Genomic DNA, 543,142 nt, shown 5'->3' with positions numbered 1-543,142 from the left:
AATGTGGGGTGGCGTTATTGCTCTCGAAGACTGGAAATCTTTTGGTTTCGGGTAAAATATTGTGTGTTTTTTGTTAGATTCCTGATAAGTGCTGAGGCGACTTTATCTGTGAAGGTCTAAAACATAAATATCCTTTTCTTTGTAAGAAAATTGTATCTAAATTGCGGAGGGATTTTGTTTTAGGGTGATTTAGAGGCGGTCACAGAGCGCCACGTGTGAGCTGGTGGTACAATGGCCGTATTCTACGAGTAGGAGGGAACAAAATTAAATTAATAACACGGCCTCAGTGAAGTTCGCTTCAAATTTAAGCAGTGCAAGATTTAAACGACAGCTCACATTTCGTAGGTACGTAATTATGCCGTGGCTCGCCCCCGCCCGCTCTCGGGCGCAATGTGCCAAATCGCTTACTCGCGGCTCACTACCACTAACATTTGTTTCCTACATTTTATGTGCGAAAACGGTGAGTAAATTAAAGGACTTTGTGAATGAAATATCGCGTGGGAGGACGAGAACTTTGACATTACACAAAGTTTAATTTGGAAGTATGGTCGCAAATCAAAGGCAATCTCAAATTGAATCTCTAGTTGGAATAAAATTCACCTACCACATGTTTATCTACTATACAAGCTATTTTCACGACACTACGGCCTCTGTATTAAACGAGAGTAGCTTTTATATTAATCAAAACAAGAGTGTTCCTTAGAACTTGTCAAAGTTTTTAGAATGTATATACAGAGTTGTGTATAATTTGATAAATGTTAGTTTTGGAAATTATTAATAACCAAATACGAATGTTTTAAATTTACTACAATTATATACAATAAATCCACTTAAATATATTTGCATGATGGTACTCTCGTGGTAATCTCGTTGTAGGTATCGTATGGTACGTTACCTCTACAGTTGATAGACGAGTAATTTCTTGTTGTAGTCCATCTTAAAACATGGTGTTTTATTAAGTATTTTTATATCGGCGTCATTTTATTTCCCGGAATCGAAAACTATATAACACGCGGTGTACCTTGTTGTGTAAGCCGGCTAAAAAAACAGCATTTGATACCTATATTTATCTGTAATCAGGTAGAATGCAGATTAAAAATACGTATAAAATAATGTTTTTTTTACAAAATGCCTAGACTTTTTCAACACCAATTTTATTATTTTATTTTATTAGAAGAGCTTCCAGTTAAATGCAAATAGTTAAGCAACTTAGTTTGATAAATACCAATAACAACCTCCCACAAATCAATTTCGAGAGTATTACGAGATAAGGTGAACTGTAAATGGTTTGAGCTGGTTTCTTAGTTAATAATACAACGGAAAGTCACAAAGAACTCGCTCCGTCGCTTTTTTATGCGATCGATCGAGTTCCTATGATAGAGGTATCTCTATCCTGAGTCAGCGATGTTCGCCGCGCTCCGTTGCACCCCGCTTCCTGTCACCTTTGCTGCAGACTTTCAGTTGATTTCATCGCTGTACGCTGTACGCTGTACGCAAATGTCATAGGAAATTGTGGTATAGTTATTGTTCGCTTTTTATGGTGGATTTAACTTTTTGAAATCTGTGATACGTACTTCACCTCATCATATGGAAAGTAGGTTTATAGTAAACGTGATGATCGCTATGTATGTACAAAATATTGCGTACATTTGCTTACAGATTTATCTGAACTTATCAATCATTCGTTAGTGTTTAATTTTTATCAGTCTTGTTCAAATGAAAATTAACATGTTATAATTAATCTATGCAATAATCCAAAGCAGTCCCAAAATTTATAATATTCGATAGTTATAAACAAAAAGGAATTACCTACGTTTGGGTCTATTTTTGTTATATTTTTCATCAATCACTAGTCACATAGCACAAATTCAATACTTATTTTAATACTAATCTTAGTGTCGATAAATATATAACAACACATATAATAGTATAAATGCAGAAAAAAATATCATATTCGCACAAACAATTCGTCAGTACTTTCAATTAACCATCAGATTCACCAATATTTTGTTTTTATCGACGCTCGCCAACATTAGCTTAAATTGTGTATTAACATATTATGTATTCAACAATCCAACGAAGCCTATAAGATACTAATGTATTCCTACATCAAACAGTACAGCCGGCAGTAAATAATCAAATCAGTCTGATTTATTAGTTTAACCCGGGTATGCTTATTAAACAGCGCATCAGGATCGCAATTTGATTGTGTTCGCTTGTGGTAGTGTCTAATCACTAGCTTTATATATTCATTGTTTGATATTCGCTGTTTAACTTTTAGAAAGCTTGTTACGCTTGTTTGGCGTTGCGTTTTCGAGATGGAAATTTTGATGTGTTCTTGTTTTAATCGAAGTGGTAATGAAGTTTCGAAGATCAGTGGTCTTATGTCTGTTTTTTTATACTGGTTCAGAAAAAAAATATCTAGAAAAATGATATTGCACCTATTAGAAATATGAAAGTAACTGCAACTGTAAGTCGGTTCGAATTTCGAAGTACACCGCTATACTGATTTTTATGGAACATGGTGCTGAATATGCTTGAATTGAGTCACAAACATGTTACTGTAAAATAAATCCCCTACTTATTTTCTGTTGGTAGGGATCTAGAGTTGTCGCGTGTACCTACCAACATCAACAGTTTGAAAAATAAACAAGGAAAATCTCCCTCGTTCGCGATCGTCACGTTTTTAACAGTCATTCTAATTAGTTTATATTTCCCCCACTAGAGAGTGCAAGGGCTTGCATTAATCCAGGGGGCCTACCACAACACTAAATGTAATATTACTGCAGTTGTGTGAGCGGGACAGCGCTCTACATGGTATATCGGCATCTCTTTTTTTCGACCGTAAACTGATATTTGGAACTTTAGGAGTTGCTGGTACGCCCCCAGGGGCATGCGTGTAGCTGATGCCCTAGTGACTCCAACCACGCAGAAACAGACTAACAAAAAATCCGATTTCCTACTCTATCGTTTTATTCAAACTTTGAACATTTATTACAGCTCTAATTAAAGTTTGGAATTAATACCTAAGATTTATCTATGAAAGATTTAGTTTTTACAAATGGAGATTTTGTGGGGTTTTTAATCAATGTAGGTAATACCTGAGTCTAATTCTTGAGTGTCACTGTAATTGGGATTTCTTTTTAGATTGTGAAAATAATCCAGTCATGTCAACACTAAGTACCTAACTAGTAAATTTGAGTTGAAAAGTATATTTTTATTCATGTTATAATTTGGGTTCGATGCGGACAGACATTTTCCAACAGGTTTAGACAGAAGTCAAGGTACGATGAAGTAAAAATATGCTAGAGTAGCTTCCAATACCCACGCTTTCAATTGAAATTCTTTAAAACCAGACATCACATGGCATCAAACATTGCTTGTTAAATATTTCCGAAACCATTTTTTGCGACCAATAAAAGCTGGCCAAGATTGTCCTGAATCAACTCGGCCAGATCTGTCCGCAGTCGGTCCATTTATTGAACTTTTGCCAAAACAAATGTGTTGTACGTGTGATTCGATTGGCCTGTTCCACTTGAGCTTTAGGCAAAGTTCAGGCCGTTTTGAAATAATATTAGCCTTCAGTAAAGCTGTCTGCAACGGAAGCTGGATGACTAATACTCTGTCGTCGAGAGGACAGCGGCTGGCGTACGATTTCTTGCTTTAATATTTGTTCGTGTAGTTAGCATGTTTAGTCTTTGTTCGTTGTATTGATTGGAAACAGATTATATTGTGACTTAGAATGCATTTTATTATTTCTAAATAATAACCAATAGATATCTCTATTTCATTGATGTTCCAAAATGTATCTGTATGTTCTACTTGACAGTGACACAGACATAAAAAGCGTTAAAGGAATTTGAGACATTTACAAAATCTGTCCAAAAACCATATCTGATATACCTCAAAGTATTTTAGTAACATTCAAAATTACCTCACCATCAAAACGCTTCTTTTTCGCAATCTCAAAAACCTCCCCATTCAACACTTAAACATCCATCACTTAGTTTGATGCAGACACTTGTACCCTAAATTCACGCTGATCTCGCCTGGCAGTATGTGGCCGGCGGCTCCGACTTGCCAGTTAATTGTAATCAAGGAGAGGCCAATTTGAGTGGCGTTCATACTAATGTCTTGTTACTGCTGCGTCTGGCACTAGCTTAGGATCGCCTGCTATTAGTTTATTGACTTCGTAATGTATGTTGCTGGTAAAAACTTTGAGATAGTTATATTTTACGGTTGGAATAAAACCTCCTTTTGAACTAAAAATATTATTTTGAACAAGATTAGCATGGCTTGTTCAGGAAGTCCTTAGTTTTTGTCAAGTTTTTTTAATAAGTACTTTCGGATGAATGATGCCCCTAATTATGAGGCTTTTCTTTATAGATGACAATTACAGGCTGGTATTCTTCTATTTATCTGTAACACAAATACGTAAGCCACTACAGCAATGTAGTAATGTTTGTACATTATCCACAATTCCGAACAAATACCAAATAATATCCAATACCTTTATACGGAAACCATCAAAATAAATATTTTCGCTACAAAGAGGAAACTTTATATAGAGTAAAATAAATGTCCAGGCGAGTTTAATAGAACGAAGTTGTCCAAGACTGTCGACCTGTCGACTGTCATGGCGTGCGTAGATGGCACGCAGCCATTTCTTATCCTGGGGGCCTACTACCTGCTCCGAAACTTACACTGATGCAGTTGTGGAAGCGAGAGGACGCTCTCCTACATGTAGCGCGCCATCTGACTCTAACGAGGTTAACATTTCTTAAGACACAGTGGTAGGCTCCCTGCTAAGTCACACCAAATAAAACTTGTGATAAAACAATATTTTTATCTATATATATGAAACAGTTCCATTAAAAAGTGACAGATATTATAAAATTTTGGACACGGAATTGCATTTTTAACCGACATTGTAGTTTGTGTCTTGTAATGTGTATGTGTGAGTGTCTCCTAAAAATGTAAATCCCAAATAGAACAAATGAGACGTACATATGTATAACGTAATCCGATTTGTACGATATTTAAATAAACTGTAGTGTGAGAAAAAAATACAAAACATTTATATAAAAATGTATTTTTCGGTGTTGGGATTATGAATAAGGTGTTTTTATCAAAGTTGATTATTAAATTAGGTGTTTGTTGCCTTCGGGTATTGTTTATAAAGGGCAGCGGCGCCCACTTTTTGTTTTTCTTCGTAAAATAATATTTATATTCTATTTTCTATTACTTTATGAAGTGGTAGAATAAATAAGTTGTAATCAATTTCGTTTAAACCTCAAGCAAAAAGGTATACTGAGTAAGTTTGGTAGTTATTTTTTTAAGTACTAGTTTGGTGTCATGGTTGTACTCAAAATTGTACTAGAAAAACACGTCTTTGTGATCAATTTAACTAATAAATTAACACGAACATTCTTCTTAACTGGTATGTGTAAGATAAAGGTAAGATTTTTAAGTTTCTGTATACAATTCGGTATACATGTGTAAGATGTGAGTATAACATTAAAACCATATCAAAAATAAGTAAAAGGTTTTTATAACTTTTAGTCAAAAGGTTTTGCTTGACTTTTCCTGAACATAGTTCTTTAGAAATGTTAAAAATAGATCTATTGCCTCTTAGACTCTACATTCACTGTTCCAAGAAGTTGTTAATGAAAGTTAATCAGAATATACAAAAAAAACAAATTCAAATAGACAGTAATCACAAAACTAAGATAACATATCCATCCTTATCCTAGACATTAGTTAATAGTTATAAGTTTTCCAGACTACACCGAGCTAACGCAATTTTCCGTTACCAACGTGTCAGACGATTTCAAAATCGACGGATCGATTTATTTACGTCACTCGGAAGGGTTGACTTCCCCCATAAATAAGTTATGCCCTTATATTTATTCTAGAAACCACCTTAGCTTGAAGAAGTAGATTTATATGCATGAGGTTGCAGGTTTAAACTAAGGTGAGTGAGTTTGTCAGTGTAAGTGTGGTGTGTTAGTGCTTTTTTTTGTTTACGGCGTATGTTCGCAAAATAATGCTTAAAAACAAAACTAATTTTAAATTATCTAGGACAGAATTATTGATTATCATTTAGTTTACAATAAACTCAGTTCACACCCGAAAATTCAATGAATTTTATTAGTGGTTTCTTAGGTCGCGCATGTTAGACATTGAAATGAAACTACTTTTACGGATTTTGTCGCGGTTTAGTTTTAGATTTCAGTTCCCGACGTTTCGGCAGCTTTGCAGGTATCATGGTCACGGGTATACTGAGATGGCGTTGGTCTTGACAGAAGAATTAAACCGTGATGAAATCCGTAAAAGTAGTTTCATTGCAATGAAATTTATTAGTTTCTAACAAGCACATACGATAGAAATAACAATTAATCAAGTATATATATTCCATATAACCCTTTATTCAACACACAAGAAATTAAACATTAATTACTTAACAACATAATATATAGTCCTGTCTGATACATAGCAGTCAGAATCAAATACTATAATATAACATTTATTCGAATCCTCAAGGTATTAGGTAAACCGAGTCAAGTAATATGGCGGTACAATTTGATAATAGATTCGTGTGAGGCCTACGACTATGATTAAATCCCCCGGGATTTACCTCTCACAGTACTGGCTGTGTCTGTAAGACAGAATATTCCAAATTATATATAACTCTGGGTATTATAACAGATGATTGTTGTATGTTCATGTTGGAGTCGATAACGTTTTGACTGGAGAAAGGGGCAGTATTGGGGGTGTGATGTTCTAGAATTAGAATGTAACTCTTTATTAAGAATCACGTAAAATTTGGTAAAAAAGTATATCTTCTTCTTGTCTTGTAATTTATATAATTCCCGTGTCACGACGTTAGTTACCGTACTCCTCCGAAACTATTCGACCGATTTTTATGAAATTTTGTATACATATTGGGTAGGTCTGAGAATAGAACAACATCTATTTTTCATACCTTGATAATTATTTTTTTTATTTTTTGGACGAAATTCTTTGTTTTTATTTTTTTATAATGTGGCATTAAAAATACATACAACTAGAAATAATTTATAAGGCAAAACAACGTTTGACAGGTCAGCTAGTAGGTAATAAATTGTAAATTACATATATTTTAATTTTATGTTAGACAAAATAGTCTAAAGACAGTACAAAAAAATTAACTGTTAAAACTGCACTGTTTAACCCTTCATGACGTATTAGCGCTATAGTTACATTAACATTTTGTATATATGGCAGATAAATTTATATAATAAACACAAAGAACGTAAAATTACAAAAATACCAAACAATACATAAAAAAACTCCATGATATTTTCCTTTAATTTATACCGTCGACGCTTCATCTGTAATTTAATAATTTACGAACAATAAAGAATGCACGTGATTAATTACCGTAGTTTCCAACTCCCAACATTTTATTATAAAAAGTATTATTTTATAAAAATCATATTCAGCGTTACGAGGTCGTCCCACCCACGTCATTTGCTTGCGTCACGGTTGTGACGTCATTAGAAAGTATTCGCTCTCGTAACAATGTTTATCGTTTGTTTTGTACAAAATTAATGCTACCATTTATCGTGTTAAGACTAGTTAGTAGTACACGAAGACAGACAGGCTGTGTGTATGTTAATACGGATTATATGGCACGGGCCGACAGTTCGAAACCCGGACATTGGCTCAGCATTAATTGAATGCAGTGTATGCAACACGTAAATGCACTTTGCTGTTATACATGTCTAGTGCGAGTTATTGACTTTTTTATTGAGATCGATTCCTGGATTAAGGGCTTTTATTAAATAGCTCGGGGCTGTTCGAGCGTGTTAGCAAATGAAGCAAATGAAAGGTTTGTCGTGAGTTTATTAGAAATCTTCCGTAATTATAAAGTTGATTGCTCAGTAATAAATACTCCGGTTATTGGATTGAGTGAATTCATTAATTGATGGGAGTTGTTGACAAATATTATGTTAGTAAGCAGACAGAGTTTGAAAAGTATTTCTTATTTATTCATTTTTACAAAGGAAGAATAGTAATATTAGTAGTCGACTTATTCGATTTTATTGAACTACGACTAGGTATAGTTCATCTAAAGTAATAACTAAAACATAGTGTTTTTTTATTGGTGTGGTTTGGAAGAGGCACAAAATAAATCCTTCAATCAAAATGTACCGCAAAATGGACAGACCAGCAATACAACACGTCCGCCGTTACACGTACAAAAATATTCACAGAAGCGCAGTTAAAAACAAGATTTAAATACGAAATACACAACCGTCCCAATAGTTTGTAAGTTATCGCATAGATGACATCAAACGAATCGACAATTCAATTCAATGTCAAAAGTTGGGGGCGTAGTGCCGACGAATTCGCAACTAAGTTGAGGCGAATTTTTGAAAAATATGATATATATAGGAGGTTGGAGGGAAGGGCGGTAGGTTGGCTACAACTTACAAGAGATATCGGCCCCTGGGGGGCTGTGATGAATCTTTCACGCGTTTTATCGCTTTGCATCGAGAATCGAACCTCGAAATCTTCGCGCTAACGGACAATGTACGTATTTACGTTACTCTGAATATTAAGGATAAATGGTTAGTTGTTATTGAATCATTGGAGTTATGTGTCGTGTTTTTTTTATTTATTATCATTGTTAATTTATGGGAATCTCTTTTACTGTTTTGAATCTGTATAGTACAACAATATATCTAGAATTAAATATGAATTAGACAAGGGTACATTTGTTAGGTGATTCCAGACTGAAAGATTGATTTCTAAATACATTGTCTCGTAAAGTTAAGTAATATAATTTCTTCTCTACGATAAACAAAATTATCTTATGAGAAATTGTAAGTGCATATTGAGTAAATCTGTAATCCTTTTTTTCCATTCGTATGTAATGTTTTTTATTAACCAGTTTGATGAGTCAGCTAATTTCATTCTATCAGTAATGGTTTTTGTCAGTCTTATAAAACGTCACGAGGATTTTTATTGACCACAGTTTAATAATAATTCAATAAACAGTCTTGAAGCGCATCAACTATTCATTATTAACATGCATACAAAATTACATACAGAATAAATTACTACTACAAGCTACAAGTAAATTACTACAAGGTAGATAAAATTCAATTTCGAAAAAACGAAAACAAATCGTCTACCGTCGGATATAAATATTTACCTCATTCAACAAAGATTGCAATTTTATGCAGTAGAGCGGTACTCCACATGAAAGTTTGCAGCATCGGAGCTACATATTCTTTTAGCAAACAGTTAGGTACTGAACTGTCAGCGGAACAGGCTAGTAATCCATCTCAGCTCACGAATGCAATCTATAATTCTCATAGATTCGAATAGTAATTCGATGCGGCAAATGGTACGGTGTAGACCAGGGCTCAATCCGTAAGGCAAACATATCCTATTCATCATGTAGTGTTGTGGCATATCCTTAATCCTCTAATTGGTTGTCAGCAATCTGGGGTTTTACTGATTAGAAATAGATCATTCAGCTAGATAATGGAGATGAATACGAATGATTTTGAAGATAGTGATATTAGGATTTATAATTATTATCATCAGCCTGGAATATCCCACTGCTGGGCAAATAGCTGTTTGTTAACAAATGGAGCTAATTAATTTATTAATTCTTCTTTTTCTATTGCCCTTTGCTTTTTCCTATATCACATCATATTTTCTATATCATCTGACCACCTCACTCAGAGTCTACCGGAATTTTGCCGTCCAAGTCTTAGTCAAGTTTTCCGAAACACATTCTTAGTGTTTAATTAAATATCTGTTTCGCTCATTAAAAATTGTAAAACCAATAAGCATATCTTAACGACTGTATGGACAATTGACATCAGTTGAAAATCACTATAAATGCAGAAATTACCATGTAAAATGTAGAGACATAAAAATTTGAAAAGTTACAATATAAAAAAAAATCTGTAGAAACCAAGAACTTTCAAAGCAACTGTATCTCGTAACCAAATCCAACCGTACTTTCTAAGCAAAATCAATCTGTACTGAACAAAAAGCTACATTTATTCAAGTGGCGAGTAATTCGACTTGTGAGCTGGCGGTTTTAGTGCAGGAGTGCAGGACATAGTTGGAACAGCCGAGGTCAGCCAAGCTGGCCGCACTCGAGGAGCTGCCCTCAACTTGCCAGTTTACCCCTTGTTACCTCGCCTAATGAACTTAAAGTCTATTTGCGTCAGTAACTCTACATACTGTACGAAATTCCGGTTTTTAGTCCAACTGATTTTGGTTGAGCTTGCGATGTTTATTTGTTTGTTTTGTTGGATCACTGTTTCTTGGTTTCGACTATGGGGTGACTGTGTATTATGTCCGTATTGCCTCAATACATGCGCGTTAAATAATTGATTGGGCCTACATATAGGTTGTACTAGTGTAAATACGATGGCTGTGGATGGGCTTGAATGCCATGCCGATATGAAGTTAACATGTGGGATAAAAATGTATGACTCTGGACTTTTTTCTTCAAGGTAAATAGGATATATATTTAAAAAAAAACAATTAGCAGAAATGAAAGTATAGAAAAGTCTATAGTTTTCCAGTATTTTCTTCATTAAACATGACATATAAAACGCTAATACTAAGTTCCTCGCTCAAAGGAATCACTATCAGCGTAAATTAAAAAAAAACCGCAACAAAGAGTTCGGATTAAAGTAGGTCTTAAATAAAGCAGCGCGGCAAATGTCATTACAGTCGGACCCATCCATTCCCTTCTATCTAGTTTCACAATTTGCACGTGGAGATACGCATCTAATCTGCTTCGCTGCCGGGTTTGCATATTTCTTTTGTAGCTGAGACAATTGCAAGAGTATTACTTTCATCTTTTCTAGACTAGTTTTAATGTAATTGAAGCATATTCGTTTTATTCATAAAAGGGAGAGTCTGAGAGTTATTTAATTGTAACTTCGTAACTTGATCAAATGTGGTTTTGATCGCACGACCAATTTATTGCCCAACTTAAATTCCCTTATATGCTGCTAGAAATCTGATCCAAAACTAAGAATAACTCAATGCTAGACTTATAACCGAACTATAAACGCCAAAAGAAAAAATAACTAAGTTTTTCACAGACAATTTTAATCAAATTTTTTAGGACAAACTTTGACAAAGTGAGTTCAATTTACAAGATATTTTTTAACAAACAAAATTGTATGTGAGGGAGAAGGGGCGTTTTGTTCGCTTAGCCCGCGCCCCGGCTTCGCCTAAACTGCAGTAAGTGTCGGGAAAGTTTCTAGAAACATGTTTTACTGGCGCTCGATCTACGTGTTAGGTTTTTAGACTCTCACTCGAACGGGCAGCCCTATCCTTAGTTCTCGGCCGATGTCTTGTTCCACCGGTTTGATTTTTATTTTGTTTGCTTGGTCCTTGCTTTATTTGCTGTCATTTTTGTCGTGGTTTTCTAAGGGGATTTGATTTAGGAATATGATCAGATGGGGATATTTTACGTTCTTATGATGGATGTAACTTTGGATGCTTCCGTTTTTATTTACGTCTGTTACTGAACACCCACTATATTAGATAAAAGGATAAAAAGAATTTGAGCCTTCGCAATGTAGTGTGACAGTTTCGTATCTAAATGAGGTGAAAAACATTAGATTAACTTCTTATTATTTTTTTGGATGAATATTTTTTTTTTGCAACTTAAATTAAGAAATTAGACATCTGTCTATATATTTATTGAATAAAGTTGATTAATTAAACATTTCAGGCATACAGCTTGATAAGGAGAACTCTCTAAAATATACCTTGACTACAGTGTAAACTCATTTAGCTGAGCACGGCAGTCGCATTGCAGCGACACGAATGAGGCCCTTAGTAAACTATTATATTCAATAACAAATACTAATTGAGTTTCCCCCAGTAGGTGGTGCACGTGACGCGCAAACAACTCGCGAGACAAACGTCGTTAATTACACTTAAATTACAAATTCATCGTAGGTCTCAAAGTCGCAACCACATCGAGTTTTGTTAAGTGCTATTCAGAAACGAGACATCATTGTAAAGCATTCTCGAGTTACGGAGAAACACTGGAGGAACTCGAAACCGTGCTGACAGACACGAATAACTTAATTCCGATGGAGAGCACTTAAAAAAGAATGGGTCTTAAAAGACAAGCGCAATTGTTACCGCTCTCTTCAGATGTGCAGACGCCGTGAAAATCTGTAAAATAATACCCCCGCAATAGTTAAGCCAGTCCCTAGCTGACGATACAATAAAATAAGTAGTTCTCAGGGACTAAACTACAAATTACGAGAGAGCTTGCTCAGCTTAAAATAATTAAGATTCTTTGTTCTGCCGGTTGGCGGCAGCGAATAAATAGAAGGCAGAGCTGGTCTCTTGTCAGTGTCCGGCCGCTGTCAAACTTTCTTATCGTCACTATAATAAGTTTAGAAGTTTTCATTAAATCCCGCCGTTACAATCGCAGCGTTTTATCAAATGAGCAGACTTGTTATTTTTTTATTGGCGCACGAAGTTTTTTCGACAGATGTTGAAGTACTTTGCTAAGTGAGGGTACGGTACAATGTTTTAGTTTCGGCTTTACCTACTCATATTTTGTTCAGCTTTGTTTGATTTTACTTTTTTTGTTTCGTAATGAACTTGATACTTTTTGTAAGGCTCGTAAACATGTGTTTTACTGTATTTTTTTAATCTGTTCAATTAAGTAACTGTAGAATATTTGTTTCCAGCCAGTTACAGTTTTGAAACTTTCCCTAAGATTACAATATAGACAGTAATGTTTACGGTATTTTAAGTGAGCAGCGTATTCGCAAGTCGAATGTGCCAAAAAGTTGTTCTAGGAATTTCGCACAAGGTAAGTTTGAGAGGTGTCGGGCGGCAGGCGTCGAGTGGTCGTGGCGTGCAAACTATGTCTTTGTTTCCGAGTGTCTGCTTTCTGTGGCTGCGATGTGTTTATATGATGACACCTATAAAAATTTAACAATAACGCTTGCATAGGAACGCGCCAGAATAACCGTTCTGATTTGTTGCGGTTCAACCAAAAACTACCGAAAATTGGGTGATGGTTGTGAGGTTTTTTCAACTTTCAGTTTTGGGCGAATTGCATAACTGTTATCGAAAAAACTAACGTGAAAATGACTATTGAACCGAACCGAAAAATATTTTGATACAAAAAATACTGTACCTGAAATTAAATCAACCATCGCTACCATCTGTTGAAACGCGAAATATGTTAACAAACAAAAATGAAATGATTGAAGTGATTTAAAAGGAGGTTCGGAAGACTTCAGAGAATATTGTCATTAACAATAGCGGTCCTAAAATACAGTTCCTTGAAACGACACTTCCCTATCGCTATACATCTCGATCGAGGGACTCTTGTTATCAACACAGTCAATTCATAACGCCGCGTCCTAAAAACGTGATACCACAAAGAGTATCGTGCTAGCTAGGGAGACCGAGGTCACGCCAGCCGCGGAGGGCCCTTCGCTTTGTTCTACTGGCAACAATGCCTCACCAAGGGTCCACTCGAGCACACTTGTATCGGATGCAAGCGATGTTTCGTTGGTGAGGATTAGGGCTTGCGGCCAGGACTGTACTTAACAACGAGACTTTAATACGAAGAAAATACTTCAAAGGGTCCCTGAATGTTGAGAGGGAAAATTGACGGTTGAAGATGCCAAAGCCGGGAATATGATACAGATGTTGGACTTTGGTTGTTTAATTATTCTTATTCATTAAAAAAAATGTATTTCTTGTTGTGGGATCGTTCTTGTATTCACCGCTACAGTTAAATAAAAAACTGTCCAACATTAAAAAAATCGCTTCACATATATAAATATCTTCCTAACTCCGACAAATTCTTTGTACAGGGATCTATGAGCTCTCTTATTTATCATACAGAAGTAAGATGTCTATTCCATCGACATAACCCCTTAAGCGCCGTTCGCGACACTAGTGGGCGTGGCTTAGACACAAATCACAAACACGACCAGCCAGATACAGATTTTCACTTGCATTTGTTTCTCCGCGATTTATTTGTTTAAGATTTCAATCTAGGTCAGAGATTCTCTTGGAAATTGAAACAAAATATTGAGACAGATAGTAAGCAAATGCGAATAGTACTATGAAACGATTTATAAGAAAGCTTCGAAATGTACTAAAATTGGTTAGTCAACAGGTTCGGTTTATACCGGACGTGCTTACGTATTGACATTCAAGAAGGCCTTTTCAAGAGCTCAATGTATTATTGCTACTCGCCTTTGTGCCCCAGTTAAACGGTGCCATTTCCAAGTCCGTCTCTGTTACCAGAGAGTAGTAATTATACGATATTTATGCGAGCTGCCCCTCCCCCACTCTTGTCTTGAGAGCTTGCTAAGAAGAAAAGCGATATGAGTGTCGAAACTTATGAGCCATTCTCTTTTAGCTAGCGAATTTTTGTCAACTTAGCGAATGAGTCCTCGAACTAACTGTGCTTTACTTTAATTACCACCCTTCTATTCAGACTCTATCAAAGCGATTGTTATGCTGGTTAAAGCCTTTCAGTCAATGCAATTAAGAATGTACGTCTTTCGCTTTTCTGAAGTAAGCTATGCTAAAACCTCAAACGTAAATTCTCCAAGTTAAGGATTCAGTAAAATTGTAAATTTATTAAAAAAACATTTTATTAAAACTTGTTAATCACTGCGTGAGAATCGTTAAATTCTTCGCAATATATAAGGAACACAAATGTACAATTTCCAAGTTCCGAACTAGTGTAAAAAGTTTTCATAAAATTTAATTAATCTCACACGTATGTAGGTGTGCCGCGCAATTTTACATGGAAGAAATATATCGCCGCGCTGCACTACACTGAGAAATAGGCACATATTACACACTGCGTATAAGTACAAAGTCCAGCTAAATACCGGAAGACGTGAGGGCTCCTCGCTTTGTTACTGCGACAATGAAAAGGAAATGTCTTTTCCATTTTTCCAAGGTTCAAACCATTGAATACCTACCCATTTGATAATACAAAGCGGTCTTAGTGAAACACGGTGCGGATTTTCGGGATTATTAACGGCAAACAGTAAGAATTATTTATTAGCAGGTTCACTTCCGAAGTACTTAACAATAAAACCGCGTAATCTATGTAATTAACCGTTGCGCACACACGCACAAACCACCTTACTTATACGTGACGGGTGAGCTTAATTAAACGGGCGATAGGTTTTTGTTAATTATTATTTTGTTGGTCACAGTAACAACTATAAAGGCATGCGCTTTAGAAAAACCACGTGTTCGTTGGTCGTGTGCAATTGGGCAGGACCGAGCACCTTTATTGCAGTACCCACTATTTCTGTCCAACGGTACACGGCGAGAAATAAAGGAACCTGAACAAAAAGGACATTCTTTTAAAGTTCTTTATTTCAAGGGATTGTAGCAGTAAAGTGCGGTTTAATTGCATGGTAGAACTTTCACAGTTCCACACTTTTATTTGTATTCGATGAATTTAGATTCGATTTCTTTTAGTTCGCGGATCGCGCCCGCCCGCGCTCGCCGAGAAATATAGAAATAGCTGCAATTTTCTCGGCATCTCTACTTTTACTGTAACAATAATAAAACTACGGCACTTAATGGAAACTCGTTTATGTTTGTTTTTTTCTTGGCAGTAATAAATTCAGGCGAATATTTATATTCTAGGATTGATATTGCGTCATTGGTTATTTGAGGTTGATTTTGAAGAGCATCCCGTTTTGCAGATACGAAAGGAAAGTCGTGTGGGATGGGTTATCAAAGTTTCTTGTGTCCAGTGAGGAGTGACAAAGTTGGAAGTTGTTGGCGGACGGTCGCTTCCGCTATAGGTCCGCGCCCCGGCCTCGCTCACCTGTACGCGATGCCACGAGACAATAGCAAGCCAATAAAACTTTTATCGCTCGCTATGATTCTGAAAACATTTTGCGAGATGAGCTCTATAAAATTTTGTAATTTATTCAAGCCGGTTTGGACGAACAAGCTATCTTAGTGACGTTTACAAATGATACGGTTTATTAACTTTGTGTGCTTACGTAGTTTCAATGTACTTTAAATAACAGAGATCAACTTAAAGGCTTTTAAATTTTCAACAAATTATTGTTCTTAACGAAAACACTAAAACTGATACTCAATAATGTAATTTACGATTCTTGTGATCTATTACCAAAATTAAAGTACTACATAATGGGGTTTGTAGTTTGATTTGTAGTTACAATAAACTGCCAAGACAATGCTCAGTTAGACGAGAAATAACCATCCTATTAATATATGTGTAGGTACAGCTGTACACAAAAGAATGTTAAGGTATAAAAATTAAAGATTTAATCAAACTTCGTTGAAGTAAAAGTTCTACATAAAATTTCCTTTACCTATTTGAAAAAAGATAGACGATCTTGTCTTTGAAATGGAGTTTTTCTTTACAAAGAAAACATTTTACCTGTTTATATTTTGGATGTTTGTGAGGTGGGGTGGGGGTTAGTGGTGGGTGTGTGGGGGGGAGTGAGATAAGAATCAAATAGATGTTGTTTCGCTGCATGGCGCTCTGTCGCGCGGGCCGTATGCACGTGCTGACATGTGGCGGCCACGTCTTGACACTTGCAGCTAAGATATTGTTACACTAGTGGATAATATCTTAGATACAAGTATACAGTTACACCGCGAACAACTCTTTGCTGCATTTTACTAGGTTAGAACGTAAAATGCTCTAAATTGTCGCTATTTTTCTTTTCTCACACGACGCAAGTTTTAAAACGGTCAGGTGCGAATCGGATTCGCGACTGACGGTTTCGTAAAAAAACGCATTTAAAAAAAGAAAGGGTTACCATTCAAATAAAAATTACCAACTATTGATTTTTCTCGATGATATTTTACATTGATTTTCCGATTTGCTTCAGATTTCAAAGAGATCGAAAGACATTCATCAGTAAAAATTTCGACTGTCACGGTGCAGGAGAATCTGGAGAGTGACAGACGGGTGGACAGACGCTAAAGCCTTATTAATATGGCCCTTTTATGTACGGAACTCTAAAAGTGGTATGTTTGAATTCCTTCCTTTTACTAGTGCTATTTAATTAGCTTCTATGACCTATAATTGCACCACTTCAGGGTAGACTTCAATTCTTTTCATAAATTAAACTAGACTATAAAAGCAGGAACGTATGAATAGTTAATTAACGATCGCAATTTGCTTTAATTATGCTTAGAAAAAAACTTATTGTTTAGTGATGATCCGATATGTTCATATGAAATTATACTACTTTAAACGTCGTCACTTTGAAAATGTGCTTTTTTATGAAACCAACTACTTTTCAAATTTTTGAATATGCAGCTTTCCTTTTGAATAACACATCACATTTTAACTTAAAAGAACATGTAACCGACTCTTGATGAGATTATTTTTTTTTGCGACCATATGACAGCCATTTTACGTTAAATAAAAAATATTAAAAATGTCGGTTCATCCAGTCCAAAGTTCAAACACAACAAACTTAAAAAAAAAACAGAAAAATTGAGAAACTCCTCCTTTTTTGAATTCAGCTGAATAAGATACAAATAGATATATTAGTTAAACATAATCCAGGGCCACTGGTATCTTGAAGATAAAATACCTAAAAACTTTTTATATAGACTCAGTAAACGTGAAATAGTCTCGTCTTCTGTGATATCAAGATATTTATTTGTCTGACAGCCAGACAAATGAGTGTTGCGATAAAAGCTACGTTTTAGAAATATGAACGGCAAAAGTCTTAGTAAATACAATACAATAATTTACGCGAATACTCTCCGACTAGAATGGAAGTAAAATAATTATTTAACAAAAATAAAATGGAATGCTGTTTGGATGTGTGTGATAACCAACATAAAATATTCCCGTTGATACTGCGGTTACCTGGTACAAGCACTTGTGCGGTATACAAAGAGATTTTTATAAATAATAGCTGTTTGTGCGTAATATGTTTTCACGGAATATTAAACAAAAACATTGCGGGTGTATATTACTTTTACAGAAAAAAAAACTTTCAGCGAATGTTCCGCTTTTATAAGTACATTAAGCTGCGGTAAAAATATTTGTCGTTAGCAACAGTCTGCGACTTCGTCTAAGTCAAAGTTGTACTGCGTATATTTCACAAGACTACATAGTATTACGTTTTTATTAGAGCTTACTTTCTTCGTGAAAAAATAGAAGTTACATCTTTCTTTATAAAAGTAAAACTGAAAATAAAAATAATATAAAGGTCAAAAATAAATCTACAAAAAAAATATATTTTACATCGTAAAGCATCAAAACCACGCACTCGCGCTATATTTTTCACCTGAAGTATGTTTCGGCTGACGTAACAGTCATGAAACGTATTTTGGCAGAGCGATAAGGAAATGACACAAAGAAAACAAACTACAGTCCGCTTCGGCCGAAAATTTGTGAGGGGGTGAGGAGGGCGCGGGCGGGGGCGCGGGCGAGGGCGCGATAGCGGACGCGGACCGATAGCGAGCGGCGAGCCGGCGTGTCAAACTTATTGGAACCGTGTCAGAGATCGCTCGCACCACCTACCTGCACTCGCTTTGTTAATGCGCAAACATCCCTCCAATACAACGCTCTAATTAATTCCCAGGTTTTAATATCGGCCCGTATTCCTGTCTTACTGCGACTCAATTAGCACCGTAGGAATTTCTAAATAGTTTAAAAGCTTTTAATTAAATGTTCGCTGGAGAAAGCATTAAATAACGCGCTAACTCAAAAATTTGTTTGGCTTCGGAAAATGTTAAGTATGTTCAATCAGTTGCTTAAATTTATTCGTACTTATTCAATCAGAAACGCGGATAAATAATTAAAATTTAATTAAGGATACAAAAGCTTTCATCTCTTTTATCAATAGAGCTATGTAGAGAAAAGAATCCTAAGGACTGAAAATAGTTTTTATAAAAATCCATCTAGCTACAACGGTCAGCTACGGAAAACCGCTAGAGCTCCGTTCGCTAAGCCTTTGTCCAGTATAAGGCTGTTAAAGAAAGAGCTATAATAGGACAGACATTTGTAAGATTGCCTCCACTCGTAACACAGATCGATATATCGCAGGCATTGTATATTCACCGGCCTATTTCAGGTTAGAAATGTTAGAATTGAACGGACACGCCACGCGAACACGATTGACGTATTATAGTTTTGTCTCGGAATAGCCTTCGTAGAAACGATTTCAATAGCCGTCGACCCATTTAATTTAACAGACAATGTATACTGAGTGCAGAGCGGCGATTTGTCAAGGGAATGAATTTCAACAAAGGGCGTATTCATTTGAATGGCAACTTGTTGTACGGGACCGTTTTAATTTCATAAGTCGTTTATCATAATCAAGGGTGGTGGGCCTAGCGACCAACCCATGTCAGAGTCTGGAGGAACCGTCACATACCTGGGCGGACAATGGCGCCATCTCGCGGACCACGCGCCTCACACAGATTATGATCTGATTTAAATGATTTACTTGGTTATTTTTCGAAACATCCGATGGAATTGGATTATCGCTTGGATTTTGCACAGAAATACGTGTGACCGAGATATTTGTCAACTCGCTTGGGTGATTATAGGCACCGGTGGAGTCGGGCGGTGAATTTATGTCGAGACATTATAGCCTACGGTGGAAATAGATTATCTGTTTTACCTACTTACGAACGACAGTGATATAAAGCCGAGTCAGTTTCTTTTTACGGCTAAAACTTGAGCGAAATTTATTTGGATAGACTACAGGCTGTATGTATCAATTAACATAAATAAATGAAGAAACAAAAGACGAAAAGAGTGCCTCTTTACTTCTAAGTAAATGTTATTCATTTGTTTCCCATTTAACCAAAACATACTGACTCTTTTGTTTATTTATTTAAAAGACTAAAATATAATCGGTCTATTATTTGTCATATCAGTTCATAACAACAACTTGTTTCATATACACAAATTAATTCACAGAATCCATGACAAGGCAAGTTCCCCAACATTCGTTGATCGAAACATTCTGTTATACAAGGGGTCGCTAAATAGTTGGTGGCAGACAACATCCCTAATCTAATATGCCTGATTCGAGAGCCGGCGGGTCGGCACTGCAATCTTCGACCTACTGTGGTGAGAGCTGCGTCGTTCGACTCTCTATTACCTACGTAATGGCACACTTGGACCTCCGCTGACACAGACTAACTATCCACACAAGTCTCGACCTGCTCCGAATGTATCACCGCGACACTGTTTTGGTTAAATTTAAATTGAAACCCGCTGTACTTAACTCGGTCGTTCATTACACTGTAGCTACGTAATCAATACCTATTAATTATTTCGAGTACGGCAGGTGTAATTGAAGAAATTTTCACCACGTAACATTGTTGAAATCGATAAATTTGGATTTTATTTCAGCGAACTTCTTCGTGTTATCGTCAACAAGTAGATTAAATTTGCTTCCGACGTTTCTAATTGGAGTTTTGAACGAGGTTTAATATGTACGCACGCGTTCTTTGAGTAATTTCAAACATTATAAATGTAATTTGCGTACTAATATCGGAGAGGCTTACAAAACATTTGTAGTACATTCTTTCCATGTTAATAAGCGACTGGATTTTCGAGATCCGTGTGTGCATAAAGTATGATAACAATATTGGTGTTTTCAAATCTGCAGTATGTTTACAGTATGTTGAGTCAGATTGTTGACTTGAGACGGTCTCATCGCCATTGTGAAGTGCGCCATAGGGGATACCCATAGTACGGAGCGCTGGTAAACGATCGAAATCTAAATAATAAAGATCGCGAACCATCCCCTAGCTGGATAGGCTTAGTCGTACAAAATTGGAGTAATAAAAGAGGAATGCTCGCAAAAGTTTCGCAATAAAGCCAACGAGTATCGACTGTTAAGAAGTAAAGAGTTCTCCGGAATAAGGCTGCATGAGGGTACGCTGTTGCGTGTTATCAGACCAAAAATTTCACGTGTAATATTTGTGTTCGGGGAGATTGTTATCATACTTTTGGTTTCGTGAAAAATGTGTTATGCGCTTTTATGAGTTTCACAAATTATATGACAACGTGTAAGTTTCCATGAGTTATATTGCAAGGATTTTTATAATGTTGTGGAATTGTTTGGATAGCTCTGTTTTGTCAAACCAAATATGTACTATCCTAATGCTGTAGATGTCTTTATAAGGTATTCACAAAACAGATGTATATGCGAGTATATAAAAATCGAATGACAAAATACTAAGACGTTCTTTTCTTAAATCCTACGCTAAAAGTTCATTCCGCGAGGAAGCTATGTATAGAAACTTCGATCTTACTCCCAATTTTAGCTTACTTCAGAATATAGGACACATCAGAGGGAACTAGGTAGCGAGACGAGGCCGGCAGATGCATCAACGAAATTACAATGATCGTGCGCCAGATAAAATATATAAGAGGAATAGTTGCAACATACGTTAATAATACGGAGACATTTTTTTTTCATTTCCCTCGGCGAGTCAAACAAGTAGGTACATTTTCGCGTGAGTAATTGAAATATGTATATTTTTAACTTTTCATGTATTGTATGTGACGTGTGTAAAGTAATTTTAGGACGTATACTTGTACTTTAATTAATTCGAGAACAAATTTAAATTGTCAAGTTACAGGTAGGCAGAGATGCGTGTTCATTTACGTTTGAATACAAACTAGTACTCATCCAATCAATTCAATACACTGAATAGTTTGAGCACAAACAAATCGTCCGCTACCTACGTTCAATAAAACGTACACATCGCCAAATCAGCTCATCCGTAACGTTCAAAATCACCCCCCGCCCATATTTGAGCACGCCCTTTGTAAGTATGCCCTAATGAAGGCGGATAGACAAATTAAACAGAACCCATAGAGTAACGAGACTTGTTTCAAAGATGTCTAATGTTTTTCGGGTGTTTCACGTGGGAAATAATTACATGGTAGCTGTGACGTATGGGCGCTATTTAAGCGGGCCCAGAGACTAATAGCGACGATAAACAGTAGCAATTAAAGCATTGCCACCCGACGCACGCGTAAAGAAAGGCTTCTTTACGCCTTCAATAATAGAGATTTGTTGAGCACGTTGCGTACTTATAGAATGCGAGTGTAAGTGCGCTGTTAGTGGAGAATAATTGTAACGAACAATGTCGGAGTTTAAATGTTATTACGAATACGGCAAAAATGTTTGTCGACTGCCGCGACACTTGAAATTGTTTGGTGAGCTTGTTGAGATGAATTCGGCTTCATTATTTATGTGGTAGAATAATTGCAAATTCGAGAGTTTCGTTTGATAGAATTTGGGATATTATTTATTTTGAGATACTCCTAACGATTTCAAATGAGATCGTTACTTTTATTTAGACTTAACTTTTTTAACATCTTCTCTTTCTATCTCTGTCCCCACCGAAGACAACGATCCTCAAAATTTTAGAAATTTTACTCAAGAGCTTCATAATACTTCAGCCTCCAACTTTATATACCTAATCATATAATATACGCATATACGCCTATCAATAATTGCTTTCGTGTTCACACCCTAAGCTATACCAGTTAATTGCGTGTCGATCATATTCTGCGCTTACACTCAATACATCCGACCACCTTAGTTTATGTCTACATGACAGCTGCTGTTTATTGCTCCTATAAAGATTTCTGAGTGCTTATCAAGAGGAATAAATATGACGCTAAACTACTCATACGGTATTATGCTTTGACGGATATAAAATTGTAGCTCATACCCTGTGATATCATATGAAAGGAATGAAAAAAAATATGAGATTGAAATAAAAGTAAAGTTACTAGACAACATTTTAAGTATTCTGAAACGAAATCAAAATCGGCTCAGCAGTTTAAAAGATAAGGTAGCACAGACAGACACGTCAAACTATCACGCACTGAAGTAAATTGAAAAAAAATATATAATCTTGACGTGATTAAAAAAAATAGTTTTAAAAACATTTCCATCCAAACACGTTCAGCGCATTCCATATTCAAAAGCAAAAAAAAAACAACAAATATGAGAATCGATTGTGTCAGTATTACTTAATCTATGACGTCAGCTCATGATAGGGGAGAACTTAAATCTATAAGTACTGTATAGTCTGTGCTCGCTATACGGGTATGTAAAAAGGGTTCCAAGTCTGGGTTAGGTCTAAAGCGAGTAGTAATCCTATTTAATCTATAATACGGACGGCAAATAGGATGTATTTTCTACTGTAACTTTTGAGTTTCGTTTCGTGTTTGAGTGTAAATTCAAGGAGGTTCAATAGATTTCGTTATTTGAGATTTGTATTTTTAAATTATTTGGGTCTTGAAAATTTAAATAAATAATTAATATCCCTATTTATTAATAAAATTTAGCAGTATATTTGTGGAGCATTATAATGAGGTCCCTTAAATGTAATAATTAAAATAACTCTATTATAATTATTTACAATAAAATTCAAAATAACTCTTGATTTAATAATAGACATGAGTTTTTGTATATCGCGGAGAAAAAAACGGTTATGTTAAAAATAAACTGTCCAAACAGGTCTTTAAATTTGACATTTATAAAAATGAATAATACGATATTATTTAAGTGATACAACACAGAAAATAATACCTAATAATACTCATTTTGTACATCCACGTGGAGGAATAGAACAAAAATATCGATATAAACAAAAACACAAGGTATCGATACAATCGAGTTGTTTGCGACTGGTTGTTACTCTATATAATTCCAAGGAACGTACGGCAAGCTCAGTTATTGGTAGCTTACAATTTCTAGCAAACTTTAGTTAAGGTAACTGGAATCTGGCAGTTTGCAGTTGTACACTTAGTTCGCTTCTAATACATGTACTTGAAATAGAAAAGTTTGAGCGCATGTAAAATGTTCGTTCCTAATGAAATGTTTTAGCTAACGTAGTTAAAACTTGGTTTTGTTAATCAGAAAGTGTTTATCTATACTTCTATACTTAATATATAAAGCTGAAGAGTTTGTGTGTTTGTTTGTTTGAACGCGCTAATCTCAGAAATTACTGGTCTAAATTGAAAAATTCTTTTTCTGTTGAATAGAACATTTATCGAGGAAGGCTTTAGGCTATAAACCATCACGCTGCGACTAATAGGAACGAAGATACAATGGAAAATGTGAAAAAAAACAGGACAGCTATAAATCATAACTTATATCTTCTACCCACGGGGACGAAGTCGCGGGCAACAGCTAGTATCATATACGTGGGTATTGAAATGTTCTAATCTTTTTTTTCGTTTTTTTTTTAATGCCACTACATGCTCATTGCATGTAACATTTTGTACATATTCTCCATGAAATTTTATTATTAAAATCTATTTGTTGACAATAAAGAATTGTTAAATTAATATTGTACCACCGAGTACATGTGTACAACATGCATAAATTTTTACAACATTTATATTTCAGTGTGTGTGAGTCTCCAAGTCAGCTGAAATTTATATTATGGCGAACCATATTCTGACTAGCTCTTCCTGCATATAGTATACAAACCAGACTATATCGGCTATACAAATAAACACTTCCCATGTACATACACGAACGCATATACGTAACGCGTTCCGTTAGCGAATTTATATTAGTTGAACGCACTTGTGCACCGTGAATGCGTGCAAACGCGTTTAACAATGCAAATTTATTCTAGTTACCGGATTAACGGTTCATCATCGAGGCACTTGCGGTAATTATGTGAACAGCCGCGGTATCCTAGCGAATATTCCATGTATCACTCGCTGGGATTAACTAGTGCTGATTAATAAACCGTGTGCCGCGGAATTAGCGGACGAATTTGTTTTTTTTTTTGTAGTTAGGCGTTTGGTATTTGTTTTGGTGTGAGCGATGTTCGATTATTTTTGTTGCATAGTAACGTATGGTGAGATTACAATACGCAAGTACTGGAATAGTTTGTGACAAAAATATGGTGTGGAAATCATATATTATATTCTATCTCCCATATTCTTTAAGATAGTTTGACAGTTAGAAAATTACTAATTTCGAAACATCTAATTGAAAATTTTAATTTATTTGTTCATTCATTTAAAATATTTTAGAACAAGTCTCTTTCATGCATTATGAAATTTTACGACAAACTCAGACCTATCAAAATTGAAACGTTCCAAAACAAAAAGCAACGGAGCCGAAAAGCAATTTATACAATGACAAGAAAAGTATAACATAAAACAATTAAATTAACTAATACGTACTAATTCAAAGCTATCACTCCAACATAATATTGTCGTAATACGAATTGGGGTACTTTGTACCGAGAGCTGCGTAATTAAATTGTGCCATGTGCATGTAAACTTTTTGGTGTTCGTCGCTTTTCAACGGTAAAGTACGTACACTAGGAAGCCTTAGAAAAAAAGCCAGTCAACTGTGACTATGACTAACGAGATACGGTTCCGTATCGTACGGTTAAATTTAGAACCTTTTGCAGCCATTTTGAAATCCGCCATCTTGATTTGTTAGTGCTTTTGGAAGTAATCAATTAAAATGTGAATCATATACTGTAATTGCAGACAATTTAATCATCTACTTTTTAGTTTTATTATTATAAAGGTTTGAAAAATAAATGCAAGAAATAATCTCATCTTTATATTAATTTTAATTTGTAAACTAACAGTCATACAGACAGAAGAAAAAAATGATAGATGAAATGACAGATGAATCAAAGAATGAGATTTTATTATCATCCACATTAAGAGGTAGGAAGCAGAGGTTTTGGTTCACTAATCACTTTTAAAATACGGAATCCTAAAAAGTATTTTCATATTACGTCATAGCAGACAATTGTTGTAGTTGCGAGTGTGTGACACTGTACGTTGTAAGCATTTATGTCGCGCAATTTTTGCTTCTCTATTACGTGTTGCTCTGTCTAATTAGCCGTTTGTTGCGACTAGACTAGTTTAAAAAGTTTCTCGTGCTTTTATACAAAAAAATAATTGTTTATAAATTTTTGCATGAATAATACTTGCAATTTAAATGAATGCTAGTATTTGACGGGTCTTGTTTTGAATTCTGTAAGCGTAATTTATGTTTAGTCAAATAAATGTTAGCTCTTACTCTATTAATTATTGTAATACGGCAATGAAAGAGCATTCCTTCTTAAAAGCGATTCTTCAAGACCCTTCATAGGTACCTACAAAAAAGACGCCCACATAATATGCAGAATAATTAAATCATGAAACATGTGTGTATTTTTTCTTAACACCTAAAACGCGTCATGTCATCTCTCCATAATTACTGTACATCGGATTTGCTGATCCAGCGTCTTACGACACGCGATTAATCTCCACCGGAGGACCTACAACGCTTAACCTAATATTCTCATCAATATAACATATGCAAGTTAAAACGCTTTCATAACTAACAGCGTAACTGAGCACCGTATATTGTAGTGTGGCAAAAACATTTTCATTTCACCATTTTATTGGACTTGTTGTAACTGATTTAGGAGCTGTCCGTTCCGGCCGTTTTTAACCTTTCCGAGAGCCGCATCATAAACGGTTTAGTGCCGGTTATGGAGCTCAAATTACGAAGAATGGAAGTATAGCTCTCCCTCATTGTCTGCCCTTTATGAAGGGTTCGAGTGTATAAAGGAATACAAGCGAAATGGCCCGTAATTCGAATAACATTTCTGTGACCTATAAAAACTTGGTGAGTGGCAAAATTGTTTTAGACTACATATATATACAGTGTACATTTACTGGACAGAATAAATGTGTTTCGTGATGTAAGTAACTTTTCTATCTTTTGTTGAGCAAAGGGTAAAAGGCTTCCTTTCTGCCTCTCTTGAAGTTTGTACGAGCTTAAAGGGATCGCACAATAGATTTGTATCTGAAAGTCACTGGCACACGTATCTACTGATATTTTTCTACGAAGCATTTAGTAATTATTCTGATAAGTTGAATACGCAATAGGATGAACGTGCAAAGAAATAGATTAAGAGTATCGTAAGAAAGGGTACTAATAGTGTTGCAGGCATCGGTCACAATAAAATAGAGACATCCTAAATTGCGCGCTACTTGAATGCGTTAATAAAAATCGTGGGGAGTCGAAATTAAGGCTCCTATACGAAGCGTCGTCATTAGGGCCGAAATAGGGTTGTATCCTGGTGGTTGTAATAAGTCATGTCTGCCGCAGGACCCCCGCCACCGCGCCCCGCGCCCCGCGCCCCCCCCGGACGAACCCGCACCATTTCTCGCCCTACCCTGAAGATTATCGCGCACTAAGTATGATCAATAGTCAATTTAACGGGCAAGTGGCTAAAACTGGTCAGATTAATCAGTGACGAGGCAAGACTTTTAGTCAGTTGTCATTAATTAGTGCTGTGCCTAATGACATGTTGGTAACACTACGCGTCGGTTGGCTTGAATCTTTTTTTGATTGAATACTTGTCCCAAATTGCTAAGTTTTTCTATCACGTCTATTCAGAAAAGTAAAATGAAAATGTAGCACAGTCATAAAAAAATATATTTTCGCAGATATTTTAGTATAATGCAGCGTTATGAAAAAAAGCTCTCGTTCGCAGCGTGACTTGCAGTAATTTCAACACGCACTCTATCAAAACAAAATTCCATGTAAATTCGTCGCGCACACAAATCCTAAGCGTAAGCTGGGGGCACTTCCCTGGGTCCCCGGTATCAGTTCACTCCATAAACTACCATCCGTGTGTCCCCCCCCGCCCCCCCTCGCGTCCTCGACATCTCTTCCGCCCGCTTCCGCTCTCTCGCTCGGGAACATAAGCTGTGCCATTTTTTAAAATGCGTGCCTCGGACCTGCTAGTTCTATGTTATATCGACGTTTTGAACTTACTTTTATTTTCTTCATGTACTTCGTTTTGTTAGTCAGTGATAGCGAGCGCAGTTATTCACAGTCAGGTGTAGGTTGCTTTATTTATTGCTTGGAATTTTAAATAGATATTTTCGAAATATTTTTATGTGATTTTAGTTTAAATAGAGGACATATCTTGAAGAACCCACTAAAATATTTGATACTAATTGTATTCGTAAATTAAACTGCGAGTTGTGACTTTATTGGGCTAAGAACCTGTTTATCCAATTACATACTTCCTAATATTATTTTCAATTTTCACTTATATCCAACAAAATCACGTAAATAACATTATAATATTATACGAAACATTTCAATCAGGGTTCTCTCTAGAAGCATCGATAAACGTTTTCAAGCGGCACTAAAACCCTACATAGCACGTGTTATTAATTTGCTTACCACCGCTAAACTAGATTGTTCCTTATGCACTACGTAACTATTAATCCCTGAGGCGCCATCGTGGGTAGTTTGATAGATAAGGCAATCGCGCTCGTACTCACACTCTTTTTGTATAAAACCATTTTTATTTAAAGCTTATTTCAACATTTATTGAGACCACATTTTGCCTCAGGTTTTCCAGTTTTATGTTTCAAATAAAGCAGATGATTTCAAAAACGGAATGGTTTTGTAAAACAATTGAAAAACTAAATAACTTATTTATAAATATACTAAGGATTAAATAAAAAGTTTGTATCGCATTCGCATTCAAATTAACGATAATTAAAAAAAAAACAAATTTGACAGTTCCAAATTTAAAACCTACACAAAATGGCGTCTAAACTTTTGTCTAATCGAGGCGTCACGAGTACATCCAAATAGTCCTGATAACCCAAATCTGTGCACATCTAACAACCTATTTGCGGCTGTATACAGCGTGTTTACAACCAAAACGTATACATGTTGTAGTTTTTGCGAGAGCTTAGTCGTCGCGATGGGTCGACCACTCCAACCGCACTGTAACCGCCAAGTGTGGCAATTAAAACTTGCGAATGTCAAGTGTACTGCCTACCAGACCGAGCTTTATTATTTTTTATTTCATGCTCACAAATAAACGTACGTAAGACTTGTCTAAGTTGGAAGTTGATTTAGTTGGATGCTTGTTAGCTTTGTGTTGTGTTTTGATGTTGTTGTTATGTTACAAAATATGATCGCTGATGTACGTAAGGTTTTTTGATGCACACTACTAGTAGGTAATGAGACGTCCAAAAGTGAATGATGACAGTCGTGAGATATTTTTATAATTTCTTATTTAAAAACAAAAAAATACGCAATTTTAGACTGTTAAAACCGAAAGAATGTGTAGCACATTTTGTTATATCACTTTCCGTTTATTATGTGTACATAATTCTTAAAATATTCCACTACACAAAAACCCTTTCTATTCTACAAGCATGGAGCGGCTCTATTTGACTCTGTTTATGCTAATAAGTCCCAATAAACACGGCCTAGCCTTTAAACTCAATGTCACAAACAATTTAAACATTTAGGTCCGACTCGTAACTTATGTAACAACAATTCAACACAACAATTCCAACGTACTCATAATAATTCAAACAGAACGTTTTACCATCGATGTGCTTTTTACATCGCCAGTAAAACTCATGTTAGCTTCACGGTAAGATTGGTGAGCACTATAACGTAAAGGCAGTATACACTTCAACGCTATATACAGTCAATTTGCTACGTAATGTATGATCATGAATCCCCAATGTGGTAACAACACTTAGAAACGCATACAAAAATCCTGTTATAGTACGAAAAACGCTCATTGCGGGCCATCAAGTAGGTCATTAACGATTTCATAAAAGGCTTAGAGGGCTCGCTTCCCTTTCCCCGTGTCATATTTTTCATGGGCTCGACCATTTCTGAGCGCTTATGGTCGTACCTGTGTAATGCGTCGCTCGCCGCGAATCGATTCGTTCCCGTCTTTAATATGTCGGGAGAATACTTCACGTTTTACCTTTTCTGTTTTCATGTGTTTTTGATCGGCGAAAATCTTTTCTGTTATTTTTTTTCCGCACACAATGAGTTTAGCCTCTCAGGCATACTTGTGTACTTTTGTGGATACGAAAAATTGTATTCATTATTTTCTCGGCGGAGTCAAGTTTTGTACTTTAGGTCGAAGTACTACAGAGTATTATTTGTTCGATGACCTCGTGTAAGCAATTGCTTCTTGGAAGGAGTAATTTTGCTGTCTTTACCGTTATTCTGTTTGACCTTAGTATTTGAAATCGTTAAACTGGAAGAGTTATGTGACTCTAAGTAGGGTTATTATCGTGGCGTAATTTGCTCGAATGCTCATGTCGTGTGCTAAGGCTTTGTTTATGAAAGTAAACTGTTATTTATTAAATCGCATGTGTTTTGTTATTGAAAAATGAAAATTGTTTTTGTATATTGAGAGCCAGGAAATATACCTACACGTGACATTATTTTCATTTCAAGTTTTTTTTTCAGGAAAGATTCGCGCAGAAAAAAAATGACATAAATACTATAGTCGCCATTTACTTCGTAGAAAAACATGTTCAACGTAATCAATAAAATTCAATTAAGCTTATAGCCTAGCAGAAATTAATTACGTTAATTTAAAAACAACACGAAAACCCAAAGTTGAAAGTTCACGAATTGACCGATAATCATATTATCTTCATTAAATGCGAATGCTTGGTAATCTGACGGCCATCTGAGGTAGAAATAATGAGCTATAATTAAACATAAAGCCGATGATGCAGCCGAAATATTCTCTGCAAACTTTAAACCTCCCTCAAGCTTATTATAGTCATTGTATCATAAATGGATATTTAAAATTGTTCGGCTTTCGGTTTTTTACATGCGTTTGTATGTTTATGACTCCTGAATCTTTAAACAAAGACTTTGTGGTTCTGTATAATTTTGGTATGCCAAATAATTCCTCTAAATATATTTTCATAGACGATTAAAAATCGTGGTATTGCCGTTAATTAAGCACGACCTTTTCGTCGATGTTAATTATATCACATTTTAGTACACCGGTCTGACAATCAAAGAGTTAATTTAAAATTTGAATATAAAAAAATACAAAATTACAACCATTCTTCGTAGTGTTATTAAAAACTACCAAAGATAGATATTTCCGACCTAAATTCTGTACACAAATTTTCATTTGTAAGGCAAGTATACCGGTATGAAAGTCACTGGCTCACAATCTAACAATACCTAGTAATCGTAACACACACCTGTATCTTGAGCAAATATTTGTCCAACACAGAAATCAAGTTGTGTACCAAAACGCTCGAGCCTAATCAGAACTCGAACAATATGCTCTTTGGGCAGGCCATTGTGTAGGTGAAATGGCGAATTTCTTACCCATAATGGTGTCTTGCTCACACATTTGATAGTAGGCGAGAATCAATTGGAGAAGGTTTTAAATTAGGAATATCCTTTTTTAATGTTAACGTATTGAAACAGATTATTCTAAATTTAAATATAGACAGTTTTCTTGTTATACGGAGTGTTTAGTATCCAAGAATTTTCTAAAGAGGTTATATACACGGTGATTTTTTAGTCGTCTTACAAAAGCAGCCCAGTTCATGTATCCGACGTAAAATACCCAGGCGCGATTTTTTTTTTATCATCAACTAAGATAATAAGTAGGAAGAAAATTAAACAAGAGAAATCTGAAATATACTCTTAAAAATGATAAAATTGCCCTCACCATTGTTACAAGGCTCGGACCGCGCTTGCAACAGAGCTGTGTTTCTAAAATACTACGAATTGCATCATAATATTGAACAAAAATTGCATTTAATTTCTTTTAAAATCTCATTAATACCTATTTTTTTTATCATGAACGTGTTCTAGTCAATGGATACATGAACTGGGCTGCTTTTGTAAGACGACTAAAAAATCACCGTGTATTTGACATCAAAAAAAATAATTTTAAGTAAAAGACTTTTTATTTTTAACAGTCGAATAAAACCAACGATAGTAAGTAAGTCCAGTAAAGATTGATCAGAAATAACCTTAAAACAATTGAACTTTTGACACAGGTGACCTTTTAAAATAATGAGAAATAATGCGTGTCGTGTTTTAAAATTGCGGTGTATGAAATAGAATTTGTGTTGCGTGGTCACGGATACCGATATGTGGCACTTGATTTGACATTGTTAACCTTAATAAGGTCAATTTTCATGTACCTCGTTGTGTAAATAAAGCTAACGAAACTAAATAAAATATTTATTCTACGACGATTCAAGACATTCCGAACGTTTTTACGTGAAAATATTTTACATCAAATAGGTATCACCGATATACTGAATAAATCAACCTAACTTTCGAGTCCGGTGTAGTTATGAATAGTAAAACCCGATTTACCCGCAGTAACTTTAATAACTTAAGCTAGCTAAATCAAATAAACAGTGTTTTTCTTGGTTTCACTTTAACGTCTAGACCAGAGTGCAAACTAAATCTTATTCAAAACAAACAACCATTCCTTCATAACTAAAGTACTTTACAAACAATCAAGAGAAAATTGCAACAATTTATATAAGCGAGACGCGCAAATAAAAACCTTAGCACCTGTAATTGACAGCGTAAAATATGATAATATTCAAAACTGTTGGTTTATCCAAGATCTCGGGTTGTGTAGAAGGGGCTTACAACGACCTCTCATAGCAAGATTGTTGTGGTTGTGTAGGCGGGATAGCGCGCTACACTTTGTATAGCGGTCTCTCTCCCACACCTTCAACAATCTTGCATTGAGAGGTGATGGTAGGCTCTCAGTTGAATCAATTGCTCGCTCGTGGCTAACGGGCCACGAAAGGCGATAAGCTTAACTTACGACGTCTTTTGTATTCACTATACTTTATTGTGATCTTTGGATTCTAAGGATTTTTCAATGTGATATTACGGGGGCTATTATAAATCACTGCTTAGGATTCCTTCCTTTTTCGTCAAACAGATCGACCTCCATCGCTTCATCGGTTACTTTTTATTAACTAATGTATCTTGTAACTCAGATATCTTGTCCCTGTGCACTTCCTTGCAGTTGTGGACAAGAGACGCCAAATGACATAAAGCTGCGGCTCTCTTTCACACCTTAACTACAGAATAGGATTTTTGGGCTTTCGCTTAATTTTCCCCTTTTACCATCAATGGAACTATATACTGACCAAAAGTGATGTAATGAAATGTAAAGGTCGAATGTGGGCGGACCTTGGAAATGAAACTCTGTTTTATTATACTGTTGGATGAATAACAAAGAGGTTTCGTAGCAAAATGTAATAAACCTTATTCTAAACTGTAGACAAAGAAAAGAGGTATGGGATACACAAAGAAAAGCTTAGTTACAGTTTATAAAATTTATTTAATTAATGAATTTAAAACTGAAAGTTAAATTATAAATGTAAGATAGTGTCTTTTGTATTTTCCACCTGCTATTTGCTTTATTATTACTTAATTATTTTTTTAGACATGAGACAATTTTTGTGAAATATCATTAAAATAACAAACGAAAGATAATAAGAAATGTCGTCGAATCACAATCGTACCATATTTTGGTTTACTTAAACGCGTTTAAAATAACACACAAACACACTTCACAGTTTAAACAAAAATACCTAAAACATAATTTTAATACCAGGGCCGCATACACCGAAAGGATTTTTCTAAAGCAATTTGAATAATAACGTAACGTTACTAAATATCAAGCACGCAATACCCTTTGATGAAAGCCGCGAGTCACGTAAACCAATAACATATTGATATTAATGATACTAGTAGTTTACAAATTATGACAGCTGTAACAAGTATACACGCTATCGAAAGAACGTATCTGCTTATAATATACGAAAGTATGGAAATCAATGTTGGCCGTATAGTATTTGTTTTGATGATATGCGATTGTGATTTTGCTGAAAAATAATGTGAATTATAGGTCAGTAGGATAACTTGCATATATATCTGTGTTTTATGTAGTGACAATTTAATCAAAATGAAGAAAAATGAAACGGCTTTCCTTAAAAATGGACTGATAAATATTTTTATTGGTAATGTTTTTTTTGACACCTAATTTTTGTCTTACTACTCGTACTATTAGCCATTAATGGCCATTTTTTCTAGCATCAATGATATTGATCTACTACCAAATATTGTAACATAAATAAATTTTCACAAATACCAACCTTTTATCTATCTCTATTTAATACCTCAGAATGATAGAGGCTGTAAAATACCAACCCCGATTCAAAATTGATTGAAGTTTGGCTACACATGTATTGGTCTGTTATACTAAATCACCTGACTTAACAATTATTGCCCAATAACCGTAAGTTTACATAATATATTTTAATCGTACTATGTGGGATCAGACAACACCCTGAGCGGGGAAGCTAAGCGGCTATTATGACGCCACCTCTACCAATACGCAAATTTGATCGGTACAATCTCAGATTTTCATGCCATATTAAAGCTGTATTTGCTTAAAATTTGTATTTGCTCATTTCTACACTTGTTGTATTCTGAAATACTTATAAACAGATAAAAAACATAAAATAATTTACCTTAATGAGAAAATAAAGTTGAAATAATAAAATCTCGTTCGGAATAGGTAGCTTCCTGTATTTAAATATAATTATACAAAAATGTTGTATAAGACTCAGGTCTTTAAAGTAAGTCTTCCTCTACTCTACCAAGTATTGCATCTTCACAACAATATGTATACAATATTCACAAACAAAATGCGCAGAACCGCACACAATAACTTTTCCGTTAAACATACACAATAATGGCTTCACCAAGCGGTTATCAAGCTTGCGTTAGAGCATAGTATTTCATTCCAGCGTTATAACTATTCACCGTAATGTGTGAAAAGCCAACCTTTTGGGCACGGGTATCGGCAGGAAGCAGCCCGACCCGGCTCGAGGTCATTAGCCAAAAAATAAACGACCACACTTGGAGAAATGGTGAAAAAATTCGCTTATTTAACGTTTTTTTTGGGTTTAGCTGATTTTGGGATGCTAACTTGAAGGATGGGTTGTCGATGCATTAGATTAGTATTTATTCCCATGATCTTTGTGCTTTTAGCTTTGTTTTTCTTCAGCTAGTTAATGTAATGTAAAAGAGGACGATTTGAAAAAGTTTTAAATGATTACCTGGCCATCAATAGTCTTTTGTTTTGTTTCATCACGAATGTACTCGACGTTTCCAAGATTCTTTTCAACGCTTTTCACATTATATAGAAACCTATACTAACACGGCGTATGCACGATAAAAACCCACTTAGGCACGTCATTATAACAACCCATTTTCTCCATTCGAAGGCAAAGATAAAGAGCTGACTCATTCATTTCTCTCCGTTCCTATCAGCAAACATACGAACATAATTATAACATTTTCTACTTCAGTTTCCATTCTATTTCTTGCAAACTTGTTTCCCAAATAGTTTTTTTGACGTTTCGCAGTAAAGAACACGGCAAGTTTCAATTGTTATTGTTTTAGTTTTTGGCACCGTATAACGTTATTCATGATCAGATATTATGGTGCAGCTTTTTCCGTTATGCAATGCCTTGGGTTGGTCCCCTGTAGTATGTATTATTCAAATTAATTTTCTTTGGAAGTTAGGTAGACGGTTTTGGATTCGTAATAACGTGGAATCTTTTTGACGTTATGTAAATTTGCTTGAATGTAATTCACGTATAAATATGTTGTGTGGGATTTGCGTAACATTTGTTTGGTGGATATGTTACTTATGAGAATGCGAATTTTTGGGACTAAGCTTCTAAAACAGATTTCGTTTTTATAGCACTGGGTTAAGAAGTGATATGTTATCACAGTTCATATATATGTGAGAGTATGCGAGATACTTTATTCCGCCATAAGACCTCCATCCTCGAGAAAATTTTAATTTAGGGGACATCGTTCAAAACCTTACGTCACTACGAGTGTCACTGGCTGAAAAAAAGTATATCTGTCACATAAGGACAATCTCCAAATTTCACGAAGACATTGGAGTATTTTTTTTTATTCATTAAGTGTATACTTTGTTTGCATAACCAACCACTTTTAAGATTAATAATAAGATTGAGCTCTAACTTTGAGCCCGACCTCTTTAGTTGTGACAATTAATACAGTTAAATAAACTTTATTTAGCGTAATTAAATTAAAGTTGATACTAAGCCTTGCTGTGGGAATCTCAGTTCTTATTATTCGTTCTGTTTTCAGTAATTAAAATCTTTTCTAAGAAAATACTTAAAGAATTTACTTGAAGAAATTAAGTTGAAAGCAAAACTGAACGCAGATGGATAAAAATAATATTAAAGTTCAGGCTTTTTTATATCTCCACAAAAATAATTAATCAATCGCACCCAGTAATCATTTACCTGAACTGAAAGGTAAAGTATTTCTCATTTGATTTAAAATTTTATTCAATAAAATTCGAACAAACCTCAATATCATTCGAAGTTAAAAATACTTTATTTAAAATCAACTTCCATATCACCTGACATCTGAATAAACCACATTACCTTATATTTTAACGTTTTCAGTTTATTGACTTTGCATGAATAAATATTTTTTTAAAGCGCTCTCTTTTCGTAGAGTTTAAGTAACATAGTAGTGGCTGTGTCCACGTTGGTACATATATCATTTTTATCGGTCGCACTCGGGCCGACCGTTTATTCATTGCTTACCTATTGCACACGCGGCTCAGTGACGACTCCTACTATTTGTTTTCAACATTTTTTCATAACTACGATATTAACGTATTCTGAAATCTGATTGGCTGTGAACTCCATCATCTATTGCTTGATTGGCTAAATTGTTGGTATAATTTATGTTACACAACGCAAGTTGTATGAAGTAACAAAGTCAACACGTGCTACGCGCTACGAGCTACACGTTTCGTAGCGAATTGTGAGAATATTAAGTGGGAATTAAGACTTTAACTTTAAGTCCTAATAATTAAAGTACTTCCCCGTATACGCAATACTAAGTTTCTAGACTATATATACCAAGTTAGTATAATCCAACTTGGAACAAACCCGTATTAGTAACTCCTTACAACTTCGTAGCAAACCGCTACGCGGGCGACGTAGCACGTTGTTAAACTAGTGGTTTTATACGAGAAGTATTCGTTTTTTGTGACGTATTATCTCGCAGCTAGTATTTCTGGGGCTAAAGCTTCATTTATTTTCGCATGTATGTCTCAATTGATAAAAAATAAATATGTTTATAACCTCCTTTCTGAGCTCGTAGTCAATTGCGTTTTCAATTGCATACTCCACAAATTTAGAATTTGGGTGAGCAATAATTCTTTGAATCAATCTAAGTAGCGAACTATTGTTAAAGTTACCTTTTTCATAAAGTTTTTTTTTACTCAAAACCTTTAGGCAATTAAAGCTTTTGTATAATTTGTAGTCAATATATAATACATAGTGACTTTCGACTCCAAGTAAAATGTTTATTATTTAACGCATTTAATCGTCTCAATACACATGGCTCCGATTTGATAAGATGAAAACTACGAGTATTACTTTATCGTACTTCTGTAGTCAGTACCGACTCATGTTGATCACTATCAACAAATACAGTTAATTTAATTCTGTAACCATCACAAACAAAAGCCGACTAAACAACAAAGTAGTATACCTCACACAATAAAATAAATAGAAAATTAAACAGAAGTTTCTAGTTCTCATTGTGAACTCGCTTCGATTCCGCTATTAAACTCACGGTAGGGCATAAACTGGGTACCAATCGCACGTTCAAGTGAGACCGTATTTCTTTTTTTAGAAACCCCGTTTAGTCAACTATGTATTGAAGATGAATGTTTATCGTTTTAACATTCGTTCTGAAAAAGGTAGCCGCAGTGATTTATCGACAAACCAACTGTATTTGTTGAGATATTGTGAGTTTACAAATTAGAACGTATTTCTTGTTACGTTTATGAAATATTGGTTTCGGTTTTGGTTCGTTTGAAGCTCTGAATTTGTATTAAAAGTAGAGATGTACAGTTATTGACTTAAGGTTTCTAAAACATTGTTAAATCATAACAAAACTTGAGTTTATGTTTCATTTCTGATCTATAAACGTTTGGCTATCCAATAAAACACTCATATTTCTAAGTACAGCTTTCGTAATAATATTTAAAAATAAAACATAAATATATTTACATGTTTTAACTTTTCCACACGATAGTACCTTGATTTATTATTTTACACCACGTTATTTAAGAACTGGGTTTGAAGAATTGTAGGTAAGGTTAGGCGGCTTAAGGTCAAACGTCAGGCAAATACGAATTATACATGCCTACAACTCTATAATACCTTTTTCATTTTACTTGTAGAGTGAATAAAAGAAAGAATTATGCAATAGACATTATATTTAAGCCTTACGGACAGCCCTAACAATGAAGGTGTTTGTAACCCATAGAAAGACTGGCACACAATGGAACAATATAAAAAAATAGTGGAAAAATTATAGAGGCTTTTGTTTACTCATGCCGCGGTATAAATAGAGAATAAAATATCTTGAAACAATAGGCAACCTGAATTACAAAGGTTTAACGCAACCTGAGTTATAGTTTCGATTTAATATTTTGTTTTAAATGAGTTGTGATGAAAAGGTTAGAAACAGTCACACTTTATAAGAGATCAAGGTGTAATTAAACTTTTATCGATTTCTACTAAAGTTGTTAGAGATCAATTTATTGCTTAATTAGTTCATATTTTTTTACTTAAATGTTCAGAAAAAAAAAAGGATTGAAAATTGTTTTGAATGCAAACAAATATTATTACTCCTTATATTACCCTTATACTTTTAAGTATTGTAAATGTTAATTAAAAATATGAATTCTACTAAATGTCAAAATAACGAAACGAAGTACAACATTTCATCTGCACCAAATTACACTGAAGCTAGAATTCAATGAAAAGCCCTAAAATTAAATTTACTCTAGCGTTGGAATCGAAATTATAATGACGTTGCGTTTACATTACTGTGACGTGTTGTGTTCAGAATTAAACATTACCGTGTAAAAGTAATAATTTTAAGAGAGAAAAAAATCTTTTGTTCTCTTAGAACATAACTTTAATCTGTTTAATCTGTTTTTAAAGCTATTTTCAGTTTTCAGCATCATTTATTAGTTTGAAAACTGAAACAATTTGATTATAAATTGAGAGTAATAAGGCCTAGAAAACCCCTTCTCTAAAATGCATCTAGAAACCTCCAAGAATCACGAAGAAACTAAAATAAAACATAATATCGTTAAAGAATATTAGATAAGCGAAGCGAGTTAGGGTACAACACGCCTACAGAGCATCGCGTGGGCATAACTAACTAAGTTCATTACAAGTGTGAGGTATAAATAGACTTGCAGCTCAATAAATAATGAATACCCGGTAGGAATCGATGGTAGTGAACAGGCGAAGATGCTAGTTAAAAACCTAAATAAAGGTTATAGGTTATAAGCTGCCTTGATTGCTTTTTGGTAAGAAAAGAAAAGGCTACCTATAAAGTATGGGAAATTAAGTGACTGGTTGAATCCTTGCTAGGTATGATGTTGTTTTGTTTTTCTTTGAAGTATTTTTGGAATGTTTTTTCAACTTATTTGTGTTACTGTGGAGATTAACAATGGTTGAAGTTTCCAAACAACCTGTACATAGCTCTACATACAGGGTGATGCAAATACAACTTCCCTTTGTTTCGTATAGGTGCAAAATTTTCATACTCGGATCACCATATAAAATGTTTCCGAGCTGCGGCAATAAGAAAAACATCCCGACCTTATTTCCAGGTGACATTTTGTCAACTAAAAACACGACGCATGCTAAATACGACTCAGTTTGCGTCGTACTGCAGTGCCGGCTTTACATATGTATACCTCGTACATATGTATGTGCGGGGAAATTCAAAGCGTGAACTATTTAATCAACTCATGAAATATGCATTCGCCGAAATTCTGGCTGGGCCCGTCCATCAGCAGACGGCCTTATCGACGACGGCGCTTATCATCAACAGGTCCCACTACCAACTCGTGTGCTGTTATCTCTTGCTACAAATAGTCACGACTACATTACTAACAAGATGCCTCAACTACTTAGCAAGCGCATTACGAAATTCGACTTTGTGTTTAAGGGTATAAAGGTTGTTTTACAGGTTTGGTGCGCCGTTGGTCTGGTGCATAATCACGGATAAACGCATTGTCACAGTGTATTACGGGGCCGGTCGCCTAATGCGCCTAATTCACGACAATGTAGGCAAGTCGTTTGCAACTATACTTGTTATTATTTCAATTCAGTGTGTTTACGAAATTTTGCTGTAGGTCTTCGTGTTGGCTTACGTTTTATTTGTATGACGTCACTTCAAGTGTTTTTCGCATTTTGGGGCTTAAACAATGCGTTGTTGTTCATTATAATGAGGTAGGTCTAAGCTTGCTTCATTATTGTTGACTATACATGTTGTGTCTGTATGTTTAATACCGAATGTGAATGGAAACTGCGTGGTATCTAATATCAGTAGTGCATTAGCATTTAAGTAGAGCCAAAAATGTACTGGCGGTATTTGCAAGCTGTGGCTTTGGTTACTTAAAATGCATGTAAGTGTTTAAAGTTTTTTTTAAGATAGCGGTTTGGATTTCTGGCTAAATGGAAATTGAAACCATTCTTTGGCTTGGTGGTTTTTTCAAGACCATTTAAAGGCACATTATTACGCAATGATCTTTTTATATTCTACTATAAATAGAGGACTATTTCGAAATAATTTGAATATCAAAGAAGTGCATGTTACCGATAAAATAAATTTAAAAGTTTAAAAATTAAAAAAAGAAAGTTTGTTATGATTCTTATGATAATAATCGCAATAATAAATCAACTTTTTATTTGCTTTACACTGAGATTTTGAAACAGTATTATTTATATCGGATAAAATATTACCTATGATCTCTAATTTCGAAATATTACCCGATTCTATTTTAATATGCAGTTGGTATGTTTCGGCTTCATGGTTTTGCCAATACAAGATGAATATTTACTATCGAAACTAATAGAAACATCTTTACAAAATGAATTCTTAAATAGCAATACTAGGTACTACGAATACCACTTATCTACAGGTTTTGCCTCATAAAGCGAGAGTCGTTTTATCCTTTATTTTTAAGGACAATTGTTCTTGTTGTCCTTGTTCTTTCATTCCGGGATCCGTTGAGAGAGGTCTGTGATTAATGATAAATACGAGTACTTCGAATGCTGAGAAATGGACGGTGTAATTGGTCTGAGTATAATTTGACCGCGGGTTCCTGACGTTTTGGTGTTGGATATGGCTTGAAGGTATAATAAAGGTATATACCTATACTTATAAGCATAGTATTTAATGTTGGTATTTGTTTGAGAATATATTTAAAATGATAGCCATGTTTGATTTAATTCCGTGTGTTCTCATTTTTAAAGCGCATACAATAAATTCACAATTTTCTCCATAATATTTTGGTAGTCAAATAAATTTGATATAAAATATTTTTATTCCTGGTATTAAGGAATACAAATCATCCATATTTCCAGATTCAGAAAAAAGATTAAATTTTCAACTAACTCTAACATTGATATATAGCTAGTTTAACACAAATACACAATCGATTAAGTCTTCAACACAACACAACTATTCGCACCTATGTGTGCAAAGCTTTAATTTATAGCGCACATTAGTGTGGTTTGAAACCCTAGGGGTTCCGGCCGTGGGTGCCATTACACATACAAATCGTATACAAACATCGGGACTCAGAATAAATATCGTGGAGCCAAGCGTCTGTGGTTTAAACGTGAAAGCTGATCAATCGAGACCTTTGACTTTTAACGAAAAAGTAAAAAAGGTATTTCGCTACGGTTTTTTCGGGCTACGAATACTCGTAGAGGAATTTTAGGTGTAGAGTTGGTAACTTAAATCTGTTTCGCACAAAACGATTCATTTTGGAAGATCTATTTTTGTAGCTTTGCCTTTAAGTCTTATTAAATAAAACGACTAAGATTCTTCAGTATAATAACAGTTACATTTAAGAAGACCTATTACCTAGAGTTAATCCTTTTCAAATAATGGCTTATACTTGTCAGTTACGGCAAACAGCATACAGATTTATAGCGTACATATCTCCAAAATCACAGTAACATTGTTAAGCGCTTACCTCCTACATTGAATGTCTACGTTTAATTACAATACAATGTCCTTTACCTCTACCATCGTCTATTAAACAAACACTGTTGCTGTAGAGAAAGAGAGATGCCGCTCTACATTGTGTAGAGCGCTATCTCCTTTCCACACCACTTAAAGCGGTGGTGTTAGTCTTATGGATATATGACGGTCTGTGACACTTGTCTGACAAATGTTCAAGCAATATTACCGATATGTTACCGACAGACTTAATGAATTTCTCTGCTCTCTCTCAGTCCGTCAGGTTATAAAGACTTGGTCGTAAATTTTATAAGACTAGCTTTGGACTATTGTTATAAATTTGGGACTAAGTAGTGATTTTTTTGCGTTGTGTATCAACGTTGGAACGTGTAGTCAAAATTCGGGCCGGAAACATCAAATCATAGTTTATAATGAGTTTTAAATCGCATTCTTTCAAATATTTGGATAAAATGTAAGTTATAAGTGTATTACCAACACAACAATTTTAAAATCCACATTATTGCACTGTTAATTGTACAACCAATAAGTTCGTGCACAATTTCCTGAACCTGCCATTAACCGTCGCATGTATTCGACTATAGCCTCTTCCACGAACCTTTTATACCGTAACAAAAGCGCAACAAAAATGATCACGACACTTAACAGACAATGTAACACACAATTGAAGACTTGCAACAATTTATACCCCAAACGGTAGCTATAATTACATTCTCCCGATGTCGCGTAAAACTGCGACAAAACGCGAGGACGCGCGACTCGACGGTAAAACGCGCGTTTTATGATTATTTGCTCAACAAGTAGATAGTTTTGATGGCAACGTGTTATATTCAGGTAAAATGGAGCATAGAAGAATAAGTATATGTGTATTTAAAGTATCTGTTTGTCAAAGTCAAAGTCAAAGTCAAAGTATCTTTATTGTGTTGATTGAGTAGGTTACAGGTGTTAAATAATAATAATCCAGTACTACAATCAGCCTATTTAGGCATACAATAATTAAATCATAGTCGGGCAGGAATATAATTACAAACTTATGCTACATATATTAAAAGGTGTACATGTTTACATTTACATAAATATATTTGTTTTATTACCTACTTTATTTTCTAAAAAATCCGTAATCGTGTAAAACCATTTTTGTGACAACCATTGTTTTAATTTTAATTTAAACAGTCTAAATGGAAGTTCTCTTATAGTTTGGGGTATTTTATTATAAATTTTAATACACATAAACATGCAGTTTTTATGATATAGGGTGGTTCTACAACCTGGTACAAAAATCTTGGTGGGATCTCTTTTGCTGAACACATTTTTTTCCGAGGCTTTTACAAATAGCTGTGGGTGTTTTCTTACAAATATTCCAATTTCCAGTATGTAAAGTGAGAAAATTGTCAGTATTTTAGTTTTTTTAAATAGTGGTTTGCAGGAATCTAAGGGATCGGTATTACATATTGCTCTTAAACAACGTTTTTGTGCCAGAAATACGTTGTTGATTAAGGTTGAGTTGCCCCATAATAACAAACCATATCTTAAAACTGATCCTATATAACCGTGGTAGGCTGTAATAGCTGTAGCTTCTGAAGCGGTTTTATTGAGTTGTCTTAAAGCGTAAACGAATTTATTTAGTTTTGTGCATACGTAGTTAATGTGTGCTTTCCAATTACAGTAATTGTCTACAGTTATACCTAAGAATTTAATGTCTGAAGTTGGATTAATTACAATATTATCATATTGTAAAGTTATGTTTTGGGCTACAGTTTTATAGTTAGAAAATTGTATATATTTTGTTTTAGTTAAGTTAGCTTGTAAGTCGTTGTATTTAAGCCATTGCATAATACATTCTAAGGTTTTATTAATTTCTAATTCGTGCTTTGTCCTTACTCGGTCTATATTGGGGATAATAATACTTATATCATCTGCGAATAAAATACATTGGTGGTTTGTTATATTAGGAAGGTCATTAATATATAATAAGAATAATAGCGGTCCCAACACACTACCTTGTGGGACACCTGATTTGTTGAGTCGGTAAGTGGATCTGCAAGGTACGGATACTAAATCACTGTTCAGATGGTTAATTTCCACACATTGGGTTCTGTCCGAAAGATAACTTTGTATCCAATCAAGTGCAGGTCCTCTGATGCCATAACGTTGACATTTGTTTACGAGTTTTGAATGATTCACAAAATCAAAGGCCTTCGACATATCAAGAAAAATTACTGTGACCGGAGTTTTATTGTCTATGTTTTCTGTTATAGTCTTCATCAGAGAAAAGCCAGCAAGTGTAGTTGATTTATTTTTTTGGAAACCATTTTGCTCTTCTTTAATTATATTAAATTTATTTAAAAATACAGTAATTCGGCTGTGCATAAGCTTTTCATAGATCTTCGAGAAAATAGGTATTAGGGTTATTGGTCTATAGTTACTTAATTCAAGGTTATCATCTTTTTTATAAAGGGGTTTAACGATGGAGATTTTTAATTTAGTTGGAAATGTTCCCTGAACAAAAGACAGATTTATGATATGTGTAAGGGGTAATGCTATGATATCTGCGCATTCTTTTAGAATGTTTGTACAGACATGATCATATCCAACCGATTTGGTGTCATTCAGACTTTTAATAACTTTGACTACTTCTGTTGGCGTACAGGGCTTTAAAAATATAGAAGAATTTATGTTTTCAACGCTATTGTAATCACATTTGGTGCTACTTGTTGTATTATTAATTGTAGTATAATATTCATTAAAGATATCTGCTATATTACTCGGATTGCTTACGATCTTATTTTTATGTTTAATATTTTTAATGCTCTGAAAACATTTCATATCATCATTTTTCTTTTTAATAACATCCCAAGCTGCTTTACATTTATTTTTAGCTTTATTTACATACAAATTATTTATTCGTTTTTTAGATAATGTTATACATTTTTTTAGTGTCCTATCAAATTCTCTGTATTTTTTTATATTTATATCTGATTTCGTCATGTAGCTTTCATGTCTTAGTTTACGTTTAGTGACGCAGGATTTTCTGAGGCCCCTTGTTATCCACTTAGGTCCTACAGCGTTAGCGTTTATTTTTGTTTTTATAATCGGAAAACAAAGATTATAAAACATGCAGAAAGTATCATAAAAAATATTGAAAGCATTATTTGGTATCATTCTCATTGAAAACATCATTCCAACTGAGACTAGACAAACAGTCAATGAATTTTTTAATATTGTCGTCAGCATAACATTTTTTAAGAACATACCAGTATTTAAGTCTATTTGTTTCTGTTGAAGTTGAGAATTCCAGAATCTGGCACGTATTGTGATCTGATAAGTGAAGATTGTGTATCTGACTTGCAGCGTTTTTAATATTACTATAAATATGATCAATACATGACGTCAGTCTAGTTGGGCAATCAATGTGTGATATTAAATTGTAATTAAAAAGTAAATTTTTGAGTTCTATTGAATTTTTTGTAGGTTTAAGAATATCGATGTTTATGTCACCTGTTATAATAATCCTTTTGTTTTGATTTCTATAGGTTAATTTGTGTAGAAGGAGATTCAAGTTTTCAAAGAATATAGTCGCGTTTACACTTGGGATTCTATAAAGACAGATTACTACACAGTTTAGGACAGGTATTTCAACCCCACAACATTCAAAAGATTTTTCAATAGCCATATCTTTACAAATTTTGACGGGTTTCACATCAAAAGTTTTTCGAAGGAGTATACTGACACCTCCACGTTTTTTGTTTTCCCGAGAAAAATTACTGGCTAATTTGTAGTTTTTTAGGTATAGGTTGTGTTCGTCACCTTTTTTTATGAAAGTTTCAGAAAGACAAATAATATCAATAGGGCTGTTTTTTGACAATTCATCTATACTCAATTCTAAAAGGCTAAGTTTGTTTAATGCTCCGGCAATGTTCTGGTGAAAAACCGTAATAACATTACATTTTCTTTTTTTGTTATTGACGAAAAAATGGGTCTACTATGTCATTATTTTTATTATTTACAGAGTTAATATTCGCGGTCATTTTTGAAAAATAATATGGTATGGTACCTTTCTTGAAGGATGTCTCTGTAGGCACAATAGTTTGTTTATGTTTTTGAGAGGAACATATTGTAGGGGAGTTCATGTTATGTTGGAAATAATATGGAATGGTACCTTTTTTGGTTGTACATATGTTGGTATTACATTCTATTTGAACATCATTTTTAACTACTTTTGTTAATAGTATATACTTTTGTTTGTTAATAGTACATGATGTGTTTTCGTATTGCGGAATCACATGTTTAAAAGTACCTATTGTCCCGTGTAGCATACGAAGTCTGCGTTCAGGTTAATTTATCATTGGCCTAGCCTTTTCCCAACTATGTTGGGGTCGGCTAACAGTCTAACCGTTTTCAGCTGAGTACCAGTGTTTTACAAGGAGCGACTGCCTATCTGACCTCCTCAACCCAGTTACCTGGGCAACACGATAACCCTTGGTTAGACTGGTTGTCAGACTTTTCAAGCTTCTGACTACCTGTAACGACTATCAAAGATGTAGGAATAACAGCCGGGACCCACAATTTAACGTGCCTACCGAAACACGGTTCAGTTTAATTATTAGTACAATTTATCCAGACAGAACACAATAAACAATTAGCCTTTTTTTATAAAACGTCATTCTATCTAAAAGATCGACGTTAAAGCGATTAAAAGCGGTTTTATTGAGTGAAGATATTTCACTTCATTTCGTTCAAGAAGTTTACAATACAAATAAAATCTACTACATTTATTACTTCTGCTTAATTAAATGCATCATAACGAACAATGAAACTGAAGTTTAAAACAATACAGGTTAAATATAACATTTAATCTCCCGCCCCGTACCTCATAACACCGTTATCACTAACTTGGTCTGGGATAGTTAACGTTGAAGATGTTATCAGTATCATTGCGTACCTAACTACAAAGTTCATACCTGGGGTCTTACATAAATGAAGTAATAGGGCCAGAACTAAACTAAGCCAGTGATACAACAGTAAATAAGAAAGGACGTATTATCACAAGGTATATATATATAAGGATTTTATTTATTTACCTTTATAATAACAGTGTTTGATTGTTAATTTTTCTGTCTTCCTGTTACCACTTTATAGCTGAACTATACAAAATTTGTTTCAAAATTAGGTTGATCTCAAAGATGGAAAAAACGTAGATATTCAACATTCTCGTAAGTGAAAATTAATCTCAAATTTTCATTGCGTGAAGTGTAATGGTTGTAAAAAAATATTATTAACTTTAGTTATTGTGAAGCAGTATTACAAATGTTTTAGCGAATAATATATGTTTTATCACTTCTATACATTTAAGCCGTTCTGAGCTACTTTAAAGGTTTAAAAAAGTATTATTAAAAGAATACTCCTCATTTTTCTCCGATCACAACACAATCTATTCTAAATAAATGAAGTTTGTACAGTTAACCCCCGGCCAACCACAAGATTAATCATTTAATGTCCAAGGAATTTCTTAGAACCGACGATCCTTTAATAGGTTAAGGAAAAGATTTTAAATAAAAATACAAGACGTATGCCTTATCCAGCCTTATTGACACAACATCCCAACAGATGAAAGAAATAATAACATTTTCATTGTATTAAAATAAGGGGTCAGAATATACTTTATTTGTTTTCGTTATCCTTTATAAGCCGCTTATGTATTGATTTGTTTTATGTATTCTATTATTATTTTGCTGGTATTTAGTTTTTATTTGTAAGTAAGTAATTTAAAATAATGATATGGTTCTCGACTCGTCTCAACGCTGATGCGATAACTCATGATTAAGGACTCCAGTTGATCGAGACTAGTAAGGCGATCCCGATAACTACGCTTTTGTAAATTGTTATCAAAAAAATAATTATGGAGTCGTCTCACGACTTTTTGCTAACAAACTACTAATGTTATGACATGGTTCCATCTAATAAAATAATAGCGTTACATACTTATATACATTTTTCATTCAACTGTCAATAATGACTTATAATAACTAAGAAAGAGCATAATTTTGTTACTTCAAAATGTCATCCGAATATAAATTTATAAGACTATACAATATCATGTGTCTATTATTTTACCTTTTCGTGTTTTCGTTGTTTGTTGAGTGTTTTCAAAATTTCGACAGGAGACTCAGTTTTATTCCCGCCTGTTTCACAATTCATATTCAACAAAATAATAGTAGAAGTTTGTACGTCCGTTCGTAATTCGCGGCTATGTGTAGGCCTAGCCTAACTCCATAATTCAGAATACCTCGCTAAGTTATCGCCAGTCTTTGAACCCATGTCCCGTACGCTAATCGACCCACTGTCAGAAGCACTTGCCCCTTCCGAACGATCACACAGACAGCCACATATCCTAAAACTTTACCCATCAAACTTAATGGAAAATGAACTTTATGCCGTTGTAATAAGATGTGTGTGTTTAGTTTCGCGTTGCTTGTCAATAACTTGTAAACAATATAGTTAGTATGCTTGGAAGGTTTACTTGGTTAAATATTTTGAGACGTGTAGCATCATTGTTTTATAATTTAAGTTACTTGAAGTTCATGATCACTAAGATCAATGCTATCCACATAACCATGTAAAATATGACACACGAATGATGATGTTGTCCAATTGTAAAATGGATACAGGTTGTTGTATGTGATTTAAAGAAACTGATTAATTGCAATTTGCGTTTTTCTTTCCGTCTCTCTGATTAAGATCTTTTTTCTGTCAATTAGTTTATTATTTTCTATTAAGTATTCTCAGTGAGTAAGCAACAATAAATGTTTCCTCAAAGACAATCAATAAACTTGTAAAATGAAAACACTACATCATCCGAATAACTCAACACGAACATAACTGACGTAAAATATGAGCACTTATAACTATAATAGTTACATTAATATCCTCTTTAATAGTACGTAGGCGTACCAGTCGGCAACAATCGGCGTGCAAAAATATGACCTATTAACAACACCCTGTACATTATATTTTATACAGGTGAAGTACCCACACTAAGATGAGCTATAAATACGACAAACAGCGTGCAAGATACAATAAAAATGAATTATTATCACAAAATGTATTCGTACGTAGCGTATTTATTTTTATGGTATTCCCTTGTTATCTTTACTCATGTAAAGAGGTTAGGGATGTTTTTTTAGGCGTACCCAGGGCTGCTAAAGCGATTTGCGTTGCTCTCTCGATGTTTAGAGGCTTTCTTTCCCCAAGTGATATAAGAAAAATATTATTATTATGTGGTTAATGCGAAATAAACTTTGACTGCTCGTTTAAATGTTTTAGTGTCATGTAATCTGGGTTGTGATTGTTTTAAGTGACTGTTTTGTTCGGTGATTTTAGTAGAAATGAAGGAGTAGGTATCGTATCTTGCATGTGTGCAAACATTTCAACTTTCCCTTCCTTATTACACTAAAATATTATAGTTCCAAAAAAACAATGATAAAATATGTATATCATTTTTTGATTCTACTCGTCTTGTACATTTAACAGACAAAATTCATGAGAACACAGCTATTGCCTCAAGACAAATGAGACGTTTATGATGAAGATTCGAAAAAATAATTTGGTAGATTATATCGAATATTACTTGTGACCAGGAAATGACGTCTATAACTTACCGTCAGGGGTGAGACAATATCGGGGTAATATCGATCATTTATTGGCCCAATCAATCGGCGTACCGAAGGTATACCTCACTAGCTAAGCTTCACGGCTTCGCTCGCGTAATTTTCCGTTTTAAATATATCGTAATATAATATAGGTCTACGCAATGATACATGGGTTTAACATAGAAAAGATCCAATATATTTTAATGAAAATCCACTTATACAGGTCACGTGACTTTGCTATGTCAGTTGATTACATAGGAGCGATTTAAGTGTTTGCGATTGGAAAAATGTAAAATATGTTCGGACCTAGATTATAAACTAGCACTAAAATTTTGAAATACTTTACTAATTGTTATTAGTCCCGTTGCCAGTAATCACATATTGCATTTTTAATTTGACAGCCTTTCTGGTTTCCGATTAATCGAAATTTTATTGAAATTTTGCATGTATATGTATATAGCGTGATAATATATTATGACATTACGTTGTCATGGTGCTGATAGGATGCCAGCTTCGAGCACAGGAGCTCTGCCATGAATGACACAACTCCCTCGTGTTTACACTCTTTTGATTCGTATTAAAGGTCTTGAACCCAAAGAATGGAAGAAAAGAAAAAAGCTTAATATTAATTTTTACCCAAAAGCATTCACCAGTGTCTGAGTTATTAACATGTAGACTTCATGTCAACAACGTTCACAATCACAATGTTAGGTAGGCTTTCAAGGTACCTTCATAGGTATCAGAGCTACCCTGTGCAGTTGAGGAAAGCTAGTTTACTCGACATTTACAGTAACTGCAAATTGCTAGAGAAATTAATTTCCGTGAGCCGGACGAGCCGTTAGGTAATGTCACACATGAAAATAAATTTAATTTTAATGGAGTGTTGAACGTATCAGAGTGAAGATGTGTTCATAGTTGGTGTGATGTGTGGTGTGGTGGTAAATGTTAACAATATAGACTATGAAGACTATATGGTGGTTTTTCGTAGTTCAATGAGGTGAAGAAAGTTGTATTAGCCCAGAGTGATAGTGAAATTGTTTTAGATAGAGTAGATTTGTAAGGAGATACCATACTCTTTACAGTGCTGAGGGTCAGTATAGAATACTAGCTGTTGCCCGTGATTAGTCGCAGCGTAATGGTATACGATGAATGGTCTATTCGACACAAAAATAATGTTTAAATTTGAACCAGTAGTTCCTGAGATTAGCGCGTTCAAACAAACTCTTCAACTTCATATATTAATATAGATTTATTGGAAAAAGAAAATTTAAGTGCATACTATCTCTTTTTTTTTTCTTTAAGTATATATGGAATAAATTTATTTCTAACATAGTACAACTGAGGACATTTCGGTCAAAACAAAAATTCTTAACCAAACAAGAACCTCCACAAAAACACACTTGCTTAATTTACACGTAGCTATTAACCAAACCATTCTTCAACACAACAATAGAGTGATTAACCTCTCAGCTGGTTCCAGGAACAAAGAGTTCTCGACGAACACTATCTGCCACTAAAGGTACCATACTTCTATCCGACATACACGCGTACCATTAAAATGTAAATGAACGTCCCAAGTCGCCTGAATATGTTGTACATTAATGTACAGAATGAACGTATACTTTGAATAATCGATGAGTTGAAAGTATGAATTTTAACACTAATATTCTTCAACGTAAGAAGGTTGTGTACTGTTCGTGTAATAATTTAACATGTCTGCGTTAAAATATTCGGAATGTTCCGGAATTGTTGTCTATAAGTAATAATATAAAAATAAAATATGTGGGAGTCTAGTTTGTTTTACGTTTACTAAATTGTATCTAATATATAAAATTCTCGTGTCACGATATTAGTTACCGTACTCCTCCGAAACTGTTCGACCGATTCTTATGAAATTTTGTATACATATTGGGAAGTCTGAGAATAGAACATCTATTTTTCATACCCCCAAGTGATAAGGGTTGCTCACAATTTTTTTTTTTTATAATGTGGCATTAAAAATACATACAACTAAAAAAAAATAATAAGCAAAACAACGTTTGCTGGGTCAGTTAGTAGTAAATATTTTTTAAGCTCGTGTTATAATTAATCATGATTCGATCGCGAGTTACCTGATACTCTATCTAAAATATGTGTACAATGTTTTATTAATTAGATCTGTTTGTACAAATAATCCACCAGGGAAGCAGGAAAAAAACGTTTCTAACAGCGAATCGAGATTCATCTAGTTTTTAATATTTTCAAACCACACTAAGAAATTTCTAAATGATATATTATGTTCTCATGCCCAAATAATAATACCACATTGAAAGTAACAGTATTATTGTACAGAAATATCGAACGAGAAATTCATTAAAAAATCATTTATTAACAGGAAACCTAACTAATGTGTATAATTAAGCAAGAAGCCTTATCAAATAATAGACGTATAAATTGAATAGTTTATAAGTAAGTATTAAAACAACGTGAACTTAGCGATATTGATTAAACTGTAAAGATAATTAAATTTCGTGGAATATTCTAGCTTGAGGTAGATGGACACTAAAAATTATTTTTCAATTTATATTTCTTAAATATAAGAAAGTAAGTAATTTAAAATATGGCTTAGTATCGATAATATCATAGATTATGGTTCTTTTTCAGACTCCACAGAATATCATATTAAAAGCCGGATCGAGGAGAAGGCTTTTTAAGTTTAATTTATATCGTTCTTACTATTTGCTATTTAGCAATCAAGAGTATAAAGATAATACTATTAATTGAAATTACAATTATGACTAAAATATCAAGTATATATAATTCTAAATGTGTTTATGTCACTGAAACTCCTCCTAAACAACCGAACCTATTTGACTGATTATGCGTTTGGGTGGAACATTTACGTGTGTCCTTTGAGGTTTAGATCCAAAAAAGAAGGCATATCATGATAAAGAGTATATAAATAACTAGCTGTTGCCCGCGACTTCGTCCGCGTGATTAGAAGATATAAGTTAGGAATTTTTGAACGGAAGCCCTCGAAGTTGAATAATTTTCCCTGTTTTTTTCCACATTTTCCATTGTATCTTCGCTCCTATTAGTCGCAGCGTGATGGTACGTAGCCTAAAACCTTCCTCAATGAATGGTCTATTTAATACAAAAATATTCTTTGAACCAGTATTTTCTGAGATTAGCGCCTTTAAACAAACAAGAAACAAACAAACTTTTCAGCTTTATATATTAGTATAGATTACATTATTCGCTCCTGATGTTATTTTTAAAATTTGTTATATGCCTTTATCGGCATTTTTCTAATTCTCTAGTATACTACATAGATAATTAGAGACGAGTCTACAAGCCAATCAGAGCAAAGACATCAACACGAAGTGTTTTGGCACAGTTCGAACCATTGTACTACATTCTCATACTATCTCTACATTCAAGGCTGTTAATAGTGCATAAGTAGTGTAGTTATTGGGCCATCGAATACATTCGCTATTAATTAACCTATTTCTATCAGTCGATATTGTGTGTAACGGTGTTTCTGGGTACACTTGATACTATGGTGTGAAGTGTCAGGGAGTAAACAAATGAATATCTGTATATTACGTTAGTACCAAATAAGTTCCTTGTGATAAGGGTCGTGAATTTTTGTATAACAATATTAAGTATTATTATTAAATGATGTAATGGTTGACGCGGCGGGATCAGTTTGACTCGCGATCCCGCCGCGTCTGCTCATGATTAAGGACTCCGGTTGGGTCCGAAACTAGTCGGGCTACCCCGATAAATACGCGTGAGTAAACCGTTACATCATTTAATAATGAATCATTCTCACGACAGTTACTATCAAAATTAAGTATTATTATAGTAAAATACTAGAAAAGTGAAATCAGTATAGTTAATTTTGCTTGAATGTCAAGCAATAGATATAGCAATATTTATAGTTGTAACGTTCAAATTAGACTAGCCATTTGTAAGAAATGATATAGATTTGATCGCTACGTGTCTTTGAGACTGTTCGTGTCGCCGTAGCTTCTAAACGAGTGGACCGATTTGAATGCAGTATTATTTGCCGTGCGTTTTCATTTTACCACTATTAAATACCTAATTCATTTAAATACTCTATTTTGAAGCACAAGCAAGTACAACATTGAAAAAATACTGTCAACCACGAAGATTTCAAAATCCCTACCAAAAGTCACGTTACAGTTGCACATACTTTTTCAATCACGCTCCCAGCAAACTGTAGAAACACGGCATTGTTACTTTGCGAGTATTGTAAGAGCTGAGTACTTAGCGTACATTTGCAAGCGTACGAACACCACTGAAGTACCGAACCATGGAATATATAGTACAGAGAAGTGGTATTAAAATTAAGCGTGTGTTATTATTGGGAGATGATGATCAACTTCTCTCTCTCTCTCATCAAAATGTTAGTTATTACTTGGATTTGAGCTAGTAGTGGTACCCGACAAAAACACTGTCCTTTAAGATACAGGTTTACCTATTTTTTGGCTGGCAGCGATCTTATCTAATGTTGTAGCCTGAAACAGTCTTGTAAGAACATAATTTTGATGTATTTAGACTACCTTTCGATGAATAAATAAATTACTTACTCTGCAGTCCAATTCTCTGTCGTCTAACGACGTCGTTTAGGAGATGGACCAATTAGAAAATATGATTCGTTGTTCGATTTTCATGATGGCTGAAAGAAAAATATATCTTATGGATGAATATAAAAACAGGATGTTTTTTGATCAATATTAATCATCATTGAAGACACGCCCGACCCGCTCTTGACCAGTTGACAAAGAGATTCCTTTTAAAAACCGGTATTTAATTAACGAATCTATTCCAAACACATGTAACGCATCTAAAATAGGTTAGAGCCACAATCACCAGTAGGTACTATACCAGTAGCACTTCCCTTCACTCCGCTCCAAGCTACAAACCTAGCTTTCACTACGAATACATCATCGAGATTACGCTCCGCCAAAACCGTGCACGTTCCCCGCAGCCGCGGTAATTTACACAATGAACCAATCAAATGTGGGAGTGGACGGCAAGACTTTATAACGAATGCTATTGTAATTAGAATAATTACTTCTATTATTGAAGTAGATGAAACTGGGAATACCAAACAGTGTCTGTATTCGTCTGTGAATTGTAATAATTGTCATGGTATCATTGAAATTTATGTTGAGGTTTTCAGACAGATTGTATGTGGACCTAGGTATTTGTAATTTTATTTGATGAAGATTTTTTTTCTTGTCTCGGAATAAGAAAATATTGGATTTTAGAAGATAGATGTCCTATCAATTTTTTCTTCAAATTCCTAGTTCCTATCAATTTCTCCTTAAGGTAAGTTAAGAGTCAATCAATCAACCTTAGAACGGTCAACTTCTGGATAAAAGCCTCCCTCAAGTTGCATTACAACTCTGTATCCTCCGCCTTGAAGGAATATCCTTGTATTCTAATTAACTCTGAAAAAAAAAACTGCACGATGTACAAAAATTTTTTTTCAGTTCTGTCTTAGCTTACTAAAATACTACTATTTACTTAATTACTTAAAGTGAAAAGCACTAAAACAATTTTGTTTCAACTCCAAAGTTAGTGTTAATTAAATTAAGCTTATTTAGTTTTTGTTAATCCCAGCTACTCTTTATAAAAACACTGGACTCTATAAATGTGTCTTTTGCGTGTAAACTAATTTTAATAAACTTTTAAAGTAATTTGTAGAATGTTATGTGTACTAAAATATTTAAATCAAAACTATTTACTATACTTTTCAACATGCTGTGTCAAAAAAAAAAGTTATTAAAAAGTTATATCTGCGTATGTAATTGTCACATGTTCTCTTTACAATAAAAGTTCTAATTTCAAATTCCATGAGCGCGAAACATCCATTGTCATTTGTTTTAAAAAACAAAATCACTTTTCGTCTGTAGAATTGACGTCATAACATTCACCCACACATTCACATTCCATATCATGTGTGTGCTTATACACACATGTAAAAGTACCAAAAAAGATGTAACAATGTTATGCTACTATATGAGTCTGCGTCACAGAGCTACAGTTGCGGAGCTCTGACCAATATACCTTTGATGTTGACATTTACAGCCATCGTGGATGCATAGTAATCCGATTATCTACGCTGTTGGATCGGCTGGGACTCAACTAGGACCCCTAAAAGGTGATCGTTCAATATTTTGGTGTGCTTAACGATCGTCGAGCGGTTTTTCGTATAGCCACTGACAGATCAGCATTTGTAATCGTCTTTGTTGATTGGCTAGTGTGTTGTTAGTATGTTTTTGATTGGTTATGATGCGATTTACTGTAATAAGAAAGAAATCATGTTTAATAATTGTTTTGTAATAACCAAAGCTGCATATTTTTTTATCACTTATTATGACCGGTTATCAGAAATTGATGATTTTTCAAATTATAATCTTTTTTTATAAGTGTCAATAACCAGTTATACAAAGTATTCCAATACTTAATTCTGTATAAATAAGACTCATATCTGCAAAATAACAACTCCTTTATTCCGCATTAAAATTTCCTTTATCCGTTAAAAAGAGTCTTCAAGACAACTTCAAGTCGCGTTAAATCTTTATACTTCAAACTTCCAAGTTATGTCAGGTAAAAAGATACTACCTTCACATGTCGGACAACCTGTTACTGGTGTACAATTAAATTTTTAAACTCCGTTTCATTACTGTAAAGTTAGTTTAAGAGTTAGTTTAGGAGTACTAGCGTCGTATACACGTCGTCTTCACGTTTTTACCGTAGTGTTATGTTCAGGTGATAAAGTCAATGTTTCACTTCCTTGACTCTGATTATTATGGTATCTTTAAATGTGAATTACTTTGAGTTACTGAGTAAGGTTTAGTAGACCACTTAGTAAAAAAAAAGATTTATACTCAGTAAAAACTTAATAGAAATTTATTTAGTTTTCTATGTTTAACGCGTCATTATGAACGGATTTGAGAGTTACCTTTGTCCAGGTGTGGGACAGTGTAGGACATAAAAAAAAAAATTACTTTTATATCATGATGAAACTGCAAAGGATGATTTAAAGTGACATGCCAATAAAAAATAGGATAGTTTAAAGTCTGCCTTCAAATAAGATATTTAAAGCCATTCTTAAAAATCTTGCTACGCTGTAACACGCTACGCGCTACATAATATTTGCTACGCGATTGTTGCTATTTTGCTAAAATAAAAAAAAATTGTCTAAGAGAATTCTTAACGTCAAAATAAGAATATTCAGAATCACCTATCGCAATTCACTGAATAAAAATATCAAAACAATTGGAAATACAAATTTGGTCACAAAACAAAACGAATTAAATTAATAGAAGCAACAGTGACATTGGTGTTATAACTAATATATTGGCGTTATTAACGTAACAAAACTGTACACATTTATTTTGGCACATGTGCCGCTCGACACTTCTAACGTTTATCAGCTTAACCACGTACTAGATGTAACAATAATTGTAATTATAACAGATTACTCATTAATAAGTAAGTATTTCAACTTAATGGGCACATAAACAGCAGCCTTTAGGGCGGAGGGAACATTTATCAACAAAAAGTGGTAATTTCGTCGAACGTATTTCCCGAGCGCGAGATATGAACGTTTTAAAACTTTAATTTGTACGTCTAGTTTATGCGGTCAACTTGTTTTGGAACTTATTTCAAAAAGCAGTAGTGGTAGTGCTTAAATTGTTGGTATCACATGTTTTTAGTACTCGTTATGTAATAAGACACTGTTGATGATGACTTTTGATGGACAAAACAATCTTTAAACGTCTTTTAATTGTACTTGTTATCAAAATGCAAATTACATGATTTAGCAAATTAAAAGTTTACCTGTCTAGTCTTTTGTTTATGCTATGTTGCGATCAATGTCTAGTCTTACCGGATTCAACTAAAAACTTTTACACAAAGCGACTAACTGTATTAATGACATACACATATATAAATTTACATGGTCTCTTGATTGAATAACGTAATAAATTTAATCAGGGATAAATCATTGAAATTATTATATTTTAAGCCGCTTGAATACGTTTCCATAGACATTACGCATATTAACTTGACGCGTAGTTTCAATAATTTCATTTCTCTTTAACTTGATTTTTACTGGCGTTATTTATATGCCAGTTAAACGATCGTTTTTTATTTCCATAAATTACGTCCATTTAGTGAGTTTATGCATTTTTTTGTGGCCGTTATAATGTATAAAGTGATTCTCGGTAATTATTTATGGTACGTTGATATTGGTTGATGTTTACGCAAGTTATTTCTATGAAAATGCTTTAAGCAATTAACGATGGTTGGAAAAATAAACTACTATTTACAATATAAAATATAAAACAAATATAAATATTTGTTTACTGACACGATAGTCAAATATTTTTCCGTATTCATACGGAAAAATATTTTTCCGTATTTATACGGAAAAATATTTGACTATCGTGTCAGTGAAAAGCTTGCAACAGTAAAATTAAGCTCATTAGTTTATTACTGATTTGTAAGAACCCATTCCACTTTCATATTTATGAAACAGCTCTCTGCCTATGCGCAAGAAGAAGGGAAGCCGGAAAAGGTTTCCCCTTTTACGCTTTGCGTTACGAAGCGTTTTACTGTCCCATAAGAAATTATCACTTCAAAAATAATAATATAATTATTAAAAAAAAAAAAGAACTGCTAGGTGACTAAATAAATTATGCTCTCCTATTGAACGAAAACACATAAATGATCCAATTAAAATGATAATCATACTTAATATCATTGTTCCTCGAGATCCCATGACTGCGGAATACTAACTGTGTAGTGTAGTAGATATACAACCTTTTTGCAGATCCTATGACTATGAAATAAATATACATACATACTATATATTATGTTACTATATGTTATTATATATACTATATTAAAATGTACACGTCACTCTCGCACCCTAGACTGTAAACTAGATTCCATTTCTGCAAGACTAAGCCGGCCTCGATCGTCCGACGGATACTTAAGACAATCGCTTTGGATAAACAAACGCCGATCTGTCAATTGATCTCTGCCCTGAACCAGAGTCTGTGGGTACAAAGGTAGAACAAATATTCAACATTCTGGATACACACGTTGCTTGATTGCATTGGTTTGTCGTACTGATTTTTAAGGTTTAATTTTAGGTAAATATAAGAAGTACCTAACTGTTTTTTATGTTTGGAAGGTATACGTTATACTTATGTATTAATTTTACGCTTGTTAATAAATAACTCCTTATGTAGTAAATATGTTTTATAAAATGTTTCATTAATAATACAGTGTTGATAATACTTGTATCCGTAATTAAAATGGTGTAAGAAATACCTACCCGTACTAAAATATGTCTTGATTTTGGGATTGGGTATCTAAAGATTAAAACTAAAATTCATACAATGTTGAGTTTTGAAATAAGGAAATTGATCTACTTACTTAAAATAAATGATTTATGTAGTAGCTACTAAGTCTATTCGAAATGTAAGTGACCTAATTTAGTGTCTAAGTTTAGATACTTCGCAGAAACAGAAGTTTAGACTGCTTACTTAGGCTGCTTTTTAGACTTCAACTATATTTTGATAAGCCTACAAATATAGCTAGGGTAATAAATAAAAAATGAATAAACATTCTTAGCGTCTTACAGTTACATATTCCATTCAGACTTAGAAATATTTAGACAATATCAAAGCTGTCCAATATAAAATTTGCATTGTCTTGCTTTCAGCACCATAATATAACTTTCAGACGTAGTGGTATACCTTCCAGTATTCTGGAAAATACCTTGTCAGTCCACAAAAATAGAAGAAATCTAAGTTATGCTAAATATATCAAAAGTAATTATCACTTACATACTATGCCAAACAGAATACCAGATTAAAACCTCTTCCGTTAAATGCACATGTGATACCAACAATAAAAAGTACATCATAATAACCCCTCAACACAAGACGATCGCTATTAACGTCATTAAGCGATGCATTGATAGCCCCCGAAGCCACGTATGGCAATAATGTGTTGGATTAATGACACCTATAATGTATTGCTGCTGACAGCTGGAATCCATCGAGTGTAGACTACGTTTTGTATGTTATTCCCAGTTATATTGTTAATAAAAGTGTTAAGTTATTTTTTGTTTTAATTTCTAGTGATTTCGGAAAATGATCTGTGATTTAATGTGTCATGTTTTTTTTTCGGAGATTGATTAGCGGTGCGGCCTTTTTATTGCAAAGACAAATGTCGAAGATTCAAATACTAGAATACAACGATGTATTTTTTTTAATTCACGTGAACAAAATAATTATCACTTGCTATCGATGGCAAAGAAAAACATTGTAAGGGAACAAATGAAAATTTTACAAAGGTGTTGTTAAACTCAAAATTGGGTGGCTTAAAAACTCTAACACCAGATCATGCAAAAAAACATACGCAAAAAAGATTCAAAAATATACTGAAATAAATTTACCTTACAGAGGTAGATAAGAACGTTTAATGGTTCCTTTTCGTAGTTTTATATTAAAGTGGCTTCACTTATGGTAAGCAATGGTCGTTTCTTCTCCACTTTCGAGTATGTCTTGGTTTAAAGTGGAATTTGACAAGTTTATTAAAAAATGTATAGTAATTTTCCGAGTATAGTTCCCTAAAATGGATACAAGATAAGTGCAATAAGTGAGAATTATTATGTAACAAGAAAAAAGATACAAAAATCAACTACGATAATAAAAACAAATGCCCTTCAGGCAACTCAATATAAAAATCAAAACAAATGTCAAAATAATTTCACTTCTTTGTCCCAAACATGATTATCATTTCACATCATAGTTTCCCCTCCTACCTTCATTCGGCGAACAATTGAAAATTCAAAACCAATTTATAAATGTCACAATACTAGATGGAACTGGCATGCAAGTTCCTTTTGTTTCAAGTAAAAATAGATCAGCAATCGATTTCACAACATCGGCTTCGAGCGGTTACCAGAATGCTTAATACTTGTAGTTTGTCAAGCTGACTGTTGTTGCGAGAATAGATTAATTGTTTTCGTATCTTTGTTATGGATTGAGAATATAAGTGTCGTAGACACAAAACATTATATCTGTCAGTTTTGTAGGAACTAGTATTGATTTCTTGATGTCTTGAACTTGGTTAGCATTTAGTGCTTTCTATTACTTAAACCCCCACGCAAAAAGAGGTGTTATAAGTTTGACGTGCCTGTCTCTCTGTAGGATTCGAACAGATACAGCGTTTTCTATTTAATTTGTTTCGTATTAAAGGTGTGAGTTTCGTTAGACAAGTTTGATAAAAATTGTTTAAGCCGTCTTAAACTTGGAGTGAAAGTTTTCGGCTTCAGCCTCGTTACGGCTCTCTATAAAACAGACGTTGATGTTTGTGCACATGTATCCTGGCAACTCAACTTGCTTCAATGTAATAATTGTCTTTATACATTTCGGACGCTGTTGGGCTATCCCTGTAAAATATCCGAAATCCAGTTTCAAAAACCAGCTACCAAAACACCGTTCGAAAATGAATTCCACCAATAATTTATTCGGCAAACATAGTTTATCAAACTAAGTTGTTTCGCTTCGGCAAAAAGTCAATCATTTAGCGAGAGTAGCGTCCATGGAAGGAAACAATGCGCATAATAATCAGACAATCTGAATGGCGACGCTAATTACGTCTGACAGTGACAGAACGAACAGTGTTTGCGTAGTGCAGCCCGCACTCATTGTTCCGCAGTCATTGTGAACGCCGCTTTGTCGTACGGAAAACACTGTTTGTTACTATTGACTGTTTAGTTGCGGATTTGTTTGTGGGGATTAAAGTTTTTCGTTCAATGTATAATAAAATATTAAAACTGTTAATATAATCAACTATGACAATTGAGTTCTCACCTATCTCAAGTCGTGACTATTTGTCAGTAAGTAAAGTCAAATGTTGAATCGCGAAATTATGAGTAACTACCGAATAAAATAATAAAGATAAACCAATATTATTCGTAGGTGTCACCAACCTTCGTACAAACTTATTCTCGCGGTTGTCCTCACAAAATTATGATCTGCACCTTCGAATTAAAGATCATAATCGCTCGGCTTTTATTTGAGCAGAAGTACATTTATGTTTGCGTGTATGTAATGTTCACCGCTTAGTGTAACTCTGTCAGTGTCAGGCCTAATTAGAGCCATTGAAATTGGCTGATTAATATGCGTAATGCCAACGTGGTGTATGTGCGTTGCTCCATTGTGGGAGCGACCGACTGAATTATGCACATGGAGTGAAATGACGTGATTATATCCGATATTATCGTTACATATTGTCGACGCATAATTATAAAGTAAGTGCTGATAGGAAGGACCGCTGTCAATAAAGACCGACTGTCAAGTACCCACATTTGCATAATTCCCATTTATCAAATCAAGCACAAACAAATGACGATCTAATACCAAATGCTTACCTCGAGTTTCTATTTAAAAAGTTGCGAGGAACGAAACCGCAATACAAATTCACGCTTTTAGTCACACAATTAATTAAAAGTGTAAACATAAATGTAATTACAAAAAAGAAATCAAAATAATTTTAATTCGTAGCAAACGTACAAATATTAATTGTGGTCGCAATGATAATTATTCCCGTTACACTTGATGTAGTGAGTTTAAAATAAATCCAGTTTGAATTCGGACGGTAGTACCGCATTTATATAATTAGGTCAAAGCTTATTCACAGAATTTTAGAATTCATTTCGTCCCTGGATAATATTATTACCGTCCACTATTTAAAAGCTATATGAAGTGTTGTACTTGTAATACGAACGCGTAAAGCTGATCTGTTGGTGATGTTAGAGGGAGAAGGCGCTATGCATGTTGTATAGTACCATCTCGCTCACTCGACGCCTATAGTCCAGCTTTATGATTTCACAGTAAGATCGCAGTTCAAGCTGCTAAGTAAATGGCAGCTAAATGAAAGTAAATACAAGTATTACTACAGCTAGAGTATATTTTAAAGTTTATGATCTAGGTATTTTGTAATCAAAACCATTTAACTAGATACTGAGAAATATCTCACAAACACATTATTATTCGTCTACATTGTTACTTAAAGAAATATTTGCGTAATATTAAAAAGTCAGTGTCTACAACCGATGTCTTGAAAATAAATGATGAAATTAAAATATCTGCAGGAAATTGGCAATTAATCATACTGTTAAGTAAATGACGCTTCCAAAATCGACTTCTGACCTAAAAAGGTATCACATATGCGAATATGTACCTTCAACATAATTCAGATTTCAGTCAAGAGGCTTTATTAAAAAAAAGGAACACGACACAATCTCAAAATGACGCAACATAAAAACAACGAATCCCTTTAATTTAAACCCGCATCAAGTGAGACTTAAAACCGCCCAAAAACAAGGAGTCCACACGTCAAACTAATCCAAATATTACGAACGCTTGAACGTCGCGAACAATGGGATAACCATCTGTCATCCGGACATAACGAACTTAAACTGTGCCAGTACAATGCTGGCTGGCTGTCGAGCCCAGCCCTCGCGCGGATTGATTTGTCAGCCCCATTGTTTAAACGGTATGTTACATTGATAGTTTTAATTGCTTAGCTTATTTGTATTTTGTATTGTTTCGCTTTTGTTTTGTTGGACGTACATTTGTGAGAATTGTTATGTTCTATTATTCTTTTGTTTTTACGCTGTGTGGGTAAAGCTTAGTAAGAAGATACGTTGGCTCCCGATCTTAAACCTAATCTTGGAAAATGTGAAATATTCGGATTGGTAATTAAATTTTGTTTTCAAAACTAAATTAAGCCAAAAACAGCAAAAAGCAGAGCGTGTTGGTAATTATTGGGATCGGATATCGTTTAGATTTGAGAAGGTTTAAAAAATAAAATATCAAATAATTTTTTCGCAACGAAAACACGAAAAGTAGATATTTAGACGTTTTAGTTAAAGTAACAACGGCTCTTTGAATAGTATATATGTCTTACTTATGTACATACATACCTACGTTGTAGCACTAAGAAACCTCAAGTCTCATAAACAGGTTCTTGGCGCGACTCCGGTTGTCGTACCTTATTGATCACGGGAAGCGAACCAGACTGCGTGGCAATAATGACACGCCGTTAATAAAATAACTAATTAGAACTTCCCTCAAGCGACGGAACTCGATTAGAAAATAAATAATGTTCTTACAGATATTCATCCGCTTTAAATCTGACCTTTAAAAATAATAAAACAGACAAGAAAACAATTTGTTAGCTCACAATAACAAGCGATCTCAATCAAACGCGAAGTCTATAAAACAATAAGCATTTCTCATTGTGAGCAAACTTCAATCAATTCAAGATCACTTTCCGCGAGAGCTCGGCTCCGGGATATAAGTTGGTTGTTTCTATTAAAATTAGAGGTTGCAATCGCGGCTCGCACCTCGCCCCGAAGCTTCTTGATTACACCTTTAATTAACAACAAAACTTGGAAACACGGTCATTAAAAATTGAAGAGCTCTTTTGAACTAATTAAAAATGGGCGCGTCTCTGACACAATTTAGACTATTTAAGTGCTTACGCGGCCCGCTTCTGTCCAAGTCCAAGTTGTTTCGAATGAAGAATTAATTATGAAGAGAAGAAGGCCAAGTTGGCGGGCGGGAACGGGCGACTTGCGAGTTGAAACCGGTTACAATTTGTGGGAAAGTAGCAGGTGTGACACAGGCCCGGAAAACTTGGGTCGCTTCTACACACGCTTTGTTGCCTTCTCGGATGATAAAGTTGATTTGAATCGCAGATTGTACGGTAGGTGTTTTAAATATAGCTTCGCGGCGACATTTTGTTCCCGTACTTTGTTGATTATTTGCAACTAGCACGCCCACCGTGTGTTGTTAATTATTTGACAGCCGTGGCCATAGCTCAGAATGTCTAGAACATTGTTAAAGGCAAAAGAGGTTGGCTTGATTATTTAATAGTCGAAGTAAGTATACACGGCCACAATGTAACTACTTGTAGTTCGAATTTACCAATGCTAGTAGTTGAGCATTGATTGTCGGTCGAAAACTACACTCATTCCAATATACCATTAATAATTAATTAACCAATTTCCACTCCAACTTACGTTAATACAATAAAATAATAATCAACATCCACGCACGCCAGTCCATCCCACGTGTATAGCGAGTTTCTCTGAATCTTTCATTTCTTCAGTGAGCGGTGGAAACAAATTGCGACACAGGTGTCTCCTACTGGAGTCGCAATTTGTGCCGTGGTCTCTACGAGCTACATTTAGACATAAACCCAGCATATTCGGTACAACCTACTGCTTATTAAAATGAAAAACTGTTTAACGTGGACACAAAAGGTCTCGTGTCGTGATGACAAGGAGATTTGTTCGTCTCGCTGTGGAAATTATTTTTAAACTTTTAGATGGAAATTAAAAAGGAGAGTTTGTTTGTTTGTGCATTCATTAATTTCTACTTTTTTCTCTACAAAAATACTATGTATTAAAATGGCCTGGATCTTTAATTTACCTAATATATCCAAACTTAACAAAAACAAAAGACAATAGTGGAACATTTTTTCCATAATCATCTTAACACGGAATCGTCGAGCCTAACAAATTACTACCATCTTCTACCCTCCCGACACAACTATTTACCTCTTCAGGCATTAATGAGGAGCGACTCCGGGCGACACAGTATAGTCACATAATTGTTTACCCGTAGGATACAATAAAGGTAATTGTCGTTGACATCCCAGTTCATATCAGTATTGTGGGCGTCATTATTTCAATGTGACAATCTAAACAATGCATATCCGATGTCGTTGCGATTAATGCCATATTAACAAGTTCGCTGTTATTGTGTATTTATGTATATGATTAAGTTAATTGTGGCTGCGAGGCCTAATTAGATGTGATAAAGTAATGGGATATGCCATTGGTAGGTTTCGCTAATGTGTTTTAATAATGAGATTGATGACTGTAAAATTATTTGTTTGTTAAATTCGATTCGTTTGGTAGATGGTTGAAAACTGCTTAGTTTAGTTTAGAATATGATATGAGGAATATTTTATTTTGTATTTGTATTAATATGGTTAGATATATTATTAAGTGGATCATGTGTACTAAAATATCCGATGTAAAAATATTATGGTGTCATTATTTTATAAAACGTTTTTTTCATTCGTTTTAAGAATTATATTTTAAGGAGTTTAGGTACTAATTAATGTGAATTATCCATGTCATGTTTTTCTATGTGGTGGAAGTTTACTATGTGGGTGGGATTAAAGTAACGTAAGTATTAAGGATAAACTTTATGCTCTATAAATAAGTTAAAGTTTTATTGCGTAAGTATCACAATATTTTTAAAGTCTCCGTTTTATGACATTTACATTTGAAAAATTTCTCTAAATTCGCAAAAAATATATTACTGCCCGTCTCAATACTTCAATATATCATTATGACAATATATTACATAGTGGTTTCTTAGGTTTAAGGTTTTCTTTGATGGTAAGGAAAACCGTCTCTACGAATTGCTAGTGAGCAAGATCACTGTGCCCACTTGTGGGGCGTATACAGGCTGGCATATTATTGTTTTCGTGAATCAGAAACCCCTTATACAAGGAAAGCAGACCAAAGAGGCAGAATAGAAAACTCTCCTTAATAATATTCGTTAGTGACCCAATGTCCCGAGACAAATACATATTACGCTCAAATGAAAACAATAGTCTTTTTCGCAATATATTTTTAGGAAAATCGACTTTGTTTCCACCTTTTTTTTCTTTCGGCTTTAGACTGGCTGGAACATTTTTTCCTGGAAATAAATTCGAAATTTCCTTTTTTTGGAGCCATCGCTTTGAAATACCTGAAGAGATAAAGTGCTTTTAATGGCAGGTATAAGTACTTGGCCACATAATTGATTTTGACTGTAATTCCGCAACCGATGACTAAGGGCTGGGTCAAACTGGGGATGGACCGGGAGAATGCGAATAATTATTTAAATGGAATGGAATATATCTGGATATATTATTTTTAAATTTACCAATTATAATTATAATGGCGTGCTAACATAATACGGTAACGTTGTAACCATTGAATAAGATCATTTAGTGTCTAAATGAATATTGCCAATATTGCATTGTGAATGTCAGTTTTATAACGGTGCATAATTTTTATTCCGGTTGGATGTTCGTTTATAAAATGATACAAAAATGTGCAATTTTTTATAAGGTAGGTAGGTTGTATTATGTATATGTAGGTAATGTATTTAATACACAAAAGTATGTAGTAGTAGTAAGGCTATAAGATCTTCTTTTAGTGATATGCCAGCAATTCAGTTACTTCAAGTTGTACTCCATTGGAAAAAAAGGAAAAATTAGTAAATAAAATAAAAAAAGTCAACTTGAGCATCATTTCATCACGAAATTATTTGCCATTCTTTTACATATTTAACGGTTCCCCGATCCCCGCCAGCAATCGAACCCCGACCCTCAATACTCGTACTCACTAAGGGAGTATGGGAATACATATCTCTAATACATAATTACCAGTAGGGATCCAATGTCCGTACAAAAACAATACCTTGCCTAACGCTGGCAAAATTTACAGACCCTCAGAGGGTACCAATACCAATAAAATTTGTATAATTGTAATCGTGTATGCGGGATGCCGCTCTACATAATGTAGAGCGCTGTCTCTTTCTTACACAACAGCAGGTTATTTTGAAAGGTTGTGGTGGTAAGTGGTAGGGGCAAGGGAATCAAGGGTACTAACAACATGTATTATATTCCACTGCGTTCGAACGTGTCCATTAAAATATTAAGGATAAGGAATTAATTTAAAAAACGTAAATTGTGTTGTGGTGTATTTTAAAACATTTTAAAGAGTCAGTATTTTTAAAAGTTAAAATGAAAGTAAATTCACCTGATACCAAATATACTTTTTTGGGAGTAAAAAATTTAAATAATATCTAATTAAGAGTTAAATTCAATCTTTAATAACCATGCTTAAATTAACTCAATATTTACTTTTCAAGACATTTTACGTCATTTTTTTGCTTTAAAGACAACAAATTAAAATCTTGAACCTAAAGCATATTTTTCTGACCTTGACACAATATTTGAAAAAGTAGTCACAAATCTAGGACATTATTTGTCCTCGATTCCTTTAATACAGGTCTATTTTTTGTACTACGTTGTGAGACGGAACAGTCGAGTAAATATCTAATGTTGGAGTGTCCGTTCAATTTATTTGAGGTATCGGCAGAACATGGTAAGGATTCATTGGAGGGTTTCAGAGGCTGTCCAGCCGCCGAGCCGACTGCAATTAATTCACTTAATTGCTTGTCATCTGTTGATTGTGCTGCCTTGCACATGTCATTAGTCAAAACGAACGTTATGTACGCCGATATGTCCACCTAAATACAAGTCTAACTGATATAATTAGCTAGTAATAGGTAAGGCGTGATCTCGGGATTAATCGCTCGCACGACTAATGCATGATTGATGGCCCTGTCAAGGGTTATAGATATTAAAATAATTTTGGAGCGACTACAGCTAAATTAATTTGATGATGAACGAGTTATCACTTTGGATAAAACCTACGTCAGGGTATGGTAATCATATTAAATATTTAATAGCTTAGAACTCTGTATACATTATGTGGCAGATTAATGACTCGCGTCAAATCTTTTTTAATAATTATTTGAGAGGATATATAATTAAACGTCACAAAAAAATTGACCACATTATTTTCAATTGTGTATCTAAACATTACCAGCAATAATTGCTAAGCTAACAAAAAAAAACGCAGCACCGTTTTTATAGTAACGGCTGAATGGACTTGAATGGAATTCACAAGTGAAGTAGAATGTAACGTAAACTAAATGAAGAAGTTATCACGCAAACGGAACCGCAGGCATATTGAGTAAAATTGCAAACACAGGAGTATTGTTATCTCCCCACAAAACTTCGCTAGGAAAGGTAAAGTTCTAGTATGTTCTGAACGTAGTTTACTTTAATATAATATGATTGTATTTTCCTATTGGCAATACTTATAACCATTTAAAAGTTTGTAATGCGCCATTGTTTTTTTTATAACTCACAATGTTGTACTGGCCATTAATGATACACGTTCTTATTTTAAATTTCTACTTCCGAGATATTGATTTTTTTTATTGGGTTGTGTTGTCTGGAAGCCGAAATCAACATGTTTCGGAAATTGTTTGAAAAAACATTTCGTTACGGTACGTAATTATAAGTTTTATTTTTATTGCTGTAATTCATTTCTTCTCTATAATTGAAAAGTCTTTACTTTTCGCTTTAAAATAAAACAAGGCTTAAAATAAACGCTCACTAAATAGTTCATCATCCTACTGTAGCGCCGTCACTTAATAATACTTGAAGAAAGCCCTAAAAATGGAACAATTAATTAATTTAATGCTTGGTAAGTGGATTCAAGTAAACAGTATCTGTTTTTCCAATACAGTTGCCAAATAATCCGTTGCTAATGGAGCTTTTACACGAAACTCGCTGGATACCAAAGTATCGAATTAATATGATGATGTTTTCTTGGAACAATATATCTACGAAACGAAATATATTTTTGTTTACTAAGTGGAAGGCCTTATCTACTCGTCTCTGCTATAAAGAATTCTTACTTAACTTATATAGGTAAAGTAATGTTAAGAATTTCTTTGAAATGTTCCTTTATGGTAAATTAAATTATAATATAAACGAAAAACACAAAAACATTTTGCTACGTTTTTTCATTCAGCTAAAATCAATACGACAATGTTATAGAAACGTTTCTATAAGATTGTCGTGTTGATCTATTAAATGAGATAAAAAACGAACATCTATAACTATCTATATATAGTATTAATCAAAAACACAAAATTCCCTGTCAAAATGACTAATTAAAAATCAAATTTCCAACGAAATATCAAACTAATCTCTACAAACTCAGCTCAAACATAGACAACCAAAACACAAGTCTGGTCTGACATGTATAAACACACATGTCAAGACAAAGGCACCTGTCCAAAATCTATTCGGGCAATAGTCGAAAACAATTTTGTTTTGTAAGCGAGGATGCGCAGGACAGTAAAGCTAGGACACACGATTACGGCTGACAAGCCAATTAATAAGGGCAGATGGCGATTGAGCACGAGTCAGCCATTGGGCCGGAATTAATCATAGGCACGACGGTATTGCGTGTGGACAGTTACTATTGCTATTGGTTGCTAGGCCTTAACAAGTCCTGTTATATGAGGTATTGTGTGACAGGAATACTATATGGAATTTGTTTATGAAGGGCGATGAAATATTGTGTAGTAAATAATAAAATAATGCTGTAAATTATTGTAAGTTTTGATGTCTTGAAATGAGATCGATGAACACGGCACGAGATTGAATTTTAATTGTGTTTTTCAACAGAACAAATGATGAAATATTTTCGTTACCATGGCAACGGGTGTACAGATAAGGGGAATGAAAACGATACTTTATACCGAAGATTTGAGAGTACTTTCTAATCTTTATAATTTATAATCTTATCTATACTTCTATACTAATATATAAAGCTGAAGAGTTTGTTTGTTTGTTTGAACGCGCTAATCTCAGGAACTACTGGTCCAAATTGAAAAATTCTTTTTGTGTTGAATAGACCATTCATCGAGGAAGGCTTTAGGCTATAAACCATCACGCTGCGACTAATAGGAGCGAAGATACAATAATGGAAAATGTCAAAAAAACAGGGCAGGTATAAATCATAACTTATATTTCTACCCACGGGGACGAAGTCGCGGGCAACAGCTAGTTCTAAATAAATCTAATGATAACATGGTTGCAAAGGATATCGAAGCAACGACAGGTTACAAACATATAGCGGTACGTGTTCTAGTTTTACAAAAGCTACGGTATTTTATTGTTTTGCGTATTTCTAAAAAACGTGGTTTGAATCGAATATAACCGAAAGTTTATTTTATACTGGGGAATAAAACGGATGCGCCTGTTTCATTGCAGGTACTATGTGTAATAGCGTGTGTAGTATCTATACCCTTAGTGAATCTGTGCAATAGAGCGGATAACTAGAAATATTGAAAAGTTTTGTGATACCAATATGTAGCGAGTACGATGTGGGTAGGCGGTCTAAACTCGTTCCCGATCGTTTATTCAATAGATATTTTTTTTGTATATAGAAAACTATTTTTTATTTAACTACTGTTTTGTACCGCTACAGATATAGAGGCTTAGATTTTTTTGATAGAATTTCAACGAGTTTTTTTTTGCGGGTTTATTTTTTATCTAATAAGTTTTTAATGGTCATATTTGTGAACGTAACGGGATGAATAGATTAGGGTAAATATAGATGGACATTGCCAGAAAAAAATATAGATTATGGGGATTAAAACGAGATGATAAGAAAAGGAGAATTTGATATGGACATTGTCAGAAATGTAGAGATTATGACGACTATTGACTGTTTAATAGAATATATGACTAGATAGCTGGTTTTATTAAAAAATAAACACATGTGATAAGACCAAGGATACCGGTTTCCTTAAAAAAAGTACCTATATATATATGTATCTATACAGCCATTAAAATCTCTTTTGGCAGTCCGAAGCTCTAAGGACAGCTTTAATACGTATCTCATTTATTTAATTTCTATAACTAAAATATAATAAAACCTAATACAACAATAGCAATAGCAAGCATACACGTAATACACTTCCGTGTCAGTCTTCGTAATGACGTTTTACTTGCGTGATTGTTGCTGTCTGTGCGTCGGTACTACCCTCATTCAAACTTCTTGCTATGAGGTACCCTGTACTGGATTTGTATGTATATACATAGGTACGTGTAAATGTATATGAAATATCGGTATCTGTGATTGGTGTGCATTCATTTAGTATACCGGATGTTAATTTGTTTATGTACACACAACATACAAAGTGAAATACACAATATAAAAATGAAAATACATTAGGTACTGCCAGCGGACCTGCAACAGGAGATTTTTGAAAGAAGTAAATAAAATAGTATTTTTATTCAAAATATCGTTTTTCAGAGGACTATATTAACAGTATTTTTATTTTCAATTTATGAACAGCAATTCCAAAAGTGTTGATTCCAAAACAGAGTTACATTTTTATTTTTCTATTCAAAAAGTAGAAAACAGACTGACGGACTACGCAGTACACTACAAGAATTTTAACTATTCACAAGTTTAAAAATCAACTACATTCACATACTGCTTTACGAAGCGAATGCAAACAAAATAAAAATCTAGAAACGAAATAAACACATGTAGGTCAAAAGCGAGTTTACGTCGGATGATATTATGCAGAATGCTAGCAAGACAGCAATTCCATCAAGTGCAGAGCGGGTGATCTCAGCCGCGCTTATCGGGCACCTGTGGACGTCGCGAATAAAGCCGTCCATTTGACGAATAGGAATCTTCCACATTGTATCACAGATTACCTAATAGTTAGTACGTACGGCGGGTCCAAACGACACTTATTGTTGGTTTAGTCGGATGAAAAATTTGTGATATTTATGAGGCTCCGTTCTGCGAAGAAAAGAGTATGTTTTTCGATTTTTAAGGAGTGTAGTTCAAGCAATGTCAATGGAAAAAGGACGTTACGGGTGTTAAAGAGAGAGGCCGCTATATCCCCTCTATTGCGCTCTCAGGCTTAACCAACAATAATAATATAAATTGAAGACCTGGTGGTAGACCCTCAGGTAGGTTGGATGAAAGTTGAATTCGAAATTGTTCAAGGAACTTAAAGGAGTATCATAGCCCTTACTATGGTACTCTTGAGCAAAGACCACAACGTGTCAGCGTGACAAAGTTATGCGCACTATAGAGCACCTTCTCTTACCGTGTTAATAAGACAACGCTACGTACAGTGCGGTTAACTAGTCACATCGGGAAAGAGCTACAAAATATCGCTGTTTCTGTTTCACTTGACTATTTTATATACTTTGATCTCGCTTTAACAAAGTTTTATGTATTTTTCGAGGCACCAAGTTACATCGGCAGCGCAGAGTGCACTGTTTCGCTTCTTTAATAGCGTCTTCCTTTAAAATTTCATGGTACAGGTACTTACAGACGAAGAATTATATTTTTAAATAAATTTTAAAGCATTATTTAATTCTACTTGATTCAATACAGCGATCTCAATAGTCGTGAAAAGTACATTCGCCGTCAATTTAATCCTCCCTTCCTGATAATCAATAATTCATCAATCAAATTATACCGCTAATAACATTACAATGTAAGGATTGCGTGTGATACTATGTTACCGTAGTAAATGGTCCTTGTTTGATGTTTAATTGATAATACTCAAGATCGTTTAAAGTGATTATATGAATATTTGTAAGAGTTTGTATAATAGGATATTTAACTAAAAAATCTAAGGTATCCGTAGCTATCCACAAGCATACATGCTGTTTACCTTCCGTATCCAATATTTTTTTGAAAATCTGTCTGACGGACTAAACTGTTATTTTTTGTATCATAGTTAATTTAAAAATTAAGTTAACCTGTCAACATTTAGTCAATAGTCATGAATCTGTAATGATAGGTCTACTAAGTTCGACGTAATATATATTAGTTCCTTTATTTGCCGTGTCCACAATAAGCTGCAAATATAAAAATGAATTCCAGATCTATTTAATTAATAACAGCCCATTGATTTATAAAAAATCACCTAGAAAATTGTTGTACCAAAAAAATATTCAACATTTTTTTTCATCATAATTTCCTTCCCCATAAATACACATTACGTAAAGAGAACAAATGATAAACAATTGAGTTGATAACATCGATAAGCCGGCATGGGCGTGCAGTATGTAACGTGGCTAACGATTATAACTTCCATCCAAATGAGCTCTGTGCCAACAACACTACATCAATGCATTGGCAAACATTACTGTTGACAACATAAACCGAACTATTTATTAAGTATTTTTGAAATACATGTTCATGAGAACGCATATTGCTTTGTGCTTATGATATAGTGTTTGGTAGATTCAGATTTCTGTTAATGGAAAATATGTTATAAAAAATATTAGTTTATTTTAATTTATTGTAATTAATGACCTTTCAACACATAAAAATGTTATAAAAACATCTCACGATTCGAAAGAGGACTAAAAATATCACAAGGATATTTTTTAAACTTAAGATCTCCCATACCGATACAATCTTAGAAAAGCTTATAATATTGAAATTGCTGGACTGGCTTTAATATAACATACACATCATCACTGGAATCGCAATTTGAACTAAAAAATATCTAATTCAAATCTTTTAACCCTATAAACATAAACATATAGCATATAAACATATAGTTAAAAAAATACATATACTAGTCAATCTTATAACAACTTCATTTTAGCGTCGGGTGTTAAAAGTACTCAAGAATTATTTTTTGAACAGAATTTAATTTATTAATACGGTGCAATTTTTTATTTAAAATTACATAACATTTACGGCATATTACAGTTACTCCATTAGCAGAAAATATTGAATTTCAAAAAAGCCTGAACGTACAGATGAGGTAAAAGGTTCACGAAATACAATGCAAAAAACAAAAGACCTGTTTTTCAGAAAAAATATTCACCAAGTGCTATAGTTATTGTACCATTTATTTTTTTAAACAATATTATATTGCTTTATCCTTCAAAAATTCTTCATTTCTCTACACAATAGATAACACAATTCTATGTTCCAAATTTCATCGGACTCCGCCTTCATTTGTTTTCTAGTCGTTAATATGAAATTTCTTTTTAAATCAGAATAATTACTTTGCTATCAAGCTCAATAGATTACCGGTATATAAACAGAGAAGTACCACAACGCCACTAGAGTTTTAATTGAATAAAAACTAGTTTGCGCATCCTGAATTTATTGAAAACCGAATTCGTTATTAATTGCACTTCAACATACAAACATTAAAATAAATTGAAAGGTTTTGTAAAAAAATATATATTGTTTTGAATCCGATTGATGGCTTTTACGGAATAGAAGTGGATTTGATTGGTACGAGCATATAACCTTCTGGTTATGTTAAAGTACAATAATCTAATATATAAAATTCCCGTGTCACGATGTTAGTTACCGTACTCCTTCGAAACGGTTCGACCGATTTTTATGAAATTTTGTATACATATTGGGTAGGTCTGAGAATAGAACAATATCTACTTTTCACACAAAAAATATATTTTATATTTTGAACGAAATTTTTTGTTTTATTTTTTTTATTATTAAAAATACCTACAACTAGAAAAAAATATCATTCGGCAAAACAACGTTTGCTGGGTCAGCTAGTAATATTAAACATTTTTGTATCTACTATTTCTCAACCAACATTGTTGTGTTATTCAAGAATTTCAGATCCATTTATCGTGCACGCCGAATAACTGACAGAGTTTCGACGATTCGCATCAAACAGTGATTGAGGGCAGAACATTTTGCGCTAACAATATTGGAAGGCGAGCCAGGTGTTAGCTTCGTCTCAATTCCTAGCCTTACAATACCACGAAATCTGTCGACGTCCGCCACCCTCCGTGCTCGAGCTGCACTGCAAATTAATACACGTTGCGACCCTGGTTTTAATTTCGGTAGGCGCCTCTGATTTACGATGTCCATATGAAAGAGCGGTCGGTGCGTGCGACCTGTCAATTTAGAGCCTCAAATTAATATGTCGTTCCCCTCTCGCGCCCTTTTGTAGTAAAGTCGCGGGGGGCAGGGTAGTTTACAAGTCGGTGGAACTATAACTACGCCTTTTCATGTTGGTAACGTAGAATTAGTTGGTGGCTATTCATTACGCGTCGGAACGCGGTGTGATGTTGATTGCTTATTGAAGTTGTTAATAGTTCCGAATCCGTGCTGAGCCGTGGAATTTTAGTTTATGAAACTACCGTGAATTTTGTACTTTGAAAAAGTTTTATTGTAATTAATGAATGGATTTTAATTATGAGTTTTACAGAACTATTCAGAACTTCAAGCTCTACAAGCTCTGAAGTGACGGAAAACGAATGCATAGCGTAAATAATTCCAATTACTGCTTTGCTGGGAATTTATTATTTTGCAGACATGGCTGTTTGTTGTGAATTGTACCTTAAATGCAGGAATTAATGCAAAGTTTAGGATTCACGTAAAAAAAACATAGTATGTATAATGCTATGTGAAGTATAATATAAAATCTAACATAAAGGTTTATAAAATATAAAATCATAAAGCAAGAATGTAGCCGTTTTGGAACCAAGACGCAGATTTACGCAATGTATACCAATACGATCGTTTTCACAAGAGCTAGAGACAAACAAACTTTCTCTTTTATTAAACATGTCAAAGAAAACTTGCACATAATTCACCTTGAACACATAACAACTAAATTGGAAACGCTTAATTTGCTCAGAAACTAGACTCACACACATACAGAAAGAAACGTCAAACTTATAACACCCCTCTTTTTGGGTAAATAATGCGTTTCTAATACACTCTATCTTCAAGAATCGGTTTGTTTAATCGTGATGTATGATAAATACATGCAACAACAGATCAAGGAAACATACTACAGTTCCTCTCATAACTCATGGCTTTAAGGAATCCAGTATTATTATTTAAATCCAAGAGGGAAGTAAAATAGAATACATTTTATCTAAAGTCAGCGGTAACGGTATGAAACAGGAGATTTAAAGTCCAGGTGTTACCCTATTTTATGTAAAATATTAAAATGGAACCACGTTTGTTCGAAAGTTACAAATTAGACTCGAATGACCTTTGCCGCTTAGAGTTTGGTTGTTTTTTTGTTTTGTTCCCCGCTCATTATAATGTTTAAAATGTTTTTCGCGTGAATGAAGTTTAAGTACTTAGGTATCATTAAAATTGTATAACGTGTGCAGTGGAGTTGCGGTTTGATGCATAGATTTGTATGCTCGAGGTGCAGGTTTGAACCCAGGCAAAGTACTATCGTCTTTTAAAAAAATACGGACTTCCTTAATTATGCTGTCAGACACCACTGATAAACGGTGAATGCCATGTGAAAACTCGGAGTTAGCCAGGTGATCAATGTGAAAACCTTTCCAAACGGCATGAGCCTTTTGCCCATCATTGGGACATATATATTCTATTGTATCATACCATTAAAGTAAAAAGTCCTTTTTCTTTATGTGCCTTTTAATTTCCTCATAAGGGTCGAATACGGAAGTGCAAAGTACGAGAATGTCTTCAAAATTCACATAACTGTACTTGTCTAGTACTATCGATCTCAAATAAATCTGTATAACAAAGTTCTAAGAGCCATAAGCTTCACTTAGTTCTTTGAGAACAAATAAATTAAAGTTGGTTTCCCCAAACTTTGTGAAAGAACTGATTTTTGGATTTTATGGACGTGTTATGTAATATTAGAGTACACTTAAATGTATTGCAGGGTAAGGTAATATAAAAGTTTCAGTTCAGTCAGCTAAGTACCGAACCGACTCCAAAAGTATTTATTGGAATATCTAGAGTAGATACAATATTTCCTTACCGCAATATTATGCGGTAAACTCCACCGATAAAATACCTGAAACAACTCTTATTATATTGTTCTAAAAACCCAGTACGTAAGTCGCAATAATAAACGATTCGGCGAGCAATCGCAGTCCGTAAATTGTTATAAAAATGAATCTTCCTAACACGCATCTTATAATACATTTTGGCTCAATGTGGGTACGATAAAATATGTGAACAGGTGCTTTATCATATCGCAAAGCCTCGTGTGACGGCGGAGCGCCCGCATGATGTACAGGCTCCTAGCGGGCTTACCCTCAACCCCGGCTTGTACTGCATCTCCAGGGGAAATTAGACATCGCCATAATAGATTTTCGGGACCCCTCAACGTCCCTAACTTAACAAACTCCGTAACATTTGTTCCTCAAACTGTAATATTTAAAACTCGACTGGCCAACTTTTATTATTATTTATTTTACGTGCTCTTTGTACCCTTAGCGCCTGTCCTGTAAAGCTTCGCGATGAAAACTTAACGCAATTTGTTACTCCACAATAATTAGCGAATTACACGGGGCTATTTTGCGAGCCATCCGTAATCAAAGGAAAGCTACTAAAGAGAATAACTTATTCGATTTATCCGCTAATAGACCTAGGAATAAACAGGGAAGATTAACTTGGAGTAAAGGTTTTATAAATTTATGGAGGGAATCCTTTAATTCCCGAAACTGATGTTAGAATTTTAAGTTAGGCGCCAGTGAAGATTGCGCTGAACTTGGTTAATCCGGCTGAGTGCGAAGCGCTAGCCAAGTTCTCTGGACCAGGGGGCCTACCAACACCTCTTGGACTAATACTCCTGCATTAGTGGAAGCGGGATGGAACTCTACGGCATGTTGTGCGCTGTCTCGCTTCCGCAATTCTTGTGGTAGTTCCCTAGTCTTTCTTGCTCCCACTTCAATAGTTTCGTGAAGTATAAAGCGTATTACTTAAGAGTCTTCATTAGTAAACCTTGCAACAGATTACAGGAAGGGTCCTTAAACTTCAAGTATTTACTCAATCCCTGATTGTGGTTTTAGTTATTGTTGCTAAGCTATTGTCTCAATGGAAGACTGTATATTTAATTTATTGTAAATTGAATTCGTACTTAGACTGGTTAATACTCTGAATTATATTTCTTTGTTGGCTTTATCTATAAAAATATTAATTTAGTTAATTTATTTGCTGTATTTGTGTTTAATTAACCTCAATTTTGTTTATTGTTTGCCCGGATAACACAATATCTGAACATGTATCGATTTTAATGTTGATACGATTGAGATTGTAACCTAAATTAAATTGTGAACTCGGTTCAGTACTACGAACAATCAAGAAATAGGTTATCAAGTTCCAAAATACATTTCTTTCTTCGATCAAATTGCCAAAGTTTATCGTAATTGCAAAAGTTTGTAATCACTTAATACACCTACTCGTTACATAATTATATTGAGCCTAAATTGCCTCACTAATAACGTTTTCGTATTCAAACTATACGAACAACGATATATCTGCGCATTACTTATAAGTACATATTTGTTCGAATTAGTTTAAGACTCTTAACTTTAGATAACACACCCTCACGCTTCGTAATGAATAGCTAAACTAATATAACTTATGGAACAGTACCGGGATGGCAGTTATAGAACCAGAGATCCATGGTCTGCCGCGACCCCCTCGCTTACTTGTAAACTTCACTATAGAGGAGTAAATAATAGACGTTAACGAGGTCATCATAAACTGGCGGTATTTACAGCTCTTTCATATGGAACTCGTAAATCAGCGACACCTAGAAATTAAAATATTCCTACAGATTTGAGCAGCTACTTATTGTGTAATAATTTGAATGGTCCCAGCAATCTTGGTATTTAATATCATTTTGGTTATAAATTGTAATTAATTGCGAGTAATTTCTTGTCTCGGGTCAGGTTATTGTTACAATATATTACATTTAAGAACATTTATAATATTGTTCGTATTGAATTTAGTATTGGGCAGGAGTAATGGCGGCTGGAAAATTGCTTATTTAAATTTCGTATTTTGGAAAAGCAATAAATATGTATATTTATTATTGACTTTGAATTACGTTTCAGAGACAATCAATTTTCATGTAATACGGCCTTTAAAGACTTAATACTGATATTTCATCAGCTCTGTAACATTTGTAACCTATTTGAGTCGACTTTAAAAACGTGAAAACCTTAATTCAGTATCAATGTAATTTCATTTGCATGTAATTGGCATGATATCTCCAGTAATTGAAGATTAACGTTTAACTTATAGGTTTAAAAATATTGGTTTTCTTTGCCAGATACGCTAGTTCAGAAATATAACACTCACAGCCACATTCAAGAACGACGAAGGTTGAACTCAGTTTTGTTAAATAATAATGTCCTGAACGGTGTCACAACTAGTCATCTACGAGGGCCATAATATTATTGCGTGCAAGCATAGGCTCTAACACTGGTGCACTCTCATAGCCATAATTTAACTATTGTGTCATTTGGTGGGGCAGATGATCAGTAAAGTTAAGATCGAACTCAGAACATGGCTTGATGTAAACCGCCTATAACCTAAAATTCTTAACCACAACACCAAACCACAAGATGAAGGTGACCTATCATCGTAACTTCACAAGTCGTTAAGGATAGATTAGCGAGATAAGAACACACCCACTCAGTATAACAGTACTAAGTAGAAGATAATTCGAGTTACACATGTACTCATAGATTACGGCACGTTCGCACGTATAAAGTTGTGCTCAAACTCGAGCCGGAAGCCAGGCCCACATCAATCTGAAGTTAATGCGCGGATAACTAAGGATACAACGATGTACATGATTTTTAGGGTTCCGAACACAAAGGGTTAAAAATCCTGTTGATGAGGCTCGTTTGTGCGTCTGTAAACAAGCCGTGTCTCTTGATTTGAAATAGTTAAACAGTTGTGATTTACACAGAAGATGGATTCATGTAACTGCTTTAACACATAATGCTTAAAATAAAGACCAAATTTAAGTAACGTTTATAAAGGATATAATTATTTTTTGGTGGGTGAAAAAAAATGAGGAGCACCAATATATTTGTCACCCAACCGGTATGTCCCTTTTGTACAAGCTGAACCCTTAGCTGTCGCGAGTCTGGTTCGGACTTGGCTATTTTTAAATTTTAAAGCGGTTTTACCTATACATGACATACTGAAATCAGCGATAAGTTGCGATTGCCATTAAAATTTCAGTTTAAAGAAAACTGTCATACACCTCTCCTATTGGTCCTATCAATAGACTACCAAAATAATAATTTTACATATAGCCTAACAGCCATCTAAACACACTACAAAAAGAAACAAAACGACCAAACAATTCCATCATTACGTATCGCCGGCTTATCCCCCTCGATATAACATAATGCAAGTTCAGTTATTATTGCAATAACATTTTGTTTTAACCGCTTATAACCGGATAACCGGCATCTCGACGATACACGGCAGGGGAGATTATCTTGGACTTACTGATACAATTCCGCCAACCGATAGATAAGGCTAGAATCGATTAAATTCACTGGTACATACGCGGGGTATTAAATGAAGGTAATTTATTTTGTGGCTTTCTGCTTTGTTTTGCTCTTTTTTTGTTTACGGATTATTTTTGTACAGATCTCGTGTATATTGCAAGGAAATTTAGTATTTTGTCTATACAGTTTACAGTCTTTATTCAAACTGTGTTTTAGGGTTGTAAAACTCTAAGGTGTTCAAAAAATAACGAACGGAAATTCTCGAATCCTTCGATAGTTAACACAACGTACGTATTGAAAAAATATCTCAAATAGTGGTAATAAACAAAATAGTATAATTGTTACGCAGGTTTCGTGACATTAAGAGGAGGGTGAATTGATAATCTTTTTTCAATGTTAATAAATTAATCATATTTTTGTTTGTTTCATTTCAAAATTGATGGATGCAAAACACACATTTGTTACACCTTAAAAAATGAGCAGCGAATTACAGATACATTCATTTTAACAGCATATCATCAAATACACTTTCCATCGAAATATCATCCCTGAAATCCGTTCCCAACTTTCGCATTTACGTACAATATTAGTACGAATAGGATTACATTCAATGATAAAACTAATGGATTGCTAAAAGTTGGTAAACAAAATATTGTTCAAATATCCTCAGGCGAGCTCGTATCGGGGAAACAATTGAATGTATGGAAATAGAAAGTCTCTCCTATTATGTTATGGTTAGTTCACTCAAAATCATTTATTACGTAGGAGTAATGATTATGCTAACTATATGTTATGCACTCGATAAGATATATAGAAAAGATAAAGTTGAATTTTTAGCTGTAACCAAAAAAAGGTAGTTCCGATTACTGCTGGCTACTGACGTCACAATTGAGTGATAAAAGAAATGACGTCATGACTATCCTGAGTAAAAATAAAGATCACACTCGTTTTATAAAAAAAGTATCATCATTTTCCTCTCCCTGAATTTGGCGTTACATTCACATCAAATAAAAAACAAATACATATTTTTACCTATGACATTTAAACTAGCATTAGATGCAAAACAAAACATCACATCAAATTACATAACCAACAAAGGCAAACCATCATAAAGCCTCCCTCTCAAACAGTACTCAAAATCTAGTCCAAACACTGGCCAGGCTTAATTAAGATGCGGTATCCAGCAATAATGTATTCAGTGTATAATTATTATCTATAATAGCACAGAATCCGCTACATCCTAATACGCTGATAGGATTATGAAACACATTAATGTTATTTGATTTAGATTTAAATTACCATTGCCGCTGGTCGCCTAATGCACAGCATTTGATTAGATTTATACTAATGCTTAGGAAGCTTAATTGAATATCCCAGATATTGTGTTGCAGTATAAATATTTTATGTCTCAATGGTTTTAATCTAACGAATTGTATGGGATTCTGTAATGAGGTTCGTTTTGAATTTATGTTGTAATAGATTTTGTGGGTGTGTGTGAGTGTTCTATGTACATTTTTACTGGGATTAATTTTAATTTGTGGTTTTATTGTGTTTTGTTTTTAATTTAATGATTTTAAAACGGGTTTTTACGTTATTGAAAGTGTAAACAAAAATGTTGTTGAATTTTTTTTTGAGTATAGCACAAAATGGTAGGTGCTTGGATGTTAATTCTAAAGCCATTCTTCAAGAAAGTAATTATATTATTAAAACTAAATGCTGACGTTTCTATCGACTAAACAGTACTCTCTTTGGAAATAACATTTCACTTCTACACCCGACTTTACTTACACTCAAATACATTACCTATTCACAAAGACATCTCCAAACACCATGTAGTTCTCCCATCGTTATAACAAACAATAAACAGATCAGTCATCACAGCATCACCGTTCCCCAGGTAACAACCCCGCGTTAATCCGTACAAGCGTACTGCAGGGTAATTGCCAACTTATGTCGCCAAACCAATCGCTTTAATTATCCGCCGGGCTCACTCGAGTGTGAAGATTATTTCGGCTGCCAAATGCAGCCTGTATTCGTTTTAATACAGCAGCGGCCGACAATGCGATACGCGAAATCTGATTACTTTATTGAACAGGAACAGATCATGAATGAAATTGATAAAATCGTCTGCGGTGCGAATCGTGCGATTTATACGAGTTTTCAACGATATTTCGTACGCTAGAAATGTTAGATTGATATTTTTGATATGCTCGTTGTTTTGTTTGAATTTGTTGCCATGCCATCATTCCGTATGCTATGGACTCCATTATTGATATTAGTTCATTGCTGGAACGTTTTAAAGTTGATGGAAATTTGCAATATTGCCTGATATAGATACGAGTTATTTATACCAACCCGCCTCAAAAGCCTCATTAGAATAATGAAAGTACGGAAACATAAAGCTCCTGGCGTATTATATTACTTTTACGTTATATTCACAGGTGAAGCCTTTCATATCGTCGATAGCCGTGTGCTCTAAAGTCATACTATTTCAATTATTATAAGGCTGCAATACTCTATAAGATGAGCCTCCATCTGCAACATGACATCATATTACGCCGGCTCTTCTTATTCACGTTATAGAAAGCCCGTGCGATATATTTCTACAGCTTCGGATATTTTCGCAGCGGCGACACGAAACCTATTGAAATTGAATCTAATAGTCAGTTCCTACCTCGTACACGTTTTGTATAGAATTTCTTAATAATTGGACGTCTGACCCTAGATGTATCCAATTTAATTCCCTCTCGTTTCGTACTACAGCTCTCGAATAATACTTAAAGTAATTGCTCGCACTCAATCCCTGATTTTCGACAAAACCACTTTAGTTAAGATTGCACAAATTGTATATGGCATCACAATGCTTTAACAGATTGGTCCATTTTAGTTGGGCGGAGGTAAATTGCTAGAAAGAGGTCGGTTGCTTTCTAAATAGAGTCACGTAACGTATAAGAAGGTTCTGTATTACAGGCAAAGGTGACTCCGTTAACAGGCGTGGGCTGGCTCGAATAAAAGCCCAGTAGGCTGAACGAATGAACGAAATTGCCTTTACGAATGGAAACACATGTCCTGAAACGGAATTTCAATTTCAACTTATAAGATTTACTTGCATATGCGTGCGCGGTGCTTTTTATTTATTCAATTGCTACTAATTTCGTAAAATGTAATTATGGGTATTATTTTTCTATTTTGTTTTGTTCATAGAGAAACGTGTATAATGATATTTACCTATTGTTTTATGTATGAATGTTTGTTCTTCATTCAGGACGGATTTGGGTAATATTTGGTACACGGACAGATTGTAAGCAGGATTAAAACATAAGATAGTTTTTATCCCGATCTTATGGTTCCGTTGGATAATTTTGACGGGGCAGGCCCGCGGCTTGTATAAATATAAATTCATTAGTCGTAACATACACTCATATTAAGATATGGGTAATATGCAGTATATTTATGTCATACTAGCTTTTTCCCGTCACTCACACTTAGACAAATATAGGTACCTTCGCATTATAATATGTGATAAATATCTAATTCACACTTAAGTCTGTCTCGAGTGTTTTTTTTTAATTTTCTCTCAACTATCCCTTCACCTAAACCTGTACCAATGTACACCAGCATCCCCCCTACCACGCGACACCTCTTATCGCTCAGAGCACGGTTCTATTATGTACTCTAATATATTTATATAGTATTACTCCGATTTGTTACACCTGTTTGCTAGTGCTCGTTTGTACAAGGCCGTTGAGGCATATTGGAGCATGTTATTATTTTTTTGAAAAGGTAATGGACGTTCAGGTATTGCTGTTGTGATTTAATACCTTACGTAATGGGTTTTGGGTTGACAATTCACTGTTCTCTTGGTTGTTATGTAGTTTTATGGTACTCTTATGGGTTAGTATATAGAAATGTGGGCTGGGTACGCTTTGATACGGATTGTAAAAGATCACGAAAAAAAAAGTAGTAATGATTGTGTACTTTTTGTCTGTCTTACATTGCTCTCATTTTATTAAAATGCGAAGAAATAATTTTTTATTCACTGTTTTAATTATTTATAACACCCTGCATTATACACCTTAGGTAATGCTGACCAAGTTGCTTAAATATATAGTTCTGTCGAATATTCTTTTGAAAACATATTTCCTATATATTCAAGTAATTCGTTAATATGTCCCTTTAATTTATCGTCATCATTATCTTGGCCCTTGAATCGTGCGTCTTTCTACTCTCTAAAACATGCCATCTCATTCTACTCCTCGAAGATACCATAAAATCGTAAATATTTATGCATGTTTGTAGCTTACCAAAAACAGATCATAAGTGTTCAATTATAGGCTACAACTTAGTCATATTTATTTCAGGCCACATGAACAAGTCTATAAGCCCTTTCAGTTCTGGTTTGAACAACCCGAAACACTTTACAAACTACAAACTGTTCGTCACCTGATTCGTTTAATTCACAGTAATATTAATATTAATCCAGAGATATTCACCTAACTTGATTGAAGTACCGCGTCATTAATTATGAAGCCTAACTCAGCTTAACTTGAGAATTAATTTACATATATTTAAGTATATACATTTTAAACGCGGTTCTGTGACAAAATGTTCTATTATTTTACAAGACGATATTGAGTAATAAAGTATTGTTTTGTGTCTGTTTTTTACTCAGCAATCTATTTCAGAAATACTTAGTTTTGTGTATCCGCTACGAGAAATCATTCGTCTGCTACGACGTAGCCGTAGTCTTTAAGCACAAGCGTAGCGACATGTCTAATGTTTTGAAATATGATTGATATTATCGACTGTGTGATTTTTACTTCTCATGATAATATAGTATCAACAGAAAAAAATCAGGTTAAAAAAATCCTTAAGAACGTTCCATTTTTTTTTACTTTACAGTAAGTTTTCTTTCAGTATCCTATCATACTTACGATTCCAATATACTTACGACTCCAACAGCCATACTTACGCTAAAGTCAAGTAGATCCAGTATTCCTTAGCTCGATGACGTCACGAACGAAGCCCGCTCGATCCGTTGACGTCACAAACTCTCTCTGACGTTATTCGCGTCTTTCGTGTAAGTAAACGACTTTAAAAGCCGATGAGTAATATTGTCTGTTTATTCTTGGTGTGTTTTGTGTTTTCATTTTATGACCATATTTTGTTATTCTGTTAAAATAATATATTGGCAATCATTTTTAACCTTTCGATTGATAACACAAATTAATATTAACATTATAATGTGTATGCAGATATAATTTAGTTATTCTATTAATATTAGCGCTTGATTAAATTATAAACAAACAAATGTATCGCATGATTATAATATTTGCATTTATCTGAATATTTTATGGTCATGTTATTACCAAACAGTGTTAAATTATTAATCAATTAACATACGAACAAAGGAACTGGATGGGTTTAGATAACAATAGAGGTAAATAAAACAACTGGTTATTGTTTGAACAATGTCCATATTATATTTATTACCACATACACACGGCACGATGTGAACCTTGTCTTAAATCATTGTATTATATAAGGTATATGTACATTGCACAATGTGTATACATACATCGCCATACACGCGCGCCCCGAAAGGCTGTATGATTATATATCTCATAGTATTATGTACGTTATATAATGTAATATTCCAATAAGAAAGTGCATTGGTGCACGAAATCGGGGCGGCGGACATACCCACCGCTTTTTACAAAACGTTTTGATATTATCATTATTTTAATAAAGAGATGCCGTAAAAACTAATTTTATTCATCATTACGATTTATATCCATATTGTATACAGATTCATGTAACATATTATACACGAAGAAATGACGAAAATAATGCGCCGACGCCGCGACGGGACAGTCGCGGATCGCTCGCCTATCGTTATCTCCTTTCTCTAATATTTTAAATGTACATGACACCAAATTCGAACGTATATAAATCCAAATTTATTTTAATGTAAAATCTTAGGTAATTGATTTTTATTGCTATAGAAAATCAGTCAGCACGCGAAGCACGCAATCGAGAAGTAACCGCGAGAACGAAACCAAGCGGGCGGCATTGCGCGGGGTGGGGGCCGGGAGCGGGACGGGGTGCGCGGGCGCGGGCGCGGCGCTGGCGCGGCGCGGGCGGCGACGGCTCGCTCGCCCGGCGCGGTCGGCGCGCTCGGCGCGGCTCGGCTGCGGTCGGCTGGGGTTCGTGCGGAGCCAATGCGCCTCCGGTTCTACGCGAATTAGTATACCTTTGGTCCAAGAAACTCTTAGTTGGCCATCGCCGAATATGCAAAGCTACTTGATCTATGGCCGCCGCGGCGACTCTACGAACTTTACCAGTCTGTCTTTATTAGATTAAAATTAATTATTATCTTTAATATAAAATAGATTGAGTGTAAATAAACATAGAATGTTATACAAAATATAATAAATTATCTTTTTAATTTTATTACATACATATATAGATAAGTCGCAATATTAGGATCACATAACGAATTTTAAAATAAATTTGAGATCTCGCTTATTATTACGTAGTCTTTATTCTTGATATAGAACACGTCTAAATGGTGACTGAAGTAACTCAACTATCGCGTACACGAACAAGCGAGAGAGAAGAGCGGCGCGTGCGCTGACAGCTGCCGCACGCGGGGTACAGTCGCTGTCAGCGGACAACGCCGCGCTAAGGACTGACTTCCGAAATACGGGCCATATTACCAACCCAAAACCTCAAAGGAAAATACCCGTTTTAACTGTTATACAATGCAAAATAATATTATTAATATATATTTTATATATATTTAGATTATAATATTATACCATTATATATAGTCGTAGAATAAATACATAGATAAATAAAATAATTTCATAAATACATAAGTATATTTCTAAAATACACGTACATGAACAAACATACTATACATACAGAAGATATAATCACAATAAATATATAAATATACTTAATATAATACTATATTTTATACATATAATAGTAAAATAATATGGTCCGCAAACAGAAGCCCTAAGGGTGATACTAACGAAACTCACAAACATTACAACTTAACAATAATAATGAAACTAATATCTGTCAGCTAGACCTGATTGCTGAATGAATCTAATATCGACCAGATGGTATGGACACAGAGCGACGCCAAATCAAATTACGAAACATTTTAACACTCGTCATCGTGATGAAAGTGTCGAATTGACGAGCAAATACTCGTTTAAAACTCGCGTCAAAATCTGAAGTGACTTAGTGATTTTTTTCTAATGTGGTAAATGCAGATCCGAGTTAAATTTTTCATGCGTCAGTGTTTTGTTTTTCCGTACTGACATCAGGTGTTTAAGGCGAAGTAGTTGAGTGTTAAATAATGTTCGTAATTTGAGGTGTGGCGCTACACTGGCCGGCTCGATGGTCAGCGCGGTGGGACACTGCGCTTACGCATCATCTGTCGCATACAATTACACGCCACACTTCGGCGTCTACCTAAACGTCTTTTTACACATGCGGCTAACTATGTATATACAATAATTGTCATTATGTATCGTCTCGATGCTATCGCGGCGAACCGATGGCTTCTCACGAACGCGGCGAAACGAACGTCTCTCACTATATGTTTGTTTGTATGTTTGTACTCGTACTCGCACGGGGACAAGCGGCCGTGTGCGCTTCTCCTACATTAAAAAGGTCGGTAAGAAAATATAATTATAGTGAGGATGTGAGAGTGAATGAGACGGCCGACGGCGGTGAGGTGCGCACGCGCCACTCCGCCGCCGGCCCGGGCCTAACAATTATAACATCTCATCGTAATAATTAAATATTCTAAGAAAAAATGTCTTAAATACCTATAACACCGTAAATATAAAACAAATAATTACGTTAATTTGTTAGGTATGATATCGATATTCCGACCGTCCTATTGACTCACACCTTTCGATTTCATTATCAATTTCCTAGCTAAGGTTTTAACAAGTGAAACGCGGTCGCGTCTCCTGCGGTGTGTGCGGCGTGGCGCGGACTCACACGTGACGTCATCTCAGCGAACCAATTCGGCACAAACAAACTAAAAACGCGAAGCGAGCGCGCCGCTCGGCGACGAACGCACTCCATCTAACACTCCATTATTCAATTAACTACATACTCATAAGTAATAAATTACCTTTAAAAAGAATATTGATTTATTTCGTATCATTTTCAATATTTTTTTTTTGTAACAGGAAACATTTATATTTATAACGTATTTATATAATAATAGCTTTAAAAGATTGTTTATTATTATTACCTAAAATTTAATACCTAGATTTATAATATTAATGTTTAATTGATGTAGGTAATGAGTAATAATAATAGTAAATAACGAATGGATGCAACTGAGTGCATGTATTATATAGCGAGCGACGAACGCATGCACGGTTTGGGCGTCTAGCAGCCGGTCGTAGCGAGGTGCTACGTCGTAGCGGTGCACCGGAGCAACTGCTACGCGCGCAGCCCGCGTGGCTCCCTAACTGCTGCAACCTAGACGAAGTGGTCGATATAATGTCCAGTACCTAACGAATATGATTAATGAATTGACTTCATATTTAATCTATTACCTCAAACCTGCGCCTTTGGCTGTAATTTTTTATTATCCCTGTCTTTATTTTTATTGAAATGATTGTGTCGTGTTACTATATTGTTGTCTGTACGAAATATTACTGGTTATTATTATGTTGATTAAAATTTTAAATACAACTAAGTACGGTGTGACTCCTTATTAATGTGGAGCCGTTGTTATTTTCTCAACAGTGGTCTTATAATACGGTAAATACAATGTAAGAAACAATGAAATATTTATTACGTAATGCACAAAATTGTTATTTATTATAATTACAATACCTACTTTCAAAGGTACAAGATAGAAACGAATTATCTTAACGCGATGAGAGATATTCTGAAATGTTCCGACTTAGCTTTCCAAACGTCCTTATGAATCGTAAATATGATCATATTATCCTTAGGATAAAATTTTATACCATAGTACATAATATTAGAAAGTATGTATACGCGTAACTAACGTAGTCTTATACGGAAGTAATCGAGAAACTTGATCGCTACTGAAACAGAACAGCCGTTCAAAGAGGTGATTTTATACAATTCGAATTAGGCGAAAATAATTACATTCATAGGTAAAATATGCGTAATATAATTATAGTAGTATAATAATTATGTTAATATTTGACATTAATATTAAAAATAGATAGAATAAAATATGTGTAGGTGGACGAGCGGGGAGGCGCGCGGCGGTCGCGTTATTGTCACCGGCATCGTGCGCGCATGCGCGGGGCCCCGCCTGCGCCGGCGCAGCGCACACGCGCCCACCCACCCAACGTACGAATACAATGCACAAAGAAATAACACCTTCCACTACGAGTCCCGCGCGTCGAGGACCATTTACACCTTACGCTGTAATTCAACTATGAATAATAAAATATTTAAGATATACCTCCCTGCAATAAAATCGTCTAGATGCACTTTATATAATTATGAAATGTATTTTTTTTTGTAGTTTAAATCGTTTACTCTGACAACACATCTACGGTACAGTCGAAAGCGAGAAAAATTTGAAAAAATACCTGTTCAATCGATAGACTATCTCTCGTTCACACGACAAAAAGTAGATTATCGTTATTTACAATAGACGAGGTCCTGAGACCGAGTCGGTGGGGGGGAGTGTGTGTGTGGGGGGGAGGGGGGCAGGATGACGGGGACGAGGGGATGTTGGGATTGTTGGGAGGGGGTGGTGTGATGAGACGCCTTGGTTGACGGAGTGGTGTTGTGGGGAGGCCCGGTGTGCGGCCAGGCTCCGTCGCGGCGCGGGGCGGGAGGTGCGCGGGCGCAGCGCGGCGGCGGCCAACAGCGAGCGCTCGGAGGACGCTAGGCGCCGCCACTCCGCTCGCCACCTGCGACAACACACACCTTACTCTCACTGACCCCTAAAACTTACTGTGGTCGATGTGAGTATACAATTATGTAAATTGTAATTTCTTGTACATAATACAAACATTTTTAGATTTGAATTAATAGGTGATAGCAAGTAAACACTAAAATGAATTCTACTGACATAAGAAAAGTAATGTTGTAGCTATTTAACAATAAGCCTTGCGAGACTATTTAAAAAACGTTTTGTATAATTGCCATACAAGTGTTCATTTTCGCGGCGCTATGAATACACGCTGAAGTTTTTATTCAGCATAACGACATTTTAATAGAGTGGAACGCAAAAGCACATTAAAAATACTGGTAATACTCACGTAAAATTTTTGTGCTATAACACTTTCAATGATATCCGTTGGTAAAAGCCGCAGGAATCAGGGGTCCCTGAAATAGGAAAAATAAATAAAAGTCAATTTTAGATAGCAGAAGTGTTCAGCCTAAAATTATTGGCATGCAGTCGAGGTTATAATTGAATAGAAGTATAAACCGTTCAGGCGAACATTAACCTCTCCGGGGGCAGATTTAAAGGCAGTAAGTTTGGTGTTTGCAGTCGATAGAGTGGTAGCCGGCTCGGTGGCCAACAAAATAAAAACAGTGAGTGGATGAGTTAGAGCAACGCGCGCGACCGCTCGGCAACGGTAATTACACCGCTTGTTCTCCTTGATTTACGGTTATTGCCCGTGGGGGCATTCCCGTTACCTAATAAGACCGTTTTACACCCGGGAACCACATGCGCCGCCGGTCCGGCCCGGCCGACGGTTGGACCGTTCATTCTCTCATTAGCGACGTATTTGTTTTGCCCCGGCTATTACGGACGATTGAGTTAATATCCCGTTTGATATATGACGCGCCTGAAACGGAAGGGTAGCTCAACGTGGCGATAGCGAATGGCTCAAATTAAACCTCGGGTAACAATCAGTTAGCCCGATCGTGTCCAATACCTGTTCTACATTTAATTGCAATACGGCTCTGGTTGATTGACTGTATCTCGATTGTTCGATCAAGGTACGGTAGACTCTCCAAATTTGTCCCCGTTCCAATTACAACAAACCGTTTCACATTCTTGTTTAAATGTTCATATGGCCGTATAATAAGTTGGCAGTAGCCAGCGTTGTGATGGTGTAAAATTAAAGCAACTTTCGAGTTCAGTTTGAAAAATGTGTCGAGATAGCACGACGTGAGGAGTTAAGATCTCGGTGGCGGTGGCTGCACGGTGCCTGGCGGGCGTCGACAAGCAATGAAGACTGATGGCGTCTCAGGGAAGCAGTTATGGAGCGCGGTCGCAGTTTTAAAAAGCCATTACCCGCGGCAGTGCACCGCGTAGATTGCGCCGCCCCCGCCCTCCGCCCGCGCTCATATTTCGGAACACTTTATAATCGCATCTCTCACGCTTCACTCCCTTGCTAACTTATGGTGATTACGCTTTAAGAGCGACAAGGAAGATCGGTTCCATAATGAGATTGGACCGTCTCGCTAAAATTTTAGAGTGTCGTCGGCTGCTAATTGCGTCTGAGTCTGGAGGCTCGGTGCGCTTGGCGCGGCCGTCGCGACGCGACACCGCCGCGCCGCGCACTTAGTGCCTTATCCCACGATGACTAACTGCTAATGAAATTCTTACACCGGCTAGACACCCCAAATTTACTGCAGCTCCCGAGAAATAAGATCGTGTGAACACACAGCTATTTTTCTTTCCTGTTATCATGAATAATGCAAAAATGAATTTTAACATCACAGAATGCGAATCAAACGTCCTGGAGAAAAACAAAACAGAACAAACATTAATTTGAATGCTGTGACAGTTGAAAGTTCTCGAACAAGGACAATTTTGGGAATTGCCTTCATTTGGGCGTTACTGAAGGCATTTTGAACATGACGTAATAAATGAAAAAAGTTAGAATCAAAAGTTATTAACTTTATCCCATTCATCACGAAATAAAATAAGTACGAGAACTTTTCTTATATTCTTTCCATAAAATACTTATTATATCTAACATTGAAAATAATTACATTTGAAATTTTCGTGCTACATTTAAATTTCGCAAATGGCACTCACGCGAAATTTTCGGCGTGTGGTATTGGCTTTGAAGTAACTCGTTGCTTGCTGTTATTCTAGCAACAGGTGAGTTTGGGATATACTAAGAGTAAGAGCATTCACTAGTACCGTACTCGAAAATCTAGATCTCAGCTGAAACTGACGACTGCTTAAAATTGTGCACGAAGCTAGAGAAACAGAACATCAGCTGAAATTTAAGAAACAAATTCTTGTACGACTTACTGGGGTGTAATTGAGAGGAGCACGGCTTACGGCGATAGCCGGGAATCCAGAGGGTTGCGGGCTAGCGGCTTGCACATAGCCAACGCTATCAGCGGCGGAGCCGTACACGTCCAGCGCCGGGCCCGGCGAGCTGGCGGCCGGGAAGCCGGCGCGGCCCCCGGCAGCATGCGGCGAGGCCGGCGGGCCAAACCCAGCTGCAGCGGCTTGGTAATTGTTCATCACTGGGAATAGGAAACACCTTAAAGTTACACCCTCTCATCATCATCACTAGTTCGTTTTTTCAATTTTTAACATAGAACTGAACGAAATGGAAGCTCGGATTTTAAGCTTATAAACGTCAACTTTAAGAAATAAACCTCTTTCAACTTCTCCTAATTAGATTATGAGAAACAACCCAAGATTTTCCTTTTCTTGAATTTTGAATTTTACCTTAGTTATGATTTCAATTTGGCTTAGCCATTTTATGTAAAGCAAAAAGCAATACTTGTTCATTTCAATTCTATTATTTCGTATAGCTTTGTTTCATTCAGAACAAAATTTCATCTGAAACTACACTGTATATGCGATTTTAAGACTAAAAATCGTTTAAGTCAAGCTTGCCATTCGCCGGCCAAAGCTGAGTGGCTCGCTTTGCAGTGACGGAAGCGAGATAGACAGTGAGCCACGTGTTTATTCAGCCAGTAAAAATGCGAAACATTGTGCCATTCGTACTGGCTTTTTTCGTATCACAGTGCGACGCTTTTCCAATTCCAAGGTGTAATTTTAACTCTGTTATACTAGCGGGTTGTATTTTTATACATATGTAGAGACGAATATACTTGATGGTTTTTAGAAGACTTATGATACGATCGTTTATATATCTTTAGAATTAAAGACAGCACCGACTCTATACCAGACGGCAGGACAGGGCACAAGGAACACATAAAGCAGTACAGCAAGCGCTTATTTTCGTAAAACATGTTATGATGACTTGTCACCGGAATGAATGATGGATGATGTTGTGAAATGAGTGCACAGTTAGTGTGAAATATATGTGGTCTCAAAATATCCAGTTTCTACCCGATGTTGTAGATCTGTGGAAGAGTAAAAGTGTGCCTGTTAGGGAATGATGTTGATAAGTGAGGGTGATGTTAGCTTGTTGGTGAATGTTTTTCTGAATAGCGCGGTGATTAAGCGCAGGGCAGTTTGCGTACACATAAATCTCAAATTCTATTCCAGGTATGTGTTCAAAATGTTTGTGCATGTGAATTGAATTGTAGCTGCACTCGAGGTACAGGACTAATCCTGGTGTTGGGCATCGTTTGCACATGAATGTCGTGTCGGCGTCCTCACCTGAGAGCGCCTGCGCGAGCAGCGGTGTGTTGTTGTTCGGTGTCAGTTGGCCGTTGGTCAGGTCAACTGCAAACATACACACGGTTCGCATTCGCTCCACATACACGAGTGACGCACACACTCGTTAGTGTAACACACACACATTCATGACTGAACCATCGAAATTTTTGAAAATCTAGCAGTCTCTCCGACCTCCGTACTTCTTCACCTCATCTTTCCTCAATTTAGCATATTGAACGGTAAAGTGACTATCGATGTAATCCTAACTCAATATTAAAGTTTTCTAGCGTGGATAAAGTTGAAGCGCGTAAATGCATGAATAATTTAACCGATGGAGACAGATGCGGAACTGACGAATGAGGAGAGACTCCCTGGGCTCAGATTATGTCGGAACAAAAAAATATCACGTATGTCACGTGCATTCAAATGAAAAAGAGAGCTCGAAGTTTCGCGGGCATAAATCACAGAGGGCGAAAAAACTTTTACAAAATATCCAGTAAATTATCCGACGTGAGTTCTCGGTGGCACGCGGCGGTCTGCTTATTGAATAGGGAAGGGCATTAGCATACGGCGCACGTCGCGCCGTCTTGCGACTTGCGACGCGCGACGCTCGGCCGCCGACGCTTGCCCGTTGCGAAATGCTTGCCACACGCAGCCTTCACGCGCATGTTAAGCCAACACTACCTTAGAATAAATAACGATGACAACCATAACCAGGTTATGGAGAATTCACCTTCAAATGTGAAAGAAGCTAAAAACATTTTTAGAGATGTTCTCAAAGCCCCACTAACCCGTATAAATTTAAAGTACATTTTATTCAAAACGTAACCCGATAACTCAACAATAACTAGATTAATATTCGTTCCATATTTTTGCTTGCTCATAGTGTCACCATTTACCCCTATTGGCTTGTACGACAAATTTTATTTTTGTCAGATGCGCAAGTTATGATTTAGTGTGAAAAATGGAGGTCCGCGGTCGCACCAGGTGATTACCGGCCTGCGAGTGACTTTGCGAAAAAAGTACAATATAAGTAATGGAGGATGAATGATAGATGGCGCGCGGGTGCCCACTCCCGCGCTACGCCGCGCGTGCGCCCATTCGCGCCTGCCGGGCCACCGGGCTCCCGCACTAAAATGCTGACACATTTTAATAACATTACTTTGCGATGTGAGAGGCTATTTATTTGAGGGCCCAGCGTAATAAATAAGAATTCGAGTGTTGGCGCAGACACGTCTCGGGATCATTAATATGTCGATCGGTCTTAGTTCATTCTTTTCCCATTACTGCGAGGCGCACAACGATCGGCTTCTTATACTCATTAATTAAAAGAGTTTGAAATGTGCGGAACTATTGCATTTAGAAGTTAAAACACTACTTTGTTTTTATGGTAGTCCTCATTTGTCAGTATTCGGTACCTTATTAGATAGCTTGCAAGTGACATATTTCATTGTATCAGAAGGGTGTTTATCGTTTCAATCATACTTCACGGGTCGGTTCACAGCAAACAAAGTCACAAACAGGCCCAACTAAGTTGGGTGCAAAGCGTGTTCCTGACCTCAAATAATTTACGACTTAAACAATTCAGTTTACATGCGAACGGTGTGAGCCGAGTTATCTACAGCGGTCATATCTGTGTCGGACGTAGCTCCCAGCTAATAGATAGTTTGTACAACCATGTTAACGCATGTTCATTATGTAATTTGTGCGTGTAATAGTTAAAGTTTCTTGAAGCTTTGAACGTAACCGAGAAGGTAGAAACGAAGACGCCAACAACAAAGTTTAAAGTTCAAAAAGTTGATGCACGTGTAATTACGGAGTTTTCTACCTTAATAAAGTTTTGGCTATCAAGCTTGGTATTCCGAATCGCTGGCGTTCTCCCCGCTCGAGGTCACCTAATTGTTAGTTATTTCTTCTACTTACTAATATCTTTGTGGCAGAGTGGCCCATATAAATTATATTTAACGTAGGCGAATAAGTTGGAGTTGAGATGTCTCACCTTGCTCGCGGGGGAGCACACATTCATCTATAAATTCAGAGGCCGTCTGGCAAGAGCTATTCGAACTTTCATAATTGCGAAGTTCGGGCAAACTTAATAATTCTTCTTCAGAAGTAGGATGACGGCCGAACGAAATATTCACGGAGCGTACTGGCGACGTAACACCCGCCCTTGAATCCACTATATTACAAGGGACTTTTTATGTGTTACAATGTCCCCGTCTTCGAAAATCAGGCCCGAATTTTAAGGTACGAGTAGGTAAGTATTTTATTAGCTTTACTCATGAAAGTAATAACAAAGAAATGGAAAAGTTTTTTTTTTGTGGATATTAAAGCTTTTCATATTTCATTTTTGTTTCGTCATGTATGCGTGTAGTGTGTATAAAAGTATACGGATTTAGTATAACAATATGTTTGATGTTAGCTTTTGATGTGTGTTTGTGTAATGGTGGGTATGTGAATAAAATGTGTAGAAACTCGAAAACTGGTTCCTCATAAATGGTACTTAAATATTAACTCGTGTTCGTCGGAAAGGGTAAAATGTGTTAAGAATACTGCGTGTATTTGGAATGGGAAGCTCGAATCCCTCAGCTAAGAGATCGCGATACTTCATTTCGCACTTGGAGCGATTGAAATGTTTTATTTGAGCGTTTACTGGATCCTCGCGCACACGCCTCGCCCAAAACGTATATTTAATAGGTGCCATCAATAACTCACCGGGAAGATGATACGCTTTTGCGGGTTTTCGATCGTTTAGCTGGGACTTATCTCAATTGCAAATTAATCGTATTTCTATGCTGGTTGTTGCCGGGCAGCACGCACGCGCCCGCTCACATTTGTAATTCAAAGAAGGAGTCTCGTGTCCTTTCTCTAAATCTCAGGAGCCTTCGAATCTAGTTTTTATTGCGGTTCGCTGCCTCATTCAATAAGGTGTTTACTCTATCACGGTAACCGTTACACGCGCTTCCGTGGTTCAGCCATAGAATGGGATTAGTCGGATATAACACGAAAAGCGATATTAAAAAAGCGAAAAGAAACTCGAGAAATATGAAATCTTCATAAAACACACAGATATGATAAGAAAAATCCAAATTATCTCTCTCTACGAGTGACTAAAACTTTTCAATTAAAGTTACTACCCATGTAGTCAAATTATAATTTACCTACTTGCGAATTAGTTCCGCTTACATCTACAAAACCAACTACTGCTTAAATAATTACAATTTTAGTTTTTCTATGCTATGATCAAAAATGTTTTCTTGACTATTCTATCACTTTATCTCTGGAATTTTACACTTTTTTTTTTAACTATGACGTACATACTCACTGCCTAAGGCAAAAAATGACAAAATTACAATAATACTATTCTAGATATAAAGTCTTAAAACTAAACAACAATAAATACATCTATGGGAAGTTTGCACCACCAATCACAATATTATTATAAACCACCAATTACTATTCTAGTCGCTTTCATAACTACGAGTATCTTTTGTACAAAGTAAAAGCAAATTTTATTTTTCAGCTTTAATTTATGTTATTCTTTTCACAAAAAAACTTCGTAAGTCGACACTAATTTGAAGCTCGTCTAGTTATACAATAAGTAACAAAAATCGCCCGAATAATCTCAAGTAACTAGTCTAGACTAGGTATCAAGAATTTATCTAGTTATAATTATGTTAGACGGCCAGAAATTTCTACGAAGACAGCCTACGCGGTTTGGCATCTGTTCGTTCTAGTTCTTATGTCTAATCTAGAGTCTATTTAACATTTGGTCTACTGATGTTCTAATTTACTTCTTAACTCCGAAAACACTATGAAATGTCTACCACACTCCAGTCTTTACTGTTCAAATCTTCCAAATGTTACACACATGATTACGTACACTATTCTAATGTCCAAAAATAGTGACAAAACTGTAATGTTCAAAATCAAAATTACTCGCCCTAGAGATGTAGAGGACGTCACACTCCTTTGGTTCAACTGCTGTTCTCGAGGTAAACACAAGTTTGCATGTCGGCGCACCAAGTGCGTGGGTTGTAGGTACTAGGTAGGTAGGTATTTACACAATTTGTGTGTATGTAAATCCCTTATCCCCGTTCGGAGCAGTTTAGAGAGTGTATCGGCTCGTTGGTGGATGCGGACACGGACTATGGGCTATTAGAGCAGCCGGCCGCCGCCGTGCAGGGAGGAGGGACTTACTGTGCGTACACCGGACACATTGCGCAGGATTTGTGCGCTCAATACGACACTAACTAGAAGAGATTAGTATGCTAATAGTGCCCATTATGGACTCACGGACACACTCCAATTCAGTGGAATTCTACAATAAAAATTTATGGACGATGGAGCTCGCTAGACTAGCGCATTTATAGTCAAAATCTATGGGCATCCATAAAATAAAATCTATCTAAAGTAAAATAAAATAAAGAAATAAAATTTCTGACCCATCCAAACACAGCACTCGTAATGCTAAGTCAGCGTGGTACCGCTGAGCGCTATGGAGGTACACTATCAACTAGGTATTTACATGAGTATCTAAACAAGTGCTGTAAGGTTAGTACGGAACGAGGTCGCACTCAACTCCGACCTAAGCAACAAGCACTAAACGTAACAGTTACTAACACAATTAACGGTCAAATATCTTAAATTACAAATGGAGTTGGCACAGTTCGCGACGCGCGGCCACTCGCCGCCTCGCCAGCTAATTATTTGGATTCGAACCGACGGCCGTGTGACCCTTCAAGGAATTTCGTTTCAAGGCGCTAATTTGTCGTAACGTTTCCTTATTTTTGTTTTGGACTTTGTGTTGAACGAGCTGCTAATTTATCTCGAAAGGATACTAACTGTAAATCGTAATGATACTGCGCGTTTCGGTAACGTTTGAAATGTTTACGGTTAAGTGTGGAAGTGTCTATCGAACTATGCAAAATAGTTGTGTGGGTGTGTCGGTTCGCGGGTTGCATTCTGAGGGCGAGCGTGTTGAATGTGGGGAATGCGGGCGATGCGGCGAGCGGGCGCGGTCGCCGGTGTGCTGCGCCGCTCGGGCTCGCTTACCGGCTTGCTGGACAGGGCCGCGGCGCGGGCACCACGCTGCGTGGACCGCGTTGGATGAGTCAGAAAAACGAAACACGAACGTTAGAATACGTATGATACCCGTCTGAGATGCCTACCTACTTCATATATTTTGTAAGTTCATCGCACGCTAGCCAACTCCACGGTTACACACTATCTCTTCCAGTTTATTTTAGTCGCAATCGATATGCGAACGAATGGTAACTGAGGTACTGATCGACCTCGATTTATAAAACGATAAATTGGACAATAAACGATAAAACGTTTTGCTTATACAACGGCAATTTCCTTTATTTTAAAATATAGCGGCTTCACAATATTATAAACTTACGAGTAATGATATAAGACGATATGTCAGAACAGCGATAAGAACAATACTAAACTTATGATTATAAAATAGACTTAATTATTATAAAGAATTTGACACATGGGTTACAATAAGTAATACAATCATGAAGAGATTTGTGCATTATGAACGACACCTAACTAATTAATATTTACGTATTTATATTAAGATAATTATTGGAATTACTTCCTGAGGGATACCGCAACTCAGTTAATTAATAGTTTCATTATTAAAACTTTACATCTGAGTTTATTGCATCGTGCTATATGGGCGAACCTAGTCGGGCGATTGCGACACGCATCTGCGAAATCGGGCCTTGTTTACCAAAAACATATTTGTTTTTGCGACATTGCATTCCTTGATTCGAGAGGGGATCGTGGGGCGTTAATACCAAAGAGCTATTCGCTTGAGAAAAGATTTATTTATGTTCGTAAGAATTTCCGGGAGCCGTTTAGCGGGTGTTCCGGGTTAGAGAAGAGTAAAGGCGGCGCGGGCTCGCGGCTCGGCCGGCGGCGGCGGCGCGCGCGCCTACGAGCTCTGCCCGAGCACGCCCGCGTTTACGTACTCCGCACCGACCAACAGACGACTTTCCGGTGGTATAACTCCCACTACACCTGCGGCAACAAAATAAAAAAAGCTACAAAGCCGGCTACGGAGCTACGAGGGTTCCGCCAACAGAACCGCGCTTAAATAAACAAACACTCCACATGAAAGGAAAAACGTTACGCGGAACCCTGATAAAAACTCATAGTCTAATTCAAAAATTAACATGAAGGGGGAAAACAAAAGATATAAAAAATATCATTATAGCGAGGAGTAAAAGAGGAAGAACATCGCCCTGAGCTCCACTCATCGAATCTTTATGGGGAAACTTGGAATTGATAGTTTCCTGTTTACTGTTTTCGGGCTATTTAAAATTGTTTGCACGCACGAAATGATGGACCGGCTTTATTAATGTTCTTATAGGCCTGTCTGCACGCACGAGGCAGGGCGCGCGGGCGGTGCAGCGCGCGGTCATTACGTGGCGTACCTACTCACTGAATCTATCATCAAAATGAATCAAGAACATGGTGTTATTCACTGAATAATATATTCTGTATTAGTATATTTAAACACGCAATGGATCACGAAAAGGGTAAAAGTCAATTTTGATGCCCGAACACTAATCACGATTACATTCTGTTACAATGTACTGTGATTGACTCGGTGGTGATTTCGAAAACAGAATGGAAACTACAGTGGCGGTCACACGTTAAGGTACTCTTACACGACGCGATATATTACTTCAAGCTTACTTTATGTATGACTAGTTTAGAGGATGGCGATAAGGACGGTCGCAAACGTAGCGATATAATGATCAAATGTTAACTTATAGTTACGTAATAATTTCGATTAAAATACCTTAATTTTGACAAATAATTTGCGAGGTGTGGTGATAAAGCAATGGTTTATTGCTATTAATTTTGACGATTACTTAGACCGACCGTTTGGAGACGAGTCTCGTATGGCTGCACCTTTATTCGAATACACGGAACCACTTTACAATAACAATAACGCGAAGAAGGTAGCGTAAAGTAGATGCATCCAAAAATATTATACAATAACAACAATAAATATTAGTATCAATAACATTATCATTTAAGCGTGTGTAAATATTTAAAATATAATAGAGAAATAACTTTCAAATTAAAAGTTAAATACATACATATATTACAATATAATTATAGCGAATATTCAATAAACTATTAAAATAACACTTTTCAAGCTCGATGTATTGTTTATTTTATTATTATAATGAGTAAATTAAATTACGAATCTAAACTAAGCTAAACTTTGTGAAGATCTATGCAAATAAAAATCTAAATGTCAGTTAGTATTCATCCTCTAAACTTAGTAATTTTTGAAATTAATTTCTCTACATTTCTTATCTGTCTAATATTTATTTATTATACTCTTAGATATAATGAAGATACTAAATGTACGCCTGAACACAACGTTTTAGTCTCGATAACTATTTCAAACATTCATGGTTTAAAAAAAATGACGACGAATTATTCATGACTTTGAGTGCGTCATCCAATGTTTAAGGTTTTATTAAGAAAACGTGTTATTACGAACTTTCCCTCAGTTTGGTAGTTGAAAGACAAGAATATATTGTTATTAATTTTATTGCCGCGTACGACGAGTTTCGGTTCATTTTGTATGCATGCATAGGGATACGGCCCTCCCTTATACGAGTTTTACTTTTGTTTACAACTGTTGCTAGCAAACAATTCTGAATTCATTTTTGGCCGAAAGTAATATAATTTTGTTTTGTGGACGATAAACGTTGTGTCCAGTTGACCTATGCCTATAGAAATCCAAACACTAGACGCTACAACATGCTAAATAGAGGATATCGATATAATGATTACTGATTCTAAAAAGTCCTACAGCTATTTGCCGCTATCGTTTACACCTAATTCAATAGAGAGGAAGAAGATAAAACACCTACGAGTCTAATATTACACGTCTATCGACAAGATTACTATAATTTAGTCCGGACTACGATTTTCAATAAATATGCAAATTAGATTATGATCTTAGTTGTTTCATCTTGTGAAGCTTAAGTGCTTTGATTATCTCGGCCATCGCGGCACTTGTAATTGAGTTTGAGTAGATGAAGATTTACACCTTTTTCTCGATGGTTTATAGTGTAATGGTTTTCAAGTGTCATTGGTTGTTATTCGACCGCATTTTCAACTACGCAAACTATGCCCCAGCAGCTTCGAGTTTTTCATACAATATGTAAAACGAGCACGTCTGAAATTTTCGTATGTCTAAAAGTGTTTTCTTACTCGGCAACGGTAGCGCTACAAATTATTTGACATTAATTCCGTCCCATTAGAGACTAACAAACTTGTTTATATGTTCGAAAACTGTCTTCGTCGGAGCCGTACGTGCAGTCGTTTCCCAAGTTGGAGGAAACGACTAGTTCATATTAAAGGCGCGCTGAAGTTGGGGATCGCAGCGGCGCGGCACTTTGTCATCGCATCTGCTGCGTCAAAGGATGTAACCGCGCTTTACTTCGTTATGAAATTATGCTAAGGGCGACACGATCCCTGCACTGAGATATTAACATTCAAATCGTAAAATTTAATTAACCGACTCCTGACCGGATATCTACGGTTTGATAATTTATGGTCTACTAAATATTGGCGATGTAGATGACATTACCAATAAGCCGGTGGCAGCGTCGCCCGAGGAATGCTAATGGGCGAAATGGGCGCACATTAATTGTGCCGCCGTGTTTGCGCACACCATACGCATGCACGACGTTGCTACTCACTACAGATTTTGTATAACCCTATTTGTGAATAAGTTTGAGAAAGAATGTCAATAGTTTTTAAATGATAGATTTTTATGTGCATCAATGGGTAAGATTAAAGATTTTGGGCGCAATATTTCCTAAGTAATTACGTCGAGAAATTGTAATGAATTAGAAAAGTTTTAGATTTATAAAAATTCAATAATCATCCATGATAAGATTTTAAGGGTAACTACTTAGAAGACGAAACGCTTTTGCTGTCTAGCTAACGAAATGTTTAAGAATCTTGACCAGTCACTAGCCGACGACAATTACTGTGATAGAAACGAACTTTCACGAACGAAACGCGGGTCTGACTTCAGTCACAACCAACACTCAATTAGAATTTCGAATAGTGCTCGCGTTTCTACATTCTGGCAGCGTCCGACCGAAAAATTCTTGCGGCATACCGGCCGAGAAAAAAGCGGAAAGCCAAAGCTTAGTGGCGTAATTATGGCGGAGCGGAGGCAGCTCAAACACGGAGTGTGGACAAATAACGAGAAGAGTGTTTGTGCAGCTGCGCTCCACACGCCGCGCCCGCGCCCGCGCCCTCAGCCGCGCCCCGCGCACGGCCTATTCCCTCACTAGTGTTATTCCTCCCCGACTACGCGGCCAACTAATCCCGAAAGAACAATAAGAACCGCATAAAAATTAACATTCTGGTCTCATTCGGTAGGATCGACTGGAAGCCCGTGGACTACTTTTAATTAGTGGGAATTCTTTTTCGTCCGTCCCGAGATTTACATAGAAGTCACCACAAAAAGGACGTCACTTTTTCAGTACTTTTGTTTGAATCTGTTTAAATCTCTTTTAAAAGCTTTCGCTGTTAATGAGGAGCGGGCGATGATGCGATACTAGTAGCGGGCGTGCGGCGTGCGGTGTGCGGGGCGCGACGGGCGGGGGCCCGCTCCGAGCCGGCTGGAGCGAAGGCGACCTGGTATTTGCGCTAGTGTTTGTTTGCCCGACGCGTAGCATTTGAGAATCGTTAGGGCGAATCGTCTGTAAACATGGAGCGACGCGCTCGCAATTGGCCGGATTGTCTCGACAAAATTCTGAAGATAAACAATAAATAATAGTTCTCAAAACATGGACGTTTTGTAATTGACGGCGTGGCAGATTTATCTAGATGGTTCAGTCATTGTTCGGGGTGTTAACTTGTTAGTAAAGTTGTTAGTGAGAGTTCACACGAACTTTTGCCTCGACGAGTTAGTTGAAATGGGAAGTTAGGACATAGTCACCACAGCAGATTACGAAAATTAGCGTATGCGTAGTTAAGTTTGTAAATGAGCATGTCAGTAGTAAGCGGGTCGGTGCCGACTGCGAGACAGACGTTAGCGGTTAGTGGAATGCATTGTCGTGGCGCGAGTTCACAGATGCATGGCGTGTACATTGTAAACCCCGCTGAGCTCGAGCGGGTGGTAAGGCAGGAGAGTCGCCAGGTGGTGGTAATGATTGCCGGACAGTTGGTGGTGCAAGCTCGCCAGGGGATTACCTGCAGGGTATGGCAGCCCGAAGCTAGGATAGCCCGAATAGCTACGTCCTGCCGCGTAGGCGGCGTACGCTGCGGGGAAACCTGCACAACAAACAATCACAAGTTATTACGTTGTCACAATACCACACTCATGTTCAGGTGAGAAGCGGAGGTTAATCGTGGAATCGCATGCTTTCATTCGGCATTATGTTGTTTCAAACGTTGCTTTTTAAATACTGCTTCGCCGATAGTGATTCATTGAGCGATATAAACATTCGGTATGTAACACGTGTCCCGGTGGCCCAATTCTAAAATAGAGCCGTCACATAAAAGGTAGGCAAGTATATCGCACAGCTCGGTACGACATTGCTTTGGACATTGTCCAGCGGATGATATTTTGTAAACATCGTTTAATGTAGCGCAGTATACAGAGTCTAACGACGGCTTCATACTAACGTAACAGATACCTAGAGTCTTTCATTTACAAACTTAGGGTAGGTATTATCAGCAAATAAAATCTACTAACTATAGAAATAAATACAATTAACACTAGTATGAAACTAATAGTACAGCGAACGAATCGGCGTGACGTGTACTATGAGCTTCGTTAACAAAATAAAGTCCGTTATAAAATGTAAAATGAATGATGGCCGGACGGTCCACGGCTGATATGATTACTATATCGGATCGTTTATCATATTATTGCCAATCAAAATAGTGTATCTGTCAGGCGCCGCGATCCATCACGCGGCAGACGGTCGCGCGGAAAGTGGGCGGCCGCGCGGCTACCATTGATTGAATCTACACCGCCAACCAACACTTTAAGTGAATTACTCAGTTAATTAATTACTGCCATCATCCGTTCTGGCATGTACCCCCGATTAGCACTTCAATAGACCGTTTACGAATGTTGTTCTAGCTTATTACGCTCCACAGAGTGAGGAATGGTCTGAGAGATGCAGGGAATAGCATATGAAGTGACTGTTGAAAATATAATGAGAATCAACTTACCGTCAGGAAGAGCACCCAATGACCACATGAAATCTAGAAATGTAAAAACATTTACATAAATCGATCGATCCTTACACCTTACATTTACATATGCTTGTGTGTCATAACAATTTAACATTGATATTACATTGACCATTGTGCCTTGAGACACTATTTTGCTTGGCGAAGAATTTTGAGCTTACAATTATTGAGTAAATATGGTGAAATATAATGTCTATATCTAAGTAATATTTATATAAAGAGCATTCAATATGTCTAGATGGCGTACTACTTTCAAACATTTTCTAAAGTGGCTCCAAGTATGGGGTATGTTAGTAATCTCGATCACCATATCGATGACGTACCTTCACTTGACAATGTTAATCTATTCTACACATTGTTAGTCTAGAACTAAACATGTTAAACAAACAGACATTTTTAAATATTTTAGAAATGAATTTATTAATACTAAATTCTACGAAAATTACCTACTTAATAAGTTAATAAGTACAATTAATACTATTAGTTTACGAGAGCTATGTATCATAATACAAATATTGGGAGTATCAAGATCTTACTGTTAGACCAGTAACAGCATAATAGATGAATCGGAAGGTATACAACTAAAATATAAACTATAGTGAACACAGGTTAAGTCGTAATTGCATTGCACAATAATATAAATAAATATGTAAAGAGTAAGGATTCAAATTAAATAGATTACCTAATTTATTAAGTACTAGAGACACACAATTAATTTAGGGAAATTTAAATTTACCTAATTTTAAATTTCTTTACAAAACAATAGTAATGTAAATAAATCAACAAAAATAAAACAAATATAATCTAATGATCTCCATAAAACTGATAAGTAACATCCACAGACAATAGGTACCTCTTTCCTTCCACTGACAACATTTTTGAAAAGCCGACATCAAGCTGTAAAGCTAGTCAGGTAGAGCTAAAGAATTGAATATATCATTTATGAAAATATTGTCAAACATTGTCACTCGCCCGCAAATCGTGACGTCACTAGGCTCTGCTGCTAAAGTTAGTTACTTCATGGATGGATGTGTAGCAAAACTGGCAAGAATCATCGACACCTTAAGGTCTCATTAAATATCTCATATTAAAAAGCTACTCAGAAACCAGAAAAATACCAGGCTTAAGACTATATCTTCTAGCTATGTAAGTATGTATGTATTGAAAATCAAATTCAATTAAGCACCTACTACCCGGTAGAAAAATATTGCTCTCTATCAACCCTACGTAAAATTGTTCCAGTTTTTCTTTCTACTTTTCCTCAAAATGTATGAATATTTATATAAAGTATTGTATAAGAACTGATTCTATAGCTCTTCTAAATTATTTTGGTACACATTTCGAAAATCTGCTAACTAACTGATTCTCTAATGGCAATTACTAAAAATAAGACACTTTGGATATTATCAGTTTCCTTAAAGTACATTAAAGTTGTCACTTTGGCTTGGTAGGAAAAAGAGAACAGGAATGTAAGAAAGAGCTAGGAATGGACAGGAGAGCTGGCTCAGCGTTGAGGAATGCAATAGAAATTATCGGAAGGTTCTGTTCAGAGAAGCCCTAGAGGGGAGAAACCGTTAGAAGGGATGATGCGGGTGCTGCTGAAAGAGGATCGCGGATCAGAGGGGCAGAGGAGTCGGGATCGTGGTGTGGGTGAGGGGGGAGTACAGGGTCGGGATGTCCAGGGCGTGGGCGTTAAGGAGCTCGGACACGGAGTACGTGAGCGGGGGGAGCGCAAGGGGCGCGAGCGCAGGGCGCGGAGGGCGCGGGGAGGGGCGGAGCGCGGCTAGCGCGCGGCGGTAGGCGGCCGCGGCGGCCCCGGCGCCCGCGCCTGCGCTCGCGCCGACCAGCAGCTGCGCGGGCGCGTGCACCGGGTACGGCGCGTACCGCACGCCGCCCGCGCCGGACACGCCGCTACCTAGCAACTCACCGTACGCGCCGCGACCGGCGGCTCTCGTCTTCGCCAAGTTTGCTGGGAGCATTACTTCTTTCGGTTGTGCTTTTTTGCATTCCACCTGTAACAAAAGTACACGTTGTTAACCTTAAATCATACCAAGGAAATAAAAAAATATATCTTTTACAAATATGCTGTGTACTGATCAAATACAATTGAAACGCCCGCAGTAAAATTAAGACCAAAAATAAATTGAAACTTTGTTCATTTGATGAATCATTATGGGCTGCCGGTTTTGTTATATTAATTCATTGTTTGTAGTCGTAGCTATAATAGAAATCAGCAGAATAACGCAAATATCTTCTTCAAGACCGAGCGACTCGCAAAATTATGAGAGAAAAGGGGCGACGAAATCGGTCGACAATCCGTTATGCTTCACGGTTCGAGTAACAAATTGAATTTTAATTTGCTTCACCAAGTCAAGAAGCTTATCATTGAATACTTATTATACAGCACGACAAATTTTACGAGCTTCGATGTAATTATTCCCTATCATTATGTAGAATCTTACATCTTGTTTCGTTACGGAACCTGAGACCGAACCTGTTGATGTCGAATTTGAAAAATAAACACATTTTTCAGCGAAAAGTGGATAAAGCCGATGAAAAATATCGGCAAGTTTAAGCGGGGCTATAAATAAATAAAGCATCAGCGTAATCCCGACGCTGAACCACGGACTACGAAAACCAAAGTAAATTAATGTACCTCATAATTAAACCCTACGTTTAATCGATCCATTAAGTAATTTTAACGAACAGTATGGCTCTCTTCAGTGCTTGTATTTTCTTCCCCCGTTCCGCAGGGGAGGGTTGGAGGCAAGTATAAATTACCCAATCTACGTTAACCTAAACCTCTAGCATTAGAATTTTCGCTACAGTGCGACTACATCACAAGCAAAAATATGTAGGTTTAAATTGGTAGAAACCGAAAGAGAAACTCCTTTTGATATAATTAAAAAGAGTGTGAGTTAAAACAGATCGCAACGTTTAAAGTTCCACCAAAGCTCCCAGTTACATTTTTCATAGTGGTGCATAATCGCGACGTGTCCTCGTTCGGCGCGGGGAGGGAACATAAACTCGCGTCCACATTTGTCACGCGGCCGTCACAAGCCGACAAATGAAGGCTTTGCCACGCCGTTCGCGCACTTTGTGCACTTTGCACAACTTTCTGCGTCGACATGGAACTACGTGCCTTTGCATTAACGTGGGGAAGTAAGTGAGCGAGGCTTTACTGCGCTGAGTGTCTTTCCACCAAGTTTTATGCCTAGATAAGGCTGAATAATCAACACGTAATATTAAAGTTGGGGACTGAGATTACGGCGGCATGTAATAAAGCACGTTTTCATCTACGTTGTGTATGTAAAAAAAGTTTAGATATAAAACAGAATTAAACACAACTGCGGTGTAGAGAAGTGTTCTTGTTGAGCCAAAAACAATGGAATTGTGTTAGGAATATTGGTGCTAAATCGTGTTGTAGCATGAACAGTATTCCTCGATCGTCTGCGACATAAAAATAGTGAGTGTCGCCATTTGTCAGGAGCGATAAAGCTTTACAAATGAACAGGCGCCTACGCCAGCAGCGGCCGCCAGCGCCGTGGCCACCCCCCATTTGTTCGGCAACACGCAACCAAGGGGACATGCCAGATAAATGCCAGCCTAACTTAAAACTCAGATAGGAAACATCGTTTGTTATTCTGTCACATGCACCTCCGTGTAACACGGTCTATCTAATTGAATGGAGAAGTCGAGACGAAACACGAAAACACAATCTGTTCTGTGTAATCAGCAGCGGAAAATGATTCCGTTTTAAATCTACCTACAATAATACGAACAGCCACGAAGAAAATTCAGCGAGGGGATCCGACGTTAATTGATGTCGCGTCGCTGGCGAGCGGAGTGGGAAACAAAAGCTCACAAACAATTCGCATCGGAGTTCGCAATCCCGATCAAGCGTTCGAGATCGCGACGCAGTTTAATGACACGAAAAATAACAAAGGTAAATTGTATTTAGCCCCCGCTAGGTAGGCGCGCCCTCCCGTCGATATATCGATCGCAGTCGGATCGAGTGTTCGACACCGACGCGAAGATCTCGGTTTAACCGAGCGGACTTAAGATGTGCTCCAGTGCGGCGTGGCTTAATGCCGCTCGAGCCGAACCACCTCGCGGAAACCTGCTCCTAATCCCATCGATGTATGAGAAATTTAATTGTTTCGCGAGAAAACACAGCGTTTTATGCTCCACCACCTCGGCTGAACATTCGCACGTAAACGTGAATTAATACGAATCTGAAAGCAGTCATTAAATTTTCGCTCGATTGATTTTGAGTGAAAACCTTTTAAGGTAAAACAGTAATGTCAATAAATTCGACGAAGAAGAATCGTGCCTACCTTTTAAGAACATTGATTTTGTATTCCAATAGACGGTACCGAGTATTTGTTTATACATAAATTATTAAGTGTTTGTTTATAATAAATTATTAAGTTTCTTGCAATCAATAAATAATCTTTGTTGTGATACATTTATGAAAATTAATAACATAACTAAAAATCCTCTTTCCGTGAACTTTGAACTTTAAGAAGAAGATTTAATAAAAGATAAATAATAGAATTCCGTGGGTAATACATTTACTTATACAGTTAAAAGGCGGAATTACCATTTTATCCATTTGTATAAAGGTACTGTGGCGTACAATATTGTGTGTAGCGATGAGTTATTACTGTCCGGGGCCAGCCGCGACCCGTGGAACAAAGACGCTTGCATTAAGCGACGGTGTTGTAAAATGATACGGAATACGAGATGTTAGTGGGCGCGGTGCGGGCAGCGTGCGGCTGTACGCGTACGCTGACCGGCGCCGCACTCTAAACATCAGCCGACATTATTCCAGATTCCACTCGCTTCCTTCCTATCTCAACAAACTACAGAATAAAGACAGTCCTAAACTACACGCTTTCTGACCGACTCGCGTGTGTGCCGACGTTAAATGCATTTTGTAAGATTTTGCGTTTGTTTCTTTGCATGTTTATCCATTTTACTTGAAATACTTGTGGAGGACTATGGGCAGCCGGCCAAATAGACAACTTTATAAAAGGATAAAATATCTCCGCTCTTCCTAAACGAATATAAATTGGCGCTATGAACGAGTGGCATTTTGATTTGAATTCGGAAACGGGCGCGATAAAACGAGTCCAGAGACTTTCTTCTAAAAATGTGAGACGATTTTCATATTAGCGGCCTAACGCAGTAGATATAAAAAGTCAAGAAAGTACTAAGCAAGCAACTTTGCTGGAGAGTAATGCGGTGCGGGCGTAGCGTACGAACATACGTGAGAGATAAACGGAGACGACAGGGGAGTCGGCCGGGAGGGGGAGATAGGAGGAGGGGGGGGGCGGTGCTCGGAAGATAAGTTTATCAGGGAAACCTCTCGCCTTCGTATTGACAGAGCGTCGCAAGCCTGGCCCTGATTGCCGCTAAGCGGAAGCCGGGGCGTGGGAACCGGAGGCAAGGTAACAGTTCCAGAATTACATATTTACTGAGATAAAACTGTAAGAGTAAGTTCACGTGGATCTAACTCAATCAAAAATAAAATTCACTAAAGAATAAAACCTTTGTGCTGAGATTTAAAAATTCTGCAACGTTAAGTCGGTTTGAATATTAGTGCGTCGGCATTTCAAGAAGCCGACTTTATCTAGTCGCTTGCAAATACTAAGATAACTAGATAGCTCTCAGGAAAGTCCTACGGCGAATGTAAGACATTACGTAAAGGAGATGAGTCACAAATCTTGCGCTCAACAGGTCACGGATAATGAAATACTCTGCCGCACCCCGGGAGCTCTTTCCATATTTACGTAACTGTTGTTCGAAGAAATAAGATAAGCGCGAGTCGACGTTTTCCGTTGAATTTCGGCACGGTTACTTAAAGTGTTGGAGTGTTTACTGTGGGGGTGAAGAGGAGGGACGCGTCTTGATGGGCCGTAATGCGCGAAATTCAAATCAGATATAAGCGATCGAGTTGTCGCGGCGCGTCGCGTCGATAAGCGGCAGCGTTACCTGCAGCGCTCCGAGCCCACCGCGTTGCACACGTTTATAACGACGATACGATATTCTCAAATGTAACACAAATTTTCCACACGATGCCCTTTAAAATATTCGAAGGTGCACGCTACGAAACATAAATTATATTTCTGTTTATCAATGTTTACGACACAACCCTGTCTCCTGTGCCCTGAAACAATAATTTACTGACGCCTACAACATGTTTTACTTCTAAAGACCTACTAAGATATTCACTTTAACAAGTCAACTGCAAAGACATGTAGTCATGTAGCGAAGCAAATGAAATTTACTTGCACAAATATCGAGTGCATACAGCCCATACACAGGAAATAATACTCAGTGTCACATTCACGATGAATTTTAAATGAGTACCGCACATTCACCGTCATAGAAATGTTAGTTAGACATTAAATATTAAGGGGTGGCATACACGGGTGGCGCGGCGTGCAACATTCATTGCGCGGCGGAAGCCTGTCAAACGCCCACGGCTATTTCTGGGAAATCGATTGCAGTCGATGGCACCGACGAGTTTGTTACGCGAAACCACCAAGACGTTTACTACGGGCGCCTTATTGCCACCGATATCGATATCGAACACACCTATCGATAACGTCTTATTCCTACTATTTCCTTATCAGCCTTTCACGTAACTAACTAGTCGATTTTTAAACATGCGATGCAAAATTAAAAAGTAAACTGAGCAAGGTTTTTAACAGTTCTGTTAGCTGTTGCAGCGAAAAAGGACAAACAACTTGGATAACTTCTAACATAATCCAATTTAATAGTTGAACAAACAAAATACCAATTAAATTGAAAGCAAAACGAGCAAAGTGTATATTGGCAGATACTCAGCGGTATTAGAGGCGTTTGCAATTGTAAGCAAACACACGATTACCGAGCACTCGCTGCTTAACTAATTCGTATCACGCTTAAGGGCCAACTCGAACATAAGGGAAAAGAATATTACGATTGTGAACGTCCACCGACCGTAGTTTGCCCAATTGAAACGAATAAAGAAATTTGTATATTAGCTCAGAAATGAAAAGCTAGTAAAAGTGTTTCCATGTACGAATTGAAAGGCTCCAGAAATTCTTTCACGAAATTCAAATAAAATTGCAAACGATGTATTGGCTGGGCGAGAGCCACGTTAGTGGCGTATGAGTGCAGTTTGCATTAAAGTAATTGTTGAGTGTCGTCCGTTTGTGGTTCAATTTGCGAAATTAGATGCTGTTATACACGGCGAAGTGGCTATTTTTATTCATCAAACAACATTGCTTTCTTAATTAAAAAATCTACATGACTTTTGAATGGATAATGAATATGGATGCGATTTTATCTCATTTTATTTCCATTTTGAATCGCGTTTGAGCTTTTAGCTCTTTAAATTCAATCAAATCGTATTGGTTTCGCTATAAAGTGGATTATAATATTAAAAATTAACATAAATCAAAAACTTGTTCATCAAAGAATGGAAAGACAAAGCTCAACTTAGAAGACAAATTCAGGTGATATTCAGAATTAATAACAGCCCGCGAGAAAGTTTATGACGCACGTACATGTATAAGCTGTAGCAATTAGTTGTAATTAAGTAGGTTGGAGGTCGGGCGCCGCTTGCCTTGTCACACTACCGACTAGATTAAGGTCTCCGGCACGCGGTCCCGCCGCTCGTAACTTGTTTTGCATGAATCTGTACGCGACTTTCATATGACTCTCAGGAGGAGACTTAGTTCAGCACCTCTAATGTAAATGAAATTGTGTGCAAGAAATAAAGCAGGGCTTCTTGGCCGCTATTTATCGCCGCTCGCGTCTCCTAACTCCGCCGTAATGGGAATGTGGAGACGACGCGCCGAGCGCAGTAATGAACCGGCCTGCCTTAACGTATGGCCTTTATTGATGACACCCGCACCCTCAACATTGTTACTACTTTATTGTCACCCTACGCAGGCATAGTTTCAATTACGCGACGCTTCTTACGATACTTTACGGCGGCTCGCGGCGGCGGTCGGATCGTTTGAACACATGCCCCGATGAAATCCTAGGCTCTCTCGAGTCCCTTTGTTAGCTTTAATTACTATCCAAAGAGGTCTAGTGAATGGGTAATTAATCAAGGAATAAGATGGATTACGAACTGGTTGATATTGAATATGAATGATTAATGTATTAATTTTGTCACATCATCTTTGATAAATTAGGTGAAAAATTAACGTTGTAAGTTTGAAAATTTTCATTAGAATTCTACGCGAGTCACTAGTCGGTTGTTTTATGTTTATCGATTAATCCAATCGAAATTTGTATTCGGAGATATTCTGATATTGGAATGTTTTGGTTATATTAGTAATTATAACGTGATTGCCGAGATTATTGGTGTGTAGGGAGCGAGTGCTTGCCGCGGGTGGGGGCTGAGGGAGGGGGGGGGGGGGTGTTGCGGCTCGGTAGAGGCGTGTGTACACGACTCGAACACAAATTCTGTCGATCGTTAGCCGTACCACGTGTGATTAATTAAATTTCTTTCACGCTTCGAATTTAAGTTCGAGTAGAAATCGTTAACGGCCGGAAAGGCCTGTTGAGCGGTAATTTACGTCTTTTCGTTCGACTCTACCTAGTTGCGTCATTTGAGAATTGCGTGCTGTGTGCCTTATAACCATTAAATTTATATACGTATATAGGAAATTAGGTAGTTGTTCAAATAGTGATTGCCGTCAGATTACGATCGCAACTTGTAAATTTTGCCTTAGAAAATATTAAGCTTTTTACTTTTTATTTTACTAGTGTTATTAATGTAAAATTAATCTGTTATCCGTGTGGGATCGAAATTATTTACGTTAATACATTCTTATATTAAGTGCTTGACGAATAACTATAACAACTATAGTTATATAGCGAGTATGTTCACAGCACTTTCCTACAAGTTATATCTATGTATCTAACAGATATGAGAAAGTTTCATATCGTCACACAATCAAAACTTTGCTTTTACAATAAAACGATTACACCGCTGCCGCTGGTAGTATAGTTTATAACGGTGGCTTCCCGAAACACCTTATTCGAACAAAGTTAAATTAATTCAGGAGTAGGAAACGTTGGATACAGAATGTCGTTACCAACAGTGCATCTAGTACGTGGGAGTATCGCCCCTTTTATTAATGGCAGGATGACATGTGATGCAGACTCTTTGCCCGTAGTTACACTCAATAGCAGCTTACATTTGTAAACATTATTAATTTTAATATTATCATCCTATTTAGCTGTTAATCCGAAGTAAAAAACATAATATATAAGCTGCTTAGCGAAATGATTGATTAGAGCACGCAACGCGAGAAATAAATGGACTCATGTTGGACGGACTACAGGTGTTTGCTCAGAATCAGGTTTTTGTACGTTTGATAGTAGACATAAGAATAACTCACAAAGACTAGTAAAGCCATTTGAAATGAAAGTTCTTTTATTTCTTTATAAGTAATGAAAGCCACACATTCAAAAACATAAAAGATAAAAATTCTCCCAATCAATCTCTCTAGTCAAAGAAGTTCTTCTAAAGGCCAAGTTGCCAAGAATAATAATAATTCTAAAGTTATTCTTTGAATGCAAACAATCTAAATCTTATCAAAGAAAAACCGCAGACAATAGATACGCAAGTAAAGAATAAAATTCAATCTTTTCTACTTACTACACAAAAGACAAAAAGTGAAAATGTTCATTTCGAAATATCAATCCGGTACCCTATATTCAAGTTTCGGCATTCAAACGAAGTCCTTTTTATACTTCAATCATTACATTCATTCTGAATAAAAAAGTTAGAAAAGGACTAGACAAAATCCATCCAAATCTTGGGCCCACAACTTGCCAATTGCAAGTTTCAATGAAAAAGGACGGTCGCACCGACCGCCTGATATATAGGAGGCGCAAAAATGGCCGCGGACGAATCGATAAAGCTTAGAAGAAGCGCGCTGGGTCCTGCTAAAACGGGAAGTTTATGGTAATCACGGTTGCGGAGGAGCTTGTGATTGATTGTTGTACGCGACCTACTGCGGCCCGGTCGGCCGGTCCCACGCCTCTCTCCACTACCCCGTACCTACTACGTACTTCCACACGTGTTTTCCGTTTTGTTGTACAAGAATAATTTTCGTTAGCGAACCTTTTCGCGAACGTGTTCACCAAAACTATTTATTAATGGCGCCGGTGACTGTGTGCAATAGAAAACCCTCCTCTTATCTGTCTATCTATCGACGCGTCCGTTACGCGTGGGTGTGTAGCCATTCTTTAATGCGGCAGTAACGACAAGGGTGCGACTACCAGCCCTAAGGCCTGTTCAGACGCTAAGAGAAATGGCGATTGAGGATCCCAAGATTTAAGTGGCAGTTTCAAATGTGCCTACTTTTAGTGTTATTTCCTAAACGGAAACCATTTGTTTGCCTCATGCACGATCGAGGAGAAAAATTTACGCAATACTCGAGTATTTCTCAGAAGTGTTTATGCGAGGAGATTGCTCCGAGCGAAGTGCATTTGCGCCATTATATTCGTATGTATCGTTTTGTGAAATGTATCTGAATATACGAACGTAAACTGCAAAAATATTAAAACCTGCATGCATGCGCCTAAAAAAGATATGTTGGTTATGATTCATAGAGTACTGCTGTCACGTTGGTTTGGAAAACCATTAGTTCTATGTTCAATACCCAGTACCCGTTAGTTTTTGAAATAGTCCTGAACTGGTTGTATTCGCTAGAGCCATTTACGATGCGAAAATCATTGATACGCAGAGCTGGGAGCGCAAGTTTACAATGCGTGTATAGTGAAAGGACATATTCGTGTTACATTTTCCTTCACAAGCGAAAAAACAAATCCTCGACCAAATATGACACGAGATTCGGCAATTCGTATTATAAAAATATCGCTGTCTCAACTTTAAGCGATATGTCTCATAAAATATATGGTTTTACTTTTCTATTCCACTTTTTTGGTGGTAAATGTCCAACTTGTATGAAACTTTAGGATCCTGGGAAGCTAAATATTTAACGGTCTTCGTGACAGAAGGCAGTGTTATATCACTCGGTATATCAGGACGTTTAGTGGAATATTTCTGGAGCCCAAACTTGATGCGTACACCCTCATATATCGTGTAGCAATATGACTTTAACAGGTGTGACCTCGTAAAGAAGCACAGGTGTACGCGTCCCAGGGACGGTTAAATCCGGCAAATAGAAATTGATGTTAGTAGGTGAAATCTAAACTACACTATATTTTAGCCATTTCGAGGCGCGTCGGTGTTTTGTTGTTAAAATTCATGGTAAGCGGAAGCAATTAAGGGAGTAATATGTAAGGACGTAATGGAGTGACGGGAATTTGTTGCCAGCGTTTTAATGGACGCCCGTATTTATGTTTCAAAATGCAGCTCTGCGAGCCTCACTGTCTCCTCGCATTAATAATTATCACAATCATTTATAACGCAATTACATCCACTTCAGTGTCTTATTAAAGCGTCATTATATATTTATTACTCTTAATAAAAACTGCAATGTATTGTAAAGTTTTTAATTACAGTTTACAGTTATTACATTTCTGTGCAGTAAATTGTTGCCAGTTGTCAACAGAAAATATGTAAAAGATTCATCAAGCAACAATTTAATTTGTACGTCTTCAAAATACATTGAAAAGTGTCAAGTTACAATTTAAATGAAAATTACAATTTAGCGTCGCCGTTTAAATCTCCGTCATTTACTCCATGGTCATTAAACTCCAAAACCGTCAAAGAAATAAAGATATTTTTTATTATGCAAAGTGAGCCGCGGTATCACCCTATCACTTCGTGCGGGAAGGCGGAGCAGCTATTAGCTTAACGACCATTTTAATATAAGAGATGACATATTAAATTTACGAGGGCGAGCTACCCGTAGCGTAAACGTCGACGCTGACGTGACGCCTCTGTCTTCTTTATTGCGTACGTAAATATAACTATTAGATGTGTTTATGATATGCTAAGGCGAATTTTTAATGGCCCGAATCGTTTACGAGTCACGTACACTCTGTATAACCGATGATCGTAACCTTAATACTCTGTCGAGTGTCAGGCGTGCGTTAAACAAACACTGTTTATTCTTTACTTTGAGACTCAAACGTCGCGAGTTGTTTACAAAACCGTGTAAAAACTGAGCCGTAACATTGATCATTTTCTCCGACACGCTACAAAAAAGGGACGAAATAATAAGCGATTAGTTTCCCGCTCCGCCGTATATACATTACGCGGATCGCAGGGAGAAAAGCTTGCTTCATGCACACCTCTCGTTTCGCACGGAAGCGAACCGTAATTACTCTAAAACACTACCCATTTGTTTGATGTCTTTGTTCGTTGTTTGCTCCACTTAGGGCGAGCATCACCCTTACGATTCCGCCCGACACATGCCGTGAGTTTCGTACAGCCATTAGGTGCGAGACAATGGGGCAAGACACAAAAAACAAGCATTAATAATCAGGAATATGCATCGACAACGGGAAAGGGTGGTATCTGTTCCCCAGCCCTTTCAGCGGGGACGAAAGATAATGGCGATGGAAACTTCAAGCGGCAAAGACAATGGTAATGGCTCGGATAGGTATAGGCATCGTGACGCCGATTTTTCGTACTTTTTCTGCGTACCGCGCTATGTATAGAGCAATCTGTGTCGGGTTCCATTGTGTCTGGCGGAGAGCAAGAGTGATTGAATAGTTTAATATCGCTCTCATTTGCAGACGAAAAAAGGTAACGTGACAACGTCTCATTACAATAATGAACAAGCGGTAAGGTTATTATCACAGTTTGTATCAACACTTCAAAGTAAAAGAACGACAAAATGTCATGTTCAGTAGAAATTATTCGTGATATTTAAAACCATTGATATTCAGTGTTGACTAGGTTATGTTTGCTTAATTATTCCTTATTGTGCTATCAAACGTCGCGTGGATGACCACAGTTATTTTATTATGTCCCGAAATTTACATTAAAATAATAAAGTGGCGTTAAAGCAAGACAATAGCTATGTTGTGTGCGTGTTGTAGTCGGCTACAAGTTAATCGGGGGCAAGCTTTATGGGCGCACATGATTGTAATAGTCTTGTAAAGGGTGACTGGTAATGTATTACGACAAATGGACGGCGCTAAACGTTACGGCTCAAGCCAAATAAAACGGCACAATACTATTCGAAACTTTTCCTCAATCAACGTTTGTTTCACCGATGCTAAGGATAGTGACTGCTACAAAGATTTAATGGTATTAAAAATCGAACGAATGCATATTGTTAAAAGTTTAAAGTGAACTAACGTAATTTCAAAGCGAATGGAAGGACAAACCGGACGGACTAAAGCGCTAACTACAGCAATTAAGCCGTTAATCTATCCAGTGTTAGCAAAGTTCATGGGTACATCTGGAATACACATGTCACAGAGCCGCCCCCTCCCGCGCGGTGGGGAAAAATCTAAACACAGTAAAAGCCGGCTTTAGTGGCATTTTATTGGCTCCATTTGGAGCCCCGCCAGCTCTGTTCCTTCGCCTCTAATTGATATCTGACCGAAAACGTTCACTTTACGTACGTAGATTTCTTGTAGACAACTATTTCACGTACAGTTTAATCAGTCAGGGACTATTTCGTGGAAATGAAATGAGTTTCTCTGTATGGAGGTTTTGTTTTTACATTTGTTGTTTTCCTTGCCTTTAGTGTACAGTGATGCATCGTTTAGATGCAGGAACATTGAATAATTTTCCAATATATAAGGAAACAAACACACTAAATATAAATTTCATGTGAGGGATTCAACATTTTACTGAATACGCGAATCTAACTAAAATTTATATCGAAATTCGCAGTGCGATTGCATTCGTATTAGATCTCTACTCCACTGAACAGTGAAATACTTTGATTATACAATTGAGGAAAATCGTCTATTGATTAGAATTCATATTTGTTTTAAAGTTCGACACTTTTCAATAACTTCGACTAACGAATGAATTTTTAACGAACTGAATTTATCGAAAGTATTTTCCAAATCAGTTCGGGATTAATTAATTATTATCCATCGTAACTTTTTTAGGAAAGAAAGAAATAATGATTTTAATTTTTTAACACTTTACGTAAATTGATTTACTGTTTTAAAGTTGAGGGTACTAAGCTTTACGGAACATTCCAGACTGATTCTGGTATTTCCTTACATAGCCTTTAAAACTTTCTCCGGCTATCGAATTCAAGTCGGAATTACAGTCGCAAGTCTGGTTTGCGACTTCAAATAGCACGTTGCAGTTCCGAATCGTACTTCTATGTAACAATTTCAAGTTTCAAGGAATTCTAACTGAAGCAAGCCTAACTGAATTATCTAATTTTAAAATTACTCTAATTCTTAATGTTTAAATTAGTATGCGAGTTATTAACCACGCGGAGGACTCTGACGTCGTTCAACACACTTAAAAAAAATCAGCTGTACTGATATTATCACGATTTTTTCCTTCACCGGTTTAGCAAGTGATAATTGTTAAAAAAAATCTGCCGCCTGCCGAGACCTTTGATTTGATAATACAAAAGTCCTATCACTGGACTGCTGAACCAAATAAACGTAAATAAATAAAGGATAATAATTATTTGCAACGTTTGAACTTATTTATGAAAGGCAAAGTTCACCCTAATTGTCTAACATTCTAAGTTTGGATAACATCTAATCGGTAAAGTATGAGAAAGTTTCCGAAGTAAGTTTAAAGTATTTTATTTGTAAGTATATTGATGTTGTGCTGTCATAAAATGTTGTGTTTATTTCAAATGGCTTTACTAAAGTATTTTTATACTAGTCTGTTATTTCGCTTGAGGTATAATATTGTCTTTATGATAACCTTCGTTAATAGTAGCTGACTTCGTGATTTTTAACTAGTATATGTAACAGATATTTTTATTCCTTTTGAACTAAAACACTAAAGATTGAAACAAGTATTTTTTGTTGGGGATTTTAGAAAACTCTAAGGTACTTACCATTTTGTTGTTTATTTCGTGAAAATGTATTTCGCACACTTTATCTACTATGTCTTCACTTTGAAACGTGACAAATCCGAAACCTGGAACAAAAGAAACATTGGATTAGTTACTTATTCATCTATATTAAAATATTGTTTATACAGAACGATTAATTATGATTATAATAAAAGTTCAAGTAAAAACAACACTGATCGATGGCCTCAAGCTCTTAAGTTTAGTTTGAAGTTTTTACATTAATTATAACCAGTGTTGGAATTTAGAATACAACCTCAGAAATTCAGTCTGAAAAGTTTTCGAATTTATCGTCGTTTAGAGTTATCAGAAACCTTAAACGTCTTAGCTTTGATATCGTTTTAATTAAGGGCTATTCGCGTTAATTTCAAAAGGCGCGTCAATCAGTTTCGACAACACCTATCAGAGTATTGTAGTGGGTCGACCCCGGCAGGCACCTCGCGACGTCTTTGTGCTCGCAATTTAATAAAACTTGGGCCCCCGCCGCCGCCGCCGCCGCCGCCGCGGAGGCACCGGCGACAAACCAAACAATACCTACACCCTCGTTTAAACGCCCCTAGACATTCACGTGGCCGCGCCGACGACCAACTTCGCCGATATGTTCTCCGTCCGACTCAAAAGATCGTTCAAGTTCGCCCTCGCACGATTCATGAATTACAAATTGCAATTTTGAGTTTCGCACTCCAATCGCTTTCCGATATTTACACGATTCCATGCGACAACTTACGTCCTAGCTTACAATCTGTCGCACAAATAAATCCGTCGAGTTCGAAACACGGCACTCGGCGCGTCGCTTTCCCCGATTCGTAATCACCTGACGTAGACCAAGTTTCCGCTTAAAGAAGCAAACACAACAAGGCGATGAGCAGGCGTGTTTCTGTCTGCTAACGATTAAGACACACACACGTGACGTATCCACCCACGACAACAAATAGCATTAGTGAGCCGCTCCGCAAACAGTTGGCGGCGCCGCGATTATGCTGACACGTACACGAACACCGGCCCCGTATCGCTCGCACAAACTTTTGACTCGTCCCATGTCCACGTGTTGATATGGGCACGTGTGAGCGACATACATCTTCATGACACGGGATCAACGTCGTCAATTCCAAAAGTTATACAGAACTGTTTGAAAACTGAACTTGTCCGACATAAGCCGTCAGCGACGCGGCGCTAATCGATACCCTTGTAAATGTTACGGCCGACCCGATACTTATAATCTGACAGTGCTGCTCTTTGTTCATATTTAGTTCATCACCTTTCACGACTTCGGCTGGCCTAAACAAACGGCACGATCCGTCCGCCGAAACTAGGGCGCACTTGGTATTTCACGCGCGGCCGGGTGGCTTTGCGTAGGAATCGAGGCAAAGATAGTAACACCCCGAAAAGGCAAATAGGGGTTCAATCGAGTTCCGTTAGATGACCGTATTTTCTTTATGCATTATAAGGTCGGTGCGGTATATCAAGGGAATAGCTTCTGCGTTATTGCTTTCCCAATAAAAACGTTCGGAAACAATACCCCTTACATAAAACATGGTGTCGGGGAAGTAGTAGAGAACTTGATAAAGCTTTGTTTTGATGCTTAGATTATGAGCCATGGAGTCGCAGAGGACAAATATTATGTAGTTGCGTGGCGAGTGGAGCCGATTCCGCTTTATTTATGCGGGTCCGCAAACCGGATAAAGTAGGAAGCGAGCGACGTCGCCGGCCGTCGAGTAAACTTATCTGCGGGCGAGATGGTTGAGCAAATATAAAATCGGACCACACGATCAAGCTAAATGAACTTCTTAATAGATTAGTGAGGTTAAAATCGTCCATGTTTTTCTGGCATACACACAAACTGAGCAAATAAATACAATACCCGTAAAGTTCGGAGATGAAACGTTAAGAGAAAAGGGAGAAATAGCATTGTCACTGACCACGTAAAAAGTTTTGGGTTTCGTGTTGCCTTTGTGTGCTCGCTCTAGATAAATGGGGTATTTTCGTGAAATTCGTCCGCGTCACTTCTCGTAACAATGGCGAAGATAAATAATCTGTGCGTAAGAAAAGGATTCCGTAAACATAATTATTTGAACTCGCAATTGTAGCTGTGAAACGCTAATGAAAGTTCTCCTGGGTCGCTTCAGGAATTAACTTTTTTCTCCGACTTCAATTACACGGGGCACCTTTACTTTTTAAGTGGAATACTTTAATTAAATCTAGCGGCGTATAGGTGACCCGCGTCCCTCTGCGCTGATTGGTCTAAGATAAATTAAACTTATTGTTCTCTTCACTTTTTTACTTTTAAACGCAAAACAAAAAGTATTATTTAGTAACTGTAGTTCACACAAAAAGTGTAATTCTTACTCACCCTACTAGGGTTAGAAAAAATAACATAAAATATTTCCTTTCCTATTCGGATATAAATGTGTCTCTGCCATCAATAGGCCTATTTCTCTCCCCCTTCTCGCTTTGACAAATACGTGAGCTGTGCTAGTGTAGCTATGTAAACGGCGACCGATTTTTATTAATTCCCATCGAGTTCGCACCTGCGATATCGGCGCTCGTTATTTTAATATAAGAAGCGAGAGGTTGAGGCAAAGATTATGAATGTGTCTCCCGATATCGGATATCTCGACACATCTGTCGGGCGGCACGTGGAGCTGACAGTGGGCGGCCGCCCGCGGAGCCTCCCCCGCCCAACCGGGGCCATAGGCAGTATAATCTGCCCCGCCACTGTATGAAACACCGGCCGGTGGCGTTTATGGCGCTATAATAACCGTATAAAACGCGACTTATTGTAGGCGTCGATAGCGGACGTTATACAACCTTAGCCCTCCACTTTGTGCCACACCGAGGCCCCGCTCTACCATTTTTTCGATGTTACCTTCGCCCTCCCGAATGTTATTATGGAATTTATTGCGATATCTCCCACTAATGTAATTCCAGCAGTATTCATTTGTGTAATTGAATATTACATTAGTACATAAATTATGCAGGGGATGTCTAGAGGTATACACCAAATAAGAACACGTTAGTTCGCCTTCGCTTCGTATTTTTGTTGGCACCTTAATGCAAAATTTCTTCTCCGACATGCAGATTTTCTCAAGATGTTTTCCTTTACTGAAAATAAATATTTACCTGCGCTGCGAAAAATTCAATGGTGCACAACGTGGATAGAACGTGGCTCACGTACGAGATTAATTCTCTATCGATCCTATCAATAGGTACATGAATTGAGTATGGACGATGGCGCTCTAGCTCCACATTTTTGTATATTTACTTCTTGTCGTTTCGACAACAACAACTGTACACAAGTAAATAAAACAATATCTTGTTACGGACAAAGTGAGTCAACAGGACTCATTGTAGCGTCAATTTTGTTTTTGTACGGAATAAAAGTAATGTAGTATGTCCACGATAACTAGCAAGTTTTCATTAGGAGCGAGCTCAACAAGCTCTCAAATGATCAGCGGAGTTGGCCGGTGGCCGCGGCGCTCGACGTCACAACTTTTGTTATTGCTTCGCTTCATTATTGTAATACGAAATACGCGGCACAATAATTAAGAGATACTCTTCTATCGCCCCTTCTGACGTAATACTTGGCCCAAACTTTTATCAACTGGCTCTCATCGTGACAGAATGTTTGCTACGTAAATAATTGCCGGATTGCTTCTGAGCTCAGCTAATAATAACAAGTTAATCACAATAGTTATTATCGAGAAAAATACTAGGTTATAAGAAAACGGGATTGCCTCCGTGGAGGGCAGTAACGATGTTGTTTATTAGAAACCTATTAGCCGATCATTTGTTTCTATGTGGGCAGCCTACCTAACTGCCTTCGTATCAAAATTTCATATCGAATCACTATGGCATACGCTCGGGCCTACTGGATATCGAACTGGTGCCAATCACTTTTCTTAGCTATACGTTCAATTAATCACAGAAAAATATTGCGACGTGGTGGGTGGATGCGGCGAAAAAATGTATAACATAAAAAGTCTCAAGCACCTAATACGAATTTTATGTGTATAAATCACACTTAAGTTAACCGGAGAGCGAAACGATTCTTTCAAGTTATTTTCTTATCCACATTACGGTAGAACATTACAGTCTAGTTTGTACTAATGGATGATTGATCGCTCTTTCATACAAGTTCTTATTAGATATTTATTTCTGTTTCAAATACAGCTCGGTATGTAGGTAAAAACAACATTCGTACATTGCGCGGCTGCATGATAAAGTAATCTATTGGATTCAAATAGTTGTTCGTAATAGCCGCATCAAAATAATATGCGAATGCAGTGCCAATACAAATACGCTCCGGTTCTAATGTATTCGCTGCGAGGTGCAAAGTCTCGAGGTGAACTTTCGGTGAGCTAAGAAAATGGGAAATAAAAGCTGGAAAGAATTGGCTCATCCTCATTTTGTCTATTGTTAAGTTGAATAGGACACGAACTATCAAGTTGCGAGACGCGCTGATTGTGTGGAGACACCTTTATTGTCTACGTTCAGGTAAGTAAAACAGAAACACTGCTCCGCCGGCGCTCTCTCCGTCAAGATGTTCAACTTTTAAAATCCCGAAGTTTGTCCAAGTTGTTTTATTGCTTCTGAAACGTTTTAAAGCTTTTGACACAAAAAGAATTTTTGGATTCGTCTCGAACTGTTTGCTGAAGTATTCGCAACATGATTTCTAATGCAAGTGTACAGTTTAGTAGCGTGTTTTCGTACATCGTATTTAATGCTTCACGAACATGAACGTCGGAGTTGTTTACTTGAGATTTTCCGGGTACTTATCAAAAGGCGTGCAAGGAAATTATGCCATAAATCAAACACATCGTTTTTTTAGAGCGATCAGTAACTGGAGAAATGTTTGTGAGAGTGGCCGTCAGGCCGCAAGCGGCAGGACAATTTATCAAGGGCGGCCATACCCTCGTCCAATCGCTTGATAGCAATGCCATAAATATTTACTTTAATAAGATTCCGTCCTTTTTATTCGCGTGTGTTTTACGACACTGTTTGGCCCGTGATGTCAACCTGCTAGCAGCGTAAGCGCATTGTTTTTTATGGTGTTGGAATTCCGAGTTGAGTAAGTGAATATCCCTGACCCTGTCGTAATAGATTGTAAAGCAGTAAAATGTGGGAATCGAGTGTTAGTCGGCCTGTTAAATCTGTGCTTTGTGAAGCTACAGAATTTATACATGTAGTAGATATAATAAGTGTATTACTCTCTGTGTTTTGTGTTACATTAATGATTAAACATCGAACTAACCAGATTATTTATTTGTAAATACATATATATAAGTAAAAAAAATGTTAATCTTTATCGGTACTGAATATAATACACACCCAGAGGCCAACAGCAAAAAGCAATAACTAAACACAGAAAGTAAAGTAGCGAAAATAAAGTTGATAGTTCGTCACACGAAACGCAGTAATAAGAATTTGATGAATTTACACTAAACCATAACCCGAATTTGTGATTTATAGCGCATAATAATGTAAGTAGAACATTGTTGAACGTCGAACAATTTTTCTATGAACGCCATAAACAGTTTTATGATGAGTCGGAAGTCGGAACAGTCTAGGTAAAACAATTTACTAAGTCAGCCATTTACGACTGTCGTCACGTTATTTTTTAAATTACAGTTGCACTTTACTAATACTTTTTGTAATCTACAACATAGACTTCGAATACCGTCAGACAACTAAAGTTAAGTCGAAATTCATTATTTTCTTGACTCTATAATTTTAAGTCAAAAGTAGAGATAGATAAAGTCATTGCGTTTTATTATTCGGAACTGTCTTTGTAAGTAATTGATTGGAAGTTAAAAGAATGATCGAATTTAAATAAAAACGAATGTGACAAAATGGAGAGCTATTGACACTATGATATGTACAGTAAACAGTTAATTGCTTTTTAACTCGTACGTGACGCGCCTAATTACATTGCAATGGTGAATTTTATTCGTTTGTCCTGTCACTTTTTCACGTGCACTTGAATTATTCAGCTTCGTAATCGAGTTACTGTACTCTTGATTTCGAATACGAATTGTATGTTTTTTAAATCGATTACTTAACGAAAATTTTGTTCAATTTGCCACTGTATTTAAGCTTCAAACTAACTGATAATATGTAAGATTCTATCATGTATTCTAAATTAATCCTGAAATGTAAAATCAATTATGAATAGCTATCGTTTAATTTTAATCTAGTAAGATTACGCAGCTGGCATCCGAGGTAGTCCGCTATGATTGTTGCGGTCATTCGGTAGCGCGACAAGATCGTCCCATGAGCGCGTAATCCCGGCGGGCGACGTGCCCGAGACGCGAGGGACGGGATTTGCGGGATCATCGGACACAAGACGGGAATACCCTTGTTGTGGTTACAACACTACTCGATGTTCTACGCTATTGTCCAGCAAACCATTCAGTTTATTTGCAGACAGTTACTCGTGCTATTAAAAACTATCCAGTCGCTCTATCATTCTCAAGGTAAGCTCATCTTAAATATCGTTACAAGAGGTAATGATAGAATAACACGAGATATCTCCTCTCGTTCAAAGTTCTATATTGGATTGCTCCGAGAAAAAAGTCCAATGTAAAAGTTATGACGGGGGCGAGTGCATGACTCTGATAATATCGTTTTAATTGCGAATAGGAGTGAATCGAGCGGGCGAGGGAGCGCCAACATTATGATGCGAGAGGCGCAGCCGGGACTTGCGCAGATTGAGAATGAAGAAGCCGCACGTACGCCACGGTTCACTTGTTAGGAAGACCGCAGTGAGAAAACCAAATATTTACAATTGCATTCGAAATACAAAAGTTTGCACTCGAAAAAGAGGCATCTTGAAGTTGGTAGGTAAAGTTACGAGGGTTGTATTTCGAGCTGTCCCCGCTCGAGTTCTCGAGTGACCAGTCTCGCACCGGTACGGGTTATTGCGAGTCCGACCTTGTTTGCTCAGCACTACAGAACTGTTGCCGCGGTGATTTTGGCAATATTCCTTGTTCCACGTCACGATGCGGCCGCCGTGTTACAATTGTTGCGCACTTTAACTTGTTATTATCTCATGAAATGAAACATTTTCCGTTTGTATTTCAGTACCGCTGAACCACTCAAAACGTTATTAAACAACAATTATTATGTTGCTTCTAACAATGTTGTACTTGGGGATGTGTTAACTTGGACAGAGAGGAATTTTATAGAATAATACAGTCAGAAACAGAATACGAATTGTATTGTCAACGAAGTCTGTAAATCTAGTAATAAAAGCATCCACTCAACGTCGCAATTCCCGACATTTCTTCAAGAGGCAACGAGGACGGAGTTGGGATGCCTTAATTTGTCTCTTTCTAACTAGACATAAAGTGTATTTCTTAGCCTTGTCTATCGTGGGATAGCGCTCGTCCATGTCATCATGGACTTAGTCTAAACGATGCACTTTCTTGTTATCTCAATTCTGGATTATTGCGGTTTATCATTTTGTCAATAACTAGATGTAACAGATGCTATGCGGTCTAGGCGTTTCGTTGAGACGCGGCTTCTGACTTACATAATATATTCGTCAATAAGGTATGAGCCGTATCATTAGAGTTTCATTTTCTTGTTACTTTTTATGATTCTCGTTTATTTAAGTACGTCTGGATGGCAGTCGTTAGGGAGCAGACCAACTGATTCACAAGGTGACCTCACTCGAATGTGCTCTATTTATACGTCATATCTAGCATCTACTATAAATCTTTTGACAAGGTTAAAACAAGGCTTTATTCGTCGATCATAAGACAGTTACTCGCCGGTGTAAGGTAAGCTTTTATGGATAAAATATGAAAATCTTGAAGAGCCACAGACAAAAGGTAACACTTATTTAACACGTTGAATGCTATCTACAAATCGTCGAGTCGTCCATCAGATACTCTATTGAAAAATCGTTCACCGTTTTAAAGGGTTAAGTCGATTCTCAACACATCAACGCTTCATCCAGCGCTTTGTTCGCGATAAGGACTTGAACACACACAGAGCACCTGTTTCGAGTGGCAAGCAATAAGTGCTGAACGTATTTGCGTAGCGCGATTACGCGTCGCTCCAACCGAGCTAAAATTGAGCGTTGAACTGAAGCACGTAATGATTTTAACGACTCAAACGATTACACGATAAAAAAGTAAGTTTTTTTGTTTCAAACTATTGTGTGAAAAGCTTTGTTTACCAAACTCTCCAGCTCAGATTGGAGCACGGCGTTATTACTATTTAAGTGTTATGCTAATAGCAAAAAGTTCTTTCCTATTCACGGTCTACTAAAAGCTCGTAAAGCTCATCTAATCAAAGTCGTTAAGAGGGCATCAGATTACAAATTTACAGGTAGGTCGGCCAATAAAGATGAACGTAAGAGAGAGTTAACTGCGCGAAGTAATCGCGGGCCGAAACGCTGTTTTACGAGTCCGACTTTGCATATCCCGACAGATGTTAGAACAATAAACCCGAAAGAGACGCCCGGGTATTGTGCCGAGTTGTTACTTGTTATTCCGTCGAAATCTATGTTTAAAGGTTTAGAGACGTGTTCAACTAGAATTTTATGAAACAACTGCGCACCGGTAGGGTTACATTTTGATTTTTAATGCTCTTATTGTGGCTCGGTTTGTGACTCAAAACTTTGTTATGACATGTATATTTTATGGCAATCATCAACTATGTTACGACTGAATTTATGGCTTATGTATCCAAATGCTAGTAGATATTCATCATACACTTTGTCTTTAAAGTTAAAGACATTGACATTTTTAAACACAAAAGCATTTTCCCAATACGCAAACCAATCAGATAAAAATCTACCTTAAAACGTTGATATTTATTAAAATATCAACCCCTCACTACATGTGAGATAAAATCAAACATCTATCACATTTAAAATGGCCGCTCTGTTTCATTTAAAAAACGAATCCTCTTTTATATTTAAATTTGAAAAGTTGTCGGTGAGCGTCCGAGCCGGTCGGTAAAAGGGTATTACTTATGAATCAATAGTTAATGAGTATCAATGGGAGGCTTTTGAAACTCGCCAGCCTCTGTGTGCATTCTCGGCGCATCATTAATATTGAAAGTTACTCGCCCGTCCATTGTCTCTGGAGTGGCCGCCTCTTTGTATATTACGCGTCTACTTCTGCACGGAAACGAACAACTCATTTCCTTTACACAAAAGTTTTACTTGCAAAAATATTGCATTGTCCCCATTATCTCAGTCGCCTTACTCGATATTGTTTGTTTTGAGACGCTCCCTTTGACATCGGATAGTACCAAACAAAATTACGCATGTTATTGAATTTAATAAGCGCTAAAGATGTTTGTGAAATAAAGGGACATGTACACTTAAAAGCCACGGCTCATAACGCTCGTTACGTTTTGGATACATTTAGGCTTTATGCGCAATATACATAATAATGGAAACGGCTGCGTAAGCACAGATAATAATCATATGTGCGGAGGCATAACGGAATTGCACAGTCGGCATATGCGATTGTGGTCGTGTGAATCCGTTTCATCCGCGTCGTTTCGCTCCAAACTAGTTCCAATCAAATGCGAGCACCGATCGTATGCGTTGCGCTGTTGCCCTAATGTTTATAAACTTAGGCCGGGGATCTAGAGAGCGGGAGCCAATATAGACCGCTAGGGGCGCAAAGAGCATAATGGGCTTCCGTAAAAATACTGTCTGGAAAAATTCGACGGCTGCGAATAAATGAAGTTAGCCCCTTACTATTTTTCCCGTGAAACTATTTTAATTAAAGCCGCTCGAATGGAAGGAGTTTATAGAGGGACAAATCGGTCGGCGGCCGATAGATTGGGAATGTTCAATTTCGGAGGCGGCTTCTAGATGAAGCTTGGAGGCTGGTAGTAATTGTCGTGGTCATTAACATTTACGATAATGTCTAGGATAGGATTGACGTGGCTGGTTATCGCCGCATCCGGATGGCGGAGACGTCGTATAATCCACACCACACGATGCACGTAACGCCGCGAACTCTATGTACTGAGCGGCGGTAATATGCTATTTCGTTACAATTGCTAAATAATTGATCCCAAATTTCGCACAACTCCACGCCTCGATTATTGCTAAGTACGTACTCGAGTATACCGAACATAGTTTCAATGTTGACTGACAAAGTTGACTCGTCGAAAATTAACTAATAAACAGTTTTTAAAGTATCATAACGAGAACAGAATGGCACAAGTTAGTTAATCTACATGAATGCTCCTAACTGTAGATGCGACCTACATAAATTATCCAAAACCTCGCCGTAACGTATCAAATGTGAAAATAATTCGCTTTACAATTGTACATTTTGTTCTAGAGAGTACTTCTAACGCGTAAAACATGTTTAGACGGAGGAATAATGGGATTAAATTTTGAGACAGATGTAAAACAAAATTGGAGGATACATAATGTCGTGTCTCATTATTTTAGGTCAAGATTTACTCAGAAATTGTTGGATATATTTAGAAGGTTCAGGAAAATTTTGTTCAAATTTCCACGTTTTGGAGAGCTGTTAAGCTGATTTTTGCGTTAATATCTATTTATTTGCGAAGTAATTAAATGAACAAATACTTTGTTTGTTTTTAACGTTTGTAACGTTTATTGACGTTACTTTGCTTTTCATTTTTGTTAAAAAAGGAAATTAATATTGAAATTTCTTAAAATCTATTTGCTGTGAAAGCCGAGTTTTATTTTAGTTTTATCTAAAATAATAAGGAAAATAACAATAAGTTTTAAAAAATATGTCATCGACTTTCGGTCAGATTGCAATATCTAACTCTAAAACCCCATTACTGTCTCATAGAAATATTACTTTTACTTTGTATCACAATCAATCAATGAAGACATTTTAAAATAATTCGATTACAGAAAACACCTCTACTAAATCTCAAACAACAAAAAAGTGAACAATCCCTCACTAAGCCTCAAGACTACAGCTCACACGATTACATAGCTCTTACTCAGGCTCTAACTGAAACTGTCAAGGCAGCAATATTATGTGCTTGTTTCGAGTCACGGACGAGTCATTAAAGCTTCGAGCATGGTTCTCGTCTCGAAGAAGCCATCTGCATGATTTGCGCATATTAATAACGCGAAGCTTGCATACACGGTATAACGAGGAACATGTTATAAGTTGGCGATGAGCATTCCCCTTTCATTTAGACGCTTTCTGCATTTTCATTTTGGTTATTTGCATGTAACAGGTTGGATTCTACATCGGGATTGTATGTTAATTTGTTTTAGGTGGTTCCGTTTTTAATTTACTTGAGGTAAGTACTTTTTGTATGCTAACTTTTTACAAGTCGCTTTTGAATTTAAAATTAAAACTGCTGTCGAACGTGTCTTGTGATTATTTATCATAAATATTGGTACTTACATTGCAGTATCGAAAGTAATTTTGTCGTAGTTTTAAGCTATAATAACTTATACCAGTATCGTAATAATATCGTAGCGAAAGTATTTTACTACTTATTTACGACATAACAGGTGTAAATAAGGTCGAGTAAGTCATTTCGCCGTAGCCTTGAATAGGTGAAGGCGTAGGAAAAGTACCAAAACAGTTGTTCACGAAAACAATGGAACACCTTCAAAGAGTTCCTATTATAATAATAACTCTACAAATGACTCTCTACTGTTACTACGCAGTACCTACTAAAAGAAGAAAAAGTATACAAATCTTCAAAAACTACGCATACAATTTTATAAAAGATGTCTTTTTTTTTAAAGAAGTGTGTGAAAAATGTTTTTTGAATCTTTGTATTCAAAAAACCTTTTTTCAAAACCTTTATGCCAAGACGCGGTGTGTATGCACTTCGGCAAAGACGTAGCCTCGCGATGAGTAGGTACACTATGTAAACACACCTTTAAATGAGATATCAGGCTGTGGTCACACTAACAGCGGAAAGCGACTACCTTATATAAGACTCGTAATATTTTCATTCAGTAAATTGTGTACTATTTTTATAAAACGCTCCAAGCAATACATTTCTTTTCACCGCATAATACAATCTTAATTAGATTTTCAAATAACAAACGGCGTTAAGCTAAAATTAATGAGCTCTAATTAAACTAAAACAAACCAGAGTAAAATAATAACGGACTCGCATAATGTCTTGGTCTAATGACTTTAATTTATTTCATGTAATATTGTGTGATAAATGCCAACTAGACTAACTATATTTTCTAATCATGATGAAACTTTGTAGACTGACGTGACAGTGCCTATCTACGAGTAGATTTCTCATTTTGTGACACAATGAACTTTGATCTTTATACAAGTAGAATTTGAAGTATATTCGCTTGAAAAAATTGTCATTTTAAAAATATTTCTAAGCCCGCTAACGCTCTCGCTTCCTCTGGTACGCTGGCACAGCCCTAGCTCAACCACTCAACTCTCCGCGGCACGCCACACCCCCATAATGATGCATCTCGGGAGATACAGCATAAGGCTTTACAGATTTTAACTACGCCACAATATTTATCTTTCTTTTTACGCGTGGTCACGCACACATTTTTGCTTTTTCTTCAAGCCTTTTTATTTATAAGTCTTAGGGGAGGCTCGTGCAAAAAACGCTTTGTAAAAAGAACAGAGTATTACCTCTCTATTTTATATACAGCCAGTTGTTTTGAAAGGTTGTGTTTCGTGTTGACAAAGACTGACGGTTAGATCAAGAAAAATACGAATATCGTAGTAGAAATGTTTTGTTTGGGATTCGGATTTCGAATGTTAGAATGGAAGTTTCATTACTTTGTCTTCTGTTTCTCTAATTTTATCGTGCAAAGAGTTTTGTAGACTGTTGTTTATAATTTAAATTGTAAGACATTCAGAAGTCATCGTATACATAATATATGGACCTATAAATTTTTTGATCAAATATTCAAGACACATAGTGAAAAATAATTTCAAGTGTATTCCAAAAAAATCAATCATCGTATATTCATCGTACTTTACCTTGCTACTGTCTTCCTTTAAATGTCTAAAAGTAAGCGCAGATGCGTCAAAACATTTCGAGTATGACAAAGTGTACTTAGCACACACACCAATACAAGTATGACTCTATAAACGAACCAGCTAAATGTAATACCTCAGTTTCCTTTGACTTTCATGTCGGCACTGCACTTACCTAATTAGCAGTTTGGTACTTAAACAAAACTTTGTTTGACTACTGAAACACTATTTTTCTGTCCATACTTCGAGTTGTTCTGAGTTATTTTAATAGCGACGTATTGTTTAATATAACTTAGTCGTGATAAAGTCTCACATATTGTTTTTCTGATCCTTTAAAAGTAGTCATCACTTGTACAATGTAATATATATTTGAATTTGTTTTGTAAATAATTATTTATTCATTTCCTTTCCTAAAAAATGTTCTTAATATTACTTAAAATTTCCTCAACATTATATTCATATTGTTCCTATCATTAATTTTTGCGGTCCAGCGGAGGGTCCGGTTCCCCAGCCGGGGAGGAATGACGTTGCATTCCCTCGGCTCTCGATGGCCGCTCCTAATGAAGTCTCGTGCGACCACAAAGCCCCTCCCTCTCTCTTCACCCTCCTCTTCCCCCCATCGCTCTTAAGAATGCACCCTCTAAACTGTGACGTCGATCGTAAGTACCTGTTAAGACTTCCAACTAGATGTGGTTGAGGAACTTCAAATGTAATTTGAATAATCGTCGTATTTGAAAAGAAGATTTTATGTAGGAAACTGTACTTGTAAGCTAGCTATGTAGCCTCAAATGAGCATGATTTAGAAATAAAAATCAGTGCGGAAGAAAAAAGATGTTAAAGTAAATAGCAAGAGAGACGAATTTGCTCCAGCATTTTCTTTTTGAATTACATCTCTGGTAACAACGGTACGTTTTAAATTTTTATTTTAAGCACGAATATATATCACAAGATAAAACATGACCGCTCGAATGGTACGCAGATGCGACGAGTCCAACTGATCCCGCCCGGGGGAGTGAGAAACAAACATCGTAAAAACTTGTGAATATTGCCAACAATTCGCAAAACTTGTAGGTAAGTGAGCATTTTTCTCGTTTGCAACATTTCTGCGTATCTCGCGAATTCGGCCGACTGAGGATCCCCGGCTACGTGAATAACTAATGAATGAAAAATGTATCGCTCAGCGAACCCCGGAGCGAATTACACGACCTCTCAATAGCTTTTGACGCTGTCAAGTGTTTTATTTTGCATATTATAGCTCCATAAAGTTTTATACTAATATCTTAGTAAGCCTTTCTTGTTACAATATTTGGATATTGAAAACCGGATGCTTAAACAGCTTACAACATTCAGATTTAATTTTATAACTTCGCATTCACAAGCGAATCTCAACCCTTCACTTTGCGTAAAGAATTATGTAACAATTTGAAAATGCCTTCTTTTGTTTTAACGATAAAAAAGCAATAAGAAACAAACTTGACAACTTTCAACAAAATAACCGAACACCTACCTATATACATGAAAGTGAAGTTACACCTAGCACCACACAATTTACTTACAAGAAATAAACAGTAAGTGACTATTAAAGTTCGTCGAACGTATATCAACGACAGTATTAAAGACAGCAAAATTGCAGGCTGTATCGATTACATGTATTGTAGTAACTTAGTAACGTGTCTATTTACTTATGTGGTGGAAACTAAAACATCTGGGGTGGAACTGACGTGTTGCATGCATGGCATAAGTTCTACTCCGATATTCCACGTTTGTTTTTAAACTTTGACTGGTGTATGTGAGAAGATGCATATGTTTTTACAATTATTACTGAATTTTCGATCTTCAGTGTAAAGTTTGTCGTAGATTGTCCGTACTTGCGTATGTTTTTGAAGAAAATTTTGCTATAAATACCTTAAGGAAACTGAAATACAGATTGCTGAAATTGTGTAACACGACATACAACGAAAATGCCTACTTTTACATGTTTTTAAAACAACTTGCAACCACAAAGCTCTACGAAATTCAAACGAAAATATTCCAAAATTAATCAATCTCGAAAACTTGGAAGTTCCGTGTTCATAAAGTGAGAATATATTTACGGTAGTCGGCAAATCCTCAGTCGGTTTCTCTCATACAAATTGTCACCGCGCCCGCGGCAACACGGTGTTATGAAAACTGTAACCGTGTACCACGAAATCTTAAAAAAAAACTGTTGCCATCGTGTAAGCGTGACAGCGCTCTACATTGCATATAACGGCATCCCGCTCAGACTTCGCAATAAGTCTTACAGGAAGTTGTCGTGGTAAAAGCGCAGGTAGAGAAACCAACAATTTGTTCACCGCTTACTCTCTATAAACATTCTTATCTACGATACACTTTTATATGTTTTATTATGCTCTCTTAGTAGAGTCGAGTTCGTTAGGCGTGTTTGTCTCATGTTTAACCTTTTGTTTTGATATAACATGATCACTGTGTTTCCTGACGCATGCTTTTGCACGTACATTTTTGTACAAATATGTGTGATATAGAAAATACGTAACATTAATGTGATGTAGAGAAGATAGTGTCTATATATAGAAGAGGGTTTAAACTTAATAGGGTTTAAAATAACAACCCACGCAATAGTCAATAGTGTATTAATAGGTACTCTCGACCAGAACGTTTCACTAAATTGACGTCATCGAATAAACTCTAAATAAGTAGAGAAGTTATATAGTTTTATTGGACATTTTACCACATAAAATATTGTTTAACTCTGTAATACTAAATACATAAATAAATAATAAAATTGATATTTCTACAACTTTTAACGATCTATGCAAACAAACGAATGTCATTTTTATTGTAATAAATTTACATTTTATAAAATAATTTCATAATTTTGATTTCTATTAAGTCACTAGAAGGAGTCTATAAGCCGCATGATTTAAACCTCTTCAAACAGTTAACAGTAAACGCCGATAAACACAACACTTGCTGAACAGCATGAACCTAATCCCAAAAGTGATATTCCTAATTCAATTTTCAATAACACTTTGTCACCCACCACGTGCCCTTAAATACCATCTTAATGATTATCATCGCCGAAACGATTACATTAATAGTAATAATAGCAAGATCCACGCAAACGGCGTCTCCACTCAATATTTATGTTCATCTATTGGCGAATCTGTGTATTTATGTAAACAATTATTTTCGTAATTGCTAGACCGGGATACCGGTTTCCATTATGCCACTAATGAACATAATAACGTAATAGATATTTTCTGACCTCCCATAATAATATATAAATCGCTAACATCGTTTTCATTAAGTGTACGTAGGTTTGGTAAACATCTTAATTATTTGCAATTAAAATTATATTTGTGAGCTCGTTTATTTTGATATTAATTACTAATAAGCTGACCGCGGATGTTTTCTTCAATTAAATATGATATGAAATGTTTTACGTTTAAAATGTATAATGATTATTACTGCGGTTAATACAGCAAACGTTTTAATTATTATATTTGTAATAGTTATTTTCGTATTATTTTCATAAAACACAATAGGATATGGTAACCAGAAGTGCTTGAAAAAGGATTTATTTCGTTCCCAAGTTGACCATATAACCACAAAGTACATGCCGACTTCATAGAGCTATTCAAAAGCCAGATAAGCAGAACAATAAAAGTAAAATGTTTGCGTGCCAGTGTCTCATACATGACCCTGAGCGACCTGTTCGCCCCCATTCCGGAACGCCGCAATGATACCATCTGCGATACGCCGTTAGTGATTTGTTGAAGCGTTAATTACAGTTCGTTGGTGGATTAATGATGTTACGCGGGATTTTTTATCTGTGATCTAGATATTTGTAAGGGGAGGTACGGTAACACAGGTCTGTTATGAGCGCAAAGCACGCCGATAATTGCCTGCGGTCTGCGAAAGGCGGATGTTAGATAAAATATGTTCACGCATACCCGATAGGGGAGCGGTACATCGTAGTTCCGTTTTACGCGCAAACGGCCTAAAATATGCCTCCGGTGTAATACAGGTAAGTATACCTTATGTACATTGTACACCTATCCTTAGCGTCCTACTTTACTAGTGAAATATGATGTCCAAAGTTCCTTGCTGAAACGTTTTTGTTGATAAGCAAGTTTTTGTAATAAGTTTGTTTTATCAATAAAAGTATTGAGGCTTAATTCGGAGATGTCTAGGAATTAAATAGAATTTGAGTCCAATAAACAGAAATCAAAGATATGGTATAAATTTTTACTTAATTGAATGTTTTTTTTTGTCATACACTTGTTATTTGCATGAACTAAACAAATTGAAGAAGCTGATATAGCAAATTGATTGAAATTATGAAAAATTGCAGTTCATAGCAACAAAATGTTTGAATAACTAAAGAAGGCTGAGAATACAAGAGCTCAGACATGATTGGGGTTATTGAAATTTGTTTTATTTTTAATACTCGAAGCAAATATTTCCAGCATACATAGACTCGTGTTAAACAAATTAATTAAGCATTCGTATTCGTATCGATATTTCTAAAGACTCCGTCCTCTGTTCATTTGAATGTGTAATCTAATTACATCGTACGATGATAGTTCATCTGTTTTCAACAGCTCCACTATATAAACGTTTCCTGTGTTGTTTGTCTGTCTTTGTTTAGAATTTAGATAGAAAATCACTGGACCAATATTGATGTCTTTTCCACATGAAGTAATTAAATGTCAATGTTATCGATATCAGAATTCTATTTAGGGTTGTGTTTTATTATTTACGTATAATTTATTATTTGTATTTTTTATGCCTGATACATTATATTTTTTATATCATACGTTACGTTTAAATGTGATTTAAATTTATTGTAACTGAAAATAAAAAGAGGTTATTCTTATTTCTATTTACTAACACAGTAACGAGAGTTCAGACATCAAACTCTTAATAATAAAAACGGTTGGTTAAAATAAGTATTACTCCAACACCGTTCAGAGGCATTACATTGCTGAACAGTAACTTAAAAATGATTGCGGGATGCACTCATCAAAGATGCAGTGCCACTATATCTTCAAGATTCCACTTGAACTTTCATGAATGAATAAGAAAGTGGGTAGTGTTTACTTCGAAAGCGATAACTATGCTTTTAAGTGCCACTAGTAGAATTGCTAAAAAGTTTCGTTGGAGTTACGTGAATAGTTCTAATCTTGGAGCCGAGTCGAGTCACACGAACCTCAGTAAACACGGTGACTTGCTTGCAGAACAAACTTCTACTTGTGATTACGTACCGTCTTCAGGCTCTATTCAACTTTTTCGCCTAATACTAACACTGTGGTAGTTCAAAAAAGGAATTTTCCGTTCCTACCGACAGTTTATGGTAATACCCTCCTATAGCTTTGTTTAAAAGTGCGCTATACTTGTTTCGTTACGAGTTCCTTTCAGGTGTCTTACACAATGGCACGAGTTTCTGAATCTTTGTTTGGTTAACTGATAATGTTTTTAAAGTTGCAGTTTTTTGTAATGTTCCGACTAAGTGAGTTCTCGACTTCATTTTGTGGCAATGTTCAAGTTTTTTAATAAGTTGTTGGAGCGAGTCGGTGTGGAAAGCTGGTTCTTTGTTACTTTTTATTATAGTTATGGCTTTTTATATGTAAATTCGGTTTTCAACTGTTCTAAGTGTTAATGTTTCGAAAATGTACGGTTAAAGCTGGCTTGAGACTGTCGAGCAATCAGAGTCCGACATTAAATTACACCGAAAGTGTTAAGGTGAAGTGTGAAAGCAATATGGGGCAGCGGTAGATAGCTGCAGGCCGTCGCCGCCGGGTTCCGGCGCTTATCACGGCGATAACGCCGCACACCGCCGCACGACCGGCGACCGGCGCACCGTATGGACGGGTTAACCCACTTATGTGTTTGTTAATACTCGCATCAAGGCAAGGGATGTTTGTTTGTTTTTGAGGTGTGAGTTTTGAATTTAATTTGTCGAAAATGTAAAATAGGATTAAATTTTTGTACAATATTTTTATTACGATTAATCCTCTTTGCCAAATCATGTTTGGGAAAAGTAATTACAATTTTTTATTACGTCAGCGCTGGTTCAGTCGAAAAACCCGTTTATGTTTATACAGGAAGAACAGGCTCCCCTTGGCGCCATGAACGCCTTATCTACTAATCTTGTTAAAGAACATTGATCCCCTTTTTATAAGGCGATCGAGTAGAAACCGAGATAACTACGCTTATTTCCCAAATTAGTTTCGAACTACGGTGTTATCGAAACTTGTATACGGCTCGATTGGCCCAATCTGCGTAATATTACACAAGTTCTTGATTAAATTTAATAAAACCAAGATGGTTACCTAATTGCGCGGGCAAAGTTGCTATTAACGACTGTTCGAATCGTACTGTTCGGTAGATCTGTAGATATCGATCGATCTGTCGTTTCGCGCGCTTCGGATTGCCCGAACAAAAGATACGCGGGGCTATTACGTGTCTCACTGCCAACACTTCCCTCCAACTGGGGTTGCGTTGCCGGTATTCAAATTTCGAACTAAAAGTTGTTCACAACTTCTAGGAAGCCGTAAGGAAATATTACGGATTTCGTATTGTATTGCAATTCGAATTCGAAAATGCGTTCTCGAAACAATGGATTTGTTCTAAGAATTCTGCTAACGGTGAAGTTATGTTTCCATGGTAGATTGTGTGAACTTTGACTACTACGTTATGTTTACCAAAACTAATAGAATAAGTAATCGTGTATTTCACATATATTAGTCCTTCATTTAATTTCAAACTTGTCAAAAACTATAGTGACCATACATAAAAAAAGTAATTTGTTACCAAGTTTGCTCGGGTATCTAAAATTCTTTCTTCCCTACATTTGAATCTACTAGTAAAAGAGCTCGATCAAAACATCCAACGAAAACCAAAAATCTTTCAGCAATCTAACAATCGCAATTTACGTAATAGCCTTGCTCAGAATTTTAATTCTAGGTACATCACATTGAGATTGAATCATTTTGAAACGTGGGAAATGAAATTGAGGATGCCAACTGAGGCAGTGGGTACTCACCCTTAATGAGATTTATAAACGTGGTTGCTTCCACGATTACCCGACGTCGTAAGATTTGATTCTCTTTAGATATTCTTTGAATGACGCCACGAAGCGAGAGCAGTCGTTACGGTTTTAATTAAAAAAATGATCATCATTTCGTTTGATGCTCCTGCCTACTGGACCGTTTAAAATGATTGATCAAACTGGCTTAGTATTAGGTCAGTAAAACATTTTAATTATAAATCTTTCTGAACTCAAACTGTCAAACAAATGAGTACAAATTACAGCTCTATTTAACAGCAAAACAAATGAATTTGTTACACAAACTGCAAGTTAAATTAATTAAAATTATACCTGTACGGGTGAAATAATTGTATGTACATTGTTCTAAACTATTTAACTAACTCGATACACGCATAACACCGATATTAATATAAACATTGTTAGTTTAAACGATAACAGTGTAACGGATAACTGTATCGCACTAACAGCAGTTGAAAACATGCCGTGTTGCACATTACCTCGTTAACTCTAGTTGGGAACTTAACATGAGCGCGGAATATCGGCGGTTTCTGCTTATTAAACTTCGTTTTACCTTGAAATTATACCGCGTTTGTGCATCTTGCGGCTCTGCTAATAGCAACTGCTTATTTTGATAGCGAACTGATTGTAACAAGGTATTCATTAAAACTTGAAACGCTTGCCTTGAATCCGATGTATTGTTAAATTGTTCTATTGAGTGTATCTTGAATTTCTATTGTAGCTGCCGTCTTGCTTTACAATTAAAGTTTTCAGTGCATTCTGGTATAAGGTTTACAAAGTATAATATAACAACGAATACGTTCTTGAATTTAGTCTGAATTAAGCTCTAGCCGTTCGAAACTACGGACTCTAAACTCGCTTACTCTTCACTGTGTTAGTCTAAACTCTAGGTTAGCTGTAAACTACGTATTGCCCCAGTAAAACTGTCTGTATCACCGCATAAATAAATAATTCAACAAAGTACCGCGCAAACATTGACTGAACTGTCGTATTTATCGACAAAGCGACATAATTATTTAGTAAAAACACATAAAATTTGAATTGCTGTCGTTAGGTGCATTATATTAAATTCAAAAGGTTTATTATCTGTGACACACGGTTTTACGGTTTGTAAATGATGCAATTACAGTGACCAATACGTTGTTTGTTTGATTTGTTAATTTATATGGGAAAAAGTGTTGTATGCGGGCACAATGTATCATTGATTTTGTGTTAATTAACACGTTTAATTACATTTATTGTCTTTTTTGTTTGATTGACACAATGCTTTAATGTGTGGTTCGGTGAAATGTTACATACATTTTGTACGGATCTGTTTACGTTTTTATCGTCAGTCTATCGTCGTTATTACGTGGGTTGATTATTGGTAGCGTTTATACAACATTAAAACATTTAGCTTGATGGATAAATTGTGGGCTTTTTGCTTGTATATGTAATTACTTACAATTTTGGTTCGAAGCGATTACACAGCAATTATTTATATATTCAGTCCCAGAAGTGAGTAATATTATTGAGATTGTAGTGTTAGAACCTTAAAGGGAACGTTAAGAAACTTGAGCCTATTCTTCGTCGGAAAAACGAGAGCGCGTATCAAACGAGCGCGTGATAAGAATATCTTAACTCTAAATCTTCACAACTCTATGGAACAAATAGTGTAGAACCGAGACCTCGCAACAGGTTATACACAGACTCACTAGAGACCGCACTTCCAGAAATAACCCCACCATCCAGACCTCGCATAAGGACGCAGACAAAGTTATTTCAACACAAACGTACCTGTTAAACCGAATAAAAACCTCGCAAAACTAAACCAAAACAAGCAATATCGATATAAAATCGAGAGGAGCAAAATGTGCAATCGAAACACAACAGCAAATCGGACCTAATGAAGCGTATTTTATCAATTATAGTTATGAAACGTGGAGCGGGCTGCCACGCAAAAAAACTCGTCCGTCGGCGAGGTAAAACAGGGAAATAAAACGTATTAATTTAATCGAAACTCCTCTTCATTAGTTTCAGTCGTGTGGTTGAATGAGCAAACAAATAAAAATGTTTGATCTCGCCAGTTATGCAGCCGAACGGTATTGGAATCATTACAAATGGATCGCCACGCCATCTGTTGTACTTGCGGCGAGCTTGCGAATGTTGCTTTTCATTTTTATTGTCTTTTATGAGTTGTGTGTTTGTGATTGAGTTTCCTTGATTGGTTTTCGCGATGTAGTTGAATATGAATAAGGTTTCATATTTGTTTAATGAATGGTATCGAATTTGTAGTTCGATTTTTTAAACTTTACGTGAGATGTTTTTTGTGCTTTCATTGTAACAGTTCGGTGTATTTTGTGCTTGTTGTTAAGGGAAATGTTGATGAAAATTTCCATGTTCATTTAGCAAAGTTAAGCTAAATACAAAATTAAATCAATATTTATTCAATTTGCAGTTTAATTTAGAATATCAGCGGAAAACCTTACTGCTGGCTGATTCTATCTCTTTTATTATTTTAAACAAACATTCTCAGTACTAAGCCGGCTTAAAAACAGGTGTTTCCATGAAATGCAAATGTATCACGATTCTATCTAAAAGTGTTTGACCAAATACAGTGAAATTGTTCGACATTGCGACTCAACATTTTTGCTGCAAAAAGGTGAGATAATATAATCAATTGGAATTACGTAGAAATACGATTGAATTTGTCAGAGTTTTTTCTTGCTAGTAAATTTAATTTTTAGGTTGTTGCCTTTCAGCTCTGAACATTTTTAGTTGAGCTACGAGTATAATACGCTTGAAAATCGCATTACTTGTTTATCCTTTTCTATTCGGCTTTATGAATAAAATAATGAAGAGGTAAGATTTATGAAAAAAGTCGTATGGTATTCAAATAAATAGTAATTTTCTCCGATAAGTATCAAGTAATGACAAATAGGCATATCTATGTTGGTAACGTTATCATGTTACAAACTGAGAGTTGGCCGTGACTAGCATCAGTAATAAAATAGTATATTTTCTAGTAAAACCTTTTTAAGTTAAACCTTTTGAGATAAACTACGTACCGTAAGTAATGGAGATGAGAAAAATTTATTTTGTCCAACGCATTTATTAAGTTGCCCTTAGAAAATGTGCCTACATTTTATAGAGATGGCAATACCGGTTTCAATCAAAATTGTCTTGAAGTCGAAAGTCGAAAGAAATTGTCACAAAATTCTTAATACTTTTGTCACAAAATTAATTAATTAGATGAGAAAGAAAATAAGTTTCCGTATTGGACTAGTTGTAGTCACAATTTCAAAACATTCCAACAAATCCTAAGCCTCAATTTGCATCTATTTCGATCTCGGTAGGTTGACTAATAAGCTGCGCGGCGGCGGCCTCTCCAGCCGGCTCGAGAGGCCACCGCGTTCGTTAGTGGCGGCGTGACGAGCCCCTGTGTCCCACTCCCGGCCTCTTTTCATTAGGAAGTAATTCCAAGTACCTGCCACTCTTCCACCTCATTCCTCCACGTTTGTGTGTGAAGAGTGCTCGTGCCTGCTGAATCAGGTGACGCTTTTGTCACTAGATTAAAGAACACGCTTTCTTGGCAGCAACGCCATTCTTCGTGAGCTATATTCAGAATTAAGGTCTTGGTTAAGCCAAATTGTGGAGACTTTGTGCGCTGTTTTGATATTTTTCTTTTATATCACATTTAACTTTGTATCTTTTTTAGTTGAAAAGACTTGTGTTATGAAACCTGTTTGGTGTGTATTGTAAACACAGAGGCAATAAAAGTTATGAATACATAAATAAAATGGAGTAAAAATGAAAAAGCGCCTTCGATATTTATACAAGGCTCAAACTGTACAATCGAACTGAAATATCTGGATTGAATATTTTTGATTTTTCAATAAAAATAGAAGCGGTTTCACCAAATGAAAACTTTGTTTTTAATATATTCAAATATTGTTTAATTATGATTTGCAAAGATACCAAGTACAATGCACAAAAGTATAGTATAATTAGTTGTAACGACATTTGTTCGGTCGATTTAATTCTCTATTATCCGCTGTCACAAACTGAACTGAAGACTGATCCCGCACACTCGACGGACTCCGAGCCTAATCGCAAAAGGCTCTGTATGAGAGAAAACTTAATCCCAACAATTACACTAATGATTACATAACACTGGGGACGCAAAGTATAAACAAAAGCATCTAGTGTCGCGCCACTGACCCCGAACCTAGAGGACGACTATTAAGTAGGGTCGGTTCACTTAAAACGACCTCCGGGATTTCAAACCCCGATTTACTGGACATAGAATGAGCAATAAAAATATAATTACATTGTTTTACTCCGAATTAACGAATAATGCAAGGAAAAAACCCCAGTAAATTACGTATTTAGGATGGAAAATCGGTTCTAAATTACACTTTTGGGAACGTTATAACAAAATAGCGTATTATTTAAAACACTATGAAACGACAACTTGGGCTTTGTGAGGTATTTATTTATTTTGATAATCTGACATCCTATTATGTTTATTATAATATAAGATCCTTGTTTGTGTGCTTAAGTGCTAACACGGATAAATAATTGTGTATTTGAACATTTACTATGGCCGGCATATTTTAATTAAGGCCGAGTAAGTGTGTGGGCCTCATCGCGAATACAAAGCCTTCGCGGGCTGCATAAAACTTGCTTGGATATTTACGCAAAAAGCGTATCGTGGGGATCAATCGGTGTTTATCGGCGGACGAGATCTGTAGCGCGTGTGTAGGGCACGTAGCGCGCGTATTATCGCGCTCGGCGATCGCGGAGCGAACGATATTAGTACCATTCGTCTTTGTCGTACCGTTACCTAATTTGAATAATCGTTGGTGAGAATGCAGAGTGATTTGCCGCAGCGCGCCACCACTCTCAGAGAACTTGAAGCACTACTAATGCCTTTAAGATTCATGTACGTTGGTTTTATTTACATTTAAAAACAACGACAAAATTTGCTCCACATTAATAGATATAATGAGGAAAATGTAAAAAAAGATGGCTGAATATTACAAAAGGAGAAGGAAAAATTGCCAAGTGAGAATTTTCTCATTACGCCACAAATCAACTGTTAAAACAAATATTTAAAAAGAGAAAGGAATCCGCGGACTACAAAACGCTGCTCACCCTGGCTACTGGCAAATGCGAAATCCGATTTAATTTATTTTTATCGCGGGGCTTTATAATTTCATTTTCGCACTTTCCATTTGGAGAGGAGGCCCGCGCCCGCGGACTGCCGCTCTATCCGAATGAGATCTTCACGAAATCAGGTACAAAAGAACGATAATGAACGCTCACTGCTTGCTACGCAATCTAAATTATTATACGAGTCGAAATTCTTACTGGCAGCGAAAGAAATCTACTTTATCTGGGGCGTCGAGAGATGTTTAATAAAATTAAAATGTCAGAATAGGGCCATTTCCAATGTTTACGGTATCTCTGTAACAGTATTTCGATTCAAATTTAATCTTGTCTAAGAAACGTATAAATTGTCTTTGTCAGCCACTAGATTTGAAATAAAAAACTAAGTTTTCATTGAATCCTCACAGTTTACGAGTAAATAAACCGAGTTTAAAAGTTCGTAAGACAATTCTTCAAGAAGTTGTGACGTGAGATCACTAAAATCACTCTAAGTTCTAACATCGGAGTGAGTTAAACGTTAAAGCTCAAACTGTGTTGTTCGAGTGAATTTATTTACGTTGTGTCTCGGAGTTTATTCGATTGTTGTGTCGGTTCGATTGGGACGTAAATATCAGGCGGGCCTGTCTCGGGGAGTTAGAGAGCTGCGGGCACCTCGAGTGCGGCGTGGGGCGTCACTCAACGTCGGGAGTGCATCGGCCGGGACGCGCCAAACTTTTCGCTGCTCCCCAAAATACACGGGACACGGGGAAGCCTCCGCCGCCACACCGGCGCCGCTCTTCGATTCCTCCCTCTACACTAACTATGTTTTTCGACTTCCTTTTCCTTTACAGCCGTACGGCTGACTTATATTAACTTCATAACTTGTTAAACACAAGTTTAAGAAATATGAGATAAGTAAGAGCTCTAGTAAGATTTGAAAGAAATGTCTCGGATGTATAATAGCTATACGACAGTCTACTTTATAGACTACGTATTAGCGGTAAAGACGAAGTGAACTGTTCGGTATTTCATTTAATAAGGCCATGGCATAAAACGGCAGATGATGTCTGAGCTCTTCTCTTAAACGTAATCCGAATAGAGTGGATGTCTCCCGAAATAACCGTTTCGGTAATCACGAATTGTCACACCAGTGAACTGAGCTGTAATTAGGCAAATGCAGCATGTAACGCGGAGTCGGCAGCGGGACGCGCTCGCTCCGCCGTATTGTTCACCCTAATTATTATATAACCGTACTTTTACTACACAATTAAAATTTAAGCGTTCCTAAAATTGTACGGTACTCTATTTCATCTCGGCGGAGCATTGCGAGCATCCTAAAAGGTTGTATCTAAAATCAGAAGTAAATGTTACAACCGAGTATAAATATTACGAGAGGAGGAGCAAATATTTGCTTTAATACCAGTTTGGAGTAGGAGTGAAACCTAGGTAAAGCATAAAACCATTAGGGAATGAAACCCGATGCCGGCTGCAAAACAGAGTGAATTAAGTATTGTCAAGGCGGCGGAATATGAAAAAGCGACATTCTGTTAAGACGACTCCCACAGAAAGGTTAAAATGTTCTCGGCGGCAAGTTCCCGCCGTACTGAGAGTTTATAAAGCACCTTATTCGAAATAACAACGCGAACCGCCGCGGATGTCTAACTTAAATAAGATTTAATATTCCTATCCGGCAGGAAACTTCTTGAAGGAGCGTGTGTAATCAAAATCTGCACTGGGAAACTTTCTACGGGAATCTCCGAGCAATTGCAGAACTGGCTCGCCGGTAAAAAACTGAAATGAACTTGTCGCTTAAAACTAATTTCATTCCGAACTTCGTGTTAGAATAGTTTTTTATCATGTTTCGCGCTTTTTTTCCGTTCTAACTTGTGCACAGTTTAAAAATCAATTTCTTAGAACTTGGCGAAAGGGCAAGTTGCGAGGTGTTTACTCCGGCCCGCCGACTGCGGCCCGTTGTGAACGAAAACTTAAACCTCTTCTCGCTCGCTACCAGGGAATTTTCTTTTTGAAATTAACCAACTTTTGGAAAAATATTTGCAAACAAGTTTCCTCTACACAAAAACGAGTCGGCCCTCACGAAATCTTTTCACAGGTTACACGGAGAATATTAAAAACAAAACTTTTTTTAAATAAAAATGTAAAAAATTCGTTCGTCTTATTTTATTTATCGAAGTTTCGGTTGCGCGACTTTCTTCCCCATATTTCTGTTTACCCGCTTCTCCCCCATTTGTACTTTGTGTCGCGTTTTCCTTATTATCTACTAGCATTTTATTTTACATATAGTTGCGACGGGAAATCAATGGGCTGGGTCGCATCGATTTTATGTTGGTAAACAGGAATATTTGTATGGGCACTATTATTATCGCACCTTTTATATTGTTGTGTCGTTCTGTTTTGCACTCTTTGTAAAAGGATCCAGACAAAAGAAGAACAAATGACTGAAATAATTGAAAGTTTTAATTTATTGGGTGCAATAAAGCGAAGATAGCATGGCACTAGAGAAATCCTTAGACGGACAGAAAAACTATTAAACGTGACTAAGTACATTTGCGACAGAGCGCGCGGAGTGGTCCTTGTCCTTCAAGAGCGCAATTAGTCCGCTTTTTGCTGCACTCGAATGCTTTGAGTAATGATTGGACGTTGAGCACGACCGGGTTGCGGTTGTTTACGCTCGCAACAAACGCTGATTTATCGGGCGGCACGGTTCGACCAGTGCCTCCCGCATTTAGCTACATAAAATCATAATTACGCCACCGTTTAATATTAATTTGAGTTGATTTGACACGCGAATCGCGATAAGGACTTCGTGTTATAAATTATAGAAATGTGCCGGCGTATCAGTAGTTACAGCGTTACGAATGTGGTAGATATGTTGGTGAATGTGTAGGGTAGTGCTTTGTGTACTGTGTAGTGTATGATGCAAATATGTAGGCGTGGCACAAGAAACTTGGCAGCGAGCGCGCGGTCGCGCGATCCTGCAAATCTGCGCACCATGCTTATCAGCTGTGATTCATACTCATGTCGTATACACGAGGAGAATGTAGGCGCTACACCCACTATGTACAAACATTACGAGGGAATGTGGTGACGTTACTAAGTAACTTCGAGCCACCAGCTTCATTTTATTTTGTGGAGAAGAACGCTATATGTCCCGGGGATTCACTGAAGCTTTGTCGACTGAGACAAGAATGGATCGTGATGAGAAATGTTCTGGAATAATTTATCTTTGCGTTTGTAATATGTATTAGTAGTGGCTATGTAATGCGGTGCATGTTTTCGGGATGAATTTTGTATAATGTTTACTTAGTTTTTGATAAATAATATTGTGTTATGATTTATTGTTTTGTTTATAGAAAGGATTACTAAACATAATATAATGGTTTATAGTATCTATTACGGTATAGATTAACAATGTGTGCCCGTCAGAATATATTACACAAAAATAAAAGCATTTTCGGATCTGGGTCGTTAGTTTATAAAAAACTGTCTACGGATTTAAGTACTGTTTGAGAAGTGAAAACACGAAGCTGTTTTAAATGGTAATCATAATTAGGCATTTCAATGCTGTATAAAACTCTTACATTTTGTTTCTTTTGTAGTTTTGATCTGAGTGAATACATGTTAACAATCAAATAAAAATGCTGACTCATCCAATATCAAATAATACATGTGTCGTGGTGAAGCAACAGCGGTAATGGAACAATAAGGCGATATCAACATTTTTTCACTTGCAGTTACAAATATACAGATAACAGCGCACGTGCCGTTTATGGCTGAAGATGTTGAACAAGACGGCACAAAGCGGCCGAGATTTATTGGCTCGCCGTAAACGCGTAAGAGGAAGTTTGTACACTAGCGCTCAACGAATCGCAATATTTAACGTTCAACTATTTCCATCAATTTGTTCTATCAAGAAAGGAAAAACTTAAATTGGAGCGATTAAAGCGCGCCCGCTCGTGATTGATTTCTCGGCGAGTGAGGAGCGCCCGCGCCGCCCTCGCGCGCCCTCTCGCGCCCTCTCGCGCCCATTGTGCCCCCAGATTTATTTCTGTTTCACCGTTTTTATTGCGTACTCGGAACTTATAACGAAATAGTTACGGCTGTTAAAAGGTTTTATTGGTTAACCTTCGGCGTGTGCGGTCATAAAATAGATTCGTAACCAAAGAAGCGTACGCATACCGCTAGATTTATAACTGTATCACGTGAAAAAGAAACAAATTTGCCCTGCATAAGGATATAAAACAGGAGATATAGCACGAATTTATCGGTAAATTGTGGAAATCTCAGTATAATAAAATATCTTCTATTGAATATTGCATGAAAAGAGTTTTACGGATCTCACTCATTTCACTCCATTTTACTACCTACCTTTTTATGCAGGACCTCTATATCTCGGAATACAAAATAGCGTTTACGGTGGATGTAAATTGTATTATTAGCAATGTCATTCGAGTTCGTTTCGAACCGGTAACTGGTGTCTGAGTGAGCGACGAGCTATGGAAAACAAAATGGCAGACTGCAATTAAAATGGTTAATATCGCGGTGATCAGATTGAGAGCGGCGCAAGCGGCACTGGCGGCCTCCCCTCGAGCCTACGAGCAAATTCACTTAATTTACCGCTCGTGTTGAAGCCCCGCTAAAACTTTACGCACTTAATAAACTCCAAGACGAATTAAAATTCCGTCGGTTTAGTAACAATCGTGTCGGAACGCCGTTAACTCTTTCGTCCGGCGCAGAGTTATTAATAAGGGACACGCCTCGGTCGCTGTGATTTATCTACAAAAATAATGACAGCAGGCCGTAGCTAATCAGAATTAACAAGTTTATGGGTGACCGGCGGATTAGCACAAGTTGTCGTGTCGCTTCTTTATTTAAATATGCAAATTATTTTTGAGTGTGCGCCGTTCGAGTTCGGTTGCAGGTTGTTTAGCATAAACAAATCGTCGGCGCCTCAGAGTGCGCGAGCCGGCCCGCGAGCCGCGCTCTCCTCTGAGTGTTAGACAAGCGGCGGGAATAAATAATCTCGCAGTTAGATGCTCCTTCGTCGAGGGCCGATCGTAAATCAGGACGAGACAAAATTTCATTCTAATGCGAATGTAAAATTTAGAGAACAATGCCGCTATATTGTAGAGTCAGGCTCTTTGAGGAGCGTGTAACCATGCGTTAGTTTAGACGTTGACGCTGGTTAAGTAATATTTATGAGCTCGACTCTATAACATTATATTAATATCAAAGACATTCCTTTTAACATAATAACACCTCGCTCCAGTCTTAGCAGTTTAGTCTAACATTCACGAGGTTTTGGTTTACCATCTCGTTAATAATGAGGGTTTATAATTAACCTACAAATTAATTATAGTGGAATACAATACGTGCGGTACGCTCTCTCTTTAAGAAATTACTAAAACATTAACCAATTATTTTAACGATGAAAGCTGTTTAAATTTTCTTCCATTATATTTTTAAAGTAAGCCTCAGGTAGTTGGTATCAGTTTACTTCTGTATGTTGAGGTTTTATATTTTAAATATTCTTGTTCATTTTGCCCTAACGCGAGTCTTTATTGGTGTCTCGATACCGGCTATTACTTGGAACCCAGGATTAAGAGAAGTTATCCGCAGTGACCCTTCCCAAGACCATAGTGTTATAATCCAAATGGAGATCCTCTTCTTACTTACTGTGGCCCTGGTACTTCGAATGAGAAATTACTCTACAATCCCGGTTTAGTATGAAGCCCGAGTTCTATTGCTGTTTGTTTAAAACATTTTTGTTTATTTCAAGAAGTTGTATATGCTACCTAGGTTTTTTGTATAAAATATAAATCTTTTTTTATGGCTTTTATTCTGTTAATATGTTTTTAAATTAAAAAAATAAAATAAACTCGACTTCAAAATGCTTCTTATAAAATATGATAACTAAATTAAAAACAAAATGATTGAAGGTATTTTTCTTAACTTGACATACCTAGCACTGAAAAATATTTATAAGTCTAACTTACCACAAGATAGAAAAAGGATCTAAATAAAAAGCTCAGTTCAAAATGAGACATAAACTCAAGGAATATCACTATAACTCTCATTAACCGACAACCGTTAAAGATGCGTCTGACAGAAGACTCCATTAACGTTGGAAGTATAAATAATAACCAGGGGGTCTACCACCATCCCTTAAAGCAAGGCTGTTGCCGATGAATGAATAAGACAACGCTCTACAATGTAGAGTTGCATCTCGCTTCCACAAGACCGTTAGTCTTAGATTAAGAGCCTTGGTAGAGGCCTGAGATTGCAACTAGCCTTTAAAATTGCACTGTGCTTTTTTTCTTTTGAACTTTAAGAAAGCTGAGGTTTATTTTGAATGAGAATTACAACATTATTTAGATAGAGCTGGCGATTTACTTTTTCTTTAAAATAGTGTTTTTCTTTTAGCCTGTAAATATTCTGTTATTTTTCTTAACGGAAATGACTGACTTTTTTATGTTACGAATACTAAGTGACATTATTTTGGTGAGTTTTATTTAAATTAATTGTTATTTTTTATTACTAGAGCTATTGATACTAGCTTTCATTATTCTGTATGTTGTGTTTTGTTTCATCCAATAAATTAAAACACAAATAAATTATAAATGAGGTTTATACAGGTCAATATTTATGTATGAACTCATATAAATTTATCATTAATTACACTAATTAAATATAGTCTGTACACAAGTAGGAATTTGGAGTGATTGTTACAAAATTATACGTTAGGTATACTGTGAAAATAATTAAAATGTATTTTAATTGAAATCTATAATAGCTTTCGTTATAGTTCGATCGGATGTTTTTATTACTTGAAATTGGTAAAAATCATTTGTAATAAAACTCTAAACATAGGTTGAACGATGAAGATTGAGTATTAATTTGCATGCATTATGCGTTTCACATTACGATCATATGCCACCCAACGCTAACCGTGATAGTGCACATATACGAGTAACACATTTTCATGAGACCTACAGAAAGGAGAATTTTGGAAATGGTTTAAATTTATTAAAAATACGAGCAAATATTTAATATTGAAATACAGTAACAATATATTTTGGATTTCTAAGAACATTATTGTAAAGAACAGAAACAATAAAATTAAAGTTGGCGACACGATAGTTTCTGTTTTAGTTGTATTTACTATTTCTAAAGTGGCGATAAACAATTTATCCTGCCAAATTCGGTCGTATCGGTACTTTTAGTGTACTTGGCAATATCTTGAGAGGTACCAAGAACTTGTAAGAGAATCCGTGTAATCCTCAAGTTAGATTTATACCAGCCGCGTAGGTAACGCAGTGCGGCTACGGCTTGTAGCTTGTAGCTACACGCTACGCCTCGTAGCTACGTAACACTTCGTAGACGTGTAAGCTTTAAGTGATACTGGCTGGAATATAATTTTGTTCGTACACTAGTTTGAGTTAGTAGTGGTTAAAAGTTTTATATTTTAATTTACAGTTTCAATTCTGAAATGCAAAGTGTGGTTTTAATGTTAAATTAGTGTTTAACGTCCGTTACTTTTACTATTAGTGTGTGCTAGCGTATAATTTGTTAGAGTTATATAATTTTACACTTCACTAAGATATTTAAACTGAGTAATGGCTACACGGTTCTTTCGTTTTTTTGTAAGACAAAACAACGCAACAAAACAAAAAAAGCTGAGTAAGTTGGTCGTATCCCACCGTCATCCAACAGACATTATTTCCCCAAAACATTCCGAGAACTCGGCCGTACTTCGTAATCGAAAAAAGACTTAATACTTCACGATACGCGGATAAAATAAAGGTTTATTCGACAAAAGCGAACTCCACTTGAATACGTCGTACATTGCTGGTTGTACGGAGATTATAGTATCTCAGCAAATAAAGTAATGCGTCGTTGTATCACCTGCACGCGATACGTTCTTCCCACGCGTTTTAGCGTTCTCTTAGTAGGTATAACGCTAATTTGCTTTTGTTCTTACATCAACCCATTTACCTAGCTATTTTGGTTTCTCTTACGCTTTGAATGAATACATTTCGCGTGGATTACCTAGTGTGCGTACTGTTCCACAAAGTGAATACGTTATGCTTTAACTCGCTTATATTAAGGTTGTTTCGTTTTTGATACGAGTTTCGTTGACAAGCTTTATGTATTACTGTTGGTTTTTAATTTATTCAATAAGTTTTTGCACGATATTACCTTTTAATATTTTTGTTTCTGCAGTGAAAAATTTATAAGTAATTATAACTGAAACTCTGGCTCATAAAACTGTATCATTGCATCGTATCTCATAGCTATAAGTTATAACTTAATTCCGAGTTTAAATGCGTATCGATTAGACAGCCTGAACGGAACTTGAGCTCGGTTAATCAACAAGCGGGAAAGATAAAACCGAAAGTTTAATCGTAACTCACGTTATGATTACGGGAGGCTTCGCCATCAAAGTTGTCGAAACGCTGAAGGGAAGCGTGAAATCATTAAGGCTTGAGATAATACGGTTGGGCTAATGAACCGGCATGTCCCAAGATACAGTAACTTGTGACATTCATGTACGTTCCGAGTTTCGTGTCTCTAATATTCGCTGAAGTTTGGTCTACGCTTTGAAGGCGGTGACTCTTTAAGTAGTCCACCAGTTTCTGTACGAGAGTATAATGAGTTTCTGTATATTTTCATATTTCTGGTTTTGATTTCATGGCAGGATTAGAATTTAGAAAAGTAGGTATTAATTCAAAGTGAATGTGTCCAAAGTATGAAATTTGGAAAATGTGACTAAAAATTTAATTTTATACTATCTTGTATGACGTTGTAAGAACAAAAAAGGTGTTGTATGTCTTTGTACATAAGATTGAGTTTTATAATTTCGATGCCCATGCCAAAAGAAGGATCCCAACCCGAATCCACAATTAATTACCAAACATGAACATTTGGACGAACTATTCGAGATCAAATGGTAAGCCGGACGAATCCCATGATGCCTTCCATCTCTGCTTAGTTGGATTAGCTCGCATCATTAACCATTGGAATTGCGTTCACGACCCACGACCCGAGAATCTTCAATTAGAAACAAACTTTGCAATTACAATCGCATCGATTGGCGGTACCTTCACGTTAGCGTCTCAAGTTTGATTTAAAGTGGGGCTGTGAGGAATAACTTAGGGTTGTGTAGATGTATAACCGATTTTGGTACTTGCTTTTATCCGAATAAATTGGAAGGATCTTTCTTTCTGCCTTCCAATTTAGATTGAAAATTTGGCAAAGAGTAGCTTGAATTTTAGGAAAGGTATTCAGTTACTTTTACTAGGGATTACCGGGTTTACATGCTTAATGTCGTATACGCTGGAGTAATCACTTTTTTCTTCGAATGATTTCTAACTATTGAAATGAAAATTGCATTGAATGCATCTATTTTTTCTTTAAAACGAAAGTTAATCATAATTGAACAAATATCATTCATTTATCGAAAATTTATCATAATTACACCACCAATTTAGTCTCAAAATTTTGGCTTGTATAGGTTATGATGTGAACGCCGACTCGTAGAGCCGTCAACGATCAATCAGGCGTATGACTGGCGCCATCTATCAATGTGTCATGGCGGACGACGCGCCACGCCAGATGGCAGCACTGGCCGGAGAGAAATTAGAAAACAATTTTCGGCAAGTGATATGTATGCTGCTTACATATTAAGTGATATGGAGATCAGCGTTCTGTTTTGAGTTTAATGCAGCTGGAGTTCATGGAATGTTAATGCCGACGCATTTGAACAGTATTATTTAGATATAACAGCCAAAAAGAGTAATAGAAAGCTAATAACAACTCCCAAATACAAAGGTAATATAAAATAATCGCGAATTAAATTTTCTAAGAAATTTGCCTAATATATTCATTGAAAATAAAGCCTCATTTCATAATGCGGTAGGAGATGATCTTTATTTTTTTATTACGCCGGAAAACGGGCCGTTCGGAACAATTTAATCACGAATTTAACGTCCGCGGCACGTTCCCGGTTCGGACACTTTTATGACATCAGACACTCGGCGTTAAATGCTGAGGCTTAAAAAGGGTTGATAGCGAGGCGCCTGTCACCTGGAAAAGCTTGGGACATAACGGTACCTTCATCATAGAACGGCCGGACGTTCATTGATAATTAATGGGTTGTGCCAGTGTAACGAAAACAAACGACTCGTGGCACGCGCACGATAACGATTAATATCTTCGCGGCGCAGCAAAAACAGACCTACGCTCGTAGCCTTGGTGTGATAAATCATATCTCCTCGAGGCACAAAAATAAATGAAGCTAATGATAAATGACGACGAATACGAAGAGTGCCATCGTCAATTGAGTTGAGTGAATTTGAAAATTTCAAAAGTGTCCTTTGCTATAAATTCAGTCAAAGATTATGTCTGACAATATCACTTTTAAAAAACAATATTTTTAATTAAACAAACAATTCTGTTCAGTACTATTCTCATTCAAACTACATACATGTGACCACCAAGCCACTCCAAGCTACAGATCTCAATCAATTACGTAGGCTCGTAGCAATGCTGCGTAGACATTTTGGAACAAGCTACGTGAGTAAATCGTAGACTGCCCTAAGGAATTCACTGTCGTAGACCCCACTGTTATCCACTTAACTATAGTTGCTTTGAATGCGCTTTTCAAAGTAGGTATATACAGACTTGAATGGAGGGTCAGGAATTGGGTAAAATTAAAGGAATAGAATTTGAGATAATTGTGCTTTACGTTGAATTATGAAGTTCTGAAAAAACCTTATTTTCTCATTAAAGAAATTTCTTAGAACCACAACGAACCTTCAATATTCTTCGTATCCTATCCTAGAAATGTCAATATCTTGAAGCTAAGAATGTTGGTATGTTAGTATTAAGACTTCTGTCTTCATAGTGCTCTTTCGATTTCATCTTCATAAATAAACAAAGATTTATTGGATTGACTCGATTCTTGTTTATTAAATGCTACAATAAGATCTAAATGCCAAAGCGTACAATTTCGAGGGCCAGCAAAGAACCAGCCCTATTATTTTTGTATAAATCTATTCGAATAAATATTTAATAGGTCCCGTAAGCATGGAAATTCAATAACAAACAAAAATGAATTCAACCTACTTAATATCAGTAGGGTTAGCTCCATGAATATTCTATCCCCATTCTCAATAAAATGAAACTTAAATAAGAAAAATATAAGCATTTATTGACAGTTCAACTCAATCGTGAAATTTGAAAAGACTCTTTTATTTGATTTTACGATAATGGGCCGAGTAGCGAGTCCCGGCCGTCCCCAGGTACCTTATACATACAGTCTCGGAAATTGCGTTAACCGCATTCGAGTACCAGGAAATTAGAAATGTTCAAGGGTATAATCGAATGTCTCTCTCTAGCAGAAATAAACTTGCCGTATGTTATCGATGTGGTTCTGTATCCACTTGTGCGTAATGCAACGTGCTTTGATTTTTCGGTTTCCTTAGATAACGGAAAATTGATTTCACGCTATTACTTTGATCATAAAAGAAGGATGTAATTTATGATCTGACGAAAAATATGTATTGAACCTTAGGAAAAAATCCTTATAAAACGGGGAAGTCCGTAATCCCCCTCCATTAATTACTAAAGTATCATAAAAGCTATTTTTGCACGTTAAAGATAAGTGCGAGATCGTCTCAGTCTTGAATATCCTTAAAGAACTTTGTGAAACAATTGACGGAAGATGGGGAGACTCAAAGACAATTGAAATTCGATTTGCTTTCAATTTGAACGCTCTCACTTCCTTTCAGTAGCAGCACTGCACTAATAAGTTCTGATTGTTTCAATACATTTTTCTCAAGATTAAGTTAGTTGACGCCGGTAGAGACGCCGACAAACTGCGCTAATTACGTTAGTGATCCCCCTTTTTTAGCCCCCAAAGTAAACGACTCCGCTTTCAGTGTAAACAACCGCTCAACTTTACCAGGAAAAATTCGCAAACCCACTTATTTACGTCTCAGAGGTATACAGTGACAGTGCGACAAAATAACAGCATCGTGCGATGTACGGAACGTACTCGAATGTACTGACAAATTGGGTTAGTGTACCGCTGTACAAATAATATTCGCTAACTCAAACATTTAAGAGAAAATAAACGTTACTAACAAATTAAATGAATCCCGTAATAGTATTAAGTTTGAAACATTTTGGCATATTTTTGGCCTTCAAGAGATTTCAAAACATTAAGAAAGGTTTTACTTGATCTTTATTATAAAAGGTATTTATTTCACTTTTCTTGAATACTTAACGAATTTAAGTATATTGCGAGTTTAATTTCAGACAAGGGGCTGAGGGTTAGGGCGCCTACTAAACTAATATACCAGAAAAAATATTGCAAAAAGTCAGGATCTCAAGTCGTGCGCGAACTATCCAGATATTATATTTCCGAACGTATTGATCCCCGAGGATACTATGTTCGGTTTCGTTTCGGTAGAAGTTTTCAATCCCTCTGCGTTTTGGGAGTTGCACTGGACAATCTTATCAGGGAGGGAAGAGGGAAAGATTTTCCAGTGTCCGGCGCCCTCTCACCTTGGAGGATTTCCCAGGGCGGCCGCGCGGCCCGCCGATTGGATTTCAAATTATTATGCGTGTATTTGACCGGCAAAAGATTTACATGTTTTAACGTTAGAACTTTTTACGGAATTATAGGGGTTATACCGGGGGTCTGTCGCTGGGATTTTGAATTGAATATTTTATTTCGCATCGGTCGCGTTACGGTACATGTCTACTTTTGCGATTATGCGCGTTTTAGTATAATTTACATATGTAAGTGCGTTTTGAATAACACGAGGCGAGTTGAAAGTAAATACCTACTTAGTTTATTATATAAGCTAATGTAGGCAAACAATATTCGGCGTAGTTGACATTATCATAATAAGACCTATAAAAATAATGTCAGTCCGTAAATGTCTATCGCCGAACATAGGCTTCCTAATAGCGGCTACAATTAACGGTGGTAAGGGGATATTGTTATAATCAGCATGCCTGGCATTCGCAATATGTAGTTATTATCCTCTTGGTATAGATGACGTGGCTCATTCATGGCGGAGTATTACACAAGCTACATTGTAATATGCCTCTGATACGAGCTATAATAAACCGCTTTGTCTAAAAACTACATACCTTAAAATAAACATTCAAGATAAATACTGAATTGTAAATGATGTAAACGTATCTAATTGTCAATAGCAGATAGGTGAGTGGTAGGCGGGAGCAAACGAAAGTTCTTAGCGCAGATCGCATTAGAGACCGCGCGGCCCACGACTGTCGAAGATAATGCCATTGCAATACCCGGTTCCGATTGTATTGGCAAATTGGATCAAATGCAGCGCTCACCGTACAAAAGATAAGAGCTGGATACGGGCACGGCGGTAATATTATGTTGCGGCTATCTCGCCGGATCGCCCCCGTGTGCGGCTCGTGACGACCGGAACGATCGCCCGTAATCGTTCCGTGTAGTTTCCAACTTTTTTTTAATCTTTTCATTCTGTTCGCCGTTTCTTTTGTTGTGGCGCAATCGATTTTCAAACGGATTATGAGCTTATATCATTTTGTGAGCTCATTCTCTGCTTATACATTTTTGTCGACCTTTTTAGTACAATGGATTTCGAAATAGAAATTGTCTTTTTCGCTTTTCATTTTCTGAAAGATGCTGGCTTGTGGATTATTTGTATTTCGATTAGGTAGACGTTTGTAATTTTATCGACTTTTAACTTTTTGCAGTTATCGAGTTAACTTAATATGAGTAGGTACATAGCGACAATAATATAATATCATTTTATAAAAGATATACAAATATTAAACCTACAAACAGAAATATATTTTCATAGATTCCCTCGATAGCCATACAACTACGTATCCTCAACGGAATACGTATGAATTATAATACTCTGAATATATCCTGAATATTATAACCGCCATGACAGTTACCTAACTGCACAACTTTGATAAAAACACCTCTATATTTGAACAGACGTAAATCTGATAATAATATGAATACAACGCTTGCAACAAACGCGAGTATCAAAAAATATTTGTTGTAACAAACGATATCAAACGCCGCGAGCTTTTACAATATGAAACATTATTGTGTTGAATTTTATTGCGTTTATTTTAACTACACGTATGGGCAGAGATTTATTTTGTACACCTGATTAACTGTGACACTTTGTTAAAGTCTCTTGTAATTAATGGTCTTAAATAGTGGAAAATACTGAAAAATGCTTCATGAATAAAGTCTACTATTTGAATCTTTTGTTACAAAGGTATTTTTTGGGTAATAAACTGTGAATCTGGCTCTGTGTAATAGAAAACATGATATATGTATGATATTTTAGTCATGATTATGGCAGCGATCTAATACAATGGCTTCTAAAGACGGAAAGACAGTATTGAACGAAATTAAATCTGCTTTTAATATTTATCAAATGTTCGAAGCATGAAGCACACATGAAATGTTATTTTCTACGTCAGATAAGACACCTTCCCGATGTTTGTACCCTTCTATCACGATGATCGTTCAAACACCGGGCCTCATTTTCCCGTCGTTACGGGGTGAATTTTAAATTCGCTGCGAGGGTGTCCCACTCAACTATGTATGAAGGACCGGCCTCTCTGCGCGACTCGCATCCGGTCGCACGCATACCGTATGAACCCTCATTGTCTGCCCGAACTCAAGGTAAACCGATTACGTGCTAAAAATTCATAAAGCCATTGTCATCTTCGTATAGAACATTTAGTGAGCGAGCTTCACGATTACTTGTAAGTCGATGTATCAACGACAAAATTCTAAACGTTTTGTGCGTGAAAATGCGTCAAGATTGTGCTCGGATAGGCGCTTTTTAAATGAAAGGAAATTAATAAGGCCATCATTCTTCACTGTAAAACGAAAAATCTCAATTGAGACGTGATAAACAATACGGCACGCTTACGTTATCTCCCCTTGACTTATGATATCATTATTTTCCATTTTGCAAAAATTTACCGAGCAAAAACAAGAGCGCGGTGGGCATACTAATTCTCGTCGGTCAATATATTGGTATCGGTGGAGCGCCCCAAGGACCCTTCCTAATATCTTTAAGGCGAAATCTTTACACAATAAAACAGAAGCAAGCAATTTCAATGTTAAATCTCATAATTCAAATTTCTCTTGTTGTTTACCGGCCACGCTTCGGCGGCTATATAAACTCTCAAAATCTACCCACATCCGTAACGAAAGCCTGCACCGTTATTTATGGAAAGCCACGTTTCATTGTTGTTGTCGGTTTTCATTTTAACGCTTAATTTTTTTTTCTATTTATTGTATTTTTGTGATCGCTACCTACAAATGATTTGTTTTTCGGTTCTCTCGTCCGACGTGCTTAATTCCGGTGATGTATGATTTATGTCCATAACGCTGAGGGCACTTCGCGTACGTCTGCCACCGAATAGATAACAACGGAAGAGTAATGCGTGCAAAAGATATTCACTTGTTTTGCTTTGTATGAAGAAGGATAATACCTATCGTCGTGAAAAATAAAGCGACGTGAACGGAAAATATCGCTTATTTGCATCGCCAACACATCTGTCTGTGTGAGCGTAAAACATTCGGACGTAAAATCGAATGGACGAAATAAGATATAAATGGCCGCTTGCACATAGAATCTCGGATTTTACAACCATCTCGTATATCTTTAAGTGAAATATAGTCCGATATCATATTCAATCGTCTCCGTATTATATTCTTGAAACCGATATAACTAAGTAGATACTTACGGAAAGGAAAATTTTATACTCAACAATTTGATGTTTTTAACGGAATTTATACTTCTAAATAATATTTTGAAGTTCTTTATAGTATGCAGACAATAAATCACAGTAAAGTTCGAAGCATCCACGTGTAGGAACAGATTATGCCAAGGAAGCCATGGCGAAAACTGTAGCAAACAGATTTATCGAAGAATTTTCGATGGTGAGTAACACTGAACATAAAAATCTCTTAAGGTATATTGCTCCAATATATCAAGCAAGGAGCGATATATACTTTAGAAGGAATATTCTGCAATCTATGTAACGTGAAACTACTGAAGTGTTATTAAACTGCACTTTCAATTTTCATATCAAAAGCTGGGTAGGTAAGATCGATCGTATCCGACAGACTAGTGGCTGGATTGTGCTCGTCTCAATGGCGCTTTAAACTCGGGGTTACCGTTTTTATGTGTGAACGGAAGACGACAATGACGGGGGGTCTCGCCTCTAGTACATACTTCACTACGCGCTTCACTATCATAAAAATGTAATTAAAATTCACATCATCCGTCCCCGACTAAGTTGGAGAGACCGGGGGATAACTATTCTATTGTTTTACCATGTACGACGTCGCTCTCAGAGTTTCATCCTATTTAAATTACATACAGCGAGTAGGGTTGAAAGAATTTGTTAAAACTAGCTTTGTTCGAATTAAACAACAATAAAGTGATTTAATGGGCGCTCTCGGCGCTCAGCGATTTCTTTTTAAACAATCTAGTATCGTGTTCGGAAAACACTGCTCGGAAATAACGAGATACGTAAATTACGTTTTCTTCAACAATAGGTACTCGAGTACTGTGTCTGTGTTTGTCTCGGGACGAGAGTTTTATTGATTCGCAAATATTAACTTATCCATCCGAAACGAAATATACTGAAACCGAAAATCCTTGAAAATATTACCTGATCGGTTGTATCGAGTTTATATTACTTTAATAAACGTTGAATGTGAAAGTAGAATTAATTTGGAGGATTTTATACTGCTTGTTTATTAAAAGCCCGGCATTGCGCTCAGTTCCAGCCAAACAGGGCGTACTAATAAAAGCATTTATAAAAAAAGAACCTCGAATCCTTTTCCCCACACGTCAAGCGCCCAAATTGTTTGACAAACACATCAAACGGCCGCAAAATTTTAATTCAAACATGTAAAATTTTTTCATACGTAATTTCATTTCGCTTTTCATGAACATCCAGGGTAATATAACGAGTGGAAATGTTGAATTACTCACGGCGTGACGTCACGGCTTAATGAAGGCATTACTCACTTATCTATCGCGGTACTTACCTGAAATCAAAAGGAAAGTACATTAGCAAAATAAAAGAAATGTGAAATGTAGGCACGCGAGCCGGCGAACTACTAACCTTTATAAATACAAAGTAAACATTGAAATATTGCGAGGAGACAACGCCAAGGTGTGGTGGAATATCATTTTTCAAGACCAGAGTCGCCTGATAGCAGGTAATGCTTTACACTAGTTGGTTCCAACCGCGGCCGCGGCCGGTATTCTGATAGATAGGAAATGAAGACAGATTAACCTCGCGTGACTTTACTACGCTCACGTCAAACTTGCCAGGGACCTACTTGGATAAATATTGCGTTTGCGAAACTCTAGATCGTCGGATAATTTGAAATTATGCTACGTTGTAACTATGCTAATGCTTACATTTATGCTTTAATACAGATATAATTATGCTTTTGAAACGCTGTTGTGTTTGTAGTTGTTTTGTAGAGGGTAAAACGACTTTATGAATAGGACTTTTGATTTACATACATTTTTGTTTAGTAGATAACACTGGATTTATGGGAAGTATCAAACATTTTCCAACTATGCATGTTTTGTAAAAGTGCTTTTAAAGCAATTTAGGAGGTCAAGCGAACATTGTATGATCTAAAAATTCACGTGAAAAAGTAAAATTTAATCCATTAATGCTGTGAAACCTTTTATCAAAACTTTATTCAGCGTTAAGCTATTTTACATTTTTGACGGAGTTTTATGAAAAGGTTTGTATTAAACCTTTTTCAGATAAGAAAACTAATCGAATACTGAATATTAAAATAATTTGATTTCATTTTCCATTAATAAAATCGGTATATATTTTCATAAATTATTTTAAATGGCATCGTTGTGTAAAAGCAATTTTCGTTTTAATGTTCAGGCAGCTACTAAGCTTTATAATTAATGATTCTTTTTTTGGGTAAGCATCGCTAAAGTTTAGTCGATTAAGTGACTAACATGATAGAAATAAGCCGACTCACTAACGTAAATAATAATCGCAGAGTCGCGGTAAAGGCCTGACCCATATTCGGCATGGGGCGTTGGCGTGCGTGCTAACAATCACGGTTAGAACCAGTTTAATGTTTACACATATACAAGGTAATTATATTTTTTGTGTCCTCTATCTGTCCACTCCTACAGGTTATCGTACTCTATTAAGTGGCGTAATGTTTCCTTGTCATTTAAACACTTAATGAGGAGGGGACCGAACATTTAATAAATTTTATTGTCAACGGACAAATTAAAAAAGTTTGTTTTACTTTACTTCGGCGCAGAACAATAAAAAATTAATAGAAACAGATTAGGTATTCATCGTGTAATCCCAATGAGATTAAGGCGGTAAGCCGACATTAAATATTTCTAATTGTTAATGCCTCTAAGAAGCGGAACTTTTTAGTTTATATTGAGTTCTCAAATGACCTGCCCGGCTATGAAAGAGTAAAAAAAACATTACGTTAAAAATTAATTCGAAACGCGAAACTCTCGTTTATTTTTATTTTGGGAATCATTTATTTTCGTCAAACAATTAGGCTGCGAGCCCGCGTCGGTTGCAAGGCCGTGGCAGCTTGGTGGAAGAAACTCCACGTCACATCAACTCGCCCCTCGAAAAAAAGGGTTGGTTTAACGCACATTTTTTGTTGCATAATCCTACGCAACGCGCGAAACCCATTCCGCCTTCAACTAATGCGCGCAGCTCGTGCGGACCGACCGACGTCGAGACGGGACTTTAAAAATGTCATTTTCAGAGAGCCAAGTAAATCCAGATTTGTTGTTGGTGAGTGACTTTCTAATTCCTCTGGCGGGAAGAACTTTGTGAAACGTATACCGTGTTCATGAGACCTGCTAGTGACCGCGAGCAGCCCGCTGCCTAATCCGATCCGCGGACCAGGATTGTTGGGCAAACTTGTGCCGGACGAGGCGACCCCCGCCACCCGCGTCCATTGCCCGCGACACCCACTTTATAATCACCTACTCTACAATACGACATACTTTGATTAATTTACACCGCAAACAGGAATAAAGTTTTGTACGCTAAAACAGAACCGTTGTTTTCGTCCAACCTAATCCCTATAAATACGCCAACCGTGAAAGTTGATTGTTAATCTGAAACGGATACTTGTTTGTTATGACTACTCACTCGGTCCTCTATATAAACATTATTCACAAAAGTTTTGCTCACTTACTCTAAGTCTAATCCAATAAGTCGATGAACGTGATTGAAGCTTAGTCAAACAATTGTGTAGAAAGACGGGGCGACGAACTGGTGGGAGTCGTGATCCAGGGGACGTTTGAAGGGGTTTATGTGTACCTTCGGTGTCATATACGCCCTTGCGTTAATTGTTTACCAGACTAGAAAAAAACCTTTTATTTTTATTTTCACACGGCCAATGTATTCGACGAAATGTTCGCCTGTAAATAATGTGATGTGATACGTTTGTTGCGTGTTGTGCCAATGTCACTGTCTCAATGTTCTGGCTGCAAATAGATGCACCTTACGTTATTAATTGTGGCTCATCTCATGACTAGTACATTCATATTATTATACTTGCGTCAGCGAGGACGAAAATGATATTTTTTCTTTGAAATTTCAATATTCCTTAACTAACCTCATAGATTTGCAAATTTCTGTGAATATTCAATTACGAACTTGCGTCCGGACTTTAATTCCGTTTCTCCGATGCCTCCAATTTCTCTGTAATATGATGGATTGCATAAAGTAATCGATTCATGGAATTCGGGTGGAAAGCAGAATGGGTAGCTTACAAGGCAATCAGCGGGCAGCAGGAGGCTTTATTAACCCGTCAGGGTAGTGCGGGCTCGGCTAATCAATCGCCGTTCGCGTGTCGACCGCGCTATCTGTCTTTGGCCGATTGGACCCCGATAACGCCGCCGACGCAAGATTACCTACCTATACGGGAATGACCCATTTATAAAATTAACTTCTTTTATCTTCCCAAATAGGCTATATTAGAGAAGTAAATAAGTCGGAAGTGCTTTGGACGAAATAAATAGGCCGAAGTTAATGTTGTTCGATTGCCGACTGAGCCCCGCCTGGTACGGTCGCGTGGCGCTCACGTGTGAACATGGCCTCTCCACTCGACGTGAAAACCAACGTGATTTTCATAAACTAGAAAATCCTACTCAACTATGGTTTTGCGTAATGTAATCTAGCTGGAGCGCTGATTCATTTCTGCTACTCTGAATTTTTTTCAGAACGCATAATATGCAGTGCGATATGTGGAAATAAAATTAAAAACCTGGAAATATTTCGTTCGACGTCCCATTCCGTCTACATCAAAAATTTAATTTAAATTACAACTTGTAAATATTGAAACTCTTTTAACCATGACAACAAAGTTAGTTGAAGCAATGAAAAATACTTTATACACTTCAGAATTTTCTAGTTTTCATAAATCACCGAGCGCTGAATGCCAGAGAGGGAGAAGTTTAAAAGTAAAGTCGGGTAAATTCTCAGCGGAACTTTCTATGAGATTAAAGTCATAATTTACTTGATGAGAGGGCATTATGTTGTCGAATATGAAACCGGCTACCCCATTACAGAACTGATTTCCCTAAATGGGAGTTTGCAAAAATTGTAAGCGAAAAAAGGCCCGGGCCGAGATAATTCCTAAGTATCGCGAATTTCAACCGTTATAACCGTACGTCTCCGAGATAGCGTAAGGGACGGCTCATTAACGTCAGCGCGGATCCGGGGCCAGTTTATGCCACCGATACCTTTAAGGTATTTACAAAGCAGCTAAGCGGGCGCAATCTAGACGGGCGCAATGGAAAAAAAGACGCCGCACCCCGCGTAATCCACGCGAAATGCCCTTTAAGAGCCTCACAATTTAATGCTAAGTATAGCAATCTCAAGACGACGTTGAGCCGGTCCTCGGAGAGGGTTGAAAAAATGATACACGCGGGGGGAGCGGGGAGGGGCAATCACGGTTAGTTAGCGGGGCAGCTGCTCCCGACCGACGATAACACTTAAGGTGTTTTACTGTACTTCCTCTTCCACAAATTCAAGTCTTAATTTAAGTTTTTTTGACATACGTACCAAGTATACGCAAATCCATTGTAGTAATTGTTTGGAACACAACTGTAAAACGTTTTGCAATCGCAGGATATTGCGTGCGATAACGAATGCATTTTGAATATAATAAGCCGGCGAATTTAAAATTTAAAGCGTGCGATAAACATAATCAGTTTTATTAATCAGAATGTACATAGTTCGAAGCAATTTATTGGACAGTGGAGCTCGTTAAGAGGATGAGCGGCAAAGCTCTCAGTTTAAATTATGTGCCGGCGTTCCATTTAATGCAAACAATCATTACGATCTTTGATATTTTCATCTACACGATACTATTTGTTTATGGCTGAGGGTGTTCAACTTTTGTTACTTTGTTTTTGTTAATTACAAAGCTGTCCTTATTTCGTATTTTGATTTAAATTGATTATATAAGTTGGATTTGTTTATTCTGATTAAAACCATTTTAAATGGAAATCATTATTTTAAGTTTGGCAAATATTTCGCCGTACATTCAAGTTGCTATTTTAGGAATGATTGCTTTAATGCTTTTACAATTAATTTGACTTTTCTTCAGACAGTTGTGATGTATTCATTTTAGAATCTGGTTTTGTAATATTATCAAGTAATGCACAGAATTGCCAGTTCGAAATTAATTAGCGGGTATCGCTTCGTACGGAGTGCGGCAGGTGGGCATACAGCTTTACAGCGCCATTAAGTTACGGAATATATAGGGGTTGAACCGCTTGAGCGATTGACCGCACACGTTCCCAGCTTTTATGTTACAATACAGACCTTTATGAAACAATAGAAACTTCTCAACAGGAAAATAGAAACTTGCCCCTTTCTAAAAGAGGATAAACACGAGACAATCGACCCGATCGCACGTATTCGTATGCTAAACATGTATTCTCACTCATTACCACTACACACACATAAAATTATATTCCAACCACGCTTAGTTAAGATATAACATTGTCGCTACGTTTAATCAAATCGCTTTCCAAATAAATGGAGCGTAGACGAATCAATAACGCGAATTCAATTTACAATTCTACGTACATCACTGACGTATCAATTGTTCAATCTAAGCGAAGACAGATAAACGCACAGATCCACCGATTGCTTTCCGATGAAAAAGACTGGAGATTCATCGATAGGATGCGCGAATCCCAAAGTGAAAAATGTACATTTGGATGGCGTTAATTCGTTTAATTTCCGGTGAGAGAGAGCGGCGCGCGAGGGGGCGGCGGCCCAGTCCGCTCAGATTAATTCAGCGCAGAGCCTGTCACAGATAAGGACACTGAAATAAATTGAAAATGTTCACAGATTGATTTGAATACTCTCGAGAATATATCGAAGGCGGCTACCGAAAAATGACAAACCGCATTCTGACTTCAAGATTTTCATCCGAGATTTTGTGGCAAAACTCGGCGTAATGAATAAATTATGCTTCGTCTGGTCCATCAAAAATGAGCGAACGTTCAACAAACCAAATATAGGGTAACAATATTCAATTTGATGACACGACCGAACGTATTTGTGTTCATTCCAAATGTTCAATATATCTCACTTTAGTGAAAATAAAATGTTGAACAATTTAACCCTTACAGATTTACAAATGGCCAAATCTGTAGATTGTCTATTAAATCGTTTATAAAATGGTAAAATTAATGCAATCGGTGCGAGCAAGTCGAGATGGGAGACATCGTTCGTGGCGTTCGTGATCAGAATGTGAAATGAACTCGAGTGGCACTACCGTCAGACCCCCAGGGCTCGGGTACTGCTGCTAAGAGCCCGACCCATCATTTACATATTGCGATTTTGTATCGATAACAATTAGGAGATGGAAAATCCGCCGTGAGATGTTTAACAATCATACTATTCGCGTAAAGTTTGAAAGCCCATTACGGCAATCTAAATCGGCTGTACTATTCGCATTTACTAGCATTCGAACGCATTGCTTAAACGTAAAGGTAACGTTACATGACTACAAACAAAACAACATAAACTTGCAAATGAAGACACGCCGCAACGAGCGTACAGTCGCTGCCGTGTTCCAGCGAAATTCAGGGAATCAAAACGTCCGAACATGAAACAAATTGATTGCTGCAGAGACGCTCCGCTGGCGCCAAGCTCGACGGTAGATTGGTAATAGCGCATGCTAAACTTATTAACCAAACGGAAAATGGTATTAGCAGACGTACTGTGCAGCCCAGCCTCCCGTGAAACTTCATTCGTACATCAAAGTTGACAGTGTTGCTCGCAAGTGATTGTTGCAACCAATCAAACACGAACTAAATTGACTTCGCTCGCTTTGCACAGGAGACGAAATTAAGCGTTATAAACAAGGTCGGAAAAGGTCCGCTAGAACTCGACTGGAAATAGATCTAGCGAGCGGAGTTTTAATTTGAAAAGATAACAAATGTCAGCGTCAAGTGAAATGGCTGCTCCAAACGTTAAAACAATTTATCCTAGGTAATCCCGAAGTGTCAGACGATAATAAGAGTGACATTTAGAGCAGGCCGGGCGCGGCGGTTAATTCTGCAGCGCCAGTGGCGGCCGATTGTGACACCAACTAAACCCGCTTGCCAACGGTAAACCCATCAGGTGGGAACCCCTGCCTCCGACCTAATATTGTCAACTCTCTGACACACCAAACAACTTTGTTTTCATTTTCCATCTAGTGTATTTACTGTACATTTTTGTTCGTGACAAATTCGTGGCTCGTTATTGTTTGGTTAACATATCACAAAACATTCACGTAGTCACGTGAACCTAACGACGTTTAAACGTTTTTATCACAACAAAGAGACCGTCAGTCTACAAAGCCATTAACTAAGAACACAAACTGTCCCATTACGTTAAAACTACACCATCCATATTCCAACAGTAACGAAAGCAATTATTCGCATTCAGTCAACAAAGACGCAGACGTACGGTACAAAGGGACCATTTCATAAGTTAAAGCGTTACGGACGATAGTTATCTGCGAGCAACTAGTGATGCAGTAAATCCTAAGAGTACACTTCGCAACTATCCCTTCTTACGTCTCTGAAACCTGAGCTCTTACTACGGGCCAGAACTTAAATTGTTTCCTGCGAAGATTCTGGCGAGCGATAACAGAAATTCCACGAACAACTGTCTCAACTTATAATTTTCGTGGCGAGATTCGATTTTAAAATCGTTGAAGTATAAAATTCGTATTACCTAAAAGTGAGTCGATTTATCACTGTAAAAATAATCAAACTATTACTCAACTAAGAAATGTAGAATTCTGGCTTTCAAATAAATGGGTTTGAAATTCGAAAATTTCATTTCATTTTAAGTCGATTTTTGTTTTATCGAGTTGAGGATCTGTGGGTTTCTCATGTTAAATCTTTTGTCGGATGCATCGTCCACATCGCGTGTGATAAAGTGGTAGTGGTTACAGCAGCTCGTGGCCACACGATTCCCTGCGAGGATTACGGTTGAGAGAGAAAAGTAAGACGATTAATCCCAGTGGGTGCGGAACTCGAGAATTTATTATAAAACGGTTGCGTTCGAGGCAACGCTCCGCGACCGCTCTGTTCATTGCACTATTGGTGTAGTTAGTGGACTATTACGTTTAAAATACTTGTTTGTTTATCGAACATAAATACAACTGTAGCACGCTCTGAACGAAATTTGTCCACGAATTGAATTGTGATTTGTTACAAACATGATTTATATTTTGTAGATATTAGTTATAATTTGTAATCACAGTAAATGTTTTAAGTACGTATTGGAAATGAAATATGGGAAATTTCATATTGGAAATTATATTTCAGTATTAATTTGTTTTACCAAACTTTAATTAACAAATCGAGCATTATCATTCGAAAAATTAGATTTAATTTAGCAAAACGTGGTCATATGGGTTACAAAAATGTACTATTTGAATTTAACAACTATTTTTGAATTCACTGCACGGCAAACCTATTCAACTTTGTTTTGTAGTCATTTAGAGTGCATTAGCCTTTACGACTGACGATCTTAAAATGTATACGTTTGGCGCACCCTCGTAAGGTCATCAACCATGCAAACATATCACTGGATTCTTGTAGATATAAATAATTTAATGACAAAATTTATTATTAATCAGTCTATTAAATTAATATATAGCTTCAAAAGAAAAAAATGGAATTTTGGCAATCAAGAAGGGAGAATCTTACGTTAGTACGTAAGAAGTGACATCACATAAAATACCAAATTTTAAGCTGTTACCACGTAAAATTAGAAACCAAACCTTTCAAAATATTGTATTAATCTATCTCACGGATATTAATAAACAAATTACTTCCACAACCAATAAAATAACGTCAAAATGCCTTAAAAACACTGCCGTAAACGTATAAAAGTGAATTTAAATGTAATTATAAGTTATAATAAAGTTGGGGTGATTACAAGTGACTTTATTCCTCATTGTTCAGTACGAAGTGCTAAAGTCGAATCCAAATTGTCTGAACCACCTTCCCATTGTTTTGTTTTTAATAAGTAAAGTTATTTTAGGCTGTTTAAATTATATCCCATTACTAAATTTAATTTCACATTTCAGTTAAATGTAAACGTTGACCTTTCGGTGTTCGGTGTTTATTTAATGGGCATGTGTTATGTGGGAACAATTAAGATATTTAGTTTTATTATGTCATTATGGTTTAATTGTTATTAATGGCATTTTTAAAAATAAAAAAATAATTTTGTATTTTTTTTTGTGTTAACGGCAAGAAAAATACATGATTTGTGTGTGTATTTTTAATTATCTTTTTTCCTGAGATACAGCCTGATTACAGAAGGTTGTTGATTTGTTGATTTACGATCGAAAGAGAATTTAAAAGCAAATATAAACCATTATTAATTTGGTTGAGCATATTCCTATCAGTAAATATTTGCACTAGAATAAATAATATCCTGTTTCCGATGCTGGATGGTTCGAAATTAAATGTGCGGTTTTTATATTTATTAATATATCAAACAAATATAAAAAAAACTTAACTATTCGTATTTAAATTAAAATACAATAAATAATACGTTGTGTCATATTTTTGTATACAAGAATTCCCATTGCGTGGCATACTTAGAATCAGTAATAGCCTCCAACAACCGACCCTCCTTCAGCCAAATATTACGTGTAGAAAATATCAAAAAACAAAAGCTTGGTGAAGTTGCGTGACGCAATATATAACCAAAAGGTTATTTAGTATCGATTGAGTAGTGTCTCAGTAATGCGCTTAGTTAAATGTCAAGAGCTCACGTGCGCAAATGTCAGAGTACAGTTTACCCAGCTGTCATGATTGTAAGAATAATGTTACATTGAGTCAACATTTAGCGGATTCTCACGTGATTTGTAGATAGGCTTGTGGTAAGGGTTTACGTTTATATTATTTGATATGTAATGTGTTAAGTTGGAGAACTTGCAGGTAGGAACTGGTGATCGTATTTTGATGTCTAGTGACCAACCACACTACCAGTCGAATGGGCTACAAAAAAAAAAAACAGATGAGTGGCAAAAAATTGACTAAACCTCCAATTTATTTGTTGTGGTGGCCATAGAATTACATGAGATACAGCCTGTTGACGAACGGACCACAGAGCTTCAGTAATAGGGTACCTCTAGGTACAAAACCCTAAAAAGCGTGTAAAATGTATTTGCGATGCTTAACCCTGCTGTGCATAATTATGAAATTGTTGCTAAATAGTTCGCAATATTAGGACCGCGTCCAAACCACTCAGTAGCCAAACCGCAACTAATGTATTTCACTGTGGTCAAGATAGGAGGCTAGATAGCGCAATCATTCCGAAACATTCAGTTATTTGCGTGTCATTAAAAACGTGGTCGAATGCGGGACCGTCAAATTGGCAGCGATTCCAAATTTAATGCCTGCACAAATACAATGCTTTATAACATTCAAAATAATCATTTTATTAAAAGCATTTTGATAAGTATAGCGTAAAATTTATCATACATTTATTTTATAATTACATACTCAAATGTACACATAAAGAGATTAATTTTAAATTACTGGCAAACTTACTCTGAAAATTCATTTAATCTACATAACTTTACCATCTAAAAATTACAACGTTAATAAAAGCTTTGCACTTAACGCGTTTGCGAATCAAATAAGCCTTCGTACATATATTATAATGTAGCGTCTCCACTATACATATTAAATTCAAAACAACGCGACACGTATTTAAAGGATCATTTATCCCAAAAACAACAGTGAAAGCCTCTCAATCTGAGCGTATTCATTTTCTCTGCGTAGCATGACATTCTAATTTAATCGTATGTGTCACTGTCAAATTAGAGATACTATGCCATAGGCGTATCTACCGCACTGACATTTCTAAACACGAGGGGAACAAATGGTTTTGACATTTCAAGTATTTAAGCGACCTTGGATCTAATGCTGAGTAGCTGAAGGGTTGACGCATCAGCTTTATATCTACGTAATTATGCGCCATTGTACAAATACAACGTTCTTCAACGAATTGAGTGACACTGCAAATTGTAATTGCTTTTGTTAGGTTTTAAGCGGATTTCTGACTTTCCCTAAGTGATTTGAAATTTAGAAAAAAATAACGCGTGGATTTATATGTGTAATACCGCGGGATTTAGAATTTTTGTTAATAATAAGATTATTATTCAACATTGAAATCAATCGACCTCTCACTTAAGTCGCTTATATTCGCCGTGAAATCGAAGTAAGACACAAAAGATCTTTTACTTGAACATAGTCTTAAGTAATTAAAGGAACATTTCCGCTAACAAAGAAAGGGACACTTTGCATGGAACCCAATGATGAACGCGCAGTTTTCCAACTTGCGATAGGCATTTGTTAAGAAAACAAAATAGGAAAACTTAAAAGGGAATAAGTTACAGTTCGGAACTATCTAGACAACGATACGAAGTTTTATTCTCGAAGGAAACAGGGGGGGCTCTGCGGGGCGCGGGGAGTGACGTCACGGCTGACGGTGTAAATAATTGCGCTGTCGAACACACCTGCCGGGGAAAGAAAATTAAGCGAAACGCAATTTGACTGAGTGATGAAGCACCCAGTGGATCAGTTTAATGAGAAGTTACAGACGTGAAATTATACATGATTTATAAACTCATTACTCTAAGTTCATTATTAAATTTCAGTATTTATAGCTATGTAATTACCCATACAGCTATTTAGATAAAGCTCGACGTTTCGAGACGCAAACTCATCCATTACACGGCTCTATCGGTTACATTGACTCGAAGCAATGCCCCGATAACATTTCGAAGAGCGACACACGACGCGCTGTCTCGTTTATGTGCTTCTTGCATGATAACCCCCCTTAAAGACGACTCTACGCCAATCTACTCCCGACAACTCGTAAAGAGAGACTCTTTTATCCAAATTACTATCGGATTACTTTTTATTTCAGTCGAATAATCCACTCCGGATAATTAGCGATAACAGTTACGGTCGGCAGCGGCGCGAATGAAACTTTTGTCGCGAATTTTTTCAGCCTAAATTGCAAAGGTAACAGCATGAAGCCCGCCGTGTTTATTAACAAATTCATAAACATTGACTTGCGAATAAAATGGCGGCGAGTCGTACTCCCGACTCCCGAAACGTGGACGAGCAAACACGTTTCATATTTTCATGGGATTCAAATAAAAATAAAGTGGATGACCAGCGGCGGTCTAATTTAATATGAGCGGGGGACATCTCGTCATATGGATGACGTACCTGCCTTTGTTTTATTGCTTAGACGGGTGACTGAATACAAAAATGTTTGAACGGGCAGCGGCGCGGGCGGGCGCTTGTCAGCTGTTAAACAGTTTTATTATTGCCGGACGAACATCGCGCAGCCTATTTGCATAATTGAACGGCCACTTGGAGCCACTAGCATTGTTATACTCTGCCGTTCCATTTGTCAGATTCGCCGTATCATTTATGCATGTACGCTCATAACGAGAGCCGCGCCGTTTTTCTGGACTATTCATTATTTCGCCTTTTGTGTTGTTTGTTATCCAGCGTCCACTCTTATCCTAAGAATGGGTGACGTAGAAAATATGTAATACAATGTTTCCCTCTCTATTGACACAAACAACCGCATTTTTGTTACATGAAGTTGAAAGGGTTTCATCTGAAATTTGGTCAGGTAACACAAACATTTGTTTTTGTTGTGTTCCAACAAATCAAAGCGAGGTCGCGATCGCTAAGAGTAGATAGGACAAAAGGCAGAAAGTAGGAACATGGCAATAAACTCGATAAACAATAAGTAGTTTTAGCGCACCTTTACAATGTTTTAAACTCTATTTAAAAGATTATCTCAAGTGCATTCTTTGTGATGCAGCTCGAAGCGTCAAGCTTTACAACTAAGTAGATAAAGTCGACATAAAAATAAGGTTAAGTGTGCATTCAAACGCGATTGAGTGATGTAATGAAGGATTGTTTGTTGAGAAAAGTTATAGTAAGACAGCGGCCCCGATGGCCCGATCTGATCACTGACAATAAAACTGCTATAAAATCTTACGGTAGTACAAAAAGAGCGCGATATCTTGAACGCGTAAATGTTTAATGGTACGCGCACTAACAGTCAACAGTCCGTGTGCATCCCGCGATCTGATTTTAAACTGATGACTTTTAACTGCTTTCAGGGTAATAGCTACTTGAGTGAACTTCTGCCCACTTAAGACGCTGTTTTTAAACATGCTTAAGCACCTATAGAAACTGTTTTACAATGCTCAGGACTTTTTGCATCAACATTGGAAGTTTAATTAGTTTTTTAAACACTTCCTACATTGCATTTTGGTTTTATTTATTTTCATTTAGCGATGAGAACATTATTGCCTAGAATAGGGATGATGACAATTTTTTTTTGCAGTGTCCGTCTTGTAGTTTTTTGTATAATAATGGATACGTGATTTAATTTGTCCCGAAAACATAAATTGACCAAATTACAGTGAATGAAACTTACGCGTGACGTCACGATTGAGTATAAATTTTACCATATCGTTACGTCACAAGCCCCAAGGGGAAAAAATACGTGTCTCATACTTTGCAATTATCTAACTGAGGGACTAATGAGATTTTTTCTGTTTATACCCAGTCATCATCCCTATTAGGTGTACAAAATGTTAACCTACACTACTTCAAATCGAATAAGATTTACAAAATTATCCTTATTGAAGGAGTTGTATTTCTAAACAAGACTTGCTTTAAATTTACGTTCCACAAAATGTCTTAAGCTTCACTATTACGTCTTAAGAAACACTTCCAAATAAATAAGACAACACCAAGATTACCGCACGTCAGTTATCATTTTGCGGCATCACAGACGATTTTCCCTGTTACCCCATAAGCTTACCAAAAGACAGACTCCTCGGTACCTTAATCTCATAAAATCCCTTTTCTAACCATAAATTACATTTACAAAGAATAATTAATTTAGTGACTTATATAAAACAATTTTGTGAAGCCGTAAGTACCTTTGTCGTACTCATTTTGTTGTCAAAATCATAAAATATAGTCAGATTTGACGTGGATTGAAATATTACCAATAATGAAATCTGTCAGATTGTACCGCTAAAACATGAAACGGACTTTTATTTGGTGAATAATAAACACAAATATTCTCTTTTAATGCTTCATTATTAAATAGGTTTTTTGTATACCTATTTACGTTTAATATATGGTGTTCCTTACATAAGGAAAGGTCGTCTTTGGGTGTTTATGTAGAATTCTGTGAGCACCTTATTTGACCTTATGTATCGTAAGATAATCACGATCAAAGTGAAGGAATTCGTTGAAGAGGAAATAATTCGCGTTTATATTAACGCTGAGGCATCTTATATACTACTTGTGTATGTTAATATATCGTTATTTCTATTAACAAACCGTTGGCATCGTAAAGAGTTGTAATTATAGATGTTTTATTGCTTTTATGAGTCATTGAGTAATGGGAGCGTTGAGAACAATATTAAATGATAAATATGTACTAACATAATTTTATTTACGGTACTATATATCATCTCACTAATAACACTGGTCTGAAATATTTGACTTCTAGTACAGAATTCTAAATCAGTACTCAAAATAATTCTAAGAATCGTTTGTAAAATGTTCTATACAAAAAATACCTTAAGCGTTTCTATTAATAAATCATGAATTAAATTTAAAGACACTTGGTTTTCAACCTTATAACGAACACCATAAAATTGAAATTTCATAAATCATCGCTTACATCTTTGATTAAAATGAAATCGTTATGATAGCCGTGTTGTTACAAAACTTGTAACAATTTAACTGATGTAAAGTAAGCAAGGTTAGTAATTACGTTATAATCACTGGTCAAAATGTTGATAACAGTTTAAACAAGGGTTCCGTTACCTAGTAATGTAGTATGAAACAAGACCCGAGGGGGATCGAGGGTATTCACGTAGAACATAGTTCTGGGTTGATTTCGGAAGCTCGATTTGATTATTTTCATTCAAGTACCCTGTTGTTGAAGTTTCATTTTGTGTCTGTTTTACACGCTCAATTGTAATAATTGTACTCTTTATTCAAGATTGATCTTTAATTATTTTGAGTTTTTTTATAACGGTTAACGTCGTGGCTTAGGATGCCACAATTTTGTTGTAGAAGTGTTCATATTTTTATTCTGATTTTAAAGTTCCAACATCCAATGCCAGTCATTTGTTTTTTTAAGTAGACAGACGTATACAGCGTATCAATATGTAATTGATCCACAAATACAGATACAATATACCTCTACAAAAGTTAATTGCAGCGATCAATCAAAAAGTTCCCCTATTCTCCTCTCACAAACCAATATCTAAGTCAACTTTGTATTAAATCGAGAATTAGTATCGATAACAACTTTAAATGGATATAATAGTTCTGAAAGAGTGTTAACTCAGCAAATATCTATTCAGCCGCTAAAAGCTTGGAGTTGCGTGCACCAAACAATTTAAATAATCGTTTTAATAACATAATATGCGGTTAGGTTTTAATATCCACTAAATGCAAATTTGATTTGGTCGGATTTTGCTGCGTAGAGTTACGGTTTTTGGTGTATAATGAAATCAAATCGCCATTTAACATGGTTTATTAATGAATAATACAATTAAATGTACCAAATCTGTGTTTGCTGTGTGCGGTAATTTTTTTTAATGTATGTGCACAAAATATTTGGAGCAAGGTTTTCGATTGCGTGAAATTATTTCGGTATGTAATTTGACCGAGCTTTTTTTGTTAATTTGAATTTAATTTATTCATTTGGCTATTGGCGTTACATGAAATATGTAAAATCGAATGCGTAGTGAGTTTAATCCGATAATTTATTTAATAATTCGACTATGAATATGTTAAGTGCGTGTATAGATTTGAAGTTATACAAAGGAAAGCTTTAGATGTTTAGAAATCGTTAAGGAAAGAATATCGAGAGAATAATACCAGAAAATATTATACGAGGAAGTCTTTAAATTTCAAATTAAAACAAGTAATTAGTGAGCTATTAACATTTTCTTTTTGCTAATCACAATTTTTTCTCCGTCCCGTTTTCCGCCCAGTTCATGTCAAAAGCCACTAAGCAGATATTTTAATATCCAAGATATTATAATACGTCCATAAATCTACAACATCTGCCCAGTATTTTAAATGCCTAACCTTTTCTTGAGCGGGCTTTCAGTATTCTGTTCCATATTTTTTTATTAAAAGGCAAAATTAATCGAGGGCCTTTGCAGACATCAAAACAACCCCGGGCCATTGTTAGGTATGATTACAAGAGGTTTTACAAAGTAAATGTTAATTTTTATTACACGAACAACACACCTAAAGTACCGACGCTAGATTGAAGGGGTTTTCAACTCCGCTACCGTAAAATTCATCGCTTTATTGATATTAATTTGGAAAATGTTTTCGTTCTAAGTTTATTTTGGGTTTTTACTAAGAAACAGAGTTATTAGAAATTTATTGGAAAGTTAATTTATATCTCGAATTAATGTTTTTGTTGTCAGTTATTTTAAATCTATTGAATGAGCTTTTTAGAAACATTTTATAAGATTTTATGTTGAAGTTTGTATTCAATTAAGTAATTCAATATTACACGCTGCGCCAGAATACTTTTATCTACATTATAGAAGTAATTTACTGCAAGCGATTCTCAAAATAATATTTATGTGTAATAAACGCAGTCTGGAGTAATTCGATTTCGTAAATCCAGCATTTTTACACGATTTCGGACGTAAAATGAAATATATTCAAATTAAACATGCTATAAAGCAATTAAAATCTAATAGAGCTGATATGCAAATTTCTAATAGACCACAAGGTGTTAATACAAAATTTACTGCTTAACCAGCGAACGCGACCGCACAATCAAAACTCTTCATTTATTTTCTTACAATGAATGAACTCAATTAAGCCGAATGCAATTAATAGGCACGAATAATGGCGCTTGTGATTTATCAGTAATAGCTACTATGGCTGATTGACGTTTTTAATTTGCTGCTGGGTGTAGACTTGATAAGTTGGAGTCGCGAAGGCGCCAGCCCTTGTCACGCAGAGACAAGAGACACCTATTTCCTCGGGGGCTTGTGTTTAACTTAATAGTTTCGTGATCTGCTGTTTAGTAGTTCGCGTTTGAGGTTTGGATTTGTTAATTATTTGTTTTCGTTGGCTTCGCTCTGTAATGAATTGGATGACGCGATTTTATTAGTCGGTATTTAGAATTAAAACATCATTGGCCTAGCCTTTTCCCAACTATGTTGGAGTCGGCTACCAGTCCAATCGGTTTCAGCTATTAGATTCATATTTAGAATTAAAACATTAACTGAAATTGAGTGTGAAAACTTTTTGGAAATCTGCTTTGTGATTTTGTGAAAATTTCATCCATAAAACTTTTATTTGTTTAATGTAAATGCTATTAACCAAACATCAATCTGTAAAACAAATTTAATTTCTAAAATTATTATTGTAATCACACAAGAAAAATGTTTTTCATTATCAATTAAACTTAAAAGCTGGCAACAGACTCATTGCGTATTTACAGGTAAAATAATGGAAGTTTAGAATTCCCTGTATTACAGCAATAATTATAGTATTCAACCGTTTAGCGAAACAACGGGGATAATTAACAAAATCATTATCGCCGGTACACGAGGCAATTTACACTGTGATGCCAATTTTATTTAACATGCTGCTGATTTGTTTGTTAAACTTGCTTTTTGTTTAGCGTCGTTTCGTTAATGATTAGATTTATACGACTGGCCAAAAGAGGTGAGTGTTGATAGAATCTTCATACTATTGAAGTCACCGAATTTAATTATTTAAAAAGATTTTTGCTATATAAATTCATGTTGATATTTTTTTGTGGACATTTTAAAATTCAGTAATTTATTATTATTGGAGTATCTACATGTATGACTCTTAAAATTAGACTCGAATTTACGAGTATACATTGTTGCAGATAGTATGCTACGCTGCCTTTGACTGTAATAAAATTACATAAAGAAGGTATTCCTGTATCAAAAAGCAATTCTCAATCAACATTAAACATCTCCAAACTCGTTTAACATATTAATCGTGAAGCTAACTGCCTGGTATCTGCGGGTACAATTACGATCCTAATGTTTTGCATATGTGCCGGTGATACTAATAATAGACGGGATAATAATATGGGAAAACGTTAATTAACTATGTAAATGCGGGAAGATCTAAATGATCGGCCACGAGCCTTGCAAATTACTTTTGTGGAACACCTACTAAGTGAGTGTTGGACTCGCCACGACACCGACAAACTCCTGTCCAAACGAAAATGAATTCCAAACGGGTATATGTAACGTGCCATTCTGAATTCTAACACTCCACTTTTAGAGTCTAGATTTGATTGATTAGGAAGGGTCGTGTTGGTTGGTGTTCGTTTAGCAGCACTCAATTATAACCTTCTATTCGATTTGATGCCCGTTTGGTCCCTCGGGTGGCTCGCTGCTCGCTTTGGCCAGCAAAGTTTAAATTAATTCTCGATTGACACATCAGAATCTATCCAATATTGTGATTTTAAAATACATTTAGGACCCTTTTCACAGTAAATAAAATCTACATTTTTGAACTTAAATTATTTGAAAGTATTATTTAGAATTTAAACATTGATTGTTTGATTTTTGAGTGACTTATTATTTGGTTAGCTAGCAAAGACAGTTTTTTTTTGCAAAAAATGTCTTTCATAAAAATATATTTTTGAGCCTAAGTTTAGCTTTATGTCTGTTTAAAATAAAAACAAGTTACATTGTAACAATAGCAGGTTTACTTTTGTAGTTGGTACTGGTATGTTGTGTGTTGTGTTTTCGTAGGCAGTAATATTTTTGTCTGCGCGTGGACGTGCACCGCGGAGCAAGACAAACGTATAAATCTGTTCGCCGCACACATTCGTTGCGTGCTTCACTCTGGCTCAGATTTATGGGCCTCGCCCTTTACGGCTCCATCAAAACTCCAAAACACACCGTCTTGCAACATAACGTATAAATATTATTACAACCCTCTTCACAATCACGCTTTATTTAACATTCAACATTATATCCAAAAATATACGCTTATTCTACGTTTAAATGGCATTCAAAAATTCTACAATAACAGCAAGCGAAAATTGCTGGGAAGTATACTTTATCGCTTTAAAAGCACAATCAAAATATTTTAATGGAAACCCAATTTATACGACAGACAGTTCGAATAAATATTTAAATTATCAATACCAGCCGGTAGTTTCGCTAAAACGTTCTCTATTCAGATACTTTATTGACTATTTTAAAACTAAAATAAGTTCGGATTCAATTTTAAGAGTAAAATGCCTCATTTATGTGAACTAAGCGATGCGAATTTGTTGTAAAACCAAGTTTGTGTGTACTGGGTAAGGTTGTATGTGTTTTTTATGCAAATTTCCATTTGGGCAGTTGATATTCGCAAGCCAGTGAGTAAATTCGCGCCGAATCGCGTGTGACATTTAATTGACAAGTGAATAAAATGTGATGTGCTGTTGTTGGAGCACCGAGAGCCGGCCAACGTGTCCCGAACATCTGTCAGCAAAATAAACTTAAAACAAATATAAATTGGCCACCTAAAGGGCGGTTCATCAGCGGTCGCGTTCAACGGAATCTAGTTAATTAAAATTGTTTTAATAAACTGTATGTTTAAAAGGGATTAATATTCTGCGGTTATTGAATCAATGTTTTTGCTGCGTATTAACACAACCTCAAAATATTGAACAAACGTACTCAGTCTTGTTTACTGTCGTTTATCATTATAATTGTATTATTGGAGGCTGATTTATTATGTCTCGAAATTAATAGACTTTTGTTGTTTGGCCCACGCTTGGAGCTTTCACATCAAGTCAATAATTTATTGTATGCTTTCAGTCTGTCGTCTCAAGAAGCTTACTACTAATTAATCAAAAATAATCCGTAACAGATTAGATTCATCATATCAATCCTTAAAGTCTACGTCTACGCTGAGTGAGTCTTTTGTGAATGTAGGAATTAGAAGTTATTTGGATACACATATTATTATTATATCCAACAAATAATAATTTTCGTCCTTATTCTAATTGTCGATGTTGAGGATCTGTCTGACTATTTGTACCAAAATATTCAATTTTGGAACATGTATGCATACTAGTAGTATTTTTTCTTTTAAAACCATTCCAATTTTGAACGAGGCAATTTGTTTCTAAACCAAACCGATTCGATGAAACAAATTTTTAAAAATCGAATCCCGCCGCATGGCTGCCTGCATGGTTAAAAAAATGGATATCGGTTTCGTTATCAGTGTGGGTATGAATAAGATAAGAGTAGGTACAGATGGGCGTCGGAAGCGTAAACCAGAGTCATGATAATTACGAGTCTCCGACTGGCTCATCCGGCACACCTGTTGCCGCCAACGACTTTAACTAAAATTTAGTGCCATACGTGTTACAAGCCGTATGCGCCGCTTGTATATAATTTTCAAGCGGTTAAGTAATATTACGCGTTTGGGTACATGTTCGTGCTAAGAGTTAGGGTTGTTTTTAGTTGAGTTTAGTTGTAAGACATTATGATGTTTTAGTGACTTGCGTTGGGAGCGCTTACTCAAAATTTCTTCACTGAAAATTTATATTTTGAAATTTCGTCACGAGTAAAACCTCGTTACGGTGAATACATAGGGGATTGTATCAGAATTGCTGGCAGTAACATCCACAACGGTAATTATCAATCCACAAATTACATTATACGTCACAAACGTAGTGATTATGACGATGTCCCAGGAGACTGTTAATTTGTGCTGTATGTATTCAGCAAGGACGCTTAAAGACAACATGATTATCATGTTGGTAGAAGAACACTGATATTATAATACATATATACCAATAACTATAGTACTAAATACCACAGGAATATTTTTCAGTATTTTAAAATTTAAGTCGAAATTTAAAGTAATGTCAGAGGCAAGGTAAATAAAAACAAATGCTAGCGGGATAGTAAAAATCTTTTAACGGCTTTTCTCGCATTGTATGAAAATACATTTTGTGGCTTGGAATTGTAGAGAAAGGTAACGAGCGAGGGTATCGGCGTACACGGCGTGAGGCGTGAGGCGCTGCCGGGGCCCGGAGTGGCGCACGAATTTGTCTTGCCCGGGGTGCATTGCGATATATACCCCGTTACAGTTTACTGTGCCGCGCTTATGGAACGACCAACGCCCGAACTGCCGACACTAAAACTTTCAGTGGATTGTTACATTCGAGCCAACTAAATAAAGGCTATAGGTTTTCACCCGGGCCTTTCATGGGCGTCGCCTTTACGCCGATTTTATGTAGCATGAGCAAAATACAGCTGTAATTCCAACACGGGAAAATGTATATTACTCCGAATCCTTAGTAGAATCTGACAATGCGGGGATTTTTGGAGAGAGCCTCGGGCAAGGTGAGGGTAGGCGCGACTCGAGTTTGTTACATAAAAATCCCGTTATCGCGACGTAGGTCGACAGATTACTTTCTTGTTAAGAGGATGAAAACAAGAGTTAGTTCGTTTTCTACAAGGAAATAAATATGAACTTTTTTAGGGCACTTTCTTTTTATAACGGACGCGGTACGTACATTTTAGGCGCCTTTTATTACACTATTTCAGAATAAACGGCCAAATGGAGGAAAATTTCTTAGCTGGTAAACTTTAACTGTAAATATTTTAGTAAGGAAACAGTTACTGTCATTATCTAACTGCGGGTTCTGATAAGCTATCACATTTACCACTTTTTTAACTCACTGTTTTATTATCATTTTCAAGAAACTTTGCTTCGTAAACGGTATATTATGATAATGTTCCGCTTTCATTTACTTGTTCAACGTAATGTTGTTTATTGATGTGCTTCATTTGACTTCAAAGCAATGTTAAATCAAAGAGCCTTGACAAAGTGTGAAACATTAGTGGCGCTGTTGTTATACGGTAAACCATTAATAAACGCAGTTGCATTAGAATGCGATACAATTGGCCGATAGCTTTGAACCGCGCACACAAAAGTAAATGCGATGCTATCACTCACAGCACAAAATTAAACAATACGGTTAGCCAGCGGCGCGCGAAACAATTCACGTTAATATTTCAAATTGCGCAAAAGTAATCATTGGATTTATTTCGTTCAGAAGTGGGGATGATCTCTCGGCCAAATGGCAAACACGCAATTTGTCGTCGGCGTTAAATCGACCACAAACAAAACGGCCCCGGGCACTAGCGCGGCGCCATCATTCACCTGTGGTTGCCCATGGTAATGAGATGGACCTACTGTTCAACATATTAGGCTGATTGCAATTGTGCGATCGCTAGGCGAAACACCGCGACCGCACCCCACATTCTAGCCGATTGAAATACCGTATGCGCGGCACTCACGGAATTTCATCAACGATAGAATTGTATAATTATTTTGTGTAACTATTAAAGGATTCCGGTCGCATTTTGTGTTAATTACTTCAAATAGCCCCGCATTGATTTTTCGTAATCGTCACAGAAAGCGTGTAAGTAGGCCTAAGTAAAAAAAATGTATAGGATCGTATCAGGTTAATTGCTTATATTGGGGTGAGGTTAAAACGCTACTGTAATATATCGTTCACATTTAGTGTCAGAATGGCGTATTATCCTTTGTAGATGAACGATTACTAGCAGAAAACATGAAACAATAAATCAGAGATAATTTTTCGCGTTCGAATAAACAATGGGATAATGTATTATGAATTCGCATTTTGTTTATGTGGGAGCCGCAAAAAGCGCGAGTGGTGAGCTCTGGCAGCGTGACTGTGTGTTCGACGCATCATTACTCAACTGCGGTCAGTCGGGTAATGAGATGGGCTTCTGTACTCAGCCGCGTTCTCATTGCCCGAACACCTGTACTGTCCACAAAACAAACCAGTCGGCTATAAAATTTCATCGCGGAAATAACTTCAAATAAATTTTAAACCACTACCGTAAGCCTATTGGAAGCCTGTAGGGTTATGAATAGTGTTGCACACATACATCGATATCCGGTTTCAAAATATGATATAAATTGATTTGCCGACCCGGGCGCTGGCAACTACCGAAGATAAATATCATTTGGCACATGAATAGTTCGCTTATCAGTTAATGTAAATACTCGTATTTGAAAATGTGAAAGCTTTTCGTGAATTATTTTAGTTATTGCTTATTCAAACGTTTGTAACAGACGTGGTGTAATATCTTAGAGGGGGACGTCATCTCTCATCCCTAGCTCAGTAATACGTTACCGAAGACTCGAAAATCCAGTAAAGAATAAAGGTGCCTTTGTCCTATATCAGAAGCATTGCTTTAATTTAGGTGACAGTAAATTATTAGGGCCATAAATAAAAGTAAATGTTAAAAGCAGCCGAAGAATTTTTCCGTAATTTTATTACACAAAAGTTGAAGACATTAAGCGGACCTACGTATTTGATATCGTCCGAGGCAACTTTGGCGATAGCGTAAGGGGAGTGACATGAAGAGATTTCCGCAGAAGCCACTCCGTAGTAAATTAACGGGATAACGCTCTTTAGGCGCTAAGTTTTACTCAGTGTAATTAACTTGGTCTTAGTAATTAAGATGGTTAATAAATGGGTGCGTAAGTTGCTTTGTGATAATTATTCCTGGAATCCTTTAATATAACCAAACAAGGGCGAATAACTTGCAGTTAAACGTCCGTGTTAATGTGACAGAAGGACTATAGTTATGTTTTAGAGCTTAACTATGTAGCAGTTAGGTGGCTTTGTAGCTTCGGGATATCATTTCCTTAATGAGGTGAGTCTTGTTTAAGAATAAGTTTAGATATTCGTCACTTTAGGAGCTTTGGACAATTTTTAATAATAAGACACATAATGTAAAATCAATTACATTTCTTGTGATGTCTTTGTATGTGTTGCATAATTTCGCGTTATTATTCAACAATTTTCTTCACAACAATCATGAGGTAAAACAAGGTATATCAACGTCAACATATAGTGAGGCACAGGTTGCCTATTGTCCCAGGTATCCATCCCCATCCATTAATTACGTTAAGCATAAATTTTCCACGTCAAAATGTAGTACGGACCGTGTTTACTATGCTGCGACGTCACAGTTGGGTATAAAATCCAATTTTGAATTGAATTGCCTCAGTAGTGGTATGAGTAAGAGAAAATAATTACCGAAGGGTGTCCCGAGGGTGACTGCATAGCATCCTGTCAGCTAGAACTACGGACACGGATAGGTGGCACGCTGAAATTGCCTATTAACCAGATTACACTTAACCACTTGACGTGGATTAAAATTGGGTAAGAATTTTGTAATCCTCCGTTGTTTCGAGACTGTTAATAGATGCTTTAGATGGGTGAAATATCGAGACTTACTTTTGAATAGTCGATTGTTTTAATTTGGTTGCTGCTCGTATTTATGGCAAATAAGTAAATGTTTGCGAACAAAAAAAAATGTTTTTCAGCCATAAAACTAAATCAGTTTATTTCAGTTTGCGACAAAAATGTTTAGTAATGACATAGTTAGCTACTGTCGTTATTTTATGGTGTGTAAATAAACAATAAAATACAGATCATGATTTACGTTTTAACCTGTTAATGATGTGTTGATTTTATATTCCTGAAGTCATAACAATAAAGTATTAATATTAAAGTTAATTCGAAAAAAACGGACCCATACAGTAAAATTACAGCTTTATAAACCTCAGTTAATTGTACATTTAACTATCAAAATTACTGTGAATCTACTGGCAAGTTATTATCGCGTGCGCGCCCGAAGCATGTAAGTAATAACAATGAAAATCCCGATAAACGGCACTACGCTAACACCCCGTAATAATTACAACACCATTGACTTATTTGTTCGACGAGTGCTTCGGTTATTGTTCGAATAGCTGACAATGTAAACGTTGCGGACAATTTCCATCGTTCTAAGAATGGAATGACTATTCAATTGTGGGCACTTTATTTACCTTAAGGCGGGCAAGAAGGTCGTCAATGGGTTTTCACTGTGTCATTTCCCGCACTCACTATTTTTTTAACCATCCTTTTTGGGGTTCGGTCCCGCAGGAAATGATTTGCTAAAACACACTCTTAATGTTTATTGTAAAAACGTCAGCCCCTTAATGCTCTATTGAGGATCAATGCCTTGGTTTCGATTTATTGGTATCCGTTCTTAAGAGACTATCATTGTTGATTTCATTGGACATTGAGCTTCAATCCAACGTGATTTGGTTGACAATAGATAAATGAGGTTTTGAATAAAAAGTATGTCATACATAGACGTCTTTATAACCTATAATGAGTTCTATTGTGTCTTGATTTTGAATCTATTGATGTATGGAGGCATGCAATTCAAACATTAGACTTTGTTCACCCTACTTCAATAGTAACGAATACAATTGTTTGTTTACAATTCACAAAAGAATTTTGCTTCCGTATTATTTGCATTAAAAGTAGTTGCTTAATATATTTAACAAGCATGTGCACTAAGTACATAAACTTTGATTGACTATATGATACCAAAAATGCAAAAATGTACAACTCGTTGAAAATCGTCAAGCAAAATTTGGTAATTAATACGTAGGTAATTAGGTAGAGATATTGCACCATGATTTTCTATTATTTACAATTACTCCCACAATTCAACAGGGATTCGTATCCTTTAGACGCCGTAAATGAACATATTTCTGCGTACGTTCAATAAATTATTCGGGTTCATGAGGTTAACGAATAATGGTAGTTTTTAGACGTAATTATAACACACTGTATTAATTAAACATGAGAATTTTAGGGAGCGTAAGCTTGTTACATATTTAATAGACACTCTTAACTGCGGTAGTAATTATTTTGATGTTTCATTTTCATTGTTTTAATTGTCTCGTTTAGTTTAGCAGTTTTTTGTTGCCACTTTACTTTTTAACGGTGTTTTAGATTATTTTCGATCACTGAGTAGATATAATAATAATTCAGTTTAGTATAAAAGCGTTTAGTATATATGGAAATACTTTGAATATTTATTTATTAAAAATGGTCAAAAATTTATTTACAGTGACCAATGTTTTCTAAGAGACTGGAAATCCGAATTCCATATTCTTTCCTAAAATTCCTAAACCAACAAAAAGCAATTTAACATACAAAATCTCAGCGAACTGTTTACATAAACTCAATATTCAATACAACCAAAGTATCTACCCTATTTGTTTAAAGACAAAATAGAAAGAAGTGCCATTCAGTAAACAGGTGATTATAGAGATGTCCCTTGTGTTTTCTATCCTACTTTCTCATATCGATGCATCACTGAATCGCGATGCATTCGTAACCACACCTCCAGGGAGGCAGAGAACAGGGACTCGATAAAGTTGAGAATATCGTACAGTCGCGCTGTTTCCCTAGAGCATGGCGGGGTATTTTCGTACATCTAACTCCTGTAAATGACAGAATTAGGTCTCGGTGTCATTGAAATGTAGTCTTTATTTGAACAGATGGATTCAAGATCTATTTTGGGATGTCGAAAATTTTAGATGTATTGAAAATTGGTGTTGTTTGGTTTACGGCAATAAAATACTTAGCAAGTAATTAACCTTATAAAACTTAATTTCTGCCCAAAATATTCTATCATAAAGTATATAGGCACACAAACACAAAGTTCAACTAAAAATCGACAAAGTTTAATTATGAACAACAACATAAAAGTTGTTAGAATAAACAAAGTCCACTCAAACTCGAGATTGTTTTAAAGTGAATTAATTGTAATACACGTAATATTAACAGGGCTGTTGGTTGGCCGCAAGATGCATCTAAACCCTGTGTATTCCCGTCTCTCCCCGGGGATGAGGCCACGTGCAGCCACTTAGCATTTACACAAACCAACAAACAACCTTCATCCCATACATATAAAGATCGAACTCCTTTGTACCGAGGTGCTAAGTAAGATTGCAGCCTTACACAGTCTGAGAGCTCTACTTCAGAAGCTTTGCCGGTATTAGAATTGCCTCGACATGTACAAAAATAGCAAAATTGAAGTGTTTCGTGAAGTGAATTGAATACAGATAAGATTATATAAAAATCAACAAAAACATTCCCATATTTCACCGAAGGGATTATTTCTTGACAATTGTAAAAAGATAACTTTTTTATTTTCATACGTTGTAGAAATTTACGACAATAATAATTTATCACAGAAAATCGTAAACAGCGGTGAGAACAAAAAAGAAGGGCGCGGAAACGTTCGTACGCGGAGGGCATAAAGTTTAAAAATACTCTAGTGATGTGCCTTTTTGACTTACGAAAATTTTATGGCACTCGAAGAAAACGATCGCCATTTATGATTCACGCGATAGGCGTCTTTACACATCACGAACTGTGAGGAATGAAATATAGATGACACTACTCTTATGCAAAGTGAGAGGTGAAATTTTCACGGTAGCTAGCACGCACTCGAAGAAATGCGTCCCTCAGGCGCGTGAGGTGGTTCGCACGACCAAATGGAATCCGCTCCGCAGAGATTGCTCGCGCTAGTTTTTTTGTTTAATATTTATGAACTTTGTCTCTCACACGTCGCGTTTACCTTTGCGTAATGGCATTTACTTCAAGCTTCGCTGACACTTTAAATGGCAAGCCAACGAGAACATATCTGGTAACGCTCTGGTGATTACATATCAAACAACTCACTGATCGACGTCAACGTATTGGTCTTGATATTAAATGTACATCAGGCAATAAAGGATTCGTTCCCATTGGTATTTTATATCCGAAAAATTAAATTATTAGAGGGGAGACAATGGAAAATGTTTTGCGAAGGGACATCGTTAATTATTTTTTCAACCAGCAAAGGTCGTAAATAAAAGTAAAGGGTGCTATTAAACGCATTATTCGCGCATATTTAATGTACTGAAAAGGCTAAAAGGTTTTTATTTTTCACAGATTCAACAGCTTAATATTAAAATCACCTTTTGAATTAAGTCTCCATTCAACACGTGATTTATTAACTAAAATATGCGCAAAAGAGTATAAAACATTATTACAATTATGTGCGGGACGTTACTTTTTGTCTGATTCGAAAAATTTTAAGTTTTCATCTTTAAATAAATAGCTCTAACCATAACTTTTAGCCTAGCCCTACTCACAAAGAGCCGTAATAAATAAATCCCATTTGTAAAATAAGATTATTTTAATCCTAAAAGCCTAACTTTCTGAATCTTATTCAGTCTTTTACTTTTAAGTATATACACATTTTCCTTAGAATATTATTACGAATTATAAATAGCGTTAGCGAACTTTAACGTGTATAGAAAATTGTGTTGGAAAGAATGACGTCATCAAAATCAATAACAACGTACATTTAAATGATTAACATAGGATTGGTGGAAATAACGGAGAGATACTGGTGCGTCTGGGGTCACGTCACCGAGGCGTGGTCCTCGCAGCGAAAATAGATAATAAAATGTATTGAAATGGCTGCGGGCCGGCTTATCCGGTTGAAAGTCAATGAATATTTGATTTCAATTTTTTTTCCCGCCGTCACCGTGAAGTATTCACGCCATACCTAATTTGATTTTCGCCATTCCGCCCGTTCTCCGGGGCAGTTTGCATTCATATTCAGTTTGAATACGCGTTTGGGTTGCCTCTTGCCCGAGTTTGATACAAATAAACAGCGGATATTTTTACATTTCTTGCCAGGATAACCCGACCCAACTGATTACGTTCCGGGGATAATAACCCCACTGTAGTATTAGGGGAGGCCTAAGGAATATTTATATTAGATTATTATATGCGCTATTCATATTTAGGCACGCACAAACATTACATGAATCGTCTCACATAAATGAATTGTCTGAGCAGGTAAAAGCTACGCAACAAATGAAACTTTGAACAGACAACATTTAATTCCATTCTAGGCACGTTGTCGTGTTTTATTTCAATGTTTATCTAATTACAAGCTGAGGGATCCCAAAATATAATCCAAATGACATGCAAAGGGCACAAAAGTTTGAAGTTTGGAACATCGGTAAATTATTGTATGTCTTAAAACGACAAGAAAAGGTTGTTTTTCCCTCGGCGAGGAATGAAACAGGATTCGTTTTTGCGAAGTTGCATAAATGACGGCGCAACGATATTTCACCGAGCCTGAATATTTGGGTCAACCTGTTTTTGTGTAATGGCGATTACAAAAGCAAATTTAACATTGTATTTGCTGTAACTGCTACAAGGGAACCTTCGTTGGCAACAAAAGATGTTTCGCCTTGATACGATTTTCGTGGATTTTAATTAAAATCTTACGCGTTGCGGGGATAATGAAAGAAACTGATTACGTGAGCCCGGACTTTAGTGTTTCGGGACAGAATTTATTGGTCTGTTTATGACAATATGTTATATTTGCGAAAAAAATGGAAACGCAACCTTCGAAATTGAAATAGGCAGATTTCAAGCGTAGCTTCGGTTTTACCCTCACAATAATACAAAATCTTCTGCCGAGGAAACCGTATATTTTACCCGGGCGTCGATTTGTTATTTATTAGCCGGGAATAGTCGTAACATGGGGAGGGAGCACAATACCGAAAACGGTGCGCCTGTTTAGTGACGATGCCACCTCCGTTTCGCTCCGCTTCGCCTCAGTCGCGAAGCCACCACTATAACCTGAACTCTCTCCCTTTCCTGTTAGCTTACTTTGTTGGTATTAGAAGGGAGGTTCTTTAGATTGCGACATATCTGCTTACGCTGGCCAGCTTTCATTGAGGGTCGAAGCCTATATTTATCCGTTGCTAGTTAACCAGTGACGACTTTGTGGCGAAGACGGCCAGAGAAATGAGTCGAGACAAACAAAAATGATATGTTTCCGTGTGTGACATGCAAGCCTTTGGAAGTTCCGTTGTTTTTGTCGAGAAAAATAAGGTGACGCGGCGCTCGTGCGTGCCTCGCTTCGTGTAAGTTACCGCCAGGAAACTAATAATATAATATTATCTTGGTTTTGAATTCCCTTCATTTTTTACTAACTAACGTTTGTTTCGTGAGGTTTCTTTGGTTCTGTATGATTTTCTAAGCTCCTATTAGCTGGGTATAAATGTAAAGCATTTTGTTTATACCTATTATGATTCTTATATTGATGTACAATTAATTTACGAGAATACCTATAAGTGCCTACCTCCTAAGCTATCATTGACATGGTTTTATTAATGTACAAGACATTAATAATTATACACAATATTAGATAGGTACTTGGGAAATATTGGGGATCTGATTTATTAGGGTCCACAATAGCGTCGTTTGTTGTATTATCCCCTCGGTAAAATAATGACAACTTACCTCTGTGCCTATTGGTTTGTTTGTCGAACATTAACATAGCGTCCTCGATCTGAAACAAAAAAGACATAATATTAACTTCAAATTCTGAAAAAATCGTGAGGGAAAAAATAGCGAAAAACAAGGGCGTCGTGCGCGATTTGAGCCCCGCCCCGGCAATAAAACACTCCGCCGTTGTAATAACGAATAAGCACCGGTACAGAGTAAACCACACGCTGCAAATAAACTTTGATAAGCGGGGGCGAGCAGGTAATAACGTATTCATAGAGAAATAAATGGAAAGTCGGCGGTTAGGACACGAACAATACACGCTAGCCGAGATGTGCTGTCACCGCTTGCCTAACGCGACTCGCTCGCACCTAAATTTGCCCACGAAGGAGCATTTTTAAAATTCCCCGTTCGCTAACAAAACAGTGATAAATCTGAAATGGAACGAAATTGCATCGTAAATATTCATGTTGACGTCGACGCGTGACGCTTCCACATACGTAATTGTACGTACGACTTAATTATAAATTCCTTCCTTATTAACTTTTCAGATGCGTATCTGATATGTCATGTTTGGCGGTAAAGCGAAGGGTACACAGCGGGCGTATGAAATGACCCACGTTGAAAAATGTGCGTGTATACAAAAGCGGGCAAGTTCGGTTTGACAGGCCAGGACCCGTGGGTTTTGTCTCGACGTCGGAGTCGCTGGCGTCGGCCGCTCCCCAGGGCGACATTACGCGGGTAGCTCGACACGACGCACTCCCGATGATCGATGTCGAATACCCGTAACAGGTGACCTTTCGCTGAATTATTCCTACCTGTAGAAACGTTTGTTTAGTGGTGATTTGTTTGAGCGGGAATTGCCGCGCTTTTGTTGGCCGACGGAGCTGAGCAACCCTCTTTTGTGGTGAATAAAAAAATAACACCTAATTTTCGGACATACACGGCCGCTGATTTATCTTTGACATTAATACCGTCTGAAGAGAAGGTAAAGGATCTCGTTTATTTTTTCTTTCTCAAAGTTTATCATCATTTTCGTTAGGAACGATCCTATTTGTTGACGTGTTAAAAGTAGTTTGATATGACGTGGGAGGCACTTTAAGTGACTGGATTTGCTTGGACTTTACTTAAGGGTTTAGTACCTATCTAAACAATTGTAAAACTTTCTCTGAGGACATGCTGAAGTTATTTATAGTAGAGACTTCAGATCTTAGTTACTTTGAGTATTGAAATCAAAGTAACTATGATTCAAAAATTATTAAATTATTTTTTGTCATACTAATACCTACATACATTATTATTATTACAGGTTATATCGACTGAAATAGAACATAAGTATAAAGTAGTGATTGCAGGTTGCCTAGGGGTACATTTAACATGCTCATTTCCTTCAGTTGACTCTTACAACTTGCATGGGAAAACATACACCTGCAACGGGCTTTCCCGGTACTGAAATATATTTAGAACAAGCCACTTCGACTAATTAAAATCACTACTTATGTGTAATTAACTTTCCTTTGAAACTAGTTCATGGAAAATTAAAACAAAACGCAACAAATATGAAAATATAGAGAAGAAATTACATAAAAAGCCTAAAGAATCCCGAAATAGCATAGCAATAAATATCTATTAACTTACATAAACGATAGAATTTATTACTTCAGTCAAGGAAAAGCAAAATAGACCAATCGTAACACATTTTGTCATAATACGATCGTCCGTTGTTTGACCGAATCAATAAATATTATACAGAGAAAAAAATAGATTATGGTATATTCCTGCGACATAGATTGTGACCTAATGCGGTATTGTTACGGTCATTTGTGAGGCCACATCGCATCATTACCTTCTTTCGCATTTGTGATGAAGTGCGTGCGACAAGGACGGGTAGTCCGCGTTCGGGGTCGTTCCCTGGGGCGACGTTACGGTGAAACCGAACTTTGGCCGTGATCGATGCGAACCTCAGAGGTGTCTTTTGAGTTAATGTTTGTATCTGATTACTGATCGATTTAATTTGGAGAGATTTAAGTTGAAATTTGTTTTCGATGGTTTCAGCTTTTATTTTACGTACTCGATTGCATGTTGTATATTAGCATAGACATAAAAATGTTTCAGGATTAACTTTGTATCGGAAGTATTCAATATCCAAATACAATAAAGATCAAAACAACTAGACCAGCACAAGAGTTCCAACAAGTTAAGGTCATATCAGAGACATTTATGAACGCATGGAGGCGTGACTGTAATTCGGCTTTTAATATTCGGCCGATGTGTAGCACACACTGGATCCTCTAACTTTGCTAATTCCCTTCGAACTAAAATATTTTTCACGCTGCCAAGTAAGAGCGAAATTGGAGACAACGCCGGCCAGAATAGTTATAGTAAACCGTACATGGTGAGAATAAAACACAGGATTTAGTGAACAGTATCGGGGTTTTTGCCAAGCGGTGTATTTTGGGTTAAGAAAAGGTCGCAGTAATGCAGGCCACAAAGCGTGTGGTTTGATGACTTAGGGAGGGTCGCTCGCAATGCAAGCAGCCGACTCAACATTAAAACACAAAGGTACATACACCACATAGCTGCGCACTTATACCTTTTAAAGAAGTTGGATTCACATAATTATCACAACGATTTTTTTTTTGCTTTTGAGCTTTATTTGAATGCTCATAACCAATAATCAAATAAAAACAATATAATTGACTAAGATTATATCTTGTGAACTACATGTGACTATTATTTAAATGGTATCAATGTACACGGTAACGAAAAGGGCAATTTTCTTTAATGTCGCAACGTTTGTGTTAAGCTGAGCTCTATTATTAAGTAAGTATTTCATTTAAGGGAGTGACGTGAGTGGGTCCCAAGGGAAGGCTGTCGCATTTATTCGCTATGCATATCTACACCTTGGTATTTAATATTTAGTGAAGGCGTTGTTTAAGTAGGCTTCGTATCTGGCTCTAAGTTTTTGATATGTATTTTTTATTATAATAGGCGATTTTGAGCGATTGGCTTCAAGAGAACGTTTTTTCTTTGGCATACTTTGAAGTTTACGTATGATTACTTTTAAGATAATTATTTTTGTGTCACCCACGATTCTCCTGCATTTCGGTGTCTTTGAGCAAGTGACTTGAATTTTTACGAAATTGCTTGCGATATTTAAGCGCTTAGTGCGGGAGTTATATTTAAAAAAAAATTGTAACAAGAATACTAGTTCTCTGAACTAAAATACTCCAAACAACATACGTTAGATTTATGTGTAGAGAAACACAAATCAACACAAATTTACATTCACTGACGTCATTACATACATGAATGCTAAAACAGCACCATCACATTTCGTATCGCGATTCATCAAAGCCGCAGTATCACGATCACACAGCTCACATTTGCGCGATGGACTAATATCTGAACAACCGCGCTGTTTGCGCGCGTGCATCGCAACTGATTTGTTTGTATGTTTGTCAGCGTGTCTCGTGACGACACTATGACAAATAGAAAACTGTATGTGTTTATACGCCTCTTCCTTTATTCCGAGATTTGAATAGAGAACAGAAAATTAAAATGCGTAAACAAATGATTACATTTTGTTTTTCGAAATCAAACCTAATCTACTCTACGATAAAGTACAATATCCAAAAACAAGTACACAAAATGAAGTTCCGAACAACCAATCGCAACTTTGCTTTAAGATGCAATGCAAATTAGATCCTAAACAAATACCATTACTCATTCTACAACTAATATTTGAAATTCGAACTGTCAGTTGGTCGGCGGAATTCAGGAACTATGCATCTTGTTACTTGAAGCAGACTTGAGGAGGTCCAGTGTTGGTCAACCTCACGTCAATCAAGGGAGTGTAGCTAACAATGTTCTTGGTTCGGTTGTATCGTTTGTAGGCAGCCTTCCAAGAACTTTGCTTATATTAGGGAACTTCGAGACGTATTTATTGTTAGGAATGCTGGAGTTTCGATGTATTCTCTGCTGACTATTCTTGGCTACGTAATCGGACTAAAGTTGTATTTATTTATTTGTAGCTGAATGCTTTTTTTGCTTTCTAAAATAACGTGCAAATTGTCTGCCCAAAATCCCATAAATCGCAATAAAAATATTCTTCGACAAAGCATAAAGCAAAAGTTTTAATTTGTTTAAATATTTTCGCGGGTAGGGTGTTCCCTCAGTGGCGCTCAAGTTTCGTGTCCTGGCATTAAGTTGCCCGCGGCGGCCTAATGGGACAAGCCACCTGCTCTTAAAGCCGACATAACAATTAACTTGAAGAAGAAAATATTAGTTGAGCTAATAGAGCCACTCAGATACACTCCGACCTCTGCCCTCCATAAATAACACCCCTTCCCGACCACAGACAGTCTACAATTTTGTCGTATTTTCGTAATGATTCTCAACGGAGAGAACTCCCCGAGGATACCAACGTTTTATCCTTGTGCTTTTATAGGCGAATTGATTGGGAACCGCTGGAAATAATCTCAGGATGGGATTAGTTTTCTTAGGAAAGTTTTCCTGGAGAACTCGGCGCTTTCTTATTAACATACCCCTTAAGTATACTTTATCGGACAACAGTAATTAAATATTAGAAGTCTTTCGACAGCGCTACGAGCGAGCGGGAATACGAACGTGTTTTGTTAATCAAGAAACTAATAATTTTCCGTAATTGTACGAATGTTTGTTGGTGTCGAATCACGGAAAATATTTACAGCAACGAATATTCGGGACTTGGATAAAAAAATACGAGGAACTTTTCCTAATCCTAGGATAAATTCGAGTATTTCATTTCAAGACGTTAACCTCCGCGAAGGCGCAAACTCTTGTATACAATCTCCTACTCCGGACAATAAACTTTATTTCGCTGTTTGTTGCATGGAACCAGGAAAATAGCGTAGCTGTCACAAAATATAAGTATAATATTATGTCAGGATGTAAAATTAAATCTAAAATATTATCTGTTTTGTTATATTTTTGCCCGTCATGGATATTTTTAATGTTACAAAAGTTACAGCGAATGTACAAAGTTATGTCGCTTATAAATATTTCTGAGCGTTTGGCAAGATATTGCATGTTGTTACAGTCATATAAATTCTACCCGGTAAGCGGACACAATGAGCAAGAACATTTTATTTAAAAATTGTTACAAAATCTGTGGTGAAAATAAGTCGCCTTGAAAAAAAAAAACAAATACCACAGTGACAGACTTTGTGTAGTCTATTTATTTTTGTTAAGTGCCAAGAAAGGTTCCGCCTACAGCTTACTTACTGTTTTTTTTTCTTATTTTCAGATAGCCCATTCAATATAAATAAAGCCCGCGTGATAGCCCAGCGTCAACTGAGAATCTTCCGTATGACATAAGAAATAAAACCGTATTTTCAACAGTGGTAAAACTTCCCTCACAATATCCATATCATGGTTTCTCTCTTACTTTCAATTTACTAAACTACAATCTAGCTCATAAAAACTCCGAACGTCAAACTTGGAAAAAAATTACGTATTCCACGATCCGTAAAAAATCTGTGAATAAAATATGAGGGAAGTTTACGAAAAACCCGAAATCGTTTTTTGTATTTGAATAATCACTTTAACAAACAAAAGTCGGCCGAATCTGCTTCATTACTTATTAACCTGCGCTTGAGTGTGAGGCAAAACAGGAAATATCGGAAAACGAACAAACCACTATTCATATTACTCGATTTATTAGATTTGAAAAGGAATAACAAAATACGGAATCCTTATTGTAACAGAAGTATTAATAATTGTTATGTGGTCGGCAAAAATGATTGGAAGTCACCGTGTCTCAAACCGTAGGAACTTCAAAAGACAAATCCATTGTTATCAATGGACTTGAATAGATGTCTCCAACATCAAAGAAACATTCGGCTTTGTAAAAAGAACTGTTCCACGCCATAATAACATTAGTTTTCTTTATTATCGGAGAGTAAAAGTAAATACCAAAATCCCGTCTCCATTGTTTTGTGCGCCAAATTGTAAAGTAGGTAATGGCGAAGTCACTTAGCACAAGTACACGCTTCTTTTTTAATTACGTGACTCGTCCGATCATGCAAACTGAACAAAAAGTCATGATCCATGCCCCCAGCTTTTAATTATTGGGGTATTTTCCAAACTTTGTGAACACTTCAAAAGTTGGGACCTGGCCTGGACTGCGGGCCGGTGTTAATTACCAACTTTTTAAAAACCGCAACTTATAATAGACAGCTTGGTTGAAAGATGAATGATGTGTTGGTTTCCAAGTTGCCTTTTTGCCAAACTTAGATGGAAATTTACGTAAACATGAATTATTAGAAATGAGAATTGGTTGCTGTACATTGACGTTACGACAAAATCACAAATGAGTTCTGAAAATATCTAACTAAAGAAAGAACGAAACCTAACCTATTCACTAGAGTACTAAGTACTGATCTAATTGGCATATCTAAGTACTTGTACTGGAGCGAGAGAGTTGTTCGACAGTCACCTGCTGCAACAATCCCGGACTGTGATTGAAACACTGTTCCAAATAGTTACTTCAATTATTCACGTGTACCGACTGTTACGTTGATAAACTATAGCTAATACCTAATATAAACAGCTTAATTGCAACCGAAACTTGGGCAGGTTCGCTTAATTGATTTACTGTGTCGGTCGGTATCGGATAGTATAAATACGTTCTAGATTATACGACCGAATGAAAAATGGCGATCGAGCGAGCGTTCGACGCCGCGCAAGCGATCGCTACCAGCATAATGACGCTACTGAAGTTTCACTCGTTAGTCTTATGTAGATTGTTGCCAGTCATTACCTATGGGAAAAGCCAGGCTTTCATACGTTCGCCTCCATTTTCGAAATTACTTATTGTTTACGAGACTCGTCAGAGTGGGGATGAACGCAATCTGTAGCAGCGCTTGGCATCCGACGTTATTTGCGCCAACTTAAAACTTCCAATAGACATATTTTTATGAAAATTCTGTGCACATAAAATTTTGCTCTCACATTTTATGTGTTCGGATTATCAATAATATAAAAGTTAGGTTTATAATATTACATTGTTGGCTTTCAGAATTCTACAAATACAACGGCAAAATTTACCCTATTACCGTCTTTTCGTATTGAATAAAGATATAATAATATTGTTACAAATCCGAAACAGCCCTTTCCAAAGAAAATAATTCTTTCATCATATCTGATTCGTTGAATTATGCCACTGACGCTCTCCGTCTTGGATACTCATCTTGAATAGAGTTGACATCCATTGTGATGTTTTATTATTACTCTGTGAGATGCAACGAGGCGGGTGAAATTGTTAAATCCTCACAATGGAGGTTCTGTCTTCGTCGGGTCGAGTGCGCAAAAGTTGTACAAGGATCTCAGTTCCGACGGGAATGTAAAGGGAAGGGATTAATTGTATAATCTTCAAATAAGACAAAGTTGAAGACGGCGGTCGGCGAGTGGGATTATTTATGTGTAGTCGAGGGTAGAGACGCGCGTGTGACGTCACGGCCGCGCCTCGCCACGCCACAGCCACTTCACTCGCAATCTGCATATAAATCGGATATCGATAATGACGTCGCTATCGCAAGCAACCCGAAATTCGTTCAAAATCCGATAAGCCGTGCCCGTGAAAGCTCTAATCCACAGAAGTTTGGATGACCCCCGATAGTGGATAGACCTAGTCTTCTATTATGTAAATTATCAGCCACATGAAACTTTCGACCGGCCACTGCGGTCGCTAAGTTTGTGGCCGGAACTTACGATATTGACTTAGGGCCGTATCTGTCCGAGGATCGAAACTAGTATGTAACGATGGATCGAATGGAATATCGTTGTAAACATATAAGTGTTGCTTAAAATTATGTTACCAGTAAAAATAAGCAGGGATATATATATTTGCATGGATTGTGAAAAAAACTGGAACATGAAAATGAGTTTTAACGTTTACTATGAGTGTAAAATTCCGTGTGAAAATGAAGAGATCGTTGTGCGTGCGGGGACGCCTGCTGCTGGTAACGATGGGCGCAAATGACCCGCGCGCGAAACATGACCACGTCCATTCCCCTCCCCCCTCCCCACACCCACACACCAGCGACTTTAACGAAAAATGCCACTTCCATATGAAACGGTACTGTTGCTTCTGTTTTTATTTTAACCCTCTCTACACTTCCCATCAATATTGAAATCGATTTAAGATTTTCGAGTTAATTTTCTAACAGATCACAAGTTTAGCGTCATAAAATGTGAAACTCTTTAATTATACAAAGAGCATGACCCTTTTCAAACTTCGTAATGAGACTCAAAATAAGAATTTAAATTTCAATAATTATTCATTCGGCCGGGACAAGTGGGCGATATTGCGAAGTTGCGGGCCTGCTTTTCCATTGACGTTTCGAAGGAAACTTTTTAAGCGGTCTTCTATTGAGTGCATGTAACTTTCCTTTTAGACTAAAGTACTAGCTGAAAGAAACTTAGCATGATTGGTCGTTCCATTTGCCCGATACTATTTTACCTGTTAAGATACTTTTATCATCGTTATAACTATCAACTTTTATGTCTTTGATGTACTTACATATTTACGTGAAACTCCTAATCTAGATGAAAACTTTGTTGGAACTTGTTTCAAGGTTAACGTAGTCGACCAACTTATCGTATTTGGTTTCTAAGCGAGTTTAGTTTGCGTATTGTTTGTACACCAGGTAGGCAATGGTGGATAGATAACGCGATTGGCACTTCCGACGTTTAATAGACGGGAGCACCTTCGAAAAGCGCCTTATTTTTATAAGGTATGGGCCTTGCCCTGACCCAGTTCCTTTTAATCCATCGCTTACCTATAAGGTTTTATTGGCTATGGCCCATAACGACCTACATTATCAACATCATCATCCGATTTTACTATTTCCAGTCACGTAAACTTGAACGACGAGTATAAACCATAAGGCAGACAAGTTTTCCTATTGGATATGCGGAATTCGGGGAGAGGATATCTAAAGGTCAATGATCGTAGCACGCGACACTCACGTACCGTACCTTTTTTCTTTTTCAATCAAATTATTTTATGACATACCTTTTCTTTGAATAATCATAATTATTAAAGTTCTTTGATATTTTTCAAAATGTTGTCCTGTATGAGTAGGATTCTAATACAAAACTCGTGTCTACTCACGAAAAAAATACATCGAATTACTAAAAGCAAAAAAGTTACAATGTTCCGTTCTTTAAGGGATTTTAGTACATGCTCCAGTCGGCTTCTAAGACAAATATGAATAGGGAAATGAATTATATGAAAAGCTCCTTCGCTGTGACGTGTGAGAGATTGCGTCGCTTTGCGTCGACCTCCAAATTTAACCAGTCGTTTGTGCGCCGCGCAAAACTTGCCTCGAGGTTACATTAAGCCGATTACCAGCGTCAATCAAAACCCGCCTTTTTTCCCAAATAACGTACATAGAAACCAGCAACCGTACTTTAACTAATGTCTTTATTTCAAGAGCTTTTTCGCTGTTATTTACGGATTTGTAATGTGCTAAGTAGGTATCTAAATGCTTATTGCTTTTGTAACAAGTAGTAATGGTTACGTCGAAACTAATATTTCCCGTTAGATCCTTAGAATAACGATACGAGCCATTTTCCGGGCGGGTGGTCGGCGACCGGCCGATCGAGGCGCGGGGGCCTTCACTGATAAATTACAAGCCTTAAAACCAGTGGCAGGTAATTCTGCACAAATTCCAAGCTTCTGGCCCTTCGGCTTGCTACAGGAAAGTTTCAACGATTACTTTTACTTGTAATTTATGTCTCAGGGTACCGATAAAACGATGGCACCGAGGAGGGTCACAGGTGAGTCCCCGCGGAATTTCCTCAATTTTTAAGACGACTTTGAAGAAAGGTTTCCAGGCATTTAACTGCTTAACTGCTATCATATAAATTATGAAGTTCGATTGCTATGTTAAGAACAAGTGAAGCCAACAACCTCGTAAATAAAATCAGGGAGATTTTCTTTGAAACGAATTGTTTTCGTCTGGCATAAAGAGCGAAAAATTACACACGTAGACAGGGAGAAACGAAATATTAACGTAATAGATACTTTCGTACTTGAAGAAAATTAAGAGGTCCGTTGTGAGCGATATAAGGCTGCGTATAAACTTGATTAATATTCGTTAGATGAGGCGAGGGGCGGCCGGGGAGCATGTAGCGGCTGATATATCGACTGTCATCTATCACACACAGCCGCAGCACGTTGCATGCGTACGCACGCGCCTGCCAACACCGCAAACAAACGCCTCGACGTTCCGAGCCTTGGCGTATTATGCCCAAGTTTAAATGTAACGGTTTTATTGATGAGTGTTATGATGGAATTTGAAATTAGAATGAATTTTCAAATGATACACTTCCATTATGGGAGTAGAATGAAAACAACAACGTTCATAATGTTATGATAAATAAATCCATTAAAATAATCACAGTCGTCCCGTTGACATGTATAAACAAGCACGTAAGCACGCGACAAGGTTTGCGAACAACCTAATCCATTTATCGGGAATAAAATAAAGATTGTGAGATTGGCTGGATCACAACGCACTTACACAAATTTCGTTCCCGTGTCTTCAACGATGAATAATAGATGTTGGCCACAGTTCGACCTCTGTATTCCTCACACACACGTCCACAAATAATACACGTATATCTTAAACACACTAAAATATTTTGCACCGATACAATATTATCTTTCCAACCCGAAGTGTGAGGATAGTGCCCACTGATTAATTTTTCGGGTCTCCCCTTTAAAATTGATACCGTTGAAACTATCCCAAACGCATTATCGAGGTATCTCATAAATAAATTTAAATGTTTGCTGAGAAATTCCCCAACACATTTATAATGTCCGTAAAAGGATAGGTGTAATAAATATCCTGTGGCCAAATGTTTCTCTATTTAAATCTTACAGCATCGACACGGAATTGTAGTAGGTATTTCTATGGACAACAACTTTATAATGAATGTCGTAAACGCTGTCAACAACATGGCGGTTAAGGCATAGAATATGAGTTGGAAGAGCAAGGTTTTGACAGTAATTGAATAACGCTCTAAGCTATGGCGGCCACATAGGTTTCACTTTTGGAATCCGCTTCGGAATGCGTGCATAGGAATTATTTGAACATTTACGCCGGTAATGTTGCGGTAGCAACGGATTCACTCCGCTCTATAGCACCGCACGAGATTTATGTACGGTATTCAATATATCTTGTTTGTATCTGCTCAATACGCAACCAACCCCAGGCTATTTCATTAATCGGAAAGATATCACGTACAGACACACAATTTCGGTACATTTTCGTATTTACAGGTACTATTCCAGATTTTTTCACACAACAAAATTTGTTCAGCGATAGGGAAAAAGCGATTCCGTAGAGTGTCGATAAATAAAAACGAGTGCCACATTTCGTGGAGTTACTTTATAAGCGAAGCACATCGGGCCAGCTCGACAACTGCAAATGGCGCGAAACGACAATTTTAAAGCACAACATTGAATATACATATTATGTATCTGGCGAGCGCACGTGCGGGGCGATTACTTGCCGCCAGCCTCCACCAGCACTGAGCGACTTGTATGCTAGCGCTTTTAACGCATTACCATGAATAATATATACTCAAATTGAAATGTCGCATTCGTGTCGCTCTAGCTGCCTATCTGCTCTCGGCGTGCGCCGCCGCCCGGCCGCCGCTCGGCGCCGCGCGGTACCCGCACCGAGCCTCCTCCTGTATTCTGCCCCTCGATTCGTTCTGCCAATAGGCTTTGCCTTTTATCGAAATCACTGAGCTCTTTTTTGAAAGGCTAAGTCGAATGGAGTTCCGATTGAATTTCATATCGTATTGTTCAAGATGTGAAATACAATGTTTTAATGGAGAATCAAATTCTCAGTTCGGAACGAAACGAAATTTTATTTGTCTTCTTTAGAAACAATTTCAAATAACGTATTCAAATATACGTGTCTCGGGTCGTTTTCACAGAATTATAATTTGTCGCGTATCGTTTGACTCCTTATCAAGAGCAATTTAACGTAAAGTGAGTCTTAATTTCCTACTCAAATTAAACGCTTGTTAAAGCAGACCAGAGATAATTATTACAAGATCTAAAGGCGAAGTAACAATATAATTTTGAAAATTACTTTCACCAAATAGTCCTCTCTTCTTTGTACAGCGCTGTGTAAAACGGAAGCGCCACAAATTGCCGACTTAAATATTTAATTTGTGAAGAAAACGGATTAGCGGGTAATTGCTGAGAAATTAATACGTATATACTTATAAACCGTAAAGTTGAGTCACCAAGAAAGCGCTGATAACAGTGTTCACGATGTGAACTTCGGTACATAATTTATAGAGGTCCCGATTAGTATTAAGGATTACGTGATCATTATGCGAATTAAGTAAGATTTCCTTGGAAACTATTAAAAGGGATCTCACGATCCTCGACCCCTAAGATCGTACAAAGCGAGGGTCACCTTCAGAAATCAAAGCCGGGCCTTATTTATGACCTGGACTGGGCTGTTCTATTTGGCTAAGATAAGTCCCTGTATTATACACAACAAAGTTTATACTGTTAAGGACGGCCACCTTACTCCATCTTAGAGTAAAGATAAGATCTCCATTAGTGGCAGATCTCATTCATCGTGTGCGTGAAGCCGGCTGAGGAGCGGCTTCGGCTCGTGTAATTACACTTACAGGGGCGCACACAAACATACAAGCTGAAATCTGATATTCGCCTCCTACATCTCCACTGACGTCCTGCTACGGATAATTACCGCATTTTTGTATTAAATCTTAAGCTTGAAAGGAACTTGATGTACTTCCTTTATCCAACCGAGGAAAATGTAATACCAATTTCATCTTCACTTTCACTAATTACTTATTTGCTTGGCTTAACTTACGACTGAGGCCCAACATTACTGGGTTCTCTATCTATATACTATTTTCCCGATATAACTTATACGTTGCGTTTCCATGTAACAATAAAATAGGGAAATCTCTATCAGCAGTAAGTCGTAAAGAGGTAAGCACTGAACCGGAAAATAGGTATGGGCAAGGCTGTATCCCAACTTTATCCAAAAGGATGTATCTTTTGGGTGAATGTTTGGAATGCCTAGGTAAAAACAATTTCAATTTCGAAGAAGAAGCTTTAACCGAATAAGTGAGCTTTAAATTTTAGGCTTTTATTACAAATCGATAGTAGCGCGATATTACAAGTATTTTCAACAACATTTACTATATCAATATATGAACTAGCTATTTTTACATTTTATGACGTCAGAACAAAATATTAATCAAAATAATTTAAAACAAGCGTGTAATTTCAATTACATACTGCTTTAAAAGCGGGAGATACAGGAAATAGTACTTGACCGGGACCTCAGAAAGCCCGTACTAATCTACAAGGGAGAAGGGCCTGGGTCCGCTTGACTAATCCGAGTACTACTACATGGGACAAATAAGTTTGTTTAATGCTCAGAAGTAAGCATTAGTGCCGAGTGTTGCGTCGGTGTGCGGGTCCGTACGTAATCAGATTAATTAGATGATTTTGCGGGCGTTATTAAAAGTTGAGCCGGCTAAAGCACAGCTCTGTTACCTCCGCCAAGATAGCGGGCTTATGTGCTGCATATATTTACTACTTAGCGGATATTATACGTACGCCGGGAATGCTCTTTAATGTTTTAGTATTTTCGACTGAGGTTGCGAACTCAGTGCCGTTTTGTTTGTGCGCCACAGTGGGCGGCTGGAATAATTCACTTAAGCTTAACTGGGAAAGATAATTAGGATTCTACGTCGGTTGATGCAAAATGAACGCGAAAAACAAGGTGGAAGATTTTTTGCGCTCATTCAGAAATTGAATTTTATATTTGCAGACGAAAGTTTTAACGAGACGAACCTATTTTTTTTCTACGTTAAAGCATACATTGAAAACAGCGATTTCATTTTCGTAATTAGACGCGAATGGGAGTGCTTCTGTATTCACATTGTACGTTTTTTACAGGGGTGACTTTTGTATGCAGTTCGATGGTTTCAGTTCAGTCTGGATGTAGCAAATGTATTCAGAGAGCTTTTGTATTATGCAACGTGTGACGATGTGGGAAACTGGCGGCCGGATAGGTCTCTTAGTAGCGGATCACGGCCCGCTGGACATGGAACGCGCGACCGAACACGGCCCGTGTGCTGTCAATCATAAAACAGAAAAAAGTCGCTGAAATTCCAGTGGCTAACCCCCTGTTTAGTATAGACCGACAGGCGAACGCGCCAACCTTTTATCACAAAGCCGGGTGCAACTGAAGTTACACAAAGCGGTCACATAGTAAATACCAAAAACATAAAAGGTTCGACCGCACGTTGCATCATGATATTTACTTTCCTTGTGTTAAACGTGCCTCCGACTTCAATTGTGTCGTGATTTTTTTCTTTGTACCGTTCGTTTTAAAGGGCGATCAGAGGCATTCGCACGTGTGTTGGAGCTGGTCCGATAATTCGCAGTATAGCGATTCGTCTAGTCCATTCTTTTGTTATTTCCTCTTTGTTCCCCATGAAAGGTGACTGCATTGTTTTCTCGCTGGAATGGTTCGAGATTGCGCTAAGAGTCGAGATTAGTGACAACGTGACGCGTGTGTGTAACTACCCTAATTTAGTTTCGATAATGCTTTAACCACACGAAAGGAAATGGCCATTACGTATTGTTCCCTTATATTGTACTATAAGTTACGCGTTATTGTTATTTTGTACCATTTTGTTTCAAAATATTCATCTCTAAAAAGGTTTTATACCTCATATTTTCTGCTCGCTTAGCTGGGTTACCTTTGAGACGGTACGTTTTGGTGTCTAATAAACACGGAGAGATTATATTCGAAGCAAATTATGTAAATCTTCAATTGAATAATGTTTCCTGTCACCGGACATCTTATATTCATGATGTGGTGGTGGATCATGGTTTACAGGTATAAATATTTGAATAACTTGATTACAATCGAGTCCCGTCTTAGTATACGGAATATTAAAGCCTTGATATTTCAGTTTTCATCCGAAATATTCTCACAAAAATACAACTTGTCTTTTAAAATCAAATTATCTTCCTAGAATTTTCTAATATACGATTGAATTCAAAATCCAGCTACGCATGAAAAAATCCACAAAGGAACACAACGGTTTATTTAACTTAGGTAGGTACATCGTGAGTGGCACGCGGCATTATCGTCCGATGAAATGGACAGTCCGGCCCCTTGAGGAGCAAAGGGTTCGGTTGCCAAGGCACTCAATAATTGAAGTCGTTGAAATTCCGAGCGGATTGTTGCGGCGGCACCTGCGGCGCGGGGTGCGGGGAGGGGTCCGTTTAACGGGAAACAATAACGTTAATGTTTATTATAATGCCCGATTTATTGGCGATTCTCATTTATGGTCCGCACTGCGAGTTAAACTCGCGCGGGCTTATTAACGCACCGCACGCGCCGCGCAGTTCATTTTACTGCGCGGTCCAGCTTAACGGTCCGACTGTAGCTTAATTAAAACTAAAACGACACTGTAAATACATCGATCTCGCTAATATTCTTTATAAGCGAGGTGATGAGGTGAGCCGAAGGTTTTTGCGATGTAATGATCGCGAATAGAGATGGGTATCGGAGCGGACTCCAGACGAGCGTGGTCGCGCAATGAATAATAATTAAACGGGCATTATAATGATTGAGGTGAGCCGTTTCTGAGGTAATAGCACGCGTGCCGCGTTAAGCCTGCAATTATTGGACTTCGTAAGTATCGCCGCAATATTTCGCTATTATATTGTGTTGAAATAAAGTCGTATATTATGAAAACTCATTGCCTTACAAAAGCTGTTATAAGCGTAATGAAAACCTAGCGTGAGTATTTCTTCAACATTTTTATTTACTCAAATTATTTTTGTGATTCATTGTTCTAAAATATGAAACCATTTATATCTAAAGGAATAAATATTTTAGAAACTAATTCAACATTAAATATTGAAATCAAGTGTAATTTTCATTTTCAACAAACTATCGGAAACTGAAAATAGTTCATTACGAACAACGTATCAATTTCATATTATTGAGTTAATTCTATGTGCTATCATAGAGGGGAGCAGTAAAAGCCTATTTCATGGTTCGGTACCATTTAGTTCCTATTACTTCCCATCAACTGTGTGGACACGACAGCGTGAACTGTAACTATGGATCCGGACGATAATTGTCAATCATTAGATTCATCAGTCAGGTGTACCGGGTTATGAGTAAAATATTAATAAATAATGTAATTAACTCCCGGCGGCGTCGCGTCTGTGTGCACATTATGTCCTATGACCAAATATGATAAAACGTGTGGCCACTCGCGTGTTGTTCAGGTTTCGTATGACAACACTTTTAGATTTAAAAATAAATGTTTTAAAAAGCATTTTCGATCGTCAATGAAGACAAAATCAAACCTTTTTTATTCTTTTTATAAAAGTTGAACAAAAGCAGCGTAAATTTCAAATCGAAAACAAAACACTATCGTGAAACTACAAAAGAGAAAGTCCATGGTACATTCGCTTGAAAGGATAATCGTTCACACGTAAGGATTCCTTGAGGGTGTGGGTAAGCGAATTTATGTGCAAATACACCTTGGGACTGGCCAATGTGCTAATGAAAGGTAATACATTATTCAACCTGTGAATTATACATTGGCATGTAAATCGATATTTGCACCGCGTAACCACAATTACAGAATCTGTGAAATTACTTGTAGGACCGAAATGTAGTAAGGCGATGTTAGCAAATATGATTATTTAATAATAATATGGAAATTCTACGATTTCCTAGATCTTTGGGTTCAGTTGCTTGCGGATTGAGGAGTCTTTAGAGGAATGAAGGAAATGTTATATTTGACTTAAGATTTGTCTCCGATGTAAATTTTAGTATTTAAGTTAAATTACTCGACAAAATTTCACATTTATGCTTCACAAATATTTTAATACCTTACATACATGAATATTTCAATATTTGAAGTGTAAAGCTAACTATAAAACCAGTTTTATTGTACAAAATTCATGTATTCACACTATTCCAGGCTATTTTCCCTGAACAATCAAAGATTAAAACAGCTGAGCGGTTTCAGATATTATTCAAAATGTAAACTTAAAATTCTCTCTTTATGCTGTTAAATATTTGCAGGCAGTATTAAATGTTTCCACTATATTAACTTACACTAAACGAATAGAGAATGTTTGTTCTGTATTCCATAACTGTTATGCCCGATCGTATAACTAACTATCTGGAATATTTTATTCGGAAACAAAATGGGAAACCCAGTCGGGCGCCGTGTACGGGCGTTGATTAGTCCGGTCGAAACAAAAACTATTCCCAAACCAGACGCAGCAAACGAAGTGGAAAAAGTCGATATGAGAGAGGTAGGACGATCTGATTGTAGAACGTAAACGGCAATCGTCGAGATGCGTTTCACAGTGAATGCGCACCATTTTTAAATGATTACTGTCCCCAGTAGCGGCGCTGTGCCCACGAACCCTGCCTACCCCACACTCATAACCATTGATTGGCTCTTGCACAATCGGACCGCAGCCTGCCGCACGCACAGTTACAAAGAAATGTGAACCAATTTCAAAAAGAAATACGACATCCGAGATTTTCATTATCCCCAGCTATTTTTCTATTCTTTTTTACTCTGTGACGTTTTATAATGAGCTGCGGTCTCGAATTATTCAGATTAAAATACAAGACATTGCTGCCATTAGGTAAGTTTAATAATAGCGTGCATTTTAAGTGTTACAAATCCCGTACATTCAGAGTATTTAAAGTGTTTCGAAGCAGCCAAATACCTAAGGAAACGTTAAGAAATAAATTAAATTAACCGAATAAAGTTTAAGTGGAAATAAATGTTTGGCATTGTAGTTAAATATGGAGTAACATACACGCACGTAGAACCAAAGCCGCTTTGTTGATGGAGTAAATCCTCTATCAACACGAAAAGGTTTTACTAACGCTCAACATGGGTATGAATTTCTATATCTATTATTTGGCAACAATACCCCAGAGTAAACTCGACAAAGACAACACGCCGCTATAAATAAAAACGTATCAAATAACTGAATAAAATGAAAAACCGTCAGTTGGGAGAACGAATTCATTCGTCGGATATGTAAAATGTTAAAGCATTCATCTATCCGCAGGTCCGCACACCGGAATTCATGGGCGAATGTGGAGCATGCAAACTGCCACGTCAGCAAACCTCGCCGCATCAAAACAACAAGCGGCACATTTGATTAAAATAAATAAAAGGAATCATAGGACGCGAGCGCGCGCCCGCCGCCCCACAAACATTCAAACGTATCAATGTAACGCGCCCATCAATATTAAAACAAACTCAACTGTATGAATACAATATTCGGGCCATAATTTAAACAAAAAAGCGTTTTCGAATTACACGCAAGACCATCAAGCAATCGTACCCTACCATAATCATGTGTAATCGTGTGTACGTGAATATATCATGTTAATACTTGAAGTGCATAGCGTCGTAAATATCCGCGGAACGCATGTCGAACTGGAGAGAGACGCAACACTCTAAAATGGCACATCTATTCTAAACGGAAGCTAGAGTATCGAGTTACAAATCGTACAGAAAATCTAGACATTGTTGGCGGAGCTCCAATCGAGAAGTGATCATATCTGTCAATATTCTTTGAGCATACGATGCGTTTAAACCCGTTCGATTACGACAGCATTTGAAGTAAAAATACGAAAATCAAATTTATATAAGTTTAAAAGAATTATTAAAATCTCTGTTCAAAATCCTAGTAAAGTACGGCCTTTTTAATCTAATTATGACAATTCACTGAGTTACCACTTCGCGGGGTCTCGACAATTTCTTTTAATAACTTGGCATTTTGTTGGGGTCTAAAACAACTTTTTAATTAAAGATAATCAGGCTAAAATGACAACAATAACGCCGCGTGACGGAGGCAGACGGCAACTTCATAACAGTGATGCGGCCCAGTTGAAGTGCCATCGCGAACAACACGTTTTATTGGTAATTATAGCAAGTGGTAAAACTTAACTTTGTGGCGAAGCGCTCGGCACGAGAAAATGCACATTTGTGGAGTTTGTAGTCGTGAAATGGATTCTAGTTTAAAACAGAAGGGGTGCTTCCACTGAACGTAGTTAGGTGATATTGCTCTCGTTAGAGTGTTGCGGCGTGAGGGCTCTCCGTATTATATGAACTGTGCACCTATACGAAACCCGGTTCGCGTGGATTGCGGCGCTCGGCACCTTTGCGCGCCGCTCTAAGTATGTACATAGACGACAATCTAAACAATTTATTCAAACAGTCACAGTCGGTCGTAAACTAGGTACTCGCATGTTTCGGTATACCTAGTCAGTGGCTCGGTGCAACGTTACCCGTATATTTACAGCGCTGTCGAGTTGTCAAGTTGCGCGGCAACATTTGGCCGACATTTACATACAATTTCATATTCATATCAGAATTAGGTGGCGGGAGGTGGCGGCACTCGATGCCGTGCGACGGGGACGAGACAACTACGGAACTAACCAAGTCTGCTGACTTGACAGCGCGACACTAAATCAACTATTTTGCGGTTCCAGTTTTTGTGAGAATCATTTGCATATGAGAAATGATAGATTATGTCTGTATGAAGAATTACGATGGACAAGTATGGATAAGTGTTAGTTAGAACCAACCTATTGACCTTATTGTAAATGAAATAAGCTAATTGTTAACTTGTTTAAACATATTATGATTATTGTTTAATAGGTCATCAGTCGTCATCAAAACACAAACTCTACCGTAAAATAGTTAACTCATAATTATGCTTCAGTTGAATAATATGCTCAGTAATATTTATATTATTAACTGAGTAATTAAAAGTCGAACTGAAAACTCGACGGCTTTATTTAGCGTCAGTAAGTAACAATAACTTGTGCATTGCTGATGCGAGCAAGACTAACAAAAGATAAAACATTGCAAGTTATATTGAATAAAAACTTAAGTCTTGCATACTAATGCTAAAATTTGTATTCGCCTGAGTTTGCTTGACTTTTCATTAAGTTTCTCGTTTCGTGGGGCGAGAGATGAAAATCAAAGTAATCATTAACTCTGATTAAGCATCTAACAAATCGCACTTGCCATCCTTTCTTTGTTATTTTAACTAATTAGAGATCGTTTATCCTCGATCTCATTTGAATAAACACTTTGTTCAAAAAGTTTAGTTTCCTGACTATAGAATCGTTGAGACTACCTTAATTATGTGTGTATAGACGACTCAAATATCCTATCAAAAGAAACTTAATCTAAATCTCTGTAATTGTATCAAAACTAAGTCGAATCAAATTTTCCTCTAATTTTAAACGTCAATGCAACTTCATCACTTAAAATGTAACATGAAAGATTGCAAAACAACATCTACATTAACAAATAAACAACCGTTCCATTTTAGTAAAAAGTGTGCCTTGAGAAAAATGGGATGCATTCAAGACGGAGCCTAAGTAAACTGCTCACAATACAACAGTCGATGTGACGGAACGCCTCGCCGTCGCGAACCGGTATAAAAGTGCACTTTAGTTAGGAAAAGACAGGTACTCCGTGTGCATTAGGCGAATTAAAAACTTTTTCCTTGCGCAGCTCTTCATTTGTTTTCAAATGTAAAGGCGGAGCGCGTCGCGTCGCGAATCACGTCCAAAGAGTTGAAATCAAACGTTTCTAAGCGTGGGCTTCAAACGACGCGAAATGAGCACGCTCAAAGTAAATGCATCCGTATAGCTTGCAAAACGGCCGTGAGCAGGTAATCGCAGCGATCGGTGCAGAAATAAGTTTGATGTGGTGGGCATCGAACTGTGCAATCCCATTGCATGCGGCGTACACTAAAATATCTGTTTATGTTGACGGTTATATCATGTACCGCTGGGACTCAGCTTGTTTGAATATGTTTTGATGTAAATGCTCGGGGAATCGGAGGCAATTAATTTTAGTAAAGTAGTTTTGGTTTTATTTCTGACTTTTTTTCAGCCGTGTTTAAGCAGTAGATTAGTCTAATTAGCTTTGATTTGTGAGGCTACATTCTAAATTCTGTCATAGTAAATTTATAGCCTAATCAGAGAAACTTAGTGCTGAAATGTATCCCTAAACATTAAAACAATAATGCTGCAAATCCCAATGATAGTACTGTTGTATAAAACTGTTTTATTGATAGGATCAAACCTAAACTGTAACTTTAACACAACTATTTTGTAACTCATAAAATATTTAGTTACGTATAAAACCGCAACGGACGAACGCGAACCTTACCTTTGAAAGCCGTAACTGGCTATTACACATTTAGGATAGAAAACCTTTGGCAAGAATTACTAAGGTCAAATGTAATAAATTTAGTTTTAGCCCGCAAACTATGTGGTCGGAGATTTTGGGGGTAGGTCCGCCTTTTGTTTCGTCGATGCCTACTTTATTCCATGTAATCCATTAAGACACATAACGAATAGTCCGAGAAGGGGATTTCATTGACAGCCCTCTTAAACGCGGCAAAGATTTGTAATGTGTTTACGAAACCCCTTTTTGTAGGACACTTTGGGTTGGGATGCGGTTTTCTAAAAGGCTATTTGTTATGATTTCAAACAAGGTCCTGTCAGATAAAATGGCTTTTGTTATTTATTTTCTGGACCGGATATTTTTAAGGCATTCTCGAAAGACGGAACGAATGTTTGGTTTTCTTATAAATCGGTGGCAGTAAAGATTTTCAGGTTATTTGGCTATTATCGATATTGTACAGTGGGACCTAAACTAAACCCTCTACGTAGACAAGATTTATTTTTATTTCTTACCAATACGTAGTCGAAATTGAAAATAAAAATGGTAATTTGAAATGGACAATAAATCAAATGTGAATAAAGCAATGATATCCAGCAGCCGAAAATTATTAATGGATAAAACTTTTTGAATGTTTCTATCAAACGAAATCGCAATAAATAATAAATCCGTAAGTACACAAAGCTCTCCACAGCGTTGTTTTTAAGTTCAGAGAAGATGTTCCACAGAATAAAAATAAATCACTCCCAACGAACTTGCACAATTGCTTTATGTTTTTCTCGAAAAGAAACAGAAAAGTAATAACTTCTCAACCAATTACAACACTCTAGTTACATTAATCCAGTGAACCCGGCCATTTCTTCCGAAAAGGAAAGTTTCAAAACAACTTACCCTCGAAAAGAATCCCGAAAAAAGCATAAATATCAATGGTGAGGAGGGCTCGAAGCGATCTGAGCGAGATGGGGACAAACACACGACCGAATGCGTTTTACGACAGATGAAACCGAGATTCGGAAATGATCAATATTATATTCCTTCTTAACAGAACAAAAATATTCCCCGTGAAACTCGATATCAAAATAATGCCACAGCTATTACAGGGAATACAAATTACTATGTAGAAAAACGACTCTAACCGTCAACATTATGAAATCGTTAAAATTTTTCCCCTGTGTACTGTTACATGATTTCATTAACGTTTATTCGCACGCACACAAAACCCGCTAAATAAAGCCTACACTTTGATATGATAATAAATTAAATAAGCGTCATAAATACCACCACCGAAATTAAATTAACGGATTATTTGCGTACGCAAATGTAAAGTAAGTGATTAAGCGTTTCCAACACGTGTTCGCTCCCAAAAGACTAATACGTTATGTGGCATAATTACTTTAGGTAAAGCGGCGCGCCAGTTTAGGGTAAGATGAAGAAGAATCGCAGGTGTAAACGGCCGCCTATTGCGCTTTCCATCACGGCCGTAACCTCCGGGTAAGCTCGGCTCCCACGAAAATCAAGCTAAGATATGAGACCGCGCGGTCGATTTTGGCTCGCACCGCTCATTGCTGTGGACTACGACCGCGTAGCGCGTTTGCGGTACGACCATAGCCCGGACAACAGAACATTTAGAGCCAATTCCCGGATGGCTTGTTGTATGAACAATTAAGTGTGCCAACCTGCTCCGCTCGGGAAGAAACGTAATGAATGTTTACTGCTGCTAAGTGGTATGTCTAATGCCCGTATCTTTAATCTCTGGAGGTGTCCCGTCTCGCGATGCGGCGTCTGTACTATCGTTTTACATTACAGTTGCTCTCGCGTCTTAGATAAAAATATTCCCAATGCGATTGAACATGTGGAGCGATAATACGATACCGGAGAGAGTGCGCCCTCGACATTATTAAAATGATGTAAACACAAAGAGATACCCTCACCGCACCGCCATTAAAGAGCCGCAAACGCTTCACGAACTTACCTGTAATGATAAAAATAAACATATAAAGAACATTGAGCTTCATCGGGTGTAACAATATGTTGTCTAAGTCTGAACAAAGCTCCGTTCGCCATAATGAGCGTTGCGTGCGGCGCGTCAAACATGTAAGCAAACAATTTAGGCACGCCTGAGTAAATACGACTGCGAAATATCTCGGCCCGGCCTGAGTGCGGCTTTTCTCGAGTTTGCTCGTGGGCGGCTATACCTCGAATTTGCGCTGAGCGTCATCTTTTCAACAAAGCTTTTGTTGATAATGAAATACAAACACTATTCTTCAGTCAAATTCTCACGGCAGAGCGGATTGTTTGAGGCGAATGTAAAGGTTCTTTTCATAGACGTTACAGTTTAACTGTTTACATTTCTTTATGGATATTTTACTTGTGTGCATTTGTTTTGGCTTATTGCGGTTAGGCTTTCAAAAGTATATTTACTCTGACGTTACATTAAACATTGTTTAGGCTCGTCTTACTTAAGCAACTTTTGTATACATTTTTTACCGTAAACATAAAATACTATGAAATATCATTTTATAAAGTTTAAGCAATTAATTACTCGGGGCGTGAGAATAAGTGGTTCGGCGTAGGTGGGTCATATTCACGCTTAAAATACGACAATGAAGTTTACTCCGAGGCAGGATGAGCGGAGAATAAATTAATTTAAATTAACTAAGCGAAAAGGGCCTAAGAAATGGCCCCAGTTGCTAGAATCCGGAAGCTCGCTTGTATTTTAATAGCGCCGAAACAAAGGTTTAGATACAAAGGGATTAGCTGTGTTATTGTTTGTGTGACGGCACAGACTTGAAGACAATGAATCATAGAACTAGACAAAAATAAGTTGCTAAACAACGCATCCGCGATATTGCATCTAAGTTGTTTATACACGTACAACAGAATATGATGCTCCATTTTATGAAACGATCGAACAATAATATTGTTAGCTGATATTCTCACAAGAAACATACATTGCAACTGATCTTCGTACTAATTTAACTAACAATTTATTATAACTCTCCACACATCGTAAACGCCTTAATGGCTCTTAAACATCCAAAAACAAACCGCATTCAACACCGCGCAGTGCGAACTTGCGAAGACTTGTGAGGACTTGCGAAGTCTAAATAGAAACGCCGACAAACTCGGCATTAGGCAACAATACGTAGAGTGCACGATTGCGCATATATTAGCGTCTTGTCCTTTCGCCGGATATCTTGCGAAGTTCGCCGTGGCCCGCGACGATTTACATTGCTTCCGAAATGTAAGTTTCGCTTCCACATCTAAGTCTCCACCCGGCTATGCGTTCAACTATTTTGTGTTTACGAAAGAATGTAAAGAAGCATGACTAACGTTTTTCCGTGTTTTTACCTTGATACGGTAAGAAATTTGTGAGCGCTTTAATGTGGCATGAGGTTTTTAAATTGTTTTAAGCACGTTTTGTAAGTTTGCTACTTTCCAGTCACATATGAAATGTTGGTTTAGATTTTTACCATAACATTTACCCATAACATTAATATGGGAACATAATACCTACTGTATACCTAAATATATTAAACGTTATAAATTTAGTGGTGTATAACAATTCACCGGCATCCTGTTCCAGGTAATTTAATCATTGTATCGCAAGGTGTCTCAAAAACATTCAAATGATGAATTGACTTCATGACACCCAAACAGAACAGAAAATCATGTAGTACATTTTATAATACTAGTCCTACAGAATGTCACAAAAAATGTGGTTGGCATGGTAACCTTTACCACTCTCCTATCCGTATACGCATAATTTACACTACTGATTCAATTCTATGGTAAATAAAAAAAATGTCTAACTGTATTCCATTATAACTTCAATAATTACAAATTAAAAACATTCATAACTAGACGGAACAAAACGGTATTCCTATTACACATGACACAGTTACAATCACAATACCTGTACCGAGATATCTGTGTAATGTTTAAAGCAAAGGTTAACAAAGCCATTCTCATTAAGCTAACGAGACTGAAGTACTATCTAATCACAGCTCAGTTGCCAAATTACGCGGTTCACTGTTTAAATGTGGGCTTACTTTAATCTCGCGATGTAGACTGTAATGCTTGTATGCCTATTTTACCGAATTGTGGCAGTAACTATTTAGGACATGTTTGGTTTTATTAATTTGATTTATGTTGCCTTTTGATGATTTTCCCACGTTTTTTTTATCAATCACTTTTCTTGTTTATTGTTTTTTGTCGTTCCGATTGGATTTTTGTAAGTCAGTTTTGAGGCACTTCCCGATAAGTGAGCAGGCTGAAATTTTCAGGGTAGCTTTAAACCCGATGACAATGACATTTTCAACTATAAAAACGGCTCGACCGATTTTGATAAAATTTGAAAATCTATCAATTATTTTCTTTGTAATAAACGACTTCCGCAGTAAGGAATTCATTGCTTAGGTCGCGGTTTTATAAACATTCAAGTCACATTCACAAAGACCCAGACAAATGGATATTCAAACAATTCGGTTCATTAAAACTTGAATATTGTACTCAAAAGAGAGAGCTTTTTTCATTTATCGATTTTGCCTCCGGCTTAGTTTTAGTTGGTAATTGATGGAATTTTCTATTGCATGTTATTTTTCTATTTCATTTCAAATTATTTTTCATCGCACGTTTTTCGATCGGCCGAACATAACATTCATTTATGCTTCGTTTCTATACAAAATTAATAAAAACTCGATCTTCTATAGTCAGTTTTGTGTTAGAAATTTTGAACATACAAAATTACAATTGAAATCTGTGCATAGAGCTTACCGTCGCACTGTCTTTTACATTAAATAGAATACATTTAACATTGTCTGGTATCTCAAACATGTTTTGCGAATGCACGTGTTTATTTGGTGCGCCAAATTCAAAGCTGCCGTAAGAACACTCATTAATTCAGTGCAAGGAACGCCTCTTAAGATAAGGACTTGGTTACTAGAAAACATACGTGGTAGTGTGTGCGCTGCCATCGGCACAGATACGTTTATCGTTCGCAGTAAAGCAGTGCGATATGTCAGCCTCCATGGGCTTTGAATTACGTGAGGCATAAACCGGCCTGTTAAGGAGAACCACAATTTGCGCTAAGTGCCAAGAAACACTTCTTTATTTCGATGTCTTTGCAACCATTTTAGTCGTACGTGCCATACATTTAGTCGAAGTTGACGCGTGCACTACGCCTTATTGTTTTAATTTACTACACTTCTAAACGTCCACACGAACGTTATCTTTATCGTCGAATAACTTTTAAAGTCTTGCCTGTTGTCGTATTCGTAGCACTCTCTAACTTTGAACGCCCCACTGACTGATATTAGTGGGAAACAAACGGTAATTGTTCAAACAACTCGTCTATTCTGTGTTCTCGTCGTGTGACATAGTAAGTTTCGATCGACGTGGGTGCGCCACCGGCTAACTTATCACTTAGCCACGAACAAATTAATCCAAGAAGATTACCGTCTTAGTACTATGACCTGTCCCGATAACTCAAGAGCGCTGCCGCTCGTCCTTTATCGTTCTGGGCTCGATATTGCCGTAATTTATTCCGCAGAGAGCCAAATTAAATATAAAACGTCGTTGCGGTGTATCACTGTTAGTGACTGTGATAAATGAAGCCATTAGTAACGCGAGCTGTACTTTTTTCGGTTCATCCGGCGGCGTCGACAGGCCGGGGGTTGCGGCGAGCGGGAGTTTGTGGACAATTTCATTAGAAAACGTTATAAGTGTGTTGTCGGGTGACGGGGTGACGCGGGTGACGTCGGCGGGGAGGCGTTCGCGGGGCGGAATTACAAGCGGCGCGATAAATTTCGTCGCCTCGCGACATTAGGCTCGCGGCGGTGTAGGGGCGCTAGACACCGGCGCAGTAGGGCCGCAGCCGCCGCCGGCGGGAAGCGTTGATCCTTGCGAAATTAAAACAAGGAACGTCCGTAGCGAACTATAAAAACGTCGTATAAATCTCGGGCGGCGCTCTCGATGTGTGGACTGCGAGGCTTTATCAGGACTCCTTGGTTATTTGTGTTACACGGCGTACAGGTGTGCGCCCCGGACGATATTGATCGCGTTACGCCCGGAGGGGATACGACTTTTTTTACTATTCCAATAGTTTTATTCTTAAACGTTCACCAAAGTTTACAGATTGTATCTAATAAAGCCGATAGCAAAACTAAGTATTGCAATTACATAGTGACTTTTAAACGCATTTTTATACAACAAAACGTTTAGCTCTTTGTATCAATGCGATGATTGTAACATCCTTCCAAATCCGACCCAACAATCGTAACGTGCAAAACCCCGTGAAGTTACCAAGCCATTCCATGTAATACGCTAAAAAGTCCATTTGGCTAAAACTATAGGCCTGCGATCTCAATTTAAAAATCTACAACAAAACCATGTAAAAGTGTTGTTACTGTTATACTGAAACCTTTCATATCGTTGTTACATTTTTAAAACAGTTTACCCTCGACTCTCAATAGAAAAATGCTAGTACGATGTAGTGAAACTGTTGTATCAAAACCTTATTTTACTTTTATTTTAATCATTTATGTTTGTAATATTTTGTATTGCAAATCCGAATAACAGTCTAAAAAACGAATCGAAATATTGTGGAACATTCAATCTTATACTTGTGCGAATAAAGTGCAAATTCAGATGGACAAAAAGATTTCTACGACGCATATACACCAAGACATCTCAATTCGTCTAAACGAGTGCTATAAGCTGTTTCTTCAGTCTCTCGACATCGCATATTACAGAGCGCACTTGTGGTCAAAGGTTTAATATTAAATGATTAGGTACTGCGCTTCTGTGGGTGGACTATAAAAACCAGACCACTCTTACAGACACTAAGAAAAACGAACTGTTATGAAACTATGTCGCCTGTACTAAATACATAGTTACATGGGCATCATTTTGCGGTCTAAATAAGTAGTTTTTCCTCCATTCTACTTTACAAGAATTATAGATTCATAAAATATTAACTTGCCCACGTATATAACAAAAATAACAATTAAATATTTCCACGATCTTTTTATTGGAATATGGCGACATATTAAACCTATTGACATTATACAAAAAAAATCTACCACCAAGTCATTCAGAGATATTAGTGTCAGCATTTCTAGAATAAGAACTCAAGAGAAAATTCCAAAATGTAGGGGTCAGGGCCCTTTAGACAGTCTAGACATTATTTCTTATGATAAAGGTCAGTGACAATGTGGGACGAAAGTAATGGCAGGAGTTTTATTCAAGCAACCGACCCCAACTGATGAGATTGGCCTATCAGGTTAAAAAAAAGTCAAGGGAAAAAACTCAGAATGTTAAATTTTAAGATAAATACGAAACTAGGCTAAGGAGTTTTTGCCTAATGATATCCTAGGTTCCAGTGCAGATGTACTTGGATGGACAAAATGTACATGGAATATAAAATCCACCATCAGCAAGTATGGTAATTAAATCTCAATGATTTTTTACATTGGAAGACCAAGAGGCTCTTAAATGACCACTACAGTATAGTACAGTATTATACAGAAAAAAATAAGAATACGTTTGTTTAACAAATGATTTGAGTAAAAAAAGCATTTTAAATGCCTCTAAAACAAGACAGAAACAATAGTGAGACTTCAGAAGTACATTAAACTGAAAAAAGTAAAGTAATTGTTAAACTGACCGAGCCAAGTTTGGGAGGAGCAACTGGTAATAAAAATGGCTAACAAATGTTCACTTAGACGAAACTATCAAGTACTAGCCAAGCAACAAATTACTGAATATCCTAACTTAATCGATAAGGCTAAAAAATAAGTAGCATGATACTTAAAGTGTCTAGTTTCATCCGTAATGAGTGCTTCCTCGTAATAATCGTCGGTCGGCAGGCTATGCAATGTTGCTCCCTAATGAAAATGTTCTAAGAGCTCGTGTTTAATGTTTATTTACTTCCACTTTGTTTTTTACATCCCCCATTCTTATGGTCTCTGTAAAAGCGAGGGACATTAAAGGGTAAGAAGTCAGGACTTGATTTCTTTTGAATTGTCCGGTTGAGTTTCAAAGGTCGTGCTAAATATGCGGGATTTAATTTTAATTTTGCGGAATGGTTATTGGTGCGATTCTTTAAGAGAGTTTTTATATTTTTTGGTATAAGTGGATATATTTTTTCGTACTTTTATTTTGTTATTTAATTGTTTCATTTTATTTCAGCATCCCTTTGCGAGTAGTTTAATTCAATTAATATAAAATTAAATAAAAAGCTACAACCTTTTATATCCCAATGATATAAAGATTGTATATAAAACTATTTTTATAAGAAAATTACAAAAGAGACAGAAATGACGCGTAGGTTTTTTTTCAATTAGACTTTAATATCTAACACTTAAACTTTTATGTAAGTTTTAAGTGTTTATTTTAGCTATTAAATTATATTAGGTACATATAATTTAGAATTAAGAAAATATTTGACTACAAAATATTACCTACTCCACTGCTAATTTAGTTTATGTCCACTTTTTTCATGTAAAAACTTCAAACTCCGCTTCACAAACACAAAGAAAAAAACAGTACAATTTTCCATACAAAATCTTCACTCCAATACGTTTGTAACAAATGATGTGCGAACTCCCAAGGACCTCCTAGATTTGTTATTTTCATAGGAACGCTTTGACGAATGCCTGAGTCAGCCAACCGGAACAAAAGTTAGATCTGTTTATTATAAGACAAAGAGATTGAAACTCTCTCTTAGTGTAATTGAGACAATAAAATCTGCTTTAGTATTCTCGTCGTAGTCTGTTTCATCTAGATTGTATGTAATAATGAATTTGGTGGATGTTTTTATATTGTTAATGCTGTACTTGTGAATGCATGTATTTGATTTTGTAATTGATATGAGATATGTTTTTTTGTCATCTTTCGTCACTGTTATCATCATCGTCATCATCATTATCAGCCCAATGTCGGGCAAAAGCTTACCTTTGTTTATACCATTTTCTCTATTTATCAAGTAAAGAGTTTCAAAGTAAATTATAGTGGTGTCAGAATAATCAGGAACAGATTAAAATGGATATACTGGCCAAGCACCATGCAAAGACCGATTTTATATTTATAACTAGTTTTTAAAGAAAGTAACGGCAAAAATAATTGTTGTATTTTTTACTCCTCTGACCCTCAAAAGTCTGATTTCAAAAGTTGATAAATGTATAACCGATACACAGATTCGTGCATCAATGACTTCAATATCTGCTTACCTGCGGCGATCTACACGAGATAATACTAGTGACGTTAAAAGGGTTCCAGCTTCCGCTGTACCTACGTCATCGTGTCAATTTGGCCGAGCACGTGAAAGCGGTGACGTTTTTTCAGATTGACGGCTATACCCGAATCTAAATCTTGCCCACCGATGCCTTGAGTTATGACTTGATATGACAAATCAGACAGTTTATGACACAGAGAATAAAGGTAAACGTCGCGGAAATTTCACGGATTATCGTGGTTTTATTTTTATGTTATCCAAAGTTGTTTGAGACTCATTTTGTGTAACATTTTATCATAAATTTAAAGATTGTAACGTTTTGTTTTTGTCTCACCTTTTAAGGAAACATTTTGTGCTTGACCGAACAAATCAAAGATGTATACTGTGACAGTAAATCAAATCCTTAAAATGTATGAAGTCAAGAATTTGGTTGCGCCACCTCTGTAAATTGTAAGCTCCTTATTGAGATGCATTACGGTGCGCCCCTGCCCTATCGACATTCACAGCGACACGGTGTTTCCGCGCCAAATATTTATAGCCTACAGCAATTAGATTTTTTTACAGCCTCTAACTTAGTAAAGGGAACTTTCCAAAGATACATTATCTAATTCCATCGTCGCGGATAACAGTTAAGCAGATTTTATTACTTGGACGCTGATGAAAGTACGCCTTTATTGATTTTAAGGACGGCATTTGAAAGTATTTAAAGCTTCGTGTTGGGTCATAAAAAGTTTAGATTCGGCAGTTAATAGACTTAATTTTTAAAAGGCGAAACAGGAAACTGTTTTTTCTACCCCAAAGTAAGCAAACAGATATATCCTTGCGATGAATAATTTGATACTCTGATGGTTCTTATTGAAAATTTGAACAAGGATCAAGAAAACGATGATAAGGATTTTGCTGTAGGTAATGGAAGAGATAAAGTACACGAGGGATGTAAGAAGAACTCAAATCATCGCATATCCCAAAAGATGAACGTACGTACGTCCCTAAGCCTCTGGATGTATAAAGATGGGGTTACATTTGAATAAAATTTTATTCGAAGAACTTACAAAGACCATAAAAACGTACGTACGCGCCGCATTCGATTTGAAATCATATTATGACTTTTCAACATGTATGAATGCAACTCGGCTTCCTATTTCTCGTTCCTTTGCTATATTGAATCCTCCATGTAGTTTCTCCGTTTTCAATCTGGTACGTACTGTTACGTAGCTTGATGTTACGAAATATAGCAGAGATGAGATGATATAAAACACATGTTGCGCGCAGTATGAGATCTCCCCACCATCCAATAATTCAAAAATGAGTTAAGCTCCTCCATGATGGTATGGTTTATTGCAACTTATTTATTGGCAATTTCTTGATTTACGATCTTTTGTATTATGACGAGACGTATGAAATGAAGATTACGTCTTTACGTATTGTGAGACCGTTTCTCTGTTATATTACATTTGCTGTTACGATTTGTTTTGAGATTTCTTTATAACTTTTTAGTACGCATGCTGCGATGAAATAATTATAATCACTTTTTATCAAAAACGCATTCACTAGAAACTGATCGTCAGATGTTACATCAATATTTACATTTCATAAGCACTCCCTTTTTGTAATTTTCCCAACGACTGACACAAATATCAAAGTTCACCTTATCAAAAATCCTATGAAAACTTTAAAGCTATTATGACAAGAATTTAGCGAGTCTGCTCTCGTAGTGGTCTGGTCGTGGGTAATTCCATTAATCTCTTACATTAGCATCGAGGGCAGGTCGCCATTTGATCTGACACGAAACCAAGCTTATATACTTAGAATACTACATATTAATGCTTCTAATGAAATATATTTTCTCTGCGGTTACACTAAGGATAGTGAGGAATATTATGAGGATGTTTTGCGGTTAATATTTAGACAAGCTTAATGCTATTAAATGTAAGTGAATAAGTATACTTTAGTAAAACATGACGTATTTGTGTTCCTTTTAGTTATTAAGAGCTTTGACCACTGCAAGACTTAATATTTTGAAAGACTATGATATCACTGGTTTATGAGATTAAAATGTCAAAGCAAAACACATCGTGTACAGATTCAATCGTTTGTGCCATTTAAATAATAACTGGTAGCAAGATGCAACTAAGCCTTTTGTAACTTTCTGAAGCATTATTATGGCAGCTTAGAGAATACTTAGTCTTTGTTGTAGTCGGATTTAGTTATGCTCGTATAAACACAGACAATTTGATACCCGAACTTAGACAAACTTGTTTCTCCTCTTTATCCGCTTCGTCTGCATTTGTAAGTCCTAAGCTTTTGTATTTAGCATCAACATTTTCTCCATATTTGTTTACTTGTACGAGTCTTCATGTATTCAAATGTTTAACATTCATACGATTGATTCTTGCACTATCCGATACAGTGTGCTTCCTCAGCCGCTCGTGAATCTCCCTTATAGTCACGACACCTCCATTTATACCCAAATTCAGGCGAACCCACCCGAACACCCGAATAATCCACCGAGGGCCGTTCTGCTCTCTCGTTTGTTGAAACGCCAAATCGCAGCGCATTATTCTAATTCGCTTTCAGGATAGCTTTCGAAGACGCTATTTATTTGCGTCGTAAGCTCAATCCACGCCCTACCCCTAACCACGCACTTTAAATTAGACAGATATTTAAAACGATATTCTTATTAAATGTAAGAGAAATTTCAAAGTTACAGTGAAATTCTTGGTCATAAAACATTCTCATTAGGCCGTTCTTATTGATAAACGAGGCAAGTTAGTTGCAAATGAAATCGCGTCCCGTCCCCAGGTCTCAACACCGATAGCACTTATAATAAATTACAGGAATGAAAGGAAATAACTTTTCTTATATATCATGATATAATGTCGGAGCACATGTGGCAATCTTTATTCCACAGAAGTGCCGCAGAAGTGAAAGATATTTCAGATATAAAAACACGTGCCCGATGCTAATAAAGTTGGGCAATATCGGAAAGGTATTTTGTATGAACGGTTTCCCAGGGAAGCCAGAAAAAAGGGACATAAAACGAGAAGAAACGAAAGTGGAAATATGGCCAAGTCATATTTTATTTACTGCATACAATCGAACCTTTATCACGGTTTGTATCGAGTTAGAGTGTTGGTTGTGGGCTCCTACAGTTTAGGGGGATGGTCGGCACGGGCGCTATTGCCTTATCTGCTTGTTTATATTTTACAGCTGTCAATGGAACACATTTCCTGCTATCTGGGGAAAAGTTTGGCGAGACATGTTTGACGTCGGAGTCTGATGGCCGCGCTTTGTCACCGTGTGTGACACGATTGTATTTTCATGGACGTTACATTTGCGTCTCACGAATAAATTATAACTTTGTCCTACAATGTAGGTCTGTTGGAAGATTTCGTGTCTGCAATATTATTCCCCAACGCTTCTACCCGTACCGAAGACGTATACATCAAAAGGGTCCAGAATAACGTTTTCTAGGCCAACAAACAGCAACAAAACAATGTTGCAACTTCATTCAAAATAATGTTTGAGAACGGATTTATAAAATGTTAATGCACTATCCTGAAAGCAATTTTAAATTCGCTTTCCAAATCAAGCAACAACAATTTCTAACGTACACGTTGAATTGTTCTGAAAATACTAAGCTTATTTCAACATCGCTCATATTATATCCCTGAATGCTTACACTCGCTTTTATTTGATGCTTGCATAACAGACCAATTTAGGCAGCCTCAGCTGAACGAAATTGCACATCCTATTGTACCAAACGTGGAGCAGAATAAAATTAGAGCGCACCGAAAACATGTTTGCATTGGAAATATTACTCCATCAGCCCTACCGGCCGCCCGCGCCGGAGACAATATCTGTGGGCCTCTCCTCGTCTTTTACATATTTGCAACACTAAAACAAAAGCCGAGTGCATAAAATTTACGTGACTGAGCGCGGCGACCGCGGCGGAGCAAGGGTTAAAAATAAACCTGAGAAGACGTCGAGCGGAACAAGTAAATAAACCTCTCGCAGGCCCAACTTAAGACACTGAAGTGTTCTATCGGTGAGGTTCAATAATTGGATTCGAAAGAAAGGAATTTTACCGAAAAAATGTTCGACAATTTGTCAGTCAGCGTGGAGGGGGATCTGGGCGACATGATCGTGCTTCATCATCGTTTTTTCGTCAAAGTGGCTGCCCCTGCCCCACGCGGACCGCCCCACTAGGGAATTCTTATTACTTCAGATACATTCCGCGTACACTAAAATCAACTTTCCTTTAAATAACTTTAATTCTCTCAGTTCTGCATAGCGGAACTCGAGTGGCTTTATTACTTCGGGCACGCTTGCCTTTGTTTTTTTACGATATCTGAAACGCGGCGTTACAACATTATGTCGCAAGTGAAGAATGTTGTGATGGCTCGACTTGACGATAAGATTTAAAGACAAACATTTTTCTACCGTGATAAAATACGCATTATAAAATTCCGGCCAGTCCCAAATTAGCTACTGTCATTGCTAAAGAAAATAAAGTCCTAGAATAGTTTTTTAACCAAGTACTAATAAGTTAGTTTTTAACTAAAATATTTTATGATCTCATACGATTTGAGCATACATATATTTTCCAATTTAGATAGTATACTGCGGTAATAAATATGATTGATAGTGGAAAGATTTGCAGTTAAACCGGTGCGGGGCGCAATGGCGCGCCGAACGAAGCCCGTGAAAAATACCTTTTCATCTTGGGAATTCGTGCAGAGATGCCGAACTCTTATATTTATAAGGTGAAACGAGAAATAAACAAACCGAATGGATAGAAAAAAGGAGCGTACCTTTCGCTTGCTACGGCTGTAGATCTCGCTGATTGTGAGAAACGCCGAGCCGCACCTTGAATTATTAGACAGTTTGAATTGTCACCCACCGCCCGTTTCAGTTGTTATTTTTCGCTGTTTCCTCCCCACGTCACCGGATAATGCGTAAGTGATAAAACAAACAGAAACTTGTTAACAATACACTAGTTACTTTAGTTTGCGTACGGAATGTTAGCATTAACAATATAATTCAAACTTTGTTCCGGATGAACCCGGCGCGAAGATACTTAGGTATACATTGGCCGCGTCGACCCCGGCCGTTTTGAATCTCACAATTGAAAATAACCATTACCCGGTAGTAGAGCACAAATCTGGACGTTCACACAACATTTCGGTTTAGTAGGTGTGTGAAACCTATACAAAATTATTTGTTTTCTCGTATCAGGAAAAACAAGACGTCTGACAGAATTTTTATCTCATTTAATGTATAAAACAGAAGTGCCGTGACCAAGACGCGTATCAAAGGATCTCATCCGAGTGAAATATTACCTTTCACGTGCAATTTCTTCCGGGAAGTGTCGGCGCGTCTAGTCCAATCAACATGGCCGTTCGCCTAATTATGTTTACCGTGTCCCGCTGCCTCTGTGCACGACGTGGATTCATTCCATCCCCTCTAAATGTTTATAGAAACTGATTATTTCGCAGTACACGCTGTGTACGCACAACATTTAGGCCAATTTTACGACATTTACATAACGCCTGCCTATTCGAGTGGAATGTATGTATGAGTAGACAAATAAACAGAATACTGAGATTTATTAGCACATTTGTATTTCGTACAAGTTCAGAAGTACGTTTGACTTAATTTTGATGATTTTTTTGTCTTAAAATACGAATGCCACAACGTGATTCAGCATCGCAAAACTGATCTTTTCAGAGAATTTTTCCTCAAACTCGTCATAAAATAAATGAATTAGCATACCTAATTGTCCCTCGGAACGAGAACGAAAAAACGAAGAGCTCCTCCCCAGAATCCGGACGGATTTCTACGAGGCAATCAAAATTTAGGAATAATTTAACAGCTTGATCCACATGCAAAGCCGTTTTTTATAGGATTTTAGGTTGATGTGAGAACAAAGAATTATATACGGCGCAAAGACAAGAGGATTGCGAAATTAAAATGCTTTAATTAACGTCAGATGGAAAGAAATAAGGGGAGTAATTGAGTCAAATCAGCTTTGACTTTAGTCCGTACTGTAAATCTTCAGCTTCACACACGCGTGAAACCATCTCTTTTTGATTCAAGAGAGCTTTGAGTAGACGACTGTACGGGCGTACTGTTCCTTGCTCATTCGAATGTCTCCGTTGATTTTCTCATTTCAAAGACGATTTTTTTTCTGGGCCGAGATAAGTAAATCGCAGGGGTTTCGATCCTACATGTAATATACTACCCACGTAACGTATTCCTGTATCTGTGTATATTATATTCACAGCAATGTTAATTATTGTTCACACAGGATATTAATATTAATTTAGCTTGGATGCATGAATTACGTGTTATTTCAATATTATGTAGCTAAGTTCATGTTTATCCAAGTTGAATTGTACTATAAGAACATACAATCATTGACTGAACTGTTCGAAAACTAAAACAATAAAGAAAACATCTAATTCTCTCTTTAAATTTATTTAATATTGAGCGTAGTTTAAAATGGAGAATCGTTGCTCAAAGTGAATACGCCTAACTCGGTTTCTGGAGTAAATATTGTATTGTAGTTTGCAACTATGGACTTAGGCTAGGTTTACATGAATTTCTATCTCGTCTAACCCATGGTACATGTTGTTAGAGTATAGTTCTGCCGATGGTACAGGTTAAATTGCTACACATGGCGGTCCCAACCTCCTTGGTTTGTTATATAACTCCTATAATTCCCAACGAATGAAGACCGTGTGTTATACAGATTGCGTATTCACCATAATCATAATAATAATAGTTAGTACGTTCAGGATATTAATATTAATATTAATTTCGCGTGAACGCATGATACTAAGTCAAATTAGATACGGTAGCACTTGAGAAGTGCTGGCTGGTTATATTTAATTATCACGTTGATTATTGGTTGGAATAAGGATGCACCTTTTAAGAAACAGATATCGATAAAACAATCAACTTTTTATCGTAATTGGAAATATAAAAAAGCAAAATATGATTTCAATTTATTAATTTATAAAAAGAATATGAGGATTTAATCTTTTACCTATGGAACAATCACGAGATAATTCGCGTATAGATAAATGCTTTCACGTAATTGCGAAATCGGTTTCCACCTCACATATGAAATTGGTTTCAGGCTTCATTTAGTAGCACAATTTGTGCCGCTTTATACTAAACCGCAATATACATGGTGCTGAAAATTAAATCGGAATCTTGTTCAAATTTTGTTTCTGCTAACATTTTAGAAAAGTGAGATCTGTTTGTTGTATATTGACAATCTCAATCATTAAGTATTCTAAACTGAAAAGAAAATATTTATCGGCCAAAAACCAGATAAATATATATTCTAGTGCTAAGTGTTAAGGTAGGTTTTATATGTATAGACATCAATGGGTCTATAAAGCAAAAGCCGTGACAAAAATCTAGTATTCTATATACCCTTGACCTCTATCAGTCTGACCTTTACTGCTTAACCAGACAAATGACGAGATCCGAAGGGCTTCAAATTGGGCTTAAAATTAAATATACTGAGCAACAGCAGTTAAGGGCGCCCCTTTGAAGGGTGCGGACGTAGGCTTAGGGTGTTACTGGGCACTGGCCTAGGGAACTATTGTTATGTCCGACTATGTTCACGACAAATTATCAAAACAAGGATGAAGAAGACCGACATATTTGTAAAATTGAAATCATGACTCAATTTCAAAGTCGATCATTTTTTTCGAACACAAATGAATTGCAAGACACTTAGGACATAATTTTCAAAGAAGCTTTTAAGCTTTATATAAATCTCTGAACTATTGACCATGCAAACATTACTGCCGCCTACTAAACGAGAATTAAAATCAGTAGGTAAAATGGCTTCCATCGGCCGGGTAACTTCGAGTTTATTTTTTTATATTGCAAATGATCGGCTTATAACGGTCCATCAACTCGGACATTGTAACAGGATCAAGCAGTTGACGCGTGAATTGTATTTATAGCATTTCAATTGAGTTTATAAATTTATATTCCGTGTAGCAGTGTGAAAACATTTTATGCAGTCAAAAAAGCATAATGGCGCCGCGATTTTCACTGGGAAGTGACTAAAACATTATTGTTATTGATTTTCATTTGTTACATCGCATCGGCCGATATTTGTTTGTATTGCCAGCTTTATATTCATTGCATTTCACATCGAATTTTATTTTATCGAATAAACGAACTTTTAAAAATGGAATTCTCTTTAAAAGAAGAAAAAGGTAATTCTGAAAAATGTCGTTACTTACAATTCAAATAGAATAATGAGTTCAAAGTTCGGTGGAACAGCGAAAGAAGCTATCGATTGGTAGATTCTCATTACTTTTTTTCGGATTTGCCCCTCTTGCGAGCAAAGTGTGCGACGTTGCCCGCGGCATCGACAATTACGAGTACAGTACTAGACGGCTAATACAAATCGCTCGCCCGGGGGTGCGTTTATCCGAAATAGGGTTACCATCTTAAGAAGCCAGAAAATTGAGTTTTTTTTTTCTATAAACGATGGTGTGTTCGTATAATTGCAACTCTGTATGCTGCGTCATGTTACCGTTGATAATATAATAATGCCAGCAATTCAGTTCACGATGACGAGTGTAGTAAAAGAGAAAGTAGACTTGGCAAGCGGCCGAGAAAAGTTCAATGAAAAAAGGATTTGTCTGGGAAAATTGTTATTTCTGTGTTATAAGAAAGTAGCTTAGTGGGTGGAATGTCAAAATAGAACATTAACATCACATATTTAATATAAATATCGACTTTCGATACAAAATTACAATATTAATACTTGGGCCTTTCACAAGCCCTGATGCATGGTAACTTTAATCCGGACCGTCTCACCCTCTCACTTAACGAAGGAAAAACTATAACATTATTTCAACATTTTGATCATTCGAAAATAAACCCACGTACTCACATAATAGAACACAATTTAATTTACATTTACATTACAAATGTGTTGTATAATCGAGACAGTGTGTGTTGAATTAAATATCTTTAAATTTTAAATGAATATTTTATTTTACATTTTATTATTCTGATTTGATTTTATGAGACATTCGATTTTTAAACTCTTTTTACGAATAAATCAATTCCTTATTCAAATTCTATATTTTGGCTGTAGATAAAAAAAGACCAAACTAAATGTTTTTAGAAACGTCATAACTTTGACAGGACACTAAATCCGCCATTTTATTTGAAATATAAAACCAAAACTTATTTACCATATAAATCTGAAGTTGCCATTCAGCAAGACGATACGAAACCTTTGTACGAATGTTTAGAAACTCGGGGCTCCTTAAGGAATAATTCCGTGGTTCTATAAACCGTTAGAGAGGGTAATTAGTTCTCCATTAGCCTAATATATTGGTACTGTAGGGGCGTTTTGTTCCGTTCAAACAAAAAAGACGTACTCTTCTTAATACGGAGTGTTTGTAATTGTAGTCTGAGTCGAGTCTTATTTGATTTGATTTTGCGGATTTCTTATTCGATTTCGGAACAGTTTTATTGTGGCTTTTTGTAGTCTCTATTTAAAATCATGAAGTAATTTTGACTCTGTTTAAGTTTAATATATGTTGACTAAAGAAAATTAATACTCCAACAGTATTTAAATCAATATACTAAACTGTGATTGAAAGTATCTACTCTGTATGGCTTCTCGAATATTGAGTCAAGGGATAAATGCCCTTCGGCTATAGGGCAGCCATCTGTCACTCCTACAATGTACCTATCAGTCAATCAAGGGCAAAGAATAGATAGATTTAGATGGCTGTAGATATACGTCAAATATTGTAATATTAAAGTTAGTAGACAACAATTGGATTGCAAGAATTTTTATAAAACTTATCCTCTTAAAGGATTTTAATGAATATATGTAGTTGTATAGCTATAGAATCTTCTACTCGAGCAATATTTATTAGATGATTGCCTAAATTGTTAGTTACAACGTGTTGCTAACTCATTTTCGATAGACGACAAAATAATTGAAAGCGTAACACGAAATGATATTGAAATTACACGTCGGTACGAGTGTCGCCGGCGGTCGGCGCTAGCAGCCTTCGATCAACCGTCAGCGCATAACCAAATTAGAGCAATTTAAGTCAGGAAATTGGAAATGCTATCGGGCGCTCGATGCGCTAGCAACAGGAACGCCACTACCGCACTGGCATTTCAGACATCCACCGTTTCGGCGGCCACGGCTAATGTCGGAACAATGCACAAATCTGGACAGACAGATCCGAGCGGGCCCGAAGATAAACGACAACCGTGGAGCGTTGTAACAACTGATTGATATACGGCCTCCGATGATATCGTAGGTAACTATCGTGTACAGCCGAATTCCTGACCCGCCTCAGTTACAGTTCGAGTACTGTTGACATTAAACGATGTTTAGATAGTGAGCGAGCGTTAAAGTTGACTACCTATCGCTTTTCGACTGTTTGCTTTGGTCAAATACACTCGACTCGATACATCCTCTGAATTTTGCAATAACCGCGAACTTTATGTCCTACGATAATATTATCTGTAAATAAGAAATTTTACTCCCCTAAAATAGTCTTTTTCAAGATATCGCATCCCCATTTCAATCTATTTTGATACTACATAGAACGAGTATTTTCTTAACACTACGATGCCAGAGGGCAAATATGAAAATCAAATTAGCAATCAAGTAGAATTTGAACGTAACAAGCTAGTTGCACAAAGCGATTTGCCTGAGCATATGTACGCTCATGCAGAGCAAGTCTGTTTCCAATTCCCGCCACCAGTCGCAGTCAAGACTCGTAGAGAACATGTCGATAGCCGATACAAAGTTAAGAGCGTATGTTGAGATAATAACAAGTAATCGTGCAAGTTGGATCGCAAGGCAACACTTGCGTACTAGTTATCGGCGGAGACGGTCAGAGTTTGGTCTCGCTCGACGGCTAAAACAATAGCGAATCAAGCATGCAACGGAACTTCCTCAAAGACACCCTCTTGTGCGTGCGACGCTTAGTGAACGCGCTGAACAACTTTATATTGGTTGGGAAACTTGAGCGTTGCCTCCAGCCCTTCACTCACCAGCATAAGGCGTTAAATTACAAGAAAGTACCAACTAGTACAAGTATCTATATTATCAGAATTATATCTTCTTAGAAAATACATATAATTTTAATAATTTATACACTTCAGAACGTTTCACTTTGCGTAATAAGATAGGAATAATTTAAAGTTAATACCGTCAAAATTTCCACAATTATGTCGGCGGAGGAAAATAATCGGTTATTTTTCACGCGTTACCAAATCTAAAAATAATATTAAGACAGAGAGAAAGCGTTTTTACTTAAACATTTCGTCTGGAATTGTTGTGAATAAAGTTGTCCGCTTAACATTAAATATAAGATCGCTTTAGCGAGGCAGATAGACAGATAAAGACGGCATACATTTTCATGAGAAGAGAAAAAAATAAAATATAAGCAATTCGTGGTGAAATTGTGAGGGCCAAGTGTGCGTTTTCTGTCGACTAGGGGCAGAGATTGGCAGACAGGGGGTTGCGGGGTGAGTTGCAGAAGAGCGTAAGCGACAGTCAGGCCGTGAGGGAAAGGGCACTCTCGCACCGGGCGTTGGAGTCAACATTGCGGCCACGGTCCCTCCTAGATAACTCTTAATCGGTACTGGCTCCAGCGATTACACCGGTCGTTCGGCTAATTAATTTTTAAGTCGGTATCACGGAGCGGAGCGTCGACTTTCAAGTGAATTCGACTACGATTTACATATTATTTAGAAGTTCTGTTTTCTTCCTGTTTTCCTTTAACTGTGGTGGAAAACCGACGGACATTATATCTGTCAGCGGCTTGTTAGAGAATATTAAAATTGTTGAAACCTTAAGGTTGTTTTGGTAAGTAAGCAAAGTATTTACAAAAGTCTTGACACGAAACATTACAGTCATCTTAAATGAATAAATGTGAATGAATGCACTATTTGTCACCGAAGTATATGTTTTGATATACCTTCGTAAAACGAGTGATTACACGTTACATGTTAGTTTATTAGCGTCTAATTGTAAACTTGATATCGTTATAATGGTACACTGTAAGCCACAAGTATCCCTTGTCACGCCGAGATCTAATTGTAACAGATTATGTGAATTGGAATGTCAGTAAGTACTTATGAGTACGCACATTAGCCAAGCAATGTCAACCATTAACAGGAAAAAATGGCGTGTAAATTATTATTATTAAAAAAAAATGCAAAGATCACTAAGTAGAATAACAACGAGACGTTTCCGTAAAAATAAATTTTATAAATAAATCAGACTTTCCAACGTCTTCATAATATTTATCACTTCATATTCAGCGGAACACTTCATAAGAATAACGTGAGCGCTTTATAAACAACTGGATTTGGCAAATTACCTTCACCTTAAAACTGTTTCAGAAAATGTATGCCCGGAAGTAATTTCCCGTACGTGTTTGTTTTAGCTTAAGCGTTCTCGCGCCATAAAATTAACTCGCTGCAATCTGTTCTTTTTTTACTCGCCACATCTGTGCAGATTAAACTACCGAAGGCACGTTATCTCCATAACTCTTTAGTTCTACTCAGACAGTCCCACTTAAAAGTTCCCCAATGAAAGAATGCTCTCACAGAGAAATCTCTCGAATAGATCGCCATTATGCATGCGATAGGCAAAGCTGTGTCGCCAGTGACAAAATTTGCGAAGACCGTTCGGACCATAAATCCGACGGTTCCTAAATCCTTGAAAAGGCACTGCCGAGCAGCTTTCATCAGAAAATTTGCCATTATCTGAAGGAAATCGTTACCGGGGTTGAACCTCGCCCACCCCCGGCCCGACGGGCTTTCATTTACGGCGTTGCGTGCATGCGTCCCCGCGGCCTTTGCTTCAGGTGGGCGTAGTCATTCTGTTTGGTATTTAAGTGGCTCATTTGATATTCTGAGACAGTTTGCATTCGAAAAGCTCGCACGTAGAGAGCCGGTATCGGGATATCGGAGTCACGGAGTACGCACACGTTGGAGGGGGGTGCGTAGGGCCAGCGTTCGGGCGCTGAGCTGACAGCAGTCACAACAGTGGCTGTGAGAGCGGTCGCACGTGCTCGTTCGACTCCGTACCATCTCAAGTCCCGCTCGGCTCCCGCACGACACGCACACGCCGAGTTTGCGCAATGTTTATCCACAAATACACTAATGAAGGCTCCTACAAAAGCGACTAGATTGTTAATTAAACTTGCTCAAAATGTGACACCCTTACGAAATGACGCCGGCCGGGAGCACAGTGCACGGCTTCAATGTTATTGAATTAATTTGTAATCAGAATTCTCGGTGTGCGTTCTTGAATTTATTAGTGGTATATTGTAATTTATTAACTTTCTTGAAGTATGTGTCTAGACTGTAAGCCCCATATAAGGTTGTAGCTAAGTCTCAGATTGGAGATAATATTGTAACATTGACAGCCCACAGAATTAATTATTTTTATAGTACATATTTTTACCACCTATTTGTTTAAAATATCTGTACAAAATGTGGTTAATAGAAATGGATAAATTTGGCTTATCACCATTTCGTCACATCTTGTTATTCAATTAAAATAATTGCGGTTACAAAATATTTCGTAGTCACAAAAAGTAATTCAAAAGACCCCATCATTAGGCTACCGACCAAAAGGAATAACCATTCCCTTAATCATTTTTCTTAAAGACTCTTCATTAAATTCCTTTTATCTCTCCCGGGATATTTCCTTCGCTTGGTATCAATCACATTCACTCCGAAAAACTCGTTGGCTTTATTCTAAACTCTCATAATAGGTAATGAAGGTCTTGATCGTCGCGGCCGGTTGCCGGCTGGCGAGCTCCGATTACTTTGAGAGCTAGCACAATGACTCCCCGGCTGTAGCCAATGTTGAATTCTGAAAAGTTCCTTAGTCCGCATCCACGCTAGATACGGGGCTAATTACGACGAAACTTTTGTAGATAGACACCTGCGCTGAGTCGCGGCCGCCAGACAAAGACCAAGTTATCGCAGACTTACAGGCACGCGCGCATCGCCACGCGAATATTAACTTTAAATAGTCACACAAAGATCGCTTTTTCTGTGACATCATTCGAGAGTCGAGACGATAGATTGGTTCCACAACGACAGTCTTATTCAATATCGACCTGAGACAATAACGGCACAAAGAAATTGTTTTCCTGATTTAAATCTCTGCTTTGTTATTTAGTACCCATTAAAAGGACATTAATTTAGTTAAAAGCTTCCATTTCACATAGTGACAGTGACAGATAAAAAATAATGAATACCTAAAATTGGTATGTTCGGAAGAGGAACTAATCTGTTCTATAATTAATTTTCATCAAAACAAGTACGTAAAGAACATTATAAAATAATAAAGTTTGCGAGTTTGACCGACGCGCCAAATTCGAGGGTAACGTGTTTAATTATTATGTGCACAAAATGATTTAGCTGCGGATAAAATTAGCGTTGCCTAATAACAAATGAGACATGACAGTGCAAATTCAGTACACTTTTCCAAAAAGTTTCGTGTAAATTAAATTTCGCGAGCGAAGTTGGGCTAACTTTGTGCGCGCGACGCGGCCACGTTGCGTGGAATATGTTGGCTAAATGCTTCAATTCGTTCTGCTAATGGCTGCTGGAGCTTGCGACGAACACATCCCTACCTATCTAGATCTAACGATTCAATACAAGAAAATGTGAGTACTTACCGGTCCGAATTGTTCGAAGTAATTCTTTACATCTTCAAGCGTTGTGGGTGCCGATAGCCCTCCTACGAAGATTTTCTTTGTCCTGGTGACCATCTGTAACAAATAAAACTGTCAGAATCCACAGAACATAAAATATGGTAACGACGACTCAACACGTAAACAAACAACTTTTATTCACAAATGGTAAAATAAAAATATTTTATCAACGAGTTTCATTTTTCAATGAATTCCGCTTTTACGTAGTTATTTATTTTTATGTGACCATCGGCTTATATGAATAGTAAGCACAAAAGGGAGCATTGGTATGTGTCGGGATTTTGCATAATTTGTTCGGATAGTTCATAACGTAAAAACAATTGGAAACAAGTGAAGGGAACGTACAGCTTGCGAGCAAAATGTTAAAATAATTACCGTTAATATATTATGCAATCCTCCCGCTGAGGCCTGATTCCCGAAGAACGCATTATACTTCATTATTCTTTGAGATAATAACCTTCTTTATCTGACAATGGAGGACATTATTGGAACAACCCTATTATTCTCTTAGAACCAATCTTTATAACAAACAACCTCAGAAAGTGTAATTGAGATGTATTTGCTAATATTTTCATTCCGTGCATATTTTAACAATCACAGCGTAGACGTTTAAAGGGAGATTTCATTATAATGTCAATATCGTTGCACAGCTCGTTCTCAAAGGCCCGTAGTTCTTGTTTTCTTCTTGAATATTTATGGGCGATAATAACGGAGGAAAAATGCACGCCGCGTCAAGTTAACAATGGTCGTCGGGATTTTTACGGGGTTCCCTATCGGTAACGAAGCTGGAAGCTGACTTGGATACCGTAATTACGACGTCACGACGGCTCGCAGACGTCGCGGCGTGTAGGGGAAGGGACCACGCCTCGCCCGCCATTTACGTATCATATGACCGATGAAGTTAACGACAAAAGTCAAACAATTAACCCCCTGTGAGCTGTTCTGCTCGCGTTTTTCAAAGTTCGCGGTCGCCGCAGAAATGTGGACTCAATTCCCATGTATTGTTAGAGTTTCCTCGTATAACCTGATAGAATAATGTCAGGTGGTAAAGTTGAGCCTTGAGAATTAAAATGTTTATAGCCTTCGGGTACGGGTAATGTCATAAGCAACATTTTGTGTGACAGTAAACGTACTTTACACGGCCAAATAAATTTTCAGCGGTATTTACAGACCCAATCTCGCAACCTCATTGAGTTTTTAGAAAATAAATAATATTGTGTTCATATAACAATACACGTGGTCCCTTAAACCTTTGAGGCACTAGAAACGAGAAATATTATTACGTCTCGGAAAGGAATCCCTATTACTATGAGTGGCGAAAGATAATAGCGCTGTGGAAATTGAATAAAACAAGATTCGGTAACGTCTAATGTAACTAATGTAAGTGAGTAAGAGGGCCGGAGTTCTGGGACGATCCCAAACGAAATCACACTCAAATGTACGTAAATGATGAATAAGTGGCATGGCGGGGTGAGGCGTGCGGCGGGGCGCGGGGGGGGGGGCGGCTACGTGTCCAAGTGGCGCTCCCCGACCCCACTTCCTACTGCCTTTTCCCTGTAAATCTCAAGTGTGACAACGCGTTCAGCCCCCCCGTCATGTCTCACTGAATCAACGCTTTTTTTCTACTGTTAATTTTTTTATTACGTTAAATAGGTACCCGAGGATTCCCAAGTAAATTAGATAAAACCTTTGCGAAATTCTGTGAGCCAAACCAATTGTGTAATGTATCCTGCAGTCAAAATGTTTTCAGAAACTTTAAATGTTTTAAGTATAAATACTTTTTGGTACCTATATTATCCTACTATTAATTCAGTAAATAAAACTCAGTGATTGTATATAAATAGTTCTAAATACGAAGGAACAGTGAGATAAATAATAAGTAGGAAACCAACAGCATTCGAAGCCAATACAAACAGATCTTCAGGCGGTTCAATGGCCTGAAATAAATGGAATAAACTACTGAAATTGCAGTAACCAACGCCGTTTTATGATTACGACTTATATCCGCACCGAAATATCTAAAATGTTACTATCTTTGTGTTACATGACATACTTTATCGTACTTTATGTTGGTAAACAATCAAAGGCACATTTCTTTTTACAGGACGCTTTTTATTAGCTTTGAAAGTCATTCCTTTTCATAATTGTCGACTTTTTATTATTATTCAAGCATTTTTCCTTTCATCCACAGATCGTATGCACATTCCTACATAATAATTTGAGAGGGGCGTTTTCAAAATTGTTTCAACCAAAAATTATTTTTATTAATCCCTGAGCAACGTAACTTACCTTTATATCATTATTACGTTGCCATAGCTACTGCCGTAACCCCAATGAAACCAATGAACGTATAAAATTTTAGGGGAATATTTTTCCGTGTTCAATATAAATGATATACAGCGAAGAGGCTATAAAAAGGAGGTGCAAACGGATCATGATCCATACTTTTTTATTTATGTACACGACGGGCAGTCTGACGAATCGATAACCGCATCGCGAGGGTAATCTTCATACAGCCCACACAACCCTTTCGACCGTAAAGTACGAAATTTGATAGATTTATATTCAATACTAAGACACGCGATATGGATAATACACCTACATAATATCTAACAAACGTATTTTTGTTCGTAAGTACGGGCAAGGCCGGGTAATAACCGAAACGATCGTATAAAAGCGATATCAACACGAACATTATCATTACAACATTTCGATTCAACTGATTAACAATAATTACGTTTTGAAGTTTGAATATTGTAATCACGGATTCATACGACCAAAATACTCAGGGAGCGATAAATAAAAATTTGATTAAGCGGCATTTATAAATGGGATTGTAAAGGGTGGTCCTACGGGAGCGAGTGTCAGGCTTGCCGGCCGCCACGTCAGCCGAAACTGTTGGCAATTACCTTAAATGTGGACAACGCAGTTCACTCCATTGGGAAAATTATTATTCACCGCATATCCAATTTTTAGCTCCGGCCTCTAAATTGGTACGCGCTACCTTTGATTGTTCATATTAACCGTTAGGGTTGATACTTTGTGCACCCTAAAAGTCGTTAAAAATATAATCGAACATAATATACCGCGACTTGATTGACTCAATCGTTAAGCGTTTGAACTCCTACGCTTAGGGTCGTGGGTTGATTGCTGTTGGTCACAAATATGGAGTTAGAAACTCCATATCTGAAACATTAATTTCTTCATATCAAAAATATAACTAAAATAATGTAATCATAAAACCAATCAACCCATTTTAAATTTATGTGTACTGTAATATGTAAACTGAAAACGTTATAAGTGTGCTCAAAAATATGTTTTTTTTGTTAAGAAACTGGTTTACGTTTTGTTTAAAGTATCAGTATTTAGAATTCAAGTAAAGCTGTTTCTGTGTGACTCAAATATGTAGGTAGATACGTGCATCGTAGTCCAAACAACATTAGCGTCTGGCTCGTTAGGACGCTGTAGTAACAGGCTGCGTCACAGTCATTTTGTTGTGAAAAATACAACAATTTAATTTAGTGTAACTTGACCGCGGGCGGCAAACACCGAATGGCCGCAGCACGACAAAAAGCTACACACACCAATTACGAGCGACGACTAGCACAGCCACCGTCCTTTAGCGACGTGCCGGCTTACGAGTTGCTCTAACTCAATTCATAATGTGCCACAACCGCGGTGCACGCTGCGCACAAATTTTTACGTTCCCAGCCAACAACGCTCGCACCACCGAAATGTCGCCACCGATATTTTCAGTAATAAACGCCATAAACTTTATCGGTCGAAAAATTAAAACGTCCGTACACGTGCATACATACATTTTTCAACCGTTTACACCGAAGGAAGTAAAATATAACAGTAGGTACAAGTACAGTAGGCGCAACGTGACAGTGCCATGAAACTAAACGCATAAATGCACCTAACGTCAGCACTCGTACAATTCCTTCGAATAGTTATTTTTTATTGCTTTAAATCCACTCTACGTTGCGCACCTTTTTCACTATTTCTAAAAAACGTATTTCTGTGAAATCCAGTTGAAAACATTTTCTTTCAAGTATTTTCTGTAACGTGAAAGAGTGAATATACCACTTATTTCGGTAGCGGCGGTTGGGACAATATTAATCAATTTTTACACAGAGAATTTCGGGGGGATCGTCGCGCAGGCGAGGGCACAAAGGTCGGTCGACCCACCCGACGCTGACGTTGCATTTCATTTTTGTTTGCCCACAGCCTCTGGCCCGCTTGTCTGTTCTTTGTCTTCCTGAATAAATGTGTATTTTGAAGCACCTATTTTTCATTATTACTACACCCGCAGAATAGAATGTGACCTGCCTATCATTCATTTATTTTCTGTTCATTCATTTTTATGTTTTCCAGCGTAACTCCAGTAAAAGAATTTTTGTGAAAACGAATATTTTATTTTCGTGTATGAATTGGTATTCTATCGTAAAAATTCTCGTGACAAAATTCGTACGGCGCATGAAGTTCTAGCATAGCGTGAACGCGGAGGTTATCTTATTCGTTGGTGACATTATAACAGTATCTAAATATGTATCGGTGGCATCCGCCTCAGCGCAGTGAGCATTTCGCATAGATAGGGGATGATCCCGTCTTCTTGTGTCGCACACCTTATCTACTTCACAGCTCATTAGGTCTCGCACGGGGTGCCTTCGAACAGCTCTATGCCATTTGTAACAATAGTGAGACCACACGGATGGCAAATGGTGATTCCAGGGCTTAGGGTGCCAGTCTCGTTAGTTCGGTGGGGAGGCGACACGACGTGAAATAAGTACGTAGTCGGTTGTGGCGTGCGACGTCAAGCGACGCAAGACACTAACCGCGTACGTTCTAAATGGGAGACATTAACGAAACGTTATTGCTTCTCGGCTTCACCGACACTTGCACAGTATTAATCTCTATCTCGTACTGATGCTCGCTGTCTGTCGCTCTCTAGACTAGTTAATTCCGACAATAACAAGTCGCCGCCGCACACCCACCCACTAGTGTTGTGAAATTGAAATGATTCAGTGTTTCAATTCAATTAATATGTTCTCTGTACCTTCGGCAAATAAAAACCTATGAATTTAATAAAACACCCAACGCGATGGTTAAATTTAATCAATCATTTTTAAATCCAATCCATTCCTATTCAATAGCCTATAAGAAGAACACAAACAAGTATGTAAGCAAAACGAATACATGTAAATGAACAAAATTCTTAGTATTACATCGTGAGCTGAATAAATAACGCGTGATCGATGCGTTGATAAGCCCATGAAAAATTTAAAGAGGATCCGTACAATGGTGAAAAAAGAGCGGATGGAGTGGGTATAAAGAGGCCTGGGATATTGCTTCTTTCAGTTTTTTACGTCCTATTACTCGTACGCAGCCCTCGACGCGCGAACAAAGGACCACTTCATCCTATACAGTTAAATATATCTACACAGTGGGCGGCCAGAGAATTTAATGCCATTTGATTGTTTATGACATTTTCCTCCCGCTATGGATAAAAAAATAAGAAACTGTATAACTCATGAAAGTTGCAGGCCTCGCAAAATCGACGACTTCGCTGTTATGCTACAGAAATGCTTGCATGAGAGGCTGGGAACAATGGCAGCATTTAGGCGCCTAAAAAGTGAACCGGCTCAGTGCACTTGTCATCGAAAGCCATTCGGAACACATCAGAAGTGCACATATGTAAGGGTGCGCTCGTGTAGTGTGTGCGTACTTTCTTTTATGTAGCAGCAACCAGCGAGTGGATGAAAGCGAGACGTCGGGACGCCTTGTCGCTAACTCCCCTTTCTTGCTTAATGCAAAAACTATGCCTATACCAACCCTAGGCTATTGTAAGATTGACTGAGGTTGCTTTGTTTGAAGTATGCACAACTGATGTAAGTGTACAAGATGGATGAGTAGTTGAAATTCTAGAACCATTCGGAAATATACAAAGTCAAATGTTTGTATATCGTCAGGAGTTCAATAAAATTAGAATTTTGCGTGACTGAAATACAAGGCTACAGAAAGGCAAAGATAAAAGTTTAAGTAATATGGATTGTTTTGAGAAAAACACGCAATAAACAGGCTATTTAAAATGAGCGATATCGCTGAAGACAACGTAAATGAACTTTTTCAAGTAAATCATAATGTAAAGATTCCTCTCCCTATTAAAAGTGAAGGATACAAGATACTTGGAATTTTTCTTTTTTGCTACGCATAATCAAATAAAACTTGATTTTATGTTTCGAGTCAAATTATAAGCCGAGGGGAGGGCGAAATAAAAAGTGAATAATGAATGTCGAGGCCGAATCCCGGACCGCGCGACCGTAGCAATTATTTTGTTTCGAGTACCATCAAGATGGTTCGTTCTTTCAAATTTTCATACATTAAGCAAATGTCGAGAATGCGTAATAAGGACCTAAATGTTGTAAGCCGTCGCGAGGTTGCCAAGAGCATTCATTAAAACACCAGGGGACTGGACAATCGGACATTCTTTTAACCAAACTTGAGTTTTGCACTTGGATTTATTATTACTTTTACACAGAGGGGATTGTTTGTAAATAAATGTCGCGGTAAAAGAACTTACATGAGGGAAACTTTGTACTCACACATTTTGAAACATGCAGCATGTGTCTGCATTTGTTTTATCTGTCTGCTGTTGCGTTTTCTTGCGACAGTATTTGTTACTTTTTGGTATAAATTTAATTGTATTTTCTTTTAAGAATAAGTTTGCTTAGAAGTTTTTGAATTTATTTTGTATAACATTAAGATGGTATCGTATACATGTGTAATGGTTTATTCTGAAGCTTTGTATACTTTTCTGTATTATTTTTATTAAATCGATGTCATGTTTCTTTTAGGCATGATCTCGATATCGCATGAAAGTAGCTTCAACTCATTGACTTCGCGCTGATACAAATACAACATAAGTATCACTTCTACGTTGTTATGCGATGCAAACTACCTACTTGACGTCACCATTCTCCAACCCTCCCTCAACCAAATGTATGGAGCTATTCGTAAGACTAAATAAATACAAACTACAAGAACAACTGTCGTCTATGACGAAGGCTGCCTACAAAACATGCAATCCCTGTGAATGATAGCCGACTGACTGAACTCTATATATATCGTATATTTTCTCTATCTCTGCAAAAAGAAAACGGCGTCCCCACACGAGTACATTGGAAAACAAACCGTGTTACATAAGTATAACAGTTGTATTTCGAGTGACACTTGTAGCGTGGTTGAGCGCTTTCGTCTACACGTCGGTCGATAGTGTTGACGAACAAAATAAGCTCCCCTCCGGGCGGGAGTGCGGTGTCAAGAGGCTATAGGATTAAACTTAAACTGGGTTTGCCCGCAGTTTAATTATACAAAAGGTATGTACTCTGCTACTCACGAAAATGTTCTACTCTCTCACACATGTTGGAAATTAGTTAAATTATATCCTTTACACACAGTTGAATGGCAAATAGAATTTAAAATTAGACGTCTGGAAAGTAGTATCAAAGGACGATAATATATTATTCACGCCTTAGGAACACACACAAATTGTTGTCATATTTGTAATCGTCAGTTCAAAGGGATCCTCAATTTATATCGGTATCGTGCAATATTTTTTAATTCATACACGAATTCGGCAATGGCGCAATGCAGAATTAAACTTTGCACAAAATAATTACCTACGTAATATATTGCTTATATGTACGGTGGCTGAATTAAATCTAGTTTGTACTCGCCAGAAACCTAGTAAATTGTGCGTTTTGTGGAAAACTTTTGCACTTTTATAGCAAAGAAAGACCAGAGTCGATAAATTTTAAGCGTCCTCTTCAAACGAGCTTGGTGAAATAGAAAACGTTATATTTCACGATTACGAGATCGTAATCCCCTTTGATATTTAATAATGGGTATCATATGACATGAAAATTTTATTACTTAAATAGCAGATGAGGTATGGCTAGTTTGATGGCATCAAGCCTTAACATCCCCTTTCGTATTATAATATTGAATGCCTGCAAATATATTATATGTATAGATAAAATATGCCTCGAGTTATTAACTTTCGGTAGTAGGTATTCGTAAGGAAATAAAAGAAAATGAATTGGCGTCACTAATTGGCCGGCCTATGAGTCGTAGACGTGATGAATCTCGGACGAATAAATGAATGAATGGTTCGGAAGCGGTGTCCCCGCTCCCCATACGACAGATTCTCGCCCTCTCCCCCTTCGATGGGTGTGTTTGACGCATGATTTATTCTCCATGCCGGTACTCCAGAATTTCGGAGTGCAACATACAAAACAATATTCTATATAGACGAAAGACAAAAATATTTCAATAACAAAGGGATTTGTTAGACTGTGCTACGTGAATCGTAAACTCTGTTAAAAATTTTGATAAAACTTTAATACTCGTACCGCTAACGTTATAATTTGTACCATATCTTCTTGTTACACTTTACGAGGTAAAGACTTTGTAATTTTCTATAGTTTAAGTGAACACCAGCGGACACTAAGTACTAGACAAATGTACCAAGTTTTATGAGTGGTAAGACATAAAACTAGCTAAATGTTCGTCTTGTACTCGCTGTGCTGACGACGCTTCCGCTTGCGACCAGCTGACACGCCGCAATATGGCCGACTTCCGTGCCACGCGACCACGAATAACGGCACGTCCCTAAAGGCTTCATGTTTGGGATCTTTGAATATTTTCCTTAGGTCTTATGCCAGCGTTTCATTACTTCTACAAAGTGTAACGTCTAATAAGAAAACTCGTTTAAAAAAGTACATTTAGTCTCTAACGACAGCAGTAACTTGTGCCAAATTGAGGCTTAACTCAGCGTTGTAGTTAATTGTAATAACCTTCGAAGGATGGGAAGGGGTGCGAGGGGCGCGAGGAGGGAGAGGCGGCGAGGGGCGCGGTGCGCAGGCGCATCGAGCGCGGCACTCGAGCACGCGCCACTACTCGAGCGCCCTCGAGCGGCCACTCGGCGTCCGCCGCGTCGAATTGAAAAGATACCTACGCCGACACCGCACTGAATATTCGCTCAACGTATCAAAACCGTAAAATGCAAATCTATGCACTGCGGTCGTCTAGAGTGCTCAGCGAACCTCGGCTCGCGTACCGCGTTTCATCAAATGCAATATGACTCAAATTATCATACACAAGTAGTTTGTCAACGGAGTCACATTGTTGATAATGACTACGACTTTTTTTGACATTGTGCTATTTAAAAATATAAAGCTAGTTTTACGAATTTCACTCACTCTGAATAAATTTTGCATTTTCTGTTTGTGGTTAATTGGAATTGCAAATCCTAATGCTAAAACATTGCAGCGTGCATATTTGTGTGTAGTAGTAGTTTTCATCTAATTCGGCGAATGTGTACCAAATCAAATTACAACATCCATCTAGCTGCACTAATAGTGTCCGGGACACGTTAATAGAAAACGCAAACGAATGTGGTACGACATGAGATGGAAGCGCGAGGTCGCAGGACTCGCCGCTCTGTTTAAACGTCACACGGACAAAGTTGCGAGCATACACATGTACGCCCCAATTTATAATGCGGACAAGCCACACTGAAATGGATTTACAGCTGCAAACCTGCTTGTCTTTGATGAGGGGCTATTTTAAGATGTGCGCCGAGCGCACCGACACATTCCAATATTTCCAGCCGATATATTATTATTACGTTCGAATCCGAATCGATGCCGTGTTATAAAATTTATTACGCACTCGTCTCTTCGACGTTTCTTATTTGTAAACAGGCGCTTGAGTAACTCCTCGCGGGGCCCTCGATAATGTTTGATGTCTCGTTAAAAATAAAATCGCCCGTCGATCGACACCAACAAATCCCCGACTAATTTGTCGAGTGACAGGCCGGGGGACTATCTAGAAATACAAACTGACGTCCTGTGGTACGTTATGATTAAATGTTTAATGAGATTATCTAAAACGAGGTGAGATTATTTGTAGAGACACGTCAAAAGTTAATACTTCAACCTATATTTTTCATGAATTCTTCAAAGCCTGTATTAATAGAGCGACATAAATTGAATTAATCTGAAGAATAAAGTAGAGTGGCGCTGTTCAGAATTGGGCTTTAATTTTACGTAGTTGAGGCTCGGGGCCGTAAAGCCAGTGAGCTAAATGCTTCGGTTCTAACGGTTTGTCGCAGATTTAGGTGGCATGTTTAAGTTTCGTGTAATCCGCTGTAGGTAAACTAAAGTCCGCAGTGTCTTTTAGGCACGCCTACTCAGTATGCAAGCGTTTTCCTGCACATCCGTTGTACGCGACCGCGGAAGGACTTCCGTACACAAAATACTATGTTTATGTTCAGTTCTTTTAGAATTCCTCGTCGCAGTTGACTCTTCGTGCCGACATGTTGCGACAGTAAACACAAAATATACCTACTTACGTACTTTAAAATCTTCACTGAATTACAAACTTCAGATCTATTTAAATTTTACTTCATATCTTAGATCTTCTTTGTACTGTATAGAGACTCGTTTGTTTCAGTAAACACATGCGTATTATGTACAATTAGTGGTACAGAATGGTTAGACTGAGAGTTTTCTTAAATAAATCACGGTTACGACTCCCCAACTGAATATTTATACCGAAAGCGGTGTAGTGGAGTAGTGGCTTTATGAACGGATAGCGTAGTTCGAGATATTTGCCGCACTAATCTCCATTTTAAGAACGGTCGTACAATGCTCAAGCCTAGGATTATGGAACTTGCGTGACACTAATTAAGTCGGAATTAAGGGCGAGCCTATATCAAGAACCGCAGCGGGAGTAATAAATGAAAGGGTATTACGCGTGTTTACTATAGCAACCGGTAAAATGCCACGAAATGCCAAAAACGATTCATAACAAATAGATCGTACGCCCACGCTTCACACTGCAAATTGCGTACCGCCCGAACGAAACAGATCTCAAATTGCTGTTCAAATATTCATTCAAAACCGCGATCTAATCTATCACAGTATTGGAGATAAAATCGAACTTACAATCTATTAAATATGTCGCCGCTATTACTTTAATCCTTCGAAGGAAACGTAAGTTTAACGCAAATCCTACTTAACGATAACTTTCACCAAAGTAGACAGTCGCTGATGGCGCTCAACATTGACGAGTTAAGATGAGTTTATTCAAACTTTTCTACTTATTAACTTGTGTATTAAGTGCTTATTTGTAGCTTCTTAGATGTATATTATAAATATTAGTAAAGTACGAGTCAGACTCGCGCCACTATTATGCTAAAGAAAATCAAAGTTTTGGGAAAAAAGTTATCGCTTATTAAATTGATCACGTTATCAATCAAGTGTGCTTGTCTGTGAAAATTTCAACTTTTTAGCTATCACTGTTCATAAGATGCAACCTGGTCATTAGGGCAAGCCGACAAACAGCTGAGCCTTAGTAATAGTATTCCATTATACCCTTTGGGTAGGTACCCATGGAACCCTAAAAACTTGGTATAGTACAAAGATTGGGCATCGGTTGAGCGTGGTATTGGGTAGCGGTATCCGTTGTAAGCTGCGCTCGGGACTTAATCCGCGCGGCGGGCTAACGGCAGCGGTTAGGCTCACTACGTAAATTTGTGTAATTTGGAATCTAGGCCAAGTGCCAAGGGATCGGGCTGTTGTACGGCAATGGTGATTGATATGACGCTATACTGAGCATCGTCTTGCCTCGCCGCGCCGCTGTCAGACCAGACAACCCGATGCATTTGTAATGGGATCGCTTGGTAGACGACTATTATTAGTTCTTTCTGCTTGATGCCTTCAGGTGACGATGTTGTTTATGCTTGTTTTGAAATATTTTGTGGTTGATTACGAGTTTTATTTATTAACATACATTTTTTTTATGTGGAAATTAATTTTCAAAAGAGATAAAACTACTTATGTTAATAAATTAAAAATATTCGATAATGTGGTAGGATTTAGTTTCGGTGCTTACGTTCCTGCACCAAAAATACGATTAGTGCACAAGCGTTCTATCTAAAATTGAGTAATTACACCTAAGCTGCCCTTCGTGTGACCACACGACGAAATTGTTAAAAGCACGTTCCGAAGCACACACTTCCAACGTTTCACCACTTCAGATACGTCGAGATGCAAATTTTGGTTTCCACTAGCGAGTTTTAAAGCGATCCATCTCCTTCGTTCTATAGAAAATATAACGTGAGGTCTACAACGATCGCTCCGAAGCGTAGCCACGCCGTGCACAACGAGTAACTGAATTTCAAATACGCAAAATCCTGTGGTTGCTTCTAGCGCTCGCTCTTCAATTTATGCCATTAGTAGCCTTCCGCCCTCTGTAAAATATATAATGTGTACGTGAAAATAATTTGAGACCAAAGGGTAGGAGCTGATGAATTTGTTTACCGCATGTTACAAAAGGCTCTCCTATGTAACTTATTTGAATTTTGAAAAATCTCTTTTCATTTTTGTTGCTATTTTATGGGGCTCTAATTTTATAAATCAAGTATATTAATAAGTTGGAAAAAAAGTATCTTATTCACCTTAATAGTTGTAATAAAAAAGTGTGTTTAAAAAGCATTATCCTAAACCTAGCCGTCCCTCGAAAGCCGCGGTAACAAAACAAACGTTCAACGAAATGATAGCAACAAACCTCCGTCAGTTTTGTAAATTACAATAAACCTTAGAGCAGATCGTGAGGAGAATTCGTGATGGGTCCTCGTGCGCGCGACAATAGGCTTAAGCTCGACCGGCGGCGGCCGCGCTGCAGATGCGAGACCAGTCATCTATTAACACAACCATCACGACGATACACTAATACTAATGCGTCTGGACAGAACATTAATTCCATTGTATTAATGTCATTTCATCAGACATGAGTTAAGTTTTGTGAAAGAAAAACAAATGAAAAAATAACATCCCGTGCATCATAATAAACTACAAAGGATAGAACACGATTGTTTCTGAATAGATCGGACGGTATCACTGCTGGAGAAGGACGACCTCGTTATTATTTGATAGATCCTATAATGAAAATCCTCGCGGCACGCAACTATCTTGTTCACTCGTCAAAATAAAAACCACATTGTATGGCATTCCGCTGGCCTCGCTTCGCCCCTAACATGAATATGAATAGAACGCCTGGAACCCACCGAAATGAGACAATATCCCGGCAAGCGTTGAAGGATTGTCCTTCATCACGCACAAATTTAAGGAGGGCCGAGCACAGCCGGTGACATTCAAGTACTCGCTCCTCGGGCCGATCGTAATCGAGTACGTCGATAAAAATTGGATTTCTACCTTTTACCCGTAAACGACGCGAGGACACGACGAAGATTTACCTATAACGCTATCCTATTTACAGACTGGGAAATTCTATTTGCTTAAAGGTCGAATGGAGGCAATATCGTGGACGTCGCGACGCTGCGGGCGGGGGATGCAATAAGCGGAGCGGCCAGCGGCGGAGCCGTCGCCAATTTAAAGAAAGCCCACTGAACCGAAAGACAAGCGCATTGGCGGCTCACGAACACAGCGAACCCGCACCCGCCCGCTCTCTAAGGCTCCTCATATAATTTTCAATCCAGCGAGCTTTAAAATCGATTGCTCTTTGTAAGTGCAAAACGAAACAAGGGTCTGGCATCTAACGTACACCTCCGCTAAATTAACGCTTTAATCCAACAATTTTCTCCGTAAAGTTAAATTGAGAGCTGCATTAGTTTTTAAAATAAATATTTAAACTCACTAATTGTTCGGCTATTTTACGTACGGTTCACTTAAACTTCATGTTTCGTTAAAATCCGTTCAGCTTAAAATGCAGCGTTTAAATGCAATAAAAGTCAATTTATTTAGTCGTCATTACTGCATCATAAACATTTATTGTCGGAAAATATTTATAGCACAGGAATTAAAGACAAACAGAAGTATATTATTGAATGTAAATTATAATAATATACTACAATGATGAACTTTCATTACTTTAGTGTACTTTACTCTGGTTTTACCGCATTTTTAAAGTAAACTTTCGGCGTATTCATTTTGCAAGTGCGCCGTTGCTCGGTACACTAAGAAATAAAACGAGTCTAACCCTATTCAGTAAATCGAACTACACCAATTAGCGATAATGAACATTCAAGTTCAGAGTTAGTGAACGATAAAGTTGAATTACATTCCAAACTGTATCCAGTGAGACGAGATAGTTGCAATTTTGATTTTACAAATGTACCATTCCGATTTCTATGCAGAATTTGGATTCCTCAGAATTGAAACCCAACTAGGTATTCAGAGAAAGTTCGTACGTACATAAATTAAACCGCAACGTTTATGTATTAGGGCGGATAGTTGTATTGAGTCAGTCGGGTCGGGCAGTTTCATTGGTGCCTATAAACCTTTCATGCAAACTCCCAAATAGTATGAACAAGTGCGTAATGTACAGGCTTATCTGTCGCCTTAATACCTGTTTAATGAAAGGGTTTGATCGTAAATCTACATGGTTAAACTTAATACACCGTCCTATTGGGCTTTGCCCCCGCCAACGGTTAGTAATTAATGTGCTACCATCATAGAGAAAGTTTTACAACTACGGGTATTGAAACTACATAAGTATGAAAGTTTAAATCGAGCCAAGAGAGGTGTTTGCGTTTCGCTTTAATTTGAGTTAAAATAAGTTTAAGCGATTATGTGCAGGTATGTATATTTTTAATATGTGTTAAATTATTTTAGTTGGGAGCTAAATCGGAGGACTAAATGCGAGGTCCACATTCAAGTTCCTTATTTATTTTACATTTATCTTAATTTAGTAGAGTAATTCAATGTAATGAAGTATGTATGTAGTTTAAAATCTTAATTACGCAAGTATTCTGGGTTAGTTTAAAAATAAATATGTCCTGAAGCCTTTTTAAAACCACGAAATATTTGCTTGATTGCAAGTATTAACAGTGATACCATTAACACAGGTTAAATATTAAAGCTTTCATTACGAGCAAATGATTCCGAAAATGAGTTTTCGAAATTCCAAGAATTATCCTGAAATTTTAACCAAGCCGATAATATTTAAATTACTTGCTCGATACCGTCATTTCATCAGATTATCCCAAGAAATGTGTACTGGAAAAAACAGTGGGAAAAATTCGTGGATTATCGAGTTTAAAACAGTTGAAACAGGGAAAGTTATGAATTAATAAGTTGTGAGTGAACTCCCGCTTCCCACGGGAAGTAGTGGCCGCTTTAATAATAGGCTTCAAAACAAACTACTGAGTAATTACAACAAGAACAACCACTATTATTCAGTCAAACAGCTGAAGGCGGTGTCAACTGTTGTTTTATATTCAACTGCGGTCAATTACAAGGTAAATATGAGCTGTTTAGTTAAACGACTTGTTGGTCGAGCATTCTAGTAATCTTTAAGGGAAAGAATATTTAATGTTCAATTTTATTGATTGATGGTATTAGGTTACGACTGTTCCGTTCTTGGAAATCGTGGCGTGTCTTTTGGTCAACAAGTACGTTGGAAATTGGTGGAGTAATTTGTTAAAGGACTGTAAACGGTTTAAGTAGAGCACCGGAATCGGTATACTTATGTTATTATGATATCAAACGTTTGAATATCGAAATAATGATGGGTATTTTAGGATTCTAGCTAAAAACAAACTATACTTTCTTTTGTTTTAATCTTAGGTAAGCTAGTTTTAGTTTTTAAAATGAGTTTTTTGAATTTAGTATGCAATCAGTATTTTTTAATAAAGATATATTTTTACGCATAGTGTTTATAATTCAAGCTACGTATAGAAATACCAAATATTTGCAGAGAATCAATTTCTCTTATTTTTTTTGTATCACACACAATATATAAGTAAGTGTACTCATTGTTACAAGTGCCGTCAAAGTTTTCGGTACGTCAATTTACTCGTAAAGAAGTTATAACTGCGTTGAGAGCCTTCAAAATAGATGACATATAACCTTGTTATTGTGTTGCTTTTGGAAAGGCATGAGAATTGCTTCAAATTTAATGGATATTCAGCAAAATCATTGTTAAAGATCTAGTTGAACTTTGAAACAGGACTAGGAAATTCCGAAATGGGAAAACGTACCTATTATTTTTGAAATGTGCATCTGGGACTGATATCGCAATGAAATTTTATAATTCGATCTTTAGAAAAATGTTCTTGAACAATTAATTTCTTCTAAAATGAAACACATTTTTTTTCTTCCTAGCAAGGCTTTTCTCAAACGACAATTTTCTAAGACTGTTTAAAGTTTAATGCCTAGCCAAACCTGTGCCTAACTACAAAATCACCTACTATCCGATTGTTCAACTTTCAATTTTGGTAAAAACATCTTCTGATATTTTGACGGTAACGTCATAATTAATCTACACTCTTTGATGTTTCCCGAAGTATATTAATACAGAGAGCAGATTTCTTTAATATCAAAATTAATATTTCAATCGCTTCCAGTCTTTTTGATCTCCGCTTTACGTAAACATATCGCAGTATAAAAACTGTAACGTCTAATTCATACGCATTACCTGCGTCGATTTTCACGTGAAATGTTAACTGAACATATTAAAAACTCCTTTCTCTATTGCTATTTGATACTTTGAATAACTAAGTACTTAATGGAACAATCAAGGATTTAAATCGATGAATATTTAATAAAGAATTCAAAGTTGAACAAACTAATATTCATATTTAAATGAAAACTTAAACGTGATTGGTGTCTAAATATAAAAAGCTTTTTGTTTCGAATCAATTTGAATTTGATATTCGTTTAAAACAAAAGACAATTAAATAATATGTGATTTAAAATCTGTGATATTTCGTTATTTTTTTATTTGAGAGATTATTGTCTTATTTATTATTATAAATTAATTATAGATATCAAACAGGAAAAAATGATTTTACATACGCAAGACGTTGCTTGCGTATGCTTCAAAGTTTATTTTTTATATTTTAAGTCTCTAATATTAAATCTAGTATCCATATATCACAATTCATTATATCCCTTGCGTACACGGCCTCATTTTGTCTCTACCATAAATATTCCAGAAACTTCAACTATAATATGTCAGTAGGTATTCTCCAAAACAGCAATCAATAACAAAACATATGATATATGACAACTAACAAACAAATGTTAGTGGGTTAGGTGTGCGTAGACATTCAAGTTTCGTATAATATATCATCTTCGCTCTTCAATCATTAACTGTGTTTACTTCTGGCTGAGACAAGAACACCATATTGCTGTTAAGCTTTGTTGAAGTTTGGCGATATATCTCTATAGTAATAGGTGCCGATATATTTTGGGGCACGCTAAAAATATCCTACCTCGAGAATGGATTATATTGCACGAATGTAGTTTTTCCCTCGAGTGTTTTTTTTTGACAGTTCTCAAGTCTAAGATTTAACCAAGAGTATTTTACGTTCTGCAATTCATTGAATAAAAGTTGGTAAATGAGATTGTGTACATAAAAGTAAAAAAAAATACTTAAGACTAATATAAAAATGTGTTACGAAAAAGTGACCAGTTTCGGTGTTTGTATTTTTTGTAGATGTTTCTTCAAATTTTCTTCAATACTTTAACGATGTTAAGTCCGATATCGACGAAAAAAAATTATTCCTATTTAACGGATAGCATTCACGGACAGACATAAGTCAATAGACGTTTTTCGAAGAATCAAAAGTAGTTATCCTCAATCAAACTCGAAATAGCACGGATATAGAAATATAAGAGCAAATGCATTAATAGCGTCCGCCAATGGAAAGCAACTCGATCGAGAGATATTTATTTTTAATCACAGTTACTGCTGAATATATTTTTAGTTGTGACGTCACACGCAATCAGTCATCATCACTTTCTACGGTACGTTTTGAGTGAAACGCGTTTGCCAAAAGAAGGTCGGGCGAAATAGATCTATTATTGATATGCCAGTTTTATTGAGGTGAATATTTTGAAACCTTTAAATATATTTTTCGAGACCTTTATTTTTTACTTGGCGTTAAGACTGGTGATTATCATTTGAATCATAAAACATTTGTTTTTTTTAATTAACTTCTTTTTAGTCCGAAATCATCCAAATTGAGAATAACTTAGATTCTTTGCAAGATGTCTTTATTTTTCGTCGGGTCAGTATTTTTCTTCGCGTCTAAGAAAAATCTACTATTTTCGCTAAATATTTGTGAAATAATAGTGAAATTATTCAAATGAAACTTGCATTATTTTGAAATAAAACCTATTGACGTAGTCCCGATATTTTTTTTATACCATAAACTGCTCGTGACATAACATTTAAAATATAAAAGGCAAACAAATTACTGTTTTATTACAATGTTCATATCCTGCTTTTTGATTATACTATTAAAGATATTCACGAGGCGGTGTTTTCTTTGAAAATGTAATCTATCATGTATCACACCTGCCTTTGATAGACATTTTCCCAGAAACTTGATTAAACCTTCATAATATATTTTTCAAATAGTACCGTGACTTGCTTGTGTCTAGTTTGACGTCAAACTTCAAGAAATAAGTTGTTATCATTATAGAAAGTATAATAAGTATAAGTTAGTTGTTTGGTCTTTTTTACCACAAGTTAATTTGAAAATATTTTTTTTCCAGCTTTTTGATTTCGTGTTTAATCAACTTTATAAGTTTTTAAAAGCTTTCCGTTATTGCGATGCCAATTTTATTATTTTAATAACTTCCAATTTTAACAACAAAATGTTAATTGAAAAAATGTAATAAAGAGCACTTTAATATAAAAATACTCTAGGCGTATAATACCATCATAAAATACTTTACTGAAACTGATTTTCATAGTGAAACGCAACAATGTAACGTGAAGCTTCTATCACAATAGATATTTTCATGGGACATCACGCAAAACGTAAATTAGCTATCATAATAATACGAGGAAATGTAATTGTATCATCTACATAAACAGTTTTTTTATGATACCACTCGAATGACGAAGTCGATTTTACTATACAAGGCCGGTAATGGACATGAATGTTGCAGATGCCCGATATTATTCATTACGGACAGTTATAGAAATATTATGACGTCATTTGGCAGTGTGCAACATCATTGTTCTGATTTCTTCCGTATCTAGCGTGATTTTGATTTAATAATTCTGTTGGTTTTGGGTACTCCAATAATTTATCTGGGTGCCTTAGTTTTCTCTTCGAATACTGAAAATTGTTTTATATGATTGCCGGATGTAATAATAAATTTCATCGTTCATATTCGCTAACTATTTGACTCGTTCGAATATAAATTTCGTAATTAAACTTCGAAAGACTCCCAGACAAAACTCAGAATTGAAATTTGCGCCCGACAAATAACAATGGGCTCTCCCCTATCGTGTGGGGCCTAATACCGACATCGACGCATGTGTGCGCGACAGTACACCCCACTCTAACCCTCCGGACATCACCGGAGTGACTTTTGTGTACGCATATACATATTTTGCTTTTTCAAACATTGCTGATTACGTTCCTAAATATTTCGAATTTATTGCGCAAAAAGGGTTAATGTTTCTTGCAGCCGATGTACTAACCCTTAATTATGTCCACTATTATGTTATCCCTTAACCCTTTGCTTTTAAGTGGCTTAAAACGGGTTCAAACGGTACCAGACTTTGGTAAATTTTCCGTATATTTTGTCTTTGCTGAAATAATGTGATAGTAATGGTCGTGTAGCAAATTAAAGTAATAGGGTTGTAATATAAATTTTAGGACGCCACATGCGAGTACGGGGAACTCGGTAATGACGGAATCGCGGTAAATAATGCAATTTGTATCTTTTTTATACCATGTTGTGGTGATTTATGCGAATAACAAAATGATTTGTTGAGATTTATTGACTAAACTTTTTTATGGAGCTTTAAAATATTACGGATCAAATTTAATTGTTTTACATGTGTATGGTAAATTAAATGATGTTAAAGGTTTCTTGTAAGTTTATTTTTGGGAGCAATGAAGAGCAAAGTTTTTGTGAACATTAAATTTACTTCATAAATTTTTCGGTAATAGGTGGCATGTAACGGTGAGACTATAGATTTAAAAAAACCGTTTTAAAAAAATCTCTTTTTGGTTGAGACTTTATTTTTCGAGTCAATAAAATAATTCTGAAAAATTCTTTTCCCAAACGAAAATTTTCGTAAGGCTTTTATCACTTCTATTCCAGTTCAAAAAAATATCGCGCAACTTCAATAAAAAAACATATTTTAAATTAAGGTTGTAGCAAAATTGCAGAAAAAATATTGAAATTCAGTATTTTGCGTTCGAAAAATCATTTCTGGAGAAGAAAAAAAATGCTTACTCAGAAAATCATTACGGAAAACTTTGTACGAAATTTACAAACTCTGTCGATCAAAAAGCAATGCTAGCTAACATTTTATAAGCGACAGGACGATTTGGTTGGCTGAAATTTACCGACTTCAAAGTCGATTACCTACAGGTGTCACACTTGCATTTCATTTATCATGAAACTGGACGTATGTCATAATGTACGTTTCAATTATAATAATTATTCAGTACCAATGAAATTATTAGTGCGAAAATTGTTCCGTCGTGATTTTATTTATGGACGATTTAAAAAAGATTTTCAGTTTGTAGAGTTTTTTTGTACGCTTTTTAATAAAACAGACTTTTTTAATTGCGAGAATCTATTTTACTAAAGAACTTTTTTTTTGTATTTGAGACGAATTTTTTTCGTTTTCGATTTTGTTAAAATGCTTACTTTACCCAGAATTATTTTGTTCTGTAACTTACTAAATTTACCGAATTAATATTTTTCTCGCTAACTTTTAAAATATATATTTAACAACGCGAAAAATCTATTTCGACCAAAAACAACAGCCAGATAAATCTGGGAACTTTGCGAACTCCAAAACTTGAACAGATGGGTGCAATACCGCGCTTATTTTGTTTCGTGAGCCAAATGCGTGCCACGGTTATTTTTAAACTATTTCTGAATTAATTTCCAAGCATTGATAACTTTTCATATTTATTCTGACGCAACGGTAATTTCCTATGAACGAAAACAAAACAACATAAATAGATTTAAGAATTTTAGTTCTCTATAAAATCGCCCGTCGACTAATTTAAGAAAAAAATAGGTAAACTTGGACCGTTCACAGCTAATATCACCGTTACATGCGATTCCACAATTTTATTTCTAGCTATTAGTGTAGCGACTCTTATCTTATCGCAATATTTAGGCATAAAAACAAAATATCATGGTTGTTATTAGTCGGATTGGTTCCGTTAGCGCCAAACAAATAGTCGGGCGAAGATTTGTATTTTAAGTGTCTGTATGAATATAACAGGTCGATTGATCTGTTTGTTGTTTTTAGTGAGGGTCGAGAGGAGGGAGCGACACGACGGCGCCGCCCAGCCGATAGGAACCACTTGCGGCTGGGGCAATGTGCATCCGACGCGGCGCGCACTCTTCAACTTTACCAAACTTTGCTCCAAAAATAAACTTTTTATAATGCGTCATGAAACACTGAAACCGGTCACTTTTGAACACAAATGTCGGTACTAACCCTGAACGACGTGCAGGTCGGGTCTGTCTCGAGTAAAGGCTGCGGGAGCACTCTCGCGGTGGCGATCGGAAGCACTGACTTTAGCACTTTGGACATGTAAAGTGGAAGCGGACACACGAGTGTTTGGTCGCGCGGCGCGGGCCGGCGTCGGCGCGAGAGGAGCGGCGGCGGCGCGGAGTGGAGCGGACGGCGACGCGGATACGAGCGACGAGCGACGGTGCCGCTGGGAGTGTGGCCGGCGGCCCGCGCGCCTCCGCCGGGGGCAGGTTCGCGCACGCGTCGCCCGCCCAGCGCCCGCCCCCCGCATCGACCGACCACCCCCACCCCCGCCCACCTCCCCCGACGCCCGACCGACTGTTTTTCTCTCCGACCGGGGGACGCACCTGATTTTTTCCGTGATATTTTTTCCTCCCTTCTCTTCGCGACGCGATCCGTTCGCTTTCATTACGGTTTCGAGTTTGATTTATCACCGCGGCGGCTCTGAAATATTCTTATGGAACTTGGTGTCGAACGCTCACCTACTAATTAGCATCGATTGATCGTAATAAATGAACTCTGAATAAAATGCACTAGACTCATGTTCATCATAATAATATTGCTGTTTCTCCAGGACTCATGATCATAATATTTATTCAACTTTGAAAAATATTCCAAAGGTTTGGAAGGTTTGGAATGAATTGAATGAAAAAAAAAACGGTGATCGACTGAAAATGTTTTCATCTACGAAACAACATGACTTACTTCAGTAAATAAAAATCTAATGGATACTAAAATTGTCATAAGAAAATCAATAACCTAACGCTTACTTACAAAATATGCAAGGGCAGTTAGAAACTAAATGTTCTCGTAGCCTGCAAGCCTGGCGCGTAGCACGTGTCTACGGCGTAGCTAAATCGGCTGCAGGGTTTTTGAGCGCGCGCCCAGCGATTAGTATTCGCAGTCCACTCGTGTCCCGCATAACCTCAAGAACTTAACATATTTGGCCGCGATTCAAATTTAATGTTTTCTTATTTGTGTCATAACTTTCGGTAAAGGGGAAAACAAAAATTACCCCTGCGAAGGAAGGGAGTTATTTGTAAACGGTTGACGTCTCGGCATTTTTATACAAAGTACGGCCCACCCTTGTTCCATTTTGAAATTGTTTAGGCGGTCGGTATGCGATTTTGTTTTATAGTTTAGATGAGAAATACTATCGTGATTCGTGAGACGAGATTGTGGTAGTGTATATCCATCATATGCGTTGCAATAAAAGTTGTACGACATTGACGAATGTAATATGGAGTACAGACTCGAGAAACATAAAACTTGGTCTTTGAAACATTTTATTATTTTACAATAACTTGAATACTTGAGCTATTCAGAACTTGGTATAAAACAATATCTGGTACTATACGCCGCGAACAATATGTTGTTTTCGGTTGAAATTGTTTATAATGACGATTAGAAATGGAATTCCGAATTCTGATACGAATAATACAATCGTCAATTCTTATTTTTTTTTCTTCTAATGACTTAGTCTAATTAAAGTTAATGAAAACATAAGATTAAATCGTTGATAAATCAGATGTTTTAAAGTGATTAATGATAGCAGCTTATAACTGTCCGTTTGCTGGACAAAGGGCTCTTACAGATAAGAAACATTCATCACCACTCATGTTCGATGCGGGTGATTTCTATAGCCAGGTATCATGACACAGTCTACTCAAAAATATAACTTACAATGCAATATGACCACCCCTACTGACACTATTCATAATTTTAAAATAATATTTTATTATACTGTGGCCTCGTTTATGATAGCATTAAGTGCAATTTTATTGGTAGTTACATCTACAAATTAAAACTAAACTCAAAGCTCGGGGCGGTTATTGCCTTATTGATTCCTATTCCGTTTTGTAGAATTCAATTTTAAGAGATAAATGTAAAACCACTTTAAAGGACAACATCTCATAAACTATATTTATAAGATACTCTCATTACTTAGTGCACTGCATGCGTTATAATACTGCGTTAAGTCTAGAAAAGTTTTCATATTCAATTTTACGATCTTTGATTTTTAAACTTATACAGAATTCGCTATTAGTTAAAAAAAATAAGTTATATCAAGATTTTTTGAGCACATTCCGTTCCATGTATTGTAATCAGTTCTGTTACCTCGTTTAACTTAACTATCGTGTCAACTAACCCTAAAACACTCGTCAAAGTTAAACTCAATGGCGTTCATTAAAATACATGTTTCACAAACAGTTTTTACATTTTACAACATGCCTTTCACCGGTTGGAATTAAAAGTAATCGCCGACGCGGCACGGAAACAGAGATATGAAAAATAATAGCCATGTCTACCTGAGTACGGATATGCGGGCCCGATTAAAGGTACATGGCTTAAATCTAAATGCCTCTACTTTTGTTTTTTTTTTTCGTAGAGTTCTTTTTTCTTGTGGAGAGTGAGTTTGTTGTATTTTTAGGGTTGCAGAGAGTAACAAAATCCTATTACTGAGGCACTGTTGGTCTATCACTAGGGTATCTCATGTTTTTACAATCATTATAGAGCAGGATAAGTTATGGACACAATAGTAATAAGAGAACAAAGTATCGAAAATTTTAAAATGTTAATTCCATTTTGAATAAAATCGAATGTGACGTCAGGATTCGTAGAACGGGTTATATTATTCATACAAGTAGTAATTATGTTAATTTATAATTAAAGTAAAGTTAAATTATAGCGAAAACGACCTTTTGAAATATTGATTTTAATTGTTTTATGACTTTAAACTTATTATTATTATTAATTTCTCTTGTATCGTCTCGATTGTATCCAAAAATAAGTATCGATGCATATAAAATGTACTATTTGGGGTATAATTCGTCGGTATCATTTATTTATAAGGCAATTGCAACGGCTTGGGATATGGGCACAAATTGGTTTCTTTACCTGAGATTGGGGCGAATACGAAGAGCACAATTATAGGTATAGCTTTAATCTTGCTGTTATGTTTTATGAATATTGAAAGACGCACAAAAGTATAAGATTTGTTTTGGATATATTTTTCTATTGTTATTGTTGCGAGAGGGTATTTTAGCCCCGAACTGAGGAAATAAATTTTTACTTTTTCTTGTTCCTCAAGGTATACATTCGGGGATAGTGTAAAACGGTCCCTTGATGCGGATAGCCATGTCAGTATTTAGAAAATAATTTGGGAAGAATATTTCAAGATCAATTAAAAAAAAAGTGTCTTCAAAATAATATATTCTTTCTTCCTTCCTCTTGATAAATCTATTTTTTAAATCAAAAATCGTAATGATAACAAATCTTTTTCATGAATTTTCGTAGTAATTTCACTAAGAAACACAAAAATATTAAAAGAGGTTTAAATAGCTAAGGCTAACGCTAAAATATTATATACAAAAAAAACTTTTTAATTTGAAATAAATGTAGAGCTTGCGTAGAGCTATCAATATTATAAATATCGGTAAAACCCGGTAGCAAGTTGTAGGCAGTAAAAGGTTCCTTTTGTCTGGCAGCGTGATTAATTGTGTGTTCTCCGCACTGACAGTCGCGATACTGTGCATTGCGTGAAACTGTTACTCTGTCACTCACAGCTCTGAATGATTAGCTGGCGGTGATAGTTTCTCATAGAATATAATCGAAGCTTTTTAGACCTTTTATGTAATTTACAAAAAAAAATGTAGAGAACTATGAAAATTGTAAATTGTAAATTCTCTTTGTAAATTCGTCGTATTGGTTTTCAAATCTCGAGTCTTTTTATTTAGTAGATGAAAAACCTGGTACCTATTAGAATTGTAGAGCCCTGTAAGCCTCTGACATGACTTAACACATCCTCAAAAATACCTTAGATGAAATATCCAGTTTTATATTACCGGATAAACTATATTTTTTTCGGTGAAATTGTTGCAGGTCTAAAATAGATAGCAAAATATTGAATGTTCATTAAAGTAAAACATAATGGTTTTATTTACATTAACTTAAAAGCTGAACTAAAACAAATTTGTTTCACATTTCCGACACATAATATGGTCTATTAACTCCATAATATTAATTAAACATCTGTCAATAAAACAATACTAGTAGTTAATAAAACTCTACTATTTATTATAGAATTCTTAATGTAGAGACGAACTAGATAGTCCTGTCTAAGACATTTAGAACAAGGTCATTTTGTCACCCAAATACTGAAATACTCAGACTGTCGTAAGAGGCTCAAATATTTGTGGGACAGTTTTCAATCTAACCAGCAACTGAAATATATACAGAGAAACTATTACTTGTGTTTGTTCAGATGTCACCGTTTCGGGTTTCGGACAAGAGTGACAATCTGTATTCTGCTACAATTGTTATATAACTTTCTTTGATTTAGTTATGAAATATTACAAATAGAGTAGGTAATTATTAATTTAAAATTATTAAGTGGAATAAAAAGACGAAAGCAAAAGATGAAAGATGTGTACTATGTATTACTTAAAAAATCGTTTTAATTAATGCATTACTAGTGTAATGCATTAATTGTTAATATTCACTAATGAATCTCCTCTGTATCACATTACAAAAACCGTCATATGCACCGATATCAACTATTATACATACATATTTTTAATGGTATCTAATTTTATTACAATATTTTAGATATCATAAGCGGTTGCGTGACAAATGCAACAGCACTTTAATCACAGAAGTAAAAGAATAAAAATTGCTTATTTATCATATGTTTACATTTTCAAAACAGTTTAAAGCTTTTAAAACCCATTTAACAGACACGAGGAGAACGTTTTTCAATATTATTTTCATCTTATCACGAGTACCTATCTAGAAGTTGTTACAAACTTAATATATTCTCCCGATACTTTCACCGTTAAACATCTCAAAACTTTATATCGCTACATTTTCCGACATATTTTCGGTATCTCGCAATTTAATAAACATATTTTGAAAAAATAACATTGGTGAGGCGAAATATTTTGAGTTTATTTCTAATTTATGATACGTTTCAAAAGTTTTGTAATGTTTTAATGCGAAAAAATAATACAAGGTAAGCTCTGCCGCGTTGTAAAATTAGTGTATGGGTAAAATAAATAATGATTACACGGTAAATAAAAAAAAGTTAGTGCCAGTATTTTGATTGTGTCTAATTTGCTATAATGTGTTTGTTTTAATGCATGTATTGTACAGTCTTACAAATGAGTGTTGTAAATTTCACCCAAAAGAAGACCCGGTTTAATAAGCTCCACAGAGAATATTAAGACCGTATTCGTATTTTAAATCTATTACCAGATGACATTCTAAGGAGATTATATTTTTTTGTTAAAATTGTCTACAAAAATAGTGTAATTACACACAGCAAATACATAATATTGTATGTTCCATGCGTATCTAAAAGCATTCGAAGTAGTTAGGCAATCGTGTCGTCAAACTTGTTCGTTAGAATAAGAGCATTCGTTAACAGTTAAATCAAACGGCTGGTTTGGAAGTGATACTAAGTTAAGACGGCAAACGGCGAGACTTTCCTGAATGTCTAGCGCACCAGTTGGCCGCAGTTTGGTTTTGGCGTAAAGATGCACAATTTGCTGCAGTCATCGTCAGTTCAACTAAACTTTGACTCCATGGAGAATTTAATTGTTGTACAGTTATTATTGTATTCGCAGGATTAGACTGAGAGGATTCTAAGAGACGGAATAATACAAAATTGTTTCAAGATAATGATTTCTAAACATCTATGACTTAAAATATTCGTTTTTAGCTCTTCTTGTAAATAATATATTTGTAAGACAAGAAAATATTCATTATCGTTTGAGTTTTGACTTGTGATATTAAATCCGTTTTATCCATACATCAACGGATTAATCGCGAAATTAAATAAAATACAAAAAAAATATACACACAAGTAATTTTAATCCATATCTATTTGTCCAGTAACTTAGATTGTAGCAATCAAAGTTCTGAATACAATAACTGTCTAGTAGAACAACAATGCCAGAACTCATAGCAAGCTTATAAAATAATAAACAATTCGTATACACATTCCCTAGGGTTGTCACTGACCTTTGTGTGTCTACCAGCAAAACGATCTGTGTGCCGTCCAGTTAAATACGTAAGAGGATGCGCAACCCCTAATTGGATCACAATCGGTAGTGACGTAAGGCACGCTCCACCGCCAGTCTATAGGGACCGGGGCCGCTACCGGTAAGAATCGACATCTCCCACTGACTCTGAGAGACTCCGGGTGGCTACGGGCGAGTCCGGCTGACTCCGGGCCCCGATGTCATGCTCCGATAGTTTTAAGTGAGCACCCTAATCAGTGTTGAAAAGTTTCGCCGTAAGGTAAGCGTGCGTGAATACATTCTGATTTGTTGTAATAGAATGTATTACGCAATTATCGCGAATTCGATTTGTACGCATGTACTGATGCTCCGTTTTCCATGTTATGTAGTTATAACTTCGATATGTTTAAATATAGCAAGGTAAACAAGATATTTTCTTCCAAATATGTATTTCCCTAATTCAGACGACTATGCTACTTTTCTTTCGTTTACTTCATGATTTTCTCACATCTTGCTTTTTACTGTTCCCTACATGGCGTGTATTTTTGTACTATATAAACATGAAGCATCAAATTATCCTTTTGTGTTCTCGTACAACACTATCTTGATTGCATAAGTGCCGTACCGTGACTTCGCCTGGTACCTACTCTACTCTTATCAATCAATAATTCAAAAAAGTTTACATAAGTGAATATGTACCTATAACTTCGATACAGAAGCAGAACAAACAATTTTCCAAATTATATTATCATCATATTAATATTGACTACAATGAAAACGTTAGTGGTGTATTTAATTATTGTATAACTCGTTCTCGTTCAAACCGCTATTCAAAACGCCCAGTCACCCGTACCACTTTGATCGCTGTAAATTTATAGGGACCAAGTTTAATTAACGGTATAAAACTGTACTAAAAAGTAGCTACAACCAACAATAATTAAGATCGCAAACAAATCTTAAGCCAGTTGATGGACGCGACTTCAAATCCGAAATAACAACAATTAAACAAAGGCGAACAAAGTTAAATCGGCATGATTGCGCGACGATTGCGCGGCCGATAGAACAAAACAGATAAAACTCTCATCAAATACAATCAGCGGTTGCCTGGACAGAGCTTAAAACTAGGCCTCTGTAGCCCGCCATTTTCTCGGGGCGAATTTCATTACCACTAGCTTGTCCGGTAATCCCAAGCGGACAAGTGCCTTAATCTACCCCGCTTTCGGTTCGATTCCGACTCTTAAACGCGCCACTTGCTTCATTTTTACGTATAATCCATTTTTAATTGCTATCTCACTGTACCATTATTAAATTTTCAAAGAGAAAATTAATTACGAAGATAAGTTTTGAAGGCCGTCAATGTGACTATAGATTGTATCGGTGTTAATTTAGCAAAGAAAGCCGAGTTTAGAATACTGTTGTCATTGATTGACGTGATTGCTGGATTAAGATTTTAAATTACTAAATGATCTGACATCGTTTGAAGATGAGATATGAATCTCTGTTTGAACTCTTACTATTACAAAATGCTGACGTAATAATGAAGAATTAATTTATACTTCTAAATTCTCTGACGTCAATAATTAAAAATAACAGCCTTATGTACTGTCCTTGACTAAATTATTGGAATTCCAATTTATTGTTGAAAGTGTCATGTATCACACATTCACTGATACATTTAATGACAATACGCAAAACTTTGCCAGTTTCAATACTGTTTGATGACTAATTGCCACCTTCTAAATGAGAATATCGAACATTTGGTCGACAGATATAGTTATAATAAAACGTGACGCGCGATCGACGCGCATCTCTGTCTGTCCCTGCAAATGGGCGCGGATAAATCGAAGACTGCAGTTACGATTAGTCGATGATTAATGCTCGCAGTGCGACGCCATCTGAATTAATTGCTTCATTTCCTCTCGACGGCACCAAATGGAATTTTGTATTTCGATTCGTAAAACGTTCGACGTTTTTGTCCGGCCCGGTACACTTGTTCAGGTGTGTTATGGACTCAGTGATTTATTATTACTTCACGCCCTAACGAGAGATTTTTGACACAATTTATTTTTGCCTGTTTTGTAGAGTACTCGACGATATGAAGTTTTGAGTGTAACCAATTAACTTTAGAGCATATAAAAAGTAACATATCGTTTTTGTTAGTACGAAACCAGAACTCGGCTTCTCGAGAACGAGTTCGAGACCTTTGTGCGATTTGAAACTTTCCACAAAAGGGGGCCGCATGATTTGTGAATGCGTGTAATTTTTCAAACGTCATATTTTTTGCAACTGTTCTCCGACCTACAGAGCAAACTTTGCTATTGTAGAGAAACGACTTTTTGGAATGTTTTCGTCTTTCCTTAGCGCTTTGTTATGGAAAGTTAGATAGTGTTGGTTGCCGGAGCACCGGTGGCATCCGTTTTCGCTTACTAAATTTCGACGTTCAATAAGGATTTGGGTTCGAAGTTCTGCTATGACAATGTTACTTCATGTCAAATGGGACTGTAGATTGTTCGGGCGAGCTGTGGGAGTGCAAGTATTGGATTTTCGATGCTGAGACGGGTGATGAACTGAGCGGCGAGCGTATGAGTGAGTAATGGACAGGTGAAATTGCTTGCAGTCTTTCTGTTGGGTGATCCTTTGTCGGATTGGTTTGCGCGATGCCGTGGAGGCTGTCATGTGAGCCCGCGGCTATCTGTTGATAGCTGTCGGCATTTCGTTCAGATTGACGGGCTTTTCAGACCGGGCTAAATAGAATTTTACAGCGCTGCATTGTTGCTGTGTCAGATATCGCTCTTTGGTAAAAACTGAAGTTCCGTCGGCTATTGTTAAGCGCACCTGGTTGAAAGTATCGTTAAAACTCTAACGAAAATGCTATATTATATAAAATTGCTTTTATATCGAAGTTACCTGTACTTACTGAGTGTTAATGTATTTAACTATACTGGAGAGAACAACAGTAAAGTGCATTAATTAAACCATATTGTAGTCTACACAACAGGTAAGCACACAACTCGAAAACAGGTAGATGCAAATACCTGAGGTTTATCGAAGTGCGTCTAGTTCAAACAAATGAAGTAGTTTCCGTGGAAACTCGTCAATTCCCAGACAAAGACGCTCTTCGTTTGACATCATTAATATCCAAGGAACACGAATGGCTCCGGGTGAAAGGAGTGCTTTCACGGTTCGCGACGATGCACTCATATTTCCGGATTTCATTCCCTGCCGAGCGCACTATATTACACATAGCAAATCCAAATGTCATCATAACGTAACCCTGCCGGTGTTCCCTGTAGATTGTATTAAACAAAGGGGAATTAAATAGCAGACAGTGCGGTGTACCGAGCCGCGACCAACGCGGGCACGAACCACTTTATTCCACCTTCTGTACCGAATGCGCCCGTTGTACTTACGTCACGCATTCCAATTTTTATTTTTTGAAATAAGCCAACGTGAGTGCGAGTAATTTTGTTTGTGTTTTAAAAATTGCTGCGTATTTTTGTGGCAGGCTCTCGTTGCACCGCTTGTTGTGCCATCTAGTGTCAGAGATGTGAATATTTAAGCGGTATTATCTTCATGACAGTTTCGCTCTTTATTATCCTCATACGCCATGATAAATTGTCACGTACCTTTATACGGAATACGCGAGTCAAAAGCAGAAATCAATACAACAACCTAAATGCGTAGTATTGTGGTAGGCGAAATGTAAATTTCAATTAATTTCATTAATTCGTCATTGTATTACAAAACAAACTGATTAAGTAAATAAACATTAGGCGTTTTCGATTACAATTTCACCGTCGAAATGGCAGCTACTTAATTAACATAATCCCGTTGCGAAAATAAGCAGAGTTAATTTTAGTTAAAACATCGAACATTTAACGTTTTAAATTCCATGTATTCGTTCGCGACTGATCATTTGGCATTCACTGTGTAGGTGGTCGTTTTTCAAAAAGCGATTTCACCTCCAACTACATTCATTTACACATAATAATTGTGTTCGGTCGCGGCTGCCGACTCATTATCATATAAATGAGAGAGAAAAAGCAACGGTCGGCCATTAATCAAGAGAATGGAGCAACAACACTGGCTAATACAGTTATCAACTTTAATTCAATAATCCGGCGGCGCGGGCGCCTGCCCTCGACACTCGACTGCCTCGTGAAAAATAAGAGGGAAATGTAACCTACTACGTCACTCTGTGTACAACTATGCAGGCTGGATTTTTTGGACATTAGTGATATGGCTCTACATAGGTTTTACTCTATTTTTATGTAAGGCAAAATACATTTTTTTCGACTAAAAATAAAAATTACTATATATGAAGTTAAGTTCAGGAAAAAAAGCCTCAAGATGATTTTGCAATAATTTTTAATATCCATAGAAGCTGCATCAGAAATCAGTGTATACTCAAAAAGGCTTTCAATTGAAATGGACACTGAAAATCAGTGAAAAATACATCAGTAAATTGTTTGACAGCTTAAAATGTATTTCTCTACTGAAACAAAACTAATCCATTAAAGTTCACCTTTTGTCTTACTAACAGGTAAAATTGTTATTGCAACACGAAGTCGCCTAAACTTGCAAAATTATTACAAGGACATAAATAAAACGTGTAGAGGCGTAGCTCCGTAGCAGGCGCTACGTCGGCCTCCGCGGACGTAGCACTTGCTACGGCGTGAACTGAAAATTTGGAGCATCTAAACTGTTTAACTCCTTAAAACTATTATCATAATTCTGAGCTAGCATTCTGTCATGGAACTGGTCTTAGCCGTGTTTCAGCAATTCACTGCATCCTTTACACAATACAGCAATTAATTAAAACTATGCAATGGACGACATTGTATTTTGGATCTGTTGTGTGAAGCTGAAAACTTTTACTAACGTATATGCATTTTTTTTAAAAGCTTAATCTTGTTATGTTTCTACTAAAAAAATCTCAACTTTATTCCACAAAGTCTCTTTTACTCAAAAGTCATAAATTTAAACAATTCCAGCGTACAAGTCTACCTGAGACTCAAAATAATACTGGTACAATCTTCTTATAAGGGAGCAAAGCTGAGGTAATTAGCCAAAATATTATTATGATAAGTACGCTTTGTCAAAATTTCAAAATCAGCTTCGCTCTAGTTAGTGAGGCCGAGTAAGGTTTTGCGAGCCAATTTCATGCTTTCGTGAACTCATGCACCAATGGCCTATCCACTAGAGAAATTTCACTAACACAAAGTTATGATTAATTGAGGCAATAACACGAAGACTGCTACATTGTCTTGTCCGCTCAAATCCTTAGGGACGAACTACACCGTCCTCAGATGCAACGATCGTTTCTTAAGAAACTATCATTACTCTTCAACTAATTAATTAAATGGGTTTACTAAAAAATGCTTTAGCTTTCACAGCTATAGTGGCCGGGTTCTTTAGGTATTGTTATTAAAAATATTACTGTTTAATTTCCTATTATTGAAATATTTAACTGTACTTTGAGGTTTAAAGGGGTGAAGGCTGATAACTAAATTGCTTAGAAATATTTTGTACTAGCTGTTGCCCACGACTTCGTCCGCGTGGTTAGAAGATATAAGTTATGATTTATACCTGTCCTGTTTTTTACACATTTTCCATTGTATCGTCGCTATTATTTGTTGCAGCGTGATGGTTTGTAGCCTAAAGCTTTCCTCGATGAATGGTCTATTCAACACAAAAATAATTTTTCAATTTAGTCCAGTGGTTCCTGAGATTAGCGCGTTCAAACAAACAAACAAACAAACTCTTCAGCTTTATATATTAGTATACTAGCTGTTGCCCGCGACTTCGTCCACGTGGTTAGAATTTTCCCCATTTTCCATTGTATCTTCGCTCCTATTAGTCGCAGCGTGATGTTATATAGCCTATAGCCTTCCTCGATAAATGGTCTATTCAACACAAAAATAATTTTTCAAATCGAACCAGTGGTTCCCGAGATTAGCGCGTTCAAACAAACAAACAAACAAACAAACAAACTCTTCAGCTTTATATATTAGTATAGAAGTATAGATATAGAAGTATAGATTTAATTCGACGTAACTCTCTCTAAGTGATTTAAACTCTTTCAATATTAAGAATCCCTGCTCAACTGTTTCAAGCTAATACTTCAAACATTGCAACTGCCAATCCATCTTTAATAACATTAACAGTTTGCTCTCCCCTTGAACCAAAACCTCTACAGTTAAACGATAAAACCTTTTCAAGTAAAAAGGTAATAGTTTATTGGCTAACGGTTATGTTGTAACGAGTTTTTAATTAAACTCGAGTAGATTTCATTACTTAGAGTCGGGCGCCACGTGTTGCTCTCAGACGCAGCGCTGCAATGTAAAAGTCTGAGCTTAGATTTTTCTCGAAACAATGCCTATACGGCACTCCGTGCTGGATATTCCTTACAACAGTTCTGACTTTCATAGCGGAGACAAAGGAACTTCCTACGTCCCAACAAAAACTCATCCACGCCAGATGATGTGTCTATGGCGAGAAATTGCAAAAAAAAAAGAAAAAGTAACTCCTACGTGTTTCTATATATGTATGGGTGGAATTTTAAAACGCGCCGTATTTTTCCTCCTTCTGAAGAAACTGTAGCGGATGCGAGATGATAGACAAAAGGCCTTTTATACTCTGTTAGGTATCTGTTGGGTAAAAGCGAGAGTAGATGAGTCGCCGTCGCGCGTCGGCCGCGGCCCCCTGCTAACTACTCGTACAAACACAAAAGTCCTTACATAAATCTTGTCCTCGGTAGCTCGCGGCGCCGGCTCACCTCGCGGTGTTCCTCCGACTCTCACTACGCACTTCCACCCTCCGATGAATTCGATAACACAACAAATTAGAATTTCGTACGTTCCGTTCGTTTCGTTCGTTTTGTCCTCTTCGTACCGCGCTCGCCCAAATAATGATAAAAATTCTAATTTACCCCCCTTAACGTCTAAGTACGCTTTACGAAGTTACACCTGAGTGGCTTCTTTATTTTGTCGACACGTTTACTTATTGTTCATGAGCACATAAAACTTCTTTGAAGTAATGTACGCACATTTATGTAGTAAACATGGCTTCAATAATAATGATGTAACACTAAAAGGTTACTGAAACAAACTGGAATACGTTTATGTTAAACGGTTGTTAGAAAAAGATGTACAACGAAGTTGGTGTTTGCGTAATTTAATAAGGTAATTATGCCCCTCAATTATAATTAAACAGACGCTCTACAATAGATAAAGGACATGTGCATATCACAACATGTGAGATAACTAATCCAAGTCAATAATCACAATGAGCGCTGTTGGGATTCACAAACAAAACGACGAGCACCACTCAAATTAGCACTTTAAGCTAACGAAGTAAAGTTCATAATCTAATATGATTAACATACTGTCAGTGTAATCTTCCACATACCAGCGGAGGTTCATAGGGGAACTTTTATGATGGCAAAACCACCTTTACTTACGGCTTTTGGATTTAATTAACAATTTCCTCGAAAGTCTTTGTCATGTGAACCGCAAGAGGAGCGACTAACGTATACGTATATTTTTACGTGACGCCAGCTAATTAATTTCGCTTTATGTTAGCCTGTATTGAATTCCTATTAAAATGAATGCAAGGGCTGACATTGTTAAAATTTTAAGGAGGAACAAATGCAGCTGTGTGGATTAAGAGGACAGACTGATAAGCTATTATTATTTATGAGCCGTTTTCGGTGGCGGATTAAGAATTCGTGGAGGCCCCGAGCGCCAAAAGGATTGAGATACAAAAGTATTTAATAACTTTTATTAAATTAGATTTTTATTTATTAAAGCTGGCTCTAGTCTGTAACAAGTTGATTTTGATGGTTTATTGGTGTTGTTTTAAAAGATTTTGTTCATTTATTTTTTATTAGTAATATATTAGTCTTGAACTTCCCTATAACCGTTGAGGTTAATAACAAAAGAAACAAAAATCAAAAAAGTTTTCTAAAAAAAAAAACATTGTTAAAAGTCTATAGTTGTGTTGTAATTTTATTTATATAGCAAATACCAATAGTATTCTCTCACGTGTGCATACAAAATAGTATTTTTTTTTGCAACTACATCATTACTGCAAACTACATCATTCTTACTGTATTATAATATTTGCTGTTATCAGTAGTATCGTGGATATACCGCGGCTTAGTTCCACCTTTTGGGCAAAGTACATCACAAAAAGGATTACTTCACGATTGACATATCTCATAAACTATCATATTATTCAAAAAGCTCTAGAAAGAAGAAGCCATTTAAAATTACTAATATTAAAACAAAAATAAAAAAAATATGAAAATTTCAACAACATCTTATTTCAATAATTACAACATCCTCTAAAATTAATTGTTACGTAACCGAGTAATTAACCTGATTTCCGGTAAACCACATGTCCGTTAAAGCTATCATAATGATTTATCAGTCATTAAAATTATATTGAAAACACACCTGTATTCAATATAATTTACCTATAATGAATAGCCCTGAAACGATGAAGATTTTTTATTGAGATGACTGCCCATATTCATTCTCATAGGACGAGACGTTAAGTTTCACTAAATCCAGATTATAATCACATTTATTGAACCTATATATTGTAATTGTGATTGTAAAAACTCGTGTAGGGAGGTACCTAATACATAAAATTACAAGTGCTAAATCACGCAACGTTCTCATTCATGACTTTTTGATAGTCATCCCACATTATTTTCACTTTATTAGTGATTTATTCCAGCTAACAAATCGGTTTCCTCAAAGCTCCCACAATTTCCGTGTATTCCTTCGCTAATAACACCCCTATGTATCCTCCACGTATGTGCGTTACATCATCTTGATACATAAACATGGATCCCGTCCACAAGACTAAAGGTGTCTGGGCTTACTCGCAAAATGGATGTGTACACATTGCGTTTAATTATCATCAATTAATTATCATTAAGCGCCATTGCCGTATAAAACACGGTACGTAAACAATTGTACGATGCTTTGTTACAAAGTGTTGTACGTACAAAGGAATTTGCGTAAATTTCTATACAAAAATTTCGTTTCGTGTACGGGGGCGCGTGTGTATTTGTCTGTAATTCCTTTGGTGTTGTCCTTTATTAGGCGCTATTTTAAAATTGTTCTTTTTATCACGCGACATAATTTAAACTTTGTGCATGTGTAAACAAGATCTATTATTGTCTTTACTTGAATATTCCTTGTGCATTTGAAATAGGTCTTAGTCAGAACTGGCTATAAAGACAGTTGCACGCCTTCGAGCATACTGCCTCGTGCTGTCCATTTCCTTCAATCGATTCTTGGAACGAGCGATAGTAATTTGTTTCTAAGTTTATCTTTCCTAGAACAACTCCTATTATTACCTATTCATGCTAGATTAAATATTACATTGTACGAATTCGACAGCTGAGTGTGGTTTACAATTATGACTAAAACCGGGCAAGTGTCCGATGGACTCGCGACACATGATTTTCTAAAAAAGGCTGAAGAAAAATAAATCATTAATTTTTGATCATAGCACGCGCTGCTTAAACTCGGTTTTATTGTTACTGTTTACTTATATATGTAGCATCAACAAAATCACAATTGATGGTTTATGAGATACAGCTTAGTGACAGTCGGACTCAAATGGCACACGGAAAGACAGCGGAGCCTGAAAAATAGGGTTCCGTTTTTATCCTCTGAATACGAAATCCTAAAAATTGTCTGTTGCTCGTTGATTAGGCTAGGATACTCCGGAGATTGTTCACGTTTGCTACGGCCGTGCATCAAATATTCTACAAGTTTATTCGTACTAAACGCTTTCACTGAAAATGAGACTATAAAGTTTCCGGGCGACGCAAAATGATTCTATTACGAATATGAAATGTTATTACCTCGGACGGATTATAAGCAGAAGCAGGTTCTCACAAATGAAATTGCTTCCCTCCTTTGGAATCCATTTTAAGGATGAATGATATAATTCTTACGAGTAAAGACTTTGTCGAGTTGGATGCGTTTATTAGAATCGTTCTCAACAATGGTGGCAGGATTTTAGAATGCTTGTTAACGTAAAATAAAGTCTCAATTTAAAATTAGACAAGGACGGATCGTAACTGACTTGATTTATATTTTAATTTACTATTTTCATTACAGATTATCGGATGATTCAATAAAATGTCGATAAAAGCTCATATCAAATTGAAAGGGCTCATTGGACTTTTAGAAAATTGGATTTTATGTGGAGGGGAGGCTGTAACGCGTTTACTCGTATATTTTAAAATAAATTGCTTATTATAATACCTACGGCTTATCGTATTTTAGCTATCGTAAACTGTTGTGAAGGCAATTTAACCAAAATTCAATAGTTTTGGGATTTTGTAAGGCGGATATGGCGTTGTAGAGCCTATTGTTACATTCGCTATAACGATATTGTAAACTAGTGATAATGATAACGGTATTATTATTAAACTTTCCAATTTCGATCCCGAAACAATTGTAGTCATTCTTGTGTTGGCGGGGTAATAATATTATTTCATACGTGTTTGAGGGAAAATTTAGATCACGAATATTGTGATGATTTTTATCTTTAACATTATGAAGGGTATTTGACTTACATCTGTATTTAAAGCGTTATAGAGTTTATTTATTGTAGGTTTAAATCTGATTTTTTACTCGAAGAGTTTTACTACTTTATCGGGAATAAAAATACTTTTGATTAATATCTGTTTTTAGTCCCTCTACTATATCTCATGTTGTTATGGGTTACAATCTTTGTACATCCTTTAGATAGTTTCTCAATCTAGTCTTCACCTACCTTACAATTTCATTATGTTATTAATTACCTTCACCTCGAATGACCAGGACAGTTGACTTACCTAAAACAAAAAAAAAGACAAAATTATTAATCAATTCACACATTGCCTGTATTAAACAAGTGAGAATATTTTCAATTATGATAATCATGATGGGAAAATCTATGAAAAAAATATATAGTTTTTCCACACTTTGCAGTATTAGTTTAAGCCTTAAAATTAGATCTATTTTATGGTTTCTGTGTAATTAAATCATTCGCATAGTGTTATGGGATATGGCCTTTCACAGTCGCCAAAATAAGGTTCACAAGCATTTACAATCGAACTACTATCAAAAGTAAACTATGTAGGAGATATCATTCATCAATTAATATCATGCCGTATTTTCACAGATCCATACCGCCATTATGTGTTACGGGGTGGGCAGGTTTCCAAGCGGATTCGAAACTGAGTCAGTTGGCATGACTTGAGGACAGATGTAACAGTTAAACATTGAGTTTAACGACCACAACTGTGTATGACAATTCGTACACTCGTAAAACAATGCCGATCGTTCGTTTGGTTTATTATTTTGATTTTAAAGGAAATCGTAAATTGTGTATAGTATTGTTGATTGATTGTATGTGGTTATAGTTTTTGGCTAAAGTTTTATGTTCGGGAAGAAATTGCAGTTACTTGATATGTGTATGTATGTATGATGTTAGGTAAGAGGATATATTTATTGAAATGAAACTAATTTTACGGATTTTAGTTCCCGATGTTTCAACACCTTTGCAGGTATCATGGTTAAATTAATTAAACCGCGATAAAATCCGTAGAAGTAGTTTCATTTCAATGTCTAACATTCGCGTAAACCTAATAAACTAGTATACCTTTATTTTACTTATTTTGGATGAGTTAAATATGCAAACATGACATGCAAAGCAACGTTAGTTAGACCCGTTAATAAACCTAATAATAAATTACTGTATTCCATTGTTTATACCTTAAATCACTTGAGTGGAACTTCTAAATATATTACAAAGGAACGGTAACAACTCCTCCTACTTAAACCATGAACTCTTGGTTGGGTTATGTTTTCAGTGATCTCGGATTACATTGAATTAGCTGTTTGTTTGTAGCACTAAGAAGTTTTTGTCCTTGTGAAAACAAGAATAAAAACTTCCATGGTTATTGTTTTAAAAAGGTTCTGATATTTAGATAAAACTAGCTGACCCAGCAAATGATGTTTTGCCGAATAATTTATTTTTTCTAGTTGTATGTATTTTTAATACCACATTATAAAAAAAAAACAATTTCGTCCAAAAAATATAATATACTTTTTTTAGTGTGAGCAACCCTTATCACTTAATACAACCGTTCTCAGACCTACTGAATACTCATATAAAATTTGGGTAAAAATCGGTTTAGTCGTTTCGGAGGTGTACGATAACTAACATCGTGACACGGGAATTTTATATATTAGAAACATTAACAACTAGAAGTTATGACGCCGCTCGTAATTTTTAAATTGTTCTGTTAATGGCCGTCAATTCAAAAGAAAGTTGATTAAAAATACGCTCATGTTCAAAATTAATAACCAACTCCTTGGGACTTGATTTTAACCCACTGCGAGCCTCACATTTAATTTAAACTAAGTAGACTTATTAAGGATCGATCACATAAGATAATTTTAATTATAATTGTATCATAAAAAAAAACAGAATGATTTTTCAAACGTGCTAAACAAATCGCATATCAAAAAATTCCGTTAAAAAAGATTCAAATTAAAAAAAAACATTGACATTTCAGTTCCCGACATTCGATGCTTTCCTTAACCTTTCGGATTTGATTCACAGATCACGCAACGTGTTTCAGGGTTTGTAAGTAAAGAAATATTCTGAAACAATTTTGAAATTGTACGCAGCAAACGGTAATCGGATAGTCTCGTATTACGCGATACTTAAATTCGTTATCGAGTAAATGTGGATGTATATATAAGTAGAATGCGTAGTATTAAGTATTGTTTTGTAAGTATATTTTTGAAATGGTATTCTATATAGGTGTTCTTTGGTAGTGGCTTAATTTAATTTTATAATTAGTGTGTAGTCTATTTATCAATACCACAAAAACATTATAATGATTTGAGTACTGCAATCTTAAGTTCCTCATATTTTACCGACTAAAACATTTCACGTTACCTAGCTAGTCATTATTATAAACATTTAAAAAGGACTGTAACATATCCCTACTTAAAATAAAAACATTTTGTCTTTGATTCCGAAAATGATCCAAACAAAATTATGTTTTCAGAATCACTTTCGCGTCACTAACTTTTTTTAATATGATCTTCTGGAAAAAAATGGTTAACCTACTAAATGCTACCACCAACTATACAAAACTGAACAAATCGCCACACGCTACAACATACAACATATACCTATTCTAAGGTCTGATGCAACGGCGCGTGAGGGTCCACGACCCACACCCGCGTGCCTCTGGCAGCCCATGAAAACAAATCGTTCATAATAAAGCGTTAGGTGTACCTGTACACGTCCTGTCTGCAGTAATGTGCTCGATAATTGGACGCTGTATTGTATGTAGCTGTTTATGTATATGTAGGTAGGCGTTATTGTACGTATGTACGTTGTTACTGTTTGTTTTTTTGAGTAGGTTAGGGAAATGTTAGATTTTTGTCTCATGTTTTTTTTTCTTCAGGAAATAAAAACGGTTTCATAGTCAAACGGGAAATGCAATCCTATAACTGCATTCTGCAGTCTGTGGCATAACTGCTCGGCAGTTTTTCAGTCTGTCCGTAAGTTTGTCTTCATGCTGTATTTAATGAAACACATATTTTTAGGAAATGTGGTCTAATTTCGATTCTAACTTAACTTAACATATTTATGGTTTAGCTCAAATTTTTATAAAATTTAATTACTGAGTAATTTTTCAACTCCAAGACCATGCAACTTGTATTTCAAATCTGGTTTGAAAAATAGAACCAAAACGGTTTCACTATAACATTTTGACACAGTTCTAACTTTATAATATCAACAAATACAATACAGTAAAAGTTTGAACTGCCTAACCGAACAGTAACTTAAAATCAGTCTCATAGAACCTTATCTAAAATCGTTGAATTGCAAAGTCGACAAAACAAATCTTTCTCCATTTATAAAGGTCTATTTTATCTGTGTCTGTGACAGTTTGTGATAAATAATTTCCATCCATTGCCTACGCACTTACACTCCACTTTGTATTTGTCGCTTATATCGTTAATTTATTTGTGTCACTTCATTTCAATTATGAAGCCGGATATTTACAACGATTATTACTCAATGAATTAGCACACATTATTTATAGCAACCACCGTAGATGTTACTCGACTGAAAAAAGCGGAATAAAATGTTTTTATTTTAATCATATCACATTTGACAGTCATTTGCTTCTATTAACAACAATCAAGTCTTAAATGCGAATATTACGAAACAAAAAGAAATCGCACATTTTCAACGCAAACAAATTCCCAAGTATCACATCTGTGAAATTCCACAATCAGTCATGTGAGACGTCTACGCAACATCTTTCTAATTACAGAAACGTTTCAAAACTGCTGAAAATTACGTTTTTGCGAACCAGTATCATTAACGTAACACTGAGTGAAATTGACTTAATTTCTCATGAAAATATCTAAGTAATCGTTCTATATAATAATTCTAGTGGTCGCAACATCTTGACAAATTAGATTTTTAGCGGGTTTTCCTAGCTAAGGCGAAATTATGGCTGACTTTGAGTCGAGTGCAGGCTTTTAAACGTGAATTAGAGGCTACGTCGCTCAAACGTTAATGGCGTATTGTGACTGAGTGAATGTCGCGAAAATTATGTGGTCGTATCGAGATTTTTAACGGCTGCACGTTCTTTGATGGCGAGGAGGACGAAGATTAATTTTTTTATGCTGTCGTGAGGGACACGGCGAAATTTAGTGTGCGGTGAATTACGGAAAAATGGAAGGTTCCAGTAATGGTGCATTTTACTTTACAAGGAGGTTTTAGTAAACTAATAAAGAGGGGTTATACTGTTTCAATATTTATTTTACAGCTTATGATCGCTTTTTTATAATTTAAAGGTTATAATAATATAATTATCGTATTTAGTGGATGTTTTTAGTATTTATTTTTATATTTAATACGTCACATTCGTGAGTCTGTTCTTCCTTTTGATTCATGTACATATGTATTATTTACCTACGACATAAAACGCTCCACCAAAATTATGAATGCCAACATTACAAGGGTGGAGATAGGACAAGGCTGTTATTACAGCATACAAAATGGATGTTTCATCGTACCTTTGCTTCTAAATTAAGTATTAATCCAAACCAAACCGAGTTAAAGCGATGATAACAATTGCGCTCACAAACTTTTTGTTTGTTTTTCAAAATCCGCTTTACAAAACATACGTTTTAAATTTTACATGTATGCCTACAATTGTTAGGTCAGAGTCATGATATTATAACATTGTGGGGAGCAGCGCGCGGCGTAGCAACATAATCGGGTAGTGCCCGCCATCTGCCGGAAGTTTTACAATGTTTATGAGTTCCATTGGGAAGCGTACATAAATTCCGACGATTGGACGTGTACAAACGATAACGCGATACAATGGTTTAACCATATTAAGCGACGTAATTGTTTACAAGTAGCCGCGTATAGTCTCAAATGTCACATAGTGATAAAGGTATTTGATTAACAAAAAGCTACCAGTAATTATGATTGATAAATTAGGTATCAGGTTTCTTCGATAATTAGGCATTACGCAAAATGTCACATAGATATAAAATTATATAGATATTTTTATAATATAAAAGGATTGTAAATCTTGTTAAACCCGCAAAGTTGAAGTTAGCCAATGATATACAACGTAACAAAGTTAGCGGACATCTACAAAACAGGAAAGAGTCCCAGAATCATTTTAAATTCAGTATTAATCCTCGAACCCAGTCCCGAGCATCGTTTCTTCCATACTTTGTGGGATTTCCGAAAGAAAGCTGCTCCTACAAACTTCTATCCAAACTCCCGTGTAATCTTACTTATAAAAATAAACTTTTGCATTAACTGATTTCGAATCAGGGGCGAGGAACTTTCGCAAGGTAGGCCAGCCAACACCGGCGTCGCTTCCGTAGAAGTTGCAGAGTCAATCAGCCAGAAAATAGAAACAAATAAATACACGCTTAGGTAGTTTTGACTTGATAAGCGTAAGTAGACTTGGGCTCAAATTTATGGAAGAGTTCGGGAGATAATGTAAAAGTTGGCAGATAAGACAGGCTTTACTAGGATTCGGGCGCGATCAGAGAGCTGAATATTACCGGGAGCGCCGAGAACTTGCGACAGGTTATGTTGAAGTAATATTTACGTTGCACATACACGCTGGCGCTTACTACATGTTCTATCACAAATTGAGACATCGCTTACTCGAAATAATATTCTTTCTTATGCACTCATGTTTTCTCGTGCCATTACAGCATTTCCTCTAGAAATATAATTTTCTATTCGAGTTACGAGTAATACCAATTTAATTGGCAGTCACTTCAAAAGAAATTCATGTTCTATTTGCTAACGGTAGGTGCCAATTTTAATATTTACAATATCATATATCGTATCTAGAATTCCTATGTGTGTATTTATTGAATCGTTTGAGCACTAATTAGTGTGTTGTTGGGGATGCGATAAGTAGGTATTTTTGTTTGTACGTATAAGTAACTACGAGATCATTGTTTTTAAAAAGTCAATATAAAAATACAATTGTTATTATATTAATATTAAGGCTCTTTTTGACGATACTTATTTTTTAACAAAGGGATTTTAATGTTTCATTTAGATTTATATTTGTTTTATTATTTTTAATATAATCAATTTTTAGTTTTGTAAGACTATTTTTTGTTAAAAATGTACCTAACATCCTCATTTACAAACACTTTATTTATCAGAAGTTATTTTACATATCTCAATTTAAAGCGAACTGGGAAAACAGATCGTCCTTTCTGTGGAAAAATGTCAGTGGGTACATACTTGAAATAAGAATGCTTAAAATTCGGTCACAAAGTAAAAGTCCGAAATCTTTGTTAACGCTTAGCATTCTGAAGCGTTTGTCTTTGCTTCGCGTCGTCTAAAATAAAATACATCAAAGTTAATCGAAGTCGACTCTCAATTTGAGAGCAACATTCTAATGTCTTTAAATCCTCTGTGAAAGGCTCTCGGGTTTTTCATGCAGAAAGGTCTTGATTCTCGATTTTTTTTTATTCCCCTCTTTTCGGAGAGCGTCGGAGATACGTGTCGTACTTATACCGAAGCTAGGTGTAATTAAGGTGCAAAGATACCCGAAGTCTACCGCGTAGAGGGGCTCGAGGGCCCTCCATGGTCGGCTGTGTACTCACAGCCGATGAGTGTTACGTAGACTGACGTCACTCCTCTATCCCTGCGTTCAAAGATTCAAACCGAACTTAATTGGGATAAAGTTTTGGTTTTTGTTGCCTTTGCGTCGTTAATATTTCTCTTTGAGCGCCTCCTGTAGATACCCTCCTCCAACTGTCGACGTATCATGTTAGTCAACATAAAAGTTGGTATAACGATGTCAGATCAGCGAAACGGTGTTGCGAAGCCAACTTATCACAAGTTACGCGCATTAGCCTATTATATCGCGCACCTAAACAAACTAGGAGATGAAACAGACAGAAACATCGAACCCAATCTTATTACGGTGCCCTAACTTATATTCCACATTACATTAATTTCTCCGGAGACGTCTCGCAAACTAAGCAATAGCAGCTGCCTGCCCGGTCGCATGTTTATTGAGAAATTGCCTAATCTCGAAGAGCTACAAAACAAAACCACATCGGAAATGTTGAACTAAAGTATTTCTTCTCTCTAAGGATACTAGTGGTGGTACCCTTGTCTGCGCTAACCGATCACACCCTTAAGGCTCCCGAATTACTGTCCGGGCTGATTACCGCGCCGTGCCTCCCCCCGCCCCGCGCTGGCCCCCGCCCGCAGCCCTACCGCCCCGGGCCCTACGTCAACTATTATTTGTGTTCCCTACTTATAATTTGTGCGCTGGAAAAGTTCCACAAACACCAGTCATTTTATTAAATATAAGAAAACTTCCTTGGAACTTTTGTAGTGCGCTCGGGGATCGCTTGTTATTCTATTAGTTATCTAGTTAAACCTGATAAAATCGGACAATCGGAACAGGCCGATTATGTCTTTATTAAATTGAGGGGAAACAACTCAATATTACCAACAGGATCCTTGGAAAATAAACCTTATTGAATTACTCTTAATACCTGCCTAATGAATTGTTAACTTTAATAAGTAAGAAGTATTTATGTAGGTGTGTAAGCGTCCTTTTAAGAAAATAAATTTCAATTTATTGCCTCCACTGCTTATTCTCATTAGAGTAAAAGATGAGAAAAACATTTTATCAGAAAACATAAACGAATATTTTCTATCATAAATATCCTCTTCACAAGTCATAAAGGTACACACAAAAAGGCAGGAGATTTTTAATGCTCTTATATTCTTGATTTTCCTTCAAAATGAAAAAAATGTGTTCATTGGTGCGAAACGAAATCATCGTCCCAGATACGTCTTTCAACAACAAAAGCCATCCGCGTGCGTGTTTAACATACTTTTCTTTAAACAGAACGAAATATATACTGGCTTACATGTATCGTCTTAAGGGGATAAATAATGGAGTTGCAAATGTGTGTTTGGCATACGAGGGTTGAAACAGGGCTGCTGCGGAAGGAGTATGATAATTTGACATAAAATACGAAATAAAATACATTTTGAGAAATGCAAGTGACAGTATTTTGAGGTTGTTATCAATTAAGGCTGGTACCGATGTATGTACTAAACTACTTTCATAGCATTGTTCTAGAAACTGAATAAAAAACTTAAACGGAATGAAATTATTTTTCGACAAGTGACATGACTTTGCATTGTAAGTTTTCTCTTCTTCCATCCAAGCGATATTCACGGCGATAGAAAACACTTAAATGTATGAAAAAGACTATTTAAAATTACAGGATTTATCAAATCGATATTTTGATATTTTTTGACGTTAATGATTGTATGTATATCTAGAAGACTTGAAATCGTAAGGGATTGTAGTAATGTAACTGGTCTACTGCCCTAAAATTATATGGATAGTCTCTTCACCTACATACGTTTAAATTAAACTTACACCAAGTTATTATGGGAACACCTATTTTCCGCTGTAAACTATCATGGTCGTTACCGTCTATGTTCGTGGAGCGTTTACATTGCGCCAGTGAGATAGTATGTGATTTATTTACTCGCTTAAAAATGTATCATTTATTCTTTGTAAAATTAAATATTATTTTTTTATTTTATGATAAATAAATTTCGTAGAGTTGGGTAAAGAAAAATGTACTTCAATTTTATAGAGTGACGATTTAATTTGCAATATCAATAACGGCACTTTCAATATAACTTTCAACTTACTAGCTCAATAAATATTCTTCAACCCACAAGCCGAAAAACAAAAAAGGTGTTAACATTATTGTTTATTATTTCCTTATCGCTAACAAAAACAATTATATTTTAGCGCAAAATCTTAAAAAGAAAAGCTAATTTTGGGGCGAAATATTTTTCTTAAGCCCGACCAGATTGCTATGGTTTGCGGCGAAGAATAGGCCCTTAATGGCGTACAAAGCGATAAAGAGGTATTTTTAAGTGAATGGCTACGAGCATCCTCTAATGCTCTAATAAAAATAAACTGTAATTACCCATCTGTTTACTAAACGCAGTGATTAAAACTATCCTCTTAGAGTAGGTCACATAACATATACTTTTAGCTTAGATGTAGTAAACGTTTCCTTTTTATTTTATTCGTCTTATCGCTTTTATGTGACAGTTTTTTTGTCACATGGGTAAGAAGTATACACTTTTTAAATGTGTGCGTGCTGCAGTGAGTTCTTTTTTCGTGTGGTATAATTTCAATTTATTTAAAATGATTTGTAAAAAAATGTCTTGAGAAAATTTATTACAATTCTATTTTTGTTGAATTTAATTTATTTACAAAAAATATTTAAAATTGACAATTTAATGTACATTAAATCTTTTTAAAATTGGAACACACCTGTATCAAGTACAGTGACCTACTAAAGTGTTTGGTGCACATCAAACGGGGCTCCCAAGACGTAGGGCGGAGCATGTCCGACGCATCGGAAGATGGATCGAGGTGGTAATCAGTTAATGCATTATGCGGTTAACTACAACCAAGATGGAAGTGTACCGTACAAATATTAGTACGAATTAACAAGAGACACCTCTTGTGTTGCTCAGTGTACTTAGTTGAAGATGGACAAATATTTTAATAAATTAAGCGTGTTTTGTTTGTGACTGTATTTTGTTGGAATGTTTATTTTAAACAGTACAATTAAACATCCTTTTATTAAATTACCTGAGAAAAATTATGGGAATAGTTTGTAATAGATCATTATGATTTTCTGCCAGTACTTTAATAATAATTTATACAAACATGATAACATAGGCATATTGTACCTAATTTAAATAAAAGTAAGACATCAAGTAACGAGGACACAGTTAAAAATAAATAAGAAAATAAAACATGAATATTTAAAAAGTCGTCGGCAATAGGTGTGTGACTCCTACAACGTACAAGGCCCGAAAGTAAGGTGCACATTTAAAAGATAGATGGCGTCATTCGGATAATTCTGTTATCAGCCGCGAGAGGGCGCCCCTGCGCTCGTATACTTAGACGGCCGTTTCCTGCCACGTTAAGTCCTTATAAAGGTAACTGTTCCACTGAAAAACTCCTATTTCAGTGACAAAGCACGCTCTTAACCATCCAAGTGAAAATTCTAAGAGATTTTGTGTTTACTTGACGAGATACTATCCTATTGTTGCCGCGAATAAAGTTTACTTGATTTTACCGACGCCTATGGTTTCCCCATTATGTCGCTAGTAAAATAAAGCTTCAGCAGCAAAACAAATAGTACGATTACATCGTGTCGCACATTCAGCAGATCACAAGTGTAGCTATCTCTGGAGACAGAAATATCGTATAAGCATAGGAACAGAATTACTTTCTTACAAAGTTTAGATTTATTGGCCATTGCGTAAGTTTGCTCGGCGTTTAGTTGTTCTTAATACTAAATCATATCTGTGTGATTACAGATCGCTGACGGCTAAGAATAAGGTAAACGACAGACATATCTAAAATTAATATAATATTTTATAATTGATGATCTTTGCTCAAGTACCGCTCAATATAGTCAAGTTAAAAATATGTCAGCACAATATGATGAATAGGCATTGTATGAGTAAGATTGGGGTTCACATTTCGACTGAAAATGACACATTCGTTAGCAACAGTAGGGTTCGTTTTATCGGTTCAATTCCTCCATTCATCGTGGCATGCAAAAAGTAATTTGAAGTATTGTGTCGCATGAGCGCTTGGTTATCTATTTTTGAAGGAACGTAGTCCGCGATCCGTTAAATAGACTTAAGTGAGTAGAGCCGACTTCCGCGCATGTGTGCCGCCGGCACGCACCGGCTCACTCGTCTTGTCGCGTGTCGCCTTCTGCTCAACATACACAGAATTATTCTCAACGCTCGAACTCCCGACTTAAAATATACATTTTATTCCGAACACTCGCTACTCCCACTAACTCTAATATCAACATTTTCCAAACATTACAATCCGTTAACTAAATCACAGTGACAACAAACAGAAACAGTCATTACAAATCCACACTATTAAGGTTAGTTACTGTAATTAAAAGCGCAAATCTGATTTAAACTAATCCCGCACGGTACGGGATTTAATATTAGAGGCTTTCACGATAAACACGCTGTTATATCAGAACATTTTACGTATCTATTATACCATTACAAGGTACAATCGCAGGTAAAACCGGCGTATGACGTACCCATGGAGTATTAGAGGGCAAGGCAGAGTTCCGCCAGTGGCTAGTAACAATGACGACGCAGATAAAGGGGGTCGATAACGCGAAATAGCAACGTGAAAACGTGGCGAGAAAATAGCATTATTAACCTCTCGGGCATAATACGCGCGCCACTGCGCCAGATATGGTAATGATTATGTAAATCCTCCACTCACAGGTACATCTCAGAAACGTTATATACTTATTAAAACCAAGATTGCCACGGCGCGCCGTTCCGCGCCCGCCGGGAGAATCCCGTCAGACAAAAACTTTCGGCCAACCTTCACTTCGCAAGTGTTTACAGGCGCTCAATTTTTACGACGTTGGTAATTCGAAATCTCGGGTTCCCTGAAATCGGACCATCGACGTTGCAGTCTTACTTGGCGACTCTCTTTTCAATTTTCTTAGTTTCCCGCTCCAAGCAGGGAAGCATTGTATGGTAGATTCTTATCTCTCTCAAAAGCTATTTAGCTAAATGGAATTTACAGAGCCCGCACTGCAGTTCGACGAAGTACATTGTAATATTTAAAATCTTGAAATTTGAGTCTAAATCCAGGCATTGTATTACGTGTCTAAGATTTTTCAGGATTCATTTTACTGTGTTCTTGTTGCGGTTTCTTTAAATTATGCACTTTACTAGATTGAAACGGTGGGTCTTTTCTGAAACGTTATACAAAGTACACTGAAGTATTATTCGAGAATTGTACTTAGAATTTTGCTTCTGTAGCCGATAAACATTGCTTAACAATTAACAATTACACAGCAGCGTTGTTGGGAATGTTTAACTTTAAGTACCTAATTGAGACTCGTTAATCAAGAGAACGAAGTTTTCACAAGTGCTTAAATTATTTACCTCAAACATAAAACATCGGCATTCAAAGCGTTTCTGGAATATTTTCGCTTACACAGACGTCGGGCATAACACAAAGTGAATTATACGAATAGAAAATATTGAAAGCGAGCTGAGAGCATCAAAAATACTGACGTTGAATCTTGTTAATGAACTTAATGAGTGAAGGAGCCGAGAGTTGTATAGCGAAGGAACTTCACGAAAGCATCGCAAGTTTCAATTTCGAATGCTGTTACAACAGTGGGGAGACTTGTACAACTACGCCAACAAAATGAAATGCATCATAAAATAAACGCGACGTAATTTCTGTCTCATATTTCAACATCTTCGGTAGTGCACGGTTTGTTCATACAGTCTATTTTTATTTCATCTACCTTGTGGCTTGTAGTCGATATATTGCGCTGTTTTCTTGGCGAAAATACATTCGGATATGTGTCATAAATTATCTTGTAATATGCTTCATAAAGCCTAACTATTGTGGCAACTTTAACTATTGGATGCTAGGAATTGTATCCATGGGAATTGGTAGTTCTGAAATATGATTTTCTTTAGTCTACTTCAAATATACTGTTAGGCGAGATAAAGTATTCGAATCTGACTGGAAACGCTCGTTCCCTTTTCACGAGTATTTTATTCACATGAATGCCCCACCTGAATTCGACTGAAATTCTATTTTTTTTATTTTCAAAATCTAAATCCTACCTGCAACACAATCCAACCACACTCAAAATAAAATATATTCAAAAGAACATGCTGATGTAATTAATTTAAAAGCTAAAGAACAGAAAAAATTAAAATGTTTTCATGCTATCAAAACTTCACTATTCCAAGCCGAGATACTCACAAATAAAACCTTTTTATTTAACGTCAAAATTTTATTCGAAGTTAACTTATTTTAACATTGAACTGGGCACTTCCAAAATAACAGATTACATCAAGTATAATCATAAAGTTTTTACTGAACCACGTAACTCGTACGTAGTTATGCAAATGTGTTAGGCTCGTTTTTGCCAGGATTAAGGCTTTGGGTCTATTGTAATGGGAAGATTTGTGTAAAACGCGGCAAATCCAACGACCCGAACAATTACGCTAGTATAAATGATAATTTTAAAGTTAACTCCGAACTAAATTAAAATATTGTATTGTTCGCCACCCGATTTACATACCGCAACGATAATAAATTTTGACAAAACCACTTACGCCTCATACACTGTCGGAAAAATAATCAATCTTGTTTGCAAAAAAGACACATTGAATAAAAAAGGCATTGATAAAAAGGAGACAGCAAAATTGACACTAGATGTAATAAAAAGATTGGAAAATAATTTCCACAAAAAGCAAGTCTCCAAAATTCACGTCAGACACTCAGTAAAATGAAATACGTAGCCGGCACCGGCCTTCGGCAAATGGTTTAATATCGAAATGTGATCACTTAGCGCAATCTCTTACAAAAGAAAAAAACACAGGAAAAGCCCCGAATGTACTTAGCTTTTACCAGAAACCGAAATATGTTTCAATTTTTATTAAAACTGGCAAAAAGCGAAATTGGATTGATAGCTTTTCAATCCAATCCTTTATTTGGTTGATGTGCGAAAATGCGTTTTTGAGTGTTCAGTTGATTTTTAAAGTATGTTGTTTTCGTATTCCGTACGGCTGAGCAGCGTTTAAATTAGAAAAGGCCCAAGTTGTGAAGCACAAAGTTGCGGCTGGAACACGACCCCACTTCGCCACTTACTCAAATGAAATGCGTGCTTACCGGGCCTTTTGCTAGGCCCCTTGATGTATAGGCTCCTCTACGAAAACACCCATTGGTTATGAACGAAATTAAATCAATTCCGCCGCCCTGTTTTCTAAAGTAATTACGACTTTCGGATTTGATTTATAGCGAAATACAGACAATCATTGATGGAAATTCTGATGGCAGTTCAGACATTTCATTGTTTCAAAGGTGGCAAGAAAAAGCATGTGGAATTGTGAAAATTATTTATAAAACAAAATTTTAATGTGAAGTTGGCTCTCTTTTTTTAGAACACTAGGAATGAAAGTTTGTACAGAAGCTTTTCAGTTAAATACCATGCTTTTAATGTATCGATTATCCGACAGAAGCCAATCACATCTATACAGTGTATACAAAATGCAATCCATCAAGAAACATCAAGTCGTTTCATTTTGTAAACCAAATTCAAATTTCTCCAGCTGAAACTACCAACACGAAAAAATACAGGAGCAAACAACCGCAAAACACATCTGAAATTTGTTTTCGGATCCAACTCTATATTGCACTCGGCAACTGTAACTTCGGAAAAAATACTATTCGTGCAATCAAAAATGATCCATCACGCCATTTCATTGATAACACAATAATCCTTTACGATATCAAAGCCTTCAGTCCTTTCATTGATTTCAATATTATTTTAGGCCCCAACCAAATTCATCGTAACACGGTAAAAAAGTATGAATAATAAAAAATACGTTTATTTACTCGCGTCGAAATGAATTTCGTAATATAACATTTTAATAATTCGAAATGTTGCACGGCTATTGAATACTTCATGGCTGCAAAAGCACCCAGGAGGAAAATATTTACGCTTTTTCGAAATGCAGAAATCAAGTAACAAGGAATCGGTTTTAGCGAAGAGAAGCGTTAGGGACCGGCTGTTGAATAAAACGAGGAGATTCGATATAATGCTTACCTTTCTCAAGTATCAACTGGAAATTGAGCTGCACTGCCCAAGCTTTATTGGAATGCCCAGTAATTTGTGTTTTAGTTTCAATTTAAATTGAAAATGAGGACTTTTGTGTTGAGAAACTGAAACGGAAGTTCGTTTTCAACAAAACAATTTTGTAAATGTATCGTTGGTGTGTTTCCAAGTAAATTACGTAATCTCATGTGATTTGGGATAAATTTTTCGATTGTTGCAGTTTTTTCCAGTCGATATTAAAAGTAGCTTATATGTGGTTTCAGGTGAAAAAGTATTATCAAAGCCGAATTTCCGTTCAACCATTTTTAGTGAGATTGAATGACCAATACTCAGATATTTATTGCATTTATAAAAGTGATAACATTTTTTTACTTAGGTATATAATATGTTGGAACAATCTCTAAAACAAATAATTCCCTACCAAAGAAAAAAAGACGTGATTTATCAAACATTTTCATTTAACAATAAAATAAATCCGTCGAAACTAGAAAGACATAATCCGAAACAATATTTCTCCATATAAGAGGATGGGCGTGCGTTGCCAATGCAGTCCCAGACCTAATCAGGAAGGAGTCCCGTGTGCCATTTGCCTGCCCACTGCTGCGATCGCTCACTACTCACTATAATGATTACCTCACCTTTTAATACTTTATTTGTTTTGTATCTGATTTTAGAAGCTTTATTTTGCGGTAGGTTATTGTTTTGTAAGACTTGATATGGTGTTCAACGGCTTGAGTTGTAATTTTTTTTTCAGTTGTCACAGTGATTTAAAAATTAATAATACTAGGGTGTATTTTTGAGTAAAAGTCTTTTCTCATACAAAAAAGGATTTTTCATTGACCATAATAACACACCAAAATTTCTTATTGATTAAGAAAACGCTTATGAATGGAGTTTAAATTTTAATTCTTGTTATTAATAAATACCATTATAATTGAAAATATAAATAACAAATTTCTCTTTGCCCGTTCATCAACAGTTTAAGCCTTGGATTAGAAAGAGACTCGATGGAGTTATTTTCCTTATTCTATTCCCTAAGAGGCGGCCGAGTCCAACTTAATCCAGCTAAAACGATAAATAAGCACTTAATAATATAATAAACTGACTACTGAGCTAAGTTCTAAGCATTTTATAATTACTGAACTTAGTTTAGGCGGCCATCGTAGTTTTATTAAAAAAAAACTCAACTATATTTTTGCAAATAGTTTTGTCATCAAATTTCATTCTATGGAATACGAGAAATTTTCTTTTAGTTTAAAGTAACAGATTAGCAATAAATGACAGCTCAAAATAGTTTTTCTTATTAATATTATATTACAAAGAATGGATCGTATAATGATTGTCTTGCACGCAATCGTAATTTCAGCGCAATTTCATATTTGCTCGTGTATGGGTATATAAACCTTAGAGACACCTGTATCAACAACTTTTGTACTGATATCAACTTTACCATTAAAACCTAAAAATAAACGTATTTTTTATTTATTTTGGATATTATCATCAAACTATTTGAATTAACATCGAACTTAATACAATTAAGTATGATCGAAATTCTTCTCTGATTAATTACCTAAGTATCAGCTACAATCAGATTTAAAAACATAGGTACTATGATGTAAAAGTGAAGATACTATTCTATGAAAAAGAATATATTCATTCATTTCATTTCCGATACTAAACCGAGTAAGTTGTTTTCCACAAGATTAGCGAAACATGTACGTATAAGTGTATAAGTGAGCACAATAATATAATTTTTATCCTGACTCAGATCTGCGGTGGGAAAGCTAATATCCTTATTTATTTCCGTTGGGTGTTCGTTCGCTAATTACGACTCGCTACCCAGTGATTTTCCACGATCTCGCTTCTTATTGTAAATACTTGCGATATTTATGCGCAGCAACAGTATTAATAGGAGATTTCGCAATTTTAAACCCGTCTTATTTACAGTTATTAAACACAATGCCTTTAAAATCGCAAATAATACATTCCCATTTGAATACTTACTGCTCTTAATTAACGCTGATAAAATGTATTCGCAGCCGTTTATATTAACAATATCATTCAAAGCGTGCATTTCAATGGTAAATGCATCAGAACTACTAAGTTAAATAACAATTTAGAGTTGATAGCAAAAGCTTCATTATCCAGGACGCTTCTGGCTTGGCACGCAGTTAATAAACGCTTTAAATACATTTCGACAGAATTTCATTCACAAATTCAGTGTCGGGTTGTAGCATTCGACGCGGCGAGAGATTCGCTATAATGGCGACTACTGAAATGCAAATAGAACTGATTGGCTCTCCTCAGTACGTCCGTACTTTCATACCTGTCTTTTGCTCTGCATTTTCACCAACATATTCGCGTTTTAAACACTTGATTGGGTGGAACGGGCCGTAGTTGGTCAACTGTTTGTCATTATTTTATACTGTGGTTTCATCTTGAATTTCGTAATGAATATGGATTTTCATGTGACTTTAATTTATTTTCAGGTGAGCTTAATGGGTATTCGAAACATTTCAATGTGTTCATTGAATACGATAAATTAAATATGAATCTTTGACTGTCGTGTGTCTGCGGCAGGTTTTCATTGTGCTACATTTATATTGAGCTTAAAAACATTGTGTAAAATGGACGCTTGGACAAATTCGATGTTAAAGAAATTTATTGTGTAAAGGAATGTTGAATTGTAGATACGTTTCGGACAATTTATGACCATTATAAATCAGTTAAAGATGCTGAATACGTAGAACATATCTAATAAAATAATTCAATAGACTCTTTAAAAAAATCCCGTCACAAAATGACTGAGTTAAAACAACAGAAGGCACAAAATATACCATCATATAGACTAACGGCTTACTCTAAGGTCGCTTTACATGAGGATATCTCGTCCGTCGAGAACTGACTCTGCCACTAACAATACTCCGCAAATAGTAAGCTACCAAAACAATAACATACCCAGCGAACGTCTGTTGTCTTTCACGCACAAATCTCCCAAGTCTATGCACGTTTACGCATTGCAAACACGTATGAGTGCATAGGCCGAAACACATACCGTTTCCCCTGAATTCGGTATTCAGATTCTAAGCAACGTGGGTAAGCTGCCGTTGTGAATTGATAAGATTAATGTTAGCGGAATCATCTACGGTAGTGTAAGTAGTGTAGGTAGTGTGGTAGTGAAACGAACCCGCAATGCTGACGGTTTGATAGCTCATTGATTACTGGATGTAGCCGTCTGATGCGTGGCCGTGATGAATTTGAAACTGTTTTGGCTGAAGTCAACACGTAATGTATGCGATGCGGCACGGTTTTGTCGCTTCTGGCACTTGGTGTGATCAAGATTTTGTTTAAAAATTGTTAGTCGTTAAAATAAGTCGTGAAAACCGATTACGACAAACGAAAAAATGCACACTTAGAAAAAATCCCTACTAAGATTATAAATGCGAAAGTAACTCTGTCTGTCTGTCTGTTACGCTTTCACGTCTGAACCACTGAACTAATTTTAATGAAATTTGGTACAGAGATAGAGTTGACCTTTAAAAAGAACATAGGATAGTTTTTATCCCGGACTTTTGAAGAGTTCACTTGCACACGCAATATAACAACATCTACGCGGGCGATGTCGCGGTCTAAAAGCTAGTATTTATAATATTTTGTTTTTTTCTCAAACTAATGTATTTCAATTACACAACTACTTATTAAATGACATAGTCCTATTTCTCTTAGTATATTATTTTAGTTACAGAACCTTTCTTAAAAATAACAATACACAAACACTATAATACTTTAATGAAAAGTTCCTACTACAAGTGAAGCTACATTTTACTTGAAGATTCTCTATACGTTTACTGCACCGATAAAAAGACAAAAGCGGCCAGTATGTCTGGTTGGTATCTCAAGTGGGGGCTTACGAGCATAATACACGTTGACAAAGCAGTGTAGGCTGTGTCGCATTTCACCCGTACTTACTCTTACTTATTTGTTGCATCTTGTGGAAGAATATTAAGAAGGAAACGTTGACGAGAATGGGGTATTCTGGCAGAATGAATTTGTGAGTTGGTATATTATTTTTAAAAGTATTTTATATTAGATTTTTAGTTTTTTAGTTCATTTTAAGGGTAGGGAGGTTTTTAATTGATTTAAATATTTGACCAAATGAGATGTCAGTAACATTTTTTTTTTTGTTTGATTCGATACTAATTTAAGTTTTATGCGGTCGCAATTTTACACTTTACATTAAGTAAAAAACGCATTTATTTTAAAACTAAATTGCTTATTTACTTCAGGCCAAACACTACAAAGCTTTCAAAAAATAATCACTTTTGCCAATACACCCTCATCAACCCATCAAACTAAAAGTCCTATCTGCCGTCGAACCGACTCCAAAGTTTCAAATCCCTACCAAAAATGGTTAGTTATTAAGTCAGGTCGGAATAGATTTCGAGAGCAAAGAGCAGAGGGCCTAACACCGGGTATAGAAAACATTTACACAGGTGCGAGAGAGACAGCGCTCTATAAAGCGTATAGCGCCATCTCTCTTCCACAATTGCATCATTCTTAGTTTAAGATACAGTACTAGGCCCCCAGGTGTGGCTCGGGTATCGCAAAATCTTATTTAATTGAATGATAACAACCGCAAGACAGTTGTGTTTATGTAAATTTGACTCGGTTACGTATAAGGCTCTCGGCAAACGATTAGCTGTTATTAAACCAAACCGATGCTTTACAACGCTTAATTTGAGTTTTGATTTAATTTAAAATTATATTTAATATCGAGTTGTATTGTTGTGGCTTCAATTAGTTGTTTTGGATTTCGTGAGTGTGTATCGCTAAAATACCTTGAACATTTTTTTTGTAGCCAATCTTAAGCTATGTTAAAACCTTAACTTGTAACACAATTGCATGCTTGTAATTAGAACCATTTTTGTATAACGCCAGTTGCCAGTTGGTGTTTCAAAAGAAAGTGAAATAACAATTTGAAGTACACAAAAGGATTTAAGTATGTGTTTTTATCCGACCATTGAAACGGCAGTAGAGAAATTTGCATTAAATCCATTTACGGCGAAGATTATAGGCTCTCGGAATAGTCGGCTTGGCGCCGCGGCTGTATTCCGTACGGGGACGCACAATACACCTCGATTCGGATTACGCTATCGGCCCCCGTCGACGTAAGTGGCTACGTAGCCTTAAATAGGCACTTACCGACGCCGCAATGAGATGCCTCACAGCTTCCTTAGCTAGATCGTGCACGAAGATTGTGCTATCACCAACGATACGTGACGCGTTTTTACGCCATAATTGAATTATGACACAGCCTGTGAGGTGTTCGAGTGTGATATTTACGATCGCGCGATACACTGTCGGTATCAACGACTCGTGTGACTTATTGTTATGTTTGTGATAAAGTAAAGAGTTTTTTACGTGCGCACGGATGCTCCCCACTTTTAGATAGTACGTTCTCAAGATAAATGAATTATTTTCATCATGAGCATTAAGTAAAATCTTAAAGAAGAGAAGTGAAATTCATTCTATGAAATGTCTTTTTAATTCGAACCTATATAAAAGCGCCGTTATTCTATTTCTTTTTAGTATTCCATAAAATGTAACGTGGAAATTAAAGTATAAAAAGAATGTTATAGGGGTTCCTTTACTGCCCCTTGTTAGTTTACTCGAACTATACGTCTGTTTATTTAGGCTAAAGAAAAATGTGTGTTGTACGTGTCTACTTTATGTATTTCACTTGTATTGATACGATCGTATTATATAGCCTTTGCGGCAAATCAGAACTTATTTTCATCGAAAAAACCGTAACAACCACGTGAGTCGGTAGCGAGTGCCATCAAATTCTATGCACATTGTCGGAAAGCAATTTTCACTCAATCCCCTCTCGTCAACAAGTACAAACTTACGCGGCGCACGTGCGTCCGTATCAATAGTATAACAAATAGGCTGATATTTCGTCAGAAATAACCCGAATCAAGTTTCAGTGTGAAAGCTTTTGTGTGTGGCAGGTGAAAAAGTGAGACTTGATTTATTCGCAACGCCGCCGCCTATCGCGGGATGATTGAACGGGGAACGTGTTTATACAGCTTCGGCCAAACCGTGAAATATGACAACTGAAATACGTTCAGGAGTGTTCTCTATTTTTAATAGTTGCCGTCTGTAGCGACGGCGATCTCGGAGACGCGCGACCCGTGACTTGCGTTTTAATATCACAAATATCGAGTCCGAACGAATACAAAAATTTGATTTATGTCAGTATTGCGAGTTGTATTGTTTCTTACGATCCGAGCCGGGTTATTCTGTAACTGTCAAACGCCTTCGTGGCGTTATGCACGGTAGCGTTTATTGTATGCGTTGTTATTCAAATATGTTTTCTGACATGTGATTGCAAGGCAACCCTATTTAGTACGGAAAGCCGTTTCAAATTCAATTTTAGGTATAATCTTGAACAACATTTTAATAACGTGGTTTGTTTAAGAAATAATATTTTTATTTTTAGATCTTATATCATTGTCTTTACTATTCTAATATATTATTATTCAAACTAACAGAGATTGTTCATGAGTTATACGATAGGATGAAGATTTTTTGATAAACGCGTTCGAGTGATCTTATAAATTTCGGTTATTTATTAGTTATATGTCCCGCGGGAACTTTCGACCGGGATAAAGAGTAGTTTATACCTTAAGCCGGATACTAAGATATCATTGAGGGATTTTTATAAATTTCCCTTCGATTTTAAATAATTTTGGTATAGAGGTGAGTGAATGACTGGATGAAAGTAAATTTAAATAAGTTGGTTTTGTTAGTTGGTTGGCTTTGTTACAATATTTATGATTTCTGTTACTCATTTGTTCCATTTCATAGTGAATGTTTAAAATATTTCCGTTTCATCTAACAACTTTTCTGAGCTAAGCTGGAAAAAGCGCTGTGAGGTATTTAAATGACAAGTCAATATTTTTCCGTACATTTCAGCGGATTGATCGGCGCTAACGCATGTAAAATTTTCGCTCTTCTACGGCCGTAAATTGTGAAGGTTCGCAGGCGAAACGGAGAGTAGGTACCTATTATGTAGTGTTTCATATAAAAAATGTAACATAATATAAAATTATATAATATTGGTATAACAAAGTCTATTTTCTTCAACAATATGGTCAATGTCGCGACCATTTTGACGGCCGCCTTTTACGTCTGCCGCATCCCCACGTTTTACTACCGCTAGATAGCCAGGCCGCAATATCACGAAAACATACTCCACACAACATAATATTATATGGGTACTGATATTTGTTTTTATATTTAAGAACAATTATTAAATTAAAGATAACTAAACGGAATTTAAATAATGTCAAATTATTCCATGGCGGTTTTCCACAGATAAAATTAAAAACAAATAAAAGCAAAACCTATTCAGAGTTGTGAGGCTGTAAAAATAATTGGTATAGTTACCACTCAAAATCATATCTTATCAAATAATCTGTACACACCATTAAAGTAAATAGATAATTAGATCAACTCTTATTCAATAAAAAGGCTACAATAAGTCAGAAATCTCTTTGACTTTCAATAAATACTTATTTTGTCTTCCAATAAATACAATACAAAAAAAAAGTTAAATGTATTAAGTAAAGTTTCTTTTGTGAAAAAAAAGCGTAAAACATATTTTAATAAAACTATCGCAAATAAAATTCTCACAGACTTATATCATTTTAGTTATTTGAACTTGGAGATCGACTTATCTAAGAATTTATTAAAATAATATTAAATAATGGCAATGAAATTTTCTTCGGATTACGTTTGTTATTTTTATGAAAACTTTATTTTGAAAGTGGAATGAATTTATTCGAACCAAATTTTATAACTTTTTATAAAGCCGAGTAACGTTAAATAAATGAATAATAATTTGAAACTTGTAAATGGAAGTTGCCATTGTTTTTCACTTTTCAATTTTGTTTCAAGTGATATAGTGTTTTACAAATCTTAGTGTTTTAAATATTTAGAACGATATTAAAATCTCTCTTTAATTTTATGAAAACACATCAAAGAAAGTAAAATAGATACTTCGTCTTTTCAAATTAGTAATCTACAGAAGACTTTGATTGTGATCTAATTTATATCAACGTTGTATGTTATATCTACTATTATGCAATTATAACCGGCTAAACGCTTATAACTGCATTCTTGGTGTCGCTTATTAAATCCAGCTTCAAAAGCGACATTGTATACGTCATATTAGGGTTGCAAGTTCTCATTAATGCATGACTTGGATACAAATATTATGATATAGTATTAATATAGCCAAAAATATATATTATTATAGTATACTGCAGATGAATACAAATTTTCTTTTTGATAATTTTATTCCAAACTTCTTTGTAGGTACATAAAAACTGTAATTACATGTAATAATCACTCCAACAACATAACTTAAAATTATTTCGAAAAGCAAAAACTCAGTAACGATGTATTGAATAAAAAGGTTTTATTCAAGCATGGCTTTAGAACATCACTATTACACGCACTGAATGAACGTCTACACGAGGGGTCGAACCCCATGCCAGACGGGTATTTGCTCCTAGTCTGGGATATTCACGCAAAATGTACAGGTATCTATAAACGCACAGTGGACGCCATTACGCGGTACGCTGTAGATTGAAAACGAGCTACAATATCATTTAAAACGATGTTATAACATTACAAACGTTTTGAATATTTGAATTTCGAACACAACACTGTCACTATGAAAATTAAATGTAACTTTTTCGGATAAATTATTATTTTATTTTGTATTTAGAACACAAATAATGAATTAATATTTTAAAATAAATCGTATTCATAAAGAGTTACTACTTACTATCGTGTTGCCTAGTAAAAAAAAAACAAACACTAAACTATTAGGCAATGAAAAAATAAAAATCATTTTCAAATAAAATACTACCAGTTATTATGGTATCAAATATCAAATAACTCTTTATATAACCTCCTTCAAAACGTATTGTGTAACTAATTTAATACTGAGACGTTAGAAACATTCATAGAGCAAAAATAAATGTAGGCTTTACTTCTAGATTGATGTAGTGTCTGTAGAGTGACAGTTGAAGTTATTCATCCACTTTCAAAGGTTTTTTACTTTGTCAATATCTTGAAATACTTTTGAGACGGCCTATTGAATTGAAGTGAAAATAATACTGACTTATAAAAGCGGTTTTTGTTTTGAAATATGAAGATTTATGACTTTTAAATTGTTTTATTTTATGGTAGGTTTCTCATAACTAAAAGTAACTCATAAGATAAACATTATACATCCAAATTGAGAAGGAGGACATTTTAAAGACATGTTCGTCGATAAATTAAAAAACTCTCCTTCGCATTCATATAAAAACACACTGTATAATCAAGGCACATGTAAGGCCGCCTCCACAAACCATTAGTCTGTCAAACTCGGATCAAAACCTGTCACAAGCCCAGGAACGTATCAAAATCAATGACGTGTAGTACAGACGCGTGCAATAATACGCACACGCTATACGTTTCTAGACGTAGGTACATTCGTCGACAGTCGATATTGACTTTGATAAACGAGCGAGGCAGTGTCGTTGAAGAAGCCACGTCACTTTGGTGCATTGCGGTCCCTACATCTTAACCCAGCCCTTGTTTACACTCAATCCGCGTAGTTTTTATGACTACTAACATGATATTACGTCCAACAGAACGCTTATGGTAGTCCTTTATTTGTTTGATACAGTTTATGGCACGTAAGTGGAATATTGTAAGTGGGCACAATCGTCGTTGAGGTATATAGCTGTGATGTTTTCTCACAGGATTCACTCCGTATCTATGATGTGTTTTGGTTTTATGTGAGTATTTTTTTATTAGCTTTCGGTATGAGTCGGATGGACGTGAATTATACTGTTACTCGGTTTGAAAAACAAAATGTTTCTCTACGTAGTGTTTTCGGATTTGTACTGAAAGGGATATGTGGTTGTAACATTTTTTTGGTTATTGAATTGATGTTTCTGTACCAAAAGTAAGTTTGTTTACGGTTTTGATAAAATCTCGTTAGATCCTCGATCTTGTTAATCCATATAAATATATAGTATATTTGTTTATGGTTAATCATCGAAACAAAAAAACTCCGTAGTTTTTAAAACGCTTTATGAAATTTCATAATCTAAACATTTTATTCGATGAAAAAAAACACAAAACCATTTATCCTACACACACAAAAAACATGTAACAATTTTAAACGACTCTCTATTAAAATTATGAAAATACACCTCTTATATAGCAAAGGCTTTCGTTATCGTTAAGTAACGTTAGCGGAGACGGCCGGCAAGGCTTTCAAGCGACTAGCTGATAGCATTTACATAATATTGAAACAGTTCCGATACACCTAGGGCTCATTAGCCATTGATCGGCTTACGATATGGAATACGGCTTTGGCTACAGCGGTCTCGATAATAGCATTTCTGCTTTACCAACATATTGTATTAAAATTTTAGACAAAAGAATATCGAAGTCGTTTAAGTTATCTCCCTATGGGGAAAATTTTTGGCTTTTAATAGACGTATAGGTTTGCGTAAGTGTACTTATATACATTTTAATCGCATACGTTAAATGAATGTTAAGTGAATTTAAATGTCCGCGTTTAGTTTACTAAAACTCGCAAATAATTGTACTTATAGTAAATCATTTAAGTTTGCAATTTCAAAATGAAATAACATTCAGTACTTACATCAAGTTTTCCCCAAGCAAACATATCACAAAGACGTACAGACTGCATAAACTCGAGACACTCATTACCACAACCCCTTAAAATATCACAGCCGATTGGACACGAAATAATCGACAAATTGCGCAGAAACTTAAAGGTGCATATCGAGTGAATGCCCGATGGTATTACTCAGCAAATAAGCGTAAGCATTAGCATAATATTGAAACGTCAGCGATATGGATTCAGGAGCTCATTAACGTAATTGATCAGCTTTCCGCTAGGCCCGAATCAATCGCACGTCCGACCATTGATTTGCATTAATTACCGTAGCGAATGTCACATATCGCCCTCACACACCAAATCATTATTTTGATGGACTTCGCTTTGGTTATCGACGATGGACTCTGAACGGCTTTCAGTCAAGCTGCCCATAATTATTTGCAATCGCAGTCGTAAACATCACATCGAAAAGCACATTTACTATGCGCGTATTATTAGAGTAAACAGAGATGTATTGTTTTAGCTAATCCGTTAATAATGAATGTCATTAGTGTTACTCAGTGCCTGTGCACTATTGATACGGTGTGCGGTTGCGACGTAGGTACCTACAGGCTAATGCACACACGACACAACACATACGTAGCTAATACCATCTATCTGGAAACAAACATCGCAAACAACAGTGAGGCTCTGTTTCAAAACATACAACTTTGACATCTGCCAAACCAGAACAAACACAATCCAGCGCAAGGCGGTGGTACACACCCGACTTAAATCAAATAACTGTATTGCTTTTAGCTTTGTAAAGCTTCAAGTGCAATAGCGTCAGTGGCGGATGTTCCACCCCCGTCTCCAGTCTGTAGTCTATGATATTGCTCCACGCCCTTTACATGTTCGGCGGGGTCTGAAGGTGGGAGGCGCGGGCACGCGGGCACGCACGCCGCACGCCGCCGCCACGCCGCCACCACGCCGCGACCGCGCCGCGCCCGCCACCTCTCCAGAGATATCGCAAGCGTGACGCCCGACCTAACTGCTCCAGTTTATCCCTTTAATTGCCTTTTTTCTGGAGAGTGGCTTTAAGCGCTCCCGCCATATCTCCTCACGTCGCAATTACGGAGACGTCTTATGATAAATCTGCCGTAATTTGCATGAGATAGCATACGCTCTCAACTTTCACGCGAAGCTTCCTACTCTTGTCGTTTATTACGTTAGGGAACGTTTCCAAGAATGAGAATGAGCTATTTAACTACTAACTAGATAGCGTTAACTATCGTTTGCGGCAAAAAAATCCAAGACGTGAATTGTCGTGCCTGCATTTTATTTTCGTGTTCCGCGTTTTTATTTCGTTTGTAATCGGAGTTCTTCAGGGAGTTACTTTGTTTTGAGTTGGAATTTTTCGGGAAGACGCGGAATGACAATTTTGGGTTAGGTGCACTTTCATACAATTTCTCGCTCAGGAAATAAGACGGTAAGAGGCAAACAAAACAGACGGTACAATCTCCGTGTTGCAACGTGGCGAATTGGCGGGCAACACCCCAAGGCTGCGAAGCTCTCCTCGCCAATCTCGGCATTTTTTCCTAGTTGCCGGTGGCCGGGCGGCTGTGTGCCTCTGCGAGCGCCGGCGGCAGATATTGTAGCGTCAGCAGACCGCCCTGCGGACTGCGACGTTGCGCGGCTATTTGTCGAACGATGCGCCAAAACATCACATCGCAATCGCACGGAAAAATTATTCTCCGCTAGATTGCTACTCTTCGCTTTTTGAAGGTGCATTTACTTTGCAGGTTGAGACTTATATTGTACGGAAGATGAGGTACAGATTGTATTATCTTGTTGGCAAGCTTTTCAATACAATTCTCATTTCGATTCCATGCGAACGGGTAAGCTTTGCAAAGTACGCCGCTTCCCGTGTAAGGGCTGTGTCGGCAACTCAACACGCAGTGGGCAATGGGGTCTACTTCGGGAAAACTATTTGGAGGTGTGTTAGGGGGATGCATAATAGATAAGATTCTCAGCCTATGTGAGATGAGTTTCACGCCTTACTTAGAAAGACTCATGACTACCCATGACCCTTCTCAGGTCATTACAACTGAAAACATTATGAACTTGTCCGACGAACTGCAAAAGTAAAAAGGTACTTTTGGGACTTGTGTAACAAATGAAACCTTATACTTTTAACTGTTAAAGGTCACGGGTCTGAGTAATCAATTTCTTTTTTTGGTTCTTTGAAATAGATTGTTTTCAACTTTACAGACCAGAAACTTCTTTACCTGATTGCAAACCTATTTCCAACACTCACAGTAGTGTTAAGCAAAAGTCAGCTGTTAAGAAAATTTATTTCATAATGTAAAAATCCCTCAAGTGTTAGTTAAGTATACTTGAAGTGTAATAAACTAAGGTAGTTTGAAACATTAATGCTACCTACCGAAGCGGTTAAAAAGATGAAATGAACTCCAGTCTCGATGGTCGATAAACTTATTACTGGCGAAGTGTTCGGCGATCGTCGGAGCGTGTGGGCGGGCTCATGCGATGACGTGTCATTAGTCCTTAACACTCGCGTTATATCGGACGATGTCTTTGTAAAGTGTTCTCATAGTAAAATACTTTTTACATCTAGTGTTTTTGAAATTTTAAATTGTGAATTTTACAACTTTTTTTACATAAAAAGTTATATATTACTACGGTGTAAAATAATTTATGTAGTTTAGGGTTATTTTGTTGGAAAAAATATTAAAAAAGTTTTGCTGTTGATAAAAATCTTCTTTTTTTATCTAAATAGCTGTTCAAAGTGAAGCAATACAGCGTAACATCCATAGTAACTAGACATGTGAGTTAGGGCGGAACATTTGGAATAAGTAGCGAATAATTTTTCTACCCACCTTGAACAGCCGGAAAATGAGAATGAATAAATGAATATCTCAGTATCACTTACATCTACATTATTCTAGAAATTGAACCACTGCCTAGCCTATTTCTGCGGGTCATTTATATTGAGATAACATCACATTAGGGACTCACTCTTGAAACTGTCGGTCATTGCGATAAGGTTCAATAATATATTTATATGTTACATAGAACTTTAAGACTTTTCTTAATGTAATAGGATTTTATTTGGCCTAAACTCATTTACCTACCTTATTTACTGTAGGACAACAAATCATCGAATATTAAATTTAATTTATTCAGCTGTGAATGATCAAGTAGAAGTTCGAAAACATTGTGAGTTATATGTGATAAAATGCTCCTAAAAGCTGGTCGTTTGTTCCCGTTACCTCAGCCAATATTTCAGTGTAAAACTAGTGTCAATAAAAGGGTGTGTGAGGGGCCGCGCTCCTGATGAGCGAGTAACTCGTAAGGCGGACGACTCATCATGTGCTATGACACCCCATTAACCCAAGGCGGACTGCGCTTGTTAAGTTACTTCGCTAATATGTTTTGAGACGTAGTTGTACCTATGTTGGAAAACCGGACATGATGCTGGGGGCTTGTAAATGAAGCGACCCTGCATTATGGAGCTATTCATAACCTACCTACACTTGAAATATGTTGTGTTTACACTGTCATACACCCTTTATACTCGTACTAACACCCCACGTATATTACACAGAAATTTAAACCGAAAAATACCCGTTTCACTCGAGGTGCTGGTAAAATAAAACAAGCCGTGTTTGACTAATAGTGTGAATTAATTTTTATTACAGCGAACCCAAGTTTCCAATTTCATACATGGGTCCAACAAGCTGCAACAAATATATTAAAGTGTTGTGTTAAGCTTTGTCCTCTTCACGTTTCGACCACGTCATGGGTGACCAATTTAAGTATTAATAAAATGACAAAACGTGACCCGGGGACAGGCCGCCATCCATCACGACCGCACGTCAAGTGGTTGCCGAGCGATTAAAAAACTGTACCTAACCAATGTACGCCTCTGCCGCAGATAGGGAAAGTATTTCGGGACACACTCGGCCGGTAAATGTTCTAGACAAGGGTGAGATTAAATATTAAATTCGCGGTTAGGAATTTCGGGTTGAAAAGTAACGGTGGTGGGCATGCGCAAAGCCTCACTGATCCCCGGCCTTTTCAAAATCCAGTTTACAGCGTTAAATTCGGACTAAAAACAAAAGGTGTGTAATTTTTTATCAGTTTCGAAATAACACCGGTCGCGGAGGCCAGCGGGCGAGTAGGCGCTGCCGGGAAAATGGTGGTACATACGTTTAAATTAATGAAATTAGGTCTTCCCTGAAATATTCAACAAATAACACAAACATGAGATGACGAAGTTGGCTGAAGGCACGTCGTGTGCCGCCGCGATAAGGCAACTAATGATTGATACACTCGTGCGTCTCTGTTCAAACTAATGACAGGGTGAAGGGTGTTGACTTTCAAGTTATTAATTAATATTGTTATTATTTAGGCGGTGATGATTACACATTTCCCGTTTCATCGCCAAAGTATGAAAGCGAGCTTGCATATGGAAAATTCTGTTAATAAATATGGCTAGTTTAAAAGTATCCGAGTTGATCTGTTACTTTATGTTACGAATCCTTCTTGGTCTTACTGGGACGGAAGTTTGTGGAAGTAAACAGTATGTACTTATTTTATTCCAGTGATGTACGGATATCAGGGGAGGTAGTTTGAAGCTAAGGAGAAGTTTATCCCTCATGCAAAAATGATCACTTAGCTTTTCCTGTAGCTTTGTTTGTATGGAGACAAACATGTTCCTTGGGTGTATTTTTATGAATAAACTTACTCATCGCTTTTCTACCCCAATATATTTCAAATAATCCCTAAATAACTGAAGCTAATTTGAAAAGGAAAACTTTTTCGAATAAACACGAAAAATAAAGGTGAAAAAATTACAGTCGTGAAAAATAATTTGTTTAGCAAATCTGCAGTACTCAGTTAATTAAAAGTTTCAACGGCGTCTCGTTCAAAGAAACTGTAATACTGTCCACTGGAGTTCATAAAAACTATCGCAAATGTACGCTTCATGGATCTCGATACTACTGATACAATTGAACTAAGTTTTACTTAAGAAACTTGTGATGGAGATTACGATGTCCTCTACGTACAAAAGAATCCGGGATCAAAAGTAATTTTATATTTACTCAGTGACAAAAAAAAATACGAATTTTTCCACTACATTACGGTTAAAATTTTGATCGGTGACCAATTTTTTTTATAACTTAGGTTTTCTTTAAGCTCAATGTCGCGAGTGGAACCTGAAATTTAGCTGTTTTATTTTAATAACGAATGCATGGATATTAAGAAAAGTTTCAATGTATTTTGTAATGTTTAGTTTTCTCTTAATATGTTTTTTAAACAATATTTTAATCAGGTGACCAAAATTACTACTCAACGATCAAAACATCCTATGACACCGAGTGCATGTAACCAAGTTTCTAAATTAAAAAAAAAATAATATATGTTAGAAAAATATGTGTTACACGTGTTTTTATCAAAAGTATCGTAGCATAAACGTAGCTATACCCCAATCTACAGAACACTCAAAACTTTTTAATTTAACGAAAGTATTTGTCGTAACAGCCTATGATAGCAACTTTTTTTATTATTAAAGTAATTGTTGACGAGAAGTATGTTCGAAATTCATAATACGAACTTAAGGCGAAGTTCTGAGGTCTGAACGTGATTAAATGCAATTTCTTAAGGAAGTATGCTACCCAGTTGTAGGTGAAAGTCTTGCTTTAGATGACCGAATTCTTGTCGTACCGATATTCAAAATGTTTTGTAAAGAGTTGTAACTTTGGGTATATTTTTATATAACAAGTTTATGATTAAATTTAAGATTGTGGTTGAAATAAGGTACTTTAATATAAATGCTTTTAATTTTGAGTTTTCAGTGTTGATTACATTTTTTTAATCACAAATGGTTACTCAATTTTGTCCGCATAAACTAATAACTGTCAGTTTTCGTCCACTTTTTTTATATTTAGTATAGACACGAAATATTATCAAAAAAATAATTTAATAGTCGATATTTTCCTTACACCTCCTGAACTTATTACAGGCTTTGACAAACTAAATTATTTCAGGTCTTAGTAAACAATAGACTTTGCGTAACTACCGACAGTTAGTCTATCTTTTACATTAAGCCTTTGAAATATAGAAACACCTACGCATTATTCAAAACATTATGATTTACACACATCTTGACAAACGATTCTCTTCTCTCATGGTCTTCGTGCTTGCGTCAGGTGTAAATGTTACTTGAAGTTAGAACTATAACACTAGACCGCGGCTTCGCCCGTCACGCTATGCCCAAAGTTGGCGTGCAATACATTTTGTTTTTTTTTACGAATACGTCGGATAACGGGTGGTAAACAGCCACCTATTTTGTTACTTTATTTATAAAGGTTGAAAATAAATTGAGTGCCTAAAATGCTTAAGTTTAAACTTAAAAAAAGGATTGTTGAATTATTCAGTAGATTTTTGTTTCGAATATTTTTTGTGCCCGGTTAAGTTAGTTTTGTAGTTCTTTGGGCAATAAACATCGTTTTTGGTACGGAACCCTATTATTATGGCACCGCTGTTTGTCAGTCTGGCACCAAGTTGTTTATTTATGTAAGTAATATGTTTTTATATTATGAGGGCAGATGATATAACAAAAAATAATTAAAATCAAAATTGAGATTCAAAAACGGTTTCCGACTCACTCTTTACAATTTTTTTTTAATTTTCTTTTTGTACTTGGTCATGTTACGTCCAAACGATGACGAAGTTTTTAAAAACCTCTCATTGTGAAACGTTTCATGCCAATAGGTTTTTTAGCAAAAATACTTCGCGTTTAAAAATGACTCGACAATGACGTGACACTTACTTGTTACTGTACCCAGCTGGTGCTGGAGACGGATTTTAAACAGACTTTTAAAATAAAAAAAATATATATTTCGATTAATTACGAAACTAACCTTTTAGTTAATACATAGCTAAAGTAAAAAAAATATATATTAGTTTAGAAAAAAGGTAAAAAGAAAGGAGTGTCTTTGCCTCGAAATGGCTGAATAATGATCAGTGTGAGTTCATTGAGTCGAAACCTTATTTGGAATAATTAGAGCACTACATCTCAAGTCTCAAACCTTTCGCTAAAACACGGACAACGTTAGTTTCTCTACTAGAATATAAATCAATTATGTACCAGACATGTGAATACACAATAACTTGAGTGAACTGGGGAGTGATGAAACACATGTACTAACTAGCTTACGGGGTGGATCCACTCATATCAACCCTCAGGACATCCCAACCCGATCCCTTCACCTCCCGTCAAATACTTCCAACCTTTCAATACCTCACCCTTTAGGGAAAACTGGAACACAAGCACAATATCACAAGCATAAAATTTGTCGTGAAAATTTTAAATTAATTCTGTATATTAAGCTAAATAATGAAGGGGAGAGCCGGGGAGTGATGGAACAGATGTAACGAGTGACTTATGGAGGGGACCGGGCTCATAACTACCGGCCAGCGGCGCATAAGTCCCGCGACCACAGAGTGAAGCTGCACCCCGGTTTACATCATTCACAGCTATGTTGTATTTAACGTGGATATCTTGATAGAATTTGTAAATTATAACGCTTTGTATTTACCAGGGGTAGCTTTAGTTTTCAGAGCAATATCATAATTTAAAGTTTGTAGGTACTTTCTACTACTAAATTTTTATGTGAATGAAAAATAACAAAGTATTTTACTCAAACTCAAAATGAAGTAATAAAAATGATTTAGACATGTTAATATAACATTCAAATAGGCAATTTAATCAAGCGTTATCGCATAAAAAGTTTACAATTTCATTAAATCCCCCCTAAATAGTTATAAAGAACTTCGTTATTTGGCTGTCAGTCAGCTTTTAAAAGCCCGACAACAAAGTTAAAACGAAGTAATTAAAAAAGAAAACACAAAATACTTACAAAGTCGGAAGCTCGGCTCTCTTCACTTAAATTACTTGCGATTACACCGACAAAACGTTTTAATGAAACACGTTAAATCGCGCCAAGTGGGCCCGCCGGCGCGCGCCACGCCAAGCCGCCCATACCCTCCACGTCTGCCATAGTTCGGCAACTTCACCACTTACTGCGGTAGGTGGCGGGTAGTTTTTCCTCAAATATCTTAGCCGTAAGTAGAGTTGAAACTACTTCTGCAAAGTCCATTAAAGAGTATAAACTCACGCCGCGGTGATTACAAATGCCGCCGATTTCGGCGACCGTTTCGGGGTCGATTAAAGCTTTTTAATTGAAATCACCTGTGATAAACTTTGAGCAAACGAATGGAATATGTTAACCAAACATAATCGCATCTCCGTGAATCAAATTACCTATCGATCGTGAGGTTTACCGTGAGCGTTTCAAATGTAGATAGGTACTCATTTTCGTAACTTGGTTATTTTTGGAGTTTATATTTGATACGGTAAAAGGTGAACCTTTGATCATCCGTTTATCTATATTTTGTCTTTGCTTTACATATTTATGGAAATATCGTGTTAATTGAAACTGTGACCGTTTTGTTTCTGATATGTTTTGTATAAAAATAATTTAGATTTTGTACATTTCAAGCGTAGAATTTTTAAATAAATATATAATTTGCGGAGTAACTTTAAACGCATCCAATGGAATTAAAAGCGCGCAGCAAAGCGCCGAAGAGAGCGCAGTAGCTCCATATAAATATGTAAGCAGAGGAAACGCTGACGTCTGCGTTCCGCCGCGTCGTTGCGGAAACCGCGTCAATTAAGTTGGCCGCGATGACATATTAGCCTTTGTTCCCCTGCATCCCCTCTCCCACCACGACCGGTATTTACTCGCAAGAAACTTGCAGTATGTACTGCCAGATAATAGATAGGTAATGTTCCTCGCGGCTGTGCGTGATTTCCTATGCACTTGGCTCCACGTTCCAGTTTATATTCTATTCATCTGCAACTGAGGCTAAAATATTACTAAGCTATTATGTTAGTTTTGAACTACGCCGTTACCTCCCGAGTATTTGCGCTGCTAAGTGACATTAAATGTAATTCCGAAATGTGTTGACTTTTTAAACAAAGAACCAAGAAACTTAATAAAACATTTTACGATCTCGGATCAGACAGGTATGGCGGGAGATTCCAAAAATATTAAATTGTAATATCTGCCGCAGACATCTGCCAGATGCTGACTGGACAATTAAATACCGCTGAATCAATTCTAAATTAAATAGATCCACTGTGAAAATACAAAGTTTAGTGACTGTCAATGTCAAACAAAGAAGATGAAAAAAGTTTTTTCTTCCAATTCCATTTTATTTTACCATTCCTCTTTTGCAGTCTCTAAAAGTTTTCAAAATAAGAGGTTTTCCAGAGAGTCTCAATTATCGATAAAGACGATATTAAAAATTCGTTTGTTTTGTTCCTAGCTTGCGCCTTGAAAGCGGTGTCCCCTTTTTTCCATTGTTTGCGTAAGAAGGAAAAGCAGAAGCGGCGGCAAACGATAATCAGAAATTTGAATTTCGCCCCCACAAGCCACTGACAAAATCATCCGATTTTGTGCGTCGTTTATCATAGCAATTAATTAGGCGAACAAAAAATATAATGTTGGTTTTTCTCAAAATGGTTTATGTCAGCAAACAGTTTCTTGTTCCAAAACTTTTCTATTCAATTTTATCTCAAACAGCTATATCGAGCTGCTGAGGTAATCGATTGGGAAGTCATAAGCGAAATCTATATTCATAATCTACATGTACACAGTAGCCGTTCGGGCTATGATGAAGGAACATGGTCTAAATTTATTCGTGAGCATTACAGTGTAACATGTACGAGGCAGTGCTCCCTTAATGTATTCATGTAATTCGCATAGCCGGCATCCCCTTTGACCGGCCACGCAACACCGCACTGAGCTGCCCGGATAGAGTAATATAACGTGATGTTTTAAAACCATCCATCACGTTTAATGTCCATATAAAAAGAAGGAGGTAGCGTGCCGACTCTATCCGCCGATTTTTAAATTTTCGCATGTTACTCTATTTGTTATACCTATATTTGTTAGTAATATGCTCAGACGCCACTCCAGACTCACTTATCTCCAGCATCTCTAAAGGAAATTCACTTGTTGCAAGACGCCCCGACAACCTCAAGTTTTATAAATGTTAATACAAAACAACACCGTCGACTTTCTCATTTTCACCTCACGAAACTCTCTCGCGTCCGTTTATTGCGGGTGGAAATTATCAATTGACTACACTCTAGTATTCAGCAGTGCAAATACAAAAGCAAGAGCTTACCGTCTATTCTGTGCGAGGTCAAATAAAACCTCAAGTATCAAGCTACTTGAATGTAAAAACGTTGGGATGCGGCCGGGGCGGGCGAGGCTGACGCCAATTTACATTAAATGCGGCTTGCACCCACCAATGATAACTTACACTCGCTGGAGCCGCAAAACTATGTTTACTATTGTAAGCTTAATATTTTGTGTTCAACAAAAACTTGGAAAATTATGCACAGACTTACGTGCTGTTACTAAGTGAAAAAATTAAGTGTTTTATAGCTTTGACTAATTCCTTACTAAAATCTAGTCTGGAAAATGTTTCAAGTGAGAAAAATAGATTACATTTAATCTAGTCATCGATAATAAAAGAGCAAGTAAGTTGAAGTGTCGATCCTATCGTTGATTTTCTCGTAAAGACAAAGAAAGAACTCTTTCTCTCAACAGACATAACATAAAATCTGAATGGAATGGCTCTAACACGTTGTTTTCAAACAAATAAATGCGACGTGTATTGAGCAAAAACATTTTTCCTCAGATATTTCCATGATATATTAATATTAAGTTGAAAATGGTAAGGCATTTTCTATTAAAACCAAGCGAGCACGGTTTTTCGGAGTTCACAAATTAAATTAATCGAAGTTAAAACGTATCAATCATCATTCTGGCTTGCTACCGGCCGCTGCTAAACATAGGCCTTCTAATTGCCCACTGCATGAACGCTCATAAAAGAATATTGCCATAATCACCAGGCTGGTAAATGAATTGGGTGATCGCAATATGTGTTCACGATACGAGGAAATATTGCAGCTAACTAAATAAAAGTGTCATAGTATTTTCGTTCCAGCTTTTAGTTTTATTTTATTTATGTATGTAAAATAGCTATTACACTGTTTTATTTGATGATTTTATTATTATTATTTAATCATAAATGGCAATGCAAAATATAAAACGCTAATTTTGACTACGAAAGCTATTTTGCAGGTTCTTGTGAAAGTTTTCCTTTTTGTTTTTTCTACTTTTGATCTCCGTGTCAAAACATTGCAGGGTCTGGCAAATCTTCACCCTAGAGTCTTTGATGAATAGCTTGTTACAATGAGCACCCCTCACTAAAACCTTTGCACAAGTCCTTTGCCTCCTCCACGTTTTTTCCATGCAAGCTATTTCTGAATTCTATTGTTTTTATTACCCTTGTAAATATGTGCCGAACCCCTCTGCAGACGAAGCTATTATAGTACCCGTTGCTGAATTCAAAAATGTCTACATTATGCACGTTTTAAAGAAACCTTTGAGTTAAATTTGCAACTTTGAGAACATAAAAATACTGCCAAAATGTAACTGCCTACTAATATTTTAGTATGGTTTACTTTGAGTAATGAAATAATATGGTAAGCTTTCATCTTTGTGGGTAAGCAGAATTCGTTTATTTTTCCTTTATATGGGTTATAAGCTTGGATAATTACGTGGGCTATAAAGTTGTATGGTAACTGGTGGAGATGATGTTATAAGATGATAATGGTATTTCTTCTTTGCCCAATAGTGAGGAAGATAGTGTGAACCCTCAATTCAAATACACGGAAGTGTTTGTGTTAATAGTGAAAAGTAAACGATAGTCGGCGTAAGGTTGAACACCATGCTGCTAAAACTGTTTGTATTGACTTTACCTTATAAAGTTGACTTTTGTCTTATTAGCTATAGGGCGTTTCATTGTTGTAATTGTTTTTCATTTGTGTTATTTATTAATTTCGATCGGGTGGATTATTAATTTAGAACTATTCAGTGTTATCAATACCTAACATTTTCAAAGTATTTGATATTAGTATAGCTCATAAATAATAATATAAGCCGATTTTAGTAGAATTTTTTTGTTGTTTTATTGTGGAATGTACTGATAGTATGGCGTAAGAATAATGTCAATAAACGTTTGGAAACAGTATTCATGTAACTTCATTACGGAGGAATAAATGATATTTTCGTATAACAACATAAAAAAGGAACATCGATAAGCCAATCCATCCACAATGTTATTTGTATTACAATATTAAATAACCTTACTAACGAAAACCGAGGGAAAAAGGAAATGGACTAAATAGAGTGTTATGCGATTCAATCACAGGACTATCTAGGTTACGGACGGACCCGAGATCACAGCCCGCATACTAAATTATTAGCCCTTAGTTATTTATGCACCGTGAACCAACATCTTAATAGCGAGCGCGAGTTATGTCCAGCCTAAAATAATATTTTGTGTAAATGTTTGAAAATAAACAACCCGCGTGGAACTGGTTGCTTTACAGTCATAATATGTCGTAACTTTGCAACGTTGCTTCGCCGTTTTGTGGCAATATAATGTCGGAATGAGTTTATTATAAAGGTTTAATTTTCAATTTACGTCTAACCGCAGAATGATGAAATGTTATCAAAAGCTTACCTTTGGGTGTGCTCTCCTGGGGAAGGCCACTTTGGGGTCAATCTGAAATTGAAAACACAATATTTTAGCACATTTTGAATTTAAAACAATACCCTCGATGCGAGGTTAGGTTCAGAATTTGAAAGGGGAGCGTGTGGCTTGGTGACTTTGTAAATGTAAAAAGATCACTGAGACGCGTCGAGCCCAACTAATCATGGACCGCACGTCCGTCTGGGAAGCGGGCACGATAAATTCGCATCGCCTCTGCGGCTGCAATGTCCAGTCCTAAAATCCCGGCTGCAAAAAACCATCGGACTGAAAATCCTGCGCCGTGGTCCTGTCACTCGATTTCGCCTCTCGTCTTTTTCATGTAACCGAGCTCTACTATTTCATACGTGGCACTGTTTAAGCCCTCAGATTTTCTCCCGGCAGCGAGCGGTCGCTCCAGGTCTTTTTGCTCGTATCTCGACGCGCCGTTGACCGCTATAAACGCAAAATATAAACCCAAAGAAGCTACCTTTGACATTTTAGAGGTAAAACGTTTCATTTCCACTCGTGCTAACCGTTTTGTCGAACGTTTTCCACATTCAGCAGAAATGCTTCACGATTTTTTAGTGCAAGTCTTACTTTTGAAAATGACGAATGTAGAAGGGGGCGTGGTGTGCAATTCTGTACAGTTAGAAATACTGCTAGGACTGTCTATGTATAAAAACCCTTACAATTGGGCCTTTAATTCATTTTTCAATCTCTGTTGTTTTCTGTTTTCAAGACTGAGATTTCCGAAGAAATTATAGTCTAAATTAATTCATCAAATCTTTAAATATTACGTACATTTTAAGTCGTATAGCGCACAATAGACGCGGGAGCCGGTAGGCATCCACGTCCGCGTAATTACGAAGCAAAAGCGTGAGAGAATAATTTAAAAGATTTTGCCCAAGAGGACTGCATTATTACAATATCAGGGAAACCGCTTTACAGCGTCATTCATACATTCTTAATTATTTAATTATCTTCTGAGTGCGCCACGGTACACCAAGGCTGCAGAAAATCCGGTATAATTTGATTAAATTGGATTTCCACCAAGACAAATTGTATTTTTTTGATGAAAATGTAAATTGTAATTATTATAACGTACGGCGGGGCCCACCCGAAGTTGACACAAAAAATATCACTACCCGCAAAAGCGGAGATGTAAAATGTTGTTGGAAAGCTTTTAACCACCTCACGCAAGCAATTTTGTAAACGTTGTAAAATGACCACGAAAGTATACAGAGCAAGCAGAAAAATCATAAAATCCCAGATGGTGGCGCTAAAGCGATTAAGCGGGTCGATGATAAATTTTAACGAGTTATTTTAATGGAGGCGATCGCAGTCAGTGGCGAGCCGGCAGCCTGCGTCGATAGAAAAATAAAACCAAACTCACCAAAAAGACTGTTTAATACGTGACCCCGTGATTTTTTTATTGTTTCGTAAACGTTTAACGATAATTGCTTTTTGAAACGACGCCTTTTGTACATCGAAAATGTCATTCCATTTGTAATTGAATACATAAAATATGGTTGCTCTCTTATTTACAAGACCGAGGGTGATTCTACAACGTAAGCGTCTGTCTGCAGGTATTGACAAACGTACAGTAGGTATACTTGATTGGAATGAACAGTACGGGGTTTGGACTTTGGACCTGATCATGAAAAAATGTCTACGTTATGTTTCAGTTACTATTCAGGAGAGTTCTCACTACTGGATTTGCTAAAAGGAATTCGCGAAAATTGATGAGTCAGCAAAACTTTTTCACAACTTCTCTGCATCAGTGTCTTGTAAGAAACTGTATGGATTGTGTGACTGCAGATTATAGCTATATATATATATATATTCGATACGTTGTTATCAAATATCAATGTTAATCAACCCGCCAATTTTTCTATTTCTAAAATCACCTCAAAGTTCAATACTCCTGCGCAAAATGACAGGAAAATATCGATACAAATGTGACATTTTGATATGGAGCCATTTGCGTGATTACAATCGACGCAGCGGCGCACCCTCCAGTCGGCTGTGACCTCCCCCTTCCTACAACTTCCCTTGCGATAAAGATTGACATCACCCACCTTAACTTACGAATTATCCTAACTCCTAACCACCAAAATAAACTAAATGCTGCTTTAATCTATACCACATAGAATACAAATTCATTTAGACAGCCGGAAAAATTTTGCGTGTCATCGCAAGAAAAGATTGTAGGCGAAAGCACATTAGTGGGATATCACTACTGGTAGCGAAAGAGCATGTTCACTTTATGTACTCGCTACGATCGCATCGACGCTTAGTCGATTACGCTAAATTTTATATTAAGCAAACAGTTTTATCGTTGTGTTTGAAGTTGTGTATTTTGAAGTCATTGCGGTAACGTGCAGCAATAATAGTTCATTGTTTCAGTTCATCGTACAACGACGACACTACACACTGCATGTGATGTTAGTAAAGTTTAAATTAAGACTTTAATTATACCGTACTGCGACTTCAATATGCATCAAATTAGGGAACACTTAATAAGTCGGTACATACACTTGGTTATTAAACAAACATTCTCCGTATCAGAAACTGAGCGGAACTTAATATGCGAACACACTGCGAACGCAATTCGATCAACATGTTGTTAAATCCTGATAATTAACAAACGTCACACGTCAGGGTTGAGTTAAGGACAAGAAAGTTTAATGACGCGCACTCAGTGCAAGCGGTAACTGAATTTATTTACGTGCAGACGACACGTGAGTGTCGCCCGGGGCGGCGTTAAGTGGGGACCGCATCATTTGCTGTTCAGTCAGCAACGCGCACTCTAACTCCTCCTAATTGGAACGAATTTGGCTGCAGGTGCAACACTCGACTTGGCTCAAGATTAGGGGCGAGCTATTGCGAGTATATTCTGTGCCGTTTCCCCTTGAAATATTCGATGTGCAACGCGCGACTTGCGGCTCGCAGTGCCGCTCGCGCCGTCATCCACGTGCGCTCCCACTAACTTGAATTAAATTAAGAACAATATTTACCCTCGCTGCCGAGATAAATGATATTGCACACTTAAGCCAGAGTTAATGTTTAGTGACGACTTATGTACCCACATTCTTAGCATAAGCTAGTGTAAATGCCATCGCGAGAACGAGACGCTGTAATACCTGAGCCATACAGCTGAAAGAGAAAGCGCCACCGAAACACCTCAACAAGAAAGACTTAACGAGGCGCGCTTCAACGTAGACAAATAACAGCACGCCAACAATGTTACGTGGCGTTATTTTAATTGATACAGCTTTAACTCATTCTGTACAGAAAAATGCAAACAAGTTGCGACGCGATTGGAAAACACTTGACACAGATTGTTTGTAAAGTAGGGTTTGCTTTAACGCTCGGCGAGACAAGCAGTAATGAAACCGGGCTAGGGAGGCTCGACAAACGTCATTACTGGGGCACGCATAAATATGCAAGGCAGGTAACGCACATTTTCATGCGACGTCGCAAGAATTTTATCGCTCGTTTAATTCTGTGAGAAAAAAATGGGATTCTTTTGGGTGTAACATGAGATAGGCGGCCGCGTGGGAACCGGCACGCTGCCCTCCTTGGCCGCGCTTCACATCTAAGTGCAACCGAAATATATTTTATCCACTTTGTCAGATATTACTTTCTCCTAAGCACCGGCGTCGAAAGCGTAAACGGCGGAAGAGGAGAGACGTAATCTTATCCATCAGAGGCACCTTATTCGTTAGGCGTTAATGTGGCCGCTTTGTGTTGCTAGACGTACACCTATTAACGTGTGTTTTATTCATCGCCCTTTTCCTTCAGTGTGTGTTACACGTTCGCTACAATTGCTAGGGACCTTAACGACATAGTTCTCTTTTCTTAATGCCCCTGTTAATTTCGTTTACATTTGTTTAAGTGTTGCCGTCGTTTATTTACTTCGTCCCAGACGTAGCTGTCACGCTTTTCTAGTTTATGTTATAACTGTTTTACCTCTATATGATTAATTTGGAGGGAAAATGTTTTATTACCGTAGTTTTTTTTTATTTTACTGTTGCTTGTGAATTGTTGCTTTTGGTTCATAATTTGGAACTTGGCTGGGAATATTGCGTATAGCAATTCATCACACGGTGTATTTTCTTTCTTTTTGAAAAATTAATATTCATTTTTATAGTCCCATGAATACATTTCAGAGTCCGTTTAAAATTAGCAAATAATTAATTTCTAATCCGGCAAATGCAGCTACATATATTGAAAACATTTCAGACGACTCCAAAAAAACATTCTTTAAAAATATGTTTGATGAAAGGCACATACCCTCAAAATAAAAGCGGCCAAAGAAGCGGTCTCCACAAAAAAAATACTAACAAAAGTACAATCGCCCAAAAAACATTTAAAGAACAAAACTCTCAATCGCTCCCATTAAAAATAAACGAAAATCAATTCCAAAACAAAACTAAACCTATTAAAACAAAACACAACCGTTCTCCAGCACTTAAAAATTCAATAGACTCTACAATTGACAGGAAGGTACAAAGTTTAAGCTTATCTAGCGATTCAGGTCAGTACGAAAGCCGGTTGGGCATTAGCACAATGCGGTCGGTGGTCTCGTGAGACAAAGATTACGCACCGTCCGCTAGCCAACGTTGATAACCGAGCGGCTGGATACGTTGCACCTTTTGTCTGGTCCGAATTTAGGCAGTATCTTTTAGTATCAAAAGCTTTAGAGGTGCATTCATGATGGAGTTTGGTATGTTTTGGTGAAACGAAGCGAAAATTGGTTTAAGTTTACGCCGTATTTTAAATATTTACTTAAAATTGGAAATTAAAAACGATTGTGAAGACTCCTGGTAAGTTAGCTAATATTTTTATTTGTTTAAGTCGTAAACATTTCCGTGACACTTTTATCAAGCAAATTTCTGTATACTAAAACATAACAGAAACATAATATTTAAGATATTCATTGCCTATGATAGATACCTATCCTCATAGATTTAGAACTCCGCTACTTACAGATGCTCTTATCAGAGCATCCATTACGGGCTGCATAATGCCACTCGCATCCAATATCCTTCGGCCAACTTCATAAATCCAAGAACTCGATCACGTCAAGCGCAGAGCCGTACCGCTAGGCAGTTCTCTAATCCTGTTTGTTTGATTGATCAATGACCTATCTAGTTACCAAACAATCTACGTCGGCTGGACCGGCAGACATCCGGAGCAGATATTTGCAGTCAAAACAGACTTAGGGCCGGTACGAACTGCACTCTGCGCATGTCACTCCGCTTCTGTATTATTTATTAACTCCAACGAGCTTCCGATGTTACTTTATTCCATTGTGCAACTATCCACGGTTCCTGATGTCCGAGCTCGGGAAGTTCCGAACTGACACGACTGGGAGAAACTTTTCGTGCATAGAATGAATGCCTGTCAGCCAAACGTAAACATGCAAGCAAAATACTTGGTATATTATTTAGTTTACGGATTGCGTATAGCCGTTGCTACGGACGTCGGATTGTTTGCAATGTCACGGCGTATATGAAAACTCCGCATTCAACTTTGCGAGTTCTTTTAATTTTGGAAAACTTGGATTCATCCTAAAATAAAGAAGTGACTATTTGTCTATTTGTTGTATTTTCAATTTCATCTACTTTGAAGGCAAAACAAATTGTTTGCTTAGCAAAATGTAAATGTATTCGCCGTAAAACGTCTCTAAAATAATAAAGACAAAACTGAGGAAAATCTGTCACAAGGAGAGAGTCGAGCGGAGCGTTCGTAGGTAATGCTGGCGAAGTCGGCAATGTTATTTGGCGAGCCGGTGCAAGTAAAGGACTCTATATTAAGCATTCCTGTCCCCCCAATCTCTTCAGGTGGGCGGGCGCGACATGAACTCTACTTCAACTTATTATTTCGGGGCCGCATGCGAAGCGCTTGTTTTTCTCCAACCTACGCCTCTAATATACATTTACATATGTATCATAAACTTAATCCCTTTATTAAATTCTCCTGGAGTATTTTTTTCGTAGTAAGTATTTCTTTTTTTGTGTCGGATTTAAAAAATTTAAACGCCAATCCCATAAAGCTCAGAATTCTGAACTGCGCAGTTGTTTACGACCAGCTGTTATCTTGCACTAAATAAAAGGCCAGTTTTTAAACTGCCTTTATATCGTCCATCATTAATGAACTCGTTATAACGCTAATTGTTGCCACAATCGGGCCTGGGCGTGACATTAAAGCGACATCAAAAATGTATGTACACTATTTAAAGATTCCCATTTCGCGGTGGTCGCGTGCAACCGATTTACGAAAGCGACTGGCCCCGTGCCCATTAAAGCAGATTACGGACGAAAAAAAATCAACGAGCTCTTGGTGTTATGAGTTAATTTTGTAAGAATAACGCGGGCGTTGGTTAGTATTTCCCCTTTATTTGGTGTTCCGGCTGGTCCGTTTGTTTAAACGGGTAATCCAGCGCAAAAACAAGCCGAGACTACATTATGTAGTGGTGGCACACAAATGTGTGTTCTCAATGTTGTCGGAACGTAATCGTCGGACGATAAAAATCACTTAGCGAACCGAGTAGCCGCTCTAGACGTTACCGCTAACTACTAACTACGGGGAGTATAACATAACAAGAGCGTTTACGTGGAACGAGACTTGTTATACTTATTTGAAAATTAACTTTCACTTCAGAAATATTCTGCAGCGCTCGGTCTGAGAGAACCTCTCTAAACGGAAGAAAATGCTAAATCCCTTAAAGTGAAGGTTCTGTACTACAAGTGAAACTTTACTACACGGAACCACTTTATTATGTCGAGAGATTTGAGCTTGTAAACAACTGAGATTTTGTTTAAATGAATTTGGAGTAAAACCTACATTAAAAAAGTTAATATTTCAGCGTGGCTTGACACTCAGTCGCGAAATGTACTTATATCGTAGAACGCGTGCGCTCCATATTTTAAAGGTGTCGATAAGAGAAAAAAGGAATGTCCCCGAGTTGCGAGCGCGCCTGGTCTAAACGTGTTTACAAGTTATGCAATAATTCAAATAGCGTACTACAGCAAATTTATGCTGGTGCACGGTAACATACTTCAATGGCTGCATTGGAAAGCATTTTATTTCCATGGACGTCGGCGACTAGTATAGCCGTCGCATTTTCGAATTCAGCCAGAGAACGGTGAACGTGTTAGGTGGCAATATGAATTTATGATCATGGCGAATTAAATGCGTTTAAAGGCGAACGTGATTCGGGGGAATACGCATCGGAAATTAATTAAGCACTTTTTACACTTGGATGACTGGCTACTGACTGCTTTTTGAGTTTTTAGTATTATTCCGTCGCGATTCTGGATATTTATAGCATTTTATTGTACTGTTTTATTGTAGCTGATGTAAAATGCTGTAGTACATTTAACGGCAATTGCTGTTTTGAAATTTATGAACACTTTTAAATTAAAATTGTAGCTCCACTACTGTTACCAAACATTTGAACTTTTACACTGGTTTAATGTTATAAAAGCAATAAAGATTACAACAGTAAAAATGTATCATTATTTTATACGTAGTTTTTAAAATGTTATCACTGTCATAAGTTTTTATAATACCTCATGAATCACGGAGTATCTAATACTACATATAAAAGCTATATTTGAAAATCATAACAGTTTTATTTTACTATAAAGTTAAAAAAACAAGTTCATTATTTACAAGTGGTTGCCTTCCAAAAGCAGTACAAAACTCGAGTACAAAATCCCAGGTACACGAACACTAAGCCCGCAGAAGATATTGTTCGTCCAAGTCTCGATAAATTTGAGACAGTTTCTCGTTGTCTCGTTAGGGCTGACTAGATGAAATTTAAGAGTCATACCAGACAGGCGGGGCTCCACAGATCCGGCCGCGACAAAAGGGAGCCCTAGGGACCGCGTACAGCGGGAAAAGGAATTTTTAATTGGCCTCCAAATAAAAGCCCATATAACTTACAACATAAAAGGTTTTTTTCACGGCGCAATTCGTTACGGACCGCGGTTTTAACTATTTTAGCGAAATGTTTCAAAAAAATAACGCTCATTTTTTAATTGACTCTCACGCGGGCTGGTTGTGGCCGTATCGTATTTTCGCGAAAGATGCAAGATAAGGCGTCAAAGACAGACGGTATAGAAGGAAAAAATATACGTTCCTCTTCCATAGTCATAATGGCTTGATAGGCCCTAACGGCCACTTAAAATGAAAAGTGTGTTCCATTTTAAACTTTATTCATTATACAAAAGTTCTTGTTAGTGTAACAGACATTTTACTTTCATATTTTGGAGGAAGTCTGAAACAATTAGGACAGTTTAATCGCAACCTCTTTAGGACGGTCTGTTATTTTAATGAAACGGAGAACATTGTATTACGTTAACTCGTGTATGTAAGGCTTTATAAATTCGAATTCTTGGGTTATCTCTGCCTTGTAAACGTTCTAATGGATCTTTTCACTTTCGTCTGTATCCTTTCTAATTGTATCTGTTTTAAACTTCTTTGATGATTTCATTTACACGATTATTCACATTGATTATTATTAACTCTGGCTAGTATATTTTGAAGTTTGATACCTATAAACGTATATCGTATTCCTGAAAACTAATCTACTAATCAATGGAACATAAAAACCTAACATTTCAAAACACAAACCAAACAAGTTTATAAAGTAACAAATCCATAAATTTACCGGCAATCAAATATTTACAAAATATAATTAAACGAAACACATTACAATATTTATAAAACCCACAAATAATTGGTCAAACGCATGTGTCACGGTGTTTCACTACCGCTTTACAAAGTGCATCATATTTTTAAACAGCAACCAATATGAAACCGCATAAAACATCGAACATTTCCTGTGGAAGTGAAAATTTTAATTTTCCGAAATATTCCGCTGCTATATTTTTAAAGTCGTGATTTATTACTGCGGCTTCGTAAACGACATTTACGACATTTATGGCATTTACGGGAGATGGGAGGAGACGACTGTGTCGTGTCGTAACGCACGTCAATTGCCTTTTGATTGTCCACTCTTGTCGTTTCCTATTCGTCTGCGAATCTATTCGTTCTGTTATGCTACTCTATATTTCTTTGTCTATTGTTATGTATTTGGGTAGTAGGAGTGCTGTAGTACGGTTTTATTTATTGGATATCAATGAAATGTTGCGCCCTTATTGCCTAAACCATATTATTCTGCGTTTAGTTTGAGTCGGCTTACTAAAATTCATAAATATAGGGAGATAGTCAGGTTATACCGACATAAACTATAAAGTTATACATTTTTAACTTCGTAAAAAATACTATTCTAAACTCTAAAGCCTAATATAATATCAAAACGAAAAATATATCAAAATCTTCCCAAAACGAAAGTGTAACACATACATCTTGTTACATAAATTCTAAGTGAACAGGAATTGGTTACTACAAATAGCTGCGAGTTATGGACCAGTGGCTTGTCACTGCTAATTCACTGTTATAGTTCTAAACCGTAATGTTTTATTGACGTGCAATGCTTCAAGCTGTGACCTGATGCTGTTTTGTGGTTGACTTGGTAAAATTATTGCATTATAAATGTAAGACGGAACGTTAAAAGGGTTTCAAAAGAAGACAAGTGTCTGTTCTGGTGGATATAATGAACAGATTGCTTCTGTTTTTAATAAGATTTATAAAAATAAATGTTAATACCATGTACATTTGTAGGAGAAAGGGGAGGCTTATACCCAGCAGTGAGAGAATAAAGGCTGCGGATGACGATGGTGATGCTAGTTGTATACCAAGCTCCATAAGTCATAAGGCAGACTGTTATTGGGACAAATAAATATTACTGCCACTTTACTCTAGGGTATTTTAGTCCGAGCATATTATAAAACTAACTGTTGCCCGCGACTTCGTCCGCGTGGTTAGAAGATATAAGTTATAATTTATACCTGCCTTCTATCTATCTTGTAGGATTCAGTCAGCGTTTGCAATGTAAGCGCAAAAAATGTGTTTTTTTACGACCTCACATTAGAAACCTCAAAAATTGTAGCCTATGTGTTATTCTGATGTATAAGCTATATTGTGGTAAAGTTTCATTCAAATCCATTCAGTAGTTTTTACGTGAAAGAGTAGCAAACATCCATACATCCATACTTACAAACGTTCGCCTTTATAATAGTAGTAGGATGTATATAAAGATATAGTAAAATAGTATATAATTATGTCGATACTATACTACCGCTGATGTCGAGTCGGTTCGGTATAAATTGGTCAATCATTTCTATTACGTATTACTATAACATTTATTTACGAATGTAATGCAAATTTAAAAGTAAACGTAAAGAAGTTTTATTTAATAAATTAAAGAAAGGGTGCAAATGAACTTATTCTTATTTCTGAGAACTAGTCCTGTATCATAAAATTGTTAAGCAGAACTGCTACCGTGTGAGAATGAGACGGTATACTACACTGTGGAGAACGGCGTCTCGCTTCCACAAGAAGAACTGTCCTGCTTTAGCTCAAAATGTACTTTAGCAGCTCGTACAGAACTTGTTTTATATTGCTAGAAGGTTGCGAAGAAGTAAATCTCATTTGACAGCCCTTTCACTATTTCGTTCTGTACTATTATTTTTCAGATATTCTTCAGAGTTTTTCACTTTTCCATCTAGAAGAATAGCTCAAATACGCTCCTATTAATGATTACAGTAAAAAAAACTAATCATTCAAATACAAAAGCTTAAACTTTAGCTTAAAGCAATTTTTATGTATCAGCCAATTAATCTCGTGACACTCCATACATTTATCTGGGTATTTGTTTAAATGCAAACCATTCAATAGAATTAAAAAAATATATAAAGTTGGGTAAAAATCGTTGTATTTTTTTCGTGTTCAATCCCTGAACAATTTTAATTGACGGCCTTTGAAAAGTGGTGTGAAACCTAAATTCGGTAGAGCTTGTATTTGATTTATGAATCATTGGAAGTTTAAATATCAATTTGCATATTCATTATTCACGTTTTTTTTTTGTAAAAATATAGTTTACATTCATGAGTGTCAAATATGATGAAAGCTATTTGAATGAAAATAAAGTTGTTTGTTGAAGTTCGGGTTTTTGGCGACTGTAGTAGTGTTTTAAATTATTTCCACTTATTTTAATCTGGCTTAGTTTGTGTATAAATACGCTATGTAACCTATTTTTTTATTTATTTTTTCTTAATAAATTTTAATATATAATATTTTTTTCTTTTCAGAGGAGCTCGTGACTAAGCTATAACCGCATAAGTGATACGATCACAGGTTAAGCTATGTTTGACGCGGTTGGTCTGTAGATGGGTGACCATCTTTGTCATAACGAGTTCCTCCGTGTTTCGGAAGGCACGTTAAATTGTGGGTCCCGGCTGTTATTCCTACATCTTTGACAGTCGTTACAGGTAGTCAGAAGCTTGAAAAAGTCTGACAGCCAGTCTAACCAAGGTATCGTGTTGCCCAGGTAACTGGGTTAAGGAGGTCAGATAGGCAGTCGCTCCTTGTAAAACACTGGTACTTAGCTGAAACCGGTTGGACTGGTAGCCGACCCCAACATAGTTGGGAAAAGGCTAGGCCAATGATGAATATTTTTTTCTTTTTAACAAGTAATTAAACATAATTAATACAATATGATTATTGAATTAGTAACGACTCTATTTTTACTTCACCTAGCTGTTGCCGGCAACTTCGTCCTATAAGAAATAAATTTAAAAGTCGGATTAGTTTTTTTAGAGTGGACGCTATTTCTGCTGTGTTTGTAAGCTTTTAACCTACCTCAATGAAGATAATGTCTAACACTGACATAATTTTCAAATCGCTCAATTAGTTTCAAAGCCTATTCGTGTCAAATAAACAATCCATCAATAAAATCTTTCCTCTTTATAATTGTAGAAGTGTAGATGACACAACGGTTGATTCACGCCCAAATTACGGAATTGCCCGACTAGTTGCCCGATTGCCCGATTAGTTTCAGACGTAGTTGTTACAAAGAAAGGTCACATTTAAGTACTCTAAATAACATCGGACTATCAAATAATCAAAAAAATAACTTTCTAATACCAACGATAAAACTCAATCATAAAAATATTTGTTTGAAACAACTACATTTATGAGACACTAACCGCTAGTTATTTTTAAACGTTTCAAATCGATGAGCCTTGGTACGGAGTTGGATGAGGAACTAAATAAGTTTCAATATTTCCTCTTAATAAAATATAAATGGGGAAAGTTCAGTCATACTTGAGGGATGGAGCGACCGTTCGCAGACACGTCCAATATAGTATTGAATTTATTGATGTATTTATGATTAATTTATTGAAGCTTAGTCACGTTTAAAAACTGTTTACTGCCATGAGAATGACATTAGATGAGTTATGTGCTCGTAATAAAACTCAAAACGTTTTGTTGATTCTTTTTCGTGTGGACCATGTTACAATTTGGTCTCAGAGTTTTTAAAACGCGTCATCGTTTTTAGTAAGTTTTAATTACTAAGTAATATGTACATATATGAACTAAAAAGATAGGCGTGCAGGGATTTGAGGCTACGAATTTTGACATGTCAGTCCAAAGGTTGTATCACTACTGCTGTTTTCGAGACAAAAATGACATTGTTAAACAATGGACGAAAACTGGTACGTTCAAAGTCACCATTAAGGTTTATTTGGCAATAGGTTATTTTCGATTAAAGGGTTAACTTAAGGTTCAGAGTTACAAAAACAATTGCTTCTAACCTTTCATATTTAATCACGAAATTGATACTCATTACTTCAAAAGTTAAAAAGGCTTTTTTATTGTACACTCACTAACTTTTTACCCATTAATAATACAAGAAAACATAATTCAATCAACGCTCAGTAATTCAAAACACAAAACCCTGAGCATAAAAGATACATTCAACAATAAATAAATAACGAAAAATATAACCTAGCAAATATATTATTTAGTCGCGAGTCTCGCATTATAACCTTTGATTTCGTTCACAAAGGGGGTCGGCACCATATGTACAATGTTTAGTGGTTCAATCGTAAACCTCTCTATAAATATTGATGACGCAGAAAGCTATTATGTTCAGGCGTAGTCCCGAAAAATGTGCACAATTTACGATCTAAAGACATGCGATTAACTTTTCCGTTTAGATATAGAATTGAAACAGTACAGACAATTGAAGGTTGGATCCTGTCACGATTCCGATCCTCGTACCTAAAATAAAGTGTGTATAACCATTTTGCTTCTGTTTAACTTTATTAGATATTGCCTGCTCGAATTGTTAACTTTTCGAATGAATGAACCGTATAAAGTATAAAACAAAAGACTGTGGCGCTGGCAAGAAAACGATTTCGATAAACAAAAAAAAAAACAATGACAGATTCTTTATTTAATTTTAAATAGGAATTACTGTCCGCAAATAAACAGCAAATTCATAAATAAGAAAATATTAATTAGTGCCACAGAATAGATACGAAAAATATTTGTCTTATTTTACAGCGAGTAAAAGGTGGGCGTTAGAAATGCCATATCGTTATAGCTTCAGTAATAAGTTCTAAGAAACACATCGTTGTTATTTCTATTAATAGAAAACGGTCTGCTGCTTTAGCACCCTTGTTAGCCAAGGGATGGGCTACGGCGTTTTATTTGGTATCAATTCTCTATTTGTTGCTGTTATTGTAATATAACGTAACGTTGTAGGTTTTATCATTTAAGTATCGCTTAGCATGTTTTTTTCTAATTAAGTACTTTTCAAGTTGACGACCCGCGACTTTTAAGTTTAGGAAGTTTTAAAAAATACAACCCTTTCAATATTGGAATATAAAACTCATAAGCAAGCCTTATGATATAAAAAAATAACTGGATTATCTAAAGCTTTAAAAATCCTCTTAAAGATTTTAATTTTCTTCCAAATCTTCGCCGAACGTTGAATTTTTTATTAATAAATTTTCGATTAATACTTCCCGGTTCTCTTTTGTCAACGGTTTTGTTGAACGACAGATTCAAAGCTGACGTATTTTATGTTTATCTGAGCTTGTTTATTTCACTAAAAGTTTTCATAAATCAAAGCGGAACATAAATTTGAAGGAATAACAATCTCTCCATTAATAGTGATTGTCGCGAATAACAATAGTGCCAATAGTCAATATAAAATCGTTCCGTGTAAACACAATCGCGATCTTCCGCGTTCGTTCTATGTAAATTGAGAAAATGCTCTCTCTTCTCGCTCGATTTGCGAGGCTTCGGCTAATCTTCCGCCAGTCGACTACAATTTAATCAAAGTAAACAACGACGGGAGCTGTAATTTATCTGGATTATTTCGTGGCGAACGATAGTAATCGACTTTTTTCTCCATCTGTACACAGTGAATGCTCGGAACGGAGCTTGTAATGTGTCTCGAATCCCAAGATACAAAGATGATTATTATCTACATAAATGGCAAGACGTTATATAAATAAGAGTATCTCTTATGTTTTTACCACTACAGTCGGCGGAAAGTGTACGCTTTATCGAAATACTTCGTTATATTTGTATAATAAAACATTCGCAACAGTTGACCCATTCGTCTGTTCCTAAAATACATTGGAAGCCAAAATAAATGGACAATGAACGTAATAAATTGGCGTAAATACAAAACCGTTTCCATCATACACAAATATTAGGCGTATTTCATGTGCGAGGCGAAACTTTTCTTTAACTATATACGTTTTAGTTAATGAAACATAAAAATGAGTGTTAAACAAAAAGTATAGTGTAAAAACATGTTATGCTTGAAATTAATTAAAAATTCACAACTGTAAGTTTGACGCAGGCTGCAAGTCAACCGGGCGAATTAAAATTGCACGTAATTTAATTGTAGGAAAACAAATTTTCGTGTTTAAATATTAAAGGCAGTCGTGATTTAACACTATATGGTGGCGGCGAGGCTATATGGCCAGAGGAGAGGGAAAATACAACACCGTAATTAATGTCACTGTGTCTGTTAACTTTAGCGAAAATGTTACGTTTATCGTTTACATTCTTTTTAAGCATCTGCATATTTTAAGCGCTTACGTAAAACAACGAAGCAAGTAATAATAAAATAGAGGCCTTCAGTAGATATAAAAGAGGTTACAAACTGTTTATCGAAACAAAATTTAAAAAAAAAACGCTTTTAGGATTTCTTATAAAAAAAGCTACTCAAATTAGGAGGAAATTATGCAAAAAAATCAAATCAACTAAAACCAACTTCAAGAATCACCAATGATAAAACCACAGCTCAGCAGAAATGAATAATTCCTAGAAAATTATGGAGAGCCAACGGAATAGTTAAAAAAGTAAAGTTAAACAATAGGAATAAAATTGTTCATTTCTTGATTTGAGTGGGCAATCTAATCTCTAGTGAGGCTCCATTGGAAGCAAACAACATTCAATCGTAATTTATTTGAAACTAATCTTTTTTTCTGTTTATTTATCCTCTGTTCATGTGTGTCTTTGAGTTTGTGGATTCAACTAATACGAGTTCTTGTCTATATTCTAGTTCGATTTCAAAGTTTTTGTGCGAACCTTTTTGCTAGGAAGAAAGTTGCTTACGAGTATTTTTAGATTTCACCGCATGTTTATATTTATATTTTCGTATGGCCAGAGTACTTTTTACGAAATGTTATACATAATTTAACGTTTGAGTAGATTACATTTACACTAACATTTAAAACACCGCCTAGGCCAAAAGTATACCAATGAGACCAACTCTACAAACTCCCAATTAAGTCAACCAAAATAATGCACACAAGGTCCTCATTTATTTATTAACAGATTAATTATATGACTGCCATTACATTATTGCTTTTAATATACAGACCCGAATCAACAAGTTCGGTAAACCCATCTTAATATTGCCATGACATAATGGAATACGTTGCACAAGCATTTCTTTTCTATGCCATTATCTACTAGTCAGGGACAGTAAAAGCCTTTGATTAAATATCGTATGCGAAGCTAAGAAATGATCATATATTTTGTGAATCAAGGCGAAGAAAAAATGGCTTTCGAAGCAGTTTCTGAGCTAACGCTAAATAAACTCTTGAAAATACGACGAACTGGGTTTATTGAAGGGTTATAAATCTCGAATATTTTACCGAGAAATGCTTAGTAATGAATATAAAAACGGAAGTGTAAGTGGAATTTGTAATTTTAATTAATTCTGTCGATAAATTATGTCAGGGTTAAAAATTATATAATTTTTCGGTACTTTAGGTACTCGTAAAAGACCAAAATTGAATGTCTCATCATGACGTTTTCTCATGACTTAGGTAAAAGTAGTGTTTTGAAACTGGGGAAACACGTGTAGACTTTACCAACGTAGATTAAAATAAGTGCTACGAAGGTGCTACGAAAGCTGAGTGCGGATGTGATTTTGTGCTACAAAAAAAGTGAAACGACAAAGCGAGCGATTCTACTAACACGTTACTAGTACTCAATATTTCCATCTTTTAACTAAACCAACTTAACAAAAAATCGAGAATGAACGCAAAATGAAGTTAAAGTGTAACTTTATTATCCTTCTACTTTTTGTAAATTGCTATCAAACCTATTTTGCATAGTTTGCAACTTCTTTGGGCAGAATTTTATGAAGTAAAAATAACTTCAAACAAACTTACATTTTTCGCATTTTATAACACTGCTATTGAACTATGTCAGTGCATTTTTTCTCTTCTATTCGGTATGTAACCTTTTTCATATAACACTTGAAAATAGTTTGGAACTTTCGGAGACTTACCTTTTTGCCATCTAATTCGTGTGTTGCTTGAGCTAAAACTTTGTCTACGCTAGCTGGGTCGCCGAATGTGATGAAACCAAAGCCCCTGAAACAAGAGAAAAATAATGTTTAATATACACATGTCATATAATTTGATAATTAAAATGTGCAGAATGATAGTAAATAGTTTTCATTTAAACTAGAGTTCATTGTTAAAAAGTGACAGGAGGTAAATTCTGTAAGATGACAAGTCCGTTATAATTTCTTTCTTTTTATAAATGACAGGAGATTTCGATCAGTAGTAGGCATACATAAAAAGCTCGTAACAAACAGCTGATTCCAATACGACAAATATGAAAAAAACATTTTTCGCTCACAAAATTCGTAGCATCTATAAAATCACCTCACTTAAAATCAGAATACAATATAAAAGCTCCGTATATTTTACAATAAAACATTAGATTCGTGTAGTGTCCACAGTAACAGGAACAAGTGGACACGCCGATAGGAGCTGTCTCGCTGATTGCGCGACGACCCGACACGGCCACCCTAATGACGCTTGTATTTGTTTTGCACAACCTTCAAGTTTATTCAGCTACTTTTTAAAGTAAGGCCTTGGTATTTTCATCCTAGATTCGGTTTTGTATGTTTTTTGCTTTGAGTTAGAATGTTAGAATGTTACACGCCAATTAGTTAAAATTAAAGGTACAAGTGTTTTGTTATACAGTTATCATTAAGATCATGTATGTATAGTTATAGTTTCTGTATTTCATTAATATTAAAAGGAAAAGGAGCTCTATAATACAATAAAATATTAAGCCCAGAAAAAAATAAAACCAAGTAAAGAGAGCCAAATCCACAAGACATGATTATTTAAAGATTATTCACATTGAAGTTAATATTTCAAACAAGTAAATTGAATAATAACACAGCGATTTTCAGTAAGCGGGCGCTGGTCGCGACCGGGAGGCGATAAATAATAAAAAGCCTTCTCCACTTTAGGACTTGCAAAAATCACAATTTATAGAGCATTTTAATTTCACTTAGCCGATCCATATTTTACATGTGGCGGCGCGCCCGACCGTTCTCGGGCCTCGAATTAATACTAAATTGAAATTGTAAAAATGGAAATACAATTTTCTCGTTGTACACCGGCTCGCTACCTACAGGTGTTGCCAGAAATGTGTTATAATAACAAGGCTTCCTTAATATTTTTGAGTGGCTCCCTTCCCGAGTGAAACTGTCAAGTCCAAAGCCAACTTGCCTTCTTTGTGAGGTGTTTCGTAATTGTCCGATTGCTCTCGTGTTTCTCGCTTCGGACAGTTTTTAGGTTATAAGTTGTGGAACTAAAGCGATATCTCGGAAATAATAACGAAATAGATATCTACGTGTTGCCATTTTGACAATACATTTGTAGTTCTTTTCGTTTTTGTTGTCCTTTTTGGGTCATCTTTTCGTAACAAGATTTTATGTACTTATGTTACAATATGTATGAGGGTCTAGACCTCAACTTTTATGTACTTTACCTACTCCTTTTCATATTTGTTTTATTACAAGACCACTTTATTATCTACACTTTACATTGTCAGTCAGAAATGACTCTATATTTCTAATATATATATTTATTTCTCTACTTCTCTGCAGAGACAGGATTGCCTCATTCACAGCAAAGTGAGTTGATATGTTGGTGACAGTTTTAAACTAGATGCTTAAAATAAATCACAATTAGCATATAGTCAAACCACGATTATTACAGACAATCAAAAAATAATTTACTAAGTTAGCATTATTTTTATAACCAGAGCTTCATTCATGTGGTCTTGAATAGAATATCGTGGAAAGATTTACTGGCCTTTGCCAGGCAGTGGAACATAGTAGACTAGTCCAAAAAATAAGAAACATCAGTTTCTTTATCAACTATGTACCTACTATACTAAAGACACTCCTAACCAAGTCACAACACCAAATACTTATAAGGAAAGAGTCTTGATACGATAACTAATGCCGCCAGTTATCGCGTCATATATTACGATGATATTCTTATATTGTCCTTCGCAACTTACGAAGGCAATTTGTCTTAATAATAACGTTATCAATGTACATGTAAATCTTACCTACTGACCCCAGTTGGGGCCGAAAATAATATTTTCGTGGTAGCATTTTTAGGATGTTTAAAACCTTATGGATAGAAAATCGTGAATGAATTTGCGGGAGACCTTTGGGTAGTAGATAACAAGATAAAAAGACTGTTACTGATTTGTTTGTAAGTTTTTACAGACTAAGCTCTGGAAAAGCTGGACTAGTTTTAGTGAGAAAAAACTGTTTAAACAGGTTTTCTGGTATGAAGATTGGACTTCTAAGTAGGATAGGTTATGACTTCTAGTTTCACAAAAAAATTGAAATCTAACTATGTCTTTTAAATTTATGGAAAAAATATTATACGATCTTGTTTATAGCATAAAGCGTAGTACATATCTTATTTAAGCTCATTTTCACAGAACATAAAGAGTTACGTCACTATATCATAACGTGGTGAGGTGTAATCCAAATGTACTGAACTGTGTCATTTTTACATGAAGAAAATACAAAGATCTCATTTGTAAACAATGAACGCAAATGTACATTCACTTACTGCTCGCATCTGAACACATGTAAAGTAAATGCACAATTATCAAATCCGAGAATGTTAAATTTAATCAGCCCCACATATTAACTAATGCTTAAGCACCAATTCCTTTTTATTATATCGTGCAGTTATACACAAACGCTCATTTCATTTCGCTAAAAATTCACGTAAGCGGTTTCATAATGGAGTTTCCCTGTGATACTGTATGCCGGAAAAACCTTTTTTAAAGCTTATGATAATGTGAAATGTCTTAAATTAATTTGAATTTTGCTGCGATTTCGACCGAATCTTATCACGTGCTTAATTAGGTTTTCGCTAAAGTTTATGTTACGGCTTACTTTGAAATGTCATGAATTACACAAAAGACATTAATGTATCGAAGAAAGTGAAATACAAAAGATTATTTTTTTATTTCACTTTGTAATGTGATGAGTAACCCAAATTTAACAGAAGTCAATAAAAAGGAGAGTCATCAATAACCCCGTAATACTAGTATTTTATACATCCAAAAACAATCAGCCTCCTTCGAGAACGTATTAAATCAGCACCGGTCTTTATAAGATTCATGGCTTAATACACTCGCATCTCATACTCGTATACGAAAACGTATAGAGGGAAGGGCGTTCGTGTATGGAAATTGAAAATAACGAGGGCCTCCGTTCACACCGCGCATCAAGCCGACTATGTGCAAGCCGACCACTCCTAATCGACCCCCCGTACACCTTTCGATAACCCCTATCTCGTCCGATCTCCATACCGATACAGAGGGCGAGGGGGCTCTCGTAAACTTGGAGCCACTACGCGAGCTACGAGTGGAGAGGCCCTTTACCGAATGGAGTTACGTCGTACTTATCTTTAAGGGGACGTGCCTTATTTTCTTCCACTTGCAAAAGAGGAACAACTCAATTCTCTCGTACAAAACGGTGGTAATAAGCTTATGAATGGTTTTTGTTATTCCAATCGGTGTACAAACTTCGTAAGCTTTGGGAAGTAACAATTTCTAAAATAACGTGTGGTTACATTACTTCTTCTTAAAAATGATATTTTTGGTTAGTTTTTGGGTTATTTGTAACATAGTGTCTGGTAAAGTCTGAGAATCATTTAAGCTAAAAGGTGTGTCGGAAACTATTGTTTTGTTCCTCTTTGGTCATGCACAATGGCGCTTAAACGGCTCAGCCGGCAGCAACCGTAACTGCTCTCCTTTAATTTATGTATGAAGAGATTTTGATACTACAGCCACCGTTACGGCTATCCGGTTGCAACTTAAACGAATCGCTTGTCATTCCCGTCGGTTGTACGACAAGGAAAATAAAAGTCCATGGAACTATCCGGATGACGCGTTTTCGACAAAAATCGTTGAGAATTTATTTATTCGTAGGAACTTTTATTTTAATCAATGGGACCATGATCAAAGCAGAAGTTTTTGAAAAACAAATTCAAATATTACTTTATAACAAAAGCAATAAATATTGATTTTGAGCTGCAGAAAGTGCAGGAAAATACCGTGTAATAGAAAACACGAAAACTTAAAAAAAGTATGAAAATTCAAAGCGCACTTTAGTTTCGTGAATATTTACTATCATACGCTTAACATACGATAGTGTTATTTTGGAATAAAGCTATTGTTTTCCGCGGCGTTAGGCTCGAACAATCGAAACGGGCACGATAATCCACTCCACTATTGTTTGGACAAAACTCCAAGAAAATAAATATACGAGAGCGGGGTCGAGGTAAAACCCTAAAACCGCAACGTCAGGAACAAATAGCGGTAACTCCCGTATTCATGGTTCATGGCTGCAGCCTCGGGTAGAAACCGATAGCAATTACTGGCGAAATTAATATCACGCCCCAAATGCTGCTCGCACATTTATACGTATCCAGTGCAATATTGTCTCCTTTATTAGTTGCCGGGACAAATGCTGCCGCCGTCGTAATACCACCCTTATTTCACTCTTCGATTGGCGTATTTCTTATTTAATCTTGACGATAATTAATGCTCCTTACAGGCCTGCCAGTGACGTGGTCAGTTCAACCTCTATAGCTGTTAAACGTCTGATGTAGATAAATTAAGTTGATTTACTGCCGGTCGCAATTTGGTCGGCATGAATATAATCAATGATGCAATTTGTAAGGCAAACAATATCGAATTTGGCTTCTCTATTACGATACATAAATCATTAGCTATGTATGTGCCATTGTATAGGACGTATATTAAATTACACATGAGTTTAATAGCATTCATTCTCGGGTTTCGTAGATCAATTATGATAATTTAGACCGTTTCAGTTTTAGTTTCAAATTTAATGTGGTGTACCATTCGCATTCATTGAGTTGAATGTACAATCATTGCCAAAAGTTCTTCAGCCAAAACATAAAAAATGTTGGACTACGAAAACTAATTAACCGACGTCTATCAACATTAACTACTCCCTAGATTAAGACGCTAGACTAAACACGGACTTAGAAAAGAAACAAACTCAACCCGAAGGCCTACTCACACAGTTTTATTTCTATTACATAAGCAAACGTCTTCCCGTCCACTAACTATACCTACCTAATTAACCTCAAAACAAAACAATTCGTTTACCAAAATATTCTCTATACAGCAAAGGTATAAAATATACCGCAGCGAAATTAAGTAATCCAATAATTAATCTAAATGGACCGTACAGCCGAATGGTTCAAAACAATCAGCTCTGCCGCAAAATACGCGCATTAAATGAAGTGAATGGCCGCCTCCGGGGGGATCCCTGATAAATTAAATTGATTAGAATCCTGTTCGATACCGGTCGTCGATGTAGCTCCGCGTAAAAATAAAGTCGAGTAAAAAATAAAGCGCCTAGCTCACGATTACCGTGCTCTTAGATGAATAATTTCTTTTGTTTCTTCACTTCTTTTTAGTACGCATTGGAAACTGAGAGAGACATAATTTTGCCGTTCATGCCGTTATAAGTATTTGTGAGGGCTACATAACATCGCGTCACGCTGTCTCAAAATTATCCAAGCCTGATTAAAAAGCACACATTCAAGAAAATGACGTCGGAATTTTCAATATACGACGTAGAAACTCGGTACGGAGGGGGGGTAAGCTTTAAACGGCGATTAAAATTTAAGCTCGAATTTAGACGGCCTAATCTCATCGCGGCGTTGGTTCACTGCATTCTGTGACCTGACAAATAAAACAATAGGGTTGTGTAATGTATAATGACGTTTAGGTGTCTATCGAGGTTCTAAGTGCGGGGTAGTGGGGGGCGGGACGTCGCTGCGAGTCAGTCTTATCGGGCGAGCACACACCGTGTTTATTTATTACCAACCTAGTAGCCTGGTAGATGGTGGCGCGACTGCTACAAGTTCGGTAGCGATATGACGTCTGTTGTGAAATGTTGTGTTGTACGTCGATAGTAGTGTCGGCTCTACAGTACTAATGTTTGCTGTTCGTGTTTTAGTAGTTTACAATATGTTTTAGGGAAATTTATGGAAAACCTATGTGTATAATTATGATCACTCAAACGTCTTATTTAATTTCGAGATATCGTAAAGCGAATCATCATCAAGAAATTATGTAGTGACTTTCAAAGTAGTTAGGTTCATCATTCTATTGTGGCATGGAAGAGATTGCAAAAAAAAAAAATAAGTTACCTACTGTCGAATTAGAGAGTTTTTGTAATGACAAAGAAACAGAAAGGTCAATAAATAAATATATATTTTCTTAAACATTTTTACGTTTTAACATTAAAAGAACAGTCAATTTCCCTCACACCGTTTCAAACTCTACAAAAACTTAGCTTGAACACGTTCAAACATTTACTTTCAAATACCTTTAGCCCATGTCTGGCATTTTGCATCATAATAGAGGTAGTTCGTCAATTCCCCCGTATTTGTCGACATGGAATTGTAATGAGCCTCCTACTTGCCTAAATGCATATTATACGCGAATCCGATTAGAACGATTCGAACGACATGTTATTTCGCTATGTCGGTGGTTCGGTATCCGCTTTTGTTTTGCTCCGTTTGACCAAATGAATTGAAATGAAAATTAATGGTCTGTCCAATTGTCCATTATTATGATCTGTTTAAGGATGTTTTTGTTATCTTAGGGTAAATCTGATGGGTGCGCAATACATCATGATACTAAGTTATAAACCACGTTTATGATCTTTAAAATTTAAAAATGTTTTTCTGGGCTAAATTATTTCTGTCACCCAAGACTCAAGACATGCGGTCTGCCCAGGACCGGGATGGTTGGCGCTCTTTGGGGGAGGCCTACGTTCAGCATCGAACGGCGATAGGCTGAGATGATGAAGACTCAAGACTGACTTTACTCAAATGTCATTGCTCCTCTATAAACTGTCCTTCTATACGAATGTTTTTTTAAATCTTTTACTTTATTATGTGGTGAATACTGCTCTCACGCATTAAAAGAGAAAATGTAAAAGCGCAAGGGCACGATGTATGATTCAATTTAGCAGACCACTTGCGACTCTTTACCAATATTAAGATCGTTTTATTGTTTCATACACAGGGTAAAAAAATATGGGGGACCAATTATTCTTTCGTTTTAGCTTATTTTTAAAGAACCCTTGTCGCAAGTCCAACTGGTTAGCACCGGTTTGATCAGACTGGCAGGTTACAAAATAATTCAACTATCAATTCATGCTCTAAATAAAAACCTGACGATAAACAATAATTGAGACAACTTCTAACTTTTTTTTGTCCAGTTGAAATCCTCATGGACATCCTTCGCCCTCGGGAAGGCGAAGGAGTGTGCCGGACTCCTACCGCTTCCTTTAGTCGGGGGCCAAGCGGGAACGCTTTCGCAGTCTACCGCGAACCCCGACATGGGAGCTCCTAAAAGAGCTGCATCATTGTTGAGACGAAGAGCAGTGTCTTCCTCATCGCTTTTAAGAGGCGTGCTAAAGCATCGCGCGCGCCTTCCTTGCCTAGGTAAAGTAAAGCAGTCTTCCCCAAGACTACTGCCCGAGGCTAATCATGGTGGCTGGAGGAGGGCAAATTGTGCCCTTCATCTGCCCCTTGCTAATATTCTTCTAACCTACCTAAACCATGACAGCCGTCACTAGCAACTTATCAGTAATAACTCATGCCATTTGTTTGTACTTCATCTTGTTTGACCAACGAGTAAGGATACCACACAGCCTGTTTACTTAGTTAATAATTACATAAGCTACATATTCCGGATTATTGATCACACGTCTAGTATTTGCAAACATAGGTGACGCCGTAATGTTGGCTAAATAATTGTAATCTATTCGAAATGTATGGAGATGATTGTTTGTGCTAACACGAACTTTGGACGTGTTACCTTATTAATATGTATGATGTTTGTTTGGAAAATTTTCTACGAAGGAATAATTATAGGGTTTGAGGCTCTATAGGATTTTCCTTTGCTGGTTAAAATAGAACTATATTTTTGAGAGTCTGATGTTAGGATCTATTTAGTCGAAATATCTCAAAACACAATGTTAAATGTTGTTTTCACGACATAAGTATGATCTGTGTCAGTGTAATTTTAGTTGGAGAAGTTGCAAGATATTATTGCAACTATTTTGTTGCTAGTGACGCTCTCTCTTAGTGAATCTTATAAGATTAAAATCAAATTTAAAATTTATCTTACAGAAACATAATTGCTACATTTGCTACAAATAAATTTTACCTTTATAAATACACAGTACAAGAAATTGTCGAAGAGTTATCGGTGACTTATCTGAGTCAAGTCAAAATAACAGTAACACCTTCTTATATCTTTCGTCCATGTATCTTTTGAAAAAGAGGTCATGTTCTTCCAGTGACAAGATATGCATCCTCCATGCAGTATAATTGAAACCATTTAACCTGCCATATAATAAGCATAAAACAACACACTGTGTCAGCAAAGGTAAAAATATTTTTAAAGTAAAAATGTCAGAGTACTTCTTTCCTCCTTTTAGGTAGCTTTCCTTTATAATGCAGTTATACTATATACGAGTATATACTTGAATATGTAGGTATGTATATTAGTAAGTTAATACGTGACAATATTTTCTCTCAAGTTTTTACGATTCTGTCTCAAAAAGGTGGAAAGGGACCCTATTTCTGTCTCATAGTTAAACGGTTGTAATTTTCACAGATGATATGAATACAAAAAAAAAACATTTTTTTTGTTTTAAATGTTGAAGTCATGCAGCAGACACACTTTTCGACAATTTTATAATAAAGTTTGCAAAACCTTTCTTGTGCAAGTCATACTCGACTGTCCGCATGTCAAAAAAGTTTCCATAACTAATAAATTAAGCAAACACTAAATTAACAAACGCCAAGCAAATAACTATTCAAATCACATTTAATAATCTTATGAATTTGAAAATGCTTAACATAGTCCATAATTATTTACTAATTTATTTAATTCGAGTGGCATAATTTATCAAAACATTGAATAAAACACGAATAGAACTAAATTTTTATTTGTCTAAAATTTAAAACTATTGAAAAAAATCAGTCAGCATGTAAAAGGTTTTAATCGAATGAAATAGCACCACGAATCGCTTTAAAATTGTATCTCCCACTCAATTATTTAATGCACATTGCAGTGACAAACAAAATGTACTGATTAAATTTAAATATATTTGTAATTTATTACTTGAAATAGTTGTAACTTTGAATAAATGTTACGGGTTTTATATATTTGCATTTTGAAAATCGTAAATAATTGTATTGAGACAACATAAACATCTAGTAATTATTTCGATTATTTTTTTTTTTGTATTTTTGTGTCATTAGGATGTTGGAGTCCACTTTTTGGACACCCTCTCAAGTACAGCATAGAGTTGCAAAATCCCATGTGCGGCCATTTTGTATGGTAAGAAATTTATGTTTTTTTATGAATCTACTACGGTTCCATCGACACAAATGAACGCGTAAAAATGTTATTATTAATCACTCTGAAATGTTATTATTACAATCTGTACATCAATCTCAATATAAAACTAATTTTAATAACCGATTACAAAATAAAACATTAAAAACATCGGCAAAATCATTAAACAAAATGTAATTATTTACAATTATTTCGTATAAATACGTCTGTCTCAAAATAAATGATGTATGGACATCGTAACATAACTGGCCACCCGAATTGTCGCAATTAACCAGGAAATCATTCGTCACAACAAATAATGCGCTCGTAATAATTATTCAGGGGTGTTGCATCCTCACCATATTATGAATGCGAAAGTTTGTATGTCTGAATGTATGGATGTTTGTTCCTCTGCCACGCAAAAACCATCAGTTCGATGGTTTTTGCGTGGCAGAGGTTTAAGTCGAAACTTGGTTCACAGATAGTTTGTAAGCAGGATTAACACATAAGATAGTTGTTATTCTGATTTTAGGTTCCCGTCGAAAATGATCCCTATTATCGATTCGTAACGGGTGGGCCCACGGGCAACAGCTAGTTTGTAATAATTATTCAAAGGGTGATGCATTCGTAATAATTATTCAGATGTTGGTTATCTATGTAGTACGTAACGTAATTAATTTGTGGCCAGTAACGGAAAGCTTTGTTGTAGATTAATGGATGGTGATTATTGCAGACGCGTACTTTATTGTTGAACTAGTTATTTACTGTGGTGATGCCTGTTTTGTAATTTATTTTTAAAGTTAGGCGGTTAGACTTTGATTTTTGTTTGTAACTTTAAGCATAGTAGTAGCCGTTGTGGTATCTTTCGTTCTTTGTAGCTTTCAATTATAAAGAACCAATCATACCGAACACAATAAGTTTTCAATTATCTATTTATTGAGCAAGTGATTACATAGCTGTTCTTTAGTTAAAAGACATGTTCTTTAGATCTATTAGCAATTTTCGAAACATTATAGTGCCTAAAATTGTATGAGCAAATTCTGTTAAAAAATGTTTAGTTCTTGCATGCTAAGATCAGTCCAGCCAGTAAAAGTGACCGTATTTTGTAAAAAATATTGTTTTATTTACGGTTAACTACAACTATTTCGTGTTAACATGAGACACTTTGTTTAGTGTTAAAGTTATTAGGCAGGTATTAAAATTTTGTAAATTTTGAAACGTACTTCTCTATTCTATTTTATTATTATCAGCAATAAGTGTAACACTGTAGGCAAGAGACTCAATTTTCTCTTTCCATTTATCTCGGCCCATGGCTAACAGAACAGAGAACAGACAGACCTTTGCGCGTAAGAGTCGAGTCGAGAGTTTATCCCGCCATCTTCTTCTAGGAATAAAGAGTGGTTTTCATTTGTTATTGACTGCCCATTGTATCTTTGTGCTTATCTAGAGCTCATTCGGCATGCGGCAAATTTGATTAGCCCAAATTCACTTGGGTTTAACTGCCGTTTGCCTTATATGGACAATCGGCGACTATATTTGAGCTTTGAATTGCTAAAGCGATCAGTAGGCTTAGCTCCTAAAATACTGGGAGCCATAGGTTATGGACGGACGTCGACCAAGAGCGGTGATTTGAAGCTGTGACAGTGACTTTGGGTTGTGGTCAAGGTCATCGTTCCTAGGAGGGAATAATGCGCCCGTTCATGAATTTTCTCATAGTCTACAGTGGTAGCTGGCAAACTTATTCGCACCTGAAAATCCTATGTAAGAAAGATGTATCAATGTCAATGCATAATTATCGTATTGAATCATGATCACAATCAAACCTCAGACTATATTTCATTACTATATTTCTCTAATTACTGAGTCTCGCATTAACACTATTCATTATAAAATTTAACCAAATAGTTTATTCCTCGCAACACTTGAAATCGATCTCGCTATCTATAGCTCAGAAAATAAAGTTAGCCAACGCGTCATTATTTTATTAAGTTTAGTGTTTCTCTTCAACAAACTTATGAAACTTAGTAACTTATTTATTTATGTTTATATCAGCAGCGACACCGTTCTAAGTAGACATTTTATTTAGAAACAAAAAATGAACATTAAATGTTAATTTATGAGGGTTTAGGCATATGTATATTAATTTGTATCAATTATCTTTTTTTTCTTATTTTTTTTTTTATCTTTTAACATACCTTTTTACTGTTATATAAATTATAACGTTAAACCATTTTAGAGCCTGAAATATGTGATTTTTTTATTGTTCGAAGAAATTAGTAGTATTTCGTAGCCCGCCACAGTTTATTTTCGTATTTTGTAGGTAAAAAAAATAGTACCACCATTGAAAAAATTGGACATTGTATTTTGAAGTACTTTTGATGGAATAAACGTTTATGTTAATGACTCAGGAAGGAAATGGACGGTAGACCGTACGAGAACCTGAAGTGCCTGAAAAGGTAGGTACTTCGCTAAAGCAGGTATTATCATGAATGGATGAAAAATATAAAATTCCAAAAGGACGGAAATTAAATATAATCGCACATCACATTTAAATGAACCCACTTAAACTCATTTTTACGAAGCATTAATATTATACAACAAATTAAAAAGCTACACGTTACAAATAAATTGCAACATTATTAAAAAACAAACAACATTCTGCATTGAATTCGCCGCGTCTGGTAAGTCCCGGGTCTTATTCATAACACCGTCATAACGTATTTTAATAAACTGAAATTGAATAGCCGGCAGTGTACTTGGGGCGGTCTCCACTGCACTAAGCACTATCTAAATCGCAACCTCCGGTAAGGACGGGTGGAGCTCCTCCAACATTATTTCCATTTCACCAAAATACATTAGGCAATAGTTAGCCATTAGGACGGTATTATTTGACCAGGCAGAGGTGGCGTGCTGCAGGGTCGTTTTCCTTCTGCGAAATTTACACTGGCAGATACGTACCATGCTAGCAGACGGTCCAATATTAAAACGTCTGCAGCTTTTGTGCAGGAAACTAACTGGAACCGTTTAGACCGAGAGCCTCATCCACGCTGAAGATAAAAGTTTATGAGTTATACATAAAACGATTTTCAAATCATATTTATGAGTGTCGTCCGAACATCTGCAATGGCTAGTTCGCGAGGAAATTGAAACCGTCGAGTGCATAACGTTTTCACGAACAATTTAAGTTGGTATTGTGCTCAGGACGCCGCGAACGATGCGCTTTTTGCAATGGTCAGCAGATCCGGCGAAACTTTATTGTTGTTTTGTATGTGCCCCCTTCGGTGTCTTTTGCGGGAATGTTTGTGTAGTTATATTAGTAAAGTTTCGCTGCATATCGAGAACTGTTTGTGAGTACATACGGTTGGCTCATTACAGATTAGATGCGCGATATATTCTGCAGCGAGCGACAAGAACGAGTCATCCTTCCGAAGTGTGGCAAGTCAGCGAGACTAGAGTGTAATTTAATTTGCATCTAGGCTAAAATAAAGGCATCAGCGATACTGAAGTGGGTGCAAGTCTAATGACGCGAGCGACTTACATTAATAAATGCGGTTTGGACAACACTTTTAATGGATTATTTGTAGTCTCAAACATACTTTTTCTGAAATTCGTCTGAAATTTAAGCGTAAGTTCAGCATTTTCCAGACTATTTTAATAACATTCACTTTTGCTAGTCTTTCAAAATGTTAAATTTATTCCTTAAAGTTTTAAATGAAGTTGATTTTTCATACATTATACTTATTTTATGATATAATCCTCGCAGCATCGCACAGCTCCGTCACGCTCGGCGAGTCAAAGTTTTCCGTTGGAACTAAAGCGTTTCTTAAAATGCATTAATCATAGTATTCCGAGTCACTTTGATATGAAAGTTTCGATCCTATTCCCGTATTTTAAAGTTTATAATGGCGTACACTCAATCTTGCGTGAACTTGGGCGTATCGCATGCGATATCTTACTTCGCTTTCGGTCCTACCGCATGTTTTGCATTTTCTTTGAGGGTTCGAGCCGCGGTACGTCTGAAAGGGTTTCACTTCAAAAAAGGGCTCATGTATAATAGAAACTTAACCGTACATTTACAGACCTCACCTTGATAAGAAATCCACTTAATTAAAATAAACGTTGAAGACAAAATAAGTGGGTACTTAAGTTCACAGCAAGAGGAGCACCCACAATCATACTAATATTAACCGTAAAGAGCCATCGCTGAAAATGAAACGCTCCTTTAATTTTCTCGAAATCACCCGAGCTCGATCTCGGTTTTAATTCGACAAGGAGAAGCTAGCAATCAAAAGAACTAACGGCGGCTCCAACGAGGCATTTCCATACGCGAGGGGGGCTTTGCGAACGACACGGTATTAGTTCGCAACTGATTACATTCCTTGCCGCCTCCTCTGCAAACGACTCACAATGAAGTAGCGACGAATAAACTTCATTACGCCGAGTTAAGCATGGGAAATTATAAGGAGAAATTATCTTCGAATGGCGGCGGTGGCACGTACGCTAACACTTCGGGATTATGGCCTAAGGCACTCGTAGGACACGTCGCCTGCCCCACTCATTGTCGCGCCGCGCCACTCACATTATACAGCTTCAAAGTTAATATGTACCTGGAATGTTCGTCGTATTCGATTTGGGGGGAGCGCCCGCTGTACTAAAGCGCTGCTTTTTCGCTTTGTAAAATTGGGTTCGGACGCCACTAGCTGACGAAGTGCGCGATCCCTTGAGAAAAGTAAATAGTGGCCCGGTAGAAGGCTTCGCCAGAGGAGATCTAAATCGGTCTTTGTCTCGTACTAAACGCTATTCTTTTGAGAGATTTTCCATCTTTGCGGAAGCTTTGGGGTGGATTGTATTGGATGTCGAAATTGAAGGCAGAACCGCATTTTTCAAACTTATGTTTCATATTAAATCCTCGTATGTTTCAGAGATTCTTGAAATTATTTACGTTTATTTGTTGCAGAACTTTTATTTATTCATCCGTAATAAAGCATTTTCGCATTAATCTTACTTAAACGCAATCAATGCTACTTAATCCCAGTAATCTATTATCCAAATGTGCTCCATAATTGTAAGTGGAAGTTGGGAACTAGGCACGTCGAGCGGTTGTTTGTCGTCGTTCAGCGATCGTGTTTACCGGTACAAAATAAGTTTTAATTAATGGATTGGCACTTGGAGACACGCGTACCGGCCGGGGACGGTGTTCAGTTACACACCTCTCAACCGGACACTGCTGACCGTGGGGTCAGCGCTATGTAAATACATGATACCGAAAGTATGATTACATTACCCATTTCACTCCCTAGAGGAAAAACGATACAAAACCCAAAAGTCATTCTATTAATAAAAATAGACCTCACAATTAAAAGGCCCAAGGTAAACAAACTCGTTACGATACATTTCATCGAATGACAGACTATATCATAACTTTTTATATAAATTCGATACTTAACTAAGGTGTAGGTATAAAAGCGTAAGAAAAACAATTTGCCAACATAACTAATAACAGGAAGTCACCTCGTTACTCACGAGTGAATGGTAGGTCGCCAATCTCGCGAGCGCCCTCCACTTCTCGACTTAATGAATGAGAATAATTTTGCCAAAATACTTCGGAGAGACGGGACACACGCCCCGGGAATTTTTCAATTTGCAACTGACATAATGTAATAAGAGTTACACCGTGAGGATGCCGGCGTAACGTAATTAATAACCTGTGAAATATTACCTGTTACAATGAATTTAGAGGATAAAAGTTGAGTGATAAATTTAAATAACAAGGAGAGAGGCGTGTGTTCGGTACGGTACCCGAAATACTTATGAATAGTTTGTCCGGGGTGATAAGTGGGTGTGTCTGGAAGCTTTACGGGAATCGCAAGTTTGTATTCGCCAGCCTAATGAACGCGTGAACGCGGAATAACTTCGCGAAAGCTTGAATAATGTATGCTTTAACGAGATGTTTTTCTTGAGCGAATCTCATTAACCCACTTTCTGATTGTGTGAATGTAAACTTTGGGAAGTTCTTATTCTTTAGTGAGAGGAATCTTTTATGAGTTCCGTAAATCAAATCATCCCCTAAATTAAATACCGAATTTTTTGGTACTCTTAACGTAATCCGATGAATTGATAATATTTTACATTTGTTATTTATTTTTTTTGAAGAATACTTTGCTTTTTAAAGGTACACTTTATAGTATCAAATCGGGTCTTACATAATCACATACGGATGACTGGCTAAAATCGAATTCCCTTTATTACGACCATAAAATTTACCGATATTATCTCAAGCGAGCCAACCGGGCCATAAAAATAATCCTTCTATTTTAATGGTGCTCCAACCTGCGGGATGCAACAATGTGTCCAATTTGCTCCGCAGTTATCCGTTCTTGACACCTCCGCCAATTTTATATGAGAGTACAATTTGCATGTAACAACATCCAACTCTATCCAACACGTACGTTTTGATGTAAGTCTAGTGTGAGCGAGTCAAAAGCTTCCTCTAATTCCACTAAACTTGAGATTTTACTTCCCGCATAAAAGGTTATTGTTGGTGAGCAGTAGCAATAAATTAACGTTACAAGATGCTACATGAACAATGGACTTGTTTTTTCTGCTGAACTAGAACCAATATAGCATTTTAAATATTTACATAAAATCCTTCGCCCGGCGTTGTTTAATCGGCGCGTTAAATTCGAGAAAAGTCGAGAACACATCAAATATTAACGCAGCTCCAGCGCTGTTTCGACAAATGGGATAATATCGCGCTCATGCATCTAAAACTAAACACGCTTATTTTCTGATAACATTTAACCAACCGAGTGAAAGCGATCCTGTAATTCGTTTTATATAGAAAATCGAATGGCCTAAAATCGTTTCTTTTTCTTGGATCCCCCGAATCACCATTAATCAAGTGGAACTCTGAAGTTTCACGCTACCTTCCGAATCTAATTTCGCAAACAAAGAAAACGAAAACCTGTCTACCTTTATCAATCAAAACTGTTTGAAAATTCTATTCCGTTAGTTCGCACTGCGGAGTCGTGCAACGGAGACAATTGGAAAAATGTATCACGAATAAAAAGTCGTATCGGAATGTAATATCGAGAGGACGCGGCTCGGAATATTCTTGTCAAGTGAAAATAAAGGGTCAGGAAAATACAGTGACAGGTTGTGAGTGGACGGTGGTCATTCGAAACGGGCGCAAGTTTCGAATAAATAAACCCGGGAGCAAATAACGACGTCACCTTCACGTGCCCCGCTGCTGTCATGGAAAGGAGCACCTGGTCTTATATGACACATTTGTGACGGGAAAGTCGGACTATTGTTAATTTTACCCTCAGTATATTCCATCTCTCATAAAAGACTCTAAAGAGCTTTTTTTCTTTATTGATATATCTTTAAATGCCAATATTGGCTGTTAAATAATCGTATTCGTTGCATGACGGAAGCAACGAAGATATGATTTATAATCTCCGTAACTTGGAAAGGTTTATGTCTTTGGAATGCTGCAATAAAAAAAGTAATACTTAAGTTTCGAGATTTTTAGGTTACGGCCGCGACGAATGCCAATGTGAACGATGAAAACTTTAAACGTTTACATCGAGTGACAGGTGTTCGTACTATCATCGTTTACGATTGTGACTTTGTATAAGTGGTTCTCTTTACGGTTTTTCTTTTTTTTTTCGTGACTAATGACCAACGAATTAGGTCAGACTCGGATGTCCCCAACGACGGTTCTACAAAACACGAATAGAGTTATAAAATGGTATTTTTAATTAGATATCTATAAGATTTTTTTTCTGCACATTAAAATTTAAAAGAGCCAGTATCTTGAAAAAAGATGCTGACATATTTTAAGCCATTTAAAAATAAATCAATCTATAATAAGATTTCACACCATCCTGGCCAGCAATAAATCCTTTGTATTACATAATTTCTTTTTATTTCTATTCTTACTGACGTTATTTCCCCTCCTCCACATATCAGGTTCATAATATCGTTCTGATGGACTAGCCGTGATAAGTCGGCAGTCCGTTAGTACGCCGCAAGTACCTACTATCAAATTACCTATTTGTCTCTCCCCCACTTCGGACACAACAGAGGTCCCTCATATTTTCTTTATTCAAACACTGATTACTCTGCAATATGGTCCGTAGGGATGTTATAAGACTATAACATTCTTTAGAATGTGTGTGTGTTCATGAAATTGGCTACTACATGTTGCATGGTAAAAGTTTGGCACAATCGAAGATTCATCTTTAAAACTAAATGTAAATATAGTTTCAACTCACCTAACAACTATTTAACCGTACTGTATAGATTTTAAATTTAAAAAAAAACATTTAATATGGAAATTATATCACAAGGCACTAAAAGTCCTTTAACAAAGAATTGAAAATAGAACACAAAAAGGGAATTCTCAAATAAAATCAAAGTTCATTTACTCTGGCACAACTTAATAAAACGCTAACGCATTTAGAAAAAAGGGTGGCTAAGATTTCAAGCGGCGCATTTCCATCGCATTTGACTAGCCAAACATATCAGACGCAGCCACTATCGACTACCACTGACTTCATTGCCTTCATTGCCTTCTCACACTGAAAAAAGCAATTTCGCTTCAGTCTTTTGCCGATGGTTGGCATATTAAGGAAGCAATATTATGCAGATTGAACAGCGAAAAACCATGACTCTTAACAATCTGAAGTATCAAATTAAAACCTCATTACTGTTTTAAATTATTTTCGAACAAATTAATTGTTTTATTATCTCAGCGTAAAATTGAGTTTCTTCGGAATACTCGTAATACTTCTTTAACTTTAAGCTTCTGCATCGATTTTTAAACGCTTCGGTTGAAATAAAGAGCTCTGTTTGGAACATTTATGCGAATTTTACGAAAGCTATGTATTCGGAGTTCTTTTATTTTATTTCGGCAAGTGCGATGACCCCTGCTCTGTGCTACACAGTTGCTCATTCCCCCGCTTGTGTAAATCCACTCCAACCCTAGATGTGTTCCGTTTTGTTTCATAGTCCTACAGAGAAATGTTAAGGAAGCAATATTATGCAAATCAGGCGTGGATGCCGCAAATATAAAAAGCTCTCGTTCGCCTCACACTTTGCATCTCAAGGCTATGCATCCAACTGATACTGGGATGCCCCAAGAGAAAAAATGAAAACGCAATTTGAAATTCTATGCGTTTTAGAAGCACCTGCGTAAACTCTGTTACAGTGCTCGAGAAAATAAGAATTTGCTAGAATAAAAATTCTATTCGCTTTTCTATGCGCATCTATATAGAAACATGAGCGTCTGAATATAAAATTATCTCGAAAACTGAATAAATGATATAGTTTGCAATGGTTTTTATATTTTTACGACTTTCTTTAGAGCGTTCACAATTTAGTCTGTTAAATAAAAAATTGTGAATATTTCTGGAAATAATGTGCATTGATTTGATAGTTACGAGCAGCATTTTACTATATTTTCTCCTTCAATAGGAAAAAATCATCTGAATATTTTTACATTTACTTCTTGTATAAAACCCAGGTTGCAACTCGTAACTCGACCCTAATCTCACTTTCGACCATGAAAACTCACTGCTACCAAACCTAGGTTATATCTATATTTCCAGAAATTTAGGATCATCCTAGGATTTAGTTCTTGTTTTGTCATTGAAGCCACTGTCCCGAAAATTCTCCAAGGCTTAGCGGAAATACTTTTTGCCATTCGTAAAACATTTATCCCAAACATATTCTTTTAGGTATAGAACATACAAGAAAATCCCATTTTGCAACCTCGTGTTTCGTTACAAATATTGCTACACATTGTATAGATTGTGGATTACCTAATACATTAATACACTATGAATATATTACCTTTATATTGGATCAGAGATGAGGGACGGCATTGAAACAACAGCCTGTATTCCTAATAATATCGCACCTATACGTGAATTCATTTGCATAAATATACCTTCGATGCAAGCATGTTGACATCAACACGTCCCGAAATCCTTACATCGAGTCCTGGCAACCCTATAACAAGACTAGGGCCAGTCGAGTGGATCCATACGATGCGGAGCTGATAGCAACAGCCGATGTCGGTCGTCAACGTCGCTTTGTCTTGTACACTGACGCCAGCATCCGAACCACGAGTATTTGCATAACAATGCTCCGAATTTGATGCGTACCTACAAAGCAGGACGACTATGTACAGCGGGGTGGGGAAAAAGGGTAATTTCAGGCATCATCGATGTTGAGGAAGATTGTAAAGTGCTGTATTTTGAATTTGAAAACTCTCAAACGATTTTCACGTTGTAATTTTCTTTTTGAACTTCATCTAACATTTTTAAAACCGACTTTCAATATTTCTGCTTCAAATAAAGTTTTGAAAGGACAACAAATATCAGTATAATGGCAAATTTTTAATAGTATTGGCAAGTATTGGACAGTATGAGATGAGAAAGTTTTCGAACGACCCATTGTCCAGTTGACAAAGTGCAAGAGTTTTCAATAGATAATACGTAGACGTCGATCTCAATCAAAATCAAACCGGGTATAACATTTCAATGCGAGTTCGGTTCTCAGATTCATAGCTTGTTCGTATTATGCCAGTTAGTTCCCCTCGTATGGAACAAGATGAAGCTACTCACATAATAGTCCCATTGTCCGCCACTGAAGATGTTATCATAGAAGCAATTCAGGCAAGAGTAGCTGACGTTAATTGATTTAAACGTTTGCAATAAATGGACATCTCTCGTCCAGTCTTATCTGAGCCCGTGTAACGCTATCTGAGCGGTTTAAAACTTTAAATGACGTACAAAAAGTTAAGCCACAAAACTGAATTCCGTCTGAGAGTTACATTTTTCTCGGAGATACCGCCAGTAATCTGCTAGAGCAGCAGGAAATCTTCAGCCTCCACTCCTTCCTTAATTAGCAGAATATTTCAGAGAAAAAAGGAGCTACAGGAAGCATTGCAGGGAGTAATAAAAGGAAGCGGCTCGTGACCGTTATGGCTGCCTAATGGAGTCACGTTATCTAGAGGCGAGTAAACAAGTTTACAACGATAACTCAGTTAACATCAAAATTGATCGTGTAATTTATATTAAATTAAATATGCTGAATTTTACTCTTGATTTTATTTATATTAGCGCCGTTCCGACGGAATTTGTTTCGAATTTGAATATGGATTGCTTTGCGTGAAAATGTTTTAGGATTATTTAAATAATGTGATGTTGTTTGAGTTGGTCTTGAGAATAATGATCGAGTTTGTTTGATGATTCGTTTGCAAGTCTTAAAAGTATATTCTGCTATTTTGTTTTTCTTAGAAAAGTAAATATACCCATTATGCTCAGAGCGTGTTGTCAGTTAAACATTGCTTCTTTTATCTAGTACTAAAAAAGTATTAAGTAATATCTTCCATCAGTACTTACATAAAATTCTTGCAAAAAACGAAAAGCTTATATCCGCTAACTACCTTAACAACAACATATAAGGTACCTAAGCAACCTTCAACAACCAAAGTATTCTCTATCAGATCACATTACCTTAGTTCAGTTAAAAAAGAACATTACAAATACCACGTAAAACGACCGAAAAGAGAACTTGATTTGCGACTTAACTTTCATGCTTTGGCATTTAAGTCAACCGTAAAAGCATCGAATAAATTGTAGGTCAGAAGGGACAGATAAAACGCGGAACGTATTTCCTCCAGTTTTTTTCTTTTTAACTTATTTTGTAGAATATTGACTGACTTACTTATTTCTTTTTCCGTACTCCTTGATTCTGTATTTGTAATGCATGGTTTCGCGATTTAAATTGCTGATTTGACTTAACTAAATGGGCTTGGTTACAGTTTATTTGGCCACTGAATTAGGTAGAATTTGCAGTGTGATATTGACCACACTATGAATATTATGACGTCTATTTCATCACAAATAACAATTATGTTTAGTTTTAAATATGAGTAAATTGTAATAAAATACATTTGTACCCGTAAAACTAATGCTAGAAACCAGATTTAGTCTACAAGTAACATATTTCATCCTTCAAAATGTTCGGTCGTATAACATTTCAAATTAACCAGCTAAAGACTGTCTTAATGTAAGAAAATTAGCCATGATTTGATTTACTGCGCAGATAGGCGGAACGAACGTTTAAAATACAAGAGAAGTCTTGTTAAAGTATCGGCGTTTCACACTTTCATAGCGCACTTAGTTCGAAGTACTGCGACTAAGACATCTGAACTTCATCCTCGAAATGAGTATCGGAAATTTACATCAGCTCGTAATACCGAACCGGCTGAGCCTTTATTGTAAACGCCGTAATTTGAATTTCGTCTTTGATATTCAAATGAACCTCTACTTGAGACACTGCCTTAGTTATTTGAGTTTTTGTAAAGCAATCAAGTTTGTTTATAGGAGACCGTGTAATTGTAAATCTCGGTCTGTGGTCTTAATTAATGCATAAAATCACTTTCGATTCCTTTGACGAGACGCCCCTCCGTAAAACTGGTATAAACAAAGGGAAAATCGACCCTCTTTCTCTTTTAATTTGACTGTTACATGTTGGTAAATTGGTGACAACCAGTTCTGATATTTATGCACTTACAATAAACGTCAAAGTCGTCTCTCGGACGAAAGAGGTTTGCACACACGACATAACGGCCATGTGAGCTTCCCAATACGTTTTTGCAATTGATAGATGAATGATTTATGTTGCGGCAACGTGACTTCAACCCTTTACGACGTAAAACGGAAATTGTCGTAATTTCCAAGATTTATTGATAAACATATTTACCATCGCGGAGTCATGACATGTATGTACATCTAGCATTTACAACGATATTTAGGGTTCCTTATTTCCATGCGGATAACGGTTTGCGTGCGTTCGATCACTTTCCGTGTTGTAAACTTTTCATTCGGCCTGTCTGTCTTGAGATCGAATCGATATCGATGCGGTATAGACTAGTCACGAATTTGACTTTAACATGAATTGCCGCAAACGTGGAAGCGTCCGATGACGTACGAGGTACACGAGGTACACGAGGCAAACGTGATTTTGTTAGCGGAGTTAACTAGATAAATTGTCTCAAAAGGCAGGGCGATGACACCTGCCCGATTCATGTGTCACGCTCACAACGATCGAGTAATATATAGAGTGTATCCATAGCTGTTGACGCATGTCTAGACGCGCGGGAACTAACGTTCATTAGTGAAATTATAAATAAGTTTTAAAATTTCAAACCTTCGTGGTAGTAATTACAGAGGAAGCGAAGCGAAAATATTGCAAGCTCGACAACGTGTCGACAAGGCGTCGCGTTAGCACGTTAGCGTGCATTCTTTGCTTGCGTTCATTAGCATAACAAGTAGTTTCGTTAATCAAATGTACGAAATTAATAGCACAGTTTAGAGTCGACGTTCCGCCCGGCAATCACACGGCCATTACAAATTGCCAGCAATTACTGCGACACCCTCCTCCCCTCACCTTTTGCGTTCGTGACGGTTTTTTTGCGCTTACACGGTAAATATTTCATAATAGTTGGCATACGAACATCATTAATGAATAATTGAGAAGCAATGCCATTTCAATTTGTTTACACGATTCTTTTTTCCATGTCGCTTAAGTTTTTGTAAATAAGTATTTACCTAAATTCGACCTAAAACTGAAAGTCATAAAGTCTCTAACTCCATAAAGATACATAAAGTCAAACAGGAAGTCTAAGTAACAAGAAGTATTGAGAACGTTTCCTAGAACTAACGTCCGCGCCACCAGATATATTTATTTTTACTCGCTCAAAGGTGTATGAGCTCACCATTCCTCATCCTTTGAATGATGTTATCGCGATTTCCCAAATGTTTCGCTCTTTTTGATCTAAATTCTTTATATTTGGCTTTGCCTTTCGCCTTTTCCCACCACACATCACGATTCCTTTGTGGTACGATAAGATTTTGTAAAAAATCGAATGCGTATTCACACTGGACTGCAACTTGAATAGTTCGGATTCATCCGTATTGTTTTGGGCATGTCCGAATAGAGAGTTGTTTATTTAGTGCGTTGTGAGTCGTCATTTTATTGCTTGGTTTAGAGTATGCAAAATATTTGATCTATTGTAGAAGTAGTAGCGTAAATCGGCTATAAAAAATTGCTCATTATATTAAGACACAAATTGTTCAACAATCTTAATTCAATCGCAGCATCACGAAAACCAAACGATAAAAAATACAAAATAGAATTTAAGATTAATCTTTATGTTATTAAGCTGTGCTTATCATCAAATTTATTCACGGTTAAACTTTTAAGAAGCCGCTTATTCCGAGATAAAAAATAATAAAGATATTCATGCGATCAGAAACTGAAGAAACCTCGAAAAAGAAAACTTTAATTAAACTTTTCAAAATCATTATCAGATAACATTATTCATTAATTTTAAATGGTCTGAGCCGAGCCGATGCCTGATAATTTTTGCCGAGCACCAAGAAGACAGGAAATGACGTAAAATTTATCTTCGAACTGGAGGAATTACTTTCTACCAACTCTGCGAAGAAATGGAAATCTGTAGGTTTATAACTTCGAGAGAAAATTGTTTTTTTTTTTATTTGAATTGGAATAAGTTATTAGCTTTTGGTGATGCGGCATCTTTCCGCAACAAGCGTTATTAAATCATTTATACATAAATGCTTAGTTCGAAATGGTTCATTTGTGATAGAATCTCTTGGTGGGTTTTCATTAATATAGGCTTACAAAGAGTCAACAAATTTTTCGCGGCTCCGAGTATTTATTGAAGGGACGGTCGGCTATAACCCGAGAGGAATATAACGCATTCAAATATCAACGAAATTTATCAACCTCCTAGCATCGGGTCCAATACGTTTGGGTCGTTTATGGAATATTACAGTCCAAGACTCGTCAGCTCTCTGCCGGAAAAGTCAATTTGTCGCAGATTACGGGCCGGCTGACCAGAATCTTACTAAACGCGTATATTCGTAGAAGTTCCATTTCAAATAACCAAAATCCTAGCGAGAATTGATTTCCAAATCTTAAGTACTTTAAGTAAACACTCTTAAGCTCTGTTAAATATGCAGTCAATATAGCATTAGGCCGTTTGAAACAACATTAATTCCACAAATATTTACATTTCAATTCAACTTTGTGGAAACGTGTTAATGAAATCAGTTGATTGCACTTAACGTCTTTGAAATAGTTTTATGTAGCGAGTCTATCGTGAAGTTTTAATCTAGAAATATTTCCTTAAATACCGTATAATACACGGGAAAAACAAATAAGTTACGTTTAAAAACACGATTTGTTATTTGGATTGCGTGTCGCGAGACCGTTCGACAATCGGATGGAATGTTCTACATGACGTACAATAAATAATGCCGCAGCTGTATAATACTCGTGTGGACGCCGCCTAAGCGTCCACTGAGTGGGTAGTGTAACTCCATGGGCGCGTTTCGCGACGATGTTCTATTACAAAAGGGAATTGGATCTTGATTCATTGGTTCGGAAAATCGGCAGCGTACCTTGATAATTTCATTTCTGTACAATTTGACCGCGTCCGTGGTCAGACGATTCTTGGGGGCCTCCGCGGACCCGAACACAATACAGGGACTCCCCTACGGTTCTCACACACAATACTAAGCTTTTATTGCCTCCTTTTACAATCTCCCATTACCTTCAAGGCTTCAGCGCTACTGGGAATCAGTTTTGTTACAGTTTTTTCCTTTTGAACGATTTTCGTGTCCATCAAGTTTCGACGCTGATCAATGTTATTCTCCTCGGTCGTAATCCTCTTTCGCGTTATTAGTTAAGAGGATTTTAAAAAAGGAGTTGTTATTTTTAGAAATGTACAACTGTTTTCTGAAAATTGTAGGTATATATTTTGTCGAGACAAAGTTCAATATAAAATTTAAAACCAGCGAGCAAACACGAGGCACAATGGCGACGACACCGCTATTGATGACGGCAGTAGCATCAAAAATATCGCATTAGAGGCTAGTTTTATCGGTGGTTTGTGCCGCGGCACGGACGAGGCGACTCCCCTTTCAGCTTTTACACAGATTGTATTGGAGCAAATACGACATGGCAATACTGTAAATACACTTGCTGGCGGCACAAATTGAAAAATTTGTAAAATTCATGAATATGAATAAGTGTTCCGTTCCCGTGAATGGGGCATCAATTATGTAAAATGTACTCGTATTGCATTGATCGGTCGGCGGACTGCGCCGCGTACGGCGCGGGTTCGATCCGCTACGACGAGCTGCTACAATCGATATCTCGTATTCATCAACTACCGAGTTATATCGATACTCATTTAAATGTCCCCCCTTATCACATATTGGCAATGTTCATCCAACAATGTTCACGTAATAAACGTAACAATGAATGTGACGGTCCGATGTGATCGCTTAAAGTGCCTACGCACAACTGTCAGCATTTTACGCCGGATTTTCGACTTTAGCTCTATATAAATACGAACACGGTCAGTGCCTATAATTTCATATTTTTGGATGGATCAATTTAGACCGTTTTATTGGGTCAATCTACACCAAACAGCCCAAATGTGGTTGTGTTTCAATTAGAAAATATCGTTGTGCATATTTGAATCGTCTAAAATTGTGTTCACCTGTGTATGTACGAGTTGTACCTGTTGTTTATTTGTCAGGCGAGTTAAAAATGGATGTTGGTTGAACAAAAGTGTAGTGAAAGATAATCCTTGTGCGGTGCAACTAAAGTTGTAACTCTGCGCTCGGAGCGAACCATGTCAACTTCAAATTACAGGACGCAGGAATCGTGTGTCCTCCGTCGGGTTCCGCACTTCTTCCATTCAAAGCTTTGTGGGCTGCGGGCTGTTTTTCAGCTTAACTTGCACTCTTTATTCCTCCGATAGACCAAATGGGATAACAACAGTTGCACACGTTTGCTAAACCTTTGATTCAGAACATCGCCATCCACAAAAACGGTTTTATTCAATCAGCTTGTTTTTCTGTTGAAAAAGTCTTGATTCCAACCGTGGTTTCCACTTCAAAAGTCTCAAACACCCGTAATGATGTAGTTAAGTCGAACTGCATGCCTTTAACTGGACTAGGAAATTCCTGCGAAGTGCTAGTATTTATTTATTGCAAAGTGGAAAGAATCAAAATAAGGAGTTAGTTTCCTTTGAGACTCCTTTGATTCGGAAAAACTTCTTAGAACTTAGAAATTACTAAGCTACTTGAAAATATTCAAAAGGACTCTTGAGAACATTGCATTCAAGAATAAATTAAAATTGTATACTTTGCTATAAACCAAATTTATAAGCTTCTACGTTTCAACAAGTATTCAAATTCTTACATCAAAAGATAGAGCAGTAAGCAAGAACTCATTCAGGGGTCAGATAGCATTCAGTCGGTTCACGATAACACCAAGTCGGTATGTGCGAAATTTGTAATCTTACAAAAATACATGTAAAACGACGCGTGCATTCCCCCAATGAAAGGCTCCCTTGCATTATTTCGCTAGCATACAAACGTTGAAAATAATTTACGTTAAAAGATCGCCTACATTTACATAATTATGTAGGCAAACATAAACTTTATACACGATAAAGTCAAATTTATGTACAGTTGAACCGAGCGCGTGGACTTATAGAAAAAAAGAATAAATATTAAAATATTTAGATCCTATTTATATTCGCCACGACACATACATAATGTATTAATCCCACTAATGTTACTTTCAGATTTCGGTTATGAAGCGTACTTATTAATTGAATTGCAAAAGACCTAGTGGATACAACGTAATTATTTAAATTAATTTAGCGGAATTAATTTTTGGACGAAATGTTTTTAGAGCGCATAAAAGCTAATACGTTTATTTGTCAGAGCTCGCTGGAATTTTAATTCTTTTAGCGCTTTACGTGAATTAAAGTTACGACGGACAATATAATTTTACTGCCTCTAAAAAGTATTCTCTGAAAAAGGTAGATTTACATTATAAGAAGAAAGACATTGGCGAACCAAACAAAATATTCAAGTGGCATTAAAAGCAATCGGTTCGTAAGAGAGAGTTGGTGGAGGGCTCGACCTGATATCCTCCGCGCTTGGTTTGCCCGGCCTATCCCGGCACGTTCCGCCAATAATTTCCTTGAAACATCACAGATCTCACTCGAGAACAAATCGAGGTGCAGTAAACATCGAATAAAGCGACTTGTCTATAAAATATCATTTCTAGCTCTTTTGTTTTTCCATCGAATCCCGTTCCACAAGTGGGCAATAATTGAAAACGAAACTGTTTTGCGCGGGGGCGGGATCGCGAGACACAGCATAAAGGCGCTCAGAATAGATTGAACGTATAAAATTTTCAGTCGAAATTCGCACGAACCGCCGCCGCGGGAGGTGCTCTGTATCTTTTTACTTTGTAACCTTACTTTTTATTCCATTAGCGCGCGTGTGAGGCCCCTCTAGCCAAATATCGTGGAATAATAAAAGCTGTTTAGTAATGATAATGCGGAACGCAGCTCTCTCTACACTAGCCTAACTGAATTAAACTTGTGCGATATGAATTTCGTGTTTACGTTTATTGCCACGGCGAGTTTGTTTTTCATCTTGATAATTATTTTATATTAGAACTAAAATTGAATTAGACATTGTATAATTCTCTGAAATGTAGAGTATAACTTGGCTGCAACTGTTTTACAATAGCCGTCGGATGAAAAAAGTTAGTTACACTCAAGTCTGTAAAATTCAGGAGGGTTTCAAATTGTGATCCTCTTTGGAGCTCTCTTTGCTTTATATGCGCATTGTACAACGCTATTGCTCTAACACAAAACTTTTTATTTCCGTTTATAGCGAGTCAATCGTCCGCGAACATTTTTCAGGCAAACTTTAACAGTGGAGGCAATCGCTCCTGAAATTCGAAAATGAAATCGTTCCGAGCGTCGCCAAGATTTATCGATGGATGTTCGAATTTACTTTGAAACTTTCGGGGCATAAAACTTATGACACGTAATCGTATATTCCAGACGAGATATCTGCGAAAGGGAATCTTCTACAAAATTAATCTTGTTTCGTATATTGTTTATTCTGTACGAAGAGTGCGTGCCGCCATGCCGATTCGGGGCTAACTTCAAAATTAATGTAAATAGATAAAGCAACATTTATATTATATTGTAAGATACCATATACATAAAATATCTCCACGGAAAGTAAAAACCAAAGTAGCCAGTGAAATAATTTTTGATGTTTTACAGAAATAGTAAAAGAAGTCTGAACTATTTCGAGCCATATGACGCGAGAGGCATCTTACAAAAATCATAGATCGTTTCTCACACATGAGACCGGCGTGTAGGTAATAAAATCAGGCTAGAGGTCCCCTTCAATTATTGTGATCTATTCTATTATAAAATTGAATTATTGAACAGAAAGCTTTAAAGAATCGCCAACGAAAGTTGAGACCTCAAAATGCATAAAACCTTTTTTGATAATTTCAGTGAATTATGATGTAGTTATTTGTTATTATTATTTTCACTTCATTCTTTAAATAAATTTATATTTAAACGAATGAATTTCGTTCATTGGCTCTACGCGTTATCATTCTAAGTACTGGTTTAAAATAAAAATAAATCTTGGTTACGCGAATGAAATTTTAAATTCATATTTAATAACGTTGAAACGATATGATGCAGTTATTCCAAGTTTATGGTAAGGGAATAATATTTAAACATTCCAGTTTAAATAGATAAGGATTTAAAAGTTATTGTTATACTTTACTTAAACTTGATTGATAACTGACGTATTTAGAATTTAATAAGCATAGTTACAAATGGCTCAACTGTGATTGATACATAGGAACGTTAATTTGAAACGAAATCTACCTAATTTTACATTTAAGTTTAAATAAAGAATAATAAAGATGACCCAAATTTAAAATGAGATAAAAATAAAAGAAAATCGATTCTCAGTCAATTCTCATTCTTGAAAGTACAAAACGATCGTTTACTTAGAGAATAATACACAACTACAATATAAGTTCAATATGAGTTCTGAGATCGTGAAACAATACTAGCATCGAAGTTCACCTTCAGAGCGCCAATAAACCTGGGGGCCTACCATCATGTCATAAAGCAAAACTGCAGCAATTGAGGAAAAGAGATACCACTTTATACCGCGTAGAGCGCCATTCCTTTTCTGTAGCTGAACAAATCTTAATGTGAAAGTAAGTGGTAGGCCCCCTGAACACTTTGTACCGAGTCGATATATTTTTCATTAATTCGTCTCATTCACACTGCGTCTAGACTTCCAATGGCAGGATTGCTTATCTCACGATATAAATAATACATGAGTTGGAAAAATATGAGACCCAAAGTCCACGAGTTTTCATTTTGTGCGGACCACTGTTGAAATTAAGAGATTTTATTGGCATTCTTCCCATGTACATTATCTATTGAAATAACAACGGACGAAACCATAATAATATGTAATGCAATCAATGAGCCTTCATTATATTTCCACTTGTAAAACCGTTCGGACGTCGAATCCAGTCTAGTTTATTTTGGGTGCTCCAGTTTTGAATAGAAATGCAGATATAGAACATTTATAAAGTTTGTGTGGGTTTCGGCAAATCCAAATCAGCATTTTGTGTGTACTTACATCATATTACCGAACGATATTGCATACTAGGGTGTAATGTAACGCTCTCTCTCGTTTCAAATATGTTCGATATTTGCAAGGATAGCAGAATATTTAATGCTGTCTTTTTATAACTAATTATAATTTGTGAGCAATGAAACTGAGTAACCTTTTATACGAATTATTGGTTGTGATGGTTTATAATAAAAATATACGTTTTGGTAATTCGTATAGATCGTATTTGGTAGTCGAAATATTTTTTTTCATACCCATGGCTGCAAATATTTTACATTTCATTAAGCTAAGTTTTCTATTCTAATATTCTAATGATGCAACAGTCCAATCATTTCATATTTGTCATACAATTGTCAACAATAACTATTATTTTCCTACTTCAAAATTAGCTTAGCCATATAACCTAGTATTTCTAAACAAGTAACATTCTCTTAACAAAATTATACATTTTCCTCCACAACAAATAACAAAGCGAGTTATTATACAATTTCATATTAAGTCAGTCGCCATAGGAAACGTTATTGACGCGCGAATCAATCACTCCAATATGTAATGATGTCTATTTGTTTCACTCCACCATTGCAATGCTTAATCCTTGGCACACTGCTAACGGCATGTTCGCATAAAAATATCAATCGGTATAGAAATCCTCCCGCTACACCTACATGCAAATGTAGCCTATACGATCACGGCATAAGGGCGAGTTTCCCGTGTATGTAAGAGAATTGACAGATTGTATAACTAATTGCGTTGGCGACTGTATCCGATTGGGAAGTCTTTTTTAAGTTTTAGAGAAATATCAAATTGCATTGTTGTATAAAGCTTTTGAATTTGTTGTATTGATTTCTTTCAATATTGGACATAGGAGAGGTTATACAATTGTAATTTATACTAATGCATCTGTGGAACTGCGTATATCTGCGTCTCTTTTCCATACCGACACAACTTTAAGAGGTCATGCTAGGCCTTCAGAAGTGGCCTAATAAAGTTGTTTAGAAATCGTTCTCAAAATAAACGAATTGTACGTTCAAATACCTCGCAAAGTACAAAAGCAATTTCAACATCTCAAAACTCATTACGTTTGATTTAATTTTATGATTTCATATTCTAAATGTTAACTTCGACATACCTTTTAGGATAATAAAACAGAATACTCGTTTTATTATCTTAATGTTCTATTAAAATCTGTAAGAGGTCGTATTGAGGTATTTAATATAATAGAATTTTATCTTGCTATTCGAAATGAATGTTCGTCAAAAACTGTCGTGATTTTGTTGGTTTTCTATTTCGTTTAGGATGAATTAATTTATTCATATTTATGAGGTGACTTGTTCTATAGAACTTCTCATTATTAAAACGTGTGTTCATAATTTTATTTGAAGTAATACACAAAAATCTGTATGAAAGCTCCTTATAGAGTACTCTACATTTTTAAATATTTTAAATCTCTTTACGGGTTTCCTATAAGTGTCAGAGCAAAATATATGGAAGAGAAGGCAAAAAAGGATGTCTAATACTTTGTAAAACAAGTTTAAACCTAAACTTCAAAGAAGAAACATCATTCTAAAATGCATATTCTAGCCGCAATGGCCGTACGAAAGAAACTACGAACATCTGACCGATACCAAGAGAAGTCGTTAAGCAAAATCGTTATACCCACTTACGTTACTGGAATCCTGGTAAATTTAACCAAATAGGCAATAGGAGTGAGTGGTGGGGTGCAGCGAGCGAATGCAACAGTACCCGGGTGGTCTTGTTAGACTACCCAATCTGGTGCGGCCCGACGCGACCGTTAGACCCCGCGCACACTTCCACCTTCTCAGGTTACAAATTAATTTTTGTGTTTTTTTTTGTTGTTGCTTTACTTATGAAAGTACTGTGTTGGGACCTTTTCTTTGGATAGTATTAGAGTCCAAAATGTCCTATTAAATTCTCAGGTAGTTATATAGTGATATTATCAATTTTATTCTTTACTTCATTTTTGTTTTTATACTTAATTAGGTTCCACAAAAAAGGGTTTACATTTAGTAGGTACTTAACGATTCTATTGTTGCTGGGATATTGTAAAAAAATGTTGCTTTATTTTGCCTATGTCTATTCTTTTCATTTCCTCCACTTAAAACCAAAATCTTCCATCAAATTATCCATAAAGTGTACAGAATCTTAAAAAAAAAGCCAAGAAAAATCTCTTTACGTACTCAGTATACGTCGGCCTGAATCCGATCGAGCGCAGTGAGCCAGTGACGCACCAGAACAGAAATGTTAGTTCGACGGGCGCGATCGCTCCAGCGACGACCACTCCGAAGATTGCTCCATCGCGCCATCGACACTGCTACCTGATCCACCAATTTGTTCTGTACTGCTTTCGCGTTAATTGAGTTATTTCCGAGATGTCGAGTCTCTAGATGCGACTTTGTTTCTCTTTCTTTAAGAAGGTTGGTTTTTTGTTTTTTCTTCTTGGGTTGAGATTTTTTTTGGCCATAAATGCCATGTATTTTATTATATGTTAATCATATTGATTAATTTTACGTGTAAAAGCTTGCGGTAATTTCACTTAGCATATTTTTTTGTACTATGTTGACAAGATAGTTATGTATATTACAATATGTTTTTTGAAGTAAAACTTCTTAAAGCGCGACTAATATGGTGTCACGTTTCTGTACCATCCGGAAAAAGATTAGTAAAAAATTAAAATTGAATAATAATAAAGAAGTTATACGCGTGTGACGATTACACACACTCTTTTTTTTTAAACGACAAAATAAAGATACTTCCTCTTGTACTAAATTCAAAATTCCAAAAACAATATCCTAAACATCACAATTTATTCACATCATACACATTCAGTTCTACCGGCAGCCGTGTACGTCACTTTTGTAAACTAACTCAATCAACTGGAATTAACTCCAAAACCTAGACACTCGGTACGGTAGCCTTAGCGATATGTCGACCTACGTCATATCATAACACTGCTTGATAGCTTCATACGATGGCCGATTAATGAAGCCAACGTACTGCCGCAGAACGTTGCCGTAATAGTTTTACGAGTAACCCTCTCCCCAACCCGTCTACCCCCTACGGGCAGACTCGACTACTTGATTATGCATCCGCGGTACTTCAGACCGATTATCGAACTACTAATGAACGTTACATAGAAAATTTTGTAACTTTTGTTTTTGATGTGGGTGTGTGTGATGAGTTGAGTTTTTTGTTCACGGGTAAAATATCTCGTCTGACATTTTTAGCAAGGGGAAAAATAAAAAAAATATGTGCTCTTTTAATAATTTCTCTTTTATGAAATGTTAACAGACTCATACTTCCTACCAAATACACCGTAATAATTTCATAAAACCTAACTTAAAGTCGAACGTATGCATTCCAGTTTACATCTCAATAAATTCTTGATCGGACTACATAATTGCCAGCAAACGATAATGTATCGTATATGACCGTAATAGGACACTATTTCCCATAATTTATAATAGAGTGACGACACAGCGTAATTGCATCTTAATAGATTGCCCTCTCATTATATCAATTAGTAGTATGAATTTACAACCAACTACAGCATACGGGGAAGCTATCAATAGTGCAATAGAGCTGCGCAATCGGTCAGAATAATGCCGCGTCGGTGCCTCAACATTGTTATTAGATACGCTATTCTACCGCCATATAGATTTGGTGGTATTCAACCTATTGCTAATGGGATCATGTTGGAATATTCCGCAAAATTTTGGGCTTGATTGGATATTCGGAACTAATTTCGTATTTTAAATTTAGACGGCCATAGGAGTCGAGGTAACAGAACTGTTTATATGGTTAAACAAGGAAACTTTTTAAGATTTAATGTACGATTGTTTGTTAATCCCAAACAAAAAAAACTATTAGAACAATTATTTTGAAGGGTCTAAGCAAATAAGAAGGCGAAGAAATCTTTTCAACTATCGCTTAATGATTCGTTAAAATATGAAAAAGTATTTGAGCGAGTTTCCGCGGCTACTAATACGACGTCGTCTTAAGTAGAGAGGACGGAGGGGAAGACTCGCAATCCCTCTCATTTAACACCGCTCTATTCCTCTGTAGGTGTTTGCCGAAGCGATTTGAACCAAGGATCCTCCCTTTATGGTGCTACTTACAGTCTCATAGTGATATGCGGTTTTATTTCGGACGGCTCATGTAAAGGCGCCTACATTTTTCATGTTACGACTGAAGCGAACAGTAATCTTTGCATTTATGCCGTGATCCTTTATTGATTTTAGATTTTTAGTGGAAAGCGAAACGAATGAAACGGGCGTGAATGGAGACGCGCCCGTTTAAAGCCGGCGTAAGCCTCGCGATGATATAAACTGCTATTCACTGTGGAACATATCAGAAAACTCTCAAGTAATACGTGTTTTTGTGTGTTCCGCAATTAACAAGCGCTTTTATCTGGCCAGTGATAAATGAATAGATTGCAAAGATATTCATTTTTATTTCAAATAAGATAAAAGGCCAGAATTAAGAGTAAAGAAAATTTTAGGACGAATTCCTCAGGTTATTAGGTCTCCTATTTGTACGTTTTAGCGCAACAGGTACAAGTATCATAGTTTCAAAACAAAACTTGTTATTTCGTCTAAATTATTTTATGAAAAAGTACCAAAACAATTATGACAAACTTTTCTGGCTTCATTTTACCATCTAAAGAGTTCACAATCTGGAGGATATATCTTTGCCACATTTCAGTATACCATTTATGCGAGCGAGGCCGCGGTTAAAAGCTAGTTAATTACTAAATCAAATCTAATGGAACCCTTAACACGGAGTCGGTGCTTTAAGGAACTCAGGGTCGTAAAATTATGATAAAAGGCTACGTTTTTACGACTTGAATAAAACCATGGTTTGTGGTTAAATACTTAACGCCTACAAATAAAGTTTCCCGGTATTATCAACACGATACTTTTGTGGAAATTTTAAATTAGATTTATATAAAATGGGCGAGAGCGAAAGTTGAAATTTTAATAAGAATCTTTGACGGTTCATTTGTATATTGGTATTGTGGTCGATGGTGCCTATCAATTTCTTTAAATCATTAGAAAGCGGTCATAAAAAATAGGCGTCTCGCAATTTTCGCTAAATAATAAAAGAATATTAGAAAAATAAGTTTTTGTGGTACTATAATAGATAAGCGACTATTTCATAAAATCCATTTTATATTCCATTTCAATATCAAGTCAGAGACTTGTAAAGCCATTTAGATTAAGCTTAAAAAGATAGGCAGCTACAGCGTTGGTCGGTTGCTTCTATAGAATAAAAAATATTCAAATAAAATAGAAAAAGCCCTTAGGTATCGTTAAAACCTTTCTAAGAATGTCACAATTCAGCTCAAAACCTTTATCCATTTAAAAGAAATCCGATATAAATCCGTTTTTCCTCTCCCAGAGAGAACTCTAATACCGTAATTAATTTTCTTTTTTACAATCATAACTAAACCAATTTGTTTCACACCTCGGTATAAATTCCGACATTTATAACGATAGGTACACACAAAGTTAACACACTTTTTTTTTCTTCGTGAAAACCCTCATTTCCCTAAGCCTTAAAGAAAAAACAATGAAAGGAGACCTACCATTAAAATAAATAAAAGGAAATAAAGCACCGACCGCAAATTATTTCACTTACCTACTTCTTTTTATAAAAATGCGAACGACGCATTAAATTTTGGGGAGAAAGGAAACTCCCTTGTAAGCAATATCGAGCAGGCAAATTTTTCAGATATTGCCTTCAGGTAGAGCACATTTATTATGTACCCGTATATATTACTCTTGATTCATTGACTTTGGATATTGATTTACTTTGCTTGCATAAGCTGTAGTTGGGGCAACCGCGAGCAAACTAAACGCTCTTTGAGATGAAGAATTAAGGGTGAACTTGGTTTGTCGGACACTTGAGCAGCTGCAACTTCGCTTCGTATATCTTGATTGAACTTAATGCACGCAAACCCTGATGGACGAGCGCTCGTTTGAATGATAACCGCAATTCATATCATATTTTCTGCACAACAAACTTTTATATTTATTATCGTTGTTTCTCTGTATCAATAAGTTGCCCAACTTTATTGCTGAGTGTAAATATCTTTATCTAACTATGCACGGAGCTCTCTAATATCGTTGTTTACGGCAACAACTTCTAACTGTTATCACTTTCGGGACACCAGGACGGTACATCTCGGTCTTTGCCGTTGTCCACTTGATTTACGATTACGATAAGGTGTCGACCTAAAAACTTTTGTGCTTCCCTACGCGGAACGCAATCGCACAAGATTTAAAACTAAAAATACTATAAGATTTTTTGTTAAGTTCATACGTGTGATATATTCTTTTGTCATTTATTTAAGTGACGAAGACGAGTAAGTTAAGAAACAAACATTATTTAATTAAAATCACGTTACGACAAATCTTGCACAAAAGACGTTTGCGTTACATTTGGCTGAGAGGCAGAGCACGTAATGGCTGGCAGGCTGCATTCAGATTCCCAGTTGAGGCGCTCCAATATCGGTTGCTGGTATATTATTTCAGGGCGGAGGGACGCGGGGCAATATTGAGTTGTGAAACAGACGATTTACCTAACAGGAGACGCTAACGGAGCAACTTTACCTCGACACTTTGACAACTTATTTCTTGTCTCAAGAGTTGCTAAGCCACTCAGTTTGTGTACGTAGCGGCTTGATTGTTGTTCGTCGAGATAGTGATTGTAATAGCTCCAGTTAACTTTTAAAGCACGTAAACTATTTCGCTTCCCGACTAATAACGTACGCTTTTATTCGAAAACTCCTCAACGATATTAAAGGTATTGAACGTTTAAAAACTTTAAGGTAAACAAGGGTCGGAGGAACACGTAGAGAAATATTCGAGCTATGCCCAAAGCAATACGGCTATTAAAGGAACTCACTTTAGCAACCTGTAAAGTGTATACCGAAATCCTCATTCAACTCGTCCAAACGCTTAATTCAGTTGGAATAATTCGAGTTCTATTGTTAAGTTCCTAAATTTGAAGTCCAACATTTAACTGCTTACAATTCAAAGGTAACCGCAAATTTCGAAACGAGTGTGCCTCTCTATAGAATGAAACTTATTTGCAAACCGATAACTTTTAGTACGAGTCGAGTTGGTCAGTTCACGCCGTCCTGGGCCGCCGACCACCGCTCCCCAACTATGCAACAAAGCATTCCTCTGCCTCAGATATTGTTACAATATTTCAAAATTTGCCAATTAGGTACTGGTAAAATCGCGGTCTAGCTGTTAGTCAGGGTGATCCTGCTTCTATTATACTCTAACTTTTAGGTTAGAGAAGTATGCAGTAAATAGTCCTAAACTCTTTCAATGACCGCGGATTGGTCATTGACTGTCAATTTATGTTATCCTGTAGAGTGTTCAAAGTACATGTAAACAAGGTGAAGTTAGTATTCCTGGGAAAAGCCGATAACGAAAGTTAGTAAACTGAATGTATCAGAACTTACCTCGACCGCCTCGTTGTGGGATCTTTCATAACCATAACTTCTGTGATTTCGCCGAATTTGCTAAAGTAGTCCCGAAGACTTTCTGTAAAGGAAAGAAAATTGTATTTGTACTTGGGTATTTAAAAGATTCTCACGAGAAATATATACTCTGCAGATAAAAGTAAGCAACAATCTTGCAGGTAAGTTGTTTTTCAATGGAGTTCTTTAAATTGTAGATTGAATGACTTAGCGTTAAGTGCACTTAAAGTAAGGTTTTAAGAGAAGAAATAAGAAATTCTAACAATAACAAAAGAAGTCCGCTTTCTAAACATTGTGTTCGAAACAAGAATAATAAACACAGGTAGGTCATTATCTAAATTCGGTTTTATTTTTCGGCCAAAATACACGACGGTTTTTTTCGATACGCATTGGTACAACTACAAAGAACTTTCATGGCACATTCACTCAACACTTTTACACAATAGAAGGGTCTCGTTTTGTAACGTTGAAGCCTTTTCGATTCGCAGTCCATAAAAGCAAAACGATAAGAGTCATTCCCTTCGAATGACTGGAGGAATCGTCAGGCAAATGCTAAGCGTCGTCAAACGTTCAACTGTTCTAGCAGTTTATCGTAAGATTTGCGTCGACAGAAGCTTGAGTATTTAGTATCACGTTTCTATTTATATTGGCTTGTTAAATCGTCTCGAACGTCGCCTTAAATACATGCAAGAAGCATCTACGTGGAGATTTGTTTGCGACTGGTGTGTGACTCACTAATGGATAGGGCGGGTTGGCCCCCTCCAAAATGAATATGCTGATTTCTCACGGCCGTGTTTTTAGGTGTGTTTTACATAATTTCCGGTCAGCAACCGACACGTTATACTGTTTAATCACTTTTGGTGTTCCTTGATGGAATCTATACATTATTAAAACGTACATTTTAAATATTTAAAATATGCTGAGTTCTTTTTTAATAAATTATTCAATTTATTTTTTAATGTTCTTTTGTAGGTCTATATTTGTTTTATTATGATAAGTAACAGCAGATAAGTCAGTCCGTAATTAAAAAATACAACCACATTCTACACACACGCTACCATCTACCAGATCAAATAAAATATATTTGAAACAAAATCCGGATACTAACTCAGTGTAAACCTGTGAAGTTCCCGATTAATACTAATTAAGAACAAACAGGCCAATCACGAGAGGCTTATTGCGGGATACATTCCAATTTAAACTTGCCTTCAATTCGATAACGGTGGTGATTCTAAAACCAAATGTTGCTCTATGTTTTTAAAGTCGATTTTAGAGTTGTTTTGGTGGAACTTTTCTAATCTGACCGCTGGCCGGCGTTTGGTTCTGCACTTCGGAACAGTAATGAAAAGTAACGATTGCATGCTGACTGTTCCATTAATCACAAGCAGTATGTATTAGGGTACCTTTTTAGATTTTGTGAAGAATGACCCCGTTCTTTACGTGTTACATTGAGTGTTTGTTTACCGCAATAATGGAGGCTTATAAGGCTTTTTTTGTATGCAATTAAGTCTTATATAAAATTGTTTTTGTTGAGTGTAGAAAAATATTTTTACGGCTTTTATTTACAGTTACATTTTGTTTAAAATTTGATTTTAATGAAAAGAAAAGTCTGTCCTTAAAAATTGCCAGACTTTGTATTATACATATAAAAAGTCAAATTAATATCTACTTTATTAAAAGCACCAAAAGCCAAAAAAAATAACTGAATTAATAAAATAAATACTAACATCAAAAACTTATAATTAGTTATAGAGGTTATAACAAGAATTATATAGTTACAACTGTGGCACAAACAATTTCGCAACTAACGAACAGAATTAATTGAACTACGATACTTTTTATTGGAACTTTAATAAATAATTTATTTTCTTTTACTTTATTAAGTTTTATTTTTTTATGCTTTTGTACTCCTATTTTGCAGCTTACCATATTTATTGAGATTAATATTTCTTTTGATTCCTATAAAATTAAATATATCTCCGCATTTGTACAATTATCGTGTAAAAGAAATTTAATTAAATTATTATTATAAAGAAACATAATAATACATTAATTTTTTTCATCAAAAATTAAATCGACAACAGGAAAATCCTTTTGCAAATTTTCAAATTCCATTCATAATTCAAATCAGCATTCGAATTTCACAACAATATTTTTCGAACATGAAACCAACCCTCAAATGCTTGCACACGAAATACAAATTAATTAAGAAACAATGATGGGCCCACAACCCGCTAAACTATTCGTACCCTTGTTATCTTACCCTCCGGATTTATATTTTATTTAGATGACGCCTACTAGGCAATACTGCGAAGGACAGGACTGGATTCGGCACAGTTGTTCAACCACCATAAAATTAGCATTTGGCTGGCGAGTAGCATTTTCATCCGAATACAACCTGCCACCTGAATTATTCGGCCGCTCTTCTCAAGATACTGGGATAATATTATGTTATTTTTGTACCGTGGGTTGTTAGGGGTTAGATATTACTGTCAGTTGTATTGGAAGTGAAGAGTTATAAATCATTCTGTTCGGACGATGTAAGTTTATGGTAATGTAATTAATAGATGATTTTGTTATAAGTACATTAAAAAGGTGATTTTTTTATACGATGCGATTTTAAATATTAAAATTTTGCCTACTAATACGGTCCTCTCTCGCTGTTCAAAGTATTTAGTGTACTAAATTTTATTATAATTGGAATTTAGAATTTTAGTCGTGAAAGTGTAAGAAACAAACTAAAATTAATCACACAACATTACATCCTAAACTAAAAGAAACTACTTTAAAAACAGAAAGCCAAAACAAATCACTTTTATTAGCAGCCCAATAAAGGTACAACAATATATCCTTTATTGCCAGATACAAAAACATTTTATTCGTTTCTTTACAATTTAATGACGTATTACGTGTAGCTTGCAATAAAATTATTAATATTGTCAGTGGAGGGGTGGGGAGGGGTGGCAACGCAGCACTTGCTCACCCACCATTAAATTGGAACTTCCCGTACTTCCCGAACTAGCACCTTGCTACCGGATTACACTGTCATTATGCTAGTTTAATTTTGATGAGGACAGCAGTACTGTATCTCATTAGATCGATTTCATACTAATTATGTTATTGTGGTTAGAAATAGATTTAATTAGAACGTGTGTTTGTGTTTTGTTTAATAGGTGTTTAAATTGTATTGTAAGTGTGAAGATATTTGACGTTTGACGTCATATCTTTAATTTAAATTTAGAATCATTTGATTTTTTATAAGACAGGTGGTCAGAATCAGATCTTAAAAATAAGTGTCAGCATAGAATATCAGAAACAGAATATCTATCTATTATTGTCGATAAGAAAAATAGATTTCTACAATAATGGTGTCACCATTATGGCTAATGTGATCGCGAAAAAAGTAGACTCTAATTCAGTGCATGAAAGTACTCTAATAATAATAAACGCTGATCATAAATCCAAGTATAAATCAGACATCCTTATCAGCAATAAATCTCAACAAAAACAATTACAGATCGTCGAGCTATAAAAATAATATAATGTCAAATATCCATTCCGGTCTTTCTGTAATTGTTCATCCAACAATAATTACGCGAATTCTAAAACAACTTGGAATTCAAATGTTCCCTAATTGGCAGTTTTAATCTACTAACTTTTGTACAGAATTCAGCAGAGTAGGGAACAACTTGTCGTGGTCCGTGGCGAAACGAATCAAAACCGTCTAACTGAAATTTATAAATTTATTTTGCCAAATTATAATGACTGGAGAGGATAATTTGCTTGATTTAAATTTGGATCGCTTTTATGGTGTTTTAGAATAGGCAGTATTTCTTATTAAAGTTTCGAGAACGATTCTCGCTTCGGTTTATTTGACATTTAAATTACTAGTTATTCAGAGAATAATGTTAATATTAATGAGGATTCCGTTTTATTGGGAAACAATTTTCAATGACTTATTATGTACCTAGCTTAATTACGGACGTTAGGAATAGAACATTTCGAGACAATAACAAAAGAAAACATAAAAAGAGAATTTTATCGATAAATGAGTATAGGTAATATCGATGTTCAATAAACGCCATCTGTGCGTAAAAATGGGTTTTGATCTTATTTCCCGCATATTTTATTTTGTTACGTTTAACGGAAGTTTTCCAAATTGTTCGTCCTATGCACAGCGGGTCTCTTGTGCAACCACCATTAAATTGGAAACTAGCCGCCGAGTCCAGCCGAAATGAACGAACACATTACACGCCTAAAAACAATATTAAATGTAACAGAAAGCTTTCCTGATTTAACAAAATAATATTGTTACTTTTGTTCCCTGCGTAATTAAGCACTATTAAAAAGAATACCTACTAAACAGAACTTAAAAATTGTAATGATGTTTTAATTTACGATTTTTTCAATCCTGAGTTATATGAAACACAGACAGCATGAGATTTTAGTTTTTGCACTCTTATGGCTAAACCACTCAACACATTTTGATGCAATTTGGGTTTGTCTAAAACTACATTATCTCACAATACCACAGGTCATTGTAAGAGTTACACCTTTTAATCCATTAATTCTAAAAAGCAATTTTAAACTGGTACATTTTCATTCAAGCATCAGTCGAATAATTCCTTAACCATCTATAACCAATATAATACCTGCAACAAATCAAAATGCTAGATCCATATCCAGCTTACACGGGAATATCAACAAATCTATATTTATTTACTACGCAGGATGCCCCGATCTAATTGCAATAATCCAATTTGATCCTGACGCTCTCTGTGGCTCATTCGAATGCTCTCCCGGTTTCAGGAACTCGTCAACATGAATTTCACTGAAAATACTCGGGAATCAACTTCAATGATATGAGGGAAGTGACGTACCTACAAAGTTGATATTGTTTTTTTAGTTTTTGTGTATAGATGAAAGTATTTATGATAGAGGCGGCCAAAATTAAAAACTATTAGTTCAGTTTTTTTTCACATTCCCTCTCTATGTGGTAACGTTGCACAAAAAATACGTAAATTTTTGTAACTACACTTTGTTTGTCTACATAATTTGCGATTTGATATAGTCTCTACAAAAAAAGTTGAACTCCATTTTTTGAGACCTAATGATAGCCTCCTTAGTTCTAAAGCCTATTCCTTTCCTGTGAATTGACTGGTGATCTTAAAGACCAACTTTCTATACTCATAACTATTCCGCATAGTCGTATATAAATCAATGTATAATTATATAATAACGTTAATACATGTTAGACGGCGCACAGAAACACGCTTCCTGCGTTACTACACATATTGCAACTTATGTTCTGATGTAAACATGTCGACGGATCATCTCCATACTTGAACATTTATTAGAGCTGTATTTTGATCAATAACACGCGTAACATTGAGGAACAAAAAAGTTTAAATAATCTTGGTAATATGTAGGTAGAGAAAGTCAAACTCAAGAATGACAGTGAAAACATTTACTTATAGGTATTAGATAGCTTTAAGTCAGAAGAAGAAAGAAGTTTTATTACTTCATTTTTTTTTTAAATATATCTTACTCTTTCTTGGTAAACTAAGTTAATATCAAGGTATTTTTTTTATTTACTCTGTGAATGCTTCTTCATAATTGCTTGTATGAATTAAACCCCTTTTAATTCCTTTTAATTTGCAGCTTTCGTTTTTGCAGTTATTTTAAGTCTTAATGTAAAATACTTACAATTAGGATTTACTACATATTCAAGTAGTAATTTTTGCCTATATTATTAATTCAGTACACATTGTTTTCCCTAAAACTATAGTAAAAGAGGAAACTCATTATAGTTATCTTCCTCCAACAAGCAATACAAGTTCATAACTATGAATCATCTCAATTTATAACACAGGGAATTTGATAACTGTTTTGTTCGCGACCAATGGACTTACGGATGGCCATTACAATCGGCATAATTTACAACCTTTGCCCACAAAATGTTGGGGCTATAATTCAAGGCATGCCAATGCTCAGGCTCGAGTTTTGCTGTTCTAAAAAAGTTATGCCATACTCATACATCAGTCTAGACTCGCAGACTATGTCGGGTTTGGCACCCTCTCTGACCAGCTGTGGCTAAACTCTGTACACAAAGTGAGTGGTATATGATGGTCGTAACCCAATTACGTGTGTGCGATGCCCTATGCTCAAAAATACAGGTTGAACTGGAAACGGTGAATTTCTTGCCAAGTTTGTACTGTGTGTGTCTGAAGAGTATTATAATTGTAGAGGCTGGTGTCTGATACGCTTTTGCCCTATTATACACTAGCGTATGCGCAACGCATTACATGACTACTTTTCTTACTTTTCCGAAATACAGAAGCTGTGATTTTTATTTTTAACTAGCTGTTAGCCGCGACTTCGTCCCCGTGGGTAGAAGATATAAGTTATGATTTATACCTGCCCTGTTTTTTTCACATTTTACATTGTATCTTCGCTCTTATTAGGCGCAGCGTGATGGTTTTTAGCCTAAAGCCTTCCTTGATAAATGGTCTATTCAACACAAAAAGAATATTTCAATTTGGACCAGTAGTTCCTGAGATTAGCGCGTTCAAACAAACAAACAAACTCTTCAGCTTTATATATTAGTATAGATATAGATTATGCACAAAACATTCGAAAATTTAGTAAGTGTACTAGGATCGAACTCGACACTTTTGTCCTGACAGCGCGTCGGTGTTACCGATAGGATATCACAGATGTATTTTAAAACCAGTATTGGCCACAATCTGCGTCTGAGATTTAAAAAATGTCAGTTTTCTAATAGCTAGAGATAACTTTTCGAAACACCCTATTAAGCCAAACATAGTAACCTAAGTTTATTTCTCAAATTATATTTAAAACTATATCTAAGTTACATTTTACATCCTGTATCTGCCCAATTTCCTAAATTCTACCGCACCACTTATTCCCTTAATACTATGCAGAGATGGATCCCACGTCACTGATCAAGATGGATTGTTATACTGCATAAAGCCATCCAGTGACAAGTTTTTGCATCGATGCGTCACCCGAATCATAGCACCTGTATGCGACATCATCCACAGCGGTAGTAATGATGCAATCAATCAATATGTAAACGAAAACATTCCGCATCGCATATTTTATCTTTAACAATCCTTGTACCACCAAACCAATTAGCGTGAAAACCTTCCATAGTACAGTGCAATGTTATAAATTTGGCACTTAGCCTGACGCAAATTTTCACTAGTGTCAGCAAATAAAGTGGCGCAGTAATAGTTTTGCGACGGCCCGAACTAAATTGACACACTATAGGTACAACACTTTTTTTGCACGTACATTTTTTAATTAACCCATTCAACGTTTTGTTATTTGTAAATGTAGATGACTCGCGTTGCGTTTGAATAATTATTTTTAAGTGAAATTTCACAAATCCCTTTTTATTTTATGAAAACAAAACATTTTACCGTTTCGCCTTCGAGTTTGTATAAAAGAACAAATGCGTTCGAGGTATTTCCCTGCTTTCTAAATATTCAAATTTAGATATTGAATAAAATAGCCATTAATTCAATGGTAATCCACGTACCACAAACGACTTCAATATAAACCACACATTATGTTCGCCTAATGCTCTAAATGTATAAAATGTGTATATCCCGCGTATCAGATACGATACTACCGACTATTTGCATTTATATCTCCGAACAGCAAAACATTGATGATAATTTGAAAAGAAAATAGGAAAAACAAAGCAGCACAGTTACTTAATGTTACTTTTAACGTTTATAGACTACTTTAAAATTGTGTCCTGCGTATAAAATCACCCAGTTAAATGTGTATTGCGGTTGGCGCGTTGCCAGGCACGTACAGCCACACGTCCGAATCTGAGAATCTCTCACTCGCCCCGCTGCATTCGTCTGCGATGATTCGACAATCGACACATAAATATTGAATAATCAATCGGTTGCGATTCGAATATCGATAAACGTGAATCGATTCCGATTCAAAAGTTTTAGCGCACTGTTTTTGGCAGTGATACAGTGAATAATTGTGATTTGGTTAGGCTTATTTATTTGTTGGCACTAACTGGCAACATAAATTTTTGCTGTTGGTTTACATTATGCATCGTGAGTCGTGTAAATAAACAAGTTTACTGTAGCGTTCAAATGATGAGAAGTGTTTTATTTGTTTGCATACTTTCTTTTGACGATGGCTGAGGAAATGATACTTTCGAAACTTAGATCAAACATAAAGGAAAATCTTTTCGGTCCAATGAAAATCAAATAAAATATTGTTTCGAATATGAAAAGAAACATTCGATTTCAATTTCAAGTGCGATTCCGGATCTTCAAGTCCGGCAAACGCGAAAGGGACGCGCGTACATCAAAGTGATTACGGGCGAAAAACGCCGCACAGTGGAGTGTGAGCGTTGTAAAAATCACTACGACGTGTGAAGTGCCATTGGGGCGTCTCAGTGGAGTGGCGATCGCTTGTTTTTCCCACTTTCGATGAACGCCGCGGGCCGAGCTCGTTCGAGTGCCCTCTGATTTCGTCCCTGCACCCGGCTCTGTGTTTTATGAGGTCAAGAGAACCTCCACAAAAAACACGTACCGCGATAAATTACGCACTGACACATTCAGATTCGCCCATAATATACACGATCGTAATATATTGTTTTTTTTTTCGTTTTTCCGTGCCTTGTGGGGTGTTGTTGTGGCAGGTGTACTTAATTTTTTGTATACGCTCTTATTGTACCAATATTTGTACGTATGGGTAGGTTTAATTGAGTTTACCTTTATAATTTTCTTTTATATAAAAAATTACTAAAGAAAGGCTAAAAATACAATCATTATTTAATCATTTTTTTTCCTAGTATTAAGTATAGAAGCTATTTCTATACATATCAAAGAAACAAAATGAATCTGGAACTTTTATAGAAATCCTTTTACCCGTAAAGAGTGACTTCCGTTTGTTATTGAAAAGTAAAGGTCTTCATATTTTTAGATATAAATAATTTATAGTAATATTAGAATGAAATTTCATTGAATTCTATTATAATGTGTATACCTACTGTTATATAAGTAGATTCATGGAAATATTACATTCATAAGAAACGTTCAGAAAAGAAGCAATTATGATTAAACTTAGGTGGTCTACATAAAAAGGGTTCGAAAGAAATGGGCGAAATCAAATCGATCGGGTGAAAAATTAACAAAGGTGAAACCTGTAATTTTTTATTCTTACTGTAAAAGAAAACGGAAAATGTTCTAACCTTGAAAACAAAAATCAATTTCAATCAGTTCGCTTAAATAATTAAGTTAATACCAATCGATTACCTATGAAAGAACTAGGTCTGTTAAAAGCACTAAAACTAAGTCGTCGAACGATTACACGATCAAAATTATATATAATTTAATTATTTTTTTCACTTTTACCTATTATTACGTAACGTAAGACACTTAAACAAAATTTGATTATTTTAAATTAATTGTAAAATAGGATTTTTTTTTGTATATAGCAAATGATTGTACTGTAAATATTTAACTCTGTAAAATTGTAAATAAAAAATAATGGTTAGTTTATAAAGTGAGTTTCGGATGTCAATTTGTGTTTGATGTATTGATTTAAACGTTATTTAATAGGAATTAATCAATTACTCGATATTAAATAAAAAAATATGGCAATCCTTGAAAAGACTTGCGAAATCGATAAATTTAATTTAAAACATTAACATGTTCCATCCCGAATTTAAATTCTAAATTATATTTTATTTCTTTTATAATTTATATTAAATTTTCAGTAAGTCTAATAGACTTTTTTAATTATTTTTAAATAAAATATATCTTTATCTAAATTTAAATTATGTACCTACACAAAATTCCGTCGATATATTAATTATTGTTAGTTAAATTACATGACATAAAGCCAGTATGTAGGTCAAAGGCGGTAGTTGAGTAATTTATTCCCAATAACTATCAAAGCGAGTGCAGATGTTGTACAGTTTCAATTTAAGGGAACTTCTAGCGGATGAACTTTGAACGAACTTGGTTCATGTGACATTGTCAACTAACCTCGCAACCGCTGGGAACAACCGGGGGTGGGTTGTACCTTATATAAATTTTGATAATGCTTGTTTGTTTGTAATTTAATGTTGTGTTTTGATGTTACATTTTAGTTAGGTAGTAAAATTTGAATTTGAACTTAGAAAAATCTTTTTATACGGATTTTGAGTATTGGATTTAGAATGTTATCGAAAATATATTTATAAGACAGTTTAGTTATATGTAAGAAAATAGACAGAAATAAGTAAGTTTATATCGACTAATGAGTTGTTAGTTTATGCGGATCGCAATAGATGGCGCAAGCTGTTTCATTCTTTCCTACTACTAATTCGATAACAAATAATTACAAACACCAAATTTGACAAAACTTTTACTTTATTACTCAAGTCATACTTCTCATAAAAAATGTATGATAAACTCCACTTTCATACACTCTTAATCAAAAACACAACTATTTGCCAAAACTTCGTCATGACACTGTGAACTAACAAACAACGCCGAGATATACAGCCGCCAGTAATTCTGTATCTAGTCTACAACACTACATATTTACCTAGGAATAGGAACAGTAGGAATGTCTCAGAATCTCAGCCAACTCAGATGTTTCAGTTCAAACCAATAGAAAGGGAAATTGTTCATGAATTTCAATTCATAGTTCGTACCAATAGAATTTGAAGTCAGAATTCGTACTTAGAATACTATTGAAATAATATTTAACTTTTAATATTAATAAAATAAATGTTGACATAATTAGAATTGATTTGAAATTAGAATGTCAAAAATAAAATGATCGTCGAATTATAGACATCAACTTTTAAAAAGAGTTCCGTATTGTTTCATATTAACCTCTTTCGATTAGGTTGGTAAGTATTATGAAAAGGAACTGTCAAAAAATATATTCGAGTCGTAATAGGAATGAGAATGGTACGGAAAAATCCATACATATTATAACAGAATACATAAATTGATGTTACTGATATGAAGGCACAAAATATTCTTACCGTAATTGTTATCGTAATAACAGCACGGGAAATGAATATGAAATGATTACATTAAATACCGTAGCTAATATCCATTTCAATTATAATTTAGCTTTATTCATATTATGTTTATGGAAATTGGACGGTCACTTACATCAAGCCAGCCCGACAAGGTTATTACGAAAAACACGTGTCACAGAAAAATAATTTCTAATTAAACGAAGGGCTCCATTGAGTATACTCGAGTAATTTATGCGAACGTCGCGCGATTTATATCGTTTGACGTCACGTCTCACAATGATTGAGTGGGCGATAGCTGCATAGCGCACCTACCATATATTATCAGGTAATACCGTATAATTGTCGTGATCTCTGTGAACAACCGACGCTGTCTCCTGTGAGATATGAGCTGGCACACGATACGTTGCTAATTTCGTGACATCCATTCATTTACCAATCCCAAACGTGAATGGGATCAGACAACTACAGGAAACACATTCTATATAATATAAACCCGACATTTGACTGGTATTGCACACGCGGTTATCGACTTTATCTAAATGCAATACTGGTGATAATACTCGGCGCATTTTTGATCGGCAGCATAAAACTCTGCCCGGTTTCTGTACATGCGACACTAATTTATTATTGTACGTATAAATTACATTTGGAAATAGAACCGGCAATTAAATACACGACAATAAATAACGGCCCTATTATGTGTTCCTGCTATTTATTGTTCCAAATTCAAAATCGACTAACAGAATTTCAAATTCGGAACGAATTTAACGAACTTTATTACTCGTATTGTAAAATAATTATTTGCTCCAAGGTTTTCAAAACTTGTTGCGAATATTTGAGAGTTCTGTTTTCATGTAAAATATCTCTAGTGTCGATTTATAATTGCAAGTTGCACAGAGGTGTTGGGTGCTGAATATGAGCTGACTGCGTTCATAAAACACATTACGGTATGGATTTTAAAAGATGTTTAAAGATTCATAAACGTGAGCTTCCTACTTGAGTCGGAGTCGTAAAGTTGAGTGTAATGTGTCTGAATATCGTATTACGTATAATATGACGGTAAGTTGGAGCGTTAGGCCGTCTTTCTACACCTGGTGACATGAATAAACTGTGCCGTTGTGGTCTAATATTAAGTTGGGCCTGTTTATAATGTTGCCTTCTCTAGTACACCAGACTTATGTAGACGTGTCGTGTTTGCCTCAAGTTGGGATCTCTTGTTTGTATAGATATACGCTTGTGGGCGCGTGTGATGTTGTTACTGATTTTACTTATTGTTTTGTGCTATTGTTTATGCGGATTATCCCTTCTTATTTAAATACATTGTTAAACAGCTTTAAGCAGTACTAAATATTTTATAATCTGATTAAATTTCGTTATAAGATCTTCGCAGTAATATTGTAGAGTATAGTTAAGAAAAATCTAGTAAAAATTGTGACGTAAATTAGTGTTTAAAATGCTAAGTCAGCGTCTATTAAATAAAATTAGACATTATTTAAATTAATAAACAACACTTGCCATCTACATTTGATTAAAACAGTAACATCATTGAATATCTCAAATACGAAACGGAATTACAAGTTACACCAAATCCTTAATACCAAGATTGTCAATTCAATTCCAGCATTAATATTCAAAACTGGTAACCGCAAATAAATTACTGTATCCGAAAACCGAAATCCGTTACATCTAATACCACTTGAAGTAATATCAACGCAAACAATTAATTACAAAACCGAACTAAGGCTGAGTACACAATACGTATTCTACAGTTCTCGAGTGACTAGTTTACTGCACTACGTAGTACACGACTAGTTTCTGAGTGACTTTAATTCATCGGCGAGTACGCCATCTGGGATTACTTGGGGCTGTCACTACGACGGCCGAGACGTTCGGATCTTTGATCGGAACTTAGTTCGAGGTTCAAGAGGCACTGAGAAATTGAGTTTGCTCGTGTATACTTAGCTTTATATTGTTGAGTATGGCTTTTGATTGATTTGATGATCGATTTTTGATTGACACTAAATATTAAAATTTTAGAAAGTACTATAAATATAATTTTCTAATAAGCAGAAACTATAGCTGAAAAAATGCTATTTTTTTTTTCTCTGACCTGAAAAATAACGCAAGTGTTGCCACAAGCTTATCTAGGTATACCATTACTCACTTAATAATATTTTACGACGCCTGAAAACCTTTTTATAATATGCAAAAGTAGGTCAAAATATTACATAGTATCACACACGTATTGGAAATAAAATTAAGAGTAATAAACATAAAAACTCATTTCGATATTAATAATGAACGCTGGCGACACCGATATAAAGCATATCGTATTGGTGATATGTTTCGTTTGTTCCATAAAGGGTATTACTGAGAGATTACGGATTCGAATTTAAAATTCGAACGTCTGTTATACCATTGTTATATTTGAATTAAGAAATTTTACTGGAATAAAGATTTGCATTTTTTTGATTACATAAATTGAACACACCTTTTTTGTGGAATAATTGTATTTTCTTAAATGTTTTGCTTTGTAAGGGTTTTTTAATTAACCCTTCTTATATAAAAAATGGGTGACGAATTAAACTTATTAAACCATTTTTGTTATTAAATATTATCATCATCATCGGCTTTCAATATAACCTGCTGGTCTCCCTTTATTTATGCTTTTTAATCTGTCTCTTGCTTTTCGCCATCCATTTTATTCCAGTTTTTTTTTATATCGTATTCAAGTACAAATACGTTCTAAAAAATATAATTCCTTAGTCTTATGACTTTTTTTCGTAATAATATTAGTATAAGATGAACCTAAAGTGTGGTTGATGAAAAATAATCCTTGAAATGTGGAATCCATTATTATTATAAGAATAACACTTTAAAACCTACAGAAGAGTAATTCAGATCAAGTCAAACGAATAACACTTTAAGAGCTTCAAAAACATTTCGATGTCTAGAAGTGTATCTTGTAGATTTAATAGACAATACCGCTAAGGATGGAGTTTCTTGTAAACTTTAGTTGGAACTCGGGTAAGTTTCTGCAAGCCCTGTCCTTAAATTGAAATGGGTACCAAAATAGCTCCAGTTGCTTCATTATTAACTATTGAACTATACTATTGGGATATCTTTGGGTTTCGTTGTAAGGTTAGCTCTGTACGATATAGTTTAATTTGATAGCGTTTCGTAAGCTTAAGCCGAATTTAGTAGTATTATTTCGGAACGAGCGAATCCTTGTTGATTTATTCAATTGAAGTTATTGGGAACATCACTGCTTCACTAGTTCTGATTTCAAAAATACTGGGTGATTCTGCAACTATGATTGTATGAGTATTGTTGAATTTAGAACATACTATACTATATGGCTCTCATTACTAAAGCACAACAGTGACTGCAGACTACATTATTGCAGAATATACCACACTCAAGTTCCTGACTGCGACTCTACAGGGATGTGCCCGCCACTAATGTCTTCAATAATTGGCAGTCGAACTTCCAATGTAGCCAATCACGAACTCAATTTGATAAAGACCCAATAGGAATGAACGCAACCTTTTATTATTAACTAAACGTTACAGACGTATTGCTTGTTTGTTTTCGCGAAAATAATGATGGGGAAATGGCGCGTGAAATTAAATTTCGAACATGACATGACGGCAATAAATGAGTACAAAGAAATATTTAATAACAGTTCGATTTTTTTAAACCTACTCAATAACATACATTGTTTTGAATATGGAACATACCGAAAAAAATAGGCTGAATATCCGAAGGTCAGAAATAGGACCATTCGAAAAGCTTTAAATCGCAAAAAGAACTTCTAGAATCTTTTAGTAAAATCTTTTTAGTCAATATATAGCTACCCTATCTTCACGCTACGTGACGTGTAAAATAATTGTATTAGGCACAACATTTTAGCGTTAACGACACCTATTTTCAGTCGACAGTCTTTCGTGTTACCTAAACCATTTTCATAGCAACGACTATTATAAAATTCAATTACCTAATCCAGTTTTAACACTTAAACGTGCATTGTTTGCCAGCAAACGATAGACCGCCAGGCCGGGCCCACAAAGGCTTTTGAAGGTATATTTCCAAATATTTTACACAATGAAAGCAAGATTAACAAACACGGTGGCTACTCTTTCTGGTTGGCCTGAGGTATGGCCGGTTGTCACGCGATGCCCGCTTATGTCGAGAAAATAAAGAAAAAATGAGAATAGATATTAGGATTTGGACGATTTAATACTACTTTATTTTGGGTACTAACTAATTTATGTGATTTGATACGACGTTCCGCGAAAATTCATTTGTTTTTCGGTTGGCGTTTGTTATTTTGGATTAGAATTATACGAAGCGTATTTTCGGTATCTGATGTGTCTTTAATTAAATTAATGAACCGCGAACTTTGAAAAAGACTCTAAATTGCCTTCCCTTTAGTCAGTATTAAAAAAAAAAACATGTTTATTAGATCAAAATATCCAAATGAAAAAAAATATTCGTCCGAAATTCAAAAATCCTTTCAAATATAACTGAAATATATCTTGTAGTATATGTTCTGCGAATAGCAATCTTGTCCAGCAAGCTTTGAATGCACCCGTGAAATATAATTTCGATCGGACGGCAATCAAGGCCCGTTGAAGACGGGGCGTGATGGGACTCCGTAAAATATTAAATGTGGCGCTTGTGAGCAAGCCACAGCAATGTGCATCGAACAAGTGGGCCATAAATATTTATTATATCTTCCGTAAGTGGAGCGAAAATGTTTTTGTTAATGTCTTAGAATGTTGTTAGTTTAAAGTGTTTTTTTATTTAATTTTATAATATTGCGGATATTTTTGTAAAATAAAATCTTCAGTATTGCCTCCTTTAAGATACGTAAACTAAAGTTAGTTAAAGTAGCCTTTAAATAACCGATTTCTGTATGAAAGTATCTTCGAATAAATAAAAGGCAATTGCTTATAAAAATCATACGTGAATATCCAAAAACGTATGACAACAATAAAAGTAAAACCCAAATTTTAATTTAACAAATATGTACAACTAGAGTATGACCAAGTACAAAAAAAAAGTAGAAGTTTTCGTAGGATACAAAATAAATTCCTTTTTAAGTATAAAACATTGGCTCATAATATATTTTTCTCATGAATGGCGGAGAACCTTTTGAAGGCAATAGTCATCTATCACAAACCCTTAAGAAATCGATGAGACTATTCTTCGAATACACCATAGAGATTACTTCACTTGAATGACATCCAAAAAGGTTGGGCTAAGATTTATTTTTGATCTACTTTTCTATACATCGAATAGAAATAGAATAGAACACACTAACAATATTGCTAACTATTTATTATTTGAAATTGGAAGAGATTGTGAAGTGTATTTATTATTCATATATGCTCTGAATTTAAATTATTTTTATTCGAACGTTTATTATTTTAAAAGTAGAATCTGTCATCCAATGGCATTTATAAATCTTTGAACTTTTTGTGTGTAATTTTAAACGATAAATGCATTTCAATGTCAGAAAAACCTCCACATTCGTTAAGGAGCCATTTTTTTTTAAATTAGGTTAAAAGTTATAGGCTCCACATGTTTTGTCGTGAAAGAATAAGGTACAATCAACATCCTTTTTTACCCATTTTTATATTTCAGTCAAACCTTACTCCTGTTGTGATCCTAAGAAAATAGATCAGATAATCAGCATCCGCTTATCATTTACCTGTAACAAAGAAATAAAACCATTAGAATTGTTAATTGAATATACGAATTACAGTTTCTTAAAATAAAACAAATACTAGCTTTTTATTATGCATTACAATTAACCCAATATAGCGTTTCTGTAGCCACTTCATGTACCTCTTAAAAGTATCAAAATGTTGTATTGTCACCAACCAAATAACTGAAGAAAAACAATCGAATGTTAAAATAAAATGCATGTTTTGAGTAAATACTTAAATTAAAAATATTTTAAAGAATAGCCCATAAAATAAACCAACGAATAATATTTTATGAGTTAAACACTGAAGTTTTATCGGCACTTGTAGATTAACATTCACTCATATTTATTCTTACCACGGAAAATCTTGCTTTTAATATATTCTGTACAGTTTATTTGGCTCTTGTGATATATCTGTTCTTTTCAATGGAATTATCATATCTTGCATACTAAGAAGACCTTACGTCTGCAAATAAATGGCTCTATATTTTTTTGCCCAGAATAAAGGCACGAGGAATAGGCAAAGCAACTTCTGCGTTCATAATGGGCGTATTCAGAGCTAAAAACAAGTTTTTAGTCATTCAATTATACCCAAAATGAGGTAGAGTTCCACCATGCTACTACTAAATGTATTATTTTATTAGTTCGAAACTCCCATCCTCCATAATTAAAAACAAACTAATACAAAATAACAGCTTTCCGTCCGTAAGAGTTTCCAACAGTTACCGGTTCACAAACTGAAAATTACGTGCTTAACATCGTCAACGTAAGTGCATAGTAGTGAATTTTAACGTCGAAACTTGTCCGTACGTGAAAAATCCTTGCAAGTGAAGCTGTATCATGGTGGGGGTAGAATAGATCACTCCCTGTAGGAAAGCGTCAATCGCCGGCTGATTTATAGAGGGCGGGCTTCTACGGCGGCGCCGACTAAACTGTCCGGAGTTTTGCTCGTGTTAGTGAGCGCGACCCACCGGCAAACAAGTCACTCACCTGCCGACTCTCCCTCATCGAAAATGCGAACCCTAGTAAATGCCTTTATAAACGAATCCATTTTAAATTCCGAATAGTCTACCGACAACACGAACGGAACTTCCAGACATGACATGCGTGTTAACGAAATTTTGGCGCTTGGTCAATTTCAACGTGAACATTTTACACAGTTTACTTACGTCGAATTTACGTAACTCTATTAAAATGCGACCCTAATGGATCCGTCCGGTCGCGCGGCTAACTGTAAGCCTGTTTCAGTGTTTCCTTTAATTACAGAAATTCAGTTAAGAACAAGAAAAAATCTCGCTGTCTGTTAATTTCCAAGGGGTCTTTTATGCAAACTTTCTGCGCAAACCTAAGAATTCAATCAGGACTCCGGTTGGCAATAATTGCGCGATCCGAGAGTGCACTATTGCTAAACTTTCATCTCGTTGTTGGCGTTCTATTGAAATCATCTTAACGCTTTCGTATTTCTACACGCCATGGTAATAAATTGCCGTCTAGTAAACTACTTACAATCGGGAAAAGTTAAAATTTAATCTCGAAATGCAGGCAGAAATTTAAAATTACGGCATGATTTAAACAGATGGTCGGACGAACGTTTAAAACGATGTCATTCGCGCAATCTGTTCGTAAATTTTAGTATCGAGAGATAGGAGGATTACTGTATAATGAATAAAATATAAGATCAACATTTGCATTTATGAAAATATAGATATAATTGAAACGTTTTCGGGGCATTGAAGAAGTTTTTAGTTCAATTTAGCGGCAATCAGGACGGCCGTTGAAGAAGGAGCGTGAGCGGAATGCTTAAAATATTAAACGTGCCGGAATGACAGTACGACGGGACAGCGGCTCGACAATTTGATATCTGTGTCAAATCAAATGAGCGCCGACGTACCCCAAATATATGATATCACACAAATGCTTTGACGTAATACGTTTATTTCGTAAAAACAATGTTGTTCCAGTAATCACGTGAATATTGTGAGTTTATGTTTTCTCTGAAACGTTTCTATTTTATTTTGAAGTTGTTTCGGTTGAACGGGTCTTGATGTATTTTGACAACATGTTCACGCGTTTTGTTATGCAAATCTATAACCCTCACTTGTATAGAAGTGAGTGAGGCTGTTACGCTGGTAGCAGGCATAATGGTGAGGTAAATAGAATAGTAAATATTTTCTCTTCTTACCAGAAAATAATTTTACTTTCAGGAATTTTTTGATATATTTCCTAGAAACCTCTAAAGGATGTTGTAACACCCATCAGAGGCCTTCAGTTGCAACAAAACATTTATGAGAAATCAGATAATCAGATTTTGACAAAATAAAAACGGCCTGAAGTAATAAAAAGTATTTCAAAACATCCGTACTACCAGCAGTCAAAGAAAACCCTTGTTCAATAAAACCGAAAAATAAATCACTAGAAAGCAGTTACTTGCAAAAAAATAACAAGAAGAAAAATATAATAGAATACAAAGTCAAATTAACGTCAACATAACGTTAAAAAGGGAAAAATGTAAAGCAGTAATAACTAAAAATAGGTAAAGATAAAATTGTGACAGCTAGGAGGAAACGGGCCCAGCCAAGCGTATCTCACGAATGCAGCGCCGCTCGTTTTGATTCAAGAAAATATAATTTTTTAATACTTAGTTTGCTTACATTATTTGTTGAATTCGTTATCGTTTATTTAAAGTTTAACTTGGAGCAAATTCCAAGAAATGATGTCAAGATTTAGGTTTACACCTTGACCTTTTATCTTTCAGTTCTTTTTGCTATTAGCGCTCCCATGTAGTCATCAATATTGTTTGTATTATCTCTTTTAATTCACTGGATAACTTCAAGGGTAATCCCATTCTTTTAAGGCTTACATGGCGACGGAAATCCAATACGACTTTGTGTTTTGTTGATTATTACATAGTTCAATTAATTAATATAATATAAACACTTTCAGATAAAGTGTTTAAGTGATGTTTGAGTAGAAAATGCCTCAGGGATCACATCTGACTTAATAGAAGTGTTAGAAACATAACTAATTACAATTAATAATTTCACCTAGCATCTTCTCATAAATTCGGTTTATAACTGATACATTTTCATTACTCATTTTAATATAACTGAACTTTTCAACATAACCACGTATGACAAGAACCAAACAAACATTATCTTTACATCATTTAAACTGTAAATTTAATTTGATATTATTTTCGATAGTTTATTCAGTAACTTTATTGTTTCAAACTGAAAACCATTGGTTTCATAGATTGAAATCAACCAATCGTTATTGCGTGCATTGTTTGGTTTGAAAATGGCAACATCAATATGTGAATATCTCATTCGAGCCTCCAACGGTGGCAGTCGTGAAATATTTATGATACAAACAAGAGAAAAACGTCCCATTTAAATTGAGGTGCATAGCTAAATTAAATATTTATACATTTTTCCAGTCAGTGGCTACACGTTTTTAACGCTGGATTGTATAATTCCACTCTGATTTAATAATAAAATAATGATTCTGTAATGTAGCTCTTTAGTTTCTCGACACGTTGTGACTCGAAACTTTCCTAAAATAATACTAGATATGGAACTTAAGATAAGCAAAAAAATGTCGTAGGAAAATAAATTTCCCCATTCTAAAAATTAAAGCCACGCGCAGAACTGTGAAAATAAATCAAATAACAAAAAGAAAGCCAAGTCTGTTGTTGTAGCAGAAAGAACACTATTTCATATTTTTGCTGTAAATAAATTTGACTTTTTCGCATTTAAATTTACAAATTTTCCGGAATGCTAGGCCGACGCAATCGCAACCCTCAACCGACATGCCTTCTTACTTTATTTGCTTCATTTTCAACGAGATTCAGATTGCCAAGAAGTTTTGCGTTCAATTTATATAATATTACTTCCTTTCGTGATGCACGGCGAGCTCTAGTGAACCGTTTTTCGGCTTACTCAATTTAATAAATCCTTTTTAAGTAGCTTTATACATTAAAAATTTATGGTGAAGTTCGAATGATTTTTACTGAGTGTTTCAAGTGATGTTTTTACATTATAGGACAGGCTTATTGAAAGCAAATGACGCACTTTAACTCATCATACCTCTTAAATATCTAAATCGTAAAGATTTCATAAACATGAGGCAAAAAACAACAAAACAAAATCTATACCATTTCCACAAACATGTAACATACCCAAGTCTCACAGAATACTCACTCGTACGTACAAATCAGAGCGTATTGAAACCCACACTATCGTAAGTGTCGGGTAACGTACAATTTCTACGCAAGACGACCGTGAGTCTTCCGTGAAAGCCCACCGGCTGATGCCCGCACCAATGGCCCCAAATCGATGAACTATAAATCCATTGTCTAAGTTTGCACAGACACAGCTCTTCGGACTCGGAAGATTAATTTTCTTAGTTTAGATTGTTTCGTGACCCATTGTGCAGGCGATAATTGGATTTTCTCAACTATCTGTGATTTAGTTACCTCTGAGCTATGTCGTAAAATTGAATGGTTTATAAATTTTAGATGAACGCATGGTAGTCGATGATACGGTTCGCAGCCATCTTGTCTTTAATTATAAAGCATTGTGATGGGACTGAATTGGAGACAAAAGGCTCGTTATGGAAATAGGGATATGTTTGGCTGAGCTTTTAATTTTGGTATTAAGTTACATCTGCTTTAGATAGGAATAATCTGTAGCGTTTGTTTTTGTGTTGGTTTATTAGTAGATAATGTTAGTTCTAGTTAATTATTTGTTGTTGTCCATTACTATTATAGTTTAGTCACTCTTACTATTAATTTGTAAATTTTACTGGGTTTTTTATTGGAGTCTATTATGGATTCCTAAGGCCTAGGTCAGGCCCACAACTTTCGTAGTAATCATTTTGCTCGATCAAGATTCAAAGGAGAAAATATTGAATCTGCCAAATCTATCACTAACTAGTTCTTGACGACATAATAATTTTAATAAAAATCAATAGCTTTTAAAAGTTGTCCTAATCTTCATTCGTCAGTCGATTTACTCCTACCCAAATTTTATTTTATTTTTTATAACTTTCTTAACCTTTAAAAAAATGCCTGAATTGACATTGTTGGGAGGACGGACACGGTCTCTTTCTTAGCGGTTAGCAACTGCAGTTAAATTGTATCGTTTTATGGTGATCGTTAAAGTAAACCCGGTGTATGTTTCATCGCATGTCTTAAGCTACTTGCTCAGTCAGAGCTAAGCTGGCTCAAGATAAGTAATATGAAACATAAAATTGAAACTTGACTTTTTCTGCGATATTTTTATGCAGTCGCATTTTAGATCACATATTTTTTAGGGATCGGTACTCAAAGGGTAAATTCAAAGCCTTACTACTTAGGCTGTGTTTTAAAAACCGTGATTGCTAGTAAGATATTTTTTACAGATGATGTATTTTTGGTCCCACTAAAACAACTATTTATTTGTTATATATATTAAAAAATAATTAAAAAAATATTTTTCTAATGTTTTTCTATTTTATACATAATGAAAAAATTTAAACAGGTAGCATTAATGCATCCTTCGTTCAGTCAGACCTAGTCTCATGTCAATACTAAACAGATCAATGATTAACTTATCAAGGTATTTGAAAGAAATATCAGTCGCACCTATTTTTATCACAAAGTACTAAACTAGTATCATTCTATTTTACCTACAATCAATAATACCTTACAATTGACCGTGAAACGTAACAAATCACAGCTATAATTTTCAGCACAGCCCGCACTGGACGTGTAAAACAAAACGCGTCATTTTTTAATTTTATTGATGCGTAAATCGTCAGGACTATTATGAAAAGTGTTAAACACTGCACATGCTAGCAAATAAACCATTTTCAACGGTAGCGTGACAAAGAGTTTGATAGTTTTATCAGATATGTTCTACGTGTCATCATAATACGCGGGAATTTTTGATGTGTTTAAGCGTATGTGACATTCTAATTGGTTGTTTCGATTGTCAAATGAAATATTAGATACCTTCATTAGAGTTTTGGTTCCTTTTTTTAGTTCCGTACACAAAGGGTCTAGTTTAAAACCAATTTTTTTTTTGGCTATTCTGTCAGTCAATTAGGTAATGTCGGGCTACATTATAAACCATGTTCAAATAGATTGACAGTTGAAATATTTATAATTAAAAATTAGGGAAAAATTACGTTAAATTTGATAAACATTTTTGTTGCCTAATTCTACGGAACCCTCTTTGTCGCATATCCGACTCACACTTGACCGATTATTAAATACATACTTCCACCCTCGTTAATTGTTGTATAACGTGTAGTTTAATTAATTAAATGAAAAAGGGTTATTAGGTAAGTAGTACATTACACATTATGCAGTGGAGTAAAAAACCACGTAATCAATGTACGTTACACTTTCGTGTCCATTACCAGATTAGTAATTACTTTGACGAGTTCTTGTATACGAATGAGGCAATGGACGCTGAATGAAACCTAAAATCAAAGGCTAACTAGGACACTGTTTATTTCTATTTCAACGTACAATTTATCAATGATCTATGCCTAAACCTACCCTTTATGGAAAGAGTTTGCCCAGTTGTGGGACTGCTTAGGCTCTATAATAATAAATTAATACCAGCCTTTAGGTATATGTGTCTTACTGTTCGGCTTAAATCGATATTATTTGTACAAATTATTATATTTGAAACCCGACAGATATTCAATAACAGTGATTGGGAGTCAATTGTTTTAAATCAAATAAGAAATCAGAAATCAATTAATATAGGAAAATGTTTCCATGAATTTTCATTAAAAACATATGAAGTTACAATAGAATATATACCTTAATAACAAGGCAATTGGTATTGATTTTTTCTAATTGTGTTACTGTAAATGTCGACGGTCGCCCCTTCATTAAATATTTCTTAAAAGATTGTAAGTAACTTGTTAGTGTGAACAGACAAGGGCTATAAGTGCCATCTCTTTTTAACACGACGAGAAATTTAATAGGAATTCGACCCTCTAAACCAAAACGTGCTTTTAAACGATAGAATAAGGAAAAAGTATTGTAGAGAAAGATTTGATTAAAATAATCTTAATCAATTAAGGGTCGGTGTGGGGAATGACAAGTTTGAACTCGTTCGAGAATTTTCTTTAAATTAATATTTTTGTGAAAAAGTCCGACCTTCAAGCTACATATCAGCTCCATACTGTCTTCAAAACCTAAGATTATACAAATTATCCTATATCTATACGATTTCACACAAAGTTGTAGGGTGTAAAAAGTAGATTTGACGACTACCGGGAACAGACATTGCTGGAGAAAGATGTATAAAAAATCGAAGAAGAAAGTCATACTCTTTTTATTAAATCATCATTGGCCTAGCCTTTTACCAACTATGTTGGGGTCGGCTACCAGTCCAACCGGTTTCAGCTAAGTACCAGTGTTCTACAAGGAGCGACTGCCTATCTGACCTCCTTAACCCAGTTACCTGGGCAACACGATACCCCTTGGTTAGACTGGCTGTCAGTCTTTTTCAAGCTTCTTACTACCTGTAACGACTGTCAAAGATGTAGGAATAACAGTCGGGACCCACAATTTAACGTGCCTTCCAAAACACGGAGGAACTCGTTATGACAAAGATGTCACCCACCTACGGACCAACCGCGTCAAGCATAGCTTAACCTGTGATCGAATCACTTATGCAGTTATAGCTTAGCCACGAGCTCCTCACAATCTTTTTATTAAATGATGGGTATTAAAACATTAATGCAATTACCAATTACACACTAATCACGCAAAACAGACAACAACAAAAAGCGTGAATAGCATCCTTCAGTCTATCAATTACAGACCACAAACAAGAAACCGTGCTCGAATTAACACAGTGAGAATGACGTTGATCAGCCGAATCTCGCACTACACTGTCTCAATTAGCAGGAGTCGCCAGTTAACATATCCCAGAGTGGTCCGCGATTAGCACAGTGAGGGAGACACAATAATTAGCGGCTCGCCACAAATCGCCCCGGCGCAGGTTTTTGTCACGACTTTGTCACTCCATTTACCCACCTAATATCCGCAACCGAGTGCGTATTAACCAGTTCTTTTTACTTATACCCGGACACCCGATTGTCACTTATTAATTTAGTGAAACGATACTTCAACGTGCGGCCCATTGTTGCACAACGACTTGAATTATTCTGCAACCCAACAATGATAAACTGAGATTCCAAGATGAAGAGTCGCAACGACCATTAAAGTTTCAAAAGGCTGGCTCTTTAGAACAATACAGTGAAAATAAAATAATTTATACAGGAAAGCTTAACTTCAAAAGAGTCTTTCACTCAAAAATAAAGCGTGTTGTAGTACCTAAACAAGGTGGAACAATGTTTTGCATAACAAAGGGAAAAAAAACACCTAAAGGAAAACATAAAGCCACACTTTATTCGCAGAATACTTATTCAAATGAGGCTGTCCCTTCTAAGTTTGTTTTCAATCAAAAACTCGCGCAGCTTTGTCCCGCTAAACTTTATAAATGAGGCGATTATCCGCGGCGCGGCGTCGCAGGTCCCTCTCGCGATAGGTGTGTGGTGTCCGGCCGCAGCGGCGTCGCCGCCGCCCCGCTCCCGCCCCGCACTCACCCCGCGCCCGCACCGCCCGCGCATCCTGCGCCGGCCGCCGGCTGCGACCCGCTGATAAACCGCTGGTCACCTGCGCTGCATGAATTGCAGCGCTTTTTAACTTTCATCCCGCTAAGTCCTTTAAACTTCATCCGCTTTAAACGCTCGCTTTTATTTATGATTTAGACGCTGACAACTACACAGGCAACTTCGAAAAGTTTTCGCAATATCTGACGAGGTAAAAAACTCTTTAAAGTCACAACGCCATTATGTAAAGTTGACATTCTGAGTGTAATTAAATAAATATCAAGCGCGTTTTCTGGCGCTATTATCTGAGTCTTCTCAAGTACGTACGCAGCCGAGGCCGGTAATAAGAGGAACGTGAAAAGAGTACAATAACACGAACATAACTGAGCCTAGGAATAGTACATCAAGATTAGCTCGAGGCTGCAGTCTGATTACGTCGCTGTAAGGGAGCCCGTCGCAGTCTCCTCCGATTCTGTGATGAGGATTTGTATACACTTTTTTCAGGAAAAAATAACTTTCTTTTCGCAAAGAAAAGTCGCTAATCTTGAAAAGTCAATAATATGCAAATTGAATCCGTCTCCGTCACATATCAGAAGTGATAATAAGTCGTGTTCCGAGCTTACTTCGCAATGAGATTTCTTGAAAATCTTAATATAAGCTTGTAAAAAGTTTTCTTTTTATTTCAAAGTAAGGGGAAGTGTTATTATTGACGCTCGTACAAAGAAGTCGGCGCAACAAGGTGCTCTTGCATTTGTTCTATCTCAAGTATTATATTGTGCCCAGGGCACTTCCCTACTAGCGCCTTCCGCAACTTTCTTTACAATTTCCTCGGCGAGATTTTCCGTTCAATTAAATAATATGAATTCAATTCTGTAGTTTTTCACGGATCTATTTTGCGATCGCGTTAAATATTAAGTTAGTGTCAGAATCAGAAAAATAAATGAAATAAAAGTGGGCAATCGCCTGTTCAAAATGAATTGCAAACAATATTACATTTTGGAAGCAATCTACGTTAACCCAAAAGGGAATGATGTGGCAGCTCTTTATATTGCAATTTTTGTGTCCAAACAAAACGAATTTGCCGCGCAATCAAAGCGGGAATCCGATTGATGACATGGCGGAATAATTGTTTCGTGAAATTGAAAATATCGCGGCTTGTATTCTGTGTAACACCTTATAAAACATACTTTGTAAACGCAATTTGGAAACACTCCATTGCCGAATAAAGTTATAATGAAAAAGCAACACGTATACGTACAAATATAGAAAACACAATAGGTGAGTTGTGGTTTATTCCAGTTTAAACTGCCTATATGTGTGATCACTTAGAATAGTTTACGCTATAATAAAAAAATGTAGTCATTTTCAATAATCTACTCACGGAAACTTTACACTTTCGTGTATGTACTTACCGTATAAACACGAAAGTGTAAAACTCTGAAATAGCACGAGCGTAACTCCAAACTCAATCTATAGACAGAGTAACGGTAAAACTAAAGTAAAACATCCGAGCATCGCACCTGTGACAAGTACAATAAAACTTTACCAATAAGCCATATTTCACAGTCAACTTCAATCTCAAATACCAATATATTATAAGACGATTTCCTACGTAGGTACATAATTCAAAGAATTGGAGATAAGTTATCGGACTCCCGCATATTCATAGTCTGAGCCGGAGCGGTGTCGCTTCGGATTACATAAACTCTGGGTAGTTTCGATGTGTTTGTGCCCATCTAAGTAGGCAACTTGCGCCCGCAAAGCACTTTGGAAAAGAGAGTCGTCTTGAAACGTTTTCTTTTTCCTAACTACGACGTTCGCGGAACGAGTGTGCGACACAGCGCCATCTATAGGTAAGTACATGGAACACGGGGCGGGCGCATCACCGAACAAAATGTAATGTAAATAAAACGTTTCTGACACAGCTAAGCGCACTGTTGCAGTTTTTGAATATTCAAATACTAAACGTAGATAAAATCGTAGGTAGCAGCAGTCCGGAACAGCTCGTTATGCCAGCCGGGGGAGGCTTATTTTATTAGGGGACTTCTATTGGCTGACGGGATTATGGTGATGAACCGATCGATCGGCGCAAAAAATTTTAGGGTGCCTAAATTGTGTCGAACATTCAATTGAAGTTTTAATAACTGTATAAGCCTCATTGATTTATGCAAAACAACAAAGGAGAATAAACTTAAAACAATAGATACGTGCATTTAAAAGAGAAAAGCGTACAATTCTCTGGTTTTATTGTGAACAAAGCCGATACAGGAAACCGCGTCGCTAATAAAACTGTTCATATGAAAGTGATAATTACCATAATATAATGCCTTTGGTTTTCTTCGGTAATTCCATAAACAAAGCGCTGTAAACGAGCTGCTCGGAGCTGGGAGCTACCAGCACCTCTCAAAGTATCCTATTGCAATTGTGTAAGAGAGAGCGCTCTACACCGTGTAGCGTGCTATCTCGCTTAAACGACTGCAATAATATTACTTAAAGATGTGGTAGTAGGTTCTCTGGACCGTTCAGCTGCAATCCGATTAGTATTTATTGGATTGAAATCGTCCGATGTAATGTTTTGTTATTGTTCATTTGTTTTTGATCATCCGTACTTGTAGGACAATGTTGATTTGTGTGGGTTTTGCAAAGGGTTATGTATTCTTGCGTTCTGTTTGTGTTTGTTTGGTCATATTAATATTATGCAAATTTTCTATGGAGAATCTCTGTTTTAAATTAGGGCAATTTAACTTTTTTTTAATCTGGCTTGCAATACATAATTCTGAATCGTATACCTATAAGAAACGTAAAAAAATGCTATTATATATTTACCCTGTTTTAAAGCTAACTTTACGAAATAAGTCATCTATTGTGCCTAAAACCAACAACTTTTCTACATAAACAGATCTTAGATAGGTAAAAAAAAAACAGTTACAATGGTAAAAACTCCCCAAGCATTGAATTAATAAATGAAAAACAAAGTGCAGGCTGGCACTGTATAATTTGCGGCGACCAACTGGACTAGTTGCACAAGCACCACCTGTTCATCCATTTCGCATGTGGGAAAGAGAAACCGCTCTACATTGTATAGAGCACCGTCCTGCTCTCACAACTGCTAAGACGTAGAAGGCCATCTGTCTATAAATAATCATCGGACTAAGTGAGTGCAGCTGTATTACAGGTATTGTAAGTGGATGGGCTTGTAATGACGGTTACCACTTGTGGATTTATGTAAAAATGCTTACAAAACAGATAATAATTGTATAAGGGAATTTGTATTTTCATGGCTGTCGTATTTCAGGGCAAGGTACTATATGATATGACTTCGTTTGAAGGATTTTTGTCAATTAGAAAGGAGATCGAAAAATAAATAAAAAGGAAACATATTGGCTAATAATAATTTTGCACGCTCTATAAAAAAATTAGGTATACTATCTACAGTTGTCACAGTTTGAAACATGCACAAAAAGTAGATAAAATTTCGTTTTCACATTCTTTTTGATAATTCTATAAGCACATGAAAAAAACACCCCTTCGATATGATAATAGATCTCTTGACGTGATATTTTTCTACAATCCTGTTTATTTTCGTACTTTCTCCATCTGATATTGTAAACCACTGTACCTATAACTATGTAACACATGATCCGCGATAGTCTACGGATAGATTATTATGCGCGGACACGCCACCCACCTCAGCCGGGATCAAAGCACGACCAACTTCCACAGCAGACTTGCATCAAGCGTCACGTGTATAACCAAGTTTATTTAATAAAGCTTCTACTAGTTTCTGCAATTTGACAAGGAACTCAAAACATAATGTAAAAGGTAAATAAAAGGAGAAAATGGAGATTTTTATCTGTTTTTCCAAAATACTTACGCTTTACATTTTAGAGCCTTAAATGTAGAGCCTAATCATCTCATTGCATATTGTTTTTAATTTAACATATCTGATGAAAAATTTGTAACCAAAACTCATTTCTATTAATCGGCAGTAAAAACGCGTGAAAAAAATTAAAAAACGCTCTAAAGTTTCGCAGCTTAAACCAAAAGTTATTATCAACTTAATTCGAATTACGAAAGCTCGACAGCCAATCATGACACTTAAATTTAATACAGTCCAACAATTACAAATGTCAATATAACCAAAAAACCCGAAGCTAATAATGATAACATTTATTCCATCCAATATGAATGCCTAATGAAATCGTCAAATTTGAATACTGTCAAACCAAATGTACTTAAATATTATTTGATAGATGCCTGCAGTCGCGATGCACACCGATAATTGAATGATGAAATATTAACATACGTAATCGATAGGCCGACTATTCCAGACTATTATAGACCATTATATAGACAGCTACCTATTTTGGTCATTGTTAATGTAATCTATGAAGTGTGAATAATGTAGGCGTTGTTTGTACCCTTGGGATATGGTCGAGTTAAACGATAATTGTAATTAGCTTGTAGTGTGTAGGAAAGATTTGATTGAACTACTCATGCATAACTAGATACAAAAGTAATTAAAAGAAAAACGATGAGATAGAATGTTTAGATGTCTATTCATCAATAAAAAAATGCAATTATGTCAGTCATGATCTGTTAACGTAGTCGTATCTTAACCAAGCGGTTTTGAACAGAAGTTCTGAATCAGTTAATGCAGTAAAAACATCAGCACGCGTCTTAACAACATTTTCTTCTCTTCTCAATCGCAAAATAGAGACACAAAAAGGTATGCCCAACTAGAAATAGCACCAAACTTTGTGGTATTAAAATAATGAGTATTCAACTTGCAAGGTCACGGATGGCAAACAGACGAATCCTGTGTAATCCCCACTTTGAAACTGTTTCAAGTGTCTCGATTCCCGTCATTATAATGTTCGGTTGTGTCGCAGTTAATAGATTTAATTTTTAATAGAGATATTTAATAAGTATAGGTAAACAATATAATATATTATGTACAAAACAAAAATTTGCTGTAGAATATTGTAAAAGGATTTGAGATTTGATAAAAAACCAAATTAATTAGTTATCTACAAATTTATGACGGACAGACCGACATGCTGATTTGAGTCAGGTATAGATTTACGTTTTTTACATTCTGGTTACGGACCCCTAATATCATAATGAATAAAATTACAAAATATGCCTTTAATAGTCGTTAAGAAAATACAAAATAGTCTGATATTTCTTGATTTCATTTGAAATGTTTTGAATAAACTTTATCACATATCTCTTACTCTAGAATATATTTTAAGGTTAAATTAAACGTCATAATTTGAACGTAATCACTTTCTAAGTTTACTCTCCGAGATAAGTTTTTAATTTATTTTTGCGGCTAAGTAAAGCTAGAGTTGTCACACACCCACAATATAAATTATACTTTGGTCGTTGTTTGTTTTGTAGAGCGAGCTAGACTTAATATATAAACTACTACTTACGCAATACAGATACGTATACTTTCAAGTATTTTCAAAATGACTAGTTTTTTCTTTTTACTTCTTACATCCTTTTAATATTTCTCGAAATATGAAGCTGAATGGATTCATAGATAATTTTTACCTTGTAATATAAAGCTTTTTATCAGATCCATTAGTAACTTATCATTGTGAGTAACCTCACATATACGTATGCGAAATAAATACTATTTACTTAAAACATTTAATATTCCATTAAAACAAAGGTATTAAACTTAACAATGAGCGATAAATATTGAACGAAAATATAAATACACAGTAGCTCATGATTAAATCGCACTCAACTGTATTTTCTTTATCGAGACAAAAGCATATAATAATGAAAAGAACGTATCGCTTACAGAAGACAACGAAACAGAAAAGTAAAAGAAAGAGCACTGAGACTACGACAGTTTGGCATTGTTAGGAGATATTGATCAACTTGCGTTATCATACAAATCATCAACCTTTTCCCACTGCAGGGCTTTGGCCTTCCTTCGTTTAGATCATTCTTCTCAGTCTCTGGCAGTCCGCATCCATCCCATTCCAGCTGTCTTTGCCATATCACGCATTTATGTACTTTATAATTAACATCAGGATATTTTTTTCATTGGATTTGACAGACAACAAAGAACATTGAAAATAAGTAATTTTGGTGACACTACGGCAGTGTGAACCTCTTCCCTCTACTCTGTAATCTTCTATGCTACGACGATACAATATCTAACGATATTCATTGCACTTTCGCGACATACACAACACATACCGCTATACTTAAAGCGACTTGTATATTAAACTATGCGATACAGCGATAATTTCGCTAAACAAAAACCGATATAACTTCGAGTTTAATGAACGTACGAGTGCTTAAACCCATTATGTTCTGCTGAATAAACACAAGTGCCAGACAACTTTGAAGGTGACTTTTTAAAGCTTATTTAGATAATGTTTACTAAGCAAACTAATACTTTCATTGGGACTATTATTTTCATTTTCTGTGAAACTTTTGATGGTATTAGATTTTTTTTGTTTAAATTTCGGTTTTCACTATAAAGTTTCATATTTACATTAGCTATAGTCCATTAAATTTTGTTAAAAAATAGCAACGATTTTTTTTGTAGCTCTTTGGTTGCGCAGTGCTCGACAAACACTGCTAAAATAGAAGCATAGAATAACAGATATAAAATATTATTTTACATAATTTTCAGTCAAAAAAAAAAAACTCCAAAATTTTCATTTTAAAAATTTGAGCCAGACAACATTTATCACCGAAAATCTAAGCCACGTCACGCAGACTTAGAATTTAGACGAGACACGGTGGTAAATGAAATAACCAGATTTCTGTGTAATTCGCAACACACCTGAGCCGAATTCCGCTACGTCCAGTACCTATGACGGACAGCATAATCTGACAAGGAAATCTAGTTTACTCGCTAATCGGCCCACTACATGGCTATTGTTAAGCCCGACGCTGCCAGCCACCGAAATATTCGTCGAATCGAACTAGAAAGTACATCACTCACACTTTAAAACCTTTTAAACTATTTTTTAACATTTTTGTCCGGAAAAATGTTGTTAGTAAACGTGTTAAGATATACTTGTGTTATACAGTGTAATCAAACCGGTATTAGCTAATATCTGGTAACCGTATTTCACTACATGCGTCCCTAAACCATAATAACATTCACGCCTAATCTATTTAATACCAAATCGCATTGTAAACAAGATGGCGACTTGTAATCGAGTACCAATAGTATATCTAAATCGCGTGCGAGCGGGAGCATCGTCAATAATTCATGCGGTAGGCACGTCGTAGCCGCCAGCCGCTCCTAATTGATTCCTGATGCGGTGAGCTGATCGCATCACTGACTCCTTGTACTGCCCTCCGAGGACCCGTCCGCTTCATTACGCACTTACAGACTCGTGTAGAATGAGGAAAGTCATAAGAAATAATTTTATTATAAAATGTTCATGTACGGTCCGGCCCGGCGATGTGCGGTTCATTGTTTAATTACCGTTAAATTAAGAATTAGTCGGTAATTCTATTGACTCTGATGGAGCAGATAACAAAGTTTTACCTTCATCAATTGGAATATCAAATTCAGTAGTACTAACAAAAAAATCCGTTAAAATGAAATAAACATTGTGTACTAAGTAAGAGAGTACCGTTGAAATTCAAAATCGGTCGCAAACAATCCGTCATTTCAATTTCAAATACAGTTAAAACTTACATTTTGTTGGAAACTTATGCGGTGCAGCTGATTGTCATTCGTGGCACATACATAATCCGCCCGGAGAGGCCGTGATCTTGGACGGGGACTGACAGCTAGCCGCGGCCCTATTCTGATAACTGTAACGCTATAATACTATAGTATCAGGATACGCAGCTGTAATCGAATTGGAATGCACGGCCGGCGGCCGCCGCGCAGTGTCCATTTCCATCAGAAATAACTAAGTTACTTTTCGTTCGATGTGAAAACTTTTGTGCAGTGCGCAAAATTTGATTTACTATATCGCGTATTTAGAATCAAGTTAGAAATATCAGAGCTGAATTTCATTGGGAATAATACTGTTTGAAGAATTCAATAGGTTTAACGTAGAAAACTTTTATACTGTATTTGAAAGCGGAGTAAAAAATACCTACGTCAAAAAATGTTTAGACGATGCATGTGAGAGATATAATATGGTATGCAGTTAAAAAAATGAGTGCTATTGTTCTATTAGAAGTTATCATATTAAAATTAGTTACTACCTAAAATTTACAGCGTATCAGTTTAGCATTTCTGTTAACACAATAGATATTATAGTAAATTTAATTACCAATAAACATTTAACGATAAATTACGAAACAATATACTTAAATTAATTTCACCATAATTCAATTTAACTAACACATTTTCTACCAACACGAATTATTAGAGTAAAATTCTATTTAATTTCGAAAGTCAGTTATAAATAGTATTAGATATTAATTCACGTATTTTGAAATACAATATTAAAAATAGCGAGTACGACAAAAATAAATCATTTTCCTAATATTATGAGTCATTTTTATCAATATCATAATGTAGGTTTTATTGAAACAAAACATTTGTCTTTATTATTATTAGCCACTATAAAAAAAAGAAAAAAAAAACAGTAGAATAAAAACTATTACCAGCCAGTATAGGTCCATTAATTTAAATTAGATACAAGCTTTTCCCATTCAGAGAAGGTATGACTATTGATAACGTACAAAGTTGGTTTAAAATAATAAAATTCAGAATAGTCCTGCCCACAGACGTAAGACGAAACAGACAGGCCGTTTAACTTCAGTGCTGTTCGTAAATCACAGAATAGGACTGCCCGATGCCCTTCCTTCCTCGTTACGGCAACTACGTGACTTATGGAAATAACGGCTCGTGACAGCTTGTTGACTTACAGCTTTAATTGTACTGCACTCCTTATTGTGGGAGCTAGCCGTGAAATTATACGTCCGCGTTGAATATCATTTCTATAGCGAGTGATGGACATGTGTAGGTGTAGTTATTGGTTTGATTCAAGTTTGTTTGTTTGTTTTTAAGAGTAAAATGGGATACCTCAGGCTTTGCTGTCAGACCGTCGGGTAACGGGCTGTGTCTGTATGTTAAGAACCGTGATAGCTAGAAAGTTGAATTTTTTATACAAGATGTATTTTGGTTGTCGATATATAACAAATGAAAATAAGACACGAGGCATCGGTTTTGAAAATGAAATAAATTGGTTGGGTGGGAAATGATTTTCAGGGTACACACCTTTAGCGTAATTATTTCAACGGAAACCTTAGTGTCGCGAGTTCAACTCGCAACGACCTTTTTTGAACACGTATTGAACTCTATAGCTTTAAGTTTTACTCAGTTAGTTTGATCCTCAAAGCAGGTGATTTGAGAGGTTTTTTTTAAATAATTACATTCCGAAAACTCGTTTAAAGTCTTTTAACGTGTTTCTCATTTTGTGTTTCATAACTCAGTTTGGTTTAAAGGACTATCAAACGAGTGTCAAACGGCGTCAAACACGTAACATTTACGTCAAACAGATTTGATATCCCAACGCCTTAGTGCGTAACAATAATTGTACCAATTAATTACGATTCTCTTTAAACTTAATGTCACGTTTCAGTGAGTGTGCGTTTATTGTTTATTCTTTAAACTCTGCAATTTGTTTTATTAGCTTTTCCTGTTATTGTCAATTATATAATTTGTTGGTCACAGTAATTGTTGTGTTATTTTCATAAGTGTTACTATTCGAGAGAGATTCGTGGAATCGCTGTCATATTATAGGTTACTTACCCTGTTTATTTTATGTGTATTGAATATGTAATTATTACAGCGTATAATTTAAATTTCATATTGGTCCATGAATTTTGTGTGCACTATTGGGTAGATTTTGAAATTCACCATTTGTTAACAGAGATAAATATATAGGTCCTATAAAATATTATTTTCTGGCTTATTTTGTTGCTCCCAGGTCAGAAATATTTTAATTATAACCCAAATTTCAAAATAAATAGATATAATTAATGTCTTATATAACACACAATGTATAATATAATCTGTTATGTTTTATTCGTATAACACCCTGTATCGTGTTGCACATTAAACACCGTGATTTTTTAGTCGTCTTACAAAAGCAGCCCAGTTCATGTATCCAATGACTAGAACACGTTTATGATAAAAAAAATAGGTATTTATGAGATTTGAAAAAAAAAATGCAATTTTTTATTCAAAATTATGATGCAATTCGTAGTTTTTTAGAAACAGCTCTGTTGCGAGCGCGGTCCGAGCCTTGTAACAATTGTGAGGGGCGCAGGCGGCGGCGTTTTTATCATTTTTAAGAGTATATTTCAGATTTCTCTTGTTTAATTTTCTTCGTACTTATTGATGATAAAAAAATAATAATCGCGCCTAGGGGTATTTTACGTCGGAAACATAAACTGGGCTGCTTTTGTAAGACGACTAAAATATCACCGTGTATAATATGCAACACGATACAGGGTGTTATCCCCAAGTATGAATGATTGGCTTATCCTTACTTTCTCAGAAAAACTATAAAAAGTATTTTTCAGCAGTAGTCTTCACTATCTAAATAAACAAAAAATACACATTACACAGTCTATTTCAACCATTCAGAAAGAGATACTTCATAAACCTCTAGTCTTATGCAAGCGAGCGTGAACAAATTGGCGCGCATCTCATTAACGTCACTCATACCGCGGCGACGCCCGTCGTGTTTTTGTGTTTGCAGTCACCAGGTGTAAGCTTTCACCTTCAGGTATTAAATAACTACGTAACATTATATTCGATTACACTTTCTGTCTAACTAGGATGCTTGTTAGTTTGTATGTTTGTAAGGTCGGGTTTCATTTGCGCATCACTGGGTATGTTAATTATGTGAGTGTGTAACAGTAGTATAAATAGGCGTAGAAATTGTGTTTTTATTTAATTTTCATTTGAATGTAGAACAATCTTGATTAATATATGAGAATGCATTCTTAACTTAAAAATGAAAACAATTTGTTTATTTTTTCAACATAAAGGTTTATTTAAATTTTTATTATGGGTGATATATTACCAGTTCTGTAATAAGTTTATCTGCACCAATTTTTGACCTCAGTCCTTTACCAGGAAAAATCTATATTTGGGATTCAAACCTGAGCCCATGGGTTCACTTGCACTTGTAGCAACTAGATCAACGACGCCGTTAAAAGCAAATGGTAATCTGTTAGTATTATCTACAGGTATTGAATAAATTACAAAACAAAAGCGAGTCTTTCATTCCCAAAAAGTTTGGTGCAGAGAAAAAAACCTCTTTGCTAAAACACTTAAACTAAACTACTAGAATAAACTTTATTGACAAAGGATTTTGCGTGTAAGAACGAGCCAAGTAAGGCGTTCATTGAATTTGTTTCTATCTGCTTTTTATTTTAGATTCAGACTCACGTCACTGATAAAGCGCTTCCAGTGTTTTTGTAGAAGTTATTTTACGTATTGCAGGTATTATAATTCAAGTCTGTTTCGCTGCAGAGTAGAGTAATGTGTATGTAAGTCTTGTTCGACATAGAGTAGTGTAATAGAGGTAGGTAAGTATACAATATTCAGTACCGAAATGCGTTTGAAGTAATGATGTTTGTTTAAAAGAACTCGATAGAAATACGCTATAATTAGGGGAAAAAAGTTTTAAGTTTTAAAAACAAAATTCAAATTATATAGGTATATTCCTATATTATGGCTACAACATAAATTCGAACTCCTTGCCGAAATTCAAACAATTTGAACATTTGATCAGTATCTGAGTAGTAGCAAATATACAATCGAGTTTTTCATTCATAGGTATTTTAAAGATTTGTAATACTTACCTTGTAAGCTACTACTGATCCACAGCCCATTATAACATTACATACCGTTAAATTGATATAAAGGGGATGAAAAAACTGTTTCAGAGTAGCACGTTTTTTCCTATAGTGACATCTGCCATAGTTAGGACTAGGTATTATCAACCTCTTTAAGCATAGTTATAGGCATAACCTCGGTTGCATCGAAAGCTCGAAACAAGTTCGTAACTAGGTTTTACGACGCAACCCGCGGTACTATCACAATTTCCGCAATCGACTCGGCAGAGAAATAAAATAACGTAACTGTCAACATACTAGTCTCTGAGGGATTAGCAGAAATCCAGACAAACCGTCTACCTATATATACATATATAGATAGTATTGTATATGTGTATTGTTTATCGAATCTCCGCAGTTAGTTTCACGTGGAACTTTTGTTTTGTTGCACGAAAATAAAAATATGCTGCTAACTGAATTTTGGAACGGGAATATTCGTTTGTTTTGCTTTTTTGGAGTCTTGTAGACTAGGCGTTGTTTTGAAGGAGGATCAACGGGTTTTACAATTTTGAGAATTTACGTGAAGATGCAAAATTACTGGACTCCGCAGCGTGTTAATGTTTTTTAGTAATAGATACGTTCTTGGTTACAATGCCTGAATAAATGTATGAATAATACTGAATAATGTTTTATATTATACTTTTAAACAAGTTTTGTGGGATTTTCACGACTTTTTGGCTTCATGCACCTAAATTATTGTAAAGTCTTAAAAGTGACTAATAAACGGTGTACTTAAATTAAGAACTTTTTTTGAAATCTTGATGTTTGTCAAGATGATATGGTATCGTTTAAATAAAGTATGCATTGGGCATGTCGGAAGACTTCTCTTATAACTAAAGACACCTAATTTTTAAAATGGAAAGAAAATAGCGAGAGCAATACATTATTAAATGATGTAACGGTTTACTCACGCGTATTTATCGGGGTAGCCCGACTAGTTTCGGACCCAACCGGAGACCTTAATGTCGACGTCTGCCGGGCTACCCCGATAAATACGCGTGAGTAAACCGTTACATCATTTAATAATGAATCAGTCTCACGATAGTTGTTATAAAAAAAAAAGAGAGCAAAACAATTAGTTATGAAAGACGCCAAAAATTTAACATACATAATATACTGTATAGTAAATCCTAAATAATAGGTACACATACAAAACCTCCTTACATCATCCTTGTCCTTCGGAGACTCATATTATATTGAATTCCAATCTCACCCATTACGGGCTAATCCGATCAATCCCACAGCAAATATTATACTAAGTAATGATAATCGGTACTGCCGGCACATTTGTTATTAGACTGTACAATCGATATTTACTCGAGAAAGTAAATAAATGTACTGGTTGAATGGAATAAAGAGGCTCTAGGACTTGATAATTATGAGTAAGTATAATTGACTGTACGGATAGTCGAGTGGTTGAGGTCACTGCTAAAAACTAACTGTGCGCTATATGTCGCGGGTTCGATCCCCGCATAGGACAAGTGTTTGTGTGATCCACGAATGATTGTCGTGAGTTTTGGTTTATTTCTGCATACGATTTGATTCTTTTGAAACCATCGAGTTGCTATAAAAAATCTTGTTAGTAGGACTAATTGATTTGAGCATAAAAGGGGAATGTAATATTAATCATATCCTACTAATATTATAATAGTTTGTATGTATGGATGCATCAATGTTTGTTCCTCTCTCACGAAAAAACTACTGAACAGATTTAGATGAAAATTGGTTCACAAATTGTTTATAACCTTGATTAACACATAGTATAGTTTTACTCCCATTTTTATGTTCCCGTGGGATCATTTTCGATTTGTAGCAGCCGAACCCACGGGCAATATCCAGTCCTAAATATTTTTTGAAGTTCTTGCTACGGATAAGAATATGTCACACAATCGTGTTTACAGCAATTGCATTTACTTCGCAACTATGTACAGTTTATATCTTACAACATGCTATTATTAAGGCATATTGACTACTATATATTGCCGCCGTAAAATAGCCCGTTAATGTCTTGACAAGTGTCTTTTATACCTGGGTTCAGTCTAAACAGTCTTTAATTGCCAGTTTTAGTGCTTCAGTCATTATAATGACATTAAAATCTAGTTTTCGAATTTGATGAGCGAATTAATGTTTAGTGTCAATTGCTATTACGATCGCGGTTTCGTTCTTTGGTAGATGTTACTGTTGCAATATAGTTATAGCATATTTTATGTTTCTGAAATAGGTAAATTATGCCTTGTATATTGCAGTGTTGCTAGCACAGTGTTGGTAGCACAGCATTGACAGAAGCATATTGTTTAACTTCCTATACTTGTTAATGAGCAGAAATGAGCTTAGTCCCATCCGAAGTGATTAACACACTTTCAAACCAAACTTTACTAAACAAAAAAGGAATGTTTTTTATACGTCATTGCCAGAAACGTGATTGATTCTATTGGCAATAATATATAGGTATATTCTATAGGAACGAAAATTAATCACAATGTTATTAACATCAAGCGAAAAACTATTCATTCGCAATAATTAATAACGTCATACATTAAATACGAAACGGAAATTAAAAACAAATTCCAATACAAAATAACAATAACAAAATCACACAACTATTTTATGTACTATTTAATTTATGTTGACGATTTATCCAATTATCGTAATTGTAAAAGAAAATAATAACAAATGAATAACGGATGTACACCAATTTATTTTCACAACAATGTTCACTCGCATACGAAACCTTAAAAGGCATTACAAAGCAGTTTTCAATTAATTGAATTATTTTAAACCTATAATAATGTTGAATGACAAATTATTTATTATTTGAACAGGATTTGTTTTGTTATAATTGTATTCGAAACTGGGTTTAATGTCGAGTTTCAAAATAAGCTTGATCGATTGTTTGTAATGAGAAAAAACGGATAAAAGTATTTTAGTTTAGTATAATGGTCATTGTTCCTTAGCGAAGTATATTCTGGAGATTAAGTAGGGAAGTTTCTCGGTATTATAATACGATCTAGTTGAGATTAGAATACAATAAAAATTATGACGTGAAAAAAAAATTGCCGGAGGAAACTATACCTGGCTGCATCATATGATAAGGTTGTGAAAAATGACCTTAACAATGGAATAGAAAAGAATAAACAATGAGACTAAAATATCCAGTTATAAAATAAAGACCGAGAGCATTACTTGCAATATAATAAAGCCTTTGTTGTCTGAATTCACATGAGTATAAATATAAATGGCATTAAACCGTCCGTCCGGCAGTATGCAGCCAAGTCAAAGGCGGTCTATGAAATTGTACTGATTGCCAATAGTCGAGGGCACTGCGTCCGCGTCCTTTATTTCATACTTATCAACGTCCGCAGTATAAAAGTCGCAATGTCTTGTGTGTCGCACACAATAAATGCCCGTCGCAAAATCCAGTTACGGGAAGCGAGCCCCGACAATTGATAGAGAAACTGTGTGCAACGATGAAATTTAAAAAGTCATTTATTTCGAAATGCTTTTTCTCGGAACGCCCGCGGCCCGAGTGATATCAATTTTATTTTCCGTTGCGGCTTCCAGCGCGTACAAGGACAGCGGTGAGACAACTCGAATGTGACCCCCGGCTCTACGGCGAATATACAAAGTTAAGGATTTTGTTCTACAAGTTAGTCGTTATTTTTATATCGACAACAATGAATGTCGGTCGAACTTATCTAGACACGTTTCTGTTTCACCTTTTTGTTGTTTTGTGTTTGTTCGGTTTGAAATATGTTTTTTCGTGGATTATGATATAATTGAAGTTACAATCCTTTGTATTGGTATTGAACTCGCAAAAGTAAGCCTCTCCATTTGCCATTTCGCCTATAAGCTCGTACCTTTTTTTTATTTATTACTTTTGTGTTTTCCTTTGTGATTTTCGTTTGTAGATGTTTAAATGTTACAGGAGTCAGTTGCAGCATTAACCTGATTGAATAAACTACTGAATTTAAAAAAATATTCATTGATATAAGTCCAAATGTTTTCATTGAAACCATCCACAAATCCGGCAATAAAACAACTCCACTGATCCTCTAACTGAACTTTAAGACACAACAAGGCGACTAAACCTAAAGTCGATTTAAGGTAGCGACCAGAGACTATTTTTATTTTTAATCCATTTTCTCCGTTGTCCGTGGATCACCGGACGTCCGGGCGCGCGGTCAATGTAATTAAGCTTTGATCGCATAACGACACATTTTGTAGACGTTGTTCCTTCCACAATTATGAAATACCGACGTCGTCTTCCTTTTTTAAAAGTACATTGATGACATATTTTGTAAATAAAATGCTTTTAAGGATGACAGATGAGAGTCTTTTGTTTATGGTTAGCGATTTGCTTTTTTTATTTATTTAAGTAAGAGTAATAAATAAATTGGCTTGCTATTGGATATGGTATTCCGTTTTCAAATTATGAAATGTTTTTTTTTGAGTTGATAGTTTTCTTGTCTTGTGTGTCGCAATTTATTTATTCAATTTTAGACAAGGGTTATATAATACTATTAAACTAATCAATACTAAGGTAATTAGACTTTTTATGCATTTAGCATCCTAGGAAATACTTGAAATTTTAACATAAAATGTTATGTATGTTTAACATATACATAGGTATCAATTAACTATACCTATACAAAGTTCTACGTCTAATTAAATAATTAATTTAGTTCGCAGTTCACCGCAGTCCGTCCAACAATTGCTTCAATAGTAAGTCTTGGCAGTATTTTTGTTCGTTCACTCTCGATTTAAGGAAAAAGGCTTTGTATTTTCACGAAATCTTCTTTTAAATCTGAGTATTATTTCAGCATAATGTCATGATCCGCTTTGTTTTAGGATCCTTTACTAATAACAGGCGAATCCGGACGTCAGGTGAGTTTTAAAGAATAGATTATTACTCGTCTGTACATTGATTGAATTTGTATTTTAATATAATATGTATATGCATACTCGATCAACGATTCATATTCAATAATGCATTTTAGAAAAAAGGTTTCTTAAGAAAGTTACGAACATAGATCATACTACGTTGATAATAAACTAAAAATAGAAATTGGTTGTTCATAAGGAACTATCTAAAAAGCCCAATATTCTAATACAATTAAATGATAGCTTAAAAAAAAATGTGTTCTCATTCTTATTTCAAAATATCGACGGGAGTATTTGCATTTCTTATTTGAAATTTCGAATCATAACGTATCTAGTTTTATCTGCATCTATTTACTTAAAGCAAGTAAAACTAAGTGAGAGATAGCTTTCTTGAGAAGAGAGTTACATCCTCTTAACTTACCAAGTAACTGCTGGAAGCGGTAGTAACGTACGTCGCCCACTAAAATACTAAGCAGTGCTTATCCAATGAAACTTTAACATAGGAACGTTAAATTGTAGAATCGTTTGCTAAATGATTTCCTTCAAACCAATACCGACTGGGGCTAGAAAAGAAGTAAAATATTTAGAGTATTAAAACCTGTTTTCCATAATTTTGTGAGGCAGTAGTCAATTTCATTGATCATTAACAGTTATAACTATTGTTAATAGAACCTTTGTGAGATCTAATTGCTCGACAAACATGCTCTCCGTATCTGACTAGATAAACATCTCACCTTTGTAGCGTTTAAATTAAATAATTGTCATTTTTAGAAATTATGCGACTTGGAGAGCGATTTGAGATTTATTAGCTCATCGCCATGGAAATACCTGACGCAAAAGGATTGAATACTCCAATATTTAAACAAAAGTGTTTTTCAATTTAAAATAAGCACAACACGTCCGATTTTCTTAAATATTTATTATAATACAACAAAAATTAAAAAGAAAAACCCATGTACCTATAACACAATAGGTACAGAATCATCTGCCGATTACACAACCCACAACATATTCATCTAAAATTATAAACAGGACCCTTGAATTGGAACATAAAAACAATAATACCCCGAATCCAAGATAATATGAAATAGGTAAATAATCCCGCATATATTTATCCTCGATTCGATCAACTCATCTGTATTCGATACCAAGTTACATTTAGGTTTGTGTTTCGTCCGCATATGATCTAAGATCACGTCAAGGTGGCCTACTATCATCACCAAAAAGAAACAGAAGCAACCGTTGAAGTGAGACAGAGCGATACACAATGTAGAGCTCCAACTCTCTTTAACAGTTGCGACAGTTTTTTTTAAAGATGTCTTGGTATGCCCCAAGGTGGGAACAAGGTCAACTTGTTTACTCCAATCTGACTGTCACTCAGTTTTGACTTTTAAAACTATGGTAATGCTGTTCCCCTGTCCATCAACGGTACGTAAGTGCTGAATCCGCTCCCTTTGAATAATCGCATGTATTTTATTCTACTGATTCTGAAATTCGCGCAAAGATTTGTCTCTTAGTGTGAATTGTGCTCCCATTTGTTGGTGAGTTTTGTGATTTATAGAATACTGCTGAAGAAGTGAAAAGTTTGATTTGTAAGTCATATTGAAAGTTAAATTTATCATACGTTCATGTGTGAGAAATAGAAAACAGACGTTGATTTGTCTATAAAAATAATATACGCGTAAGGCAATTTTATTTCTACTTCGGAACGCTGAATGAAACCAAAAATAACCACGAAATCAAAGCTTAAACAGATGCAACGTGTTTAGAAAAAAGGAAATCTCCATTTCCGAATTTCCGCAAGCGTAACGTAAAACTAAATTTGTTTACCAACGGTGTTCCATTTACAAGCAGTAAAAACCTCATAGCGGTGTATATTAAAAGATTACGCCAACTCTCAATAGAATGAAAATATTTTCGTTCCCAGTCCCAACGCCACCTTGTTTACTATGATAACCTCATCTACAATACGGTATCATTTTCAAGAAACAATTTCCTTTGAGTCATGCTCAAACAAAAATTAATTTATATCGTTCCCCGCTCAAAATGAAATCATCACGAGCCCTAAGAACGTTGAGAGGCTCAACAGCTATGACATATTACCGAAATTTACGTAATACTAACACCATTCGGGCCCAAGGCGTCTATTACGAGATATGAAAAGTAAAACGTTTATAATACGAGCGGGAATGAAGTATGGGCGGTGGAGTTAGAAAAAGAAAAGATAAGAAAATAATGCGCCCTCATATATCATCACAATCGCCACGATTCCCGCGGTGGCCGGGAATGGCCGGGGATGGCCGGGGCTGGCCGGCAACCCTCCTCACGACGGAGGAGCCTCCTGAAAATATTTAACTAAGCAAATCACCGTTGCTATGGTACCTAACCTCTTCGTATAATACCCTATTTTAATACGGCATTAATTAAGGTATTAGCAAATTTATTACAACGTTGCGGTCGTACTAAATTGCTAAAGATACATAAGCGTCATATTACTGATTGTAATCGGATACAAGCCCAAAAGTACATCATAATGGGTGTTGCCACAAAATATAATTAGTTTTAGAATTATATTATTCATATTAATAATACCCTGACCCAAATCGTCGATAAACACACATTATGAACGGTCTGTAAATTCTAGCAAATCATTAGCACGTGGTGCAAAACGACGCATGTATAATCGGTTCAAAAAGCCGTCATCGACAACCTAAATTAACTCTGCAACGAATCTTAGCGTCAGAAACACGAGTTGGTTAACGAGTTCAAACCAAATGTTTGGGCCATTTCATTTGCGTGCGCATACAACAAACTATACAAATTATTTCTGAGAAGTATTCCGTCACGCATACTTGGGATTTGTTCGACCCAAAACCCGGTGACTTTGGGCATCATTCATTCAGAAATTGACTGGACAACCCAATTCTAGTTAATGGCGAAAGGGTTGTCAATTATATTTCGAGTACGGTACGTACGGAAAGCCGCAAATAACGTTTCTAGAATACGAGTTGGGAACTCTAATGCGTTATTGCTTTACTTCGAAAGTTGTCTAATCATGAAATATGTATGTTTAGAGCGTCACTAGAAACACAAGGACTCGATTACTTATTTGAATATACGACTATAGTAACACTGAAGATATCAAATAAACTGGAAGACTTAAACAATTTAATCGAATCGGTTAGGTTGTAGGATAGAATAAAACTACTACAGATTTATCTGACTTGTACAGGCTAAAAGTCTGTCTAAGATCATCGCGAAAAACCTGTCATTTCCTCAACAATGAATAGCGGAAAATTATTAAGAAATAATACGTTACTAAAGAGGCCACTAAGTGAAATTACATAGGCCGATGACAACGCGGTTTCAGAATGAGGGTAGATAAATAACGCAATTAGCTAGGTGATTGATAGTTCCAGCAGGAACCGAAGATACTTACCAAATACCTTTTTTGTTATAGATAGGTGCGATCCCTTTTCGCTATATTGCCGTGGGGTGTTGCCACCGTCATCGTGATTACACTATACGCTGGACGTGTATTAGTGGTTTATATAGGCATTCTAAAAGCATTAGGACACTGCTGATGTGTTTTCGTAACTACTTATTGTAATGGATACATCAATCTATCTAACATTTTGATTTATTTTTGGAACTGGTTATGATTATGGGTCAATCTTTTTTGTACAGTTCATTTTCAGCGTGCTTTAAAAGTAGCATGTTTTGTTTTAAATTATGTCCAAGGAGTGTTAAATTACTGCTTTAAGGAGACATAGTAGTACTAATATTTTTATTTACGAATATAATATCTATTGTACACCATAGAATGACATCAGTGAAACTAGTAGCATATTGTGTAAGGCACAATGGTGGTCTTATCGCTAATAGCGATATTTCAATTTTTGTACAATACAGGTCATTGAATTGTGCAAAACAAAAATTACAAAATAAAATTAAGTAGACAATTTAATAAAAACGCAACTATCGAACGAGTTGGATCGCAGTGCGGTGTCGTGAGACTACCATTCATTGTGGTCAATTTGCCGTAATGTAATCAATTGTTGAACCAATAAAATAAATCAGAGGAGACAGTTTTAATTGATACCGCTCGCTATTAACTGCGAACCATAGATGCTGAACTGTTACTATAAAAAAATCGCAAAATTTATATCATATTTATTATTTATATTATTTACTAACAGGCAACATTCTAAATGCATTTTCGGTATATGTAGGTTGAGATAAGTAGAGTCTGATTCTTTTTTCTTTAGTAGATAATTAAAATGATTGCAGCATTTGTGATTAACTATTTCCAGTAATCAAGTAAAAGCCAAACCTTGTCAGAGCAAACACACGACTTGATACATTTCTAAAATGATAGCAACATTAATTTGCAGCGGTGCCGCTAATTGATTCAGTCCCAAATGAGTAAATAGATAATAAATTAATTATTACATTGTATAGACCACAAATTGAAACGAGACCACCATGAATTGTTAAGCGATATGTCATTGTGTATCGAATAAAACTGATATTATCCTGATAGAAAATGTTGTTTTTGTTTGTTTTGCCAAATTAAAATATTCAACTATTTATCACGTAAACGGTTGTGGGCAAATAAAATGCTGTGTCAATGATAACTCATTTGCATTTTTAATATTTACACAGTTTTATTATATTCACCGCGACCAACGCATCGGTATTAAAATAAAATCGGTTGTTAAATTACAATTTTATAAGGCTGCTGTAATAATTAATAACTTTTGGTAATGGTGTCCGTAAACAGACCACATCAGTGCGTAGAGCAAATAATTTGTCCCCTTTGTTAAGCAGGAACACAACAGTACATACATACGCGAGCTGCAGCGTTACGTTTGCTGACAATCAGAGTGCTGGCTACAATAAAATAGCACTACCCTTTGAGTCGAGTAATGATTGAGTGAGGATCGCGGCCTGTTTATTTACATATCGACTCAATTAACGAATACACCGGAGCTCATTATCCATTCAAATCGCAATCGCAGCTTTCCCACGTTAGCCGATTTTCCAGCGTAAACTCAATGAAAACTTCATAACAGTGTTGACTTTACGCTCGGAAACGGATCGCGTAATGGCCTTTGTCGTGCACAAAAAGCGACTGATCCGGCCCAGATCCGCTTTGTATAGTCCGCTTGCTTTAGTCAGTTGACAACATAATTATCGAGTGTTGTGCAGCGTCGAAATGGGCCGGTCAACGCACCGCCGACGTCGAAATAGACGACGCTACGCCGCTGCTGCGACCGCGCTCTAAGCCTTTAAGGGCTTCCTTGCTGTTACAAGAAATCCTTTGCCCCAAGCAATAGAGCTCAAATTACAACAACAACAATTTAGAACGGAGGCAAAAGATAAGTATTGTGGGTTGTTGACGTTCAGTCTAATTTTATTAGGTCGCTTAGGTGCAGTCTAGTATGTATTCAGTAGCGCATTTAGTAATTCAGCTATAATACAAACTGGGCGCAATAAATCTAATCAATAGTCAGTTAATGAACCATTTGGAGAAATTGATGGTGCAGCCATCCATCGCCAGCATTTCATTAGTTAATAATGCATTATTATGTCGGCTATATGAAAATCTATCGTCATTTGGAGTACAGAGGTTTTACTTCAATATACTATGATAGAATTCAGACAATCATTTGGTAATGAATCCGTAGAGCAAGTGTTTTACACTAAACATTTGAGTAAGTCATAAAAAAGTCGTTTCCAAACCTCGAGTTTGAGATGCACTTTAATACGACCGAGCCATTGCAGTAGAATGTGACTAAATGAGTCGGACTCTGCTCCCTAGATGGCGGTGTACACGATCTTTGTATCGGGAGGGGCAGATGAGACTCATTTATAGCACGAGACCAATAGAGGTCGTTTGTTTATTTAATGATATTGTTGTGTACAAACTAAACAGGTTTTCAGTTATGCTCAATGGGATATGCCTTGTTATACATTAGTAATAGAATAAGTAAGTACCTACAAAGGTCCGGAAAAAAACAACGTTGCTTAAACAATTAGGCATTTAACCATCCTCATATTTAATACACGTTTCAAAAGGTTGTGAAGGGTACACTGAAAATTCTATCGCTCACACTTTAATCCCTTCCGGAAAACCTCGGGAAACCCAGAGAGCGTACCTTTTTGAAAACCACACCTAATAAACAACTTCATCTATATTTAATCCAAAGACTAAAAGTTGAGAAATTAGAAAGAGCACCCTATAATTGTGGGCTAACCCTTTGAATACGTTAGCACGTCTAAAAATATAGCAAAATAAATTTTATATTTCATAATTCTAATAAAATTATGAGATGAGAAATAAAATTATGAGAAAATTAAATGTTAACGTGGGAAAAGAAAGTTTATTGTTGTAATAATAATAAATAAATTCATATTAGTTTGAATATAAATTATGAGGTGAATAAATATTCTGTTAAGAACAAGAGAAACAAAAATAAAAGCAGTCATAATTCAAAAGCAAAATGTTAATGATGACACGTGCATCCGATAAGTCAGCGGAGGGTTAAGAAATAAGATTTATATAATTGTGTCTGTCTGTGATATATTTTATTTTGTTACTGTGATATGGTATATTACCGTTTTTGTGTGAACTAGTAGTAGTTTTGTAGCGTTTTAACGAGAATAATTATAATCTACTTTACATTCAATTGTGCAATGTTTTATTTTAAGTTTTTTCATTTAATAATACGCAGCAAGTTTTGCTAAAGTACTTTTAATACAATATATAACCTATTGAATATTTTGTAGTTTTATTTTTCTTTTCTTCAAATGTAAATACTATGTTCAAGGAGGTTTTACATTAGGTGCAGTTCAATACTTTCAGATTCAACATTAAATTACGTGAGTAATCTGTAAAACTTTGATCTAGAAAGTACCTCAAAAACATCAGAAATATTCAAAGAAAACCACAAAAACCCACTAAACAAAACACCATTATTATTTATTTCAAAAGGTCACCAAAACGTAACAACAATTATTAACGAACAATAAGTAATCATTCAAGCAAACTCCTAAGACACGTGCACCCCATATGTTGTACACAGGTTATTTTTTAATACCGTCGGGTACACAAATAGAAATCGGTTACTTTGTTTTTTTTAGAAAAAAGGTTTGTCACTCGTCAACTCGGGACGGATAGTCAAAGACGCTTCTGTCTTGATGACTGTACCGCGTACGGTCCGCAAATAAGGGAAACGTGTGAGTATCAAATGACTCCCGAAATACGAAGAGAATTTTGTATTTTTTTAACCTACTTTTGAGGTTAAAAGTTTCTTTATTGAATAATATGTAGTACCTTAAAAATACGTTACTTTTTTTAAAGATATAACCAATAAAGCCGGCCTGGGAATGTAGTACAGCTTTGCCTATATCCTCAATTTCTAGTAAAAAAACAACAACATAAATTTAAAGAATTCAGACAATAAGTATTATTTAAAATCCAGATATTGCCAAAACGTCTACATTCACCGATAACTATAATTTTTCTTTACCGTTGATGACACATAACAAACCATTATACTATTAATGTATTTTTATATTATATTTAATGAGTCTGCCATTAAGTTGTCTCTGCTAACTGTACATTCACGACATATGTCAATCTCCAGAGGATCGATTATAATTAGACAAGCAAGCGGACATGTTCTACATATTTCTATCGTCAACAACACGTTGGCTACACCCGCCTTAATTATACAACGGTAATTAAATATTAATGAACACTTTAACATTTAATAAAATCATAATTAAATTGCAATAAAATCTACTGAATTGACTGTTAATGGTAGTGTCAAAATGATTAACTTCAACTCAATATAGGGTGTTACTTTAACGTCCAGTATTGGCCGGCGATTAGCTGAGTTACTTAGATTCCTTGCAGAGATAAAGAAAATAAAATATAAACATAAAAATGTATCTTTCTATCTTAGTGATATTCATGAGGCGTATAACATCTGCTCGAGATGCTACTACATGACGAAGACCACTTTGTCAAAAGCATCGGATAAGAAGTCCGTAGTAGATTGAAATCTAGTAACATGCTCATTAGTTAAAACTAAACATTTATAAACGATGGTCGAAGTCGGTACTTATGTCAAAATACTACATAAACCCCAAAAAAATCTACGTTTCTTTTAAGTAGTCATAAAAAAGCTACTTTCCAAAATCCAATTCAAATAAAGTAAAAAAAATGCAATACAATTAACAATTTTCGTTTTCAAAACAAAAGATTGTCTACCTTTTGTTTTCTTAAAAAAATAAACATTAACAATGTGCTGCTAAGTATCGTCGTAATTCTCAACTAATTTCGAGCGCTAATTCTTTAATTTAATTATTGTTAAACGAAATAAGAAAGTTTCTTTGGGGTAAGGAATCTTCGCCTGAATAAATGAGCAACATAGACCCCTTTTGTTTTACACGGGTGGACCACCCCTGCCATTATTATAAAGTTCATAAAAAATACAGTTAGCGAAACGCTTTGTTTATTTATCATGAAAATGTTAGAACTACAATAAGGATTAAAATTTATTTTATTTCGCTTTGTAGTCGGGAGTTTCGAATTTTCTTTCAGAAAATGTTTTTATTCTTGTAATAGAATGCATTGCCAAAACATTCAAATGTGCAGGCCAGTAATTTTTATGTTATTTTCAATTATCATCTTACCTTAAAATTGATAATCCCCGCTTTCATAAAAAACAGCCGCACACAATTACACATTTCAACCAAGTCTTATAAAACATTTAAACTAACTAAAAACAGAACTATCTAGTACCCAAGTCAGGTATTAAATTAATGAGTCGCTTCAAATAGTGTTCGCACATTAATTTGTTATTTTCATGTAGAACCAACTACTTCGTAATTTAAGGAGCAGTTGTTTGCGACAACGCACGTGACTCTAAGAAAATTATGAGATACCCTGCACACTTGTATTATTTAGTAAGTGTAAGAGATGTATAATTTGAGGTAGTCATTATTTTGTTTGTAATTGTTCATCAAGACTATTTTTTCGTACAGAATTATATTTGGACTTTTATTAATCGATAATATTTTGTTTTAAGCAATTAAACAGTGTTCTGAAGTCTACGAGGCATGCCAATGTGTGGGAGCCTAAAAAAAGCACGTAAATGTATAATATTTTGTTTTATTTCACAGATTAATCCAATATTGCTAGCATTACTTTGAACAGACCCAGACACAGTCCCACAAGTGTGCTTGAAAATATTAGGTTAAGCAAAAAAACCGTTAGACAACAGTCAACCGACACCAAATTCTCATATGATACTAACTCAAAAGTGAATTAGTACTCAAATCACCGTTGAATAGAGTAGGTATTTAAATACCATTTGAATCTAAATAAATAAACTCTTCAATTACAAATATCAAGGCAGATGTGAAGGTGAAACAGCATTAATATCACCACTTTCCAATTCCTGCCACCGATATTGTCAACAGACTTCGTTTTAACGTTTTCTCTCTAATTTTAATTGAAAATTCAATCATTTATTCATCTGATCGGCGTCGTTAAGGCTCCTTAATGGCTTGCGTGCCTTTTTTACGTCATTTTTCTTTGGTATTGTAATGGGCAGCTAATTTTCTTTATCGACGATCGAAGGTTTTATTTAGGTTTCACTGAATATAGTCGATTAAGGTTCTCGCGACTCCGGTTATGGAATAACACAAGATGGTTTACTTTTCAATAAAGGGTGTTGTTACAAAGAACGCTTTTGTAAAGCTCTTTTGACAAATTGTAATTGTTCTTTACTTTATTGTACGAACCTAGGTTTTTTATAAGTACTACATTATTTAGGACAGTCATGCCAACCCTATATTCACGTCTCATACTAAAGACGTAACTGCTGTGAAGTTTAAGAATTATAAATTACCAATTCTGTAGTTTTGATGGCTGAGCATATTATTATGTTATTTTGAATGTTTCACATGCTGTTTAAAGATAAATAGACACAGATATCACCATGTACTTGTAATGACAAAATGATAAGCACCTTGATGAAGGATACAGTTTTAGAATAAATGTCTAAATCAATCTCATTACCTTCTATTCAAAAATTTTTCACTTTTGTTCAATATTTTTTTATATTGTTGTATTTAGTTTTCTGTACTGTATCCAAATTGTGTTACCATTAATTACCAAACATTTTATCTATCTATCAAATTGTTTTCGTAACAAAAACACATAACAGCGTTTATTAAATATAAGCCCTGCTTACCACAACAGTCTTATATTCGCATCATTACTTACATTACCATTACTTTGTCACATCACTAAGCTTCTAATATCTCATATCTTCATAATGTTAATACGAAGCCACAAGGTTATTAAATATCCACAAACATTAAGAGGAACACATCTTAATTTATTAACTTCGAGTTCGTTGTGCATTTCTTTCTAAGTCTTCCAAGGAGGTTAGTTTCTACAAACTAATGTACTTTAATGTCATTAGGTTTCGAATTTTAGAAATTCTTCTTTAAAATATTTAATATCAGTATAAGTATTATGTTTTAATCTACTTTTGATTCTGGAACTAAGAAATAATTTACCAATACGATGAAGTTTATTGCAGCGAAATGATGAATCTATTCATCACTTAAGTTCTAGTGTACAATCAATGATTTTTCCCTACGGGTTAATCATATTATATAAAAAAGATAGAGGTATTTACAATCAAAACAAAATAGACGTATTTATAAAATAATAGGTACCTAATTTTAAGTTTTATACTATACAAAGAAAAAAAACCATAGCCTTAAATATAATATAAATGCTGTGTGTACCTATAATAGCATGCATACGAGACACTATGTTACTAAATTTCTAATTTGTTAAAAATGTATGTTATGCTGTTGGTATACCTAATAATAATTAAATAAAAACGACAAATTAAGTCCCCTCTTTTCTAACATCTATTTTTTAACAAATGATATAACAAACAAAATTATAAAACCAAACACGATAAACTGACATAATGAACAGTGAGAATTGTGTGTAACCAGTAATTTCGGGCAACAAACCTTTACTATAATTATGACAGTCATTTCTAACAGGTGACCGATTATTCGACCCCATTACATGTAAATTTATCTAATGATATTCGACCATGTATGCTCAAATGTGGTTTTTAGCAAAGGTTTCGCTACTAATTGTATACGGGTCATCCCTTAACAAATATACATGTATGTACTTTGAATACATAATTATGTTGTTCATAATTTATATTCAGAAATTTATTCGAGTAAGGATTATTTGTTTGTCCTTCATCAAATATTTATATGTTAAGCGAAAAGAGAAAATGTAAGTCATATTTAAAAGTACGTTTCAGCTTAAAAGTCACTCAGCCTTTTCTCATATATGACGGCAAGCTTTAGATTTAAATGTTCTATTAATATTGTAACAAATATGAAAGGCCAAATTTGCTTGGAAAATTAATAAAATACTTCTTATCGATAAAGGTTTTAGGACTTAAACATCCACACAATACATAATAATACGAAATTTTAAGTGTGAAACAAAAATGCGATACTGACTGTTTCAAAAAATTGGCAAAAGAAAAACAAACCGTTTTGTGTGTCCACTAACAAATTTATTCGTCACCTAACAAATTTATATCCTTTTCTGATTTACCTTGATTTTTAGTTTCAACTGAATTGAGATACTGAGAACCCCATTCAGATTTAACCAACAACATAAAAATGAAAATACTGATAAAGTATGATCAAATCATATTAACATCAAATACTTCGTAATATCACTTACCACTAGCTCATAATCTTTCCCCAAAATTGATAACATATAAATTGTACTTACCCCAGTTGCTCGCAACTCTGGGGATATCGGAACCCACAACCTACTTTGATATTCTCGGACTGTATCGTCATATTTCAAAGATAAACCGAATGTTTTTATTCCCTGGATTTCCAATAACCTGCGATAATGATGATGATATTGTTAGGAGACCTCTCTTCATCAGGTATTCATAACGGTATCGGCGAATCGCCAACAATTTATTATGAAAGACTACTTCACTTGTATAACTTGTTATTGAGGAAAATACTAAAATATACCGACTGGGACTAGAAGTACTATTTTCTGGGATTTGAAATGTCGTTCTACTAACGAAGATCTTTCTAAATTATGAAATTAATAGCCACATCTTTAACCTACTAAAAATATAGGTTCCCAATTTCATCGGTAAGTTTTTATGTTCTATTTTATTCAGTTTGTTTTATTAATACAAAACACTCATATGCGATTTTAAAATAATAAGAATACTTTCAGAAATCATATTTTTTCCTATTTTTAATTTCACGTCTATGTTAATGTAATTGGTGTCTCTATCGTTTTAAAATAAATAAATAAATATTTTCATTCCAGCCACTAGAGAAAAATATTATGAAAAACCCCGAAATTTTCTCCCTACTTCTGCGACTAAAAGTCAACTTTTCCCTCAATAAAATTCTCACAATAAAACTACAGAAACTAAACTAGAATTCAAATCTGAAATAGAGTGTTAGGTACCTATAAACACCTAGTAACAGAACATTAATCAAATGACTTACAGTTGCTTCTCACGTTCAAACCGCACTTTTCTTTTCGTCATCACTCATCCCTGGACCAACGATCTTGACTCTCGTTTTCAACCCATCAATAATATAGAAGGGGTGGTTTAGTGAACTAGTTATTTTGAGAACAGTATAACTAGAACTTACCGTACAATAAATTCAGACTTATATCATGGAAGTAGATTTAGTTGTTTAACGTTTCAAAAAGATGTAGGTAATTGAAATATTATATTTTTTGGTATCGTAAAAGAAAACTTCTTACCACCGAAACAGCTTTAGATCGGGACACAAATCGAAAAAATTGATACGGATAAATAAAATTAAAAAAATACAGTAGAAAAGATAGACGACCAATCACACAAATCCGTACCTAACCAGATTGGAAACTAAAGACCTATTTGCGGTATTGTGTAAAGTAACAGGAAACTGATGGACCGATTCGGTCTGTGGCCTCCACCAAAGGCTTTACCAACGTCACTTAGGTATCTACCGGTCGTCCATTTACCCCTACACTGCTCCTAATAAAAGGACACATTTGGTTTAATTCGATGTCTGCGATGTAACTACTAGCGCCATCTAGGCGAAGCAGTTGGAATCAGATTTTCTCGATAGCAATCCCAGATTGCGTTGGGAGTTTAAATGTGTCTGCAATTGGTAAGGGTTGTTTCACTTGATTTTTAAAGAAAACTGTATTGTTGCAAGTATTTTTAATACAAGTGGGTGAGAAAATTCGATGTATACAGTCGCAGACAGAATTGCACCCTGCAGTTTTATGTTTAGAGTTTGAAACTGTTTTTACAACTTTTTACGGTAAGTACGTAACTTACTCTACACCTTTCACATACTATTCATTCCTAAATAATATAAAAAAATAATCGTCACATGCAAAACACGTCTAAGAAAAACATTTTCACAAATATGAAACAATAAATGCTATCGCAGCTTTCAAGGCAAGCCAAGAACTCAAAGTTTGTGAGAATTTATTTCATTCTTATGGTCCTATTATGCCGTTCTCAGCTACACAATATAAATAATAATGCGAACCGTTATAGGGTCATTACAGTGAGAACGGGCCGAGTAACGTGGCCACGCCCATTCACGTATAACGTGAAAATCATCACTTGTCTTGAATGTACTACGTAAAAAGTGTCTGGAGTTGAGCTGAGGTAAAAAAAGCTAATTTAATGACGTTTTATTCTATTTTCTACTTCAATTTGAACTAATTACTCTTGTTTGTATGTTTAGTTAAAATAATTCACAGTTGCACATCTTACCTAAAGTACTAACCTAGCTAAATTAGGTCGGTAGGACCTAAATTATTTTACCTATCACTTTGATTAAATTAGATAATCAGTAAGTACAGTATCAGCTTCTAATTATTACACTAAAAACACTAAATAAAGAATATTCTTTGTATATCAATTACCAATTAATAAGTATATATTTTGAAGAATCCTACACTAAAAACTTATCACTATCTTGCATACAAACCTGAGGCAAAAGAAACATCGTAAGTTAAATGCAAGTGAAAATATCGTTACGTGCGCCGAGCGATAAAATAGAAAAATGCAAAGGCAATTCGTCAACTTTAAGCCTTAGTAAGGTGTTGAAAACGTTTCGAATGGGGAGACTGAAACGCTAGTGTGACTTTTTCAAACTTAAACATTTTTCGTGCAAAATTCACTTGCACCTACCCCAAAGTTTGTCCACGACGAACGAAAAAAGCAAAATAGTTTTCGTATCTTTTGTGAGTGGGGTTAACGTAAAGTAGAATTGACATTCCTAATTCAAAAAACAAATTTTCTTCAGCCGATTTGTGTAAAAGTTCTTTAGAAAACTTACCGGAGATACCTACAGTGGCTACAGCCAAGGTAGTTAGGTACAGTGAAAAACAATCGGTAACTCAAAACATGTCCGTTACTTAGTGCTGAGACGGAGCGTGAGTTGCGACATAGCCGGTATCTGCGAACTCTTTGCTCGCGCCCATTGAGCGCGGGATGAAAGCAGGGTCATTACCTGAAACAAAGAACGAAAGCCGCTCAAACTGCGCACAAATCGTGCCACCCTGTTTACCCACCATGGGCCTCCTACCCGGCCGCCAAAGAAAACCCCAGCTACAGCTACTTCACCTACGTATGAATGAAACCTTTTCTCCACTCTTAATACATTTATATGTTTTTAAACACGCTTTAAGATCTAGACTTCTCAGAAGTGTTTTAGACCTTTTTTTAAATAAAATATTCGCGCCTCGAATTCTTAAAAAAAATACTTTGAATTGTAAATGTGCGATAACAGATTCGGGGTTTCGAATTGTGTTGAGGTCGCTTTTAAACATTCCATTCTACTTTAAAAGTCATAAATAAATTTTCAAATTTTACTTGAACTAGAATTTTTATATTTGACTATTTCACGAACATTTTCTTGATCCTATTTATAAAAAGAAATCTACAAAGGGATGGGTTATAAAAAGAAACGCAATCTTTTCAATACATTTAATCTGGACAAACGTCGTGACAGATTATATAGTGTGTTTACCATGGGGAAGGTGAATGTATGATGTGATATATATTAGTTGGTGGCAGCTGTTGATACAAGCAGTGGTAACAATTGAATATGGTTGTAAATCAGCGCGATAGCAGACCGGCTGACCCCTCATGTAAATGGCGAGTCGCCTCCACCCACCGTCTCAAAGCTTTTGGTCCAAATATTAAGCGGTAGCTGGCCACCAAATAATATAAACCCCATATTAACTTAGTAGATAATAAATATGGAAAGTTTACATTAATTTATTCATATTTAAATGATTTGAGAATGTGAGAGAAATTTTGAGATCAAAATACCCACATAACGAAAACGCATAAAGATCAAATCAATTAAACATTTCAATCAATAAGGATTTGAAATCGATCTCAATTAATATTATAATGAACAGTTTAATTTAGATAAGTCTACAGCTTAACTACAATTTTCTAAAATGAAAAACTCTTTTCATTGTAACTTAACTTTTTTTTATTTAATTACACGTTTTATACCAACAATTACCTACTATTAAACATCAAATGATGGGAATACACTTTTAAAGACAGAAGAAGACGAATTAATATAATCAAGATAGACAGAAAATAATCAATATTAAAATTAAATTACAAAAAGCAGCCTTATTAAGTATACACAGCTATATAAAGCCAAAATAATACATTTATCAACGAATTTTACATCAAACTAATACCATTACAAAGTTACACCTACGTTTCACACAAACTCCGAACCAAGTTATAATTATACTCGTGTATTATGTATGTGAATTTAAATATAACATTACCATATATTTTCTTTGCTGCCTAAATCTGACCCGAACAGACTATTCAAATTCACTACACGAAGTATCGATTTTATTCACTCAGTGAAAATATATCTCGCAACAAAATGTGAATTTGTCTGCGGACCGTACCATAAATAAAGATACAGGTTCAAATTAAAAATATCGGGAAAATAAAGATTGCATTGTCGACTGGTTCCAGTCGCGACACTATCGCATATCACATAAGGCGTTATTGAGACACATGCCCCGAGCTTTCTTGTCGACTCTGATTTACAATGTCTAAGGAGCCGCACCAACCTAACGTTTATTCATTGTCTCAAAGAAAATATCGGATTCTTTAAGATCTTAGTGACATTTTTGAATCGTTCCTAAAGTCAAGACATAATAAACGTAACATAACACACCTGTTGGCAGTCGAAATATGTGTTTACTAGTTTTAGAGCTTATCGTAAATATCATAGGCATCGCTCGCCGAGATTGTATCTGATGCTTAATTAATGTGACGCATGAAACAAGCCGCGACTACACTTGGTTGGGCACACGCCAGCTTGCTCTTTTTGCTCCACACATGCTGCGCTCACTCCCAACATCTAACTATGTATCGCGCATTCTCTCTAGGAATGAGACACTGAATGCGACGTCGCCGACGACCACAAATCAGTAGCCACTTTGTTCTTTCACGGTCGCGAACGTTTCTCTGCCGAGAAATCGTTATTGATCTATTTTTAAAGTGATTACTGTCTGTTTGTTATCTTATTGTTCGCTTTACGCTTTGTTTCCGATGGTTAAACCTAGAATAGACATGTACATAATACCAAGCACGCGTACATTGTAAAGAAAGTCTCGACTACAAACGCAGAGACAGCGGAAGCTAATTTAGAAGATTCTACTTATTGTTTCGGTTCTGTTTGTTATGCAAAAAAATGTTGCTTCATAATGAGACGAAGATATTCTATTGTTGTAAGAGACTAACAAAGACACGTCTGAATTATGTTTACCTGCCCGAAGCATAAAAAGGCAATAAATTAGATCATTTAAACTGAACGCTGATATGAAGATTAACACACGTGTTTTTATACATCTGTGTATATCACTGGAAGTTCTTAATATTATGAAGTCTTTGTGCAATGTCATACAAAGGTGAGGTGTGGGAAAACGTCTGAAATTAAATTGAAGTCAGAAAAGGGCGAACACAATGGAGGTTTGACTGAAGCCTGGATGTTGAGATCTCTGAATACACATCGACTTTATAATGCTGACGACACAATATACCCTATTTATTACGCTTCTCCATACAAACTTCACTTCAAATTCAGATTAACTCGACGCCTAATTATTTAGGATTTTCTTGTTGACGCGATTTTGCTTAAAGCGTTTTTTCTAGGCTCAGTAAAGCGAAGGTTACATTAATTGAATTTCAGAAGTCGACCGCAGCTATTTCGGCTATCTGTGAGTATTTCCTCAAGGTTTAAATGTCAACTGATAAGCCTAAGTTATATGTAATGGGACAGGGGTTATAGGTGGTGGTGACTCAGAGATTTTTGGGCTAGAAATATGCGCATTGTAGCTTGTTCACTTTTTGGATACACGTAATGTTATAAGTTTTGGAAACGCGAGAAATGTCAATATATTTTTTATACATGCGTATTTAAAGTTTTGTATTGTATGTGTATGTTCCTAGGCTGATACGCAAGAACTTTTAATACGAGTAGCTAGACAATTGCAATTTTCAGAGATAATGTAGTTTTTGACGATCAAATTACAAATAATACAATTGGGTTATGGTTACAGGTTACATTAGTACGATCGTAAATTGGATGTATTATTTTTTTTTCGTTTATTTTCTTTATCTTTTAGTAAAGTACCCTTGTGTCGCGAAACCAGTTTTCCTATTTCTTATTATTATTTAAGCTTTACCAATAAATAGAAAACCTGCAGAGGCATCTAAACAAATACTCAAACAATTTATGCCCAAAGAGGATGTGACAAAAGCGAATCAAATTAATCTCCTCTTAATTTTTGTTTCCCATCTCCTGGATAATAAAGAAGAAAATTAACCTCTCTACTTCATGATAACTCACATAGCCTCGCGATAATTGCTTTTGTACTGTGGAGGACTGTTCGAAGGATTAATTAAAAATACATATGGCTGGTTCCCACAGGTTAGCAGTACCTGGTTATTTTTACGTATATTTACTTAACACGTTTAATCCCCAAAATGAGGTGTTATTGGACCTGTAACGTGAGTTAGGGATAAAAAAGACAGACTTTTGTTTGGTATGATAACGTTTTTAAAGAGTTTGGTCGAAAATGTACTGTTGTAGATTTGGATGGGTCTTGGATGGATCTGTTTTGGCCATAATAATGAAAAGTTTAATATATACTCAATACTCAATACTTTATTGTTTCCATAATATAGTTACAGGTGGTAATTTTAAGTACAATGATCAATACCTAACTAGAGATCTAATATGGTTCAGTTTTTTAATTCCAACGTTAGACTTGTAAATATAGAATTATTTCTTTTAGATTCAGTAGTAAACTCTTTAGAACTAAATTCACTGTAATCACTTTAAAACACTGTAATCAACTATTAAAAAAAAACTTTTACTCAAACACTTTGACATCCACTTCAAAATATCAGAGCTTATTAATAATTTTATTCATAATTTAAGTGATCTACGTCATTTGGTAATTTCCTCTGCACTGTTAAGGATTCCTAGGAATTCTATAATAGGAATAAGCGCTACCAGTGACGGATACTTGAGTCAGTTCCGCAAAGTTTTCAGACAGACTAATTGATTGGACGAGCACATTGTATGTCATTGCATCTCGTCTTGTATAAGACATTCTCAGATTAAATCTTTGGAAGTGAATTGCGTGCTTTAGGAGATGAAAAGTTAAAGAGAAGAAAGCAATAAATCGAATTAATCTTTGTTTTCTAATAAATATTAAAAACAGGTCAAGTGTACAGTATTTTAGAGATAGGTAAAAAATTTGGTGGAATACGTCGTATGTCATTATTAGGCATATTTTTAGCAACACAGAGATAATAATAATATCATAAAGATATCAACTGTGTATTACAGTTCATGAAGACTTTTTTGTAATTTATTTTCTCTAAAAGGTACTGATACATACAGGATGTTATAATTATTAACGTTTTCAGAAGACAGCTAAACTTAGACACAAACTCTGCTTGAGCCGATCTTGAGTAAAAAGCTTAACTCTCGCATCACATCACACATTTATCTTGGTTTAACTGCGATTTCAGAGGCACAGATACCAAGGCGTTTTGAAACTTGTAAAAGAACTGTCCCGGAACATCTTATGTTCGTTCTTAAGAAACTTGCACTGCCCTGAGACGCAATAAATGGCGCGATCACAGCGCAGAACGTAGATACGAACAATTTTATACATTCTATTGTTCAACTTTATATTGTTTGCATATTATAACGGTGTAATCCGGAATAGGGGGTGTGCTTATTTATGTTTTGAGGTTCCTGTCTATAGAACTCTCTTTTGTACATTTACCAACACATATAAGTTGTCACTGTTCATTTATGTTACCAACTTCATCTTAAGGTGCAAAATTCTATGTCCGACATTCTTAACGTTTTTTTTTTTTTATCAGCTGATGACGGGTTTTGACGTACGTCAAATTTTGGTATTACAATTACAGCAGCGATCTCCTGAAAAAGGTTTAATAGTATAATGATGTTTTAAAAAAACTCTTAACTCATAGAACATACGCATCTAGTTTAGGTACTAAAAGATGTGGAATATCTTGTGGCGTCTAATTGTTTGTGAATTAAGTTCGAAATTTCACCGTGCTACTATATTTTAATTGTATCAATAAATTTAGATACGACAAAGAAAATACGTACATTAACACATAGACTGCCAAACAATAGAATAAATATTGTTAATTGGTCACCGATGACGCAATATAAAAACTTTAATAAAAATCATCTCTTGTTTCATTCTCTACATTAATTAACACCAAACAATAACAATTTTGTAAGATTTCAATGCAAACGTTACAATTATCCTCAAATACCTTGTACGCGGACATTTCTACCGATACATAATTATTTTACATCGTATTTCATTTGCTCTGACATTTTGAACAGCTCAATGGATTCTTAGAATAATCCGAATGAATAATTAAATCAGGAAACCAAATTTAACGTATCTCGTGTTGCTTCTTTAATACTTTTACCTAATAGAAAATGAAATGTCAATTTCAATTGTCAAAGCCCGTTTTTCAGATTTCCCTAGCCAAAGGGTGATACCGGAAACCTACCGCTATTTTTCTGTTATCTTATTAACTGTGCTAGCTTGACAGCTAAAACTTTAGGTTAGCCTACCAAATCAATACATGTTAAGCAAGGGTCATAATTTAGATAGGTGAAAAAAAATCGTTAAACTCTTAATTCGGAACCTTGAGTCTCGGGAGTCCGAATCGCAATAGACAGGTTTTTTTAAATCGATTTTGAAAAAGAGTGCTCCTGTTAATGTCCAATTATTTTGTTGCTTTCCCAGTACAGGAAGATTTCTGTACTGTTTTAACAGTGACTGTACCTATATGATTCATAAAAACAGTCCTAAATTAAAATAATAATTAGATATGTCACAAAACGCAAACAGTTACTTTATTTCCGCATCTCCGCCCATTCCATGTTTTCCTTCTTCACAATTATAGGCCAATTAATCATTAAATACTTACTTCATAATTATGCATGAAGTTAAAATCAGCATTACTTTCAGATAATTTAGAAAACGTTATGTTACAACGATCATGAATGCTTGTGACTCTACTTTCTATTTAATATAGAAAACAGGCCCGAACGTATTGTGGTAATTCTATGAGAAACGCCTACTAAATCATCCATCGTATGTCACTAACAAACCAGTAAATCATAAATACACAAAATAACACAGTTGTCAGAACACGACGTTTCTGTCGGAGTTGGTACGCTCTGATTCCGTACGGTGAGCAATAGAAATAACTCTAGACGTTGACAAATAACTGTACGGCTTCGAATTTGCGTCGGCAGTGCAACAGATACTTGCGCGTCGATGGCAATAGGCGATGCTCTCTTATTACGCTACGGAACAAAACGAGCGTGTGCAATGCTTGGTTGAAGCGAAATTATACATAGTTGACAAATAGAGCCGACTACGCCGACGCCACCGACTCACAGCGAGCCAATTCACAAAACGCTGCGCTGCATCTTGTCGATAAATTTTCACTCCCCGTTGCCAATAGCACACAGTAAACCCTACTTTAGTCTCCCAATATTTTTATCAATTCTAACGTATTCTATACGTCGCCGGCTTCATCATTCCATACCGACTGAAATCGTTATCCCTCCGAATTTACCGATAAAAAAATATTCATTTTACACACGAAAGCGTATCGTAAGTATAAAATTATTCTGCTATCTCCTGCAACGAAGTCTCGATTTCACATGTCGTAAAATTTTTACTCGACCAAGATTTTTATGTTTGTCGTACGAGTCCAAAATATGTTGAAATGTCGTCGCTCTCCATTACCTGACGTTGCGATGTCTATCATTGTGGAACATGCGTTTAGAAACGACGCACCTGTTATGATGTATTTATAAATACCATGATGCATGAATATCACCATTCGCGTCGTCTAACGACGTTTGTTTTTCATTCCCTGCTTAAATATACACTTTTGTTGAGTTCGTTCGTACTTTCATTAGATTCAATTTTATTTCTATTGTATCTAGTATTTAAAACTAACTAACTACTAGTGTACTTAAGTAATCATCTTTGAATTTCTATATGTAAATCCAATTTTTAGGCTCAAAACTTATCATACAGTAAATTGAATAAAAGTAGAGTCGCTCAGTTTTATATCTTACAGAGTTCATTAAATAAACATTCAGTAAACCTGGCAATTAATCAAACCGAAAATATTAAATGAGTCAAAAAAAGATGAAACCACGTGATCAATAAACCGTCGGTAGCTCGGCCGCGTTTCGATGGTACAGTCAGGAACACAAGCCGTTTTAAAATTGCCAGTATTTATCAGTGACATCTAGGAAATTGGTGATTTAATTTTCTAATACTCACTCTATTACTTAACAGTACAAAATTGAGTTTTATTGTGTACAGTTACTTTCAACCGAGTCAAAAAGTAAGGTGTTCTCAATTCGTTTGTTTTTTTTTATGTTTTCTACCTCAGATCTAGGTGAACCGATTTTGTTCAAATTTTTTTGTCATTCAACGTGAAATAGTTGTCATTTGATCGCTTAAAAATTTCATCAAATTTGTTCATTACTCTTCTATTTGAAGTTGATTGTGTATTTTTGTTGTTAAAGCAATTTTATTATGAAAATATGATATTGTTAGCCGACTTCTTCATCTTAGAGAAATATGATTGCAATCATGAAAGCGTGACAGGGCACTGTCGGGTATCGAGTGACGTCTCTCTACAACTATTTGTGGAAGCGTGACAGTACAACACGAGCTATAACAGCGTGTCTCAACAACTGCAATAATATTATTTTAAGAGGTAGGCTCTCTGTTGTTGACTGTACGATGGTTGGATGATACGGAAATAATTAGAGACGCTATAAACCAAGCAGATCGCATTCACGGCATAATGAATGAAACGTCGCGATGACGTCACATTGAAGAATAACGTCACTGCGTTATGACGTTATGTTCAATTCATACATGCCAACTGGTTACGTGGGGATCGTATTGTTGAGATTTTACTGATTATGTTCAATATAGCAGGGAGCTGTGTCATACTCGATGATCATTTTCAACATTAAGAATTATGCTACATAAAATTAGACCAATACATTTTTTTCAAGGTAGTCAGATAAGAAACCTGATAATATTATATCTTACTTACAAAATAATTGATTTTATTTCATTTCTATACGAATTTTTTGCTATTTTGATTGGTTAAGAGCGATCAAAACACCAAATCATCATAAAATTGTGTGTATGCATAATTTAGACTAATTAGACGCAGTTTTTGCACATTTTCCAATTATACCATCCAAGAAATTATCCATATCAAGGATATTATTATTTGACATCATGAATCGAACGGCAACATTCTCAAAACAAGGTTCAACCTTCACCCAACTATACCAAGACACTTATTGGATTTTAAAGACGAAAGAATTCTACTTGATAAGAGAGTAATGGAATCGGGATTGATCGGGTGATAAGTCACTCGATTTAAGTCGTGAAATTCGATTGAGGAAAACGATTAATGTTGTGTCTTTAGATAGGAAAATAGATGTCATTATAGATTACTTATTGAATCATTGCCGACTTGATCCGAATCGGAATTAACTATTTTCTTTTACTTTTTTTTTTTGTTAAATGAATTACAAGGAATTTAATCCTTGTGTCGCGGGGTTTCGTAAACCTTCACATAATTATGCTGAAAGACACCCAAACTCAAAACATCTCGTTTGAATTTTCGTTAAAGTTGTATATTTCATTGTAATGTAATTTTTCATGGGTAAACTTGACACCTAATTCACAATTACAGAGTCATAATACCGATGACATAAACATCAACATTTGAGTAATATGTTTATCAAATTGTAGCTTAACAACAATAATAGTTCCAAGAATTCTTACCATCGCAAGAAAATTCTCTTCCAATTTATTCAGCGGCAAAGATTTATACATATTCAAGTATGCCTTTATACAAATCCAACGGCAAAAATAATCTAAGTGCCTTTGACGTACGTGTCATCATTGAATTCCGAGACACCTCATTTACAAAATAAGTAGAACGTTTGATGTCTCGTTACACATGGCTTAAATGTTGCATTTTATAAAAGAATTTCGTTTTCATTCTTTAAGCTTCTTGTTACCTACACGTATATGTTATTGGAATGATTTTTAGGGTTGTTTTGGTGTTGAATTCTAGAAGTTGATTTTTTTTTGTTCTTTTCTTAAACATAAAGTTGTTATAAGGCTCTTTTAAAGTTTGTATTTTAGCTGATTTGATGGTGATTCTATATTTCTTATCTTTCTCTTTATCAATCAAACCAAGATTCGAAAAACGAGAATGTTTAGACTTCAGAAATGATCATAAAAAAATAATTCATACACAAAAATTGAATAAATATCAAACCTTCTTACTTATTTACTACTATGTTTTTATTATATGAAATGAAACCATGAACCTATGTAAAGGAAGCTCAATAATTTATAATTTATTAACTAGTCTTTCTTATTTTCTTTTCAAGCTGTCTGCCTATAATTAAAACAATTTCATAAACGGTTTCAAAACAGAATAACATTTTCTATTTAGACGAAAACTTCATGGACTTGGCAGTTACTTGAAAATATTGATTATGATTAATGAGCTTTATTAACAACTCGCTAAACATGTTCTAGAAATCAAACGAAGTGGAAAAATACGTTTGCTTATAACCAAACGCGTTATGTCTAATTTGACGCATGTGTGTCAGGGAGCGTAACTCGACACTATAATTTTGAAATGCTATGGTGAACAGATGGCTTTATATTTATAAAATATTTGTGTGTTATAATTGAAAAAGAAGAATGTTCAGGACTTTTGGTTCTATTTCTTGTTTTGAATTTTAGAATAAGAATTGGCGTACGGCGTACGTAATAAAAATTGTTGTCTGTTTAGCTGAAAAACAGACAAATGGTTTGCAGCAATTTTAGATTATTAACCTTTTAGTGACTGGGAATATCAATATAAGCATTTTAAATTAATTCAGTCTACACGGAGTTTGCTAAAAATGCGTATTTCCTATTACACAGTCGTTATTTCAATATCATGAAAACGGCGTACAGAAGCGACGATATTAAGGCAATCAATATTAATATATTTTTGATATAATCAATCGAGCGGATATCTAGTTGACCTACATTGATTAACTATTGGATACCGCCAGTAATACGGAACTGGTCGGAAATCAACACGAGATAATACCTATACAAAATCAAGCGAGCTATCAATATGTGCATAATGACGTTATCATGTCTGCAATATCCGCTCAAGTCCACATCCAAAACAATAATGATACTAGTACGCATCGTATCACATAACGCATTATCCCACCACAGATACTCGCGTACATACGTACTCACTGTAGTGTGTACCCAGTCTCCATAAATCCAAAACATCGATAGAGATTCGATAAATGGACGGCAACAGTTACAATCGAACACTCGAGCCGGGATTTGGCAAAACAAAACAAAACGTTATAAATATCGACAAACCGCAACGGATAGAATCGAATATGAGGGAAGTAAAAAAATATTAAAATTTTGAACGATCGCAATCCCGGCTATCGGTATCAAAGCACGTCCAATCAAAACGAGACGTGACAATGAATCAGAACCTTTTCGATTCTGTGAATAGCCTCGCTAACTTATTGGCGGTCCTTTATTTGCTGATTGGTGTTTGACACCTCAGCGGGAGCGGATTCCGTTGGTATTTTCATTTAATTAACTTTTGCTGTTGGCTGCGTTTGTGGGGCGAGGGGCACGGGACGCGCGCCCCGAAACACAATGCTGACTAATTTACGCACGGTTTCATTTTAATTTTTACGCCTATTTTTTGCGGTTAGATCGCGTTTTAATTACATTACGTATAACTCTTTAAGTCGTCGTTTATTTAAAACTTCTCTATTATGAAATCAAAATTACAAAAGCTGTCTGCAGTGGAGTTAAGCGCTATCGAGCGTTGAAATGTCAATTTTATAAGTCGACTCTTTTGCACTGAGCGGGGACGGAGCTCAAACTAATTGAAAGAAACTGCCCTGAACGAAAATACAGGCGAAGTTGAATTCCCTCCTCGGAAAACTGTGCGGAAGATAAGGCGATAATAATTCTTCGTAAAATGTCACGAAAGTTCATAACTGATAAAAGTTTAGTCCCTTTTCTGAAATTTTAATAGAGATTTAATTTTCACGAGTGCCCTAGCAGGCGTCGATATCGGCAGTGGCTCGCACCCTTGTCCGGCTATCTCGTTGCACGTTATAATCTCATATTGGATTATACAAAATGTAATATTAGCGTAAGGAACGCTATCATGTGCCTTGGAATGACGTCATGACTGCGTCAAATCTAAACCGTTTGCCAATGCCAACGCACAAAATGTATTAGAACAAAATTTTGTTTGTCATTCGAATTTTTAAAACGAGTTTTACATTCTGATAATCAATGAAGTAGACAATTCAATGCCTCATAATGAACTGCTTCAAAATTCAAACACAGTGAAAGGAGAGGGTTTTTGATACAAATTCTGTCAAATATAATCCACACATACTCCGATCTTCAAGTACCAAAGTACTGCCGCGGTAACTAATATCATATCGCAAAGTATCGATCTAATAAATTCTATAGGTTTCATACTTAACATCAGCCGGTCCATGCAAGTTTGTAATTGAAAAAGTTCACGTCGTTTTTATCGGGAAGCCTTTTTATTTGCTTTTCAATTTGTTTCATCCAAGTACATGTACCGCTTGTGGAATAGTTTCTTTGTAAACATAAATATAAACTTTATTGAGAAACTGTCTGGTAGAGATTTTGATCAGTATGTACCTATTTGTTTGTGTATGTTTGAATGAAGATTTTTGTGATTTAAAATTCAAGTTTTCTTATCTTATGAAGACTTTTTATATGTATATTACTAGCTGTTGCCCGCGACTTCGTCCCCGTGGGTAGAAGATATAAGTTTATGATTTATACCTGCCCTATTTTTTTCACGTTTTCCATTGTATCTTCGCTCCTATAAGTCGCAGCGTAACGGCCTAAAACTTTCCTCGATGAATGGTCTATTCAACACAAAAATAATTTTTCAATTTGGACCAGTAGTTCCTGAGATTAGCACGTTCAAACAAACAAACTCTTCAGCTTTATATATTAGTATAGATTTTATGCCCTCTACAATTTAAATCTTTTTACCCCATACATTTAGAAATGTATAAGAAGAAAAGTAGAACTTAACTGCTCTTTGTAATTTAAGTTGATTTTCTTTTGCATTTTTCTACAATCAACCTAATTAACTTAGTGTTGTTTTTTAAGTTATTTATTGTTACTTACATGTCTTATTGTACTTACTTCACCAGCCGACAGCATTAACAGCAACCGCCAAATTCTCATATAATACTATTTTAATGAAAAAAAATACTGAAAATTGTTTTTTCTATACCTACATACTTGTATGCAACCTTCTATTTCCGACTCTGTCTTGACCGTTTCTTAATTATAACTCATCTCTTATGTCTAAGTCTCTGCTTAGGCATACGATATAAAATGAAGTCATTCAATTTGTATTGACTTTCAATCGTAGTTTACTTGTCATAAAATAAGTTTAATTGAAATAAAAATCGTAATTACATCCGGCGAATAACTCATAACCAATACGAACTACAATAAACAAAGTTAAAATAAACACATAAAATTAAGACCCATACATTAAAAAACGCCATTTCAATTCAACAATTAATACCGCGTATACAACATGTAATTAATGTCGGGAAAAACTTGGAATAGCATTATGAGTACGTCCTCTATACAGGCAAAAATCAACCATACCTCTCTTGTAACAAGATGTAAATTTCATTGCTTGGAAATTTAAACATACGTCCTTTTTGGAGTTCAGTGTATGTATAATTGAGTCATTAGTAGCAGGGTAACGCGAGAGGTGAGAATGAGTCAAAGGTGCATGCGATAAGTAAATTCAATTTCCTTACAGACTAGGATCTTAAATAAGTGCATTTAGAAGAGAATGTCTCCTTACAGTGACAGCGTGGGGCTTCGTTCAAGGGGGTGCAATATAAAAGTAGGTTAGTCACATGTTTATTGAGATTTTACGTGAGTTTTCGTTGGATTGTTTTAAGTATACGTCTGTTGATCTAGTGGTAAATGACCTTGATTGCTATTTAACAGGTTGTGGGTTCGATTCCCACCCAGGACACATGTTTTTGTGATAAGCACGATTTTCGTTCTGTGTGTGTGCCTGTTTGGGTAACTCATCTATACAACCTTTATCTCTATCTCATCTCTATCTTTTACAATTATACCCAAATGAAAAGCACACTACCTTAAATTGTTTCAGCTTATATCAACTCACGTCTATTACCCGTAAACCGAGATACACTTAAGGAATTTGCTCTGCACTGCACAATATTTAAAATATTCATTACAAGTATAGGTATCTTCACAACACCTCGTCTCTACCTATGAACATAGCCTTGATAATTTACACACATACACTGATTAACACCACTTTAGCAGACCGCATTGTGCGCAATCATTGCCTATTGTGTTGCAACTATAAAATCGATCGCTGATATTGAAAGATGTTAAATTGCATTCGCGTTGTTTTAGTTATTATGTAGAATATTGATTGAATAAAGGATTGTGATATAAATTATTATTTTACCTTCAAAATTGAGTACCTAATATACAGCCAAATATGAAAAACTCAGTGAAAATAAATTTGAAAATTCAATTTCGAATTTTCGTCGTCTACAAAATGTAGTTGAGCTGAAATAAAGACAAAAGTAATTAATCACAATAATGGTGAGCAGTGTGAGCACCTTGTAGTACAAGAAGAAAAACTGTCATAATATTTAAAAAAAATCAAGTTTAAAAAACTCGTTTATATAATTATAGATTTCCTTGTAGAAATAATGAACAATAATAGTAAAAGTTGCTTTACGTAATACTATGGCAACAAGGTGAAACCGTTAAGGAAATCCGCGACCGTAAGAGTTTACGCCTGAATTAATTTTCCATGAACTGTAGTTTATTTTTAATTATCTAGCTATAAACGTAATGTAATTGCAGCTTCCTGTATATTTATTACAAACATAAACGTATGATTTATTTGTACACCTACTTTTTCTATTCTTAGTATTGCATACCTTTTTTTGTGTTTTTAGACAAATCTATGCAGTTTTTGAGAGCTTTGATGATGCGTGTTATTGATAGTAAAAGTGACTTAAAAAAAAAAATAAAGACTTCATTATAATAACGCAAACTTGGATTTAAGACCTACAGGCATAGGTGATACTTGCTCGTTGCAATCCACAAAAAAAAAAATTTAGACAACTTGAAACTTAACAGCAAGATTTTTCATCGAATTAATTAACAAATGACTGCCTACAGCAACAAAAAATGAGTCGACGGTTAACAAAATAACATTACGTGTTAACCCTACAAGAGTCCAAAGTTAAAAAAATAATATTAGATGATAACCCTACACTATACCGCATCAATAACCTGTACAATACATAAACTAAATAGTTCACAAGAACATCGAACCCAGCCATACATCTAAGTAAGCACAGTGATCCAATAAGCTTGGTATAATTTAAGCTTCCAATTGAAACAGTTCCGATATCGGGACATTTATCATCGCCCAAACATTATTACATTTAATTAAACTTTAAAACAAGTGTCGACCGATATTGGGGGCGGATTATCTGATCTATTTGCAAACGTCGGAATATCTGAGGTTTCTGGCTTCATTGTGGTACTTAGATTAAGGTTTAGTTCTGTAGACTGATTTGGAAGTAAGGTTAGGTGTGTTGGAAGTCATTATAAAATACATTATTTGTATATAAAATTGATATAGACACAATGTTAGTTACCGCACTCCTCCGAAACAGCTTGTCTAATTTTAATGATATTTTATATCTATTTTTAGTAAGTCTGTAAATCGGCTACTTTCAATTTACCATGCCTACCTTTTTTATTCGTAAGGAATGTTTTTGAGTATTTATTTAAATAAGGCCAACAATAAACAGACTTACAAACCAATACAATAAAAACATAAAGGTGTTGATGGAAAAAACCGTAGCTTTTTTACCAGAATATTACATTTAACTGAAAAAAGTACGACACCAACTACTGAAATTATTTAAATAGTTATTCATTTTAATTTACTTCATCTAGAATTTTATATCTCTTGGTATTTCAGTTACAGTTCTTAGAATTAACACCCTGAAGTTGGGGCTTTGTGGTGAAAAAATACAGCTTTTCACTTAATTCCGACCCTCAAGCAACTAAAAAAGGTTTCGTTGAAAGAGATTTGATAGCTTATCCTTTTAGAAATGAATATTCATAATTTCTTTACTGTAAAATTAAGACGCATTTTTTTAATATGCAAAATTTCACTTATGTGCATAATGGATATAACTTAAAGATAATGTCAAATATCAGATAATTTTTTGGAAACACTATCCTGATATTTTTCAGTACTAAATCATTATTAGACCTAACCTATTGACTCCTTCTTACCCATCCATGTTAACTTTCTAAACTCTACAAATATGTTCTCTTATTACCAAACCTTTAGAACATTACCATTTTTTCTCCCTATGGTCTTCGTTCACCATCGAGAAGACTAAGCAATCAAAACCAATTTCTCCCTTTCTTCAACACGATTAACTCTTCATACTACCCCAAACCTACACTAACACTCATATACTCCAACAGACTAAATCCAATCTACATAAAAAGCAAGGCTCAGCATCCACGAGGTACAGTCAGCAGAATCAGTAAAACGTATTGTCCGCCGGTGCAGAACAAGCGCGGTGACGCGACTCCGCGAAATGGCATTCGTTTTGGACCGATACGCATACTCTGACCAACTTAATTGCTCTATTGTTAATTAAGTAACGTTTCAACGTTCACCGCATCGTCACCGGTTACAATTAAAACCGATATAATAACTTTTAATTTGTGATTATTCTGATTTGAGGTTGCACCATTGGGAGAAAGGTTGCATTGTGAAATGTAGCATAGATATAAAATTAGGTATTTATTTTAAATATCATTATATGAAAAATAGAAAGTTAATTTGTTAAAAACAAAAATTAATTGGATCATTGAGGTTACAATGGTGGATGTTCCATATTATTTTGACAAACAAAAGTCTGTACATTTTTTCTAATCGCACGCGCTTTGTTCTAATCCAAATAGCACATTTATCTTGAATACTAATGTCCTATTAAATTAGAACTAAAAAGCTTTTTCGACAGAATAATAATCGCACTAACATTTGAGAAGTCAATCAGTTTTAAGGTGTCATGTCTCATTCTATCTCTGTCTGTTTCAAGTGTAAAGAGACAGACGGATAGTCAGGAATGTCTTAAACATTATTTAGATTTTAGAATTTGAGGCTAGGTAAAATCGGCATGAACACATCTTTATACAAAATAAGCGCATCGAAAAACTTTTTGTTTACTTTGAAATAACATGATGTTGTGCATATCATTATTGAATTAATTCAGTTTCCTTCAAACAACTATTGATTTTAAATTGAAGCAATAGAAACCTTCAAAACAATTGAATGCTGTAACATAATATGAATGAGTGCTATGCCTAATTGAAATTGAGCTTTAGATATTATGTAAAACTCTATCTGGGTTTCATAATGAAGCTCAAAAAATGGGTGAACCCCACGAGTTAATATTTATTTATGGTTGCTGGCAGAGGCTTGGCGATCTCTCGTTTGTTTCCTCAAAGGGCCAGTCCAGGAAAGTCCCTCTCTCTCTCATGGGTCCGTACATTTATAATCATATTTCAACAATTATTGTCAGGAATTAAAAAAAGAGACTCTCGTGTTCGTAATAGATATTTAATGATTTTATCTTATTTTATTTACAAAATAAATTATTTATTTCATTTGTTTATTTGCATGTCATGTATTTAATTACTCAACGACTTACGCTCTGCATTTTTCTACAATCAATTGCTTCATCTGTCAACCGATTTAAAAATAATTACACCTAATCTAATTACAGTAACTAGACAATTCAATGAAGTTGTAAATAAATCGGCAAATAACAAATTGAAAGTTATAAATAATGTCGTCACACCGTGTCCAAAGGAATTCGTCTCAGTCACCAGGAGATTGAGAAATTACTATTAGAACAATTAGTTTTAAGAGAAAGCTGGTCATCATTTATCTTAGCGGGACAATCTGATTGGTTACATGGTTACGCGAATAGAATTTCAGCTGTACTACAATTATTTATAAAATAAACACATTTAGTAGAGCGAACGTTGTTGTTCGAGTGCGTCACGATGACGCTCCGTTGCGTCAAACTATGATGAATTTGTTGATAATTAATTGCTCGCATGTGGACGCATAATTGGCCTCAATCTTGGGGTTAAAAGATACCTGTTTCGCAAGACACAAATCACGAATAGCACTGTAACTCCCACGTTCGATTGAAAATATACTGGCTTGTATTAAATTGTTGTTTACACAAACTTTATACAAATGATCGGTCGTTTGATGCAACATTGTTGCAAGGAGTTCAAATGTGGGTACAGTCTGCTTGGAATCTATTTTCATCTATCCTCGCACTGTTAAAATACAATGATTGATTACTTGGCTTATCGAGATCAGACTTCTATTTTCATTTCAAGGAACGCTCTAAGAAAATTTTGACCAACAGTTAGGTACATCCTTAAAATAGTTCTAAATCTGAACAAAAGTAACACATTCGAGTGAACCAGTGTTGACAGTATATGAATAATAAGACGCCTTCGGTGTTGCAATATTACAAAACTACAGATGTAAGGATAAATCTTAGTGGCATCAGAACGGCAGACGATGATAGTTTTATTGCCGCAATTGCACTTAACAACACGATCGTTAATCACTCAGAATTACGAGGAGACAATAAGAAGAAAACGTATATAGCTATCTATTAATATATTCCTTAGAAAGAGTCTAAGGTTCAAGTTATTGTTGTACATATCAACCATTATGTTACTTATAAGATTTATCTGCAATCACTTCATTTTCAGTTCTTACTCATTGCTTGAAAAAACGCAACGATTCTATCTACAAAAGTTAAGAGGAGATCTAGTGTATGTGCCTTTGCCTCAACACGCATTTAAAAAAAACAAAGTGCCTTAAAAACTTTTTGCACCTGACTTGCAAAAACATACACCGAAATTGTTAAAAAGTTAGAAATGTAGAAAGTTAAATAAACCTCGAAACAAACTGAAAAGTTCGTTACCTTGTTTCTTAAGAAAATAGATTTTTTTTAAATACTTAGTTCTTTTTAGGCAACCTTTGATACGAGTAGCTCTAAAAAATTTAAACTTAAAACATTCTAAAACAAATTACTATGAGATTATATGCCATTTATATTTTGAAAATTTATATGGCCTCTCATCATTCTTAAAAAAATAAACTATACTTCATAAATATGTCAAATAATGCTGTTTGGGATTGCCAAAAAATTCACATAGAAGAAAGGTGCGTAGGAATACACAAAAATTATTAGTCAATTCTAATGCAGTTGGCTAAAAAATCAAAAAAAGATTCTAAGGAAATTAAAACCTTCATTTTATTAAAAACACAGTACAGTAAGAGCATACCATACATTGTAATTCACTAAAACTCCCACGTATTCACGACTACTCGGAAAAGCGAGCCGGTCATAAAATATTCCTCCTTTCAAAGCCATCACAAACAGAGAATTACAGCCACGCTATGTACTTTTCTTTGCACTAAATAACACGTTACACGTATTGATTTAAGATTAAAAATTCAACGTGTCTTTACTTTGACGCCCCGTCTATGACGTCAGAAGTCTTTTATTAAACATTTTCTATATGAATAGTGATTACAACATTACGGCTAACTCTATAATTTAGGACTATTACATGTGTCAAAAATAACTTTTATTTTCCTTTTACCTTGACAAAACGATTACTTATAATTAAGTGTTGCTCACATACTATATGACCTTTAAATTGACAATGCTTTAGCCATTAGGATTTTGCTCAGGTACCATTAATTATTGTAGAGTATGAATCGGCCGGCGTAACGTTGATATTGTATTATTACAAGCACTTTATTGAAACAGATTCCTGTGAAATGTTTCGCTAAATAATTTCGCAAATACGCAATGCGTGAACAGCTACCACTTCATTTGTTATTCCTGGAAATAATCATTTAGTAAATAATAGCTCTTAAATTATATAGCGAGGTACGATAGTTTGGTGTTTCATTGTCTCTTAAGCTCTCCGTAAGTTAAGGCAATACAATTTTCTTTAACCAAGCTTTAGTGTCAAGATATGTGTGTATGTAACTTTTCTTTTCTTGAGTTTCCTTATGTTGAGATTAAAATCCCCGTGTATGTCTTTCTTGGCCACTTGTACAAATATGAAATGATGTAACGGTTTACTCACGCGTATTTATCGAGGTAGCTAATATTGTAGATAAATTATGAACCCTAGGTAAAACCTGGAAATCTAAAATTTACAGTGTTTAACAGACAATCTTAAATAGCATAGATAACTCATTTTTTTATCATTTTAATAAAGTCGTAAACTATACCATTCATAAAAGGCAATGGAAATAATATATATTTCAAGACACCTACTTTAATAAACAATTATTGAATAACACAACTCTACAAAGTAATCGAACTATCAGAACAGCAAATAGAAACGAATCTAACCTTTAAAATACAAGAACTCGATCACTCATTGACAAAAAAACCCAAACTATTCGGAACGTCAGTATAAATCACTAGTCTATAAGCATGCAGCCACCTTCTATTTGCATTTACAGAAATGTAGATCGTTTTAAATAGACCGAATAATATCATGGATGTGTCTACGTCAGTGAGTCTGCATGTGTTTCGAATCAAACGCAATCCCCGTACCATGAACTCTCAATAACTCTCAAATAAGAACTATCGCTGTTGTCAAAGCGAGATAGAACTCTACATTCCACGTAATACCATCTCGCTTTTATAATGACATCTGCTACATTTGAATCTTGGTTTTAATCGCGTGGTAGGTTGTTATGATCATGCGCAATGTATAATGAACAGCTCGTGCTAATACGAAATTGCCAATAAAATCTTGTAGAGCAATAACAGTGACTAGTTAGACATTCAATATATGCGAATTGATTTTTATGAGTTGAGCACTAGTTACATGTTTGACTTGCAAGGATTGAGTGACTCTACATTTAAATAAAAGCAATATTTGATGCTCAAATGTTTTATTGCGCTCCAGATTTTGCGAAAACAAATTACAATTGTCACTTTGTTATGTTATGTATCTATGCTAAAAAAAACCAAAATATTGTATGATCTCTCCATTTAGCCTCAATAGTTAAGAAGCAGTCACTACTAGAAAAATAAATGACACAGTGTGAACCCTACCTTTTTTATTATTGAGACATCTCGTTTCATATTTCATGTGAATGAGAAATAAAATAAAATTTATTAACAAGTCATATATTTTTTAACCAAACGGTAAATATCACAAAACAATATTCACAATTTGACATAGTTATCCTTTTTGATTATTAAAGCGTTTTATTTTTTATTTGTCGCTAAATAAAAACTAAACACTTGTTAGTCTGTTGATATAACTTCAAATTACTTCAACAACACCCTATTCATGTTTATGCGATACATGTTCGGAATGGCATTTTAAAATGTAACCAAGCTATTAATAACACAACCATGGATCAGTAAAACGCCCGCATGCAACAAAACAGTAATTACGCTTATCAAACTTAAGATAATATAACAATCATTATATTATTTACCTTCAAATCATCTAAATATACAGAATAATATTAAGCGCACGAAAACCGGCCATTAGTTGAGGTATTGTAATCATATCTTAGAAATAAATTTCGTATTTGTAAAGCCAAAAGGCCGTCTAGCAGACCATTTCTTGAAATAAAATTAATGCAGTTGTGTGAGCAATACAGCACACAATATGACATAGAGCTGTGTTTCTTTCTTACAGGGATTCAACCAGTAGTAGTATCATTGTCAGAAAAGTAACAGTAATTGAAGCAAGACACTGGTCTACGCCTTGTAGTGTCACTATCACTCTTTAACTACGACAAATTAACAAAGTTTCAAGAAAAAAATACACAATTTAAAACCTTCCCACAACTTTTTAATGGCTCTACCAATTCTATCAAACATGTCTTAGAAGCATGTCTAAATAGAGCTCTATCTCGCTTTCACACCTGCAAAGCAACTTGAAGACCTGATATAGCATCGCAACAGCAACAATATTACTTAAAAAAATACTAGGGCCTCTGATGGAAATAAATATCCATTTCTTCTCGTGTGCTAGAAGCCTTAGAAATAAATATTCTTATTGTAAACGCCTTGCATTGTATTCTTATTGTGGCCTCACATTGTTCCGTGTTTTATTGTCGTTGTAATTATTGATGTATTGCTTGGAGTTAGTTGGAAGTGTTGGAACAATTATAGATATCGTTGCTTAGTGCTATTACATTTTGAAAAGATGAACAGATGAAAAATGTGGGTTGGAATTGGAGTGAGGAGGTAAAAAAGTTGTTTCGGGAATGGAGTGCAATTTTATTGCAATTTAGGTAAGGTAAAAACTGATGTGATACAATTGTCTAATTAAATAATTATTTTAGATGTATTTAACACTTTTTTCTCTGTGACATAAAATGTAGATTTAAATAATAATCACCAACAGTCTATTTTTTCCCCAACTATGCTGGGGTCGACTTCCATTCTTACCCCGGATGCAGCTAAGTACCAGTATTTTACTAAGAGTAGGTATCTATCCATCTAACTTCCTCAACCCCTTTAGTAAGACTGGCTGTCAGACTTTTTAAGAACTCCCAAAATATTTTAATGCCTTCAGTTCAGTAATATTCATCGTATTTTCTTCCATTTTACATATAGATAGTAGAAAAAAGACATTGATGTTAGAAAACTTTTTTATAAAACATCTGCGTTCAGCAAAACGATGACAGATAAAAATGAAGACCGATACAGCCGACCGATACAGAAGTCAGCTGACTAATCCTCATACAACGTTAACTATATCTGTTCCCAGTTAGTCTAACAAGACACTCGTCCAACTCCCACTTTAGTTCCAGATCGTTAGGCTTCTTGTCTTAAGACTAGACTAGACTTAGAACTTTATTCACAGGGCCTAGGTAAGTTTCTTTGAATCTTTGTTCTGTTGACGGTTTACGCTGAACGGTTATACGGATACGCTTTACAAGGCGTTTTTAATGATGTTTGTTTGAAGATTTATGTTTTGAAATAGTTGTGTATTGAGTTTAGTTTGAGATCCGGTGGTCGCGCATTTTTTAGTTATAGTTTAGAATTTAATAAAAATGAAGATTATTAATTAATAGCAGCTCTTTTCCAAACTATAACTGCATAAGTTGCAGTCCCAGCAATTGAGCGTCCCGGCATTTGCATCTTTGACAGTTACGAGTATTCAGAAGCAAGAGAGTCTGACTAATGGGTATCATGATAAGCAAGAAACTTAACAGGGTTGAAAAACGAAAGTAATTTCTTCACCTTCCTAACCACAATTCTAATTCAAGGGAATCACATTTATAAATGTACTTACCATTTAAAAGCGCATGACAGTTAAAGAGAACAAAATAAAGAATCAAAACAAATTCAACAAATACGGTACAGCATTTTATAAGCTGGACAATCTATTCGTACTTGCACCATCACAGAGATTAGGTCCGAGTATAAATTATTAGTGCAATAAATAAAAGGTTATTTATCTAGCTTTACATAACAAACTAAAATTTGTTATGTTGTTGTTTTCGTAAACAAAAATGCTATTGACTACATTTCTAATTTATCTTTCTAATCTTTATTGAAATATTGATAAATTTAGAGAGTCATAGGTATTATGGTTTAGATAGATGCGTTTTTGTGATCCACGAATGACCGTCTGAGTCTGGGTATATTTGTGCATGTGACTTTAATGGTTTTGAAGCCACTGCGATACAATTATTAAAAAAGGTTATAGCGGAAGAATTTTTTTTTTTAAGATACGATATATTAATATTTTAATAGTGCTTAAATTGTATGTTAAAGTCTCGAAAATAATCTAGTTGAACATTTCAATAATAGATAAATTAAAATCTATTTATTTTCGTATGGTTGATGTTTTATCTGGTGTCTAGATGGGGTTTTAATTAAACATGCCTTTGAAAAAATGTCAGGTGTGGTAATAGTTATCTCACTATTTTTTGTTTCACCGTTTTTAGCATTTAGCAAGCATTTATTTTCTTTATTCTTGTAACTGCATGGATCCAACGGGATAGTTATAAGTCTCGCTTATAGAGTAAGAAATAAAGTTTGTTTGGACTGAAAATACATAAAAACATATGTTGAAGTTCTCATATTGCATTTTAAATACAAGGTAAAATGACTCAAAAATCTTTGTACATTTTGTCGTCCGCCCGTGATCTTGTTCCCGTGTGAAGTGGGTCCGAGCGGTACCTGCGGGTTCCTCTCAATATTGCCAAGACGTGCCCGAGATGCAAAACCGCAGACCAAAGATAGACTTATGTTACCAACGACATGTCATCATCATAAATAATGTATAACGTTCCACGCCGTGTCTGAATTATTCAACGTTGAAGGCCGCTTTATTAAATTTGTCGTTTTATGAAAATTTTAAGCTATTTTTGTATAGTTGAGTAAAAATTAATATGGAACAAAAATTAACATTTACAAATTAAAAGTTCTCATCGTATTTCATGCCACCGCGACTAATTTAAACTGTGTGAAATTAATTTTTGAGTTATAGAAAACGTAATATTAAATTGAGTTTTTGAGATCAAAATACTGCTTGTGTACTTTTACTTGTGTATTTATTCAACTGATTAAGAACATGCAATTAACCACACAAATTAACCATAAGAATTAACAATGTTTGTACATTATTAATCAGTAACATTTTCCGTTATGACTTAATTTTTTATATTAATTTAAAATTAACATGAGAGTTCAAACATGAGTCGACCTTGAGACACTGAGAGTTTCTCAAAAATAACACATTAAGAACAAATTTAGAAACACACCCATCAACTTTGTGAGAGTACTAACAGACCAAGTAAACATTTCTTAACTACGACTTTTAGTTTATTGATTTTTGTTACAATGAAAACAGAAATACAAAATCAGCTATATTTGCAACTGTCTATTACGGTTCGTCAGCGTGGTGACAGATACCCGAGTATTAATAACGGAATTCCGTTTACAGATTTTGGATAAGGAACCCCAAAAAGAGTGAAGTTAATCTCACAAACAACCTACATGAAAATAATAATTTACGAAACAGACTTTCGTTATAGTTTTAAACCAAAACAAGTTACACAATAATATAAAATGCTGCACTGAGTTTAAAGCCCATTCCGTACCTACACTAATATTATTATGACTTTGAGTAAACCATAAAGTTTATTACAAACATCTTTGGTCGGTGTAATGTTAGCAGAAACATGCTGTAAGCAATAATGAGGAATATTATAGCACCGCAGTAGTAATCTTGGCTTTAGATTAAGAAACTTTCAACCCACTTATGTATGCATCGAAAAGTTTTCTGCTCACTTCCAATTTACGAATTGTTGGCTTGCACTGTGTTTTAATGGGCTCTTTATTTTCATTTCAATATGCAATGATTTTAATTTTGAGATAGTTTTGTTTAATTGATAATAGATGTCGCTGTTTCAAAGCTCTCTTTGGAGACATTACGAGCATTTTCCAGAACTACAAACCAACAGAATATTTTTTGTATTCTGTTGCTATACAAAAATATTGGTACCTCTAACATTGATATTAACCTTAACAGATTTAAAAAAAAAACCTCTGGACAAAACATGTCAAAGCATTTTAAATCAAAGTACCAGGTTTCAAGAATCAGATTTAAATATCCGGATTTTGTGTCCAAATATCAAAGAACTTTGTTGAAGTATTTACAATTTCCCAATAGGATTATTTAAATCATGAACATAGGTATTAGTGACGTCCGTAACTTTGTCTGTCAGTAATAATCGGATTCATTTGTTTATAATCTGAAGATCAATTTGTCTTTACGACTTACAATACTTATTAATTGTGTCTGGATTTAAATTCGAATGGTTTGTTTGATTGGAATGTCAAATTAGATATCAATGACGTTACACATTAAGATTTCCAATTATGAAGCTGATTATGATAGATTAACCCAAAAAAAAGGTTGTTAGCAGTTTTCCGTGCATGTATGTCTGTCTGTGGCATCACAGCTCCGGAACGGATTGAGCGATTTCAGTATACTTATTTTATTCAAATGTGTTTTGAACAAAATGAATATACTGAAGAAGATAATAAAAATCGTTTGAAGGTGTGTTTGGAGGTGAGAAAGTTTTTGCTGTAGGGGGCTTTTTTTTAGTTTTATGTTGTTCTAAATTATGATGTATTATGAACTTCTTAACGTTTGTAACAGAGATCGACAGTAAGTATTATACATCTTAAATTGACGCTAAGAAGGCACTATTAACATTAAATCTTATGACTTCAAAGATGTCTTAATGAGACTAAAAACCTAGACTGAACTGACTTAAACATAATAATCATTTCAATTTCAATTTGCGTCAAATCAAATCATTTATTACGCGTCAATAGCTAGGTTCTAGAAGTGTCGACTTATAATTATTTTGACATTTGATTGATCGGTAATTTCAACTTGTGCGTTATTATTTTTGGACCTAGTTAATACCTAAATACGGTCTAAGAATCGACTAACGAGGCTCAAAGTACAAGTTATATTATTTGAGTTGTGGAAAAGAGATATCGCTAGTACTCCGTCACTCTTCCACAAGTGCAATAATATTAGTTAAATAGAAACTTGGATAGCCTATTGGTAAGAGTGTAGGACTGCCAAATCAAAGATTCCGAGATCGATCCCGAGACACCCACAAATTTTTGAATGTTGTTTGTGATTTAGGGATAAATATCACGGGTTCCGTGTTCAGAAGGCACACAAATATATGTGTCATGTGCTTGATCTCTGTCTGGTCTTACCGTCCTATTGTTTTATGAGATTAAGAGAAAAGAGTGTGTCTTGTGACACTAGCTGTCTAGGCCGAAAATTGGTCTGGACATCATTACTAAGTCTATGATAGACCCCATAACTATTTGCATGTAACTTACTATGATATATCTCTATAATAACAAATAATCTAAGCGAACAAAGTCCAGGAATTAATTAGCTTTGATCGACGATTAAATGAGTTGTTATGTCCTTAGTACTAGACATTTAATGATAAAATATATTACTTACCTATCTATTCTCTAATAACAAACAAGGACAAAAGGTTTATTGGTTTAGTAGAACAATCTCAGCAAGAGCTAAATCGATTTTAATGGGACTTTTACCGGCGGATGAAGGTTAGGGGTATTATAGGAGCTACCTTTCATACTTAATATGGAAACACCATAAACACGATCAAAAAACCAATCGAAGTTAACCTTACCGAAGTTACCTTAGATATAACCGGGTTATATCTAAGATATACCCAACCAGTTGAATTAAACTTTCAATTAATAATTTATCCTTATAAATAAACGACGCCGTTAAAGTTAAACATACCTTATTAAACGAGCGGTTAAACAAGCTGCGACATGCATTAGTAGCTAAGAGTTTTCAATAATCATAAAAATAAAAGATTAACAGGCTATCACAATATTTTGATTAGGTAATTTCGAAGTAACTAGGAAAAGCAACTGACGCTTATAGGCATACGCAAATAAATATTTTTAACTTTTTATCTAAATAGAAAGAGGCGCTATAACTGCACAAGTTGATCGAATACAAGTAAAGCTACGCTTAATACGATCGGTACGTGGATAGGTGACCATCTATGTCAAAAGGAGTTCCTCAGATATAGCCTGAGATAGCGGAACCCTAATATTAGGTGTGCGTTTTTACCATGACGGAACTCTAAAAAAGTGATGATGGTAGCGACAAAACCGATAAGTACAGTTTCATTGTCACCATAACAAATACGAAAACCCCTTAAAAATCACGACGCCAGCGTTCAGCATAACGACATATCGAATTATCAAGATATCCGTGCCTAACCCTAAAATAAGTGGGTGGGGTACTTAAGGCCCGACATTATGAAATTTAACGCGTCCAAAACGTGTTGTAACCCGTTAATGAGGCGAACGGAAGCCACAAATAGCTGATACAAACGAGTGAATTAACCCGCATGCTTGGTGGGAAGCCACGAAGCGTTCTCAAGGGCCATCAAGAATTGAAAGGATGATCTAGCCACGAAAGACCCGGCCGCGGTGACCGGGTCAAGAGGCTAATGAATTTTTGTTTTGTACAATGCTAGTGAAACGTTGAATCGCCGAGAAATGGTATGGAAGCGTAAAGATTGATAGAGCATTTTGTGACTGGGTAGTGTCAATGGCATCCAATGATGGTTCATCTATACTAATATATAAAGCTGAACAGTTTGTTTGTTTGTTTGAACGCGCTAATCTCAGGAACAGGAATAGACCATTCATCGAGGAAGGCTTTAGGCTATAAATCATCACCCTGCGACTAATAGGAGCGAAGATACAATGGAAAATATGAAAAAATCCAGGGCAGGTATAAATCATAACTTGTATCTTCTACCCACGGGGACGAAGTCGCGAGCAACAGCTAGTAATCTATAAATTTCAAAAAAAAATGTCTTTTAGAAAAAGACATCTAGTCTTTAGAAACAAAAATAAATTTCTTCAGGAAGAAATCAATCATTCACACTTAAAATGTAGGTAGGTATATAATAAGCAAAGGAAGCTGCAAAAGTTTAAATTGTCAACATTTCTAACTACAAGTTGTATAAATGTCATCTCATCAAAGAAAATATTAAACCTTCTTAAAGATATCGTCAATTTAATCAATACTTGTCTTAAAAGGAGCTGAGAATTTAACGAGACCTTACGAAAACGTATTCGCGTGTAATAGGTAAATAAAGTCCTATTAAGCAAAGACAGGGCAAAGGTCAAACTCCGAACATTCTTAGCCGTAATGATTACTATAAAAAGACTGAACAGATAAATAGATGGAAGTGGACTCAAGCAACACGCTCGTGTCATTGTTAGGTGCTATCGATCAACCTTGCCGTAAACTAAAAACAATTTGATTTGAGTTACATAATTTTATAACTAACTTATTTTCTGCAACATTACAAGACAAAAACGAGTAACGGTATAGTACTCGAAAATCATAGTATTTTGAGTCATCAATGTGATTACCATTTCCTTTTGATTTTTTTGTCTGCCTATACCTTGAATAATTAATTAATTGAAGAGACCACAAAGAGCAAAAATAATCAAAAAACAAATAAGTAATTTGAATATACTGGTTTCAGAAATATGATAATACAGTGGCACTTCCCCCAACTTTTCTAAATTCCGTGTTAAGAACGACAAGTTGAATATCACGAGAGTAACGAAGACCAAGTTGAATATCACGAGTATTCACAAGAGTTGTTGATTGTTATGATAGTGTTGTTGACAAATAATTGAATATTGACGTAATAAAAGTTGTTTTGTTGTTGAAGAACAGTTTTGGTGGTTTGCCTTTTAGGCACAATATTACTGATACACATTTATCTTTACATTCGTTTTTTCTTTTAACGGCTAGTTTTGTTAACAATAGGTAAAAAAAAAATGAACTTTTTTTCTAAAAAACATCTCTTGCCTTATCTTCAAAAAGTATACAATCAAAGAACGTATCATCTAGGTACTTCATCATCTATTCTACGCAATCTATAAAAAAAGACGAAAAAAAAATGAAGTTAATACATCAAAAGGTTTTGTACTTCAGGACGTGAAAGATGGCGAGTGGGCCGAGCCTTGTATCTGTCAAAGAATTTTAAAGTGTCATCGAGCACTGAATGGGTTCGCGTCAGCTAGCCCACTTACACACGGAGCGGTTCTCAACCGGCTACTTGTGGCCGGGAAACAGCCGATGTTTGAAATCTGCTCATACTGCTGAATACTTGGAATTTGAATTTACGAATTTCGAAAATGTTTTAGAAGATGTTTTTTTTTTATTTGAACCTCAATTTTGCGTAGCTGTGTAGTTATGATGAAATTAAGTGTTTTGATTTTGGAAAAGACAATAAAAAAAAAGTAGTAATTCGTAATTTAAATGCAAATTTAGCAAGTTAAATGTTTTGGTAATTTGAACACAAAAGTGATGAGGGATTAAAACAATTACGATCGGTCTGCAAAATTTAACCATTATTTGACACATGATTTTATAATATACTTAAAAAAATATAGGTAATACAAAACAAAATCTAAAATGTAATGATAGTACTAAACAGGAACGTGATACTAAATCACTTCTAAAGATCACAGACACATAAATCCACAAATATTACAACGTTGCACGTACCCATTAGGCCCAACTAATTGTGCAGCAGTAATTATTAAAACGAATGCTAGAGTCACATCAAATCTATTCACAGTTGTCTTTAAGTAGATTTTAGTGTGACAGACAACACATAATAATTCAAATGGCGCGAAAATAATAGATGACATGTATTGGTTTTAGACCGAGAAGCTTCAGTCTAGACAATAAAGTATCTAGCTTATATGTACTAATCATCTGTAATCACATCCTTATGTCAATGAGTTAAGGTTCATAATTGTTATGTTAATTCATTATAATTATCGACGTCAGATGTGTTTAGAAATATTGAACGGAATATGCTTGTGTGTTTGTATGATTTGTTACTATTTAAATACATACGATTAAATTTAAGTTGCGTCTAGTTGTTATATTACTGTTACTTTCATACCCGACATAGGCTCCAACGACTCAACCCAACGAGCGCGACGTGTCGCGGGTTCGATCCCCGCGGGGGACAAGCATTTGTATGATTCACGAATCGTTTGCCAGGTTCAGGAAGTCTAGGTGTCTTGTCCATGTTAGTTGAATGTTTATGTAACCCCTCGCAACACACCGACGATTTTTTTTATTGCTGAAGGGTTTTAAAATTTTTGAGCCAAAACAGATCGCTATCATAATTTCAAATTCGAATATTGTCTTTAAAACCGATGTTGTAAGTTATTTCAACACACATTTCTCATTTTAAATTGTTTCATTCGAAACATTTTAATTTCTTCTGCTTTTAAAAAACAGTCACAATTTCAACAAATTATAGAAACAAAAAACCTGTTGAAAAACGCGTCACAATTATAAAGTACAATACCTTTTAATTTTTGTCGCTTTGCCTGAATTGCAATGGCCAGTGGCATTTTTAACCGGATTAAATAAAGGGGAGGTTCATTCGTAAATATTTGTGTTTTTTTGTCTATTTTTGAGTAATTCAATTATACAACGTGTTTGAACAGACCGCGGACATATTTTAAATGGAAATATACAAAGAGAAAATATCTGTGAACTCTCGAAAAAAAATGAAAACTCTCGAAAATAATATATGTTTTTCCAAACAAAATTGACACTGATGTGACTTATCAAAGATTAGTGAACACCAACCTCTAAAAATCCCATCATAAAATGTCATACTATCATCTTATTCCTGAAAACTCGAACGTCAGAATTACGCGTCAGAGTTTTCAATAAAATAGAATTCGTTCACACCTAATTTAGATATTTTATAATCGATAACAATCACGATTTATCTTTTCTATAAATACCCAAGAGAAAACAATATACACTAAAGCCTTAAACAAGATTAACTCTCTTAATTTTCAGGAAAAGTACCGATCGGTTTATCGCTTAATTTATACAGTCGATATACAGATTAATCGCACGACTAGAATATATACGATTGTTTAACCATAATGTGCGATTTGTCGCAATTTATCGGTTTTATATGCAAAACACGCCTTATATGGTGGTGCTGCATTAACTTAATTGTTTTAGGAATTGAGGATAATGTTGATGGGTACAAAAATATCGGATACAAGTATAATTGTCCAAAATAAGCCTTTACGACTAATCTAGTTCGTTTAAAGAGAAGATATAGAGAGAAAACATTTTTGTAATAAACTATTTTTACTAATAAAAAGTGTTACAAATGATGTGTTAAATAAAGTAAGGAGAGCTTGTGTTGAGGTATATAAAATTACTAAGATACAGCTCACTACAGAAAATTTTTATAGCAAGTAAAAATCTACTTACACAAGAACCTATCTACTTACTACATAATTAATACAATTTAAATTTATATTCTACAAAAATTTAAATTCGTATTTACTTATGAATGTAATATCAATATATTTTCGAATTCACACAATTAGTGATATTTGTAAGTAAAAAATATGATAATTGGACATATCTAGAAAAAGAAAACTTAAAAAATGATTGATGTAAATTGCTTAGGGTAAGAAATAGATCGGATAGGGTCGAGATAAGAGTGACTATCCTCGGTGACTACCACTTGACATCAAAGGCTTTTATGACGCACACATTATTTTAATTATCATTTTATTGGTATAAAAAAGTATGTGAATAGAGTAAAAAAGTAGGCATTTACAATTAAGGAGAATTTTATCAAACTAAAAATAATTGAAGAAATGTAAATGAGAACTAGATGAATTATACAAAACTGTGAGACAATAATTATCAAAAAAAAAGATTACAATAGATCATCCTACTGAATAATTATTTTATTATGTTTAAATAAAGTTACATTTCAAAGGTAAAATAATATCACAGAATTTTATTATAGAAGAAAAGTTTCGCGCAATAAGGTTTAGGTACAGTCGCTTAAAGAAGTGTGCGCAAACTAAAGTACTGTCGCGTAGAAAAGTGTTGACGTTCACCACTAGGGAGCTTTGATTATCTTACTCCGTACGGCTTTAGCAGATTTTCTCTTGCCACTGGGTAACGTAGAATAATTTAATTGGATTTAGTATACCGATCTGTGAAAAAGAAATTTGCTTGAAACTAAGTGTTTTACTTTTTAATTTAATAGCCTGAATGACAGCAGAAAATACTTGTAAATTAATTTTTATATTGCACTTCTATAATTAACAATTTTTAACTGTGGAAAATCAATTTCGGGATCAAAATTTATACGGTAAACAAAACATAAACAGACGAGAATTTCACCTAAATTTTGCGAATCTACTCGTAGCTATCGGTAAATGTAAAGGCACTCTCACAGTGAAACAATAATGACTCCGATACAGCAATCTCCGATGGCAATTAAGACTGTGCCGGTCGGTACACGGCTAAAACGAATGGGCCTCTTCAATCAACGAATCAATCCACAATCGCGAATGGTCGCCACTTGCCAACGACAGCTCAACAAATTTATTGCTCCGAATGGATGGTAATTTTCAAATTTCGAAGCCTGTTGATCGCCGTTCGGGAAGCGCAACACGCTACGTGACTACCAGTCGCAAATTACCGCTTACTTTGTGTACCATCGCATATAGATTGGAATCAGTGCCGATTGTGGATCTCTCGTAATTTTACTCACTGTTGTACCACAGCATCTATTGTCTGTACAATTTATACGTTCCCAAATGAAGCGTATTGTGAACAAGTTTAGCTGCGAAATATGTATTCGTTTGGTGCCGGTTGCAATTATTTTGGAATAAAGAGATCTAAAATATGAAATATCGTCTGAAGTTTAAAAATCTTACAAAAAAGTTCCGAGTGGAAAATGGCGCTATTAACAATACTTGAGCAGGCAGAACGACGCTAAGGCCGCGCTCATCGGTTCCGACTCATTACGAGTTGTGCTCGTCTCGTGCCTGAGCTTAAGCCCGTTTAAGGTGCGGCCTGATTAAGTCGAGCAGACGTCGCCCATCTGCTTGCCAAAACCACTTGAGCCAACACTATGACGTACCTACACGTTATATTAAAGTTTGGCAATAGTCGCTAAGTGGATGCCTGATGTTTGCTTAGTCTGCTTTTATCGTTGCTACCTACCTTTTACTTTCCAGTTTCATGTAATTGTGTCTATACTGCCTTCGTTACGGTCCTTTGTTGTTTAAAATGACGATATAATCCCACAATTGTGTTAAAAATGAACATTTTATTTCGAAATTTGATTTTAGTTGGAAGTATTGAATTTGTTTAGACTATTTAATGTGATATCAAAATAAAACAGCTAAGCTATTGTCACGATTTATTGTGATACTATCGTTTCTATCCCTGCACGTACATTTATGTTTGTTTTGTTGACATTCAATACATTTACGGCGGCCCTACGCAGCCGTAACAAACATTTGGTAAATGAAACGCAGTCACGTAGCCGATACGGGGACCATGACTCCTCAAGCTTCCTCACACTCCTCCGACATCTCTTTCAGCGTTTTACCTGAAAACAATAAAAAAGGAGTTAATTTACAGCTTTGGAAGACCGCCAAACATTTGAACTAGGCGTCTAAGTTAGTCCTGTCGCAAAATGAATGAAACAAGTCGACATTTAGACGGCCGTTGTGTTCCTGATCGGTTATCAAGGCGAGTTGAAAGATGGGCTTAGGTGAGAACAGACAATATAAAACTCATTTATAACCCGTCATAGTGACACGTGAGGCGTGCCAAGGCGTTTTCCAATACCCTCATTTATCACACGCCCCTAGACATAATGAGACGCATCTCTGAACGACACACGCCCAAAATACTTTAAATTTATTTTTATTAAAAATTCCATTAATTTTTTCTTAATAGAATTTGGCAACGAATTAAATTAATGACACATCGCGACTGTTGTGACGGACACAATTATTCATGCGTTCTAATGGTATGAGAAAGGCGAACTTGAAATAATAAGATACATTTAAATTCTAATGTTAATAATGTCATCAGCATTATCAAGCTGTCCAGTAGACAAACAATATTTATCAAAATTTTAATCACTACGTCGCGTTGTTTAAAATATTCCAGCATTCGAACATTGAAAAACTTAAATACTGTGAAGATGTACACAAACTGATTGTTGTTCTCGATTTTATTGAACAATCATAAAATCGATTGCAATTGTCATTCAAGTTCAACTCGATATCATTGAATAATGATCTGTCACTCTTGTAACAAGCTAATAAAGACAATAACGCAGTAATTTTTATCTGTTACTGTTTGTTACGGAGTTCAATGAAACTTCTATCTTCATAAATTTAGAATCAAATTCATTTGTATGGTATGCTCTACGGTTTTTACGAGGCTCGCATTATCTATACCATTTTATTGAGAGGTGTTCTTGTTGTGCAAATATAAAAACATAAAACCCCTTTGAAGATTATTGGCAGGCACGTCGATATTTCACAACATTTGTGCAATAATAACACCATTAACCACAAATATTTTTAGAGTAAGATACCGATCAGTTTTAGACATCGGAAAGTCACATGACGACTCCAGACAACGTCCGATGACGCAAAACGCTCAACGGATTTAAATAAACCGTAACAATTATGTAGATACGCGTAGTTCTGAAACTCCTAACTCTATCCGAACACGAATAATATTTTTATTCTTTTCAATACACCACATGAATTCACGTCATAACCATTTCATATAATGCTACAATGAAACTGGACATTGTGCAGCTTTTGTTTAAATTATTACCAAACTTTGACATAGCTTTGAAATGGTCCAACTTTTTCAACGAGCTGTGTTACAAAGGGGAATGATGGTTTAGATGATATGTAACGTTTGATTAGAATAAACAAATTGTGGATGACGACAACGTTGATAGTAATTAATGATAGTTCAACAGTTATCGCGGTGAGGGCATGGTGCGTGAGTGCCGGTCACGTGGGAGGTGACGCGGCGCGCGCGCAGCGGGCTCGGCGCATGCGTGAGTTAGCGTCACGCTCTGACGTCACAGCGGACTTTGCCAACCTCAACCTTTACCACACCGTCCACAGCACATTTCGTGACATTTATCCGAAGTTCTCATGTATCAGAATAGTTCGTGATCTTTCGAGATTTCTCCAATGACTATTTTATGGAAAGTTCCAATAAAGCTTTAGATCATCAGAATCGGTCTCGGCAATAAAGGAGTTTCCGTAATAAATAAACGCAAACTTAACATCGTATGGGTAAAGAATTTAAAAACAAATATCGAAATAAAACAATTGAATATCATCGTGTGACACTTTAAAAAAAGTGAGCAAATGAAAAATCAATCACATTTTTAATAAACTCAGTACAAACAGCGATATTAAACAATAGCGCTGTGAATTTGCTTTCGAAACAACGTGCCAAAACAACAAAAGATAATCTACGCATAGTGTTGTCAACTGTACGATTTTCACAGATTGTCAATTAATAAAATGTAGGGACAACAGAAGGCATAAGGGGCGAGCGAACAAAAACAACGGTAAAAATTTGGTCGTAAGCAGAGCAAGTGGCGACCTCACCTGCATTTTTGCGCAGTATTGCTCGATTAATAAAACAACGAAAATATTCATTGGCAATCAAACAGCCAGCCGGCACTTGCGCAAATATTGGTAGAGAGAATCTGCGTTAATACCCACTCGAATAAAAAGATAAAAACCCTTAAATTATTGAGTTTCGCACAGCGGCGCGCCGTTGATCAAACAGACGAGCAAGTTATGTACGCAGTTATTTGTTTTCCGTCTCTAAATTGTTTACATGTTACTCGCGCACTAAATTGCTCCCTTAAGCAACTTATTTTGTTTAACCAGGAGAATACACCATTACGATTGTTTGGGAATATAAAAGCGATTGTCATTGAGGATGTGCCAAAACATCGCAGCATTAAAACGAACAACGCTCAATCCAAAGATATCAGCTAAATGTATGGAATACTGAGAGGAAAATTTGTTTATTACGTGTTCACACTAAACCGCTTATCTGATTGCCGTGAAAGTTTAATAACTTATGTGTTAGGTGGGATTTTCTCAAAATATATTACAAAATGTTTCATCAAATTTTGCTGTGGAAAATGGCTGTAATGTCTTAGCTGCTGCACTCTAGCAATTTTGCGGCGCATGGTGTTTTAATTAAAGCAACGATAGCAATAATATTTGCACATTAATCGAAAATAAACATTTCGACGTCGAGTCGGGTGGTATTTTTGCGAAGTACAATGCATTATTTGAATATTAAAAAATGGCTGCGTCAATTTTGGAAACGCTTGCGTCAACGTTCCTCCCATTAAAGAGCACTTATTGAGCGAGTGTACTCTGACAGGTGGTAACGATTTTGATTTATTTAATTCGTTACATCATGGGACGGTATTCAATTTGTCATTTGTGATGAATAAATTCGTGAAAATGTAGCTTAGGAATTATGGTGTCTGCTTTTATGTGTAAGCAGTTGATAAGCTGTCAAAACGTTTTCTTAAATTATTGGCGTATTAATTTGCCTGTTTATGAACAAATATATTTTTACAAGATACGCTTACGTAGTTTTTTAAAGTCTACCTTTACGAAAAATAACAAAACAATCTAAAATTAGTTAAATTTTAGATCCCGCTTTTACTTAAACTATCTCACATTCGAAATTTACAAGTCCCACAACAAACACAAATATAAAACAACCCGATACCATTTCATATCATAGTTCCCGAATAAAAACTGTCGAGAGACGTCGTAATAATAATTTTTACAACTTTGTATAACAATAATATTATATTCAGAGATTCATACAACAATGTACATTCGTAACGAATATAATCTCTTCTGGCAGAGTAACAAAAAGAGATTGGGTTTTAATCCTACCGGAATATCTGCGAAATCCCCAACAAAAGCGGCTAATATTTCGCTGAAAATACATATTTGATGTGCCTACCAACATACTTATTACTGATTGATTTACGGAATGGGGTTCCATACATTCGTAGTATCAGCCTTGTTTTTGTTTCTCTTAAACGTTTTCACGCGGTGTTTTATCAAAGTCTAGAAAAACAATTTTTATAAATGTCACTTTGATAAATTGTAGATGAGACTTTAGGCCTTTAAAATAACATACAACGATTTGTCACTGTAACAGTTATATCATTATCAAGATAGTTTTCATTTATAAAAAAAAAAACTATTATCACCCGCACGTCGTAAAGTCAAAAATAACTAAATGTATCGGATTAGACGTATTATCTTGCGTGAACCTAACAAATCGTGGTCGTGTAATGTACAGAATGTTTTAATTTAATCCTTTAAGCGATGTGTAGACATCATTAAAACATTTCTCAACGATAAATACACAGGCGTCAATTTCAACCACAATTCTGTATTTGAAATATCACACCACACTTAATGTGATCTTTTAAACATTCCGACATCTGAATACAAATGGATAATAACCTTTCAAAATGGCATTTAACTCTAATCCATCGCTGTGCGTGACAGTACGTACAAATAATACATCAAATTAACAAAACGTTGTCGATCAAGTAGGTATGTACTTGTAGGTACAACAATATCTTTTTAAAAAAGCACATTCCGTTTTATGATTGCCAAAGGAATCGGTATCATCTAATTTAATATTTACAAGCTATTTGTATTAAAGGAGTGTTGTTAACGGGCGGACACGTGGGTCTGGCGTGACCACACGTGTTGTACTGACCGCCGATAAAGCTCGCTAATTGAACGTAACATAACCGCCATAATCGCGTGTATTATGTAACTTGTGTCATTCACAATTGACTAATTAAAGTTCTTTGAATTTCAACACATTTTTTATAGCAGTATACTCGTTATACGACTTGTACTAACTGCTACGCGACATGCTCGATTCTGGTTTATTTATAATCCGCTTGAACTCGAATAAAAATAGGGATGTCGAATATTACAAATTGTATTATTTTATTTCGTGTGCGTGACAGGCAAGGCGTCCTAGTTGAATTTATTATTTGATCGATAGTAGATACGTTCAATACGTACAACCTCGCCCTTACCCGGTGGATAAGCACAGGTTGATATTTTAGTTATTTAAATCTGTGCTAGCACGACTCCGGACGGTGTTTACTTGCGTATTTCGGGTCGGACAGGTAGTTTTACCTATGTTAAAATAGTCTGCGATAGATATTACTGTAGTTTAGTGTTCCTTTAAAAAAAATACTCTAAATACATGCATGTGTTTTATTTTGATAGTAACTGTCGTGAGAATGATTCATTATTAAATGATGTAACGGTTTACTCACGCGTATTTATCGGGGTAGCCCGACTAGTTTCGCTCTTAGACTCACGATCCCGCCGCGTCTGCTCATGATTAAGGACTCCGGTTGGGTCCGAAACTGGGCTACCCCGATAAATACGCGTGAGTAAACCGTTACGTCATTTAATAACGTGTTTTATTATCATCAATAAAAAGTCTATAGTATTTTTTTCTGATTTTAAAGGTCATTACGCTGTCACCATGTAGTCCGTTTATACTAAAAAGAAAAACTGTCATCTTAAAAGTTTCAAATAAGAAATTTCAGAGAACATTCAATAAAAAATATGTTTGAGTTAACGGTCCTTTTTTAATATCCGGTGTATCTTACATGATAAAGGTATTCGGCTCACAAAGTTCATTGTGTGTATTGGACAGACCACAATATGTATAGATAGGCGTTGTACACACGGCCTGTGTTGAAAGTGGCCTCTTTCAAATAGTAAAGAGGATTGACAGTTAGGGATAGATTAGACAAGTGATTTCTGCTGTCTGGTGTAGAACTGTATGTTTTTATTTCATGTTATAAGTATAGAATATTCTTTATTAAACACTAAATAGTTACAAGTTACATGGTGCCACTATGGACGGTCTGATCGCTAAGAGTGTTCTTTTACAGACAACCTTTGTATGGACTAGATTCAGAAGGAACAACATTTGTGCAAATCGTCCGCGGTGCACAGTATACGGTATTTTTCCAAAAAGCAGGGTTGTTTTATTAATACAGGTCAATGCGAGAGGATTGAATATAAAAAAAAAGAATCCAAATTTAGAAAATCATTTAAGTCTCCAGAAAATGTATTTTTTTTTGCTCTAATACCATGTCTTACTGTGTGCACCTAATTAAAATTTGTCATAAGCTGAATTAAGTTTTAGTTTAATACCCAATTGTTTGGTGTATATGCACAAAACTTATCCTCATTCTTAGTATTTTCGTGTTTTAATTAATATACAAAAAGTGTGTCAAACATAAACATTTTATAATATCCATTACTCTAAACCTAACCCGTAAATGTTTCCGAGGCCTGAAAGATTGTAAATTAAAAAGAAAATTGAGCCTTTACGTTGATAGCAATCCTACTTCCTTTTAATGTACAAAACATAAAGATAAGAATAAATTGTGCGATCCGACATAAATAGGCATTCCTTTAGAAGTAGGTATACATATATTTTACAAAAGAGGAATTATGTATTTGTGTGTAATTTGTATGAGTAAAATAACTAGCTATGTATGATAATGTTTCTTTATCGTATGAGAAGCGAATAATCGTTTTGGAAAGCATTATAAACAATTTAGTGACGTATAATTCTTCCCACTACTGGGCACAGGCCTCTCCGCATAAAGGAAAAGTCTGAACATTGATGAAGATGAGGTTAGACGGACAATTTATTAATAGTACTTTTGCTCATCTCATATTACCTATGATTTGTTTAAGCATAATCGGGTCACAAAGCAAAAAAGTTATTAATTCATCGTCTGCCTAAACTTTTCTAAGCTTATCGTGGCTTCCATTCTTACCGATTCTCAAATAATTTTACTGGATACCACAGTATCCCATCCTATGACTGATTAGAATCACGATAAAAGATACACCTATGACAGGAGAGACCAAGAACATAACATGTCTTCTGCAGTACGAAGACGTCTCGTTATGTTAAACGGTGACCCATCCACTTACTAAACCATAGCCAGCCCTTCTTAACCTGCATCAGTCAAATCGGCTTACTTCACCACATACATTTTAGAAAAAAAATGGTTAAAGAAACGTCTAAAATTTTATTGTAACCTAAACATTTTATTCAAAATTGTGGTTAAAAAGATTGTCAAGAATTTTATTTTAAACGTTATCATCTTAATTCACTTGTAAAGTAATTAGTTAATCTTAATTAAATCACTATAACACAAAACATAACAGTAATATTATTCTGAGCGAATGTTTATCATAACCCCATTAACATAGGAACTAGCTGTCGTCATAGTTAACTGTGGTAATTAAAACTATAATAAATCTTGTCAACACTGCAAGTTACAGCACTACCATTTAGTCTAGATGCTCGTTAGTATCGGTTCTTACTAACATATTATATAACTACGAAACAATTGTATCATGAGTAGGTACACAATATTATTGAAAAGTCAAATAAATTTTCTCATAGTGAAAAAATGTTTGAAAGTCCCCAAAATAGTTGCAACTTTTGCGTATAAATCATTGTCTTCAAGAAAACAATGAACCGGTTAAGTGTGAATCCGATCAAATCAGAAAAAGAAATTTGAAAAATGATTTTTTTTTATTTGTTTTACAGTGGCAACAGAAATACCTGGTGACAAACGGATGAAGAGACGTACCGACTTCTCCATTAGGGTTCCATTTTAACCTTCGGTCATGGAACTTTGGTCTTCCTTCAATGTCTTTATATCAGTTTATAACAATTTTGCCATCACAAATTTTGCTAAGACTGATATTCTTACAAAAAAGAATCGTGTTAGATTAATTACTTCTTAGACGATGAAGCAATCACAAATCGATTCCAATAAACTAACCGAGAGGTAAGATATCGATTCTAGTATTATATGATACTCGATATTGCATTTAGGAATTCTCCGTACTATTCCGAATCTCAGAATAGTTCCCCGTAAATTGGCATGGGCCTCCATTGCTGTTACATGAGACTTAATTCTGTAATTGGCGAAAGGTGTTGCTAACTACGGCTAAAGGCTGGCAATGATAAATGATAGTGTACCTAAATTACTAAAATATTGATCATCGATAAATAATATTTGTAAACACAACGCCATCTAGTCTCAGTCTAAGCAAAGCTTGTACTGTGAGTCAACTGCAGACAACTGATAAACACACTTAAAAACCTCTAAATACGTACATATGTGATATACAAATTACACCCAAAAACAGAACAAATAATCATGTTCATCACAAAATATTTTGTCCTGGGTGTGAATCGAACCCACGGCTCCTGGTATAGCAGACAGGCTACTAACCACTAGACGACCAGATAGACCAGTCAATTGATATGTCAAGTGTTTCAGACAAAAGAGAAAATAGTCTGAAGAAAAATATACCTATTACTACATCTTCATTAACTCCCAAAAAACAACCTACACATGATCGATTACTTCTAACCACTCTTAAACAGCAATTTACAAAACAAGAAGTTTCACAAGTTACAAATTGAGGTCACATACAACACTAAGTACAAGAATATTAAAGCTTAAAGATATTAAGTCTTTATTAAGCATGTTTATTAGCGTTAACAGCGACATAACATATGAACTTAGACACAAAACAACAGCGATAAAACTCAATAATCACACCTACGTTGTCGGCTTCACATTTGAAGATCGTGAGTTTGAATTCGTTGAACAGTTTTATTAAACGACCCTCACTCACGACAACTAACACACACGTAAATATAAATACATTATCACCTCATTAACGACTCTGACCTTAATCTTTGCCTATCTATTAATCTGTATTGTATTAATATAATAGACGATAACAAAGTACAGGTTTCGGGACACTTCAAAACACAGATTATAATTTGAAGAAAATGGAGAGCTGTTTTGTTTGATTAAATCAATCAAAAGTGTACAAGTTGAAGCGAAGTTCGAGCTCAGGGTTGACCCGGCGTCATTAATGGAAGGGATAAGTCTCTTAATTAATGCAGGTGCGCCCCAAGCTGTGTCAGCCCTACTCCGGGTGACCCGCGCGCCTACACTTAAGTATAATTTTTATTCTAATAGACTCGCTTTAATCTCTTCAAAATTAAACAGCCAGCATTATGCAATGTGGCTTATAGTTGTAGAGGTTGCGTATGCTAATGTTATATGTTAAGTTTACGTTTAAGTGCCCATTATAAGTAACTGGGTCTTCCTAACACCTCCGCGACGATTTACAGACATTTGGTTAGCTTTCTCAATAAATAGATATCAATGAATCATGGCGGTGTGAACGTATTTCACAACGTTTCGAGTCACACGGCTCCTCAAATAGTTGGATCAATCGATCTGCCAACAATCACGTCAATCTTTTATAGCAACTGCAAGTAGTATATCATTTGGCTCTGTTCATGTACGGCGCACTTGTCAATTTGACAATGCAACTCATTCTGACGCGACCTAAATCGCACCGCGCGCCTACGTCGACAATTCCAATTTATAGATCCCATACATAAATACAATTTCATGAAAACTCAAATTACAACACTGTAAAGCTATAAAATATGACGTAAATATTGCGCACACGTCTCGTTTTAAGCAGGTTTTACAAACTTCACTCGTAAAATTTGCCAAACGGGATCTTAATTTTAACTGGTAGGTGATTTATGAATAATTAAAAGTGATGAAACAACCTAAGTTTCGACTGTTAGCGTTTCTATGCACTGAGTCATTCGTTTTTGATGCCGTAAAGTCCACGTATGTGCGTAACTGTTATTTCATGGAAACACTTTATTAGCAGAAAATAAAGCCGAGAAACTTACCTACTCGCATAAATAACTCGGATTCGAGGCCAAAACGTCTTATGAAACATGTGGGGCATAGATTACTATCTAAAAGTGTATGTGTTTTGTCGCAGACATATTAGGCATATTTCTCGGTGACCTACAAGGTAACGGGAGGAATCCTTGCTTCTTGACATTTGATTTACGCGCTCTCTAAAGGAAAACAGCAACAAAATATGTGCGAGTATGTAGAAAAGAATACGTAGCTTTATAATATGAATTCTGCATGAGTAGGTACGCATGTGGGATAAGCTATAAAGTTCGTTGGAGTCAGGAAAAATTCCCGAAACTAGTACCGTGTGGGGGGAAAATTCATAACGCGCTTAGCAGTTCGGCTCACCTGTCTCGTTAAACTTCGGAATTTTTAAATTAAATTCTGAATACCGCCGACTCAACAAAGTTGCGAATTCTTAAAATTCGGTATCGTAATTAATCTTTCGGTTTAATAAACAGATCTAGAGGCGGACAAAGAAACTGGAGTGGTTTATTCCTTATTAATGGTGGGGATGACGCTAAATCTTGTAATTAATGCAGGTGCTCGCGTCTGAGCAAACTTACCGAGAGGATCTTCGGCAATTATCGGAAACTCGCTTTCTATTACACGTTACGCGGGAAATTATTATGCTATATTAATTCTGCTAAAAGCTTTTCGGGGGTTTAAAACGACGTTCAAGAATGTAATTGTTCAATTGAAGAGCGCCTTCTAACTTTATGGTGTAAGTGGCACTTGGGATTGTTTACGGCCTCACGCCGCCGTTAAGGAGGTCAGCGAACTATTAATTGGTAAGCACCTACTTCGTTTTAATGACTTATTACGACTGATACTGATAAGGTATCCAATGTAATCAGTCGAGATTACATACCTACGTACGACCAGTATCGATTGGAAACTCACTATCTTTAAATGAAGTATTTTCTTTCATACCGCAGTTTTGATACAATATTGCAATATATCAATATTCTAGTCAACACCCTCAGATACTATCATTTGTACCGATTAATGCGATAGCGATCATATGAGTTATAGCACCGTATCGAATTAATCTATCGAATGTCCGTTATCGAGATTTAACATCATATCGTAGTAATAAGCTTCGGGCACAGCAGGCGTCTATTTCCACCCGCTCCGTAAAGCGTTATGGCAGACATTACAATACGTATTGAAGTGACGTCATGATCAGCTGATCGACCAATCGCGTTTAAAACGCAAGAACATCGTACTCAGCAACTGTAAGCAGAAAATGTCCATGCTTTTTGAGTGTAACATCCGTCGGAACGTCAGCAAGGTACGACACTAAACGCACTTCTGGAATATGTTATTGATTTTCACCGCCCGATGGGCGGGGCCAATTCTGTGCGAAAGGGATCACGCGATTGCCTCCTCATTAAATCAGAAGAGGAGCATCAATTTCACTCCGTACAGTTTCTAATTAAGGACGTACCCATTAAACAACTATTTAAAATAGGTAGAGCCTAGTGGAAAAACATTTTCGCGAAAATTATGGACGCCAAAGTAACGTCGTCACCGGTTCAAATATATCATTTTAATCTCCTTACATGTAAAGCCATTCGTTGAGTGAAATTATAGTAAACTTTGTAATATATTAGTCCATTTGTTAAAATTATTCGCCGGGAAAGCTTAACGTACACTACAGCCGTGTTTTTAATAGTGTTTACGTCGAGATGACAAAGTGCAATTTCCTTTTTGAACTAAGTTTTAAATAAAACTAAGGCATCAAGTTACTTGAAATAAACTTCGGTAAAAACGCAGAGCATTTCTCATATTAAAATTCTAGGAAATGCTTTTCAGTTTATATGGAACAACTTGAGTATTGCTTTTTCTAAGATCTTGGATAAATATTGTAAAACATATTAATCGAAATGACTTTCAGTCGATAAAAGTAGAAAATTTGTTTTTACTAATTACATATTTAACCCAACCTGAAAAGACATTACACGATTTTTGAAAAAAAAATTAGACTACTTTTTCTCCAACAGATAACAAAATAAAATCCATCAATTCCCCAAAACAGAAACCACGAATCAATTCAAAAACAATATACAATCGAATCTGTCAGACACAACTTGGACTCGCCGTAATAAACACTTCCGACTAAAAGATCATAAAAATTGTACACAACTCTTGGAACACGAAAGGCGAAAATTGTCTCGTACCGGTGACATTTCCCCGAGTTCATGAGGTCAGGGTTGGGATGTACCGTAATCGTGACGCGGCCCAATGTTCGTGTCCTGAATAACAATACTACACGTTTAGAATCCCGGCTTCGAATCTGCATAACAATATGTACACACAAACTTCGATCTGATTTTGTAGTTCGGCGCAAGATTAAACACGACTTTTGTACCGTCACATGTTTGTTAGTATTCCATTCAAATTTAGGCCAGACTTTGTCTGATTTGACGAGACTTCAATTGTTTTCGACTCCATTTTATCGTTCGAAAATTGAATGTGATTGACGTCTCTTAAAGCCGTCATAACAAATGCCAGTTACAAAGAGTAAACATTCCCTAATAGATTACAATCAAACGGTTTTACTTTTCTTTTTTATTCTTCATTTATAGATATCGAAATAGAAATTCTTCAAAGCATCTTTATTAAAGTTGAGTCAATAACCCCTATTGACGTCGGTTCTATGAAAAATTCCCGAGTAACCCGCACTAAACTATTCTAGCTATCTATAAAAGTATCAGACAAAAATATGACTGAGTTTACGACTGATATCAAAGTACTATTCGCTCTTGTAATTAATGGAATGACTGTCAACCAGCAAATTAATAGCACAAAATTAAATAATACTCTCCAAGTTTTATGAGCACTTTTTAATTTACTTCCGTACAAATGTATGTAAAATAAAACAAAATAAAATATTTACCGTCGCATGTGAAATGTAAAACGACAACAAAGGTGGAACGCTTTGAACATCTGTCATATTAATAGCATGGGAACATTGTATGGAATTAGATGACATTTGGTAGCATAAAGGTTGGCAACACGGCTCATTGATTCTATGAGAATTTAAACTTTACTCGCCACTGCTGGCCGCTAATGTTCAGACATTCTTCGCGACTATCAATTCTGCAATCTATTGCAGTGCAATTACAGAGCTGACAAAGTTTTATTTTCAGAATAACATTGAGAAACATCGAATTAAATCGAGATTTGTGGCAATAGTAATCTCTACGGATTGTACGTAGGTAGTAGGTTAATTCAATAAATTCTAGAGTAGAATTTATTCTAAAAATAAATTCTACTCTATCAAAAATGTTCTATATTTGCGGTAAACTTTTGCTCAGTGATCGCCTAACCACAACCTTTTCAATTAGGTCTCAGCTGAACAATGGCAAGTCGAAACTGGGAAAAGTTAAAAGGCGGCCTAACCCGACACAATCAAGACTCTCAAGTGCAGAAACATAAATGAAACCATTAATTATCCGCGAACCCAGTTATTCTTCCCTCCTGCCCTCCTCTGCCCGCACTCCATTCCGCTTTTATATTTTTCTCTTTCCCGTTAATTTGTCCAAAGTTAATTGAAGGGATATTTCAGTGAGGGACGACGTAAATAGCTCAAGTTGAAACAATCCAGCAGTGAGTTTTCAAAGCTGCATAACAAGATGATCTCAAATTATGCTCCACCCCGAGGCCGGGTAGTTCGCGACGCTGCGTTATTTAAGAGGAAAGAAAATTCTAATATCTCCGCGAAGGTTTTCTGTCTGTGTCAAGCGGTTATCGAAGCGAGCTGTTATTAATCATTTCTTTGGTACTGCGACGGAGTTCGTATTAATGCGGTTGTAAACACGTCGTGTAACGAGCGGAGGTTTAATTAAACCTTTGTAAGGCACATTTAGCTCGTACATTTTTCACGTGAGAGCTAAAAGGGTCGCGGCGCGTCACCTAGTGAAGCGAATAACTGGAAGGATTGACGGCACGCCCGCCGTCGCTGCATTGTTTACCAAAACAATGGCCGACCTCTGCGGAGTCATTAACCTACCTCCGATGTCAGCGCTGCGCACCGAGCTTGCCGTGGTGCGGAATCTTAACTCGGCTTTAATCCTAAAACTGAATATTTAAATACGGCATGTGTTCACATAAATTAACGTCGCACTTATTTAATCATAGCGCCTCGAGTGTAATTACTACGTTATATGGAAACAATTGATTACCCACTTGTTATAAAACATTAATGACTAACATCTTATCGTGGTAAGTGAATGCCAAAACAAATTGCAATCAATCACGGATATAGTTTTCATTCATTACTTATTATTTTAGTGTAGCCAGTTAATTTGCTGTAAATCTGTGTTTCGATCATAATAGTGCGAGCGAACACGGCGGGGTACGTATTGGTACCGCAGCAGGGTTTCCACGTTGCGAGCGCGCCCGGGCACGTGATCATTAGCACGCGTTCACGTGAACAGTATATATTTGTCCGGGCAACTAGTCGTCACATGGTATTCCTGTAAATGCCACTAAATACGTATTGTACCGGATCATGGCGTTCGGATCATTTCAGACCACACACGCAACTTGCTAGTGACAGTTAGTTGGAGCGTGACGTCATAATATTGCAATTTGCGGGTCTCATTTGATACGTAACGATTTACTGGTAGTGGCGAATATTTCGTTACAATTGCCTTGCGATAAGCTTATATTATGTTACCATGTAGTGCCTTGTCTTTAATTTCAACGAAAACAATCGTCCGGATCAAATGCAATGTTTTAAATTGGAACCTTTTCTAAAGGGGAGCACTGTCGTTTAAATTTTATTTTAATATAGATAGCAAAGTGAAAACATGTCCTCACATTTTATAGGAACACAAAAATGGCAACGTTAATGTTAAAATGTAAATGTGGTATAATATGAGAATATTTAAAACTGTCAAAGTAGGTTTACGACAAGTTTTATGTGAATCATATTACCCGAGTTTGATTGACGGTCTGTCAGTTGAGTTCCCAGAAAAATGCGAACTCATTTATCTAATACAGTTTCGCAATACAAATTGTACATAATGGACTCGTTGAAAGTTAAACTAGCAATTGTTAGTTCGACGCATAAATAGTTGTTATTTACACCACCTTTTAAAAGATCAGTTATGGGCCGAAATAATTTAGTCGTTTTACGAAGGCTATTAAAATGCAAAATGGCCGGACATTTTGCTTGACGTCACTCAACGCGTTTTGTATCGGGAATTCGGGATATTGGTAGGTGTGACGTAATATGACATTCTTTGTTTCAGTGGCAAGCGGGTTGACGGGTGCGTCCTGCTAACAGCGGACACAACAATGAGGAGATTGGTGTCACGCGACCGGCCGGCAAGCGTTCGCCGGATGACGTCACGTGGACCGCCACATCCGACGTTATCACCGCACCTGGTCCTACGTGAAACCGGTCACCGGACACCGGCCATCGGCCACCGTTCAGCATCCATCGTCTACGTGTCAATTGTACTCGCCTCAATTACAATGTATATTAATAGTCGTGGTGGCCTTGCGGTTCGGCAAAGTATCAATGTGATTTTTTTTTAATTATATGTAATTTTTTAATTATTTTAAGACATCACTGACTAGCGGTGAAGGAAAACACCGTGCAGAAACTTTTCCAAATATTAAAATCCGAAATCGCCAAAATGCAGTGAGCTAGCATGGTGATAAATGCTTAAACTTTCTCTAAACGGGAAGAGGTTTGAGCCCAGCAGTGAGACGTATACAAACTGGTGTAAATTACAATGTTGCCCAAAAACACTTAGCAACAGTAGGTCAACGTGCGAAAACGTTCACGAATTTTCCATGCTAATGAAAAAATAATATGTAAGCGTTATATTTCGAACGTGACTTTTATGAATTACTGTAAGTACAGAATCGTGAAATAGTGAACGCGGTTAGTATTTACAAAACAATAGCTTAACTAGAGTCACTCTTTAAGTTGCATACATTTTATGGCGGTCTGGGCTATGGCCTCTGGAAACTGCGTTCATAAACTTCAGTAGAAAGGCATAGATAGTAAACATTTACGCATCGTGTTTTCATCTTGCGCTAAACATCAAGTGTTTAAGTATCCGCCATAAGAAGCGTTTTCAATTTACGTACTTCGTTATTTGAGAGTTTGTTGCGACTTCAAACCCCTGATTTAAGGTTGAGGTTAGTAAGGCTTTTACTCATACAATGTGGGGAATCATTTCCTAGTTACTTAAGAATCTACCTAGACGAACATAAATTTAAAGAACTGCGTAAGTACATCTTGAGATTGCTTTGAATACTCTACAGTGACGTCATAGTAGGCAGTATAGGCGAACTACCTACTATTGAAAATCACAAAATTTCCGCTAGTACTGTAAATATTCATGCTAGTTTTTTTTATTTAAAGTAAAAATATTAGACAGGGTTTTAAAAGAATCTTTAAGGTATATATTACATTTTCATTTCAGAAGATTAATTTGAGCGTTTCTCTGCCCCTAGGCTGTATTTTATAAACCGTGACAAGTGCAGAGTTGAAATTTACACAGTTCATGTATTGAGACCGGTCGGTACGGCTATAAATGTGATGGGTAACCTTTTTTTAGTAAATATTACTAAAATAGGCTACAAAGTATCACTTATTGAACGTCAAAGTATCATTTATATAGACACATACATATATAAATTGTTTATTAAGATTATAAGCCTACCTTTATACTGATTACAAAGTAAAGCAGTGTCTACAATGAAATTCTAATAGTTACGCTTCATAATTGTACCCTTTGTTCCCATTATTTCTCAGTTCTCGAACAAAAGTGAATTTCTTGCGAAGACTACGGAGTAATAAAAGATTTTTACGAGTACTTTTGTCTGTGCGGTTTATCGCTAATCCCGCTGTACGATACACAGTGCTTTAGCGCTACTTTAAATTACGATGTTTTTACTTCACTCACTTCTTAACTCTTCTTCTTTCTTTGGCGCCTTACAGATTCAGCATACATTTTAATTAGATGGCTAAGGAAATTGCTGTTTGGTACAAAAAAAAACCGGTTACTGCTTAAATAAAAAATGATTTTTTTTTCGTAAATAGGTGTGGCTTTAAGAAGTTTTTTTTTTTTCTCTAGCCCACTGTGTCCCACTGCTGGGCAAAGGCCTCCCCCAAATCCTTCCACGACTCTCTATTCTGGGCTGGTATTAAGAAGTTGTTATAATAAAAATGAAACGCTTATTTAGTTTTTTGAGAATGTTTCATAAATAATCATATAAGCAAAAATAAAATTTACAATTTTGTATTAGGTGTCAGTGTGATCTGAATGCATACCGCGTGTGCTTGTTGGCTACCTTTTAGTTTAGGTATGACTATGAGCCTATGATAGTGAAAATATGAGACTACGATACGTCATCACTGGTGAAGGCACTTTAATTGATATATAATAGACCCCAGAAATTTACTCAAAGCATCGAATACCGATTGCAGATTAAAAAAATAATCGTAATCAGTGCTCTAACTTAAACAAGTCACACATCAATTGAAGGTACACGATGTGTATGTGATGTTCATTTTCATTCCTGCGTGTGTATACAACAGACAATTTTCTATTCGATTTGGTTCCAGAAATACGTATCGGTCCATGCAGTTACACGCTCCGATATGTTTCTGATTGTCTGTCCGTAGTTATACATTCTCTTTATTTTTATTTTGTCCATAAGTGGAGATTGGATTAGTCTGTTCTGTTGTCCTGTAGAAATCTGTTCCACGTTTTATTGTAAACACGAATGAATTGACTGTATGAAGTATTGTTAGTCAAAGTTCAATTGAGGTTCAATTGGTCGCTAGTGATGTGCGTTGTGCAGTTTATAATCGATAAATTAATTGTCATTTAAAACGAATGTTATAGTAAATGAATGTAAAAGTATTATGATTATGACGAGATTTTTTTAAAGCTAGTTTTTATTAAACAATTTGAGTTATAAATATATGGGTTTTACCTTGCCGCTTTTAAGAATACAATGGAAAAATCAATAACGTTTTTTTAAATAGAAAACAATGTGCACTTTTTTCTCATTTTCTTACGACACACAATAGTATCAACCATATATGTTATTACAAAGATATCATGTAGGCAATAAATAAACTGCCATACTACATTTAAATCATCGTAATAGGAACCAAATCATTGAAGTAATTTAAATATAATTTAAAATGAACTTATTCTAAGACATTAACATGCAGATTATGTAAACTGAAGGCACTTCATCTTAAGTTACTTGCAGCAAAAACTAATTTGAGAAAACCTTCATATAAAGGTCGTTCATTACGTGAACAATGTATCGCGAGTATACATTGCATATGGGTATTGCGTCATTCATGTGCAGTTGAAGGCAGTTGTCGTAAAGCATCGACTACACTGCAAGGCGATAGATGTAAATAATAGCCAGGGATAGAAAAAATGGGACGATACGAGTAAATAGTAGTGTGCGATGCGCTTTTGTTTTTCAAACAGTTTGTAGAGATGAGATTCGGATTTGGGCCTTGACATTTTTTTTGTGTATCATATTAAACACATTTTTATTTACGTCTTTGAGGAGTTGATATGCATTGGTGATTAATGGTAATTAAACACAAGTCTGGCAAAGAGTTTTCAATATAGCAAAAGAAATCTACAAAAGCAATTTTGAAGTTATTTCCTATCACAATTAAATCTAATACTAAATATTATTATATTTCTTAACATCTAATTTTCAATAATACAAAGCAAGAATATTGATGTACTAACGTTTAATTTTTCACTTTTGATGGCCGCAAACATCAAAGAGCGCATTATCTCGGTGTAACTAGAGTCAATTAAAGGAAATGGGTCATTTAAATCAATTTAACGTTCCTGATTAGCTAGTTAGTAAGCATGCAGCTAGCTAGCGACGAACGAAATGAAGTAATTTCAAAGTTTAGTACGATTGTAAGTACGTTGTGTGAAAGTACATCATGAAAAGTGAACGGTCTCAATTTATTTTAATAATAGCTAAATCACCGGGTAAGAAGGAATTTGATATTGAAACTGATTGATGTTTTTTAAACCCGTTATACCTTTTTTGGAAGCTATTAGTAAGTATCGCTTAGCTTGGCGTGGGCCACTTACTCAATTGGCATTGGGGAGGTGTTGCGCGAGTGTGCGTCCAGGCAGCTTTGTGCCAGGACTTGGCACCAACGTCGATACGGACAATTTGGGACCAGGCCGAGCCACCTAACCCGTTATTGGATTGTCATAATTTAACATGCCATGTACCTATCGGCTTTACTGCCAGAAACGAGGATAAACTTGATAGTTCGCACGCCAAACGTATTAATAGTTGCAACAAATATTGCGAAAAAGTTTGGCAAGATATAAAGAAAATTCTAAATAAAACCGCTGTCAAATTGCAGACAAGATAATGAAAGACAGTAAATGATTGTTATAACTTTGTTCACTGACAGGTTTTGTTTAAAAATATTTCGTTTGAAATGAGGAAAGAAAAATACGACGATGGCACGATACAATTACTAATGAAAAACAATAATTTTATAAACAGAGTGAGGTAAAAACAAAATCTATTTGCACGATCCTATTTCCATATCGGGTGAATGAACGAATCTAATACTTGGTCTTAAGATAGCTGTTGTCTCAAGTTGTTATCCAACGACTTATTCTGTAATTCCTAGAAATCGGTTTCTATTAATAAATGAAGATCGATTCAAGTACTGATACTTTATAGAAACGTTTAATAAACATAAACTTTAAGTATCCGCAAGGGAAATTTACAGATCATTAGGTACATGTTATTGAACCTCAATTAAAATGTTGTAAAGAAACTTGTCTAGAACATACGGCCATTTACTGTACTAAAGCTACCACTGTCTAGATATACAAAATCAACAACAAAAAATAGTCAAATATTTTGCAGCTCAACGTCCACAAACCATTCATACCATTTGTAAACTTCAAAGACACACAGCTCTTATCCTAGATCAGAACCGTATCATAGGAAACCAGATGTCCGTGGGTGCATCAATACCAACGATTGCAGACTCAGAGAGAGCCGTGGGAAAAGCACGTACCTGCATTATACGTGGACAATGAGAGTCGAGCATAAAAACTTGGCCCACAATGCGCGTTCTATGGAAAACCACCGACCATGGACAGGTCACACGGACGGCCACCCAAATGAGAAAAACGTAGGAAACGTGGTTAGCTCATATTGAAAGCGTTGATTTACAGTTTAAGCTGTTTCATTGTTCCATAAAACGACTTTGTAATAAAAACGAAACGGAAAACCGAGCATTAAATATTTTGTTTAATGCTTTCGGTTTTTAAATGTTTTATTTTCAGAAAAATATTATACAGAGTGTGTTTTTTTGCAGATGAAAAATAATATATTCGATTGTGGTTTTATAGGATGCCGTATTCAAGTAAAAATGGAACTCTATTATTAAGGTTCACTACACCAGTCTCTTATTAACTATGTATACTAAATAGTTCAGATTTTCACAGAAGATGTATTAAGGTTGCGGATAAAACAACATTATAAAATAAAATCTAATATAAGCCGCAATAGATCAGTACGGTCATAAAACGGATAAGTGACCAACGTTGTTTTACAAATTACATTTTTTTAGACAGTTTTATGAGAACCTAAAATTCATGAATTCGGCTCACACTTGATCAGCTTCTGAGGGTCAACTAAAATTGGTCAAAAGCCATACCAAATATGATGCTCTTATATACATCTTAACGCTAACCAAATGACAGTCTTGCAACTGAACCGGATGACGAGAGCAGTTAGTGAGTGTGCACTCACACGTAGGTACATACGTGACGTATGTGTGTGCTATACATATTAACACGTCAGACGCTTATGACGGTTAAGTAACACTCATGGTCGAGATGCAACGACGTAGTTGCGAATACGCCATACATATAGGTATAACAGGAATAGTATACACACGTAGGCAGTAGCGTTATGTGTTTTTCCGAGGCGGTTTGAGTTCTGTTTTCATGCATTTTTTGTAAGGAGTTTTTAATAAGGAAGAAGTATTGACTTGTTTGACAAAAAGTTGTAGGGAATTTGATAATGTCATCAATTTGATGTTGTCATCATTTTAGCGTCAATTTTGCTATCATTGCAAAAATAACCCATTGTTAAGTTTCGAACACTTTTTTTTAAGTGGCGCCTATGCGCTGGTTTTGACTACTTCCCCTAGACTTATCCTTATATCCGTATCTATTTTTGACAGGACAATATTCCTAAATCTCGTCTTCATCTTTCAGATTCGCTAGTTAATTAAACATAGATCATTTTCACATACATGTTCTTGTTCACAGCAACCATCTATTGGCCGATCCCTTACCATACACTAAACACAGTTAAATTCAGTCATAGAAACAATTCCCACGCGAAACTTCGCAACAAAAAGACAAGAACCAGTCTCACAATACTCTAAGCATAAAACCTTGACATATATATTTTACTAGTATACATATACATGCATACGATAATGTTTTAACATATCTCTTGTATGTTAAACATGATGAGAATTGAGTTGTTCGGCGCAGTGTCAAATGTTGTTAATTCTTTTTACTGCATTTTCTGAGACGCTGATTCATTAAGGTAAGCTTAAAACAAGAGTATATTATGAACCTTGCATGGGCAATGGTATTTTTTAATCTTTAGACTCAAAATCACACTAAAGCAATGATTAACTTCAAGCTTATATTAAAACTCCGCAGCTGCTCGGCGAAAGCCTTTACAAAAATGTTACACCCCTTTTATACTTGTTAGATATTTAATGATAATTGAAGTCTCATATTGAAACACCATTCTTTGTTCTCCGAGCTCATTTCCCATACTTCCATATAAACCTAGGCTAAGCTCTTCGACAGCCTCTAAATAATTTACCTACAGACTACTCCAGACAGTAGGATCAACTAATTACAGTACACGATGTCTCCGCAATCCGCTCCTGGCTACACGTAAGCTGCCGTTTGCCCATTAACCCAGCCTAGATGGCCATTAATTTAATAGCGCGTTTTCTTTGCCACGGCGGCGATTACGGCTCCGAACGAGTACAGTCGCCCGACTAATTCAGCCCGGTTTAGTGCTCTAACAGACCCTGAGCCGACGCTTACGCAGCTTAACTAACTAACTACAGATTTATGCATCGGTCACACTCCGCAAATGGTTTCACACCAGATTCCTGTTGGTTTGCGCGTGTTTGGTAAGATTAATTTAAAGGGAAGGGAATACTCAATAAAATTCTAAGGAACTACAAATCAGAAAAAGGTTTTCTAACATTAAATCTGAGATTTAATGAGAGCTTATTAAGGACCCACTGCTGGGAAATAGCTGCTCATTTAAAGAGAGGAGAACAGATTCCCATATAAAAACGTCATCAAATCCATCCAAGACAAAAATAATAATAATCAACTACAATAAACCAAACTAAATGATAAATAAATGAATTATCTAAACAAATACTTAAAAACACAAAAACTTTTCAACAGCATCTAAAACTTTAAATCAAACGCTTAAATATTGGAAATTAAAACCTCCACAAGAGGTGCGACGTTCGTTAGTCAGATAAAATATTCTCGCTCATGCTAAACTGTTTATGTAAATGAAATAAGTTGTCGCCTTAGCTCTTGATTACAAAGGGAACTTCTTGTAGTTTTGTTTACGGCTTAATCGCAGTTCTGTCTTGTTTTTCCCAGTGTTTATTCATGGCCAGACAGGTGCAAGTTAACTATAAAAGGTAAACATTTTAGTACACAGTTCACAAACTAAAACACTTAATTATTAATTGAATAAGCTGGTTTTTATGGGTGTTGAAGCGGACAATGTCGAGGTAAATTAAAAATGCTTTAGTTTTATTATTCTTGTAAGGTTTTAAAATAAACTAGTAGTAGAAGATTATTGAATATGAATATTTCAGTTTATAGTATAAACACAAATCAAGAAAACAATATTTTATACGATACTAACGGCATACGAAAATAAAATGAATTGATTAAATAAAAGCCTCGATCCCCAAAAACAAAACAAAAAAACAATCGAACACAAATTTTAAATTCAAACTTTTAAATTTACATTCCCGAATACCATTGTGTTCGAAACAAATAAAAGTAAATTTATATAAAAAAAAGTGAACGAATCAACATGCAAATCCGTTTACGTCAAGTTATTCATTCGATCCATCGCAATCGTCGAATAGAGAATACTTAAAAACTAAGTCCTTAATTCTGACTTGTAATGAAATTAAAACTTGTGGAGGATGGTAAAGTTGCACGGCCCGATCCGGTTGTGGCGAACGAGATTAAGGGGCGAGTATCCGATTTCTACATTATCAATTTACAATTTCCTATCCAGACACCTAGACACCTGTGAACGAAGAACGAACTTTTTAATTTGTTTAGGTTAGAGAAAAACAATTGATCTCTAGATTTTTATATCACAAAAGATTGTTCTTTGAATTTAAAACTTATACGAATAGAAATACAATCGATTTTACTTAATTGAAAGAGTAAGTATTTTAAATGATTCCGAAATTAAAATACCAGTAATGAAAGTCGCATTTTCATTAACATTTCACGATGTAATACAAACGTGGTGCACGAGAAACATGAGGGAGTTATTTTCTCTTTGAATATTGCGAGAGATAGGGTTTGGGAGTAAATGTCAAAGGATTGAAGATAGGTGAAATGCAACTACATCAGATCAAACTGTAAGTAATAATGTAGAGCTAGATAGAACTATTTTATGTACTAAAATAGTCTAATTTTATAACTATTAGTGTGTTTAATTCAATGTAGATATAGCTGTAATTGTAAAGTCTCTTTGATGTACTAATTTCGACTATTTTAGTTAGTAGTACCTATGTTTATATAAATGTATGAATAAAGTGTTTTATATTATATGCGATTACTTATTCGATGGTTAACAAAAAGTAATCTTAATTTTTCGAGCTTGCAAAAATTATTCAGAGTCTTAGCGATGTTTTTAATCTGAAAGTTGCTTAAACATCTATACTTTAATCTAGATCTTTAGAACCAGAACACTACACTGTTAACAGATAAGCAAAAATATCAATTCTTAACAAAAAAAAATGTAGCAAAAATATACATAACCAATTATTCTGTTAACGTAATGGAAAAACACGACAAAAGTCACGAGTTTGGGAAGTACTTGTATGATACAATTATCATATAAATAAACATCGATTAATTAAGGATGGATTAATAAAATTATATAACGACAGCTGTGTCCCTTTTTATCGATTTTATCGATACTACTTATCATATTTAAGCCAAATCTAAGATGCCCTAAAGTATGTTATTGTATTAATTAATGACTAGCTATTACACGCGACTTTACGCATAGATATAAATTCGAATTATTTTATTATAGGATTCATGGTTTCTGAGTGCACGAAATTACGAAACAAAATTTCCCTGCTCCTATTGATCATAGCGTCATGGTCCTCCTATATATAGCCTTCCTCGATAAATAGGTTATCTAGAGGGGAAAAATATTTCTAATCGGACCCGAATCTCAAGAATATCTTTCTTGAGATTAGTTCGTTCAAACAAACAAACTCTTCAGCTTTATAATATTAATAATATTATGGTATAGATAAGAACCAAATCTCAACTGGTGCAGCTTAAGGAACATCTTATCATGAATTGATAGCATTGTGAAGGTGGTGTATTTACTATACAGGGTGTTACGTATTTGTGGACAGTTTAAAATACGTCTGTGTCTATACACATGAGGAAATTTCTTCAAATAATGGAATTGTTTATTTTGAAGCAGGTTTGATTCCTTTGTGGAGATTAATCAATTGATGATAATTATTTACAGACAGGCTAGATCTTTAACAAAGGTTTTCTTAAGCGAAATTATTCAGCACCCAGTGAGGGAGCGGTTTATGGAAAACTATGACACCAAACTTAACACCCTGTATACAGGATGTATGTCATTTTAATCTCGTGATGAAAAGATTGATGGGTTAAAGATAACCTAATCCTGATCCTTAGGTTTGGTTTAACATAGTCAAAATGTTATTTTTGGGTTATGCAATTCACGAGTTGCATTTTACAAAAATGTGCAAGTGCTTTTACGAGTCCACGAATTCCAAGGTACCAGGAATAATAAGTCATTTTTCAAATCAGGCAATATTTGCCATTATTTCAGACTGTTGATAACACCGATGATATAAAGTTTATCTTTGCCTATACTATACTAAGTATACTAATATTTTGATTAATAATTATTTTACATTTTCGCCACAACGACACACTTAACTTACTGACTTACTACTACCTACTACACTACATTTACAACGAAAATCCGTCAAAGTTATTGAAGAAGAAACGAATGCATACAAACCAACAAAAAGCAATTAACTTCATTCCAGAATCAAATATTCTGTCAGCGACAGTCAACCGCGAGTCAGACTGGTGGGACCGAATATCGTTTGTCAGAACTGTAACATTTATAAACACCATCAGACTTTTTTGTTTTGCTCCCCATAGCTAACTCAAAAACTCAAATGCAATTATAACCCTTTTGGAGGTTTGTCACTTAATCTATACTAATATTATAAAGCTGAAGAGTTTGTTTGTTTGTTTGAACGTCCTAATCTCAGGAACTACTGGATCGAATTGAAAAAAGATTTTTGTGTTGAATAGACCATTTATCAAGGAAGGCTATAGGCTATATAACATCACGCTGCGACTAATACTAGCGAAGATATAATCGAAAATGTGGGAAAAACGGGGAAAATTATTCATCTTGAGGGTTCAAGATCTAACCACATAGACAAAGTCTCGGGCAACAGCTAGTTAAGAATAAATATAGCATTATATAATAAAAACTTATTTTTAGCATACGGCAATGTTAGTCATATAATCTACGTATGTTGAATGGAAATTTTAACCGGCTTTAATCATAAAAGATAATTTGAAAACCAAATATGTTTAGGGCATTAAGAAACCAATTGTCATATCTTTGCATATTACAGTGACCATGCTAATTATTTTAATCTATCTGACGCAACTTTTTGAATTATTACTCCTTAGAGATAATATAGCGTACTATGTTAATAAATGACGCACGAACACACCTCCGTCACTACGTATTTAACAAGGAGATAGTAACACATGACTCAGATGATTGCCATCACAAAAAAAAATACCAGAGATAGCGTCAAATATCCGCAAATTACATAGTAACACTGGCAATAAAATGACAAGGCGAATCATGACCCGCGGTTTTGAAATTCGATCGTTTTGTCTTATTTTTTTGTTTTATTCAATCTTTAAAGGACAAGTGTTGAATATTGTATTCGTATTGTGGAATACTGATATTAAAGTAACAGTTTATTCAAATAATTTACTAAATTATATGTCAAACTGTAGAAATTCACTTAGACTAACATTAGCGACTATCATTATTTCTATAGAAATAGATGCTGTCTTGATTAAACTACCGTAAAAATAGTTGTTGAATTTATTTTGGAATGGCTCAAAATTGTCGTAACGGCATTTTCTGTCATAGGATAGTGGATTTCAGTTAAGTTGCGAGTATATAGGTTAACATCTACTAAGCGGATTTGGATGAAATTTGAAATCGGATCCTTTTAACCCCGGGCAAGTGAGCACTTTACACTCGGCTGGAGTTGTATCCATCTTTAATCTATATACGTTTACAAAAGCTATATTTATGACAAAATCGCTTGAATGTAGAATGATTTTCGGGTGTTTCTTTAGGCTGGAAAATCTTCAAAAGGTGTGGCCCCGGTCATTTTGGGTTCGACCTGGCTTCAGTTATTATTTTAATACAAACAAGGTTAATTGGAAAATCGTCATTTATGGCAAATATTACGATAAATGTTATATTGAAACCGTTTCTGAAAAGTTGATTATAATATATCATAAGCTACTTTTATTATGCTAATGTTTTAGTAGGTAGGTATATTTTGTCTCTTATAATATAGTCTCTTACAGAAAGCTTACCAGAACCATCTCTCGAAAAAAATATAAGGAGATTTACTTTCTAATTTAACGACAACTAATAAAACTTTAATCTTACCTCATTTGTTGCGAACATGGTGGTTTGAAGCAGCGGCACTGCTAAACCACAAGTTCGGCACTACTTTGACTTGTTTCAAGTGAAACTAGGTTCTACCCATCAGAGATGACAAGCACTACTTTATAAGCTACTTACACTGAACGTCGTGTTGTAGTATGGGGAGAGCTAAAAACTTAATGTATAAAACTTTTTGGAAGAACAAAAAATAATAGAGAATCATCAGAGACGGAACGCAACAAAATTCGTTATTTAAAAACTTAATCACTTCGGCTATTAACAATGACAAAGGGGGATTTAAAAAAAACGTTCTGAATTTAAATAATTTTGTTTATCTTGACTTTATAATCGACCAATTGTAAAATCATTTTATAATCAATTCTTAGTTCGAATTACAAGGACCGTTCAATAAGCAGAACCAATTCCTTTACAAAACGGTTCAGCTAAGACTTAGGAAACGTGACGACAGTTCTTAGAAACCACTAGAGGGGACCTTTGAATTATGACCGCAGTCTGGCCCACCAATTATCTCTGCGTAATGATACTACAGTTACATTATTCAAATGATAGAAACTCTAGGCAATTCTCTAGTTCTATTAATTAATATTCCCTGGTTGGTTGGTTGGGTAGGTAGCTAGCAAATTGAAATATATGAGAAGTAGCCTCCCAAAGTAGTTTGACACTTACAGATTGGTATATTTATTTACAAGCAATCAATATATAAATTGCAAAAAACAGTCATTTCTATAAAATTAAATCAATCATTAACAACTCCATCGATTATTCGAAAAGTATGACAATACATTAATTCCAAAAACGATATTTGAAAAAAAAAAAGCCATATAATAAAATGTTTATAAAGAAATTAAAATAAAATCCAATTGTATTGTGCCTATCTCGGAATACAAATAAACTTTTTAAATAGAACAGGATATATTCGTCCAATATCTATTTATTACATTTAATTCGTAAAAGACAGAAATAAATATGGCCATTAAGTAGGCTTAATGCCCAGTTTGTTGTCGTTCAGAAAGAGATAAATGTATTGTAATCTTCGTGGAACGGCATAATATAATTTATCTAATCCCCTAATATGTTAAACAGGAACTATGTTTGTATCGCCAAACTATGAAACTATCGTATATAAATAAAAAGTTTCATTACAATTTATTATTTTAGTTCCTATCATTTTTTTCTGACCTATATCGATTCAGTCGTAATTATATTAATAAAGTATCTACTTACTAGTTAACAGTGAGCGCGTTTACCAAAATATTATTAAAACGTGTCCTTTGCCGACTTCAGAACTCTAGCACAGAGTTCACAAACCGTTAAAAGTACTCCCAAAAAAAAATCTTTCCAAACTCAAATTGAGAATTTCTATACAAAAATTAAAAAAAGAACGAAAAGAAAAGCTAAAATTAAAGCAAGCCGGCGTAATTAAGCTCTAAGCAAGTCGACAATGTATAGAATTTTTGTTTCTTTGCTCACTTAACAAAATTAAGAAGTGTTAAAACTCATTTCTCAAAAGCAATTTCATAGAGGGAGTCAATTTAAGGGGAGGAAATTGCTTCATTTAACGCTACTGGTGACAAAATAGGTTGTGAGATATTTACCTATTTCCTATGCGCGTTTTGTTTGCTGTCGTTACAATCTGTTTATAATGGAATTAGGTAATTATAGTCAGAATAATGACGGTTTAGTAGAGGGTTTAGTTTGAACGAAGTTACTGGTTTGAATACGATACACTAGTAGTATGACTAAAAGAGTGATACACTATATTTACGAAATGAATCATTCTAGGACACTTCTGAAAAACGTTGATATAGATCCCTCTGTCGCGGGGAGTTTATCACAAGACACACAGACTCAGGACAAACATTTCTGGTTTATAGAAATCCTTTCCCTATGCGGTAATCGAACACGGCAATCATAGTGATGATATCTTAATCTTTCTCAATACAAGAATAGTCTTTGCCCAGCAGTGGGCAATATACAAGCCAGTATTATGAAGTAAGATCCAACATAACTTATCTAAGACTCGTTAAAGAACGTCATAGTCTAGCAAATTACGCGTTATTTAGTGTTGTCTGTTATTAAGTATTTACGCAGTATTCTTTAGTGGGATTTACTGTTATTGTATAATTATAAGCCTCGCTGCTTAGTTCTGTTTATTTAATTGAGCAATTTCTTTATTTGAAACATTTGTAACGTTGGTAATTGTAGGGAAGTGATTTCTTGTGTCTTTTTTTTATATACGACCTCTTTTGTAGAATTTTATAGAAAATTATAGCTCCGTAACATTTATAAAAATATAGTTACAGTTGTCATACTTAGTATATTTCGTATGAAGCAATGACTTGAAAATTAGGATATCACTTTTGCTAAATATTTTTATTTTAAAACGAAACTATTGAATGAATTTTGGTCGCTTATCATAAAAACTATAATAGTTTTGAAAATACCGAACGGCACAAACCTCATTCTTAAGAATGCTAAAAATAACAAATCTAAATATATTCACTAAATATAGTATTGAACACTTAGACAGCACTACGATAAAACTACAGAAATAAATGTGAAATTAAACGTGAAACTCAAGAACTATTTAGAGTGAACAAAAATTAAATTTACGACAACCCAATTTGGTTGAACGTTTTCTGGTTCAATGAGCAAGTATCCCAAGCCAGGTTACATTCAGTCTTATACTTCAAATAGGTATATTTAATGATGAACCGAGTAATCGCAATAATGAGGTTCAAAATAACATGAAAGTTTAGACGTTTAGGTGCAATTTTTTTTTAACTATCTATTGAAACTCGCATCCATAAAATCCACAGTAAATAGTAACTAAACGTTCTATAAATATATTAAATTAAATCAAAGAACGACTCCTAACATGGCACATAAAATGGCGTCATCAATTTCGACTTCTGTATCGTTTTTTTAGCTAGCTAGCCAAGTTCGTGTGCTTTTGTAGCAAGTTTCTCTTAATATTTCTTGCATCATCATGTGTACTTAAATCGCAGAATAGATTAAGAGATATTTCGAAATCACATCGAACAATGTAAATAGATACGTATAACGCTTCGCTTGAAATGAACAGAGATCAAAGGGATAAATACAATTAGCCGCTCCGTGTTCACTTAGTTTTAGCGCGTAGATTGTTCTATTGTTGTTTTATTTAAAGAGGGAAGAACTGAGAAGATTTTAACGGTACATAAAAATGCATGGAAGGTTATCCACCTTCCATGCAAAGAAAATGGAAATTTGTAAACCAATGATTGTCCAGCAACTTTTTTTTTGGCTGGCTGATAAATTTAAAACAAAATCGATTGAACCCACTAAACGTGAAAAACCTATACGACATCATAATATAAATATTTGTACTTATTAGGTATATGATAACAACTTTAAAACTGATTTGTATCGAAATTTCAATCTTGCACCTATCTATAGGTACCTGAAAAAAGGCCTACTTTAAATAAGAACTTTTCATTTTGATTTTGACAACTGAAGCGAGTAAACCATTCAATTGTAATACCATCTTTCTCAGTTTCTCAGTTTAGACTACTAACAATATGCAGCTTGTCACAATGGCCAGATCCTTCTGCCATACGGCATCATCTGCCTATTATTATATTAATACAATATCTAAATTTATTCACAGATGCAACGAAAGTGCATTAGCCTCTAGCTGCGAATGTATCAATAAGCCATTCATCATTTTCATACATTGTATTATTAACACATTAATTGTAACGCCATTATTTTATTGAAATTAATATTTTAGCTGTCAGGGAGGAAATGGATTCAGATGTCTAACAGATGCCGATCGTCTTTTATTATTCTCCATACACGTGAGCTAGTAAACACGTCTAAAACCCCACACTTTAAGAAACTATCTCAAGAAGTTTATCTCACCACTAGCTTTTCGCCCGCGGCTTCGCCCGCATCGAGATCGGTTATATCGCGTTTCCAAGAGAACTCTTCAAAAGTCTGGGATAAAAACTATCCTATATTCTTCCTCAAGGTCAACTCTATCTATGTACCAAATTTCATTAAAATCAGTTCAGTTGTTTAGACGTGAAAGCGTAACAGACAGACAGACAGAGTTACTTTCGCATTTATAATATTAATATATAGTAGGGATAAAGACTGCTATAAACTATCCGTTGTTTCTTTAAATAAGGATTGAAGTTCATTGAAGAAACGATGTATAACGCATGGGAAAAAATAAAGTCTCTTCAATATGGGACTCCAACCTGTCTTACAATTCTGTCGCACGTTTACGCACCGTGAAATAATACTTCGCACCTCCTCTGTTTGCCGTCCTTGTCCCACAGTGGCATCTTCACGCGTACTGATTTTTCAACTTGAGTGCGCCTGAACGAATGCATACAGAATTACCCGGTAGAGTAAAGGAGTTCGTACGTCACCAACTGTCACACGGTATAGACGGATATTTAAATCGGCAGGATAACGTTAAACAAGTGCTTTGGAGTTTACTTTGCTGTGCTAACAACGTTGATTTGTTTCTAGTCATGTTTTCTTTAGAACGAGTGAATGTTTTTGACGAAATTGCGGGTTGTCAGTGTCTGTAAAAAGGAGAGTTATAAAAGAGGTTTTAAGAAAAGATACGTCCATAAGCTTCATGATAGATTTCAATACTATAAGTGACGAAAATAAATGCATTTTAAACAAATTATCTAAGTTTTCATTCATTCTGATTTGTAACAAAATTGCCGGAGTAACACTTAGCATTACTCGATAGTTTTAAAAACAACATTTTAATCCAACATAATAATATTATGTCACTTGTTTCCGCGTTCACTTATCAGCTTATCTACTTTAAAGGATTCTACCTTATCACGTTTAATTTTGGATCGAACACAAAAAGTATAAATATCATAATTAAACGACGTCCCATTTTTAACTTTATGATTGCAGTTGTGGAAAAGAGACGCAACTATACGTCATTTAGTGTGTTGTCTCGCTCGTCAATATGCCATAAAATGAGCTACAGAAAGGGATAGAACAACCCTTGACATTCTCAAGACTAAGGATTTCTGTGTAATTACTTCTGTAATGAAATTCCACGCAGGAAAATAAGATACCTTTATTTAACATAATGTTTATGACATTTCATCTAATGAAAGAGTTTTAAATAAATTTCATCAAATCAAGCAAATTTTTAGGTGCGTTGTGTTTAAATACCCCTAACCTACTCCATTTCCTTCTTGTAGTCTTTTGTCTTTATACTTATTAATTACGCTTATCACTTAAATCCTTATTAAATTTTAGTTCGTTTTCTTAAAGAAAATGCTACGGAAACTATGACTTATTATATCTCCGGGGTCACACAGCAGATACAAAAAGACATAACCAACAGATTCAAAACATTTTAAAATCAAATACAATAGATGCGAATTTTGTATTAATTTATACAAGAACAAGAATGGACGAACCTTATCTGCAATGAAAATCTGTTAAAAGTCCAGTGGAATTACAAATGAGATTGTTCATTTCGTTGAATGTAACGTCTCGTCGTTCCATTGCCAACATATGAAACTTTTAATCAGCACTTAGCGACACCCCGTTGGGTTTCGTACAAAAATCGGGAACGGGGAACTATTCTCGAAAGCACTCGCTAATCCTATTCTCAACAGACTACTGTTATATGAAAAACTATACTTTTGTTCGTTCAAAAATAAAACTTGTCAATGTTACGTAAATGAGGTTTTATTTAAAACACTTTTTGGTTTTTCTAATAATTCATAGCCTTTTCTTACTAGCCAGTTATAAAACAACAAGATATTACAGTACCTGTATATGTCCATATCTGGTCAATATAATCAATACGAGTATTTTGAACAATATTGTTTTTTATTTGTCACGCCAAATGATTACTATCTACTACAAAAGTACCGATCTTACATGGAATTAAGATCCAAGTATAGACGTAAACAATTACGCTTAACGTATTCTGCGTCAAAGTAAACGTTTAAATTATTTATTTAAATACAAAATCCTTGAACAAATACAATATAATTGTACGCATTAACAAATATTGATAAAGCAAAAACAAGATAACAGACGCAATAAAATAAAATCAACAATTACGGTCTCCTTAAAACTGACACGATACGAATTCGAACGATTCGAACTATGTAAATTCAATACCATAAATATTATTGCTATCTGATATCACATGAGACTTAAGATATTAATAGATATTTGCCTAACCTTATAGTTGTTAGATGTAGAATGAATACATCTAAACAGAACTGCATTCTTTAACCTTTACAGTATTACTGAAATTCAACCCAGGCTTTTACCAAATATTTGAGAAGTTTTGCCAGTTTGGTTACTTCAACGACAGTTTAGAAATGAAATGTCAATGACTTTTTTACTAAAAGTATTATAAAATACCACTGCCAGCGTAGCTTTTCACAAGTTTCCTTAATCTAAAACTGATCTAAATCCGAATCCAATTTAAAAAGTGAACACAAATATAATTAGGCTATCGACAGGCTTGTGATTGCCACAAGAATATCCCATCGAGCTGATTAGCGGCTGGGAGAAGCCGTCGCCAACTGGCACACGCACCGTCCGCGCTGCCAAACTGCCCGCCTCAGCACGCCTCAATGAACTGATTGTCCAATTAACTCCATTCATATGTTCAACGCCACTAACCCACACGCTAAGAGCCTTTTTCAAGCTAATACGATCGTTTGTTCGGCTAATGTCGGAAATTGCGTGTTTGTTCTGAAAAGAACAAGATTGTGAATTGTTGTTGAAAATTTTTCGGTTCGATTTTGATGGAGTTTTCTCACGTAATCATTTGTAGTTTTTCGAATAGTTATTAAGTTTTTTAATGTGGTATGTTATGTCGTTAAAGTCAATGACCTTTTGATTGGAGTGCAATGAACTTGACCACTGCTTAAGCATCAATAATGAATGCATAAAACGTCAAACATTGCGACGTTTGCGTAACAACCAAAAAGGTTAAATAAGTTTAAAATAGTGCCTTAGAGTACATACAAAACAGAATAGAGATTACATATTAAATTAAAACGTTGCATTTTTAAAATGAGCATTTCTTTTCGGTACCCATGCAAGTTTAATTCGGGGCACGTATTGAAAAGTGCCAGAAGCACAGACAAAAGCTATGAAAAACTTGTGTAACCGTAAAGTAAACACACTCTTTTCCTATTGGGACGCTAAAGTGGGACAGCTACGGAAAAAGAAGAAAACCACCGCTCCACGAAGACGTTCCAGATGTTTCTGCAAATGCATTGTTTTGCCAATAGTGGTTTAAGTCGAGTTTTTGAGGAGTCATTTTTATTTGTTACTAGATTTCTTTTCGAATCTTCGTCTATTTGTTTCTATAACATAAAATCTTCGAAAAACTTTCACACTTTTGTACATCCAAAACTAACTTCAAATAAATTGCTTATCGTTCATAGAAACGTACTTAAATAAGAAGTAATTTCGAATTTTACAGCGTTGCCTAATAGGAATCGACAAGTAAATGCATTTTAATTAATAATGGCAATCGTAGCTGTAAATTTCTAATACTAATAAGCTATAATAAACCGTTAAGTAACCGAGCCAGTGTTCCACGAAAACTAACACCAATTATGGGCTAAGCTCATGTATATTTCAGTAATAGCTGTCCTTAAAACGACTTAATGACGTCACTATTTAGTTTGAAACGATTTATCGAATAATACTCTGTAAGTGGGACTATTATTGTTCTATAAATTGGAATCACATTAAAGTGTAATAAAGTTAATTTAGTAAAATATTTGACGCTATACATTGTAAGCTAACCTAGGATTAAAAAAAAGTATCAACACTATATGATAAGTTTTATAAGCTTAAAATTATATTACATCCGTTTATGTCATCAAAAAATCGTACAAGACAGATATCGTCAAAAATATTCAAGAAAATACTTTATTGCAAACAAAAATTCTAACAAAGCATCATAACAATTGCTATCCCAAAATCTAAATCCCCAACTAAAAGAATATACATCATTAGATACAACAACAGATCTATCAAAATCAACGAAACACATTAGATGGGTACAACATCCGAAAATAAATTAACATTTCAAATATACTGCAGTTTGAGATCAAACGAGATTACAAATGTCGGTAATACTCGCAAACGACTACCGTACGAAGATACCACTTACTAGCTTTCACTCAAATAATGGCTCTTATGAACATCAAAGATTTTATTAAATTCCCAACCAACAAGTTTTACGACCACATTTAATATATCATCTTGGTTTTCGTGTATGTAGTTAATCTATTCAGTGCCCTTCATATTTAAGAGATTCAAATATTCATCACGTGCTTTTGAATTATTTTTTGGATAAAAAAATGAATGATATAACAACATTATTAACTTTTTAACCTTGTTTAAAATATCTTTATACATTTTTTGTGAAAACGATTTATTTAACAGATCTTTGTTTGTTTAAAAACTTTTGTTGTTTCAGCGATAAACAAATGGTTGAACTTTTCTGGGAATAAAGAATGTTAAGAGTGTTCTTTTGTAACAGATACCACTCTGAGGTGATAAAATTAAGTGCGAAGTGAATGTAAAAATCTTGAACTATTTTAATATCTACCAATCAGATCTGCGGTGATTGTGGTTATCTAATTGCTAACCACAGGCTAGAACAACAGTAATGAAATCGACGCAACACTTAACTATTAAAAAAAAGATAAACCCGATACCACAATTCTATAAGAATAAATTCTATACCTACAAAATTACTAGAAGCTTTACAAACATGGCTTTTGACTGCCCTAATTTCGGCTACATCCAATAACCTACTTCTGTTCAGATTCTTTGTAAATTGCATTGCATATTGCGTAGAAAAAACGAGCTATGAATTAAATTACGCCCTCTAATTGGTTTACTGCAAGGAGATTTGAGTAATCTCCATGCGAAAAATGTAAATGATTTTGTATCATCTGGCGGAGCGCAGGCGTCCAAAACGTAACGGAATTCCCCTTCAGAGGCAGGCTACAGGCTAATACTTACACGTCCTCAGCCAGTAAAAGGACCGTTTACATTTTTCAACGTGCTAATTTTATTTGACTCGCCCTGAATATATTATGTCCTATTATTACGCCGCCCACCCTCCGCAAGCGTTTAATGCTAACAATGAGGAATTTTTTCCTCTTTAAATTGTTAACATTAAATTTTGGAGAAAATGTAAAAAATCTGATATCATTCCATTTTTATTGCTCATTAAGATTAACTTTTATTTTCTTGGCGCGTTTAATTTTAGCCGTGATTTTGGGAATAAAAATGTTTTGATGTTAAAATACCTTGAGTATTGTGTACACTGTAAATATTTTATGACCGACACTTTGTATTCGGATTTAGTCTTCATCGATGGATATTCGGGGAATGATTGCGTATTAACCGAACTTGTCGGTTCAATTTATAAAATGAATTAAATAAACATTTTTATTTTATAAAACGTTAGTGATGTTCTGTTTTTATTGCGCAGTATACATACGTTGTTGATAATACAATTTTATTGACGCATTTCTTATTGACAGCATAATAAATAATTATTAGATACGTTTAAACGATTGTGAGATAAGTAGATAATGGTATATCTTAGCTGGAAGGTGCTTAACTTTTTTTAAAGACATCGTTGCACGGATCGATTCTCATTAATTTGTTCAATATCTGGTCAATGACTGACACTGATTGTCTGTCCCACTCAGAGATTTATCGGACTGCTTGACAACCGTGACGACAACAGACTTGTTTCATCATTTTGTCGATTAGTAATAAATCTACTATCCGCTGGGTGGTACACATAACATTACAGTTTTACTGTAAATCTCGGACAAACCAAATATCCGGCAAAAAGTTAATTTATTAAACCGTAAAATTAATTCTACGGCCAGACGTTTCTATAATTGGTCCATTTCGAGAATTGAATTTCATAATTTGCACTATGCGACATTATTCATCTCGGTCCGAGATACCGAATTAATAATTCATAAAATCTTATAGCTAAGATTTAATCTCGTTATGTTAACTTACGTTGCTTCCACATCTACATCGGACGGTATGAGTCAAAGAACTTCTTGTGCAATTTATTGCATAATTCTACCTGAAACAAAAAGAAAATGTGTTAGTGCAGTTCCATTAGGACATGGCTAGCAATTCCTTTAATTAGAAACATTGCAATCGCTTTATTTCACACAGCTCACTAATGTACAAGTTTAACGAACAATTCTTTATGTTTAGTGCAAATGTTTCGCTATTAATCTTCGTAAATACCAAGTGATCCGGAATGTTCCTGCGATCTAATTATTACCGTCACGGACGTCGAAAATATTAGTATATTCTAAATTCCATCTCAAAAGTGGCAACTGATTTAGTGGCCACCACCAAATAATAATTCTGCGCATCTAGAACGTAGAAAACAAATTACAGTAATAAGATAAGCGAGGGCAGCCTTACAATTTCTAGCTGTAAATAAATCAAGTGGTTTGCTAGCTTCAATTAATCCAGCCGCCATTAAGATAATCCGAACAGCTTTTTATCAATAAACAAACAATGATCAACGGTGGGAATAAACGTTAATTACTTTGGCTTTTAATTACCGGTCAACATGGCCGGTACGGGAAAAGGCAGCTGAAATCCAGAAGCGTTCATCCGAAACAATTCAACCCAATAATAGCATGCTTCGATCGCTCTAAGTATAACCGCGCCGACCCGGTTAGCAAGTCTACCTGCCCGAACATTGCAACATTAATGGAGGCACCGTGTCATTTGTTCTTAAATATAAAACCGCCACTGTTGACCCAAAACGTGACATTTCCAGAATTATCCACACTCCACTTTAGTCGAATCCACTGAATATTATAGTTTAATGGAATAAATTATGATTTTTAGCAAAGTTTGGAGTGGAACGGAAATACTCGTGGAATATCAAGAATTATTAGTGACGTTTGGATGGAGGAGATATAAATAGTAATGCAGTAAAGTGGTGTTAGGTGTATGTGACAAGGAGCTGAGAGCATGCACTGCCAGAGTGGGACGATAGCGTGGATGTCGGCTTACTGCAAGTTATCGGCGGGCACACGCGCATAAACTAAGCTCGCGTGCAAACTGTCACACGAATGTTATAGTTTATTGAGAACATCGATGTTACTACATCATAAACGGAGCTTTCAATTTCTCATGACTTCATTAAATCCTCTTCATTTCAGTAAACAGACTGGAAACTTCGTTTACTGCGTAATGTATCTTTGTATAAGTCCATTTTGTTGAAACAATGAACGTTGAATTGATTGATAGATTAAAAGCGTGTTCTGCAACACGTAATTATTCTCTCGCTTCTACAAAATTCACGATCTTGCGTGAGCGACGAGTAAGTGAGGGTATAAAGCGTAGTTTTAACTACAAATTAGGTGGTCTTAATCACTTTCGACAGTGGCGCCGGAGTGCCATCTATCAGGGAGTAGGTACTGCTGTAATATATTAGTGCGAATGTGTCTTACATTGACAGCATACTTACTATTAGCCACGGCCGGCTAGGTGTGTTACAAGCGTGAAGCGTCTCTAACGACGCGATCTGTAATATCGCATCATTATTTGATGCCGATAAAACTATTTTTACTTTTGGTCTGGTATTTTATTTAAAAACTTATACTTGCCATTATATGGGACGTTGTGAACATACCCGTCAAATATATCACGTATTTTAGTAGTCAAAGACTAATGTAATAAGTGTGATATAACACATTCATTCTCATTATTTTTTTTCTACACCCTGTCACATGCCACATCACATTTGTGTAGCAGGTTGGACTCCCGCAGCGTGTATCAATTAAGGTCTACTTTAAAAAAAACATCAAGACATTCATTTTTCTTCATATTTCAAAATAGAGCAACCACTTAACCAAAGAAGTTTATATAAAGAGTACGAATATCACGAAGTTAGACAGATCAGCGGGGACGGTCATGAGTGAAAATCAAAATTGAAACGAATGGCTTTATTCGCTGAGTGATAAAGCCTGTTTCGGATTGACAACCTTTATGAGGATAGATGCGTAGAGCGGATAAAATGTAATTGGGTCTGCTATTACAGAATTGACAATCATAACCCAGTTTTCGAGGTACTGCCAGCAAGGAAACCTCGTCACAGTTTCGACGTTTATGGAGTGTAAAGTTGAGTAACTTTTGTTGATGACTGTCAGGGATATTAAAATTTGCATAGGTTTAACCCCTATCAAGACCTAATACTGTCAATCAAGAAACAATGGATGAACGGAAATGGACAAAGCCCACCTCTTAGCGAACCTATAATGTAATCTGTGGAGGGATCGGCTCGATGGCCCGGATTAAAGACCTGACAATCTAAATTGAGACGCACTAGAACTATGTATTACTTAAGGGCTTGAAGTAGTCACGAGTTTAATTAATCTGCTAAGTATGTCGGGACCAACAATATTTCGGAACAAACTATGATTTTGTTGGATAGCTTTAGATGCAAGTTTTTTGGAACGGCGTATTTTCTTATACTATTCTTCAATAATTTGTGATATCATTCGCCTAGCCTTTTCCCAACTATGTTGGGGTCGGCTACCAGTGCAACCGGTTTCAGCAAAGTACCAGTGTTTTACAAGGAGCGACTGCCTATCAGACCTCCTCAACCCAGTTACCTGGGCAACACGATACTCCTTGGTTAGACTGGTTGTCAGACTTTTCAAGCTTCTGACTACCTTGTAACGAATGTAAGATGTAGGAATAACAGCTGGGACCCACAATTTAACGTGCCTTCCGAAACACGAAGGAACTCGTTATGACAAAGATGGTCACCCATCTACGGACCAACCGCGTCAAGCATAGCTTAACCTGTGATCGATTCACTTATGCGTTTATAGCTTCTGATATATTATGTACTTATTTTTATGTATGTTGAATGTTTTTTTTTATAATGCTTCATTTGTTAGATAAGCAAATATAGACAGTTAATTTAAATTATAAATAGCTACTCATTTATGTTATAAACAAACTCAACATAGAACTCCATTAAAGAACATAACATCAACATAATAAAAACAACATTTACAAACGCCACCCATCCTCTAACACTTAAACTATCTAAGAAACGAACTGCGTATAATTTCCTTCTGAGATTCAAAAAGAGCGGCAAGAAAAATAAACAGCACTTGTATCTCAACGCGACCATCCCATCTAGAGCAGAGAGATGAGCACGTTTCTTTAGAACTTGGTAAGTATAAACATAGACTGCAATGTTTACAATGTTTAAATCCAACCTTCGTACTAAACGACTAATTGTGTCCATTTAACGAGCTTGTCGTTAGTAAAAGTTGTACTTAATTGATTATATTTCGATACCTGCGAGTTTTAAGACTATATAAATTAAGGCAATGTATTGAATGATAAATCCGACCATCCAAACGACAAATATGTTCATTTATGAGATTGCCGTTAGGAAAAGTACTATCTACTCGGATTTGAGTTAACTGCAATGTGTAGAATACTTAATGCCAACCTTTGATGATTATGTATCAAGAAAAATATATAGAAATTTAATGAGCTTGTCGTAAACGTAAATGTCGTATCAACTCGGAGCTAGACGATTGCGCGGTGATAGTCTCTCGATATATCGAGTCTCGGAAATCACGTTTGTAAAGCCGTTGCTCCCGACTGTCACATTTGATCTTTGACAGTCGTTAACTTACAGCAACTTCTGACAGCCAGTTTACTAAGTATTTACCAGTAAAACGGGCTTTAGAGATAAAAGAAGCAGTCGCTTTAAAGTCGCGTCAAACGGTTTCGCAATCCATTAGGATAGAGTTAGATCCCAAAGTAGCTCTCGAAATTGTATTACAGAAAAAATGTCTTAATTATATACTATTAATATTAAACTAATAGAAGACTCGTTAAATTTAACTTCTTAGCAAGTTAATGATGATGTTGTTTAATGTTACTACAGATTTACCCGAGTGATTGAGTGCCAAGAATTCGTGACGGCAAATGAAAATACATTGACATGAGTCAACCGAAGTGTTTGTGATCCCTGATGGGAGACGAGGTACCTACTCGACTCGCATTATGATTATTAGGGTCGATTTAGGTAACAGCAGAAATAAATTTAAGGTTTAACACATTTTGCTATAGATTTTTTGTTTAAATTATTCCTTTTTTCTTCATTCTGATAAATTCTGAAAAAAAAGGTCTAGTATGTAAATTTTGGCAAACTAACTCAACATTGTTTATCGATTTGACAACATTTCATAATCTTATAGAGTTACTGCAATATCTGTAGACAAGTCATATTTCAAAAGATTAATTAGATGCCAATTAAATCACGCAAATGTGAAGACATTTTCGACCAGTCCTGTGGTTTTGTTTTGTCAATCTTTAATCAATTTAATCAGCGTTAATATCAGTAGAAATATGATACAATGTAATTCATTATGTCTGTCTACGTAAGTCGTACATAAAACCTTTTTCCCTAGCAAACTTTCTGTCTCATATCCTAATAGCCCAGCTCCTTCCACAAAAAACCGTAAGATACTCACGTACGAGCATACATCTAAAATTTTACAAAGCAAACAAGATAAGGCCTGTCGGGGTTACATGTGTGCGTTATCAGATCGTTTAATAGACACAATGAAGTTTTTGTGTGCGTACGAAACACGCCAAACAGTTCAATGTACTATGATAATACCGGTAGGTATACGCTGACAGTGATCGATTGTCAAGAAGACTTTTAACTTGAGCAAGCATACGCACGAGTATGGAAACAGAAAAATCTCCTGAGACGACATCCCGTATACCTACATGTCAACGTATGACGGATTGCAATGGAAATTATCGGCACAGAATGCGTATCGTGGGAACTGTGTAACTGGCAAACAGTTTAACGTGACCTTAATTTAAAAATATAAATTTTCGTATGGCAATGATTAATAGAGTTGGAGATAACAATAGGGCCTATTTTTAGGGGATTTTTATGGTTATGAGTTGATATTGAACGTATGTAGACTTACTTAGATATAACAATATTCTTTGCTTAGGTTCCCTACGAGTGGGTATTAAATTTATACGACATCTGGAAGATTCTTTAGAAATATGCTGCCCTGAATTGAAGTAAATTCAGAACAATTATTTAGAAATAGCCTTTTGCCGCAGACACTCCCATGTGTATCTTTTTAACGCTATAAAAAGTATACGCCTTACAGTTCAAGCTATACCTTTACCAAGTTCCATCAAACTCGGTTAAGCTGTTTAACTACGACAGCGCTTCAAATAGACACATACTTTCACATTTAAAATATTAATTTGCCCAAACCTTTCCCTATACGGAAAGAAGCCTGCGGCTGGCAATAGGACATTTATAAGCTGGCATTAAATATTATTATGAATAAACGCATGTATTGTCCATACCTCATTGCGTAGCATGCTAAAGATTTACAAACCACATAATGAGCAATAACTTGGACTATGACAAATGTATTACACATTTTATTACAACAACATAGTTGTAAGCATTGAGGATATAGGAGGCGTGTATTGTTGCTGAAATACTGTATTTAAGTTATGCTAATCAGAAAGCTAAGAGGAAAGGAGATGCCGCTCTACGTCATGTATAGCTCTGTCACGCTTCCACAGCTCCAATAATTTTACTTCGTGACGTAGTAGAGTTAGTATCCGCCCATATGTAAATGTAGGGACCTAATTGTTGTTTACAACAAACAAGCCTACAACCTATAATTATCACGTTTCGCTTTTTAAACTTGTTGAGTTTCTTCACTCCTCCGTTTGAATGACATTTTAGAACACAGAAATTGTTTACTTTTTATTTTTTAAATATTTGGAATAAAAACTCGTTGGTTGTACTTGTGAGCAATTCATAAAAAGAACATGTCCTTTTTTTCGGAAAGTTCCGTTTTTAAAAGAGGTTCATTATCAAATTAAATTAGATACAGTCCTTCACACAAGTTTAATAGCTACGAGTAAGTGATAACTACATCTTTAAGCCTTGACATTAAAGTTCACTTTCGCTCGTCACTACTGCTACACTTGTGGTTCACTGTACGCAATATGTAGACTAGGCGGGGAGTACGCAATGTTTACTTGTAGGCACATATTAGTGTGTTTTAGTTAAACGTCACAGCGCATAACGAATCTCTTCCGGCGTTAGCTTGCGCATAAATCATAATACGCACTGACTCGAAACTACTAGCTCTTGGTCTTTAAATAATTATAGTACGCTACGTTCCTCTTAATATCCCCCTATTATTGCTTAAATTATTATGTGTAGCAGGTGTAACGGGGATATGAGGTTTCATTAGTTGTGGCCAAAGAAGTATAAGCATCTTTCTCAAGAAAATAAATAAGAGATTAATTCGGATTAATCTAAAAAACTAAAATAATTATTTTGAAAAAATAATGGTTGCCTATCAAAGTTTTAGCGAAATTTTTTATTAAAGATTAAAATTTTGATTTATTTATGTTGTAGCGGAAACAAAAATATATCATCAGTGGAAACTTTAACAGTCAAGCTCAATTTTTTATGAGATGACGGACGGATAAAGCCCGATACAGATTAAAGGATAGCCTAAGTTCAGTTTTCACCCTTACCGATAAGGAACCCAAGTTGCAAAGCATCCAAAACCGATTTTTTATAAACGACCCTGCGCTAATGAATTTAAGCCTTACGTCGTCGTCCAAATCACACGCAAAATTATGGCCGAGTGCTACTATCAGTGCAGCTGAGTTCTTCGACCGATTACAAATATAATTCGCTTCAAAATGAAAGCTATGGCATAATCATTAAGGACGACTAAAACTGATTGACGTTTCAGTATTCGGGTATTTGACAGCAACACCGCCACTTGTTTTACAGCCCTTTCAAATGATTAATTACTGACCAAACATTACAAGGGCTCAACAAACAAAAAAATGTAACAAAATCTTTTACAAGTAGCATATGTTAAAAAAAAACTAACAGAATGACAAAGGGTATAACGTTGATTGATTTAGGCAGGGACTAATTACAGGGCTGTATGAAAAAATATGGGTTAAAGACAACCGCATGCCAATAGTCAAAACTCCAGAGCAAAAACAATCCTATTGCTACGCAGTTAAGGTTGACTTTCCTTGTTTTGGCCGTCGTTAATATGCGGTTTACTTGTAACGAATTCTCAGAACAAAAAAACAAACCGGTCGTCCGTAATGACAGCGACGATTAGGGTTGAAAGTGTATGAAAATATAATGATTTCTGTTGTTTACGCGAATATTGCGTATTGAAATGAAAGAAAAATATAATAAAAACCTGGCAAGAGCGAATCGGACTCACGACACTGACAGACCTGTACAAATAGAGACTTAAAAAAAAACAAATTGGTATGATGTGTGAATATTCTAAAATTAATTTAAATGACAGTAATAAAGACGACGCATGGACTGTTTGAACACTTTGAACGACTGTCAGACAACATAACCTCAGAAAAGGAGTTCTGTTTTCAAAAAAGAGCGGAACTAAAAAAACTAAAGCAGATAAGCTATCTTATAAATTAGCGAAGATTGCAGAAGAAACCGCATAGATCAGCCAGTTTACGAAAATCACTTTTGAAACTCCAAGCATTTGGTGTACAAGACTCATCTTTATACCTACCACGGTAAATATTTTCTGATTTTATTGAAGATGATTAAATGGAGTTCTTAAAACTATCCTTTTATAAAGTACTAGTTTTACTCGTAACTCAACTTCTTGAAAAGTTCCCTTAGATGTCCGTATACTTCGATAAAAGTTTACTTTGATATTCTAGAAGATAGATATTATTTTCATATAGCCTCGGACATCTGGATAAATTAAACAGTCTGAATGTTATTTTTTTTATATTTCGTACTTTTTCTAGTCGGTAAAAAATGTATGTTGGTATGTATATTTTCGTCTTGCCTGCATAATTTTTCAATAAAAAATATTTTATGCAAACAATTACATCAAAGTGTAACAGTAACGATATTATTATACTAGCTCTTCGCCCGCGGCTTCGCCCGCGTCGAGGTCGGTTATATCGCGTTTCTAAGAGAACTCTTCAAAAGTCCGGGATAAATCTATCCTATGTTCTTTCTCAAGGTCAACTCTATATCTGTACTAAATTTCATTAAAATCGGTTCGGTGGTTTATACGTGAAAGCGTAACAGACGGACAGACATAGTTACTTTCGCATTTATAATATTACTAGTAGGGACTAGTAGGGATTCTAATCGCAAAGATTTAAAAGTAAAATAAAAACATGGTCAACACTTTCAATTCGTCAACTATTCTAGTCACTAATTAGGTCAATCTATGGCTTTAGTACTATAAAGAACTACAACTAAACTCAGTATTAAATAAGTCATACGACATAACGAGACGATTTTCACTGTACTGTTGTTCCCATGGAGAGCCGTAACATGAACGCGTGACGTTTGCAAGAACAGTTTATCTGTTAATATATAACAATAGCGTTGTCAGTCTGTCTGTAGCATAGAGCCAGGTTTCATGCCACTACCCCTAACGTTGAGACTTTTGCGGTAATAAAAAAGAGATGGCGCTCTACGCGGTGTATATTTCCGTCTCTCTTTAACAGTATCTTTAAAGGTGAGAAAGTTGTATTGAGACTTGAGCAAGCAGTTCAAACAGTAAAATATACCATAAATTTAAGGTATTTCTACGTATCATACTTTCTGCATTCTGTTGCGATATTTTATGGTAACCTTTCATCCATAGGCAATGCTATAAATGTAAAGTATTTTAATGGTCGGTCTGATTTTTTTTCTTTTAATTCATTTGCCCCCCAAATGTGTTAAGGAAATTGCATCTGAACGAAGTGTGCAAGGAGGTCTGGAATAAAGTATAAATTCACCAGTTAATCGGTTTAGCAAATAACTACCAAGAGGAAACGTATCCAGTGACCGAGAGCTCAAAAGGTCAACGTGGTCAGTTAATGACGTCATAAAATAAGTCAATATTCTAAACTAGTTGTCGCCCGCTTGTCTGTCTGCTATTAATCGAAAACAATAAAATTCCCATGGGAAAGTACAATCGGGATAAAAACAAACCTATGTTTTAATCCTGGTTATAAAATATCTGTGTACCAAGTTTCGTCTTAATCCATTCGGTGATTTTTGCGTAAAAGATGAAGAAACATCTACACATACAAACATTTGCGTTTATTACATTTGTAGGATTAACAGCTGGCATTAAATACCAACAACATCCCCAGTCACAAAATAACGTAACTTTCAATTCGGACAATAGAGACATCATTTCAATTTCACTTACTGTCCAATGAAAATCTTTAAACATAATTTTACGTTTTCTTTAACATTTAACCTGCGAAATTGGCAAAGACTTGCAACTTGGAACTTAAAACAATAGGCAATATTGTCAATCACAACTACGACTACTTTGTTTCTAAATTATCTGTTAATATAAGATCTGTTTAACCTTATTTCATTCAAGTGTTTAACGTATCAATGATAAACTCGTCCCTAACCTAACCTAAGATAAATCTAAGGTCCTATGCATATACGCAGTTAGCATGACACTTAGTGATGTACTTGGGGATAAGCGATCACCTCTTTTCAATTTCATGTGTATTCTAGAAAATGTGGCTTAACAATGGGTTCTGAATAATGTCTCGTAGGACGTAATGTAAACACTGATTTATTTCAATGACAATAACACCGATTATGTAATAAAGAAAACGAAGAAATAATTCAATTATGAATGAAATTAAAATTGGGCCATCAAGGTTTTTAATTTATCCCTTCGTAAAACTTTTACAGAAGGTGCAAAAAACTCATAATATGTTCTTTAAAAAGTACTGCAAATAAATTATTATAGTTCTAGAATCGAGTGCGCGTCACTAAGATGCGAGTACACAACACAATGCAACGATACTGTCGCAAATCGATTGAAAGACGTTCGCGACAGTGCCGCGGCCTTATTACAGACGAGTTAGTTCATAGCGCCAAGCCATTTTGTCAATTGACCTTGCGAATCTTATGACGTTACTCAGTGTGTACGTGCCCTTATTGCATAAGCCTGCACTATCGCAGCAATAACATCTACATATTAGATACTAACACTTGTTATTTATCCTATTTCTTATCTTAAGCACCAAAAGGGCACGGGGTTCGCTTGCCATGGCCATAAAATCAGCATTGTAACCATAAAATAGTGATTAAAGCGACACTGTCTTTAACGATTCTTTAACTTTTAATTAAATGTTGGAATTTTATAAGTCTTTTCGCTTACGTTGAGTTTTTATATTACATAAAAACTCTTTATCGCATTCACGATAATATTCTGTCTGTGAAAAGCAATCATTTGTTTTCTTCGTGATTGTGCGCCGCAGTGACGATGCCCCCCACTGATAGTGATGTAACATCGCTTCATTTGAATCACTCCCAAACATTTAACCGAACAGAATTAATTTGTAAAAGCAACACATTTTCCGCTAATAAAATAATGACATTTTGACAGGCCCGACGGCGTGATAGCATAATTGCCATTGAAATATTCTTCGTGCAAAATAACCATAATTAATTATGAAGCAGATTTCATCACACCTATTTAAACACTTATAGGTTGTTGATCCCTCATTTTCGTGGAACTGTGTATGATAAATCATGGAGTTTTACAATGATTGCCCACGCGGAGTTTAGTGAGTATTTATACGCGTGATAACAAATCACGCTTTTCGATGGTATTTTAAACATTCACCGAAATATCAAGAGGGAATGTCAAACAAAGAATCGTATAGTGGGCTGCACTATTTGTCTTGTTCGTAACAAAGCGTCAAAACAACCAAACAGCGTTTTCAATCGCCTCCCTCTAGAGTGTTGCATCTCTAATCGAAAAGCGCCTAACATCTGATACTTTCCCGAAGAAGCTGTGGACCAGAAGTGCTAACGGAAACAAATGAACTGTTGCTAGCTGAAGACTATCTAGCACTGCGACATCGCTCAGGGGATTCTAGCCGCTATTCCAACTAACTAAAGTATTAAATTGTTTAAGAAAACATGAGATAAGCAAACAGGTCTGGTCGCTTTCAACGCACTGCACTGCATTCTATTGCAGCCACAACGAGTCGGTCGGAGAGACATTTGACACGTCCTCGTTGACAATAATATGTGTGTGTTAATCGGAGCGAAATATATGCAAGCAGTTCACGCCCTTTTTAACAGCTCTCCTATATCGGCACAAATCGTTACTACATCCTATTACAATAAAAACGCCCATTAAGATTTCCAATGCTACGATTTCGGGTCGAGTGAAACATTCCGACGCACTGTTCTAAAATTTATCTGCCAATTAAGTATAATTACGGCTATTTTTCTGATCAGCAATTGACATGTTATGCCGTCTGGAGATGTGTTTGCAAGAATTTTAATTATAAACTAATGGGGGTCGTAAATTAGAGTAGCGAGGAAGTGGAAGTGTTACGAAACGAGGATTTAGTAAGTCATCGGTGATAACAATCTTAACGCGTCAAGTCGCGTTTAACGCTTTCACAAATCATCAAATCCATTGAAATTCCCTTTCGCGTCGTTTATTAATTACACGGGCGAGTTACCCTGCCCCCCTGTCACCCTACCTCACCCCCTCGCGGCCCTCACTAACGCCAATAACTTGTTTATCGCGCGACTGCGGAAACTAGATCCCTAACTCCGATCGGAAAATATCCCCCGAATTTCCGTCGCGACCGATACAACTTCGCTTCACGAATAACCAGTAAGGGACCAGACACCGGTTAAAGCGATTTTATCATCACTGTTGCAACTAATTAAAATTGTGTGACAACTTCAGTTTAATAATTTCAAATGCCTCATGTCTACATTCATGAGTTATTCACGTTTAAAATTTAATTAGTATTAAACGTGATCAAACGTGCGACAAATATAATAGTCTCAATTGTTTAGTCGACACTTCATTAAACTGAACGTAAGTTAAATAATGTGATTTCTAACTGTTTATGATCGTAAATGTCTCGTTACTGTTACCTCGTTTGCGTTTGATATGCAATTTGTTAAGGTTTAAAAAATAATTTTGAGTAATATCAGATTTATTAATTAGATGTAGTGGGTTAGTCTCAGGGGTCTGTCTGGCGGTGCAACGGGCGCGCGAGGGGGCGGCGCCGGGGAGGTTTCCGCACCGCCACCGGAGATTGCGTCCCAGCCTCCTGCGCAAGCCGTCTAACTCAATCATCTGCGTGAAAATATCGAATAAAACTTGCTCCCGGCGACACTTTTAACTGAACACGTGGGAGGGAATGCGCCAATTCGCTATCGTAGTTTCGTTTACAGAAACGAAATAAAAATCATATTCTTATTTCGGCTGCGAGTGGTCCGAGACTTGCCGGCTGAAGTGAGTCGCGGCGGTGTCAGCGTTACGAGTGACGCCGGCTTCCTGTTTGGGAGAAAACTTCTAAAATTCATTAGGTCATGTGAGCGGGAGCATCTCGGCCGGTGTTACGTTCCAAGAGAAAAAATCCCGCAGTAGCGAGGGCACATCGGTTGGCACTGCCTGCCTTGACGGCGGGACGTCAAAAACAAGCGTGCGTGAGACTCGACATCAATCAATGTGGGTTGCTTGCTTTTATTTTTGTCGGACTCCGTTGACGACTGCGACGTATTTTTAGGGTTGCGCAGGACTACTAATGGACTAGTTGATTGTGATCCTCGTCTTCCCAATGACAGATCGAATAATTTATTTTGTTTTCCACTTCCTTTTCCTTTTATTTAACGCGTAAATATCTTTTATGTGTTGATTCCGCATGTTGTTATCTCAGTGAAACCAATTTCAACTTTCAGAGGAAGACCCTAAAATTCCCTAAAGGCCTATGAATAACTACTGGTTGTACGAGGCCGGGGTTCGATTGCTTTTAATATAAAATATGTCTGTTAATGTATTGGTAAGGTTTACACAAGGTTTTTGGACGACTTTTTTAGCCGTTTCCAAATACCTGGTGATATTTACGGCTGACGAATGTTTCAACTTGAAATAGGGTTGCCTAATAATTCAAACTAAACAATGTCACCAAATTCCTTAAACACATCCCAAAGGAACGAAACATAACATCAATATGACAAATTTTATTTTATACCGCTCCTGATAAATCGTACAAGACGAGCATATCTATCAGTTCACGCTTGCCGAGGTCAGATTTCAATCCCTTCGTTTAGTAACGGGAGCTTCTCGAAATGGAGTTTTGTTGACACTGTCTGAGTCTTGTCAATGCAGACCGAGACAGCTTGTTATTACAGATATGACTTCTGTTTAGAAAAACGTTTTATGTACGAACGAAAATATAAAGATGGCTTTTTGATAATGAAGATGTTGTAATTAAGGAAGTTAGGATTTTTTGTTGACGATTTCTGCCCATTTGCGTCAGTTTAGAACTAGATTAAAAGTTTTACTTTCTAATACTTTCGGAATTTTTCCATCAGCTTCATTCAAAGAGATCCAAATGTATTTACGATTAGAACAAGGAACACTTGCATTCAGGAAGCTATCCCACATTTATCTCTCAAAGGCGAACTAAATACCACAATACTAGATAATAGAACAAGTGGTGACATTACCATCCATCATGTCAATGGACAAATTATTTGCTTAAATAATGACTTGCAGACACCAAGTAAAATATTCCATTAGCAAAAAATTTCGTTAAGCCACACGTCGACACTAAATAACGTTACAAATGATACATATTTTTAGACAAGCAACGTGTTTTGAAACTACTCTTTTCATAGCAGACAATTATTAGAATGTGCAACACTGGGACAACAATGTATTCTGACTTGGTTATAGATGTTGCCAGCAATAAAAAGGATTCGGAAGTTATTCTAAATATTTGTTCGAAGTTTGAAACTATAATAGGACATTGTAAGCATGAGATCTTCAGACTTCGGAGTCCGAGTTAAAGTAGGTACTTATCCTTTCTGCAAAGATGGCAACCAATATTTCTGAGGCTTGGAACAATTCCAAAATTTGATTTTAATGACAGTTCTTACGCGCATGTGTCCGCTTGCTTAGTATTCTATCTTTTTTAGCATTTTAATTTTTATTTAGTGGAAAGACTAGATTTTCTAAATGTATGAAACCTCTATTTATAAACAACTATTGATACCGACAGCACACATTATTCTTACTAAATTGATCTGTTCCAGTGAAATACTCGTAAAAAACATTAGAAAGATCACATCGTGCGAACATTTGTCTATTTTTATCGTAAATCTTTCGTCCCCGTCTTCGGCCGATAGGCGGCGTATGAATCAAAATTGTGATTGTTGTTTTTTAACTAAGCTCTAAATATCCTGACCTATTACTGGACGGATAGCTCAAAACGTCGGCTGAATATTTATAAATACGGTAGCGGACTCGGTAATGCGCCTCGACAGACAGTTGCTAAATTTCAATGTGCTCTATTTTGAATTTGTAGCTTCGGTTTTCACGTAGACGGTGAATAAACGCGACAGTGAGCCGCGGACACCCTTTTCATTAAAGATTAAAGCTGACGCAAACAAAACGACATCTAACGATGATTTGAGAGATGCTTACGCTACGAAATAAACGGGAAATTGAAACTAAACCTTAACTAACGCAAATAACAAACACTATAAAATTAAATTCAATGTTAGCGTTGAGTTATCATAAAAAAAACTATTTAAATCATCATGTTTTGACATGTCTGAGGATAATGGTTAATTTTTAAAACTTATAGTGATTGCATAAAAAAATTGATGAAAAAAACAAATCAACTATTGATAATATAAGTGTGCGTAATACGCGTATGAATTATGTATGATAAACACGTTTTTACGAAATGTAATAAAGTTCATCGAACTGTTAACTGCAAAAACATTTAAGATACGCCATTTTACCGGAGAGTAGCTCTCCACAGATTTCACTATATAATTCAGGTATGCTTAAGGGAATCCCTCACCTCGATCGGAGCGCCGCTGCACATGGGAGGTTTTCAAAGAATTATATCTAGTTGAACTAAGTACGCTATTGGCAGAGCGTTCGAATATCTCGCGAGTGCGAACTGCAGCCGTATATATTCTCGGAGCTTCGGAAATACCCTAAATCCGACATACATTGTGGACCATATTACTTGGTGCACTTACATTTGTGCTCGCTATGGACTTCTCAGCCAAATTTTTGAAATATTCCCATATGAAGTGAAGACAGTTTATGATCGCGTATTCCATTTTCTAAAGACGCTTTAGCAAACTCCATATTGCCATCCATTTGGCTGCAAGATTTGCGTTTAGATAATCTGAATAGTGATGAGTCATTGAAGACATTGTACAAATATTGGTGAAGCAAATACTCTTTGGAGTTCTGTGCCTTGTTTAAGCGGAAACATGATGGAGATAAACATATTTCATGTATTTAACTGCTTTATTAATCTTTATATCCAACTTAGATTTTAGGACTTCTCTGTGTTTAGTAAATGAATGTGACAATGCAATGGCAGAATTTCTAACAAATTTTAGGTAATGGCCCAAAAGCGCTTTATGGGAATAAATACAAACCTTTCGTCTAACAATCGCTAAACACAACACACGTACAAACCGACACGATAACACAAACATAAGTTAACCCGACAAACGTGGAACACTTTGAATCAATGAACAATTCATCGTTTAAGATGACGAGTCCTCGACCAATGAACGTGTTCCCTTGCAAGACTAGCTCCTATCTACACGACATTCTGAATCCAGTCACACACGACTCCTTAAAGCTATTGTATTGATTCAAAAGCTCCCAAAAATCTGTAGACATGTGAGAAATAAATGCTGGGGGAGGGACGTTTTATAGCCTTGTATGTTCGTGAAAGCATGCTTGCGGACGTAATTGCGTCTCTAGGCGTTGTGACATCGTTCCTCTTTATAGGGCAATTACTGCCGTTATCTGGCATTGATATTGCATCTAATTTATTCATTCTCCCATCTGCATTTGAATAAGTATATGTCAGCTGCACTGACCTGGATAAATACTGTTCATTTGACGTATTATTCGAGATTCCTCCTCTTACTAATTTACACTTAAAACCTCCATAAATTATTTTAGTTAAGCGTGCTGTTATGTGTCTTTACATCTATTCGTATATTTCGAGAGCGTGTCTATTTTCCTTGGCTAAACTGTAAAGGTGTAGATGGTTTGAATATTTCATAAAGGAATGCGGTTGAAGTGTGTGCAATATGCAAATTTTGGGTCATGTCCTGCTGAAACCCGATTTTGACATTACGCAGTCGAGCACCTAGTCTTCACGCCACGAGCTGACGCGTCCCATACGGCTAGCGTCTCAATCTGTCGCAATTTTGGAACTTGACTTAGACTCACTTAAGTTCAATTTCCTTTGCAATATCCTTGTGTATCCACGAAATTTGAAATGGCACATGCATATGTAGTAGACATACAAATGAAGATTACTCCGATCATACTATCTGCTTAGCATTCGAATGCCGGTAAAGATGTAATAAGAATGACTATAAATCGAACAATGTATTTAAGTAATGTCCTACAGTTTTTATGGACGATAATCAAGCTTTTTCGTGTATAAATACATCGGATAAACTCTCGTTAAGTGACGTAATTTCACAAACTTAATTTGGTCTCCAATAAATTTTATAAATTGGACAGCGTACATTTTACTCATGCGCGAAATTAATTACCAAAAACTTGTGATATAATCGTGTTATTTTATGTCTGCGGGCGCGAATTTCATGCGTGACCCAATGAAGGTATTATGGCCTATTGTCAAACGTATCATATTTTTAATAAACAAAGTAAAAAACGCGATATAAATGACGTCACTTAAAACGTCATATTATTTAACTTTATTGCGGGTTGTCGTGAACGGAGTCATGTTATGACATAATAATAAAATGGCCTCGTTAATTTTATCACCTATTTAAAATCTACAACACTACACGCGATATGAGATATAAATCCATTCATATTTTTTGGCAAACTCCACATGTATTTTTGTAACGTTTTAATAACTATTTTTTTAATTTATGACCGTGCAAGCATTGTCCGTGACATGGCCTGTTTTATTGTAGCTATCATTTTTGAGATGCCTAATAACTTCCAGTGCCCGTTAAATTAATCTGTTTAACTAAAAACGATTATTTTATTTATAGATTATGGTATTTTAACAAAATAACAATACATTAAGAAATATACCTGACCTAAACGTTCGTCTTGCTTTAAATTCATTTTATTAGACGTAAACTTCCTTGTACTGCATTTAAAAAACCAAGTAGGTCTTAAATGATAATAATTGTGTAATGAAACGTTCCCACAGCTTTATTCCACAGCTTCAATCTCAACAGAGTTAAAATGTTTAATTTTAAGTTGATAACGAAGCTTATCACGTAGACATCCTGATTTTTTACTCGCTCAGATTGTCGCGTAGAGTAAACACAAGATTCTTATCTTTAAAACTGGGAAAGAAAACATTTAACTTTATCAGAGTGATAGAACACTCGGTTCTTAAAAAATATCAAGGTTTGTAACTAAGCGGTAGGTTGAAGTCGCGACGCATTTGTAAATAAAGTTGTGGGTTTACAAGAATTTTGGCGCCATACAGTAGCTTCAGTACTTGAAATTAAATAAATAATGCATGCAGTAAGTTGCTTTAGTAGTAGGATTAAATAAATAAATTTTTGGCCTGTAATTCTTGAGATAGTATCATTTATCTTTTTAGGAATCATGCGATAATAATATGTGGCTGAAAATGTCAAAAGGGAAGTAGAAATAAATAAATAAAAGAAAAATCCGAGTCTCAAGGTGGCTTTAGCCCATCGGTTCTTAGTTATTCAAGTCTGCTTATCAAATCGTTTTCCTAATCCTGAATTTGTTCTAAACATAACAGAAATAAGACTAAACATTTTGCCGCACTAGAACAACAAACTACAAGAATTTCAATAAACTTAAAATAAGATTCCCTTGACACTGGTAAATTTAGTCCAACGTAACAAGCTGAGAACATCAGCATAATCCCGCAGTATATTTGTTCTAGATCTAGGACCTAGGTACGTCTAGGTACCCTAGGTACTATTCTAGTCTGAGACACGGGACCTAGACGAGAGGAAGGTATCAATCAGCCTGTCCGCTCCCAGCTACCCAATAGTGATTCATTCATTCTTCAAGCAGAGTAAAAACTCCTCGTAAATTAACCTCCTTTTGTCTGTGGTACATTCCCATTTGTAAAGTAGAATGTTTAAATTTCGATCTTTCTTACTTATTGGGAGAAACAACGTGCTTTTCTACTGTCAGTTACAGTGTGAATTTAAATGTTTGTATTTGGAATGATTTGGAACATTTAGTTTTTCAACAGCAAGGACTTTAATTTATTTTATCACCGAGTCAGAAATACCTCTAGCCTATATTATATATTTTGTGGGAAGTTTGCTTTGTTTTTTAAAGTCTAAAAAGACACGGTTCCTAACTCAGTTTGCTTGAAAGATATGGTAGCCTGATTATATCCTATATTTTAAAAATTATACCTATCCAGAATCGACTCTACTAAACATACAACAATCGCTAAATGTTCTAGAAGCTTTTATTTACTATTCCTTGTCCGAACAAGTCCTATGGAATCTTATCCTAGTTGTGACATGTTAAACCTCTTATCTTATCACGGCGCTTATTTCTTCACCGCTCCATAATATCTACCCCTGCTTTAAAGTCATGTAATTTTTTAAGACCTTGTGAATTGAGGTCGGTAACCTGTTGCGTTCAAACACGAAATATGAATGTTTGTATGTCACAACTCAATTCCTCTAACTAAGGGTTTATTAGTATTCTTACAACCTACAAATTGTTGGTAATAAGATTTGTTATGAAAGACTATGAATTAAATGTTCTAGGAAGCTTCTTCTTCTAGGTACTTAAGTGTACTAGGTACTTTTGATCTATCTGCTCTAATTGAACCTGTTTGAATCTTTGCCTTTATGTGTTAAGTAAGAAAGCTAGTATTTTAAAATGACTTTTTTTCGACCAACCCAAATATGGGAAAATTTTAAGGTCAAGACAGGCATAAAAATCTTAACTTATCCAAAAATGCCGTTATATTTTTTTAAACTATAAAATGATTTCTAACAAATAACAGATGTTTCAAGCTACATTAAGGACTAATCCAAATTTTCGATATACTTACATAATTAAATATCTGAAATCATATAAAACAAAGAAGACCATACACCCCTTAACCACTGTTTCCCTTTAATAACTGCTTAAACGTTGAGTTCTACTGTCTTTTACGATTCGCATAAATTTCCACATTTACAACCAATCTCAAGTAATTCCGTATTAACGAATTCATATGCCATAATTGTAAATGAGTTGCATAAAATTAGATATGAGGCAAGAATGCGTAATTAAATTTTCACACTCGAGTTTTCACCGTCAGATATCCTACCACGATGTTATAAAGACTTTTAACATCGTGGAAAGAGATGCTGCTCTACAGCGTGTATCGTGCTGTCTCGCTTCAACGACTGCAACAGTCCAAATAGGAGATGGTGATAACTCCTCAGATAGGATTGTGAAACTATCATTGTGTCTTCTTTTTCTGTCTAAAGTGATTAAGCTTCTTAATGCTATCACAATTTTCAATTAGTGTATTGTGATCCAAATTTAATTTTGAATCGAATACATGCGGTTAAATTGTGAGTGTTATATTTTTCATTCATATATTATCAAGGAATAAATGATTCCTTATTAATACTTATAATTGCTTTCACAAAAAGCTTTGACCAACCTCTAATTTGATCCTCGCAATATTAAATATATTCAGCGTATCTCGAACGCTGGGATTTAAATTAGCAGAGCATAATGTCATGTATCATCGTTCATAAATTACTTCACTTCATTTTCTAATCCAGCAAACAAAATAATAAAAGTGTCGTGTTCTCCGTTGATTTTCTCTTGCTAAACGCTGGCTAATCCCTCTCCTTCCGTGTTACAAATTAACCGAAACTGCTAATATGACACACGATGAATGATGTCGGTACACTCACAAAGAAAACATCTCGTTTTATCTCTAGCTCTAGTACATGTACTCAAAGGACAACATTTGATACATTGCTCTTATAAATTGTACACAACTATTTAGAGCACAACTGTATCTGAATCTATTTTTAAAAAGCTTTTAAGCACCTTTAATATGATATTACTATTTTTATTTCTTACTAGATCAAATATCAATCACCTTTGAATGAAACATAGGGAATGGTTATTTTAATTTCTGCAAACTTAATCTGACGGAAACAAATTTTATATTTGGAACCGAGTAATTCATCAACTCGGTTCATTCGCGACGAGATAGAGGAAAATCAAATTAAATATCGCAATATTATATTTAAATTCGTCCCACGTATCTTTTTGTGTGAAACTTTAAACTCCTGCCAAATGTGACATCTCATTATACCAATTTCAGTATTCTCTATTTAAATAATACTTTTCTCAATCTATCATGAGTGACATCTAGCTCAAAAAAACACTACCCTTCCAACAAAAACGTTTTGCACTTATTACCATGAAGCGTCTTACTAGTTAGTCAACGAACTTCGTTGCCGTCTGTACTCTGCACACGATAAGTGTTGCTTTCCTGTCACGGAAGTGAACGTTTGCATTTGTTAATTTAGTTGTTACCGGTTTTTGTCCGACCCCGTAGACATTAGTTGGCCAGTCCGAGCTGATTTTTACTACTTAAACCAACACACATGCTAATTCAGTTGAAGAAGACAAATTGGTGTACACTTATTCTTGTTTGTTTAGCCTTTTGTCCATAACTAGCTGCTTTTAAAATACTTTTTTCGAGATTTCTTTGACTCATTTTTAGTTCCCGTATTTAAAAAAAAAGTATTTATAACCCAAGTTCAATGTATTGTAGTACATCTAGTTTTGGTCTGTTTATTTGCATTCAAATCATATGAAACTACAAAACTATTTTAAATGTAATTTTCATCATTTTATAGTTCGACTCGCGAAAAACAAACAGAACTAGACATATTTATATAGGCATGACGTCAAGTTATACAGAAATAACAAAAAATATTACATTACTTTTGTAAGAACGTGGGCGGGGTTGGGAGTAAAGCTTGTATGAAAATAATGACAAAGTTAAGTGCCTCTGACAGTAGACTGAGGAGAGCTGAATGTACAAAGAATGTTGTTGTTTTTTTTCTGTCCCACGTTTAGAGAAATTATTGGCAACGGCAGGTGTACTTGCACCATTGTTCAAAATATAGATACTCTTATTTTCGTAGACAAACCATGCCTAGGTACTTATAGCATATCTGATTTTCAGTACAGCATTACTAAGTATGTCCCAATAAAATGATTTGATCCTCTCAGATAGGAAACCCGGACAAGTGCGAGTCGGACCCGCAACGCAAATACGCTACTGAAACACAAAACGGTTGAATAAAGAATACATTTGAGGTTCGGTCATTATATATTTAATGGTCAATCAAAAAAATATTTTTAGTATTTTTGTTATTATGTCTGCGAAGATACATCATCTGTTTAGCGATCACGATTCATAAGATGCAGCCTTGTGATGGACGCTGAAACGGACCGATAAAGGTGTATCAGTAATAGGGTTCTGGTTTTACCATTTAGGTACAGTACCCTAAAAACTTTTTACTACGAAATCATTTACGATTTTAACTATTTTTAGGGTTCCGTACCTCAAAAGGAAAAAACGGAACCCTTATAGGATCACTTTGTTGTCCGTCTGTCCGTCCGTCCGTCTGTCCGTCCGTCCGTCCGTCCGTCTGTCAAGACCCTTTTTCTCGGGAACGCGTGGAGGTATGAAGCTGAAATTTATATCAATTACTCAGGCCTACTGTCCCTTGAAGCTGTGAAAAAATCAAACTTCTAAGGCAACGCAATCAAAAGATACAGCCGTTTATGCCGCAAATTTTCAACACTTGCAAGGGAATCAAAACCTACAGGGTGCTTCCCGTGAACTCAGAATCTTGAAATTTGGCACGAAGCAACGTTTTATAGCACACATAAAGGAAACATTCTGAAAACCTTAAATTTTTAGTTACATCACATAATAATTTTTTTTTTTTAATAATTTTAAACTTACTACCTATTTCCTCATAAACGCGTAGAGGTATTAAATTGAAATTCATACCAAATACTCAGGTCTATAATACCTTTAAGCTGTAACAAAATCAAACTTCTATGTCAACGCAATCAAAAGAAACAGCAATTTAAGCTGCATATTTTGAAACGCGCGAGTACTCGCAAGGGAATCAAAACCTAAAGGGTACTTCCAGTCGACCTAGAATCTTGAAATTTGGCATGAAGCAACGTTTTACAATCGAGTCATATATATTTATATGACTCGATTGTCGTAATGAACGAACTTTGTAAACCTTGCAGGTTTGTACGGAACCCTCGGTGCGCGAGTCCGACTCGCACTTGGCCGGTTTTTTTAATGACAGTTATGTATAAACATACCTATACATAGGCACCGTACGAGTAAGAAGTGTTTACTACGGTTTTATCTTTTCAAACACACAGAATCAAGTGTCTATATCTATTTACAAGTATAAGTCAACCGAAAAAGAAACAAAACCAATGGTCTTCAAAATGTATTTGAGCTTAAGGCACTAATAGTGGTTTTACGATTGTCCGTCAAATGGAACCAAAGTGTTGCCGGAGAGGGAGCTTACCGACACTAAGAAAACATGGCGAGAAAGCGTGTTCCTAAACACTTGCTGGAGTTTCTCGGTTCTTCTCCATAAGAATAACATTTTGGAACCGTGCACCTAGAGTCGCAACGTTTTGAAAATGCCTGGAAAACGGCCTACTTGAATTTTAAAAAATGATTTTGATTTTTTGACTTCTACCTTGGCTCTTCCAGTAGATTTTACTCCTACTAGGTTTCTACCTCGTTGCGTTGTTATGTTGTGTAGTTATATTCCGTCGACCTTCTAATCTGGTCAACGGAATATGAAAAAAATAAAATAAACAGTAAAATTACCCCAGATGATGTTTTTTCACTATAACAACGAATAAATTAAAATCGAGGTGAAGCATCGCTTGGTACGGTCATAAATGTGATGAGTAACTACTGTTTTCAGCTCATTTCGTCTCCTCGGTATCCTGAGCCCGGCTAGCACTTAATGGTTTTATTTCTTTTGAATGATCAAAAAAGTCATAATTCCATATATATGCAGCTCGATTCGGTATAAAACGGTATTTCTTGTTATGGTCCTGTTAAAAATTTATATGGAGTATAATTAATCATTGCCTGTACGCGACCTAACGGTGGCATAACACGACGGATCGTTTTCAAGTAATCATTGAATTTTAGATGATTTTCAATCAATCACCCTTTATTGAATGCAGTTAGGCATTACAGGGAATATTTCTGACACGCTACGTTTGTTAGCAATGAACTAGGTCATAAGTCGATAGAGCTTTTTTTGTCTAATTGCATTGTGTTTGGGTCGAAACGTACTTTTTCAAAGTTACCCAAACAGTTACGAGTATGACCAAACCAATCGATACTAAACCTCTATCTTAAAATTATGTTTTTAGTGACAACATAGATGCATCATATTATGTGATTATTTTATCTGTCTATTTTATTTTTCTATTACGGCTCATGACGTTACAACCGGGTGACAGACCAACAGACTGTGAAACCTTAGTAATCGGATTCCATTTTAACACCTATTTTGGATCCCTAAAAACGATCATAAATCTATCTATACAGACACAGACAACGATACAATTAGAACTCCCCACTCAAAAGAGCTTTCTCAAATTGAGGAAAAAGATGAAAGGAAAATAAATATTTAAAAATTTCTAACGATCTCTTGGAAGAATATGAGAGTTCATGATATAATGAGGGCGTGACTTGTCATCAGTTTCAACTCATCATTGTCATCGAGAAAATCATGCTAACAGTCACTCACACTCAATTGTAACTACGATTGGCTAAATAGGTTCTTGAAATGTAGTTTGCTCTATTTTTCAGTTTTAGTACTCCGCCTAGAAGCGGATAAACGCGTAACCTAATTGTGGTAGTCAATAAAAACAACTGGTTTTGACTGGATTTTAAATGGGTTGATAGCATCGGATTTTTTAGAAGGAAACATATTTTTCTCAGATTTCGTAGGGTAAGTCCAGGATACATGCCTCAGTGGGATAGATGACTTGATTTTTATTTCACTATGTTAGGAGCACTGTGAGAGTTAAATTTCTCTATAAGTAACGAGTCCTCCCCCCACCAACCTCAGTGCCAGGCAGACTGTGGACAGGAGCGCACTCGTTTCGTCCGTGTGAGTAAAAATCTTCCGCGGCGAGACGACAAAAGGCGCCAAAATAAGATTCGTAAGTAATTTTAACAGTGTATCTTTTCTCTCGCCTATAATGTCTATTTTTTTTCTATTAGTCTGCTTGCATTGAAGATTAACCTATGTAAATTGATAAATTTTATAGTCATTAAAGCTCATTTTTTGTTTTTATTGAGAAGGGCTTCTATCCCCTACAAAAAGTATAGTTGCCTCGTTTTTTATTAGGATAGATGCCCCTAAGGGCAACTATCCTCAACTGTTTTTATAAGAGCTGTTTTGTTGCAGGAGAGCAAAATGCCTCGTAAATATAATAGAAAACCGGGTGTTATCCCTCGCGCTGTTACCTGGACCGAAGAAAGTATGCTAGCAGCGTTTGAAGAGATGAAAAAGGGAGACAAGGGTGTAAATCAGATTTCTAAAATTTATGGCATACCATCTAGAACATTAAGACGAAGATTTCTTAAAAATGACCAACAAAAATTGACATTAGGTATGTTCTAGTTTATTTTAAGAATTACTATATTTACTATCTTTTAATTTAAATTTGATCTACTATACCTTGTATCTTATCATTTTAGTTACTGTCTTATTGGTACTGTAATTAATTCTATATACCTACTCAGCATTTATTTTTATTTGTTTTAGGTAAACACCCTGTGCTAGGGTTTGATAACGAAAATCTCCCCCTATTTTAAGAATAATTTAGTCTGTTACCAAAGTTGATTTTTATTTTTTAAGATGATTATTACTAATATCAAGAAGACTGGAGAAGTATTAAAGTTCATGCAAGTTAATTACTACCTAGTAGTTAGTAAAAGATGTTGATTATTATTAAAAAAATATGTGATCGTTAATAGATGATAATGTTTATGTATGTTAAAACACAATAAAGACTGATTATTATAATATAGTTGTTTCATTTCATAACAAATCAGTTACAATGTTTGACTAAGTCGTCAATCCCCACTAAGGGCACCTATCCTCACATCATTTTTCATGATAAGTCTTCTATCCGCCACAGTAGGCGTCTATCCTATTTTTTAGAGGTCCAGCAAATTACAATTTATACAAAATCTACACAGTCTATATCAAATCGATTCAGATAAAATAATGCATTAAGAAATATATTAAATATTTCTCAAAGAACACAATGCTCTAAGATTATAAATTTCGGAATTATTAAGCTTTTTCAAAAAGTGTGGCATCTATCCTGGACTTACCCTAGCCCATTACATATGTTTTCATTAGGTTTAAGATGGAAAAACGAAGTCAGACAGACAATCAGAGTTCATAGCACGAATGCTGTCCAAAAAGTTTTCATATCGGGCAGTCATAATTTGTATCGAAAATGATTTCCAAATTTAAAATTGATTTACTACTTTTGATTAAAATTCAACACACTGATTGTATTTCTTATAAGTAGAATAGTGTCGAAAAGGTCTCTACTACAGGATCTAAACCCAGCTGAATCTACATTAAAACCTCCTTAATTGTGCTATACCTGCATAATTTATGTACAATACACCATCACCATTTTAACGTCAATCCACTAGCATTACCTACAAGAAACGTAACTATTCCTGCCTTTAATACTTGGAAGAACAGAACCTACTTTAACATCAGCAATCATTATATTAAAAATGAATGATTCAAGTAAACGACGTGTTGTTTCAACGTTAGCAGACGACGTAACGTTTCGACAAAAGACAGCTTAATAGCATACAATTTGTACCGAACACTATGTGTGTTTTATTGAACGTTATTTAATAGTCCGCTTTACATTTATGTGGGGATCGAGTGTTGGCCAACGTAACGCGGCCGCATAAATTATAAATTGACGAATTAACTGTTATTTGGCATTTTCTGGGAGCATATAATGTACTGAATAACAATATTTTGTCTGATGGTGACCACTTCATGCTGGACAACTTATTTGAAACTTCAGATGACTTTGTCACGTATTAAACATATTAATAAAGACATACTTAATCGAGATAAGATTTTCCCTTCGTTTTTTAACAGGTGTACACTGTACACTACAAATAACTAACAATCTACACAGTTTAACGCTGTCTATCACAAACACTTTATAATCAGTCCATAATATTCTCCATGTGACATGTGCAAACTGCCTAAAATATTCACGAAATAAACGCAAAGTACCAAAAACTGAGCACAGACCCGCCGAGATAAGTATTCCCTTTTCAATATGAGTTTTATGGGCAGTAATAAAAATTCGTCACGTAGGTATTAAAAGTCCTAAGGAAACGATGGATTGACGATCTGAAGATATTTAGAAGGGATAAGCTGGGGTAAGATGTGGAAAATGAGTAGATATGGCCAGACCTTTTCTTAGAGCGCTGAGGGATAGAAAATACTAATAAAAATGAATTGAAAATATATAACCATAGCTACACTTGCCAGTGTCTAATGAATTTTGGGAACCGCTTGCCTAAGTTCTACGTGAGATATTTGTTTTCCTCCAATGAATTTTATGGATACAATTTATAGCAGAGGTAGTATGGACGTAAATTAGGCGACATTATACTGCATCCCGGTGAACTGAGAACTTGGCAGAGTCGCGACAACAAACCCAGTCTTTACGTAAGGAGTTCGCAATGTATCCATATTCAACATAACTTTGATATGTATAGCTACTGCCAAATAATGTATAAAAAGCTTTGAATAGAAAAATAAACACACGACATGTCCGTGTAACGTGGATCGATATTTAAATTTAAACTGGATTGCCGGAACGGGTCTATACATTCGAGATTCAAAGTATGTTAGCGTAAATACAGGGAATCTAAAATTGGACAATAGAGAATCCATTTGCTACCAATGTTTGATTTTTTTTTATCGGCTTGTAGATACCAATGGCTATTTCGACGGTCATAGAGCACTTTTTCCTATATCTGGTTACGGCTTAGTTTTAGTTCGTATTGATATGTGAACTATTTGGGTTTTGCTTGTTTTTACAGCAGCCTGTGTACAGACAGAAACGCGATAAAATATACCCAAATTTAATTCAAAACGTAATAGAGCTCTCTTTATTTTTACTCATAAAATGTTATTCATTATTATTATTAGATAATAATGCTTGTCTTTAATCGATTTAAGTTCTGTGATTTTTAAAACTTAAAAAACAAGAAGGATTCATAAACTTTTTTATACTGAATGTGAAGTCGGTATGAGTATTTAACGTCCCGTTTTGTAGTAATTTACCTTTATCTGTTTGTAATAACAAAAGTGTTCAAAATGAGCAAAAATGAACTCCCCGTTTTGTCACGTAATCGGATTACAGAAAGCTCCCAACATCATGTGTCCCCCATTTTTGTGCTTTTCAAACGAAAAAGGACAATTTTCCACAGACTTTTTTTTTGTTTCCCCGGCTATAGTACAGTTGAATCGTTTACTGTGCGTAAATAGAAACTTTTTGAATGAACTTTCCTTTCGTACAATATTTGCATAATTTTTACAGTTATATTTATTTTTGCTGGCTTTTTAAACAAAATGTTTTGCTGTTGTGACAAATACTGCAAAAAAAAATACGAGTTTCAAAACTGGTTAGAAAAAGTTATGCAATATACTTTTGTATGGCGATAGTATTTTTATTCAGACTCATTTAGATAGACTAGCCTTGAATGTCTGAAATTATATACTAGAGTGACAGATAAATAAATCGCCGAGACAAAATCCGTTAAGATACCGATAAGACTGATGATGATGATACATAAACACTATTCCCATTTTGGTCCTCACATCTACAAACGTACGAAATAAATAGCACGTATTTTAAAAGACGTAATTATACGTGCCTGGAGTGGGTGTTGCTCACATAAATTCAAGTCACAAAGTACAGGGCGCAGAGCAAGTGCTAGATGTAACATACACTGCGAACTAGACGGCGAGAGCGGCCGCGGCCCAGCCCAGCTCCACCGCCTAGCATTTTGTTACACATAATCGGATTAGAGGCGAGTGTCGTCTGCCAGCGTATGCGCCTTGCACCCGCGCCCGCATATAAATACCACCCGACCCTTACTCAGGATTCAAACACGAACCCCGACTAGATACTGCACAAATAATGAGCTTACCATACCAAAGAAAAATACATCTGAAACCCCACTGGCGCTGCATGAAACATTACAAACAGTCGAGTTTGGCAACTCCATATTATACATTCTCCCATATGCATAAAAGTGTGAGCCGGCGACGAAGCCAAACTCAGCCTTCCATTACACGGATCACTTGGCTTACTCTCAGGTCGATAGCTAAAACCACTCCTTGAGCCATCTAAAATTACCCTTACCGATTTCTTGGTACATTATTAAAACATACCTACCTGTGTCATACAGCTAAAATTAAGACATCGAACAAAAAGATATTTAAAAAATTACAACAACGTGAAGAGAAAAAAATATTTAAAAAATGTGCGTAAAAACACTAAAATGCGCCACAATATACATAAAACAACAAGATATAGAAAAGTAGTCGTGCTCTTATCGTAATCATGCATAGCGTGACATCGCCCGTTAGCGCCGGCTAGCAACTATCTAGACTAGTAAGCTCAGTATGGTCTCAAGCGGCTACACTACGTGTGAGATATGCTTCCGGTGGTTCCCGGGAAAGATCTATTTATGCGCTATGTTCCGCACTGTTTCTGTTGGTGTCAATAAGCTGTGTGAACAGGGCATGAGCGGTACAATCGACAAAATATTTCTCTCCGGAATCACGTCGGGCAGACTGTGTATAAATGGAGTGCCTCACTTACCAAACTTCGGAAGATGGCAACTAAGGTGCTCCACCACAATTACCGCTTGCGTAACCCTGGGAAAAATATTTTTCTCCGTGAATCTAACGTGTAAGTATGTCTTATAACAGTGGTTGTTCTTATAATATAGGCAGGGGATAAGTCAATAATTACTCCGTGATATTGCTTTGGGGTGTGGCATCTTACATCTAACATGCTGATTTACTAGTACTCTGTGAGGAAGTTTTAGGAATGTTCTCTTTACACTATTTTATAGTGGATTTGTACTCTGGTGTCAGCTGGTACTCAACAAAACAAAAGTTATTGGACATATTCTACATACAAAAACTGTAAAATAAAAATTCTAGAACCGCTATTCGGTGCTATGGAACAGATATCTATAAAACTAATACACAATGTCTATATAGATACGCCTGCTTCTAACACACAATTGCAGCAATTGATAACTAATACTTCATGTTGCTCGTAATTATATACGATAGTTCGAGACAATAGTGAAGGTAAATAAGAAATAATTAAGTATAGTCTACAAGAAGTGAGTTATTATAATTGTCGTTTAATATTACCATTTTATGAGTTAAGAAGATACACCTGCAAAAGATTTATATGTTATTAATAAATACATTAGGTATAGACAGATCTAACTACTTACGCTAACATTTAAAAACAAAACACAATTTTTGTACACAGTTGCGCGCAGTCATTTGTTATCGAACATAAAAATAAAAAAAAGAAACAATTGAATTTAGAATAGACAAATACACGTAGAATTCGAATCGGATAAAAAAATGTAAATAAATAAAATAATATTATTTTTTTTTAGTTTCAAAATAAATAGTAAAATATATATATCTATATTGGCGATAGTAACAATGTGTTCGATTAGTTTATGTGTCGCGACTGCTTAGAGGTCTGTTATAAATAAATAGGTAAATCGGTCATAATCACAAAATGATTTACTCACTGCGAGATAGTGTGCTCTAGATTCATAACGTCGTTACATTGATAACAATATTATAATTAATGAGATACTATACTCATTAATTTTAAAAGCACCCTCAACATTATTTAGCGTGAAATCAGAGCTCAGCGATGATTGGTATATTTAGTTGTGGATATAATTGGTATTACAGAAAAGCATATTGTAAAGCAAACAATTATTGTAGAGTAACCGGCGCGGGTGCGGTGTCCGGCGCTGGAGGTCGCTCGCTCATTGAGCGCTCGCCAATTGAGATAATGGCCTCAAATGCAGATGATTACTGACCCATTCATTGGAAACTAGCCGCTAGTAGCTGACTGCGCTCGCGATTTATATCATTACGATACGGCAGGACTTCTATTAAATTAAGTTAACGTTAACCACGCGTGCCGCCGCGATGAAATGTGTGTTTACCTGCGAAACTAATATATTGTAAATGCACGCGATTAACGGATAGCGGTTGAATTATGGCGCTGTAACGCTTTGGAGGCTACGCGGAAATATAAATGGAATATTGTGAAGGTACTGATAATTTGATTTTGCTCGGCGCGATGCGTTTGCAGACTTGCGGCTTACCGACGCTTTATTACTAATTGAGAATCGCTTTACGCGTTATGTTATTACGTCACGAACAGCGCTGCGAAACGATTAATTTATGTTAGAGGAATTTAAATAAGATGAGTAAAGTAAGACAATTCGAGTACACCTGACAGGACTTGCTGAAGTAATAATAAACAAGAACGTGGTTTGTCTTATTTACAGCCGTTCTGGTTGTTAATTACTGCCTATGACATAATTTTATTATTACGAGTGCGCAATAAAATTCAATGTACCATTAAGTGTGCGCGTGGCCCAATGATTTACACAGTAACTTTCGTCGTAACCGAGATTTACGGTGACACACAACCGGCTATTTTTGAAACAGTTCGACTCTCTTCACACTTTAATTATAGACGTACAATATAACCAACTAATAATATTTTAGCTTTGTGGTTTCGCCTTGAAAATAATACTGCTCCAGTTTATGAGTGGAGGAATTCACGTTACGTCTTCTAAACGTTCGAAATTCGAATGGTAATGGAGAGGCATAAAAATGTTTTGCGAAGTTCGTATTTCAAACTTTTAGAATAGATTATGATTGACGGGAAGCGAAGCTGAACGTGAAACTGTCATAATATTATTAGTTTCTTTTTAAATAATGAACTAAAAACTTTTTTGCTAATTTTCCTAGGAAGCCTATATCGTATATTAAACCTAGTTAAAAGCTAAGTGTTACACGATATTTTTGATTTCCAATTATTTACATTTCAAAGCACGCGTATTGTTTTCAGATTACTACTAAAATAAATATACCATTGTAAGGAAACTTCTTCGGGAAACAAAAGCGCAAAGACAACATAGTCACATACATGTTTTAGCTTTTTATTGTAGTTCTTATGAAGTTTTACTTTAAGAATTCTATTTATTTGTCCAAACAACAGTACAGTGCTTCTTAATATAGTAGCCGCCAATGTATATAATATTGTGCTTGTGACATAACGTAACATGTAGGCTTTTGAAACTTTGGATGAAATTATTAAGAGTCTAAGTTCAATTAGAGGTACAAAATTACATAGCACGGAAAATGTATCTTGCGCTTTTTGATTTGAAGGTCAGCATATTGAGATTATAATTCCTCCGAGTGCATGTTTATAACTATTTCTGTTAAAATTAAGCTTTGAGGTTTTGAAAAATTTACCTAGTAGGTACTTGAAACGTTAGGGTACGCAAACCTATAAGCTAAGCTATAGCACTGGAGTCATTATTGTTTTAGAAGGACCCGAAAAAGGGCATTCTTGAAATAAAAACTTTTTTCCATTCTCCAATTTTTGTTTTTTAGGCCCAAATGTTTTTCGTTGTCCGACAGTGAAGTGTGTACATAAATTAAATCAAAATTATTTCTAATTCAATCAACCAAATACACCCTATTCATAATTTCATAGATAACAAAATTATATAGTCTCTAATCTCAACTAAATATACGTCTTGCTTTGTAAGATATATGTAAGATAAATGCATATCTGGAACAAGCAGAGCAATTCGGAGTCAGTCGACTGCGATAAGCCATGTCTATCGATCACTGCGTTGTACCCACTAATGTAACTAATCACACACAACATTGCTGCCACTTACAACATCACGGCCATTTAATGTGACCGAAAATTAAAATAAACTGCAGAATTATTGTAATTGAAAACTCAGGTATTATACTGGCCGCATGATACTATGAATTACATTTAGAAAAGTAAAAAATAAAAAGTTTGCAAGTCAATGTGCAGAGCCAGAAAAATGTATTCTTTTTTCAAAATTTTAAATCTATTTTCTATTCTTCCATGCTAATCTGGCCAGTAACATTTTTATTTATGCATAATTTAAATTTAAATTGAGTAATAAAAAGCAGAAATCATTATGTTTTCTAACCACAATTACCATTGTAATAAAAATCCGTTTGCTAACCTCCATTAGATCGATGTCAGCGTCTATTTTTATAAAACATTTATCACGAAGCATCAATAAAAATTAATCCTATAAAATAGTTAGATTGGCACGAAACAGAGTCGTAGAAATGTCAGCGAGGAGTGAATGGACTCAAGTTTTTGTTTATTTATTTCTGCATACGTCCGCATGCATGTGCCAACAAAGCAAAGAGATCAGAAAAGACTTAAAACAATGAAGTCATTAGTCGATGCTATTTCCAGCAAATAATGTTGGTAATAACTTCTTCGAAAATGTAATTGCGTTTCTCGTGTATTTCTCTTATCTTCGAACAGATCGACGTTAAACAGTTATCGTAAACCAAACTGTGGTTTAACGAAAATATTCTCAACTTGCATAACATGTGCAACTATGTTATGAAACTATGTGCATAAACACATTTTAACTCAAGTCTTCGTAATGTCTCAATCAATCACTTTAATATTGCATCTAACCGCCTTTTTATGGGCATTCAAATTAACATGCCATAAATATAGTTTCTAGTAAGACGATTGGCAATACTTTCGCGGTAGAGCTGTACCTATTTGTAGCGTTGAGCGAAAAGGTGGCATGACGTTCATGGAACCCATTGACATCGTTAATAAACATTAGTTATGTAATGAAGTTCAATGACGCGACACTGACGTAGGGTATCGGTTTCTATGTGGATTACCGGCCTATCGCCTCAGCCGTGCAAAACGTGAACGCAGCGCAAAGGTCGAATGCAATCGTCTCACAGACCAACGTAACAGTTAGCTGTCACTCGCCACTCACGGCTCAAACAACTATGTATTCCTATACGAGACTACGTTTGTCACATGTCTGCGCTCGTAATCCACCTCATTTATTAGCCTAGACGGTCGTCAAGTGTTCGAATCCGATTACAGTTGCAGTACGCTGTGAATATTAGTGTCAGTTTCATGAGGCGACTGGCATAAACATCGTACTATCAGAATTCGTGGTTGTTCTTGCTGATATACTGTAAAAATTTCGTCCTGGATTCATTCATTCAGAAATTTTATTAAACGCGTCACCTATTCAAAGAACTTTGTAAAACAGAAAAAGTTAAAGGCTTTATACCACGCATATTAAACTATGAAGGGCAAGGTCACACCAAAATTGGAATTTATAAGTACTTAGCTAATTTTGGAGGCTACCTCCAAAAATATGAGCTCACTGGCGCGTATCTAACAAGATCAAATACCGCACGAAAAAATACACCAAGGTAACAAAGTTATATTCACAGCTACTGACCTACCTCACTACTTAAATGAATGAGTAAGGCTTCATAAAACCTTACTGGTTGATAATGTAACGCTAAATTCGGTCGATGCCCGTTCAACAAATACGAAACAAGTTCGTTTAGCATTCCACTATGCTCTTTCCTTGACATTATGTGAAAACAGAACAACAAACAAACAAGATGAGGAAATGCGAACTTCAAGATTTATAGTTTCATGAATGTCCTCAACTTGTGTAAATCAATCTATGCTTTCATCCTCCTTGTTAATGATAGGTAGGTCTTCCCAACGGTTGTTGACACCGGACAGCATGGCTAGATATTCGGTCCGGTCAATAACGACACGGCCAGGTATGAAGTCCCTGATATGAGTCCACAAACACACTTAAAGTAACAAAGTCACGACATTTAATCCCTTTCCCGGTATGTTATCGCACTCGACTACGGAGTACCCTTGCCTAAGCTAATATTTGCATTTCCTTGTAAATAGCAAGTGACTATGTTTTGACGCCTACACGGTACACACAGCTTGCACAGTTGTGTGTGAACACCTTAGGGTTAAAAGCCATTTGGTATAATCAGAAGTCAATATAGTCACTTATTAATAATGTTGATCTAGAAACTAGAATACCTATCTATCTTATAAACTGAATAATCAATTCGGTCCGTATGTTTATAGGTAAGTCAATTAAACGAAATTGAATTGTAATAATGTTTAACAACATCAAAAACAGTAACCTCACTCCCACAACTCTGAAAAAATATACTGCCTGGTGTTTCAAGAGCATTGCATTTTATTGTTTCACATGAAACACTCGGCAGTCCCGAAATATATTTGATTCCATAAGCGAATTCCAACAAATTAATTGTAGGTAAACAAAAACAGTAAAACGAAGCCCAATAACGTTAATCCGCTGCCAAACAATGACATTCTGTTCGAAATGTTATTTATTTAAAGCTGGCTGATCAAAAAAAGGTCCTTCAAATGTGGAGTTTTATAATCAGGCTGTAAAGATTAAAACTCGTACAGGGAGGATTCGATTTTAAAACAATAACTTTAAAAATTTATCATTCGAACCCATTTTACACAGACAAAGCACTGGCCACGTATAATTTATACACTCAAATTTAAAAGCCAAACACGACCACGCAACAGCAGTGCGTAAGTAGTAAATTAACAACAAACAAACCGCCGCTAATAGGTTTATGAGATTCATGTTAAATCACGTCAAATGCAGAGTGAACTTGTTTATTTTCCTGCATTCGTCGACTTATCGTGTCAAAGAGATGAGTCTTGGCCCCCATCCAAACACTTTCACTCAAATCATGTGGCCATTGCACAAAACTGAAACACCTATATTTTTGTAGGCAACGCTATCGCACTTCTTCTTCGAATGACATTCTTGACCGCGAGTTAATAATTATTTTATTTACTTTTTATTTTGAGTGAAGTATTAACAGGCAAAAATTTAGTTTTTAAAACAAAGCGTTGCATTTCTGTCAACGCAGTCACGATTTTATTTAAAGAGATTTTGCAGCAACAAATCGTTTGAATATCTCAAGTTTAACAGAAATAGAGAAAATTGTGTGGATGGGACGTGGCGGACATCCATTAGGCACCCTCGAAGTGCACGGAAAGGGCCATTTATTGCGGACGAACGTCTCGGAGCAGCTCCACCTGAAACACTACCTTTAGTTAACTAACTTGCAAACTTACAACCTGTATCTATTGAGTACCTACTCGTGTTTTACTCGACAACGTCCAGAGCAAATTAAAGCTTGTAACTTTAACAGCATTTGTATAAAATTACGAGTGAAAATTGGCGTGAAATCAGGGAAAACAATTACTCATTTATTGGGACTCCAAATTCGAATTATTTACAAATTAAACTATGCATAATTGTACTGAATCTGTTTGGACGGATTATGTCCTTAAGCGGGGATACATTCTTTAAAGCAATAAATTTCGTAACGTGAGTGCTGCAGTTTATCGAAGGCTGTGTCTTAATATAGAATATATGGGCAGTCGCTTTCAACGCATCCATCATAGTTGATAACAGTAGGCGGAAGTTAAGTAGTTTTTAACTTTATAAAGCTTAATAAAATGTTCAAAGTGAAGTGCTGGTGAGTTTGGAGCGGTGATATTAATTTTATGATTTGAAACTTGTTTACATGTTAGGGAACAAATGACAACTAGCTATAGTTATGACTTTTAAATATACTGGGAAAAGAAGAGCTAAAGGTAAGTTATAAAAACGAAATACTTTTAGGAAACAATGTTGCTATTAAGACCAATTCTATACCTCCAACTGACCAAAAACCAAGAACAACACATGGTTCCAAATCTAAACCAAATACTGCTCAAAATGCCATTAACAGAGCCTCCCTTATGGATAAAGAAAAAAGTTAATAATATATTAATAAAGAACAAGTTAAATGTACTGAAAATTATGAAGCATACAGGCAGTAACATCAACTGCAAGCGACCCACACCAGCACACGTCGTAGCGTAATATAACAGAAATCAACTGATCATTTCGCATCATATTAAATATCAACGATGAATAAAGTATAAAAGGTTTTGTTTGAACGCCGTTAATAAATACATTGATTGAGGGAGAGTCGGTAATGTATGAAGGTAGAGTTAAACTAAGAGTCATTTGATAAAGAAGAAGCAACGTTTGATATAGAAGATACTTCTTGTAATGTTTGGAATAGGAAATGACAAAATGCTTTGATCATCCTGGAATAGTGAATATTTAGAAGAACTCTACAATACATTTTTTTGCATATAATTTTCCAAAAAAAAAACCAGCAAAAATCGCATTCAGTTGATAGTCGGGTTTTGCGAGTCGATGCGCTCGACCGCCTTTCTTCCACGCTTTTCCTTCTTTACCCTTTCTATTAGGTATCAAGAACATGGTTTCCCATGTCACAGTGTCATGTGTATGTACAAAAACTACCAAACTTCGCTACTCTGAGCTATACTGAGTATTTGTCAATAGGAAGAATAATTAAAACTATTTTCCGTATTCTCCAAGAACAACTCTCAAACTTATCTTGACAAAAAACCAAAAAACTCAAAGAAAATGTAGAGCTACCCTCAAAATTTCTCTCTCAATCCACTCTTCAGATATAGGATGCATGTACATACATAGCGTTAAGTAAGAAGAGCTTATCGGAATGCCCGAGGTAATTACTTTCGCCCGCACCGAACTTAATGAAGGTTTAATTAAATATTGCGTGACAGTGAACACGATGATTAACTGATGACGTCCAATTAAGCATGGATGTGATCTACCCGTATGTATATGTATGTACGTGCATGTGTGAAGGCTATTACCGGTGCTCTTTGGTGGAAAGTGATTTTGCTATGATAGATCTTAAAATATCGTGTTAGAAAGTTTTAGTTCAAGTAAGCCCAAGTTTAGAAGAATAAAATATATATTCAAACTAAACGTATTCATATAATGACTATCAATCTAATAAAATACTAACTCCCGAACCAATATCCGATAAAAGAAAATCTCTTTATCCTTTAACTTTAGTAAATCAACATATTTCCCAGAAGAATTCGCCACAAAAATCTATTCACAACCGCTACGCAAAAATACTCGAATATTTGACTTTTCTAGGAAAAAAAAATCAAAGGCGTCAGTCAACCTATATCACGACGAAATCCGGATAACAACACAAACGGGGGTCGTAAATAAAATATCAATGTAACTAGTACCTGACAAGATGACGTGTCCGACTTATTAGAGATGCCTCTTCATATTAAGTCAGAAATCGTAACACACTTGACAATAATCTCCAATACAATCCAATAACAACTACGTGATCGCCCTTCTCTTTACATCCCTAACAACATGAACGTCGCTACATATTTCGGCGTCGACATAATATACGTTCATCTTTATTCCGCGCTACAATAAGTCAGTTGGTGAAGTTAATAAAATACCGCTTAGCATTCTTTATTTGCAGAACTAGGGCTAAATAAAACGGGACATGGATGTGTGTGATTTCCTCCGTCTCTGATCCGAATAATAAAATGCTTGAGCCGCGCTTTCATGACGGGAATAATCTTTTGCGAAAATATGAGATGGTCGTAAAATCAATGTTTTAAAAGACGTAGGTACCTATTACAAGAATGTGTTTTGCAGTCATAACGTTCCTGTATATGTTTATTTCAACGTAAACTAATTAGGAGTTCACAATAATAAGTTATCCGCGCGTTATTCCCTAGTACATATTTATGTTAACAAAAAGTTTACAAGCAAACTCGGACACCTGGCTATTTACTAGAAGTTTTATTCGTTTACTCAAATCGATTGAGCATAAAGTCTTGTAACGAATGAGTTTAGCTTTTGTTTGAACAGAAAAAAAGGTAAACGTCACTCATTTCAAAAATGGAACAGAAATATACGCGGGAATAAAATGTTTTACAATAGTTTTATTTTTAAATGGCGTTATCACATATTCAATTAGATTCGTATCTAATATAAACATCGATATACAGGGACAAGATGAGCGACGTCAATTATGTCTAATAATATCTTATTTATGCGTTCCACCTACATTATCTAATTAAATGTGTGAACTTTGATATAATTCAAGTACTGGCTGGCAATAACAGATTAAAACGAACGGTCGTTCTAATATAGTTCCGTAGTTACTCTAACAATTATTAAATAAGGATTAAATTGGTTCATTTTTTTTTATAAAGCCCCAGTACCTAACACTTTTTTTGAAAAATAAAAATATTATGCAAACGGTGAGACCTAACTTTTTATTCACAAAACAATCTTTTCTTAGGTCGGAAACAAATATTTATGATGCGAAGTCAACAGTATTTTAATTTTTTATACAAACCTGAGGTATTAATATTATATAAGACTAACGCTAAGAGAAATTTAATAAAAATCTTACTAAAATGACATTGTTCAAGACTAAGGAAGTAGAATTAATTTCCGTATTGTTATTCTATGAGCTTCAAAAGCAAGACACAATTTGCTGATGTGTGAGCAAGACGGCACTACGTGCAATATAGAGCGCTATCTCACTTCAACATTGGTACGAGCCCTGATTTCATAGTACGGGCAATGTAATCTTATCTTCGAGCTCATTCATTACCGTTTTCATTATGAAAATGAAGTTTATAGAAAATGCAACTCTGCACCGAGGTTATAAAAATGATTAAGTGTTATGCGCTGGGATTAATTTATCCTTGTGAGTGACATTTGCCTTCATATCCGCGTTAATATAGTTACCTATGTAGGTATTCAGTGTAGGTATGTTATCAAACTTGACTGCACGGATAGCCGAGAGGTATAGGTCACCACCCCTAACCTATTGTGCGCGATGTGTTATGGGTTCGATCCCCGCGTAGGACAAGTATTTATTTGATGTCTTTACGCATGTGACTCGAGTGACTTAATTCGGGAGTCATTTTAATACAAAGAAAAATGGTAGATTAAATGAAATATTAACTTTTCTTGACTTAATAAATAACAACAGAGACTATAGTTGTTACATTTCCATTCTTGCGTTTTTTTCTTATGTTAGATATCTTGTAGTATTTTATATTTATGGGAAAGAAGACATGGATACCATATTTTTTATTAATACGAATTCATTTTTGCGCCTTAGTTAAAAGTGTAGATACACAGTCTTCACATGGTGATATTCTAGATACTATTTATGATAAGCACCTACGCACGCAACACAAGTGAAATATTATCAGGAAACTTATCAAAATCTCTGTTTTTATCTAAGAATAAAAACACGTTTTTTACGCATTGCAACACTCATGACCAACACTTGTGAAATCCGTGTCTGTATCACACTGATTTAAGATGATATTAAAACATTAACGAACTTACATTTTGTGTGTTTACCCATTAATTCTTTTATATTTTAATACACATTGCGAGATAACTAACGGCAATGATTACGCACTAAACTAATATAAGTCAGATCATAATACATTATGAATCTGCATCTTAAAACTACTCGCTTCAGTAATTATCCCCCGGAAACACGATTCTCGTATTTTGAGCGGTTCGAAACGAAAAATTAAAAAAAGAAATTTCTATTTGTTGGCCGTTGAACAAATATCACACCGTGACTAAATTTCGAAAAAAATAGTCGTAGCTTTTAGCCTCCGTTTCACGCCGACGTCAATTAGCATGTCGTTTGAAGACACGCAGCTCCGTCGTTTAACAAGTTACGTGTGGACTTACGAAAGGAAAACTTGAGAATTCGAATTATGCCATGTTACTAGAGCTTTAAGTCCGTTATCGTGAGTTGGAATTGTGAAATGTGGCATTTTGTAGCCGGTGACAGCGGCTCGGTAGCATGAAGTCGTGTGCGCGACAGATGAGTAATGACAACAACGCAGAGGCGTGCGTCGTCCCGAGCGCTCCCAGATGTGCGTCTGGGTGCACGGATTGCACGAGTTATGCAAGCCGCGGAGAAATACTCCTTGTTGGTAATACGAACGAGAATACCGAGCCGGATTGCCGAGCTCCTCGAGAAAATTAGAAACATTCGAAGCCGGCTACATAAATACGAAACACATTCGCACATATCAAAGACTAAAGTAATTCAGATCGCTCTAAACAATTACAATAAGATTTATATAAACTATTTAATCACACTTTATGACACTATTTAAATGTGCGCAAGAATTAACGAATGAAATTTTGGCAACTAGTGAATAATTTTTATAAAATCTTACCCAAACAATATTTCGCTAAACAAATATGTTTCAAGACGAAAAACAAAAATTTAATAAAACGAAATAGATACGACGGAATATTAATGAATTGGACCAATTTTTTATTTCGGTCAATCAGTTTTCGACAAAAATAAAGAAAACAGATAGGCAGAGTCACGTGCGCGCACGCTGCTTCTAAACTATGAATACGGAATCATAAAGTTATTTAGACGTCACGGAAAAGATAAAACTCACTTCAATCTCGGAGTATTTACAATAAAAATAGTTATCTATCACCGGGCACGCATCTCACTCGGATGTTCCCCAGTATTCTTGTTTACACTTCAATCAGTCAACGCGACAATATAACAACAACTTTATTATTATGCGTCGAAAAAGCTGCGCCAACGCATTTAGATAACTTTCTCGCCATAAAACAAAAACAAAACAGATAAATCTTCAAGATTCCGATTAGTTAAACACAACAACAATGACGCATACTAATTCAAGCAAATAAACCTTAGCCCTGTCGTACATCACTCGCTAAAAGCTGGTCGCTAGTCAATGATTTATTATTTTTTTCTGTACTGATTTATGTTTAGTAAAGAAGTGTTCGCACGCGCACTGCCATGTCTATTTGCGGCCAGGCCGAAATAACTGGCAAAACGAAATGTGTATCCGGTCCCTAGTCGACTCCCAAACTGCTGTTTGCTCGCATACATCCACCGTGCGCTTTCAAATAGGGATTATACCACGATTTGCGGTAATGTGGTCGACTGTTCAAATGTGCCGATTTTTCCTCCCTGGCCACTTGCTAAATCTTTTCCCTGTCAGATCACTCGGCAGGCGAATAGTAAGGAGTAATGTTCGCATCTAGCTAATGCAGCCCGAATGCGCTTTGAAGCTTTGATGAGCACCTGCGGCTTTCAATAACCCACATTGATTTAGCATCGCTGCAGTTACTATTTTAAGTTCGTAAATAATAAACGTACATTCGCCTGTTCGGATGGGTACTTTAAAGTAATTTATAGCAAAGCAACAAATTGGTCTAGTGAAACTAATTCAGATGAATGCGCGAAAAATAAATAATATCCCTTTGCCGGTTTACTACAGCAGTATAAATGAAAATTTAACGTTAAATTGTATTGTTTTTTTGCTCTGGATTGTATGACAGCCGGTTCACTAGCTTCTGAAACGGTGAAGCACCTGTTGAAATTTTTTAGGGCAGCCAAACGCACCTACTCAGTGTCGTATTACACTAACGAAGTCGTCTAAAAGATCTCAATATCGTTTGAGTGGAGACACTTGTTCGCAGCTCAATCCGTTGTAACAAGATGCTCTCTCGATAAATACGGTGCACAGTCGAAACGGAGCTTATTAGCGAAGCCGATTTCAGGCGAAGGAACGTTTGTTTGTTACACAAAGTTTGTACCTGATCAGTCCCAAGTTCGCGAGTCGGCAACGTCGTCGCAAACCTCCCTCAAAGTGGAAATTAAATAAGGACAATCCGTTCGTTCTGCATCAGAGACTTGGCTGATGCATAATTCAACGTATGCAAAATCTCTGGATTAATAATAGATGACGACGAAGGTGAATTCCTCGCAATCGACTAAGGAATTGAGTTGCGACCCTTTCAGTGTGTGAGCGGGTTCGGGGGCTTTTGTCTTTTGCGGAAATTGAATGATAATTTCCATCGTTTAAAAGGATTGTTTGAGTTTGTCTATGCAAAGCTACGTCTTACTAAAATCGTACGATTCAATTCATAATACTATGATCTTTATCGATGGACTGTAGCTGGATAAATATCACACCACACATTTAAATTATACGCCGTTTGAAATGAAAATAGAACAGGTTTCGACATGGATAGATGGGACGACCATAACGTTGTCATTTGTTGCATTTTAGAAATTCCAACAAGTTCAAACGCAACGACCCATTATCTCTAAGACTGCTTATGTATAAACATGCAGAGTAATTTATCTTGACTTGTACGTACGTCGAAATAAATCTGTAAGTCGCAATGTTAGATACTAACATTAATCTTAGAACTGTGTACCGTTACCGAAATTAACATTTCCAATCAGCTAGTACATTGAATCCGTGAAGCATGCTCATAAAAGAGTCAAAGGGAACTGTTTAACAAAACCGTTCAGTAAAAGTAAAGACGCAGTGCGCACGAGCACGATTGAGGCAAACAATTGACGTTGATAATAGCCGTAACGAGTCCGGCGTCGATCCCGTTTGCATCTGTATTGTGTTGGGGGCAACGAGCACGCAACGACCTCAGCCATCAACCGTTTACACCTAAACTTCAAACAATAAGACTTCAAACTCCAAGTAAACTCGTGCGTCGATATCCTAAATTCTCTTTTTGATTTTCGCTTCAATAATCGTATGATTGCTCACAATGGCTCTCGTAATGTAACGTTCTGACGCAAAGAGTTCATGAATGATGAATGACTTCGATTTTTATGAAAGGCAACGTTAATAGTTTCAAGTTTCAATGGTTTCTGTGTTCTTCAGAAGTTCAAGTGAAGTTAGCCGCGCCTAAATTACTGTTTGGGGAATAACGTGGAGTTTAATGTCAATATTTGAATATCTACGGCTGAATACCGACGGATTTAGGGCTTTTTGTGGAATATCACGATATGGATTTCGTTTTTAACTTTGGAACTTACACGAAACTAGTTCAACAATTTTGACTGGCTGTATAAATATTTATCCCTTGTAAATATAACTTCATTTGTTTCTTTTTAACAGAATGTTATAGCGCCTTTTAACTTGCCTATTAGCAGAAAAGGGAACAAAACTAATTCTAAATAAATATAGGTGTGTTAAATAGATAAATATTAGAGCTGATAAGGTCAACACCGTGTTTTATTATTCATTTGGAAGCCAAGTCATTTAAGTATTATTTTTATGTAGTCTACCTGTCTATAAAAACTCAAAAGTTTTAAACAACGTCCTACTTACAGCCTATATGCCTTCAGACAGTTAATAAGTTGACAGAGCTAAAGTAAACACGTTGGTTTAAGATGCAATTACAGCAGAATACCTGTTTTAATTAGTTAAGACTGTGTACATTTCGCGGTACCATGTTAATTATCATTCAGTCACAATACAAAACCTTTTGTTTGAAAACTAAACACCTTCTCGACTTAACTATTAAGACGGATAATGAGTTCAGTTATACGTTTCGCTAAAATAATCTATCCTCGTTCTAGTTAATATTAAGTCTAGTTTTAGTTAGACCCGCCTTTTTAACGAAGTGACTTTGCTAAGAACTTATTTTATGGCAATCTTTAAAAAAAATCTCTCCTGCATTAAGGAATTTAATATTTGGGACGCGGGACGTTTCACAAACCTTCAACTTATATGCACAAAGATGCCCAGACTCAAAATAAGCATTATTAACACAACACACAAAGGCTTGTCCTACGCGGGGATCGAACCTGCGACACGTCGCGCTCAGTGAGTTTGGCGTGTTGAGGTGAGCTCAACCAGTCGGCTATCTTGTACAGTCAAATCTCCTATTCTACTATCGTTAAAGATCATTAAAAACACTCAAGTGTTTGAAAATTACAATTCGATGTTTCGATAAATCACGTGACTTTGACCCGTACATCTCTACATGTTCAAGCGATTTCTATCAACGCTAAATGATGGTCGAAATGTAAGCTGGCTTGGCAGGCTGAGTCTATAACATCTCAACGAGTAATGAGAGGGTCCACTAAACGAAACAAACAGATGACAATCACCGAAAGAAAGTTCAAACGAACATTAAAATAACATTAGCGTAACATTCCCACCAACGATTTAAAAAAAAACTAGTTATTGTATTATTTTTCACATCAAGTATCAAGATAAACCGAAATAGTGAAGAGTAATCTCGATAAAAGACACAAAAAGCATAGCAATCACGTACAGAGTTTAGCTATCGAGAGCCGGGTTGCGAAATTGATTAACAGTTTGTATGTCATAGCAACAAGTTGTGTGGGTCTCTCCGATATTCCGCTTGTAAGAGCTAAGATGTGTTTACTGTTCTCCCATTCATGTCTACAGTACCGTTGCCATTCACTGATTTATCATTTAATAAAATGTTAAGTGATTTCCTTGCAAAGGCTTTGAGCGTAAAATTGCATGTTAAGTTATTTGTTAGGCTGTTTAGAAATTTTACAGGCCTATAAATGTATAGAACAAAATACTGGCCATTATTGTTCCTCATCCATTTACAACAACAATTTGAATAGAACATAAAAATAATTAGCAAGTCTTTCATTGACACAGAAATTACGGATACAGTTTACGGCATTTATTGTGTAAATTATATTAGAAAAAAAATAATTTAAATTTTAAAAGATGTGAAGTAATTTTGTTTCTTATAAAATCTTCTATGGCATTAATGCCTAGAGATCAGAATATCTCATAGAATTCATATTATAACTAGGCAGATGGCTATCGAGTGAGACCTTGTACAGATATAGATTCTACAGATATATTGTGTCATGAACCTATTTGCGAACCTCTAAGTGAAGTTTATCGGCTCGTATTTGTGCAATAACTGTGTCCCTGTCAACCTTATCAACAGCCGTGATTGATTTCTGCTAAGAAAGATTCGGACAGCTCAATAATTGAACACCAAGATACCTGTATTGAGATTAAGGAGCAGGGCGCTCCATTCGCTATCTATATATTCATACCGTGATAACACTCGCCATGTCGTGATACAAATATCAAAAATTATCTTATCGCGGTAACTCCGGTAAGGTGCAAACATCTTAAACAAACAACGTCATTTCAGTTCAAACTCAAATAAAGAAAAAAAAATTCTACGCAGGACGTTAACCGGCTACGTGTTGGTTTAGAATAAATTTGGCTCGGAACCGGAAAGAAAAACTAGTCTCGATATAACGAGAATAGTTAGGAAAAATTTGGCAGTAAATTACTATCACGTGAAAGAGATCACGAGACTATCAAAAAAAGATTTTAAAAGCTGTTTCGTGAGTGATATTATAGTCTCACATGGCTGGCTGTTTGTCTGTTTCAGCATCACAGCTCAGACCGACTTGATTGCGTTCTCAATTTTGACAGTTCCCGGAATGGGAGCGTTCACCGATGATAGATCAGCTTGTATCTCGAGTGTTTTGCCTGTATCGCTGATGCAGCGCCCTAAATGTTTCCAGAGAAGAACGAAGTTGGCATAGATATAGCGAGGATCAAAGTGCGGCGTGGGCGCACGACCCAATACCGCGGGCGGCAAATCACTCGCGCACGCGCACCGGACCTTTTGCGTGTTGCATCGCGCAATTAATTTGTTTGTACGCGCTATAGAATTGATGGACTTCATTACACTCACAGTAAATAGGACACACAAATTAACATACGTAAATTTAAATAATGAATTATTAAAATTTATGACTATTATCACATTAATACTCAACATGAGATGAACCGAATTCAGAATTTTGATTGATGCTGCTCTAATTGCGTTAAAGGATTGGAATAAAACAATAAATGCTATTTCGATATGTATTTCAAACAGATCACATTAAATAATCATATACAAAGTATTACTTAAAGCCAATTGTTGTCCTATCTCACTAAGTATGAATAGACTAGAGTTGACTTGACGGAAACGCGCCGGTACCGAGCTTTACGTACTTGAGATTGAGGTTATGTTGTGATAACTGTTTGGAGCAAAAGCCGGCTATAAAACTCTATATGAAATTTGTTACTTAAAGTCGAAGAAATAAGAACCAAAATAGCTCGCAAGCCTGAGGGGTGGAGAGGTCGCAGCGACGATAAAACCTGCGCGCGCAGCCGGCATGGCCGCCGTCGCACACCTGACTGCCAATACAACCCGATAACATAACTGAATTACAGCATATTACACAAGCTTTCAACGCCTCAAATGCAATCAGGATGCATCTAACACCGATACCATCACGTGCACCACTTCTGCACACCGACAACGACAACTTTGAAACACGTTAAGTAATCAGCTGATTATCAAACTTTTACCGGTGTTTATGTATCCGACACCGTACTTCGTCACTGAAAACGATCCGCGTTTCTCATTTCACGGCCATAGGAGGCGGTCTTCCGCGACCTAAGCGGACGGTCAGCCGTCGCCAGCCAGTGCATCGGATGCACTTCCGTGAAAGGCTCGGGCGAAGCGCGGCCGGGGACCCACGAGCGTACCTGGACTAGTCTGCCAGCTGAGGCCTCCGACGAACATCTTCCTGCAAGATAAACAATACCAATCAGACACTGAAAAGAGCGCGACGAGCCGGCTTCTCGGGTGTCGGAACGTACCCCGGGTCGTTGGGCACCTCAGCGGGGCTTCTGGCCACATCCTGATTCTGGGTTTCCATGGGCTCTGAGGCCGGCGGCGCGGGGCGGGCCGGGCGGCGCACTACGACTACGAGCGAGCGACGACGCGGCGGGGACGGCTCCCGGAGTCGCTCGGCTGCACTACCGACTACCGGCACGAGACTGGCGCGCCGCGGCGCACCCCTCCACGCAGCGCCCGCCCCCGCCCGGCCCGCGTCCCGCGCCGCTCGCGCCGCCGCCGCATCGATTCATTCACTCCGTACACAATTATTCATACGGTGTGCACGACGGACGCGAGCAGCGCGCCGGCACCACCACGTGAGCGCGCAGCACGTGCTCGCGACCGCCGCCCGCGCCCCGCGCGCTCCCCGCCCGCGCCCCCAGCACGCCCACGAGGCGCCTACACGCACCACCACCCCCATACACCCAACTCGCTAACTTTACACAAACTAATATTAATAATTAACTTTCTCAAACGAAACTTTTACAAAATACTTCATCTTGTTTTCGGTGTCAATAACCGATTATTCAATATTAACACAGGAATAAGCATCTTATTATGATGAACATGTTTTTCATGATGACTCTGTCTACTACGACATTAATGTTGCATCAGAATTACGTACGATAACATCAGACGCGCGAACACCGATCGTGTCGTAGCGGTGAGAAACCTCGATAGCTGACGTCACCGAGTGGCTTGTCAGGCGCTCGTAGCAGCGCGCTACGCATGTTGCTACGATCGCAGATTTTACAATCTTTTTGATGATTTTGCAATATGTTGCGAGACTATGCTACTTAGTTTCTCAATAATTGAATACAAAATAATTACATGAAAAATACATTTTGACGTCTCAGTACAAAAAAAAAGTAT

The 543,142-nt window shown here is 35.8% G+C and overlaps 1 protein-coding gene and 1 long non-coding RNA gene across 5 annotated transcripts; one reads left to right on the top strand and one right to left on the bottom strand.

The window, feature by feature from the left end:
• Window positions 1-89,389: 89,389 nt before the first annotated feature.
• Window positions 89,390-542,471, bottom strand: LOC113504618 (RNA-binding protein Musashi homolog Rbp6). Of its 4 annotated transcripts, XM_026887011.1 has the most exons (15): window positions 542,251-542,471; window positions 542,137-542,177; window positions 368,632-368,713; window positions 331,073-331,157; window positions 314,317-314,358; window positions 237,989-238,081; window positions 192,704-192,752; window positions 120,572-120,654; window positions 107,515-107,599; window positions 105,567-105,599; window positions 104,577-104,657; window positions 94,320-94,385; window positions 92,988-93,208; window positions 91,030-91,096; window positions 89,390-90,678 (listed from the first exon to the last, which is right to left on the bottom strand). In XM_026887011.1, exons 1-14 carry the CDS (start codon window positions 542,307-542,309, stop codon window positions 91,055-91,057), a joined length of 1,062 nt encoding a protein of 353 aa, XP_026742812.1. In that variant the 5' UTR covers window positions 542,310-542,471; the 3' UTR covers window positions 89,390-90,678; window positions 91,030-91,054. The 4 variants fall into 4 exon arrangements, with proteins under 4 accessions (XP_026742812.1, XP_026742813.1, XP_026742814.1 ...); XM_026887012.1 differs by lacking the exon at window positions 105,567-105,599; XM_026887013.1 differs by lacking the exon at window positions 94,320-94,385 and having other exon boundaries at window positions 542,251-542,470.
• LOC113504620 lies at window positions 519,668-520,942 on the top strand. The gene is made up of 3 exons (XR_003401581.1): window positions 519,668-519,747; window positions 519,996-520,200; window positions 520,356-520,942. It is a non-coding gene; the product is annotated as an uncharacterized LOC113504620 (long non-coding RNA).
• Window positions 542,472-543,142: the final 671 nt, after the last annotated feature.

Source organism: Trichoplusia ni, chromosome 22, assembly GCF_003590095.1.
Source record: "Trichoplusia ni isolate ovarian cell line Hi5 chromosome 22, tn1, whole genome shotgun sequence".
Classification (NCBI taxonomy): Eukaryota; Metazoa; Arthropoda; class Insecta; order Lepidoptera; family Noctuidae; genus Trichoplusia; species Trichoplusia ni.
The sequence above is the reverse complement of the archived record's forward strand: the minus strand, read 5'-3'. Positions and strand labels throughout refer to the sequence as shown.

Excerpts from the sequence above, each read along its gene's own strand:
- LOC113504618 (XM_026887011.1), bottom strand. The coding sequence starts at position 542,309 with ATGGAAACCCAGAATCAGGATGTGGCCAGAAGCCCCGCTGAGGTGCCC. Across the intron at positions 368,714-542,136 it reads CAGCTGGCAGACTAGTCCAG|AAAGTCTTCGGGACTACTTT; the intron begins GTACGCTCGTGG and ends TTTCCTTTACAG. Across the intron at positions 192,753-237,988 it reads ACTTCGAACAATTCGGACCG|ATCGAGGACGCTATGTTAAT; the intron begins GTAAGTACTCAC and ends TTTTTGTTTCAG.